The 576716-nt window shown below is 40.7% G+C and overlaps 9 protein-coding genes and 2 pseudogenes across 34 annotated transcripts in view; 4 read left to right on the forward strand and 7 right to left on the reverse strand.

Annotated features, from left to right (window-relative positions):
- The window catches only part of ZMYM1 (zinc finger MYM-type containing 1), a 19323-nt gene extending 6615 nt beyond the window's left edge, over positions 1-12708 (forward strand). Inside the window, 7 exon segments of the mRNA XM_042951053.1 lie at positions 5193-5361; positions 5448-5569; positions 5571-5652; positions 7977-8130; positions 9013-9150; positions 9579-9616; positions 10358-12708. Of these exon segments, the coding sequence (XP_042806987.1) occupies positions 5193-5361; positions 5448-5569; positions 5571-5652; positions 7977-8130; positions 9013-9150; positions 9579-9616; positions 10358-12658 (3004 nt within the window). The 3' untranslated portion in view covers positions 12659-12708.
- A 33486-nt stretch (positions 12709-46194) lies between these two features.
- Positions 46195-62732, reverse strand: SFPQ (splicing factor proline and glutamine rich). 2 transcript variants are annotated; one of them, XM_042950252.1, is made up of 13 exons: positions 61824-62732; positions 60946-61134; positions 60307-60608; positions 60122-60217; positions 58893-59089; positions 58688-58772; positions 57854-57971; positions 57474-57522; positions 57272-57393; positions 51683-54866; positions 48451-48498; positions 47668-47754; positions 46195-46284 (listed from the first exon to the last, which is right to left on the reverse strand). In XM_042950252.1, the coding sequence occupies exons 1-10, from the start codon at positions 62631-62633 to the stop codon at positions 54729-54731; spliced, it is 2106 nt and encodes a 701-aa protein (XP_042806186.1). In that variant the 5' UTR covers positions 62634-62732; the 3' UTR covers positions 46195-46284; positions 47668-47754; positions 48451-48498; positions 51683-54728. The 2 variants fall into 2 exon arrangements, with proteins under 2 accessions (XP_042806186.1, XP_042806187.1); XM_042950253.1 differs by lacking the exon at positions 51683-54866.
- Positions 62733-115894: 53162 nt separating this feature from the next.
- Positions 115895-281417, forward strand: ZMYM4 (zinc finger MYM-type containing 4). Of its 11 annotated transcripts, none has more exons than XR_006205885.1 (35): positions 115895-116255; positions 177837-177882; positions 201242-201766; positions 203493-203554; positions 203907-204077; positions 208432-208494; positions 211240-211324; positions 211560-211815; positions 215952-216126; positions 216422-216634; positions 219239-219389; positions 219879-219994; positions 221111-221386; positions 221561-221711; positions 222762-222934; positions 223717-223867; positions 224432-224572; positions 225149-225186; positions 226126-226270; positions 229853-229971; positions 230884-231055; positions 234099-234152; positions 234547-234726; positions 235063-235157; positions 241701-241872; positions 242050-242145; positions 244132-244283; positions 254613-254724; positions 256208-256456; positions 259060-259189; positions 260086-260327; positions 264964-265071; positions 278764-278835; positions 278938-279139; positions 281374-281417. XR_006205885.1 is itself a non-coding variant. In XM_042951233.1 (32 exons), the coding sequence occupies exons 1-31, from the start codon at positions 116217-116219 to the stop codon at positions 260291-260293; spliced, it is 4716 nt and encodes a 1571-aa protein (XP_042807167.1). In that variant the 5' UTR covers positions 115895-116216; the 3' UTR covers positions 260294-260327; positions 264964-266183. The 11 variants fall into 11 exon arrangements, 6 of the variants coding, with proteins under 6 accessions (XP_042807167.1, XP_042807169.1, XP_042807166.1 ...); XR_006205886.1 differs by lacking the exon at positions 281374-281417 and adding an exon at positions 279612-279771; XR_006205883.1 differs by lacking the exon at positions 281374-281417 and having other exon boundaries at positions 278938-279771.
- LOC122227073 lies at positions 121645-123024 on the reverse strand (annotated as a pseudogene).
- KIAA0319L (KIAA0319 like) lies at positions 279874-374776 on the reverse strand. 5 transcript variants are annotated; one of them, XM_042951239.1, is made up of 21 exons: positions 374547-374634; positions 371361-371530; positions 344146-344675; positions 318546-318792; positions 316083-316184; positions 313073-313170; positions 309167-309254; positions 307905-307997; positions 305950-306082; positions 302250-302478; positions 300734-300857; positions 300007-300139; positions 298096-298244; positions 296348-296499; positions 295862-296000; positions 294179-294338; positions 289862-290004; positions 288886-289008; positions 288241-288331; positions 286258-286349; positions 279874-281133 (listed from the first exon to the last, which is right to left on the reverse strand). In XM_042951239.1, the coding sequence occupies exons 2-21, from the start codon at positions 371500-371502 to the stop codon at positions 280946-280948; spliced, it is 3156 nt and encodes a 1051-aa protein (XP_042807173.1). In that variant the 5' UTR covers positions 371503-371530; positions 374547-374634; the 3' UTR covers positions 279874-280945. The 5 variants fall into 5 exon arrangements, with proteins under 5 accessions (XP_042807173.1, XP_042807174.1, XP_042807172.1 ...); XM_042951240.1 differs by lacking the exon at positions 374547-374634 and adding an exon at positions 374300-374390; XM_042951238.1 differs by lacking the exon at positions 374547-374634 and adding an exon at positions 374205-374361.
- LOC122227700 lies at positions 309945-311816 on the reverse strand (annotated as a pseudogene).
- Positions 374770-383530, forward strand: NCDN (neurochondrin). Of its 6 annotated transcripts, none has more exons than XM_042951246.1 (8): positions 374770-374877; positions 375150-375217; positions 376100-376240; positions 377339-378307; positions 379106-379347; positions 379925-380149; positions 380536-380678; positions 381997-382660. In XM_042951246.1, the coding sequence occupies exons 2-8, from the start codon at positions 375185-375187 to the stop codon at positions 382431-382433; spliced, it is 2190 nt and encodes a 729-aa protein (XP_042807180.1). In that variant the 5' UTR covers positions 374770-374877; positions 375150-375184; the 3' UTR covers positions 382434-382660. The 6 variants fall into 6 exon arrangements, with proteins under 6 accessions (XP_042807180.1, XP_042807183.1, XP_042807181.1 ...); XM_042951245.1 differs by lacking the exons at positions 374770-374877; positions 375150-375217 and adding exons at positions 375381-375566; positions 383465-383530 and having other exon boundaries at positions 381997-382437; XM_042951249.1 differs by lacking the exon at positions 375150-375217.
- A 6220-nt stretch (positions 383531-389750) lies between these two features.
- Positions 389751-406190, forward strand: TFAP2E (transcription factor AP-2 epsilon). The gene is made up of 7 exons (XM_042952235.1): positions 389751-389777; positions 390079-390558; positions 391089-391140; positions 401858-402080; positions 403398-403516; positions 404055-404196; positions 405908-406190. Exons 1-7 carry the CDS (start codon positions 389751-389753, stop codon positions 406188-406190), a joined length of 1326 nt encoding a protein of 441 aa, XP_042808169.1.
- A 7348-nt stretch (positions 406191-413538) lies between these two features.
- On the reverse strand, positions 413539-446829 carry PSMB2 (proteasome 20S subunit beta 2). The gene is made up of 6 exons (XM_042952384.1): positions 446635-446829; positions 441641-441763; positions 439204-439274; positions 417847-418009; positions 416312-416361; positions 413539-413773 (listed from the first exon to the last, which is right to left on the reverse strand). Exons 1-6 carry the CDS (start codon positions 446723-446725, stop codon positions 413666-413668), a joined length of 606 nt encoding a protein of 201 aa, XP_042808318.1. The 5' UTR covers positions 446726-446829; the 3' UTR covers positions 413539-413665.
- A 27131-nt stretch (positions 446830-473960) lies between these two features.
- CC1H1orf216 (chromosome C1 C1orf216 homolog) lies at positions 473961-512245 on the reverse strand. Of its 6 annotated transcripts, XR_006206353.1 has the most exons (6): positions 512038-512245; positions 507710-509612; positions 504739-504944; positions 488402-488446; positions 487645-487681; positions 473961-474040 (listed from the first exon to the last, which is right to left on the reverse strand). XR_006206353.1 is itself a non-coding variant. In XM_042952821.1 (3 exons), the coding sequence occupies exon 2, from the start codon at positions 509605-509607 to the stop codon at positions 508921-508923; it is 687 nt and encodes a 228-aa protein (XP_042808755.1). In that variant the 5' UTR covers positions 509608-509612; positions 512038-512245; the 3' UTR covers positions 507651-508334; positions 508919-508920. The 6 variants fall into 6 exon arrangements, 4 of the variants coding, with proteins under 4 accessions (XP_042808755.1, XP_042808756.1, XP_042808753.1 ...); XR_006206354.1 differs by lacking the exons at positions 473961-474040; positions 487645-487681; positions 488402-488446; positions 504739-504944 and having other exon boundaries at positions 507651-507890; positions 508126-509612; XM_042952821.1 differs by lacking the exons at positions 473961-474040; positions 487645-487681; positions 488402-488446; positions 504739-504944 and having other exon boundaries at positions 507651-508334; positions 508919-509612.
- A 13778-nt stretch (positions 512246-526023) lies between these two features.
- CLSPN (claspin) lies at positions 526024-557938 on the reverse strand. Its single transcript, XM_042949510.1, has 25 exons — positions 557831-557938; positions 554512-554620; positions 553551-553996; positions 552602-552763; positions 550777-550854; positions 549521-549593; positions 548633-548741; positions 547871-548448; positions 542292-542483; positions 539442-539665; positions 538325-538503; positions 538163-538227; positions 537396-537595; positions 536911-537065; positions 536101-536327; positions 534948-535059; positions 533269-533350; positions 532954-533051; positions 530007-530171; positions 529781-529902; positions 529410-529537; positions 528991-529093; positions 528187-528269; positions 527761-527922; positions 526024-527452 (listed from the first exon to the last, which is right to left on the reverse strand). The coding sequence occupies exons 1-25, from the start codon at positions 557852-557854 to the stop codon at positions 527342-527344; spliced, it is 3987 nt and encodes a 1328-aa protein (XP_042805444.1). The 5' UTR covers positions 557855-557938; the 3' UTR covers positions 526024-527341.
- Positions 557939-576716: the final 18778 nt, after the last annotated feature.

Below are 576716 nucleotides of genomic sequence, written 5' to 3' on the forward strand. Positions count from 1 at the left end.
TTTCAGAATGAAGAAAACACATAGGTCACCAGTTTTGCTTGTAAATACAATAAATTCCTTTCAGATGTCTTATTTTGGAATCAGATTGCCATAATTTGAATCTTGCTTTCTCCATTTATGGTTATATTTTGTATCTTATAGCAGCTGTATTAGTATCATCTGGGAACTTGTTAAATAAAACCACAGAATCTCAGGTCTCACCCAGACCCACTGAATCAGAAGTGCTTTTGTCCCCAGATGATACGTATATAATGCTAAAGTTTGAAAAGCACTGAGAACTTCTTAGTATTCCCATCTGTTTAATTCAATGTACATAAGAATTATGAGCATTAAATAATAGATTTAAGTGATAGAACAATAGTGGCATGTAATAAGAACTCAGTAAATGTTAATTATTACTATTACTACTCTCTTAACAAACTTACAAATCCTTTTTATTGGTTGCTGGCGCTTTGGTGTTACCCTTTGCTGCAAGTCTTAGACCCTGAAACTGACCTTTCTCTTGTGCTTTTTCAACCCTTCAATACTGTGTCTTTTTTCTTTTTTGCTAAGGGCTGTAAGGCACTTTTCTTCAGTCTGCTTTCTTTCTCTGCAGAAACATAAAACTGGAAGGGACCTTAGAGATCATCCAGTCCAAACATTTTCTTTTGGTTTTGAGGAAACTGAGGCCCTCAGAAGTTAAGGTATCATGTTACTATTTTGGCCCATTATACATCTTCAGCACATCTCCCAGGTAGATTGAAAAGGCTGAAACAGGAAAGATATAGTAAGTTCTCTAAGGCAAAGAAATCCAGTATAAGCAAAAACAAGAAACAAGTTTTACTTTCTTTGGAATACAGAATTTTTTTTGATGCAAAATACTATTGTATACGTTGGTGGAAAGGTGGTAGTGCTTAGGCTAGGAGAGTCCATCCATTTTTCAGAGTAACCTGTGCTTGTTTTGAAATTGTTTTTCCTTCACATTTATTAGCATCTTGCATTAATATGTAGTTCTCAAGTTTTAGCTAATTATCAGTCCTTGTTGAAGTTTCTTTTATAGCAGTGATTTAAAATCTGTTTTGAGTTATTGCAATCTTTATTCTGTTTTATGAACCAAATGAAAGTTAGCTTTGAAAATGACATTTTAAATTATGTTAGAGAAGACTTCTTTTGAAGAACTCTTGTTTCTGTACCTTAGTATCCCAGGTGGAACCAACCAGAGATCCTGAAAGCAACCAACAGAGTTCAGAATATCCCTGTGCACTAATGCTGTAACACTTATATATATAGGAAAGTTGTTCAGTCCGATGCTTAAGAGTTAGTTTAAGCTAATTGTAGGCACTTTTAAGAAAATTCATTTTTTTATTTTTTCTTTATAAGGCCTTAGTAGATTAGAAACCAGCAATCTAGTATGCTGGTAGCAGTAAAAACCAGTAAGCGTTTTCAGACTTCATGCTTCTGCCGATGCAGTTTCTTCTGCCTCCCTTTCTATCTGGCTAATTTCTGTCTTAAAGGTCTGCCTCCAATATCTTTACCTTTTGTCTATTCGCACACCATTCCGTCCTCTCTTCCTAACTCCCAACCACTCGGAGTAGTTGTTCCATGGTCTGTGTTTCAGTAGTGTTCATAATTCCCATAATATTAATCATAGCATTAATATTTTAAAAAATTGATATTGCCCCGGTTAGACCGTGAACCTCTTGAGATTAGGAACCAGATCATACTCCTGTTTATATTCCCAGTGCCTAAACACTAGCTGGCACACAGTGAAACCTAGAAAAATTTTTGTCAAATGAAATACAAGGATAGCACAACTCAGATACTGCATTTAGAACTGTATCTTAAACCAGTAAAATGACTGATTGGGGTTCATGAAATGAACCTGTTATTTTTGGTACCATTTGTTTAAGAGGCAGAAAGATCATAATACACTAAAAATTTGTAAATGTTGAAGTGTTAAAATAGTGCTGATTTCAGGAGTATTTCATCTGGATAATTATTACACTGAATGATTGATATTCTGAAGGTTCTAAGTAGCCAGATATCTTGGCAGTCCTCAAACATTCTGGTCCCTGGACCCCTGTATACTCTTAAAAATTATTGAAGAGACAGAGAGCTTTAGTTCATAGGTTATATCTACTAATATATACTGTGTTAGAAATTAAAATGGAGAAATTTTTAAGCTCATTATTTAAAAACAGTCATTTAAAAATAATAACTCAGTGCATGTTGACATAAATAATATTTTTTAAAATTCATTTTAGAGAGAGAGGGGCAGAGAGAATCTCAAGCAGGGTCCATCCTGAGCATAGAGCCTGACGGGCTCAGTCCCACAACCCTGGGATCATGACCTGAGCAAAAATCAACAATCAGACACCCAATTGACTGAGCCCCCCCGATGCCCCTACATGAATAAGATTTTTTAATGAAAACTAGCCATATATGTTTTTTAATTTGATGAGAAGAAATGTTAAGAAAAATTTAGTAAGCATGATTTTATTTTGCAAACCACTTTAATGTCTGGCTGAGTTTTCATATCTGCCTTTGTATTCAGTTCATTGGAAAATGTTTTAGCTGAAGTGTGAAAAAAAACTGATCCTACAAATATGTAATTGGAAAAGGGAAGAGTGTTTTAATAGCCTTTTAGATTTTGTGGTGCTCTTCTGTGGCACTCCACCCAAGTATTGTTAAAGGTTATTTGGAATGTAGAATCTGAAACCATATCAAAATTTTTTTGTACTGTTTGGTTAAAATTCATTGGTCTTGTTAGGTTACAATCATTGGTCTGTCTGTACTTTGAATGTTTTTTTTACCCATAAATGAATGATTTTTGTTACCTGGTATAATAATTTGGGAAATAATGGTTCACTGAGTTATGCAGATCTTCTAAATGTTAACATATTTCTTTATGCAATATTTCAAAAATCACATTTGCTAAAAAAAAAAAAAAAATCACCACCCCCAAAAATAATCCTCATCATCACTACTAATCTCATCAGGAAAGTTTAACTATTGGGAAGCAATCAAATTGGAGGTGGCAGATTTTCCAATTTCTAATTTTTTTTTTTTTCAGCTTATTTATTTATTTTGAGAGGGAGACAGCACGAGTGGGGGAGGGGCAGAGAGACTCCCAAGCAGGCTCCACACTGTCACCATACAGTCTGATATGGGGCTCAAACTCACGAAACTGTTGAGATCATGACCTGAGCTGAAACCAAGAGTCCGATACTTAACTGACTTGCTTAGTCAATGGCTTAACCGTACCACCCAGGCACCCCCAAAATTCTAATTTTTCTTTTTTTCAATTTTTTTTTTTTAATTTATCTTGAGAGACAGAGCGTGAAAGGGGGAAAGGCAGGGAGAGAGGGAGACACAGAATCTGAAGCAGGCTCCAGGCTCTGAGTTGTCAGCACAGAGCCCGACACAGGGCTCAAACTCACAAACCATGAGATCATGACCTGAGCTGAAGTCGGACGCTTAACTGAGCCATCCAGGCACCTCTGAAAATTCTAATTTTCAATGAAAGCTCAAATTTTATCATTGGCAATGAATACTGCCAGTTTATCTTGAAGTTACAGTCTTACTTTATTCATTTTTGAGAAAATATTTACCAGATACTCACTTCTGGATAATAGTTTGTTCTTTCAAGTGAAAATATGTTCCACAAAAAAAGTAGCTACCTTAGGTTGTAACTGTTAACATTCCCACATGAGATATTCTTTGAGGCGGCCATCATACTTTAGTGTGCAGGGGAAGTACTTTATGCCTGTGTCCCATTTCATCACAGAATACTGAAAAGAGGTTGTCAAGGGTGAAGTTTAATAAATTGATTTTTACAGTGAATGTATGGCAGTGAATAACAAATACTAGGACATTTTGGTGCAAGTGCCTTAATTTGCCTAAGGCTCTGGCAAACGTTTTATCCAGCCTTTTTTTTCCCTCCCAGCTTATTAAGGTGAAATTCACATAACAAAAAGCCATTGCAGTAATGTTTAGTATACTCAGGGTGTCTAATTCCAAAATATTTCTGTTCTCCAAAGTAAAATGTTCTGTCTCTACCAGTCTGTCTTCTTGCTGGGGATTTATCTTTTCTGGATATTTCATATTAATGGAATCATACAACATATGACCCTTTGTGTCTGGCTTTTAGCATAAGGTTTTCAAGGTTTATCCATGTTATAACATGTATATCAGTACTTCTTTTTTTACAGCTGAATAATATTCAACTGTATGGATATATCACAATTTGTTCATCCATTCATTCATTGGTGAACATTTGGGCTGTTTCCATCTTTTAGCTTTTTTTTTTTTTTTTTTTTTTTTTACATAAACTCCAGGCCCAACGTGGGGCTTGAACCCACAGTCCAGAGATCGCATGCTCTACTGATGGAGCCAGCTTGGCACCATCTTTTACCTATTTGAAATAGTGCTGTTAGAAACATGCATGTGTCTATCCTTTTTTGAGTACTCCTTCACTTCTTTGGGGTGCATATCTAGGAGTGGAATTGCAGTGGCCCATTGTTGATTTTACACCATCACTTGAAATGTTAACACAAGAAAGACAAATAACATTTTAATATGAAAATAGTTTTGATTTGTGAACCCCTTGAAAGTCTCTGGAGGATCTCTGGAATTTTGTAGACTGTACTTTGATATATTTTGTAGATTCCAAATTTGGTGAGGAATGAATATGTGATTTCTCATCATCATTTTGTTATGACTAGCACTAACTAATACAGACTAGGTAGTCCTCAAAACTACGCTCTCAGATGTGCTTTGTAGTCCCTACTTTGGGGGCACCTGGGTGGCTCAGTTAAGCATCTAACTTGGGCTCAGGTCATGATCTCATGGTTCGTGAGTTCAAGCCCCGCTTCCGGCTCTGCGCTGACAGCTCAGAGCCTGGAGCCTGCTTCAGATTCTGTCTCTCCCTCTCTCTGCCCCTCTGCAGCTCATGCTCTCTCTCTCTCAAAAAAAATACTACAAAAAAATTTATAGTCCCTACTTTATAGATGAGGGAATTAACATTTGAGAGTATAAATGACTTATCCATCACTACTGAATGTAAGTCCTAGAACTAAATACCAAAGGTTTTCTTATTTCAAGGCTATTACTGCTGCTGCACACTCCTCAAGTAGGTGAAACGGGAGAGGGTTACTTGAGAGTGTGCTTTAACTTATAAAAGTGTTTAATAGTGCCCTTGTTTTTATTTTCAGAGACATTTTAAATCTAAAGGATGTGATCAGCATCCAGCTGGATGACTCTAGCAAAAATTTTTGCAGCCAGTCTTGTCTTTCATCATATGAAGAAAAAAGAAAAGCATTTGTTGCCATATGTACTAATAACATTTTAACCAAGTGCAGCATGTGTCAGAAGACTACTGTTGTAAGTTGTAATTTTTTTTAAACTTTAAGGATTCTGATTATTTTGCTTAAATATTAGCATTTTTAGTGAATTCTTTTAAATCCTAGATTCAGTATGAAGTAAAATATCAGAATGTGAAACACTGTCTTTGTAGTAATGCCTGTTCTTCACTCTCACTTGAACAGCCTCCTGTGATCTGTTGTGAGAACTGTAGGGCTTACGATCACACTGTCTAGTCTGTTGCATATACTTCCAATGAAAGGCCAGTCCCATTACTTTATTAGTTCAAAGGGTATGACAGCATATAAGCAGGTAAAAATAAAGACCTGTTGCATAAGGACCACTGCACTGGAATTTGCATGGGACTAAATGAAAAATCCAAGATTGAGTTCCTTCCATTAGTTTGCTTGTGAGTGGTTCCACTTCAGGAAAATGTGGGGATTAGATTTTAGTACCATTGGGAATAGTTTCAGTTGGCAACACATTGAAGGAGATGAAATGAAAGACTTCTGACAGTTGCTCTTACATAGCAATTCATGATAAATGCTGTATGGAGATTTTCCTAAAATATCTCAGGATGATCATCTGCCTTGAAAAAAAGCCACGCAGATAGAAGCTTGTTTATAAACTGAGATTAGAGATAGCAGAAATAACAATAGCCTACTGGTCAGTAAGACTCAACCACAAAGGTGTTTTTAATTCTGTTTTCTTAAACCCTAAGCAAGGTTAAAGTGAATCAAGAATGTCACAGGCTTATCTGAATCTGTGAGAAATAATCTTCTATTTCTGGTGGGAGAACCTTTGGTGGTTGGTTCTGAGAGCAGAGAAGCTGGTTCTACTTTGGTGGACTAAATGAGATTAACACAATTAGTGGTTTGAGCCCCTTTCATGAGGTGGGACTGTTGTCTTGCTTGTTCAGATGATGCTTTGAGACCCAACTCCCTATCTCTGTAAATTCTTCCTTAAAAATAAGCAATTGAAGATGGGATTCTCAGCAAGTCTGAACAATTCAAACAGGTCATTTATGAGCCACCTTTTATCTATGACAGAATGTCCACACCATGAGAGTATCTTGCCTTTGGACCAGAAATGGGAGAATGGAAGGCATGGGAGCCTTCTGAAGGCAAGAAATGCCATTCCATCTTTTCATTCTTTATCAGTCACACTCAATAAATAGGCTTTGTCCTGTTTTTAAGAGCCTGTTTTGAGTACCTAGTTATTCAGCCTATGTGATGGGGTAGGGCTGGTTTGGGTAAAGGAGTTTAAAAAGCACCATTTAACACTACACCCTGCATATCAGATATTATTGTAATAGTGATTATGGAGAAAATCCATATTGTTAGTTAAGTGTAATCCAGAATTAGACAAGCAAAAATAATATAAAGACGGGGACAAAACATAAGAGACTCTTAAATACAGAGAACAAACTAAGGGTTGCTGGGGGGGTTCTGGGTGGGGGGATGGGCTTAATGGGTAAGGGGGCATTAAAGAAGACACTTGTTGGGATGAGTGCTAGGTGTTACACATACGGGGTGAATCACTGGAGTCTACTCATGAAATCATTATTGCACTATATGCTAACTAACTTGGATGTAAATTAAAAAAAAAAAAGATTTAGAAAATTGTTCAAATCTATGAATCTAAAAATGGGGTGACTTTTTTTTAAGTGGATTGTTTGATATAAATATACTTTGACCACATTGTTTTCCCCCCACATCTTAATAGAGTAAATTAATTATTACTTTTCCCATATGAATAATTAACTAACTACAGATGATACATAGTACTATTATTACTTGATGTTAAATATTGATGAATTGTTAGGGGTGTCTCAGTATAAAAAGTCATACTAATAAAGGGTAAAAGAATTTTCAAAGTTAGACTCTGTTTTTTGTTTCATTATTCCTTTGCCAATATCCTGTTCTTTCACAGAAGAAAACCTATATATTTTCAATTGTCTTTGCACTTTATGTCCCCCAAAGCAGTTCTTTTTCACCATTGCCTAGTCCAGGAATGAGGATTCCTCTTTCAGTAGAAACAATAGATGGTGAACCTCAGTTTATATCCTTTACCTTTGTACACTTACTGAATGCACTATATTCTATACATCTTACTGCTTATGTGCTGCCTTCTTATAATATGCTTGCAATTTTTACCATGAAGTTAGCCTAGAAAAACAGTAATTCTCACAGCATGTTATAACTTAATTAAGCACCCTTTTCTGGCTCCTCCTTAGCACGAATAAAAGGCTTCCCTGAGTTTATATCCAAAGTGGAATTGAGGAAAGAGATATAATTTTAAGGCTTTTATTTATTTATCCAGTTGGCTTTGATTGCCTGGATTGAGAAACATTTTCTGTGACCTCCTTCATTGCTTGCGTATATATTACTGCTGCAACTAATATATATCTGAGACATAACACAAATAGTTATATTTTGGATTGATCTATTTCCCTCATTTTAGTCATTGTAATCCGTAGTGCCTTTTTTTCCTGGCTTTTAGGAAAGTGTAAAACAGGGCTTCATCATCATTACTTATTATATTTCAGCTAATAGCAGTAATGGTGGATATGTTTTGCTTGTTAACAATATATATCATATACCGGGAATATGAATATTACTTTAATCTCTAAACAGAAACCAGCCAAAACACTTACATCTGTTCTTTGCAAATCATTGAAGCCCTCAGATGAAATGATTGAGACCACCAATGACTTGGGGAAGACAGACCTTTTCTGTTCTATTAATTGTTTCTCTGCTTACAATAAAGCTAAGATGGAATCTTCTACAGGTAATGTTTATTTAGCAGTTATCAGAGGATTAGAAACTATTGAAGAATATTACTGCTTTCCTTTAATTTATAACCTTGATTTATCTCAAGGTTAAGTTTTTGACTTAAAAATCAAAACAATGCAAAACTTGTTGCAAAAAAAAGTTTCCAGTAGTTTTATGTAAAAGAAAGTCTACTTCACCACCAGAGACTTAATATTTATTTATGAAAATCGTTGTATTAGAATATAGAATTTTGTACTCAACCCTGCTTTGTAAAAACAAGGCTAGTAGTTAGTTACATTTTTTACAGGAAGTAGAGCTAGTTGGAAATAGTTTGAAGTTCACTAGTAGAAAAGCACAAATAACCCAGAGCCAACTTTGTATTCCATCAGAGAGCCTCCTATAGAACCATTGGTGCTATTTACATAGATAATAAAGTGAATGATTCTCCTGGGGCTTGTACATTATGTAAACTGGCTTATGATGGAAATCTCTGCACTGTTAGCTTAGAAACCAGTCTAGCTCCATTCATGTTGAGGGTTAAGAATCTTGGAAGTGTTAGAAATGATACCCATTAGGAGATTCTATAGGAATCTCTTTTCTCTTCTTTGTGGGTAATTTCATGTAAAGATTTGCTTGAAATTTCAAGCAAATGGTGTATAAAGAACTAAGAAATTGTATGCAAAGATAAAATATACAAAATAATAGAAAATGTAATTTATCAGTTTAAGGTTATTAATGTGTTATCCTAAAGAGCCTACCTATTCCTTAGCCTTACTTCATATCCAGCAATACCTAAAGCTATTAGATATTTCCATTGTTTGTTGAAATAACTTGTTATTAAATAATGCTTTCTGATTGATTCTGCCTGGTTTTTGAGAAATCTTCTTATTTTTATCAGTAAATGTTTCCATGGTACATGATGCTTCAACGGGGCTCTTTTCTCCAAAGAAAGATACAACTCCAATTATAAGCAATATAGTGTCACTGGCAGATACTCATGTCTCCCTACCCATCATGAACTCTGATGTCTCACAAGGTAAAATTGATAATAAAGATATTTGACATATACACTGTTTTCCCATCCTTGATAAATCTATTTTAAGTTTGTTGTTGTTGTTGTTTTAAGTTTTTTTAATGTTTGTTTATTTTTGAGAGAGAGAGAGAGAGAGACAGAGTGAGAGCACGAGCAGGGGAGGGACAGAGAAAGATGGAGACACAGAATCCAAAGCAGGCTCCAGGCTCTGAGCTGTCAGCACAGAGCCCAATGCAGGGTTCAAACCCACGAGCCGTGAGATCATTACCTGAGCCAAAGTTAGACGCTTAACCAACTGAGCCATCCAGGCGCCCCTATTCTAAGTTTGTTTTTGTTGTCTGATACGAAATAAGCAATTGTGGTTTATGATGCTATTTTGTAGATTATAGTATAAGATCTTGAATTGATGATACTCTATTTTATTTTAGCAGATACAGTTTCTTCAGTAACAGCAAATGTCATTGTAGATGTAAGTTTTGTTCCTAATATTTTTTGATGCTGTATTTTCTTTGTTAAGTATATTTGTGTGTATATACACACAATTCATATATATACATATATATGACCACATTCATTCCTGTTTTCATCCTAGAACTCAAAAAAGTTGAGCAATAAACATCTTTTGGTATTCCTATTCAATTTCCCAAGTCTCAGGTCTGACTTGAAATTATTAAGAATATTTAAACATAAGTATTATTAGTCATAGTTTTTCCTTTGGGTTCTTTATTACCTTTTTCAATACTATAGTCCTATGAGCAATAAAAATTATTTTTATTACAATTACATACCAAAAGATTATTTGAACATTTTTTTTTTTAATTTTGAGGGAGAGAGAGAGCATGCGTAAGCAAGCAGGGGAGGGGCAGACTGTGAGGGAGAAGGAATCCCAAGCAGGCTCTACGCTGAAGAGGGGCTCAACAGGGGGCTCCATCTCACGAACCATGAGATCATGACCTCAGCCAAAATCAAGAGTCAGACACTTAACCAACTGAGCCATCCAGGCACCCCAAGATTCTTTGAACATTTAATGTTGAATCTAGATCGCAACTTTACGTTATAAATAATTGTTAATGTTTCCCCCTAGTGGAGCTCATGTTGCAACGTACCTATTCATTTTCTTGTGTTATTAGAATAGATATGTTTGATATTTTAATCATTTGATAACTGTTCAAACAAATGTTTTTGTTTTTTTCTCCCAAACATTTCTAAGAGTTTACCCAGTGAATCAAGTACTGGTGTTGCTAATAATAGTGTTGAACAGTCAAGCCTTTCACCATCTTCATCAATATCCAGTCAGAATGCAGTTGGCTCCAGTGTAGAAGTACAGAAAGATCAAGTGTCAAACCAAGATGCTACATACAATATGAAATCTGTGAAAATAAGTGATGGACTATGTCATCCAAAATTTACTTCCAAAGTACTAAAAGTTAAAGATAAATCACGAAGTGTTAAGAAATCTTGGTGTTCAAATTTCCAGCATTTGAAAAGCAGTATTAAAAAGGATGTGACATTCTGTTACTCATGCCAGTTGTTCTGCCAAAAAAATTTTAGTTGTGGAGGAGAATCATTAGCAGCCCAAGGAATTTCTAATTGGAAAAAGACTCTGGAAAAATTCAGAAAGCATGAAAAAAGTGAAATGCATTTGAAGTCATTGCAGTTTTGGAGGGAATCCCAGTTTTGTGATGAAGCTGTCAATGATAATTTATCTATCCATTCAAAACAGATGGAAGGAAATAAAAAGTACCTAAAGCTTATAATTGAAAATATTTTATTTCTTGGGAAGCAGAGTTTATCATTAAGGGGAAATGATCAGTCGATTTCAACTGTGAATAAAGGCAATTTTTTAGAATTGTTAGAAATCAGAGCAAAAGATAAAGGAGAGGAAGTATTCCGACTTCTGAATTCACAAGTTGACTTCTATAATAGTACACAAATTCAAAATGATATTATTGAAATAATAAAGACTGAAATACTGCAAGATATTGTGAATGAAATCAATGTCTCCCCAGCTTTTTCAATAATATGTGATGAGACAACTGATAGTGCCACTAAAGAACAGCTTTCCATTTGTGTAAGATACCCACAAAAAATGTCAAAGGCTGTCTTAATAAAAGAAAGATTCTTGGGTTTCATAGATGTTGAAGAGATGACTGGGACTGACTTACATAGAACTATCAAAACTTACCTGCAGCAAATTGGAGTTGATTTGAGTAAAATATGCGGCCAGGCCTATGATAGTACCATGAATTTGAGGGGAAAATTTAATAAAGTTGCAGCAGAATTCAAGAAAGAAGAGCCAAGAGCTTTGTACATACATTGTTATGCCCATTTTTTGGATTTAGCAGTAATTAGGTTTTGTAAAGAAGTAAAAGAACTCCGAATTACTCTAAATACTCTCAGCTCTTTGTTCAACACTATTCATATGTCTGGGGAAATGTCTGCGCATTTTCAAAATATTTGTAAACTAAGTCAAAACAAAACATGCAAGAAACATACATCACAATCATGTTGGACAGCCCATGATCGTATGTTACTATCAGTGATCGAGGGTCTTCCAGAGATTATTGAAACACTGGAATTTGTAGCAAGCCATTCTTCAAATACAAGTTTGGCTGATGAATTGAGTGATTTGTTAACATTGGTTTCCAAATTTGAATTTATCTTTTGTTTGAAATTTCTTTATCGAGTGTTAAGTGTTACAGGAATTCTTTCCAAAGAGCTTCAGAGTGAAACCATAGATATTTTTTCATTGTCTTCAAAAATAGAAGCAATTTTGGAATGTTTATCATCTGAAAGAAATGACGTCTATTTCAAAACTATCTGGGATGGAACAGAGGAAATATGTCAAAAAATAACCAGTAAAAGTTTTGAAGTTGAAAGACCTTCTTTTCAGAAAAGAAGAAAAATTCAGAAAACAATAGATCTTGGCAATTCAGATAGTACTTTTTTTCCTACCTCAACAGAAGAACAATATAAAATTAATATTTATTACCAAGGATTGGACACTATATTAAATAATTTAAAATTATGTTTTTCAGAGTTTGATTATTGCAAAATGAAGCAAATTTCAGAACTATTATTTAAATGGAATGAACCGTTAAATGAAGCAACAGCCAAACATGTCCAAGAATTTTATAAACTTGACGCAGACATCATCCCAGAACTTAGATTTTATCGGCAATATGCAAAGCTTAACTTTGTCATAGATTATGATTGTATCAACTTCATCAATCTTGGCTATTTGTTTATCCAGCATGGTCTTCACAATAATATTCCTTGCATATCAAAGCTGTTATATATTGCTTTGTCTTGGCCAGTTACTTCAAGTGCCGAAAACTCATTTTCTACACTGCCTCGTCTTAAAACATATTTATGTCATACCATGGGACAAGAGAAGCTTAGTGGCCTAGCCCTAATGGCTATTGAGCAGGAATTGGTAAATAAACTGATGGAACCTGAAAGACTCAGTGGGATTGTGGAAAAGTTTATCCATCCAATGAAAGAGATGTAACACTTGCTAATTTGAGTTTTACCTAAAAGAATTTTGTATTTCTGCTGGAATGTTTGTTTTTATTTCAAAATTTTATCTCCTAAGAAAAATTTTTTTTCACCAGAACATGTAACATTCACTTGATTCAGAATTCAAAAACCAGAATGGTGTACAGTGAAAAGTCTCCTTCCCTTTTTTTAGTACCCATTTCTCCCTGTAGTGTTGTCTGTTTCTCAGATATCTTTCTGGAGATATTTTTCATAGATCATACTCTGCAGTGCACACTGTTCTTCAACTTGTCTTTTCCACTTAACATATTTTTGAGATTGTCCCATATCAGTACTTAAAGGGTTTCTTGATTTTTTTTCATAACTGCATAAATTTTCGTTGTATGGATGTACCATAATATATTTTAATAGTCCCTAGTGACAAACATTTTAATTCTTCACAATATTTTGCCATTATACGTAATGCTGCATTTAATAACGTTACACATAGGTCATATTGCACATGAGTGAGTTAACTCGAAGATAAAATTTTAAATTGGAATTACTAGGTCAGAAAATTTATACATTTTTATTCTTGATAGATAACTGGCAAATTGATTTCTATAAGAATTATGCCATGCATGATGCCACATCACCAACCATGTGTGAGATTGCCTATTTCCTTCAATCTGTATAAACATTGTTCCCAAACATTTTGGTTCTTGCCAGTCTGTTATTAATCCCAGTGGAATTTTGCATTTTCACTTAAGAAGAAGGTTGGGTATCTACTTGACCCATTTATATTTCCTTTTCCTGTGAACTGTCCTGTTTAAATATGGCTGTGGTTTTGGTTGACACAAATAGCTAACTGATACAATATAAATTCTTAATGTACTTTATGAAAATACTGCTATTTCTTAAATAATCAGAAAGGATTCTTTTTCTCATTATACTTTATAAAACTTCAGGGGCTAAAGGAAAATGTGTCCCTCAAAGATTTGTAAGAATTTAGTGGTAGATGTATCTGGTCCTAGAATTTTATTTGTTTTAGGAATATTTCTCTGCCACTTTCCCCTTGCTGTTTCTCATCAATTCTTATTTGTAATTTTTCTAGAAAGAGCATCCATTTTATTTAGGCTTTTTTAAAAATGTATTTACTCAGAGGTATAGAAAGTATTTTAAATTTTTCTATAAACTATACTTACTTTCCTCATTGATCTTCTATATCCTTTTTTGATTAGGCCAAAGTGATTTATTTACTTGTTTTTCACACATATTCTTAGATTTATTTATCAGCCCTGCCTTTTAATAATACTATGGGGTTTTTTTGTTGTTATGTTTGATTTTAACATAAAAATACAAAGAGTATAACGGGTAACATTTAATCCTGTTAAATCCTAACATTTTACCATGCTCCAGATTTTTTTTTTTTAAGTTTATTTATTTTGAGACAGAGAGTGAGGAGGGTCAGAGAGAGAGGAAGAGATAGAATCCCAAGCAGGCTTCTCACAGCATGGAGCCTGATACAGGCCTCTATCTCACGAACCATAAGATCATGATGAAATCAAGAGTTGGATGCTCAACCAGCTGACCCACCCAGGCACCTCCAAGCTCCAGATTTTTATTTCAGAAATAAAATATTACAGATGAAGTTGAAGCTCCCTTGCAAATCTTTTACTGAGAGCATTCCTCTTCTGTTTTCCCCAGAGGCAACAATTATTTGTTGTGCTTCTTTACATGCATGTCTAATTTTATACTTGAAAGATAGCCTTGTTTCATACTTATAAACTTAATATAAAACTCTGTGTAAGTTGCATTGTACATATCTTTCAGCAATTTGCTTTTTTCACTCAATGTTGTTTTTGAAATTTATACATGAATTTCTAGTTCATTTACTTTAACTGCTGAATAATACTCTATTATATGAAATACATGTTCATCCTTTCTCTTTTTTTTAAATTTTTTTTAATGTTTTTATTTTTGAGACAGAGCATGAGCGGGGAAGGGGCAGAGGGAGGAGACACAGAATCTGAAGCAGGCTCCAGGCTCTGAGCTGTCAGCACAGAGCCTGATGCGGGGCTCGAACTCACAGACTGTGAGATCATGACCTGAGCTGAAGTCAGACACTTAACCAGCTGAGCTACCCAGGCACCCCATCCTTTCTCTATTTATAAAGGGACATTTTATACTCTCTGATTTTGCACTTTTATAATACGCCAATGAACATTTATATATGTGGTATGTGCACATTCAACAAATATTCTTTGAGCAAGTACTATATACTTGGCATTGTTCTAGCTGCTGGAGATCCAATGAGAGAATAAGGCCCTAACTCCAATGAAAACTTAGCATTCTAATGTGGAAATCCAAGAAAGATACTAGAAGAGGTTGTTCATCAGTTCTTTATGTAGATAGATGATAATACAGAAAAGAAAGTGCTTAGTGCTATGAAATTTCCTCTGAAGTCACCTTTGTCTACCATGTGTTTTTCTCATTTTCATTATTTTCTAGCTGTTTATAGTTGTAGTTTGTATATCATCCTGAAACCAGGAATTAATTTTAAGAGGTTAGGCTTCTTTTTTAATATTCAAATGTTTTGGATTTTACTCTGTGTGTGTGTGTGTGTGTGTGTGTGTGTAGTCTGTAAAGTCAGTAACAAAAAACCTAGACCTGAAAAAGGAAAATACAGTAACTAAAACAGCTATCTTTTTTGAGTACCTGCTATGTCATTTAGTGTTTTCTCAGTGCTTTACACATGTTATTTCATTTAGATCTCTCAACAACCTGTTATTTTACAGAGAAAACAACGACAAGAGGTTATGGATCACACATTGGTAAATGGTCAGTCCAAGATTAGTGCCCAGGCAGTGTGACTCCACAGCCCATGTTCTACTACTTCTTACATAAACTGTTATCAGAAATACTACTAAATAAAGGATTACCAGAAATGCATTAAATAGAAGATCACAGAAATAGTATACTTTTTAAAATTTTTTTTAAGATTTATTCGTTTTTTTAATATATTCATCATAATGTTCATTTTTGAGAGACAGAGACAGTGTGAGCAGGGGAGGGGCAGAAAAAGAGGGAGACAGAATCCAAAGCAGGCTCCAGGCTCCAAACTGTCAGCACACAAAGAATCCCAAGCAAGCTCTGTGCTGTCAATGCAGAACCCATTGTGGGGCTCAATCTCACCAGCCTCGAGATCATAATCTGAGCCAAAGTGAGATGCTTAGCTAAGCCACCCAGGTGCCCCCACAATTAAGTGTTTTAAACCAAGGTATAAAAATTTAAGAAAATTATGAAAGCTATAACCATTAGAAAAGCTCAGATAAGTGAATAAAAGATTTGAAAAGATAGTAATTCAGGAAAGCATTAGAAATTAAAAAGCAGTGGGGCGCCTGGGTGGCTCAGTTGAGCGTCCGACATCGGCTCAGGTCATGATCTCACGGTTTGTGAGTTTGAGCCCTGTGTCAGGCTCTGCTGACAGCTCGGAGCCTGGAGCCTGCTTTGAATTCTGTGTCTCCCTCTCTCTCTGACCCTCCTCCACTCACACCCTTTCTCTCCTTCAAAATTAAACATTAATTAAAAAGGAAATTGGGGCACCTGGGTGGCTCAGTCGGTTAAGCATCCGACTTCGACTCAGGTCACGATCTTGCGGTCCGTGAGTTCGAGCCCCACGACCGGCTCTGGGCTGAAGGCTCAGAGCCTGGAGCCTGCTTCCGATTCTGTGTCTCCCTCTCTCTCTGCCCCTCCCCTGTTCATGCTCTCTCTCTGTCTCAAAAATAAATGTTAAAAAATTAAAAAAAAAAAAAATTAAAAGGAAGAAAAGGCACTTCAAAAGTGAAAACTAAACTAGAAGGAAGTCCAAAGTGAATACGACATAATCCCTAAGAAAAAGTTTGGAGGAGCACCTGGGTGGCTCAGTTAAGCATCTGACTCTTGGTTTTGGCTCAGGGCATGATCTCACGAATTGTGAGTTCAAGTCCCACATTGGTCTCCATTTTGACAGTGTGGAGCCTGCTTGGAATTCTCCCTTGCTCTCTCTGTCTCTCAAGTTAAGTAATTAATAGGATGGAAAGGAAGAAAATGTTTACAATCAAGATGAGACTTTGAGGGGTGCCTGGGTGGTGAGCATCAGTCTGACTTCGGCTCAGGTCATGATCTCACGGTTCATGAGTTCAAGCCCCACATTGGGCTCTGTGCTGTTAGCACAGAGTCTGCTTTTAGAGCCTAAGTCCCCCTCTTTCTCTGCCACTGACTCACACACTCTCCCGCTCTCAAAAATAAACAGGGGCGTCTGGGTGGCTCAGTCAGTTAAGCATCTGACTTCGGCTCAGGTCATGATCTCGTGGTTCGTGGGTTCGAGCCCTGCGTCGGGTTCTGTGCTGACAGCTCAGAGCCTGGAGCCTGCTTCGGATTCTGTGTCTCCCTCTCTGCCCCTCCCCTGCTCACACTGTGTCTCTGTCTCTCTCAAAAAGTGAATAAACATAAAAAATAAAAATAAACATTTAAAAAATAAACATTAGAAGACAAAAGACTTTGAAAAGATTCAAGAGAAACTGTTATCAAATATAGAAGACTTGATGTCCATATAAAAGGAATCTTCAAAGAAGAAAATATTTAATGTTTATTTTTGAGAGATAGAGCCCAAGCAGAGGAGAGGCAGAAAGAGGAAGACACAGAATCTGAAGCCGACTCTGAGCTGTCAGCACAGAACCCAGCGTGGGGCTTGAACTCACAAACCTTAAGATCATGACATGAGCTGAAATCAAGAGTCGGGACACCTAACCAACTGAGCCATCCAGGTGCCCCAAAGAAGAAATCTTCAGAACTATCCAGTAATCTAAAGCAATAGAAAAGAACAAACACTAAAAACTATATGCCAGTTATTAAGATTTTGTCTCTGCTCCACACCCAGCATTCTGTCTTTTATGATGGTAAAGCTTTAAGTCCAAACCACGGCAATTCTGCTCTTCTAGCTGGGTCTTGGTTAGCCTCGGCCAATAGGGGGCACTAGAGAAAGGCTGCGAGTCTGTCAGAGAAAGTATTTGTTCCTTCCCATCTGTTTCCTGGGCTTTATGTCTGCTTGTGGTTGTGAGCATCATTCCAGCAATGCTACTTCATTCTAGAAGCAGAACTTCCTTCCCTGGCAGAAACTGAATCCAGCTGCAGTTTTTACAACACTTGCAGAACCACTTTCATCATGCCCCTCCTGTAAGACCCCAGCATCCCTCCTCAGAGGTCTCTCAGCTCCATGAGGTCCCTGTAAATTTTAATTCCTAGCTCCTTTATTCGTTCTCTCATCTCTGAGAATTTAAGCTGTTACTTCTATGACATCTTGGGTTTTCTTTCTATTTTCAGTAATCTAGTTAACTCTATACTTCATTACTTTGGTTTCATATTCCCTCTACTCAAGTAGCTAATATGGCTTGTGTCCTTACTGGACCCAATACACTGTAATTCAAGGGGGCTTGCCTGAAATCAAAATGACTTTATGTATTGAAAAGATAACACTGTGTGCCTAGGAACACGACCCAGAATAGTCATGGCCTAAAAAAAAAAAAAAAAAAAAAAAAAAAAAAATTAATGTTTTCATTTAAAGAAGAAAATCATTTTGGAGCACCTGGATGGATCAGTCTGTTAAGCATCTGACTTTGGCTCAGGTTATGATCTCACAGATCATGGTTTTGAGCCCTGCGTCAGGCTCCATGTTGACAGTTCAGAGCCTGGAGCGTGCTTCAGATTGTATCTCCATCTCTCTCTGCCCCTCCCCAGCTCATACTCTCTCTCAAAAATAAACAATAAAAAAGTTTTAATAAAATAAATCCTTTTGAGGATCCAGGCCAAAAAAAACAAAGTCACTTTTTTTTTTAATATATATTTTTTAATGTTTATTTTTGAGAGAGAGAGAGACAGAGCACAAGCGGGGAGGTGGGTGGGGGGCAGAGAGAGAGGGAGACATAGAATCTGAAGCAGGCTCTAGGTTCTGAGCTGTCAGCACACAGCCCGACACGGGGCTTGAACCCAAGAACTATGAGATCATAACATGAGCTGAAGTTGGACATTTAACCAACTGAGCCAACCAGGCACGCAAAGCCAAGTCACTTGGAAGGTAAATCTGATTATTTTCATAGTTTTTCATAATGATATTCTATGTCAGAAAACAATGAAGTAACATAAACTTAGGATTTTATATCCAGCAAAATTAACTTACAAGCATAAAATCCACAAACTGTCATCAATATACAAACTCATGGGACATTGTTTCCATGATCCCTGGACCTGAGGAATCTACTAGAGAATGAGGTTCAGATAACTAGATTAATTGGAGAGGCATTAACATAAGGGGTGGTTTTACAATAATTTATCAGAATAAGAAAGAATAATGAAATTAGAATTACCCCTCTTGCATTAATGGATCTAGGCAATGATCATGCATGGCTGCTACTGTCGCTAAAGGACAGCCAGACTTTGTGTACTTCCCAATGGACATCAGCACCAGCTGAGCCTTGTGTCCTTCTCAGAGGTCTGGATTGCAATTCCACAGAACTCTTCTTCCAGGCTTTTAAGGATTAATAATTCCAATCTCTTCTTTTTCCCCCCAGTGCTACAGATGGTAGAAGTCACCTGGAATTGCTGCTTCTATAACACCTCAGTGCTCTCTTTGTTCCTTCTTAGTTCTATAGTTCAAATAAGTCAGGGGCACCTGGGTGGCTCAGTCTGTTAAGCATCGACTTCAGATCAGGTCATGATATTGCAGTCGGTGAGTTCGAACCCCGCATTGGGCTCTGTGCTGATAGCTCAGAACCTGGACCCTGCTTCAGATTCTGTGTCTGCCTCTCTCTCTCTGCCCCTACCCCATCCCATTCTCTCTCTCTCTCACACACAAAAATAAACATTAAAATTATATATATATATATATATATATATATATATATATATATTTCAAATAACTCATGTGGTTTCAGTCTCCTGACTGATACAGAACCAACCATGAAGTATTCTTGCCAAAAGAATTCAATCTTTAATTTCATCAAGTCCCTAGATCTAATAATCTGGTTTCTCTTCAGGTCAAATAAATCTTCTGCCTTTTATTAAAACAAAACAAAACAAAAAAACCCCAAAACCTACATCTAACTGCTCATTTCTGGAAAGATTGGGTCAAAGGAACATATTAAACATCACTGAGATGCAACCAGCAAAATCTAGATACTGGAAGACTGCACAGGATAAACAACACTTTAATAAAAACTTACAAGAAAAATGTAGGATATGACAGAAGATTCTATAGATTAACAGAGAAGTAGGAGGCCTGTCAACAAATTACTATATGTGAAATTTGTTTGGATCCCACTGTAAACAAATGTGAACATTGGATTTTGATAATATTAAAGAATTGTTAATTGTGAAAGCCTAATAGTGACATTGTGGTTATGTTTTGTAAAAAGTCACTGTCTTTTAGAGGTAAGTATTTCCAATGTTATTGGATGAAGTTATATGAAATCTGGGACTTCAAAATACTTTGGTGGAGGAGGAAAGTGGTGGAGGAGGTTGAGATGAAACAAGATTGGCCATGATTTCATAGTTGTTGAATCTAGGTGATATGTACATAGGAGACTCACTGTATAGTTACTCAACTTTTGTATGTGAAGTTTTCTATAAATGAAATGTTTTGTAAATGATGTAGTATTACCCATTGGAGTTTATGTCAGGAATGTAAAGGTGTTTCAGTGTTAGAAAACTTATGAATTAAATGCAACAAAATAGTATATCAAATTAAGAAAGTAATATCTCAATAAATACTACAGAATTATATAAGGTGGGGCAACTGGGTGGCTCAGTCGGTTAAACATCCGACTTCAGCTCAGCTCATGATCTCATGGTTTGTGAGTTTGAGCCCCACATCGGTCTGTCTGCTGTCAGCACAGAGCCCGCTCTAGATCCTCTGTCTCCCTCTATGTCCCTCTCCCATTCACACATGCGTGCATGTGCACATGCTCTCTCTCAAAAAATAAACACTAAAAAAATATATTGATAAGGCTTTTAACATTTGTACCTGATTTTAAAACATAGGTAAAATTAGAGTTGGGGCTCCTGGGTGGCTCCGTCAGTTTAGCACCCGACTTCAGCTCCGGTCATGATATTTCAGTCCATGAGTTCAAGTCCCACGTTGGGCTCTGTGCTGACAGCTCAGAGCCTGGAGCCTGCTTCCAATTCTGTGTCTACACCCCCCTGCCCCTCTCCCACTTGTGCTCTGTCTTGCTCTCTCAAAAATAAATGTTAAGGGGCGCCTGGGTGGCTCAGTTGGTTAAGCATCCGGCTTCGGCTCAGGTCATCATCTCGTGGTTTGTGGGTTCGAGCCCTGCATCGGGCTCTGTGCTGACAGCTCAGAGCCCGGAGCCTGTTTCGGATTCTGTGTCTCCTCCTCTCTCTCTCTGCCACCCCCCACTCCTTGCTCATGCTCTGCCTCTCAATAATAAATACATGTTAAAAAAAATTTTTTTAAACAAATGTTAAAATTTTTTAAAATTAGAAAAGTTATTCCTTTAACAAAATGTAGGTAATATTAGTATTAGTATATTTGTATAGGCCTAGCCAATATATAACATCATGCTTAAAGGTAAAATATTTGAAGTAATATTCCCCAAAATATCAGAAATCTACCAACTATGGAGCACGTGGCTGGCTCAGTCCGTAGTGCATACAACTCTTGATCTGGGGGTTATGAGTTAGAGCCCCACGTTGAACGCAGAGATTCCTTAAAAATAAGATCTTGGGGACAAAACATAAGAGACTCCTAAATATGGAGAACAAACTAAGGGTTGCTGGAGGAGTTGTGGGTGGGCGGATGGCTAAATGGGCAAAGGGCATTAAGGAAGACATTTGTTGGGATGAGCACTGGGTGTTATATGTAGGGGAAGAATAACTGGATTCTACTCCTGAAATCACTATTGCACTATATGCTAACTACCTTAGATGTAAATTAAAAGACAAAAATAAGTAAACAAATAATAAAAATAAATAAAATCTTTTTAAAAAATCTACCAACTATCAGCCTTATATAATATTTTTAAATTAGACAATATTTAGATAATTGTAGGTTGATATTAAGTTGCAGGAAGTAAGAGTTCACACATATCTTTCACCCAGTTTTCCCCTACATTAACATCTTGCATAAGGAAATAAGAAAGGAAGGGAGGATCATCTATTTTATGTTTGAGAAATTGTACAGGTACTGTTTTTCATTTTGTTTTCTACATTTTCATTGTTAGTATAAAGAAATTCTATTGGGCTTTGTGTATTTATTCTATACCCTTCAAATCTGCTGAACTCACTTTGTTCTAGGAAGTTTTTTTGGTAAAATCTCTGAGATTTTCTACATAGACTTTGTCGTGCAAATAAGGACAATTTATTCATTTCTAACTGGTATGCCTTTTCTTTCTTTGTCATTCTTCTTGTGGATGTATAAACTTTTAAATACTAGACAATATTCCCAAATAAGAGCACACAAATATTTATTGAGCACATCTAATATGTGCCAGATAGCTACTGGGAATACATCATTTAACAGAATAAAATCCCACCTCACATGGAGCTTGCATTCTAGTGGGAGGTGATAAACCATAACGAAGCAAAGAGGTGAAATATATACTATCTTTAAAAGTGTTAAGTAATGTGTAGAAAAGAGAAAGATTTGCTGGAATCATGTCTTTGAGAAGAGATAGGATCTAGTTCACAAATGGAGGAGTTGGCCTTAGCTAGAAATAAGGAAATTTCATCCATAACAGAACAGGAATTTATAGGTGTAGGTAGGACACGAGATATGACTGTAGAAGCTCATGGAACTTCTCTTCTGAGTGCTTCTGTTTTCTCAATGAAATAAGAAATAAGGTTATCTGCTGAAAATGAAAATGAAAGAAAAGGCATTACACATTTGAAAAAAGAGGATATGGCATGAAGTAGATTTTAATAAAAAAGTATATGATTGCAGGGCAGTAAAAAGGAATCTCTAGAGATTAGTAAGGAGAATTTAAAGAGAGCAGTGAATATGTATGGATTAGATGGAGAGCTTTATTTGATATGATTTTGATGTTTGCCAAATGAGTTCAATTAATAAAAGCGAGGCAGAAGAATTACGATATATACAATGTCAACTTAAAATTATCAGTTTTGGGGTACCTGGGTGGCCCAGTCGGTTAAGCATCCAACTCAATCTTGGCTCAGGTCATGATCTCACAATTCGTGGGTTCAAGCCCCATGTCGGGCTTTGTGCTGACAGTGGCAGCCTCTTGGATTCTCTCTCTACCCCTGCCTGGCTCACACTCTCTCTCAATATAAGTAAATTAATTAATTTAAATGATCAGTATTAAGTACCATTTTATTGAGTGTTGACCATCTACCAAGAACATTAAAAAGGAGGAAAGTAAAAAGTAACTTTTTAATTTACATGATCTCATTCATTCTTACATTATATCTAGGAAATGGTGCTGACTCTTGATCCTTCTCCCTGTTTACACAGGCCAAATTTTCTAGGAAGGTGGCCAAGGAAGTGAACAAGCTGAAAATGTTTTTTTCTAGATTACTCTAGATTACTTTTAAACTCTGACAAAAAGAGATTGGCAGATTGAATTTTTTTTAAAATGATACAATAATATGCTGTCTACAAAATACTCAGATTCAAAGACACAGGTTGAAAGTGGAAAAATGGGAGCCTGCGTGGCTCAGTCAGTTAAGCATCCAACTCTTGATCTCAGCTCTGGTCTTGATCTCAGGTTCAAGTCCCACATAGGCTCTATGCTGGGTGTGAAAACTAAGGAAGGAAGGAAGAAAAAATGGAAAAATAGAAAAATATATTTTATGCAAACAGTAACAAAAAGAGAGCAGAGGTGACTATACAAAATCAGGCAGAATATACTTAAAAAAGGTTACAAGAGGGGCACCTGGCTGGCTCAGTCAGTAGAGCATGTGACTCTTGATCTAGAGGTTGAGTCCAAGCCCCATACTATGCATAGAGCTTACTTTAAAAAATAAAAATTAGGGGTGCCTGGGTGGCTCAGTAGGTTGAGTGTCTGACCTCAGCTCACGTCATCATCTAACGGTTCACGAGTTCGAGCCCCACATCAGGCTCTGTGCTGACAGCTCAGAGCCTGGAGCCTGCTTCAGATTCTGTGTCTCCGTCTCTCTCTGCCCTGCCCTGCTCTCTCACTCTCTCTCTCTCAAAAATAAATAAACATCAAAAAAAAATTTTAATTGAAAATTTTTAAAAATTTTTAAAGGAAAAGGTTACAAGAGACAGGGACATCATATATTAATAAAAAGGGCAAGTACAGCAAGAAGATATAACAACTATAAACATGTATGCACATAATGTCAGAACATCAAAATATATGAAGCAAATATTTACAGAATTAAAGGAAGAAATGGTTCTACAATAACAGCTGGAAACCTCCTATTCTCTGTAACGGATAGAACAACCACATAGAAGTTATGTAAAGAAACAGAGGACGTGAACAACACAATAAATCAAAACTAGATTTAACAGAAATATACAGGACGCTTAACAACAAAATACACATTTTTCTCAAGCACATGTGGGACATTTTCTAGGGCAGACCATGTGTTAGGCCACAATTAAGACTCAGCTGATTTTAAAAGATAGGTATCTTCTCTGACCACAATGAGATGAAGTTAGAAATCAACAAGAGGGAAAACTAGAAAATACACAAAGCTACAATAATCAAAACAGTGTGATACTGGCATAAAGATAGGCATATAAAACAATGAGAGCAGACACTCCAAAAATAAACCAGATATATAATCAAATGATTTGCAACAAGAGTCCCAAGGCCATTCAAAGGGGAAAAGACTCTGGGCACCTGGGTGGCTCAGTCAGTTAAGCATCTGACTTTGGCTCAGGTCATGATCTTGAAACTCATGAGTTCGAGGCCCATGTCAGGCTCTGTGCTGACAGCTCAGAGCCTGGAGCCTGCTTCGGATTCTGTGTCTCCCTCTCTCTCTCTCTGTTCCTCCCCACTTGCAGTCTGTCTTTCTCTCTCAAAAATAATAAATAAACATAAAAAAGCAGGGGGGGGGAGATAGTATTTTCTTTAAATTCTACTGGAAAAATTGAATATCCACATACAAAAGAATGAAGTTGGACTCTTATCTAACATTATAAACAAAAATTAACACAAAATGGATCATGACCTAGAGGTAAGACCTAAAACTATAAAACTCTTAGAATAAAGTATAGGGCACAGCTTTATGATACTGGATTTGGCAATGACTTCTTGGATATGACACCAAATGCGTAAGCAAAAAAAAAAAAAAGAAATAGATAAATTTAATGAAAAATTATAAATCTTGTACACCAAAAGACATTATCAACAGGATAAAATGGCAACTCACAGAGAGAGAAAATATTTGCAATTAATCTAATAAGCAATTAATATAAGAATATAGAGAACTCCTAAATTTGACAATAGCAACAACAAAAATGAGATTCAAGAATGTTCAAAGATTTTGAATACACATTTCTCCAAAGAAGATAAACAAATATCCAATGAACACATGGAAAGATCCTCAATACCACCAATCATTAAGGAACATCAAAACTGCAATGAAAGGATGCTTGGCTGGCTCAGTTGGTAGAGCATGCAACTCTTGAACTTGAGGTCATGAATTTGAGCCCCATGTTGGATGTGGAGCCAACTAAAAAATAAAATGTTTAAGGGGTGCCTGGGAGGCTCAGTTGGTTAAGCTCTGAACTCTTTAATTTTGGCTCAGGTCATCTCACAGTTCGTGGGATCAAGCCCCATGTTGGGCTCTGCACTGACAGTGTAGAGCTTTCTTGGGATTCTCTCTCTCCCTCTCTCTGCCCCTCCCCTGATCTCTCTCTCTCTCTCTCTCTCTCTCTTTCAAAAATAAATAAACATTAATTTTAAAAAAATGGTTAAGATAGCACATTTTATGTGTGTTTTACTACAATAAAAAAAATGGGAAAATTTGGGGGGAAAGAGGCAGGTTGAACAACAGAAAGCCTACAGCCAAGGAAAAATAATAACCTGATAAAGAGATCAGAGTAAGCAATTGTCCTGAAGCAACAGGAAGCATAAAGAAATGGAAGGAATGAAAAAAAGTTGAGATATGAAGAATAGAAGTAGAAATAACATCTGTATAAAATGAGTTCCAGAAAGGGGTGGGGAGGAGTAAATTATTTCCCAAAATAGCAACTACAACCAAAAGGTTCTTTAAAAAAAAAAAAAAAAAAAAAAAAAAAAAAAAAAAAAAAAAAAATTATTACATGTGTAATACACATCTGTATGCACAGAAAAAGAGCACTCATGGTAAAGTAAATGGAGTAAAATGTTACCAATAGGTGACACTGAGGGGTGCCTGAGTGGCTCAGTCAGTTCAGTGTCTGGCTTCAGCTCAGGTCACGATCTCACAGTTTGTAAGTTCCAGCCCCTGACACAGGGCTCGGAGCCTAGAGCCTGCTTTGGATTCTGTGTCTCCTTCTCTCTCTGCCCCTCCCCACTCGTGCTCCGTTTCTCTGTTTCTCAAAAAATGAATAAACGTTAAAAACAATTTTTTTAATTGTTTAAATAAATAAAATAAGTAGGTGACACTGAGCCAATGATGATACACGGATGTTCTTTGTACTATTCTTATTCTTACAACTTTTTGTAAGTTTGAAATTAAGTACAAAGGGTTTTGTTTTGTTTTGTTTTGTTTTGTTTTGTTTTTGGTTTGTTTATTAGATTTTATTTTTAAGTAATCTCTACACCCAATGTGGAACTCAAATTTGCAACCCCGCGATCAAGAGTAGCATGCTCCACCAACTGAGCCAGCCAGATTAGTCCAAATTTTTTAAATTAAGTCCAAATTTTTAAAAATGTTTTTAATTTCCCAGATTAGAGAAAGAGATATATAACTACTAAAAAGGATTCAACAAAAATGCCTCACAAGATAGACTTTAAAATTCTTGGCCACATCTACTACAAGACTGAAGAACTATCATACTATCAACATTCCAGAAAGTGTCCACATTACTCTGAAAGGATGCAGTTATTGTGAAGGGCCCCAAAGGAATCCTGTGGAGGGACTTCAATCACATCAATGCAGAACTCAGTCTCCTTCAAAAGAAAAAGAAGAAACTAAGGGTTGACAAATTCTGGGGAAATAGAAAGGAACTGGCTTCTGTTCCCATGATCTGTAGTCATTAACATGACCCAAGGATATTACACTGCACTTCCATTACAAAATCAGATTTGTGTATGCCTATTTCCCTATCAAGCTTGTTATTTGGGAGAATTGTGTAGAAATCTGAGATTTCCAGTCTTTTGTGGATATCTGAGATTTCTCGGGTAAAAAATACATCCACAAGTTTATGTGAGGCTAGGTGTTCCTTGTTCAGTACTTGAGCCCAGGAGGAGGATTAATTCTTGAAGGAAAGAACATTGAATTTGTGTCAAATTTAACTGCTTTGGTTCAGCAAGCCACAACAGTTAAAAACAAGGATATCAGAAAAGGATTATGGCATCTATGTCTCTGGAAAAAACAAACAAACAAACAAACAAAAAAAAACGTTCAGTAGGCTAATGAAGATCTAAGATAGCTACAGAAACAACAAGATGGCAGATGATTCCTAAGACCTATTTTAATAGATAAAAATTGGGACCTCCCACTACAAAACACTTAGATCCTACAATATACACATACTTTACATATACAAAAATCAACTCAAAATGGATTTAAGACTTGAAAGTAAGACCTAAAGCAATAAAGTCCTTGAAGAAAACATAGGTGGTAAGCTTCTTGACATTGGTCTTGGCAATTTTTTTTTTTTTAATTTCACAGCAAAAGCAAAGACAACAAAATACGACACAGACACAATGAGATGTGACAAAAAATGAGAAGTGAAGGGTAGAATGAAAAGTAATAATAGTCTAACCAGAGTCTCAAGAGGGGAAAAAGCAGAAAATGAAGAGAATGAAAGAGAACCAACACTAGAAGAGATAATGGCCAATAATTTATTGGATCTGTTAAAACTATAAATTAGGAGATACAAATATATATCAAGAAGGATGATAAAAAGAAACCTACATCTGAGCTATAGTGTCATACAGAATGAAAAGACAAAACAAAAAACAAAACCAAAAAAACCAAAAAAACCATACAAAGGAATGACAAGTTGATAGCAGATTTGTCAATGGCAACAATGAACAGAGGACAAATGGAATACTATTTTAAGCACCAAGAAAAAATTATTATCAACCTAAAATTCTGTATCCAGAGAAACTTTTAAAAAATGTATTAAGTAGACTTCACACAGTGTGGAACCCAACACAGGGCTTCAACACATGACCCTGAGATCAAGACCTGAGCTAAGATCGAGTCAGACATTCAACCAACTGAGCCACCCAGGCGCCCCCAAATTTAGCTCTATATTCTGTTCAAAAGAGACCTGTCTAAAACAAAGATCCAGACACGTTGAACTTAAAAGGTTGAAAAAGATGTAGCTAGCAAACGTAATCTAAAAGCTGCCATAGCTACATTAATACCCTAAAAATAGGCTTTATGACCAAAAAAAAAAAAAAAAAAAAGAGATGGTGTTACTACATAATAATAATAAATTCAGTGTATCAGAAAGAAAAACAATTCTAAATATATACATTCCAAACAACATAGCCTTCAAATATTTGAAGCAAAAATACATATATTTACTGGAAGAAATGAACAAATCCACCACTATACTTAGAGAATTAAACACAAATCTCAATTACAGATAAGAAGAACAGACAAAAAAGCAAACCTCTAGAAGATTTAAGGAATGCCAATAGGAGGTTTGAGTCAATAGATATAAATAGAACACTGCACCCCAATTTGGGGAATACATATTCTCAGGCACACATGGAACATTTACAAAAATTGATTATCAGGTCATAAATCAACTTTCATAAAATTTCAAAGAATTAGTATCATACAGACAATATTCTTTGATCACAATTCAATTGATTTATAACTCAGTAACAAAAAAATATTTTTTAAAGTAATACATTTAAAAAAACTTAAATGTGTCTATGACTTCAGCTTCTATTAATTGTGAACTTAGAAATTTGGACCATTACTCCATCTGATAACAACTAAAAAGACTACATATAATATTTTTTTTAAATCTTCCCTAAAAGAATCAAATTGCTAAAGAAATACCAGACCAAGATTGAACTCAGGGCAAAAATCTGGAGAGGATGAACCTAACATTTGATGTCACTCATGCCCCAGTGTACAAATGCTAAGCAAAAAGAAAATAAGAATTGGGGCACCTAAGTGGTTCAGTTGGTTGAGCATCTGACTTCAGCTCAGGTCATGATCTTGCAAGTTCAAGCCCCGTGTCGGGCTCTGCACTGACAGTGTGGAGCTTGCTTGGGATTCTCTCTCTCCCACTCTCTCGCTCTCTCTCACTCTCTCTCTCTGCCTCTCCCCACTTGCTTGTGTGAGCTCTCTCTCTCTCACAAAATAAGTAAGTAAACTAAAAAAAAAAAAAAAAAAAAAAAAAAAAAAAGCAGGAGAGAAAATAAAAGACATAAAGTGACCATGTAGCATGGTGGATTGGGCAGTCCAGTTTATGCCTGGTGTCCTGAGGTTAGTACTTTTAGTTATTATTAATAGCTTAATTATTATTGGAAGTGTTCCAAGATGGACAATAAATTAGTCATCCCAGTCATAGAGGATTTGATTTAAAAATTCTAACATTTGTTTAATTGGAGTCTTAGGAGAGATTGCAGCAGAATTAATATTTGAAGAGGTAATTGCTGAGAATTTTTTGTGAGATTTTTTTTCCATAAAGGAAGACATTAATTCACAGATTCAAGAAGTCAAACATTCCCAGCAGGATTAATAAAAAGTAGCCTACACCTAAATATATCATAGAGAAACAAACTACAGAAAGCCAAACATGAAGAGAAAAAAAATCAGTCGAGAGTGGGAAGAGTTTACTATAAAAGGAGCAATAGTTAGACTGATTACTGACCTCTAGAGAGAAATAGGGGCTAGATGATATAGCTTCAAAGAGCAGGAAGAAAATAGCTGATAATGTACAATTCTATATCCAGTGAAAAATACCCTTCAAAAATGAGGATGACATAAAGATACTTTAAAGACGATGAAGAAATGGGCAAAAGACATGAATAGACACTTCTCCAAAGAAGACATCCAGATGGCCAACCGACACATGAATGCTCAACATCACTCATCATCAGGGAAATACAAATCAAAACCACAATGAGATACCGCCTCACACGTGTCAGAATGGCTAACATTAACAACTCAGGCAACAGCAGATGCTGGCAAGGATGCGGAGAAAGAGGATCTCTTTTGCATTGTTGGTGGGAATGTAAGCTGGTGCAGCCACTCTGGAAAACAGGATGGAGGTTCCTCAAAAAACTAAAAATAGAACTACCCTACGACCCAGCAAATGCACTACTACGTATTTATCCAAGGGATACAGGTGTGTTGTTTCAAAGGGACACATGCACCCCCATGATTATAGCAGCACTATCAATAGCCAAAGTATGGAAAGAGCCCAAATGTCCATCGATGGATGAATGGATAAAGAAGAGTACTGGATATTTTTGTATTTTTATAAACCTTCTTGATCTTTGTTCTGATTCAGTTACTTGTAAATAGCTTGATCCTTTTTGTTCTTGCTTTCATAATTTGTTTGGTAGTGTGAAGCAGTACTCAGTCTAGGGCTAATTAGACTGAGGCAAGACCTTCCTGAGTATCATCCCAGTGAGAATTAGGAGATTTTCCAGTCTGGCTGGTAGGACCAGGCACTATTTTCAGCCCTACGTGAGTGCCAGGCACTGTTCTCTAATCTATTCTAATGGTTTTATCTTGGCCTCAGGAAGATTCTTCACACACATGAGCTGATTAGTACTCCGCTGAATATTTGAGGGAAACCCTCTACAAATGTCCAGTTTCCAGACTAACACACAAAGAGTCTGGAAGTCAATGCTCATGTCCTCACAACAAGAAAAGCTAAATGTACTGAAAATCCATAGCTCTTCTTAGATTCACCAGAAAGTTGAAGTCACAGGGCAAACTGCTGTCCCCAAACTGGAGAGACAGATAGGCAGATAGAGAAAATCACAGCCAACCGGGTGAGGAAGCCCAGGAGGAAAAGCCTGCAGCAGAAACTAGCCAGCACCAGTAGAACACTTCAAACTGTAATGCACAGGTTGCCAGACCCTCAGTGTGGACAACCTTGAGAGTTCAGATCTCTAGGCACCCACTCTCCTACTCTTAGGGGGAGCTTCCATACTTGTGTTAGTTCTCCAGGATCCCAACTGGTTCTCAAAGAAAACTAGAAAAATCCTCCTTGTGCTTCCAGCAGAAGGAAAGGGAAAGTAACCATTGTGAAATACTTCCAAGTCTCTCTGTTCTCACTCACAAGGCCTGCTGTCAAAGGAAACCATTTTGCCAGAGCCTAATTGACTAGGGTTTTACCAAGGCCTAACAGACCTGGGGGAAGGAAAATACCCAACTCGGGCTCACTGACTGAGACCGAATCATAGGACTACAGAATGCTTCCTCTTCCTCCATACCTCATAACCACGTCAGTAGGGTTCCTGTATAATAGCAGAGGATGACAGCTAAAAGGACTTCAAGCCTCAGGCCGTATTTAAGGAGTCTCTAGGGATGCCCAAGGCAACAAGGGAGAAAAACAGGGACACAAAGCCTAGCCTCTAACACCACAGCTATAGGAAACAGTAAACACAGCCTAACTCCTAGCCAAGTAAGCATAATACTTCACGCTAAAGGACTATCTGCTTCAGGTTCTTTTATCCAGTATCTGGGGTTGTCTCTCTGGGTAAGGCTGTCTTTCCTATGAACTGCAGCCACCCGGGATACTCAGCGGCATCTCCTTTAACTCAGTTCACTGACCTCTACCTGGTTCCTCTTCCTGCACCATAGCCCAGAAGCTCTCCCAAGGCAGTGTGCTGGGACAACTAGGAGTCTCTCCTCATTTATTTCTCATCTCTCAACAACCACCGTCCGCTCTCTGACGTCCAGTGCTTTGAAAACCATTACATCATGTATGTTGCCTGGGTTTTTGTTTATTTGTTTTGTTTTAGGCAGTAGGGGTAGATCTGGTTTCTGATGCTCCATCTTGAGTATAAAAGGAAGTCTTCTTTACTTTGTTTTTTAAAGATTTGTTTAAATGCTTATTTATTTGAGAGAGAGAGAGCACGTGTGCACAAGTTGGGGAAGGGCAGAGAGAAAGGTGGACAGAGGATCCAAAGCATGCTTTGTGCGGACAGTAGAGAACCTGATGCGGGGCTCCAGCTCACAAAGTGTCAGATCATGACCTGCGCCAAAGTCAGACACCCAACCGACTGAGCCACCCAGATGCCCTGTCTTTTAAAATTTTTATATCTGGAACGAGTTCTTTATTTATTTATTTTTTTTTAATTTTTTTAACGTTTATTTATTTTTGAGACAGAGAGAGACAGAGCATGAACAGGGGAGGGGCAGAGAGAGAGGGAGACACAGAATCTGAAACAGGCTCCAGGCTCTGAGCTGTCAGCACAGAGCCCGACGCGGGGCTCGAACTCACGGACTGTGAGATCATGACCTGAGCCGAAGTCAGACACTTAACCGACCAAGCCACCCAGGCGCCCCTGGAACGAGTTCTTTAAAAGTGTGCTAGAGGAGCACCTGGGTGTTTCAGTCGGTTGGGTGATAAATAAGCATTTGGAGAAGGTACCAAAAAATGGTGACACTTGAGGCAAAGCTCTAAGAGCCAAAAGAAGTTACTTTAGTAGGAAAGAAGAAATCCTCTTCAGAGAAAGCAGCCTCTTGGCATTAAGCAAACACATGGCAGGCACTCTTCACTATCAGCATGCTAAATCAAAGCAGCCCTTTTTCTTTCCTTGTTTTTTAAGGTTTGTTTTGTTGTTGTTGTTGCTTTGTTTTGTGTGTGTGTTTGTGTGTGTTTTAATAATCTCTACACCCGGGGGCACCGAGTGGCTTAGTCGCTTAAGCGCCCAACTTCAGCTCAGGTCATAATCTCGCGGTCCGTCAGTTTGAGCCCTGTGTCAGGCTCTGCTGACAGCTCAGAGCCTGGAGCCACTTCTGTCTGTGTCTCCCACTCTCTGCCCCTCCCCCCACTCATGCTCTGTCTCTCCCACTCTCAAAAATGAATAAATGTTAAAAAAAATTAAAAAAAAAAATCTCTACACCCAACATGGGGCTTGAGCTCATGACCCTGAGGTCAAGAGTGGCATGCTTTCTCTGAGCCGGTCAGTTGCCCCAAAGCAGCCTTTTTTTCTGATTTGCTGTAGGCTTACAAAACAACTAACAAGCTTGCTAAAACTACCTTAAATTATTATTAAAGAGCTCAGAGGGCAAGACTTAGGGGCTTTTCTTATGAAATAATTAAATGCAAGAGTTTTAATACATGACCGAATAAATTCTGTTTCAGAATTAACTGATTAGTTCCTTGGATTTTGAGTATCTTCAAATTGAGAGAAGTATGATTGTGTACCAGATTTCATTTTCACAAAAGACACTATTTGATGGGGCGCCTGGGTGGCTCAGGCGGTTGAGTGTCCGACTTCGGGTCAGGTCATGATCTCGGGGTCTGTGGGTTCGAGCCACAGCCGCGGTCTGTGCTGACAGCTCAGAGCCCGGAGCCTGCTTTGGGTTTTGTGTCTCCCTCTCTCTCTGCCCCTCCCCTGCTCATGCTCTATCTCTCTCTCAAAAATAAATAAAAACATTTAAAGAAAAAAATTTTTTAAAGACACTATTTGAGTTCATTTTCTGAAAAACAAATCATACTTTTAGACCAGATTTTACATGGGTGTGTGTGTGTGTGTGTGTGTGTGTGTGTGTGTGTGTCTATATATGGGGGTGGGAACATGTATATATATACACATGTAAAACATGTGTATAAACATGTTTTACACACACACATTCCCACCCCACCCACCCCCAAAATCAACTGGCAGGGCATGTGGGCAGCACAGTCAGTTAAGAGTGTCTTTTTTTTTTTTTTTAATGTTTATTTATTTATTTTGAGAGAGAGAGAGCATGAGTGGAGGAGGAACAGAGAGAGAGACACAGGATCCGAAGCAGGCTCCAAGCTCTGAGTTATCAGTGCAGAGCCTAACGTGGAGCTTGAATACATAAACCGCGAGATCATGACCTGAGCCAAAGTCGGATGCTTAACCAACTGAGCCACCCAGGTGCCCCTGTAATCTATATATTTAAAGAACATAAACTTCATTATGTGTTACAGAATTTAAATACCACTATAAATGAGAAAGGAATACAGCTTAATGCCTACTAGTATATATTCAGAAAGATGAATCAAATTCTAACGGTTTCCAGATACAGGGTACAAAAGTTCTAGAAAAATTCCCAACAGTTAACTCTAGCCAGCTCTGGGTCATCTGCTTCTCCACTTGACTACTCTGTGAACCAAGGTGATTTACTTCATCTTTTCAGATTTCTGTTTCCTTAAATGTAAAATGCGGATAATATGGGAATCTAACTCAATGTTGCGTTGAGGATTAAATGGATTGATGTGTGAAAAGTTGTTTGCTAAGTACACTACAAAGACTCAACAAATGTCACCTACTTTGTGTCACAACCTAAGTTGCCACTGTCTTGCTTGCCAAATTAGTTTAATTTTTTAGCAAAGAGAATTTTACTCCAAAGGCAAGTAAACATTTTCTCACCTCTTCTTTTAGTGCCTTAGAACATCAGTTCCCAAATCTGGCAAGACATAAGCTATTCAGATAAAGTCCCATCTGTCCTACCCCTGGAGACTCTGATTCAGTAAGTCTGGGGAAAAGCTAATGAAGCTATTGTTTTAAAAGCTCCTCCGGGGGCGCCTGGGTGGCTCAGTCAGTTGAGCGTCCAACTTCGGCTCAGGTCATGATCTCTCGGTCTGTGGGTTTGAGCCCCACGTCGGGCTCTGTGCCGACGGCTCAGAGCCTAGAGCCTGTTTCGGATTCTGTGCCTCCCTCTCTCTGACCCTTCCCCATTCATGCTCTGTCTCTCTCTGTTTCAAAAAAATAAATAAAGGTTAAAAATTAAAAAAAAAAAAAAAAAAAAAAAAGCTCCTCGGGTGATTGTAAGGCACAATCAACTTTGGGAATCACTGTGTTAGAGGGCAACTTTTTTTTTTAAGTTTGTTTGTTTACTTATGCGGGGGGGGGGGGCGGGGAGAGGGAGAGAGAGAGAGAGAAAAAGCATGAGCAGGGGAGGGGCAGAGAGAGAGGGAGACACAGAATCTGAAGCAAGCTCCAGGCTCTCAGCTGTCAGCACACAGCCCGACATGAAGCGCAAACCCATGAACCATGAGATCACAACCTGAGCTGAAGTTGGATGCTTAACTGACTGGGCCACCCAGGTGCCCCTAAGTTTACTTATTTTGAGAGAGAGTGAGAGAGAGAGAGACCAAGCATGAGCAGGGGAAGGGCTGAGAGATGGAGAGAATCTCAAGCAGACGCCACACCATCAGCACAGAGACCGATGCATGGCTCAAACCCACAAACTGTGAGATCATGACCTGAGCCAAGATCAAGAGAGTCAGACACTTACAGAGACTTAACTGACTGAGCCTGTGACTGAGCCACACAGGCGCCCCATTAGAAGAAAACTTTTAAATCAATTGTATCCTTTCAGTTCTAACCAGCTTGTCTGAACATGAGCTGAAGAAACATTCTGTGAAAAAACTGAACACAGCAAGGTTGGCACCTGCTATCTTTTCTGGGTCTGTTTCCTCATAACCAAAAGGAACTAGATGAACTAGATGATATTTTGTGGTTCTATAAGCCACATCTTAGAACACCTTTTTTTTTCAAAAAAAATTTTTTTTTTTTACATTTATTCATATTTGAGAGACAGAGAGAGACAGAGCACAAGCAGGGGAGGAGAAGAGAGAGAGGGAGACAGAGAATCTGAAGCAGGCTCCAGGCTCCCAGCTATCAACACAGAGCCTGATGCGGGGCTTCGACCTGAGCCGAAGTCGGATGCACAACCAACTGAGCCACCCAGGCGCCCCCACATCTTAGAACACCTTATAAAAAAAAAGAAGGGGGCACCTGGGTGGCTCAGTCAGTTAAGTGTCCAACTTCACCTCAGGTCATGTTCTCACGATTTGTGAGTTCAAGGCCCACATCAGGCACTGTGCTGACAGGTCAGAGCCTGGAGCCTACTTCGGAATCTGTGTCTTCCTCTCAAAGCCCTCCCTCCCTTGCTCACACTCCATCTCTGTCTCTTTCTCTCTCTCTCTCAAAAATAACTAAACATTAAAAAAATAAAAAAATAAAAAAAGTTCAAAAAAAACCCCAGGCTCAAGTAATGGCTGTACAAAACAAGACACACTAAGGAAAAAAAAAACAAAAAAGAAGGGGAGGAGGGAAGGAGAAGAAAGAGGATGAAAACCCACAAGAGAAAAGGGGGTTAGGAAATGACCATGGTGACTAATTTTTTTTTAAGTGTATTTATTTTGAGAGAGAGAGAGAGAGAGAGAGAGCACACACACGTGAGCAGGGGAGGGGCAGAAAGAGAGAGACAGAGAGAATCCCAAGCAGGCTCCACGCTGTCAGCACAGAGCCTGACGTGGGGCTTGATCCCACAAACCGTGAGATCGTGACCTGAGCTGAAATCAAGAGTCAGACACTTAAACGACTAAGCCACCCAGGAGCCCCCATGGTGGCTATTTTTTAAATGGATGAACACGTTTGTCCAGGGAAGAAAAAGAAAACAGTAGAAAAGGAAGAAGTGCAAGCAGCCTGTGGAAGTTAAGGCACCCTATGTGGATCCAGAGGAAATTTAGGCTCAAAGGAGAAGGAAATAAAATGAGTACTGAGAGGATGTAAAGAATGGTGAACAGCCTGAATAGTCAGGAGGCCACAGACGGTAGGAAGCAACATAGGACAGCAATCAGAAAGATGCAAGAGCCCAGCAATGAAATACAAAAAAAGAATAAAAGAAAAAAGAATCAGATCAAGTATATAAGATTAATACACAGTGTTAAATTTATATAAAACTGTGCTATAGATTTAAAAACCTGCTAGGTTCACAGAATAGGAAGAATGTGTTGCAAAAAGATAAACTGGATGGAAAAGAAGACAATTTAAAAGTCTTGGGAACTTCTGGCTATTTTATAAAGAATGACTAAATCCAAGAAATAAAACTTTGATGATTATGCATTGTATAACAAAAAATGGAAAATAGTGACATTTCACAAAATGGTATGTACAAAAGAAAAAATAAATATTATTAACCAAGAATTCTTTCATGATAACTATAAAAGAAAAACTTGCAATTTAATTTTTTAAAAATCTAATTTCAAAATATAACAATCTATAAAACTATTTAAATAAGAAGATATAGAAGGAGGGGTACCTGGGTGTCTGTCAGTTAAGTGACCAGCTCTTGGTTTCGGCTCAGGTCATGATCTCACAATTCATGAGACCAAGTCCGGAGTCAGGCTCTGTGCTGACCAGTGTAGAGCCTGCTTGGGATTCTTTCTGCCCCACCCCCTCCAACTCATGCTCTCTTGCTCTCTCAAAATAAATAAATAAACTTTATTTACTTAAAAAAATTTTAATATTTATTCTTGAGAGAGAGAGAGATGGAGGATGAGCGGGGGAGGGGCAGAGAGAGGAAGACAGTATTTGAAATAGGCTCCAGGCTTTGAGCTGTCACCACAGAGCCCAACACGGGGTTTGAACCCACAAACTGGGAGATCGTGACCTGAGCTAAAGTTGGACACTTAACCAACTGAGCCATCCAGGTGCCCCAAATAAGAAAAAAAAAAAAAAAGAGAGAGAAAGAGAGAGAGAGAGAGAGAGAAGGAAACCAGAATCACCAATTTGAATAAATGGAATTTCTTTTTTTTTATGTATATTTTAAAATTATTTATTTATTTTAAAGTTCATTTATTTTGAAAGAGAGACTGAGAGAGAGAGAGAACAAGTGGGGAAGGGGCAGAGAGAGAGGGTGACAGAGAATAAATACAAAGTGGGCTCTGTGCTGACAGCAGAGAGACCCATGTGGGGCTCAAATCTCATGTGACATCATGACCTGAGCTGAAGTAGGACGCTTAACCGACTAAGCCAGCCAGGCACCCCTATTATTTTTGAGAGACAGAGAGCGCGCACATGGGTGTGCCAGCAGTGGAGGGGCAGAGAGAGAAAGCTTATTGTAGATGTTATAACTTTAATACTTTAATAAAGCTGTTTTTTTTTAATATTCATCATGTTTTCCAGTGTAAAATAGAGACTTGCATGAATATTTATAACTTTTTCCAACTTGTTCTGTCCTCTGGTAAAACAAATCTGTTGGATTCAGCTTCTAGCTCAGACACAGGACTGGTACCAGATTTGTCCTTCCGTAAACAACCAGAAAATTTAAAAAAGCCTAAAAAACAAAACGAAAACAAAAAAACAACCAGAAAACTATGCAAAGTATATTGAATAACTGTTCACTGTACATTATGCATTATTTTTTTTTTAATGTGTGTTTATTTATTTTTGAGAGGGGAAGGGCAGAGAGGGAGATAGAGAATCCCAAGCAGGCTCCATGCCATCAGCACAGAGCCCAACTCAGGGCTCAAACTCACAAACCATGAGGTCATGACCTGAGCCTCAATCAAGAATCAGAAGCTTAACCAACTGAGCCACCCAGGCACCCCACATTGTGCATTCGATTGCTAGGGCTGCCTTAATAAAAATCACAGACTGGATGGCTTAAATAATATAAATTAATTTTCTTATAAGTCTGGAGGCCAAAAGTCCAAGATCAGGGTATCAGGTTTGACTTTTTCTGAGGCCTTCCTTCTTGGCTTGCCCATTGACATTGTTTTACTGTGTTCTTGCATAGCCTTTGCATCTCTTCCCCTTCTTATAAGGACACCAGTCATATTGGTTTAGAGCCCAAACTTTTGACCTAATTTAATTACCTGTTTATTTTCTGTATTAAAATAATTTTTTTAATGTTTATTTATTTTGAGAGGGAGAGATAGAGAGTGAGCAGGATAGGGGCACAGAGAGAGGGAGACAGAATCCCAAGCAGGCTCCACACTGTCAGCATGGAGCCTGATGCGGGGCTCGAATCCATGAACCATGAGATCATGACCTGTGCTGAAACCAAGAGCCAGACACTTAACCGACTGAGCCACCCAGGTGCCCCTAAATACCTGTTTAAAGGCCCTATCTCCAAATACAGTCCTATTCTGATATGTACTAGATAAGGCTTCAATACACGAATTTGGGAGGGATACAAGCCAGTTCATAACACACTGGAAAACAGGCTATGCAGTATTGTGATCCTGAAAAAAAAGTAACAAATGAGGTGAGGGCTTGTCATAGCTACCTGCCTGGAGGCATTATCCAATTAGCTGGATAGGAAAAGGGCTGCAAGCAGAGCTTGATAGTCTGCTGCACTGAGGAGAAGAGATGGACGTTTGATGAGGCTGAAGCAGCTGGAATCTGTAGAGCAGACCACTAGAATGGAGGGAGCTATGCAGAGAAAGAAATCGATATAAAGCCTCTTTTTTTTTTAAGTTTTAATTTTTTTTAAGTTTACTTATTTATTTTGAGAGAGACAGACAAAGAGGGAGAGGAGCAGACAAAGGGAGAGACAGAATCCCAAGCAGGCTCTGCACTGTCAGCACAGAGCCCATGGCAGGGCTCAAACCCATGAGCCATGAGATCATGACCTGAGCCAAGATTGAGAGTCGGATGCTTAACTGACTGAGTCACCAGGTGCTCCATTTAAAACTTAATTTTTAAGTAATCTGTACACCCAATATGGTGCTCCAACTTACAACCTGGAGATCAAGATTGCATGCTCTACCTACTGAGCCAGCTGGGCACCCAGTGTATAAAGCTTCTTTAGAAATCTTTGGCATTTGAATCCTTGCACCAAACTGTGCACATATAGAATGAGACTCCACAAGATCAAAGTACAATTATTTAATATTTAATTAGTGACTTTATTTTGAGAGACACACATAGAGTGTGAGCAGAGGAGGGGTACAGAGAGGAGGAGAGAGGGAATCCCAAGCAGGCTCCACTATCAGTGCAGAGCCTGACATGGAACTCGAACTCCCCAACCGTGAGATCATGACCCAACCCGAAACCAAGAGTTGGATTCTTAACCAAATGGGCCACCCAGGTGACCCGATTGTTCTTTTTTTTAGTAATTGTTCTTTGTCTGCGGGGGCACCTGGGTGGCTCAGTCAGGTAAGTGTTGGACTCTTGATTTTGGCTCAGGTCATGACCTCATGGTTTTGTGAGTTCAAGTCCCACTCCGGGCTCTGTGCTGACAGCATGGAGCCTGCTTGGGTTTCTCTCTCTCCCTCTTTCTCTGCTCCTCTCTCACTCACACCATCTCTGTCTCAAAAATAAACTTAAAAAAACAAAAACAAAAACAAAGAACAATCAAGGAGTTGTAAATGAACCTAGAGCTTACACAGGCCAGGGAAACATTCATGTTCTGTCTATCCAAAACAGAGGAACCTTGTTAAACAACTGTGGCATTAGCAGTAAAGACACTGGAATTAGTTCTTGAGAAAAGGCCATATATGCATATATATGACATTTTCCCTAATTTTCAAACTTGTTTAAAATATATTTGAGTGTTTAAGCAAAAATAACTTATTTCTAGGGGTTATAACACAAGCAAAAATAAAGTATGACAATAACACAAAGGATGGGGAAAAGATGTTTTAAGGTTCTATTTTTTTATTAAAAAAATTTTTTTTAATGTTTATTTTTGAGAGAGAGAGAGAGAGAGAGAGCAAGTGGAGGAGGGGCAGAGAGAGAGGGAGGCACAGAATCCGAAACAGGCTCCAGGCTCTGAGCTGTCAGCACAAAGCATGACATGGGACTCGAATTTGGGAATAGCGAGATCATGCCTAGGCCAAAGTCAAGATGTTTAACTGACTAAGTCACCCAGGTACCCCTTACGGTTCTTACTTCTATGCGAAGTGGCATATATTTGAAGGTAAAAATAAGTTAAAGAGGCAACCACTAAGACAGAGGAATAACTAATGAGTCAACAGAAAGAATAAAATGGAATACTAAAAATATTCAATTCATCCAAAAGACAGCAGGAAAAGAGGGGAAAGGAAACATAGAACAGATAGAACAAATAGAAAACACAGAATAAGGTAGGAGACTTAAATCCATATTGGTAATAATACTAAATATGTGGTCAAAAGCAGACTCCAAATAAAAAACAGAGATCGTCAAATTGGATGAAAAGGCAAGATTCAGGGGTGCCTGGGTGGCTCAGTCGGTTGAGCGTCAGGCTTCAGCTCAGGTCATGATCTCACGGTTCATGAGTTCAAGCCCTGCCTCAGGCTCTGTGCTGACATTCAGAGCCTGGAGCCTACTTCAGATTCTGTGTCCCCCTCTCTCTTCGCCCCACCCCTCCTTGTGTTCTCTTTCAAAAATGAACATTAAAAAAAAAGTTTTTAAAGGCAAGATTCAATATGTTGTCTATAAGAAATGAACTTTATATATGATCAAAAGACAACTCCAACCTCATAGAGGATGGCAAGGAGTAACAAGACTCCAAGGAAGATGACTAAGCAAGCAAGCTCATGAGCTTGCCAGCATTTCCGTATGTACTAAAAATGAAACTCAGTGGATCCGAGTAAGAAAAGTTCTTTCATTTTTTCAGGTAAGCTCTGCACCCAACATGGGGCTTGAACTCACCACCCCACAATCAAGAGTTGCATGCTCTACCAACTGAGCCAGCCAGGCACCCCAAGACAGGTTCTTTTGACTCACAGCACAGCAAACAGTAGGATCATTAGCAGGGTTAACATCAGATGCCCTAATCCTCCCTCCGGTTTCAGAGGAATAAAAAATTCTCCTACCAAGGGTGAGCCATCTACTCGCACTCTAGACTCTAATACTTTTCTCTGCCTCTAAATCTTTGCTTTATAATTTATCTTCTCTCCTGTCCTGGAGCCCCTAAAATCACTTCATTGTATCCTCTCTCATCTCTCATGAACTCTTCTTACTCCCAAATCCTAGTATTCTCAGAAGTGCACCCTCAGGCTCTTTTTTTTTTTTTTTTTTAAGTTTATTTATTTATGAGCGAGAGCATAAGCAGGGAGGGCAGGAGGGGCAGAGAGAAAAAGAGAGAGAGAGAGAGAGAGAGAGAGAGAGAGAGAGAGAGAGAGAGAATGAATCCCAAACAGGTTCCACACTTACCTGCACAGACCCCAATTCAGGGTTCAAACCCACAAACTGTGAGATCATGACCTGAGCCAAAATCAAAAGTCTGATGCTCAACTGACTTGAGCCACCCAGGAGCCTCACTCCTCATCGTATATGTACTTCCTGGACAATTTTATTTACTCCCATGACTTCATCTGTTACCCAGATGCTAATGATTCTCATATATATACTGCCAGTCCAGTAGTCTTCCCTGAGCTTTAGGTAAACATGTTTTGGACTCTGGTATGCCACCAGATAGCCCTTTTAGAATTAAGGCACTTGCTTCCCCAGCCGTCCTACAGGCTCAAAACTGCAGTCCCTCTCTGGGAGTTGTCCTCAGTTGAAGGAGATGCCTCGTCCAGGTGTATGCTCATCTTTCCCCAACTCCACTAGAGACAGACCATATCCGGCGGGACAAAAGGGCTCGACCCCCTTAACTCAATTTGGGACAACTCTAAAAGACTTCATGGATCGGCTGAGACCTCTGTTGTAACATCACATTTCAACTTTCCTCTAACCCTGCTTCCTTTTTATCCCTTCTGTGTATGATTGCTAAGCGCACTGTTTGTTAAAATCTCCATCTAAAACAATAGTCAGGGGCATCTAGCTGCCTTTTGGTGGAGCATGCGACTCCTGATCTTGGAGTCATGAGTTTGAGCCCCATGTTGGGCACAGAGCTTACTTAAAAATAAATAATATCCAACTGCCTACCACTACACAGATCATTCTCTTACTTTCATGCTTCAGCATATGTCTAGGACTAGTGAATGGTTGTGAAGAATATTATTAGAATAAACTTCTGTGACCTACGTAAAAGTGTAGGTTTCTCTTCCTTCTCAACTATGTAGACCTCCCCACCAGAAGAGCATCTTGAGGACAGGACATCTTTGTATCTCTACTTGTTTAAATATGTATATGCACAAGAGACAACAAAATCCACTGCTGGTTTGTGATCACTTTTTGGTCTTTTGGCTAAGATCAAATGTATTGCTGATAAATGAAAAAATAAACAGATAACTAATTAGCCTATGAATTTCAAGACAGTAGTGGTCTTAAAACATTATCTGTCTGGGTGGCTCAGTCGGTTGAGCATCTGACCCTTGGTTTTGGCTCAGGTCATGATCTCATTGTTCATGGGTTTGAGCCCTATGTCGGGCTCTGCGTTGACAGCGAGGATCCTTCTTGGGTTTTTCTCTTTGCCCCTCCTCCGCTGTCTCTCAAAATAAGGAAACAAAAAAACATATCTGCACTTAAAAATTAAAGTCAAAACACAAAAACAAAAAACATACCTGCAAATTCTGACACTCCTCCAATTAGAGGTGAGAGGTGGGGGGGGACAGATCCCCTCCCCTTAAATCTGCTTGAGCTGTTGACTGTTTAGACAGAGCATGGAGGAAGTGACAAAGCCATGTCACAAAGGTCATACAGCTTTCATGGGGGCTTCTTGGGATTCTTACTCTGAGGGAAGCCAGTTGCCATGTAAGTCTGACTACTCTGAGATGGTCATGCTGAAGCCATAAATAGGCACTCCAGGCAACAGCCCAAGGTAAGCTCTTGGCCAAAAACCACCTTCTACCATGTCAACCAATAAGCCATCTTAAATGTGAAGCTGAAATTTTAGAGGACTACAGCCCATCAACTGACTGCACTTTCAGGAGATCCCAAACAAAAATGGCCAAGTCAAGCGCTTTTAAAATTCCTGACTCACAAAACTGATCGAAGTACCAAATTCCTTTGGATAAATTTATTATACAGCATTAGCAACCAGAATACCTGAGTTTAAGGGTAGTTTGCTCTAATTTTTGCACATGGTAGGAGGTAAACCTCCATATGAATCTTAGAATCAATCAGCTTATCGATTTCTTTTTTTTTTTTTTTAACGTTTATTTTTTATTTTTGAGACAGAGAGAGACAGAGCATGAACGGGGGAGGGGCAGAGAGAGAGGGAGACACAGAATCAGAAGCAGGCTCCAGGCTCTGAGCCATCAGCCCAGAGCCCGATGCAGGGCTCGAACTCACGGACCGCGAGATCGTGACCTGAGCTGAAGTCGGACGCTTAAGGCGCCCCAATCAGCTTATCGATTTCAAAGTTATCTGGGAGGGGCATCTGGGTGGCTTCAGCTCAGGTCATGGTCTCACAGGTTCATAGGTTCTAGCCCCAAGTAGGGCTCTACACTGACAATGTGGAGCCTACTTGGGGTTCTCTATCTGCCCCTCTTGTGTTCCCTCTCAAAATAAACTTTAAAAACTCATCTGGGGGAGCCGCCTGGGTGGCTCAGTCTGTTAAGCATCGGACTCTAGGTTTTAGTTCAGGGCATGATCTCACGAATGAACACCTTGAGTTCAAGTCCCACATCAGGTTCTCCGCTGACAATGTGGAGCCTGCTTTGGAATCTGTCTCCCCCTCTCTTTGCCCCTCCCCTGCTCATGTTCTTTCAAAAGTAAATTTAAAAAATAAGTCATCTGGGACCGCACTGAATCTATAAAATCAGTTTGGGGAATATCGGGTTCCTCTGACTTCAGTATGTTTGAAACTCATTTTAGGCCAAGACACTACAGCCTCACACATCATTTGCTACAGAATCATGTGGACTTTGTCACATTTTGAGCTCTAAGCTTTCTCAGGCTTATTTTCTCCCACCTTGTCTCCGCACTTAACATCTACCCAACATTGGGCCAAATACTAAAAATACCAATTTACCCACATACAACTGGTAACATTAAGTAAGAATCTCTGTTTAATGAAGTAACTTGCCCAAGTTAAAAGGCCTCTCCCAGGACTTCCCAAGCCCTTCAGCCTGAAGGATATATTCCTATTTTTTCCTCTTAGACTCTATGGTCTAAAAGCTTACCAAAAATGAATACATTCCTCTATTCTTTGCTATCAAGTTTAAAATTGCCGGTTATACCCAATTACACTGTACAAACAGGGAGAAGAATTCTTAACTTGCTGCCTGTGAACCCTGGTGACTAATAAATACATTTTAAGGTAACATGTGCAACTTTGGAGCCAGGACTGTGCTAAACACCACATCCATCAATTTCTATCCCAACTGCCCAAAGTAAGTTATGTTCATTTTATTGATAAGCAAACTGCAAATTGGGTAACCTGGCAGATAACACGGCTGGGCAAATAGCTCAATACTTTGAACTTCAGTAGTTAAGATCCCGTTATGCCCCTAAACCATTGTACTAATTTTTGCCTAGAGATCCATTAGGTTCCTAACGTAGCAATCAAAAAGGAGCAATAAAAACTTGAACCAAAAAAAGGACTGAGAAGATTCTGGATTTGGGATGGCTGGCCTCTAAAACATATGCCAACCACAGTGAAACAAGGACTAGGAGTATGAGAAAAACAAGGTCTTGACCTCATCCCTGGTACTGACCACACGCGTTTTCAAAGCAAATCCCATGGGAGGGGGGACTGTTACACTTTCAACAATCCTTTGTGGCTTTCTTTTTCAAGTAACACTGAGCAAACTTCTGAATTCCAAGTTTCTTCTCTTCTGCTTACTTACAGCAAGCTAACAAACTAGCACTTTCTGAAATTCTGCACTATACAAATGAGGCCCAGAGACCTAGCAACAGAATTACCTTTTAAACATAGGCCTCACACACCTTATCCCAAATGCTTAAGCTAGTGCCAAAGAGTCCTTTGACTAACATCTTGTCAAGTTTCAAGAACGACTAGAGTGAAAGGAGAAAGGCAGATCTTACTTCCAAAGTTCTTTACTAAGCAGATTTTACAGTCAATTCCAGCAAGCTTTTCCCTACATCTATATTCAAAGACCCTGTCCATATGCTACTGCATTATGAAATTCAACTTAGAGGAAACCTCGTCATTTGGCAAGCTGTAATTCTGTCTGTGCTTCTTTGTGAACTAACAGGAGTACCCTGTAATAACCAGCATCTGAGGATTCTTTTGTAAAATACAAAGTGGGACACAAAATGCTATTAATGCCTGAAACCCAATGAAGGAGGGGCATGTAGTTAATTGCTGTATTCATCATACGCTAATTTTAGGAATAAAACCTATAAAGAATGAAGGCAATTTTAAACTATCGATGGCTAAATCAGGTTAGTTAGGACAGTGAGGAAGGGCCGTTAAGGTTGATCAGTAATTAATGTTGAAGTAGCTCTGTCAAAAAGGTCCAAGAAAGAGTCCTGAATTATAACCAGTTCTATGCCCACAATATGGAGCATCTTTTTATATCACCTAGAAACAAGGTGATGACATATAAGGAGAATTCTAGGAAACAAAAGGTCCTAACTTAAAAACAAAAACCAAAACACATAAAAGCACAATCTGATTTTAAAATGTCTTTATTAACAACAATTAGGTTGCTCATTCCTCTTTGCCCTCTTCCTCACTGGTTTTCTGGACACAGTTCACCTGATCCTGCCAATTAAAAGAAACAATTACTCCAAAATATGTTAAGAATCAGAGTTCTCAAACATTTACCATTTCGCACCAAGTAAACTTCCTAACACCAAACAATACTAATCAAGGAGTGCGGTATTAACAATATTTAATGACCTATATAATTAAGGATTCTTTAAGAGGCAGATTATTTTAACACCAGACTTTGTCACCAGCTAGTTGATTCAAGTTTACTTCCATTCACTAGAACTTAAGTAGCAACCACTCTTGGAAGGAAGATCTAAGATACTCCATTAATTGGCACCTTCCCTAGGTTTAAGATATAGTCAATTAATTATTGCTATTTCTACATTATTCTCTTTTCAAACTACGATTATGACAGCCCTTTAAACCTGAGTGATTATCTAGTTATCTATTTATGCAATTTGTATTAGATGGAAGACAGTAAGCTATTGTCCACCTACTACCTTTCTGTAAAATACTGGCACACAGTCATGTCCATTTGTTTACCTACTGTCTACGATGGCTTTCCCAGGTAGAATAGCAGAGTTGAGCTGAGTTTTCTTTAAAATTGCCAACCCGGGGGGTGTCTGGGTGGCTCAGTCGCTTAAGCATCTATCTGACTCTTGATTTCAGTTCAGGTCATGACTTCATGGTCATGAGATGGGAGTCCTCACTGGGCATGGAACATGCTTAAGATATTGTCTCTCTTTGCCTTTCCCCCGCTTACACTTGCTCTCAAAAAAAAAAAAAAAAAAAAAACCTCACAAAACCAAACACAAACCCCAAAATTGCCAACCCTTCTAATACATCAACCAGATGAGATCAACTATAGGAGATCCCATCAAATGACTATGTGGTTAAAAAACCGGGAACCCTGGGGCACCTGGGTGGCTCAGTTAAGCACCCAACTCTTGATTTTGGCTCAGGTCATGATCTCCTGGTTCATGAGATCAAGCCCGTGTCAGGCTCTGTGCTGACAATTCAAAGCCTGCCTGGGATTTTCTCTCTCTCCTGCCCCTACCCCTCCCTGGCTCACGCACACACCCTCTCAAAATAAACAAACATTAAAATAAAAATACAAAAACAACCAAGGAACTTTAAATTTTCCAAACTCTCCTCTGCATAGTTCAATGGACAAAGGTAGATATACATACATACTCTTACAGAAAACTGAAGTCCCTGTTTTCCTGAGGCTTGAGCCAAACCAACAAACAAGACCTACAACCTCAAGAAGGCTGTTAAAATGATTATAAATATGTACTATAAAAACATATTCCCTACAAGGAAGTTTTAACACAGAGTAAGTTAAAATGAAATATTCACACATAAATAATCATGTTTGTAACACCCAAGAGTTGTCCGGAAGGCAGTTTACAAAGTAAGAATGATTCCACTTACCCAGACACTTCCTGAATCTAACAAGTTGTGGCTTTCCTTCTTGGCTCATGTTGTGGGATATCGTCTTGAGATTAATAGCTTATCCACCTATCATTAAAAATAGAATTTATATAGCATATTACATATTACATTTTTTTAAATTAATTGTTAGTATGTACACTGTATTCTCACATCAACAAGAGGCACATTCTGGGGTACAGGTCTGGGTTCCAATCAGTGGTTTGTATTTTCTTTTGCTGTTTTTACTTAGGAAGGACCTGGCCCACACCAAGGTGACATTCTAAATTTTCTTCACATAACACTTCAGAATTTTTCCTCCTCTACCAATGACCCATTCTGAATGGGTCAAAAGTGGAATTTAGAGTACTAAAAAGATGGCAATTCTCCACCAATTCAAGCCTTCTTTGTCCTTTTTCTCTACATAACCATGTATCTTTTTCTATAGTTGTAAAAGTAACATACAATGTTAATATACGAAGTTAATAACAAAGTATAACTGACACACAAAGTTCTATTAGTTTCAGGTACAGATCCAACCATTTTTTTCAATTCTCCTACTGTTTGACACTTTTATAATAAAATACTCCCCACTTTCTCTTTCCCACTCACATTCACATGCAAACAACTATTTTCAGAAACAAAACACTCGGACATTATCTTAGGAGAGGTAAACATCTTAAAAATCAAACATGTTTTGCCCCACATAGCTAAATCAAATTATTTAACCTTTTTACAAATCAAACTCAAACTCTTCTACAGGTTAGGACTTCTAAAGAAACTTACTTGAAGTGAATGAGTACTCCAATATCAGCCAACATCAATCATTCTTACCTAAAGAATAATAAAAGAAAGTTAATATAAAAGACAAGGGTATAAAGGTTTTGAAAATGCTAGTTAACTTCAAAATTTAAAGAGTAAATTCCAGAGACAAAAGATTGGGGGCAAGTTACGGAATAAAAAAACAACAGGAAGAAACTTGATGGGGGGAAAAAATCTAAAATTATTCTTATGTAAAGTAATAAAGTAGACAGCTGAATTCAAATAAAAATTGTATCTTAATTGAAATACAAAAGCCTAACTGCTATTTTCACCAGTCTGAGCACAATCCAGTTTGACTGCAACCCAAAATATACTATCCCTTATGTGAAGGTATGTGACAACGTTTACCTTACCAAATGAGTTTTAACATCAGCTCTCTTTTCATGTAAAAGCACATACCCTGCCCCCCATTCAAGTATGTCTTCCATTCTCAGGTGGACTGACCACCTTCAGCAGGAGTCCTCCAAGAAGAGTGCCCTCCCCACTCCACAGTACACAACACTGCAGCTGTTATCCTGCAATCCTATGTATTTGCCTCGTTCTTTCCCTCCAAGTCCTCACTGAGTTTTAAGTTGGGGCAGGAAAGCTATGCCTTATTCGGGACAGCAAGGAACCTGCATTTTTCTGAGGGAGAAGACATTCACCTTCACTATATATATGCCTGGTAGGGCCGCAGTGCACAAAAACCAGAAAGATCAGCCTTAATTCAAGTTCCAGGTTTTTCTTCCTCCCTGATTATCAGTTACTGCCAAGGGTATAAAAAATAAGAGTTCCCTGTTGCACATGTACCATCCATAAGGGATACTATATCGTTTTGCATTCTCCCCCATCCTCCAGATTATCCTAGTACTCTGCATCCAGCCCCCTTCTCACCCTCCAAATAAAATCTTTTCAGCACTGGTGTTCAAAAGCAACATTTTTATGGTTGATGGTGTACAACTGTGAGAGTTCCACAGTTGAGTCTTAAAAATTGCCAATCATTATCTAGCAGCAATGACAGATAATTAGGAGCAGTCAAATCCTCAGAATTCTTTCCCTAATAGGCAGCCATTTGAGAACTGCACTAGCTGACAGACACTGAAACATTATCAGCTAAAGCCAAAACCAAATAAAGGCCCAGAACAAGCATCCTGGCTCTCTCAAACCTGTCCAAAATCATTAAGGGAAAGGCAATAAAAATGCAGGACTGTTGATCATGTCACTGCAGCTGACAATGATTAACAATAGGAGACATGCAACCCCCATTAAGGTTAAAAGTCCAAAACTAGTCACACGCATCTCTTTCTTGGGGAAAAATGAGACTATTATACATTCTTGGTAGGTTTTGCAACCTTGTGTGAAGAGCACCCATTCCATTTCTTTCATCTTTCAGAAAGCACCGGTATCTGTTCCAAGGGCCTAACAGTACGAAAATGCATTCTGGCATCACACCTCTGAACTTTAGACCATTCTCATTAAAAAGAATAATTCTGGTTTGCAACAAGGAAACACTATGAAATACAATGCAAGCACCTCGGTATAGTGGTGTTACTGAAGCCCATTTATTCCCAGCTTTTTGAGTGAGTGATTTTAAGATCCTCTACACTAAGATTCACAAATTATAGCTACATACAAATCGAAACTAGTTTAGAATTGACTTAAGTCACAGGTTTCTCATTTCAAAGTGCAAAAGCCTACTCATCTTGAAATAAGCAGAAATGAAGCAAAATTAACCCCCCACCCCAATGATGTTCCTCAAGTCCGTATATTATAACAAGTACGTTCTCTCAAAATTGTTATTGACTGTTAAGAAATGAACCTGAGCTTTTATTTCTAAACACTTGAATCACTAAATCACGGTAGCAAGCGTTGGCCACCGATTTAATGGATTATGCCACAGGAAAATCCCATCGGGGTTGTATGTCAATTTAGCGACACTATTGTCACTAATATTGAGCATTATGTTTGAACTGCATTGTATTATTAACAAAGAGCTAAACTAGTCACCATTTGCTTTTTCACCTAACAGGAGAGTCAAGGTATTTGTTTGAATAGACTACGTATTAAAGTACAAATTTGTCCCCACCTTGTGAATTGCTTGCCAAAGAGCAAGCCATTTTTCTTGATACAATGGAAGAAAATTCTCATAGTCACGAAGAGTTTTCACCGGCATTTATGCAAAGTAAACCAAACTTCCAGTTACAGAGCAGAAAGCATTATACGTGAAAGCTGTTTCCATGCATGCTAGCTAAAAACCAGCTCGGAGACCAAAGTTAAGTTGAATTGAGGTCTGGAACAACAGTCGATGCAAAGCTTACAAAGCTGAAGTCCTAAGCAACCAAAGCTGCTTTTGAAGACTTTTTATTTTTTTATTTTTGGTAAGCATTTTGGATTATAACATCACATCCCTAAAGCTAAGGGAACCAAATTCAAAAATCTACTCTGAACATTTGCAGTCATCCTACAGAATACGACGAAGAAGTCTTAGGATTGGGAAATGATTCCCAACGTGTATTCAACTGCAGGCAAGTCAACATGCCACACCACTTTCCCCCAGGTTTAGAGCATAGACATATTTAGACAAGTCACATAACTTGGAACTATTCACATTAGATTCCCATCTAAGCCCACGTTAGTAACAAAGGTATTCCCATGAAGCCCATTAAAAAAAAATTTTAAGTCACATTACAAAAAAAACAAAAAACAAAAAAAAAAAAAACCACTGTACTTTTTAGTCTTAATTCACTCCAACCTGCAGAATGATTACCAAGATTGCATTCTGAAATGGATATTGCTGACCTATGGGCAGGTCAGTTTGCTACAACAGAGACTCAGTATCACATGCTATACAGTCCATGTCAAGATGCTAAAAGCACTCTACTTTCCAAGTATGGTTTGATTCCCTCTCCCCCACACCACTGACGTGTTCCACGTTCTCTTCAGTTACAATGCAACTAAAGGAAACCACACAACTGCATCAGATGTACCAAAGAATCAAGTTTGCACTTTTTATCTGAGAACTGCAACAGCACTGATTTCTGCCTGACAAATTACAGCTTGAAACCCAAACCCACGCAGTTTTGATAGCAGCTAGCTTTACCATCCAAGTGTTAGGTGCTGCACTGTAATTTCATGGTCAGAAGTGTGATGTCAGAATGCCCACGGAATAAAAGTACATAGCAAGTCACCAAGTTAGATTATATTGCTTGTTACCTACCTGTATGCAGTCGGCAATGAGAATCTTGGAGCAAGCAGGAATACTACATCCGGGTCCTAATGTCCATTGCCATTTGCGGTACTACGTTCCTCACAGTTACGCACTGCAGAAATGCTGGCTAAATGCAGTTATGTAGCAGGCCACTACTTTAATAGTGCACAATTGCAGTCCAAGAACACCAGAAAACATCCCGCCACAACGTAGTGGCTTGCCCGAGAAAAGCCAAGTATCTAAATTTTTGTCTGCCATAATATGCCACTTATAAAAATTGCACAGGCGTAACGTTACAATTTCCCAAATTATTATCTGTTTGTATTAGTGGTATAATACATCTATATAAAGAGTGGTGGGGTTTATAGGACTTCTTAGGAGTTTTAATTAGTGTTCTAAGCAGAGGATTATGGTTTCACTAAATAATGTGAGCCATTCAGTTAATCTTATAAGGTACCTATTGAATACACTGGGATCTCGTAGAGAATGCAGTTTAAAGATTAGGAGTAATAAGCTTAAAATGATCAGTGTTCCTCTTAAAATTACGAGAGAAAGTGGAGAAGAGGAAATGGGGGCAGCTGGTTTCTTTAAATAAGAAAAATGGCTGAAATACTTCAAAAGTACTACATTCCCTTTCCCACCCATTTCATATCAGCTTTTAGGAAACTCCTTTTTAAGAGGATTTAAATTCACATTAAGCTAAAAACTACCATATGCATTCCAAGACTTATTGAAAGTCTCTTTGAGTAGCTTACAACCCTTGGTACACTGCTGTTTCAGTGAGGAAAAGGCAAAACTTAGTGGAAACTAAGCAACATTATTTGCTAAACAACGTTTAGCAATTCTACAGCCCACAGTAAGGCTAGCAAAACCACAACTTTCAGGAGATTATCCATTAGCATCCTTCACCACTCTTCAAAGGTACAGTACTAACAAAAGCTTATTTTAGGGGTCTGTGCCAGCATCCCTTATAAAGAAAGGCATGTAATCTGAAAAATAAACTGAAACATTAATTTTATAGGCAGATTTTCCCACTTCCCCACCAGCCCCCGCCCACACACATTCACGTTCACCCTCTGTGGGTGTCCCATGAACACCCCTTAATTTATCATTAGTGGAGTCCCTACCATACAATTCAATCAAATTGTAATGGATTCCTTTCAAATCCAGACCCTTGTTTCCATACAGAAAACCTCATACATATCACCAATTAATGACTTGGGACAAAACTTCCTCATGGATAGAATTATGGTGGAACTACTACCGACTTCCAAGTGTCTTGGGGAAGAAATAATAAACATATTCTAAGGAGATTCTCTTCCTTAATTAGCACACCATGTACCTGTCAAGTCACACAACCAGAATTGAGTGACATGCCTTTATACTCCACTAGTGTTTTACTTTTAGTATTATCCAGTTTCCTATGCAGAAAGTGCTCAGGGTTTCAACAAGAGGTTTCCCTTTGTACTCAGGCACAATACTAAACTTCAGCATTTAACGAAGATTTGATTTAGAATTTTACTTTTGCCAATTAGCACCAAGAACAGAGGTGAAAAGGAGGAAGACACATTCCATAGTAAGAGTTCTGTAATGTACAAATTTGAATGGAACTAAGAACAAAGCCAAACCATTCAATTACTTTACCTACTTTTAGGAAGCTGTTCCTCTGCTAACATACATACGCTGGGAAAACAGGTTCCCATCGTACTATCAGACAACAATAACAATCTACTTTAATGTTAAGTCAGAATGTCTTATCCTAATGGAAGGAGATTCAATGAAGTTGACAATCAGCTGACAACACCATCGAAACACTCCAAAACTTTATGGTGGGAGAAAGGGGTATTTGTACTGTGTAGCATGAGCAACTCTCTCCAGATTTAGTGCTACATCAAAAGTAAACTATAGAAAAGCAGGTTAACAAATAGTTTACAGTAAGAATCGTGATCTACAACGCTACTGGTCATTAACAGTCACCACTAGTTCTTAGAAAAGAGAACAAGTTTTCATAGCCCTACAGATTTTGTCCACCAGAAGTAGCACAAGGAGATGTAAAAGTTACAGAGTACAAATGTATACGTAGCTAAACCTACTTCATGGTTACTACGCTTCTTACTTGCAAGTTGAATTTTTCACACTAAACCCCATCTTCATAAATCGCTTGAAGTAATACATGAAAAGGCTTCATGTTTAACAATCTTTAATTCAAATATGAAAGTTCAATACAAGCCATTTGTAGGGCTTGGGACTTGTTCTTTTAAAAACAAGAATGGAGGAATGCAACAAAATGATCTTTCCACTTTTTTCTTCAGAAACTTTCAAGGAAAGGATAGATCATAGGGCCATAAAGATCCATTTAGTCATACCCACTTTCTCCCCCTACCAAGTCTTTCACCCATTCCATAATCTTAATACACATTCCTGAAGGAAGAGTTACAGTTCAGCTTGCTTACATAACCATTTAAAAATACTTAGCACCAGCTTGCTTCCTATAATGCCAAACAAATCATGAAACTACTTCAATATGCATTTCTTCTTTTTAAAACAAGGGGGGGGGGAGGGGGTACTTATTTGTAGAAAGCAATGCTTAGCCTACAGATACATTTCCCAGAAATGGCATATGCCATTCAAAGGCCTAGACACGCTCATGCTTTCGAAGTGGAATACCTAGCCTAATGTGCATAGAAGCATGAATGGCAAAGTTGAAGATCAATATTATAACTATTTTTTCTATTTATTTGAAGCACAGTAAAAAAAAAATTGGTACACTTTGGAAATTCAGTGGCACAAGGTACACTGCCATAACTTGAGGGACATTATACAGTTAAAAAAAAAAAAAAAAAAAAGGAAATAAAAAGGAAAAAGAATTCCCCTGTTTGAAACACTGCATTACATAATTTTACCTGCCCAAACAGACCATTTACAAATATTAGGTCAATAAACTGCTAACATCCATAAAAAGGTAGCTTTCTTACTAAAATGCAAGAATTTAAAAGATTGGTATCTAAACAAGAAAAGACAAAAACAAACTGGAATGAAAACCTAGATATCACATCTAAAATCGGGGCTTTTTGTTTGGGCCTTCATACTCTTCTCTCCCTCTACCATATCCTGCTGGAGTTCCAGGCCCCATTCCTCTAGGACCCTGTCCACCCACAGGTCCCGCACCTCCCTGCCCAAAGCGCTCAGTACGCTATTGGAACAGTAATTAACAGTTCATTATATGTAGTTGATGTCCATGTGTGTTAAGTAAATATTTTAGAAGGTTCCGTAGTCAACGTTCGTCGATACAATCACCAATGAGTCGATCCACAGGTACCGGGAACATAGAAAGGAAAAAAGGGTAATTTGAAAATTAGTTTACGATAATACATGCCTTGTGGTATGTTCCCACTTGAGCCATTCTCATACACCTGTTTCAAAGAATAGGTCTTCCCTGTAGTGCTAAAAAATTTAAGAATTAGTGCAGATGTGAAAACCCATTCCAAAATGAGTTTTAAGAAATTTCACATCAGATTAACCCACTGCAAAAGCTTGCAAACTTCTCACTTTCAAGGTCTGAACAGGAAATTTAATTTCCAAGTAAGCCTAACAAGCCCAACCAGACAGATTCAATTCACTCAATGAAGTGACAAAGACCTACTCACCAGTTAGTGGCATGAGCTGCATAAGAAACCTTGTGCTTTTCAAGATCTTAAGACACATCTGCTAAGTTGCAGAATCTTAAAACGTTCAAAGTTTTAATAAAATGCTACCAGACTACAAAAAGAAAAAGCATAAAAGACTAACAGATTTAGTCACTTAACCGGCACAGTAACTTCATTAAAAGTGTTGCCATATTCTCACAGGTATACCACCTTCAGAACCATCACTAAATAAGCAGAGACAATTATGTTCACAGTAGTATAGTTGCAAATTGACTAAATATACAGCCCACCCCCACACCAGCCCAGCTTTTCCTTCGGGTCTTTGAAAGTCTACGGACACTTAGCTATGATTCCATGTTTTGGGGACCTCCCAAACAGCTTAACACCAAGCTTAAGTGACTGCAGTAAAGCAGGACTTCGTAATTCCATCTAGTTTTAAGTACTTTAATCTTAGAAACCTATGTTCCCAAACAGAAAAATCCTATTGATATGCAAAGCACAAAAGCCTTACAAATTCTATTCAAAATAAATCAGTTACAGAAAACATCACTCCAAAAGGGAGGGGAAAAAAGCATGTAACTTCCTATACATAGTTCAAACATGTTTTCTACTATATACTATAGGACTACTTAAACTGAATCTCAATTCTTTAAACTATTTCTCAAAAACCTAAAAATGTCAGGGTTTTAACGCATTGTACGGTGTTTCTCAAAAGCCATGAGAAAATTTGGGGGTTTCACGGTTATGTTATTACATCTCAGAACCCTACCTGTTACAGGAGACAGAAAAAATCTCAATTGTGGGAACATCATGCCAAATTATATTTTACAAATTTGATACAGACCTACAATCTGCCTTTTAGGAAGCGTATAAACCAAAATGTTACCCACGTTATTTTTTAAATTCATTTTGAAGAAAACAACACTACATTTACCCAACCAGCTATTTATGATTCTAATTCTCAAAAAACCTCAAGTAGGCTTTAAATGGATTAGACCCCATAATAAATCCTTACATTCCTATTTGTAAAATAAACCTAAAGAGCTATGTGTTGCAGCTTCCCTCTCCTTTGCCAAAAGCCTGTAGGTGAACCAATCATATTCAACTCAGTTATGAAAATGCACACTTCTCTAAACCCACCTCTAAATCCAATATTCAAATTTCCTATGGATTTGTAAAGCCCTAACACAGCCACTCAGACCAATTCACTTGGTTGTTTCTAAAGCATCCTGACAGACTACCTGTACAGTTAAAATATGAAAGCATCAAGAAGGTTCAGATCAAATGCACACAACTAGTATGCTTAAAATGGTCATGGATTGTTGCTATCCTGTAGCAATATAGAGATGTCAGTGTTTTAGAAGGTGCACCTATTGACAGGCCCAACAAGTGGGAAACGACGAGTCAAAACAGTAAACAACTCCCTTCTCATGGGTAGAAACCACACCAAATATAGGTCAAAGTCCTACACATCACTAAAACATGCCTAAAACTATAAACTGCAAGTCTGATTCATACTTATGGCAAATATCAGCTTAATGAATGACAGTTTGCCATTTGATTACTCTCACGTGGATGTAGAATAATCAGGTACATCATCTAACATTTAGAATTTGGATTTGCCATGTGCTAGAGTGCAAAAGTACACAAGCAATATAATGGAAAGCACCTATGTCTACTTATTGCCGAAGAGAACTCCAACATACTACTGACAGCATTGACTTCTTGTTGGCAACCGTTTCTGTTTAGGTTACCGCATACTGAGTTCTTCTATGTTGCCAAAGTTTTCCTCAATATTATGATTTACATGATACGGGAACTAAAAAGAGGTTCAGTTACCTACTTAAAAAAACAAAACAAAAGAAAAAAAAAAAACAGAAAACAAAACACACACACGTAAGTTGTGAAAAATGAGAATTTCCTTTGTACTACGTCACACAGGATACATTACCATGTCGCTTCCCATCATGGAACCACTCATGGTTGCTGGTGGAACTCCAGGATTAGCTTCATAACCTATGCCACCACCACCACCTAGAGGTGGAAATTTCTGGCCTCCTGAACCATAGGGATCTAGGAAACAAAAATGCTGGTTACAACTCAACCAGAATACAGCTCTTGAATGGTACTGCTAATATTATTTTCATGCTTACCTCCCATGTTCATTGCTCCTCCTCCACCCATTCTCATGTCTCTTTCTCTCTGAAAGAAAAAAATCCCTTTCATATGTCCATACCAAGAATTCTTAGACAAAAAAAATCTCCAAAACTCAAAGATGAAGACTATTTTTAAAATCAGTATCCTGAAACCACTTGTTGAAATTCAATTATCCAAAAACCGATAAAGCTTCTTCCTAACCAATGAAATCTTTAGGCCCAGCCAAGAAGATAAAACTCAAAGCGTATCATAATACACTTGTAAAAACAAAAACTATAAAGTGAAATGTTATATTTAACTTAGTAAGACTTCATATTTTTGGTACCTACAAGTTTTGTAGACAACTCCAACTAGACTGCAATAGAATTTTACTTACTGGATCCATGTAGCCCATCCGGCTATAACTTTCCTCTCTTTGGCGTCTCATTTGTTCTTCCATTTCACGTTGACGAATCATCATCTCTTCTTCCCTTCTACGTCGTTCTTCTTCTTGCCTGGAAATATTCATCAAGCACATGAACGGTCACCCACATCTTTTAAAAGTTAATTTGAAGGGGTGCCTGGGTGGCTCTGTCAGTTGGGCATGTGACTTCAGCTCAGGTCATGATCTCAGTTTGTGAGTTAGAGCCTGCTTGAGATTCTCTCTGCCCCTCCCTACCTGTGCTCTCCCATGCTATGCTATCTCAAAATTAATGAACTTTAAAATAAATAAGTCAACTTGGAAAAAGCTAGTGGTCTGCCTCAGAGCTTTACAAAGTCTAGGTTAGAGGAACACCTGGGTGGTTTAGCCGATTAGTCACCTGACTTCGGCTTCTCCAAGTTCATGGCAGTTCATGGGTTTGAGCCAGGCACTCTTCTGAGTAGAAAGCCCACTCTGGGTTCTGTCTCCCTCCCTCTCTGCCGCCTCCCTAGCTCGCTCACCCTCTCTCTCAAAAATAAACATTAAAAAAGAATTACAAAGTCTAGATTAGAGCAAACACACAGGAAAGCCTAAAGAGAGTCTAGAACAGACCTAGAAGCATTCTGGCAAAGAAAATTGGTGTCCTAAATGAAAACCTTACACTCTACTCCGATTTAGTGTCAAACCAACACTGACATATGTCCGTATTTAACCTCTGTATGCCACACTCACCTGCAAGACTTAGGTGTATCTTTTCCTCTAAATGTTTATGCAGAAGAAAAGGCTTAATTTAGTTTAACAAAATTTTACCTTAGCTGCATTTCTTTACGTTTCTGCATTTCTTGATTATGAAGTTCTTCCATGCGTCTTAATTCTTCCTGGCGTCTCATCAGATCTAAACATTAGAAAATTTTGTTGTGAATTCACATTAGTGGGGTTCTAAAAAGTTCAAAAAGCAATTCAGCCTATCAGTGAAATTTACACAACAGGATCTTTTTTTTTTTTTTTTTTTTACCTTGACGCAAAAGATTTGCCTGATGTTCGTGATAAGCATCTTCCATTTCACTTTCCAATTTGTCCTTTGCATCTTTCATGTTTTTTTCAACTTGCTCCCTTTGCTGTTTCTCCATTTCATCCAGGGACTTCCATCGCTGAGAATATTCATACTCAAATGTGCCATGCTGGGCAAAACGAGGAGGGGTTTCTCTCTCCCTGACAATATTTCAACATGAACCGATTTGTGGATGCACATAAGAAAGACTACTCAATTACCCTAAAAACACTGATTTTGCCCCTGGCCTATCGACTCTAAGAAATACCCAAAGGCAGGGGATGGCAGGGGCGCCAGGGTGGCTCAGCCGGTTAATCGTCCAACTTCTGGTTTTGGCTCAGGTCATCTCAGTGTCATGAGATCAAGCCCTGAGTCGGGCTCTGCACATCATGACAACATGGAGACTGCTTGGGTTCTCTCTTTCTGCTCCTCCCCACTTGCATTCTTTCTCAAAATAAATAAATTTTAAAAAATAGCTTTACATCAAAAATAATACATGTCCCAAGATGCCTGGCTGGCTCAGTCAGAAGCACATGACTCTTGATTTTGCGGTTGTGCATTTGAGCCTTATGAATTTGAGCCCCGTATTGGGTGTAGAGATTACTTAAAAATAAAATCTTTGGGTCGCCTGAGTGGCTCAGTCAGTTAAGCGCCCAACTTCACTTCAGGTTGTTATCTTGCAGTTTGTGCTGACAGCTCAGAGCCTGGAGCCTGCTTCAGATCCCGTGTCTCCCTCTCTCTCTGCCCCTCCCCACCCTCTCAAAAATGAGTAAAAATTTTAAAATTTTTAAACCTTTATGTAAAAAAGTAATACATGTCCCAGAATTGTATGGTAACAGAAAATAATGGGCACTGAAAAGCAATCCTACCTTCCTCATTTCCTAATTCTGTTTCCTCTAACCAAATGCCTAATCAAGGAGTATTTTTTTTTCCATTCTTAAAAAGGAAAATACCTATTCACACAACTGTTCTAAAGACAAAACAAAATTCCATGTAAACTATGCCTATCTCAACAATGAATACTAGGCATTTGAAGATCTCTGCTTCAAAACCTCTAAACTTCCTGAGCCTTAGATTTCTATCAAGCATATATGCATTTGAAGAATTTTGCATTTTCTAGGCAAAAGTGAAAAGTTACTGCAAATTGTTTGGACTTAAATAAGAAAAATGCTTAAAATTTAAATCAATCTTACTTTTGATACATTGGATTCTTCTGTGCAAGTTTTTCAGGAAGGCCATCTTCATCATCTAATTGTTCAAGTGGTTCCACAATGACTGGACGAGGAGTTCTAATAACAAAAATGGTTCCGTCTTAACTTCGTTTCAACTTCCTCATCCAAGTTAATAAATAAAAATTAGGATAAGCACAAGAACTTACGTTGTTAGTAAGAAAACACCTTCACTGCATCTTTCAAATGCTTTCCTTGCTGCTGGTTTGGAAGCAAACTCAACAATGCCTTTCCCTGTAGATCTCCCGCGATCATCCACAATTACAACAGCCCTTTCAATAGGACCAAACTGGCTAAAAGCTTCTTCCAACAGTTCATTGGAAACATAAGGTGAAAGGTTTCGAACAGAAAGGGCGGCAGCATGTGTGGCAAAGCGAACCCGAAGCTGTCTACCTCTCATCGGTGTATCATCAAGTTCAGCTTTGGCAATTTCAGCCAGTGCTCTAGATTCCTGAAAGTTATCAGACATGCTCATGTTAATAACCTCCTATTGGCTAATGTCCACTCTGAAACTGTTAAAAGCTTAACTCCTACTCCTATTCTTCCTCAGGCTCAGTTCAAGCAGCCCTCCCAGACACCACTCAGAGTAGGTAGTTAAATGTCCTATCCACCCACTCTCCTCTTTTCTTAGGTACCGACAATTATTCGCCATGTAAGTGGCATCTTGTTTGTAAAAAAGGTGAAAAATTTAAAAACCAACTTATTGCTGTTGGTTTGAACACTAGCGTCTGCAGTAGCAAAAGATGAAAACACTCTTCTAAATCCACATTAAATTAAAAAAAACTCACAAGTTTAATAAATCCAAATCCTTTGCCTTTGTTGATAAAAACTTCTCCTGGTTCTCCATATTTAGCAAATAGTCTTTTGAATTCATCCTCTGTGATATCAGCAGGTAGATTCCCAACAAATAACCGACAACGCTGAGTGTAAGTTTTCTCTCCAGGCCTCCTCAAGAGAGACAAGTTGGCTTTAAACCCCTAATGAAAAAGAAAGGAAATTTTTCAGACACCAGTCACCTCATCAACTAGGAAAATTCAGTAACAATGTTCGCTTTTCCCAGCCTGGGTAACACCACCAACGGAGTTATTCTTCAATGCCGTTTAAAATCAAAACAAAATTTCACTTATTTGCGGATTTCCAATGCAGTTAACTATCCGAACAAACAGCCCAAACCATCCAGAACACTCGAGAATAGACCTACAGCCCTCTCTAGACTCGACTCTACATGAGCAACCTCGTCAGCTGTATATGCTTAGTGTCGCTAACAAATCTATATCGTAGCAGACGTTAAGTCAAATCAAGTATTACATGAAAAAAATGACCAAAACCCTGCTGTCACCCACATGACTTGTGCCTGCTCCGGTAAGGCCGGAAGTTCCCAGATCTCTCCAACCCTACACAGCACGCTCTAGTCTGGTTCCCAGGACCCGCTAGCTTTAACATGGCCCAGGGCAGCTTGTCATCGCCTGCCTCCCCAGGCCAGCCTCCCTCGGGCCTCTTAGAGGCCCCACGCCGTCCGCCCCCTACTCCGGCAGCGGCCCCGCCCTCGGCCGCCCGCGCGCACGCGCTCTTTCCGGTCTCCGACAAAATGGAGGCCGGGAAAGGAAGGAGGAGGGGGCCGCCGCCATCTTAGGGAAACCGACGCGTACCTCCGGGAGACACTCACCTCCGAGTCGGAGATCTTCTCCTCGCTGCGGCCACCAGGCCCGCCGGGTGGGGGCCCCTGGTGGTGCTGCTGGTGGTAGGGTGGGTGGTGCTGCCGGCCTCCTCGGGGCTCCCCGCCGCCTCGATGTGGCGGCTTGGGGTGGCCGCCAGGAGTACTTAGGCCCGGGCCGCCGCCGGGCTTCGGCCCGCCTGGCATTTTGCCGCCTTTCGGGCCTCCGGGTCCTGGGCCCTGCTTAGGACCGGGCCCCGGGCCCCCTGCGGGTGGAGGCGGGGGGCCCCCGGCCTGAGGTGGGGTGGTGGGGACACCGCTGCTCGGCGGCGCGGGCGGGGGCGCCCCGGGGGGCGCCGAGGTGACAGCGGGCGGCGGGGTCGGGGTGGGGCCTGGGCCCGTGGGGGCCCCAGACGTCGGGGGAGTGGCGGGCGGTGCCGAGCCGGAGGCCGGCGGAGCGCTGCCCACTCCGGGAGCCGGGCCGGGTCCCTGAGGAACGACGGGCTTGGACGAGTCCTGTGGCGGCGGCGGCGGCTGCTGATGCGGCGGCTGATGCGGCGGTGGCTGAAGTGGCGGCGGCTGCTGTGGTGGCGGCTGCTGCGGTGGTGGCTGCTGCTGTTGCTGGTGCGGAGGCGGTGGTGGGATTGGGGGCTTGGGGCCACCCTGGCCCGGGCCGGGCCCCATGGGTCCGCGGTTCTGATTGAGGCCCATGCCGGGCGGCGGGGAGCGGAAGTCGTGGAGGCCGCCGCGGCCGCCGCCTCCTCCGCGCCGGTGGAAGCCGCCACCGCCACCGCCACGGCTCCGGAACCGATCCCGAGACATGTCTGTAATCAAGGGGCGGTCGAGGCAGAAGCGGAGAAGACGCTCTGGGAACGTGGAGGCCACCTTGCTTCGCACAAGATGGCGGATGACACAGGCGGCGCGCCGCCTTTGTCCTCCTCTTATATAGGCCAGCTGGCTTGGCCCCGCCTACTTCTCGATCTGTAGCTCCAATAGCCAATTGCAAGTACGGTACTTGATGACACAAAGTTACGGAACGCTAATCTTTCCGATTGGCTTCCGGATGAGAGGAGGGAGGCATGGAGGGGCTGAAGTTTCCAGTTGGCCAATGAGCAGAAAAGGAGTTGGCTGCAGGCCACTGTGATTTGCTGTGAGAAATTTGAATGGGTTCGCCAGAGCAGTTTTCCCTGATAAGCCACGGCCCTATCAGCTCCTGGGGAGAGATGTTAGAGGACCCTTTTCTTTGTTGATTACTCCCAAGAGCTGCCTCCGGGTATCCTTGCCCTGAAAGAACAGCTGTTCTCCGTTCTCTGGTTCAAAAGCATAAATTACGTGTATCTACTATCTACTCTACCTTGTTCTGGGCCAATTAAACTTGAGAACTAAAATCTTACCGATTTCACACACCCAAGCTTACTGATTTCATTTTGGAACCTCAGCGGAGTACAGGTTTGTTCTAGCAGTATAAATTTGGGAATAGGCTTAAGTTAGTGAACTCTTTGTTAAAAAAGGAAGTTTTGACTGTGTGTGAGCGTGTGTGTAAACTAGTAATTTACAAGCACAAGTCACAGGAGGAATATAACATTTTCCTTAATTCCTAGCACTCAATACTTTGTGGACAGATTAAGATACTTCCAAATTACAACGTTAAAATATCTGTATGGAATCAACCAATGGGCACCATCCTTCTTCCTTCGTACAGCATCTTCTAACCGTATCCCTTAACACCCTTCCTAGTTACTGTCATCTATGGACCTTTTGATGGATCGATCATTCCTCCCTCAATTAATACTAGGCCATGGCTCATTGTCCTCCTCTCCATCTCTATTTCTGCTCATCATTCAACATCTAGGTGGATGAATACCCAATACTCTGTCAATTCTTTACCTCCAACAATCTTCTATCCTATAGTAGCTACCCAACCCCCATCATAGTCGCCCTGTGTTTGTTATTGCCAGTAACTACACCATCTCTAAAATCTCCTTTTCAAGAATCTCAATTGTCTGATCAGTAACTGTAACTGTCCAATCAGTACCTCTTGATTCTTTGACTTCCTCAAAACCTCCAAATCATTAAATGTACTGCTTTTTCACTATCTCTCACGTTCTTACGGTCATAACTTGTGTCACCAGGTTTAGATGTCATGATTGTCTTGTTTTCCTCTTTCTCCATTACACTAATCCCAATCCTCACCTTCTTAATGAGAGCTGAGGCTTTCAATTTAAGTTCTTGACCACAAACCTCAAAAGGGCATTAGACTTTTTCTGGCATCTTACTGAATTTCACTAGTAAATTTACTTTCTCACTTCCCTTCTTTCAGAGATAGAGTATTTCATGCTTTCTCTCTTCAAACTCCTACACATTCTTCTCTCACTCCACCATAATGAATTCTCCTATTTTTGGGGAAAATAAAAATCATCAGAGAGCAACATTCTCATCCAGCTGGAAAGCCTCAAGCCTACTTGCATTTCTTTTTTTTTTTTTAATGTTTATTTATTTTTAAGAGAGCGAGAGACAGAGCATGAGCAGGGGAGGGGCAGAGAGAGTGGGAGACACAATCCGAAGCAGGCTCCAGGTTCCAAGCTGACACCAGCAAGCCCAACTCGGGGCTCAAACTCACAAACCATGAGATAATGACCTGATCTGAAGTCAGACACTTAACCAACTGAGCCACCCAAGGCCTACTTGCATTTATACCCATCTTTTCTGTCTTCCTTCCTGATACCATGAAAGATGTGTCTTTGCCCCTATCAAAGGGCAGACTCCCCCTTCTAGTATATGGATCCCACCCCCTCATGCCTTCTCAAGGATTTTTCCTTGCTGTATCATTACTTCTATTGGAATATTACCACCTTTAAAATTTTTTAAATCAATTTTTTTATTTTTTGAGAGAGAGAGCTAGAGCATGAGTGAGGGAGGGGCAGAGGGAGAGAGAGACAATCTTCAGCAGGCTCCACTCCCAGCACAGAGCCCGATGCCAGGCTCAATGTCACCAATAGGAGATCATGACCTGAGCCAAAATCAACTCAGACATTTAACCAACTGAGCCACCCAAGCGCCCCTGGAACATTGCCATTTTCAAAATAAACAAAACCTTCCTTTTAGTCTATCATCTCATTACTTCATTCCTCTTTACAACAAAACTAAAACAAATCTACACTAGAGGTCTCCAGTTCCTCACCTCAGTTTCCTCTTAAATCCACCCCAATCGGCCCACTCTTCTCCTTTAAGGATTCCTTGCCAAGGATGCCAGTGATCCACATGTTGCAAAATCCAATAAACACTTCTCTATACTAATCTCGGGGCACCTGGGTGGCTCAGTCGATTGGACATCTGACTCTTGATTTTGGCTCAGGTCATGATCTCGTGGTTCGTGGGTTCAAGCCCTGAGTTGGGTTCTGCGCTGGCCGCACAGAGCCTACTTGGGATTCTCTCTCTCTTTCCCTCTCTGTCTTTCCCCTGCTCACTCACTCTCTCAAAACAAATGAACATTTTTAAAAATCTATACTGGGGCACCTGGGCGGCTCTGTCGGTTGAGTGTCTGACTCCTGACTTCGGCTCAGGTCATGATCTTATGGTTTGTGGGTTCGAGCCCCACGTCAGACTCTGCATTGACAGCACAGAGCCTGTTTAGGATTCTCTCTCTCTCTCTCTCTCTCTGCCCCTCCCTCCCTCCTCTATAAATAAATAAATACATAAATACATAAATAAATAAACTTTAAAAAAAATCTAGGGGCGCCTGGGTGGCTCAGTTGGTTAAGCATCCAACTTTGGTTCAGGTCATGATCTCACAGTTTGTGAGTTCAAGCCCCATAACGAGCTCTGTGCTGACAGCTCAGAGCCTGGAGTCTGCTTTGGATTCTTTGTCTCCCTCTCTGTCCCCCTCCCCTGCCCACACTCTGTCTCTCTCTTTCAAAAATAAACATTAAAAATTTTTTAAATAAAAATTAAAAAAATCTGTACTCATCTCTTCTTACCTATTAGCAACCTTCCACATAGATGGCCCTCTGTCTTTCGTGAAACACCTCTCACTGGCCTCTGTGACACCACACTCATGATTTTTCTCCTGCTTCAGTGATCCCTCTCCGTTGCTGACTCCTCACTCATAGGACTTCTAAATGCTGAGATATTTTGGCGTTCATTTCTGGGTACTCTTTAACAACTGTTCTCTACTTATGTAGATAACCTTTTCAAGACCAAATACCATCTAAATTTATATTTCCATAGTAGAGTAGATCTGTCCTCTGAGTTCCCAAGTCAGATAGTCAACTTGGAGGTGTTGCTGGCATGTCCGATTTAGTATATGTAAGCTGGAGCTCTTGATTTTATCAACCTAACCTGTTCCTCACCACAATCTTCCCCAGCATAGTAATTAGCATCGCCTAGTTGTTAAAAAACAACAAGTATTCATCCTCTTCATAAAACCCCCAAATCTGTTCTACCTACAAAGTATATCTTGAATCCATTTACCTCTCTCCATCTCTACCACTACAACCTAATTTTTTTCATCTCCATCTCATACCTAAAATTAACTCAACCACTTTTCAACTTGTCTTCTTCCTCTCTTTCTGGGTGCTCTCTGATCCATTTTCTTCTTCTTCTTTTTTATAATGTTTATTTTATTTTGAGAGAGAGAGAAAAGTGGGGAAGGGGCAGAGAGAAAGAGGGAGAGAATCCCAAGTAGGCTTTGTGCTGTCAGCACAGAGCCTGACTTGGGGCTCTATCTTACACATAAAATCATGACCTGAGCTGAAATCAAGAGCTGAACGCTTAACTGACTAAGCCACCTAGGCGCCCCCTCTAATCCATTTTCCATGTGGCAGCTAGGGTGATCTTTTAAAAAACATAATTCAGATGTCATTTTCCTCCCTTAAAGGCCCTCCAGTGGTTTCCATTGCTCTTAGAATAAAATCTAAACACCTTACCAAGATTACAAGGCCTGACTTGGTCTGACCCCTGTTTGCTTTCCCAGTTTTTTTTTTTTTTAATATTTTTTAAAATTAAATTCTACCCCCAACATTGGTAGGGATCAAGAACTCACAACCCTAAGATCAAGAGTTGCATTCTGTACTCACTGAGCCAGCCAGTGACTGCCCCAACCCAGTCTTATCTCTCTAGTTCTCTGACTCCTTTCACTTGTTGTTCTTAGGATTTATCAAGTTACTTCGTCTTTATGCTTTTTGCCCCAGGATATTTGGACTTGCTGCTTACTCAGACTGAAGCACTGTTCCCCCACAACTTCCTGCAGTTACAGCTTTCTTCATTCTTCTATCTCAGCTTGAACGTCACCTCAAAAAGCCTTCACTGCCAATCACCACATCTGAGATAAGCCTCTGTTATGCCATCCTGTACATCGGTGTAATGTATAGAATAGATCTCTTCACACATTGTACTTGTGTATTTCTTCACTTGTTTACTGTCGATCTCCTGTTAGACTGGGATTCTGAGTCTGAGTTCTTTAAGACTGTACCACTGGTAGCTAACACAGACACTAACACAGAAATGCTTCATAAATATGTGTTGAATGAATGAATGAAAGCATAACTCTGAAGAATGGGCTTTGGTTCCATCTCAAGGGCTGCATACCAAGGTCCTTTACTTTTCTAACACACTCCCTAAGGTGTACATACTCCTTAGGGAATTTGTGAGGATTATGCAAAGTGCTTTGTAGTTTCCAAGTGCTCAGTAAACACCAGCTATTGTTATGAGAAAATCAAAAACCCCTAAAGGCACTTGAGTATTGAAGACAAATGGAGTTCAGTACAAAAAAGTCTGGTTAGTGTATTATTTAAAAAGGCAAGGAAATTTGTAATACATTTTTATTTGAACTTTATTTATTTACTCATTCATTCATTTTAAAGCAAGCTGTACACACCCAAAATGGGGCTTGAGCTCATGACCCTGAGGTCAAGAGTTGCATGCTCTACTGACTGAGACAGCCAGGACCCCTGTAATATATTTTTGAAGAAAGTCTATTCCTGAGTTTAATAGTAGATTAAAAGAATGATCCACTGCAACTAAGTAGTTTTTCTTAGGAATAGTGGGATGTCTTAACATTAAGGTATTAGAAGAAAAGTACTGGGGTGCCTGGGTGGCTCAGTCAGTTAAGCGTCTGACTTTGGGTCAAGTCATGATCTCATGGCTCATGAGTTTGAGCCCTGTGCCGGGCCCTGTGCTGACAGGTCAGAGCCTGGAGCCTGCTTCACATTCTGTGTCTCCCTCTCTCTCTCTGCCCCTCCCGTGCTCATGCTCTGTGTCTCTCTGTCTCTCTCTCAAAAATAAACATTAAAAAAAATTTTTAATGAAGTATTAATTATTAAGCTAATGTATCTCATCAATAAATGAAAAGTGCATGGATGCTGAAAGGCAGTTAATAAAATTCCACACTCTGAGTTTTACATTTTTTTAAAATTTTGAAACAGGAGGATGATTATTCTAAAAAAATCTTTATTATATTGGATGAAAAAATTTTCAGATTATACCAAACACATTAGGAAATGGAAAAGTGGTCATTTCCTCCATTCCATATAATAGGAATAGCTGCCACTTAGTGACCATTAGCTTTACACTGGGCATTCTATTATCTCCATTAATCTTAACAACAATGCTATAATCTTGATACTAGGATTATTTCCATTTTACAGATGAGGAGACTGGGGCTTACAGAAGTTTAGTAACTTTCCCAGCATTACACAGCTAATACATGAGCTGGGATTTGAATCCAGCTCTCTCTAATTAAACATTTCAAACTCTTCACCTTCTGCTAGACATCCTCCTTTCATTCCAGATGTTGATGCTTAGGTTCGATTATAGCCTTAGTTATCAGTTTTTTAAAATTACACGAATAGTACACTACACATGTGTTAACCGTAAAAGATTCAGGTAATGAATACACTTCTAGAATAAATTCTGACCCTCATTCACTCACTCCCACTCTAATGTCAAAAGTTTTATTTTCCCAGAGGAAAATCTTTTATTCTTTTCTTTTTAAGGAAAATACTTTAATATAGTAGGAAAGAGCTGCCTCAAATAATAGCCAATATCATAACAATAGCCAAACTTAATTGATCATTTTATATGCCAGACACTTATAAATCCTTAATATTAAATTTTCATTACAACTATGAGATTGATGGTATTGTTTCCTTCATTTTACAGATTAAAACACCACCACCACCACCACTGTAACTTCAGCGAATACACTAACCTGATTTCTCACCTAGACCTTTGCAAAAGCTTCTTAAATGGTGCCACAATTGCCCTCCTTCTTCCTATTTTCCAGGCAGCAGCCAAAATTTATCTTTAAATTTTTTTTTTTCAACGTTTTTTATTTATTTTTGGGACAGAGAGAGACAGAGCATGAATGGGGGAGGGGCAGAGAGAGAGGGAGACACAGAATCGGAAGCAGGCTCCAGGCTCCGAGCCATCAGCCCAGAGCCTGACGCGGGGCTCGAACCCACGGACCGCGAGATCGTGACCAGGCTGAAGTCGGACGCTTAACCGACTGCGCCACCCAGGCGCCCCAGCTTTTTTTAAAGATAAATTTTGGGGGCGCCTGGGTGGCGGAGTCGGTTGGGCGTCCGACTTCAGCCAGGTCACGATCTCGCGGTCCGTGGGTTCGAGCCCCGCGTCAGGCTCTGGGCTGATGGCTCGGAGCCTGGAGCCTGCTTCCGATTCTGTGTCTCCCTCTCTCTCTGCCCCTCCCCCATTCATGCTCTGTCTCTCTCTGTCCCAAAAATAAATAAAAAACGTTGAAAAAAAAATAAATAAATAAATAAAAAAAGCAAATCTGATACTTCTTATGCTCCTCTTTATTTTTTTTTTTTAACGTTTATTTATTTTTGAGACAGAGAAAGACAGAGCATGAACGGGGGAGGGTCAGAGAGAGGGAGACACAGAAATGGTGCTATAATTGCCCTCCTTCTTCCTATTTTCCAGGCAGCAGCCAAAATTTATCTTTAAAAAAAGCAAATCTGATACTTCTTATGCTCCTCTTTATTTTATTTTATTTTTTTAACGTTTATTTATTTTTGAGACAGAGAAAGACAGAGCATGAACGGGGGAGGGTCAGAGAGAGGGAGACACAGAATCTGAAACAGGCTCCAGGCTCTGAGCTGTAGCACAGAGCCCAACGCGGGGCTTGAACTCACAAACTGTGAGATCGTGACCTGAGCCGAAGTCAGACGCTTAACCTACTGAGCCACCCAGGCACCCCTTACGCTCCTCTTTAAAACTCCTTATTGTCTTCACATTGCCCTTAGGAGAAACACACAAATCCAAAATTCCTGAGGTGGCCCTCCGTCCCCCAGCCATCTCATTCTTTTTCCCTTATCTCTCCCTCTTCTGTTCTTTGCTGTAGTCACACTGACCACTTTTGAGTTCTTTAATTTATCATGTTCTCACCTGAAATAGTCTCCCTCTGGCCACTCTCTTCCCACTTTTTGAGTAGCTCCCACCTGTCTTTCAGGACTTAAACTAATACCTGCCCTTCTCTGAAGGCTTTCTGTGACCCCAGAGACCAAGTTGCATCACTTGATTGTCACCCTGTACTTTATTCTCCTAACATCATTTCACTGATTGTGGAGACTTTCTGAATTGTACCCTCTAGGTTGTAAGATCATGAGGGCAATGACCTAGATTCTCTTTTAATCATCATAGCCCCAGAGCCTAGTGCTGGGACACTCAATATGTATTTGAATGAATTAAGAGATGAGTGAATGAATCAATCCATTAATCTTTCCTTTTCAGAATCATTGAAGAATGCCCCCAGTCATAAATGACTAATTTCAGATATTAGGCACAATTCCATAGTTCAAATGTAAATTATCCTGGATGGCATGTGGAACAATCGTCACCTTGTAATACTCTGGATGTGGGTGAACTTACAATTCAAAATTATAACTACAATAAATAACAAGTATAATTATCCTCTGGTTCAACTTTTTGTGAGCCTAGAAGGGTAGGAGATGGAGATAATATGCTTGCTGAAACGCATTGCTGCTCCCTAATGAATATTAATTGAATTGACTAAATTTACATCTTAAACTGTATCCCAGGGCCTGAGAAGCCATGTTGGTCAGCTTAATTTGGGTTAATTAGCTTGATGGTTTCAACCTTGCAGAGGCTATTCAGTTTCTGGATCTTTTGGGACTTGTCTCTATAGCTTCATGCATGCAACAGAGGCCTCAAATTATGTTTTTGGGGAGGAGAAAAGAGGGCACCTAAGCTCCTCAAATGCACACTCCCCTGGAATAAGTGGCTTCTAGATGGGTCCCAACTGGCAAACTCTAACGGTGCAGTAAAGATCCTCACCACTAGGTGTCTCAGTGGCCGTGCCACTTCCTCCATCTCCTTGGAAAGCAGCTAGCTGCACACACTCCATTACTCTATTGTTATTGAGCCTCCAAGCAAAGAAATTTCCGAAGGGTTGATTTCAATACTTGGTAAAATCTCCAGCAGATCTCATAAGCAACTAGATCGCCTCTCTCAATAATAGAAATACTGGATTAATCGCAGTGCCTCACTCTTCTTTCTTTCCTTTGTTTAGGGGTGACAGGCTGTGTTGGTAGTACATTTATTTATTTAATTATTTTTCTATTTATTTATTTATTTATTTGGAGAAGAGTCTTAGCCTGAAATGATTATTATGTTCTACCTGATCTTGATCACCTCTCACTCCCATAGTGAGCTAAATGTCCTTCCAGGCTTCCTCCACACAGGTACTATATATAGCCTCGAAGACATTTGTCACTCTTTGTGGCTAAATTGACCACGTGGACTGATTTTAAAAATGAAAAAAGAATTTAAAGAATCACTAAATGGAGGAAGATAACATAGAGACAGAGCCCATATATATGAATATGTACCATAAGATGACATCAGAAATTGATGAAAAACGAAAGAAATATTCAACAAATGGTATTGGAACAACTTGTGCATAAAAAAATGAATAAAATTACCAAACTAGCTAACCAAACTATTTTATAAGCCAAGATTCCAATAAACAGCCAAAATAAATGAACAAACATATGGAAAATATTTAACTTCACTGATAATTACAGAAATGCAAATTAAATTGGGATACCGTTTTTCATCTAGGTTAACACAAATTGAAACAGCCGCTACTGATACAGCACTTTTGGAAACTCATTTAGCATTCCTTTCAGCAAATTCATTCTCTCCGTCTCCTCCCTCCCCCTCAGTCTCTGTCTCCTTCCAGCTGCCTCCCCCATCCCCCCGCCCTTCATTCATTCATTTTTATTCAACAAATACCCTCTGTATGCCTGCTTGCTAGGTGCTGGAACCTAGCCTAAATTCTAAATACAGGAAAAACTTTATATACAAATTTATTTGTCTCAACATTATCAGTAATAGGCTCAAATCGAAAACATCCTACATTGTCATCTACAGACAAGGCGACAAAATGTCTTATTTTGCTCAGGACAATCTTGGTTCATGCCTGATGTCTCCGTGTAATGCATAAATGGTGCCCCCTATTAAGACAACTTTCTGATTTGATAGCAGTCAAGTATCTTGAGGCAGGGTCAACATTTCTAATTTGTATAAAATCGCTACTGAGATTAGCTGCTGCTCAAGTTACTGAGGTTGGGTGATTTCTGATTTTATATCTATTTTTCTATAATTTCCAGATTTTCTAAAATAGACTTTATATGCTTATGGGCTTTACATCCGTTAATTCATTTCATTTTCACAACCTTATGTTCTTTTTTCTAATGTCACCGCTTTTTTTTTTTAATTGGGAAATTGGAATACAGAGAGATTAAGTTACGTAACTAGAGTCACAGTTATTAGGTGGTGGAACCAGGAATTATATGCAGTGTATCTCCATACCTTTATTTTTAAGTTTACTTATTATTTTTAGAGACAGAGCGTGCACAAGCAGGGGAGGGGTAGAGACCAGGAGAGACAGAAGCCCAAGCAGGCACTGGGCCATCAGCACAGAGCCCAATGCGGGGCTTGAACTCATGAACTGAGATTATACTCTAAGCCCAGATCAAGAGTCAGATGCTTACCTGGGGCGCCTGGGTGGCGCAGTCGGTTAAGCGTCCGAGTTCAGCCAGGTCACGATCTCGCGGTCTGTGAGTTCGAGCCCCGCATCAGGCTCTGGGCTGATGGCTTGGAGCCTGTTTCCGATTCTGTGTCTCCCTCTCTCTCTGCCCCTCCCCCGTTCATGCTCTGTCTCTCTCTGTCCCAAAAATAAATAAAAAAAAAAAAAAAAACAAAAACGTTGAAAAAAAAAAGAGTCAGATGCTTACCTGACTGAGCCGCCCAGGTGCCTTATCTTCATACATTTAAACACCAAGGTATCCTGCCCATAGTGATAACTATATCCAATTGTGCTTGTAATTCATTCATGGGGGAATAAAGACAACCTATGCTCATAAATGTTATTTGAAAAGTGCTTACAAATGATACCTAAAAAGGTCTCTATCTCATAGAAACAAAATGTTTTAAATCCACCAATTAGAAACACATTACAAAGAATTGATTTTTAAGAAACATGAGGCAAAATGTTCATAAGGAATTAAGTAAACTGTAGGAATTCCAAGCACCACATTATGAATGTCTCTTTTTGATATATGTTTATATTTATGTTTAAATTTCAACATACATTAAATACACATGATAAAAATATCTGTTTTGGGGTGCTTGGCTGGCTCAGTCAGAAGAGCATGTAACTCTTGACCTCTGAGGTGTGAGTTTAAGACCCACATTGGGTGTAGAGATTACTTAAATAAATAAAATTAAAAAAAAAAATTAGAGGGCCACCTGGCTGGCTCAGTTGGTGGGGCATGCGACTCTTGATCTCAGGGTGGTGAGTTCGAGCCCCACATTGGGCTTAGAGCTTACTTGAAAAAGTATATTAAAAATAGCTGTTTTAAGGGTGCCTGAGTGGCTCAGTCAGTTGAATGTCTGACTCGATTTCAGCCAGGGTCATGATCCCAGTGTTGTGGGATCCAGCTCCAAGTCGGGCTCCATGGTGAGTGTGGGGTCTGCTTAGGATTCTCTCTCTCTCTTTCTCTCTCTCTCTCTCCCTCTGCCTCTCTCCCCCACATGTGCTCTCTCTCTTACTCTCTGTAAAATTAAAAAAAAAAAAAAAAAAAAAGCTGTTTTAGGCATGCCTGGCTGGCATGTTGGTGGAGCATGCAGCTCTTGATCTCGGGATTGTAGGTTTGAGTCCCATGTTGGGTGTAGTGATTACTTAAAAACAAAATCTTTAAAAAAATATTATAAATGTATTGGTATAACATTTTTCTTATATCATTCATTTAAAGTGAAGTAATATGCATTACTATTTAAGTAAGGAAGTGTAAAAAATCATGTATACTTTATGAGTGTTATTAAAGATTTATAAGAATAACTGTAGGGGCACCTGGGTGGCTTAGTCGGTTGAGCGTCCAACTTCAGCTCAGGTCATGATCTCGCGGTTTGTGAGTTTGAGCCCTGTATCAAGCTCACTGTATCAAGCACAGAGCCTGCTTCTGATCATCTGTCCCCCCCTCTCTCTGCCCCTCCCCTGCTCATACTCTCTCTCTCTCAAAAATAAAACATTAAGGGGCGCCTGGGTGGCTCAGTCGGTTAAGCGTCCGACTTCGGCTCAGGTCATGATCTCACGGTCTGTGAGTTCGAGCCCCGCGTCGGGCTCTGTGCTGACAGCTCGGAGCCTGAAGCCTGCTTCCAATTCTGTGTCTCCCTCTCTCTCTGACCCTCCACTGTTCATGCTCTGTCTCTCTGTGTCTCAAAAATAAATAACCATTAAAAAAAAATAAAACATTAAAAAAAGAATAACTGTATAATTCTATTTTTAGTTATATGTCAATCTAAAATACATTATTTAACTTAAAAATCTCTTTTTGTAAATCATGCATTACAGAAGGGCAAAATTTAAATTATTTCCCTAAAAGAGATCCTGGTATATTTCAGTATCACCTTACCTATCTGAATCATACTATGCTGGTCCCTTTCATGGGTTTCACAAGCCTCCTTGGTTATAGATTCACAGATCATGTTGAAGGTTGGCTATAAATGTCTCATCCATTACATGTTGACATCTCTGAGTTTCAGTCTCAGAAACAGCATAGGTTGGCTATTGGAATGAAACAGATTCAGGTTCCCATCCCAGCTCCATCTCAGACTGTCCTTGGGCAAGTTTCTGAACCTCTCTGAGCTTCAACTTTCTCATTTGTAAAATGATAAGGCTAATAATATCTCCTGGTGTTGGCTTGAGGATTAAGTGAAATGGGTTGGTTATACTAAGCACCTAACATAGGGTGTGGCTTCTAGTAAGTTCTCAGTTAACGTTAGTTATTATTGTCATTATGACAGTCAAGTTCTGGGAACCCAACTAGGGCTCTTATGTGGTGACTCTGGTTGGATGGGATCAGGTTTAAAATAACTTCACTGGCTTCAGCAAGGAAGGACACATGGAAATACCGTTTGAGTGACATTTCCCAAGAGAACATAGGGAACAAACTAGAAGGGTAGGGGAAAACAGGCAAGATCATCAAGGCTGGTTGGTTTTTGGCAGGCATGCTAGGCACTGCAGTGGGAGTATCTGGGGGCAAGCTGGGTTGAATTTAAATTTTTTTTAATGTTTTATTTATTATTGAGAGAGAGAGAGAGAGAGAGAGAGACAGAGACAGAGTATGATCGGGAGAGAGGCAAAGAGAAAGGGAGACACAGAATCCACGAAGCAGATTCCAGGTCTGAACTGTCAGCACAGAGCCCGACGTGGGGCTCAAACATGTGAACCACAAGATCATGACCTGAGCCAAAGTCAGACATTTAACTGACTGAGCCACCCAGGCACCCCAAGCTGGGTTGAATTTTAATATCCTTTGGACCACAAAGAGGATAGGCTTCCTGTCCTCCTGACACTGCAGTGAAAACCAGTTTGGGTGCTGTCCTCCCTCCTAGTTAGTGGGACTGCAGCAAAAACAGCAAAGAGCCTTTGTCACATCTACCTCTCCTCAGACATGCCCAGCATGGGGTCTTAGCTCCAGGTTAAGTGCTAGCACTCAAGGTTCTCATGATCATTGCACAACATGGCTAGAGACTCCATGAACACAGTACCACACACCGGTGGGGGAACAGGAACAACACAGGAGGCAGCATGCCTGGAAACCCCTTTTCCATCTTTTCAAAGTCCAACTTAGGATCAAGGTTGTAAGGATTGAATGGGATAAGGCATATTTAGTACAGCACCCACCACACAATGTGGGCTGTTAGTCCTCTTTACCTTCATGCTCCACACAACCTGGAATGCAGTGGGCACAGTTGATTAACGATCATCCTCCCGGATGATCTTCCCTCCTTACACAAGTCCTGCCACTACCTTGTCTGGGCTTCAAAACACCCTCTTCTTGGTCTGTCATCGTACTTACCACCCTGCATTTCATTTCTATTGTCTCCTGACTTGCATGTCTCCTCCATAAGGCTGGGAATTCTTCGAAGGCATACACCACAGCCTTCATCTGTGAATTCATATCTTCGTTGCTTGGGGAATGTTCAATGACTGTTAAATAAAGCAAAATATATCAAAAGCAGTATGCATTTTGGAATTTTTATAGACCCAACTTGAATCCCAACCTCATCATTAAAGCTGCATGTCCCTAGTAGGTTACTTCAGAGTCTTTGTTTCCTCACTGAAAACAGGGATGATAAGAACTCCCCCCTAACATTGCTGTGAGAAATGTTAAATAGGATAATGTAGGAAAGCATGACCCCCCACCCCCCATCAGTTTTAGGTGCTCAGTAAATTAGTTCCCTTCCTCCTCTCAGAACTTCTAATAAGCTAAAAAAATGAAAATACAAATCTCCTGGACTCTGACTTTTCTTCATTTATGAAATTCTCATGGAGTAAGAATACATGAGGTAAATGTCAAGTACTCACATGTCTTTGGCTAAGCAATGGGTTATCTTAGCTGAAGGAAAAGTTTAATGTGTTATTCTTACTGGGTGTAATTTTTAAAAATAATTTCTTTTTAATGTTTATTTTTGAGAGAGAGAAAGAGAGCAAGTGGGGAGGTGCAGAGAGAGAGGGAGAAAGAATCCGAAGCAGTGTCTAGGCTCTGAGCTGTCAGCACAGAAACTGACTTGGAGCTTGAACTCACGAACTGTGAAATCATGGCCTGAGCTGAAGTTGGACGCTTAAACGACTCAGCCACTCAGGTGCCCCTATTCTAGGTTTGTTTTTGCTGTCTGATATGAAATAAGCAATTGTGGTTTATGATGCTGTATGTGGATGTAGGCGCCTCCTTGGGCGCCCCTGTATATAATTTTCATTTAGATGTTTACCTACCTTTTTTTTTTTCTAATTTTTTTTAACGTTTATTTATTTTTGAGACAGAGAGAGACAGAGCATGAACGGGGGAGGGTCAGAGAGAGAGGGAGACACAGAATCTGAAACAGGCTCCAGGCTCTGAGCGGTCAGCACAGAGCCCGACGCGGGGCTCGAACTCACGGACTGCGAGATCATGACCGGAGCTGAAGTTGGACGCTCAACCGACTGAGCCACCCAGGCGCCCCTACCTACCTATTTTTGAGAGAGATAGAATATGTATGCTAGCGGGGGGGGGGGGGGGGGGGGGGCGGGCAGAGAGAGAGGGAGAGAGAATCCCAAGGAGGCTTCACACTATTAATGCATAACCCCACTCGGAGCTCAAACTCACAATCTGTAAGACCATGACCTGAGCCGAATTCAAGAGTTGGATGCTTAACCCACTGAGCCACCCAGGTGCCCCATTCCTGGGTATAAATTAAGTCTTCCTTGACATTCTACCATAATGGAAGAAAACACATTGTCCTTGGGGTTAATTCAAGGAACACTACTCACAGGAGGGAAAGTCTGGGGTAGGCGGTGCAGGAGTCATCAGGGGCCCGGCTCCATACCCCCACCTCAGTCAGAAGCATTTCTTCCGAAGCCTCTTCACAGACACTGATGACAGAGGCCCTGGTAAGTGAGTCCTCCTGCTCCTCTGGGGCCACTTTGTAAATCACCCAAGGCCTCAGGATTCATCAGACCTCATGGATGACTGACGGGGTGGGGGAGGGAGAGCTGAGTCTGACAGAGAGGGTAGGATTTTAAAAAACACAAATCTGACTGGAACATGGAAAGAGATGATGACAGGGGGAGGTAAACCAAAGGGGTAAATGAAGAGATTTTCCAGGAATGCCCACATAAGCCAGATTCCGAGGTTGTACTGTAGTAGCTCCTCCTCCAGGTCCTGCATTACCCACCCACCCCACCCCTCCCGCACTGCCTTTTTGCCACTGGCTGAATTTAGACCACAAACCACGGGCCTGCTGCCTCTTCAGAGCCTTCCTGGGAGTGAGAATCTGATGCTTGTGAAGCAGCCCAGTGATCCAGGGCACTAAGTCAAACAGCCCGTTCCTTCTGTTTTCCACAGTTGGCCCCAGTTATTTGGGAGGAAACACAATAGATGACTCTAGGAGTCAATGGCCTAAAATTCTGAACAGCATATTCACAAAACTGAATGAAAACCATCATCTGTCCACAGCCCTTTTGAGTTACCATTTTACCATCCACCCACCACTGTTCACTGCCTCCTATCGTTTCTACGTTGCCTTACCGCTTTGGCCTATTCAGTGCACAATGGCCTCTTCTGCCCCCACTTCTTCCCTGAGTTAAAAACTTTTTTCAGTAGGGGCAGCTGGGTGGCTCAGTCAGTTGAGGGTCCGATTTCAGCTCAGGTCATGATCTCACAGTTGGTGGTTTGAGCCCCAAGTCGGGGTCTGTGCTGACAGCACAGAGCATAGAACCTGCTTTAGAATCTGTGTCTCCTTCTTGCTCTACCTCTCCCCACCTTGTGCTATCCCTCTCTCAAAAATAAATTAAAAAAACTAAAAAAAATGGTTTTGAAAAATTACCTCAGGCTCACAAGCCTGAAACAATGATTTTGAAAAAAACTCAAAACCCTTACTTCTGGGGGCTCCCGGGTGGCTCAGTCGGTTAAGCGTCCGACTTCGGCTCAGGTCATGATCTCATGGTTCCTGAGTTTCACCCTGGCATCAGGCTCTGTGCTGATAGCTCAGAGCCTAGAGTCTGCTTCGGATTCTGTGTCTCCCTCTTTCTCTGCTCCTCCTCCGCACATGCTTTGTTTCTCTCTCTCAAAAATAAATAAACATTAAAAATTTTTTTTTATTATTTTTAAAAAAAATTTTTTAATATTTATTTATTTTTGAGACAGAGAGAGACACAGCATGAGCAGGGAAGGGGCAGAGAGAGAGGGAGACACAGAATGGGAAGCAGGCTCCAGGCTCTGAACTGTCAGCACAGAGCCCAATGCAGGGCTCGAACTCACAAACTGAGATCATGACCTGAGCCGAAGTCGGACGCTTAACCGACTGAGCCACCCAGGAGCCCCCCCCAAAAAAAAAATTTTTTTTAAAAGCCCCTTACTTCTGAAACATTAACCTCTTTTTTTGGTATATTTTATCCAATTCCATAAGAAAATTGCCTTATGCTATGTTTCCCATCCTTTCAAAATTCTCAAGGAGTTGTCTACCCCTAGATGTCTTGAATTAGTTTCTTTTTTATAAAACAAAAACAACAAAAGCAAAAATGTTTCACAAAGTAGAAACAAACTTATTCCTGAGAGGTAGCATGCATAGCTTTTAAAAAGTCCACTGTCTAGGTTTGAATCCTGGGTCTGCTACTTACTAGTTATATATGGCTTTGTCAATTCTGGTAACATCTCTGGGCCTTCAGAGAAGTTTCCTCACCCTTAATATGGGGATGATACTAATAGTACTTACTTGTAGCATTAGGAAGATTAAATGACTAAAGCACATGTAGGGGCACCTGGTTGACTCAGTCAGTTAAGCATCTCTTGACTTCAGCTCAGCTTTTGACATCACTGTTCATGAGATGGAGCCCCACATCAGGCTCTGTGCTGACATCGTGGAATCTGCTTCAGATTCTCTCTCTCTCTCTCTCTCTCTCTCTCTGCCCCTACCCTGCTCATGCATGCTAGAGCGCATGCTCTCTCTCTCTCTCTCTCAAAATAAATAAACTTAAAAAAATTAAGCATATATAACAACATTCAGCACATGAGACATGCTATAAAAATATATACTTTTGGGGTGTTCCTGGCTGGCTCAGTCATTAGAACATGAGACTCTTGATCGATCTTGGGATTGTGGGTTTGAGCCCCATGTTGAGTAGAGATTACTAAAAAAATAAACTTAAAAAATGAACTATTTATATAAATAACATATATAATAGTAATAATACAATAGCAATAATATAATAATAATTTATGATGTTAAAAATTAATATATATACTATTAAATTACTAGAATGCAGATTTGAATGCCACTATGTAGATAGCAACTAGAACTTATATCCTAGGTCTTTATTTTATTTATTTTTTTAACCGTTATTTATTTATTTTTTTTTTTAATTTTTTTTTTTTTTAACATCTTATTTATTTTTGAGACAGGGAGAGACAGAGCACGAACAGGGGAGGGTCAGAGAGAGGGAGACACAGAATCTGAAACAGGCTCCAGGCTCTGAGCTGTCAGCACAGAGCCCGACGCGGGGCTCAAACTCACGGACCGCGAGATCATGACCTGAGCCGAAGTCGGCCGCTTAACCGACTGAGCCACCCAGGTGCCCCAACCGTTATTTATTTTTGAGAGACAGAACACAAGTGGGGGGTGAGGCAGGAGGGTTCAGAGAGAGAGGGAGACACAGAATCTGAAGCAGGCTCCAGGCCCTGAGCTGTCAGCACAGAGCCCAACGTGAGGCTTGAACTCACGAACTATGATATCATGGCCTGAACTGAAGTTGGACGCTTAACTGACTGAGTCACCAAGGCACCCCTATCCTAGGTCTTTAATAGCTCAGCTACTCTGGTACATGTTGACAAACCACCATTCCCAGTCCATTTAAACCCTGCTCCAACCTTCTACCATTCCCCTACTTGGCCCTCTGAATGCTTGTTCTGACAAGGATAAAATAACTCCTATCCTTAAGAGAATGAACCCACCTGGTCAGAAGTTCTGCTTTGGTGAAACTGTAGTGGCTCAATTTCGAGGTTGAAGAGATTTCAACTCATGGAAACAAGGCTGCAGAGTTGAGTGGAAGAAGAGCAGCCCCCAAAAGGAGACCCAGGACTGCACGAGTTAAAAGGATCAGCCCAGTCCATAATCATAGACAATAGAAGATGAATTTCAATGCCTTGAAATGCAGCTCCTGTCACAACCACAGGACTACAGCTGTACTCTGAAAGGTCACTGATATCTCTTTTGAGCCAGTCCAGGTCTTTCTTCAGTTCTCATCCTTCTTGAGTCTTTATAATTCCTTCTTGGCTCTGCACCAAAGCCTTCATGTTCCTAGAGGAATGCACATCGGAACAGTGGCAAGGACACTGTCAAAAGATTACAATTCCCATCACAAGTAAAAAGATTGTCACTGTGTGGTTGATGATCACTTCACATTTTATACAAAAATACAATTGTTATGTTGTACACCAGAAACAATATAAACGGTGCCTGGGTGGCCCAGTGGGTTAAGCCTGCAACTCTTGATTTCAGATCAGATCATGATCTCATGGTTCATGAGTTCCAGCCCCGAGTCAGGCTCTGCACTGCTTGGGATTCTCTCTCTCTCCCTCTCTCTCTGCCCCTCCCCTTTTCTTTCTTTCTTTCTTTCTTTCTTTCTTTCTTTCTCTCTCTCTCTCAAATAATAAACTAAAAAAAAGTTAAAAAAATTAATATTATACATAAATTTTATCTCTGTGAAAAATTACCAGAAAAAAGTTTATGAGGAAACTGCACTAAAACAGAATGGTGCAAATACATAGGCCAGAAAAGTCGGATGCTTAATCCACTGAGCCACCTAGGCACCCCAATCTGGGACAATTTAAAAATTAATACTCATGGGGGTAACTGGGTGGCTCAGTCCATTAAGCGTCCAACTCTTGATTTTGGCTCAGGTCATGATCTCACAGTTTGTGAGACCGAGCCCAGCATTGGACTCTGCACTGACAGTGCAGAGCCTGCTTGGGATCCTTTCTTTCCCTCTTTCTGCCCCTCCCCCCCCTTTCTATCTCAAAATAAAAATAAACATTAAAATTTTTTTTTAATTGTCCCAGATTTGACCAGAGGACACTCCTTCAAACTGGCACATGTGTCCTTTTGACATGTTCCATCGTTCTTTGAGCACTGCTTACTTTCTGGCACAACAAAATATTTTCAGGTTCATTCTATCCCAGCCCTGTAATCAGTCATTTCTCTAAGGGGCCCTGGCTCCTTATAGAAAACAAGTGTATTCAATGTTATTATACATGTATATAATATGTCACTTATTAATTATTTAATCATTAATATAATGTATCTATATGTTACAATAAGTGTCATTTCTTTTAGGTTCTCTTGAAGGGCTAGAAAATGTATGTAAAAATGCTTAATGATAAATGTTAAGTAAAATAATCAAGACAAAATTTACATATAGTATGGCAGTTTTCATTAAAAACACACAGACAGGGGCGCCTGGGTGGCTCAGTCAGTTAAGCATCTGACTTCAGCTCAGGTCATGATCTCACAGTCTGTGAGTTTGAACCCCGCATCAGTCTCTGTACTGACAGCTCAGAGCCTGGAGCCTCAGATTCTGTGTCTCCCTCTCTCTCTGCTCTCCCCTTCTCATGCTCTGTCTCTGTCTCAAAAATAAAAACATAAATAAATAAATAAATAAATAAATAAAACCACACAGACAATTTGCAACAACGTGAATGGAACTAGAGGGTATTATACTAGGCGAAATTAATCAGAGAAAGACAAATATCATATGACTTCACTCATATGAGGACTTTAAGACACAGAACAGAACATAAGGAAGGGAAGCAAAAATAATATAAAAACAGGGAGGGGGACAAAACATAACAGACTCTCAAATATGGAGAACCAACAGAGGGTTACTGGAGGGAGTGTGGAAGGGGGGATGGGCTAAATGGGTAAGGGGCACTAAGGAATCTACTCCTGAAATCATTGTTGCACTATATGCTAACTAATTTGGATGTAAATTAAACACACACACACATGCACGCACACACATGCACATACACACGCACACACATGCACACACACACACAGATACAGCAAAAGGTTGAATTATGACATTTGGGGTGATTTTTAAAATTTCAATTTGTATTTCAAATTTTCTGAAATGATTATTTCTTATTACCTTTTAGGCAAACTTTTATTTTCGATTTTAGAAAAGTTGTAAACAAAGAACAGAGAGCTTCCTTATTCCCCACACTTGGTTTCCTCTATTATTAGCATCTTTTATCACAATTAATGAATCAATATCAGTCATTATTATGAATGAAAGTCTGTACTTATTCAGATTTCCCTAGTTTTTGCCTAATGTCCTTTTTCTGTGACAGGATCCCATCCAAAATACTGTATACATTTAGTCGTTAGTCTCCTTAGGCTCTTCCTCTTGGTTGTGAAAGTTTCTCAGGCTCTCCTTACTTTTAATGGCTTTGATTGTTTGGGGGAGCACTGGTCAGGTATTTTGTAGGATACCCTTCAAGTGATTTGTCTGATGTCTTTCTCATGATTGAACTGGAGTTACAGGTTTTTGGTATGAAGACCACAGAAATAGAGTACCATTCTTATCACATCATATCAAGAGTACTCATTTCACTTGTTGGCATTTTAATTTTAAAATGAAAAAATAAATGTGTTATTTATTTATTTATTTATTTATTTAACATTTATTTATTTTTGAGACAGAGAGAGACAGAGCATGAACGGGGTAGGGGCAGAGAGAGAGGGAGACAGAGAATCGGAAGCAGGCTCCAGGCTCTGAGCCATCAGCCCAGAGCCTGACGCGGGGCTCGAACTCACGGACCGCGAGGTCGTGACCTGAGCTGAAGTCGGACGCTCAACTGACTGAGCCCCCAGGCGCCCCTAAATGTGTTTTTTAAAGTTTTTTTTTTTTAAGTTTATTTTGAGGAAGAGTGCATGTGTCTGAGTGGGGGAGGGGCAGAGAGAGAGGGAGAGAGAGAGAGAATCCCAGGCAGGCTCCTCACTGTCAGCACAGAGCCTGATGAACCATGAGATCATGACCTGAGCTAGAGTTGGATGCTTAACTGACTGAGCCACCCAGGCGCCCCTTAAAGTTCTGACTAAGAACAAGTGTAATGTATTTTCTTTTACGTTAGTTTAGGATGTAAGTTTGGCTGCTATAACAGAAAGAAACAAAAATATTAAAACATGATAGAAATTAATTTCTTTCTCTCAAAAGATCTAGACAAAGCAATCCAGAGCTACTAGGGCAATATGTTTAACAAGGTTGGTAAAAGACGTGGTTTCCTTCTTTTTTTTTTTTTAAATGTTCATTTATTTTCGAGACAGAGAGAGACAGAGCATGAATGGGGGAGGAGCAGAGAGAGAGAGGGAGACACAGAATCCAAAGCAGGCTCCAGGCTCTGAGCTGTCAGCACAGAGCCCGACACAGGGCTCGAACTCATGGACCATGAGATCGTGACCTGAGCTGAAGTCAGACGCTTAACCGACTGAGCCACCCAGGGGTCCTGACACAGTTTCCTTCTATCTCATGGTTCTGTCTTCCTTAACAAACAGATTCCAGGGCTACAATGGAAGCTTCCCTGGTTGCATGGCTATGGTGGGTGCTCTAGAGCCTGCCATCACATCAACATCATGTGGGAAGGAGACAATACACTGTTTTATTTACTAACTATTATTATTCTTAAATGTTTTATTTTTAAGTTATTTCTATACCCAACATGGGGTTTGAACTCACAACCCTAAGATCAAGAGTTGCACGTTCCACAGACTGAGCCAGCCAGGTGCCTCTGCACTCTTTTCAAGATGCACCTGGAAGTTGCACATTTCATTATTTTGCTCATATTCCATTGGCCAGAACATAGTCACATGGCCATACCCAGCTGCAAGGGGGACTGGGAAGTGTAGTCTTTTAGTGGGCAGCTCTGTACTCAGCCAGAACTTCTATAATGATTAAAGAAAGGGAGGCTGGTTTTGGGGGGAAGCAATCAGCAGTCTCTGTCAAAGCTGGAAAGCAAGCATACTAAGGGCAAAAGATGGGTATGGAAAATCCAACACTTTATTAGCTATTATTCATTACCTTTGTTACATTGCCACCAAAAATTTCAATGTGAACACAAGACATTTTTTTCCAATGTCATTTAGCTATTGTCACTCCACATGGTGCCCAAGCTCATGCTACCTCCACAATTCTCTGTCCCATGCCATTCTCCTTTCCTCTCCTTCTCAGAAGCAAAACCAAACTCTTCAGTTGAAGTTGTTTATCCAGCCACAGTCACGACCATATGGTTTCTCCTTCTACTTCGAGAGGATTTGCAAGATATTTTCCCAGGGTGCCTGGGTGGCTCAGTCAGTTGAGTCTCTGACTTTTGATTTCAGCTCAGGTCATGGTCTCACAGTTCATGAGATTGAGCCCTGCATCAAGTTCCATGCTGCGTATGGAGATTGCTTGGGAGTGTCTCTCTCTCTCTCTCTCTCTCTCTCTCTCTCTCTCTCTCAAAATAAATACATAAACTTAAAAAAAACATGTTTTCCCAAGACCTACTCTTCGAAAAAAATTAAAACTTCAGCACCTTTATGCTAAGACATCTTTCCCACCTATAGGTGAGGTAAAATTCCCTTATGTCTGGCTCTACCTGAACATTTCTTCATATGGCAACCAGGACTATAACCTGAAAATCACTGTTCACAGCAAACTCCCTGGCCCCATGTAGGACTATAATGCTGAAAAATTTTGCTCTCCAGTGACTTCAGTCTTTCCCTATACTCTTCCCCTTTCCCTTAGTTTCTCCTCTCCTTCCTTCCCCTTCACATCTCTCTCAAGCCTTCCTCCTGCCTTTGGTTTTTCAAAAAAGTTCATGAACCACATTTGACTAAGGTATAAATAACAGTGAGGTATCTAATTACTAATTCCAGGGCCGTTTACATTTTAACAGAAACTAAAAGCTGAAGCCTAAGCAGCAAATGTGTAAATGATAGAATTTCAAGTATCTCATAGTGTACAAGGGAAACTCTTTATCCTTGATATCATTCAGGCAAAAGAATGAGATAAAAACAAACTTTTATTATTTTTTTTTAATGTTTATTTTTGAGAGACAAAGAGACAGAGTGCGAGCAGGGGAGGGGCAGAGAGAGAGGGAGACACAGAATCCGAAGCAGGCTCCAGGCTCTGAGCTGTCAGCACAGAGCCCGACATGGGGCTTGAACCCACAGACCGTGAGATCATGCATGACCTGAGCCGAAATCGGACACTCAACCGACTGAGGCACCCAGGCGCTCCAAAACAAACTTTTATGGAACAGCTAGTTTGTACTAGGCATTGTATACAACTCTTCCACATAAGTCAGTGTGTTTAATCCACACAGTAATCATGAGTGGCATTATTATCCATATTTCACAGATAAATTGAGGTTCAGAGAGATGTAACCATTTGAACCCAGATCTGTCCCATTTCCCAAATCTATGTGGTCTCTAATATAGCAGTTGTGACTATTTTCCTGAAGAAGACAAATGAAGGATTGCCCAATCTCAAGGGGCCAAAATCTTCTCTGGAATTACCCCCAAACAGATCTTGGACCAGAATCAGCAACATAGGGAGTGGTTGTAAAAGATGAGTAAATTGTATACCCAGCCAGACCAAGTCCCTTTTGTGGTGTTTCTCAAGGACTGGCTTGCATTGGAATCACCAAAGGCCCTTATAAAAATGTGGCCTTCTGAATCCCTTCCTAAATTACTGATTCTAACCTCTAGGGACATAGCTTTGGGATCGGCATTTTAAATAAGATTCTCCAAAGTGCACTAAGGTTGCAAATCACTGGTTTAGTGAAGTGAATAAACAGAAAAGAAGAGCTGTCGTCCTCCTTCCAAGACTGCCCATATTTTTGTAATTTTATAGCTTGTTAGCATTCTTGAGAGGCTGGGAACCAGAAAGTCTAGAATTCATTCTTCTAAATTATTCATTTAACAATTATTTATTGCATGCTTTTAAATATGCCAGGCATAGGAAAGCAAACACATTGCTTTTGAAATGTTTTAGAAATGTGGGCAAAACACTGGGGCGAGGGGTGAGGGAGGGGTGTGAGAGCAATGGTCAAGAAGAAATTGCGAAATTATTTGATTGGTTGATCACTCACACAGACTTTTGGTGTCCCCAAAGAGGTGGCTGCAATAATCGGGGACTATTACACAGGAGTTGGTTGTTACCTGTGTGTTCTCATGTTACAGGACTGAAGCATGCCTGTCCAGATATGCTGGTCAAACAGTCTCCACCGTTTCTAGTGGAGAAGCCAGATGGTTAGCTTTTATCTAGCTGGGAAGGTATTCATTTCCATATATGCAGCAGATTCAGATTTTGTAGGACCCGAGCTTTTAAATTCTGGAGGCCCTCTCCGAGAAAAAGAATGATGAGTGCAATATTAAGTATGAACATAAACATTTGTTTAGAATGAGAAAAGAAATCAAGACAGATTATAAAAGGCTAAGATTCTGATCCGTCTTTTCTGAGACCTTTAGGCAATTTTATAGAAATGCTTCTTGATTGCAAACTGCTTCCTCTCAACTACCAGACTACAACTCCCAGCAGCCCCTAGCCCTCCCAAGGGCCCCTGCGAATGAGGGGCCCTGAAATTTAATCCTCACCGACTTCACAATAAATTCTTCTTCCTTCCTTCTTTCCTTATAAGGCAAAGTGCTAATCTTCACTCCAGTGGCCTTTGCTGTAGGCTAACTCCAGCAAATATGCACAAGGCCAGTTAAACTGATTTAGCTGGGAGTAATCTTCACAGAATAAATTCTGATGTGGTGAAGGTACAGGTAGAAAAAATGGATTATTGGATCTGAGTTATACCCTCTTCATTCTTCCTAGGGAATCTGAAAACAGCAAAGGGGACCTGTGGACATCCCAACATAGTTTAGGTATTTACTTCAGCTAGGCTGTGCAAGCTGGTTAATAAAATCCTTTGGACTTGAATTTATTAATTCACTTAGGTTGCAAGAGGTATTTCTTCCCCGCTATTTAGAAATCCTCACTGACTCTCCCCTGGTATGGGTAATACACACTGGGAAAGAGAATCAATAATTTCTTAGCAAATGCAATTTGTTTGATGGATAAATACATGGTGTTCAAAGGAAGGGCTTTAATGATAAAAATGAGGAGTACCATTCTGCTCCAAATCCTCCCTTTACAGATGCTAAAACTGAGTCCAGAAAGTGCAAGAGATGTATTAAAAACCATAGTCAGGCAGTAGCAGAGCCAGAATAGAATTTCCGGTCTGGGCTTCTCTTTGACTGAAATCTGTTTCTAACAGAAGGCAGAGGAATGACCCAGAAGGCAAATAACACGAACCTGTTAAATTGGGTTTGGAGCTGCTGACAACCTGGTGAGGAGATGGTGGGCCAGGCTGGCTCTCTGATGGGAGGTGTACAAACCAGCCTGGGACAGCTGCAGGGTTATTTGGCAGACAGTGTCAAGAGCCTTGAATATATACAAGCCCCAGTCCCTGCTCCTGGAATTCTACCTCTCAGAATTAATTACAAGGGTATAATCAGAAGTAAGTGCAAATATATATATATATATGTATATATACACACACACACATACACACACACATATATATATACACTTACTGCAGCATCATTTATAACTTAAGAAATTAACATAGGGGCGCCTGGGTGTCTCAGTTGGTTAAGTGTCTGACTTCAACTTGAGTGGTGATCTCACCTTTCGTGGGTTTGAGCCCTGCTGGTGCTCTGTGATGACAGCTCAGAGCCTGGAGACTTCTTCGGATTCTAGGTCTCCCTCGCGCTCTCTGCCCCTCCCCCACTTGTGTGCTCTCTCGCTCTCTCTTTTTCTCAAAAATAAATAAATAAACATTAAAAAAAGAAATTAATATAAAATTTGATACATACACATAATTAAAATTTCAGTAGGAACAGTCTTATCATGAAACATAATGATCCCTTTCCTATCATTCCCTCTACTCGTTATTTCCACTGGCCAGACTGTGGCCTACGTTGCCTGTATTTTTTTCCTAGTATCTACCTTCATGTCTCAACCATATGCTCATACTGCTATTTCTTGACTTTTCAATTTCAGACATTATTCATTGATTCCTTATTATGGTAAGTGAGGATTTAGCTCCTCACACTCTCCTTTCCCACTGGTTCTCTTCATTTTTCCAGTATCACAATTGTTTGCTCCATCAATAATCCATTCTTGTGATTTTACAAGAGTTACTCACTTCTGTACTGTGTGGAACACTCTGATTGCAATTGAGTTTCTATCCTTCTGTTGTTGTTATTGTTGTTTTTCCTGTGGCTCTTGCCTCATTTTTCCATTTGCTTAGTTTTCAGTATTCATAAAATTAGCTTTCCTTGTGTGTTCTGTGGGGTCTGCTACATGTCTATTATTTTTCTGCTTCCTTTTTTTAAACTAAAATATGTTGATTTTCTTTTTCTCAGGAATAGAATTTTGTGATTCATCACTTACATATAACACCAAGCACTCATCCTAACCAGTGTCCTCCTTACCCCTTTAGCTCTTGCCCCCACTCAACACCCTGCCAGCAACCCTGCTTGTTCTCTGTATTTAAGAGTCTCTTATGGTATCTCTCCCTCTCTAGGTTTTTATATTATTTTGCTTCCCTTCCCTTATGTTCATTTGTTTTATATCTTAAATTCCACATACGAGTGAAGCCATATGATATTTGTCTTTCTCTAACTGACTAATTTTGCTTGGCATAATACACTCTAGTTCCATCCATGTTGTTGCTATTGGCAAGATTTCATTCTTTGTGATCATTGAGTAATATTCCATTGAATATATATACCACATCTTTTTTATCCATTCATCTGTCAATGGACATTTGGACTCTTTCCATACTTTGGCTATTGTTGATAGTGTTGTTATAAACATTGAGGTGCATGTGTCCCTTCGAAACAGCACACCTGTATCCCTTGGATAAATACCTAGTAGTACAATTGCTGGGTCATAGGGTAGTTCTATTTTTAATTTTTTGAGGAATCTCCATACTGTTTTCCAGAGTGGCTGCATCACTTTGCATTCCACCAGCAGTGCAAAAGAGATCCTCTCCCTGCATCCTCCCCAACTTCTGTTGTTGCCAGAGTTGTTAATTTTAGCCTTTCTGAGAGGTGTGAGGTGGTATCTTATAGTGGTTTTGAGCTGTATTCCCCTGATGACAGGTAATAGTGAGCATTTTTTCCTGTGTCTGATAGCCATCTGGATGTCTTCTTTGGAAAAGTGTCTATTGATATCTTTTGCCTGTGCATTCATTTCTTCACTGGATTATTTGGGGGTTTTTTGGTGTTGAATTTGATAAGTTCTTATAGATTTTGGATACTAACCCTTTATCTGATATGTTATTTGCCAATATCTTCTCCCATTCCATTGGTTGCCTTTTAGTTTTGCTGAGTGTTTCCTTTGCTGTGAAGAAGATTTTATCTTGATGAAGTCCCAATAGTTCATTTTTGTTTTTGTTTACCTTGTCCCTGGAGACATGTCAAGTAAGAAGTTGCTGCAGCTGAGGTCGAAGAGGTTGTTGCTTGTTTCCTCCTCTAGGATCTTGATGCTTTCTGTCTTATGGTTAGGTCTTTCATCCATTTTATTTTTGTGTATGGTGTAAGAAAGTGGCCCAGGTTCATTCTTCTGCATGTCGCTGTCCAGTTTTCCCAACATCATTTGCTGAAGAGACTGTCTTTTTTCCATTGGATACTCTTTCCTGCTTTGTCAAAGATTAGTTGGCTATACATTTGTGGGTCCATTTCTGGGTTCTTTATTCTGTCCCATTGATCTATGTGTCTGTTTTTGTGCCAGTACCATACCGTCTTGATGGTTACAGCTTTGTAAGACAGCTTGAAGTCCAGAATTGTGATGCCTCCAGCTTTGGTTTTCTTTCTCAAGATTTCTTTGGCTATTCGGGGTCTTTTCTTATTCCATACAAATTTTAGGATTGTTTGTTCTAGCTCTGTGAAGAATGCTTGTGTTATTTTGATAGGGATTGCTTGTTTTTATTTATTTATTTATTTATTTATTTATTATTATTTTTAGAGGCTCCATGCCCAATGTGGGGCTTGAACGCATGGCACTGAGATTAAGAGTCACATGCTGTACTGACTGAGCCAGTCAGATGCCCCTATCAATATTGTTTTTCAAATGGCCAGATATAGCAGATGTTCTATCAATTTCATTAAAATTTTTTTAAATAAAATTTTTTTTAATGTTTATATTTTTGAGAGAGAGAGAGAGTACAAATGGGAGAGGCGCAGAGAGAGAGGGAGACACAGGATCTGAAGCAGGCTGCAGACTCTGAGCTGTCAGGGCAGAGCCCGATGCAAGGCCTGAACTCATGAACCGAGGGATCATGACAGGAGCTGAGGTTGGACGCTTAACCAGGCGCCCCCTATCAATTTCATTTTTTTCCCCAGACATCTCTGTTCCAGAGCCTTTTGTTTCTCCATTTTGGAGTGTCAGCTAGATTTCTGGATCTGCCACAAGCTAATACCATCTAACGTCTTTTCACCATTTTCCTGTGTTGTGTCTTCTGTCTCCTTCATCTTATTTCTTTCTCTTTCTAGGCTTATTCCCTTATTTAACTGGAGAACATCCTCCAGAAGTTTCTCTATTAAGGGGACCTGTTAGGTAAATCTACTGAATCTTTGAGGCGCCTGGGTGGTTTAGTCGGTTAAGCATCTGACGTCGGCTCAGGTCATGATCTAACAATCCATGAGTTCAAGCCCTACGTTGGGTTCACTGCTGTTAGCACGGAGCCTGCTTTAGATCCTCTGTCTCCCTCTCTCTCTCTGCCCCTCCCATGCTAACTCTCTCTCTCTTAAAAATAAATAAACATTTTTTTAAAAAAACTAATGAATCCTTGTGGGTCAGAAACATGTTAATTCTACCCTTACATGTAATATTGTGTTGAAGTGAACAAAACTAGGTTGATATCCCATTTTTCTCCCCTCAGAATTTAGAAAGTCTTACTTAGTTGTTCTAGCTTCTACTGTTACATTCTGATTTCAGAATGTCATCAGTTTTTCCCTTCTCTGGAAACTTCCAAGAATTTCTTTTTATAGCTTGTAATCTGAAATTTTAAGATAATTTTATTCTTTTTATTCTTCGTGCTGGGCATGTTGGTAGGCTTTTTCCATCTGGAGACAATTTCTCTTAATATAAAAGTATGTCAAATATCAATTGTGCATGGATTCCTTCTTAAAACACAAACAGTAATAATATAGTTTGATTCTCTTCAATTTTTCTGTATTAAATTCTCAAACTCCCCAGAGTTATAAGATGCAGACCAGAAAGGGAGACATTTACTGAGATTATGAATGGCCACAGACATACTGAACCCTCTTTAAACTTATTATATCAATGACTCATTAACTTCAAGTGGAGGACGAAAATCCAGCCCATGTTAAATATACACACTTCTTTTTTTTCTTAAGATTAAAAAAAATTTTTTTTAATGTTTATTTATTATTGAGAGACAGAGTGATAGAGCATGAGCAGGGGAGGGGGGCAGAGAGAGGAGGAATCCGAAGCAGGCTCCAGGCTCCGAGCTGTCAGCACAGAGCCCGATGCAGGGCTCAAACCCACAGACCGTGAGATCATGACCTGAGCTGAAGTTGGACGCTCAACTGACTGAGCCACCCAGGTGCCCCTTAAGATTTTATTTTTAAGTAATCTCTATGCCCAATGTGGGGCTCAGATTCACAACCCTGAAATTAAGAGTCGCACACTCTTCTGACTGAACAATCCAGGTGCCCCATTTATACACATTACCTAACTTTTCCTTCTCACATTCTACTCAATTTGGGTTGATAGAATTTTGCATTTCTTTGGTTCTTGAGATATGAATATGTCATTGATTCCTAATTCTTTTTTTTTAATTTATTTTTTTAAGCAATCTCTGCACCAAACATGGGGTATGAATCCTGAGATTGAACCTTGAGATTGAGTGATATGTTCTCCCAACTGAGCCAGCCAGGCACCCCCATTTCTTCCTAATTCCTAAAACCACTGAATTAAAAAAATTTTTTTTTTAATGTTTATTTATTTTTGAGACAATGCAAGAGACAGAGTGCAAGCAGTGGAGGGGCAGACAGAGGCAGACACAGAATCTGAAGTGGGATCCAGGCTCTGAGCTGTCAGCACAGAGCCCGAAGTGGGGCTTGAACTCATGAACCGTGAGATCATGACCTGAGCCGAAGATGGACGCTTAACTGACTGAGCCACCCAGGTGCCGCAAAATTTTATTTTTAAGTAATCTCTGCACCTGATATGGGGTTCAAACTCACAACCCCAAGATCAAGAGTCCCATGTTCTATCAACTGAGCCAGCCAGGTCCCCCAGGTGTCTTTCTTTCTTTCTTTCTTTCTTTCTTCCTGTTTAAAACATTTTTTTTTAACATTTATTCATTCTTGAGAAACAGAGAGACACAGTGTGAGTGGGGGAGGGGCAGAGACAGGGAGGCACAGAATCTGAAGCAGGCCTCAGGCTCTGAGCTGCCAGCACAGAGCCTGACATGGGGCTCGAACCCACAAACCGTGAGATCATGACCTGAGCTGAAGTCGGACGCTCAACCAACTGAGACACTCAGGTGCCCCTGGGTGTCATTATTTCTATTTTACCGATAAGGAAACTGAAGTTAGGAGGACAGGTAACTTGCCCAGGTTCACCCAAGAAGGCTCTGTGCTGAATATGTCGTGAGGGAAACAAATTCTTACTCTGGAAGTTTTACAGTCTAATGGCAAAACAGAAACACAAATGACTATGATATAAAATAACGCAAATAAATGGGAATGTAAAGGTACAAGTAATGGGTGTATCGGTGGCTCAGTCAGTTAAGTGTCTTACTTAGGCTCAGGCCATGATCTTACAGTTCATGAGTTTGAACCCCACGTTGGGCTCTCTTCTGTCAGCACACAGCCTGCTTGGGATTCTCTGTCCCGCCTTCTCTCTGTCCCTCCCCCATTCTTGCTCTCTCCCTCTCTCAATAATAAATAAACATGCAAACAAAAAAGGTAGGGCACCAGGGTAGCCCAGTTGGTTAACTTCTGCTCAGATCATGATCTCACAGTTTGTGAGTTCGAGCCCTGCATCAGGTTCAGGGCTGACAGCTTAGAGCCTGGAGCCTGGTTAGGATTCTGTGTCTCCCTCTCTCTCTCTCTGCCCCTTCCCCACTCGCACTCTCTCTCTCTCAAAAATAAACATTAAAAAATTATTTAAAAAAAAGTTGCAAGTAAAATGTTCAGAGAGCACATAAGAAGGAGAATTTTGTTCTAATCTGGCAGTGAGTGACAGGTGTTTGGGCTAGGCCCTGAAAGATAATTAGGATTTTTTTTTTTTTTTTAAGTAAGCTCTACTGCTGTATGTGGGGCTTGAACTCACCACCCAACCCCCCAACCCCACCGAGATAAAAAGTTGCACACTCAATTGACTGAGCCAGCCAGGCATCATAATAGGATTTTTTTTAAGTTAATTTATTTATTTTGAGAGAGAGAGAGAGAGAGAGAGAGAGTGAGTGTGTGTCATTGGGAGAGGGGCAGAGAGAGAGGGAAAAAGAGGGAATTCCAAGCAGACTGTGCACTGTCAGCAAGGAGCCCAAAATGGGGCTCCAGCTCACTAACCTTGAGATCATGACCTGAGCTGAAGTGGATGCTTAACCTACTGAGCCACCCAGGGACCGACCCCCCCGACCCCCCCCCCCCCCCCCCCCCCCCCACCGCCAGGAGTCACACGGTCTTCTGACCGAGCCAGCCAGGTGCCCTAGCTGTCCTTCTTTTTTTTTTTTTTTTTAAGTGTTTATTTATTTTTGAGATAGAACGCGCGCGCATGCGGGCGTGCAAGTGGGGGAGGGGCAGAGAGGTAGACGAGGAATCCAAGGAAAGCTCCAGGCTCTGAGCTGTCAGCACAGAGCTGGCCACGGGCCTCAAACCCAGGAACGGTGAGATTGTGACCTGAGCCAAAGACAGACGCTTAACCGACTGAACCACCCAGGCTCCCCAGGTGCCCTAGCTGTTTTAACCATTTTTTTTTTTTTTTTCTGAGAGAGAGAGAGGGCATAAGTGAGCGAGGGGCAGAGAGAGAGAATCCCACAAGAGGCAGAGTGAGAGAAAAGAGAGAGAGAATCCCATGTAGGTTTTGCAGTGTCAGCATGGGGCCTCAAGTGGGGAGGGGCAGAGAGAGAGAGAAAGAGGGAATCCCAAGCAGACTCTGCACTGTCAGCGAGGAGCCCAAAGTGGGGCTCCAGCTCACTAACCTTGAGATCATGACCTGGGCTGAAGTTGGATGCTTAACCTTCTGAGACATTCAGGCGCCCCATGTCTTAACCATTTTTAAGTGTACAGTTCAATAGTGCTAAGCACATTCACATTATTGTGCTGCCATCATCGTGATCCATTTCCAGAACTTTTTCATCATGCAAAACTGAAACCATATACCGATTAAACAATAGCTCGCCTACTCACCCTTCCAATAGCCCCTGCCAACCACTATTCCACTTCCTGTTGCTATGAATTGGACAACTTTAGATACCTCACATAAATGGAAACATATAGCATTTGTCTTTCTGTGACCGGCCTGTTTCACTTAGCATCATTCTTCATAGTTGATCCATGTCACAGTGGGTGTCAGAATTCCCTTCCTTTTTTAATGTTTAATAATATTCCACTGTATATATGGGCCACACTTTGTTTATCCATTCATCCGTTGATGGACACTTGGGTTGCTTCTACCTCTTAGCTATTGTGGATAATGCTACGAACACGGGTGTGCAAATATCTCTTTGAGAGCCTGCTTTTGATTCTTTCAGATATATACCCAAAAGTGGTGTTGCTAGATCATATTGTAATTCTATTAATTTTTTGATGAACTGTCATACTGTTTTGCATGATGGCGGTACCATTCATTGTACATTCTGTTATTTGCCTTTCTAACTGTGTTGATATTTGCACTGATGTTACAAATCCCTGGTAGGTTGATCTGCTATCCCCATAGCACAGTGGCCCCAAATTGCAAATGTATTCTCTACTGCCCCACAATCACAGTAAAACAAATGTTCTTGAAGCAGTAAAAATTATTAGTTTTAATTTTACGAAATCTCAATCTTGAGTACATATCTTTTTAATATTCTGTGTGACGAAATGTGGTGAAATCATAAAGCCTTTAAACTGCACATCAAAGTATGAGGTTTATTCCAAGGGAAGGCACCTGTGCAGTCATTTAAGTTTGGAGCAAATCTAGCTGCTTTTATTAGGGGATGTCATTTTTACTTGAAAGAATGATTGACAAATGATGGTTATACAGACTTGGGTATTTGGCAGGCATTTTCTCAAAAGTGAATGAAATGAGACTATTACTTCAAGGAAAACAATGGACGGTATTTGTTGCCAATAATAAAATTCAAGCTTTCACATGAAACTAGAATTTTGGAAAACTTGCATCTGTCATCAGGACCTTGACAGTTTTGAAATACTTCAAATCTTTTATGATGAGATGGGTGGTGACATTCATGAATGAGATTTTTGATGTTTTCTAATGAAACATGTGAGTATTTGGAAGATCAGCATAATGTAGTGAATCAATATTTTCCAAACAACCAATGCATGGTGTCCTAAAATTATTTATGAGTTAGGGTCCTGGCTGGCTCAGTCAGTGGAGTGTGTGACTCTTAATCTTGGGGTTGTGAGTTGAAGCCCCATGTTGGATATAGAGATTAAAAAAAAAAGTTTTAACTCTTCATGGGTAGAACATCTATTTAAGATACAAGGGAGACCAATGGATTTTAATGTAACAGAATAAAAAATTCACTGAAACTAACCTTTAATAAACTCCACACTGAAACTCAACTTTAATAAACTCCTATGTGTTGATTATTAATATAATACCAAAGAATATCTACATCCAGAAAGGCTTTTAAAATACTTGGGGTGTCTGAGTGGCTCAGTTCATTGAGCATCCAACTCTTGATTTCAGCTCAGGTCATGATCTTGCAGTTTGTGAGTTTGAATCCCACATTGGGCTCTGTGCTGACAGTGTGGAACCTGCTTGGAATTCTCTCTCCTCTCTGTCACTCCCCCACTCATGCACTCTCTCTCTCAAAATAAATAAATAAGCTTAAAAAGTTAACTAATTAATTAAAAATAGTTGTAACACATATTCTTTAATCTCAATGCAAAAGATGTAACAAAAGTACAGACAAGAGGTTTCAATACAGTGGAGACTTTAAGGATACTTAAAACCAGGGGCGCCTGGGTGATCAGTTGGTTTCAGTGTCCAACTTCGGCTCAGGTCATGATCTCACAGTTCATGAGTTTGAGCCGTGAATCGGGCTTTCTGCTGTCATGCAGAGACTGTTTCAAATACCCTGTCGCCCCTGTCTCTCTGGCCCTCCCCTACTCCCCTACTGCTTGCTCTCTCAAAAAAATAAATATACATTAAAAAAAAAAGAGTGCTTAAAACTACAAGCTACTAGGGCACCTGGGTGGCTCCCTGGGGAAAGGATCAGTGGAGAGGGGCAGAGAGAGAGAGAGGAAGAGTGAGGGAGAAAGAGGGAGAGGGAGGTAGAGAGAGAGAATCCCAAGTAGCCTCTGCAATGTCAGCTCAGGGCTCAAACCCAAGAACCAGGCAATTGTGAACTGAACTGAAATCAAGTGTCAAGACACTTGGGGCACCTAAGTGATTCAATTGGTTAAACCTTGGACTTCAGCTCAGGTTATGATCTCACGGTTCACGGTTCCAGCCCTGCATCGAGCTCTGTGCATGCAAAGCCTGCCTGGGATTCTCTCTCTCTCTGCTGCCCCCCTACCCTGCCCAAAATAAATAAATAAATTAACTTTAAAAAAAGGAAAAAGCACTACAAGATACCATTTTTCATCTAATTAATCCGCAATGCTTAAGAAGTCTAGTAAAGATGCTTAGTTGGTACAGAGAAAAGGTACAAAGAAACAGTCACTTTGACACATAGCTTCTGAAGGAACAGACTTTTATAAAACATTAATTAATATCTATTCATATTTAAAATATATGTGTATGGGGCACCTGGCTGGCTCAGTTGGTAGAGTATGCAACTCTTGATCTTGAGGTTGTGAGTTTAAGTGCCATGTTGGGTGTAGAGATACATAGAAGGAAGGAAGGAAGGGAGAAATGAAGAAAGGGAGAGAAGAAGGAAGGAAGAAAGAAAGAAAGTTGGTTAAAATAAAATAAAATAAAATAAAATATATGTGTATGTTGACCCAGAAATTCCACTTTTAGGAATTTATACTACAAACATATGCAAATTTGTTTAAAATTACATATACAGGGAATGGAAAGACTCTAAGTGCCCATAGAGGATGGTTAAATAAATTAAGCTATCCATATAATGGCATAGTATGAAGCCATTGAAAAGAATTGATCAGTTTTATGGGCTTAGTACGTAATTATCTCTAAAATATGTTGTTAATGAAAAAACAAGGTTGAGAACAATATACACAGTTTGCTGTCATCTATGAAAAATGTGTGTGTGTTTGGGGGGGGGGGGCTTGTGGATATGCAGCCTCTGAAAACGTATACAGGAAACTTACATAAACTTGTTGGATCACTATGTTGTACACCTGAAACTAATGTCACATTGAGTGTCAACTATACTCAAATATATATACATATATATATGTATATATATAATATATATAATAAAGTAGAGTAAGTGAAGTTTGAACAAACAATTGTGTTTAAATAATAAAAATTTAAAAATAAAGAAAGGGGTGCCTGGGTGACTCAGTTGGTTAAGCATCCGTCTGTTGATTTCAGCTCAGGTTATGGTCTCACGTTTTTGTGAGTTTGAGCCTTGCATGGGCTTTGTACTGGTGGCACAGAACTCCTTGAGATTCTCCCTCTTTCTCTGCCCCTCCCCTGCTCATGCTCTCCCTGTTTCTCTCAAAATAAATAAATTAGCTTTAAAAAAAAATTTTTTTTAACGTTTATTTATCTTTGAGACAGAGAGAGACAGAGCATGAACAGGGGAGGGTCAGAGAGAGGGAGAAAAAGAATCTGAAACAGGCTCCAGGCCCCGAGCTGTCAGCACAGAGCCCGACGCGGGGCTCGAACTCACAGACCGCGAGATCATGACCCGAGCCGGTAGGCCGCCCAACCGACTGAGCCACCCAGGCGCCCCTAAATTAGCTTTAAAAAAATAAAGAAAAAAAAAAAGAAACTTGTAACAGTGGCTGCCTCTGAGGTGGAGAATTAGGTTGCTGGAAGACAATCATGGAAGGGAGACTTACTTTTCACTATATGACCTTTTATGTCCTTTTTTTCTTTTTACTTTGTCTTTTAAAAAATTCACATCAGCCTGGGTGGCTTAGTGGGTTAAGCATTAGACTTTGGCTCAGGTCGTGATCTCGCAGTTTGTGAATTCAAGCCTTGCGTCAGGTTCTGCACTGACAGCTCAGAGCCTGGAGACTGCTTTGGATTCTGAGTCTCCCTCTCTCTCTGACCCTACCACACTCACACTCTGTCTGTCTCTCTCCCTCAAAAATAAAATAAGCATTAAAAAAAATTTTTTTAATAAAAAATTCACATTAGGATTAGGTTTTATTGTTCATAATTTTTACATAAGTAATTTAAAAAGTAAAATAGTTCCAACAACAATTGGTGAGGATCTTACAGCAAAATGGACGAATAAGATAAATATTGCCAAAGTGGAATCAATTGGTCTTGATAATTGATTTGATTTTGAGGGTTTGGGTGGTGATAGGGCTAAAAGGAAAGACAAAGAAGAATTAAAGATGATATAGGGGCACCTGGGTGGCTCAGTCAATTGTGTCCCACTCTTGATTTCCACCAGGGTCATGGTCCCAGGGTCATGGTTTGAACCCAACGTCGGGCTCTATGCTGAGCGTGGAACCTGCTTGAGATTCTCTTTCTTTCCCTCTGGCCCTGTCCCCTGCTTGCTCACTCTCTCTATCTCAAATAAAATTTGAAAATTAAGAAAAAAATTTTTAAAAAGATGATTTGGTTTCCCAGACAGAATGATTGGTGGTGCCATAACCCTGAAGAAAAGCAAAAGGAGAGGTTTATGGGTGGCAGTGGGGAGAGGGGTAAGAGACAGTGAGTGTTAGGCCTAGATGCTCCTATCATTTATGGGAGATGCACTTATAATTTACTAAAAGCTGCTAAATATATTTTCACAAACATAGTCTCTTGAATTCAAACAAACAACAAACAAACAAAACCATAAGAGGTAGGAATTACTATCCCTATTTTATAGTAATAAAATAGCCTATTGAAGTGATGAATCTTGCATAACCCTGAACAGCTCTGAAGTGGCAGAGGCTGGACTTGAATGAAAGCTGGTCTTGTACTCCAAGAACGTTTTTCCCCTCATATACCAAATGCCAGGCTTTGACTGGCAGAGGAAGCAGCTAAGAGAACAGGCTTTGGACTTGAACAAACTTGGATTCAAATACCAACTCTGTTAATTCCTAGCTGTATGACCTTGAGCAAGTTACTTCACCTTTCAAACATCACTTTCTCCCTCAGTATCTAGTAATGAGATTTAAATTAGATGATATATCTACAGCCTTCGTCAGACACACAGTTGTTTACACTAGGGCAGCTCAACTGTCATATTGATTGGACATGAGACACATCAGTCAGCAAATTGCCAATAAGGACTTTAGCTCTGGAGTTAAGGAAGGAGTACGGATTTACCTCATGTAATGATCATTCACTTAGTGAGCGTTTGCCATAAAAACTGTTCTACTTTTTCTTCAGTATGACAAGTTTTTCACTTAAAAAATAGTAAAAATATAATCTATTTTTATACCATAATTTTTCAATGCTGTAGTTTTGGGCAAAGACACCACTTTACTTGGCACAATAGATTTACTCAGAGAATATCATTTGAAAAAATTTGAATTGTGCTCCAGATTTAGATGAACACAAATTTTTTTTTTTGTTTTGCATATGGATACCAAGTGAGAAAAATGAGATATCTTTTAGGATCCTGCAGTAGTTGTTTGTATATGTCATCTACATTTTTCTTTTTTTTCCCCAGTATGTATGTGTGTATGTATGTATGTATTTACTTATTTTTTTCTTAAAGCATATTTATTTACTTTGAAAGAGAGATCATGGGGGGAGGAGAGAGAGAGAGAGAGAGAGAAAAAGAGAGAGAGAGAGAAAGAGAGAGAACCCCAAGCAGGCTCTGCACTGTCAGCACAGAGCTCAAATGCAGGGCTCGAACTTATGAACTGTGAGATCATGACCTGAGCTGAAATCAAGAGTCTGACACTCAACCTACTGAGCCACCCAGGCACTCCATATTTAAAAATTTTTTTTTAAGTTTATTTATTTATTTTGAGGGTGGGAAAGGCAGAGACAGAATGAGAGAGAGAATCCCAAGCAGGCTCCGCACCTGCAGCATAGAGCCCAATGCGAGGCTCAAACTCACAAATGGTGAGGTCATGACCTGAGCCGAAACCAAGAGTCAGACACTTAACCCACTGAGCTACCCAGGCACTTTTCAAGTTTTTATTTAAATTCCAGTTAGTTAACATATAATGTAATATTAGTTTCAGGAATAGAATTTAGTAATTCAACACTTAACGTATAACACCTAGTGCTTATCACAAGAAGTGCCCTCCCTAATCCCCATCACCCATTTAACCCATCCACCTGTCCTCCTCCCTCCTGCAGCCCTCTGTGTGTTCTCTATTGTTAAGTCATTTTCATTTTTCAAAGCACTTTTGTATGTAGCCTTTATTTTACTCTAGGAGTGTTTTTCCATGTTATAAATTTATTTTTAAGCTCAATTTAAGTGCAAGATAACCATGAGCCTGAAAAGGTGGAAAAACTGGTGAAAATGGTCAACAAGAGAATGTACCTCCTAAAAAGTAACTTCCTTGCTCCCTTACTCCACTAACCACATCAAGTCTTCTTTCTTTGATGAGTTGAATATAATTACTTGAATACTGAATACAATTAATTACATTTTATGGACAAAGATATTAACCTTCTAAGAGCTGCTTATTTGAAAGTTAGTATGGTATATTACATAGTACACATTATATACATAAACCATTATATATAATGGTATATATTATATGCTCTTATATATTATAATATATAAGACATATAATGTAATATACCATATAATGGTATATATTTATATTATATTATGGCATATAAATCTCCTTACTGCTGCTGTATAAAATAACTTAAAAAAATTTTTTTTTGAAGTTTCTATTTATTTTTGAGAGACAGAGAGAGACAGAGCACAAGCGGGGGAAGAGCAGAGAGAGAGGGAGACACAGAATCCAAAACAGGCTCCAGGCTCTGAGCTGACAGCACAGAGCCCGATGTGGGGCTTGAACTCATGAACCACGAGATCATGACCTGAGCTGAAGTCAGACGCTTAACCGACTGAGCCACCCAGGCGCCCCTGCTGTATAAAATAACTTAATTACAAAACTATATCCCATCATATTTATGGGTCCCACCTATAACTTAATTGATACTATAGAGTGTGTAAACAGGAGGATGGAAAACTTGAGAGCCAACTTAGACCTCAAGTATACAAATAATTTTTAAACGTAAAGAAATCTATTTATTAAGCAATGAAAATAAATGTTAAGCAATGAAACAGATTCGTATATTCACATATATTATATACTATATATTATAATGTATAACATTATATGATATATAATTACAATTATACAATATGATCTATAACATTATGATTATAATATATACCATATTATGATTTTATTTTTACTATTATATAATGATATATGTTATATATTATAATCTCTTATTATATATTATAACCTATTATAAATTATAAGTTATTGAGGTGCCTGGATGCCTCCATCAGAGGAGCATGCAACTCCTGATCTCAGGGTCATGAGTTTGAGCTCCCCTTTCAGTGTAGAGATTACTTAAATAAATAAACTTAAGAAAATAATAACTTATAAATTATTATGTAAGTTATATTATTATATAATACATGAATCTATTTAATTGCTTAATATTTATTTTAATTGCTTAATAAATAGATTTTTTTACCTTTAAAAATGATTTATATATCTTGGGTTCTAAATTGGCTCACAAGATTTCCATCCCCTGGTGTACACACTCTATAAGATCCCATCCCCTTAAGTTATAGGTGGGACCTGTAATATGATAGGATATAGTTTTGTGATTCAGTTATTTTATACAGCAGCAGTAAGGACATTTTAGAGATATAATGAGGTCCCTAATCAGTTGACTTTAAGGTAATCAAAAGGGAGATAGCCTTGGGTGGGCCTGATTAATCAGCTTGACTTTTTATGAAGGGGCCTAGATGTCACAGATAGAAGAAGTCACAGAGATTTGAAACATCAGATGCTCATCTGTTGACCTTGAAGAAGAAAACTGCCAGGTCTTAGAGGGAGCCATGTGGTAGGAAATGGTGGATGGCCTCTACAAACCAAGGGCCTCAGTCCTATGACAAAGGAATTGAAATTCAGCCAATAACCAATGAGCTTGGAAGAGGATTCCAAGCCAAAGATGAGATTGAAGTTCTAGATGATACCTTGATTTCAGCTTGATAAGAACAGAACAGAGGACCCAGCTAACCCATGCCCAGATTTCTGACCTACAGAAACTATGAGATATTAAATTTGTGTTTAGTCCACACAATTTATTATGCAGCAGTAGAAAACTGGTACAAATGTGTGTAAATTAGCTATTACCACAAGAATTCTATTTAATAAACCTTTCCAAAACTCAGTGGTTTAAAGGAACCACCGTTTATTTGTTATGACTCTGTTGGCCACCTGGGCAGTTCTTCGACCTGGGCTGGGCAAGGCTAATCTCACCTGAACTTGTTCATGAATCCATAAATACTTGCTGGGTTTGCTGGGGGTTGGTTAGTCTAGAATGGACTTGGCTCCACTCCACATGGTCTCTCATCTCCCAGCAGGCTAGCTGTGTTTGTTGTCATGGTAGTGTCAATGTTAAAGAGAAGAAGAGAGGGGCGCCTGGGTGGCTCAGTCGGTTAAGCGGCCGACTTCGGCTCAGGTCATGATCTCGCAGTCCATGAGTTTGAGCCCCGCGTCGGGCTCTGTGCTGACAGCTCAGAGCCTGGAGCCTGTTTCGGATTCTGTGTCTCCCTCTCTCTCTGACCCTCCCCCGTTCATGCTTGCTCTCTCTCTGTCTCAAAAATAAATAAATAAACGTTAAAAAAATTAAAAAAATAAAGTAAAAAAAAAGAGAAGAGAAACCACATAAGCAATTGTTCAATTGGTTGAATGAAGTTTTTTACTGTCTCATTGACTGAAGTAAATCACATGAGATGAGAAATGAAAATATGCCCACACAAAGACGTGTGAAAAAGTGTTCATAGTAGTTTTATTTGTAAGAGTCAACAACTGGAAACAATTGAAATGTTCATCAATAATAGAAAGAATAAACAAATTGTGGCATTCTCACAAATGGAATGTAATTCAGCAATAGAAGAGTGAATTACTGACGTAAGCAATAGTGTAGATGAACATCAAAACCATTGTGTTGAGGGGTGCCTGGGTGGCTCAGCCATTTGAGTGTCTGCCTTTGGCTCTGGTCATGATCTCACAGTTTGTCAATTTGAGCCTCGCATCAGGCTCTCTGCTGTCAGCACAGAGCCTGCTTCAGATCCTCTGTCCCCTTCTCTTTCTCTTCCTCTCCTGCTCTTACTCTCTGTCTCTCTCAAAAAATAAACATAAAAAAAAAACAAAACAAAACATTGTGTTGAGCCAAAGCGTGAGACACAAAAGAGTGTATCTGAATAATTCCATTTATAAGACATTGAAAAACAAAGATAAAGCTAATCCATGGTGATAGAAATCAAAATAATGGTTGTCTAAAGGGGATAGGAATTGAGTGGAAGGGGGCATGAGGGCACTCTCTAGGGGAAATGTGCTTTATCTTGATTGGGGTGGTGGTTACACAGGTATATGAATTTATCAAAATTCATTAAATTGGGGCACCTGCGTGGCTCAGTTGGTTAAGCTGCGGACTTCGGCTCAGGTCATGATCTCAGAGTTCGTGAGTTTGAGCCCTGCATCAGGCTCTGTGCTAACAGCTCAGAGCCTTGAACCTGCTCCGGATTCTGTGTGTGTGTGTCTCTCTCTCTGCCCCTCCTCAGCTTGCTGTCTCTCTGTCTTTCAACAAAATGAATAAACATTAAAAAAAAATTAAAAAAACCAAAATTTGTTAAATTGTACACTTTAGATCTATGCGTTTATTCCTAAATTTATTATATTTATTATATTTAATATACCTATATTTATTATACCTAAATTTTACCTTAAAAACAAAACAAACAAAGATTTAGTGGAAAGAATGTAAGTGTTGATGTTAAAAAGTCTTGAATTTATTTATTTATTTATTTATTTATTTATTTATTTATTTATTTATTTTAGAGAGAGAGCAAGCAGGGGAGAGGGGCAGAGGGGGAGAGAGAGAGAGAGAGATGCTTGAGCAGGCTTCACATGTGCAGAGCCTGACGCAGGGCTCAATCCCAGGACTCTGGGGTCAGGACCTGAGCTGAAATCAAGAGTCAGATGGTCAAACAACTGAGCTACCCAGATGCCCAATCTTCGAATTTAAATACCATTTTTACTTCCCAGCTGTGTAAAGTCACTTACTTTTGATAGAGCTTAATTTTTCTCATGTACAAAATGCAAAAGTTGTATACCTTGTTGTTGTGGTGGTGGTGGTGGTAAAATATACATAACATAAATTTATCATTTTACAGATTTTTTAAAAAGATTGTATTTTTTAGTAATCTCTACACCCATTGTGGGGCTTGAGCTCACAACTCCCAAGTTCAACAGTTGCAGTGGTACACTGACTGAGCCAGCCAGGTGCTCCTCATTTTAAAATTTTTATTTATTGGGGTGCCTGGGTGGCTCAGTCGGTTAAGGGTCTGACTTTGGGTCAGGTCATGATCTCGCGGTTCGTGAGTTCAAGCCCCGCGTTGGGCTCTGTGCTGACAGCTCAGAGCCTGGAGCCTGTTTCAGATTCTGTGTCTCCCTCTCTCTCTCTGACCCTCCCCCATTCATGCTCTGTCTCTCTCTGTCTCAAAAATAAATAAACTTTAAAAAAAATATTTATTTATTTATTTATTTATTTATTTATTAAGTGCATTTATTTTTTGAGAGAGAGAGAGCATGAGCAGGGGAGGGGCAGAGAGAGAGGGAGAGAAAAAGAATCCCAAGCAAGCTCCCCACCATCATCAAGGAGCCCAATGCAGGGCTCAAACTCACAAATCGTGAAATCATGACCTGAGTTGAAATCAAGAGTTGCACGCTTAACTGACTGAGACACCCAGGCTCAGCTTAATGATTTTAAAGTGTACAGTTTTATAGCATTAAATACATCTAAAACTGTTCTGCAACCATCACCATCATCCAGCTCCATAACTTTTTTTTATCTTTCCCAACCAAAGCATTGTACCCATTAAATACTAAGTGTTGGTTCTCTTCTCCCCTAGCCTCTTGCATCTACACTTCTATTTCCTGTTTGTATGAATGGGCCTATTCTTGATATCTTATATAGGTAGAATCATACAATATTTGTCCTTCGGTGAATGGCTTTTTTTCACATAGTATTGTTCTTCAAGATTCATCCATGTTGTGATGTGTGTCAAAATTTCCTTCCTTTTAAAGGCTGATGACTATTCCATTATGTGGATGTACTACATGTTTTTTATCTGTTGATGGACACTTAGGTTGCTTTCACTTTTTTGGTATTATGAATAATGTTCTGAACGCAGGTATACAAATATCTGTTTAAGCCCCTGCTTTCACTTCTTTTGGGTATATATCCAGAAGCATATATGCTGGATCATATGGTAATTCTATGTTTAATTTTTTGAGGAATTACCTGCCAAACACTTTTCCACAATGGCTGCATCATTTACATTCTCACCAGCAATGTACAGGTGTTCCATTTTCTCCATATCCTCACCAATATTCATTTTCTGTTTTGTTTTGTTTTGTTTTTATAATAGCCATCCTAATGTGGGTAAAGTGGTATTTTATTGCGTTTTTGATTTACATATTCCAATGACTAGTGATGCTGAGCACCTGTTCTTAAGCTTATTGGCCATTTATCTTCTTTGGAGAATTGTCTGTTCAAGACCTTTGCTCATTTTTTAATTGGTTGTTTTTTGTTGTTGTTGTTGTTGAGTTGTAAGAGTTCTTTATATATTCTGGATATCCATCACTTATCAGATATATGATTTGCAAATATTTTATCCCATTCTGTGGGTTGCCTTTTCAGTCTGTTGATAGCCTTTGATGCACAAGGTTTTTTGTTTGTTTGATTTTGATTTTGATTTTGTTTTTTTAAATTTTTTAAGTTTTATTATTTATTTTTATTTACTTAAAAAATGTTTTTAATGTTTATTTTTGAGATAGAGAGAGAGAGAGATCACATGTGAGTGGAGGAGGGGCAGAAAGAGAGGGGGACAGAGGATCCTAAGTGGGCTCCATGCTGACAACAGAAAACCTGATGTGGTGCTTAAATTCACCAAATTCAGATCATGACCTGAGCCAAAGCTGGACACTTAACTGATTGAGCCACACAGGTGTCCCAAGTTTTATTTTTTTATTTTTTCAGAGAAACAGAGAATGTGAGAGAGAAAGGGGCAGAGAGAAAGAGAGAGAGAGAGAATCACAAGCAGACTCCATGCTGCCAGTGCTGAGCCCATCTTGGGGCTTGATCTCATGAACAGTGATATCATGACCTGAGCTGAGATCAAGAGTTGGACTCTTAACTAACTGAAACACCCAGGCTCCCCCACAAGTCTTAATTTTGATGAACTCCAACTTAGCTATTTTTTTCTTTTGTTGGCTATCCTTCTGGTGTCATATCTAAAAAATGATTCCAAATCTATTGTCATGAAAAATTTCCCTTACGTTTTATTCTAAGAGTTTTATAGTTTTAGTTCTTGCATTTAGATCTTTGGTCCATTTTGATCCAAATTTGTGTATATGGTTATAAGGTAAGGGTCCAACTTCATTCCTCTGTGTGTAGTTATACAGGTTTCTCAACACCATTTGTTGAAAAGACTGTCCTTTTCCCATTGAACGGTCTTGGCACACCCTCAATCATATATGGAGGTTTCTTTCTGAGCTCTCCAATCTATTTCATTGTTCTATATGTCTGATTTGTCCCAGTACCCCACTATTTTAATTATTGTAGCTTCATAATAAGTTTTAAAACCAGACAGTATGAGTCCTCCAGGTTTGATTTACTTTTTCAAGTCTCTTTTGGCTATTTGGGGTCCCTTGAAGATGCTATATGAATTTTAGGTTGGATTATTCTAGTTCTGCATACTAACTATGTATGAAACTTTTGATAGGGATTGCACTGAATCTGTACATCACTTTGGATAATATTGACATCTTAACAATATTAAGACATTAAATCCATGAATGTGGGATGTGTGTCCATTTATTTGTGTCTTATTTAATTTCTTTCAGAAATGTTTTGTAGTTTTCATTGTACAAGTCTTTTACTTCCTTGGTTAAATTGATTTTTAGGTATTATATTCTTTTTGATGCTATTTTAAATGGAATTATATGTATAATGTAATTTCCTTTTCATATTGTCCAGTATTAGTATATAGAAATGCAACTTATTTTTGCATGTTGACTTTGTATCCTGTTACTTTGCTAAACTGACTCATTTGTCTAACAATTATTTGTGGAATCTTTAGGGTTTTCTACAAATAAGATCATATCATCTGTGAACAAAGAACTTCCTTTCCAATTTGGATGCTTTTGATTTTTTTTCTTGCCTAATTGCTCTATGATTTCCATCACTACATTGTATATAAGTAGTAAAAGTGGGGATGCTTGCTATGTTTCTGATCTTTGAGGAAAATGTTTTAGTCTTTTACCATTGAGTATGATGTTTGCTGTGGGTTTTCATATGCAGCCTTTGTTATGTTGGGATAGTGTCCTTCTATTCTTAGATTGTTGAGTGTTTTTATCACGAAAGGGTATTTTATTTGTCAAATGCTTTTTCTGTATCAGTTGATATGATCACGTGGTTGTTTTTCCTTCATTCTATTAATGTGATCTATTACATTGATTGATTTCATACGTTGAACCATCGCTGCATTTCAGAAATAAATCTCACTTGGTCATACACATAATCCTGTTAACATGCAGTTGAATTCAGTTTACTTGTATTTTTGTTGAGGATTTTTGCTTCAGTGTTCATAAGGGATAATGATCTATATCTTTCTTTTTTTGTAGTGTCTTTGGCTTGGGAATCAGGGCAATGCTAACCTAATACAATGAGTTAGGAAGTAGTCTTTCCTTTTCAATTTTTTGGAAGAATTTGAACAGAACAGATATTAGTTCTTAAATGTTTGGTGGAATTCACCAGTGATGACATCAGGTCCTGGGCCTTTCTTTGTTTCTATTCTTTTTAAGTTTATTCATTTGTTTTGAGAGACAGAGAGAGCACAAGCAGGGGGAGGGAGGGGCTGAGAAAGAGAGGGGGAGAGAGAATCTTAAGCAGGTTCTGTACTGTCAGCACAGAGCCTGACTTGGGGCTTGATCTCACAGACTGTGAAATAATGACCTGAGCCAAAATCAAGAGTTGGACGCCAAACTGACTGAGCCACTCAGGTGCCCGTATTTCATTTACTTATTTTTAAAAACTGTTTATTTCTTTATTTCAAGAGAGAGCTTGTGAGCAGGCGAGGGGCAGAAAGAGAGGGAGAGAGCTAATCCCAAGTGGGCTCCATGATGTCAGCCCAGAGCCCTACATGGGGCTTAAACTCATGAACCATGAGATCATGACCTGGGCTGAAACCAAGAGTCCGACTTTTAACCAACTGAGCCATCAAGGCACCCCTAAATATTTTATTTTTAAGTAATGTCCACACCCAACACAGGGCTTGAACCCATACTTGAGATCAAGAGTCACACGCTCTACTGACTGAGTCCAGGCAGGCATTCTATCAGATTTTCTATTCATTATTTAGTCTTGGTAGCAATTTGTCCATTTCAGCTAGATTATCCAATTTGTTGGCAGATAATTGTTCACTCTTTTATGATCCTTTTTATTCCTGTAGAATTGGTAGTTATGTCTCCACATTCATTTCTGATTTTAGTTGTTTGAGCCTAATCTTGTTTTTCTTGGTCAATCTAGCTAAAGGTTTGTCAATTTTGTTGATCTTTTCCAAGAACTAACTCTTGGCTTTGTTGATTTTATCTCACCAGGTTTTTGTGAGGATTAAATAAGATGATGTGATACCAATTCCTAAAGAAGAAATACAAATGGTCAAGAGTCATATTTTAAAGAGTTCAGCTTCTTCAAATAATTCAAAAAAATTAAGTTAACAGTAAGACACCATTTTATCAAATCATCATAGTTAGAAACAGAACCCAGCCAGAAGTCCACACCTTGTGTGTGGGTTTAGTTACTAAAAGGAGACACTTAGGGGGGCTTCAGGGACATTGGTAATATTTTATTTATTGACCTTGGAGCTGGTTTGATGTTTTAAAAATTCATCAAGCAATGAGGAGTTATTGTTTATAGGGTATAGCATCTTCTGTACCCAATAAAGAATTTCCTATACTCAATAAAGAATTCCTGAATTGGATGGTGTTGATGGTTTCAGAACTATTTGAACGTCCTTAATGTCAATGAATTGTACACTTAAAAATGGTAAGATGGGGGTGACTGGGTGACTCAGAAGGTTAAGCATTTGACTTGCAATCTCAGCTCAGGTCTTGCTCTCAGAGTCATGAGTTCAAGCCCCACATTGGGCTCTGCGCTGGGCATGAAGCCTACTTAAAAAAATGATAAGATGATAAATTTTAGGCATGCCTGGGTGGCTCGGTCAGTTAAGCGTCGGACTCTGGATTTCAGCTCAGGTCATGATCTCATGGTTTGTGAGTTCAAGCTCCACATTTGGCTATGTGCTGGGAGTGTGGAGCCTGCTTGTGATTCTCTCTCACTCCCTCTCTCTCTCTGCCCCTACCCTGCTCACTCTCTCTCTCTCTCTGAAGATAAATAAACTTTTAAAAAAAGATGAAAAATTTTATACTGTGTGTATTTCACTACAATTTTAAAAGTTTATTCAGCTATATATTTATAATTTGTGCACTTTTATGTATATTACTTATATTTTAATTATGAAAAAAATATAGTAATAGGATGGGAGTCTGCAGTAAGCAATCACTGCTGGTGAAAGTGTAACTGATAATTTCTGGAAGACAATCTAGCTACATGGCTATAAAGCTATAACCTTTGTCTCAGGAATTCTACATCTAGGAACTTATCCTGGGGCACCTGTGTGGCTCAGTCAGTTTAGTGTCCGACTTTGGCTCAGGTTGTGATCTTGGGGTCCATGAGTTCAAGCCCTGCATCAGACTCTGTGCTGACAGCTTAGAGTCTGGAGCCTGCTTCAGATTCTGTGTCTCCTTTTCTCTCTCACCACTTCTACTCTGTCTCTCTCTCTCAAAAATAAAGATAAACATTAAAAAAAATTTAAAAACACAGTGAAATTAAATTGGGATAGTTCTCAATAGCAGTCATAAAAGATGACAGAAGCAAATAAATCTAGAATTGGACATAATAGATTTAGCCAAGGGATGGCATGATGCGTGATATAGCTTCTACACCTCATCTGTGTTAGATACCACTAATAAGTTATTGAACCTACATGTGATTCAATGGATGTTTTCTATACAATGCCCCCAGCAGCCATTACCAGGTAATTGGAGCTGCCAATGAGGCCCTACCTAAGGTATTCTAATCATTTAACATTGTGAGAACACTGAGGACCATAAATGTAAGGGGACTGGCCAAAGGTCATTCAGTGGCTGTCAGAGAACACCTATTCTGTATAATGTAAAATCTGTTTTCTTTTGAGTTTTGAATCAGTTAACAATGCCCCAGAAACCAGCAAGGGCACATGAAAATCTATATAGGGTGGATCATTTCTATCTAGGAAGACAGTTTCCTATGGCATTAAGAAATCCAAGGGGGCAGCAAGGGACAGAGAGCAGAACATTGATGTTCCTCCTCCTACCCCAGGGAGAAGGCAGAGGTTAATGAGGAGGAAAATGAAGATCCTTCCATAAGCCTCATAATTGTGTAATTCTTGAAAGTATCCCACCAGGTAGTAGGGAAAGAAGGATGATGTTCCTCTACAAGTAGCATCCCACAAGAGGGGACACTCAACTCTATTTGTTCTATTTGTTCAGGTTCTCACAACCAGAGTTTAAGAGTTCTTCAGAAACTAACCAGCCAACTAACTAACTAACTAACCAACCAACCAACTAAAGTAGTCCTCCTCCACTTTTTGTCCCAACTCCCTGTCTTACTTTCTTCTGAACATCCTCAGATTTTACCTAATAGATATAAATGTCTGATTTTCATTAAAACATATTTGAATCTAATGGATAGAATTCCTCTAGGTAATAACTTCTTTGGGGAAGAAACTCCAATTCTTTTATAGCTGCTCTTTGCACATATCCCTAAGATGGCGTCCACATGTATGAAGTGTTAATGTGTTGAGGAAGCCTGAAACCTTGGATCTATTTGGTGTCCTTGTGCTATACTTTGACTTGTCTAGATGTTCAGCAACCTATTGGTCAGTGAGTGGTGTATCTTGTAGCCTGGCCTCTCTAAGCTTGCTAATTGTCTGGAGGAACCACAACTCTTTCTGAAGTCTGGTTGTTACTACTTTTTGTTCTAGGTCCAGTGAGCTCTACAGAGCTACTTCCCCCTAGAGTTGTCAGTTAGTCTCTTGGCTATCTTCCCTATGTCTCCACAGGATATGTGGGAACTTCTAGATACATTCCATACCTCAGTGGGGGATAAGGGCCACTCACTTGTAGAACTTCTTCCAAGATTCTGTGTCTAATTTTGTATATGGAAGAAGTTGTGTTCTAGTTCTTTAAAAATTTCCTCCCTGTCCTCATCACATAAGCTTTAATACCCACAAAATATGGATTCACCCCTAACTAAAAGGCACTCTGAGGGGCTAAATGCAGGCTTTCTTTCTCTTCCCAACTACACAAGGCCATTACTTTTACTAAAGTAATGTAGCTGCTTGCCTGTGGGTGTGGATATAGTCTGCAAATCATCTTTACCTGGAATTCCAAACAGAAGCAAAGCAAAAATGCTTTCTATTCGGAAATGCTAGAGTAGAAAGACAGAGGTGTGTGTCTTTCAATCACTGCCTCTCTTTTCCTTCTTATTCCTTCTGCCATTTAACTAAGAGCCAGGCTTTTCTTTTACTTTCATATGTCACATTTTCATGGCTTAGCTGTCCTAGATGAAAGGAGCATCTCCTCTGGAGTCTGGGGAGAAATGAGATTCTTACTATGTACCAAATTTTATAAGTTAAATGGAATTAAGGAAATTTAGCAAATTCTTTTTCTCTCCACTAAGCCTATTCTACTCTCTCCTGATTATGGAAATAAGTCTCAGAGCTCTACTTCAGGCCAGAGTCTAGGATAGAACATGATTTAAAGAAAAAAATTAAAATGAATCAGCTTGATATTTGTTAAAGTATTATACTATTATATTTTACTTTTTTTTTTTGAGAAGTCAGAAGATTGGATTTGTACATGACATAATCCCATTTTAAATGTTGGCAAATAATTAAAAAATTTAAAAATGTAGAATGTATAAAATAATATACTCTTCTAGTGCTAGGAACCAAAGGGTTCTAAGAGATTTAAAGATATTAACTAATTCTCCCAACAATGCATTTTACAGAGGAGGATACTGAGGCATAGAGCAAGTTACTTGACCAAGATCACATAGCTATATGTGATGCAAACCAAATACATGTCTATGGGGAAGATTTGTCTGCAAGGCAACCAATATGCAACCTCTAGTTCATGATATATTGGAATAAGCTAGAAAGAAAAAACCTTTGGATTCTGGCTTGGCTTCTCTGATGAATGACCATGTAGTGGTCACTTAACCTCTGTAAATCCCTCTGTAAAATAAGCATGATATGATTAACTTTGCAGTGCTCACTAAGTGTTGGTTTTCTCTTTTCTCCTCCTATATGGATGCTAGCACTGAACATTCATGATATGCTTGTATATTATCTGCAATGCACAAATCTTGTCTATGGTTCAAGACCCAATATATTCCCAATACTTCCAGAAATAATCTGATATGATAGACAGTGCTAGACTTGAGGTCAAGATGCTTGTTCCAGTCCTGACGCTGTTATGAATCGTTTGTGTGATCTCACACAAGTTTCTGAACCTCAGTGACTCCATCTTTAAAATGTGGTGTTGGACTGAATCAAATGGCCTTCAGATGTGTCTTGAGAAATGCCACATTTCTCTAATGGTGGGAAGTGTCATGAAAGAAGAAGAGAGAGGGCAAGGGGAAGGATGGGTGAGTGGTTTATGGGTTCCCCATCTCCACTTCAAATTTAGCAACTCCATTTTAAGCTCAGATTTTATTAGAAGGGAATATTCTACTGCCAATAAAACAGGTGGAAACCACCAGACCTTTCATGTACCCATATTCTCTAAAACAATCTCTTTTTGTGGTTTCTCTTTTGATTTCCTTTTTGTTCTAAACATGGAACTAAAAGATCTGACATGTTTTAAAAATTCCATCTGAAATATACATTCTTTTGTCCTTTCCTCTTTCCTACGCAGAAGTGAAGAGGCCTAAGCAAGGACAAACATGGATACTTCCAGCGATTCCACAGTTTTCAGCAAAATGTGACAGATTAAGAAACTTCTCAGTTTCAAAACAGCTACCAAGTGACATGCAAAAGTCACAAATGGTCTCTTTTTATCCTATGACTTTAGGAATTGCTCATTTGCATTTCAATGTTTCTTGCTGGGTGGGAATGACCTTCAGGAGGCAACTTCTTTGTATTTACCTGATTGTCTCTCAGCTATCATGAACTCCATTAGAGCAATTTTTCTCCACCTGAGGCTAGGGAACTGTATGAAGGGGACTAAATCAAGCCTCCATTCTCTTCAGTCTTCCTCAGTTTCTGTTTTAGGGCAAGATAGACCCAAATCTACTTCACAGCTTTCTGCTTGGAAATAAGATGAGCACCCTTTAAGTCAGATCCTCAAAGCTCCTTCAATGGAGGTGAATGAGGACATACAATACCTGCAAATCATCACCCATCTTCAGAGAAGAATTACAGTATTCTTGAAACATCATGAACTTTCATTTCTGATCTTCTAGATGAAAGCTGATTTATCTTTTGCTTTGAAAACAAGTTTGGTGCATTGAAAAGCCTGGGAGGCTGTCACTCAAATCTTGATTCTAATTTCACACCAGCATTTAGGTGCCTTGGGGCAAATTACTTTCTGGACTAGGCTGCTATTTTACTATTGGGAGTATTGGAGTAGATGCTTTCTGAGATCCTTCTCGATTTAGATATTCTAAGGACAAATTACTATAGAGGAAATTATCTCCAGTTGTTGGTTCGGTCTTCAAAATCACTATAGGATCTAATTTTGAGGTTAGGCTGTCAGAGTTGGCCCTTAATAGTCTATGCTCTGGGCTTCAGATCTGGCTGTCTAAAGGAAGGAAAGCTGGGTCTCTTTGGGATGACTGGCTTGTTTCCTCATTGGTTGGGATTCTTCATGTTCAGAGGTCCACTGGGAACTTCAGTTCACCATCATTTCCCCTATACAATGGTATCTCCGCAGTCAGGTGTAAGATGGTGATCTGGACCCCTCACTGACATTTCACCCAATTCTCCAGACAGTCCTTTCATTAATTTCTTTCATTCCTCCTTCATCACTGCATCATGGTCCCTTTAAGGCAGCGGCCATAGTTGAGTGGTGGGAGCAGCTGCTGGCAGCAAAGAGACTTGCAGGATTTGGCCTACCCTTGGCCACTCACAGCGCACGCTCAGGACCGGGGGCTTGGTGGGAAAGGAAGGAGGGGCTTAAGGTGCGCCTGCGCAACTGGGGCGCGCGCAAGGGGCTGGTTTGGTGATCCCTTTAAGAAACCGCAGGCGGAGGAATTTCTCTGAGAGAAAATAATCCTACTCACGGGGCCCCTTGGAGGCCATTAACCCCCCGAGTCCCGGCCCCCCCTTTTCCCGGGCAGGCCCTACCGCCCACGCGCGCACCCGTGGGATCTCAGGATCTCAGACCCGGCGCGCGGCATCCGCCCCCTCCCCACTCTCAGCGCCGGGCCCGGTTGGGTCCGGGGAAGCTGCCGCGAGGCGGCCGTGCCTGCAGTGTGGGCGGGGGCCGGGGGCCCGAGAGGTTCCGCCGCCACCGCGCCGGGAGCCGCAGCGGTTCCGAGCGGGGCCCAACATGGCGGAGAGAGAGGTGGAGTCCGGCCCCCGAAAGAGGGTAGGTGAGGTGAGGCAGAACTCGGGCGGCGGGCGGCGGGGGGCGGGGCGGGAGCCGCGTCCCGGGGCCGGGAATGGGCCAAGCGCAGGCTCGTGGAGGGGTCGCGGAGGCCCCGTTGGAGAGAGGCTGCGGGCAGGACTGAGGCAACCTTGGGTCTGGAGCGCGCTGGAGAGTGGTCCTTCGGCAGGTGGGACAAAGATTTGCTGCTGGTTAGGAGGGGGAGGGGCGGGGGGTTGTTTGCTTTTTTTATTTTTCCTGCATTGGGGGTGGCTTATCTGGGCCAGGGGAGGGAAGGTGTCAGATTGTTAAGTGCATCTTTAGTAAATCAGAGTCTGGAAGTTTAACTGGGGAGAGGTCAGGTGGGGGTGGTGGTGGCGGGAATAAGTCGTGGACGGGTCTCAAGAGGAATAACCTGGAGGGTTCTTCAGTAACACCGTCGCGAATTCATGCTCCTGCCTCCTTTCCCCTCCTCCCCCCCCCCCCCCCCCCATAACCGTTATCAAGACTAAGGTGGAGGTGGTGCTCCTACCTGTGAAGAAGTGGGGTCGTTGGCATGTCCTGATTTAGGAGAAAGATTTTGGCAACTCTAAATGTCATGTTCTAGTCTAGCCTCTTTACCAACAATTAGGAACGTGGAAGAGTATGACAAGTTTTGTCATAACAGGAATGCATCCAACCAACCTGCAGAGGTGAAGCCAGTTCTGCATAGGAGTTGTCGAGTGCTTTTAAAGTTTGTCTTGAAACTTTTCTTATTTAATTCTGAATGTTTTTTTTTTTTTTTCAGACGGAGAACAATACTGTACTATCGATTGAGCAATATTTTTCAGATTTTTTTTTTTACTTCCTCCCCCCCCCCCCGCCCCCCCTTAGCATGTTGAGCAGTAAGTTTCTTATCAGGAATCTTGCTTTTGGGAATGATCACAAAATGATCAAATTAGTGTTAAGTCAATTACGTAAAAAATTACTAGATTTTTACTGATAGTGCCTTTTTTGATTTAGCAGAGTTAGCAATCTCTTGATGATATTAGGGATAGTCATTTGAGTGCTTACTATGTGTCTGGCATTGTGCTTTTTAGGAAGAATTTACCTTTCCATTAGCTATGTAAAACCCATTTTGCAGGTGAGGAAATATAGGCTTATAGAGATATATAGAGAGGTTAAGTAATTAAGATCAGATAGCTATTTAAGAGGTTGAGTTTGGATTTGAATTCAGGTTTTTCCCAACTACAGTACTTGTGTAGGTTGCCAATCTATGTTTCTTTCCTTAAAAGCTTAAATTATAAATAGCCAAACAAGTGTCGAATAGTTTTTTTCCAACAATTTATCAGGAAATATTTTCAACTACACAGCAAAATTGAAAAAATTTACAGGTGGCATTCATATACCCACTACTTAGATTGTTCTATTGACATTTTACTGGTTTTATTACATATTTATTCATCTATTTAGTCCTTTATCTTTATATCAGCTATTTTAATGCATTTCATTGTCGTATTTGGAGTAATTAAAATTTAATGTTGACAGTCTTAGGTTTATAAAAGTTTAGCTCTTCATGCAATAATTAGTCATAGCTAGAGAACAAGTTAAGCTGTATAATGATAGTGTACCAAGTAGTACGTTTAATGGAAATATTGGGTATGGAATGCATGTCTTGAAATCTTAAATTACTCTTCCAGTTGTGAGTCAATTTTAAAGTCGATCCTCATATTTGAGTGAAGGCAGATGGCATGTGATCCACCATTAAAATATATAGGGTAAATTACTTTAGTTGTGTAATGTTCTTTCAAGGAGATTGCTGAATCCAGTTGCTATTATTGCTGTTGTCATTCACCTTATAAGATGGAATGTTCTAGAAAAACATCTGCGCGCTTTGGTAACAATTTCAACTGGATTTTAAATACTTCTTGCTCTTCTAATACACTTAAACGGTGCTGCACTGGTGGTAATCTAAATTATTATTTTTTAATATGTCATATATGTAGCGCTTCCACAGGTTTTACCATTATTTTACCAATTTCATTGTGGAGGAAGGTTACATTCATTATTTTTTAGATTCCATAATCCATTTTAAAGTTGTTATTTAATTTTTTTTTTTTTTTTTTTTTTTAAGTAATCTCTACACCCAATGTGGGGCTCAAAATCATGGCCCTTGAGATCAAGAGTCACATGCTCTACCGACTGAGCCGGCCAGGTGCCCATCCATTTTGTTTTGATATCAAAACAAAATGTTCAGTAGGGTTATCCCGAACTGTACACATGGTATATGCACTTTTTTTTTTTTCACTCACTTTTTGGTGTATGCTAAACTCCATATGGATTCCATATGTATATTCTAAACAGGTTAGTGAGGACTATGTGCAAAAGTACAAGATCTTTTTAAATAATTTGGTTGTTTGCTTTGAGGTAGCTAAAAAAATTGCACAGGCCTAAGTAATAAATTTAGGTTATTTCATCTCAAATTGCATTGATATGACATGGTATTATATTTATGATACTGCTTTGACTTTTATAATCCTAAGTCACAAGTTGTTGAGCACCTATGTTAGTTGATGTACCTTATGCTATGCATTATGCTATGGTATTTATGATCAGCTAGAATAATACATTCTGGCTCTCCTGCTAAATTGCCAACTCCTTTAGAGGAGGGCCCATTGTACAGCATTTTGCATCTCCAACACCTAAGACTTCCACATAATAGAACTCAAAAGACTTGGTTTTTGGTAAGAAAGTTCAGTTGTTATAGTACAGTGTGTATGGCGTGGGTACCAAGTTATCTGTTTTGTAATTTTGGAAGCTTTTGTAAATGTTTCATACCATCTTTATACTCAGAAATTCTCTCATGGATCCAGATTTAGGGATCTTCTGATTGTTCGGGATTTTGGTTAGATGGAAGAGTGTAAACAACCTTAAGTTTTATGTAGGCCTGCCTGGTGTCTTTTATGCTTGTGGGCAATTAGAACAATAGGTATTCATTAGATAAGGTTGATTTGATTGTATTCTGACTATATTGGAATGCCAGTCTCTCAATTTGTGAACTTGGGGAAGCTGAGTATGTGGGTGTGTCAGCACTATATCCATCTATCATCTGTGCTAAGAACAAGTTCACATGATGGCCAGTATTATATACACATACACTCTTTCTCATTTTAAAGTTAGGATATTTTTGAGATCATGTTTATGAATTTTTTTTAAGATTGCAAAATTTTTATTTTCTTAAATAAGTTTTAAAATTCATTAGGTAGGTTTGTTGTAAATAGTGGAATTATTTTATATGTGGCTATTATAGTAAACCTATGAAGCAGGCAATCTAAATCTGGTGGCCATATTTTTTTTGTGAAATCCCTGTATCTTTTTTTTTTTAATGTTTATCTTGAAGGAGAGAGACGGAGTGTGAGTGGGGGAGGGGCAGAGAGAGAGGGAGACAGAATCGGAAGCAGGCTTCAGGCTCTAAGCTGTCAGCACAGAGCCCGTCGCAGGGGTTGCGGGGCTTGAACTCACAAGCTGTGAGATCATGACCTGAGCTGAAGTCGGATGTTCAACTGACTGAGCCACCCAGGTGCCCCGCTATATCTTTTCAGAGTTTGCATACAGAATGATGATTTTTGTAAATGTATACGTTATTAAGTGGTCTAGTAAGTTGTATCCGTTCTTAAACTTCTCTGTATATTAAATTTGGGACGTATATGTTTGGTATACTTAAAGATAAACATATGTAGAAGTAGTATGCTTCAATTTTTGTAAAAACTGACCATTTTCCCCTCCCTACATATATGTGTATATATGTATGAACTTGGAGAAAGTTGTGGAGGATACATTTCAGGCTACATGTTACCGTTGATTATCTTCAAGGTTTGAGATAAGGGAAAGGGAGAATAGGGGAAGACTTTTGCAAAATGGAAAATACTCATGGTATAATATTAAGTGAAAATGTAGACTGTAAAATGTTATCCATATTATTATTGTAAATATGTAAACACTGAACATGTGTATAGACAAGGAATAGAAAATAATATGAACAAATGAAAACATTGATTTTATCACGTGACGGGATTATGGAGTTTTGTTTTGGATTTCTGTTATTTTAATATTTTATTAAATATTTGCAATAATTGCAAAAGGTTGATCCTTCTTAGTTCCTTGATGAACTTTTTATCTTTTGTCTTTTTGCTAAATGTTTTACTTAAAAGCACAAAAGCATGATGTCACAGGAGAGCCTGGTGGCTCAGTCAGTTAAGCGTCTGACTTTGGTTCAAGTCATGAACTCCCAGTTTGTGGGTTTGAGCCCCATGTCGGGCTCTTTGCTCTCAGCACGGCGCATGCTTTGGATTCTCTGTTTCCCTCCATCTCTGCCCCTTTTCCCGCTTGCACTTGCTTGCTTGCTCTCTTTGTCAAAAATAAATAAACATTAAAAGAAAAAAATCACAGCGGTACATATTATTAAAAATATTTGCAGTTCACGTGTCCAGAATGTAAAGCATCTGCTTGAAGAATGCATTGGTTCTGTATAGAGAGCATTTGAAGAGCCCAATCTAGTGAATTGTTTTCACAGTGCCCATCTTATAACTAGCAGAGGTTTCTATAAATAATACTTGATATTTATAGACATTTAAGTTCTAGTCATTATTCTGATTATTTTATATGTAATATATCCTCCAGTCCTTATCAATTCCAATTCCATAAACAGTGGTCACTGTTACTGTCCCATTTTATAAATGAAGAAACTGGGGCAAAGAGGAGTTTTTTGTTTTCTGGTTTTTTTTTGCTCAGGGTCCTAATATAATAAGTTAAACCAGTATCAAATACTACGTGAAAAATTATACTGTTTGATAAAGTTTAGGTTAGAATTTATTATAACAACATGTAAGAGTTAATATGTCCACTAATTAAATGTAATATATGTAACATAGAATACATGTATATAATAATATGTGTAAAATAGTCTAGGTCCCGAATTCATTATGTGGAATTTTTGATGATTAAAATCAATTGAATTATATTTAAATTGATGTATAAACTACTTCTCAGGAAGCATCGAAATACATTCCAGTTTGAGGTAACCTTAAAACATATCTTCACAACTCACAAGTTTAATAAAGTAGACACTAAATATTTTAAAACTATGATATATTTTAAAGTTTGTGCTTCCTTTTAATATGGACTTATTTTCTTATTTTCTAAAGACAGTATAAGGAGATAAATGTAAAATTGCAATTTCTATGGTATTTAGTGGATATTTTTGAATTCTACATTAGATCAACCACTCTTTAAAGAAGAATAACATTTCCTTTAAATATTCTGATTATTTTACTGTGCATTAACTATGTAATTATTTTAGTAAAGGAAAGAGAAAGGAGAGCATTATAGTATTAGGTTGAACTATATGAAATTGCTAATATTTGACCACTTGACTTACAAAAACACATTTTCTTTTTTTTTTTTTTTCAAACAACGAATAATCACTTTATTAAAAAGGTTGATTTAAGCATCTACAATGGTGACTTCAACCTCACCACCTGGTTTAATACTGATGCAAGTAATCTTAATCTGCTTTAATAATCTCAGAAGCACTGTGTGCAAATCAGTGAGTCGCTTGTGGATCCTCATTTGAAAACAGACACAAGTCTTTTTTTTTTTGATGTTTGTTTATTTTATTTTATTTATTTATTAAAAAAAAATTTTTTTTTTAACGTTTATTCATTTTTGAGACAGAGCATGAACAGGGGAGGAGCAGAGAGAGAGGGAGACACAGAATCTGAAACAGGCTCCAGGCTCTGAGCTGTCAGCACAGAGCCTGACGCGGGGCTCGAACTCACGGACCATGAGATCATGACCTGAGCCGAAGTCAGACGCTTAACCGACCAAGCCACCCAGGCGCCCCAATGTTTGTTTATTTTTGAGAGAGACAGAGACAGAATGTGAGTGGGTTAGGGGCAGAGAAAGAGGGAGACACAGAAGTAGAAGCAGGCTCCAGGCTCTGAGCTGTCAGCACAGAGCCCGATGACGGGCTCCAACTCACGAGCTGTGAGATCATGACCTGAGCCGAAGTTGGATGCTCAACTGACTGAGCCACCCAGGCGCTCCCAGACACAAGTCTTAGAACCTTTACTACAAAGAGTTTTTCTTGTAGTGATTCTCAGGGTCTTGGTAGGCATCCAAACTTGTCCTTTCACTTTTAGATTCTTTTCCTTTGTACCTCTAATCAAGTCAGCACATACCTTCTCCAAAGATTTTACATTGCAGCTGGTTAGAGTGATTCTGATTCAGTGAATTGCCACTTCTGGTTCCACGTGTCTTCCCGGTGTCTTGAAAAGCCATGGCTGTGGCGTAGCTTCCTGACTGACTTGTTCTTGGGCAGAAGTGAGCAGTGGTGAGTCAGGAACAGGAGCTGGGTGCCTGGAGCTCCGTTGTAGCTGTGACCATGTCTTTCTCAAAGAGCCAAAAAATGCATTTTCATATGCCTCAATCTAATAGAGCATGGGCTTCTCAAAGTCAGGTTATGGTACAATCTCTGGTGTTGAGCAATATTGGGATAATAACACCCACACACATTTATACTTAGGGAATATGCATAGTAGTATTTTAATTTCATTCTTATTATATTTCTGGCCTCCTGGAAGCTTAAGTTATCTACCTTCCCTTGACCAAAGATAGTACCTGAGCAACCCTTTTCTATCGAACATGGACTACCCAATACTCTTGGAGGCCAAGGATCATGTGTGTTTATCTTTCTTTACATCTCTCAACGTGTTGGTTTGAAATGTTTTAAGTTATATATATATACACACATATACATATATATATACACATACATGTATACACACATATATGTATATACACACACACATATATATATGCCCTCACATGCATACTGCACATTTATAGGCAAAAAAACAAAGCAAAACAAAACAAAAAACCAAACAAAAAACAAAAACAAAACCCTTTTATTCTGTTTCATAATTTGATATTAATATAGAATATAAAATATAGATTGGTACAATGAAACCCCATATTCCTATTACTCAGCTTTGACAACTGAACAGTTATCAACATTTTGCTATTCCTGTGTCATCCAACTTTTTTTTTAATGTGTATTTTTGAGAGAGAGAAAGCATAAATGGGGGAAGAGCAGAGAGAGGGGGACAGAGGGTCTCATGAACCGTGAGATCATTAACTGAGCTGAAGTTGGTTGCTAAACTGACTGAGCCACCCATGTGCCCCTGCCTCTTTTTTTATTGAGATAATTTTATTTAATTTTTATTAAATTTTTAAAAATTATTTTTAATATTTTAATTTTTCAAATTTATTCATTTTGTGAGAGAGCAGGGTAGGGGCAGAGAGAGAGGGGAGAGAGAGAATCCCAAGCAGGCTCTACACTGTCAGTGCAGAGCCCTGTGTTGGGCTTAAACCCATGAACTGTGAGATCATGACCTGAGCTGAAATCAAGAGTCAGATGCTTGACTGACTGAGCCACCCAGGTGCCCTAGTTGAAATATTTTTAAAGAAATCTCAAGAATCACATCGTTTAATCTATACATACTTACGTATGTATATTTAATAAGTAAGAATTTAACATGAAACAACTCCAATACTACCATACCTAGTAAAGTTAAGAGTTCCTTAATCCAGTCTGTTCAGATTTCTTTGATTCTCTAAATGTTTTCTTATAGTTGGTTTGTTTTTAAATCACTATCCATATAAGATTTACCATTTTATTTGGTTTATCTGCCTCTTAAATTTCTCTTAACTTCAACCATCTTCCTCCCTACTGTATACACCCTGAACTTTTCCCCATGCTATTTCTTTGTTGTAAAAACTAGGTCATTTGTTCAGGAGAATTTCCCACATTCTGGATTTGGCTGCTTGAATTCTTGTGGTGTCTTAACATGTTCAATTACCCTTCATATTTCCCACAAATTAGTAGTTACATATGGAGCAGTAGTTCTCAACTTTGGCTGAAACTTGAGAATTACCTGGAGAGCTTTTAAATACCCTGATTCTCAGGTTACATCTCAGATGAATTAAATCAGAATTCATGGGTGGATTCTAGGCATCAATATTTTAAAAAATTTTCCCAAGTGATTCAGTCTGTAGCCAGAATTGAGAACTTGAATTGGTAGAGCTTTATTAGATTTAGATTCAGTTTTTTTGGAAAGAAAAATTCATAGAGTAATTATATAATTTATTTCCAATAAGTTTTAGAAATAAAGGGTGTGCTGTTTTATAATTATAGTGGGACAATAGCCATAAACAGGGAGTATCCTGGACAAATTAGGATATATAGTCACCCTGTTAGATGGTTACATCATTCTAGGAGGCATCTAAATGGTTGTCACACTTTAGTGGTACTAATATTGATCCGTTTACATTCTTTCTGTCAGTGGAGTCCAAACATTACAACTTCTTAACCTTTCACCTAATGAATTTGTCAGCCATAGATGATTGTTGCCTAGATCCATGATTTCCTTTGAGGAATGATTTTTTTTTTTTTAAATCATTTCTTCTGTATTTATTCACTGGAATTTTTCCATAAAGAATTCCTTCATTGGTTGAATTCCTTCAACCAATAATTTGGTTATTATTCACCAAATAACCATTATTTGGTTACCTTATAATATTTATACAGGAAAAGCACAGAGTAAATGCTTTTTTTTTTTCCCCTTTATTTGCCAACTTTCAGAAGAATGAATTGATGTCCCTACAAATCCTAAAGGTGAGACTTGAGAGGTGATATCATTATGAACACATGGATTTTAATATATTTAATATATTTAAATTTACTGTGGTCAGTATTCTTTTTGATGTTTAAATTTGGTATATATTTTATTAATGACTATTTGTAATGGTATCCTAAGGCTGCCATAACAAATTATTACCAACTTGGTGGCTTAAAATGGCAGAAATTTTATTCTCTCTCAGTTCTGGAGGCTAGATGTCTGAAGTCAGAGTGTCAGCAAGGCCATGTTCTCTTTGAAGACTCTAGGGAAGAATCCTTTCTCACTTCCAGCTTTTGGAAGAATTCTGGAAGCTTCTGGTGGATTGATTTGTGTTCCTTGATTTGTGGCAGTATGATTCCAGTCCACCTCCCTCTTCACCTGTCATTCTCTGTGTGTTCTGTCTTTTCTAAGGATACTGTTTATTGGATTTAGGGTCCATCCTAACCCAGGATGATCTCATTTCAAGATCTTTACCTTAATTACATATGCAAAAACCTGTTCTGCTCACTATCTGAGGTTCTGGGTGCACATATATTTTAGGGGTCACAATTCACGTCACTACAGTCCCCCCTCTTGTCCTTCAAGACCATCCCATATGCAACTTAACCATCCCATATGCAAAAAACATTCATCCCTATCTCATCATTCCCCAAAGTTTCAACCCATTACAACATGAATTCTTAAGACTTAATAAATCTCTTCTAAATATCGTTAGCTCAGACCAGCCAAATCTCAGCATCTAAATCATCTGCATGAGGTATGAGTGTGATTCCATCTGGGGTAAAATTCCTCTTTATCTGTGGCCCTGCGAAACCAGAAAACAAATGTTTTGCTTCTAACATACAATTGTGAGACAGACATAGGGTAGACATTCCCATTCCAAAAGGAAGGAAATGGAAGGAATAAAGGGATCACTTGCCCCAGTCAAGTTCAAAACCCAGCAGGACCAGTTTTATTAGATTTCAAGGCCTGAGAATAATTCTCTGTGGCTTGATCCCCTGCCCTCTGGGTTTATGGAGACACTGTAGACTCTTGCTTTGAGCCTACTTCTCTGGTTTCCACTTCTGTGTACCTTTCTTTTTCTTGAAGGGTAGCACAAGTTCACACATGAGTAGCTTTACTAGCTTTTTCTTGACCATAGAATTCCAGAAGTCAGACAGCTTTTTAAAATTTTTGTCTAGTTTCTGTTCTTTGAAGTATAGGCTGGCAGTGTTTTTGTTGGTATAATATGTTCACAAACCTTGTGAGTCTTCTCTGTGTGTAAAGGGGATCCACACAATTAGACAAGAAGGTTCTTCATAAATCTTTGATAACCCCATTTGTATTCCTGACTTAAATTGAGGTGGTAGATTGGACCCATGAGTCATATATCTGATATCTTCAGCTAGTAGTTGTCCAGCCATACCCTTGGCCCTTTCTTTAGAGAGCACATTTTTATAATAGTGAATTCCCTAATTTTAGCATCCTCTGCCATCTGGATGGGCTGAGAATCTCCCAGACCATCAAGAGTTACTTCCTTTTTGCTTAATATTTCCTCAGTTTATCTCTTTTCCCTCATTTTTTACTCTTAGCAACAAGAAGAAACCAGGTTGCGCTTTCAGTGCTTTGCTTAGAAATCTCCTTAGTAAATAAATAAGTTCATCGCTTCCAAGTTGTGCCTCCTATCCAATAGTAGAACACAATTCAGTCAAGTTTTCTGCTATTTTATAACAAAGATCACTTTCTAGTTCCCAATAACATATTCTTCATTTCCTTTTGAGATCTCACCAGAAGCACCTTTAACATTCATATTTTCCCCAACATTTTGTTTATGGTATACCTATTCTTTAAGATGTTATAAGCTTTTTCTTCTCTGTTCCTCACTTTCTTCTGAACCTTCACCAGAACTGCCTTTATTTTATTTTTTTATTTTTATTTTTTATAATTTATTTATTGTTTAATTTACATCCAAGTTAGTTACCATATGGTGCAACAATGATTTCAGGAGTAGGTGCCTTTTTGCCCCTTACCCATTTAGACCATCCCCCCCTCCCACAATCACTCCAGCAACCCTCTGTCCTCTGTATTTAAGAGTCTTTTATGTTTTGTCCCCCTATGTGTTTTTATATTATTTTTGCTTCCCTTCCCTTATGTTCATCTGTTTTGTCTCTTAAATTACTCATATGAGTGAATTCATATGGTATTTGTCTTTCTTTAATTTCTCTTACCATAATACCCTACAGTTCCATCCACGTAGTTGCAAATGGCAAGATTTCATTCTTTTTGATTGCTGAGTAATACTCCATTGTGTGTATATATGTTCTCCACATCTTCTTTATCCATTCATCAGTTGATGGACATTTGGGCTCTTTTCATACTTTGGCTGTTGTCGATAGTGCTCCTATAAACATTGGAGTGCATGTGCCCCTTTGAAAGAGCACACCTGTTTCCCTTGAATACACCTGGTAGTGCAATTGCTGGGTTGTAGAGTAGTTCTATTTTTAATTTTTTGAGGAACCTCCATACTGTTTTCTAGAGTGACTGCACCAATTGCATTCCCACCAGCAGTGCAAAAGAGATACTCTTTGTCTGCATCCTCGCCAGCACCTGTTGTTGCCTGAGTTGTTAATGTTAGCCATTCTGAAAGGTATGAGGTGGTGTCTCATTGTGGGTTTGATAGAACTGCCTTTTGTATCCATGTTTGTACCAACCATCTCTTGAAGGTAATCTAGATTTTTTTTCTATCATGCTTCTTAAAATTCATCCAGCATCTGTCCGTTATCCAATTCCAAAACTGTTTGCACGTATTTAGATATTTATTACAGCAACATACCACTTCGCTATACTAAAATATATATAAGTTTCCTAGGTTTGCTGTAAGAAATCACCACAAACTTGGTGGCTTAAAACAACAAATTTATTCTTTTATAGTTCTGGAGGCTAGAAGTCCAAAATCAAGGGGTCAGCAGGGCCATCCTCTCTCTGAAGGCTCTAGAGAAGAACCTTCTTTGTCTCTTCCTGCTTCTGGTGGCCTTAGGTACTCCTTAATTTGTTTTTGTTTTTGTTTTTGTTTTTTAATATATGAAATTTATTGTCAAATTGGTTTCCATACAACACCCAGTGCTCATCCCAAAAGGTGCCCTCCTCAATACCCATCACCCACCCTCCCCTCCCTCCCACCCCCCATCAACCCTCAGTTCGTTCTCAGTTTTTAACAGTCTCTTATGCTTTGGCTCTCTCCCACTCTAACCTCTTTTTTTTTTTTTTCCCTTCCCCTCCCCCATGGGTTTCTGTTAAGTTTCTCAGGATCCACACAAGGAGTGAAACCATATGGTATCTGTCTTTCTCTGTATGGCTTATTTCACTTAGCATCACACTCTCCAGTTCCATCCACGTTGCTACAAAAGGCCATATTTCATTCTTTCTCATTGCCACGTAGTGTTCCATTGTGTATATAAACCACAATTTCTTTTTTTTTTTTAACGTTTATTTATTTTTGAGACGGAGAGAGACAGAGCATGAATGGGGGAGGGTCAGAGAGAGAGGGAGACACAGAATCCGAAACGGGCTCCAGGCTCTGAGCTGTCAGCACAGAGCCCGACGCGGGGCTCGAACTCACGGACCGTGAGATCATGACCTCAGCCGAAGTCGGACGCTTAACCGACTGAGCCACCCAGGCGCCCCCACAATTTCTTTATCCATTCATCACTTGATGGACATTTAGGCTCTTTCCATAATTTGGCTATTGTTGAGAGTGCTGCTATAAACATTGGGGTACAAGTGCCCCTATGCATCAGTACTCCTGTATCCCTTGGATAAATTCCTAGCAGTGCTATTGCTGGGTCATAGGGTAGGTCTATTTTTAATTTTCTGAGGAACCTCCACACTGCTTTCCAGAGTGGCTGCACCAATTTGCATTCCCACCAACAGTGCAAGAGGGTTCCCGTTTCTCCACATCCTCTCCAGCATCTATAGTCTCCTGATTGGTTCATTTTGGCCACTCTGACTGGCGTGAGGTGATATCTGAGTGTGGTTTTGGTTTGTATTTCCCTGATAAGGAGCGATGTTGAACATCTTTTCATGTGCCTGTTGGCCATCCGGATGTCTTCTTTAGAGAAGTGTCTATTCATGTTTTCTGCCCATTTCTTCACTGGGTTATTTGTTTTTCGGGTGTGGAGTTTGGTGAGCTCTTTATAGATTTTGGATACTAGCCCTTTGTCCGATATGTCATTTGCAAATATCTTTTCCCATTCCGTTGGTTGCCTTTTAGTTTTGTTGGTTGTTTCCTTTGCTGTGCAGAAGCTTTTTATCTTCATAAGGTCCCAGTAATTCACTTTTGCTTTTAATTCCCTTGCCTTTGGGGATGTGTCGAGTAAGAGATTGCTACGGCTGAGGTCAGAGAGGTCTTTTCCTGCTTTCTCCTCTAAGGTTTTGATGGTTTCCTGTCTCACATTCAGGTCCTTTATCCATTTTGAGTTTGTTTTTGTGAATGGTGTGAGAAAGTGGTCTAGTTTCAACCTTCTGCATGTTGCTGTCCAGTTCTCCCAGCACCATTTGTTAAAGAGACTGTCTTTTTTCCATTGGATGTTCTTTCCTGCTTTGTCAAAGATGAGTTGGCCATACGTTTGTGGGTTTAGTTCTGGGGTTTCTATTCTATTCCATTGGTCTATGTGTCTGTTTTTGTGCCAAGGTACTCCTTAATTTGTGGCAGCATTAACTCCTCTCTTTACCTCCGCCTTCACATGGCCTTCTTTCTGTGTTTCTGTCTCTTTTAAGGACAGTCTTCATTGGATTTATGGCCCACCCTAATTCAGGGTCATTTCATTTCAAGATCCTTATACTAATTACATCTGCAAAGGTTATTCCAGAAAGCTCACATTCTGAATGTCTGGGAGGACATATCTTTGGGGGCCACAGTTCAGCCTGCAGCAAGGTCTTTAAGGTTTGCATTTCAATTCTTTTAAAAAAATTATTATATTAAAAGTTACCTTAAATTTTTATTAGAAGTGTATATTTGAATGGCATTAAGTACATTTTAATAGTGTTGTGCAACTATTACCATTGTCTTTTTCATGCCAGACAGAAGACTGTACACATTAAGGAATAACTCCCCATTGCAGTTCCTTCCAGTCTTTGTTATGCTTTAATTTACTTTATGTCTCAATGAATTTGCCTATTCTGAATATTTCATGTAAGCAGAATCATACAGTATTTGACCTTTGATGTCTGGCTTATTTCATTCAGCATAATATATCAGAACTTCATTCTATTTTATGGCTGAATAATAATCTTATTTGTGTGTATATAACACATTTGTCCATTCATCTGTTGATGGACACAAATTTTTGTCTTTTGGCTGTTGTGAAAAATGCTGTTATAAATAGTGCTGTACAATATCTGTTTGAGTCTGTGTTTTCACTTCTTTTGGGTATATGCCTAGAAATGGATTTGTTGGGACAAATAGAAATTTTATGTTTTATCTTTTTTGAGGAATCACCAAACTTTTCCACAGAGGTGCACTAGCAATGCAAGAGGATTCTGATTTCTCCTGTCCTCTCCAACATTTGTTCTGTTCTCCTCCTCCTCTTTCTTCCTCCTCCTCCTCTTCTTCTTCTTCTTCTTCTTCTTCTTCTTCTTCTTCTTCTGATTTCTCCTATCCTCTCCAACATTTGTTCTGTTCTCCTCCTCCTCCTTTTTCTTCTTCTTCTTCTTCTTCTTCTTCTTCTTTTTTTTTTTTTTTTTTTTTTTTTTTTTGATAAAGCTGTCCTAGTGGATGTGAAGCAGTATCTTGTGGTTTGGATTTGGATTCTTTTTTTTTATAAATTAATTTTTAATGTTTATTTGCTTTTGAGAGAGAGAGAGACAGACAGAGTGTGAGCTGGGGAAGGGGCAGAGAGAGGGAGACACAGAATCTGAAGCAGGCTCCAGGCTCTGAGCTGTCTGCACAGAGTCCAATGCGGGGCTCGAACCCATGAACCATGAGATCATGACCTGAGCCGAAGTCGGACACTTAATCGACTGAGCCACCCAGGCGCCCCTTGAATTCTTTTGAGAGGGCGAGAGCGGGCGTGAGAGCGGGGGAGGGGTAGAGGAAGAGGGAGAGAGAGAATCTTAAGCAGGTTTGATGCCCAGTACAGAGCCCGACATGACTTGGGGCTCCATCTCCCCTGAGCTGAAATCAAGAGTCAGATGCTTAACCGACTGAGCAACCCAGGTGCCCCTTGATTGATATTTTTTTTAATGACTAATGACGTTGAGTATCTGTTCTTGTGTTTATTGGCCATTTGTTGATCTTCCTTGGAGAAATGTGTGTTTAAATCCTTAGCCCATTTTTAATTGGGTAGTTTGTCTTTTTGTTGTTGAGTTGTAGGAGTTCTACATACTGGATGTTAAACTGATCAGATACGTGATTTGGAAATATATTCTCTCATTCTGGGGGTTTTCTTCTCATTCTTGATAGTGTCCCTTGATCCACAAAAGTTGTCAGTTTTGATGAGGTCTAATTTATGTTTTCCTTTTGTAGCTTGTGCTTTTGTTGTCATATTTAAGAAATCATTGCCAAATCTAAGATCATATAGTTTTTCCCATATGTTTTCTTCTAAGAGTTTTGTAGTTATCTCTTTTTTTAAATAGAGTCTGTTGTTTTTTTAATGTTTATTTATTTTTGAGAGAGAGAGAGAGAGAGAGAGAGAGAGAGAGAGAGAGAGAGAATCCAAGCAGGCTCCTTGCTCCACACAGAGACTGATAGAGGGCCCCTGTCTTATAACAGCGAGGATAGGACCTGAGCCAAAATCAAGAGTCAGATGCTTAGTCGACTGAGCCACCCAGGCACTCCTAGTTTACCTCTTTAAGTTAGGTCTTTAATTAATTTTAAGTTAGTTTTTGTTTGTGGCATAAGGTATGTGTACAATTTTGTTCTTTTGCATGTGGATATCTAGTTTTTCCAGCACCATATTTGAAGTCTGTTCTTTTCCCATTGAATGATCTTGGCACCTTTGTCCAAAATCATTTGGCCTTTGTGTTAATCAGTTTGGGCTGCTGTAACAAAATAGCCTAGTTTGGATGATATACACCAGAGAAATTTATTTCTCACAGTTCTGGAGGCTGGGAAGTCTAAGATCAAAGAGCTGGCAAGGTAGATTTCATTCTGAGGCCTCTTCACTTGGCTTGTTGGCAGCTGCCATCTTTGCTTTGTGTCCCCATGATCTCTTTGTGTGTTCTGAGACAGAGTGAGCAAGCTCCCTGGTGTCTCTTTTTAGAAGGGCACTAATATCATCATGAGAGCCCTACCCTCATGACCTCCTCTAATCCTAGTTACCTACCAAGGGTCCCATCTTTAAATATCATAACATTGGTGTTTCAGTCTTCAAAATATATATTTTGGGGACACACCTACTCAGTATATAAACATATATGTAAGGGCTTATTTCTGGATTCTCAATTTTGTTCCATTGGTCTATGTATCGCCTTGTGATGGTACTACACTTTTGATTACTGTAGCTTTGTAGAAGTTTGAAGTTGGAAAGTGTGAGTCCTCTAACTTTGTTTTTACTTTTCTTTTTTTTTTTAACGTTTTTTATTTATTTTTGAGACAGGGAGAGACAGAGCATGAACAGGGGAGAGTCAGAGAGAGGGAGACACAGAATCTGAAACAGGCTCCAGGTTCTGAGCTGTCAGCACAGAGCCCGACGCGGGGCTTGAACTCACGGACCATGAGATCATGACCTGAGCCGAAGTCGGCTACTCAACCGACTGAGCCACCCAGGCGCCCCTGTTTTTACTTTTCAAGATTGTTTTGGGGCACCTGTGTGGCTCAGTTGGTTAAGTGTCCCAATTCTTGATTTTGGCTCAGATAATGATCTTGCGGTTTATGAGTTCGAGCCCCATGTTGGGTTCTGTGCTGACAGCTTGGAGTCTGCTTGGGATTCTCTCCCTCTCTCTCTGCTTCCCACCCTCCCCCTCCCGCCCAGGTAAACAAACAAACAAACAAACAAAAGATTGTTTTTGGCTATTTGGCATCCCTTAAAATTCCATATGAAATTTAGGAGTCTTTTCCTATTTCTTAATTTTTTTTTAAATGTTTATTTTTGAGAGAGAGAAACAGAGTACAAGCATGGGAGGGGCAGAGAGAGAGGGAGACACAGAATCCAAAGCAGGCTCCAGGCTCTGAGCTGTCAGCACAGAACCCGACACGGTGCTTGAACCTGCCAACTATGAGATTGTGACCTGAGCCGAAGTTGGATGCTCATCTGACTGAGCCACCCAGTCACCCCTCTTTCTTAAATTTTTTTAAATGTTTATTTATTTTTGAGAGAGAGACCAAGTGTGAGTGGGGGAGGAGAGAGAGAGAGAGAGAGAGACAGACAGACAGACTCAGAATCCAAAGCAGGCTCCAGGCTCTGTCAGCACAGAGCCCAACGCGGGGCTTAAACTCACAGACTGTGAGATCATTACCTGAGCTGAAGTCGGATGCTTAACTGATTGAGCCACCCAGGTGCTCCAAATTTTTTACCATTTCTACAAAAAATGCCACTGGGATTTGGGTAGGGATTGAATTGAATTTGTAAATCTCTAGGGTAGTATTGTCATCCTACTATTAAGTCTTCCAATCAGTGAATGCAATGTTTTTCCTTTTATCTTTGTCCTTTAAAAACTTTTTTTATTAAGTAAACTCTATCCCCAATGTGGGGCTCTAACTCAACAGCTCCAAGATCAAGAGTTGTATGTTCTATTGACTGAGCCAACCAGGTGCCCCCATCCTTTAAAATTTCTTTCAACAGTGTTTTGTGCAAGTCTCCTCAGTGTACAAGTCTTGTACTTCCTTGGTTAAATTTTTTCTAAGTATCAGTGTAATACACCATATTAATAGAATGAAAGAAAAAAACTTACATATCTCAGTTGGTGGAGAAAAAAAATTTGAAAAACTCCATCAGACTTTCATTATAAAAGCACTTAATAAGTTAGGAATAGAAGGGAACTTCCTCAATATAATGAAAGCTATATATGAAAAACCATAGCTAACATCATATTTGATGGTGAAAGACTGTAAGGCTTTCTCCTAAGATCAGGAATAAGATAAGGATGCCCTCTTTGGTACTTCTAATCAGTGTATTTGAAGTTCTAGCCAGAGCAGTCAGACAAGAAAGAAAAGGCATCCAAATTGGAAAGAAAGGTAAAACTATCTCTTATTTACAGATGATACAATTGTTCATATAGGAAACCCTTACAAATCCACCAAAAAAATCCCAAACCCTGTGAGAGGTAGTAAGTTCAGCAGAGTTCAGAATAAAAAAAATCACCCAAAAATCAGTTGTGTTTCTTCACACTGTCAGTGAATAATCCTGAAAGGAAATCAAGGATATTATTTCACTTATATTAGCATTGAAAAGAAGAAAAATAAAATACTTAGACATATGTCTTTTTTTTTTTTTTTAATGTATTTATTTTGAGAGAGAGAGTGTGAGTGGGCAGGGGCAGAGAGAGAGGGAGACAGAGAAACCCAAGCAGGCTCCACAGTGACAGCATGGAGCCCAACGTGGGGCTTGAACTCACAGACTGTGAGAATCATGATCTGAGCTGAAGGGCCGACGCTTAACCTACTGAGCCACCCAGGTGCCCCTTATCTGCATCCTTTTAACTTAACATCAGTAGTTCTTGAAAGTTTCTTCCCTTTTTGGCCAAAAAGATCTACCTAGGCTCATGCTATATGTTACTATCTCATATTTGGAATTAACTCCCAGGAAGCCCTGGTACCTTTTCAGTAGGAAATGGTAATTTCAGACTATAGTCTGAACTGAGATAAGCTTTTTGAAGTTAGAGTCTTTTTGAGACTCTGTTGCTTGTGTTTTTCACATTTACTCCTCAACCCACATCTGGCTTTTCCATCTGTTTCTCCACTGAAATTCTCTTCGAGATCACTGAAATAACCTAAGAATTACCATGTCTAATGGATGCTTTTCAGAGCTTTTCTTACTTGATCTCTTACACATCTTACTCTGTTGTCCATTTCCTCCTTGAAACTTTTCCCTTACTTATAAGGTGGCATTCTCATGGTTGTTTTCTTGAATTGTTTCTTTTCAGTCATCTTTGACTCTTTCTGCGTGCCCAATAAGTGTTTCCTTGGTCTCTGTTTTTCTTGGGTAATCACCTACAGTAGTTTTAACCACTACCCATTAAATACATATGTGATTTTCCCTTGTACTTCTTTGCTTCTTTTGCGTGTGTGTGTCTAAAACTCAAAATCTGTGTTTTCAGATGTATGCTTTGACTTGTGCTAACAAATACTGCTAATTTAGTGTGCCTACAATGGACTCTTTATTCCCCTTGTAAGTACTTGCTCTCACAAATAGTGCCCCATTCCTTCCCTACCTGTTGTTCTTTCTGTATTCTCTTAGTTACCCTCTTCTAGTCACCCTGGTTAGAAACCGCTCATTTTTTTCCTCTTTCCCTTATCAGTCCAATTTTAACTGGTGAGTCTTATTGAGGTAACTTCACACATGATTTGTAAAACTTTATTTCTATTGCCAGCAGCCTGGTTATGGTACTCATTTTGCTTGCTTTGTCTTCTTACTTTCCTTGCCTTTAAACACTCTTCTTTTCCCTCCCTTTTATAGTGTTCCTTTCCCCCATTCATTTTATTCAATGGAGACTGATTTATCTTCAGAAATGAAAATCTCTTCATCTATATGGTAACAATTTGGCTCCCTTAATAATATTTCAATTCCCCAAGGTAGGTACTGTTCACATTCTCTTCCTGTGGCGAGAGGCAGGTTGCCTCACAGCTCTGACTCTCTCTTCTAGAAATGTACTTGTCCTTCGCGGGAAAGTTTTTTTTCTGATTTTCTCTGCTACTGTCATGCTAGTCTTGGTAGGGGTCCTGCTTGGCCCTATAAGCCTGATGTAGAGATAGAATCTTTGCTTAATTTCACCCAGCACAGCTGAGATCAGGTTGTGACTTTTAAAGACTTTTTTTTTTAAGCAATCTCTACACCCAGCATGGGGCTCAGATTTATAACCCTGAGTTTAAGAGTTACATACTCTACTGAATCAGCCAGCCAGGTGCCCCTCAGGTTATGACTTTTAAAGAAGACTATCAAAAGTTGAGTATAGTAGGAGGGAATTATAAACCAATAGAGTATTCTCTCCATCTTCCCCCTGTCCCCCCGCCCCCCCCAAAAAAAAATCTGTGGTTTTTTTCCTGTGGTTTCAGTTACCCACAGTCAACCACGGTCCTTCCGGAAGTAGATGATCCTCCTGTTGCATTGTCGGAAGGTCAGTGGTATAACGCTAAGTTACAATGCCTAGATTCACCTTTCATCTCATCACATAGGCATTTTATCATCTCATGTCAACACAAGAAGGGTGAATACAGTACTGTGAGATATTTTGAGAGACCACATTAACTTTTATTGCAGTATAGTGCTATAATCGTTTTATTATTGTTGTTAGTCTCTTACTCTAATTTATAAGCTCAGCGTTACCATATGTGTGTATGGTTGGCCCTTGAACAACATGAGGGTTAAGGGCATTGTCCCCCAACCCCCCCGTCATATCTGCCTATAACTTTTTAAAAATTTTAGAGACACTTGGGTGATTCAGTCGATTAAGCTTCCGATTTAGGCTCAGGTCATGATCTCATGGTTTGTGAGTTTGAGCCCTGCGTCGTGCTCTATGCTGACAGCCCAGAGCCTGGAGCCTGCTTCGGATTCTGTGTCTCCCTCGCTCTCTGCCCCTCCCCTGCTCACACTCTGGTCTCTCTCAAAAATAAGTAAACATTAAAAAAAATTTAAAAATTTTATCTAGTATTAAATAATATCTTTACCCAAAATGGGGCTCAAACTCCCAGCCCCAAGATCAAGAATCATATGTTTTGCTGACTGAACCAGTCAAGCACCTCTGCCTATAACTTTTGACTCCCCCAGAACTTAATTAACTTAATACCCAATTTTAACTGGAAGCCTTATTGATAACATAAACAGTTGATTAACATTTTTTTATGTTATATGTATTATGTACTACACACTTAATAAAGTAAGCTAGAGAAAAGAAAAAAAAATTTTTTTTTAAATGTTTACTTATTCTTGAGACAGAGACAGAGCGTGAACAGGGGAGGGGCAGAGAGAGAGGGAGAGACAGAATCCGAAACAGGCTCCAGGCTCTGAGCTGTCAGCACAGAGCCCGACGTGGGGTTGGAACCCACGAACTGTGAGATGATGACCTGAGCTGAAGTCGGATGCTCAACCGAGCCACCCAGGCGCCCCAAGAAAAGAAAATGTTTTTAAAAATATCATAAGGTAGAGAGGGGTGCCTGGGTGGCTCAGTTGGTTAAATGTTCAATTCTTGATCTCAACTCAGGTCTTGATCTCAGGGTTGTGAGTTCAAGCTCTGTGTTGGATTCCATGCTGGGCTTGGGCTCCATGCTGGGCATGGAACCTACTTAAAGAAAAAGAAAACAAAATCATATGGTAGAGAAAATACATCCACAGTATTGTACCATATTTATTGATAAAAGTGGATAAGTGGATCTGTGCAGTTCAAACCTATGTTGTTCAAAGGTCAGCTGCACTACTTGTAATAATTTACTATTTCCAAAATTTTAAAACAGCATATACAAAAGGAAAATAAAAGGGGTACCTGGCTGGCTCAGTTGGAAGAGCATGCTACTCTTGATCTCAGGGTTGTGAATTTGAGCCTCACGTGGGAAATAGAGATTACTTAAATAAATAAAAACTTTAAACAAAAAAAACAAAAAAAAAAAAAAGGGAAAAAAACCCCCTTCATTTCCAAGAAGGATTAATAGAAGGAGAAAGTTTATTATGTTGGTTACAATTTCTTTATGTGTATTTGTCCAGATTTAGCTGTTTCCACAAAGAATTTGGGGTAGTTTTACAAAAAGATATACAAAAGAAGATTAAAAGAATTAAGGACCATGGTAAAGGAAAATATAGATATGATAATTCTAATGTTGTTATTGATCAGAGTTAGTTAAATATGTCCCATATCACATAGAGCAAATATTACTGTACTGTGAAGAAACAGCATTTTCTAACACTGATTCTAAAAGTAGTTACAGATGTGAATCTTCAGTAGGAGACACTGAGTAATGAACAATGTCTTCAGTAACATTTTCTTTCTAACAGAAGAAAGTAGTCTCAATTTCTCGTGTCTAGGTTTTTGTATAAACATGTCTTTATATCCTTTGGGTAAATAATTAGGAGTGGGATTGCTGGGTGATATAAGTTTTCTCATATTGTGTTTTGAGTTATTTATGTATTTTGGATACAGATCCTTAGATATGTGTTTTGCAAATATTTTCTCCTGGACTATGACTCATCTTCATTTTCTTAACATTGTTTTCTTCAAACAGCAGAAATTGAGATTGAGGCTGGTGAATATACCCATATACACAGACACAAACTTAATTTTGTAGAAATCAGATAGATAACAGCAGAGGACCCAGGAGAAAACATATCATGGTGTATTTGTTTTTAATTAGCAATATGCTTCAGAATCCCCTGGGGGAATTCCATCCCTGCTCCTGTGTAATACACAAATGTGTAGTCCTTATCTATCCCAGACCTTCTGAAATAGATTAGGTAGAGTATTGCAGAGTAGGAGCCACCGTCACAGAATTTGACCTTGGTCATTAACACTAACATGGTTTTTGTTTCCTTAAGGATAAAATAGAAAGAGATAAATCTAACTCTTAGTGGGTTTCAGTGGGTTAGTGCACAGGAAATACTAGCATATACTAGGTGGTAATTTCTAGAGGCAAGGGGGGAAGGACCTGGAGCCAAGGATAATGTCATGGAAACCTTTGAAGTCATTGCCTAGAAGTGAGAGTGAACATTACTTTTTTCTTGCTTTCCTTTCTGTGTAACACTTGAATTATTTAAAGAAGTAAACGGGGGCGCTTGGGTGGCTCAGTCGGTTAAGCGGCCGACTTCGGCTCAGGTCATGATCTCGCAGTCTGGGAGTTCGAGCCCCGCATCGGGCTCTGTGCTGACAGCTCAGAGCCTGGAGCCTGTTTCAGATTCTGTGTCTCCCTCTCTCTGACCCTCCCCCGTTCATGCTTTGTCTCTTTCTGTCTCAAAAATAAATAAACGTTAAAAAAAATTAAAAAAAAAAAAGAAGTAAACGTTGGCTCCAATTTTTCTTTTCATTCAACCTTTTTGTTCCCCTGAAATTGAATATGATGTTTTCTGATCTTGAATTCCGTTATATCATAGTAACTTCCTTGCTTTTTAATATGATCGTCATAGGATTGTTCATGGAATTTATGTCAGTTGAAGTATTTCTCTCAAGATAGTTATAGAAAATATGCATACTTACTGTCCTTCAGTTTTTCTTCATGTTTGATGTTTTTTATTTATTTAATTTAATTTTATTTATTTTGTTATTTTTTAAAATTTTACTTTTTATTTTTTTAAATTTACATCCAAATTAGTTAGTATATAGTGCAACAGTGATTTCAGGAGTAGATTCCTTAATGCCCCTCACCCATTTAGCCCATTCCCCCATCCCACACCCCCTCCAGTAACCCTCAGTTTGTTCTCCAGTTTTGAGCCTCTTGTGTTTCCCCCACTCCCTGTTTTTATATTATTTTTGTTTCCCTTCCCTTATGTTCATCTGTTTTGTCTCTTAAAGTCCTCATATGAGTGAAGTCATACGATTTTTGTCTTTCTCTGAATGACTAATTTCACTTAGCATAATACCTTCCAGTTCCATCCACGTAGTTGCAAATGGCAAGAATTCATTCTTTTTGATCGCTCAGTAATACTTCATTGTATATATATATATTTATACACCACATCTTCTTTATCCATTTATCCATCGATGGACATTTGGGCTGTTTCCATACTTTTGTTTGTTGATAGTGCTGCTATAAACATTGGGGTGCATGTGTCCCTTTGAAACAGCACACCTGTATCCCTTGGATAAATACCTAGTAGTGCAATTGCTGGGTCGTAGGGTAGTTCTATTTTTAATTTAATATTATTTTAAATTGAAAATATAATTTTAATTATTTTTAATTGAGGAACCTCCATACTGTTTTCCAAAGTGGTTGCACCAGCTTGCATTCCCATTGATGTCTTAACATAAAAGAGAAGTAAATATTTTCCTGTGTTTTTATATATGGAAAATTAATTTTTTTTACATCTTTTTAAAAAAGTTAATGTATTTTGAGAGAGAGAGAGAGAGAGAGAGAGAGCATGTGTGCACACACATGCACATGCACAAGTGGGGGAGGGGCAGAGAGGAGAGACAGAATCCCAAGCAAACCCTGTGCCTGATTCAGGGCTTGAACCCACAAACTGTGAAATTATGACCTGAGCTGAGATCAAGAGTTGGACGGTTAACTGATTGTGCCTCCCAGGTGCCCGAAAAATTAATTAAAAAAAAATATTTTTTAACATTTATTTATTTTTGAGAGACAGAGGAGACTGCGCAAGCAGGGGCGGAGCAGAGAGAGAGGGAGACACAGAGTCCAAAGCAGGCTCCAGGCTCTGAACTGTCAGCATAGAGCCCCAGGTGGGGCTTGAACCCACAAACTGTGAGATAATGACCTGAGCTGAAGTCAGACACTCAACCGACTGAGCCACCCAGGCGCTCCATCTAAAATTAATTTTAATGAAGCAGTATTCAATAATTATGAACAAGAAAAAAAAGTGCTGCATCTAGCATCAAAGGAAGATTTACTTTATTTGTTTAGTTGTCATTTGTTGGAAGAAAGTAACACAGGCCCCAAAATAATTAGTTATTTTTAGGGTCGTTAAATTATAAATTATATTAGGAAAAAAGCTTCTCGTTTAGTGTGAGGAGTACAACTCTGTATTTAAGATGTTTCTAGTTGATCACGACTTTTTTAAAACCTTTGATAATGGACATTTTAAAATGTAAATGTTGAGCAAATAGTTCGACTAATGGTCATGTATTTGTCATTCATCTTCTTTAAACAGTAATCAACTTTCTGCCTGTTTTATTCGTTCCTCTCACATGTCTTTCCCTATAACATTTTATTTTTATTTTATTTTATCTTTTTTTTTAATGTCTCTTTCTTTTTTTCATTTACATTCAAGTTAGTTAGCATATAGTGCAACAGTGATTTCAGGAGTAGATGCCTTAATGCCCCTTACCCATTTGGACCATCCCCCCTCCTACAACCCCTCCAGTAATCCTCTATTTGTTCTCCATATTTAAGAGTCTCTTATGTTTTGTCACCCTCCCTGTTTTTTCTATTATTTTTGTTTCCCTTCCTTTCTGTTCATCTGTTCTGTGTCTTAAAGTCCTTATATGAGTGTCATGATACTTGTCTTTCTCTAATTTCGCTTAGCATAATACCATCCACGTAGTTGCAAATGGCAAGATTTCATTCTTTTTGATTGCTGAGTAATACTCTGTTGTGTGTGTGTATATGTATATATGTGTGTGTATATATATATATATATATATATATGTATATATACCACATCTTCTTTATCCAGTCATCATCCATCGATGGACATTTGGGCTGTTTCCTTACTTTGGTTATTGTTGATAGTGCTCCTATGAACATAAGTGTGCATGTACCCCTTCGAAACAACAAACCTGTATCCCTTAGATAAATACCTAGTAGTGCAATTGCTGGGTTGTAGGGTAGTTCTATTTTTAATTTTTTGAGGAACCTCAATACTGTTTTCCAGAATGGCTGCACCAGCTTGCATTCCCACCGGCAGTGCAAAAGAGATCCTCTCTCTCCGCATCCTCGCCAGCATCTGTTGTTGCCTGAGTTGTTAATGTTAGCCTTTCTGACAGGCGTGAGGTGGTATCTCATTGTGGTTTTGATTTGTATTTCCCTGATGATGAGTGATGTTGAGCATTTTTTCATGTGTCGGTTGGCCATCTGGATGTCTTCTTTGGAGAAGTGTCTGTTCATGTATTTTGCCCATTTCTTCACTGGGTTATTTGTTTTTTGGGTGTTGAGTTTGAGAAGTTCTTTATAGATTTTGGATACTAATCCTTTATCTGATATGTCATTTGCAAATATCTTCTCCCATTCTGTCGGTTGCCTTATAGTTTTGCTGATTGTTGCCTTTACTTTGTAGAAGCTTTTTATTTTGATGAGGTAGGTCCCAATAGTTCATTTTTGCTTTTGTTTCCCTTGCCTCCGGCGACGTGTTGAGTAAGAAGTTGCTGCAGCCAAGGGCAAAGAGGTTTTTGCCTGCTTTCTCCTCGAGGATTTTGATGGCTTCCTGTCTTACATTTAGGTCTTTTATCCATTTTGAGTTTATTTTTGTGTATGGTGTAAGAAAGTGGTCCAGGTTCATTTTTCTGCATGCTGCTGTCCAGTTTTCCCAGCCCTACTTGCTGAAGAGACTGTCTTTATTCCGTTGGCTCTTCTTTCCTGCTTTGTCAAAGATTAGTTGGCCATACGTTTGTGGGTCCATTTCTGGGTTCTCTATTCCATTGATCTGAGTGTCTGTTTTTGTGCCAGTCTCTATAGCATTTTAATGCTAATTGTAGACATATTTCATTTCACTTTTTTTTTTAAGTTTGTTTATTTTGAGAGAAAGAGAGAGAGAGAGAGAGAGTGTGTGAGCCAGGAGAGGTGCAGAGAGAGAGAGAATCCCAAGCAGGCTCTGTGCTGTCCATGCAGAGCCCCAACACAGGGCTTGATCTTAAGAGCCATGAGATCATGACCTGAGCTGGAACCAGGAGTCAGGCGCTTAACTGACTGAGCCACTCAGGTGGCCCTTGTTTTACTTCTTAATACACAAGTATACATTTCTAACATACACAGTCTCTTTTAAAAAAAAAAAAAATCAAAATAACATTATCACATGGAACAAAATCAACAGGCTTCCTTAATGTCACCTGATATTTGTACAACTTTCTTATTTGTTTCACAAAGTCAGTAGCTAAAATAAGGTTTGTGGGGATGCCTGGGTGGCTCAGTCGGTTAAGAATCTGACTTCGGCTCAGGTCATAATCTCACGGTTCATGGGTTCAAGCCCTGCATCTAGCTCTGTGTTGACAGTTCAGAGCTGGGAGCCTATTTGTATTCTGTGTCTCCCTCTCTTTCTGTCCCTCCCCTGCTCATGATCTGTCAATCAAAAATAAATAAACATTAAAAAAAATTAAAATAAAATAAGGTTTGTGTGTTATGTATCTGCAGCCTCTTTTAATCAGTAAATCTCCCCATTTTAAAAACTGCTGTTTATTTTTAGAAGACACTAGCTGATTTGTTCTGCAGCATTTCCCACATTCTGGGCTTTGTTGATTATATCCTGGTGTCATTGGACATGTTACTCTGTTCTTCATGTTTCCTGTAACTGGTAGAAGTGTGTTTAGATTTAGGTTCAAAATTTTTTTTCTTGTCTTAAATTTTTTTTTTTTTTTAACTTAAGTAGTCTCTGCACCCAGTGTGGGGCTTGAACTCACAACCCCAAAATCAAGAGTTGCACACTTCACTGACTGAGCCAGCCACGCACTCTAATTTTTTCGTCTTTTTTGGAAAGAATTCTTTATTGGTATGACACCGCTAGTGGAACCATCGCATTCATCTTAGTTCAGGGGATGTCAGCATAAACCATATATTTAAAAGTTCCCCTTCAGTTTTTACCTGAATGTTTTTAACATTCATTAACTAATTCTTTTTTTAAAAGATTTTATTCCATAAGTAATCTTTATACCCAGTGCAGGGCTTGAACCCACAACTATGAGGTCAAGAGTCACACACTCCACTGAGTGAGCCAACCGGGCGCCCAATAATTATTTCTTGATTCACCGTTTCATTAGGGGTTATAAAATGATGATTTCCTAAATCTTTTATTTCTCCAGTGTCTGTTAGCTATGATTATTTTATAGAGAAGAACTTTTCCTTATCAACTAACATTTGGTTTCTTTGTAACCGTAAAGTATCATTAATATAAGACAAAGACAAGACAAGATATATAAAAAAAGCCCCAAAACAAGAAGAAAAGATAAATACTGGATTCTTTTGTTGTTTTTAAGAATGAGTTGATGAAGTGATACAGCCTTCACAAATGACCAGTGAGAGTTATTTTTTGAAGTAAGGGGGAATAAAGGCAGTATCATGGTAAATTACTATAAATAGATTTATTTATAATTAATTGTAGTCTATTATGCCATCTTTGGTAGATAAAAGCCTCTTCAGATTAGCTCTTCTGTCATTTTGTCATGACTGCCGTAGTCTTTGATAATTTCCTTGCTTTCTGGTGCAAGATGAATCAGACTCATCTGTATAATCCCTACTCCAGACCTGAAATCAGCCATATCTTCCAGGAGGTCTGGTTCCTTTTAGTGGGAAATGGTATTAAGAGACTGTAACACTTGACCACTTAAAAAAAAAAAATTTTTTTTAATGTTTATTTTTGAGAGAGAGAGAGTACATGAGTGTTTACGTAAGCAAGGGAGCAGCAGAGAGAGAGGGAGACACAGGATCCGAAGCAGGCTCCAGGCTCTGAGCTGTCAGCTCCAGCTCAGAGCCCAGCCCTGGGGTTCAAACTTGTGAACCATGAGATCATGACCTGAGCCGAAGTCGGACGCTTAACCGACTGAGCCACCCAAGCCCCCTAACACTTGACCACTTTTTAAAGTTGTACCATCTTAAGTTTCTGTCCATGTAGGAAGTGTCCTAAGTATTTAGGTAGGGTCTTAAGTATTTTTCATGTTCCTAATTAGATTCATTTGAGGACCATTTAAAAAGGCTAAATGATAAAGATTCTCATATTGAATATGATATTTAGGTTATTTATAAGAAAAATCTAAAATGAAATAAAACTAATAAAAGTTAAAAATAAAAGTATGCCAATGTGTCAAAGTTGCAAATACAGCAAAAATTCGAATTTTAATATTAAAACAAAATTATTCATGGCAAAAGTAATTAACTATCAGTACTTTCTGACTTTGTAGAAGCTGTAATTCACACTGAAGATATAACTGCCATGAATCATTATGTATCAAAAACCTTTGTATTGGCATATATAAATCAAAAATTTTAATAGTTTAGAGGAACTGAAGTTCAACTGAACTTAGTACACTTTGAGAAAAACATGACCATCTTTACATTTTCATGCAAACATTTTCATGGAAAATTTATAAAATTTAATCATAATTGAAACATAATTCACACAGCCCTACCACTTGGAAATTTTAGAACTTCTAAGCATTTCTTGGGTTAAACAAGTTGAAGCTAACTTCAGTTACAGACAGTTGAGAATATGACAAGTATGTCAGTTATACCTGAATAATAACAGCAAAAGAATGTAACAATGAGAGCAAACCATATCTTGGGATACAAGCAGAGCTATACCCCAAAGAGAATATTTTGCATTAAATGCTTTTAGTTAAAAAAAAAAAAGTGTGTATTAGTTGTATATGTTTGAACAATGAAATAAACCTGAGGAAAGCACAAGGGAAGAATTAATAAAGTCAAAAATATGTGACAAAAAAAATAATATGTGAGAAAAAATGAATTAAGTAGAAAATGTATAGACTGAGAAAGGATCAGAATCTTTGTGAAGTGACCAATAAACAAGTTACTGACAAGTCTAATTGAAGAAAAGAAAACAAATAGTGTTGAAGTAAAGTCTGTAACCATAAATAGTTTGGGGATAATATGTTGAACTTTTTTTTTTTAAGTTTATTTTTTGAGAGAGAGAGCGCATGTGGGACGGGCAGAGACAGAGAATCCCAAGCAGGCTCTGCACTGTTAGTGCAGAGTCCACTGTGGGGCTCAAACTCATGAACTGTGAGATCATGACCTGAGCTGAAATCAAGAGCCGGTTCCTTAACTGACTGAGCCACCCAGGTGCCCTAAACTTTTTAAGATATAATTAACATAATCCTTTAGATGAAATGAAAGATTTTCTGAAATAAGTTGCCAAAACTGATTCAAAAGATAGAACACCTGAAGAGGCCAGTAACCATTTAAGAAATGGCAGTTAATGTCAAAGAACAGTCATTCCCTGCCCCCCTCGCCCCCAGTTTCTAATCTTTCTTTGTACCATTGAGGAATAGTCCATTTCCATGTTTTTAATAATATATACCAGAATAGAAAAGGTCTCATACCAAGATGCTAATAAAGATCTTGATATAGGGGTGCATGGGTTGGTTCAGTTGGTTAAGCATCTGCCTCTTGATTTTGGCTCAGGTCATGGTCTAATGCTTTATGAGATTGAGCCCTGCGTTGGGCTCTGCACTGACAGTGTGGAGCCTGCTTGGGATTCTTACCTACCCCCCACTCCCTCTGCCCCTCCCCTGCTTGAGCACACATGAGCTCTCTCTCAAGATAAATAAACAAAAAAGAGACCTTTTTAGGGGCGCCTTGGCGCCTCAGTTGGTTAAGCAGTCGGTGCCTCAGTTGGTGCTGACAGCTCAGAGCCTGGAGCCTGCTTCAGATTCTGTCTCCCTCTCTTTCTGTCCTTCTGCTGCTCGTGCTCTGTCTCTCTCTCTCTCTCTCTCAAAAATAAACAAACATTAAAAAGGTTTTTTTTTTTTTTAAAGATCTTTTTATATTTAGTATTCATTTCCTAGCAGTAAAGTCTCTTTTTTGTAAAACTAAAAATAGAGGGTTCTTTCCTTCACATAATAAAACATATGTGTTAGAATCCAGCAGTCATTCCTTGAGATTTAGGAAGGATGCCTGCTATTACCATGGCTATGACTGTTCTGGAAGTTCTAGGGCAATATAGTTAGATGAGGGAAAAAAGGCATAAATCTTGGAAAGTTGGAGAACAAAATTACGATTATTTTCTGATGACACACTTATTTGCCTGGAATTCTCAAGAGTATCAGTAGAAAATATTTTAGGGCTAAGAAGTAAAAATTCAAAAGTGAAAGCAATCTGGAGGAAAAGAGAAAGTGTATTAGAGTTGTAACAGGGAATTGTAAAATGTCTAGTTACAACATTAAAATATTTTTAAAAATCCCATGAAACTTAGTAACTTTGACTGTAAGTAGTTGGAAAATATTTTTAAAAAGTGATTCAAAAAGCAATAAAAAATTAAATTCCTTGGGATAAACCTAAAAAGTATGAGACTTGAAATGACAAGAGTTTACCTAAGGACATGGTAATAAAAAAATAATAATGGTCACAACACGAGTAATCTTTATGAACATTGTTTTAAACACTTAATTCATTTAATTCTCAAAGTGACCTTATAATACAGTGTTATGTTTGAGGGTAACAGAGAGGTAAAATGCCTTGTCAGGGTAATTTAGATGCTAGGTTAAGGAATGATGGGATTGGAACCCATTCAGGCTGTGTCACTGCAAACTCCAGAGAATCTGTAACCATTATGCTTTGATGGCTCTTGAAAAAAATAAGTGATATACCATATTCCTGGATGGGAAAATCCAATATAATCAAAATATATGTCTCATAAAATTAATATTATTATATCGGTGTCCCAACAGGATTTTGTTTTTCTTTTTCATGGTAAGGAGGGTAGAATTTGAGAAAACAGTGATGAACTTCACTAGGAATTATAAGTAGGTGAAAGATAGCCAAAACAGTTTTGAATTAGAAGAGTATTGGGGGAGTGGAGGAGTAGAGGAAGTGGGTACCTTGTTTTATAGGATTTTGAATATAATACTGCCATAGGTATGCTCGAATTATTACAAATAAAGAGATTCATTTCTGTGTATAAGAATATAGTTGTAAGTTATTCTTTAAACTGTGTTTGGATAGTTTTCTGGTCATTTGGGCAAAAGATAAAGTTAGCTCTTTTCCTCCAGATACCAAAACAAATTCTAGAGGGATTGAATATATGGATATAAGAAAATAAAGGTAAAGAAAATATAGGTAAATACAACATCTTGATACGGGGAATGCCTTTTTAAACATAAACCAAAAAAAAGATAATTCAAAGAATAATTGATTTGACTACATTGAAAAACTTGTCACATTTTTAAAAAGGAAAAAGTGTTCAAAATATCTGACAATCAGAAGTGACTGTTTTCAGAAGAATGGGGTACTCAGCAGATAAAAGCGGATAACCACTTTAGGAGTCATCTTAGAATTCCTCAGTGCTCTACATCCCTAATTTCCATCCAGTCACCATTCATGCTTCCATTCAACAAATGTTTGAGTGTCTGTTACACACAAGGAACCATTGTAGGAATGAGGATACAGTAGTGAATAAAATGGAGAAAATCTCTGCTCTTACGTAGTTTATATTCTGTTGATGGGAGAGAGAACTATTAGTCAATTAATGCAGAACATTTAAAATGGGACACTTCTATAGAGAATCATAAAGCAGAAAAGGTATACACTGTGCTGTTGTGGAAGTGGCATTGCAGTTTTAGATAGAGGCATTTAAGCAAAATCTGAAGGAAATGAGAAAGCCAGCCACGGGGGTATCTTAAGAGGAAGAACATTCCAGGTAGAGGGAACAAGAAAGCCAACGTTTGTGACGCAGGAGAATGCTGTGTATATTTTATGAACAGCAAAGTGGTGGTAGCTGAAGGTAGGTGAGTAAGGTAGTGAGTAGTAGGAGATGAGATCAGGGAGGTAACTAAATCTTGGAGAGGTTTTAAAGACCAGGTAATTCTTTGTTGTAGGGGTTATAGTATACATTGCTGGATGGTTCACAGCATCCCTGGCCTATACCCACTAGATGTCAGTAGAACTCCCTAGTTGTAATAACCAAAAATGCCTCCAGATTTCACCAAATTTTCTAGATTTGGGAAGCAACATTGCCCTTGCTTAAAAACCACTGCTCTACTAAATGGCTGTAGTCCCTTTGAGGAAGGCTTTGGAGGAATATTTATGGTGTGTCCTTGCTGTAATGGTGCAGAGCTTTTCCTCCGGTGGACCCAGTCTCTCCTCAGTTACAAAAGGCTGTGGGTCTGTGAATTGACCAGGTCTGGAAACTGGGCAAATGCCCATGACTTCCACTATGATGATTCAAGTCGGTTTTTGGCCACCAGATTTAAGCATTTTTCTGTTATATAGATTAAACTGCCCATCTATTTCATTCCTAGGAACATCGTGATCAATTAGCCACTGCCAAAGATCCCTGCGGGCCAAAGCGTTCTGATTACCGGTATGTCCTCGCTGCCCTTATCTTTGGAGTTAAGTACTGCCACTTGGCCTCTGCTACTTTGGGATCCCATCATCCTCAGTGAGATCAGGGAGCTCATCTCAGTGGTGACGTTCCCTGAAGTCGTACCTGACTTATAAAAGAGAGCAGCCACACAGCCTTTTCAAGTGTGTGGTGCTTCCCTCACTAATTATAGTGTCTTCTGGGCCTTTTCAGGGTATGTAGTTGGGTAGTAGGTTGCAGAGGATAAATCCACTTCAATATTCCTGTCTCCTTAAACCTTTGGATTTTCTCTTCCACATAATGCCAGTGGAACTCTAGTATTTCAGCCTCATTAAACCTCATTTAATATTCATTGGCAGTGTTAGAATAATTTTGATTTACATTTCCTTAATGATTACAGCTATATTGTTGAGTGTAAATTTCAGTCAACAAGTAGGCTATTAGAGCCATCTCCAACTGCACAAGTTATCATAGAATCTGTGGTAAACTCACTCATATTGATGAATTCTAATCTCCTTGGTCTAATACCCTTAGCATCGATTTTCACACATGTTCCTCAGGTTTTTTCCTTTATATATTAACAGAATTTTGGCATTTTTTTAGTGTTTAAGCTGTTTTCTCTTGAGTCATACATAGGTATATCTGTTCCTCTAGAACGTGCTGAGATTTGAACCTAGTTATGGGTGTAGTATCAACAGGGTTGGTTGTAGTTGGTCTTGAGGAGAATGAGCATCCTTCTCCAAGTCATTTGCAGAACGTAACAATATCACAGGATTTTCAGCAAAGGAAAGCTGCTCTCTTTATATACAGAAGAGTAAGTTAGTGCCACTGGAGGTGTGAAGTTGTTTTTTTCATTCTGATTCGACCACATGTCTAAGTTTCAGGGTTCCATGAGAAACTTAGACTATGAATTCACCTGTTATAATTCAGCTACTTGCAGAATCAAATTTTGCATTTGATTTTTTTAAATTTTTATTTATTTATTTATTTTTTAATTTTTTTTTTTTTAACGTTTATTTATTTTTGAGACAGAGACAGAGCATGAACGGGGGAGGTCACAGAGAGAGGGAGACACAGAATCTGAAACAGGCTCTAGGCTCTGAGCTGTCAGCACAGAGCCTGACGCGGGGCTTGAACTCACGGACCGTGAGATCATGACCTTAGCCGAAGTCGGACGCTTAACCGACCAAGCCACCCAGGCGCCCCTGATTTTTAGCAATATGAATCTGAGGTTATAAGAATAAAGAGGTGTTGAGATTTTTTAAATGTATATTTTTGAGAGAGAGAGCATGCACATGCGTGTGAGCAGGGGAGGAGCAGAGAGAGAAGGAGACAGAGGATCCAAAGCAGGCTCAGTGTTGATAGTAGAGGGCCTGATGTGGGGCTCAAAGTCACTAATCTCAAGATCATGACCTGAGTCAAAGTCAGATGCTCAAACGACTGAGCCAATTAGGCGCCCCTGAGATTTCTTTAATACTGTCATGACAGTACTGTTTTTCAGACTGTGATTTAATCTGACAGTTAACGGACTTGAACTTATTTTTTGTGTACCTGTTCAAGAGCATTTAGAGAATCCATCTCATATAGCAGACCTTGTAGTCATCTGTACTGCCTTAACAGTTCAGTACAATAGCCATTTGGGGTCCTAAGGCACTTGCTTCTGTTGGCACCTCATCACAGTCAACCACAGTTGATAGCTTGATTAACTGTGATGCCACTGCATACTGGGGGTTATTAGCATCCTATTTCCTGTTTGAGGCAGAGGGCACAACCAAGCCAATCTTCAAATCCCATCTTTGTAGGTATGTTTACTGTGACCATTGCAGTACCAACTCAGAAACCACACATTAATTTGAACAGGGAAGTTTAATATAAAGAATTACTAACCAAAAAAAAAAAAAAAAAAATTATTAACCAGTAACAGAGAATTAACCCTAGAGGGCAAAGAGAAATGTAAAGTATACACAATAGAATGAGCAACCACTACCTCTAGGGCTGGGGCATGGTAGCAAGGATGGATGGAACAAATCTGGAAGATGCCGAATTTTCCAGTTTGAAGGCTGAGACTTTCAGATCTTGTTGGAAAGGGTGTGTTACACTGGATGCTGGAGAAGTGTGAAGTGCTGCAAATTTTCATTATCAAGCAAGAAACCCCCTTTTGGGGGACTGAGAAAAGTTACTAGGAAGCCCCTTTCTCAATCTAAGAAGCCAGCTGGAACATGGCATAATTCTTTGGGAAGTGTTTGCCCCATAAGAGTGCTGCAGAAACTTGCTGCACAGCTGTCAGTGCAGGGTGCTGACAAAACTTGCTGGGAAACCACCCGTGGGGTTGTATAGGTGTCGCTGAGACTTGATGGGAAGTTGGAGCTTGGGGAGAGGGCTGTTGGGTGTTTTGCATGCCATTGTTCTCCACTGGAACCAGCAGGTTAGAGCACACTAATTGGAAGAGAACCTACTTCTGTCTGGAGTCTTCCTCGAGTGCCATCTGCTGAAAAGGTTAACATTTTGCCAGCTGGCAGAGAAGAAATGTTTACAGGTACCAGCCTCATTATTCTAAAGCAGGGCAGAGAGGAGTGGATTTGGAGTTGAGAGGCAATATATTTATAATTGGTAATGTCAGATATTTACATTTCTAGTACCCTTCATTTCTTTGGGTAGTCCCTGATTTCCATGTGGTGTCATTTTTTTTTTTCTTCAAATACCTTTAATAACTTCTTGTTAGGTTGATATGCTGATGATGAATTCTTCCAGCTTTTGTACATCTGGAAAATTCTTTATTTTGCCTTTTTAAAAAATAAAATAGTGGTAGAGTACACATAACGTAAAATTTACCATCTTACCTGTTTTTTTTTTTAAGTTTTATTTAAGTAAATAAATACCACCCAACGTGGGGCTTGAACTCATGACCCCGAGATCAAGAGTTGTATGCAACTGAGCTAGCCAGGTGCTCCATTTTACCCCTTTTTAAGTGTACATTATTTATCTGTTTCTGAGTGAGAGAGCACACCTGTGTGCACGTGAGCAGGGGAGGGGACCGAGGGGGAGAGAGAAAATTGTTGTTGTTGTTTTTTTTTTTTTTGAGAGAGAAAATTTTAATCAGGCTGCACATTCAGTGCAGAATCCTACATGGGGCTGGATCTCACAACTGTGAACCAAAATCAAGAGTCAGACACTTAACCAACTGTGAGCTACTCACATGCCCCTGTTGATTCGTTTTCATATGTTGAACCATCCTTGCATTTTATTTTATTTTTGAGACAGAGAGAGACAGAGTATGAACGGGGGAAGGTGAGAGAGAGAGGGAGACACAGAATCTGAAACAGGCTCCAGGCTCTGAGCTGTCAGCACAGAGCCCAACGGGGGACTCGAACTCATGAACTGTGGGATCATGACCTGAGCCGAAGTCTGACGCTTACCGACTGAGCCACCAGGCGCCCCTATTTTATTTATTTTTTTAAATGTTTATTTATTTTGGGGAGATGGAGTGGGGGAGGGGCAGAGAGAGAGAGAGAGAGACAGACAGACAGACAGACACAGAATCTCAAGCAGTCTCCAGGCTCTGAGCCTGTCAGCACAGAGCCTGATGCGGGACTTGAACCCACAAAGCGCGGTATCATGACCTGGGCCAAAGTCAGACACTCAACCGACTGAGCATCCTTACATTTTAGAAAGAAATTTTACTTGGTCATGGTATATAATTTTTTTAATATGTTGCTGAATTTGATTTGCTAGTACTTTGTGGTGCCTTTGTCTGGCTTTGGTATCAGAGTACTCCTGCTCTCAGAGAATGTATTAGGAAGTTGTTCCCTAATTTTTTTTTTTTTTTTGGGAAAAGTTTGATAAGGATTGGTATTTTTCTTTAAATGTTTTTTGGAATTCACCAGTGAAGTCATCAAGTCCAGGACTTTTTTTTTTTTTTTTTTTTAATGTTTATTTTTTGAGAGACATAGAGAGACAGAGCACAAGTTGGGGAGGGGCATAGAGAGAAGGAGACACAGAATCTGAAGCAGGCTTCAGGCTCCAAGCTGTTAGCACAGAGCCTGATGTGGGGCTCGAACTCACAAACTGTGAGATCATGACCTGAGCCGAAGTCTGACACTTAACCGACTGAGCCACCCAGGTGCCCCGGACTTTTCTTTTTTAGGAGAGTTTTGTTTACTGATTCAATCTTCTTACTAGTTATAGGTCTATTCAGACTTTGTATTTCTTTATAAGTTAGTCTTGGTAGGTTTTGTATTTCTAGGAAATTGTTTTATCTAGATTATCCAATTTGTTGATGTAAAATTATTCATAGTACTCTGTTATAGTCCTTTTCATTTCTGTAAAACCAGTAATGTCTCCACTTTCACTTTTTATTTTAGTAATTTGAGTGTTTTTTCCTTTTTCTTAGTCTGTGTAGCTAAAGTTTTTTCAATTTTGCTGGTATTTTAAAGTATCAACTTTTGGTTCCATTAATTTTTCTTTGTTTTCTATTCTCTATTTTTAAAAATTCTCTAATTTTTAAAATTTCCTTCCTGCTTGCTTTGGGTTTAGTTTGTTCTTTTTCTAGTTCCACAAGGTGTAACATTACATTATTGTTTGTTTTTTTTTAATTTTTTTTTTAATGTTTATTCTTGAGAGAGACAGTGTGTGAGCAGGGAGGGGAGGGGCAGAGAGAGAGGGAGACACAGAATCCGAAGCAGGCTCCAGGCTCTGAGTTGCCAGCACAGAGCCTGATGCAGGGCTTGAACTGACGAACTGCAAGATCATGACCTGAGCGGAAGTCGGACGCTTAACTGACTGAGCCACCCAGGCGCCCCAACATTACGTTGTTGATAGGAGATCTTCCTTATTGTATAAGTGATTATAGCTATAAATTTCTCCTAGCACTGCTTTTGCTGCATCCCATTTTTTTTGTTTTTATGGGCATGTTCTTTTTAAAAAAATTTTTTTAAATGTTCATTTATTTTTGAGAGAGAGAGTGTGAGCGGGGAGGGGCAGAGAGAGAGAGGGAGACACAGGGTCTGAAGCTGTCTCTGTATTGACAGTAGAGAGCCTCAGGTGGGGCTTGAACTCTCATGACCTGTTCATAGCCTGAGCCACCCAGGCACCCATGAATTGTTTTCTATGTTTTGTAGCTTTTTGTTCTTCATTTTGTGCATTATTTTTTTGTGTTTAGTTGATATTTTTTGTAGTGAAATGTTTAAACACCTTTCTCATTTCATACTGTGTATATTCTAGAGCTAATTTCTTTGTGGTTACCCTGGGGATTGCATTTAAACATCCTAAAGTTATAACATTCAAATTTGAATTTATACCACCTTAACTTCAGTAATGTAGAATAACCGCTTTTTAACAGCTCCAACCCCACCCCTTTGGTTATTGGTAACATCTTTATACATTGTGTACTCAAAAACATAAAGTAAGCAACATTCTTTAAATTGCATTTAGTCTCTTAAATCCTGTAGAAAACAGCATTTAGAATTATAAAACAGTGTTGGAATAATACTAGCTTTTATAATTGCCACCTTTATTGAGATCCTTATTTCTTCAGTATGGCTTTGAATTGCTGTTTACTGTCCTTTCATTTCACACTCCTGTACACCCTTGAGCATTCTTGTTTATCTGAGAGGGTCTTAATTTCTCCCTAACTTTTGAAGGACAGTTTTGCCAGATACAGGAACCTTGCTTGATTGTTTCTTTTTAGGACTTTGAGTACATTAGCTCACTGGCTTCTGGCTTCCAACATTTGTGATGAGAAATCTGCTCATATACTTATTGAAGATCCATGGTATGTGAATCACTTCTCACTACTTTCAAGATTCTTTGTGGCTGTCCAAAGTGTCTCTGAATTTCTTCAAATTCTTATATGGGGTTTATTGAACTTCTTGGATGTTTATATTCATATCTTTCATTAAGTTTGGGGAAGTTTCCAGTTTATTGTTTTTTCAAATATACTCCCTGCCCCTTTCTCTTCTCCTTCTGGGACTTCCATGTTAGTCTGCTTATTGGTGTCCCTTGGGTATCTTACTCTGTTCATTTTGCTTCTGTCATTTTTCTTTTTGTCCTACAGACTTGGTAATTTTTATCGTCCTATCTTCAAGCTTGCTCATTATTTCTTCTGCCTGCCCCTTTCTGCCTTTGAATCTCTATACTGAATTTTTCATTTCAGTTCTTGTACTTTTCATCTGTAGAATTTCTTTTTGGTTTTCTATCTGTTGATATTTCTATTTTGTTTCTATATTGTTTTCTTGACTTTATCCATATCTTCCTTTGCTTTCTTGACATTTATTTATTATGTTTTTTAGAGAGAGAGCATGTAGGCCCAAGTGGAATAAGAGCAAAGGGATAGGAAGAGGGAGAGAGAGAATCTCAAGCAGGCTCTACACCCAGTGCTCTACACCCAATGCAGGGCTCAGTCTCATGACCGTGAGATCATGACCTGAACTAAAATCAAGATTTGGACACATAACCAACTGAGCCGCTCAGGCACTCCTTTAAGACGGTTATTTTAGGGACGCCTGGGTGGCTCAGTCGGCTAAGGGTCCAGCTCTTGATTTTGGCTCAGATCATGATCTCACAGTGAATTCAAGCCCCTGCGTCTGGCTCTGCGCCGACAGTGTGGAGCCTGCTTGGGATTCTCTCTCTCCCTCTATCTCTGCCCCTCCTCTACTGGTGCTCTAAATCTCTCTCAAAATGAATAAGTAAACATTAAAACAAATTCTTTTAATGTCTCGTTTAGGATGTCTACCATCAGGTCTTTTTCAGGGAATAGTTCCTGTTTTTTCCTTTGTGTAGGCTATGTTTTCCTGTTTTCTGTGATTTTTTTCTTGCTGAAAATTGGACATTTCAATATAATAATATGGTAATTCTGAAAATCAGATTCTTCCTTCCCCACAATATTTTGGTTTTTTGACTGTTGTAGCCTATCTTTGTGATTAGGATCAACCTGAGGTGTCAGTTTAAGTTCTCAGGTCTTTTCTCAGTTACTGCTTTTCCCTGGATATGTATGGTGAGTTTCTGATTTCTGATTTCTTCTGTATGGGAAGTTGCTTTTGAATGTCCTAGTCTTTAATGTCTGGCTCCCAAAGGGGAAAATTGAGAAAAATGAAGGGGAACGGAAGAGTACAAGCAAAAAGGGAGGGAATTGTAGCAGTGGGAGTTGGTGCAACAAAAATGGCCTTAAAAAAAAATGGCCTTGTGCCTCTTTGTCTTCATTTCTGTGATCAGAAGCAGCAATGAGGAATTAGGGCACAGATCTCCAATACATGGAGGACACAGTCATTTTTGCCCACCCTAAGCTCTCACAAACTGCTTATAGAAGATATGTACAACTAACTGCCATGTAGTTGGAGGTGGAGGATGTGTAGCTGCTCCCCTGCTAAAAGCTTAACCAACTGATGAAAAATTTCCCTTCCAAACCTACTCCCTGGAAATTGCAAGCTTTCAGTGGACACTTGAGTTCCAAAAACCAGTTATATCAGACAGATTATGCTTGTGTCATTATTCTCTAGGTGGAGGGACAGAATCCTGGGGCTTCCTTACTCTTCCATCTTCTCAGAATCTCAGTAAAGTTGACCTTTGAACAATGTGGGTTTGAACTTCATGGGTCCACTTATACTCAGAATTTATCTGATAAATAGAGTATAATTCTGTAAATGTAATTTCACTTCATTGTATTTTCTTAATAATGTTTTCTTTTATCTACATTACTTTATTGTAAGAATACAGTGTATAGTACATATATACAATATGTGTTAATGGTATGATAATGTTATTGACAAGGCTTCTAGTATAGTAGGCTATTTGTAGTTAAGTTTTTGGGGAGTCAAAAATTACATGTGGGTTTTGACTGTTGGGACAGTCAGTACCCCAACCCTCATGTTGTTCAAGGATCAGCTGTATCTGTTAGTAAATTTTGAGAGAGATTGGGTGTGGGAGAGAGTCAACGAAGGGGATTGCAGCTGCCTGCTATTATGATTATGTAATCCAAGTGATTACACTTGGAGATCTCAGAATACTTTGCAAAGTTCTCATTTATCATTTCCAAATAGTAGTATTAGGAAACTGTATTGAAGTGGCATATTTTTAGCTTAATTAAATATATTGAAGTTATTTTTGAATATCTTATTTTTATTCTAAAGGCAGCATTTAGACATTATAGATGATTTGAAAGATTTTAAAAAGTATAAAGGAAAGATAAAAATCTCTTGTAATACCACTACTTAGTGTATTTATTTATAATTATGTGTACATTTATCTTGCATGCATATATGTATTTAAAAATTTGTTTTTACTATTTATTTTTTTTTTAACTTTTTTTTTTTTTAACTTTTATTTTATTTTTGAGACAGGGAGAGACAGAGCATGAACAGGGGAGGGTCAGAGAGAGGGAGACACAGAATCTGAAACAGGCTCCAGGCTCTGAGCTGTCAGCACAGAGCCTGACACGGGGCTTGAACTCACGGACCATGAGATCATGACCTGAGCCGAAGTCGGCTGCTTAACCGACTGAGCCACCCAGGCGCCCCTTTGCTATTTATTTTTAAGAGAGAGAGAGTACGAGCCCGTGTGCAAGTTGGGGAGGGGCAGAGAGAGAGAGGGAGACAGAGAGAGTGCGAGCGCGCATATGCAAGTTGGGGAGGGGCAGAGAGAGGGAGACAGAGAATCTGAAGCAGGCTCCAGGCTCCAAGTTGTCAGCACAGAGCCCAACGTTGGGTTCAAACTCACAAACTGTGAAATCCTGACTGAATTTGAAGTGGGACGCTTAACCAACTGAGTCACCTGGGCACCCCTATACGTATTTTATTTTAGAAATGAACATACGCTAGCTAACATTCCTTTTTTTATAATTTGGTACATAGTTGTATAATATTAAGCACAATTATAGATTCCTGTAAGCACCATCACCAACAGGATTAATAACAATTCTGTCACCCCAGGAAACTCCTACATGCTATCCTTTTTGTCATATTCTTCATTTCCTCTTAACCACTGGCCACCACAGTTTTATTTTCTGTCACTGTAGTTTTGTCTTTTTCAGAATGTCATAAATGGATTAATAAAGTATTTAACATTTTGAGACTAGCTTCTTAGAATCAGTGTTTTATCATTTCATGGAAATTTGGATCCCACCATATAGGTTATTTTACCCTTTACCTTTATGTTGGTATTGTCATCATATATACATAACAAATTTGTCTCATAATGTTATAATTTTTACATTTAGCTGTCAAACGTATGTAAAAGAACTCAAGTGTAGAAGAATGGACTGTATTTAATAAATCGTTACATTTATTCAGATTGTTACCAATTTTGTTCTTTCTTCTTTCTTCCTTTCTAATATTCTAAATTTTCTTTTGTTATTTCACTTTTGTATAAAAAACTTTTCTTAACAGTTCTTTTAGAGGAGGTTTGCAGACAGTGAATGCTTCATCAGAGAATATCTTTATTTCTTTTTTTTTTTTTTTTTTTTTTTTTTTTTTCAACGTTTTTTATTTATTTTTGGGACAGAGAGAGACAGAGCATGAACGGGGGAGGGGCAGAGAGAGAGGGAGACACAGAATCGGAAACAGGCTCCAGGCTCCGAGCCATCAGCCCAGAGCCTGACGCGGGGCTCGAACTCACGGACCGCGAGATCGTGACCTGGCTGAAGTCGGACGCTTAACCGACTGCGCCACCCAGGCGCCCCTATCTTTATTTCTAAAGAGTATTTTCATTGTATGTAGCTTTGTGGGTTGACATTTCTTTCAGCCCTTTAAAAGTGTTTTCTTTTCTTTTGATAGCCAAGATTCCTGATGAGAAATTTGCAGTGATAAGTAATATGTCATTTTTCTCTGGCTGTTTTAAAGATTTCTTTGTTTTTAGTTTTCAGCAGTTTCATTGTGAGTGTCTTGGTGTGGATATCTTTAGATTTATCCTATTTGGGATTTGCAGATAGCTTGAATTTGCAGATATATATCATTTTCCAAACTTGGAAAGTTTTCAGCTATTGTTTTTAGGTACTCTCTCTGCACTATAGTTTTTCTCTCCTTTTGGGACTCTGATGACATGAACACTATTCCTTTTGATATTGTCATATGGGTTTCTGAGGCTCTGTTCTTTTTTTTTTTTTTCTCTCCTGTTCTGATTAGGTAGTTTCTTTTTCTTTTTTTTTTAAGTTTATTTATTTTGAGAGAGCACACATGTGTGAGAGAAAGCACAAGTGGGGGAGGGGCAGAGAGAAGGAGAGACAGAATCCTAAACAGCTCATGTATGGCTCAAACTCATGAACTACAATATCATGACGTGAGCTGAAGTCGGATGCTCAACTGACGAACCATCCAGGCGCCCTGCCAATTTACATTTCTACTGACAGTGTACAAGGGTTCCCTTTTCTCTGTGTCCTTGCCAGCACTTGTTATTTTCTGTATTTTTGATAATAACCAATCTGACAGATGTGAGGTGATAGCACTTTTTAGTTTCGATTTGCACTTCCCTGGTGATTAGTGTTGTTTACTATGTTTTCATGTGCCTGTTGGCCATCTGCTTGTCTTCTTTTGAAAAATGTCTGTTTAAGTCTTCTATTATTTAAATTGGTTTTTTTAAATATTGGGTGTATAGTGTAATATGAATATAAGACATATATATTTTAGAGATTAACCCTTTTTCAGATGTATAATTTGCAAATATCTACTCCCATTTAGTAGATTGCCTTTTTGTTTCGTTGATGGTTTGCTTTGCTTTGCAAAAGCTTTTTAGTTTGATGTATATCCATTTGTTTATTTTATGTGTTTGTTGCCCCTGCCTGAGGATACTGATCCAGAAAAATACCACAAAGACTGATGTCAAGGGCTTACTGTCTATTTTTCTTCCAATAGTTTCATGGTTTCAAGTCTTACATTCAAGTCTTTAATGCATTTTTGAATTTATTTTTCTGTATGGTGTAAGATAGTGGTCCATTTTAATTATTTTGCATGCAGTTGTCCACTTTTCCCAACACCATTTATTGGTAAGTGTGAGTCTTAATAATACATTTCTTTTTTAAAAATTTTCTTAAAGCTTTTGTTATTTATTTATTTTAAATTTTAACTTTAATTTTTTTTAAGTAAGCTCTGTACCCAACATGGGACTTGAACTCATGACCCTAATATCATGAGTTGCATGCTTTACCGACTGAGCCAGCAGGACACCCCTAATAATACAGGTTTTTCTTAAATGTTTTACTTATTTTTGAGAGAGAGAGCAGGTGGGGTGCTGTAGAGAGGGAGAGGACAGAGGATCTCAGCACTGAGAGCACAGAGCCCAGCGTGGGGCTCAAACTCATAAACCGTGACATCATGACCTGAGCCAAAGTCAGACGCTCAGCTGACTGAGCCACCAAGGTGCCCCCCTAATAATACATTTCTAATGGCTGAGTTGTTCAGTGTATTTCTGAACTTGAAATTAATTCAGTTGCTTCATTTTATGGAATTATAAATTTGTAAAATCCAACTTACCTCAACTGCTTCTACTTAGAACTTTGGTTTTTATTGTATATAACATTAAAAACATTTTTTTTAACGGTTTTATTCATTTTTGAAAGAGTGCTAGTGGGGAAGGGGCAGAGAGAGAGGGAGACACAGAATCTGAAGCAGGCTCCAGGCTCTGAGCTGTCAGAAAAGAGCTGGATGTGAGTCTCGAACCCACAAACTGTGAGATCATGACCTAAGCTGAAGTTGGATGCTTAACTGACTGAGCCACTCAGGCGCCCCAATTCTGTATAGCATTTAAGAAACACTACTAATAAAGCATGCTGGTAGCACATGAAATATGAGTCAGAAATGCTAAGTATGTCTACACTAGATTGAGAGTCTTATTTTTATGGAGAAGTCAAGTCTATTTAATTTTTAGTTTATGTCAAAGCAATTTTATTGGGAATAATTATTTTGTTTGATTTACATTTTTCAATGAATAACAATGTGAAAAGAAGATAGATTTGATTCCATTTTAGTTTTTATTATTTTAAAATGTTTATTTATTTTGAGAGAGAGAGCATACAAGAAGGGGAGAGGGGCAGAAGGAGAGAGAGAGAGAATCCCGAGCATACTCTGTGCTGTTAGCACAGAGCCTGCCACAGGGCTCGATCTCACAAGCCGCGAGATCATGACCTGAGCCAAAATCAAGTGTCAGATCTTAACTGACTAAGCCACCTAGGTGCCCCGATATGATTCTATTTTATAGGAAGGAGTTGTTATTGTATTAAAAAAATTATTTAGTTAGGAAATGCACTTATAGAGAGAGAATGAAATCTACTTTTATTGTGTTCTTAAGACGTTTTCAATCTCCATTATACTAATTTGAGTTCTTCTTTGTGCCTTACTTGAAGTGAATTGCTAGCATTAAGTTTCAAAGTTTGGAGAGAACTTTTAGGATTTTATAGACCCATTTAATTAATTACATGGTTTGAAGAATTTGAGACCCAAAGGAGTTACATTTCTTGTTTGAAGTCTGTTATGAATTCTTAGCATATCAGTGACTAGAATGGAACATACCGATGTTTACAGCCTTTCTTGAGACCTATCATGTATTTGACATCAGTTTTTCCCACATGTAGCTACTTAAATTTTTTTCTTTGTTTAGTCATCACTTTGCTTGGATTTCTGTTGCCATGGTTTTGTTAAATAATACCAATCTGCTAACAGCACATTTCAGATGTCAGTTCGCATGGTATGTGAACTCTCAATCTGTGCTAGCTCTTGAGTTACAAATCAGTATGTAATTAACAGACGTCCATCATGATCAGTGACCAGTCACATTACTTCTCTCAGTCTGTTGGAGATTGGTCACTGTGTGTCTGTTAATTCAATTCTTGCACAGACAGCATAGTATGCAGTTGTGTTACTTCCTTGTCTTCCAGTGGTAAATCTGTGTGACATTTTGCAAAGGACATAATCATAATTGCCATTTTACAAAGATGACAAATGCCTTTGTCATTTTACAAAGACATAATCTGCATAATCAAAGAACAGAATTGACTAACAAAGATGGAAGTGCAGCAAAGAAATGAAAAGTGGTAGCACTAAATCTGAATAATTGGATGTCGTGAAGATTTGAAAATAGTGTCAGGCAAGTGAAGATAGGATAAGAGCTAGGCCTGCATGAAGGTACAGTATGAATTTGGAAAAAGGGACACCTGGGTGTCTCAGTTGGTTAAGCATCCAAACTTTTGAATTTGGCTCAGGTCATGATCTCGCAGTTTGTGAGATCGATCCCTGTGTTGGGCTCTGTGCTGACAGTGAGGAGCCTGCTTGGATTCTTTCTCCCTCTCTCTCTCTGCACCTCTCCTGCTCATATGTGCACTGTCTATGAATGAATGAATGAATGAATAAATAAATAAATAAATAAATAAATAAGCAGGAAGAATAGAAAAACAAGGTAAAATTGCTTTAATGTTAATTTTATTTAGTAAAAAAATTTTTTAAAGTTTATTTATTTTGAGAGAGAGCATGGGGGAGGAGCAGAGAGAGATGGAGAGACAGAATCCCAAGTAGGCTCTGTGCTGTCAATGCAGAGCCCAACATGGGGTTTGAACCCACAAACCTGTGAGATCATGACTAAGCCAAAATCAAGAGTCTGACGCTCAACCAGCTTGAGCCACCCAGGTGCCCCAACATCATCAATTTTACATTGTAACAGGAACAGAACTCAAATCAGTTTGGGTAGCATTCATAAGTGTTGAAGTTAATTGCTACATAAAAACAAATTAAGTACAAAGAGAATGAAGAACTTTTTATTGCTAGTGAAGGTTGGTTTCTCTTCACAATCAGCTGCTAGGATTAAGCTGCTAGAGTAGGTAGGGATAATGCTATGAACGTTGTGCCCAGATTCCAAAGATTAATTGAGCAAGTAATTATGATAATCAACGATTTAATGTGAGATAGGTCTGTTTTTTAATGCAATCCCATCAATAACTTAATGTGATGAAAGACATAGGATTGTGAAGCGGTCATAAAGGGAACAGTATACGTATAAAGCCCTAGGAAGTTAGTAAAGGTGAATTTATCAACAAATGAGGAAGGTTGTTGTGACAGAAAGGATCAAGATATCTCAAAGGAAGTGACTCCAGCAAAATTTTGCATTAAAGAAACTCTTGGAAATATTTGATAAGATGGATAGGGCAAAGGGTATAAAAATGTTGGAACCTGAACCAAACTTTGAAAGGATTGAGACAGTTTGCCAAGGCATAGAAAATATGCTTATTCTGTGTCATAAGTTATATGAGGAAAATGAGAAGGCAAGAACTGTTTACTCTTGGTAAGTATTTTTCGAAAGAAACAGAACATTCTGATTCTCAAGGTTTCTTATGTTTTATGTTCGTATGTTCTTACTATTCCAAAATAGTAAATACTAGTCACACAGTATTTTTCATTTTCTTGTGCTATAATTGACAGTAAATGGGTCTTAAATGTTTTTAAATATTACGTAAAAATTTAAAGTTTACAGAACAATTGTGATTTTTTTCCCTTTGATTAATAAGATTGCTCAGCTATCAAGGTCTTTTTCATGGTTCTGTGCTACAGTTCAAAGTGAGTACTGCCTGTATAAATAATATGTTTTTTCCATAACAAGTTTGTTATATTTTCTCACTTGATAAAATGATTATAAAGATTGTCAGTATGAATAAATTTGAAAGTTAAAGTACGAGATGTTCATTGGAATAGCAATAGGGAGAGACAGACATTACCATTTCAGGTTGAAGGGAGAGGATTGGACATTTAATTTGGAGAGGTCTGGGGCCAGCATAAAAAAAAAATATTTGAAACTTCTGTTTAATCTTTAAGATTCTTGTAATTTTTAAAGTATACCCTTAGGATGTATAAGTTTTTATTGTAATAAAGATAATTCTGTTATTCAGCAAACATTTATTGAGCTTCTGTTATATAGTAGGAGGTCGGCTTACAGCAGTATGGAACAGACAAAAAAATCTCTCTAAACTATGATATACTTTAACCTGCTCCCTGCTTTGAGAAATGTGGAATCTCTAATTCTTTAGAATCTGGATTTCATTTAGGTTGAAAGAAACTAGATTGTTTTTAATTTTTGTATAATTCTAAAGGATTTTGTATAAAAGCAGTGTTTACTTTTACTGAATTGTTTGAGATAGTCTCCAAAATGGGGTAAAAACTCCAGGTTTGTATAACCCCTGTTATTTGTCAGTAGGTCTACGGAAAGAATGGGACATTTCATGGTATAGCTTCAGAAAGGTGTATGGTTACTTCATTCCTTATAGCATCCCCAACTTTAGAGTAAATTTTTTATAGTTGCTATCATAGATACATCTACTATGGTAGTGCTAGGAAAGAAAGTTGTGAATTCTTCTTGCTTAGAAAGTTGGGTGTATGTGCATTGTGTGAGATTATGACATCATTAAAGATTTGTAACTTTAGCTCAGTCATGAAAGCTGAATAGGTGTTTACTATTGAAATATGACTGGAAAAGCTGAAGCACTGTGTATAATGGTTCAGAGGCATGAAAGTACCTGAAAGGTTGGGTGAGCTACTGGTCATTTAGTTATGGTCATCTAGTAATACAGGTAATACAGTAATACATCTAGTAATTACTGGTCATCTAGTAATAACTAGAGCATTTGCTTTGGGGATGAAGATGCAGTGAGAACATGCAGGTAGGAAAAGGTGAAGCAGTAGAGGAAGGTAGGGCCAGATTTTGCAGAGTCAGAAGTTTGGACATCTTTCTAGGGAGCCTTTTTCAGAGCTTTTTGTATGTATATGTATGTATATATACCTGAGCCGAGATAGAGAGTCAGACATTTAACTGACCGAGCCACCATGGCACCCCGGTGGAGAAGTTCTTAAGAAACAGGAACCCGGGCACAGGTAGGTCAGTCAATTGAGTGTCTGACTTCAGCTCAGGTCATGATATCATGGTTTGTGAGTTTGAGCCCCACATTGGGGTGGCTGCTGTCATCGCAGAGCCCACTTTGGATCCTTTGTCCCTCCCTCTCTCTGCCCGTACCCCGCTTGCACTCTCTCAAGAATAAGGAAACCTTTGGGGGCGCCTGGTTGGCTCAGTCCAACTTTGGCTCAGGTGATGATCTCGTGGTTTGTGAGCTTGAGCCCCATGTCAGGCTCTGTGCAGACAGCCTGGTGCCTGCTTCAGATTCTGTGTCTCCCTCTCTCTGCTCCTCCCCCCTCTTGCACTCTGTCTCTTTCTCAAATATAAATAAACATTTTAAAAATAAATAAACCTTAAAAAAAAAAAAAAAAAGAAACAGGGACTCACCCTATTGGTATTTGTATATATTGGTGGAATGCTTTAGTGGGCAATTGAGTAACATCTATCAAAAATTTACCGTATTCACCTATGCCCTTTAATCTCATTCCACTTTTAGGAACTGATTATACATACACACACACACACACACACACACACACACACACACACAAGCCAGTTTATATCTATAAAGATGACAGCTATAATACTGCATTTGAAAAAGAGGCTCAAAGCAACCTAAATGTCCATTACTATAATACAACAAAAGATTATGTAGTGACTAAAAAGTGAATTAAGTCTCTGCTTAATGAGAAATTTCCTAGATATATTTAGGTTTAAAAAAAATTAGAGGGGAATTTCTATTTGTCCTTTTGTTTGTATTTTTGCTGATCTGAGAGAAAATGGGATTTTATTTTAGTTTTGACTTCAGGTGAGATTGAATGTTTTGTGCTTCTTTCTGGTCTTCAGTCATTTTTTATTAGGATGCTGCTCTTTAATAGAGTCTAAGACTGCTTTATAAGTAGGATATTAACATTGTAATATTATTAATACATACTTCCCCCCAGATTGTCTTTAAGTTTTTCCAGTTTTTTTTTTTTTTTTTTAACATTTATTCATTTTTGAGAGAGAGAGCAAGCGAGCGCACCAGCGGGGGAGGGGCACAGAGAGAAAGGGAGACAGGAGATCTGAAGCAGGTTCCAGGCTCTGAGCTGTCAGCATGGAGCTGGATACTGGGCTTGAACTCCCGAACCGAGAGATCATGACCTGAGTCGAAGTCAGACTCTTAACCCACTGAGCCACCCGGGCATCTCTCCAATTTCTGTTTTTAGTGTCATCAAGGTCACATAAGGATTTGTTTCTTTTTCTGGTTAAAAGATTTTGTGTCTTCTGTTGTTTTCATTTTTTCCAATTTGTCTGTAATCTATCTGGAATTTATTTTGCCAATTTGTCTATAATCTATCTGGAATTTATTTTGGTGTAAAGTATGAGGTAGTGATCCAAGATTTCTCCTCCAAAGTGGTTACTGGTCATAGTCTAATTCTTAAGTATACTTGGGACTTTGTGTTTTCTATTGTTTCATTAAGCTATTAATTGCCATGCCAGTACCCCATATTTTAGTTATTGTACCTTTGATATATGGTAGGGCACATTTTTCTTCTTGTTACTAATATAATTCAACATTTTGTTTGATATTCTTTTTACCTTTATTTTTCCAGATGTACTTGATGATTGTTTTGTTTAGTTCTATTCACCCCACTCTTTTTTGTGAGGAAATTGTATTCTTCATAGTATTGATTTTTTTTTTCCTTTGGTAAAAATGGTATATCACCTGTTTATTCTCCAGAAAATTTTGTAAGTTTTTAAATAATGATTTTATACATTTCTTAAAGTTTATTCTTATGATATTTTATATGTCATTATTGTAAATTGGACCCTTTTTTTTCCATTATATTTTAACTAATTGTTGTTGTTTCTCAGGAATGCTACTGATTTCTTGAATGTTCAGTCTTGTAAAGAGTTACTCTATTGACCTGTATTCTGATTCCTAAAACGTTTTCTGCTATCTTGTACTTTTCTTTTTTTTTTTAATTTTTTTTTTAACGTTTATTTTTGAGACAGAGCATGAATGGGGGAGGGTCAGAGAGAGAGGGAGACACAGAATCGGAAGCAGGCTCCAGGCTCTGAGCTGTCAGCACAGAGCCCGACGTAGGGCTCAAACTCACGGACCGTGAGATCATGACCTGAGCCGAAGTCGGACGCTTAACCGACCAAGCCACCCAGGCGCCCCTATCTTGTACTTTTCAAGTAGACAAGCAAATTACTTGTAAATAACTTTGTTTGCTTTTTACTATTTTACACTTTACATTTTTTTTTTCTGATTGCATTGACTAGTACTTCTAGAGCAAGGTATGATATTGGTAATATTACCACTTTAATGGTAATTAAGTAGTAAATATTGATCTTGCCTGCCAAGTTCAATTGACTATTAAGGACACCTGAATTTTGAATTGAGAACAATTCTGATAACATGTTTATATTTTATGGAAAGATTGCTGTGATTGATTAGCGGTAGAAGGAGATGTTTAGAAGGAAGAGAGTATTAGGAATGGAGTATTTACTGTCTTTAACATTTCTTTATTAAATTTAGCTGATAATTTGAGAGAAATATTCTTTAGCACGTTAAATAATTACATTCTGTTTTATGTATTTGTTAAACTATGAAGTGGAAAAGTCCTCATACAATAGGTGTGAAAACTGCGGATGGTCAAATGGCAAGATTAAAGAAAAAACGTAAAAACTGTTATTTTGGAGTGTATTACTTAATTAAAAAATGATCTTGTATTAAAGTGCATAGAAATATACAAACTTCTAATGCTAGCAGCAGTTAGGCTCATTTCCCACAGTTGTGCTGTAATATGTTAGTGTTATCCTTCAAAAGGGTTCTGTGGTCAAAGTACATTTGGAAAATGATGGGCGAAACAAAGCAGTACAGGTTTCTTTAGTTAGAAATTAAGGGGCATGGGTGTCTCAGTCAGTTAAGCATCTGACTCTTGATGCTTAACTCAGGTCATGATTTCGCGGTTTGTGAGATGGAGCCCCGCATCGTGCTCCATGCTACAGCGCTGAGCCTGCTTGGGATTCTCTCCCTCTTTCTCTGCTCCTCCCTTGCTTGCATGTGCCCTCTCTCTCTCAAAAAATAAATAAATAAACTTAAAAAAAAAAGAAATTAGTAAATTAACAAGTATTGTTACACTGAAAAGAGATTTGTATTTGCTATATTTATTTGGTCACAGAAGTCTTTATCTTAGTTCATCTTTCAGGTTTTGCATAACAGATATTGAGAAATGGAAAATTATGGCATTCAGTTAATAAAAAAGAGCTAATACATTACAATAAGTCCATACAATATGGTAGGGTCTGTTGGTATCCCAGGATGAAAAAAGATTTATCTAGAAGGTAATACTGACATATACATAAGTTAACTGTGCCACAAGCGACTGTAAATGAAATTAAATCTAAGTGCTAGGGAGGCGTCATGAATTCTAAATGGGTTGTCAGAAAAGTACTCCCTGAAGAGCTACACTTTGAAGAAGCAGTGGCATTTCATCAGGTAGATGTCTATTCCCAGTAGGGAGAAAACTATAGGAGAATGGTATGATTAGAACTTTGGGTGGGAGTGAGAAATGACTTTTATTCTGTAGCCACAGGAATTGTTTCCTGCCATCTCCTTCAGTGGTTTCTCTTAGGATAAAGTTAGTATCTAAACATGACTAATACTTAGGGGTGACAAAACTGAGAAGCTGAGACAGTTTTGAGAGCAAAGGGGAGCACATTAACAATTACATGGATATGATAGGTGTAAATAGAGGTGCTTTCAGCTAACTGGAATATGTGGTCACCCTGTGTATTAAGAATGTCCTGCAGTGTTTGGCTGATGATTTGTCATTAGCTTTATTATTATTATTTTTAAATTTTATTTATTTTATTTAAGCATATAGTGCAACAGTGATTTCAGCAGTGGATGCCTTAATGTCCCTTACCCATTTAGCCCATCCCCCCTCCCACAGCCCCTCCAGTAACCCTCTGTTTGTTCTCCATATTTAAGAGTCTCTTATGTTTTGTCCCCATGCCTGTTTTTATATTATTTTTGCTTCCCTTCCCTTAATGTTCATCTGTTTTGTCTCAAAGTCCTCATATGAGTGAAGTCATAATGATAATTTGTCTTTCTCTGACGGACTAATTTCACTTAGCATAATACCCTCCAGTTCCATGCACGTAGTTGCAAATGGCAAGATTTCATTCTTTTTGATTGCCAAGTAATACTCCACACACACACACACACACACACACACACACACACACACACACACCACATCTTTATCCATTCATCCATTGATGGACATTCGGGCTCTTTCCATACTTTGGCTATTGTTGGTACTGCTGCTATATAAACATTGGGGTGCCTGTGCCCCTTTGAAACAGCATACCTGTATCCCTTGGATAAATACCTAGTAGAGCAATTGTAGAGTAGTTCTATTTTTAATTTTTTGAGGAACCTACATACTGTTTTCTAGAGTGGCTGCACCAGTTTGCATTCCCACCAGCAGTGCAAAAGAGATCCTCTCTTTCCACATCCTCGACAACATCTGTTGTTGCCTAAGTTGTTAATGTTAGCCTTTCTGACGGACGTGAGGTGGTATCTCACTGTGGTTTTGATTTGTATTTACTTCCCTGATGATAAGTGATGTTGAGCGTTTTTTCATTTGTCGGTTGGCCATCTGGATGTCTTTGGAGAAGTGTCTATTCACGTCTTTTGCCCATCTGTTCACTGGATTATTTGTTTTTTGGGTGTTGAGTTTGATAAATTCTTTATAGATTTTGGATACTAACCCTTTATCTGATATGTCATTTGCAAATATCTTCTCCCATTCTGTCGGTTGCCTTTTAGTTTTGCTGATTGTTGCCTTTACTTTGTAGAAGCTTTTTATTTATTTTTTTTAATTTTATTTTATTATTTTTTTTTTTAAATTTTTTTTTTTTTTTAACATTTATTTATTTTTGAGACAGAGAGAGACAGAGCATGAACGGGGGAGGGGCAGAGAGAGAGGGAGACACAGAATCAGAAGCAGGCTCCAGGCTCTGAGCCATCAGCCCAGAGCCCGACGCGGGGCTCGAACTCACGGACGGTGAGATCGTGACCTGAGCTGAAGTCGGACGCTTAACCGACTGAGCCACCCAGGCGCCCCTAGAAGCTTTTTATTTTGATGAGGTAGGTCCCAATAGTTCATTTTTGCTTTTGTTTCCCTTGCCTCTGGCGACGTGTTGAGTAAGAAGTTGCTGCGGCCAAGGGCAAAGAGGTTTTTGCCTGCTTTCTCCTTGAGGATTTTGATGGCTTCCTGTCTTACATTTAGGTCTTTCATCCATTTTGAGTTTATTTTTGTGTATGGTGTAAGAAAGTGGTCCAGGTTCATTTTTCTGCATGCTGCTGTCCAGTTTTCCCAGCCCCACTTGCTAAAGAGACTGTCTTTATTCCATTGGATATTCTTTCTTGCTTTGTCAGAGATTAGTTGGCCATACGTTTGTGGGTCCATTTCTGGGTTCTCTATTCTGTTCCATTGATCTGAGTGTCTGTTTTTGTGCCAGTACCATACTGTCTTGATGATTACAGCTTTGTAATACAGCCCGAAGTCTGGGATTGTGTTGCCTCCTACTTTGGTTTTCTTTTTCAAGATTGCTTTGGCTATTCGGGGTCTTTTCTGGTTCCATACATGTCATGAGCTTTATCTTACAGTCTGGCCTGCTTTACTCACAGAATTCTATTAATTCACCTAGCCTTTCTATTTCTTGAATTCTTTCTTGTTCCTGCTAAGAACCTTGAACATTTGTTGTTCTTTTCTTGAATCTTCCCTTCCACTTTTACCTATTTTAAAGTTAAATTATTTTTGTTTTTTAGTAGTCTATACACCGAACACAGGGCTTGGACTCAAAATACAATCCCAAGATCAAGAGTCACATGCTCTTCCAGCTGAGCCACCTGGGCACCCCCCTTTTCACCTGTTTTGATTCTTAGTCATCCTTCAGATCTTAAATTAAGGAGCAGTTCCTTTGCTTTTCCTGACCTCTTATATCAGATAGCTCATCATGGTAGAGATTTATCTCAAACACTAAGATGTTTTAGAAATAGAAATGAAGGTTCTTACTATTGACCAGTTGAAAGAAATGGGGGAAAACCTCTAATTTTGGGAGTTCTCATTTGACTTTTAGGGTGTTGGGGCTACAAGTAAAATGAAGAAGGGACCAATCATGAAAAGAGTAGGTTTTAGAGAGGAAGAAGATAAAGTACATTTGACAGTTTTCAGTCTCTACTTAATTTTTAAAAAAAATTTTTAAATGTTTTATTTATTTTTGAGAGAGAGAGAGACAGAGAGTATGAGCTGGACAGGGGTGAGAGAGAGGGAGACAGAATCCACAAAGCAGACTCCAGGCTCTGAGCTGTCAGAACAGAGACCGACATGGGGCTCGAACCCATAAACCACGAGATCATGACCTGAGCTGAAGTCAGATGCCCAACCGACTGAGCCACCCAGGCGCCCCAGTCTCTACTTAATTATTGAAAACCTTGCCTCAGTTCCCTAAACAGTTTTAGAGCTCTTGGTTTGTTACTTAGTTGTCATTGAATAAGTTTATCATATAAACTGTCAAATTATTAAAGTTATCACATAAACTCTCAAATATTAAAATCAGTTGGAGAATGTTTATGGTATTAGTCATTCTGTCCTCATGTATGTTATGGTATTATGTTTATCCTATCAGTTATGTCATTATGTATGAAGGATAGAAAATTGGACATTAACTTTTTTTTTTTTAATTTTTTTTTAACGTTTACTTATTTTTGAGACAGGGAGAGACAGAGCATGAACGGGGGAGGGTCAGAGAGAGAGGGAGACAGAGAATCCGAAACAGGCTCCAGGCTCTGAGCTGTCAGCACAGAGCCCGACGCGGGGCTCAAACTCACGGACCGTGAGATCATGACCTGAGCCGAAGTCGGAGGCTCAACCTACTGAGCCACCCAGGCGCCCCAAGGACATTAACTTTTTAAAAATTAAATTTATTGATTCGGCTATTGTGATTTTTTTTTTTTTTTTTTTGCATGTGGGTGTGGGTGGTATGCTTGCCAATTCACAGTATATTTGGAATTTTTTTCTCTTTCCAGGGTTAGGGAATGTGAGTATTTTGTTTTAAAAGTAAAAATGTACTTTATCCCCAGTGCTTAATTTTTGGAATACAGGGGGCTGAGTCATTTGCCCGGAGGTTTTCTTTTATTTATTTATTTTTATTAAAGAAATTTTTTTTTTTTTTTATTTTACATTTGTTTTTGAGAGAGAGAGAGCACAAGTGGGGCTGGGGCAGAGCGCGAAGGAGACACAGAATCCGAAGCAGGCTCCAGGCTCTGAGCTGACAGCACAGAGCCTGATGCAGGGTTCGAACCCATAGACCATGAGATCATGACCTGAGCCGAAGTTGGACGCTTGATGGACTGAGCTACCCATGCACCCCTATGGTTACATGTTTTAAAGTTAATGGGCAGAACCCACAAGACTATTTTAACAACAAAAAGGGACGGTATTTTTTTTTGTCAGTACCACGCATGTTAATTTATTTTTTTTATTTTTGGTTTCATTGGTTTCATTTGGTTTAATTTTGGTTTCATAGTATTGAGAAAATCCTTGCATATATATAATAGTTATTACAGACTCTTAAAAATAAAATTGGCTTGGCTTTTGAATTCAGTTAAATCTTTCATGAAACCTGAGGGCTGACTAGTAGGTCATTAATTTCAAAGGTAAATTTGTGACTGCTTAGATTTAATTTCTTATTTGTAAATATACTGATTGGACAAGAAGCACTGAAAACACGTTTAGTGAAACCATTATATTATCACAAAACTAAGTGTTTTGTCTAAATTTTTTGTTAACCAGTTGGTGAGATTATAGGCCAGATAGGTGTTTTGGAGTCCTGCCTGTCATTTAATTGAAAGCAGTGTTAATGTTACCTGCCTGCACATTGTTGAGTAGTCACACAATTCAATGATTTTTAATATTTTCATAATTGTGCAGCCAGAATCAATTTTAGAACATTTTCATCACCTGGAAAAGGAAGCCCTGTACCCAGATCTACTACAAAGCTTTAGTAAAACAGTATGCTACTGGCACAAAAATAGACCCATAGGTCAGTGGAACAAAATAGAGAGTCCAGAAACAAGTCTACACTTTGGTGAGTTAACCTATGACAAAGCAAGCAACATTATACAATGGGGGAAAAAAGTTTCTTAGATTAATGGTGCCGGGAAAACTGGACAGCTACATGCAAAAAGATGAAACTGTACCACTTTCTTTCACCATGCACAAAAATAAACTCAAAATGAATTAAGGACCTAAACGTGAGACCTGAAACCATAAAACTCCTAGAAGAAAGTATAAGCAGTAATCTCTTTGACTTAGACCCTAGCAACATTTTTCTAGATGTATCTCTTCAGAAAAGGGAAACAAAAATAAAACACACCAAAATAAGAAGCTTTTTGCACAGTGAAGGAAACGAACAAAATGAAAAGACACCTGTGAATGGGAGAAGATATTATAAATGATATACCTGACAAGGGTTAATACCTCTGATATATAATGAACTTATATAACAACATGAAAAAACAAAAACAAATAATTCGATTAAAAAATGGACAGAGGACCTGAACGTTTTTCTAAAGACATACAAATAGCCAACCAGACCCATGAAAAGATACACAATATCACTAATCATAAGGGAAATACAAATCAAAATTACAATGAGATATTACCTCACATCTGTCAGAATGGCTGAAATAAAACACACAAGAAACAAGCATTGGTGAGGTTGTGGAGGAAAAGGAACCCTTGTGCATTGTTTTTGGGGATGTAAATTGGTGCAGCCACTCTGGAAAACAATATAGAGGTTCCTCAGAAAACTAAAAATAGAAGTACCATGGGATCTAGTAATTCCACTACTGGGTCTTCACCCAAAGAAAATGAAAACACTACTTTGAGAAGATATATGTACCTTATGTCTATTGCAGCATATTTACAGTAGCCAAGATATGGAAGCAACCTTAATGTCTGTTGATAGTTGAGTGGATAAAGAAGATGTATACATACACAGTGGAATATTACTCAGCTGTAGGAAAGAATGAGATCTTGCCATTTTGTGACAACATGGAAGGACCTAGAGAGTATTCTAAGTGAAATATGTCTGAGAAAGACAAATACCATATGATTTCACCTACATGTAGAATCTTTTTTTTTTAAAGTTTATATATTTTGACAGAAAGAGCACGTGTGTACACAAGTTTGGGAGAGGTAGAGAGAATGCCAAGTAGCTGATGGCACAGAGCCCAATACAGGGTTCCATCTCACAAACTGTGAGATCGTGACCTGAGCCGAAATCCAGATTCAGACACTTAACCGACTGAGCCACCCAGGCACCCCACTTATGTGTGGAATCTGATAAAACAAATGAACAAACAAAAAGAAACAGACCCATAAACACAGAGTACAAACTGGTGATTGTCAGAGGGGGTGGAGTTGGGAAAAAGCAGTGAAGGGGAGCGGGAGGTACAGGCTTCCAGTTGTGGAATGAATAAGTCATGGAGATGAAAGGTACAGCCAACAGAATACAGTTAGTAGGTATTTTAATAGTATCATATTATTGACTTCAATAGCTACACTTATGCTGAGAATAGCATAATGTATAACTTAGAGTTGTTGAATCACTGTGTTGTACACCTGAAGCTAATAATAGCATCATGTGTCAGCTATACTTCATTATTAAAAAAAAAAAAAAAAGAAAACAATCCTTTACTCATTAGCAGTATTCTCAGATCTTTCTCCTTAGTCTTAGGTGGGCACTAATCCATTTTGTCCTATGGTTTTGAAATGTGTACCCATTGTCAACAAAGGACTTGCTGACGGATACTGTGTCTGTTGTAAACAAACCTATAAATTGTTTGGCATCAGTGGCAGTATATTTAGTCTTTGTTTTTGTTTTCTGTTTGAGAGGGAGGGAGAGGGGGAAGTAAGAAAACAAAGGTTTTGCTCTGAGCCATAGAGAAGATCATTGAATCCTAGAATTTTTGCCTTGCAAAAGAGTGTCTTAAGAGTGTCTTCTTATGTTCTTCCCATTGTTTTCATTTCTTTTGCGTCATAATCCGTTGGCTCCTGTTTCTCATGTCCAGTATAATTTTAATTAATGTACTTAATTTCCATTTTGTTATATATTTTTCATAATAAAATTTGAGTGGTCTAAATTCCAAGGTTTTTTTTTTTCCTTTTAGAATGTGAAAATCATTTATCTTTTGTGTTCAGCTTGCAGGGAAGTGTGGTATCAGCTTGATTCTTGTTTCTCATAGAACACAGTCTTATCTTAGGAGACTAAATTATAATATTGTATTACCCCTTCTTGGGTTTTATAATCAGCTCACAAAATGAAATGGTACATAATCCAAATTACCTTAGAAAATCTCTTTAAGTCACCCATAAAGTATAGGTATGTCACCCTTGGTAATGTTACTACTATATTTTTATTTTCTATCATTGAGTAAGATTATAGTTTCTTTGGCTGTGCATGCAAAGTGTCCAGGGTGGTATTGTACAAAATGCACATTATCTTTAAACACTTGGGATCCCCTCAGTGCAGGCAAGTACTGTTTCAGTCTTTGGCTTGCCAAGTCACATGTCCCAATTTCTCTTTTATTCTGGAGCATAACTTGTTGGGTGGTTGGTTGGCCTTTATTGTTTTGCTTTCTTTTTCATTTTTATATGGTTGAAGTCAGTATGTTTAATGTGTTTTATGAATCACGTAGGCTATAATTCTTTTTATTCCTCATCAGTTTTTGTTTGAAATTCTGAAATTTCACCAGGATGTATCTTTTTTCCATATCCTCTTGGAGATGGTGGGCCCTTTCAGTCTCAAATAGTTTTTTAGGAAAATTTTCTTCTATCATTTCACCTTTCCATTGTTCTCTCCTTTGGGATGCCTTTGAGATTGCTCTTTGACCTGCTGGTTCAGTCTTGTTTAAAAAAAATTTTTTTTTTTTTAATGTTTATTTAGTTTTGAGAGAGAGAGAGTGCGAGCCAGGGAGGGGCAGAGAGAGAGAGAGAGAGAGAGAGAAAGAAAGAGACAGAATCTGAAACGGGCTCCAGGCTCTGAGCTGTCAGCACAGAGCCTGATGCAGGGCTCAAACTCACGAACCGTGAGATCATGGCCTGAGCCAAAGTCAAAAAAGCTTAACCGACTGAGCCATCCAGGTGCCTCCCTGCTAGTTCAGTCTTAACAGGGCATCATATAGAATATCTTTTCTAGCTCTTTTTGACTTTGTTGTATTTATTTTTGTTTGTTTTTCCACCTGAGAATTTTATCACTACCCTTTCCAATAAAATTTTAATTTTTGTAGTCATTTCCTGTCTCTTGTCTCCTTTTCTTGGTTTTTAGTGTTTTTTTTTTCTTCTTTTGCATCTCTATCCTCTCATATCTCAGATACCACTTAAAATACTTTTTAGAAGTTTTCTTTCTGTAAATTGTTGCCTTCTGAGTGGTTCTGTTTATTCACCTTGAACTTTCTCCTTCACACGGTTTATTTCAGAAACCTGGGGGTCATTGGTTGTCTCTTCACATTTATACATACCAGATACTATCTTTTTTTTTTTTTTTTTTGAGAGAGAGAGAGGGTGCAAGTGAGCGTAGAGAGAGGAGAGATGTGGGACTCACTCGAAGTGGGACTTGAACTCAAGAAATGTGAGATCATGACCTGAGCCTAAGTCAGATGCTTAATGACTGAGCCACCCAGGCATCCTCAGATACTGTTAATTACTATACCCAGCTGTTGTGTTTCCTGTGTAGTTACATAGGTATCTAGGTGGTTGTTTTTTCCTTAAAAGTTTCTCCTTGAATGGGGAGACATACTCTGGCTTTTAGTGGGTAAGGTTTATCAAGAAGCAGCCTTCCTTGTGTTCTTGTCTCATTGTTGAGAAGTAGGTGGGAAAGCACCTGGAATGCACACACTTGACAAAATGAGGAGCTCTTTACGTACTAGGGGTGGAGTGTCTGAGTGTTTCTAGCTCCTGGATAGAGTTGCTTTTGCTGTACTCCATTCCCCCCCTTCCCCCCCATTTCTGTCTTATTTATTTATTTATATTTTATTTTTAAACAATATTTATTTACTTTTGAGAGAGAAAGAGCAGGGGAGGGCCGAGAGGAAGACAGAATCCCAAGCAGGCTCCACTCTTGTCAGTGTAGAGCTTGGCGTGGGGCTTGAACTCATGAACTGTGAGATCATGACCTGAGTTGAAACCAAGAGTTGGGGGCTTAACCATCTGAGCCTGAGCCACCCAGATGCCCCTATTTATTTTTTTATTTATACATACACATATACATACGTGTGTGTGTGTGTGTGTGTGTGTGTGTGTGTGTGTGTACATATATTTTTTTAAACTAATCTCTACACCCATCGTAGGGTTCAAATTCATGACCTGGAGATTGCATTCTCTACTAACTGAGCCAGTTACCATTCCCTCTGCACCTGTGTTTTAAAGATCCAAAATTACCTCAGACTTGGCTCTGCTTCTGTCCTAGGCCCTAACATACCGAAATAGGAACAGGACTAACTTTCTTTTGAAGGACAGCTAAAAACCTATTTGATGCTGATTGTTCTGCTTAATTTTGATTAGAAGTTTTATATAGTTATCAGTGTTAGTAAGTTCTCAGTAAGTGTTGGCTGTCTTTATTATTATTATTATAAATACATAGGACTATATTTTGTGCTGCAAAAGTGATTTAAAAATAAGTTTATATTAGGGCATGTATTTGTCTCTTTGTTTTTGGTTTGGGGGTTTTCACGTGAGAGTTTATTTTATTCATTATAAATTATATTCTAGTCTACTTGGCAGTATTTTGTTTATCTTGTGATTTTGTATACTTTGGGTTGGAAATTACAGTTTTTGGGGGAGTGAGGAGGGATATCAGAAAGTATGATAGAATGTGACAATAATGTTACTTTTCTCTTTGCTTTTTTGCTTTTTCAGTTTGAGCAGAAAACTGGTGCAGTTTTTGATGAAATTGTAGAGAACTGTAAGTACCACTTTAGAAAAAAACAGTCATGTCTTTATATAGATAATAATTGAGTCTAGGTAGAGCATTTATCAGTGTTTAACATTTAACAGTATTTAGCTTGGGCTGATTAATGCGATGGTCCAATTTGATATAGTTTAGAAATCATCACTCTGTTAGTATTTTCAGCAAGTTAATCTTAATTTTAAGAGTTTTTCCTTTTTTTAGTAAATATTTTATTCTCACAGATATTAGTGTTGAAATATAGCTAAGCTTTGTGTATGTATTAACCATATAGAAGTTTAGACTTAACCATTCAGTAAAGATTTCTACTTTGTTTACAGGGCTTCTTAATTTTCTGTTTATATTCTTTCTATGTTACATGATTCTCTGAAAATTTTTTTTTGTTTCTTATGATTATAAAAGTAATACATTCAATTTTACAATACAAAAATGAAAAAAGCAGAAAATGAAAGCCTTTGTGTTTTTTATTCTCTAAAGATAACCACTTCTAAAAGTTTAATATATATCTTTCCAGACTTTTTTTCTGTGGATGTATATAGATCTATGTATGACAGGTAGGGATTTATATATGTTTGTAGGGATCCTGTGGATACTGTTCTTGCTTTTTTCATTCAACTGCCTTAACATCTCTGTATGTCAATGGATTTTGACCTTTTGCATCGTTTCTGATGGCTACTTGGTATTTTATTGTATGGGTGTATTATAATTTAGCCATCTTCCTCTTTTATTTATGTATGTATTCTTTTCAGTTTTTCAGTATTATAAACAATATTTAGTATGTATTCCTATACACATTTTTGTTTACTTCTACTGAAATAGACAAAGGGACTGTATCCTTTTCTGTAGAATAAATTCTAAGAATAGAACTGCTGAATCATCAAAGGATGTTTGTGTGCTTGTTCATGAAGAATAAATTTTGTCATCTAGAGCTAGTAAGTCAAGGAAAATATACATTTCTTTTTTAATTTTTTTTTAAGTCCCGGTAGTAGGATCTGTGAGTACCTTCTTTGGAATTAGTTTGTTAACGTTTTTTGAGAGAGAACAGGTTTTTATAGAGTACATATTGAGAGGTAGCTAGCTCTCTTGATCTTTAATGGTCTTGGAATAATCTGGAGTTCATTCATGTCTAGGCTGGGCTATTGAGAGCACAAAGACAGGAACTGCTGACTTGAGCCCCTGTACATGTTCTCCCTGTTGCCTTGCCTTCCTTATAGCATGGCGGCCTCCAGGTGGACTTCTCTCATGGTGGCTCAGGCTCCAAGCAAAAAGAGTAATTCAGTGAAGAAAGCAGAATCAGCATCTTTTCTGAGCTACCTTCAGAAGTCACACAGTGTCCTTTCTACTACATCCTTTAGGTATGAGGGAGTCACAAGCCTGCTCAGATTCAGGAGAAGAGGATATTCGGACCTCACTTTTTTTTTTTTTTTTTTTTAAATTAAATTGTTTTGTTTATTTATTTTTGAGAGAGAAACAGAGTGCAAGTGGGGGAAGGGCAGAGAGAGAAGGAGACACAGAATCTGAAGCAGGCTCCAGGCCCTGAGATGTCAGCACAGAACCCAATGCAGGGCTTGAACTCAGGGACCGTGAAATCATGACCTGAGCCGAAGTCAGACACTTAACCAACTGAGCCACCCAGGCGCCCCTAGACTTTACTTCTTGATAGAAGGGTCAAGGTCACATTGTAGAAAACAATGTAGATGGGAGATACTATTGCAGCTGTATTTGGAAAATCCAGTCTGCATTCACAGCATATAATGCTGTCACATGATATTTTATTCACATGATATTTTATTCTAAACTAGAAGATGGCTTAAAAAAGAAATTCGTTCTTTAGGTCTGTATGTGGATATTCATAACATTAACCACTCCTGTAATACAGAAACAGAAACTGATGAATCTGATCATGCATGATATTTTATGAGTAAAATTTTGTCTTTTTTTTTGACTTAGTCATTCCTTTCCATATCATCATTGTCCCTATTGCCCCCTACCCTATACTTTTGTAGGTAGCCTTTCACGTTTTTCTCCAGTGTTCCTAAAATCATTACCATATATATACATATATAGACACATAATATATATACATGTATATACAATATATACATGTATAAATATGTATAATATATGCAAATATACATATTTATATGTGTATATGTAAGGGTTTTGAAGATTTTTATTTTTTGTTTAACAGGTGAGATCATCATATACATAGATTTCTCTACCTAGCTTCTTTCATTCAGGAGTACTTTATGATCTCCTTCCATCTCGACTGGGATAGCTTCAACATCACAGGGTTTAGATGTGCAAGTCAACTTTTCCCCTTTCCCCTTTCCCCTTTCAGACACTGATGTTATTTTAGTTGTTGGTTTTTTTTGTTTTTTTTTTTTTTTTGTTACCATGATGATCAATGAAGTATGAAAAATCCTTTAAGAATATCCTTATATATTAGTTTTATATGTGTGCATAGATTATAGAGAGTGGGTATTGTTTGGTAAAGGGTATGTGTAATTTTAATAGATGTTTCTGTCCTGCTTTTCAAAACTTGACTGTCTTACATTTCCATCAGAAATGTATAAGAACACCTCCTCACCCCATTAATGTCCATTATAGCTCTTCTTCATGTTTAGCAATCTGATGGATGTGAAATAGCACAGTGTTAACTTTATTCTGCATTTTCTTAACTCCTGTTGAATTTGAATTTAAGCAGTTTTTAAGAATTTCAACATTTGGACTGGCTCTTCTGTATTGTCGAATTGTAAATATTTGTTAAATAAATGAATACCCTTTGCCCATTTCTTAAAGTTTTTTTTCATGACACGTTACAGGCTTTTTGTAATATCATAATCATAGTTGTTAAGGGGAGTGATAATAGGCATGGTAAAGGATAAAACTGAAAGAAGGTTCAGGTATACTTTTAAAAAGATAGACATTCACTCAGGAAATTTAACTTTTAGAAAAGATAACTTAAAGTTCTTTTAATAATGAAGTAGAGGGGGTTGATTTCCTTTGTTTTGTTTCTTTTTGCTTGTGTCATCTTTTCCTAAACAAATGTTTTTTTTTTTTTTTTAATTTTTTTTTTTTAACATTTATTTATTTTTGAGACAGAGAGAGACAGAGCATGAACGGGGGAGGGTCAGAGAGAGAGGGAGACACAGAATCCGAAATAGGCTCCAGGCTCTGAGCGGTCAGCACAGAGCCCAATGCGGGGCTTGAACTCACGGACCGGACCGTGAGATCATGACCTGAGCTGAAGTCGGACGCTCAACCGACTGAGCCACCCAGGCACCCCTAAACAAATGTTTTTAATATAAAAAATTTTGGTCTTTTTTAACATCATGGTTTTCAGTTTTGGTTTAAAAAAGTTTTCCTCACCCTTTGAATATATGTTATCCTAGAGTTTATTGGAGTATTTAGAAAAATATTTTTAAAAAGTGTTAAACACAAAAAATATTTAAAACATGTGAGATATATTAAAAATAAAACCTCTGAAAAAAAAATAAAAAAAATAAAAAATAAAAAAATAAATAAAAAATAAATAAATAAAAACCTCTGACTTCACCACCACCCAGCTGAGAAAAATGTGCATGATCATGCCTTTCGTGCCAATCCCTTGGTCCCATTCTGTTCTTCTCTTTACACAGCCATTATCCTCAATTTTGCTTAATTCCTTGCATTTCTTCATAGTTTTTACCACATTTACATTATTAATCAAGAGATTATTTAGTTTTGCTTGTTAATAGATTTTATATTGGTTTTGAATTACACTGTATATGTTACCACTTTCTTTTTCTTAACCATATATTCCTGAGATTTGAATGTAGTGTTGCATGTAGCTCTCATTCATTCATCACTGATGTGTATTTATTCATTAAATACATTACAATTTATTTATTTTTAAAAATGGTAGTAAAAAGTATATAATGTAAAATTTACCACCTTAATTATTTTTAAGTGTATAATTCAGTATTTTAAGTACATTCACATTGTTGTGCAACAGATCTCTAGAACTTTTTATCTTGCAAAACAGAAATTTTTAATAGCTCATTCATTTATTAACGAATAAAAATTCTGTTTCCCCCTTAAGGTTTATCTGTGTTGTAACATGTCAGAATGTCATGTCAGAGTGTCCTTCCTTTTTAAGGCCGAATAATATTCCATTGTATGGGTAGACCATTTTGTTTCTCTATTCTTGTGTTGATGCAGTGAGCATGAGTGTGTAAATATCTCTTCAAGATCTTGCTTTTGTTTTTCTTGGCTATATACCCAGAAATGGAGATCGCTGGTTTATATAATACTGTTTTCAAGTTTTTGAGGAACTGCCATGCTATTTTCAGTTGTGATTTGTACCATTTTAAATTTGCACCAGCAGTGAACAGGGTTACAATTTCTTTACATCTTTGCCAACACTGCTACTTTTCTGTGTTTTTGATAGTAGCCACCCTAGAGGTTGTGAGGTGATGATAACCTCATTGTAGTTTTGGTTTTCATTTCTCTAATGATTAGTGATGTTGAGCATCTTTTCATAGGCTTGTTGAAAGTCCTTTGCCTGTTTTTGACGTGGGTTATTTGATTCTTTTGTTCGTGTTGATTTCTAGTTCTTTATATATTCTGGATATTAACTCCTTATCGGATATATGATTTGCGAAAGTTTTTTTCCCATTCTGTACATTGCTTTTTCACTCTGTTGATGGTTCCTTTTGATGCACAGACGTTTTTCAAATTTGGTGGCCAGTTTGTTTAGTTTTGCTTTTGTTGCATGTGCTTTTGGTGGTGTCATATCCGAGAAATTGTTGCCAGATTCAGTGACATGAAGCTGTGGTATATGCGTGTGTGTGTGTGTGTGTGTGTGTGTGTGTGTGTGTGTGTGTGTTCAGGAGTTTTTAGGTCTTCTGCTTAAAATATATCAGAACTTTAAAATCATTCTACTGTCTATATACTTCTCGTTGTTCCTCATTCTTCTGTTTTTTCTTTATGAACATTATTTTATATATTTCAGGATATATACAAGAAAGTGCCATGTATGGAATTCAACGTAAAATGTATTTATTATGGTGGGTCCCTGTCAAAAACTAGCTTATTATTTTTTTAAAAATGTTTATTCAGAGACAAAGCATAAGCAGGGGAGGGACAGAGAGATTAAGAGAGAGAATGAGTCCCAGCAGGCTCCACACTGTCAGTGCAGAGCCTGACATGGGGGCTTGATCCCATGAAATGTAAGATCATGCATGACCTGAGCAAACTCAAGAGTGGGACCTTTCACCGACTGAGCCACCCAGGTGCCCCTGTTAGAAACAAGTTTAAAATTTGTTTCTTTCTTTCTTTCTTTTTTTTTTAATATTTGTTTATTTTTTGGGAGAGCACAAGTCGGGGAGGGACTGAGAGAGGGGAACAGAGGATCTGAAGCAGGCTCTGCACTGACAGGTTGACAGCAATTAAGCCTGATGTGGGGGTTCAGCTTACAAACTATGAGATCGTAACCTGAGCTGAAGGTGGATGCTCAACCAAATGAGCCACCCAGGTGCCCCCAGAATCTATTTCTTAAGTCAGGGATTGGCAAACGGTTTTCTCTGACAGGTCAGACAGAAAATATTTTAGGCTTTATAGGTCATGCTGTTTTTTGTTTTGTTTTGTTTTTCAAATTTATTTAAAGTCGGTATTTTTATTTTATTTTATTGTATTTTATTTTCTTTATTTTGAGAGAGTGTGAGTGGGGGAGGGGCAAAGAGAGAGGGAGACAGATAATCTCAAGCAGGCTCTGTGCTGTCAGCACAGAGCCCAATGTGGGGCTCGAACTCATGAACCATGAGATCATGACCTGAGCCAAAATCAAGAGTTGGATGCTTAACCAACTGAGCCACCTAGACGCCCCAATAAATTTTTATTAAAGGAATTTTACATATGATTCCTTCCCCTGCCAGTCATTGTAGTTCTCCAAAGTCAGAATCATAATCTTCAAAATAACCGGGTTGTTTTTTTTTTAAATGTTTATTTACTTTTGATAAAGAGCGCATCAGTAAGGGAGGGGACAGAGAGAGACAGGGACAGAGGATCCAAAGCGGGCTCCAGGCTGACAGCAATGAAACCAGTGCAGGTGCTCGAACTCAGTGAACCATGAGATCATGACCTGAGCCAAAGTTGGATGCTCAACCGACTGAGGCATCCATGTGCCCCTCAAAATAGCCCTTTTACAAGAACTTCTGTTGAGTCCACAATTGTCACTGTCAGTCCAGTTCTTTCAATTGGGCTTCTTTGATCTCCACTTGAATATGAACATACTTCAAAAATTCCATACCTGTAATTGTTGGGATCCAGTTTCTTTATTTTAGGGCCCTAGAAGTCAAATTGTAGAAAGTACATTGATTGTTATTTTGGAAAATGATCTAAAATTGTTATTCGTTAATTGTTTATAGTATTGAAAAGTCTGTTACTTCCACTTTACTCCACGAGCCTAGTAGAAAATGTTACAGGTCTCTTTGTTAACACTGCGATAAATTTGCTGTGATGAAAACATAACTTGTGTCTTAATGTAGTCACAGATCATACTGTTTAGTTGCAACAACTCAACTTTGCGTTTGTAGCATGAATGTAAAGGAATTAATGTGTTTGCAATAAAACCATGGACACTGAATTTTGAATTCAACATAATTTTCCATGTATAAAGAAATGCTTTTCTTTTGATGGCTTTTTCCTACAATTTAAAGATGTGGAAACTATTCTTAGCTCATGGGTTGTATAAGCCCTCCTCCCCAGTGCCCCCACAAAAAACAGGTGGCTTCTGCATTTGGCATGCAGGCATAGTTTACCTATTCTTGTAAGGTATATATGGGAAGGTTATTGCTCAGGCCTAGGCTATGTACATTCTCAACTTTATCAGAATTCCAGAACTTATTTTCCTAAGTTTTATCTATATACATTGACACATTGTAGTTAGAGTTTTGGTCACTATCTAGCGTCACCAACTAGAGTTTTGGCATCTGGCCAACACTTGACATTATCAGACTTTTAAATTTTGTCAGTTTGGTAGGTATAACATGGACTTAATATTTAATTTTTTTATTTCCTTCGTTAATAATTTGAATATTTTTCATGTTTATTAGCTATTTCTGCTACCTCTGTGGCAAAATGCCTAATTAAATCTATTGCCCACTTGCTGTTGGGTTGTTGGTGTTTTCTTAACTGAAATGTTGGAGTTCTCTAAATATCCCGATGAATAAATTTGTCAGTTATAGCTATTGCAAATAACTTCTCCTAATTTATGACTTGTCTTTTTAAAGTTTTTGCATTAGCAGAATTTAATTTTTTTAAGTTTATTTATTTTGAGAGACGCAGAGACAGTCAGAACGGGGAGGAGGGGGGGGACAGAGGGAGGGAGAGAGAGAGAGAGAGAGAGGGAGAATCCTAAGCAGGCTCTGCACTGATGTGGGGCTTGAACTCATGAAACTGTGAGATCATGACCTGTCTTTTTCTGTCTCTCAAAAATGAATTAACATAAAAAAATTTTAAAGTAAAGCTTTTCTTTAAACTATCCTTCCATTAAATTTTACTTTGTATTCTTGTGGAAAGGTTTTTATTTCTCTTGTGTAAATACATAGGATTGAAATGGTTGGATCATGTACCAAGTTTATCTTTTTTTTTAAGTTTTTAATTTAATTCTAGTTAACATACAGCATTATATTAGTTTCAGGTGTACAGTATAGTAATCAGCACTTCCATATATCACCATGTGCTCATCACAGGTATACTCCTTAATCTTCACCTGTTTTACCCCTCCCTGCCCCTCCCCTCTGGTAACCATTAGTTTGTTGTCTATAATAAATTAGAGTGTGTTTCTTGCTTTGTCTCTCTCTTATTGTTTTTCCCTTGTTTTGTTTCTTAAATTCTGCATGTGATTGAAATCACGTGATATTTGTCTTTCTCTGACTTAATTATTTCACTTAGCATTATACTTTCTAGCTCCATCCATGTCATTGCTAATGGCTCTATTAAATTTTAATATGATTTTATTCAGTTTCCCAAATTTACTCTGTTGCAATTCTAATTAAAAATGCATGCATTTAAGGGGCACCTGGGTGGCTCAGTCGGTTAAGTGTCCGACTCTTGATTTTGACCCAGGTTATCATCCCAGGGTTGTGAGATTGAACCCTGCTGTGGGCCCTGTGCTGGGCACAGAGCCTCCTTGGGATTCTGTCTCTCCCTCTGCCCCTCCTTCCCATGTGTATGTGCACACACTTTCTTAAAGAAAATTACAAAAATGGGGCGCCTGGGTGGCTCAGTCGGTTAAGCGTGTGACTTCAGCTCAGGTCATGATCTCACAGTCCATGAGTTCGAGCCCTGCGTCATGCTCTGTGCTGACAGCTCACAGCCTGGAGCTTGCTTCAGATTCTGTGTCTCCCTCTCTCTCTGCCCCTCCCCTGCTCATGCTCTGTCTCTCTCTGTCTCAAAAATAAATAAAAACATTAAAAAAATTTTTAAAGAAAATTGTAAAAATCATGCATTTATTTATTACTTTTGGAAGAATCAATTTTTATTGTTATACAGATTTTGTTTTATGCTATTTACTTAAATTTTATGGTTGTCAAGTAGTATGTATTGTGTTTTTTTGTGTGTCATTTGTTAAGTATCTTATTTGTCACCTTTGCAAATGGAGTCTATTTTTCAGGGATGCCTGAGTGGTTCAGTTGGTCCAGCATTTGACTTCGGCTCATGTCATGATCTCATGGTCCATGAGTTCAAGCCCTGCATTGGGCTCTGTGCTGACAGCTAGAGTCTGGAGCCTGGTTCGAATTGTGTCTCCCTCTCTCTCTGCCTCTCCCCCAGTCGCTCTCTCTGTCTCAAAAATAAACATTTAAAAAAAAAAAGGAGTATTTTTTTTTTTATTTGTAGGTTCTTATTGCAAGAATAGCTTAGCTATGTTACTGAAATCCCTTATTAAATATAGTAGACTTTTAAAATTTGAGACTGTAGTTATCCAGACATGAAGCCATATCAACTGAAAACATTTTCTTTTTCACAGTGACTGCCCAAATTATGTAATTAATTTTTTTACTATAAATTGTGGGATTACAGTAAACAATCGTGGTAGTTGTCACCTTTGACTAATCTCTAATTCTAGTTCATTAGTTGTCATATTTTGTTAATTTAGGGCCAATTGTTGTTAGTTTTTGTCACATAGGCTTAGTCTTTATTACATTTTTAAAAAAATATTCCTATCTTACCTTGTGGAATGGTTGAAGAATATTTGTGTTTATGTATTACTGGATTTAGTTTGTTAATATTTTGTTAAGGATTTTCCTGGTAAAGTTTGTTTACTATTGGAGTTGTATGTAGCTTTATTAAATGTTGTCTACAATTCACTAGTGAAACCATCTGGGCTTGGAGATTTCTTGGTGCGAGATTGTAAGTTATAAGTTAAAGTTTTCAAATAGGAATATAAGGTTTTTTATATTTTATGTCCCCCCCCCTTTTTTTAAGGTAGAGAGAGACAAACCAAGAAACAGTCTTAAAATAATTTTTTTTTAATGTTTGTTATTTTTTATGAGAGAGAAAGCACAAGCTGGGCAGGGGCAGAGAGAAGGGGACAGAGGATTGAAAGCAGGCTCTGCAGATCCAAAGTGGGCTCTGTGCTGACAGCAGAGAGCGCAATGTGGGGCTTGAACTCGCGAACTGCGAGATCGTGACCTGAGCGGAAGTCAGATGCTCAACCGACTGAGCCATGTAGGTGCCCCTTATGTTTCATCTTTTGTCAGTTCTGGTAAGTTGTCTTTTTCAAGGAAGTTGTCCATTTCATTTAAGTGGTCTCTTTGTCTTTTGAATTAGAGGTAATTTAGTGGGAAGGACAGTGGCATCTCATTGTTTTAATTTGCATTTCCCTATTAATGACGTGGAACATCTTTTTATTGTGTGTATTGGCCATTCTTAATGTTCTTTTGTGAAGTGTCTGTTCAAATTATTGCTCACTTTTCATTTTGGTTGTTTGTCTTTTTGTTATTAGGATAAAGGTTCTTTATATATTTTGGATACAAGTCTTCTGTCATGTAAATCAGTAGATTGAAATCAGTGGGGATATCCATCTCCATGTATCTGTGTCCATAAATCCCTTCATATCCATCCATCCATTTTGTGGCTTGCCTTTTTATGATCTCAGTGGTGTCCTTGAGTAGCACAAGTTTTTAATTTTGATGAAGTCTCATTTTATTATTATTGTTATTATTATTACTACTACTGTATTTGTGTGGTCTATTCTTTGTGTTCTAAGATACCAGTCCCAAGATCATGAATATTTACACTTGTTTTTTCCTAGAAACTTTGTATTTTTAGCCTTAGCTTTTACAATTAGGGTCCTCATCCATGTCATTTTAGTTTTTGTATATAGTGTAATGTAAAAGTCAACATGTATAATTTTTGTGTGTGGATATCTGTTGAGTCAGCAGCATTTATTGAAAAGATTATTCATTCTGATTGATATACCTTGGTACATTTGTTGCAAATTAGTTGACCTGTATATTGAGTCTATTTCCAGACTCATTGTAAGTTCCATGGATCTATATATATATATATCTGTTCTGAGGCCAATATGACACTGTCTCGATTCCTTTAATTTTATATTAAATCAGATATTCTAAGTCATATTTTCCAGTGTTGTTTTACTGTACTAGCTCTTTTGCATTTTCATGCAATTTCTTAGAAGCAGCTTGTCAACTTCTATTAAAAAGCTTCCTGGGGTTTTTATTGTGATTCTGTTGGGTCTGTAGATCACTTTGGGGAGAATTGACATCTAATTAATAGTGTTTTCCAATTCATGAATATGATATGCCTGTCAGTTTATTTAGGTTTATTTATTTATTTATTTCATTTCTCTCAGCAATGATCTGTAGTTTTCAAAGTAGAGGTCTTGTACATATTTTGTTATTCCTATATATTTTAAATTTCTTATGCTATTGTAAGTGAAATGATTAAAAATTAAATTTGTTGAGGTATAATGTACAGATAGCAAAATTTACCATATTTGAAAAATTAGTTTAAATTTTTTTTTTTTTATGCTTATTTATTTTGAGAGAGAGTGTGTGAGTGAGGAAGTGTGAACAGGGGAGGGGCAGAGAGAGAGGGAGAAAGAATCCAAAGCAGGTTCTGTGCTAACAGCCCCTGACTTCCAGCTCGAGACGAAATCAAGATTTGGATGCTTAACTGACTGAGTCACCCAGGTGCTCCTAACTTTTCATTTTGAAATGATTATTGATTTACAAAGTGAGTTAGTACAAGTCATCCAGCTCTGTTCCTAAGAATTGTTTTGTCTGTATAAGTCCTTTGCATTTACATATATATATTTTAGATTTACATGTAAATTTATACAAATAAGCTACTGGGACTTTGATTGGAATTGCATATTCTATAGATTAATTTGGGGGAGAATTGACATCTTAAATATATTGAATCATACCTACAAGCATGGTTTATTTCTTTTTATTTAGGTCTTCTTTAAATCTCTAATTTCTAAATTATTACTAAATTTCTAAATCTCTTGTAGTTCCTAGTTTATAGAGTTTGCGCATATTTTATAAAATTTAGCATACATATATATATATTTTTTTCTTTCCAATATTTTGTCTGGATTTTTTGTTCGTGGATAAATTGATGGACAGTTTCCCTCCATAGAAATAGCCAATTATTCCTTCCCAGGTCAGTGAATAATCATGCTTTCTTTACTTACTTGAAATGTAGTATCCCTTATTTCTATTTTTTATTACCTTATAATTAGAAAATTGTTTTTTTCAGTCTCCATATGTTCTTTACTATCTTTGTAGATATCTTCCCTCAGATTGAGGATTTTCTCTTGTTTGCTGAAAGATTTTTTTCATGCATGAATATTAAATTTTGTCAAATTATTTTTCTTCATTATTGAGATAGTCCTGTGTTTTCCTTTATTGTGTTATGTGGTAAATTCATTTTTGAATATTCAACCCATCTTATATTCATGGGATAAATCCTACTTTGTCATGACTTATTATTTGTTTTTTATATTTTTATTCAGTTTGCTAGTATTTTAAGTATGCTAATACTTTAAGCACCTATGTTTATGAAGGATATTGGTGTAAAGTTGTCTTTTGTTGTATCTTTCTCTGGTTCTGGTGGAAGAGTAATACTGGCCTCAGAAAATTGGTTAAGAAATATTCCTTTCTCCTATATTTGCTGAAAGAATACATGTAAGATGGGTGTTATTTCCTTAAATATTTTATTTAATTTACTAGCAAGTCATCTGGTCCTGGTGCGTTCAGATTTTCTTTTATCTTTTGTGTCTGGTTTGGTAATTTGCAACTTTCAAGGCATTTCCTTTAAGTCAGCACAGTTGAATAGAATTTTTGTGTGATGATGGAAATGTTTTGTATGTATACTATTAAAATATAGTAGCTACTAGGTAGCTACCCTTGGCAGTTGAGCACTTGAAATGTAACAAGTGCTGAACTGAAGTTTTCATTTTGATTAATTTAAATAGACATAGGTGGCTGGTGGCTTCCCATGTTGGACATTGAAGGTCTAAGCTGTCAAATTTATTTCTATAAACTTCTTAATAATTTTTAAGTGTACTGTCATAAAGTTGTTCATAACATTTTAAAATTTATTGTTAATGTTTATATTTTTTCACTTTGTATTTAATTTCTATGAAGTCTTTACTGCTATACCTTTCATTCCTGATATTATTAATTTTGTATTCTGTCTCTCAACTTCTTCATATAAATTTTTAAAAAAATACTTTAACTGAAATATACATAAACTTAAATTTACCATCTGAGCCATATTTAAGTGTACAATTCAGTAACATTAAGTAAGCTGGCATTGCTGTGCAACCAATCTCTGTAACACTTTCCATCTTGCAAAACTGAAACTCTATACCTGTTAAATAATAATTCCCCATTCCTTCTCTCTCTAGCTGTGTCATCTACCCTTCTGCTTTCTGCCTCTATGAATTTGACTACTCTGGGTACCTCATATAAGTGGAATCATACTGGTTTTTTTTGTGACTAACTTATTTCACATAACATAATGTTGTAGCCTGTGCCAGAATTTGCTTTCTTTGCAAATAGTAGAATTGGTGTATCTTGTGTTTAATGATCTCATAAGAATAACGAGTGAAATTATTATAATTTTACTGATGCCATTGAGGGGAAAAAAGTGCAGCTTACTCTGTTTCTACAGTTTTATAGCCCTTAAAATGATTTCCTTTAGCATTGCAATTCTTTCTAGTTATAAGGGGTAGGATAAATTAGATTCAGGACTTGAACAGATCCTTGTTTATCTGAATAGAAAGGGATATCAGCTATATCTGGTGAGGCAAGATGGGAGAGAAGATGAAAATTAAAGGTTTCACTTTATAAATAATATAACCATGTTACAGAGATTTTAGAATTGGAAGGATAGAAGATTTGAAAGTGTAGATTGGGACAGATTTGGGACTGTTTCCTTATATCTCTGTGGCATTGTGCTTTGGAACTATTGGCATAAGTTACTTCCACTTTTATTATTTTGTTAAAATTTCATTTTATTTTGCTTATGAAAATAATATGCCCTGAAATATTGAAATATTATAAAAATACGTAAATGTTTTATTTCATTAAAGTGTATGATATTCTGTTATAGTGATATGTTTCAACTTTAATAGACCCTGGACAGTTTTTAGGTACATGCCAAATGTATCAGTTTATGGATTTTGCTGTTCTTCTTGATCATTACTTTTAGAGCAGTATAAATACCAGTGAACCTCCAAAAAAGTAAAGTCTGTTGTCTTTAGTTGTCCTCATAGTGAAGAACAAATGGTTGTTTTATAACAAACGGTTGTTATCTGTTCTTTAAAATCACATTTTTTTTAGTCTTAATAGTGTTCAAATGGACTATTGAAATTGTAACTTATTTCTATCAGAGGTATTTCAAGTGTCAACATTTGTTGGTCACCTTTTAGTAATAAAATCTATTAGTTATAAAATCAAATTGTTGTGAATATTCCACTGGTTTCAAGCTATTTTTTTTTCCTATGGGAACGAATAAAAGCAAAAATTAGTGAAAGTAAGTCCTGTGACTATCACCTATGAATCTCATCTCTCTTTATTGAATGTGTAGAGGTTACAGTGGCATACTTGAATAGTTCTACAATAACAACACATATTTGAATGAAAATAAGAGAGCTATAGTCTGTAGTCGTGACTTCCTGAGGAAGCTCATTCATCTTTGTTAGTACTTACCATGGATCCTTGATGATTGACCTGACTTAAGTAAATGGTTCATCTCTGGTATGGTAGGGCATTCAGTGGTTTGTCTTTGTTGGTAGAACGTTCAGGGGGATTTTGTGAAAGAAATTCAACCATCTGATAAGAAGTTAGACTTGATGAATCTGAAGATTGCTTTCAGCCTCTGGGTGTGGTGATTTATTTATGCCTGGTTCATAAAAAACTAGAACCTATTACTCAAGGTGTGGTCTGTGGATCAGCAATATTAGCATCACCTGGGAGTCTGTTAGGAATCAGATTCTAGCTGTCATCCTTTACCTGCAGAACCAGAATCTTTGGGGGTGGTGTGGAACTCAGGTATCTGTTTCCAACAAGCTCACCAAGAGATTCTGATGGCCGGTAATCATTGAGAAAGCATTGCTTTAGTTCAGTGATCCTCAAGAATTATTGTGTATCAGAAGCAAAATTATCTAGGGGTTTTTGTTTTTGTTTTAAAATTTTTAAAAGTGAGGTAAAATTGACATACAGCATTGCATAATTTTTTTAGATGTACAACATATGATTTGCTGTATGTATTGCAAAATGATTACTACAATTAGTTTCGTTAATATCTATCACCACTTATTCACTGTAACTTTGAAACACTGATAGAAATATATTTTACATAGAGACCTATGTGTGTACAGACATTTTTTATAGCATTGCTTATTGTTACTCTGACTAATGCACTTTGCTTTCTAGTATAGTCTTTTTTTTTTTTTTTTAAAGTAATCTCCACATCAAACACGGGGCTCAAACTCATGACCCTGGGATCAAGATTCGCATTCTCTACCGACTAAGCCAGCCAGGTGCCCCTTCTACTCTGTCTTATTAAAAAACAATTTCCTGGCCCTGGCTCACTAATGGGTGATACCTGCAGTTTGAAAGAACACTGGATTGTTGTATTCTAATTATTATCCCATTTCCATGAAAAGTTTCCTGTTGGTTACTGGCCTGTTAATAGCAAAGATTCCTTTTCATCTTAGGATCATAAATACAAATTATCATTCTTTCTATTACTGTAAGTGTGTCCTGATGAGAATCAGGGTCTGTCAATAAAGGCAGAAGCTAGAATGGCTGTTGAAAAGCATCTACTAGTTTAAGATAAAGCCACATAAGTTTAGCTGTTGATGAGTTGTATGTTTACCAAGAGTCCGTTGTTTCCAAACCTGTTTCTTTTAGTACTACTTGTCATTGTAATTGTATAATTTAAATTGTTTTTACACTAATGGAATTTACTCTGGAAAGTGAGTTGTTTCTTTCTTTTAAATTTTTTAAAATATTTATTTATTTATTTTGAGAGAGAGAGAGAGAGAGAGAGAGAGAACGCTGAGTGGGGTAGGGGCCGAGAGTGAGAGAGAATCCCAATCTCTGTGTCAGCTCAGAGCCTAACATGGGACTTAGTCTCACTAACCATGAGACCATGATGTGAGCCAAAATGAAGAGTTGGATGCTTAACTGACTGAGCCACCCATGTACTCCAAGTGACTTGTTTCTATGAATAATTTGAATGCTTTGGAAATACTTACTACATAAATCAGTAAAAACATGGAGGTGCAGGTGTCTGTATTTTGTCATTCCACTTTAAAGAAATGACAGTTGCAGTCATGGAGTTTACATTATGGGTGTAATTTGTTCAAGAAAGAACTCAAATTAGCATGCACATTCTGCAAGATTTGGTTGATCCTCAAATGGTTGGTCAGTGTGCTTTTATATATCCCAAATAAAAATAAATGTGTAAGACATGTATGTTTCATTTGTTAATGATTCCTGGTTTTATTGGAGTTTTAACTATTAAACTGTATTCCTAATCTTCTAGTTCAAAGAGGCTTTTATTATTCAGCAAATTGCATTTTATTGAATAACACTAAATCATCTTAGAAATATATCAGTGACAAAATTCTAATGTTGTAAGCTTTTATTTAAAGTGAACCTCACTTAAAATGAACAAGATTACCTCATTAAAAAAAATTTTTTTAATGTTTTATTTATTTTTGAGAGAGAGAGAGAGAGAGAGAGAGAGACAGAGTACGAGTGGGGGAGGGACAGAGAGAGAGGGAGACAGAATCCATGAAGTAGGCTCCAGGCTCTGAGCTGTCAGCACAGAGCCTCACGTGGGGCTCAAACCTGTGAACCACGAGATCATGACCTGAGCCAAAGTTGGACACGTAACCGATTGAGCCACCCAGGCACCCCATAGATTACCTCATTTTTATGCTTGTTGTTACTTGGTTTTGCATTCTTCAGAGTTTATGTTTTCTTTTCTTTTTTGATTCTTTATTTTATATAAGAGAGAAAAGCAACTTCAGAATTGTTTGAGAACTAAGATTTAACTAAGATTTAACTAAGAACTAAGATTTTAACTAAAGTTAAAATTATAACTGATATTATTTAATATCTGAAAATTATGCTTTGATTAAAAACAAAAAAGTATGGGAGGAATCAAGTAACGTATTGGCAATGAAAGTAGCTAACAGCCCTTTCACAGTGTTCATTTATGTGTTTATTGGACTTCTTAGTTGATGTTTGTGCCTTGAAATGATCCTTCGGTATAGTATAGAAACATCAGTCTGCCTCTTAAAGCAAAGCCTAAGCAGGAAGACCTGGAGTAAAAGTTGACCTACCATGAAACTTACTTTCATTGTCGAATACAAATACTGTACTTAAAACTGCTTAAGATACCATTGATCTCCGTTCACAAAATCTTACAACTTACTTGCATTTAACACATGTACTCCTTTCATTCTTGTACTGAGGAAGTTTATTTATGTACTGACCACATCCACTGTTGCACATAGATTTTCCTTTTTAAATTTTTTTTTTTTTCAACGTTTTTATTTTTGGGACAGAGAGAGACAGAGCATGAACGGGGGAGGGGCAGAGAGAGAGGGAGACACAGAATCGGAAACAGGCTCCAGGCTCTGAGCCATCAGCCCAGAGCCTGACGCGGGGCTCGAACTCACGGACCGCGAGATCGTGACCTGGCTGAAGTCGGACGCTTAACCGACTGCGCCACCCAGGCGCCCCAGATTTTCCTTTTAAACTCCTTAGTTGTTCCCTCTTTGTTGGATCATTCTCATAAGCAGACTACAAGCTGCAATATTCTCCATCATAAAAACAAGCAAAAAACACCTCACCAAAAAGTAAAACAATGAGGAAAACAAAACAAAAATACCAGGTCGGAAAAAGACTTCACTGCAGATTTTAACCCTGTTTCTGCTCATTTTCTTTAATTTAGAGCAAAACTCTTACGGAGAGTTGTCTGTACTTAAGGTTCGTCAGTTCTGTCTTTTGGGATCACCCCACTCCAGCTTGTATACTCATTTGTTCACTGATAATACTCTTGTCAAGTTAGAAGATCATTTCAGCTTTGCAAATGTTACTGATCCTTCTCAGTCTTCATCTTCTGTGTCAGCTCAGCAGTGTTTGTTTTGGTTGGTCAGTCTATCCTTGCTGAAATTCTTCCTTTACATAGCTTGTTTGACATCAGTCACCTAGTTTTCCTCTTGCCTCATTGGCTGTTGTATCTTAGTCTCTTTTCCTTATTCCTTCCTTTCTATCAGATTTCCAAATGGTGCAGAGGACTCTTTAGCTCTCTTCCATCAGTAGTAAATAAATTTGCTAGGTGATCTCATCTTGTCGCATTAATTTTAAGTGCCATCTCTTCATTGATTCCCCAATATGTATGTCATTGCTTGGCAAGAGTCTCCTTTTTAATTCCTCTTTATTAATATATCTAATTGCCATCTTATTATCTCCAGTTGAAGATTTAATAAAGTTCTCAAAATTAACAGGCCCAAAACCAAGTTACCTCTTTCCTGTCTGTTCCTCTCTTAGTGTTCCCATCTGAAGCAATGATACCCTGTTGTATTATCCTTTGCTTCTTTCATATCCAGCTTCTTATATATCAGGGAATGCCTCTAAACCCAAATCAGACTGTTTCTCCTTTACATCCACCATTACTATCCTGGCCTTAGCCACCAATGTTTCCTTGGATTATTGCAATAATCTCCTAATTGTTCTTCCCGCTTCCATTCCATTCTTTATTCCCTTAACATTAAAAATTTTATGTTTTATTTTATATTTGAGAGAGCGAGAAAATGGGGGAGGGGCAGAGAGAGATGGAGACAGAATCTGAAGCAGGCTCCATGCTCCAGGCTCCGAGCTGTCAGCACAGAGCCTGATGGAGAGCTCGAACTCAGGAGCAATGAGATCAAGAACTGAGCCAAAGTTTGACGCTTAACTGACTGAGCCACTTAGGCGTCACATTCCCTGTAACATTTAACAGTCTTAAAGGAGTCCTATAGAAGCTAGGGTGATCCTTGTAAAATATAAATCATGTTAACCTCATCAGGATCTTTTAATGACTTCCTTTCACACTTAAATATATTGCATTTTTCCCTATGGTCTGCAAATTTGTAATGGACCTGTTCTCTGGCTTTTTCTCTTTTCTCATTTTTTAGCACTCTTCCTCTCACTCATTCAGGTCCAGTCATTTGTCCTTCCTTTTTCTCACATATTTCCTCACATATGCCAATCCTGTTCACAGTGTCTAACAGCCAGGAGTCTTCCATGAGAAATTGGTACTTTCAAGGGTTTCACTAGCTACTGGGATCCCCGATAAATGCAGTGTCCTGCTTTGTTTTGTATATCTAGGCTTTGAGAAACAGGAGCTATTTCTTTTGTTTGATTAAATGGGCCTCAAGGATGAGGATTCTTGTCCAGTTGATTATTTATCTTTTAAAAAAATTGTTTTTAATGTTTATTATTTTTGAGAGAGAGAGAGCACAAGTAGGAGAGGGGCAGAGAGAGAGAGAGACACAGAATCTGAAGCAGGCTCCAGGCTCTGAGCTGTCAGCACAGAGCCCGACGTGGGGTCAAACTCATGGGCTGTGAGATCATGAGCTGAGCCAAAGTCGGAGGTTTAATCAACTGAGCCACCCAGGCACCCTGTTAATTATGTATCTTAATGTAACTAGCACTTACATTAAGATTTGTTCAGCCTGTATATTTCTTGTGGGATAACAAGCAAAATTTCATTTAAAAAATCTTTTAAGTTTATTTTTGAGAGAGAGCGAGTGAGGGAGGGGCAAAGAGAGAAAGGAGAGAAAGAGAATCCCAAGCAGACTCCACACTGACAGCATGGAGCCTGATGCAGGGCTAAAACTCATGAACTGCTGCATCATGACCTGAGCTGAAATCAAGAGTTGGACATTTACCCAGACGCTTGAGCAACTGAGCCACCTAAGCACCCCACTAGCAAAATTTCAAATTCAAATTGGATGCTTTGTTAGAAATTGCCGTCTCTGAAAAAGCTTTAAATCTCAAGTGCATTTTCAAATAAGGATAAAAAATTTGTTTTCAATAAACAATAGATACATGTGCTTCAAAACTCAAAATATATAAAAAGTATGCTTTGAAAAGTTGTGTTTCTGTCTTCTAGCTACCCAGTTATGATTTTCATAGAAGATCAATGGAAGATATTTTTTATACTCATAAATTTTAAAAAATACATTAGTGATAGCCTAATGTATTTATTCTTTGTCACTTAGGTATTTTTTACTTAATTAACCTTGGAAATTCATATAAAGCTACCTCATTCTTTTTTTATAACTGCATAATGCTCTGTTGTAGGTATGTACTATAATTAATTTAGCCTCACTGATGAATAGATAGGCTGTTTCCAGACTTTGCTGCTGTAACTGTTCTTTTTTCATAGTTCCCTTGCAAGATTTAGAACTAATAAAATGCTGTATATTAACTATGGTTGAATTAAAAAATAAAAAGAATTTATATCTCTAGAATAAAATCTTAGAAGTTGAAATGCTGGCTCAAGAAGTATGTGTATTTAAAGTATCATAAATATCACTGTCTATTCTTTATTAGAGTTGTACCAGTTTATATTCCTACTAGTAGTATTTGACTGTAGCAGTTGGCGAACTTTTCTTCTTTCAAGGGCTAGAGTAAATATTTTAGGCTTTGCAGCTCACATATGGTCCATGTCACAAGTTCTTTTTTTTTTTTTTTTTTTTGTATATATTTTTTGGCCTTGGGCCATAGTTCTGGCAGCTTTGGCCTGTAGCATGGCTGTCAGGCTGTTATCAAAACCTTTTGTCCTTACCAACCTGCTTGTGAACATGGTATCTCACTGCATTATTAATTTTCATTTCACTTGTGAGCAAAGCTCATCCTTCATGTGTCCTTTCCTGGAATGTTTGTTCAAATCCTTTTCTTTTGTACATGTATTTGGTTGTTTGTATTTTTATTGAGGCATAAGAATCTTATCTGTATCCAAAATGACCCTTTGTGATATCAAATACAATAAAATCTTTTTAGCTGGTTAATCTCTAATCTCTGGTTTGGTTTGTGTCTTCTCTGTAGCAGTTTTTGGGTCACATTTGACCTGTTATTGTTTTACTCAATAAATTAGTCTTTTATTCTAGATTTTGTGTCATTTTTAGAAAGGCTTTTCCCCACTTTATTAAGACTTAAAAAGAATTTTTCCATATTTTTTATATTAGTGTTTTATTTTTTATGTTTAAACTTTGAAAACATCTGGAAATTATTTTGATAGGAGTTAAGGATCTACTTTTTCCAAGTGGCTAGCCTTTTCTCTCAATACCATATCCTGAATTTAAATGTAGAGGTTTTGAAAATTGCTTGCAATATTACTTTTTAGTGTTTACTTCTCATATACTGTAAAATTTAGATTAAGCTGCTGACCACATGAAAGGCGTATTCATTCATGAAACAGTTACTGATCATGTGCTGTATGGCCTGGTACTAAGGACGAAGTATTGTATAGAGAAGACTCTATCCCTGGCCTTTAGTTGCTTACAGTCTGGTAGATTTATCACACCATATGCATGTGTGTGTGCAACACCGTACACTTCTTTATTTATATTTTCTCCTTAACTTTCTATTACTGTAAGAATTTTCAAGTACATAGAACAATTGAAGGAATAGTATATTGAATACTATAATGTAGTGCATGCTCTCTGATTCCTCCCTGCTGCTCTCTCTGTGTTATATATATACTATGTGAATGTAAGCTGTAGACATTCCTAAGATTTTAGCATCTATTGTTTGATTATTATTTAATTAAGTAAATGATGATTTTCTTGTTTTATTATTCTGTTTGTCTTTCTAGTTCTTGAGGAGGGGGAACCATAGCTATCTTTTTAATCATTTTATCCCTTGAACTTATCACAATGCTTAACCACAGAGTGGTTTCCTAATAAATATATGCTGAATGAATGAGTACTTTAGGCAGTAGGAAGCTGTGGAAGGATTTCAAGGGATATAATATAGAATGATTTATGGTTTAGAAAAATAATCTAGTGTCTTTCTGGAGGGGGCAACTGGAGGAATGCTTTTATTTAGACTTTGTATCAATTAGGATTTGATTATAAGTAATCCAACTCAAACAAACTTAAACAAAAAGAGGAATTTATCCTGGATCATGGAATCCAGGGAATGACTTGAAGAACCAACCAGTCTCACGAACGGTTGATCTGAGCTTCAGGAACAAATAAAAACAAGGCTGTTGGTACCACCAATATTTTTAGTCTTTGCTTCATTCTGTGTTTTTATTAGGTTCAGTTTGCCTGCTCATGGATCAGTTAAATGTGGTTTAGGGGTAGGGTTTGTAAGAATATGATTGCTTCCTAGATGTCCATGTAGATTTAATTAGTACAGTGTCCACAGTAAGAGATGTGGAGTGTTAGAGTGGTGCCTTGTGGAGGAGATGGATTCGAGAGATATTAAGTAGGACAGTTTACAGAATTTGTCCAGAGGGAAAGAGAATTGGACTGATTTCTCTTTTCATGAGCAAACTGCTGGCTTGCTGATGCTGTTAATCAGGTGACGGAAATACAAGAAGAGTATGCTTGGAATGGGAACATGATGAACTTGGTTTTAAAAGTACTAAGTTGGAGATCCCTAGGGACTTATAGGAGCTTGTTGAATATGGAGATCTGAATCTTGGAAGAAAGTGCTTAGGAAATTCACAGCAATGGTGAAAGCTATGGTGGTGAGTAAAATAGTCTGAGTGTATAAAATAAGAGAATTGGAATATTGAGAGCATAAACAGAGGAAGAGGAATATGAAATAAATTAATAGACTAATTAGAAAGGTAGGGAGAAGTATAGTATCAAAGAAACCAAAGGCCTTTTATCCAGGACATATATGCCACATAGGGATTGAAAAAAATCATTTGGATTTGACCATTAGGAAATCCTTGATGATCTTAATGAGAGCAGTTCCAATGAGAAGTTGGGACCCAGGTTGCATTAAGTTTGGAGGATTAATAACTGGGAAATGAAGTAGAAATAAACCGATGTAGACTTTTTTTCTAGAGGTTTGACTGTGAAGGGAAGGTGAAATGAGAGCTGGGAGGTTTTTTAAATTTTATTTTGGAATGGAAGAGATGTGAGCATTATAGTTTCAAACGGTAAATAGTTTTTAAGTTTTTTCTGGCTTGGATACATTTTATTCTTTATGTTTAAATATTTAGCATTGTAAACATTAACTGCTGTGTTTATTAGAGTTAGTACAGAGATAGTGAGACTTTAAGAGCAGAGACCTGTGTTCTAATCTCAGTTCCCCAGAATAATCACTGTAGTAATTAAAATGAAGTTTTATATTCTCTTCTGTGTGTTAGTCACTGTGTTAATAGGCCTTTTATACATACTATCATTAATCCTCACCACAAATTAATCTCTAAGGTGAGTATTACACTGTTTTACAAATAAAGAAACCTGAGAGTTTACCTTTCAGGATCACATAGATTTTTAGCGATCATACTATGATTCCAGTACAGATATGTCTGTTTCTGAAGTTGGTACTCTTTTTTTCTGCATCACATTGCCTCCTTTCTAACCTCAAATAGCTTCTCAAGTTGTAGATCCCTATTTCCTCATCTGTCACATTAGGATAGTCCTATCACACCTATATCAAATTGCTCATTGAATGCTGTGGTATTATTATCTATATTTTGTTTGAAAAGAGAAATTATATATTTGGTTAAATACCAGACAGACCTTATAAATGTGGTCATCTTTAGCACTATCGTTTGTCTAAACAGTATTTTACTTTTTAAGGTGGTGGTATCATGGATACAGAAATGTCTGAAGATATAGACCACAACTTAACTCCTACCCTTGACAGCATGTCTTATGGAATGCCGAATCAAACAGGATCTGAAAATTCATTGCTGGATGAAGATGATTATTTTTTGAACTCTGGGGATCTTGCAGGAATTCCAGTCGTTGGTAGTGACAATGAGGATGAACAGGATTTTAGTTCAAAGGACAATCTTGTTTCTTCAATTCATACTGATGATAGCTTGGAAGTAGAGAGAAGAGTCACACAGCATGAATCAGACAATGAAAATGAAATACAGATTCAAAATAAATTAAAAAAAGACTTTCCTAAACAGTTTGATCAGGTTTCTGTCTTTAAATCAATACGGAAAGATTTTAGTCTAGTAAGAGAAAACAGCAAAGAGACATTTTCTGGAAAGGAGAAAAATAGAGACCTAACTTATCATGAACGTGAAAAACGGTTGGATAAACCCCATAAAGAGTTGGATTCAAGGTTGAAAAGCAGTTTTTTTGATAAAGCAGGTAATAATTGTTGGAATAGAGCCACAAAACACAATAAATAACTACGTACTGATAATAATATAGCTTTTATTAGTTCTGATTCTAAGCAAAATATGAACAGTTAAATTCATTGTAAGCTTGTCATTTTTCTTTTATCCTTGTTCTTTGCAGAGTGACTGAATTTCTCCCAGTAACTTTTGGTAATGGTAAAAATGATTGAAAAATAGTTCTAAACCTCATTTCTCCCTCCCCTGGTTGCAATATTTTGATGAGAAGGCAAGATACTCAAGTCACCTGCTCATTTTCTTTGGTTGAACATTGGAACCTCAAGTTGGATTTAACTTCTTTGTGCTGTAAGCACTAATTCAAACTGCTGTCCCACCAATTAGTCCAAATTAGGGAGGGTTTTTCTATTTGATAACATTTCTCTTTTATGTTCTAGAGGTTTCTTGAGGCCCTTCTTGAGCCTCTTTGCCCAGAGTACCCTATACTTTAGCTTCAGTTCCATTCTTAAATATGTCACATATTTTCTTGTTTCTTTGCCTTCTTTTACCTCTGCTGTTGTTTGTCTGCATGTCCTTTTCTTTCTTTGTATATATGCCTATAAAGTACTTCTTATCCAACAATGCCTAACACATAAACCTCTTCTACTCTGTAGTCATCTCTAACCTCTCTACCTGAAGAATGAATTGTTTCCTTCTCTATATTTACATAACATTTTGTTCATACCTCATTATTTATAGTACTTATAATACTTATTATACTTCTATATTTGTTTTGTTGTACCTACCAGTGTAGTTTATTGAGGGCCAGATTGTATCGTATTCATCTTTGCATTCTTAGGGCCTAACTTGGTGCAGTGAAAATAGTAATATTTCAATAAATGCTCAATAGATGTGAAGGAAAGCAAGGTGCCATATATCAACCCTTACATTTCTTCTGTCAATGCTGGAAAAATATAGTAGAAAGACTAGGTCAGTATTAAAAAGAGCAATTAATTTACATATCCATTATGTACCAGGCTGAACAGGGTATACTATATTTTTAAATATATATTATTAAATTTATATTTTTGATATCTCTATGGGGGATAAATTATGAGGGCATTTATGCCCAAGGAGCATAATGTCTAATAGTAGAAGGGAAAAGTCAAGTAGTAGAAGTATCAATGACCGGTTAAATAGTGTAAGATTTAATTTATAATTAAATACAGTGGTAGAAGAATTTGTCATAGGCCATATAAGAAGATTTCTTTCAGGTAACTGAAACAGTGTATTTTAGGTATTATTAGAAAAGAGCTGCTTTTTAACTCAGTGGCCAGGGAAGGTTTATAGAGGAGAGGTGAATTTTGAACTGAGCAGAATCAGAAGTCTGTATAGAGATAGATAGATAGATAGATAGATAGATAGATAGATAGATAGATAGATAGATAGAGGGATCTTGGAATGATATAAGCAGAAATGGGGAAGAACAAACACAAGTAATTTGCAGAGTATAGTGAATAAGGTAACCACATTATTTAGGTTTGAGCGAGGAAATGTGTAAGGTGAGGCTAAAAGGAAAGTGGGGCTAGACTTTTGTTTGAGTGAAACTATCTTTTGGGTATTTTTGGGGACCCATTTCACTCTAATAAGCATCTTTATTTGACAAGAGAGGTGATTATCGAATGATAGCTTTTTAGGTCACTCTTTATAAGATTTGTTATTCATATACATGTGTTTGTTTTGTTTTTTTTTTCTTTCAATAGCTAATCAAGTTGAAGAAACATTACATACCCATTTACCACAAACCCCAGAAACAAACTTTAGGGTAAGTTTTCAGTGTGTATGCAGACTGCTGTAACTGTGGCAAGTGTCAAAGTTTTCTCTGTGTCATTTTCTAAACTGTAACTATATGTGTTAGGTAGAGCACGGATTGTTTTTTTAATTTGCTTTATTATTTGGTAAGGACATCTTTGAAGATGTTCTGAGAAGCCTCAGCTCTTAGTTTCTTTATTTGTATTTGATATTTAGACATAGACCAATTTACTTTTAGGCATAGGGACTCTAATGCGTATCCATAGAGTTCTTCATTTCCAGTGAGCTTATCTTTGGGTGTTAACACCTGAAGAGGAGTAATCTTTAAATCTGAATATTTATTAATACTTTATATTGTGTTTTAGGATTCCAGCTATCCATTTGCCAATAAAGAATCCATTGGTTCGGAACTGGGGAATTCCTTTGCATCAAATATTAGAATTAAAGAAGAACCTTTGGATGATGAGTATGACAAAGCAATGGCACCACAGCAGGGACTACTAGACAAAATTAAAGATGAACCTGACAATGCTCAAGTAAACATTTCACCTTTACTTTCCCCCCCTTCTTTTCTGTTCCACACGTGAATTCTTCATTTGAGAGAGGAAATTCTTGATTAAGAAGTCAAGTAGTTTGTTGACAGTGTGAGAGGAGACTTCATGAAGGTTAAGGCAATTTGAATTATCTTCTGAGAGTAATGCTAAGGAATCAAGAGTTACATGAAACTTCTCCTGAGTAGTAATTTAGGCTTTTAATCCTCTTTGTTCCTTAATGTCACTGTTCTATGATTTTTACAATTTCAGTGCAGGATTAGGGAAGGGGAGTCTTCAAGGATTTGAGATTGATGCAGCAGACATGGCTGAAGGTTTATGGTTTTTATGAGTTTATGTTGTGATTGAGTTTATACAAGGTAGTAAGCCTTGCGCAATTACTGATAATGAAGTACACACCGTGTGTGGATTTAAGTTTCTTGGGGGAGGAAGTAATGGACAGGTTATCTTTGAAAGGGTTAATTGATTGAAGAACTAGTTCATTTGATCAATGGGTATAAGGTAAAGGAGGCTTTGATGGGTGAAATGGGATTCCAAATTTGAGATCTGTAATTAATAGGGAGGACCCAGCTCTGCTATTGAAGATTGCTCTGGAGGAAAAATTTACAGAGATCCTGTAACTGAAGTTCTGAAATCAGTGAAGATATCTAAGCAGTTAATGACATTACAGTAGTTGGGATGTAAGAAAAAAGTTATGTGCTGTAATAATTTTGGAGTGTACGAAGGGAACTGAGGGATGAATACACAAAATCAGTTATTTGAGGGTGGTCTATGTTTTATACAAAGGGCATGAATTCAGAGGCTGAGAAGTAAAGATACCATGAATTAGCTATTTCTCGACATGATAGTTGATCTAAAGACAGGTTCCCTTTCCATATGTTTCTATTATTTTGGGGAGCTGAATGTGTGAGACTTCTGTGGAAGAGATTTTTTTATTCATATGTCTCTGAGCACGGTTTCCCAACTTTGGCACTATTGACATTTTGGTCCAGATAATTCTTTGTTGTGAGGGGCTGTCCTATGCAGTGTAGTACATTTGTTTAGCAATATCCTTGGCCTCCACCTACTTGGTACCAATAGTATCTCCACCCCCCCCCCCCCCCCAAGTGTCTGCAGACATTGCCATACATCCCCTGGTGGGTGGGCAAAATTGTCTGCTGTTGAGAACCACTGTTTTACAATAAGGAGATGTAAGAATAGATGTTTTGTATGAGTCACATTGATGTTCAGTTAATTTCTTGGTGCTCAGTGGAAGGTAGCAGTATAGAGTAGTGATGATAAAGCTGTAGGAACTGGATGGTTATGAGTGTGAAGGTAACAAAGAAGATGGCAGAGCAGGAATATGAAAATAGTTAAATACAAGGTAGATTGAAAGCATGTTAACAGAAGCAGGCAAAATGGAGATCTTGGTTATTGGTATTAGGGATAAAGAAATATCTTGGTAACCTAGGGAAAGTTCATGCCTCAGAAGACTACAAACACATCCGTATACAGGGAAGATTTCCTGTCTCTTTACATGCCCCAGTGTGGACATGGGACATTCATAAGAAATCATAATCCTGGCAGGGATCCAAAAGCATTACTTTCTCTCTCAGTAGCACTTCCTTTAGGATGAAAAGGCAGTTATAGCAAAGACCAAATACCTTGGGGGAAGGGGAGCATCAGGAAGGATAATTTATATTACTTTTTTGAAAGCAATCAGCAATTCCAGTGGTTGGGGGATACCAATAGGATGGAATTGTCATAAACAACTACATGTTTATATACTATTGAAAGTGTAATATGTTATAAAATGCTGATTATGAAGTTTCATCATGATTTTGGGGAAGAAATTCCTCAAAAGTTTCAGCACTTGATTGATTGGACTCTTGAGAACCAAGCAGGAATGTGTATAGGTCCTGGGCGTACAGTCCAGAGACATTCTTTACCCTGACCCTACAACGGGGCAGTCCGAGCGCGTGAGTAGATAAAGCTAGGTTTTTCAAAACAAAACAAAACAAAACAAAACAAAATGTTTATTTATTATTATGAGACAGAGAGAGACAGAGCATGAGCATGGGAGGGGCAGAGAGAGGAGGAGACACAGAATCCGAAGCAGGCTCCAGGCTCTGAGCTGTCAGCACAGAGCCCGACCTGGGGCTTGAACTCACAAACTTCGAGATCATGACCTGAGCCGAAGTCGGACACTTAACCGACTGAGCCACCCAGGTGCCCTGATAAAGTTAGGTTTTCTCTGAGAAATCCTTTCTATTGTATCAGCCACACCAATTCTGTAGGATCAGACCTTTTCATAATTCTTCTAGATATCCCTCTGGGCAACTTATGTTAGACACAGATACCTGGTCTTTCTTTTCTTTTCCCTCATCTTTCCTTCCTGTTCCCTTTCCCTTCCCCTTTCCCTCCCCCTTTCCCTCCCCACTTCTTCTCCTTCATTGCCCTCTTCCTTTAGGTATTTCTCTCCCGTGACCATTGGAAATCGGTATTCTTTGCTGTTCAGTACTGCCTAATGCTTTCACTCTTACATTTCCCATAGACTGGTGAAAGGAGTCCTAATATTATTTTAAGTTTCTAAAACAGTACTATTAACCTAACTCTCTTAAAATACTGATAGGTTTTACAGTTGTGGTCAGGCTTTACTTTTGACTGTCAGTTACCAGTAGTAACTTTTGTCATGATTTAATAAGATCATAGCTTTAGTTCATGGCACCTTATCAAAACCTCCTTTGGCTTTTCTCTTTGCTTAACTTGTAATTTTACTTTCAGCTCACTTCCCAATTCTCCTTTTTACACAATTCATTTTGGTCTTAATTTCTTTACTTTCCATACTTGCTCTACTTTCCAAATCACCTGGGGTGCTGAAATGTGTGTATATGTTTTTAAAGACTCAACCCATTTGTTCTTGATTATTTCATCAGTTAATGATTTTCTGGGGTCACCAGTTGTCATCCTCCTACCTCTGTTATCAGCATAATATCATTTGGTCTTGCAGTTTCATTTCTTTATTCAGATCCTTCCTGCATGTGACTATATTTTCTGTAGTGTTTTATAGGTACAGTGTACCTATACAGTGTGTAGTGTGTTGCCTCATCTTTCTGTATAAGAAGGCCATAGTAGGTGGTATTAACTCCATTTGTAGATGAGGGAACTGAAGTTCATAAAGGTTGGAAGGAACCATTATGGGGCCATAATGAAGGTCATTTTATTATTATCCTAACAATCTTTATATAAATAAAAGTTGTTTAATGTTTAAAACTGCCTGGAGAAGGTTTTTTAAAATAGAAAATTTAAAGAGCCAGAGACCCTATTTTTGCTTTTCCCCTTTTCTATTGGTTCTAAAAATTGGAAATTCAGTGAATACTACATTAACGTCATGATTTTTTTTCTTTTCTTTTTCCTCTTATTAAAAGAGCTAATTTTATCTCTTGTTAAAGTAAATGGATTATGATGGGAAAGCAAATAAATTTTCACAATAGTGAGTCATAGAGTTTTAGAAAGTAGAATGCAGTAATTAAATGCTGGGCTTTTTTAAGGTATATCAGATTAACTTGGCTATAGGTACTGGGTTCTTCATTTCTAAAATACTGTCTTGGGATACGGATACAATTCTTCCTTTATGGTAAACAAAGGGAAGGTAAAGCTATTGGTAAAGGATTTTTTTGTTTTGTTTTGATAACCTGTTTTTCTCCTTCTGAAAGCTTTTGAAGCCATCAGATTTTCACTTAAGTTATTAGTCATTGTTTATAATTAAATATTTGTAAAGTTAGTCATCTTTAGGGGGATACTAACATAAACATGATTCTGCCTTGAAGGCGTTGTGCGGTCTATAAGTAGAGTACTTAAGATACACTTATTTTACTATGGTATATAAGTAATATGTACTTGAGGCTTAAGAAACGTATCAGAAGTTTGGAATAATTGTCATGAACAGTGAAAAAGAAAGAGCTGACTGGAGACCATTAAAGTATGTCAATAAGTATTGATTTTTTCGGGAGTTTTCTGAGATTAAAAAAAGTTTTTTTTACTTGAAATTTGCTTTAATATACTATATAATGTAGGAATGTCAGGATGAGCCAATGTTAGGAAATCTTTTAATACATAATTTCAACTGGTCAAATAAGACTGTTTGGATAGATAGATGCAGAAAGACATCTCATGTAATTTACTGTGCATTTCTTGTAATAGATACTCTCTTGGTCATGGTAAGGAAATATCTACTTCAGATCAATAACAATCATTGAATTTAAGAGTAAAATGATGGAAACCTGTTAATAATTACTAAAAGAACACAAATTACTGATGTCAGCATTATTATTTAACTCTTGTTGGATTTTCGACCCAGTACATGTTAAAGAAATTAGAAGAAATAATGGAAAAGGGGAGACAAAATTGTCATCGTTTACTGGTAAGGATCTTTATTAGAGAATTAATAGAGTTCATGAAAGTATAGTGGAGTAGCTAGTTGAATTTTAGTTATATGAAAGATAGCAATATTTCTGTAAATCACTTGTTTCTCAGAGAATATGATGAAAATATTTGGTATTCCCCTTGACAAAGCAATTAGAAAGTACTTATGTCAGGTGAAAGACAATTTGATAGAATGGAGAGACTTTTAAAAAAATGTAAGATATTAGTTATTCCTAAATTAAGATACAGTTTTGATACAGTTCTGATGACAATATCAGTAGGTTCTAATGTTTTGAAGAATAGGCATCCACACAAACATTCGACATGTGTTCTAAAAATATAGGTTGATAGTGGTGGACTATTGTATAAATGGTTAAACCTCTCATGATTACGTTTATTAGGATAGTGTGATATCCTAAAAATAGGTTGGCTCAGTTGGTGGAGCATGCGACTCTTGATCTTGGGGCCTTGAGTTTGGGCCCCATGCTGGGGGTAGAGTTTATTTAAAAAAAAAAAAAAATACGGCTGATAATGATACAGAATAGATTGCCACAAAAGAGACATTTTCAAAGCAATCTGATCTGTTAACAGTGAATGGAAGGAATTCACTAGTTACTCAGAGAAAGGAAAAGAAGACTAGCCCTTTAAACATCAAAATAAATAAATTCCAGATGGATTAAATTAGGGATTGGGCAAATTAGCAGCAGCATGCCAAATCCAGCCTGCTTTCTGTGTTTTCTGTTTTGTTTTTGTTTTTCTGCACACTGTTTTTGTAAATGAAGTTTTATTGGATCATTGCCACATTCATTTCATTTACATATTACCTATGGGTGTTTCTGCTCTACCAGGACAGAGTTGAGTAGTTGTGGTAGTATAGCCTCCAAAATAAAAAAATATTTAGTATCTGGCCCTTTGCAGATAAAGTTTGCTGACCTCTGGATGAAAGGACTGTTTTAGAAACAATGAAACCATTTTCTTAGTGTTTTCTTTTGGAAGTAGAACTTTATAAGAATCGAAGGAGTCACAAAGGTAAAAACTAGATTTTTGGCATAGAAATGGAAACTTTATAAAAAGTTTTAAAAGTACATATTGAGGAAATGTTAATAACATGCTATACAGGGTTAATATTGTTATATTATAATGCTTTTTTGTAAGTGGATATTACAAAAAGAATTGCAGATTGAAATGAAATAGTAGTGGGGAAAGACTTTTCAATGGCTTTTCACAAATTGCTAGAATAAATCTAATCAGAAGTTTAAAAACAACAACCTGTCATTGTGTATCAAGAACATTTACTGTGTGCCTTTTTACCTAGTAATTTCACTTCAAGAATCCTTTCCTTAGAAGATAATGCTAAGTATGAGAGTATGAATATTCACTTAAGATATTCATCATGGCATTTCTAATTATACCAAATGTGAGGAAACAAAAGGACTGACTGACATTGGGTTATGGTCATATAATCTCAGTGTTATGCAGGGCCATCAAATTGGAGACTGAGGCCAAAGGAAAAATCAGTAATACTGATCCTGTCTTTATTTATTTAAGTTTTGTTATTTTGTTCATGGATTTTGCATTTTTTGATTTTTAAAAATGCCGCATTGAAACACTAATTTATCTTGATTACTGAGATTTTTGGTACCTTAACTTTGTGCCTGAGGCAAATGCCTCACTCACCCTATCCCAGTCCGATCCCTGTGTAATCTGGTATATCTATTAAATAATACACATCTATCAGTACTTCTCAAACTTGAGTAATGTACCAGATACCTCTTAACCACAAAAAAAGGGGGATATTTTGGAGTTGCCTGAGAATTCCAAGAATAAGAGATCTGCTGGGGTTTCGCAGATTTCAGTGTGATAAGCAATTAATTAAAATAAAAGTTAAATCTGGCACTTAGAGTTTTCACAGTGCAATAATAGAATTGTTAAAGCAAATAACAGCACTGAAAACTTGTAGTATAACTCAGTTATATGTGGTTATTCATGACTAAAAATAAGTTTACATTCACCAAAAAAGTCATTGAAATAGATGCAGTTTTTAAAAATATTCTCTTAGAATTCTCAGACTCCCTACAGTACATCTGTAGACCTCAGGGATTCTTGGACTCCAACTTAAAAAACACGGACATTTAGCCACTTGAAGTGATTTTGGAGTAAAATGTAATAATATGCAAATGTTTCACTGACTCAAGTGATCAAGAAATTATTTTACTAGAATGATATATTCAGTTTAATTACAACTATGTAGAGAAATAAAATCTCTGACTACAGGAGGGGAAAAGACTGGAAAGAAATATACCAAGAGAAAATGGTGGTTGTTTTGGTGTGATAGAAATATGAATAGAATTTTTCCTTATTTCTGCTTGTCTAAATTTTGTATAGTTTTACAATACAAAATATAGTTTGTGTATTACTTTTATAATAGATAAACAGCAACTTAAAATACTGTAATAATAATTGTCAAAAATAAATATTTGGTAGTGCTACAAGGCTAGTTGGGTAGCTTCCTTCATTTTTTTTTGTTTGTTTCTTTCTCAGCATATACAAACCTATTATACCCTTATTGCAATTATAGTTTGCTTGCTATTATTTCTTATTAATGGTAATGTAGTATAAATTCCCCTCCCCACCCTCCCACCCATGTAGCCAAAACAAAACTTATTGAATGTCTGGATTTCTTTAGATATTTTATATTTATTCTTTTCTCTAAGTATTTATTTATTTATTTTCTTTTTTAAAGGAGTATAGTCATGGCCAACAGCAAAAAACTCAAGAAGGGGAACTGAAAATTAGTGCTGTGTTTTCAGTCAGTGGCAGTCCTCTTGGTAAGAAACAGAATTGAGTAAATGAATCATGTTTATTTATTCTGACCAGTATGAGTGAGAGGAAGTATCTACTTGTATTAGTAAGCTAGGCAGTTCTCTGCTCATTTAGAATGGCTGTCATTTATATTGGATAATTAGTTTGGGGTTTCAAGACTGGTTATGGAAGAGGAAGAAAGGATATATACATAAAATTCATGATGAAAAGTAAAACATTTTTCTTTTAATTTTTTTTAAGCTCCACAGTTGACTACTGGCTTTCAGCCTTCACTGGCGTCATCTGGCATGAATAAAATGCTTCCTTCAGTTCCAGCCACAGCTGTTCGAGTTTCCTGTTCTGGTTGTAAAAAAATTCTCCAGAAGGGGCAAACTGCTTACCAGAGGAAGGGGTCGACTCAGCTCTTCTGTTCTACACTGTGCCTCACTGGATATACAGTTCCACCTGCCCGCCCACCACCTCCTCCCACCAAGAAAACTTGTTCAAGTTGCTCAAAGTATAGCAGAATTCTAAATTATCTTCTGTTTCCTTTTAAAACACTTCATTCTTATCTGTGTATTGTTTAGTTTTCTACATTTCCATATTTTTTGGTAATTGCCACAGTATGTTGTTGCTTTCAGTTTTTCTGGATCCTAGGTGCTCAGCTTATTTGAATTATAAATAATGTGCCTTTTATATATATTGAGATGTTTTTGAAACCAGCCTTTCCATCCATGTTAGTTGAGATGCTTCATAAAACAAAAACTACACCACTTAGGTCATATAATACCACAATATTTTATTTGTAGGTAATAGATACTGAAATCCAAAAATATTTAAAGTTATGTATCCTGTTATCTAATTGGAATTCATTTAATACCTTTCTTATCTTTAAAAGTACTCCAGTGTTAAAAAAAAAGAAAAAAGGACTCCAATATATATTTTTATCTTCTCAATATCTCTGAACTGCCTCAGAGGTACCATTTCAGTGTTTAATATCAAAAGACTATGACCTTAGACCTTGATGAGATCATCCTGATATATTTGAAGAATATGAACTAATTTTGGCTGATTTGGTAAGGTGATTGTTAAAACTGTTTAAATAGGTCAGAAAAAGATGAATAATGCTCTCATTCTGAAACACTTTGGCCTGTTATTAAACTGTTCAAACCATGATTTATTAGTTTAGATATTTGTGTTTATAGTGCCTTACGTGGATCCTTCCCTTTCTCTGGAAAGGGAAAAAAGATGCTCCCTCTTCTGGTTTAAATGGAAAAAGGCATTTTAGAGACTTGAAAGAAATTTGAATGTGGTTAGAAGTCTTTTTGGAAGTTATGTGGGCTTCCCTTTATGTTTCATGTTTGATTTAGCAAAAATAGATTTCTTTATTTGTACTGTTTGAATTATAAAGCATGTTTTTGAAAGTGTGTACCTCTTTTCTATATTCTAGTATATTCATCATCAGATTCTAAGATTAAGTCAACTTGAAAATTATATTTATAGGGTTTTTTTTCCTTTTTTCTGTTTTGCCATGAGACAATTTCATATAACTTCCTTTTATGCTTCTTTATTTAATTCTACGTTAGTGATAGGCACTTTCTGAAATTTTGATGTTATTTCTTCTTTCATAATAATAGCCCTAGATAGTTCAGAGATGTTATCAGTGAATTTCAAAATGACCTTAGAAAACTCACAGAAGGGGTTTTTGTTTTTTTGTTTTGTTTTTTATTTATTTTGAGAGAGACAGTGTGAGCAGGGGGAGGCAGAGAGAGAGAGAATCCCAAGCAGCGTCTGCACTGTCAGTGGGTAGCCCAGTGCAGGGTGCAAACCCATGAACCAAACCATGAAATCATGACCTAAGCCGAAATCAAGAGTTGGATGCTTAACTGATTGAGCCACCCAGGCATCCCAGAAACCCATAGAAGTTTTAAGATGTGTGCCCTCTTTCTTTGTTTTTAAATTCTTGTGCATACATATTTTTATTTTAGGTCATTTTTACCTACATATCATATCTTACCTATCTTGATCTTACGTAGTTTGGTTATCCTTTAAGATTGCATTTGTCTTTTGTTATGTTTGGTCTTATCCATAAATCTTCCATTTTTTCATCCTGTCATTTCTTGACTCTTAACTGTTCTACCTCTTTATTCACGTATTCTATTATCCTTTTCTGTTTTTTTTTTTTAAATCCCTCGTTCTTTTCCATTTGCCTCTTACTGTCCTTTCAGGTACTCCTTACCTGCCTGATCTTCTCCATTTTCTTTCTTTTCTCCCCTTCTCATTTTACAGGATATCTTTTCTATTGTTGCTCAGTCCTCAACCACTGATCAGTCTTGTTTTTCCTTGCATTTTGTTTTATTCCTGAACTACTCTTTTATCTCTTTTTTACCACTTAACCATTCCTCCCCTTGCTTTCCTCTTACACAGTCAGACTGCAGAAGTTTAGGATGGTCTGATTTATCTGACTATAATATTGTTGAGTTGGATCATACCTTAAGTATAAGGAAATTGGATTCAAAGAAATTAAAAGATTTCCTCTGTGTCACATAGCTGGTTAATTTGGGCACATGCGTCGCCTGCCCCTGCCACTCCATATAATCAAACAGGTTTAATTTGTAAATTAATCCCTTGAAGGAGCCCAAGAAGGATTTCAATTTAATTTGAATGGGTGGAGCTAGAAAAGATTTCCATCCTGATAGCCACTGCTATTTTTATAGACCAGTAGAGATATAGCAGCAGCACTTAGGTTGATTAAAAAAAAAACAAAAAAAAACAACACCTCATTAGCTGTTTGAAGTACGTTTTATTTTTCTTAATGTTTTATTAACCATATTTCTTAGCATCTTGAATTTAACCTAAATTCTGAATATATTTTAGCTAATCATCATTTAATTTTCAGGTTTCCTTAGTAATAAGGACCTAATGCTTAGTTTTTAAAAATCTGTTTCAAAATCCTACTTAGAAGAGGTAATTTGGAGGGTAATTTTTTTAATACTGTTAGATAAAATTACTTGATACAATGATAGAGAAGTAACTATTTTGGGATTGTCTGTATCATTTCTGAATTTTTACTGTTTGGAATCAGATAAAATCTATGATAAGATGTAATGTAGTTGGATGCTAAGCATACTAAGGCAAGTGAGAAATACCTGCTTTTATACTCTATTGCTTTGATCAATGCTGCTCCCCAATTCTTATTTCCTTAACCTTCTGGAAAACTCCTATTTAAGACATAGCAAAAATAGCCTTTCATGTTACATATTGTCTGAAATAATTGTTTCTTCATTTCTCTTTCTGTTGTGCATTATATTTTTTCATAATTAGTTCACTTTTGTATTTTAAGAATGCTTCTGTTATGGCATTTTATGTCATTTGTCTGTCTGTCCCAATATGGTGTGAGCGCCTTTAGTGCATGCTTGTACCATATTTTTATACAGGATGTAGCTAGTGGCTGGCTCAATATAAGTGCTCAGTAAATACCCCTGTAAATGAAATATATTAAAATCTACTTAAAAAATAACTGTGAAGGCAAAAAAAAAAAAAAAAAAAAAAAAAAAAAAAAGCAGAAACTAGAGGTGCCTGGAGCTACTAAGTATAGAAGATGAGGTATGAAGTTATACATTACAGCATATGAGGTGTTCCTGGTGATGATTCCCATTATGTTTACTATTATCTTCTATTGAATCAGAGATATTTGTCATCTTTTCTAAAAAGTGCTCTATTTGTATAATTTAAGTTGCAAGAATGAATATAATGGCTTATATACTATTATGTGTATGTGTATTCATGAGAGAGAGACACTATTTGGAAAATTTCATCAAGGCATTGTTTTCCCATTGGCTTTTAAAATGCTTTACGCTTAAACTATCTGATAAACTACTATTTAGGAACAGTGGTTTAGGGGTAAGATAAAGGGTGGAGTGGTAGGGAGCCTTAAAAGGTTTTAATATTCATTGCCTTTGCTACTAATACTTGTAAATTAAATTATTTAGATATGGAAATACTCTATTTTGTACAACCATGCTAGAATATACACTGTGTAGCTTGAAATATACTTTTACTTTCATTCATTCATTCATTCATTCATTCATTCATTCAAGGTTTTATTTAAATAATCTCTACACCCAATGTGGGTCTTGAACTCACAACCCTGAGATCAAGAGTTGCATGCTGTACTGACTGAGCCAGCCAGGCGGCCCTGTATTTTTACTCTTAAATGATAGTGTTTTATTTTTTTTCTTTTTTGATTTTTCAAGTATATGTAAAATTAAAAATAGTTTTAATTATTTTTAAAGAGTATCTTGAAAATATAGAAGAGCCTAAAAAAGAAAATTCCTATCTCTTATAATCCCACCTACTAGAGATAATGAATGATAACTGTTTGATGTGTAGTCTGTTAGTCTTAAAATATAGTATATTAATCCTCACAACAGTTCTATGAAATAAATCATGTGTTAGAAGTTCTGTTTTATGGAACAGAACTTAAGGATCAGAGCAATTTATCAGTTTATCCAGGAAAACTGAGGCTTTCTCATTTAAGTAACAGTGTCCTTTCCATACACCCGTAATGGCCTCTGTGTTACTTATTAACTCACAAAAAAGGAAAAATACAAATGATACTGTGGCTTATTTTATCTTTGTTATCATTTTTAGAGACATTTTAAATCCAAAGGATGTGATCAGTGCCCAGTTTGAAAATACCACAGCTAGTAAAGATTTTTGCAGTCAGTCATGTCTGTCGACATACGAACTGAAAAGGAAACCTGTTGTCACCATAAATACGAATAGCATTTCAACCAAATGCAGCATGTGTCAGAAGAATGCTGTTGTAAGTCATCTTTTTACTTTATTGGGGTGTGGGGGGGGGAATCTAATGTTTGTGCTTAAAACAGATTTTTTTTTTTTAATGTTTATTTCTTTTGAGAGAGAGAGAGGGAGACAGAGAATCTCAATCAGGCTCCGTGCTGTCAGCCCAGAGCCCGATGAGGGGCTTGATCCCATGAGCTTATGACCTGAGCCAATACCAAGAGTCAGACGTTCAGCCTATTGAGCCATCCAGGCACCCCAAGAACAGCTTTTGATGGTCTGTGCTTGTGATTTGTTTGTTGTTTTTTAATTCCTAGATTCGACATGAAGTTAATTACCAGAATGTGGTACATAAACTTTGCAGTGATGCCTGCTTCTCTAAGTTTCGCTCTGCCAACAACCTCACCATGAACTGTTGTGAGAACTGTGGGGGCTACTGCTACAGTGGCTCTGGGCAGTGCCACGTGCTTCAGATAGAGGGCCAGTCTAAGAAGTTCTGTAGTTCAGCATGTATCACGGCGTATAAGCAGGTACATGACTGTATCTAACCCCAATGTCTTTGTTCATTTCAGGAGGACCTACGTTTTTTGGTAGTACTTACTTATGAAAATGCCGCAGAAATACTGAGATCTTATTATTAGCTTAATTGATGTACTTTACATATAAATAGGATCTGTCAAATGAATGTGTATTAAAAACCCGGTTATAGAGTTTTGTAAGTAGCATATTTCTCTTCATGCATTTGAAATACATGCTTCTGGGCATGACATTTTTATTTCAAATATGATTCATGTTTTTGAATAATATTTTGAAAATACATAAAGAAGAAAAATAATGCATTTCCCAGAGATACCCAGTCTTATCTTTTTGGTGTGTAGCCTTCTTTGAAATATATTTGGTTTGCATATAATATACTTTTTTATTGGACAAGGTAAGGTCCAGGTTACGTACATATTCTTGAATCAGATCCATATAGTTGAAATTGCATTTCAGAAATTGAAAATCTTACCATTAATTTGTTTATAAGGGTTTTTCCCTTTCTTCATGAAATACGAAAAAAATAAATGTAGGTCATATATTATTTTGTGAATAGATGAGGCTTATAGAAGATGAATTGAATGAAATCTGTATAACAAATACAGCTTCATTTTTACCATATTTGTAATTTGTTAGCAAATTTTGATCAAAAATTAGATTTTAGAATTCATAAATCCAAAGATATGATAATCTTTTTTTTTTATTTTACAATGCCTTTCTTTTGTAGCATGATAGCTGATCATTCTTTTTCTTAAAATAGTGACTTTTTATACAGTCTACCAACATTCATGAATGTAATAATGTCAATTGAGAAATTCCTTTTAAATTCTTAATACTTTGCAGTGATTTTGGAATTTTAAACATTATATGGTGTTTCCTTTTATTTCTTGTTATTATTCAAGTACATTAAAGGGGCTTAGCTTTACTATTTATTCCTTCCTTTAGAAACTCCTTGTTTTTGCTTTCACAGGGGATAAAAAAAGCCAATATCTTCATGAGTTTATCCTTGTTCAAAAGACTGTTTTCCTGATAACTGTTTCAAGTACTAAAAGTTACTTGGATTCAGTCTATTCAAAGATGGTTTATATTCCACAAGAGAAGGAGAAATAGGTTGAATCATCTTAATTTTAATTTATTTACTATATTTAATTTAGCCATTACTTATTAAATTTCTCACATATTGATATGTACTGTGGTACAGAGAAAGAATTTGATTTAGAAGTAAAGCATATCTCAGTTTGATATCTTGATTCTCTATTCAAATAGAATTTTACCTTAGATAAACAGTTAAACTCTCTGGGTTTAATTTTTCTTATCTGTGAATGGGTATTATACTACTACTGTCACTGGGATGTTATTAGGATTATGTGAAGGAAGAATGGGAAAGCACCTAGTATAGAACCTGGCATGTTGAAAATGGTCGTATCTGTTGTTTTGTTTTTTTCCTTATATATAATTCATTCAACAAACATTAGATGCGATTCCTGCTTTGAAGGGCTCCATGTCTCCTAAGGGAGATAGACATAAAACTGAGTAGAGATGCTATGGTGGAAGTATTATGGTGTTCAGTGGGGCACAGAGGAAACATGGTCAGTTCTAGTTGGTAGGACAGGATGAGACTATCAGCAAAACTTCACAGAGATAATGGATGCTGGATATACTTTACATGTTATCTTGAATGTATGATATACTAGTAGTATTTAGTATTACTGGCTGCTGAATCCCTAATTAAAAAAAATTTTTTTTAATGTTTATTTTTGAGAGAGAGACAGTGTTGAGTGGGGGAAAGGCAGAGAGAGAAGGAGACGCAGAAGCAGGCTCCAGGCTCTGAGCTGTCAGCACAGTGCTCGACACGGGGCTCGAACTCACGAGCCGTGAGATCATGACCTGAGCTGAAGTCGGACGACGCTCAACTCACTGAGCCACCCAGGCGCCCCTGCTGAATCCCTATTTTAGCGCAAACTTAAGATAATAGACTGTTCGATTGCTTATATTTGAAAATTTGTGATATCCAAGGTTTGCTCCCACTTTATTGCTTACTTGCTTTATTGCTTTGTGTGCTTTGTTGTTGTTAGTGATAGAATAGTTGGCAGTGACTTTCCTAATAAGTTTATTAATTTTATTGAATTCACATTTTATTGCCACATATAGCACCTTTTGTAGGGGGGTTCTTCTAATTTTTAGCATAGTGTAAGAGCATGAATTCCCTGTTTGTAATTTTCTAAAAATACTATTTTTAAAACTATAGTTACAATCAATTAGTAGATTCCCAAACTAATTGCTAGATTGCGTTCAGCATTATTTTTTAATGAGATAGAATATATGGAAAATATAAAAATGCATCACATGTTATCATGATTTATATTGTTTTATGAAACTTTTCAGTTTTATATACATGTATAATACACAAACACAAAAGTTCAGAAGTATGTACTGGGTCACTTTGTAAAATTTATTTCTTACTGAGGATTGTAATCATAAAAGTTTGAAAGCCACTAATTTAAAATATTTCAACAGTGTTAAGTATAAACATTTCAAAGAATTATGCTTTTACTTATCATTTGGTAAAAATGAATGTTATTTTATTCTCTTAATAGAAATCAGCCAAAATTACACCATGTGCGCTTTGCAAATCATTGAGATCCTCAGCAGAAATGATTGAAAATACCAATAGCTTGGGAAAGACAGAGCTTTTCTGTTCTGTTAATTGCTTATCTGCTTACAGAGTTAAAATGGTTACTTCTGCAGGTAATACTGGTTTCATAAACTATATAAATATAATAGTTGACAAAATTATGGTTATTGCTTTTTGTATAGTACAGATTTTTGTCCAGATTTAATTGATTTTTAAGGCAAGTTTAAAATATTTCAGATCTGTGTTGTAAAATATCACCTATTGCCTTGATTGCTTAACTTCTGTTTATTTATTTGCTTGCCTATTTGTGCATTCCCCATTACCAAAAGAATTTCATATGACTTCTTTAAGGTATTTTTTTTTATCCACACCTGATTTATTTCAGGGTTCATTTTGTAGTTTCAGGGTAGATCTACCATGCCAACTTTACATTAAAAGAAATATTTTTAATGTTAAGTTAGTTTTTGTCTGTATGTGACATGTTTCAGTTGCTGCAACTTGACCTGGCCCTTGAATTTCATATATTGGATAATATTTATTTTCTCATACATTTGTATACGTTTGTATATATTACTCACTAGTTTTTATTTTGATTTGCTAAGGTGTACAAGTTCAATGTAACAGTTGTAAAACCTCAGCAATCCCTCAGTATCACCTAGCCATGTCAGATGGAAGTATACGCAACTTCTGCAGCTACAGTTGTGTGGTAGCTTTCCAGGTACGGCTTCAGAAATCTTCCTCTCCAGTCAGTGAGTTGCCTACCATAACGTATATAAACTTGTTAGGTGTTTGCTAATGCCTGGATTGCCTGAATTTTTCTCTCAGTCCTATTACACTTGGATTCTTTGATTTTTGATGTGTTTGGAGGCATGTCATTTAACTGCCTCCTGTAAAATTAAATGGTACTGTTACTACCCAGATTATCTATTGGGAGGATGTTATTATTTTATTTTACTTTTATTTTTTGTTAACTTTTTAAAAGTGTATTTATTTATTTTGAGAGAGAGAGAGAGAGAGAGAGAGAGAGAGAGGACAAGCAGGGTAGGGGCAGAGAGAGCGGGAAGAGAGAAAATCCCAAGCAGGCTCTGTGCTGTCAGCACAGAACCCAACACGGGGCTCAGACTCACCACCATGAGGTCATGACCTGAGCCAAAATCAAGAATCGGATGCTTAACCAACTGAGCCATCCAGGTGCCCCGGGGGGATATTATTTTTATTTTATTTTATTTTATTTTATTTTATTTTATTTTATTTTATTTTATTTTATTTTATTTTATTTTATTTACCTTTTTTTTTTTTTAAATGTTTGTTTTGGGAGAGAGCAAGTGTGTGAGCAGGGGAGGGACTGAGAGAATCCCATGCAGACTCTGCACTGTTATTGCTGAGCCCAGTGCAGGGCTCTATCCCATGAACCATGAGGTCATGCCCTGAGCTGAAACCAAGAGTCAGACGCTTAACTAACTGAGCCCCCCAGGCCATCCCATGGGGATATTATTTTTAAAGGAGATTATTAGTTTGGGGCCTGTGGCTGGCTCAGTCAGTAGACATGCAACTCTTGATCTCAAGGTCCTGAGTTTGAGCTCCATGTTGCATGTAGAGATTACTTAAAAAAAAAAAAAGTTTAAAAAATTTAAAGAGATCATTAGTTATTTTAGTTTCTGCATATAAATGACACTCTATCCATTCACTTCTAAGCTGTTCAAGGGCAGGGAGTGTCGCCTGTTCACAGGTGTATCTTATGTACCTAGAATTGTGCTTGTCAGACTTAGGCACTCGGTGCTCATTTGACTGAACAAATGATTACATTGATTATCTTGTTTGTTTCATTTTTCAGAATTTGTTCAACAAACCAACAGGAATGAATTCTTCAGTAGTGCCCTTGTCTCAGGGCCAGGTAATTGTAAGCATTCCCACAGGTTCAACAGTGTCAGCAGGCGGGAGTAATACCTCTGCTGTCTCCCCCACCTCCATCAGTAGCTCTGCTGCAGCTGGCCTCCAGCGTCTTGCTGCCCAATCCCAGCACGTTGGGTTTGCACGAAGTGTTGTAAAACTCAAGTGTCAGCACTGTAACCGTCTTTTTGCCACAAAACCAGAACTTCTTGACTATAAGGTAAAGTATAGGATTCTGATAAAGGGTTTGAGTGTAAAATGGTCTATCTATAAAATCATTTCTAGCTTTTCATCTTTAAAAATTATACTACTTGTTTTAAAATAAGAGGGAATAAAGGATTTCCAAAAGGTAAACCAAATGTTTCATTAGTACTTAATGATTATTTCTTTACAGGGTAAAATGTTTCAGTTCTGTGGCAAGAATTGTTCTGATGAATATAAGAAAATAAATAATGTAATGGCAATGTGTGAATATTGTAAAATTGAGAAAATTGTAAAGGAGACTGTGCGATTCTCAGGTGCTGACAAGTCATTCTGTAGTGAAGGTAAAGACAAGATCATCTTACCTACTGATCATGTTGGTCCTCTTAAAAGTAACTGATAATTTAAGCTGTTACTTTGTAAGTTTATCTGTTTTATCCATTGTGTAACAAAGCTTTTTGTTTTGTTTACACTTGGTTTGATTTTTACTCAGCTAGTCCTTCATATCATATAGATGTTAAAATGAAGGAAAAGATTGTTGAAGTGTATTACAGAAGATGGTGGTGATGTGAAAAACATTTCATGTTTTTAGGTTGATAGGGATCCTTTTAGTTATTGGCGCTTATTTCTAAAGAGAAACTTCTTAGGGGCACCTGAGTGACTCAGTCGGTTAAGTGTCTGACTTTGACTCAGGTCATGATCTCACAGTTTGTGAGTTTGAGCCCCTGCATCAGCCTCTTGGCTGTCAGTGTGGAGCCCGGAGCCTGCTTCGGATTCTGTGTCTCCCTCTGTCTGCCTCTCCCCTTGCTTGTGGGCACCCTCTAAATAAATAAGTAAGTAAGTAAGTAAATAAATAAATAAATAAAAGCAAACATTTAAACATAAATAAATAAATAGAACTTCTTACATTTTAGTAGCATCCTAAATTATATTTTTATTGTTTTAAATAGTCATTATATTTCTGAGTATAATAGACAAATCAGTATGAGGTAGATTGTCTATTTCGATGACTTTTTTGTATGTTTAAAATGTTTTATTCTAAAACTGTACATGATTAACCTCCTAGACTATTGGCTTTCAAACCTTTTGACCACAACACAAAAGAAGAAATACATTTTACATTGTGACCCAGTATGTTATCACCTACCCAAGTAAAACAAAGTTTTAGGAAACAAAACTGACTTTTATTATATGTGATGCTCTGTAATATTTACTATCCTGTCCTATTTTGTTTGAAAAAGAAAATGATAGTATAGATTCTATAAATTGATCTCTTGGTCTACTAACTGGTAAGGATCCAAGTGTGAAAACATTGTCTTAGAGCATTTAAGTTTAAAGATGTAGGTACTTAATTAATTTTTTTCTAATGTTAATTTTATTTTTCCTGTTCTTAGGTTGCAAATTGCTTTATAAACATGACTTGGCGAAACGCTGGGGAAATCACTGTAAAATGTGCAGTTATTGTTTACAGACATCTCCCAAATTGGTACAGAATAATTTGGGGGGGAAAGTAGAAGAGTTCTGTTGTGAAGAATGCATGTCCAAATATACAGTTCTATTCTATCAGGTAATTAAAATTAATATCCTTGGGGTTTTTCAAATTAAGGCATACATTATTCCCTTCTTTTATTCTTTAAAGTAGCATGAAGGGCAATGTAATGATTTTAAAACTTTTAAGTATTAAATGTATTATGTTGTCCTTAATGTAAGATTTAAGATGACTTTAATGTCACTGAAGTTATGTTCTTTTTGTTTTTAATTTCCTTGTAGAAGACATATCAGTCTTAAGACATTAAACAGTTTAAAATTAGCATTTTATCTATTTATTATTTAACTAAAATGAATTTGTCTTCTGAAGTTTTTGAAGAAGATAGGTTTTATTTTCATTTCACTATGTTTTTTAATTACTCTTTATTGGCATCTTTATAATGTGACTTTTTTTTAATTTTTTTTTTTAATATTTATTTATTTTTGAGACAGAGAGAGACAGAGCATGAACGGGGGAGGGTCAGAGAGAGGGAGACACAGAATCTGAAACAGGCTCCAGGCTCTGAGCTGTCAGCACAGAGCCCGATGCGGGGCTCGAACTCACGGACCGCGAGATCATGACCTGAGCCGAAGTCGGACGCTTAACCGACTGAGCCACCCAGGAGCCCCTATAATGTGACTTTTAATATGTAGTGTAAATAATTTGAAAAATGATAAATGTTTACCATTTTAGGATGGTTTTCATTTTTATGTTCTAAATTCTAAGTTAATTTCCTCACTTGTTCTGTGTGAACTCCTTTTATTCTGTCAGACCAGAGATAGTTTGTATTTTACTCTTTTACTATCTTATTTCATTTTTAGATGGCCAAATGTGATGGTTGTAAGCGACAGGGTAAACTCAGTGAGTCCTTGAAATGGCGAGGAGAAATGAAACATTTCTGTAACCTGCTTTGTATCTTGATGTTCTGTAATCAGCAAAGTATGTGTGACCCACCTTCACAAAACAATGCAGGTAAAATTAAACTTTATAGTCTTTGATCAGTACCAGGGACCAACTACTGTTCTACAGATTGGGAACTTTAAACAGTTGTTAATAATTTCATGAAATGCAAATTTCACTCTGTTCAAATGACATTAACATTTGAATCCCTTTTTGTTTAACATCTTAGATTAAAGCTTTGTAGAAAGGAGTTCATTTAGTTTTCTCTGAACATTTTGAATTAAATAAACTCTGTAAGAACTATGGGACAGAATGGCAGTTAATATTTTGTAATGGGTATATACACCTTGACTTCCTTAAACAAGGATTTGAGAGAGTAACAAAGGACATAGAATATAAATCACATGGCCTTTTAAATACACCACATGTGTAGTTTTACAAGAGAAAATACATGGAATACTTCTTTCACTAATTAAAAAAGAGGAAAAAAAAACCCCCAGTTAATCCTAATGTGATTCTTTGCTCTGACAGAATTTAACTTTACTGAAAGCATTGCTTAACCTCCTTGAGATGTTGGTTTCTATGTATGTGCATATAAATTACATGAGGTCTTTTTATTTTTGTTTATTTAATCAGCAAGTATTTCCATGGTGCCAGCTGCTTCAGCAGGGCCCCCATCTCTAAGAAAAGATTCAACTCCAGTTATAGCCAATGTGGTATCATTAGCCAGTGCTCCTGCTGCTCAGCCCACAGTGAATTCTAACAGTGTCTTACAAGGTATGTCTGACTTGAAAGCATTTATCTAGCCTTTTGAGGTTGAGTACAGTGGTTCTGTCTTTTTTCCATCACTGGTCATTTTCAAATATTTGACACATTTATATTATGAGTGGTGGCTCACTGTGGGCTGTTGGGCACTAAACAATGTTTTCGTCCCTTTTTCTCACGTGATACTTTAGATGCTAGTCTTCCCATGAATTAAGATAATATCTGTTTTTATTTTGAGATTTTGTGTCTGTTATCCCACCATCAGCTTTATTTTTTTTATTTTTTAAAAAAATTTTTTTTTTCAACGTTTTTTATTTATTTTTGGGACAGAGAGAGACAGAGCATGAACGGGGGAGGGGCAGAGAGAGAGGGAGACACAGAATCGGAAACAGGCTCCAGGCTCCGAGCCATCGGCCCAGAGCCTGACGCGGGGCTCGAACTCACGGACCGCGAGATCGTGACCTGGCTGAAGTCGGAGGCTTAACCGACTGCGCCACCCAGGCGCCCCCCCACCATCAGCTTTAAATGCTACTGTTTATGTTTAAATAATTGTGTAAGATCCTAAATATTTATTTTAATTTATATCAGGTGCAGTTCCAACAGTAACAGCGAAAATCATTGGGGATGTAAGTTTTATTCTTTTAACTGGTATTGCTACTGTGTTTATTTTCCAGTTTTGTACAGTATGAATATGTCTATGCTAATTTTCCATGCTTTATTCTTTATTATGTAAAATAATTTTCATAAGCTCATAACCTTTGTTTAGGAATAAGATATTCTGGTTATTTATTGATTGATTCATATTGTGGTTATTTAATTAGGTCTTTAATGTACTTTGATTTCTTTGAATACTTGCTATCTCTGCATAGTTACTGAAGGCTATTTTTGTTGGTTTGTTTTTGTTGTTTTTAATAGTAGATAATAAAATTTTACAGAATTCAGGCATAAAGGTATTTGGGACATTTTGTAATGTAGTCAGATTGTAAATAAAGTATTTATAAAATACAGTTTGTTTCCACCCAGAGCAGATTATCCTTAAGTAAGCACTCTTTTTTTTTTCCTCAATAATTTTTGCTTTGTTTCTTAGAAGAAAATTAATAGGAGAAAAACTTACGACTAGAACAGTAGCAGTTCTGAAGTGTTTCCTGGTCTGTTAGATAACTTTCACATCATCTTTTTTTAGGTTACTTAAATGATCATAAGTGTTTAAGTTATTTCTAGTTATCTTGAACCTAAGTCTTTTAAGACTCAACTCAGTCAGGAAATAACAGTTCTCATTTTAAACATAGCCAGATTGACCAGCAATGTCTTATAATAGAAATAGCATTTTTCTTGGTAAATAGAATTGGTAATTAGATACATTCAGAGTCAGTATATAGTTATCAAAATATTCTTATATAGCTATTGGTATTTCAGGAATATTGTATTTCTTACATATTTAGTTGAATATTTATGTTCTTTGTCTTCCATGTAATTCCAATATAGTGTTTCTTTTGAAATTATAGTATTTCTTCTAATTAATGATAAGCTTTTGAAACCTCTTTGGTTTCTGATTTTTTTTCTAGGCAAGTACACAAACAGATGCTCTGAAACTGCCACCTTCCCAGCCCCCAAGACTTTTGAAGAATAAAGCTTTATTGTGTAAACCTATCACACAGACTAAAGCCACTTCTTGCAAACCACATACCCAAAACAAAGAATGCCAGACAGGTATGTTCCTTGCACTTCCTTCCTATATATATATATTTTTAGTGGGGAAGGAATGCGAGATTTGCTTACATTAATTGAGTGCCTATTCCCTGGGTGATGTGTTTGATTGCTTATGTACATCACCCAGTTGCATCCTCATGACTTTTCCTGTCAGTTAGGTATTTTCACCCTCTGAAAATTAAGTTATGCCAAAGAGAAGGTAGTTAATTGATAATACCATACTGTGAACACTTCATTTTCTTTTGTTAATGACAGTGTAATTTTATGGAATAAGGGTAGACTTTGGAATTATATAGACAGGCTCTTAATAGGAGTTGTAGTTTCATAGAGGATCCTTATGTTTGAACTTTTCTGCCCTCTATATCAAATAAAGGTTTTTGGTGTGGGGGGCTTTCTTTTCTTTTGAATTGCCATCCCTAAGCAAAATCCTCTAATCTACTTTTCTGGATGCTGGTGTGGTGCAGTCCTCTGATCTTCTCAGCTCACCTCTCCTGGCCTGGAATCTCTGCCCTGCAAATGATCTGGGCTGAGGATGATTGGGACCCCATATTCTTGGCCTACCAATCCTGCAGTAGGGCTACTGCACCCTATGGGTGGCAGCTGGGTGGACAAAGGGAGACTCCAGCCTGTCAGCTGTACTCACCAGGAAATTAAACTTTTCAATATGGAGTTGGAGGGAATGAGAAATGATGGTGGCCAGCCCCCTGGTGAGATATGGTAACCCTTGTTTGGGAACTGAAGAAATAGGATCCCATTCCTCCTGGCCACACCTACCCAGAGCAGAGCTTCTGTCAAGTTGAGCTGGCTGAGCTGGGGTATGGAGTAAGTAGTGGAGCACATGTCATAGATTCCCACTATTCTTACTGTATTTAGGTAGATTTTCTCAAATAAATGTCTCTCTATTTGCTGTATTCCCTTAGGACAATTTGTAAAGAATTTAAGTGGTTGGGTTTTTTTTTTTTTTGTTTTTTTAAATGTTTTTTGAGAGACAGAGCACAAGCAGGGGAGGGGCAGAGAGAGAGGGAGACACAGAATCTGAAGCAGGCTCCAGGCTCCACTCTGTCAGCACAGAGCCCACTGCAGGGCTCAAACTCAAGAACTGTGGGATCATGACCTGAGCTGAAGTCAAATGCTTAACTGATTGAGCCATCCAGGCGCCCCTGAGGTTTTGCATTTCTTAAAGCCCCCATGGACCACATTGAATAGTAATGTTATAGATGACTTCAGCCTATATTTGTGTTGTAGTTAATAGTGACTTACTTAGTATTATGTAGCTTGGTTATCAGACATCTCTGATCCGGTGATTTTATTTTTATTTTTATTTTTTGTGTATAGTTGAAACACACAGTTACATTAGTTTTGGTGTGTACAGCTTAGAGATTTGACAAGTTTATACATTATGCTGTGCTCTCTACAAGTATAGCTACCATCTGTCCCCATCATATCGCTATTACAGTATCATTGACTGTATTACTTATCCTCTGCTTTTTATTCCTGTGACTTACTCATTCCATAATTTGGAGACTTCTATCTCCCTCTCCCCCTCACCCATTTTGCCCAGACCCCTATCGACAGGTAATTAAAAAAAAAAATTTTTTTTTTTTAAATTTACATCCAAATTAGTTAGCATATAGTGCAATAATGATTTCAGGAGTAGAGTCCTTAGTGCTCCTTACCCATTTAGCCTGTCCCCCCTCCCACACCCCCTCCAGTAACCTTCTGTTTGTTCTCCATACTTATGAGTCTCTTATGTTTTGTCCCCCTCCCTGTTTTCATATTATTTTTGTTTCCCTTCCCTTATGTTCATTTGTTTTCGTCTCAAAGTTCTCATATGAGTGAAGTCATATGATATTTGTCTTTCTCTGACTAATTTCACTTAGCATAATACCCTCCAGTTCCATGCATGTAGTTGCAAATGGCAAGAATTCGTTCTTTTTGATTGCCAACTAATATTCCATCGTCTGTATATACCACATCTTCTTTATCCATTCATCCATCAATGGACATTTGGGCTCTTTCCATACTTTGGCTATTGTTGATAGTGCTGCTATAAACATGGGGGTGCATGTGCCCCTTCAAAACAGCACATCTGTATCCCTTGGATAAATACCTTAGTAGTGCAATTGCTGGGTCATAGGGTAGTTCTATTTTTAGTTTTTTGAGGAACCTCCATATTGTTTTCCAGAGTGGCTGTACCAGTTTGCATTCCCATTGACAGGTAATTTTTAATGTCCACTAGACCATGGTAAAACTGATCCGATATTATTTCCTACCTCTAACCCTACTCAACTTGTCAGCTTTTCACTTCTTCTCACTAGCATTACCTTTCTCTTACATTAATGGTTTTATAATCATCTAGGGTATTTTTCTGGCACATAGAAAGGACCCTGTAGGATACCTGTTAAACACTGGATGAATTCTCCATCCTTCTCACTTAGTTTCCCTATTCTCATTTAGGTTTCTAAGTTCTGTTTCATCTTTTTAATACCTTAGAATATGTGTATGTGGCTCACTTGCCTGGGAGGCTCAGTTAGTTAAGCATCCGACTTTGTCTCAGGTCATGATCTCACAGTTCAAGCCTTGCATCAGGCTCTCTGCTGATAGCTCAGAGCTTGGAGCCTGCTTCAGATTCTCTCTCCCTTCCTCTCTGCCCCTCCCGTGCTCGTGCTCTGTCTCTCTTTCTCTCAAAAATAAGTAAACATTAAAAAAAAAAAAAAAAGGTTTAAAAAAAAAAGAAAATCTGCTTGTATGTATTTATTCATTTTTGTAGGTATCATAACCACCCTAGTCCAGGTCCTCATCATCTTCATTGTATGTACATACTTCAATTGCCTGCTCCTTTTACACTTCATATACTTTTTATTCCATACTAAGATGGCCTCCAAATTAATCTTTTTTAGTGACCTTTTCATCATATTACTCTGTGCTAACAGATCTGCAGTAACTCCACACTATCTACTAGAAATGATTTTAAAAGTTCATTATAGGGGTGCCGGGGTGACTCAGTCGGTTAAGCATCCGACTTTGGCTCAGGTCCTGGTCTCGCAGTTCATGAGTTTGAGCCTCACATCAAGCTCTCTGCTATCAGCGTGGAACCCACTTTAGATCCTCTGTCTGCCTCTTTCTCTGCCCCCTCCCCCCAGAATACATAAACATTTATTTTCAAGTTCATCATAGCTTCACAAAAATGGCCCTATTTAATCTCATCTTTAACATACCTTTCTTATTCATGTTAGCAGTTTTCTGTAACCCTCTTCTAAGATAATTGTTCCAGTTCTTTACATGCATTAATCCACATTATATCCTTCATTCATTGTGTCCTCATATCATTGCTCATTGTTTTGTTGCCTGCTTTTTATCTTTGCTATACTCAAACCTTTCTTTGCTAGTTTAGTTATTTCTTCTTTGGACTGCCAGTGTCATAGATTACACTTTTGAACTATAGGTCTGTGTGCTTTAAAAAGTTTTTTTTAATTATAATTCTTTGGAACTGTAAATCCCCATTGCTTTTTAAAAAATTTATATTCAGATGTTTCTAACCCTCTTTGTTTTGTTTTTTTTAATTTATTTATTTTTCATTAGAAGACACTCCAAGTCAGCCCCAGATCATTGTGGTGCCAGTTCCCGTACCAGTGTTTGTGCCCATACCTCTTCATCTTTATACTCAGTATGCACCAGTCCCATTTGGAATTCCAGTTCCCGTGAGTAATCATGTAGAGATGAAGGCTGATTTAGTGCACATTTTCCTCAATTAAAATGTTACAGCTCAATTTAAAAACTCTTCACTTTGTGGTAAAAAAGTGTTTGGCTCTTATCATATTACTGTATTACTTAATATGGAGTATATTAAGGGCTGTTTGTATTTATACCCTGCCTTCTCAGAGAATGCTATGATACAGCCTTTTTATAATGTTCCATACACAATAAGACCACTTAAATAGAAAAAGCTCAGACATGTGTATGTGTGTTAAAATTCTAGAGTCTAACAAGGGTGAAAAAATAAATACTGTGATTTATATTATTCTCATTATTTTAAAAAATGTGTTCATTTTGTATTGGAAATATATTTTTCCTTGGTGAATTCTTTTTAATGTTTATTTATTTTTGAGGCAGAGAGAGAGACAGAGCATGAACGGGGGAGGGTCAGAGAGAGAGAGGGAGACACAGAATCCGAAGCAGGCTCCAGACTCTGAGCTGTTAGCACAGAGCCCGACGCGGGGCTCGAACTCACGGACCATGAGATCATGACCTGAGCCGAAGTCGGACGCTTAACTGACTGAGCCACCCAGGCGCCCCTTTCCTTGGTGAATTCTTAAGGAAAATAGTTGTGTGAAACTGAAAATGTTAAGCAAGAAATATATTCAGAAACTAGTGTGTATTAGATAACTTATTTTAGATGAGTTAGAAACACATTTTGTTGACTATCCAGAAAAGCACTTAATTGAATTTTGATTTAAATGGCTGTTGTCTTATAAAAACAAACTAGCAAGACTATTTTAATCATTAGCAATAGAAATATCTGAATTTGTTCATTATTTTAGTGCTTAAATCATGTGACAAATAATAGTTTTGATGACAAACCTGTTCCCAAGAAACTGTCCTCGGTCTTTTAGATGCCTGTCCCTATGCTTATTCCATCCTCGATGGATAATGAAGATAAAGTCACCGAAAGTATTGAAGACATTAAGGAGAAGCTTCCTTCACATCCATTTGAAGCTGATCTCCTTGAGATGGCAGAAATGATTGCAGAAGATGAAGAGAAGGAGAAGACTCTATCCCAGGGAGGTTGGTATAATTGTAAAGTAAAGAAAGAAAGAAAACACACAAATTTTCAGGTAGCTCAAGTAATTTTAAGTATTGGGTAGTCAAGATATTTCTAAAAGCTTTATTTGTGTTTAAATACCGAATTTGTTAAACTTGTTGATACCTCTGAAACTTCTTTCCTTTTTATGAAATTATATATCTATAGTCAATACAGTTTTTAGTTCTTAATGATTCCAGAAAAATTGCCTGTAAATCCATTTTCATGATTATTTTCTAACTTCATTCCTGTATTCAAAGCCATGATCCCCATGTAAGAATTCTTAGTATATAATAATCAGCATGTTCATAGAAGGTAAATAGAATATTATGATGGAAAACCATTTGGCTCAAAATAACCTGTAGATAAATCCCCCTCTGTGGGGTGGAATAACAATAAGAACAGTAGTTATGTGCTTACATACTGTAGGCATGTCCTAAATGCACTGTGTGCATTGCCTCATTTAACCTTTACAACAGCCCTATGAGGAAGGTACTGTTTACTTTAGATTCCTCATTTGGAAAAATAGGATATCCTACTTGCCCTGGTTGTGCAATCAGGAAGTGACGGAACTAGAGGTTGAATTCAGGTCTGTCTTCCTCCAAAGTTGATGATAGTAACCAATAACTAGCAGGACATATCCAGAAAGGTTTCTGGCCTTAGCACTTTCTTGATTTTGGGATATAAGAAGACATAGAGAAAATTGTGTTTGGATAGTCAAAATATACCAAGGCCTTTTCCTGTATCACTGATGAGTCAAGAAATTATTTTTTCTTGACAATTTTTTTCTTTTTTTATTGATGGTTTTTACAAAGCTAAGGTTTAGATTTTTGCATAATAAATGCTGGGTGATTTTCTGAGTACTGTAACTTTTTTTTTTAACATTTATTTTTGAGAGAGAGAGAGAGAGAGAGAGGGAGAGAGAGAGAGAGATAGTGCACAAGTGGGGGAGGGGCAGAGAGACAAGGAGACATAGAATCCGAAGCAGGCTCCAGGCTGTGAGCTGTTAGCATAGAGCCCAATATGGGGGCTCGAGCCCAAGAACTGTGAGATCATGACCTGAGCCAAAGTCAAATGCTTAGCAAACTGAGCCACCCAGGCAGCCCAAACACTGTAGCACTTTTGTAAAAAAAGTATCAACATTCCTCTAGTGATGCCATTAAGTTTTAAAATCATAATATTGTCAGAGTTGCATAAAAAGGTTATTTGTTACTATTCTACTGTTTCTGGTCTCATTTTGGTCTCTAGTGTATAATCTCATAATTCTGACCCATTTATATGTAGATTTTAATGTCTTAGAATGTTGCCCCTTATGCTTGATCTTATAATTTCTGATATTTAGTTTGGAAGTTTAGCAATTCATGAAAACCTCATTTTAAGTTGGCTTTCCACTCACATTAACAGTTTACATTTTGGGGTGCCTGGGTGGCTCAGTTGGTTGAGCATCCGACTTTGGCTCAGGTCATGATCTCATAATCATGAAGGAGATTCTGTGTCTCCCTCTCTCTGGGCCCCTCCATTGCTTGCTCTCTGTCTCTCTCAAAAATAATAAACATTAAAAAAAAATAGTTAACATTTTTTAGGTGCTTCCTCTGAACAAATATTGTGACTTTCTCTTAACCTAAAAATTGAGTCAGACTGAAAAAATTTTTTAAAACTAAGCTTTAAGAAAGATAGTTGTAATCACTAGAGGGTAAGTAAAATCTAATGGTTTAGAAACATAAAGGAGGGAGAAATTTATTCCTCCTGAAGAGAACTGGCTAATTTATGTTTGATTTCAGAGAAAAGAAGCTGTAGTCCTGGGTTTTAAAAAGCGTTTTGTTTTGTTTTTTACTTTGAATCCTTAAGCTCTTTACTTTTATTTTTTAAAATTAAACAAAAACTTAATGTTTATTTACATTTGAGAGAGAGAGCGAGAGCGAGAGAGAGAGCGCGCGTGCATGGGAGAATGGTAGTGGGAGAGGGAGATAGAATCTGAAGCAGGCTCCAGACTGAGCTGACAGCACAGAGCCTAATGCAGGGCTCAAGCCCATGGGCCGCGAGACCATGACCTGAGCCAAAGTCAGATGCTTAATCTACTGAGCCACCTAGGCGCCCTTAAAACCTTAAGCACTTTAGTTTTAAAATAGTTAATTGATAGAACTGTGTTTGGTTTCATTCATGTGCTGATTGTTCATGTAACTTGTATTTATATTCTAAGTCTAGTGACTTCTCAGTGTAGTGTTAAGATATATTCTGGGAGGAAAAAGCAATTCAAAGCATATTTGTCAGTTTGTAAATAAATTACGTATGTGTGTGCGTTTCATGGTAAAAAATAAATTCAGAAAGCACAGGAGTGTATGGGGTGCCTGGGTGGCTCAGTTGGTTGAGCGATTGACTTCGGCTCAGGTCATGATCCCACGGTTTGTGAGTTTAACCCTGCGTTGGGCTCTGTGCTGACAGCTCAGAGCCTGGAGCCTGCTTCAGATTCTGTGTCTCCCTCTCTCTCTGCCCCTCCCCCACTCATGCTCTGTCTCTGTCTCAGAAATAAATAAACATTAAAAAAAAAAGAAAGCACAGGAATGTAAATCTAAAATAAAGGTCCCTCTTGACATGACTTCTCTTGTACTGCTACCTTAGAAATATAAACACTGTTAGGGGTTATAATTTAATTGCATTTATCACTAATGCCTATTTTTATTAATGAATTATTCTTTCTGCATATGAAGTCTATTTTTATTTAAGTTTATTTATTTTCAGAGAGGGAGAGAATGAGTGGGGGAGGGGCAGAGAGAGAGGGGAACAGAGGATTCTAAGTGGGCTCTGTGAGCTCAATGTGGGGCTTGAACTCATGAACCATGAAATCATGACCTGAGCCAAAGTTGGATGCTTAACCGATTGAGCCACGCAGGTGCCCCTGCATATGAAGGCTATTTTTTTAGCATTCCCTAGTATGATTCATTTATATAATGTAGTCATTTCATTTGAGATGCAGTTTGCTTTGTGAATACATGTAAGTTCTTTAATTATGTGCTTTTTTTCCCTTAGGATCCCAAACTTCTGAACAGGAGCTCTTTTTAGATACCAAGATTTTTGAAAAAGGTTTGTAATTCTACATATATTTTAGATCTTAGAAATATTATTCTCAGTCATAGAAACCATAAAGTATTAGTATTCTTGGATTTAATATTTGTATTTTTAGCTATCCGTAAGGGGCATCAGATGTCTATGATTGTATGCTAATGTGTAGTGAGAATAATTAAAGGTAACTCAGATACTGGTTTTAAGGATTAATTAAAATAATGCTTTAAAGTGTTTACCAAGAATATGAAGCCAGTTTTGTGAGGCTGGTGAAGAAATTACTTCATCTTTTGAGTGTACCTACTTAAATCAGCAGGTATATCTTGGTTTTGTTATTCAGGGGTTCGGGAGGGCTTCTGAGCATGTATAGGGTCCATCTCATTTTGAGCATTTGTTTGTTTTCTGTATATTTCAGACCAAGGAAGTACATACAGTGGTGATCTTGAATCAGAGGCAGTATCTACGCCACATAGCTGGGAGGAAGAGTTGAATCATTATGCCTTAAAGTCAAATGCTGTGCAAGAGGCTGATTCAGAATTGAAGCAGTTCTCAAAAGGGGAAACTGAGCAGGATCTGGAAGCAGATTTTCCATCAGGTTTGTGCAATAAAATACTCTTGGTTTTAGAAGATTGGTAGAACTCTGAATTGACATCATGAAGCAGTTATACTGTCTGATAACCTAAGGCACAAATGGTCTCTACCTTTGAAGGTTAAATAATAAAGTGGTTAATTTTTTTTAACCTTTCACACTGTAATCTTGCAGGAGGTTTCCTTCATCATTAGTGAAGTTTTTATTTAAATGCTATATCCACCTTTTTTGATCATAAAAAAATAATATAGTGATGATTACCTGATATTTTCTCCCCCAAAGTCTCTATATAATTCTGTGAGTTATTTATATCATAATATGCTTTCTGCTTATTATTAATAGAATCCTTTGACCCACTGAATAAAGGACAGGGAATCCAGGCACGTTCCCGAACAAGACGACGGCACAGAGATGGCTTCCCTCAGCCCAGACGAAGAGTAAGCAGTAGCTTAATATTTCTAGCGTTTTCTTTGGCGTTTATTAATTCTTGCTGTTTACAAAGCTCTGTAACAGCCATCGTCCCAGTATTCCGTATGTTGTTTTACACAACCTTGTATTTTTATGCCTTTATTTTGTTTCTTATAATCAAGAACGATATCTTTTGGATATTTTAAAGGGATGTGTAAACCTCATGTTATGGTAGTAGAGGTACTGAGACAAGTCTCCCAGCACAGCACTGGGCAAATGCTTAGTATGTGGTTGTTATTATGTAGCTGCTCAGATGTTTCTTGTGAGTGTCATGGTCTGTATCACCATTATACCTTTTCCAGCTGGTAGAAGGGTAACCAGGCAAGTTTACAGTTTCCTGGTGGATTGTTTGTTACTCTGTTTTGTTACTCACTTGTGTTACAGAAAATCATTCAGGATTCAGTAGGAATTGATGAGCTCCTGAGCATATATTTTGAGTCACGGCCCAGGCTTCAACCATATAGACCCAAGAAAAGACAGCATTCCTGCCTCTCTAAATAGCATATGATACCACACCTGTGTATGTGCCACATAATCACGAAATTTTTATAGATTTATAAAACTTTATAAATGTATTTGTGTTGCACTTGATTAACTTAAATTAAATAAACAATATTTGGCAGACTACTGCTGTTACAAAAAAAAAAAAATTATCTTTTACTTTATATTTCTTCTACCAGGCTCTCTTTGTTTTTAAAATTAAGGATGTTTTTGTTCTGTTTTACTTTAAAAAACTTTTTAAAATCCTCATTGTACACTTTTTTTTTTAAACCTCTAAATTTAGCCTTTTTTACATATAATAATGAAGTTTATTATTTTATATAATATAGTATAATAGTGAAATTCACTTGGACATTTTCTCATATTGACAGGGCTTTCCCACACTAAAATTAAAAGAATAATGGCCTTATATTTTTTTTAATTAGCTCTGTTGAGTTATAATTGCATCTAAAAGCGCATAAATTAAAAAAAAATTTTTTTTAATGTTTAGTTTTGAGAGAGAGACAGAGACAGTGAGCAGGGGAGGGGCAGACAGAGAGAGCTAGAGACACAGATCTGAAGCAGGCTCCAGGCTCTTAGCTGTCAGCAGAGCCTGTTGCTGGGCTCGAACTCACAAATCATGAGATCATGTCCTGAGCAGAAGTCAGATGATTAACCAACTGAGCCACCCACGCACCCCTAAAAGTTCATAAATTTTAAGTGTAATATTTGAGGGGCTCTGTCAGATATATTAAGTATGTAACTACCATCACAACCATAACTCTTCCACTGTACTGAACGCTCCCTGAGACCTTTTGTAGTCTGTCCTTTCCAGTTCCACCGATCCGCTCTGCAGATTGATGTAAAATGGTACCTCTTTGCTTTTTCTGTAATTTCATATAAATGGAGTTTTGTGATTTGTCGTCTTCCCTGTCTGGCTTCTTTCACTTAGCATAATGGTTTTGAGATTCATCTGTGTTGTTCCATGTATCAGTAAGGCCATTCATTCCTTTTTATTTCTGAGTAGCATTTCATCGAATGGACAAACCATAGTTTGTTTAACAGTTGATGGTAATTTGAGTTATTTCCAGTTTGGTGCTATTTCAGATATACTACTGTGAACATTTTAATATAAATCTCTGTGTGAACATATAGTTTCATTTGAGGAAAAATACCCAGGAGTGGGATTGCTGGGTCTTACTGTATGTGTATTTTTAACTTTGTAGGAAAGCTATCAAACTGTTTTCCAGGGTAGTAAATGTATTGGTTTGAATTCCCACCAGCAGTGTATGAGTTCCAATGTGCTCCATGACTTTGCTAATACTTGGTATTTTTAATTTTAACCATTCTAGTGAATGTGTAGTGGTATCTCACTGTGGCTTTAGTTTATACTTACCTAATGACTGATGATGTTGGATATCTTTCCATGTGTATATTTGTTATTCTTGTATTTTCTTTGGTATGGTGTCTATTCAAAACTTTTGTAAATGTTTTTTAAAAAACTACCTTATTATTATTTTTTAAGTATTTACTTTGAAAGAGAGAGAACGAGAGCCAGTGTATGTCAAGCAGGGGTAGGGGTGCAGAGAGAGAGGGAGAGACAATCCCAAACAGGCTACTCACTGTCAGTGCAAAGCCCAATGCAGGGCTTGATCTCATGACCTGTGAGATCATAATCAAAATCAGGAGTCAGGATGCTCAACCAACTGAGCCACCCAGGTGCCCCTCTTGCACATTTCTTTTATTGGGTTGTTTGCCTTCTTACTGAGTTGTAAGTGTTCTTTATCATGGATGTAATTATTTTCTCAAACTGACTTTTGCTTCTATGCTGTTTTTTCTTTATTTTCTTAATGGTGAAGAACAGAACTTTCTGAATTTGTGAAAGTCCACTTTCATCAATTTTTAATTTTTTTATTATTCATGCTTTTTAGAATTCCATGTAAAAGTCTTTGCTTAACCTGTGGCAACTAAGATATTATCTTATGTTTTCTTCTGGTTTTATATTTTAGATTTTATGTGTCTCTGATTCATTTTAAGATGATTTTTATATATGAGTTCAGGCAAGCGTCAAGGTTATTTTTTGTATGTGGTGTCCCACTGTTTTAGTACCATCTGGGAAAATGCTGTCCTTTTCCTTATTGAATTATACTTCTATTAACATCAGCCAACTGTATATATGTCCGTCTGTTTCTGAAACTGTATTCTGCATTGATTTATATGTGTATTTTAATACAGTACCAACTGTTTTGATTATTGTAGCTTTACAGTGAGTGTTGAAATCAGGAGTATAAGTCCTCCAACATTGTTGTTCATTTTCAAAATTGTCATTCGTATATCCATATAAATTTTAGAATCACTTGCCAATTTTTATAAAAAAGACTGCTGGAAATTTGGGGCTGTTCTGAATCCAAAGATCAATTTGCATAAAATTGCAATTTCGAGCTGTTCAATCTATGAAGATTATGTTTTTCTCCTTTATTTAGGTCATCTTTAATTTTTCTTAGCAATGTTTTATATGTTTTATTGTTCAAGTCTCATACTTTTTATCTAATAAGTGTTTAAAATTTATTTTGACCCTGTGTTAAGTATTATTTTTATTTAAAAATTTTCTAATGTTTATTTTTGAGAGAGAGAGAGAGAGAGAGAGAGAGAGCTTGCACATGAGCAGGGGAGGGGCAGAGAGAGAGGGGTCAGAGTATCCGAAACAGGCTCTGTGCAGACAGCAGTGACCCCGATTCAGGGCTCATACTCATGAACTGTGAGATCATGACCGGAGCCAAAGTTGGACACTTAACCAGCTGAGCCACCAGGTGCCCCAAGCAGTATTATTATTATTATTTTTTTTTATTTTTTTTTTTAACGTTTATTTATTTTTGAGACAGAGAGAGACAGAGCATGAACGGGGGAGGGTCAGAGAGAGAGGGAGACACAGAATCTGAAACAGGTTCCAGGCTCTGAGTTGTCAGCACAGAGCCCGACACGGGGCTCGAACTCACGGACTGCGAGATCATGACCTGAGCCGAAGTCGGACGCTTAACCGACTGAGCCACCCAGGCGCCCCAGCAGTATTATTTTTAATTTCATTTTCTAATATTCCTCATTGTCATATAAAGATAGAGATTACTTTTTCTGTATAGAGTTTATGTATTGTGATTTTGCTCAATCAAAATCTTTAGACTTTTCTACGTGGACAATCATATTATTTGCGAATAAAAATTGTTTTACTCTTGGGGTGCCTGGGTGGCTCAGTTGGCTAAGCGTTCGACTTTGGCTCAGGTAATGATCTAAATCATGAGTTCGAGCCCTGCATTGGGCTCTGTGGTGACAACTCAGAGCCTGGAGCCAGCTTCAGATTCTGTGTCTCCCTCTCTCTCTCTGCCTATCCCCACTCATGCTCTATCTCTCTCTCAAAAATGAATATATGTTAAAAAAAAAAAAAAAGATTGTTTTACTCTTTCCTTTCTAATCTTAATGCCTCTATTATTTTACTTACTTATTTATTTTTAATTTAATTTAATTAATTTATTTATTTTTGGATATATTGCACTAGATAGGCTCTTTAGTACAATGTTGAATATTAGTGGTGAAAGCAGGTCTTCATGTCTATTCTTAATCTTAGGACAAGTGTTCAATCTTGCAGTGTTGTTTTTTAAAGATTTTATTTTTACGTAATGTCTACACTGAACATGAGGCTCGAACTCATGATCCCAAGATCGAGAGTGACACGCTCTACCCAATGAGCCAGCCAGGTGCCCCTCAGTCTTACAGTATTAAGTATGATATTACTTGTGGGTTTCTCCTAGTTGTCCTCTGTCAGGTCCAGGAAGTTCTCTTCTGTTTTTAATTTGCTGAGAATTTTTATCATGATTGTGTTGTTGAATTTTGTCAGGTGGTTCTCTTGTATTTATTGCAATGATCATCTGGTTTTTCTTTTTGAGTCTATTAAAATGATGACATACAGGGGCACCTGGGTGGCTCTGTGTGTTAAGCATCTGACTCTTGATTTCGGCTCATGTCATGATCTCATTTTTTGAGTTTGAGTTGTGAGTTCAAGCCCCATGCTGGGCTCCACACTGACAGTGGAGAACCTGCTTGGGATTCTCTCTCATGCTTCCTCTGCCCCTCCCCTTGCTTGTGCATGTGTTCTCTCTCAAAATAAACTTAAGAAGAAATTTAAAAATGATGATACATATTAATTTTTTGAATGATAAGCTAAGTTTGCATTTGTGGGATGTACCTTACTTTCTTCTGACATATTTATTCATATATATATATATATATATATATATATGTGTATATATATATATATATATATATATATACACATATATATATGTGTATATATATATATATATATTTTAATTTTATTTTTTTTTAATCTACATCCAAATCAGTTAGCATATAATACAACAGTGATTTCAGGAGTAGATTCCTTAGTGCCCCTTACCCATTTAGCCCATCCCCTCTCCCACAACCCCTCGAGTAACCCTCAGTTTGTTCTCCATATTTATGAGTCTCTTGTCTGCCTCCCTGTTTTTATATTATTTTTGTTTCCCTTCCCTTATGTTTATCTGTTTTGTCTCTTAAAGTCCTCATATGAGTGAAGTCATATGATTTTTGTCTTTCTCTGACTAATTTCACTTAGCATAATACCCTCCAGTTCCTTGCATGCAGTTGCAAATGGCAAGATTTCATTCTTTTTGATTGCCAAGTAATACTCCATTGTATATATATACCACATCTTCTTTATCCATTCATCCATTGATGGACATTTGGGCTCTTTCCATACTTTGGCTATTGTTGATAGTGCTGCTATAAACATGGGGGTGCATGTGCCCCTTCAAAACAGCACACCTGTATCCCTTGGATAAATACCTAATAGTGTAATTCCTTGGTTGTAAGGTAGTTCTATTTTTAGTTTTTTAAGGAACCTCCATCCTGTTTTCCAGAGTGGCTGCACCAGCTTGCATTCCCACTGACCACGCAAAAGAGATCCTCTTTCTCTTCATCCTCGCCAACATCTGTTGTTGCCTGAGTTGTTAATGTTAGCCATTTTGACAGGTGTAAGGTGGCATCTCATTGTGGTTTTGATTTGTATTTCCCTATGAGTGTGCCCTTTTATTATTTCTTTTATTTTTCTTACTTTGGGTTTTAATGTGGTCTACTTTTTCTAGTTTCTTTTTTTTTTTTAACGTTTATTTATTTTTGAGACAGAGAGAGACAGAGCATGAACGGGGGAGGGTCAGAGAGAGAGGGAGACACAGAATGTGAAACAGGCTCCAGGCTCTGAACAGTCAGCACAGAGCCCGACGCGGGGCTCGAACTCACGGACCGCAAGATCATGACCTGAGCCGAAGTTGGACGCTTAACCGACTGAGCCACCCTGGCGCCCCAACTTTTTCTAGTTTCTTAAGATAAAGCTTAGATTATTGATTTTAGACTTATTTTTCATAGACACATTTTAATACTATAAATGTCATTGTAAGCTTTAGCACTGTGGGAAAAAAATGCTTGGTTTTTGTTTTCACTGACGTTCAAAATATTTTCTAATTGCATTTGTGGTTTCTTCTTTGACCATGAGTATTTATAAATGTGTTGGTTAATTTCCAATTTTTGAGCATTTTCTTAATATTGTTCCACTACTGGTATCTAGTTTAACTTGATTATAGTTAGAGAATTTATGGAGGCTTGTTTTTTATCCCAGAATATGATCTACTCTTGTTTTTCATGAAATAGACCTGAATGGTAAAAATGGTTGTTCATACCTCACTGGGTAGGTCCAGTATCTGGAATATAGTGAGTATTTAAGTGTTAGTAATCATTACAGTTCTGCATTTAACTCTCTTTTTTTCTTTTCCCATATGGATTGGATTAATCTCTAAAGCTTCTTTCTAGCTTTAAGAATTCTGAATCTTTAGGATCTAATAAAAATTGCATATTCTGTAAATTTATTCCCTTCTCTCTTTGAGAGCTTGTTTCTTAAAGATTCGAAACTAAATGTTATATTTTATAAATTTTTGGAATTCTTACAGGGACGGAAGAAGTCTATAGTGGCTGTGGAGCCCAGAAGTCTTATTCAAGGAGCCTTTCAGGGGTGCTCAGTGTCTGGGATGACACTGAAATACATGTACGGGGTAAATGCCTGGAAGAACTGGGTTCAGTGGAAAAATGCCAAGGAAGATCAGGGGGATCTGAAATGTGGCGGTAAATACACAGCATGAATTTGTATCTTAAGGTTGTTGGGAGGATAGAGTGCAAGTCATTAATCTACACAAAAGGGATGCATACTAGGTCAAAAATCCCATAAAACTTTGGTTTTGTCCTACCTTAAAATTTTTCCCATTTTTATTTAACTTCTTATTTCTTTTTTCACCTTGTCAGGTGTTGAACATGCTGCATCTAGCCCATGTTCTGACCCTTTAGGAAGTGCTCAAGACCATGTACTCTCTCAAGAATCCTCAGAGCCAGGCTGTAGAGGTAAAAATCATTTCTCTGCTTGTAATCTGAATTTTCTGAATCACTTTTAATATTATTGTCAATTGTAAATTTGTAAATGGAATATTTAATATTTGAAGTCTTATGGTAAAAGAGAGAAATTAATATCCTACTCTCAGTTATAAAGAGCACAAGCTCTATAAAGGTAAGGTTGTACGGGCATGATTTCATTATGCAAATATGAGGAATTTTGTTCGTTTTTCCAACACTATGAGGGTGGCTCAAATCTGCCTTCTTGAGCCCTGTATCTGTAACCTAACCCACATGGAACTTCTGTTGTTGGTGTTGGTGTTAAGAAAAGTACCTGGAAAAGCCTTGCCTCTTCTGTAGAAATTTTTCCTAGTAACAAGCTCTGTGAGACTGGGTGCTGGGAAATTTGGAACCCAATAAACACTTCACGTAGAACAACAGTGTATAATTTTAGAGCCCACATTAACTCCCCCACTCCCCCTGCCTTGGTTTGGAAATTCCTATTCTAAACTTTTGTTTTCATTTTATATTTTCCTTTTTTATTATCTTTGTTTTATGTAATATACTTACTATAATCTTTGTGGAATGAGATAGGGCAGGAACGGATGAGTATGTCCTTGTCACTAGATTTTTTTTGCCTCTTTCCAACTATACCTTCTATCTAACAACTGAGTAGTTGCATGCACTCTTGGCTTCACCTCAGTCTATCCTGCTGGCTTTTAGTTAGTGGCTGCTGTGGTCTGTGACTCATTCAGTTCCTACAGATCAAGTGTAATCTCTACAGAGTGATATAAGTATACTCCTCTTATGGAGGTTTATTGGTCCCTTTACCAACCACTTTGAGCCACAGCACTCTTTGTTTTAAAAAAGAAAGAAGGATAATGAGAATGAAGAGGTAATACTATATTAGACTACCAGCCCTAAATGCAATAGCCACAGGGGATGCCTACTCATTTTTGCTACTCGTTCATCAAAAAAATACTTACTGAATTTATGTGCTAGGTGGTTAGTAGACATAGTGGTTAGGTGCTTTGGTGAAAAGGTCAAACATGGCCCTTGCCCTCTGAGCCACCACTTTTACCTTTTGCAAAATCATTTCAGGGGAACTCAAGTGTATCTTTGCAAACATGCAGTCTTGTCTCAATATAGATGAGCAGTGACTAGAAAGAGTGTTTCAATTCTAATCTGAATTGAAGTAGGATCTCTACTGAAGTAGTATCTCTACAAATCAAATTGGGTAACTCCCAAAATTAATTCAGTTCTTAGTTGATTTCAAAGCCTTAATATGCTATGTGAGGTTTACCATGATCTGCTTCCATCTGCCCTTCTTGATTTTCTCCGGTACGTCTAAATCCCCTGAACCTTTTCATTTTTTGTGTATTCCAGCATTTCTAAGGACATGACATTTTTATATGTTATTTAAGTGTTCTATATGCACATAAGTCTGAGTTAGAGAAAGTTAAACAGCATTTTAATGCAGATATTCCCAGAACCTTTCATAAACCTTTTATATACCAATGTGAATTCTTTAGAGGCAAATATAATATGCTGCTGTTTTCCAAATTTATCAGATCTTAGAAACCCGAGTTTGTCCAGCTCTCATATTGCTAGTATTTTGTGGAATACGCTTTGGGAACATTTTTTACATCCTCAGATTGGAATTCTTTATTCACCTGTGTAATTCTTCACCTTTCAAGGTCTGGCATTAGTATCACATCCTCCAGAATCTCACCTGACCCTTCCCTGTTGGATGTTCCTTATTTGCTTTCCTAGAATCCTTCTTAAATAAAACCTCTGTCATAGCACCTGGTACTACATTGTTTTCATTTCTTTAATTGAAAAAGCCCTGAGAGCTGGATTTGTCTGTAATCCATGTATTCACCAGTGTTCACTGCAATGCCTGGGGGCACATTAGTGGTCAGTGTTTTTTAGTGAATAAAGTTGTGTTACTGTGTTTCTTATAAGTTAATATTTCAGATGTTTTCTACCTTTCCATAGTCCGTTCTATCAAGCTGAAGGAAGATATTCTGTCCTGCACTTTTGCTGAGTTGAGTTTGGGTTTATGCCAGTTTATCCAAGAGGTGCGGAGACCAAATGGTGAAAAATATGATCCAGACAGTATCTTATACTTGTGCCTTGGAATTCAGCAGGTATCAAATTCAGTAATTGTTCTAAAATGTATTGCATTTTTAATAATTCTCATAGAACTTATGATTCAAACTGAAAAACTATAGAGTGTATTGGTTGTTTGGTGTTACTTTTATATTCTGTTCTTAATGAACCACTGACCCTGATTTAAAAGTCTTGATCATATAGTCTTTTGTAAGCCAAATTGAGACTCTTTGTAGAATAACAGAAAATGAGGATGGTGCATTTAATTATTAAATGGACAAAAAAGGCAAGAATAGCCAATTCACAAAAAAGTAATATAGGTGAATATGTATATATATGTATGTACTTTAAATGCATATTAAAATAACAGGTTACCATTTTTTGTCTATCACATTAGCAAGAATAAAATAATTGTAACACTTATTGTTGATAGGACTTCTATGAGGAGGGGATTTGCCTTCATAGCTAGTGATAATTAGTATACACTTGAACATATGTTTCAGGAATATTTTTGAATGTTCATACTTTTAAATTTTTTTAACGTTTATTCATTTTTGAGAGAGAGAGAGAGAGAGAGAGAGAGAGAGAGAATGTGAGCAAGGGAAGGACAGAGAGAGAAAGAGACTGTGAAGCAGGCTCCAGGCTCCGAGCTGTCAGCACAGAGCCCGACGCAGGGCTCGAACCCACGAACCGCGAGATCGTGACCTGAGCCAAAGTAGGACGCTCAACCAACTGAGCCATCCAGCACACCAAATATTCATACTCTTTCACCAAGTAATTCCCTTTTTGGGAGTCTGTCAAAGCTAGATATTAGTGTTATGTTTATATCAAAGCTAGATAGAGTGTTATGTTTAAGTAAATTATAGTATATTTATAAAGTATATTACATAACCAATAAAAATTGTTTACAAAGTAACTTCTAGTAACATAAAAATATTAATATTAAAGCACTAAATGAACAAAATGAGAGTACGAATACATGTTAACACACAGTGCTTTAAAACCCAATCATATAAATACATAGTAAAATGAAATGCACCAAAAAAATGTTGACAGCAGTTATCGTGGTTATCATCTTAGGGTGGTAGTGCCCTGGGTATTGTTGACTTTTCTCTGTTTGCCAAATTTTCTTCCAGTTGTATGATGGGGGAGGTGGGTTCTTTTATTTAGGCATTTATTCTTAAAGTTTATTTTTTAATTATAAAAGTAGTTTGTGCTCACTGTAATTGTTAAAACAGTGAGGCATTTAAGGAAAATTTTATCTACTTCCATTCCCAGTCTCTGAGGTAACCAGTATTGTAACATCTGTCATTCATGTACCTTCTTCTGTGCTATACATTTATGCATTTATTCTTATGCATTATGCATTTATGCATTTATACATTTATTCTTGTTTTGCTTACTGTTTAGCCAAATAGAGCTCATACCATACACATTTTTTTCAGCTTACTTCTTTTTAAATTTAAATGTTTATTATTTTGAGAGAGAGAGTATGCACACAAGCAGGGGAGGGGCAGAGAGAGAGAGAGACAGAGAGAGAGAGAGAGAATCCCAAGCAGGCTCTGCTCTGTCAGTGTAGAGCCTGATGGAGGTTTCAATCTCATGAACCATGAGATCATGACGTGAGCTGAAATCAAGAGTCCAATGCTTAATCTCCTGAATCACCCAGGCACCCCTGCAGCTTATTTTTTCCAATCTGTTTGTCCCTCCAGATGAATATAAATGAAGTTTCTTCCTTTATACAGAAAGCTGCATAATACTGCAGAGTATGAATATACCAGTTATTCACCATTTTTTCTTTTGTACATTCAGGTTATTCCCCCCTTCTTTTTTTTTTTTTTAATTTTTTTTTTTTTTTTTTAATTTACATTCAAGTTAGTTATATAGTGCAAAAGTGATTTCAGGAGTAGATTCCTTAATGTCCCTTACCCATTTAGCCATTTAGCTCATCCCCCCTCCCACAACCCCTCAGTAACCCTCTGTTTGTTCTCCACATTTGAGTCTCTTATGTTTTGTCCCCTTCCCTGTTTTTATTTTATTTTTGATTTCCTTCCCTTATGTTCATCTGTTTTGTATCTTTAAAGTCCTCATATGAGTGAAGTCATATGATTGTTGTCTTTCTCTAATTTCGCTTACCCTCTAGTTCCCTCTAGTTATAGCTACCCTCTAGTTCCATCCACGTAGTTGCAAATGGCAAGAATTCATTCTTTTTGACTGCCGTTTAATACTTCATGTGTGTGTTTGTGTGTGTGTGTATGTATGTATATATATGTATATGTATATACATATACATATATATATACATATACATATATATGTACATATATGTATATGTATATATATATACATATATATATACATATACATATATATATACATATACATATACATATACATATACATATACATATATATATATATCTCACATCTTCTTTATCCATTCATTATCCATTTATCCATGATGGACATTTGGGCTCCTTGCATACTTTGGCTGTTGTTGATAGTGCTGCTATAAACATTGGGGTGCATATGTCCGTTTGAAATAGCACACCTGTATCCCTTGGATAAATACCTAGTAGTGCAATTGCTGGGTCATAGGGTAGTTCTATTTTTAATTTTTTGAGGAATCTCCATACTGTTTTCCATTTAACCAACTGAGCCACTCAGGCACCCACCATACTGTTTTCCAGAGTGGCGGCACCAGCTTGCATTCCCACCAGCAGTGCAAAAGAGATCCTCTCTCTCCACATCCTTGCCAACATCTGTTGTTACCTGAGTTGTTAATGTTAGCCATTCTGACAGGTGTGAGGTGGTATCTCATTGTGGTTTTGATTTGTATTTGTTTCCCTGATGAGTGATGTTGAGCGTTTTTTCATGTGTCGGTTGGCCATCTGGATGTCTTCTTTGGAGAAGTGTCTATTCCCGTCTTTTGCCCATCTATTCACTGGATTATTTGTTTTTTGGATGTTGAGTTTGATAAGTTCTTTATAGATTTTGGATACTAATCCTTTATCTCATATGTCATTTGCAAATATCTTCTCCCATTCTGTCGGTTGCCTTTTAGTTTTGCTGATTGTTTCCTTTACTGTGCAGAAGCTTTTTATTTTGATGAGGTAGGTCCCAATAGTTCACTTTTGCTTTTGTTTCCCATGCCTCTGGAGACATGTTGAGTAAGAAGTTGCTGCAGCCAAGGGCAAAGAGGTTTTTGCCTGCTTTCTCCTTGAGGATTTTGATGGCTTCCTGTCTTACATTTAGGTCTTTCATCCATTTTGAGTTTATTTTTGTGTATGGTGTAAGAAAGTGGTCCAGGTTCATTTTTCTGCATGCCACTGTCCAGTTTTCCCAGCCCCGCTTGCTGAAGAGACTGTCTTTATTCCATTGGCTCTTCTTTCCTGCTTTGTCAAAGATTAGTTGGCCATACGTTTGTGAGTCCATTTCTGTTATGTTCCATTGATCTGTCTGTTTTTGTGCCAGTACCATACTGCCTTGATGATTACAGCTTTGTAGTACAGCTTGAAGTCCGTATTCCCCCCTTATTCTTATAAACAGTGTTTCAGTAAATATTTTGTTTGCATACCTGATGAACTGGGGCTTTTTTTTTTTAGGTTAAAACATATATAGATTTCTCTAATTTTAAGATGTTTTCAGATAACTTTCCAGAATGATTATAGTAATTAACAGTCTTACCAGCAGTGTTGTGTGCGCCCATTTCTTGAATTCTCCTTACCACTACTCTTTTTACTATTTATTATTCTGATGGATTAAAAAAAATGGCATCTGGTGGCTCCAATTTTTATTTTACAATTTTATGAAGTAGTATGTCTTTGTATGCTGTTGGTCATTTGGATTTTCCTTTCTTTCCATAGGATCTCTTTTATGTTGGGGATATGAACTCTAAGTGCTTGAGTTAAATTTTTCTAGTGTATATTTGCCTTTCAGTTTTGTTTTGCCATTCAGAAAGCTTTCCTTTTTACACAGTTTAATAATATGCATTTATTTTATAATTCCTGATTTTTCTGTGTTGCTTAGGATGGTCTTCCTACTTATGTGTTTAAATTTAAATTCTCATAGATTTCTTTCTAAAATACATACTTTTGGGGCGCCTGGGTGGCTCTGTCGGTTAAGCGTCCGACTTCGGCTCAGGTCATGATCTCACGGTCCGTGAGTTTGAGCCCCGCGTCGGGCTCTGTGCTGACAGCTCAGAGCCTGGAGCCTGTTTCGGATTCTGTGTCTCCCTCTCTCTCTGCCCCTCCCTGTTCATGCTCTGTCTCTCTCTGTCTCAAAAATAAATAAACGTTTAAAAAATAAAATAAATAAAATACATACTTTTTAGATTGACATCTTTAATACATCCAGAATTCATTTTTGTGCATGATACACATTTCAGATGAATAACATTTATGATGGGTTATCTAGTTACACAGGTAGCATTCATTTTCCCCACAGAATCAAAATAGCACCTTTGTTATTAAAATATTGTTCCCATTATATTTTGATACAATTTCTAGATTGTAAAAGATGTTTTTAAAATCAACATACAATGGGTGCCTTGGTGGCTCAGTTGGTTGAACATACAACTCTTCATTTCAGCTCAGGTCATGATCCCAGGGTTGTGGGATTGAGCCCCATGCTCACTACTTAAGGTATTTTCTCCCTCTCTCTCTCTCCTCCCTCTCCCCCTCCCCTTCTCCCCCTCTTTCCCTCTTTCTCTCTCTCCAATTGTCTGTCTGTCTGTCTCTCTCTCTCTCTCTCTCTCTCTCTCTCTCTCTCCCCCCCTCCCTTCCTCCCTCCCCCCTCCTCCACATGCACTCTGTCTCTAAAATAAAAATAAAAGAAAACAAAAAAGAAAGTCAACACATGAGAGGAATTTTATAGGCTCTTTCAATGAAAATGTATTGGGCACCTACTATGTACCACACATGCATTTTGGTTAGGTAAAAATTTTGAAGATTCTGAACACTTTCTGAACTTTTAGAGTTTATGATATCATGGGTCTAAAAACATTTTCATATTTTATCAGTGCAGGTGTCAAGGAGTAAGAAATATTGTGGCAGTGATTCATCTTCCGACTTGAACATAATCAAAATGCATGGCCATTGCTGTGATTTCAGTCACAAACTGCTTTACATACCAGATACTCTGCTATCTATAAAATATACTCTAATTTGTGAGACAAATCATAATCTTATAAAAAGTTTTTTCTAGTGTATTTATCCTGTTTATATTAATAAATGATTTTTATAATAATGCTATTAAAAAGAGGTTATAAGTTAACAATATTTACCTATAGGTGATAGGAAGTAAATACTGTAAACCTTTTACCAGTTCTGACAAGAAATAAACTTTCCTTAACCATAAGGAATTTTAAAATGTAACTTAAGCTCACATCTTAGATGTGCTTCCTGTTTTGTTTTCTTTCCTGATTATAAAAATGGTTATGCTAAGTGTAAAGAATTTTGAAAATACATTAAAATGTAAAGAAATAAATTAAACCCAACCATAATATCAACACCTGTACCACCACTGTTAACATTAGCTGAGAAGGGGAATTGGCAAAAAGAAACAAATAGGCAAATAACAAAATTAACATACAGCTAACAGGCAAAATGTGTTAGGAATGTCTAACAATCATTTACTGTGTATGCTGTGTGTATTATTAATTTAAGCTTATTTCATATATTAACTCATTCACTTGTTAGCGTGCCCCCTCTGATACATAAGGACTGTTATCACCATTTTCTGTTGAGGCACAGTGAGTTAAAGTATTGTTTAAGGCTTCAAATGTAGTAAGTGGCAGGGCCAGGATGTGAATCCAGGTAATTTATTTTCAGAGTCCCTTCTTAAGATCATTGTGTTGGACTATCTCCCTGATGTAAAAGGTTACTACTTAACTATAATCAAGGAAAAATGTCACCCATTAAACTGATTAAAAATTGAAAGGTTGAGAAGTTCAATAATACCAAGTATTAATGAAAACATACTACTGTTGGAGGCCTTTTCAGAGGGCAAGTTGATGTGGCAAATAAAACTTTAAATGCATGTAGATTCGGGGCACCTGGGTGGTTAAGTATCTGATTTCGGCTCAGATCATGATCTCTCGGTTCATGATTCGAGCCCTGTATCGGGCTCTGTACTGACAGCTCAGAGCCTGGAACCTGTTCCTAATCCTGTGTCTCCCTCTGTGCCCCTCCCCCACAGACAGTCTGTCTCTCCCTCAAAAATAATAAACATTTAAAAAATATGCTTGTAGGTTCTTCAGTGTAGCAAATCCATTGATCAGTATTTCTTCCCCAAGAAATGCACACATGTACATAGACTGGTATTTTTATTATAACGTTGTTTTCAACAGCAAAAAATTGGAAACCACCTAAGTGTTCATTAAAACAGTAATGTTCAATCAACTATAATATGTCTGTACTGTTAAATATCATACAATAGTTAAAAAGCAATGAATTGCTCTTACACATTTTTGCATGGAAAACTCTTAGAGATACATTGAAAAAAGTTTTTTTAAGGTTTATTTGCTTTTGAGAGAGAGAGAGTGTGTTGAGTGGGTGAGGGCCAGAGAGGGAGATGTAGAAGCTGAAGCAGGCTCCAGGCTCTGAGCTATCAGCAAAAAGCCTGACATGGGGCTGGAAATTGTGAACCACCAGGCCATGACCTGAGCAGAAGTTGGACCCTTAACCGACTGCGTCACCCAGGTGCCCACCCCCAAGAGACATATTTTTAAAGTAACTTGCACGACTGTGTGTTGTGCAATATTTATTTATATTGTGGCAAAATACACATATTATAAAGCTCACCATTTTAAAATGTACAGTTCAGTGTCCTTAAGTGCATTCATGATGGTATGCAGTTGTCATCACTGTGTTTTCCAAAATATCACTGTGTTTTCCTAACTGGAAATCTCATAACCCATTAAGCAGCCACTCCCTATTACTTCCTCTGCTTAGTCCCTGGCAACCATGAGTCTGCTTTCTATCTCTGTGGATTTCCTTGTTCTGGATATATCATATAAATAGAATTATACAATCATGTGGCCTTTTGTGTCTGGCTTCTTCCAGGTTTAACCTGTGTAGCATGAATCAGTACCTTTTTATGGCTGAATTATTTCATTTTTGGATATACCACATTTTTCTTATCCATCTGTTTGTGGACATTTGAGTTATTTCTACCTTTTGGTTATTACAAACAGTGAATGATACTGTGAACATTCATGTACAAATTTTTGTTTGAACGTCTCTTTTCTTTTGGGTCTGTGCCTACCAGTAGAACCACATGGTCAAATAGGAACTCCATGATAAGCTTGTTGAGGAGCCACCAAAACAGTTTCCACAGTGACTGCACCATTTATGTTGCCAGCAGCAGTGTACAAAGGGTCTGTTCTCTCCATTCTCGCAATGTTTGTTAATTTCCTTTTTTTTTTTAAAGTTATCTGATGGGTATGAGGTAGTATCTCATTATGGTTTTGATTTGCATTTTCCTAATGACTAATGTCACTGAACATTTTTTCATGTATTTGTTGGCCATTTGTGTATCCTCTTTGGATAAATATTTAAGTCCTTTGCTCCATTTCTTAATTTGTTGTTTGTTTTTTTGTTGTTGAGTTGTAGGATTTCCTTATGTATTCTGGATATTAAACTCTGACAGATATGTGATTTGCAAATATTTTTTCTTAGTCTCTGAGTTTTCTTTTCAGTCTTCTTGGTAATGTACTTTGAGGAACAGAAATTTTGGATTTTGATGAAGTTCAGTTTATTTTTTCTGTTGCTTGTGCTTTTGGTGTCATCATCTAAGAATCCATTGTCAAATTCAAGTTCATAAAGATTTACCTCTATGTGTTCTTTTAAGTTTATGGCTTTTAGTTCTTTTTTTTTTTTTTTTTTAAATTTTTTTTTTCAACGTTTTTTATTTATTTTTGGGACAGAGAGAGACAGAGCATGAACGGGGGAGGGGCAGAGAGAGAGGGAGACACAGAATCGGAAACAGGCTCCAGGCTCCGAGCCATCAGCCCAGAGCCTGACGCGGGGCTCGAACTCACGGACCGCGAGATCGTGACCTGGCTGAAGTCGGACGCTTAACCGACTGCGCCACCCAGGCGCCCCAATGGCTTTTAGTTCTTATTTAAGTCACTGATCCATTTTGAATTCAGTTTTATATCTCACGTAAGGTAGGGATACATCTGACTTAGGGATAACTGTATATGTGGATATCCAGTTTTCCTACCACCGTTTATTGAAGAGACTGTTGTCTCTTTATTGAACAGTCTTGACATCCTTATTGAAAAACATTTGACTAAATTTATGTGTTTATTTTGGACTTTCAATTCTGATACATTGGTCTATATTGTTATTCCTATGGTGATACATGCTATTTTGATTACTGTTGCTTTGTAATAAATTTTGAAATAGGAAGTATGATTCTTCAAGATTTGTTTGGTGATTTGAGGTTCCTTGTAATTCCATACGAATTTTGGGATTGGCCTTTCCTTCCCTTTATGCAAGAAAAAAAAAAGCCATTGAGATTTTGATTAGGATTGTACTGAATCTTTAGAGTGCTTTGGGGAATTTTTCCATTTTAACAATATTATCTTCAGATCCATGAATATGAGATGTTTTACTTAGGTCTTTAATTTCTTAGCAGTTTTTTTTTTTTATTTTTGTTTTTTTCTACCTTTAGGTGTATAAGTCATGTACCTCCTTTGTTGAATTTATTCTTGAGTATTCTTTACAATACGATTGTAAATTGAATTGTTTTCTTAATTTCCTTTTTGGATTATTCATTGCAAGTGATTTTTGTGTTGCTTGTATCCTTTGCTGAATTCATTTATTAACTCTAATAACAATTTTGTGTGTGTGTGTGTGCGTGTATGTGTGTATTCTTTAGAATTGTCCCTATATAGGCTTGTGTCATTTGTAAATGGAGATATTTTTACTCCTTAGGACCTTTCCTGTCTGAATGCCTTTTATTTGTTTTTCCTGCCTGCTTACTCTGGCTACGACTTCAAGTACAATTATGAAAGTGGCAAGAACAGGCAGTTTTGTCGTGTTCCTGATCTAAGGGGGAAGTAATTTAAAAAACATGGATTTTATATGTACTCATATGTTTGAGTAAATGTATAAAACTCAACTCTGTGTGTTTCTGATGTTTAGTGAGGTGGGAGCATGTCATTCTTCCATGTTTTCTGTATTTTAAACTTTTTCCATAATGAAGATGTAATATACTTACATTGTGAAAATAACTTTAAAAGAAGAAAAAGATGAACACTTCTCAACAATAAAACTATAATCTGGCAGTGGCATGAATTGCCTTTGAAGAGGCCTATAGAAATGCATGTTGAAATGGTATATAATTTTTATTAGCCAGAACAAGATTTGACTAGCAATACAATTTTTCTCCAGGTCATACATTGGCTAGAAAAGCAGAAAACCAAAATATCCATAGATAAATAAATTAGAAATCCCAAATCATAAAAAACACCAAAAGATTTTAAGCATGTAATTATACCTTGTGTTGTATTTCCCTGAGTGATTTCATCTGACCTGCCCTGCACCTTCAAGATATTTTTTAACAGTAGTTTACCCAAACTGTTTCTTGTTTCCCCATTCTGTGATATGGTTCTTGATGGTTATAATTAGCATATTTTTACATCCTATAATTAGACTTGAACTTTTTGAAGTCTGGGTTGTGGGGTAGAGTGTTGAGAGCTGTGGTTTAAAATTTGGCTATCCTCAGGTCACCTGACACTAGCTAACTATATTATTTCAGGAAGGGATCTTGTAACTGTGCTAAAAAACCCAAAAACTTCTGAGAACACATTTGCAGATAGATCCTTTGAATTCGAAAGGGATTTGGAAAATACCAAACCAGAACCAATTTTTGGTATATCAGTTTTATGAACTGAGAAAATTTTACCTTGCAAGCTCAGTGCTTGAGACAAGGACAGTTCATATGAAAAGGACCTTTATAGGGGGACCTGGGTGGCTCAGTTGGTTAAACATTGACTCTTGGTTTCAGATCAGGTCATGATCTCATGCCTTCACAGGTTTGAGCCCCACATTGGTCTCCACACTGGCAGCCTCTGCCTCTCTCTCTCTCTCTCTCTCTCTCTCTCTCTCTCTCTGCCCGTCCCCCATTCATGCTATCTCTATCTCTCTCAAAATAAATAAATAAACTTAAAAAAAAAAAAAAAGAAAAGAACCTTTATAGCTTGAATCCTGGTATTTTAAGATGTGTTCTTAAAATGGTTCACGATGTTAACGGCAAAAATTAAGGGTCAACTTTATTCCTTAAAATAATCTTAAAAAAAAAAAAAAACTTGTGTTTTCTTTGTATCAACATATATGTTTCCATTTTTTCTCTTGTAGTACCTGTTTGAAAATGGTAGAATAGATAATATTTTTACTGAGCCCTATTCCAGATTTATGATTGAACTTACCAAACTCTTGAAAATATGGGAACCTACAATACTTCCTAATGGTAGGATGCTTATTTTTTATTTTGATTCTTTTCTTGATATGCATTCTTAAATTGCTTAATTTTTATGATTATCTTTTTATAAACTGTTCATTTATGTTTCTGTCTTGATTCATGAGATATTTGGAGTTTTGAGGAGGAAGTCTTTGGCTTATTATTTAAGTAGAATTATAACTTCTACATAGTGTATGTATAGGTATATACCATTGAAAATAAAAAAAAAAAAAAAACAACTGGAGGTTGTATTTACTTCTTAGAAACCATTTTTGGTCCAATATTGGTAGTGTAGTTTCACACTATACCAGTAGCTGGCACATACTTTACTTGTAGACTGTACCTGTTAGCAGTGGTCCTTCTTCAGCAGTTTATTATAAATACCCTGTATGGGTTATTACAAGAGTTAAATCTTCATCCTTGCATTGTCTTTGACCATATGTTGCTGGACAGCTCCCTAATTTACTCCTAGTCTTAGGCTCCTTGGCTGTGAATGGAGAGGTTGAATGTGATGTTCAGGAATTTGTGCCCCTTTGGTTGGGTTGTAGAGCAACTTTGAAGGATTCTGAGTAGGGTGGTGGCTTGATGCAGTTAGCATCCAAAGAGGCAGCTAGGGAGATAGAGTTGGAAGTAATAAATTCATGTTTATGGTTAGGCTCCCAGGAATAGAATGCATAAGCAGCAGCAAAGAGGATTGTTCAGAGAACATAAGGGAAGACCTGCATTTAAGGGCTGACATGAGGAGTGTACATTTAACAGTATACTCATCTTAATTCTTCTGTAAGACACCTGCTTTTCGAGAAAAATCCCATAAAAGTCATCATGAATTAATTACTCTTAATGTAAATTTACAATACGAGGGAGTGTGAGGGAGTGAGGGAACTATCTGCCTTCTAATGTTCTTAGCTAAAATAAAACTGAACCAGTTAACAGTAAGCCTAATACTCTCAAACAGGAGTCTACAAACTGCTTAATCTGGCCTGCTGCCTGTTTTTGGATAGTCCATGAGCTAAAAATGGTCGGGACAAAATGTAAAGATAATAATAATTTGTGGTAAATGAAAATTATATAAAATTCATATTTGTATGTATAAATAAATTTAATTGGTATATAGCCACACCTATTTGTTTATGTGTTGTCTGCCGCCCCTTATTTTCAATAACAACAAAGTTGTTCAGAGCCTGAATGGCCCACAGTACTTAAAATATTTACATCTGGCTCTTTATAGAAAACGTTTGCCAAACCCTGGTCTAAAATAACAATAGATTAAAACTGTTTCAGGGGGTTGCTCCCAGTGTCTGTCTGCCTCAGACAGACATCTTTTCTTTTTTTCTTTTGCGGTACCTTTTTTGGTTTTCCATATAAGGGAGCAGGGAAAGATGGGAGCAATTGGTCATTTCCTTTATATCTTCCTGTCTGAGAACTGGAGAAATTATTTAGTCCTGTTTAGCAGGAGCTTAGTACTGTTACTTCTGTCCTCCTTCTGGTGCAGGTTACATGTTTTCTCGCATTGAAGAAGAGCATTTGTGGGAATGCAAACAGCTGGGCGCTTACTCACCAATTGTCCTCTTGAACACCCTCCTTTTCTTCAATACCAAATACTTTCAACTCAAGAATGTTACTGAGCACTTGAAGCTTTCCTTTGCCCATGTGATGAGACGGACCAGGACTCTGAAATACAGCACCAAGATGACATATCTGAGGTTCTTCCCACCTTTACAAAAGCAGGAGTCAGAACCAGGTGTGTGGGGGAGTTTGTGAGATTTCCGTTTGAAGCCCTGTTGGTATTCAGATAGACTTATCACAGAAGAGTAACTGTAAACTCTGTACACTCTGGAAGAGTGTAACTTTAATTTAAAATTTAGATGCTTTTTTATTGTCAGGGTTAGGTTAAAGGCTTGCCACAAAATGAGAGGAATCACTTGCCTCCCTATACTTTTATTGGCTTTTAAACTAGAAATTCTGGGGGCGCCTGGGTGGCTTGGTCGGTTAAGCGTCCGACTTTGGCTCAGGTCATGATCTCACGGTCTGTGAGTTTGAGCCCCACGTCGGGCTCTGTGCTGACAGCTCAGAGCCTGGAGCCTGTTTCGGATTCTGTGTCTCCCTCTCTCTCTGCTCCTCCCCTGTTCATGCTCTGTCTCTCTCTGTCTCAAAAATAAATAAACGTTAAAAAAAATTATAAATAAACTAGAAATTCTGATTTAATTGGTCAAGATTAGAGCCCAAATAATTTGCATTTTTCCTTTTCTTTTTTTTAATTGTTGATTTTTGAGAGAGAGAGAGAGAGAGAGAGAGAGAAAATGTGCAAGTGGGGGAGGGGCAGAGAGACAGAGAGAGAGGATCTGACGTAGGCTCTGCACTGACAGCAGAGAACCTGACACGGGGCTTAAACTTGTGAACCGTGAGATCATGACCTGAATCCAAGTCGGACGCATAACTGACTGAACCACCCAGGTGCCCCTCAAATAATTTGCATTTTACAACTTACCAGGGAATTAAAATCTGCAGCTAAGGATCAGAATCACTGATTTAGAGGCAACAGAGTGGCCAATTGCTAGGGAAAAGGAACCTGCCTCATTTTTAAATCTGTTTCTAAATCTTTTTTTTTTTTTTTTTTTTTTTTTTTAACCAGAGCACCACTTTTGAGTTCACATTAACTATCTGTTTCTGAAGAACCTTAGAACCTGGCCTAGAGTATACAGATGGAGTTTGACTTAATAATTTTTTAACTTTACAATCATGAGAAAGCGATATACATTCAGTAGAAACTATGCTTTGAATTTTGACTTTTGATATTTTCTCAAACTAGTGGAATACAGTATGATCCTCTCTTGTGGTGCTGACAGCAGCAGTCTGCAGCCCCCTGTCAGTCACATGGTCACGAGGGTAAACAACCCATATGCTTACAGCCATTCTGCACCCATTCAGCCATTCTGTGTTTTCAGTTTTCAGTACCGTATTTAATCATTTACATGAGATAGTCAGTACTTTATTATAAAATAGGCTTATTATATGTATTAGAAGATTTTGCCCAACTGTAGACTGTATAAGTGTTCTGAGCATGTTTAAGCTATGGTGTTCAGTAGGTTACATGTATTAAATGCATTTTCGATTTAGGATGGCTGTATCCGGTTGTAACACCATCGTGGTCAAGGAAGATCTGTATTGCTTTTGTACACAGTAGAATAATACCAGCAGTGACAACTTTCGTAGAAGGTTTATCTTACATTCCAAAAAAAGCCTATTAAGTAATAGTTTGTTTTTAACATTAAAAAAATTAATGTATTATGGAACTAGAAATTAAATGTATCAATTTTGACCAAAATTGTAAGTTCTGAAATTCCCAAAATCAAGTTGTTACTTCCTTGGGATAAGAGTGAAATACATATTTTGAATGTGAGCATTTAAAATCACTGAAACTAAAATCTATAAAGAATAATTGTGATGTTCATGTTTGTGTTAACTTTTTTGTCATTTGCCCTGTCTCTTTAGAAAATATAACTCTATTATTATATCTATGTCCTATCTCCTTCATTTTGTTCATATATAACCCATTTTGTGCTCTTAATAAATATTAATTGTGGGAGGGAGAGGCATTCAGGTTACATTTCCGCTTTCTGTTGAGGTGCTTGACAAGATTGGTAGTAAGTTTAGCTGCTTCTCTGAATGAGCAACTCTTTATATTTAGGTATCCTCTAAATAGAAGACTGGGGTGAATTTTAAGTAATAACTAATACAGGAAGCTGGGGAAAGTTCTTTGCCAGCTATTCAGAGCAGCTGTAAGAAAAGAAGAAGAAAACCTTTTTCCTCAGGTTCACAGCAGATCCACCACCCACTGCTATTCTCTTGAAGCCTGAATGGAGAAGGTGGGAAAGAAAAAGCCTTACTTTCCATGTTTTCACCCTGGTTTCTTTTTGATAACCCTTAGCCTCCACAAAATTCTGTTGGTGAAAAAGGATTTGCTCCTTTCTTACCAAATGGCCAACTTAGAATTTCTTTTCCCAGCAAAGATCCCATTTCTCATAAAACTGACAAATAAAAGAAACTTGAAAGTAACAAAGTCAGGCTCAAAAGTAAGACCTAACTCTCTAGTACTATGCATTTGGCTCACTTTGTAAGCAGGGGAACATAAATTTTATAGAACAGGGACTTTGTTTTGTTCAGTGCTATTACCTAGTACTTACATTACTCTCCAGCACCTGCATAGGTCATGCTTGTTGAATGACTAAGTGAAAGGGAGGAGAAAGGGAGTGACAGTTCTGACTGGAGACAAAGCTCAGTGGATGTCTTGAGCATGGGAGTAAAGATTTTTCTGATCTTTTGATAATTATTTCCCATCTCAAGATAAACTGGCTATTGGCAAGAGGAAACGAAATGAAGATGACGAGGTCCCAGTGGGTGTGGAGATGGCAGAGAATACTGACAATCCACTAAGATGCCCAGTCCGACTTTATGAGTTTTACCTGTCAAAATGGTAAGCAGTCTTCCTATGGACTAGATCCAGCACACTTCAAACAGTAGTTAGCATGGTTCCGATTTCAGATGCTTGAATATCAGAAAAGTAGCCATCTTATGACTTTAGATAAGGATGTCCTTTTAATTTCCTTTTTTTCCCTATTCTCATATCTGCCTGATTTTGGACCCCAAAACACATTGCTTTATCTTGATTTTTTTTTTTTTCCTGAAAAGCTCTTCAAAATCAAGAATCACAGCTGTAGTTTGATCTTTACAACTGTTGCTCAGCCTTTATGTGATAATGAAACTGTTGTGATTTTACTGTTTATATAGAAAAATTTAGAGGAGAAGTACTCCTAAACCTATAAATGGAAAAACAATTTATTTTTAAGGAATTTATATGTTTGAGGTCTTTTTCTTTCAGAAACTTTAAGACTTTAGAGTTATAAGATCCACACAAAAGCACTTTTTTCTCAAAGAGATACAGTGGCTTGGGTTTGCCCCATGGTAATGTGTATTGAGTGCTCTTGGGGGTCATTCCAGGATACTGGGCACTGAGGATATGTGGTTCTCAGCCATAGTGTTACATGTGAGTTGAATTTTTTGTTACTCCTAATAATGTTTTAAATCTTTCAATTTGTGAACGATTTACACTCTGTCTTCTGTTAACATTACACTCACCTCCAGTGAGCGTAGGAGAAAAAAAATGTGCAGTTACCAGTTGCACCTGGGGGGAAGATGCCTGTAAACTGATTTATCTCAGTGGGTACATTGCTTATCTAGGACATTAGTCACAGTAGGGAAAAAGGTGAGAGTCACTATATTAAAGAGTAGTTACGTATTTCCTGTACTTTCTGATCCCCAATTTTCTTAGTTTCTTTCTTTCTTTCTTTCTTTTTTATCCCCTGTGGATAGTTCTGAAAGTGTGAAGCAGAGGAATGACGTGTTTTACCTGCAACCTGAGCGCTCCTGTGTTCCGAACAGCCCCATGTGGTACTCCACATTCCCAATAGACCCTGGGACCCTGGACACCATGTTAACACGTATTCTCATGGTGAGGGAGGTACACGAAGAACTTGCCAAAGCCAAATCAGAAGACTCTGATGTTGAGTTATCAGATTAAAGTGGACGTGGTGTTCCTATTTTCATACACGTGGGTATGCACCAAACTGTGAATGCATCCAGCTTTGGAAAACGATATACAAGTACAAGTCCTCTTGACTTGATTACAAGATAATGGAAAACAGATGACTCGTGAACCACAGTGTGGATGTACAAATGAAAATTGAAGGAAAGAATATGAACCAAGAAATGTTGTTCTTTGGCAGTGATATAGTTCTTAGACATCTTCAGAATGACTAACCAATTTCTCTGAGTGGTGCATAATCTTATTTTGTTTGGGAATAACAAATTGTGGAATATTTTTAAGGAAAACTGTTGTATAAAACTCTACCATAGTAACCTTAGACCTTAGAGAGGTAGCTTTGGAGTAAGACCTTGGCTGCAGTAGGCTACTTAGGCAAGCCCTATGTGCACGTCAGGGGAGAAGTCAGTGCAGAGCTAAGAGTGACATCAGATGAGGACCGTGGGACCCAGACTTGAAGACCCAATAAAAATACTCAACTTTTTTTTTAAAAGGTAGAGAGTGAAGTGGTCTTGATTTTGATTTTCACTGCCAAGCCAATTCTGTGAAGGATAGAAGCCTCTGGTGCTTTTGCCATAGGCCCCTCACATCAGGGAAAAAGGCCTTCACTGCTGTTCACACAGTAATATGTCCCTTTCACTTTCTGGGTCTAGCCTTCTTAGCTGTGGGTCTGGCTGTGGGTAAATTGAGGTAAAGGGGCTGATACTCCACAAACTGATTATGCACACAGAAAATCTGTGGAGCCCATTAGACCCCAAGTGTCTTGAAATGTTTGTAGAAAACCCACTAAAATGCCCACTTCTCTGGGTGTCAGCCTTTATTGCTGCTGTCTCATAGCATGAGCTGTGGTACACAGAAATGGGGGTTCTCCTTTTGTTTTCATTTTATCCCCAAATGGCAGCTTTTCTCCCATTGTTTTATCTTCCTATTTCCCAAATCTTCTTATTTGTCTTTTGCACCAGTTTCTGGAGGCCCTTGTCATTTCAAAAAGAAAAGTCTCTCTCACTCGGGCAAACCTGTGGATGATTCCACAAAGACACAGTATTACTTAGTTAACAGAATTACGGTAGAAAAGGTCCTAGTACGTTCCTATAAAGCATTTGGAAGATGACCTTGTTGTCCTAAGAAACTTGAAAATAGGGATTCTGGGGTCAGGATCCAAAGACATGGACTGTCTTGCATATCCACAGCAGGGCTTCTAGCATTATTCCAAACTCTAGCTGTTTTACTAGTTCTATGAGGACTGCAAGTCATAGGTGTGTTTGGCATATCAGTCCATCTCCCTCATCTCCATTCGCAGTTTCTTCCCCCCCAAATTTTGACTCAAAGCTTTTCTGATGTTGGCCAGTCACAGAATTTCTTTAGCTGAGGTTAATTTGACCCTGTAATAGAAATGAGAAGAGTCCAAAAACCCTCTTAGAAATTTTAACCTTGGAAAACTTTTCAATCAGTCCCATTTTTTTAGATGGGGGTAGCAGGTGTTTTTGGTTTTTTAAAATAAATGGAAGTCATTTAAGTAAAATAAAAATTTAAAAGTAGGCCTTTTGGCGTTGTGTACTTGATGGTTCTGTCCCTCTGCCTGTAACAAATTTCATTTTGGTTACCAGGAACTGTGTGAAAGAAGTAAATCTGCCCCAATTCTGTATGATTAATTCCATCTGTGTTTGTCATTTCTGACGGGAAAACTTCTTACTTCCAGATCTTGTTTGATATGGAGGAAAAACAACTGGATTGTTTGATAAGTCTGCCAATAAACTATCCAGAAACATCAGGTGTAATAGCCCCCACTATACAAATTTTATGGTTTGTATAAACACTAACATTTCCCCTTCTGTAGTTGTATCAAGAACAAATATTGTTGGCATAGTAGATACATTGTTATAAAACACCAGAGAGAAAAAGAAATCTGTATCTTTTAACTGAGAACAGCCAATACCCAGGTAAATGACTGTATCAGGACTTCAATTGCATGTTAGTCCGCAGAGTTGTCCAGATCCTAAATTCGTAAAAGAAAATTTTGATTAATTATTGGTCATTCTTCATAAGCGTAGCTGTTGATATGTGTGTCAGACTATTTGCTTTTTAAAATTTTATTAAAATTATGTAAAATTGCATTTTTATTTCCAGGGGAGAAAACATCAAACAAACGAGAGAAACATCTAAATTATCCTTTCCGTTCTTTTTTGTTTTTTAACCACTTTGGGTTTTCCCCTTGCAGAAACCACAGAAATATTCCCTTAGAATAAAATAGTATATTTGTATTTGATGGGTGAGTTATTCCTTTTCTTTGTCTTGAACGGATTTTAAATATTTTTTTCTGTTTAGCCTTATTGGTATGAGCCAACAGATGGTATATTATAAAGAAAGAGCAGTTTTCAGGAAATAAATTATTTGGTGTTTACTTAAGTCCAGTAAACAGACTGTTTCATTGCAAAGTCTTTTCACTTGTTGTCTTTTTCCATCAAAAGACTTGTGCCTGTTTTTAGTTAACTATATGCAAAGCCCTGATAGCCAGTAATCCCAGATTTCACATATATATTTCATTTCAGGCAAACTTTTTTGAGATTTACAAAGCTTGCTTGCATCACTTTACCTTGAGTGATTGAACTTGAGAGACTGGAATAAAGAATATGTACTCATTCTTATATATATATATATTAATATATATATATTTATATATATGTATTAATATATATATATTTATATATATGTATATATATTTATCTTGGAAATGTCAGACTAACTTGCATTTTCCTTAGATTCTTGCTCCGCCTTGGTATTGTACAAACACCTTCAAATTCCATACGGACTGTTTCTATCTGCTGCCTTTTGGCATCCCTAATTTTATAAAACAGGAGTTTTCAAAAAAGTCTACAGTAAAATGAATTTCTGTATATTAATCCCAGTTTTCTACTAGAAATTAGAATTTAATTTTACATGCAGATCAAAAGGTTCCCTATGGTACAGAGTTGAAATTTTAGGGAAGAATTAAGCACTGATTCCCCCAGTTCTTCCTATGTGTTACCACTGTTGAAAAAAATAATCACTGAGAGGCATTGTTAACAGAGTAGGAAGAGCTGAGGCTTTGGAGCCTAGTCTTTTCACTTACTGGTTATATAGCTTTAAGTAAATTACTTTTGTGTGCCTCAGTTTACTTATAAAGTGGGAAAAATAATAACTCTTTTATAAGTTTGGCTCATGGTAGGCTTTCAGATGTTATGGATTTCTTATTATAACATGCAGATTACTAGGCATGTATAACAAGATTTAAAATTGATGTTAATCCCCTTCCTACAGCCTGAATTTTCACTATTTCGGTGCTTCAGATTCTGCAAAACAGAATTCCCTGTATGATTTGAGTCAAATACTTGTTATAACTAAATACTATGTACAGTCATAAGTTCTTCACTCATGTGCCTATATGCATACGAATAGTAATCAACATCACAAAAATCCATTGATATACTTACTACATTGCAAAGAAGATATATGTTGTATATACCTTTTTTCAATTAGAGAAACTCCTAATGAAATTTCGTTTACTTGATAATGGTTATATAGCATCACTTGGGAGCAAGACAGCTGTACAGTATATGTCTCCCCACTTCTCCCTTCAGTAGCAGAAACCCTGTTCCCTCACATTTTAGCTAGGCAGTAGTTTCATTGGTAAGAGACAGTATTTTCCAGGCTACCTCGCAACTGGAACATGGGACTGAGTTTTGACCAGTGGGATAGAACCAGTAGTTTACAACTAGCAGGCCACATCCTTAAAAGGAAAGGGCTTGCCTTCGTCTTGTAATTGCCTCTTTTCCATGGGCCAGAATGTGTGTGTGCTCATGGCAAACTTGTTTCATCTATGTGGGAAAGGGCAGAATATCAAAAGCACATTAAACTTCATAAGGCAGAGCCACGTATCTCCTGAACTGCCTGCTAGCTCAGTCCTTCACATAAGAAAGAAACCTTTTAGGTCACCTGGGTGGCTCAGTCGGTTAAGCCTTAGATTCTTGGTTTCGGCTCAGGTCATGATCTCACTGTTGGTGAGGTTGAGCCCTGTGTCAGGCTCTGCGCTGACGGCACAGAGCCTGCTTGGGATTTTCTCTCTCCCTCTCTCTGCCCCTCCCCCACTTACATGCACACTTTCTCAAAATAAATAAACATTTAAAAAGAAATAAGATACCTTCCATCTTATTCAGTCATTGTTATTTGGTCTCTAGTAAAGTAACCAAACTGATATCCTAACTAAGACTATGCCCAGTGTCCTGTTACTGCTTAACATAGAACTAGAAATTCTGATTTAGACTATAAGGAAAGAAAAAGAGAATATCAGTATTGGGAAGAGAAATAAAACTCATTTTTATTTTATCTTATTTATAAGGTTATCTCTACATCCAAAATGAGGCTTGAACTCATGACCCTGAGATCGAGAGTTGGATGCTTCACCAACTGAGCCAGCTAGGGCATCCCTGAAACTCATTATTTTTAAGTCGTATTTTCAGAGGTTCAGGTGCATGTGTGTATTACAAAAAACACTAGAGCAGCAGCCAGTTAGATAATATGATTAAAAGGAAAAGATACTATTCACAGTAGCAGTGAAAGCTGTAAAGTATTTAGTAATTAAGTAATATACAAATATCCTGTGTTTGTTTTAGTAGGTGGTGTTGGCAAACTGGCTTTTTACATGGAGAAAAACAGGATACCTAACTCGGATCATGTCCAAAGATGGTCTCTCAATGGATTAAAGGTCTTAAATGTGAAAGGTAATATTATAAAATTAATAGAAATATGGAGAATAATGTGATCTGGGGGACAGAAAGAGCTTCTTATATAAACTCCAAAGCAGAAACTATATGGAGAAAACGTAGATATTAATTCTATATCAAAATTAAAGATGTTTGTCAATAAAAGATGACAAATAACAGGCTTAGGGAAGATACAGGTTTTCCCTCTATCTGAAAGTAAGTGTTCCTATGAAACCTTTAGTAAACCAAAATGGTGTAGAATGGAGAAGCAATTACCATTAATTTGTAATGGAAAATTTGTTAATACTCCCAGACCCCAAAATAACCTCTCTTAGGTTGTCCTGACATTTCAGGGTACATCTTGCTAACAGATACAGAAAATAAATCAAGATAAAGCACCGATGCTCACAGACACATCCAAAGCTATGGAGACTTAGATGGTTGATGCTGAGCCACTGAGTGTGCTCCTGGGAAAGGAGCTTGGCAGGCCACTCTCATTCCTTGGGATGCTCACTGCCTCTATAAGGGCTAGCTGTAAAATAAACTCAACACTGTTTTCGCATTGTGCCTTTTTTTGTAAGAGTGCAAATCCTCTTCTGATATCTTTCGGTTAGCAAAAACACGTGCTAATGTAAGTCTTTTGTAAAAATAAAGTGGCCTAACAAACCTTCAAAAAGCAGGAATCCGTATACACAAAACTACCCAATGACATATATTTAGAGTATACCCCAGAGTGCTGAATTGTAAAGAAATCTGAACAAAGAATAACAAATATTTCATAGAAGAAAAACCTAAAGGGTAACAAGTATATGAAGAAATGTTCAGACTCATTAGTAATCATGGAGTTTCTCTTCAGACCTATCAATTCATGTCCTTGAGACTGGACAAATTGGAAAAATGGATAATGCCAAGGGTACTGTTGTTGGGATTTAAAAACCCTTACATATTGCAAGAATAAATGAACTGTACAGTTGACCCTTGAATGATGCAGGGATTAGGGCAATTATCTCTGCACAGTTGGAAATCCAAGTTGGAAATCCAAGTATAAGTTTTAACTCTCCAGAAACTTCACTACTAGTAGCCTACTGTTGATATAAAAAGCCTTACTGTTAATATAAAAAGTTGATTAAACACATATTTTGCATGTTTTATGTATTATATGCTGTGTTACAATAAAGTAAGGTAGAAAAAAGAAAATGTTATTAAGAGGATCATGAGGAAGAGAAAATACATTTACAGCCCTGTACTACCAAAAAATCCATGTATATGTGGACCTGTGTAGTTCAAACCCATGTTTTTTTGAGGGTCAACTGTATATCCATTCTGGAAAGCAATCTTAAAGATCAAGTTAAGAAGGTTTTGATAGCTTTTACTAAAAAATCTCCCCTCCATCCATTAAATAAAAGATTGTTATCAAATACATTTTTTGTGTTTATATAATCATATAATTTGTATCCTTAGTGAAATACGTTGGATTTTTCTGATATCAAACCATCCTTGCATTCCTTAATGAAATCTTAATTGTTCATGTATTTTATATATATACTATTGGATTAGATATATAACCCTTACCAAGGACATTCCTTTTTATTCCTAGTTTGCCATGAATTTTTCTTTCAATTATAAAGAAGTGTTGAACTTGTCAAATGCTTTTTTTGACATTTATTGTGATAGTCATTTTTTTTGCCTTTATTAATGTTATGAAACACATTGATTTTCTCATGACCAGTGGTTTTGCATTCCTTGGATAAACCCTTAATTAGTTTAAAAATATGTACATACCTTTGGGTTTGGGAAACTAGTATTTTATTTTTGTATTTGTACTCACGGTGAAATACTTTTTTTTTTTTCTTGAATTGTCAACTGACTTTGGAATCACTGTTAGACTAGACTCAAAAAGAGTGAGCAAGTTTTATTCCTTTTCCATTGTGTGGAATGTATAGAAAATTTCTGTTATTGAAAGTATACTCAAACTGTAAAAATTACTATTCTTACTAATTTTTTTTATCCCTCAAAGGGGAGGTCTTTGCCATTTTAATTCACTTAATCACTGTTCTATTCAAATTTTTGATGTCAATTTGGATTTTTATATCTTATGTTTTCTCTGCAATTTTCTAGTTCTCTGTAATTTTCATAAGTTTCATCTATATGTTCAGCTTTATTAACATGGTTTGTAATTTTTCCCTTCTTCCATTCTGTATTTGCTATCTAAGGGTCTTTTCAAAGAACCTTTTTTTTTTTTTTTTTTTTTGTCAGACTTGTCTTTTCTACTTATTTCTGGTTTTATTACTATTCTTTTTGTTTTTTAGTTCATTCTTTAAATTGTTGAATGATTTCTTCATTATTAATCATTCTTATTGCTAAAAATGATTTCATGAAAATGATTTCAAATCAATTTTTCCTTCTTAGTTCTTTAGTGGTGTTCCCACCTTCGGACATGATTTTATCATTAGTCTGTTTGTAGGTGTTTTCTCATTTCTGTTTTTAACCCAAGCGTTATCCACCCTCCCTTTCCTTGCCTGAAATTTTGTCAGTTTTCAGGCTGTTTTTGAAAAGGTACTCTAATATCCATTTTTCTTGATTAATTTCTCTTTCTTATCAGTATATAATACCTAACGCTTCTTTTTTGCGTTGAATTCTGTCACTGTAAATATTGGTCCCCTAACTTTCCTTTAGTTAATGTTTGCTTGGTAGTATTTTCCTATCATTTTTGCCCCATGTTGTTAGATATTTTATAAAGAATTTGTAGTCGTCTTTTTTACTCTCTTGTTCATATCAGTATAGACTCATGGATTCCTATTTTATTCATTAGGTTATAATCAGATGCTCTCTTTATTTGTTTTAAAATAGATTTAACCAGTGGAAGCCTCTTCTGGCTGGCTCCTATGTCCTTCTGATATGTCCCCATCATTTTTTCAGCATTTACTTAGTCAAAACAAGATGTTCCAAGATGATTGTGTACTTCCCTGCCATAATCTTGGAATCAGTAGTGGAACCTAATGCCTTAGCACTTGGTGCTCATTGCTACTAAGGAAAATTTTCTTTTCCTATGAATCAGTCAATCCATAAACAAATACATATAACTATGTACAACTATCCATCTACCTGTTTAGCCTGTGAGTTCTTACCAATTCTTCCAATTTCAATTCAAAACATTGGGGTTCTTTCTAGCCTTTTCCCTTTAAGTATTCATAAATCCTTTTACAGAACAGTGAAAAATCTGGTTCCCATTATTCTCAGTATATGTACTTAATTTCCGAATCACTTATTTGTACAATGTAATCAGTCTCCTTACCATTCCAGCCAGTCACCACCTCATTTGCTCTGCAGTAGGGCTGCTTCATGGTGGCACCCCTCACCATTGTACCTGGGCTCCAGGCACACCAATTACTCCATACGTTTACTTTCTCAAATGCTAATGTGTCTGCAGGGGGAGCAGGTGAAGATGGCAAAGAGGGGTGGGAGTGTGTCTTCAGTTAAGTTTAAGATGGTTATACTCATTTTAACTACTGCTTTTAGAGCTTACTTCTGATGTTGCTTTTCCTTTCATCATGATAAGTGTACTCTTGAATCCTCATCCCATATTTCACTCATCCCCCACCAACCTCACCTCTGATAACCATCAGTTTGTTCTCTATAGTCGAGAGTCTGTTTCTTGATTTGTCTCTTTATTTCCTTTGCTTGTTTCTTAAATTCCACATATCAGATCATATGATATTTGTCTTTCTTTGACTTACTTTGCTTAGCATTATACTCTCTGCATCTATCCATGTTGTTGCCAATGGCAAGATTTTATTCCTTTTTATGGCTGAATAATACTCTATTCTTCTATTAGTGGACACTTGGGCTGCTTCTGTAGTTTGGCTATTGTAAATACTGTAATAAGCATAGGAGTATGTGCATCCCTTGGAATTAGTGCTTTTGTATTTTTTAGATAAATACCCAGTAGTGCTATCACGGGATTGTAGGGTAGTTGTATTTTTAATTTGAGGAACCTCCATACTGTTTTCCACACTGGCTGCCCAGTTTGCATTCCTACCAACAGTGCAGTGCACGAGGGTTCCTTTTTCTCTACATCCAACACTTGTTGTTTCTTGTGTTTTTGATTTTAACCATTCTAACAGGTGTGAGGTGATACCTTATTATAGTTTTGATTTGCATTTCTCTGATGTTGAATGGTATTGAGCATCTTTTCAGGTGTCTGTTGGCCACTTGTATGTCTTTTTTGAAGAAATGTCTGTTCGTGTCTTCTGCCCAGGTTTTAATTGGATTATTTGTGTTTGGGGTGTTGTTGTGTCAATTGTTTATAGATTTTGGATACTAACCCTTTATTGCATACATCATTTGCAAATGTCTTTTCCCACTTAGTAGGTTACCTTTTAGTTTTGTTTACTTCTCTGTGCACAAACTTTTTATGTAATCCTAATAATTTTTGTTTTTATTTCCCTTGCCTCAGGAGACATATATCTAGAAAAATGTTGCTACAGACAGTGTCAGAGAAATTACTACCTGTTCTCTGTTCAAGGATTTTTATGGTTTCAGATCTCACATTTAGGTCTTTGATCCATTTTTGGGTATTTTTGTGTATGATAAAAGTGGTCCAGTTTCATTCTTTTGCATGTTTCTGTCTAGTTTTCCTAACACCATTTGTTGAAGAGACTGTCTTTCTCATTGAATATTCATTCTTCATTTGTCGAGGATGAATTCACTATATAATTGTGGATTCATTTCTGGGGTTTCTACTCAATTGATATGTGTAGATATGTGTTTCTACTCAATTGATATGATTGATATTGATTGATATTGATATTGATTGATATTGATATGTGTTTCTACTCAATTGATATTATTTTTAATCAGTACAATACTGTTTTAATTAGTACCACTTTGTAATATAACTTGAAATCTGGAATTGTGATACCGACAGTTTTGTCTTTCTTTTTCTTTTCAACATTGCTTTGGCTATTTGAGATATCATGGTTCCATACAAATTTTAGTACTGTTTCTTCTAGTTCTGTGAAAAATGCTGTTGGTATTTTTTATATGGATCACATTAAATCTGTAGATAGCTTTGAGTAGTGTAGAAATTTTAACAATATTTGTTCTTCCATTCCATGAACATGGAATTTCTTTCCATTTCTTTGTGTCGTCTTAAATTTCTTTCATCAGTATTTTATAGTTTTCAGAGTACAGGCCTTTCCCCTCTTTGGTTAAGTTTATTCTAAGATACTATATCGTTTCTGGTGCAGTTGAAAATGGGATGGTTTTGGGGCACCTGGGTGGCTCAGTCGGTTGAGCGACCGACTTCAGCTCAGGTCACGATCTCACGGCCCGTGAGTTCGAGCCCCGCGTCAGGCTCTGGGCTGATGGCTCAGAGCCTGGAGCCTGCTTCTGATTCTGTGTCTCCCTCTCTCTCTGCCCCTCCCCCGTTCATGCTCTGTCTCTCTCTGTCCCAAGAATAAATAAATGTTAAAAAAAAAAAAATTTTTTTTTTAAAATAAAAAAATAAAAAAAAGAAAATGGGATGGTTTTGGGGCACCTGGGTGGCTCAGTCAGTAAAGCCTCGGACTTCGACTCAGGGTCATGATCATCATGGCTTGTGAGTTCGAGCCCCCACATCAGACCCTGTGCTGACAGCTCGGAGCCTGGAACCTACTTCGGATTCTGTCTCTGTCTCTCTGCCCCTCCTCTGCTCACACACTGTCTTTCTCTCAAATATAAATAAACATTAAAAAAGATTTTTTTTAAATGGGATAGCTTTCTTAATTTCTCCTTTTGCTGCTTCATGATTAGTTTTTTGTTGGAGTCTTTAGGTTTTTCTATATATAGTATCTTGTCATCTGCAAATATAGTTTTACTTCTTCCTTACCAATTTAGATGCCTTTTATTTTTTTATGTTGTTGAATTGCTATGGCTGGGACATCCATTACTGTTTAATAAAAGTGGATATCTTTCTCTTGTTCCTGACCTTAGGAGAAAACCTCTCAGTATGTCACCATTGAGTATAATGTTGGCTGTGTGTTTTTCATACAAAGGCTTTTATTATGTTGAAGTATGTTCCCTCTAGACATATTTTGCAGAGGTTGTTTTAATCATGAATGGATGTTATACTTTGTTGAATGCTTTTTCTGCAGGTGTTGAAATCAGAGTTTTTACCCTCTCTCTTACTGATAAAGTTATGTTGATTGATTTGCAAATATTGAAACACCCTTGATTCTGGGAATAAATCCCACCGGATTGTGGTGTGTTTTGTTTTTCATGTGTTATTGGATTCAGTTTGCTAATATTTTGTTGAGTTTTGCATTTATATTCATGAGATAGTTTGGCCTATAGTTCTCTTTTTGTGGTGTCTTCATCTGGTTTTGGTATCGGTGATACTGGCCTCAGGGAATGAATTTGTCTGTTTTCTTTCCTCTTCTATTTTTTTGGAATAATTTGAGAAGAATAGGTATTAACTCTTCTTTATGTGTTTGCTAGAATTTGCCTCTGAAGCCATATGGTCCTGGACTTTTGTTTCGGGGAGTGTTTTGATTACTGATTCAATTTTGCTGCTGGTAATTGATCTATTCAAAATTTCTGTTTCTTCCTGCTCTTCAGTTTTGGCTGGTTATATGTTTCTAGGAATTTATCCATTTATTCTAAGTTGATTTTCTGTTTGGATGATGTGTCCATCAATGTAGGTTTGGTGGTAAAGTCCCCTACTATTATTACTATCAATTATTTCCTTTATGTTTGTTATTAACTCTTTCATGTATGTGGGTTCTCCCATGTTGGGTACATAAATATTTACAATTATTATATCCTGTTGGATTGTCTCCTTTATTGTTATATAGTGTCCTTGTTTGTCTCTTGTTACAGTCTTTGTTTGTTTATTTTGAGAGAGAGCACACGGGAGGAGCAGAGAAAGAGGGAGCGAGAATCCCAGGCAGGCTCCACACTGTCAGCAGAGTCCAGTATGGAAATCAAACTCACAAACCATGAGGTCATGACCTGAGCTGAAATCAAGAGTCTAACCTACTGAACCACCCAGGTGCTCCACAGTCTTTGTTTTAAAGTCTGTTTTGTCCAATATAAATACTGCTACTTCAGCTTTCTTTTGACATCCATTTGTATGATAAATATTTCTCCCGTCTTCTCACTTTCAATCTGTAGATGTCTTTCAGTTGGAAATGAGTGTCTTGTTGGGATACAGGAGTACTGATGCATAGGGGCACCTGTACCCCAATGTTTATAGCGGCACTCTCAACAATAGCCAAATTATGGAAAGAGCCTAAATGTCCATCAACTGATGAATGGATAAAGAAATTGTGGTTTATATACACAATGGAATACTACGTGGCAATGAGAAAAAATGAAATATGGCCTTTTGTAGCAACATGGATGGAACTGGAGAGTGTGATGCTAAGTGAGATAAGCCATACAGAGAAAGACAGATACCATATGGTTTCACTCTTATGTGGATCCTGAGAAACATAACAGAAACCCATGGGGGAGGGGAAGGAAAAAAAAAAAAAAAAAAAAAGAGGTTAGAGTGGGAGAGAGCCAAAGCATAAGAGACTGTTAAAAACTGAGAACAAACTGAGGGTTGATGGGGGGTGGGAGGGAGGGCAGGGTGGGTGATGGGTATTGAGGAGGGCACCTTTTGGGATGAGCACTGGGTGTTGTATGGAAACCAATTTGACAGTAAATTTCATATATTAAAAAAAAAAAAAACAAAACAAACAAAAAAAAACGTATTAATTTTTCACATATTATGTACTTAAATTTCCATGTTTGTAACCATTTTCATGAAAAACCATTTTATTTTAATAATGTGCATCTATTTAACAACAAAATAAATAAGCATAAAATGGAAAAAAAAAAAAAAAAAAGGAAATGAGTGTCTTGTAGGCAGCATATAGATGGGTCTCGTTTCTTGATCCACTCTGTTACCCTGTGTCTTTAAAAAAATTTTTTTAATGTTCATTTATTTTTAAGGGAGAGACAGAAACAACAAGCAGGGAAGGGGCAGAGACAGATGGAGACACACAGAATTCAAAGCAGGCTCCAAGCTCTGAGCTGTCAGCACAGAACCTGATGCAGGGCTTGAACTCATGAGCCATGAGATCATGACCTGAGCCGAAGTCGGTTGCTCAACTAACGGAGCCACCCAGGCACCCCTACCCTGTGTCTTTTGATTGAAGCATTTAGTCCATTTATAATCAGTAATTATTGATATGTATTTATTGCCATTTTGTCACTTGTTTTGTGGTTGTTTCTAGAGATTTTTTCTGAACCTTCTCTTTCTGTCTTGGTTTGTTGGCTTTCTCTAATGATACATTTGGATTTCTTTCTCTTGATTCTTTGCATATCTATTACTGATTTTTTTGTGGTTACCATTAGGTTTGTATAAAACATCTTCTGCGTAAAACAATCTGTATTAAGTTGATGGTCACTTAGGTTTGAACCTAGTCTTTATTCCTCTCCTCCCCGTTTTTTATGTATATGTTGCTATATTTTACATCTTTTTATGAATCCCTTGAGTGATTTTTACAGAAATACTTGTTTTTACTGTTTTTCTGATTTTTTTTACTTTTCATACTGTCCCTCGGGGTATTTCCTTTGCACTCAGAGTCCCCTTTAGTTTTTGTTTGTCTGAGAAACTCTTTCTCTCTCCTTCTATTTTGAATGATAACCTTGCTGGATAGAGTATTATTGGCTGCAGATTTTTCCCTTTCAGAACTTTGAATATGTTATAACACTCCCTTCTGGCCTGCAAAGTTTTTTCTGAAAGATCTGCTGAGTGTCTTCTGTGGTTTCCCTTATATGTAACTGCCTTCTTTTGCTGCTTTGAAAATTTCTTTAGAACTTTTTTTTTTCTATTTTTAATTACTATGTTTCTTGGTGTGGACCTCCTTAGGTTGAATTTGGGGTGGGGGGGGGAATCTCTGTGCCTCCTGGATCTGGATGTTTCCTTCCTCAGATTAGGGATGTTTTCAGCTATTACTTTTTCAAATAAAATTTCTGCCCCCTTTTCTCTGTCTTCTTCTGAGATCCCTATGATGTGAATGTTACTACACTTGATGGTATCACTGAATTCCTTAGACTGTTTTCAATTTGCATAATTTTATTTCCTTTGTTCAGCTTGGTTACTTTCCATTACTCTGTTTTCCAGGTTGTTAATTCATTCCTCTGCTTCATCTATCCTGCTATTTATTCCATCAAGTGTATTTTAAGTTTCATTTATTGTGTTCTTGATCTCTGCATGGTTCTTTTTTTTTTTTTTTTTTTTTTTTTTTAACGTTTATTTTTTGAGAGACAGAGCATGAGCAGGGGAGGGGCAGAGAGGGAGGGAGACACAGATTCCGAAGCAGGCTCCAGGCTCTGAGCTGTCAGCACAGAGCCCGACGCGGGGCTCGAACCCACAGACCGTGAGATCATGACCTGAACTAAAGTCAGATGGTTAACCGACTGAGCCACCCAGGTGCCCCCTGCATGGTTCTTTTTTATCTCTGTGTTAAGGGTTTCATTGATGTCATTCACTCTTGTTAAATGAGTATCTTTATGATCATTACTTTAAATTCTCCATCAGGCATATTACTTACATCCATTTTGCTTAGGTCTCTTGCTGTGGTTTGGTCCTCTTCTATCATTTGGGGCATATTTTTCTGTCTCCACATTTTGTCTAACTTTCTGTGTCTGTTTCTGTTAGGAAAGTCAGCTACTTCTCTTCCTTTTAACAAGAATAGCCTTATGAAGAAGAGGTCCTTCAGTGCCCTGCAGTGCCATGTCCCCTGTTCCCCAGGGCCTGGCACTTCAAGGAGTGTCTTCTATGTGTGTTGTATCTTCTCTGTGGTTTTGTCTTAGCCTCTTCTTTCTTCAGTCCAGCTGTCTGCAGAGGCTTTCTTTGCCTATTGTGGGCAGTGTTTGGTCCCCAGTAGAGATGGAACACATTTTAACAATGTGTGTAGTGGTCTGCTTGGGAAGTGAGACCTGACCTTCCCCCCCCCCCCCCCCCCCCGCCTCAACTGCCACCTCCAGAACTGAGGTCCCGCAAAACATGAGTCAAGAGATGTGTTGACCTTTTGGGGTGCGGCCCACAACTCCACGACTTAAGGCGGGTGAGTGGGAAGGATGAGTCCACAGAAGTGAGGAGGGGTGGAGGGTGTTGGTGCAGGCGATTTAGGTAACAAGTGTCAGAGCCAGAACCCTGCTGTTTGGGTTTTTTATACTTGGGGGTGGAGTAGGGAAATGGTACCTGTCAGCTCCTTTGTTCCTAGAGCCATCTTCCTGGTTGTCCCTGTCTTTCCAGGTCATGCTCTAGGATGAGCAAATTATTCATCTCTCAGCTGCCCCTGGTGCTTTTCAAACTGCCGATTCCTTGCTGTATCTGCACTGGCTGTGTGGTTTCTTGGGGACGGGAGTTAGGGGGGTGAATTCTGCTTCCTAATGCCCTCCAGGTTCTCCTAGAGCTGAGCCTGCAGAATTTAAAAATTCCAGGCTTTAAATCCAGCTGGTTTGTGAGTTGTTACTCACAAAATTCTGCCACTCTTTCTTTCAAAGGCAGGTATTACGTGGTATACATCTTCCCTGTTCATGGGCTCCCAGGTGTGAAAGTCTGTTTTTTGCCCTTCATACCACCGGCTCCGTTCCCACTGTGGACCACATCTTGACCCTTCCTACCTTCTTCAGGTGTGGTCTCTTCTCTACCTTTAGTGGAATTTGTTCTGCCAATCTGCAGATCGTTTTCTGGGTTATTTATGTTGATGTATTATGTATCTGTGAGACAAGGTAAGCTTAGAGTCCTCCTACTCTGTCATCTTCCCAGCCAAGCTAGTTCTGCTATTATTTCAGTTTCTACTTACTGTATTTTTTCCCTCCTGCTTTCCATTGAGTAGCAATGGAAATTTTTCTTCTACCTGCTTAAAAGTAATAATACATGCCACGGGCACCTGGCTGGCTTTGTTGAGGGAGAATGCGACTCTTGATGTCGGGTTGTGAGTTCAAGCCCCACGTGTTGGGTGTAGAGGTTACTAAAAAATAAAAAGTGGTAATACATTCCAGTTTTTTTTTTTTTTTTCAATTTTACTCAATAGTAATCATTTGTTTACCCCAGTTGGTTTAACTGCCATCTAAGTCTTCCTGATAAGACATTATACTCTTATGTTCTTGGTCTTCCTAACCATACCATGTTGGTATTCTTTGGAATTTTGGTTTTGTATTGTTGATACACTTCATTTTGTTTTCCATTGGCCCTAGCTGTTTCAGATTACAAACTTTGCCAGAATATTTTATTTGTTCGCCACTACTTCCTGTATCTCTTCTCATGTCTAAATTTATTTTTTGTATTTGACCACTTCCAAGAATATTTTTTAAATGGATCTTTTGTGAAAATAATTTTGAAGGTTTACATTCCTGAGAATTTTTGTAAAGTAAACTCTACCCCCAACGTGGGGCTCAGCCTCAACAACCCCAAGATCAAGAGTCACATGCTCCACCAACTGAGCTAGCCATGTGCTCCGAGAATATTTTTTTTTCTTTAAATGTTTATTTTTGAGAGAGAGCGAGCACGTGAGCAGGGGAGGGGTAGAGAAGGAGGGAGACACAGAATCCGAAGCAGGCTCCAGGCTCTGAACTGTCCACAGAGCCTGATGTGGGACTCGAACTCACAAACCGTGAGACCATGACCTGAGCTGAAGCCGGACGCTTAACCAACTGAGCCACCCAGGTGTCCCAGCCGAGAATATCTTTTATTACATTCTCAAATGAGTTTTTCTTGATATAAATTTTGAGCTCAAAGTTCTTTTTCTTCAGCATTTTGGAAATGTGATTCTTTGTCTCTCACATAAGGATACTGTTAAGAAACCTGATGTCAGTCTGATTCTTCTCCCTTTGTAATCGATCTACTATTTCTCTTCTGGGAGCTTTCAGAATTTTTGCTTTTCTTAGATGGTCTTTAAAACCATCTCTCGCTGTCTTGCTACAGTGTTTCTGGTTTCAGTACGTTTCCGCTACTTATCCATGAGTTCTTTGATCTTTAATTCCGGTCTTACTACATCAAATATTTCCTTTTCTACTTCTTCCCTTTCCTTCTAGGACTCCCAGTTACTCACATGTCGGCACTTCTGTTCTGCCCCTGGACTGCTGTGTGTCTTTTTCCTTTCCTGCTTTCTGGTGGTAAAGATCCTCAGGATGCTGATTTGTTTTGACCTGTATCTGTCACTCTATCCCATTCATTATTATTTTTCATCCTGGGTATTTCCCTGTACTTCCTGTTCCTGTTTCACACTGCTAATGTTTCCCTGTACATTGATTTTGCTTTATTTTTAGTTCTTGACTAATGTGTGTATTTAGTTTGCTGTCTTTGGGGCTGAGGGTTGTACACCCCAGGCAGCATCTGGTTATTTTGGCCAAGGAGCTCATGTTTCTTCAGAGCACCAGCTCCTGTCTAGTAACATTTATTGATGAAAGGCTAAGGCCAGGCTCTATGCTGTCCATCCCAGTGAGATTAAGAAGGGGAAGGTAATAACCTCCAGACACCTCAAAGGCTCTGTTAACTGCTTTACCAGTAGTTGCCTCAGATCCTTAGGAAGCAGCAGCAACTTCCTAGTTGTCATCTACCAGTCTTGGGGCGTTGGAGAGGGAAGGGTTTTTTAATCTCAAGAGCAGCCCAGCCAAGCCCTTTTCATCTCAGCAGAGCTTACGGCCCTGCCCTGACAGTGTCCCGCTGACACCAGTGAATTGACTGATTATTCCATGTGCAGCAAAGGGTAGACTTCTCACTTATGGCCTACCTCCCAGTTTATGATGACCTTCAGTCTCCTAGGCATACTTACAGGATTTGGGGGTGGTTTGTTGCTGGGTTTGGTGGTGGCTCCTCAGATTTATGCCATCTCCTAAGGTGTATTATTTTGGGGGGAGGGGAGCCAGTAGCCTATGCCACTTTATCATCTTAATAAGGACCAAAGCCCCTACTATATCTTTACTGTTTTCTTTTTCAGTGTTTCAATGTTGTATTTTACGTGTCTCTCTCACACAGTTTTACAAACATATCCAATCTGTTAACTTCAGTTTGGAAGTGGTGGTGGTGGTGACGGCAGTGGTGGTTTTAATGTCTAATCTGACAACTTTTGCCCATTAAGTGGTCACATTTTTAAAAAACTGCTTTCTCCCCCTTCATTCCTGTATGGTTTCACTGATTGAAGTATTTTTTTCATCCCTTGTCTGGTGCAGATGTTACATATGCCAGTTACCAATTGTTAATGGTGTCCTCAATATTTATAACATGAATACTTGACTTAAATCCAGGACCTTAGCTTACTTTAATTTCAGTCATCATTTGACACCCCCCCCACCCCCACCTTATTTTGTTCATATTTTAACCCCTTCTCTTTATTCTCCTAATACCTCTGGGAACTCAGTAGGCCATGTTTCCCTGGAGTGTCAGCTCAGTTCAGCAGTGACAAGATCTGCCATCTTTTCCCTTGTTCAGCTGACATTTTCCTTTGAGCAGCCACATCCCCCACATCTCTAGGATGGATCACCCTTTTAGACTGTGCTCACCACAGGCACGCTCGGAAGTGCGTATCAGCCACTGTGCTAAGGAGTAGAGACAAGACGATGAGTAAGGGGACACTGGTGCTTTGGTAATGCTGAATATTTCCTGTACTCAACTGGAAATATGCCTAACAGGACAGCAGCATTGGTTTCTGGGTTTTGTCCTTTTTTCAGTGGGAAGAGTAGGGGATGAAAAATTCATCATCTCGGAGATAAAAGCATATCCTTCAGTGAGCTGTGGCTGAGGTAAGATGTAGAAATGAGCCCCACACCCCAAAACAGGACAAGTCCAGAAGGCCAGTAAGTGATCAAATCCTGGTCACCTGCCCACCTTCTCCTCCTGTGTAGCCTGACCTGCAGCCCTGAGGAAACCTGTATCCTTGGCCTGAAGCGATTCAAGCTTTTGCTTCTGTGATTACCTCCAACCTTCAGGATGGGACAGCTGCCGCTCCTCTTGAACGTTGCACTAGATACACACTTCCAGACCAGTGGTGCTCACAGTGTGCCCCCGGACCTGCAGCGTAGTGTCTCCTGGGAACTTAGTAGAAAGGTACATCCTCCTGTGCCAGACCTCCATGAGAAAGTCCACAGTCGGTCCCCCACAGACTTCTGCGAGGCCCGAGTTCTAATTCTGTCATTTATTGTATGTGGACCGAGTTATTTCTTGCTATGCCTCAGTTTCTGTATCTGTGAAAACGGAGCCAATTCTGCTCATGCCCAGGGGGTTTTTGTGCGCAGGGCCTTGGGTAGAGTATGAGCTCCATTGTCCTCTCCCCTCCCCTTCCTGGGAGAGAGACTGTACACCAGCCCTCCTCCTACCCTACGTGCTGTGCAAGCTGCTCCATGAATACTGCACTGTGTTCTGGGGCATGAGGCCCCCTATTGCTTTGAAAATCCAAAAGGGAAGCACAGGGGCCCAGAAATCTAAAGTCCACACCCTGGGCGTTAGGACACTCTGAATCCCCTGCTTGGTTCAGAGGGCGGGGTGAAGGTGGAGGAATGAATCATTTTTGTGTTAACAGAAGGTTGGAGAAGAGGACAGAAAACCCCCTCCCTGAAAGCCAGGGGGGAGCAGCTGGCCAGCAGAGGCTGGGAGCTTGCACCCCTCCACCAGTGGCCAGGCAGCGGCTGAGGCAGAATCTCAGCACCATCAGCCACACACACTGATGCCAAGGCCCACAACTTCCTTACTGGAGGCTATCGCGTCCCAGGGATGCATAGGTGGCTGGACCCATGGTACAGGTCAGCAGTGTAGCACAAAGCAGCACACCCAGCAGGCACACATACAATTAAATAGCATGTTTAATCATCTCACAACAGACAGTAGTGCAGTAGTGTAAACTAAGTTTCTTTTCAAAAAGTCACTCCCCCAAAGCTCCCATTCCCCAACACCCAGGATGACCATGGCTGAGGAACCAGTGACAGGGCCAGAGGGATTCAGAAAGTCTCTGCTCCAAGGAGCTAAAAGTCTGTCCAGGTAGCCTCACAAGTAGCCGAGAGCCCTATGAGGAGTTGATGTGCGCACATTCTGAGACACACACACACACACACACACACACACACACACATGCAAGGGACACACAAGACAGACACAGAGGAGACCGCCATGGGGCAGTCGCACACATGCGCTCATGCCATCACATTCCAGTCAGCGTGTGACTGACTGTCGCCTGCGGGCAGGGCATGGGGGCCTGAGCCCTGAAGCAGCAGGTCAGGAGGAAGGAAAGGGTCTGTGGCCAGCCCAGCTGTCTGACAGATGGCCCAGCAGCCAGAGGGGCGCCTCCATTCCTAAAACAGCCAGTCCTCCCCTAATCTCAGGCTGGACACGGGCATCAGTGGTGAGGACAGGGGGTTCCACTTTCTCTGGACCTAGCGAAAAGATAACGGCTCTGTCCCAAAGAAGAGAACAAAGAATGTGCCCACAGGCAGGCTCTCGGAGCAGGAGGCTGGTGGTGCTTGTTCTACAGCCAGGACTTGCTGTGCGGGTGCCCTGGGAGCAGCAACACTGCCAACAGGGAACTGGAGAGGCAGCTGGGAGCTGGCTGGACAGCCCTTGGAGCAGAGGAGGGGTTTGTGAAAAAGGAGGCCCTGAGGTGAGGACATTTGGCGGGGGCGGGGGGGGGGCCTACCAGAAGGGTTTTAAAGAGGAAACCTCTTCGTTCACAGCTTCATTCAGGGTTCCCGGAGAGAGTCTCTGGATTCAGGTGCCAGCAGCTCTGGTTGAGGGTATTAGGGTGGAATGACCAGCAGACGCTGGGAGAACAGCTGCCCACGGACATGGGAGGTATGAGAACCAGCCTGGCAATGCTCTGGACTCGCACTGCCCACCCCTACCCTGAGGAAACAGACCAAGTAGCTACAAGATCTCCTCTCGTGGGCTCCTGGCCTTAAGTGGGGTCTGCCCGTTGGGCACGGAGCCATTCTGACCATGCAGGAGTTTGCCCTTCTCTCGATCTGGCCACGTGAAGATGGCATCATCACTGTCCAGCTCCGACTCAGAGCGCATCAGGCTGCTGCTCAGCATTGGGCCTTTCTGTTTGATGCCTGCGAGAGAGAGAGGAGAATCCAGGCTCAGGAGCACAAAACCTTCCTCGGCCTGAGCCACACCCTGTACCCTTCTCCCAGCCTGAAGAGGAACAGAGGGACTGGGGAAATAACAGAACTGGGTTGCAATGTGGATTCCTTGTCTCCAGTATCTATTAGCTTTGGTTAACAGTGCCACCTAATGACCCATTCTCCTCTTGTTGAAATGTGCAATGTTTTATCACCTCCCTTTATGAACAGGATGGAGCTCCCACAGGAGGCAGGAAAGCACGACAAATGAGAACTCAGCTCTAGAGGACAAACTTTTCACCATACCCCGGCTCAGCATGGATGGTAAAGGGCTTGCCCGAGTTCCCAACATCGAGTGAGTACGCAACCTCGCTCCCCACAGATGCTTGCTCTGGTTCCACCACGTGGGTGCTAGAAGCAGAGAGCCTGACTGGAGTACCAGGGACTCCCAGAGACAGTCCCAGGCCATCAGCGCATCAGAACACACAAACAAGGACCCATAAGAAGCACCTAAGTTCAGAAAGGATGCCTGAGATTCTGCAAGCCATTGCAGTCACCTTCACTACCTATCCCTGTGGCTGCAGAAACCACACCGAAAAAGCAAAAAGCCACAGGATGAGGCGTGGGAAGTGCCAACAGAAAACCCCACGTGGTAGTGTTCTGGGCCCCACACCACCCACCCTGGAGCTGACCTACCTCCTTTTTGAAAAAGGTGACCAGACAGGTGAGGTATGTTTGAAACCCCATATCCAATAGTCACTCTCCCTTCCCCCTGGTCCCACCCAGATCCCCCAAAACACTGAAGTAATGTCCTGAGATGCTTCTCAGCCATTCTGTCCCTTCTTGGCCAGGAAAGCTGATACCAGTGTCCCAGGCTTCTCCAGTGTGGCGGGAACAGTGGGCCAACATAAGAACGAAGCCCAGGGGAGGCTCAACCCCTTCCCCTCTGTGCCTGTGAAGCCTTCCCTCCCATGCCCACATGAAGCTTCCCTTCTTCCCCAAAGCCCTCCTTCCTCCACAGCTACAGAGGACAAGAGCGGGAGGGGGAGACATGCACCCGGCACCACACCAGACAGCACTCACCCAGGGCCTTCCCACACTCACTCCTGCTCTGCCTGGAGAACTGAGCGATCTCACCCACTAAACAGTACAAGATGGGCCTGGACAGGAGCTTCTGCAGCCACACTCCTCAGAACAGCCACAACTGGAAAGAATTCAACTGCCTGCCTGTCAACAGTACACCTGCCAGATGTATTAATACAGTGGAAATTACACAGCAGGAAATGGGACAAACTACTGCTCTGCCTGACAGCACATCGGGAAGTCATAAGTGTAATGGTGAATGGAAAGGGCCAAATACAGTGATTCCCTTTATATAAACTAAAACATCAGAAGTACGTTGGCAGGAGGAAGGCGAGGACGGGAAAGAAAGGGAGCTGATTATATGGGCACGTTCACTTGCAGGAAACCCATCCAGCTGTCCGTTGGGCTGAACCACAAAAAACTACCATTTTTATGGGTTCAAAAAAGTCACACACTATTAATTTCGTATGGTTCAATCTAATATGCTTCAAAAGAAAGCTTTGGAAAATCAATAGAATAGCAAAAACAAACCCAAAACCACAGTCGCTGAACGGAAAGCAGGTCTCCTGAGGCTTGCCTTGGGAGCTCACCCAGGCGGGTGCACCGGCTCCCCAGGCAGCCCTCATCAGAGCTCAGCCTGGTTCCCAGCAAACAGGGTCTCTGTCAGCGCGCTTCCACGTGCATTACCTTTCTTCGCAAGGGGCCTGTTAAATCCACGCTTCAACCTGTCAGCTTACGTGCCTTACGTTGACAGGCTTGAATCCCCTTCTCCCCCACCTGCTAGCGGCTCTGCTCTGCGGTGCACCCACTAATCTGCTGAGTCCACAACTGATCTGCTGGCCAGAGCCAGAAGACCAAGAGCAAGGGGGCTCTCATCTGTCCCTCAGCTACACACTGCCCACAGAGAAGGGCCTCCTGACTCTCCTCTTTCTCCTCCTGGTGACCCAAATGCAACTGGGCTCTCCCTTGCTGCCCCCCCTTCACTGGATGTCTGCCTCCTGCCCATTTTGCCTCTTCAACGCAGCACTTCCTGGTGCTATCACCCAGCCCTGTGTCCCCCACCCTCTCCTTTCTTGAGCCCCATTCCCTCTCTCCTCAGGAGCCTTACCTCTGTCTTCTGCCTCACCCTGCTTCACTTCTAAAGGACTTTTTTCAATATTTAGGGCTTCCATTTCCTCACTGCATACTTACTGCTGGAACAACCTACATTTTCACTTCTGCTACCATTCACCATTCTACTCTAGCTCTTTAGGTGACCAGAAACTTCCCCAGTGTCATCTTCATGGACAATTCTTATCCCTGTCTGCAACAGCTAATACTGCTGACCGCTCCCTAACAGTGCACCTCTTCCCTCACTGACGGCCCTTCATGGGCTCCTCAGCTCTGGACTCTTTGGTCCCTCAACATTTTCCCCAGAAGGGATGTGACCCACTTTTGTTTTGGCACTCACCAGCATCTAGAAGATTCTTACACTGACACTTGTAGTCCAACTGTTCTAATGGGTTCAACTGAATTCATCTTTTCTTACCCCAGCCGGCACTGCACTGATGTCTTAATTGTGTCTACAGAATCATTCTCTGTCCCTCAGGTCAGAAGTCAGCCCTGACCTTTCCCGTCCTCCATCCTGTTGACCCCATGTTGGTTGAGTCATTGTCACCTCCCTCTCGGACCACTGCAAAAGTCTCCTTGCTGGCCTCCACATGGGATATCTCCCCTTCAGTCAATTACAGGTGTCATTAGAGACTAATTTTCCTAAGCCAGCACTTTCAAGATGACACTTCCTGTCACCATCAGAATTAATGCTTAACTCTAGCTGATTTTCAAAACCTTCTGCACTTTTGTCCTCACCAATCTTCCAGCCTCATTTCCTCAACACCATTCGCAAGCGTCCTGAAGCAAACACTTCTCTTCTCCGGCATTTCCTCTCCAGTACCACCCAACCCACACCTGCTCAGAGCAGAAGCTCCAGGACCAGCCTGCACGTCTCCTTTTCTCCCACACCCCTCGGCTAACATGCCACAAATTGCATCAAGTCTTCCCTGCAAAGGTACCTGGAATCTACGTGTCTCTCCCTAGCTTACCATCTCTCCACCATTAGGACATTCCACCGAATCCTCTATTACCTGCTCTTGCCCCTCTGATTCCTACATAGCAGCCAGGGTTGTCTCTTTTTAAAATGTAAACCAAATCAGACCATTCACCTCCTTAAAAAGCTGCCTGTGGCTGCCCACTACTCTCAGAAGGAGCCCACAGCTAGGTCCCTGCTCACCTGTGCAGCCTCGTGCCACTGGCCCCGTGCTCACCATGTCCAGTATGTCACCTTCCTCTATTTCCTCAAATGCCCTCTGCTGCTTCCAGCAGCTGGCCCTTTACCGACTTTGCTCCTTTGCCTGGAATGCGCTTTCACAGAGTCCTAATGTGGCTAACTCGTACTCATCCCTTGGGTCTCAGTTCAAGTGTTCTTCTTTACAAAGACCTTTCATTATCACATGCTGTATATCTGGGAGTTTGCATATTTCATGTCTGTCTCATAGAAGCTCCAGAGCAGCAGAGTCTGTCTGGCTCACCGTATGTAACTGGTATCTGGCAGAGGGCCTGGCAAACAGTGGTCTCAATCCATATGCACAGAGGAATAAGACACAATCTCTGCCCTCACCAATGTCACTGACTGCTAAGGGGACAGATACATAACTAATATAGGGACAGAAATTCCAAAACAGTCATGTGACAGATGAGCATGACATTTACAGGTTAAGGGAGGGATGACAAAGATGACAGAGCTTTCTGGACAGAAATATGAACCAAGTCAACAAGGCGATAGATCTCAGAGAAGCCAACAGATGAGAGCTCACCCAAGGCCACGTTAGCCAGACCCAAAGTCAGTCACCAAAGGATTTCGAGGGGTGGGAAAACTTTCAGAGTAACATGAAAACAACCTTGGCCACCAGCTGGGGGGTGAACTGTGCACGTTTTTACCTCCAGGCTCCATTTCAGTGTTTCTACTTCTCTGGTTTTACAAGCCCCACCACCTCCAGGTACCACCCCAAGATGTTCTCTAACCAAGGTGCATGGGTGCAGAGCCCAGGCCGCCTGAGAGCTTTTTTTTTTTTTTTTGCCTCTAACGTGTCTGTGCTCCCTCAGTAGACTGAAATTCCGAGGGCAGAGCCAGGGTGTCAGAACTCTCTGTTTTCCCCTCCAGCCTCTCCTAATACAAAGCTTTAAGTATGAACATATTTGATAAATGCTTTGTATAAAAACAGTTCTGTTGGCAGAGTGTTTAGGAATAGCCCCACCTAGAGTCCCATAAACAGGCGATGCAGGTCCTGTGGCCTCATGATGAATGGAAACCTCACCCATGACGACACCCAGCCAAGGAAGGGAGCCCCTGCGCACCCTGACCTCCAGCCCCATCACCCAAGCCATCTCAGTGCTTGTGCAGTTGGTGATTCCTTGGTGGGAGGCACCTGAAAGACGAGTCCTGTGCACTGGGACCAGCAGGGAAGCTGCCCTCCTGCCTGTTCTAAGCCACCAGCGGAGCCCATGGATCTATCTGCCAAATACAAGGTAGAGGAAGATGGAAGAGGAAGGCCAGCTGAAGAAGAGGCCAGCTGGAGACACTGACTTCAATCCCACTGCTGCCACACCTTGTTGTCTGCCCAGAAAGGACAGACTTGTCAGGCCTAAGAGACCAAGGTCCCTGAGCATGACTAACGGGGGGCAGCATGAATAGCTGAAAGCCAGGAGGAATCCCTGAGGGGAATGAGCATGCCAAGGAAAGCAAGAGGCTTAGTCCTTCTGCAAAGAGAAGCAATACTGAGAAGTGAGCCCCAGATCACAGCTCACCCAGCAGGCAGCTTCTGCCAGTGCAGGGCAAGGTCAGCCCTCAGCGTTTAACAAGCAAGAGTCAAAATGCTTTTCTAGAACAAACAGCTGTTAGCAACACATTTAGGAGGGGACTGTAGTGACAGTAGCTCTTCACAGGGAGAGTGCACAAATCTAGAGGCCTCCGTCCCCAACCCCCAGGGCCACTACCTGCTCGGGAGGTTGGCTTCAGTTCCAGGCTCTCCTGATCCGTGGCATCTAGGATCTTATACTTGCTTTTCCTCTTGGGTTTTCCTTTCTGCCTGAAAAACACAATCCCCACAGCTGCTCAAGAAGGGGGTTCTGTGTGAGATTAGGGAGCTCACCACAGGGTGACGGCCAGACTACATAGAGGGCCCCGTCCTGGTGATAGCTGCTTAATGGGAGGACTGTTTTCCCTTGCTTTCGCAGCTGCAGGAAGGTGGCGACTGTGATTTGTTCTTCAAGTAACGCCTCACCGATTCTAGGAAAGGAAGGTGACTCTGACTATCTTACCATGGAGCCACCACTCCACAGCAGCAAGGAAGGAGAGACTGGTTAACAACACAAACGTAATGGGGTACAAGCTTGTCCTGCTCGCCACACACAGGCCAGTAAGTCAAGGGGAAAGACGAATGGGGTGAGAAAAACGACTTTACTCAGAAAACCAGCAAACCAAGGAGATGGCAGACTCCTGTCCCAAAGAACCATCTCCCCCAGCATGATATTTGAGCTTTTCTGTTAGGGTGGAGGAAGTGGGAGGAGGCTGGAGTCAAAAGGTGACTGATGTCTGCAGACATCCAAGGAAGGCTGTGTAACTTCTCTGTCCTAGGTTGGTTGATATCTGTAGGAAACTGATCATGTTTCTGTGAATCTCAAACATAGCACAGGCATATCTGAAGGTACTTGCTTATCTCCTTGAGTGAGGTAGGTCTCAGGTTAAAACAACAGTTTTTTGTTCATCTCAGCTATAAGCAAAATTCCTTCGATGATTAACATGCCTACGTACAGGGCCCAGCAGAAGTTTCTAAGCTGTAGGTCACAGCAGCAAGGGAAAGAGGCAACGTGGAGTCAGGCACACTTTCTCCCTATTACATTAAGAGAACAAAAACCCTGTGCTTGAGGGGTGGGGGGTGGAAGAAAGCATCTACTAATGGTGGTTGTCTCAGGCTGGTGGAAACTATCAAAAATTATTTTCACTTTCTAGGTTTCATGTGAAACCTAGGCTCAATATTGCAGGCTCTATCTCAGCTCTGTCACATATTAACTGTGTGTCCGTGGACAGGTGGGGTTGTTTTCCTGGGCCTCCATTTCCTTAGCTGTAAGATGAGAAAAGGTTCTCATATACATTAAAAAAAAGGTATTACAGGGGCGCCTGGGTGGCTCAGTTGGTTGAGCGTCTGACTTCAGCTCAGGTCATGATCTCACAGCTCGTGAGTTCGAGCCCTGCGTCAGGCTCTGTGCTGACAGCTCGGAGCCTGCAGCCTGCTTCATATTCTGTGCCTCCCTCTCTCTGCCCCAACCCACTCACATTCTGTCTCTGTCTCTCTCAAAAATAAACAAACATTTAAAAAAAAATTATAATTTAAAAAAAAGGTATTACCTACAAAATGTTATCATGGTGCCTGACACACAGCAGTGTAGAAATCATACTTATTATTAATAATGAAAAGCATACAATAAATATTCCCATTAAATATCATTTGAGAGGAAGACTCAAACAAAAAAACCTAGAACACTTAATCATGACTAATCTAAGTCTGCAGTTATGTGAAAGTACATAGACACGTGAATCCCAACTAGAAAGGAAGGCATAAAAATTGAGAACTCATGTGTCAAGTGGTGAGACAGGTGGAGTGGAGTAATACAGAACACACATCCTAGACAGATGTGACTCAGGTCCACAGTCCAGGCCCATCATGGCTATGGCCACGCTTCCCAGGTTGTGCATCAGTGCAGTGACAGCCACTTGGCTGAGGGGTGTGTAGGAGTGGCAGAGGGTTAGGAAAGCCTTTCTGCGCATGCCTTGGGTGGGCCAAACGACTTTAACAGTGACAGGAAGGGAGGAACCCCCCAAGACTTAGCACCTTCCACGTGGAAAATGCCAGATACCTCCCGAATGAATGAAGACACAACTAGAAGCTCTAATGAATTTTCAAGGAGAATCCATCTTACCTCTTACAACAACAGATCACAGTCCAGGACAGGATTCCCAGGGCGACAACGATGACAAAGGAAGCAATGATAACATACAACACGCTCCACTCTGCCAAGAGAAACAAAATGGTGAGGGCTGTGAAGAGAGAGGGGCCAGCAGGACAGTCTGGGCTGCCTCGACCTCGGGCAGGTGGCTTCACTCTGCAGACAGGAAGGCTGTTCAGGGAAGGTGAGACCTTGCAGTTGTAGGCAGCTGAAGCTTTCACCTTTCTAAACCATCCCTGCTGAGACCCTGAGGCAGTGTAGCAGGTTGTAAGGAGCTTTCCCAGAAGGAAAGGGGGAACAGACACTTGCAGACTTCCACTAGGCTATGGCACAAAGACACCCCCCAAAAGACAGGAGGCCTTGCAGCCAGTCTGATCTAGGCTGCAATTTGCAGTTGGTCTGATTTAAGCTTGGTTCTTTGTACAACACTGCTTCAGAGCTCTGCTCTAACCCTGAGCAGCGTGGAGGAAGGAAGTAAAAGTCCTCTGCAAACAGAAAATACACAGAGTTCTTCTCCTCGCTTGCTCATCTGCCTCGGAAACACCAACACCCACCTGCTCAACTCAGAACTACAGTCAGTGCCAAACCGGCTGGCACAGCACCAGGCAGAAAACTCACCACAGTTGCTGTCTCCGTCCCTCAACTGCACCTTGATGAAATTCTCCATCCAAAAAGGGTCACAAATACAGCGTTTGGTGAATGAATCACAGTGGCCATGGTCAGAACAGTTCAACTGGCATGCTGAAAGTAGTAGGAAAGGGAAAAGGTCAACAGGAGTCAGAGCCAGACTGGCAGCTGCCAGCGCCCCTGCTGTGGCCCATGGGGAAATTCCTTGGACACCCACCCCGAGGGCTTTTACAGCTCGGGCATATTGCCCGTGATCATTGCCACGGTCAAATGAAACTGGAGCAGTCAGGCCACTGAAGACAGTTCCGGCTGCTTTTACTTATTGTTACTCTCTGCCAGCAGTACGTCATCTTTCATGGCCCACAGACCCCCCCCCTCTTTGCATCGTTTAATTGCCAAAATAAAATACATGGTATTACAAAAGAAAGCAATTATATCGCACATGTTTTTTAAAAGTTGAAGAATATAAAATTCTAAGCTAATTATACATATACATGTGTCTTTATGAAAACATCAAGTAACAAGATTTAGAAGCGAGTCTAACAACTGTCATGATTTTGAAGTAGTGATGAGTAGTAATGATACTTCATCACGTAGTGTGCTATGACGTTATTTGTGATTCCTATTGCCTTAAAGTCACAGGTTCTGTTAATATCACTGGAGTTCGTCGCCCACCTTCACAAGAGGGAAATAATGAACTTCAGTTAAAGGTGAGTGAAAATAAAGATGTCATTTTCTTCCCATTCAAACTAAACTCCTTGCCCCTCTGAACACTAGCTCATGGACCCATGGACCCCAGGTTAAAACCTCTGCAACAAGTCAGGACTCTTCCATGTCCCTGGTAGTGGAGCTAAGCGATTATATCCATGTTCCTCAAGAACAGGTGATGAAGCCTGAGGACAGCAGGACTGTGGTGAACTGTGGGCACTGGGCAGGCTTGTATTCCCAGCTTCCCAGAATTACTCACTGACAGTATTGATTTCCAGGGCTCTGAATATCAGAAAGTCTGCTTTTTGCTTCCGCAGCTCATTCTTGAGCATCGCTGCCACCTCATGGCCTTTGAAGATCTGGTGGGGAGGCTCGTTTTGAACAAAAAATACCATCTTGGTGCTGCAGAGACATGCAACAGTATGAATGAGCTGAAGCCGTCAGCAATAATAGCAGTAGCTGCCATTTGCTAAGCACTTTATGCCAGACACTGTGCGAAGCATTAGACACATTCTCTCACAGCAAGCCAGTGAGAAAGGTGTTATCAGCGTCATCGCCATTTTACAGAGGACAACACTGGGGCTCAGAGGGGTTAAGTAACTTGCCCAAGGTCACACAGTTAATTATGGCAGAGCCAAATTCCAACCCTGGTATGTCTGACTGCAACACTTATGCTTTTAGAAATGCCCTAAGCTGTCCTAGCTAACAAGACGACCCATTCCAAACATGTAACTGGAGGTCAGGAAAATGGAGATTTGGTTACAACTACATCTCTGCTGTCAGCCTTTTAACAGCTAAGACTGTGGTGTGGTGCTGTTGGGTCTGTGCCTAGGTTACCTGTAGGACAAACCACAATGCTCTGAAAAATGTATGTTGTTGGACAGCATCAAAGCATTATCCATGGGTCAAAACAGCCAAATGATCATTACTATGACGGCAACAAGAAAGACCCCACACAGTGGTGTGGCTGGTGCAAGATTATACTACCCCATGTCCAGAATCTGTTTGCTTTCTGTCAACTTCTGTCCAGGGCAGGCCATGTTTGATCTCACCTCTATATGGGCACAAAGTCTGCTGTCTATGCCTTGGCCTTAAGAGGCCTTTTGGAGAGCCCCCTTGACTCCATGTTAGTCTCACAAATGAACCTTCTCAATCAGTGGGTCACAGTGGGTTGTAGGTGTGCCCAAGATATTCATCCCCTCAGCACACAGAGTGGCTGGCTGGGACCTGGAGGCCCCAGACCAGTTGCTTCCAGTATAACCAGCCTTGTCTATTTATCTCAAAGTGCCATACACATAGCATCACTGCCTATGTGTATCATGACATAAAAGTTTGGGAAGCACGGTCATAAAAGACTTCATAAAGTCCTCTGCACAGTGAGACTAAGGGTGGGGTATTATAAATTTCAGAATCAAGACACAGACCTTTGCCATAAAAATGTGTGGTCCATTTCTCATTATTTTCTCCCAGTTACCTAATCCATGCGAACAGTTTCAATTTCTCTATATATACCAATAACCCTCGAATATTTATCTCCTCTCCCCTAGTCTTTCCAAAATGACCACATCTACATCTGCAGAAGCTTGCTGGGACATCCACCCCATCCGTATCTCTCATAGGTACCTCTAACCCAACAGGTCTCAAAATAAACTTACAATAACCAGCAACTGAGCACACTCTGTGTGGTAGGGATACGAACATTCTCTTATTTAACTCTCAGTAACAATCCTACAAAAGTGTACAAGTGACAGGCTAGGCTTGGAGAGGGGCAGTACCTTGCCCATCATCCCAGAGCACACACTAATGGAGCAGGGCTCAAAAGCCAGGTCTGTCTGGTGTCTGCCCCATGCTCTTTCCTGCTATCATAGACTCCCTGCCTGCAAGCCTATCCTCTTGAATTCCTCAACTTGGCCAATCAGTCCAAGTCAGAAACCCAGAGCCACCGTGCTGCTTCTCTTCCTCATGCATCGTCTTCCAGATGCAGGGAGAGCAAGTATGCTGGCAAACCCTTCCGTGACACGTCCAGCAGCACTCTTGCTAATGTCTTAGCACTGCTTCTGCCCAGCCAAACCCCACCACCTTAGGTCAATCCAGGCAGCCACTTGCCCTGTTCCTGTTCACAGGCTGCCAGCAGAGGTTACAAAGAAAATCCCTGGGGTGCCCGGGTAGCTTGGTGGGTGAAGCATCCGACTTCAGCTCAGGTCATGATCTCATGGTTCATGAGTTCGAGCCCCATGTCTGGCTCTGTGCTGACAGCTCAGAGCTTGGAGCCTGCTTTGGATTCTGTGTCTCCCACTGTCTCTCTTGCCCCTCCCCTGCTAGCACTCTGTCTCTCTCCCTCTCTCAAAAATAAATAAAACCACCCAAAAAAAAAAAGGTCTTATTATCATGCTCTGACCCGGTCAAACTTAAGTGTTAGATTCACCTGGAGAGCATGGAAATTTCAGGCGCCCAGACCTCACTCCAGACCAACTGAATCATAATCCCTGGGGGTGAGGCTCAGGTAATGGCACATTCATAAAAGCTCCAGGTGGTGCTATCAAGTAGCTAGAATTGGGAGCCACCACTCTAACCTCGTGTCTCTAACCTTGGATGAGATCTCAATGCTGCTCAAAGCCAGCATCCTTTGCTGGAACTGCTGTACCTAACCTTTACCATTTTCTTCATGCTGCCCACCTCCTTCCCACCTCCTCAAAGCAGATGGCCTGGCCTCCACTTTCAGAGACAAAACCCAGAACGCTAGTATCAATGCTCTCGAATGCCATCCTGTCTCTAAAATCCATCCTTAACAGCACATTTTCCTGCCCTTCTTCCCATCTCCAGAGAAAATGGCACACCTGTTCTGCCCACAGCCAGTCCCCGAGACCTGCCTCTATTTGGAACCCACCTCCCCAGTCTCCACCTTCTACTTTTCCTCTGCACCTTCCCTGAGTCTATAAAAGTGCTCAAGTATTTCCTGTCTTTAAAAGGTGTTCTTTTGATCTACCTCCCATCTTATTTTCAGCACCAACCTCTTCAAAGAGTGTTTTATTTACCATCTCTGTATCCTCCAACCATGACAGAATTTGCCCTCTGTCCCCAACATCTAAGTAAAATGCTCTCACTGTAGTCCTGACGATCTAATCATAAAGCCAAAACCTGTGTCCTCACCATACTCTTCCTCTGTGGCATCTGAATCCTCTGGCAGCCCCTAGCTGCCAGCCGTCTCTTAACTTCCAGCAGACCACTCCCACCTGCTTTTTCACTCACTTCTCTACTATTGCTTCCTAGTTTCCTTTGCTGGCTCTTTTCTCCTTGCCTCTTCCTTAAATACTGGGGTTCTCCAGAGTGCTGGACATTACCCCCAGTGGGACTCATCTGTCCTTCCAGCTTTGATTCCTGCCTGTATGCAGTGATTCCCTATCTTCGGCTTTTCCTTCTGCCCCAAGTTCCAGCCCATATTTGCCACTGTCTGATGAAATCTCTCTCCATGTAACCCATGAGACACCCTAAATTCAACAGTCAAAACTGTTATCTTTTCTTTGAAACTGGTTCCTTCTGTATCCGTAATCTCAGTTAATGGCATTCACCATCTATCCAGGCATCAAAACCTAAAGCCTCATGTTTGATGCCTCATTCCCCTTCATTCCAAAGAATTACTAAGTCCTGCTGATCTGCCTCTATTTTCTTTTCATTTCTCTCTTCTGTCATTCCATTGCCACTACCTTAACTTAGGTTTATCACTTTTTTACTAAGACTAGTTCAAAAGCTTCCTGGTTGGTTCCCCAGCCTTTAGTGTCTGTCTGTCTCTCTCTCTCTCTCTGTCTCTCTATTTTGGTCTAGCCTCCACACTAGGGGGTCTTCCTTAAAAAAAACCAAAAAAACAAAAACAACATCTAATTTCCTTGCTCCAGAAACAAAACAAACAAAAACTTCACACACATAAAAGAATCTAATTTGAATCCCACCCCCCCCTTCCCAAACTATTAAAACTAAACTCCCTGACTTGCTTATGACTATTCTCCATCTACACAGCCAGTCTTATCTTCCACCATGTCCTGGGCCTGGTAAGTGCTCTGAACCATATGACTTCTTCCAGAGAGAACTCTGTACTTTCATACCACAGGATCATGGCTCATACTTTTCAGCTATTATGAATTTCCTCCTAGTCCTTCTATGCTTGCTCAATGTAAGTTTTACTTCTTCTGGAAGATCTTTGGATCACACCCTGCCCCAACTCCTCTGGAAGAACTCATTGGCCTTGCCTCTGTGTGTCTCCATGACACCCACACATTCTGTCAAATTCACCCTGTACTGATGTTACATACTCATCTTGATTGTTTTCCCTATGAGACTATGGCCTTCAAGATAACGGACCTCTTCTGACCTTGTACCCTGGTACCCTGCTGCAGTATCTAGTACAGACTATGTGACCTGTACTAGAAGAGAAAATTTCATTAAAGAAATGGACACCATGAGTGGTTCTTGGTCAGAGAGCCCACCCTTCTCTATCTACCCACACTATTTCTTAGCTCAATCAACAAGCCCAGGGGGCCCCTGGTCTTTCCTTTTCTCCCCCCATTCATTGCCCAGCTACCTCTGCTCCGTGTACGGCTGAATCTTTTGCACAATGATGTCGGAATCCAGCACCCCCAGGAGGACCCCAATCTGGCGGATGAACATCCCCTTCAGCCTCTCAGTTAGCTGACTGACGTTGACATCCAAGATGATCTCCACCAGGTTGTTTTTCCTGGGATCTGGAAAGCATGTGGATCAGTCATGGCTTTGAAAGTAGGAGAGTTAACACAGACCTGCCATTGTGTGTCTGTTCTGGCACAGGAGAAAAAGTAGTGAGAGCATTCAGGAATGCAACTGACCTCCTGCAAATGGAAAGGGACCATACTGAATTGCTACTAATGCGGTCTGGGGCTGGTGTGGAGAGCTCTATACCAACCTGAAAATTACCACACGTGTGCTGGGGATCAGGCCATAACAGGGAGGCTAGGGGTTTGGTGAAGGGAGTGGGAAAGAAGAACACTCTGAGGTCTGTTCTCAAAGCTTCTGCCCAGCTGGCTTTGCTGAGCTCTCCAGGCCAAGTGGGGGATATGTGCAATCTCTCCTGATCTGTGTCTGACTTTCAGTGCCTTGCTGTGCTCTGTCTACAACAATGGGAGGGAAAATGTCCATCTCAACAATCTTATTGATCCTGGAAATGCATCAGCCCTACAGGTTTGAAAACAGTAAACAAAAAATTTCCAGGCAGCCAAGAAACAAGGACTTCACCTTAGAGCAATATCACAGCTGCACAATATTTTTACAGCTCTAGAACTGTGAGACCACTGTCCTTCATTTCTGTGTCCTAGAGGCTGTGCTACACTTGGAAGTTAAGTGATTAATCACAATACCTTATTCCCATAATTGGATGCACCATTTGCCTGTTTTGATGTATCATTTACATAATTAGTAGACTATCTGTGATCTGATTTTAAACACAGAAGAGACTTTATAGTGTCTTGGCTGTTGTCCTTCATAGAGGTAGGACAAGGACTGGAAGACCTGCCAAGATCCTTTCCCATCTAAGATACCTGTACATGAGCTTGGCCTATATAAACAAGAGTAGATTTAAAGTTAATACCTTCGTATCAGATGCTCAGGAATTTATAAAGCTCTACCCCGCCCCACACTCATTTCCTCCCTAATACTAATTAATCTAGCCTCAAAGCAAAATAAAAATACAGTTCTACGGAAGAAAGAAATTTTATCTCTATAAATCTGAAAAATGTAAAGGACATCAGTTACTTCACCTTCCTTGGATTGTCAGATAAAGCCTGAGGCTCAACTTATAAAAATAAATTGTTTTCTGCAGCTGTGTGCTGATGAGGCATCATGACTCAAGTTATTTCTCTGCTCAGATTCCCGAAGCACCCAGAGCCCTCTCTCATCTGTCACGTGATGAGTAGGCAGTGCTGGACTAGGGGCACAAAGGCCTGGCTCTGACACAACTGCTGTGTGACGCTGAGCAAGCCCTGCCCTCTCTGGAGTTTCAGTTTCTCCATCTGAGAGGAGTTGGGGAGCAGGGATCCACACTCACTCCTGTATGGGTAGGAGGGATACTGCTGGAAAGAGTCTCCACGGATTTTTCAGCTTGGGGTTTCTAGAGTGTTTAGAAGCTGGCTTTGCCACTTGGCTCTGTTCTTGCTGGGCAGAAGGGGTCCCAGGACTGAGGTCCTGCTGGGCTGAGCTGGCAGTCCCACCCAGTCCCAGCGCCAGATGAACTCACCAGGCTTCACCTCCACGGTGGTCCGGTCTGTGTCACTTTCCCCCTTCGCATCAGTCACATGCAGGTGAAATGTGTAGGTGCCCTCAACCAGGTTGGAAAGAAAGAGGATCGGGTGGTGGTCAGAGTGATTCAGCACCTCCTATGGAGTTGAACAACATGGCTACGTTGCAGAGCAAGACCACACTCCTTTCTTGGGGTCAGGTACTGCTTCTGTTAGGACTAGGCACCCTCTGGGAAGCTCCTGCTTTGTAACATCTCTGAAGCCCACAGCTGCCAAGATCAGGGCAGAGGAACATATTCTGTGCCATACTAACTTGCAGAGTGACCCTAGGAAAGTCATTCAGGATCCTTGGATTTCAGAGGGCAATCCAGGTTTGACACAAGACCCCTTGGTTAAAACAGATACTGGAATGAATGTTTGGCTCAGCCTCCTCTCCCCATCTCACCACCTTGACCCCATATAGCTCTCTAGTTCCTGGCACTTACCCCTGCCGCTGGGCTCCCCTCATCTCGGGTCCAGAGGTAGCTGACTATTGCCTTATCATCTGAGGACTTGGAGCCATCCAGTTCTGCTGTGTCCGTGGGCAAGGTAATCACCACACTCCCAGTTATCTTGGCTACAGGTGGTTTGTTCATTTCTAACCAAAGAGACATCAATGAAATGACATAACATTCTGGAAAAGAAAGAATGCTTCTTCATGATGCTAATGGGGAAATTAACATCAAAAGCATTTTAAGGGGCACCTGGGTAGCTTACTTGGTTAAGCATCCGACTCATGGTTTCAGCTCAGGTAATGATTTCACGGTTCGTGAGATTGAGCCCCACATCGAGCCTGTCATGGAGTCTGCTTGGGATTCTCTCTCTGTCTTTCTCTGTCCCTCCCCACTCATGCTCTCTCTCTCTCTCAAGATAAATAAACTTAAAAAAAAAAAAAGCATCTTAAATGGAGAACTGTTTTAATTGCCTATCCATGCCAGCAACTAACAGTATAGTAGACTTTTTTGACAATAAACCAACTTTTAGTTAGTTGGGGGTTAGGACCCAGTGAAGACCAGGCTTCAGTTCCCCTCTCTCCATGCTAAATAAAACCCAGGCAGAGCCAGAGAGCTCATGATTAATAGTATAAATTTGAAGCCACCAGTGTCACAGGTCCTGAGACTCCAGTCCCGCCCAAAGTGACATTCTTCTGACACCATACAGCAGAGGGAACAAGCATAGTTTTCTCCTGTGTCCTCCTAGCAGCTTCCCCTGGAAGGATTCCATCTCTTTGGGAAGCGCATGATGATTGGAAACCAAGGCCCAAACTGGTTTAAAGACCTGGAGGTTAGGTTTCATGCTGCTGATACCACAAATTCTCTTTACAGTATGGCCTAAAATGGTATTTTCTGAACATCTTCTTTTATTCTTTCCTTAATACTCTAATAGAGAAAAAGGAAAAAAAGACCTCTCTTCTCCTGCGCCACCCCCGCCCCCCCGCCCCCCGCAGCTTTGTTTCCTCAGGTGTGTATTCTCTACTGAGCTCAAGATATTGTAGCTGGAGGCCACCTGCGCATCTCCCATCAGCTTACAGCCCTCTCCCAAGGCCATCACGGGTCATGTGCCTGCAAACCAGAGCAAGCCAATCAATGCTCGCCTCAAGTTGGCCTCAGCTGGCTCACAGGAGGAGCAGAGCAAACTACAGTGCAGGCCAGTCATTCTAAGGTCTGACAGCAGGTGTCACTGCAGCTAGCAGGAGAGTCACAGAAAACCCAGGTCTCAGCAGCAGAGGCAAAATAAAAATGCAAAGGAAAAAAACCTAATTCTTTCCCTATTCAATTGAGAAGGAAGGCAGGGGAAGGGGGACAAGAAATTAAAATTCACCTTATAGGCACTCCCAATTAAAGGTTGTTTTAGAAAAGCACATAACAGGAGCCCCTGGGTGGCTCGGTCAGTTAAGCTTCCAACATCAGCTCAGGTCATGATCTCACGATTTGTGAGCTCGAGCCCTACATCGGGCTCTCTGCTGTCAGCACAGAGCCTGCTTCGGATCCTCTGTCTCCCCCTCTCTCTCTGCCCCTCCTCCCCTATCTCTTAAAAATAAACATTAAAAAGAAAAAAAGTTCATAACAGCTGCCCTTTCCCCCAACTTATCCCCCACCCCTCGTCTCTCACCAATTTCTGCAGCCAAAAAAGAGATGCCTGATTCCTCAGTTATCTCACCCAGAGGCTGCACCAACCCAAGACAGAGAGGTACCTTCTTTGACAATGACATTCACAGAACTCTGGCTTTGCAGGTTCCTCTCATCTTTGACGGTCAAGGTGAACACGTAGGTTCCTACTTGTAGCCCTGTCACAGTGGCGACACTGCTGTTAGCATTCTCGAGCTGCACCCCGTCGGGTCCCCTGGACAAAGATGGAAACCAAAGGGTAGAGTTGTACCTGTCTGCTGTTCTTCCATCCCTGACTCAGCAGGAGCAGACAATTACTGCCTCAGCTGATGCACAAACTATTGTTTCCCAGACCTTGCGAGGACATGTTTAAAAATATTACATCTGGACAGAGTGTCATTTGGCACCAAAATACAGCTACCTGCTGATCAGAAAATTCCATTCACCAGCTTTCAAACACATCTAGCCTTATCCTTTTTATGAGTTTCTAGAACATTCAAACTCTGCTGTTCCAGTTTGTAAAAGGAAGAAAGCGCTCTGAGCAGGTCCCTGATCAAAAGAACGATTTCAGAGTGATGTTTCTGAAAAGCATTTCTGGCCCAGTAGTTGGTTCAGCTCTTGCCAGCAAAGAAGCAAAATGCGTTTCTTAATCATATGCCAAACTCCCTCCCACTGAAAAGTCAAGGAAAGGAAATGGGCCAAAGCTGCAGAGGAACTCTCAGCAAAACCATCCTCTTCTTAGCAGCTCTGAAGCAGAGCTCCCAGACAGGGGCCACAGAGGCCCCAGGACACCCTGCATCCTTCTTTCTCCCCTGTGGCCTCACATAGCAGCCTGCAGCCAGAGAGTGAGCTCTGTGCCAACATCCAGGCACAACTCTGCACATACCAGAGAGCCCTTCTGTTCAAGGAGCAGAACGCCCCAGAGAGCTTTGTTTAAAATTAAGAGATGACCAGAGAAATCTGCAGTCTTCCAGGTTTTTGCTTTATTTTGCTGTTTAAACATATAATCTCTGGCCCTAGTCATCCCTCCTGAAACAGACTCTCCTCTAAGAAGCTACTCTAAGCACTATTTCTGCTATACGATTTCTACTCAAATGAAGGTTTATCAGCTGTCTTTAACAGTTACGACACAAACACACTGGGCTGAGGAGGATTAGGTTCTCCACAATAGACAAGAGCTGAGGAAATGAATTTCTAGAATCCAACTCACCAATTGTAAAGTCCAGTGGTTTCTATAGTCAAATTATAGCCCCTTCCCACCCATTTTGAATGCCCTAGTCACCAACAAAAACAAAAACAAAAACAACTCAGTCTGTCCTTAGTTGCTACCTTTAGAAACTAAGAATGCTTTTTAACTCTTCCTTGGAATTCCTTTGCTTTCTGTGGGATCCTGCATACAATCTGAGTTCCATTTGTTATGGTTTAAAGGAGCTGAAAGAAACTGTGAGAACCAGAAATGGTTCGATTAGGTAATTCCAGCTTAATTAGTATTATTTTGGTTAGTGCCTTTGGCCTCTCACTAACATAATTGGTAAATGATGTCTTTAAGGAAACAATAACAGAGTAATGCTTTCATTGTGCAGATGAATTTTCAGTTCTCTTTAATAGCTGCTCTGCCCTATCCACACTGCCAGCCTTACCCAGTTAATTTTGAGCAACAGTATTTTTCTGCTCCATTACCCCTTCCATCCCGCCTCTCAAGTGTAATTAAACTATGCATTTCGGCAGATGGATTGTACCTGTAAAAGCACCAGGACCACAAAGTACTAACTGGGGACTAGATGATGATAAGCATACTTTTTTCTTACAAAAATTATGTTATATCATTTTCTTAAGAGTTAGTTTAGATTGTTAACGTTTCTTTCTCAGTCACCAAGCCACCCCCGTTGCCCCCTTGGATAAGCCAGTAAGAACAAGTAAACTCTTAAAAGCAAGTGACATTTTGTTCTTCAAAGGTCTGGAGACTGCATAAATAAGGGTTTTGTGTCAATACTCACTGTGTTTTCTCCCAGAGATATGAGATAATTTTCTGATCATCTGAGCTTTTGCTGCCATCCAGGGTTGTGCTGTCCACAGGAAGGGTCAGCTCCTTATCCGGGCCTGCATCTGCTTGTGGAGGCTTGTTGTTTTCTAGAAGACAGAGACACAGAGGTCAAAAGAAGGTAGTTTGGCTGGGAAAAGAGAGGAGCCACTGGGACATATGTTCTGGAAGCCATCAGGACTCTGCCTCTCTGCCCAGAGAACAATCAGATATTGTGGGTCAGGGAGCTCATGATGAATATAAGACTGAAAGACATAAAACTATTCTGAAAGAACACGGCAGAACATAACAAAGTTGTAATGCCATGCTAAATTTGAAATGTAATACTATGGGAGTTCAAATGAAAGAGTCTGAGTGATAAAGATAGGGCTTTCTTGAGGAAGTGGGCTTTAAGCTATCCCTTACAGGACGTGGTAGGTTTTGGGATAACAGAGACTCTATCTGCTAGGTCCCCTCGAAGGCACGATGACTAGCCAAAGGCAAGGGCACAAGCTGAGGCTGTGAAGTACTCTTTCTCTCTAGCTCTGAAGAAAGCACTTGGAACGGACAAGTGAAGTTGCCAGGGTCCCCGTGGACTGGTGCCTCCCACTACTGCTGTGTAGCTCAGAACCCAAACCCTCTTCTCCCCTATGGTTCAAAGGACCAGCCAACAGAGGAGTCTGCGCTACAAGGTTGGAACTTACCAGGCTGCACAATAACAGTCACTTGAGCAGTGGCCTGCTGTCCTATCGTGTCAGTCACTGTGAGCTGGTAAGTGTAGTCTCCTTCTTGCATGGCAGAGAGCTGCAGGGTTGGTGTTCTAACACCCTGGATGTATAAATACAGACAAGTGGAAAAGCAGACTCCCAGAATCACAACATCATACAGTAAGTCCTACTCTGGTCTAAATGATGCACCCAGTTCTCTAAAGCTAGTGAGTGCAGCATCAAACACTGTGGGACATCCTGTTGAAAGTAAAAGGTTCCCGTTTCAAGGGAACAACCTTCCCTGACAGCAGCACTTTCAAATAAAGTCAGAGCTCTCCCCAGAGAAAGGAGTACAGGAAACTGTGCACAGATAACCAAGATCATCAGTCTTTATGACCCAAGCCAGAAAGAAGGCCATGAGCATATAATAAAACAACATGCTTTTAAAACCATGTTCTTCCTGCTGAGGCCACTCAGTCATCAGAACAAAGCTGCCTCAGTAAAACATGGCAACTCAAGAGGTTATGCAATGCCATGCTGTCCCCTTGCAGGTTCATGCAGATGCTGCAGCAGCAGAGAAACCGAACATCATATCTAAACAAAAGCCAGGTGAAATGTGAGCTTTAAGTCATGCCTCCGATTTGGAAACACAGTGTCAGAAGGAACATTATACCCAATTTAGGGCAATGCAGGAACTTCCTCTAGAAGAGTGAGCAAAACCTGGCAGCCTCTGGGCTGAATCTAGCTTGCAGGCGTTGTGTTTGGCCTGCAGTGTCTTAGAAGTTGGAAATTTTCTTTTTTTTAAATTTTTTTAAGATTTTATTTTTAAGCAATCTGTACACTGAATGTGGGGCTCAAACTCACAACCCCAAGGCCAAGAGTCCCATACTTCAGTGACAGCAGCCAGCCAAGCACCCCGAAAGTTGGAAATTTCCACATAAAGGTCTAGGATTCCATTTTCTCTTGAAACGCTGGCCTATCTAGGAATATATGAGAGCGTATTTCCATGTGGCAACAACCAGCTGGACCTGAGGCACAGACGGCCACCTCAGTCAGGGGTTATGTTGTATGATTAGCCAAAGGCCCTATTCAGTTTTATTTACTTACGTTACCTGCCTGGTGACAGATCTAGTCTCTTCTTAAATATCTCCCGAGAGAAGATGCTCACCATCTAGCCAGGCGGGCTACTCCAATCTGTGGCAGAGCTCATTAAGATCTGCGCCCTTGTAGCATCAGAGTAGACTGACTCTCTGGAACTGTTCTAGAACAGCTCCCCTTTTTCATCTCATCTTTTTCTCTAATACTAAACACTAAAGACAAAGATTTTGCTAATGTGTTCATTGAAGGCCCCTTAAACTTTCTAAGTTTTTTTTTTTTTAATTCCAACCTTCAATGTTCTATATAAATCTGACTTTGGTAATTACAATGGGGCAAAAAGAAGCCTCCGTAGGGCAGCCAGCCTAGGAGCTCTGACTCCCCTGGGCAAGAGAAGGCAGAAGCCGCTCCCTCCTACCTGCATCTCCACCACTTTCCCCTTGCTGCTTGGGCTGAGTGACCACTCATAGCTGGTGATGCCATGATCATCGGTGCTCTGGTTCCCAAAGAGGATGATGGAGTTTTGGGGCAGGGTGATCACTTGGTTGGGGCCCGCATTGGCCACAGGGGGATAATCCACGGCTTTGTTCACTGTCAGGCTCGCAGTGGTAGAGCTGGTTGCTCCATCAGAGTCTACTACAGTCAAGCTATCAGGGCAGAGAAAGCAGTGCAGTCAGGGATGGGCTTACGGAAGAGGAATGTATCTGAGAAGACTGAAAATTGAGGCTAAGAAATACCAAGGCAGCAAGGGTACCAAATGGTAACCAAATCTTTACCCATTCTTCTTGGAAAGACAGAATAATACTAAATGCTAACACTGACTGAGTGCCAGGCACTGTTCCAGGTGCTTTCTATCTCACTAAATCCTCACAATAGCTCTATGAAGCACTATCCTCATTTTACTCCTCACATAGACAAGGAGACTGAGGCAGAGAGAGTCAGGACCTGAATCCAGGCAGTATGTCACCAGCACTGTTTTGGCCCACTGCCCACACTGTGTGTTCTGTGTGCACGGGCCTTCACGAGCATTGTCTGGTCTGGCCCACACAACAACGGTAAAGAGCAGGCATCCTTAATCTCACTTTACGGGAAGCTGAGAGAGGCTGAGTCATCTCCCCAGGACTATACAGTGGGCTAAGGTGCAAGCCCAGTTCTGTGACTCCAAAGCCCAGAAACCAAGCTTTAAGAACAGATAATCCCTTACAGGTGTGCTGTTTTGAAGGGACACATGCACCCCCGTGTTTATAGCAGCACTATCAACAATAGCCAAAGTATGGAAAGAGCCCAAATGTCCATCGATGGATGAATGGATAAAGAAGATGTGGTATATATACACAAGAAGTACTACTCGGCAATCAGAAAGAATGAAATCTTGCCTTTGCAACTATGTGAATGGAACTGGAGGGTATTATGCTAAGTGAAATTAGTCAGAGAAAGACAAAAATCATGACTTCACTCATATGAGGACTTTAAGAGACAAAACAGATGAACATAAGGGAAGGGAAACAAAAATAATATAAAAACAGGGAGGGGGACAAAACATAAGAGACTCAAATATGGAGAACAAACAGGGTTACTAGAGGGGTGGGGGAGGGGGGATGGGCTAAATGGGGAAGGGGCATTAAGGAATCTACTCCTGAAATTATTGTTGCACTATATGCTAATTTGGATGTAAATTTTAAAAAATAAAATTAAAAAAAAAATTAAAAAATAAATAATAAATAAATAAATAAAAAGAACAGATAATCCCTGGCCCCTGAAGCTGTGGGGCTTAGAGGCATCCCAGTAAGTAGAGCAAGCTGACTGCAGCAGGCCCTCCTCTGTGCACACATTACAAGAAGGGGTGCCCCGGGCGGACAACCTCGAGGATGGACCAGGAGGGCTGGCTCTGGCAAGACAGGCGCCCGAGATGCAAATGAATTCTCCTACGCGACAGCCCCACAGTTTGTGCCAGTGTGAAATAGGATTTGCAAGAGAAAAAAAAAATGTTCATTTATAAGAGCAGGCTTTTACCTAAATGATGCCTTCCAGCTGAACAGCCTAAAGCTTCTCTTGCCACCTCCAAATGTGAGCATAAGCAAGCAAGGAGGTTTGGGTTCCTTCCATTTTGCTGACAGAAAGAGGAAAAGCATCGAAAAGACATGTCGTTTGTTTAAATCTCACTGCCAGCCACAGACAGGGCCAGACACCTGTGGGGCTATGTCCCACAGCCTCACCTTCTACCCATGGCCTGAAGGGGAGTTTTGGTATTAGAGGCTTTTAGAAGAAGAGCACAAAAACATCAGACAAACAGACATGTGCAAATCAACAAACATCTCAAAAAAGAAAAATCCACAGAATCTTTCCTCTTTTTCCAGTTTCCTTGTTGTTTTCACATTTTTTTTGTTTTGTTTTGTTTTTAAACATATCCCATTTGTCTCCTATTTCAGAACAAAAGTAAGTTACAGACAAATGGCAAAGGGCAGCTACCCGTTATTCTTTCACCTCAAACAGTCCCGGGCTTCCATGCAAGGATACTGGACCCAATTAGCAGCTGACTACAGGGCCGGGGAAAGAGGCCCCTACCATATGAACATAGGGGAGAAGGAAAGGTGAGTGGAACCAAACAGACTGGATCTTAATGCTAATCAAACCCTCATCATTTCACAGATTGAAGGTTAGAAAAAAAAGAATCACCCCCAATACTGCATCCACCCAAATACAGTGGTTAAAAGTGCAGACCTGAGTCCTACTGCCTGTGTGACCCTGGGCAAGTTACTTAACTTCTCTGTGCCTAAATTTCCTAATCTACAAAATAATAGGATTAAATGAGCTACTGCATGGGAAGAGCTCAGAACAGTACTCACGATAATTGTTCAATAGTAGCTATTATTGTTACTTTTTTAAAAAGATCAACCTGGCCCAAGCTAAATTTCATAAATGCTAAAGCTCCTATATTAGAAATCTAAGGTAAAAACCAACTCACATTTTCATTTTAAGCCAATGAGAAGGTTCCAACCCTGTTGAGTGGCAGCTGCCTTTCAATCATCTGGTCTTGAGTCAATGAGAGTGCTAAGTCCTATTTATTTACATGGCAGGTGTTGTGCTAGGACATTTATCACTGTGCCTCTGGTAGTGTCTAAAACTTGACTCATCGCAGATCCAGTGGGGAAGACAGACACCCATGAATGAACTATTGCACCACGGTAGGTGCCACATAGAGGCACCAAATGCAACAGTTCCGGGGAGAGACATATTCTCTCCTCTTGGAGGAGTCTCAGGACTCGTAGAAAACTGAGCAGGTCGCTAAGGATAGGCAGAACTCCAACAGATTGAGTAGAGCATTCAATGAACCATAAACAAAATATGTACAGGTCAACTCAAGGAGTGGAACAGAATGAGCCCTGACCTGAGGGTTAGAGAACCTAGCTGAAACGTGTGACCCTAGAGAAGTTAGTAAATACACTGAGCCTCATTTTTCTCAGATGTAAAATGAGGATGGTATCATGTACATACAATGTTTGTATGATACTCACAAGTGCTCTGTAACATACAAGAAGTCTTGCAAACATAAAGAGGATGACTCTAGAGTCAGCCTCACACTCTTATTAATAACATCCTATAAAGTCGACACTAGTTCCCAGGACTATCTTTGAATCAAATTCTCTCAAAACGCCCCAAAAGATAAAGATCCTAGAAATCATATTGAAATAAAACACTAGTCAAAAGTAAAGATTTTGAGATCTCATAAGTTGAGGGAACATTTACCAAAGGGAAGGGACAAGATAGGAGTAGGTAGGTTCCTTCTAGATTTTTCCTGAGAAAAGGCAAAGGAAGGTGAGCCGTTTCATTTAATGACAGAAATCCTAAAAAAAAATGTTTGGAGATGTGCCAGGTGCAGCTTTGAGAAGGGTTAACTGTGGTGGGTCTTGATCTACTATGCAAGAACATCTGCCCTAAAAACTTATCATTGGTGTGACCACAATCACCACAGGACTAAGAGAACTAATTGAGCCGAAGGCTGTATCATCAACTAAATCTACAATGACTTTGATATCCGTCAGAGTTACTCCTAGAGGAACATAAAACCCACAAGGGAAAAACACAGCCTAAGGTAAACTTGAAGGATCCTAATTTACCTGAAAGTGTAGTTCCCAGGGACGAGCTTACTTAGTTTTAATATGGCCGTATCTTCAGAAATCTTCTCTTCTCTCAGAGGTCCCTTAAGTTCTTCCCAATGGTATTGGACGATTTTATCATCATCAGTGCTTTCTTGACCATAAAGAAACATCAGTTACAACATGAAAGCACTGGGTCTCAGCACTTATCCAGCTTACACAAACTAGGGCAACTACCCAGAGATGTGAGGCTACGAAAGCTTCATGAAATTACAAACTATCTCTCCAGAGTGTTTCTTCCCTAGGAGTATTGGGTCAGTCTGCCTCTCTATGAATACTCCACTGCGTAGTTATCCAAGGTCTCCAACACAGGCAATCTCTGGTTAAAATGCTACTGTATGAAAAAAGGAAAATCAAAAATTCTCAAACGCGTGAAAAGATACTCAGCCTCACTTAAAATAAGAGAAATGCACATTTAAATTACACTTCAAGTACTATATTTTTTACCTACCCGACTGGTAAAAGACCAAAGTTTCATAACACATATTATGGGTAAAGGTGTGGGGCAAAGCCCTCTCGCAAGTCATGGTGGATTTATGAGATACACCCTCTCCATAAAGAGTAATTTAGCACAATTTATCTTTGCCCTTGCAGTTCCTCTTTGAGGAATCTATCCTACAGGTATATTTGCACATGTGTTAAATGTCACGCTTACAAGACTATTTATGGCAACGTTCTTTGTAATAACAAAAGACCAAAAATAACCTAATGGTCATCAACAGAGATTGAATGAAAACAAGTATATAGCCATACGACGACATTATACAGCCATGTAATGGAAGGCTATGTAATCATTAAGAGAAAAAAAAAATGAAACACTATTTCATGTACTGACTCAAAAAATTCTCCAACCTACAGAAACAAACATTGTACATAAAAGTGTGTATTATGTGCTATCGTAAAGACTGTATATGTATTTTCATACATATGCACAGAATGCCTCTAGAAAGACCATAAAATAATACCGTTGATAGTCTGGAGGAAAACTGGACAGTTGGGAGACAAGGATGGTAGTTACTCTTCTCTTTATGCTTTTACTTACAATTTAACACTGACCTATTAAAAAATATAAAGTAAAATGGTACTATGTGAACCCTCTGTACTTCTCTCATAAGTGCTTCTTCTTGTGCTCCCTTCTCTCTTTGCCTGCTGTTCTTCTACCCTCCTCTTCTCGCCAGTAACATAATGAAATGTTTAACCTTGCTAGAGATTCTTCTGCTAGTGCTCTGACTGCATCCGCCAAAAGCCGCTATTGGTGCCAAGACAATCAGTGTAATGGGGCCTTAAGAGGTCTCTAAGGAAACCAAGCAAACTCTGGTGAGATGGCAGGCCTGAAACCTCTTTCACATGCAGCCAGGACGAGTGGCAGAGATCCCAGAGTCTTCTCATGTCATCCACCAGGGGACACTACTCTGAAGGGTACAATGTTAACGAGCCAGGCCGGGGCATGGAGCACATTCTGCGAGTCTCTCCAGGAGGAGGCTGACAAGAGCCTTGTTAGGCAGTGAGGGCTTGGGGAGAGCTCCTCAGTCAAGACCCTCAGTTACTTACCTTGCTATGAGAGGAGGGAGCTTTGTTTCCATAGCTAAAAATGGTGACTCTATCTTAGCAAATTTGAAAACCAGGAAGTTTCATACTAAGATAATGCTAAGTATATGCTTAATTCCACTTTCTTACCATCTCAAGAGAGCAGAAGTATTACTTCAAACAAGCCACATGCGGATTTTAAATGGGGTCTGTCTTGTTTTTTACTTCCTAATCATTTGCTTGAGATGGGTAGTCCTCCCATAACATGGTCAAGAAGATGGGCCTATACAGAATGTGGACACAGTTGGCCCTGAATCTTCTACCAGACTTTTCTATCATAGTTCATAGTGAATGCTCTTCTAAAACATCACGTCTAGACAAATACTCACGGCTGCCATCAATGACTGTAGAAGTGGTTGGCAAAGAGATCTCCTGGAACTGTGGTGACACAATGGCAACGGGAGGCCGATTCTTACGAGGTTCTGCAGGAAAATGACCCAGAAGAAATTGGAAGAGGGGCTTTCTAAATTAGAGGAGGAGCAGGCCTATGTGAATGGATTATAAATCTGCTTCCATTACATAATTGATTTATTGGTTGCAGCATCACCAAATTAGAAAGTCACAAGACCAGGCTGCCATTCTACCATAAGATACCTGGAAGTGTTAAACCCTCTTCCAGGCCTGAAGATAGGCTCTTGTGCTGTCTTGTTCATGAAAAGTACTAGAGCAGCACAAGCTGAGTAGAGGTGGATAACAAACAAGCTTTGTGCAATAAAGGCCTTGGCAAGTAAACTATTCCTTGGCACGGACTGTGCTAAAAAGACAATGGGAGATTTCTCAACCATCCCTGAGCTGATCGTGTGTGAGGTGACTAGGCCTGAGTGATGGGAGGGTCACAAACCACACTGTCTACTCAAGTGACTGTGAGCTAAAAACCCAATGGCCTTTTGAGAAATAATCCAATGGTCTTGATGTTAAACACATTTTTAATAAAGTGAAAGGACTACCTTGGTTACAAAGTTCAAGGAACAAAGAGAAAATAAAATCTATTACCAACAAAGGCAGAAAATACCATTTTCCAACTTCCCCCAAATTTCCCTGAAAATGCAAAACAAGATACTTTGCTACTGCACTGTAATTTACCAATGGTGGATCAGTTAAAAAAGAATGATGGGATTTGGTTTCCAAAGTGAAAGAAGACTGGCAAGGTTTAAATGAGGAATTGTGTGTGCAAAACCCGTATCTGGAAAGAGATCAGAAAGAGCCAGCCATTTGGCTGATTCTCCTTCTACATACTTCTCCTAAGCTCCTGGCTTTCTTGTGTCTCTTAATCACAACACATGGTCCTCTCTCAGCATGACCTACTTGGAGAAGTAGTTCTCAGACAGACAGGCTATCGTTCAGGCCATACTGCACTGGGGGCCATGTGACTACTGTTTCTCCACCCAGCCAAATGTTCCAACTAGAACCAAAGAATATACTCTGCCACCTTAATCTTTTACTACATTGAACTAGGAATTGCCCAGTGAACATATTAAAAAAAAAAAAAAAAAAGAATGGGAAATAAAAACCCCTCAAGTCAAATCTCCCCCTCTTTGGGAATCCTGCAGAGGGAGCAATGGAGACTCAGCCACAGCTCGGAAACACATACCTGGTTTTACTGTCACGTTCACATAGCCTTCCCCATGGGTATTTTGACCATCTACAATCACTCTGAATTCATACAGTCCTGGAGTAAGCTGCGGGAGTGAAAGAAGACAACCACAAAGAACAGCAATTCTATGTAAAATAACACATATATCTGAACTTGCCATGCTGATACTGAACTCTCTTTTTGCACTGTTTCCAAAATGGAGAAAGTAAACTAGCTAAGGAGATGAAACAATGAATTATAAACTAAAAAACCATAGCTTTTAATGTGACTCTTATTACCAGCTGACTCTAGAACAACAAAAGGGAATTCAATATCTCTATACTCCCATTTTCTTTTCAGAAGAACATTAAGGGCCCAACCATCCTATTTCACAGAGTTATGAAATTAAAATAATCATCTGTGCAAAGAAAACCATTTTGTAAAACTACCAAATAGCTCCCAAATATCTGAATATTTTTCCCTCCTGATTTCCACTAACGGTATAAACATAATATAAAGAAAATCACCCACAATCCCACTGTCTTAACATATCAGGTAACTATATTTCTTCTCCTTCCAATCCTTGACCACATATAAAAAAAAAGTTTTTAAGTAGTTCATTCATTCAGCGAACATTTACTGAGAACCAATCATGTACTGGACATTATCCTAGGCTTGGGGTTTAGAGATGAATAAGAAAGGATTACTACCGTCAAGGAACTGGACTTTCAGGGTCCAGTTAAAATCAAGGTGTGCATCAAGCTTTTTTGTTGTTCTTGTTATTTCATGTCTTTTATTAACCCATATAGAATTCCTTGTCTTCCAGATTATTGAAGCAACAGGTCAGAAAACACTTACGAAAATAATGCCAAAGTGGCTAGTAATAAAAACTCCAGCACCACATTCATCTGAAAGGCACTCCAGAGGAAGGTGATTGATTTGGCCATTCTCATCCACCTTATGGTATTTCAAGACAGACAGCTTAACCTTCTTTCTCTTATGCTTATTCTTCTTGGGAGTGGTGTAAGACTTCTTCCTTTCCTTCCTTCCTCTTTTTTTTTTTTTTTTTTAATGTTTACTTTTGAGAGAAAGAAAGAGAGAGCACGAGCAGGGGAAGGGCAGAGACAGAGAGGGAGACAGAGAATCCTAAGCAGGCTCTGCACTGTCAGCACAGAGCCTGATGCGGGGCTTGATCCCACAAACCGGAGATCATGACCTGAGCTGAAATCAAGAGTCAGATGCTTAACCGACTGAGTCACCCAGGCTTCCCTCTTCTTCCTTTTCTTAGCACCACCACAAAGTCGCAACAGAAGATGAAGAGTGGACTCCTTTTGAATGCTACAGTCAGATAAAGTATGTCCATCTTCCAGTTGCTTGCGAGAGAAGATCAGTCTGTGCTGATCAGGAGGAGTTCCTTTCTTATCCTGAATCTTGGCCTTTACATTTTCTATTGTATCCAAGGGTTCAACCTCGAGAGTGATGATCTTCCTCATATGGGTTTTCATGAAAATCTGCAACTTGGCGGTGGTTCCACTGCAGATGGTGGATCGGAAAGAGAAACCCGCATCAAGCTTTTTATTATTCTTTCTTCTGTTCATGTAACATGAGCACTTTCCTCAGTATAATAGTCTTTTTAATGGTCATTTTAAACCTACAGAATAGTACATGAGTAACTGTGTCATATCACATAGGCATTCCACATTGTTGAGTATTTGGGTTGTTTCCAGATCTTTATGCTGTGATGAACATCATTCAGACAAATGAGGTTTTTCCTTTCTTCTGAATTATGCTCTTTGAGAACATGCTAACTGACTAACATTTCTGACGTTTTTCTTCTTGTAACGCTCTTATTTCTTGGCTTTCACTTCTCTGTTCACTCCTCATTTCCTTCAGTTTCTTCTTCCTTCCACACCTTTAAGGACAACATTCCCCAGGATTCTAATTGCAACCTGTTTATTTCTTCACTGTACGCACTGTCTCTGGATGATCTCATCTATTACCATGGTGTCAGTGTCATTTCTTTGAGGTTGCTGTGAAGATTTATCTCTCTAGCCCAGATCTGTGTCCTGATCTCTAGTCCTTGATCCCAGCTACTTCCTGGACACCTCCACTCAAATGTTTCACAGGTACCTCAAACTCACTCTGTCCAAAAATGACTTAATCATCTGTAAACCTCACCCAAACTTGCTTCTCTTTCTGTGTTCCTCATTTCAGTGAATATCACCACCGTCGCACTGACATCTACCCAGGTGCCTAAGCCAAAAGGCTAGAATTATCCTAGACTTTTCTTCCTCAACACCACTACCCAATTAATTGATCACCAGGTCTAATTGAGTCGACCTCCATATAATATTTCTCACATCCACTCACTTCTCTCTGTTCACATTGTCATCACCTTAGATTTCAACGATCACAGCACAGCTGTTAAAAGCAAGAGCTTCAGGAATGGAAAGTTCCAGTTCAAATCTACCAATTAATAACAGCATGAACTTTGGCTAAATCACTTAATTTTTCTAATTTTTAGTTCTGTCATTTGTAAAACAGATATTAATACCTACATGTTGGGGTTGTTATGAAGATAAAATGAAATAAGTGCATAAAACAATTAGCACTACGTCTGGCACATGGTAGGAACTCAACAGGTGATCTTTAAGTTTTATTTTATTTATTTAGTTTTTTGAAGTGCCTGGGTGGCTCAGTTGGTTGAGCATCCGACTTTTGATTTTGAACTCAGGTCATGATCCCAGGGTCATGGGATCAAGCCCCATGTCAGGCTCTGCACTGAGCGTGGAGCCTGCTTGGGATTCTCTTTCTTTCTGTCCCTCTATCCCTTTCCCCCACTTATGCTCACTCTTTCTCTCTCAAATGAAAACAATTTTAAAAATAAAACTTTATTTATTTTTTTTACTCAGGCTATTACCATCTCACACCTACATTTTTCAACAGATTCTCCGTTGGTTTCCCTGGTTTGAGTCTTACCTCCTCTAATCTGCAGGCGGGGTGATCTTTCTAAACTGAAGATCTAAATAAGTCTTTCTGCTGTTTAAAAACTTTCAAAAGCTCCCTAGTCCCTATGGATAAGCTTCTAAGTCCTCAGGTTGGTGTAAGACTCTGTGAGATCTGATCCCTGCATCTCTCTGACTTCTGTGCCACTGCTCTTCTCGTGCTAGAGGGTCCAGTCACACTGAACCACATGGAATTCCCTTTTTCCCACATTTTCCCTCTAATATTTGGCCCAATGGATATATTGCTTCTCCTGCATGGGGTATCTGCACTCCATCCTTTACCCAGCACTCCATCATGACCAAGCCAGGCAAACTCTAAGAAATCAAACTCCCCGGGGCTTCAATACCCCCTGCAGCAACCAAGTGCATCCCCTGTTATAACTGCCTGCTTCTGCTCAGTATCACCCATGAGACTCTATTGTCCTTGAATGTGAAGATTTTGATCAATTCACTGGTAAATCTCCAATGCCTGACATATAACTAGTATACAATGAACAACGGAAAAAAGAGAAAGAAAGAATGAATGAATGAATGAATGAGCATGCTTGGCCAAAGAATATGAACATTTTTATGGCTCTTAATAACTACACTGAATCTCAAAAAAGACTGAGCCAATTTACAGTCTTGTGGCCGCAAAAAACTTAGCTTATCTCCCAAATTCTAAAATCCTTATGTTACCCTTAAAAGCTGTTTAGTGTATATTTTCAGCTATCACCACCATACTTATACAGTCTTCTCACCATAAATGAACATTTGAGAGTCATACACTAACAAATACTGGATGTCAGCCAGACTTTTGGAGGATTCACTTCTGAAAGACTTCCTGATTTAAGTGTGAGCAGAAAATTTTACATTACACATTTTAGAAAATGGTCAGCGCCTCTTCCCTGGCCCCACAAATGAGAGGAGGCAAATTCACCTTGGATAGTTTGAGGATCTGGGAATGTTTCCCTTCCATCTCGCCACTGTAGTCTTCGGGATGAGTAATCAGCTGCCAGTCGTAGGTGTAGGTTTCTCCTATAGAAGGGCAGTTACAAAAATCATGAAAACACACACCTACACACAAGGAGGGCAGCCACACATTCTGCCAATAACAAATCTCTTTTAAATCTTGACAAGGATTTAGTTTTTAAGATTCCACCCCAAAGCCTATAGGGAAAACCAAACGTTTTGTTGAAAAAAGAGAGATTCTGCTGACTCAGCTACAGTCAGGGCTTCTACTTTCTCCCAGCAGTGCTCTTTCCTGCCCCATATCCACCCTCCCATTGAGAGAGGCCAATCCTCCCTCCAAATACTGGGTTGCTCATGGTGTGGTGTCACACTGAAAGTACATGCCCTACCAACCACTATAGATGAACTTACTGGGAACAAAGGCCATTTTCTTGCAAAACTTCTTTTGCAACAAAGAACAGCAATGACTTCTAAATAACATGGTTCAAAAATAGCTTTTTTACAGAGTGCTAACAATGCTTGTCTCACTGAGGTCATCACACCCTGGTGAGTTAAAAGAGCTACTTCATTCCTGCTGAGCTAAATAACACACTGCAGAAGATGGTAGGGGATGGCCCATTTAAAACAGGCCCCACTGAAATTAATTAAGATCAAATGAAGCATTAAATGGTCCTCATTTGTAGCTCAGACTATATGAGTAGGGCAAGGACAGAATCCTGTTATCTAAATGGAATCCCTCCTTCGTGAAAGTGGTCTTAAATCTGGAGGAGGAAGGAACTAAATTCATGTCTGGCTAGGGAACGAAGGCTTAGTTTACATTACTACTCAAAAGGAAAAAAGAAAAAAAAAAAACAAAACCTCAAAAGCATAACAGAATGGCCAACCCAATTCCAAGATAGCCTTCATCTGAAGACCAGATTTTATTTTATAAGCCTAAGATACGAGATCTATTACTCTTCCTTCCTCCCCAAAATACTAGTTTTGTGTTGGCCAGCCGTCAGCCCAGCGCAGCTCTCACAAATGTATTATGCAGAAGTCAGGTTAGGTGAGAAGCAGGAAAGCAACTGCAGCAGTGGGACTGGTGCTAAGAGATGACATTTCTTCCAACTGTAATTGGAAATTTTTTTCCACACAGAAAACAGACTCACACCAGTTTGGGAACTGACAATTTTATAATATCTAAGGCTGGCAATGCAATTTCAAGAAAGGACAATATTCCTAGGACAGAAAAGCTTGAGGGATGCATTATGCCTTACAGCCCAAAATTTGCCCAAGGGTAGGAACAACTGAGGATAGGTCTGCTAGACAGAATGCTGGTTTAAATGATTCAGGGCAGTGGTTTTCAAACCATGCCTCCGAACCCCAGAGAGATCCTGATAGGCACTTCAGGGACTGCCACAGGAGATGAGGGGGAGGAAGAGTAGGCAGAGCTGGTCCTGTTCATCTGTCCTCAACCTTTGAAAATCTGAAACCATTCATCTCATGTATCTGATAAAGGCTGAGCAACTCATGGAGAGGACAGTTGAAAAGAATCTGTTTCTCGGGGCATCTGGGTGGCTCAGTCGGTTAAGCGTCCGACTTCAGCTCAAGTCACGATCTCACGGTTCGTGAGTTCGAGCCCCGCATCGGGCTCTGTGCTGACAGCTCAGAGCCTGGAGCCTGCTTCAGATTCTGTGTCTCCCTCTCTCTCGGCTCCTCCTCCGCTCATGCTCTGTCTCTCTCTCTCTTTCAAAAATAAATAAAAACATTAAAAAAAATTTTTTTTTAAAAGAAAAGAATCTGTTTCTCAACCTATGTGGTTTGGAATACTGATCTACAAGGTGACAGCACCTCACAGACATGAACATGCAAACAGAGGTTAGACAAGAAGATAAGGCAGAACTCAGCTGCTTTTACAAAACAGTGGAGGCAACCACAGCTCAAGGCTGTTCTCTCACCTCCATCTTCAAAGGCCACCCAATTCATTCACCTTAACTTACCACCAGAGTGGGGAAGGAAAAAGCTTCTCTGGAGGAAGTTGGAATGAACTGATAATGTGAGGGCAGACATATAGAACAGAGAGGGCATTTAGGTTCTGGAAAAGTACTTTTGCATAAATATGCTATTTGGTATTAGGCCTATTAGAAAGCAGGACTACTGTACAGGACAAGAGTACGTGTACCTAAAATGGGAGGACTCCAACCTGAATCCTAGAGTAGGACATTCTTCTTGACTCACCTTTAATGAGGGGAACATAAACCCAATACAACCATTTTCCATCAAAGTATGCTTCACTACTGTCAAAGGAAGTTTTAAGAAGCGCATATATGTTTCTAAGTCAAATTCTGGTCTATCAACATATACTTCAAAGGTGAAAGGGATACTCATAGTATAAAAGTTTTCTTAAATACTGAATGAATCGTTCCCTAATTTATATATTTTATAAATCTGAATTTTATTTATCACATTGGGCTTGTCTTTTTTTTAATGTCAAATCTATATTAGCAGTAGTCTTGAATAACTTTTCTACAACTGCTATATCTACTATTTACTAGTTGTTTGGACAAAATAAATAGGTTAACCTAGCCTAAGTTTCTTCCTCTTTCAGTGGGTACAACACAACCTCCGCTTAATGAGCATCAGCTATATGCTAGGCACAGACTGAAGCAAGTCCCTTGTATGCCATCTCATTTTGCCCTTAAAATAACCTCATAAAGTAGAAATTATCCTCATTTTACTAAGAAATAAATGGAAACTTAGAAATAATTTGCTTAAAACCACTCAGATAATGACTGGCTGAGCTGGGATCTGAATCAGGCTTGACATCAAAGCCCATGATCTCAAACACTACATTACACTGCCTCTCGCATCAGATAAATATTTGTGCATGTGCACACTATATCCTGTTCTCACAGGTCTCTTGCAATGAGTAAATGAGTTAAGGTATGTAAATATCATTATAAATTAAAACATTATCCAAATGTAAGGGGATGTTTTACCTTCAAGTGGTTCTTGCAGAACAAATGCATTTAACTGAACCTCATTTTTAGGCAGGGTGATCTGAACACTCTTTCCAGCGGATACCACCAGCTCCTTTATAACTAGAAACAAAGAAAATATACAGGACATAAGAAATTAGATCCAGACTATCTCATTTCTCTCCCTCCTTTGGGGCCCAATTTGTTTTATAAATAATATTCTGCTATTTCCTTTATTTCCTCATTATTTATCTACTTTCTAATCCCCTGAAATTTGATTCTGCCCCCACTTTTCTCCTGACAAAGATCTTTTGAGGTCATCAACAAATTGATCCTTAGCAAATCCAATAGTTCTTTCTCAACTCACATACTTTACTTCTGTGGCATCTAATAATGCTGACTGCCTCGTTATTAAAACTCTCAGTTATCATGACACCATATTGTTCTACTTTTATTCCTTGTTCTCTGAGTTTTTCTTCACTGTATTTTAACTACAGTCTGTCCCTAAGCCCTCTTTATATAGTACTTTCCATAGAGTTCAATAATTAAAGTTCTACAGTGTCTCAAGGATCATCTTTATGCTGATAAATAACCTTCTAATAAAATACATCTGTAACATTCCTGGAAGAAATGCCAAATATTGATCATGAAGCTAACCTTAATAATTTCTTTCTATTCCAATTGCTACAACCATAGACTTAGGTTATTCCAAGAATCTTAACTGGTCTTCCCTCTGCTAACACTCCCTACTGTAATCTATTCTGTCTTCTTCAAATACTACCCCCACCATGTTACTCTCCTACTTAAGACCCCCCACTCCCACACCATGTTCGAGACCAACTCCTAATCTGGCATTAGAGAACCATTATCATCTGATCACACCACCTCACCTTTCCTACCCAATTCTGCCTCAGCTGTATTCATTTTCCCTCTTGTGCTCCATACAAGACATGGTCTACTCTTGGGGACTTTGCTAATGTTATTTCCTTCAACTGGGCTATATGTTTTCTTTATTCTAAATCAGTACTTTGTTTCTAGCTTAAAGCCAGTCTTCTCTCCAAGAAATCTTCTCAGACCATTTCAGTTTAAACTTACCTATTTCCTGAACTACTTCAGCATTTCTGGAATACCCACATCAGCTAATAGCTATATACATACGGTCTTCATACTATTCAATAACTATCTCATACATGTCTAGGTTTCTCAACCTTGACATTACTGACATTTTGGACCAGATAACTCTTTGTTGTAGGGGGTGGGAGGAACTGTCCTACACACTATAAGATGGTTAGCAGTATCCCAGGCCCCCACCCACTAGGTGTCAGTAGCAACCCTCCTCCATGATTGTAACAACCAAAAATATTTGCAGGTTATCGAGAACTACTATTATATAAATCTTATTTCTCTGACAATAATTGTCATTTGGCATGAGACCTAGGAATTAGAGAGCTTAAAGCAAACAAATGGCTGGTCCATCCATATTTCAAGACTGGGGGTCTTGAAACAAATGGCTGGTCCATCCATATTTCTTAGAAAACATGAAATTTGAGATTTATCTGCTTGAGAACACTGCACTTGGGGAGAAAGGAAATCTTCCTTATGGAAGTTTCAGCATTTAGACACCCTAGGAGATTGAATAAGAATTCTCTGAGTGACTTTCAAAAAGAGAAAGAAAGAAAGAAAGAAAGAAAGAAAGAAAGAAAGAAAGAAAGAAAGGAAAGAGAAACCACTATACTCATAAACAGTGTAATGGACAAAAATATAGCGTTGCTCAAACCCTTCACAATTACACCAAAAATTACAGGCATTCTGCCTGAACACAAAAATTACTTTAATACCTCAGGATTGAAACCCCAAAATTTCATGTTATACCACCATGAAAGAAGACCCTAGGAAATCAAAAATCAGCAAAAATTCATTTTCATTGGCTTGGCTTCACCCTGTTGCCTTTTCAGGGGATAAAGAATTTGTTTCCTTGATTAACCACTTCCTCCTAATACCTTAGAACAGCACTCATGAAGCACAGACTTGTTAAGGCAACACTGCTTATAAATTTCCTTCCTATGGGTTGCTTAAAAATAAAGATGCTGCTGAAATCAGAGAGACAAAGAACTGACGTACAATCACACATTCAGAAGGCAAATAGGTACGTAGATACAACTGTCTTCCCACTGGCTTCTGTTTGTTTGGTTCCTTGAACGTTACTTAATTGAATCTTGGGCCTTTTAGTCCCCAACACAGTGGAATCTGGCTCTGGGCAAAAGAGCCTCATAAATTCTCATAGGCTGGGGCCTGCTGAGAAAAAGGATGGAGAGCCCCAAGTCCTATGATTACAGATACAATGACAGGATTATTATTTTTTCCCCCTAATCCACAGCACTTAAAAGTCATGCCTCCCTCCTTTTCTTGCAGTAAAGGGGACACTGTGATCAAACGCTCTACTTTTCATATCTTATCTCCAAGGACAGAAGCAAAGGGCCTCACCTGGGTATGGTGCTGAGGTGCTCTGGAAAGAGGCCTGGGGGGTAGGGGTAGCATAACTGTAGGAGGGAGCCACTGGCAGAGGGGTAACAATCTGGATTCTCCCAGGGCTTTTTGTGTGCTGAGTGCTAGGCGTAGCACCAGGATCCTCTGATGTCTCAGGCTGGACTGACACATTCTTTGACCAACCAGGAGTCTCCGCAGTCAGGACTGTGGTTAAGGGACTGGAAATTACAACGGCCTTGTGGACCTAAAGAAATGCAAACATTCGCTTGAATAGGCAAAAGTTATACAGCCAGTTTTTAGGTTATGTCTCATAAAATAATTACATGTTAAATGTTTTTATGAAAAATGCAAAACTGTCAAAAAATATTAAAGAAACTAATCTCGCCACCCAAACTGGTGTTCAGATGTTGTTGTCAGTCTTCCCAGTCTTTTTTACTATGCAAAGAGGTTTGCTTAAAACAAAATAGTCATAACCATTCTATGCATACTCTTTTACCTTCTATTCTCAACATTTACATTAAATCTTTCTACAAATACTTCTTAAGCACTTATGGAACAGGGGCTGTGGATCCAAAATATAAATAAGACAGAATAGCTGTGCTCAACAAGTGCACGGTCTAGTGGGAGAGAACAAAAAACCTAACAAGCCAAAATGATAAATACACCTATAAAGGTTACACTGAGCCCAAAAAGCATGGTCTGAAGAGTACTTATCTCCTCTCTTGAAGAGGGAGCATGTGAAGGACAGTTTCAATAAATAAATAAAGGCTTTTTCTAGAGGACAGTCCTAAGCTGAGTTTAAAAAGGTAAACAGTTTTTTACTAGAAAAAAGCTGAGGGGAAAGAGAATATAGGTACAGGAAATGAGATTAGCATGGCTTGTGTCGGGAGCTGAGAGTCATAAGCAAAGTGAGAGGCAGGAAGTAATGGAGGATGAGCTGGAAAGACTGTCAAGAGCCAGACCAAAGAAGACACATGCTATTTTAAGGTGCCAGGTAGTGTTGAGCAATTACAGTGTTGTAGACAGGGAAGTGACAAGGTCAGGTTTTTGTCTTAAATGGATCATTCAGGTTGCTGCATCATGTAAGGGTTTGAAGAACTAAGACAACAGCAGAAATACCACTTAGGAAGGTACTGCATTCATCCAAATGAGAAATGATGAGCGGCTACACAAAACTGGTGGTATGGATTTTTTTTAATCAACTGAATTGAAGTGTATTTTACAGAAAGTAAACTGCATGCTTTTAAAGTGTATAGGACTATGAGTTTTGACAAGGGTATATACCCAGGTAACCACAATCAAGAGAGAAACCATTTTTGTCAGCCCCAGAAGTTGGCTCATTCCCTTTGCAGTAAATTCCTGCCTCCACCCTCAGGCTTACGCAACCACTGATTTGTTTTCTGTCTCCATTAGTTAGTTTGGGCTTTCTTATATTCCATATAAAATGAATCTATTTTTGGTCACGTACTATTTTTGTTTCTGGCCTCTTTCACTCAACATATTTAAAAAAATTTTTTTTAATGTTTTTATTTATTTTTGAAGGAGAGAGAGACAGAGCATGAGCAGGGGAGGAGCAGAGAGAGGGACACACAGAACCCGAAGCAGGCTCCAGGCTCCAAGCTGTCAGCACAGAGCCCGACGCGGAGCTCGAACCCACCAACTGCGAGATCATGACCTGAGCCGAAGTCGGACACTCAACTGACTGAGCCACCCAGGCGCCCCTCACTCAACATATTTTAAAGATTCATCCATGTTATTGTGTATATCAGTAATTCCTTCCTTTTTATTACTGAGTAATACACCATTCTAGAGATATACCAAAATTCATTTACCCATTCATCTATTGATAGAGATTGAAGCGGTTTTCAATTCTCAGCTCTTATAAATAAATCTGCTATAAATGTTTGAATACCAAAGTTTCTGTTCATCTATTGATAGAGATTGAAGCGGTTTTCAGTTCTCAGCTCTTATAAATAAATCTGCTATAAATGTTTGAATACCAAAGTTTCTGTTAACATGTGTTTTAGTTAATTTGGGGTAAATACTCAGAAGTCTTTATTGCGGGTTACATATAAGTGTATATTTAAGTTTATGAACTGTTATCTAAAGTGGCTACACCATTTTGCATTTCTACCAGCAATGTATGAGAGTTCCAGGTGCTCCACAACTTCACCACACTTGGTATTCTTGGTCTTTTTATTTTTCATCATTCTAGTAGTATCTCACTGTGATTTAATTTGCATTTTTTTGATGACTAATGAGGCTGAATATTTTTTTATGTGTTTACTGGCCAGTCATATGTTTTCTTTAGTGAAATTCAAATCTTTGTCCACTTTTTTTTTACTTTATTAAGACATAACTGACATACAATAAACTGAGCATATTTAAAGTGTACAATTTGACAAATTTTACTATATGCATACTTTGAAACCATCACCACAATCAAGATAATGAGCATATCCATCACTTCCAAAGATTCCTCATGCTCCTTTGCAATCCCTTGTCCCAACTCCCAGCCCCAAGCAACCACTGCTCTGCTTCTATCACTACAGATTAGTTTGCATCTTCTAGTATTTTATATAAACAGAATCACATTCTATGTACTCTTTTTGTCAGCTTCTTTCACCCAGCGAAATTATTTTGCTATCTGTCCACATTGCTGTCTATATCAGTACCTTTTCCTTTATGATTGCTGAGCAACACATATATTAATATACCACAATTTGTTTATTCATTCACCAATAGATGGACATATGAGCTGGTTCCAGTTTTTGCCTATTACAAATTGACTTGCTATAAATATTCCTCTATAAGTCTTTGTATGAACCATATATTCTTTCATTTCTCTTGTGTAAATATCTGCAAGTAGAATGCCTGGTCATAAGGGAGATATGCCTTTAACTTTAAAAAAACTACCAAACTATTTTCCAAAGTTGTATCATTATATAGTCCCACCACTGGTATGAGAATTCCAGTTGTTCTACAACCTTGACAGAAATTGTTTTTTTTGTCTTTTTAAGTCTTTTTAAGTTTAGACATTATGGAGGTGTGTAATGGCATCTTATTGTTGTTTTAATATGCATTTTCCTAATGATTAATAAGTATCTTTTCATGCACTTATTGGACATTTTTGTCCCAACACTGTATTGGATTGTATAAATTCTTTGATGGACTATCTGTTCAAATCCTTTGCTTTATTATTAGTTTTCTGATTAAGTTCAACAGCTCTTTATGTATTCTAGAATAAGAGCTTTGTTGGGTATTTAATTTGCAAATATGGTTTCCCAGTCTGTAGCTTGCCTTTTCATTTTTGTTACTGGTGTCTTTTAAATAGCAAAAGTCTATAATTTTTTATTCTAATTTATCATTTTTTTTTCTTTTATGGTTCATGCTTTTAGTGATATGAGTTTATTTATTTAATGACAACATCACAAAAGGGTTCTCCTGTGTTTTCTTCTATAAGTTTTATAATTTGAGCTCTTACATTTAGGTCTATGATCCATATGAGATAATTTTTCTGTACAGTAGGAGGTAAGGGTCAATGTTCATGTTTTTTCATATCACTATCCAATTGTTCCAGCATCTATTTATTGAAAAGATTATCCTCTCCCCATGGACTTGCCTTGGCACATCAACTAACCATATTTGCGTGGGTCTATTTCTAGATGTTATTCTGTTTCACTAATTTAGTCTATCTTTACACTAATACTACTGCTTTGATGACTGCAGCTTTACAGTAAGTCTTAAAGCTACAGAGTAAATCTTCCAACTCTGTTGTTTATTTTCAAGGTCGTTTTGACATTCTAAGTCCCAGTCCATGAACATGATTGTACCAGTTTTCTAGGGCTGCCATAACAAATTACCACAAACTTAGTGGCCTAAAACAACAGAAACTTATTCTCTCACAGTTCTAGAAGCCAAAAGTTTGAAATCAAGACATTTGCAGGGCCACAATCCTACTGAAGGCCTTTGGGGAGACCTTCTTTGCCTCTTCCAACTCCCAGAGGCTCTTAGCATTTCTTGGCTTGTGGCAACATAACTTCAATCGCTATCTTCATCTTCATATGACTGTCTTCCTTGTGTCTCTCTGGGTCCAAATCTACCTTTGCTTCCTCATGAAAAGACACCAGGCATTGGATTTAGAGTCCACCCTAAATAAATAAAGAATGATTTTAACCTAAGATCCTTAACTAACTACATCTACAAATATCCTATTCCCAAATAAGGGCAAATACTGAGGTCCCAGGAGGACATTATTTTGAAGGGAACACTCTTACAATGCGGTATTATTTCTCCACTTATTTAGTTCTTCACTTTCAGTGATGTCTTACAGTTTTTGGTATGTAGCTCTTGCACATATTTTGTTAAATCCATCCTTAAGTATTTTATGTTTTTGTATGCCATACATTTTTTATTTTTATTTTTCTTAATGTTTATTTATTTAGAGAGAGACAGAGCACGCACGCAAGTGGAAGAGGGGCAGAGAGAGAAGAAGAGAATCCCAAGCAGGCTCCACACTGGCAGCCCAGAGCCCAACACGAGGCTCTATCTCACGAACCGTGAGATCATGGCCTGAGATGAAATCAAGAGTCAGATGCTTAACCAACCAAGCCATCCAGGCACCCTGGATGCTATACATTTTTAAAAACTTCAATTTCCAAGTATTCATCACTAATATATAAACACAATTGATTTTTGTATACTGGTCTTATATCCTGAAGCCGTTCTAAATTCCCTTAAATAGTTCCAGTAGTTTTTGTGTAGATTCCTTGGAATTTGGGGGGTACATGATTCTATCGTCTGTGAATAAAGGCAGTTTTCCTTCTTTATCTCCAATCTGTATTCCTTTAATTTCTTTTTCTTGCACTATTACATTAGCTAGGACCTCCAGTACAATGCTGAGTAAAAGTGGCTAGAGCCACTATTTGCTGGGCAATGTTCATCTTGTTTTCCTTTGTATCTTTGAACACGGGTTCCTTTAACTTTTTAAGCATGTTTTTAACAGCACTGAAGTCTTGCTAAATCTGACAGCTGAGTCCTCTCACAATTCACTTCTACTGATTACTTTTCTTTCCCTAAATGTGGGTCATACTTTCCTGATTCTTTTTTTACATGTCTCATAACACCTGGTTGGAAACTGGAAATTTTAGATCATATACTGCAGCAATTCGGGATTCTATTTTATTTTTCTGATGGGCTGTTGATTATTTTTAGTAACTTCTGTGTGCTTAAACTGAAGGATCAGACTCCCTCCACAGAATGTTGCAAGTGATACCTTTGCTCAGTTTTGTTTTGCTTTTTGTTCTTATTTTTATTTTAGCCTGGCTTCCTAGGTGTCGCTCCTGTATCTGCACAGTTTAGCAGTCAGTCAATGATTTGGGCAGAGGTTACTCAAACACATTTAGCCCATAAACCTTCACCCTCTGCCAATCCATCTGTGTGTTCCTTGGGGAATGCACTGAAAGTTGCAGCCAATTCTCAAGTCTTTGGGTTTCTCAGTTGACCAGGGATATGTGGAGAGCTTATCTTAGCCCTTCTATGGCTCTCTTATTTTTAAGATCTTCCCATTAAGTTTCTGGCAGGCCCACCACTCATCCCAGCAGGCACTGCAATCTCAGGCTAGCAAAGCTGTGGATTCTCTCCATTCATTCCCAGCTAAGTTTGCCACGTTCAGTTGTCAAAGCTGAGTTTTCACCCTTTGCCCCAAGCCATGTCGAACCTCTAGAAAAGTGGCTAGTTTTCATGTCCAACCACACACGTAAAACTACATTTCTTGTCACCTGAGCTGGAGTGATGGAGGTAGACACTGATGGGGGAAGCCCCAGGAAGAAGACTACAGACACCCACTGTACTTGCTCAAAGCATTACCGGCTGAAATGCTTCTCAATTTGCTTCTGCCTCTATTATATTTTTAGTAGCCTGAAATATTTTTGACAATTCTGTTCAGTTTTATACGTATTTTTTCAATGAGAAAATTAGGGACCCTCTCATGATGCCATAAGTGGAAGTTCTCTAATCTCTATTTTCCCATTTTTAAAATCATTTACATTTCTTTTGAAATTCTTTAACTGTTCACTCACTAAAACCATTTTCCTTCAACTTCCTTTAGTTTTCTGAACATACTTTGAAGTCTTTGACTACTAACTCCAATATCTGAATCAAACTGGAGTCTGTTTCCATTGACTGCTTCTACCTCCTGAGTGTGGGTCACTTTCTCCTGTGTCTTTGCATGTCTAACAGTTTCTGTTTGAATACTGGACATCTAATAAATGCAGTGACTCTGGATTCTACTGTATTTTCATTGGGATTATTTACAGTATTTTTTTTTCTAGTAGGCAAGTAACTTATCTGGAATTAGAACTGTAGACTTTGCTTCCTCTGCAATATGCAGCAACTGATATCTTTGTGTAATTCCCGCAGCTGCTTTTTCAGCCCGGTCCCCTGCAGGTGTTCTCATTTAATCTGGTGATAAACAAAATAATTTTGCCATAGATTGTACCCAGAATTGGGGCCTACTCTGTGCTTTCTTAACTTCATGAGATTATTCCGTAAATTTTTTCAGCCTTAGACTCCGTACTTGGACTCCCTAAGTCAGTAAGATTTCAGATTTCTGCCACCTGAGCTATATATCGTTGAGGAATGCACTCAGTTAAACTCACAGAACTCACTTTGCATTACATTCTGTCTTTCAAAGACACAACTCTGCCTCTCTGATCTCTGCCTGCTTTATTACCATGCCCTCTGGAATCTTCCTATGTAGGTGTAGTTTAGAAGTTCAGCCAGGGATTTTAGTAGAGTTTATTGTCAGGTTATGGATTTCACCATCTTCTGTGCTTTTCTTATTTTCCCCATAAATTTTCAGGGAATTTTTCTATCCTGAAATCTGTTCTTTGCCACCATAAGGAAATAAAACTAAAGTTTTCCACTGCCACTCTCCTCTGCTGTGGGGGTTAGCTAATGCCTTCAGGCAAAAATTTTAAAAAGCTGCAAACTCACAATTCTTATCACTTCCAGTTGCTGTTTTTTCAAGAATAAGCTCTCCTTTAGCTTCTGTCTGCTTTGGGATCCTTTCCAATTTCCTTAAATACATTTTTTTTTATGTATTTTATAATTATTATCTGTGGGAGGATTCAGGAGACCACTTTACACTGCCACCATTACTGGAAATTCCTCCTGTGGGATGAATTTTAAAATATTAAGAATCTAATACTTGTGAAGTTGAAATGCATCAGGGGCTTGGGGGAAAGAATCTAAGATGAATCCCATGTTTCTAGCTTGAGTGGAGGGACTAACTATAGTGGTATCAAAAACTAAGATAGACTACAAAGGAGCAACTTTAAGAAAATAACAGGCAAGTTATGTTTTAGACATACTAAACCTGAGGTACAGCTGGGAAATTCAAAGCGACCCAGAGTTGGAATCAAGATCCCAAAGATAGCAACTGAAGCCATGGGAATACATAAGCTTGCCCAAGAAGAGCAAGTAAGGAAAGGAAACGAGGCTTAAAAATAGAATACTTGGGAATAACAATGCTCCTGTAATGAGGAAAAATATCAATTAATTAAAACTGACCCAGAAATAACAGAACAGAACTGGTAGACAAAGGTATTAAAATAATAATTATTATATTCCATATATTCAAGAAGTTATAGGAAAAAGTGCATGACTTCATATATTAAGTAGCGACATGGAAGATTTTTTTTTTTTAGTTTTTTTAATGTTTATTTATTTTAGAGACAGAGAGAAAGAGAGTGAGTAGGGGAGAGGCACAAGAAGAGGGGGACAGAGGATTCAAAGCAGGCTCTGTGCTGTCAGCAGAGAGCCCGATGTGGGGCTCAAACTCACAAACTATGAGATCATGACCTGAGCCAGAGTCAGATGCTTAACCAACTAAGCCACCCAGGAGCCCCAGTAAGATATATTTTTTAAAAGATCCAAATCAAGCTCTCAGAGATGAAGATTATAATGTGTAAGACGAAAAATACACTGTGGAGAATTTTGTGTTTGTGTGAGCCACTGCTGTGATTAAGGTATTGTTATCCTGGCTTATGTACAGACACATACATAAAATACATTGCAAAGATTAAATGGCACAGTAGACAATGCAGAAGAAAAGATAAGTAAACTTAAAGACATACTAACAGAAATGATTTGAAATGAAACATGCAGAGAAAAGACTGAAAAGAAATGAACAAAAGAAAAGAAATGAACAAGTAGCAGCCAACTTGTAAAACAAATTCAAGTGACCAAAAACACTTTGGAGTTCTCAAAGGAAGGGGGGACAGTAAAATATTTGAAAAAATAATAGTCAATAATGTCCAAATCTGATGAAAACTATAAACCCATATGTGAATATAAATTTGAGTTTATGCTCCAAGGATAAGAAACAAAAAGAAAACGACACCAAGGAATAACAATGGAATTACTTAAAACAGTGATAAAATCTTAAAAGCAGCCAGAGAAAAGACACGTTATGTATAAAGGAAAAAAATACATAAAAATTATAGCTGACTTTTCAATGAAATAACACAAGCTAGAAGATATTGCCACAGTATCTTTAAAGTACCGTAAGCAGGGCACCTGGGTGGCTCGGTCGGTTAGGTGTTCAACTCTCAATTTTGTCTCAGGTCATGATCTCATGGTTCGCAGGATCAAGCTCCATGTCGGGCTCTGCGCTGACATGGCAGAGCCTGCTTAGGGTTCTCTCTCTCTGTCTGGCCCTGCCCTGCTCTTTCTCTCTCAAAATAAATAAACATTTTTTTTTAAAAAAAGGTATTATAGGGTACCTGGGTGGCTTAGTCAGTTAAGCATCCAATTTTGCCTCAGGTCATGATCTCATGGTTCGTGAGTTCAAGCCCCGCATCAGGCTCTGTGCTGACAGCTCCAGCCGTGCCAGAGCCTGCTTCAGATTCTGTGTCTCCCTCTCTCTCTGTCCCACCCCTGCTGACACTCTGTCTCTGTCTCTCTCAAAAATAAAAATAAACATTAAAAAAATTTTTTTTTAATAAAAAAGGTACTATAAGCAAAAAAACAAAAACAAAACATCCCTGCCAACTTAGATTTACTTAAACAGCAAAGGTATTTTTCAAAGATGAAGGTGAAATAAAGACTTTTCAGATATACAAAAGCTGAAAGAATTCATCACTACAAACCTACACCACAAGAGATGATAAAGAAAATCCTTCAAGACAAAGAAAGATGATACCAAATGGAAACCTAGATCTACGTAAAATAATGAAGAGCACTGAAAATAGTAACTAATTGGTTATATATTTCTTCTTGTTATTCAAATCTCTTTAAAAGGTAACTGGCTGTTTAAAACAAAAATAGTAGTAATAGATGTTATGGTTTATAACATGTGGAAGTAAAATGTATGACAACAATAGAGCAAAGGATGGAAACACAAAATAGAAGTGTCGTAAGGCCCTTACACTATATATGAACTAGTAAAGTATCATTTGAATGTAGTTCTTGATAAGCTAATGATGTGAACTATAAACTCTATAGCAACCAGTAAAACTACATAACTATTATAACTATTAATCTTTTTATTGCTGCTGTAAAAAATTATATTAGCAGCCTAAACCATAAAAATTTATTATCTTACAGTTCTGCAGGATAATAATCCAGCACAGATCTCAGTGGGGTAAGATTAAGGTGTTCACAGGGCTTTATTCCTTTTTGGAGGCTTTAGGAGAGAATCTGTTTCCTTGCTTTTCCCATTTTCTAGAAGCCATCTACTTTCTTTAGCTCATGGTCCCCTCTCTCCATTTTCAAAGCAAGCAATGTTACATCTCTCTATGTCTTTCTTCTATAGTTATATTATCTTCTTCCACTTTTAAGGACTCTTGTGTATAAATTGGGCCTACCAAAAAATGCAAGATAATCTCCCTATTTTAAGGTCAGCTGTTTAATAACATTAATTCCATCTGCAACCCTACTTCCTCTTTGCTATGTAACATAACATAGTCACAGGTTCCTGAGAGTTGGACATTGGCCTCCTGTTCTGCCTATCACCACTAATAAATCAAGAAAAGTAGGTAAAATGGAATAAAAAATAGTTAATTCAAGGGAGAGCATAAAAATAGGGATAAAATGAACAAAAAACACGTGGGACAAACACTAAATAAATACTAGGTGGTAGATTTGACTCCAATCACATCAGTAGTCACATTAAATAGTCTACATATCTCAGTTAATCACCAGAGATTCTCAGACTGGAAAAAAAGCAATATCCAGCTATATGTAGCCTATAAAAAATACATTTTAAATATAAAAACACAAGTAAGTTAAAGGTAAAAACATGGAAAAAGATACATTATGCTAATACTAACCAAAAGAAAACCTGACTGGATAAATCAATATCAGACAAAACAGATTTCAGAGCAAAGAATATTATCAAAGATAAAGAAGATAATTCTATAATGATAAAAGGGCCAATTCACCAAGAGTATGTAACAATCCTAAACATTTACACAGCTAATAAAATTTTCAAAGTACATGAAGCAAAAGCTAATCTAACAGTGAGGAGAAACAGATATATCCACAAATATAGTGTGATATTTCATCACCTTTCTAAATAACTGATAGAAACTAACAGAAAATAAGTAAGGATATAGAAGATCGGAACAACAGTAACCAATTTGACCTATTTGACATTTATAGAACACTCACCCAACAATAATAGTAGGATACATATTCTTTTCAAATGCACAATGAACATTTACCAAGACAGACCATTTTCTGAACCATAAAACAGGTCTCAATGCATTTAAAAGGATTTAAGTCATACAACATTCACAGACAGCAATGCATTAAAATTACATTAAATTACCAATCAATAAGACAACAATATCTGGAAGACCCTCCCCCCCAATATTTGGATACCACATTACATACTTCTAAATAACCCAAGGGTCAAAGAAATAGTCAAAAAGGAAATTTAAAAGTATTCTGAACTGAATGAAACTGTAAAAACAAAATATCAAAATTTGTAGGATTCAGCTAAAGCAGTACTTAGAGGGAAATTTATAGCACTAAAAATGCCTATGTTAGAAAAAAATCTGAATTAACGATTGAGATTATATCTTAAGAAACTAGAAAAAGAGCAAATGAGGGGCGCCTGGGTGGCTCAGTCGGTTAAGCGGCTGACTTCGGCTCAGGTAATGATCTCGCAGTCCATGAATTCGAGCCCCGCGTCGGGCTCTGTGCTGACAGCTCAGAGCCTGGAGCCTGTTTCAGATTCTGTGTCTCCCTCTCTCTCTGACCCTCCCCCGTTCATGCTCACTCTCTCTCTGTCTCAAAAATTAAACGTTAAAAAAAAAAAATTAAAAAAAAAAAAAAGAAAAAGAGCAAATGAAATCCAAATTATGAAGAAAAAATGAAATAATAGATTAGAGCAGAAATCAATAAAATAGAAAGCAATAGAGAAAAATGAATAAAACCAAAGATTCATTAAGAAAATCTAGTCAGTCTGATGTGGGGAGAGGGGGGGAGAAAGGGGAAGGGAACACAAAATTACCAATATATTCACTACAGGTTCTACAGGTATTAGAAGGGCAATAAGGGAATATTATGAGCAACTTTATGCCAATAAGTTTGACTATTGGGACAAAATGCACAAATTAACTGAAAGACACAATCTGCCCAAGTTCACTCATGAAGAACTATTATAGATAACCTAAATTGCTATGTATCTATTATATAGATGAATTTATAGTTTAAGATTTTCCTGCAAAGAACTCCAGGTCAAGATAGCTTCACTGGGGAATTATACTGAACATTTAAGGAATAAATAGTACCGATTCTACACAAACTTTTCCAAGAAACGAAAAGAGTTAAAACTTTCAGCTCATTTTATAAGGCCAGTATTTCTTTGATGTTAAAAATCACAGGCTAATATCCCCCGTGAATACAAATTCAAAATTCATAACGAAATTTTAGTAAATCAAATATAACAATATACAGAAAGGATAATATATTATGACTAAGTAGGTTTTATCTCAGCAACACAGGGTAATTTAATACTCAAAATCAATCAAGGTATTCACCATGTTAACACACTGAAAACAAAAACCCATATGATCATATCAATACATGTAAAAAAAAAAGCATTTGACAAAACCCAGCATTTATTCCTGATACAAATTCACATCAACACTTTCACCACTTTTATTCAACATTGTAGTAAAAGTTCTAGGCAGTGCAATAAGGCAAGAAAAAGAAGTAACAGGCATACACATCAGAAAAGAAGTAAAATGGTCTTTATTCACAGACAACATGATTATAAATAGAGAAAATCCAATGGAATCTACAAAAAAGTTACTGGTATGATTAAGTGAGCTTAGCAAGGTTTCAGGATACAAGATCAATCTACAAAAAGTAATTATATTTCTACACACTAGCAACAAACAGAAACTGAATTTTTTTTATAGTTTCTTTCAGGGAGCATTTTAGAAACTGAATTTTTTTAAATGCCAATTATAATAGCACCAAAAGTATAAAATACTTAGAAATAAGTGACAAAATATGTGCAAGATCTGTACCCTGAAAACAACACATTGCTGAGAGAAATTAACGATGATGTAAATAAAAAGAAAGATACACTGTGTTCATGGATCACTAGATCACTATTATTATTAGGCTATCAATTCTCTCCAAATTGATCTATAGCCCTAACATAGTCCCAATAAAAATACCAGAAGGCTTTTTAAAAATAAATTGACAAGATGATTTTTTTGACAAAATGATTCTAAAATTTATATGGAAACATAATGGACCTAGAATAGCCAAAAATTTCTTTCCTAAATTTTTTATATGTTTATTTATTTTTGAGGGAGAGAGAGAGAAAGAGAGCATGTGAGTGGGGGAGGAGCAGAGAGAGGGAGACAGAAAATCCAAAGCAGGCTCCATGCCATCAGCTTAGCCCAACGTGGGGCTCAAACCCATGAACCCTGAAATCATGACCTGAGCCAAAGTCCGACGCTCAACCGAGCCACCCAGGCTTCCCCTAGCCAAAAAATTTCTGATAACAAAGAACAGAGCTGTAAGATTTACATAATCTGAATAAAAGACTTACTACAAAGCTATCATTATCAAGACAGTGTGGTGTTGAAGTGCCTGGCTGGTTCAGTCGGTAGAGCAGGCGACTCTTGATCTCAGGGTCATGAATTCAAGCCCCACATTGGGCAAAGAACTTACTTAAAAAAAAGACAGGGTGGTGTTGATATAGACAATGTACCAATATAAACAAATAAAATGATGGAACCAAAAAGAGTCCAGAAATAGATTCATAAGTATATAGTTAACTAATTTTCAATAAAGTGAAAAGCAATTCAATGGAGAAAGGATGCAAAAAATATGGTGCTACCACAACTGGATATTCATATGCCAAAAAACAAAACAGAACAAAACCCTTCCATCCACAGCTCCTACCATGCACAAAAACATTCTAGACCTGAACTTAAAAACTTAAAACTATAAAACTTTCTGAAGTTAGGAGAAAATCTTTCTAAAACACAATACCCAAAACATGATCCATAAATTTAAAAAACTGATAAACTAGACATCATCAAAATTAATATCTGCTCTTCAAAAAACACTGCTAAGAGAATGAAAATACAAGCCACAGATTGAGAGAATATTTACAAATCAAATTTCTAATAAACGACATGTATGCAGAATATGTATGTAAGAGGACAACCCAATTTTTAAAATGGGGAAAACTATAAACACTTTACCAAAAAATATATAAATGGCAAATAAGTACACGAAAAGATGTTCAACATCATCAGTCATGAAGAAAATGCAAAGAAAAACCACAATGAGATACTATTAACACACCTATTACAATGTCTAAAACCATACAAAGTTTAGTGAGAAGGTGGAACACCTAGAACTTTCATACATTACAAATGGGAATGTAAAATGGTACAACTGCTTGGAAAAAGTTTGGCGGTTTCTTATAATATTAAATATATACCTACGATATGATGCAGCTATTCCACTCCCAGGTATTTATCCAAGAGAAATTAAAGTATATCCCCATACAAAGACTTTTACACAAATTTCCTAACAGCCTTATCTGCACCCAAAAATCTAGAAACAATTCAAATGTCCATCAACAGGTGAACAGATAAACAAATGATGTATCCATACAGTGGAACACTATTTAGCAATTAAAGGGAACCAACTACACACTATGTAGGATGTGACACATACTACAACAAGGATGAACATCAAAACATGATGCTAAGTGAAAGAAGCCAGACTCAAAAGACTACATATTGCATGGCTCATTTATATGAAAAGTCCAGACAAGGCAAATTTATAGTGATTAGTGGATGCCTGGGGCTGAGAGTGGGAGTGGGGATGGCACAAGGGAAGTTTTTGGGGTGACAGAAATGTTAAACTGGATGGTGGTGATAATGCACAAGTCTATGCTTAATAAAATCACAAAACTGTATGCTTACAAGGAGTGAGTTTTATGGCATCCTCAATAAAGTCGTTAAAAAGCGTACATAATGTATGATTCCATTTATATAAAAATTCTGGAAAATCTATAATAACCTAAAGCAGATCAGTGGTTGCCCTGGGGTAAGGGAGGGAGAAGGAAGGACAGATTATAAAGGGACAGGAGGAAACTTTGGGGCGTAATGGATATGTTCATTACCTTTTTTGTGGGGATGGTTTTATAGGTATATTTTTGTTAAAACAAATTATACACTTTAAACATGTACATACAGTTTATGTCAATTACACTTCAAGGAGGCTGTTTTTTAAAAGTATGGTATTCACATGGAACAAAAACAGACACTCAGATCAATGGAACATAACAGAAATGGACTCACAAATGTATGGGCAACTAATCTTTGACAAAGCAGGAAAGAAGAGCCAATGGAATAAAGACAGTCTCTTCAGCAAGCGGGGCTGGGAAAACTGGACAGCGGCATGCAGAAAAATGAACCTGGACCACTTTCTTACACCATACACAAAAATAAACTCAAAATGGATGAAAGACCTAAATGTAAGACAGGAAGCCATCAAAATCCTCGAGGAGAAAGCAGGCAAAAACCTCTTTGCCCTTGGCCGCAGCAACTTCTTACTCAACATGTCTCCGGAGGCAAGGGAAACAAAAGCAAAAATGAACTATTGGGACCTACCTCATCAAAATAAAAAGCTTCTGCACAGCAAAGGAAACAATCAGCAAAGCTAAAAGGCAACCAACAGAATGGGAGAAGATATTTGCAAACGACATATCAGATAAAGGGTTAGTATCCAAAATCTATAAAGAACTTATCAAGCTCAATACCCAAAAAACAAATAATCCAGTGAAGAAATGGGCAAAGACATGAATAGACACTTCTCCAAAGAAGACATCCAGATGGCCAACCGACACATGAAAAAATGCTCAACATCACTCATCATCAGGGAAATACAAATCAAAACCACAATGAGATACCACCTCACACCTGTCAGAAAGGCTAACATTAACAACTCAGGCAACGACAGATGTTGGTGAGGATGTGGAGAAAGGGGAACTCTTTTGCACTTCTGGTGGGAATGCAAACTGGTGCAGCCACTCTGGAAAACAGTATGGAGGTTCCTCAAAAAATTAAAAATAGAACTATCCTATGACACAGCAATTGCACTACTAGGTATTTATCCTAAGGACACAGGAGTGCTGTTTCGAAGGGGCACATGCACCCCAATGTTTATAGCAGCACTATAGATAATAGCCAAAGTATGAAAAGAGCCCAAATGTCCATCGATGGATGAATGGATAAGGAAAATGTGGTATATATATACAATGGAGTATTACTCAGCAATCAAAAACAGTGAAATCTTGCCATTTGCAACTACATGGATGGAACTAGAGGGTATTAGGCTAAGTGAAATTAATCAGAGAAAGACAAATATCATGACTTCACTCATATGAGGACTTTAAGACACAGAACAGATGAATATAAGGGAAGGGAAGCAAAAATAATATAAAACCGGGGGGGGGGACAAAACATAAGAGATTTTTAAATATGGAGAACAAACAGAGGGTTACTGGAGGGATTGTGGGATGGGGATGGGCTAAATGGGTAAGGGGCAGTAAGGAATCTACTCCTGAAATCACTGTTGCACAATATGCTAATTTGGATGTAAATTAAAAAAATAAAATTAAAAAAATATATAAAAAAATAAAAAGTTAAAATAAATAAAAATTCCTTAAACTATAAAAAAAAAAAAAAAAGTATGGTATCCACAGAAGAGCAAGCATTCTGTGTGGCTGAAGTGGAAAGCAGAGGAAGTTCAGAAGAGCCATTCATATAACCAAAAAATATATATATATATATTTTAATTTTTTTAATGTTTTTATTTATTTTTGAGACAGAGAGAGACAGAGCATGAGCAGGGGAGGGGCAGAGAGAGAGGGAGACACAGAATCTGAGGCAGGCTCCAGGCTCTGAGCTGTCAGCACAGAGCCCGACACGGGGCTCGAACTCACAAACTGAGATCATGACCTGAGTCGAAGTCGGACACTTAACCAACTGAGCCACCCAGGCACCCCTAATCAAAAATATATTTTTAATGGCTGCACAACTTCAACTTTCCCCTTATTAGACAGACTGCTTCCATTTTTTAATTAAATAAATAGCATCTTATCATTGTGTGTGAAGCTCTTTCTTTATTTAGGAATTGCTGCTTTAGAACAGATTCCCAGAAATAGAAGAGTGTACATCCTTTTAAACAAGGCAGGCAGATTTTTATTTTTAAAGAATTTGTTTATTATTTATTATTATTATATTTTTAAAAAGCAGGAAGAGGAGATATGAAGCAAATCATTTTACTTCAGAAACTATGAAGTAATACTAAAAATTTGTAGAGGATGATATAGGGTTGAGATTTGGGTGAAATTTCCTTAGGCAATTTTTTTCTGGCACTTGACAGAAATCATAAAAACCAACCTAATTCTGAACTAACCGTAAGTCATATAATCATGCCCCAGGTGCATACACCTATTTCATCTTCAAAGAAGCTTTATTCAGAATGATGAGAGGCTTCTATTCACATTCTCTTTCGCCATTTCTCTCTCACTCCTTCTCCCACTTCTTCCTTCTGCTTTCTCCCCAGGCCTAGTTGGGACTGCCTTCCCCTCATCAAACAAGCCAGCCCAGTGATTAATATCATAATTCCAGATGATCCGAAAAACCACCATGAGCTGTTCGGTTTTGAGTATCAGGAGCCTGCAGGACCCACACAGGATGTTCACACTTATCCAGGTCATATGATCACAGTCCAAGTAGGGGGCCCTCCTTGGTAATACGCATGCCACCCTGGTGACTACTTAACAAAAAAGAACGAGTGGTTCATAGAAATTGAACTTTCAACACATTTTGATTTGAGACACAACTGTATTAAAATAAAACAAAAACTATCATTGTCATTAACAAAAAATCCTACTAGAAGACAGTCTTCCTACAATAGCAAAGCCAGTGGGGTTTAAAGACCTATCAACCCAGTTCTCAGCAACTAAAGCTGAGGCTGGAGAACAGGGCAGGGTTTATTTTTGCAGCAGTTAGTTACAAAGTTATGTCTTCTCATAGTCTCCTTGGAGAAACTAAGACCACCATGAAGAGAGAAAGGGAGAGGGATGACAAGGGTGTTGGCTAAGAGATGGCTGGTTTTGAGACTTTCTTCCCAAGGCTCAAGGTGTGCCAATTAGCAACGCTCTATTAACCCGTCCACACCAAAACCTTCACCACTGCCTGCATCCTAAGTTAACTTAGCAAAGTAGCCAACAGGGGTACCTGGCTGGATCAGTCAGTGGAGCGTGTGACTCTTGATCTCAGGGTTGTAGGTTCAAGCCTCATGTTGGGTATAGAGATTACTTAAAAATAAAAAAATCTTAAAGTAGCCAACAAACACATTTTTAAATTCACATCATATAGTGAAATAGATAAAAAAAAAAAAAAAAAAAAAAAAGATAAGCTGATGAAAGAACCAGAAAATTTAGGAGATGAGAGGAGAAAGTGAGCAGTTAAGGGGGGAGGGGAGGAAAAAGGAAAGGGTATTCTAGTTCAGGCACTAATACTTTTGAGAAAAGAACAGTACAGTTGCAGGGATTTCTGCACACCCACACACAACAAGGGCACAGGCTACCCAGTTTTTCTCTCAATGCAATAAGCCAGTAATGTAAGGTTAGAATGGTGGTGGGGGAGGGGGCATTTAGTGCATATGTGTGCACCCAGACAGTACTAGAAGGGCCTTGGTCACTGAGGGGTAGCAAAGTCATACAACTTATCCAGGACAGGGGGCTGGAAGGGGGCCTGAGGCTAAACAATTTTTGGTAAAAGTTATTGGCCTGTCCGCTGCCCAGATAACAGAGAATGAGAATCTGAGGGAAACTAGGCCTGGCCCTTAGGAATTCCAAATATGTCAGGAAATTATAGCCAGAAGAATAAATGAACCCTTGGCAAAAATTTCACAACCCTAAAGAATTATAGGGAAGATTTTTTAGTTTTTATTTTTTTAATGTTTGTTTATTTTTGAGAGAGAGAGAGAGAGAGAGACAGAGTGCGAGTGGGGAGGTGCAGAGAGGGAGATACAGAACTCGAAGCAGGCTCCAGGCTCTGAGCTGTCAGCACAGAGCCTGATGCGGGGCTCGAACTCACGGACTCACAGACTGTGAGATCATGACCTGAGCCGAAGTTGGCCACCCAACCCACTGAGCCACCCAGGCACCCCAGGAAAGATTTTTTAAAAATCGTTAACTAAGTTGGGGCATTTTGTTGGCTCAGTCGGTTAAATGTCTGACTTTGGCTCAGGTCACAATTTCACAGATAGTGAGCTCAAGCCCCACATTGGGCTCTGTGCTGACAGCTCAGAACCTGGAGCCTGTTTCAGATCTGTGTTCCCTCTCTCTCTCTCTGCCCCTCCCCCTGCTCACGCTCGGTCTCTTTCTCTCTCTCTCTCTCTCTATCTCTCTCTCTCTCTCTCAAAAATAAGTAAACATTAAAAAAAAATTAACAAAAAAATAAAAAATAAATAAAAATCAAAACAAAGTGATCAAGCAAAAAACCCTGAAAACCAAACCAAACCAAAACATGGGACAAAGGGAGACAGAACTGCCGGGTTTCGTACTCGGTTATGCAAGGCTCTTCTCTGTCGCTGCCCACACCCCACACCTCTATCTGCTGGTAAGATGTAGAGTCAGCACAAGAATTTTCCTCAGTAAAAAAGGCAGCAGAGAGGTGCCCAAAGGCTTGACTCATTTATCCTCTCAGATATTTGTCCCACAGAAAGGCACTGGCTTACAGGGGATGAAATGATGGTGGTGGCAGAGAAAGGGGCACCTCAGTTTTCCGAAAGCCAAACCTTCCATGTGGGGATACCTAACTGTACCTTCATTTCCTGGGCTCAGAGAACATTCCTCTCCTCGTTTCACAAAGCAGGCCTGGCAGCAATTAACTGCCAGTGGCTGAACTGCAATAAGCCTTCATTCTCCTCCTGCTGACAATTCAGAGACAATTCACCACACAGAAAGGACACGACACTTAAACCAAGCAGTACAAGCCTCTCCTTCTTTAAGGTGATAAAGGGGAATAAATTGGTGACATTCCTTTCCATTTTTGGAATTGCAAAAGGTCCACAATACCGGCTCTTAGATACAACATTTGTATGTCTCCAAAAGAATGAAGAATGCTACTAACAACCCAATGCCTTCACAGCTCTGCAGGCATTTCAGGCAAGACGAGAGCAATTTATGATATAATTTCTTACCACTTTGGATGCAGAGTTGCTTGACCTACCTTAATGCCAACAGTACAAACTAGAAACTAGTACTGCTAGCCAGCCATCCCTAATTAGAAGGAGAAGATCTGCAGCGTATACACTTCCTTCCCTTTCCCCAGTGCATTAAGCACAAGTTTGAGCTGCAAGTACTCTCCTAAAAGAAATGCCTACCAGTTAACTATTCTGAATGCGCAAGGTGATTCTACTACCCTTCCAGAACTATCCAAGGCCTCAAGCTCCTACGAATGGCATATAAGGTCAAACATAATGTCTGGAACTGAAGACTTCACTTTGCCCTATTATTTTACAATGCTTACAGTTCTCAGCAAGTGATGCCAACCTATATAAATGCCTCTGTGCAACATTGCACAAAGGCCCCCTCCTACTCTTGCGGCTCATAGTTCAAGTTCAATATTCCTCCCCTCATGTCCACCCACTCTCTGTTTTAGACCCTAAAGCTCCAGATCCCATTCCTTAGCAGCAATTTATTGCTACTGTACATTGCAGGCCAACAAGAAGAAAAAGTACTCCCCAGCAACACAACCCCAGGATCTTCCTTCCAAGGTACACCTGAATTCTCTAAGGCCCAAATTTGAGTTTTTACCCTCTTCCAGGACACTGCCATGCCTACATCTACCGTATTTCTTGTTTTATTGGTCTACTTCTCATTTTACTGATCACAATTATCGGAAGTGTGCTGGAGCTGGCTCATCTGACCTGACTGTGCACATCTCTCCCAACTCATGTTGGAAGTTCCAAAATGGTCATGGTGGCTGTATTTACACCATGGAAACTGACAACATCTACAACTCAGGGCTTGTTTTGGGGGCTTTGAGGGGAGGGAGGGACCCAGTTGTTAAACATTTACTATACCACAACTGTTTTCCCTAAATTACCTACACTTCCTCTGCTGTGAGACCTAACTTCCTTTTCTTTCTACCAAAAATTCCATGTAATCACCTAGAATTTCTATTCCATGATCAAAAATCACCTAGAAGCTCATCATTTCATGTTGTATTCCCTATACCTCCTGCAGGACACACTACATAATATGCAGGATACAGTGCAAAATGAAAATATGGGGTCCCTTACTGAAAAACTATTAAGAATTTCAAGACAATGACAGCAATGCATCAAACTGAGAACAGGGTCTAAGTGTGTGGACTTGTACAACTGCACAGGTCACATGCCCATAAAAGGGTCCTTGAGCACCTATTCTTAACTGTGAGCATGCCCTTCCCTAAGGATACTATTTCCCATGTATCTCTGCAATATGAGGGCTCCTTACTCTCCCATATGTCACAACTGAAGGCAGGTTAGTATTTTATTTGCTCCCCTTCCCAATGCCCTTGGCAGACCATTACTCTTCTACCTTTTTTGTAAAACCTCTCTCCTCTACCATCTTGCTGCAATTCAACCCTTACCATGCTGTCCTCTCCCAAATGCCTCACTACTCCTTCTGTTTTTCTGAGGGCTTTGACATCTGGCTCTCGAAATTGCTCTTTACTGCCTAAACAGTAACAGGGTTAAGAGGACAGACTCTGGAGAGAATCAGAGTGCCTGCGTTCAAATCCTGGTACTACCATATACAAGCTATATTGCCTTGACCATGTTCCTTAACCTCTCTCTTCCTGAGTTTCCTCGTTTATAAAATAGAGATGGTTAATAGCACTTCATGGGAGTTGTTGTATGGATTAGAAGAGTTAAAAATACATCAAGGTTCAGAATGGTATCTGGTACACAGTAAGTGCTCACTCAGGAAACAGTAGCTATTGCTATCATCATCATCATCATAAAAGTCTATCTCAGTGTCTATATGGATAACTCATATAACATGTATTTTGAGCTTCCTGAGTTCTTTGAGCTCCTTGTCTACTCTACCCCAGCAACTCTCTTCCACAACTATACCCTAGATATTGTAGTTGCCAGAACTTCTCCACCTCCAATAACTTAGATTCAAATATCCCATCCTTGGGGTACTTGGGTGGCTCAGTCAGTTAAACAGCCAACTCAATTTCGGCTCAGGTCATGATCTCATAGTCATGGGATCAAGCCCCGAGTTGTGATCAAGCCCTGCATTGGGCTCTGCGATGAGCATGACACCTGCTTGGGATTTTCTCTCCCTCTCTGTCCATCTCCTGCTTGTTCCCTACCCCGCCCCCCTCAAAATAAATAATCTTACAAATATATCCCATCCTCTGATGACTACCTCCAGTTTTACAGGACACACACTTAGTTGTGCCTCCTGTATCTGTCTCTCATCATGGAAAACTCTAAATGCCAAACTCCTCTATCATATCTCTGTCAGTTAGCCCCTCTTATATTTATTTGCCTCTTTTTCTATCTTCCTAATCCACTCTCTTGACAATAACCTCGACTTCCACATCCCTATTTCCTTCTTTGCAAGATTGGCAAAGTTCCAATCTTGGGTAAATCAACCTATCAAACTGCCTTTTCTTGACAGGGTTGCTGAGAGCTGCTGAGGAGACTCACACACCTGCAGAGGTCAGTACCACTGTTATAAATTCGTAGTCTCCATGTTCAGTGCTACCAGCAGTCTATTTCCTTACCTGCTTGGCCTTCTCCCAGCCTTCCTAATGGCTGTTTCAGACCTTTACCACTCTCTCCAAACCTCTGATTTTCCTGCCTACTACCTACCTATGCCCATTCCACCTACCTCTGCTTCTACTCTCAGCAAATAATCTACCCCACTTCAGAAAAACAGGCATGAGATTAGAACTACCACAATTTCCTTCTATTGAACCTACAAACCCACCTTTGCTACACCTATATTCACCTATTTCTTCCTTCCTATCATCATGAAGGAGATATCCCCTCCTGCTTAAGGCTAATCTTGGTCCTCTGTGCTCAGGATTCAAACGCACTCACCCTGTAAGACACTAGTTCTCAATGTGCGTTTCTCAGGCCAGCAGCATTGGCCTCTCCAGAACTTGTCACAAATGCAAATTCTCAGGCCTCACTCTAGACCTACTAAATCAGAAACTCTGGAATTGGGGCCAAACTGTTTTCAACAAGGCCTCCAGGTGATTCTGATGTATGCTAAGGTTTGTGAACCACCGCTTTATGGAATTATTTGTTGTTTATTCCCTTTCCTGTATTTTCAACCTCTTTCTCTAGTACAATGGTTCCCTTGCCTTGAAGAGCCTATGTGATTGCTTGCTCCTAGTACATTCTTGCCTCTCTCCAATCTATTCACCACACAGCAACACATCTGATCAAGTTATCCCCTACTTAAAATTCCTTAAATTTTTTTTAAAGTTTATTTATTTTTGAGAGAGGAGAGAGAGAGAGAGCGAGCGAGCATGAGCAGAAGAGGAGCAGAGAGAGAGGGAGACACAGAATCCGAAGCAGGCTCTAGGCTCTGAGCTGTCAGCACAGAGCCCAATGCGGGGCCTGAACTCAGAAACTGTGAGATCATGACATAAGCCTAAGTCGGACGCTTAACCAACTGAGCCACCCAGGTGCCCCTCCCCTACTTAAAATTCTTTAATGACTTCTCACTGACCTGAAGATAAAGACCAAAATCTTAAGAAGGCCTTAAGGCTCTCCACAGCTCACAACCCTCCTTTTTCACCTTTGGCTTTCTTCGTTGAACAAGACCAGCCTCTCTCAACTTCTTGATCTTGCCACACTCTAGGGCACCTAACAAACTTTGAAATTGTTAGCTCTCTGCCTGAAATACTTTGCTTCTTTTCCAAACTCCTTCTACATCAAGTCTCAACTTAAACTTTCTTTACTTAAAGTACCTAACCATATCCCTTAGTCTCAATTAGGTCCCTGTTAGATGCTCTTCCAGCACTCTGCACTTATCCTCTTAAACCCATATCAAGCTTATAATTATTTAAGTATTATAATCATAATGTCTGTTTTCCTTGCCAGAGCATAAGCTCTGTTGGGGGAGAAATCCTGTCTATCTCGCTTACTATAATATCCCCAGTGCCTAGCTTAGTGTAATACCTTGCACACAGGAAATGTGCAAAAAATATTTGCCAAATGACTGAGCCTTTGCATGCACTGTGCCTCTGTCCCCAGTGAAATCCTACACATCCTTCAAGAAATATATTAAAGATGGTTACCAGAAGGGAGGTGGGTGGGGGGCATACGTGAAATAGGTGAGCAGGATTAAGAGTATACTTATCTTGATGAGCACTGGATAATATATGGAACTGTTGAATCACTATAGTGTACACCTGAAACTACTATAACACTGTATGTTAACCACAGCGGAATTAAAATTTTTAAAAAGAGGATTATAATCTAGTGTAGGTAATAAACGCTTAAAGAGAAAAAAGAAATAAAATAAACATTTCTGGGGCACCTGGGTGGCTCAGTCAGTTAAGCGTCCCACTTCGGCTCAGGAAATGATCTCGCAGTTCATGGGTTCCAGACGCACATCGGGCTCTGGGCTGACAGCTCAGAGCCTGGAGCCTGCTTCAGATTCTGTGTCTCCCTCTCTCTCTGCCCATCCCCCACTCGTGTGCACACGCGCATGCGCGCGCTCTCTCTCTCTCTCAAAAATAACAAAAAATGTTTTTAATTAAAAATAATAATAATAAATTAAACATTTCTATGAAGTCTTCCCTGCATATACATACCACCTGCCTGTTCAAATGAATCACTTCCTCTTTTCTGTTCCTACTGTATTGTATATATAACTCTACTAATGCAATAGTTACACACTATTATAAATACTCAACCTTTGTGTCTGAGTCTCCACTACACTGTAAACTCCCTGAGGGCATGGACCACATCTTGCTCACTTTCTATCTCTAGTGCTTAGTAAAGTATCTGACATTAACAACAGATGTCTAATGTTTACGGGGCATATTAAACCTAAGACTGTATCTCTAATATTGCACTGAAAGGTTTTTTCCTAATATTAAATCTGCATTCCAATCCTAGGTTTGTTATTCATTAGCTACACAATCAAACTGTTTAACCTCTTTGGGCCCCAGTTTCCTCACTGGTAAAACAGGGCTAATAATACCAATTTGGGAATATTGCTATGAAAATCAAACAAAATGACATTGTACGACGATTAGCACACACAGTGCCTGGCATGTAGTAGCTTCCCCACTCTGGCTTCAACTTGGTAGAAACAACTAGGACAAAACAAATACAAAAATAAGTCACAGCAATCAAGGGAGGCTGAGCACAGAGTGAGTCATTCCTTTTAATCATTTGCCCAGGAAGATCAACAATGAAGAAACATAACAAGCAGAATAAACTCTACTGGTGGTATCTCCCTTGGCATACAAAGCTTGGTAAGAAGTCACCCCAGAAACCTCTTGGCTAATGGCCAGCTCTGGCTCCCCAGCTCAGTAAGTCTGGTCTTAGTCTGTGGTGCCAGGAATGGCACTTCAGACTGGAATAGAAACTACCTCATAAGGAAATGTATTTGTACGTGGGAGATGGGGAAGAGGGAGGACAGCTTGAATGTAACCATGTCAATCAAGTGTTTTGCAACCTGCCAGAAAATACTGCAGAATTGTTGGTGAAAACGGACACCACACAACTGCACTTACCTGTAGCCAAGAACCAGCTTAGACTAGATAATGAGCAGATTTCTGCTGTTACCAAAACAATGGTCAGACTTGTAATGCAGTGAACATCTCTAAGGTCCAACTATACTTGTAACATCTGGGCGGCACCCACAAAGATGACACCAAGCAGCTTTATACATATATTCCTCAGCATAGAGTGCTTCCCACAACCACCAGCTTCACTGCTCATGTGTGCCAAATGTGAAAACAGATTTAACAGTTTCTCTGCTCCTTATTCATAATATGCTTACCTCTGCAGAACCACTGGTATTCAGATCACCTACTTCCTTGGAGTCATTCATTTCAGAATGCTGTGTCACTGTATGTGTAGCTACTTCTTCACTGGGACTATCTCTCTTGCGAAGCTTCCTGATTAAGCTCTGCTGGTCACTAGAAGATACGGTGGGTCTGAGTGGAGCTCTGGGTGGATTCTGTCTTCTCCAAGATACCCTGCTCCAACCTAGCCCCAGAATATGTGGTTCATCTTCTTCAGGTGGATAGCCCAAACCAGCTGCAGTTTGGAATTTTTTAAAAAACACCAGCATGGAATTGGAAGAGTCTGTCCTGAAAGTCTGGCAGCTCCGGGGCCTGCTGCAGTCTGCCTGAATGCACATCCCTTCTAACCACCAAAAGGCATGGCAGACAGAATCCTGGCAGCAAGCAGCCCAACACAACTGGAGAGAGGGGGTTCCTTCAAGAAGCCGGAGGTGATTTTCTCCCCCAGATCTCAGGCCAACTCCAAATTCTGTCTTCTCATGCTGGCACCTGCTCTCACTGGCATCTAAAAACAAGGAATGAAAACATTTTAAGAGGTAATAAAAACACACTACTGATCTGTAAAGTGTCCTGAACACCAACATTTAAGGCTATTTTGAATACTAGTTTTTAAGAAGGTGGGAAAGCTGTCTAGTAAGTGGAACAGAAGAAGCAAAATAGAGTGTTTTTTGGCTCAGGATACTTTAGCTTATAGAAGTACTGTTCCACATTCATCGGTGGTTCCCCTTCTCAATGAGTCCCTTCCACATAGACCTTTCATACAGAATTCCAGTTCATGAAAAAAGCAAGACAAACAAAATAGCTATTCTGGTGGAAGTGTATGGAGGGGTGGAAGGGGCAGAGTCCCACCACTTGACCTTCCACTCATGTCCTGGCCTTTCTCAGGGACAGTGCAAGCACTATGGGACCAGAAGAACAGGTAGTGGAACAGGATGGAATAGTCCACCCACCCCCACCCCACCCACTGAACTGGCAGCAACACAAACGGAGTATTCTTCACCTCCAACAGGTTACAGGTTCATCCATTTTCTAACCAACTGCTTGCCAGAGTCAGGTGGTTTTGCATATCATGGTATCAACCAGAGCTGATCAGTAGTCAGATTACCAAAAAGTTTAATCATGAGAGGGATTCTGCTAGAATGAACTTCCTACTGACAAGCCATGTCATGATAAGAAACAAAGGAACAGAAGTACAACAGTGACCTAGTATGGTTAACATAAATAACATGGTTCAAAATTGTGGATACTGTTGCTTATGGATAAACTTTTGGGCTACTGAATTACTTTAGGCATGGCATTTATTCTCCTGAAATATTACCTCACTTCTGTTTTATTAGATGAAGTTAAGTCAAAGCATGTTCTAAATGAAAGCTATTATACAGAGCTCATTTTAAGGTCTTAGTTATATAGGTATCTGTACCCAACTATGGTCAGGGTTATACAGGGCCAGAACCAGGGTGAGGCAAGATCGATGCCTCAGGCACAAAATTTAAGAAGGAATATATTCTCAGAGTCATGTAAGTACAGAGTTGGCTTACCCAACCTTGAGAGTGAGCACCTCCTTAAATTTTGTGCCTTATGTGTCTCTTTCTTCACCCTAGCTCTGGCCCTGGGGTTAGAACACAAAATATCTTGAAATTACACACAGAAAATATGCAGTAGAACCAAAACACTGAAGAGATGGATAATCATGTCTGCACATACACATAAGTGAAAAAGGGCTATGAATAACCAGAGCGACAATGGAATAATCAGCCAAAGTCAGGGCACCTGGGTGGCTCAGTCGGTTAAGCGGCCGACTCTTGGTTTCAGCTCAGGTCACGATCTTATGGTTCATGGGTTCGAGCCCCATACTGGGCTCCGCGCTGAAGGTGCGGGGCCTGCTTGGGATTCTCTCTCTCCCTCTCTCTCTCTGCACTTCCCCTGCTTGTCTCTGTCTCTCTCAAAATAAATAAATCAACTTAAAAAAAAAAAAAAGAAGAAGAAGAATCAGCCAAAGCCAACTTGACTCCCAGGAAATACTTACAAAATGTCCAGCAGACTAAATGTGAACACCAGTCAACTGACAGATATGAGGAAAATAAAGGCAAGCTTCTGGATGACTGAGCAGGCGCTATGGAAGCCAATCTGCCATTGTTCATTAAAAGAAAAGAGACAGACATTGGCACGAACCTAACATCAGACAAGGCAATTTAGAAACCTAGAAAAAATAGAACTTCCTTAAGAAAAATGAAGAAATAGCAACTATGAAAAAAATGAAGCTACCAAGAGCTACAGAAATACCCCTCATATCCTCATCCACCTTCCCACACAGTAACCAATGGTATGAATCTTGGTTAACAGCTAAGTACACAGACTGTGTTGAAATCAATAAATTGTTACCTCAGTAACCACTGTCAGTCACCTTTATATCAACTTTCCCTCATTCTTCTCAGAGTAATTCTCTCATATTTAACACAGTGAAGAGGTCCACACAGATGAAAATAACCTGCACTTTTCTATAAGTCACTATTTCATTTAATTTTTAATATGTACTGTGACCTCCACTTTTGCTCCTGCAGGAGAAACTGCCATAGGACTTGCCCTCCCACCATGAGTAGCTAGAACGCTAGACAAAATATATGGAACAATTGTTTTTAGACCATGAACAACAAGTATGTGATCCCAGAGAGAAAGGAAACAAACAAGGTGAGCCCTGTGACCACCAGGGCTTTCCGTACAGCATCATGCTCCAGATGGTGGCACAGGGAAGGAGAGAGCCCAAGCAGACTAGGGCAGACTTGCCGCACTGAGGAAACAGAGTTTGAGGTGACTGTGATAGCAAGAATTTTGGAACAAACAACCAGAAAGGAGGAAGCTACACAGATAAAGAGCTCCCGACAACTGGATAATGGTCCCTTTTCATCTTTGACTGACCACTAATTTACCCCAAGTGTAGGTTGAGATCACATGAGGGAAATTAGAATATATTTTGAACTGAATGAAAATGAAAACATAACATATAAAAATTCATGGGATGCAGTTAATGCAGCATTGAGGGAGCATTTAGTTTTAAACGCTTATTTAGAAAATAAGAAAAGTCTAAAATCAATCATCTAGAGAGACACACAAGGAGAAGGCCATGTGATGACAGAGGCAGAGACTGGAGAGATACAGCTACAAACCAAGGAACACCAATGACTGGAAGTGGCCACTAGAAGCTAAGAAGAGTTGAGGAAGGGCTCTACGCAGAGACTCAGAAGGAACCAACCCTTGATTTTGGACTTCTAGACTCCAGAACCATGGGTTTATCAGGATTTTCTGAAGAGCAGCTAAGGAGACAAAGGGCTCCCAGGCTACATTTACACATGTGGCTGTGACCTTTACCCAGACTGAACAGAGACACCTGGATGCCATTCAGTGGATACGTACAGGGATGTGATGCTGGAAAACTACGGGAATCTGGTGTCCAAGGGGCTTCTCTTTTTCAAACCAAAATTAATCACCCACTGGAGCAAGGGGTAGAGCCCTGGATGGAGGTGTGGAAAATTCTGCCAGGTGCCTGTACAGTCCAGGAGTACTGATTTGAAACAAAGATATCAGTCCTAAAGCAAAACGTTTCTGAAGGATCGTCTCTAGAAGAGTGAACATACAGTGTCATGATTGATAAAGGCCTGGAATGGGAGCACAGAAGCTCCACAGAGAAGTGGCACGGTAATGTGGGAAAGCCTTTAAATATAATTCTTCTGTTATCAGTCACCAGAAAAGTTACACAGGTGAGATAACCCATTAATGTAAAGAATGTGGGATAGTGGGGCACCCGGGTGGCTCAGTCTGATTAAGCATCCGACTCTTGATTTCGGCTCAGGTCATGATCTTGTGATTCATGAGTTTGAAACCCACATTGGGCTCTGCGCTGTCGGCGCAGAGCCTGCTTGGGATTCTCTCTCTCCCCTCTTTGCTCCTCCCCCACTCACATTCTCTGTCTCTCTCTCTCAAAATAAATAAATAAAGTTAAAAAAAAGAATATGGAATAGCCTTTATGAACAACTCATCTCATTTCCTTTAAGATTTTGTTTTAAAGTCTAGGGGCGCCTGGGTGGCTCAGTCGGTTAAGCCTCCTACTTCAGCTCAGGTCACAATCTCGCGGTCCGTGAGTTCGAGCCCCACGTCGGGCTCTGGGTTGATGGCTCAGAGCCTAGAGCCTGCTTCCAATTCTGTGTCTCCCTCTCTCTCTGGCCCTCCCCCGTTCATGCTCTCTCTCTGTCTCAAAAATAAATAAACGTTAAAAAAATTTTAAAAAAATAATAAAGTTTACTTATTTATTTTGAGAGAGAGAGGGTGCACAAGTGGGGAAGGAGCCGAGAGAGAGGGAGAGAGAGAATCCGAAGCATGCTCTGCACTGTCAGTACAGAGCCTGAGGCAGGGCTTGATCTCATGAACCATGAGATCATGATCTGAGCCAAAATCAAGTCGGACGTTCAACCGACTGAATCAGGTGCCCCAGCTCATTTCCTTTAAATCATCATAAAATTCACATGAACAAGTAACCTTATCCTCAAGGACTCAACAATTATCAATTGTCAGAGAATCCATTCTAGAGAGAAACCCCATAAATGCAACGAATGTAGAAAATGAACTTTCAAAATGAACTTTATCCTTTTAAAGTCATCAGAGAATTCATACCAGTCAGAAACCCTACACATGAAAAGACTGCGGAAAAAGCCTTTGCTTAGAACCCAGGCCTTACTCATCATGAGAATGCATAGTGGAGAAGAGCCTTTTAAATGCAATGAAAAGCTTTCAGGGATAACTTAACTGTGTGGCACATCAGAAAATCCATACTGGTGAGAAATCACATTGGTGTAATGAATGTGGAGAAGCCTTTAGGAAGAGCTCAACCCTTATTAGTCATCAACAAATAGATACAAGAGAGAAACCCTATCACTGAAATAAATGTGGAAAATCAGGTATATATCCTTTGCTGGACATCAGAAAACTCACAGTGAAAAGAAACTCTACTGGTGTAATGACTGTGTGAAAATCTTTATGAAGAACTTATTGGATATGAGAATTCATACTGAACAAAAAGCCTATTACTGCAAGAAATATGGGAAAGCTTTCAGACACAGCTCAGGCCTTGCTGAACATCAGAGAATCTATATGGAGGAAAACCTCAGGAATGTAATGAAAGTAGGAAGACTTTTCCCCAAAGTTCAGCCCTTAAACAACATAAGAAAATTCATAACAAAGACAGAACCACCAATTGTAGTTAGTGTGGTAATTCACATCAAGTTAATTCCTTCTGAGCATCAAAGGGGAGACATTCAATAAATTACACAGGTAACAAAAATACTCTGTGCACGTCTATCCTGAAGAACTTCTCACATGTGACGATTTCATTACAGCATAGTTTGTACAGGTGAAATATATGAAAAACCTACATGTCTATCAACACAGATACAGTTACTCTAGAATGCTATGCAGCAACTGAAAACAATGAGGTAGAATCTATATACCGCAACAGAAAGAGTCCCATGATACTTTAAATTTTAAAAGCTGCAGAAATCTATGCCTGATGGGCTTATATATTTTTTTAAATGAAGCTTTTTTGTTTGTACATATGTATTATACACATTCCAAATGATCTAGAGAAAAAAAGGCCAAACTTTAAACAAAAAAATTTTTTTAATCAATGATCTATGCTTTCATCATAAAAGCTAGAAGGGTAAATTATACCCAAAATAAACTGAGAAGAGAAAAGCTAAAGATAAGAATAACCAATGAAACGAAAACAAATAAAAAACAGAAAAAAAAAAATCAATGAGACCAAAATCTGGTTGTTTGGAAGATCAACAAAACTGATAAAGCTCTAGTCAGACTGATGACAGGAAAAAAAAGAAAAAAAAAGACAGCAGTCACAAATTAACAATATCAGGAATGAAAGAAGGGGTATCACTACTGATTCAATAAACCAGGGGCAGCAAACTATGGCCCAAAGGGTAACTCTGGCTGCTGCCTATTATTATAAATAAAGTTTTATTGGAACATAGTCACACTCATTTATGTATAAAATGTCTATGACTATTTTTGCTCCACAATGGCAGAGTTAACTAGCTGCAATAGAGTTTTTTCTTAAGACTCACAAAGCCTACAATGTTTACTATCTGGCCCTTTAAGAAAGTTTGCCAACCCCTGGTCCAAAGAATGTACTTTTGTTTGAACTATTAACTAATGAGTACAGCCTAAATTTAGACGTTAATTTATAGAAGACTGATAAGTTACAAATGATTTTGATTTTTACAGAGATGCAAATTGTTCCTGTCTAGTAAAAGATAAGCTCAAAGGTTTAATTAAGAAGGCACGTTTTCTTCCCACCTACCTATTACCTTTATTTCTTTATTCATTCATCCATTCAACAAATATTACAATGCATCTGTCTCATGCTAGGACTGCTTTGATGGAGATTATAATCTTAATTTAGACGGGGAAGACACAATTAAACAGACAATAATGAATGTAGGATTAAATTAGATTAAATAGACATAATAATGAATACAGGATTGCAAACCAGCATAAGTGCTCTGAAGGAAAGAAATTCAGCCTTTATAGAATAAAGGTAGCTAAACCTGGAATTAACTGAACAGGTATACTATCGCACATGTGACATGCTATCAAAAATATTCACTGTGTGTTGTTTGAAATGAAAAAAATATTGGAAATAACTTACAAGCTTCTCAATAAGAACTGGTTAACTAAATTAAAGACGATCCATGCAGTTATGGGGATGAATAAAGCTACTTTATACAGTACTAATATGCAGTGGTATCTAGGGTACGTTATGTAGAAAAAGAAAAGTTCAGAGCAGTGTGCATAGTATGCTACAATTGGTGTAGGGAGAGAAAGAATATAATGTTTATGCATATATTTGCATAGACTATTTTTGGAAGAATAGTCAAGAAGTTGGCACAGTTGCTTTTAGTAGGGAAATGAGGTAGCTCAAAAGACTGAAGTGAGAGACTTGTCTGTTCACTAAATACCCTTTTTTACCTTTTGAATTTGTACAATGTACATGTAATATCTTCTGAAAGATAAATTTTAAAAATTTAAATAAACAGAAATTTCAATGGCTTCCCAAGGCTCTTAGAATGATAACCAAAAAAAATTTTTTTAATGTTTATTAATTTTAAGAGAGAGTGTGAGCAGGGCAGGAGCAGAGAGAGAGGGCGAGAGAGAATCCCAAGTAAGCTCGACACCATCAATGCAGAGCCGGATGCAGGGCTTGAACCCACAAACCATGAGATCGTGACGTGAACTGAAATTTAGAGTTGGATGCTCAACCAACTGAGCCACCCAGGTGCTCTGATAACCAGAATTCTTAACAACCTAAGAAGATCCTGTATGATCTAGACCATGCCTACCTTTCTGGCCCCAACTTGTATCATTGCTCTCCCTCTGTCGTGCTCCAACTCACCAGGCTTCTTTCATTCCTCAAATGGACTATGCTCCCTCTCCTAACTGGGCTTTGCACATGCTGCACTCTCTAGTGGGAACTCTCTTGTCTCCCTTCTTTACCCAGTTAACTCCTCTTATGAGATATCAGTCCAGCCATCATTTCTTCAGAGAAGACTCTATGCCAGGTCAGGTCTCTCCGCTTACACACTCTTTGGGCCCTGTTGCCCCTTTCCTTCAAAACAATTATAACACATAAAATTACATTTCTTTGTGCGATCATCTGCTCAATGTCTTCCCCACCCCACCCCACACTGTAAGCTCTAGGATGACAGGACCATGTCTGTTTTGTTTTTTTTTCTCTCACCACTGTACCTCCAACTCTAGCATGAGATTAGCACATTACACTGCAGGTGCCCCAAAATATCTTTTTCAAACCTTTTTTTTTAATGTTTATTTATTTTTGAGAGAGAGAGCGCGCGCGTGTACACACACACACACACACACACACACACATGGGTGAGTGGGGGAGGGGCAGAGAGAAAGGGAGACATAGAATCTGAAACAGGTTCCAGGCTCTGAGCTATCAGCGCAGAGCACGATGCAGAGCTCAAACTCACAAACCATGAGATCACGACCTGAGCCGAAGTTGGATGTTTAACCAACTGAGTCACCCAGGCACCCCCCAAAATATCTTTTTGAATAAATGCACAAATAAATGCACATGTGCATGCATAAAGTATTGAAAGAATCCATGAGTAAACTGTCAGGAAACCAGGTGGCCTGATATCAGGTGGGTCATACTGAAGACATCCAGGCTGATAACAAGACTTCAAAAAGAGATGAGGCCCATATGCCACAATAAATGAGGGGGGGTGAATGATGGTTGGTAGATGAATAATGATTAGGGAAGGGTAGGAAGTGGTATAAACCTCAAAGAGCAGAACTTTTTCCATGACACTGGAGGAGTACTGTTCAAGAAGTGACAGTGACGAATGATGAGGACATCAGTTCCACCTCCAAATTCAGAGGTACATGGGATATGGAAGAATGAGCAACCATCGCCTGCAGGCTAGAGGGAAAACCATGTCTTCCTCCAAGAGAAAGCCAGATCTATCTAATATCTTAACTCACAAGTTTCAGTATGAGAGGATTTAATAATGCAATGGATTCTTATCACAGTTAAAAAGTTGGGAAGGGAGGGTGGTAAATGTGAGTGAGTTGAAAAACACAGAGTTATTCAGGAATGTCATGTCAGACTCACACAAATCACAACGGTTAGGTACTTCCTAGCAAGAAAAAAGGAGAGGATGGAAAATTATGATGATGAACTGATGACAGGGTTGCTGCCTATCCATCCTCGGTACAAATGGTGAAAGTTGTGAGGCAAATCACAGAGGTACTGTGGAATCTGGGGGAACAGATTTAGACTCAGGAGAAATGGTTAAGGAAATTTATGGGAATTACAAGGTTGAAGGGAAAGCAGCAAAAAATTCTAATTATCTGGTTGTTGCTAGCAGCTCTGGTCAAATCCAGATCTTTGAAAGAAGAGGAGATAAAAGTGGGGGTGGGGGGAGGGAGCTATAAGACTGGTCTGACCTGCAAAGGTCTTCTTTTGCTTCCATGGCTCCCTGAAGAATGTCACATAAGCTACACAACTATGTGGCAGCATAAAAGAGAAACGCAAACATTTCCCCTGCTTTGTGAGGTGACCTGGAAGCCTCAGTTAGAGATCTTACCATTACTCTGGGCTGGAGAGAACCTGTTCAGTGAGGGAAGGAACAACCTGGGGGTTCACACAGGATATTTCAGACTCTCTCTACCTCACTTGTACCTTTTGATTGACGTATTCTTACAATTATTACTAAAGCTTAGTAATGACGGTTAAGATCTCTGATTCATCTGAATCTTAACTGACAATTTGATCCTTTGTCTTAGCTCAAGGGAATAGAGAGCCTGGGAAAGGACAAATGGTCAGAAGCACTTAAGTCTTTGACAGTGACCAAGAGTAAAAACAAATGTAAGGTCTGGGGCAGGTTAACTGTCTATGGCATTGCTAAGAAAATTAATCTCAGTCAGGAGTGGAGGTACTCTGATCTCTCAGTTCACATGTTTACTTAGCAGGATTTTGACTGAGTTATTTTTTTTTTATTAAATGTTATTTAATGTTGCTACATTATGTGTTCAATAATAAAAATATGGGGGAAAACCAGTTCTTTTCCATCTATTCAGTAGATCATAATTCATAATTTAGCCCTCTTAGAGGGCTAAAAGACATGGGATCCAGATTCAGCTCTAGATCAATCATTTACTACAATTTAACCTTTGGAAAGTAATTTAACCTAAGATTCAATTTTCATTGTTTTCATTGTTGTTACTCTTGAGAAAAAGAGTTCATCAGAGGAGGAAGCAGGGGAGCACTGGTAGAGTCAATATTGGATTCTAGAAGTAACTTGGATAAAAGGTAAGATGAAAATAAGCTCCAATTTTAGATCAGTTCCTCTCCTGCCCACGCCGTCATAGCCTGGCTCCGCTCCCAGGGCCTAAGCAAAAGCAATATTAAATCCTTACAAAAGAGGGCTTACATAGAACCTTAGGCTGAAAACCCTTTGGGAAAGTCTGGAACTCACTCCTGGTAGAAGCATGTAGAAAGCTTACCCAGTGGAGAACAGGAGGGCAGAGCCAATCCCTTTCCTTCTAAAGCCATGGCAAAGCAGAGAATACAGGGCTCCCATATGTATTATTTGGAGAATCCCCAAAACAGGAAGCTCTGGAACTAGCAATACTTACTTATTATTACCGCCTCTCAAAATACAAAATTCTAATAAATCTAGCACAAAATCTAGACCAGGTTTCATAATCCCCAGCAGCAGAGTGGAGAAGTCTATAGAAAAAAAAAAATTATTACCAGTGGAAATTCATCAAATACTTTAGGAAGCTGTGAACAACTCTAGAAATACTTACAGACAATGCTGTTACCTCTGGCATTTGTAATTCTCAGGTAACAAGCCTGACTCTTCCAGCTAACTTGGAAACTTCAGAGTTTCCAAGACAGAGCTGGCAACCAAGAAGGAAGCAGATACAGAACACCCACTACTTTAGGAACCATACTGTTATGGTCATTGGGAATTCATACTTTAACCAAATTCATCAAACTGAATCCCAATGGAAGGACTGACATGGTAGAAACGAGAGTAGAGAGAACGCCCCGTCAGTGTTATTAAAAAAAAAAAAAAAAAAAAAAAAAAAAGAACAGTTGGTAAATTCTTCTCTTGGGGGACAAAGGGAAACCAAGTTTCTGTGGATAATAATGAATGCATGGTAAGAACATTATGCAAGCAAAATTTGCACTTACTTTTAATATTCACTCAAATTAAAATTTCAGAATTTTACAATATGGTCAAGAATCCATTCAAAGCTTTCCTTTGATTATTATACCTGTAATGAACTATTATCAAGCAGTAAAGCAGAAGCCCTAAATTTGGTGAAGTCAGTGACTGAACTATGGCTCCACACCAACTGTCTTCCTGCGGCTATAATCAAAAGCATGCATTCTTTTAGAAGCAATAGGTCTTAGCCAAGATGGCTGCCATATGAAAAGCAGACAGCAGGGATATTATCAATCCCCAAAACAACTGACAGGAACCGTTCAAATGCAAACCACCTCAGGGGGCACCCTCCACCTTCCTTTTGACTGTCAGCATGTCTATCACCTGCACACCCACTAACAAACAAACACAAAAATGGTTCCAGTGACTCTCCACACCAGTTCTCTCCCACAGTGGGGTAGCATATTCAGAAAGCAAAGCAGAGGTGGTAACTAAATCCTCTGAAGGGCACAATCAGATATTATGAAGTTTGGAAAAAGCCAGGGTAATAACTGGTGCCCTCTCTCCTCTTCAAAAGGCCCAACACTTTTTTCCTCAACTGCACACAGGTTAGAATGAAAGGTGGCAGCGGCCTCACAAAGCAGCCCTTTGAAAAGAAAATAATTACCATTCATTGCCTTTGCTGTGTGCCTAGCTTTGTTAAGAGCACAGTTTGTTAAATGTTGTGGTGTAGGTGATTTGCTGAAACTAAACTAACTGCTACACAAGAATCAATAGGCTTTGTGTCCATATTCTGACTCCTTTTCCTTGACAACATGTAATATTTCCATTTTTCCCAAAGACCATTCTGATCAAAGACAAACTCCCCATGGAACCAGCTGCCCAACAGATGTCTCACAGCCACTGTTCACATTAACTCCTGATTGCCTGCTAGATGGAAAACAAGCTTCCAGCGACTCAACCACAAAACCTGAGTCCTATAGCACTTCTCTGATTAAGCGTACTTGGAAGAGTAAGTCGCCTCCTGTAAGACTGTCGCTAAAGAAGCCTTGAAAGTACTGGATTGCGGCAAACTGCTGAAGAGAAAAATCATAACATCTCCTTAGAAGATGGTAATATTTACATGCAAAAGAGGGGGAAAAGGTTCTTTTAATCTCCTATTTAAGGCAGAATATGGACACTTTAAAGGACCTATGAAAACCCCCCTCATTTAATCTTGGTTTGATGAAAAAATACATCCAATCTCCAAGGTGAGGTTCATACAGAACCGTCTGGAAAACTGAGTTAAAAAAACATTGTTTCCAAAAGAAAATCCCATATCAAGATCAATACCCTTACTCCATCTCACCCCATCTTCTGTCCCTCACCCCATGGGTTGAGGCTTTGGCCCCTGAAATAAAGACTGCCGGGGTCTGAATCTCTATACAGTCAACTTACTAGCTGTGTCATCCTGGGTCCCATTTCTTGGTTTCTTCATAAGTAAAAACAGGAATGATGGAATGATGGTAACAGTACCTAAACTCACAGGGTTATTATAGATATAAAAGAAGGTAATCTATGCAAAGTACTTAACACAATGCCTGGTATGTAGTTAAAGCTCAGTATATATTAGCTGCCATTACTTCTGTTGTTCCAACAGTGCATTTCAGCACAGGTACCCTCCTTCCAGAAAGCCTTCTTTGATGAAACCTTTACCCCCAGATTCCTCTCTGCATATCCTCTATCACAGTATTTCTCCCACTGGATCATATCCCTTTGCTTACCTCACACACTCTGCCCTGTTGAAGTGCTAGAGTTGTATGTTGTAACTCTATATTTGTAGGCACAGTAAAACGCTTGGCATGTAGAAGGTGTTCAAAGAATTGTTTAATTTTAAACATTTACCCAATATTGAAATAAATTTATGCTATTTTTTAAACTAACAAAATCTAGCAAAAGATGTCAGCTCCACTACTTGACTACTTGAATTGTAGTCGTTCGAATCAGCTCCTTAATCGTAATTAAATTTCCTTGGCTAAAAGAAGGCAGGGACAGGAGAGAAAAGCAAAGTTCTCAGCTCACTAAGAAACGAGAACTGGCTTTCCGGGTTAAATTGGAGAGAGCACTGAATGGGAGGTATGATGAGATGTACAAAAAGAAACCGAAGAAAAGCGAAATGGATTAAGAGATCTTTGCGTCTAAAGTAACCAGCTAGAAAACAGCCTTTCCTGCCTACACTGAAACATCCTTTCAAACCACAAAGCAATCTTTCCTCGTGAAAGGACCAACCACATTTCAGTTCCCCAAGCTATCTATTTCAGAACACGCCAAAGGAAGGACAGGCTTTCACCATAGAACTTTCTGAACAAAGTGGCAGTGGAAAATAGTTGCCAGTTCACCTAGACAAACAGCCATCCATCACAGATGACATCTAGATCCATTCAATTTTCCTTCTCCCAAGCAATAATGGGAAGGAAAAGAAAAAAAAGCTCAAGTTCTGGTCACCTAGGTGGAAAGACAGAAACCAGTCTATAACAATTCTAATGCCTATAGCTTTTACCTGATATTTATTTTAAAAATCAGAAGTTTGGGGTGCCTGGGTGGCTCAGTCAGTTAAGTGTGCGACTTCAGCTCAGGTCATAATCTCGCAGTTCGTGAGTTCGAGCCCCACATCAGGCTCTGTGCTGACAGCATGGAGCCTGGAGCCTGCTTTGGATTCTGTGTCTCCCTCTCTCTCTGCCTTTACCTCACTCATGGTCTCTCTCTCTCTCTCTCTCTCTCTCTCTCTCTCCCAAAAATAAACATTAAAAATTTTTTTTTGAAAAAATAAATAAAAATCAGAAGTTTGCATTAACTAGATACAGTTGCTATTAATTTCAAAGACCTTTCTGTTAAGGTTTAGTCCAAAGCCATTTTTACAACCAAGCTATAAGTGAGAATATTAATCAAAATAGTGGTATAGCTGAAAATAGCTCTCCTGCCATAAAGTTACCTGTTCAAAAATGATCCAGTCATCAAGCCTTTATAATATTTAAAGGAAGATTGAAGGCAAATGATTAAACCATATACTTCAAAACAAAACAAAACAAAACAAAAAACACCTGTAACTAGGGGGTTACATTGCTGAATATAATATACTCAGAATCTCCTGCTTCGCTTTTTCTCCCACCACCTTATGACTAAAAGACTCTGGAGAATGCTGTCAGCAAGAAACGCACGCCTCCAAGCCACCGCATGAAAGAACGAACCCACACCTCTCCAAGTAACACAGGCTTTGTACTTCAAAAAGCACAGGTATCAAATGATAACAGATAAACTTCAGCCTATACATAAAAGTGGTTCTAAAAAGAAACGTTTTTTTTATAGAGAAAGCCCCCAGGTACGGTGTCACGAATCTAGCAATTCCCTACATGGCCCACTTGTAGAGGTTATTGTTAAAAACCTGCAGCTGACTGCTGTCTCTGACTGCAGGGCTGATAAATTATTTGCATTCATCACAATCATACCAACCTTCTCTGGAAACCCACACAATGAACCTTGAATCAGAGCCCTGCTTTGTTTTTCAGGAAGGTTTTAAAATTTTTTTTGCTGGTTGATTTGGTTTTCTAAAGAGAAGGTCATTTGGAGGACTGTGGCAGAGGGATGTAAATTATATAAAATAGCAGTGAGCTTGGGAGGAAATAAGGAAATAAGGGAGCAAGCCATGAAGTGCTCTTTCAGCAGATATGGCCAATAGAGGAAAAGTTTGTGTCAATTTATCCATTAAAAATCTCTCCTTTTGGAGTATTATGTAAGTGTCATAAAAAAAAAAAAAAAAAACTGCAGTGGGCTGAACTGGGCCATGTGAGGACTCAATACAACCAAGCTTCGAATACTTAAATATCTTAAACCACTTTTTGCTTATAGCAAATAAAATGCAGAGCTGCAGATGCTTCCTCATCTGTGTGTAAATGAAAGCAAAACTGTGTGAGTAGTTAGTATTCTTAGAATTTTTGAGAGCCAGTTTATTTAAATTAAATCAAAGCCAATCTGTATCTGTACAGAAATAATTTTCTCAGGGCTCTTGTTCTCTAGACTTTATAGAGCTGTACATACTCTTCTCTCTACCTCTCCCTCTGAGATCAAGAAGTGAAAAGAGCTCTCCAGGTCCAAAACCACTTCACATGAATCTGGGAGAAGGAAGTTCAAAGGGATCAGAGTATCATTCGTCTTAGCAGCCCGTTATAGAACAGGGTTCAACACTTCCCTGCCCGGTTCTTTGTGTTCCCATAGCACATCTTGGAATTTATCATGTTTCTTTATGTTTCTATATCTATCTCTGCTTCCATAGTGTGAACTCTCTGATGACAGGAACTGGGTTTTATTTAGCTGGAGACAGTGTCTGTTGACCTGAATTGTATGTTTCTACAGTATGTACATAACACCCAGATTTTATCATCAAGTGATTTCAATTAAACATCCTAGAGAAGGTATTAAAAAGGCAGTAAGCATATAAGACAACACATATGAAGAACTAGGGATCGCAAATACTAGGAAAGTGCCATCTAGTTAAAGTCATCTATATAACGCAGCACCAACATTCAGATAATTTGGTATTGTTTGGTTTATTTATTGTAGTCATGTGGCTTTTAATAGATTTCATTTTGATGACATGTACTTACATGTATCTTTCTCTTATACCTCCATTTTCAAATTCATTGTAATACACATTCTACTGACAGAAATAAAAATTGGGGCCAAATGGTCAACACCTCCCACTACCAAATTATCCAGTACAGACTCCCTCTAGCCACAGAGAAACTGACCTTTCCTTATCATCACCTAAAATAGCAATATTATTCCGCTGCTTCAAAAATGTCATTAATTCTAGGTGGGGCAATAAGGATATCCAAGTACGTGTGTGTGTGTGTGTGTCTCTCTCTCTCTCTCCCTCTCACACACACACACACACACACACACACATTCCCCATAGGCACACAGGAAACTCCTTGAAAACACATCATACACAGGGCCTTCACTCTTTACCTCTTCCTTCCCACTGACACAGGCAGCCATGCTGCCAAGGCAGCAACCCCCACGTGAAATATGAGAGTGGAGGCGAAACAGCTCAATCAAAACAGCCTGGAAAGGAAAGGAGGGTATGCGTGTCAGTGAAAGTCTCCGTGGAAAGGCCAGACAAGTTTTGCTTCTGCCTTGACCATCCTAGGCACATAGCCCTGCTCAAGGTCTGCTTACCTGAGCTTAAAGGCCAAGCCCTCCCTTTAACCTTTCATAGAATAGGTAACATGAAAATTCACCCCAGTATTTGAAAAGTGCATTGTGAGAAATGTCAGGGTGCGGCTCGTGAGCATACCCCGGAGAGCACAGCTGACAGGCTTTTTGAAAATAAGCAGTTCGGGACTGATGAAATAGAAGGCACAGGTAGAAGAGAAGCTCAGCACTGCTTCAGCACTTGGGGGCTGTTTTGCTTCAGGCTAAAAGCCACAGACTGACCCAGCAGGATGCAGATTACTCAACTTTCTGAAATGGAATCTGGCTCTTCAGCTTCTCTCCACAAGGTCCCTTCATTTATTCTGATTAAGACTCACTCATTTTACCTGGCCTACTTCCATAAGCCTCCAGCTGACTCAGGTTGCCCCCAGTTAAGGACAATAAACACTGAGCTGTATTCACGTTCACACGCGCGTGCGCGCGCACACCAGAGGAGTCATTTCTTTTAAAAGCCAGTCCTGTCAAACTTTTAAGCCTGAATCTGAAATTAGAGTAGAGAAGTAAAACCAAATCAATATAATTCCCCACCTCCCAGGTCTGGTAATACTAGACATTCTCCTATTACCTACAAGTGAGAGAATCCACGAGCAGACATTTATTTCAAACGCAAATGTGCTGCTGGATTAGAATCAAAACATAATGTTAAGCCAGTTGGAAGAAAGACAGCATTCCTAAAAATTCTGTCATTTAGTGGAAGGGTTTAAAAAGGGGAACTGAGGTGAGCTACATGGGCACTCACCTTAGCGGCAGAGTCTGAAGTTGATGGAGTTTCAGATAGGCCTTGGCCAGCATTCCTGTCTGCTTTTGTTTCTCCTAGAACAGTGTCTGTGATGGTTAATGCGCCATTCAGGATATTCTTAACTCCTGCTTATCTTAAGGTATTTTACAGTTTCCTTTTGTGATTGACCAGAGAAATTCAGAATTTGTATAATCTGGTGCTTGTCTGATACTAAGCCCTGGAACTGTTCACCAGAGGGCCTGAGTAACCAACCTGATGCCGAAAAGGCAGGAGCACACTGATGCAGAAAAGAGTTTCCAGAGCTCACTGGTTGGGTATACGTAATACTTATGAAGTCACCAGAGGACAAACGCTTCCAAGTTAGGGGCAAAGGCTGCAGCTGTCACACTGTCCCCAAATCTCCAGATAACCACCTTCACCGCTTATCTGGGGCCATGGGTTATTAATGGTGGAGCAAGCCAGCTGGATTGAAAGGAAAGATGGAAACATATTGTAGACAGGGGCTTCACCCACACAATTATGAGCAGAAGGTTACTCTACTGAGACCAGACATCAAATCACCTAGTCTCCTACATTTCTAGGATTTTGCAAGAAGAACTGGGTCTCCACTGTCATTGAATTACCCTGGGACCCTAGGGAGGCCTCAGCCTCTCTGAAGGGAATCTTGATGCCAGTAACATCATCCTTTCAAAGAGATTTTCTGTTCCTTAAGAATGGCAAAGGAATCAACATACTGCACACTCCATGAGGGCAGAGACCATCTCTCTCTGACTCACCACTGTATCTCTAATGCCCAGGATTGTAGGTACCCCAAAAAAACGTTTTGAAGAAAGGGACTAACTCTGGCAAGCTACTTCTGACACAAAATCCAAAAGTGCTATTGAACCAGCCACAGTCAATGCAATAACCTGGCCTATCACACGGCCTTGCCAAGCATGGGCACATCAACAGTTTTGGGGAAAGTGAACCAGGGCTCAGGGTCAGGTGGTGTCATGATAGCAGAACAGAGTCCTCTTCCAGAGGAAAAGTATCCTTGGCTGAAAGAGGAAACAAGTAGTCAGTCATGCTCCTTAGTGGAATTTTATAATCATGGAAAACACACAATGTAGCTCATCCTACCACGGCTTCCACCAACCTCAGGCCTATAAAGCCATGTGAATGGAGGTCTCCTTTTCCCGACAATGCAGAAAGACCAGCTGCCTGCCTGCATTCTACTTCTAAAAACGTGGGAACTGAGATCCCACTGGGTGGAGGTTTAAGAAGCTAGGAGAGACTTCAAACCTAATGCCCACTGCGTCATCTTGCAGTTAGACAAGAGTTTAGCCAAACAGGATATTATGTTATCATGTTACAATGACTACTGTTAACAGTTGCTGAACTGTCACTTATGTACCTGGGAGTAGGCTAAATACTTTGCATAAACATTTTACTTAATCCTTACAACAATCCTATGAGAGGCACTGTCATTCTCACTTTGAAGATAAAAAAACCTGATGAAATGTGGGTTTCAGTAATACCACCCAGTATGTAAGAGAACCAGGACTCAGAGCCAGGCCTGTCTGACTCCCGAGTCCATGTTCCAACCTCTTGCTACTCTGCCTCCTCCTGTCTCTTGCTGGGTCGATGAATAGGTAGGTATCAAGACCAATTCTTGCAGCTTCTAAAACTTACTCATTATTGCCTGAAATCAAAAGTGGTTAAAGGGACTTAACCACATAGACTGACTTTTCTTAAGGAAGCTCTTAGATGAAGGATCGGAAAGGAAGTTCAAAAGGCAGTCCCTCAAACCAAGAGCTATGCATTTTGGCCCAAACTTTTCAGTACAACTCATCTGAGAATAAATGTCCAAACACTAACCACACACACAGTTCTTAATCATGTTCCTCCTGGTTCCAACAATGACTTGAACTGAAAGCTGTTTCAATTAGTAAGATTTTTATGCAATCTCCAAAATAAGCCAAAAGGCTTACTTTGGCCCTGCAATTGTTATTTTGTTTTTATAAATTCCTCCACTGTATTATTTCCTCCCTTGAAGAATTCCTAAGGCAAGTCCATTTCAGACAGCTTTTAAATCATATTGGATTTACTGCCCAGTTATACCATTGTCTTATCCCTCTTCACTTTGTCACACAAGTTAGGAAGCACATTTGTGTTTGCATTGTTTCTGAAGGGCAAAAAGAACCCACCAAAATTATGCTCCAAGATACAGAGCAAGACTTAAGATGATCATCTTTTATTGAAGAGTGTTTAAGCAAAACACAATTGCTTCATTTCATTGGGAGAGAGGCTAATTTTAGAGGATTTTGGTTGGTCTTACTTAGGTCAATTAAATTGTGATATAACAAGATCCCAAAGACCTGCTCAATGCCAGCTGAACTTTAGAATCAAAAAGCTCGCATGATTTGTGTTAACAGCCAGAAAACTCTACCTTCCCCCAGCTGCCATATACTCAAGTCATTATCCTACAATCTGAGGAGACAGATGTAGGATTAATAATTTATCACCTTCCTGTACTGCAATGTAGTTAAGAATATAGGACAGTTTGGCAGGAGAAAGTTCTTGCTGAAGGCTCATCACTATGAGATTTATTCCATTAGTCATCCACCTTAAATTAGATGCCCAGCAGATACAAGAAGAGCAGGGATATAATGCCCTTTAAAAAGTCTCCTGAAAATGCTTTTCTCCTAAGGATAAGACCAATGAATGATCAAGATATATTACTCTCTTAAAAGAAAAAGATACCACTTGGTCTGTCTGGTACAACAGGGGCTACAGCCCTCAAAGTACAATCAAACAATAGGGGCAAAGGAGGAAAGTGAGTGCAGGTGCCTCTGTCTGTCAGGGGCAAATGCAGGTAGTTATGAGAACAAAAAGAAAATAGCAACAAATGGGGAAAAGACGTCTTGCTAAGCCAGAAGCTGCCTTTGTCCCAACTGTAGTCTCTACGGGAGGTTGAGGGTCCCACCCAGAGTTTGGGATGAATTAAAAAATAAATATGGCAGGGGTGCCTGGCTGCCTCAGTCAGTAGAGCATGTGACTTTGATTTCAGGGTTGTGAGTTTAAGCCCTACGTTGGGTGTAGAGACTACTTAAAAAAATTTTTTTTAACTAAACAAATATGGCAGTTAGAGGTAAATGGAGATCAAAATATCATCTTTATAATAAGCGATAAGGTGACTGGGGAACATAGCTTAGATGTACAACCACATACTGGCTTTCTAATACTTTCCTGTACTTAATTAAACTTACCCAGTTGGACACAGGCAGGCTATCCTGGAATGGGCAGACCAGTTAGAGCACGGCAGAACGTATGCAAATCCTGAAGACAGGCCATTCCATACAATAGGAGTCTTTTTCAACCTCACCAATCAGCAAAAAAGTCACTCATCCATTCAGATAGAGAGCCAGAAAAAAGGCAGAAAAAAGAGCTAAAATCACCTTCCAAATATTGTTCTCTCCTGGGAAGTGAAGGGCCCACTTAATGAGCCAAGAATGAAAAATAGGGTAGAAAAGAACGATTCTCCTCAACATGTATATTCCAACGTGGTGTCATTTCCAGCATTATTTTTAGGTTAATCCAACAAACTGTTATTGCTACCTACTATGTGCTAGATTCTTGGTGTGTAACTGTCATTAAGACAGTTTCTTGAAGCAGACACATAAGTGAGTAACCATAGTAGCCATCTGCTCCCAGCCACATCTGCTATGATTACTTAGGTTACTTACTTAGAACACAGGTTACTGCCTGGCATACCTGGTACCAGACTCACCATCTACAATAAATAACTATAAAACTGGACAGAATATACAAAACAACTGTTCTTAGTCAGGAGATAACAGCCAGTACAAGGCTGCAATCCCCGAGAGAGATTGCAGAAGAGAGGAAACTTGAAGTGAGCCCTACCACTGCCCAGGTCTCCAGGGCCAACTTCCCAACCACAGCACCAAAAGCTGGAACCCAAACAGAACACAGGGGGCTTGCTGAGCCCAGCAAGCAGAGATATGAATTTGGCTAAAATCTGAGTGGTGAGACACTGGAGAGGAAGGAGCTGTGAAAAGAGGGAGCCCCAGAAGTCCTTAGGGAGGGTCTCCTGCCAGGCTGAGAGCTGGAATGTAAAGGCACAGGGCAAGACTCGAGGTTTATGAGATAGCAGATGCTACAGGGAAGAGAGGGGAACAGAATCACTAGAGGTCAAGCAGCGCTGGGGGTAAGAACAGGAGCACTTTGGAATTTGGCTCTGCCAGAGCGAAGAAGTCACATTAACACCACAGACGAGCACACACCAGAAAGACCTCACCTCAGGACTAAGGACCACACTCTAGAGCAAGACCCACTCTGAATCTCTCCTCACAAAGCCTAACACACACAGTACAGCATGATATAATAACAGAGAGCTGTAAGACACTACAAGAACATTAAAGAGTAAGTTCAAACTGGAGGTCTCAGAATATATCAGAAAGGAGCTTATGTTTACCTGAATCAGACAACCTCAGTGAGAAGACTAACGGCACTCTGCACGAGACAGGACTCTACAGTGACGTGAATGTGGAGGAAAGAAAAGAGTGTGGAATGACTCAGGGATTTCTACCTCAGAACGCAAGAGGAGGTGGTCTTTTCACTGTTATAGGGAACACAGGAGGAAGAAGGACAAAGGACCATGGGTTTGGTCTTGATACATTAAGTCGGAGGCAGCTGTGAGCCATCCAGTTGGAAACGTATGACATGCAGGTGGGTATGTGCTCTGGAAAGGAGTGAATGAACAGCTATGGATTTGGGAGTAGACGGCACACGTCTTAACAGTTATGGGAAAAAATGAGGCTACCCAGGGGGCACACACAAGAGTTAGATAAGAAAGGGTAGAAAAAGAACCCTGAAGAACAAAACACTGAATAAACAAGCTGACAAGGGAGTGAGGGAAGGATAATTAGAAAGTTCAGTGAACGGGCTGGAAGGGGAACAAAGAACAGCACTGCACCCCTGTACCTTTTCACTTACCACGGCACGGTATTCATATGGCTACTCCCTCATCAAACTGGGAGTTCTTCCAGGGCAGGAACTGTGTTGTACTCATCTTTATCACCCTTGTTCCTAGCCTAGGACCAAACTGCCAGTAAGTTCTCAAAAACCAGTTATGAGGGGCGCCTGGGTGGCTCAGTCGGTTAAGTGTCCGACTTCGGCTCAGGTCATGATCTCACAGTTTGTGAGTTCAAGCCCCGCGTCAGGCTCTATGCTGACAGCTCAGAGCCTGGAACCTGCTTCAGATTCTGTGTCTCCCTCTCTCAGCCCCTCCCCTGCTCACACTCTGTCTCTGTCTCTCAATAATAAATAAACGTTAAAAAATAAAAAAAAAAAACAAACAGTTCTGAATTGAATGCTTTCTCTTATTTATTAACTAATACTTACTAATTGGGTGATCTACTTCTCAGAAGCGGGGGAATGTCAGTAGAAGTTTTCACAGCCAACTGTTAGCTTTAGGCCTACATGAGCCTTGGTGACTCCATAGTTTAGGTTTCCAATGCTGGTTCAGGCCCTCTCACCACACACACACATACACACACAGGCATAGCTCTTCAGATGTACATATGCTTTCTTTAGATATGTTAATATATTTGTGAATATTTTAATCAGATCTCATTTCTCTCAAAGGCATTGTGTCTCCTTAAAGTGCCCTCACATACCTCTGATCTGATTGTGCTAATTTTAAGTTTTAACTCTCAAGCGATAGATTATGTTAATTTTAAAGTTTAATTCTCAAAGGACGATTCCCTTATTTCTAATTTATTAACTTATTCAGTCAACAGATATTTTTATGGTGCACCTACTATATACCAAGCACTCAGCACCTGCTAGGAATACCTAGTAGAAGTAAAACAGGCAAAACTTCTGCCCTTAAGAAGCTGACATCTATTGCAGGAATTTCCAAATTCTTGGAATCACCTCATTTTTGTCTCCCGATACTGACAGTCCCCAGGTGCAAAATGGTATTTTTTAAAGGATTTTACTTCTTTTTAAGTAATCTCTATACCCAACATGGGGCTCAAACCTACAACCCTGAGATTAAGAGTCATATGCTCCACCAATTGAGTCAGCCAGGCGCCCCCCCAAATGCTATTTTTAAGCCATTTAACAATGACACTAAACAGAGAAATAGTGATTCAATGGCCTACAAGGAAAACACAGAGTATCTTTTATCAGACAAACTATAATCACTACTTTCTAGCAGTGGGCTTCAGCACTGAACCCAGAAACTGAAATAAAAAAGAAACCTACATAAGTCAGCAGGTACCTGGGGTGCTGCTAGAGATGGAGTAAACTGCCAAGTGGTAAACAGGAAGGGGGATAACGGGAGACCTGCCTTATTTTGGTCAGTTTTTCAGGATTAATCCATATAATCCAGGGGTACCTGGCTGTGCTGACAGCTCGGAGCCTGAAGCCTGATTCGAATTCTGTGTCTCCCTCTCTCTCTGCTCCCCCCACCTCCCTCCCTCCCTCTCTCTCTCTCTCTCTCTCTCTCTCTCTCTCAAAAATAAATAAACATATAATCCATAAGCTAAATGACAACAGCAAAGAATCAAGAATGTATTTTTTGAGGGAACACTTAAGGGCTCAGATAAAAACTGAACAACTCACTAGTAGATAAATACTGACTCAGGCTACCAACAGCAGGTTTTCGCTGCTATTATTTTGTTGTTGCTTTGTCAGGTAGGTTTTTTTACCCTTATTAAAAAAAAGGTAATACATGTACACTGAAAAAAAGATGGAAAACGCAGAAATTGTACAGAGATAATAATTCCACTGCTCAAAAAATATACAAACAGGGGATGCCTGGGTGGCTCAGTTGGTTAAGCATCTAACTCTTGATCTCTGCTCAGGTCATGATCTCAGGAACCATGAGATCAAGCCCCATGTTGGGCTCTGCGATGACAGTGCAGAACCTGCTTGGGATTCTCTCTGCTCCTTTCCCATTTGCAAGCATGTGATCTCGCTCTCCCAAATAAATAAACTTTAAATATATACATATATCATATATATATATATATTATATACACATACATACACACACAATTATGTACCTTGTTTCAAGCTTCCTATTACATAAAAGTACTTTTCTCTTTGCACAAAATTGGCACCATAGTGGACATGCAGTTGTATATCCTCCTCTTTTTTTTTTAATTCTTTTTTTAATGTTTTTATTTATTTTTGAAGGAGAGACAGAGCATGAGCAGGGGAAGAGCAGACAGAGAGGGAGACACAGAATCCGAAGCAGGCTCCAGGCTCTGAGCTGTCAGCACGGAGCCTGATGCGGGGCTCAAACTCACAAACTGTGAGATCATGACCTGAGCCAAAGTCAGATGCTCAGCCCACTGAGCCACCCAGGTGCCCTTATCCTGCTCTTATTACTTAACATGAGGAGCATTTCCCATGTACTTACTCTCCTGAACTGTGAACTCTGAAGCTGGATAATATGCCACATGTGGACATGCTGTAATTTCATCACACTCCTACTGTTGGGCAGGTTGTAGCAATGCTTTACAACATACAATAAACGAGTGTTGATGAATGTCCTCATTCACAACCATCTAAATATATCCTTGAGATAAACTCCCACAAGGGGAATTACCAGGTCAAAAGATATGAACTTTTTAAGGATCTTGATATTTATGCCAAAAAGTTCTCTGTTCAAATTTCCCAGGATAGCATGAGGGCAACCACATCACCCTTCGGGAGCACTAAATATTTTTACTTTGATCTTCATCAGTATGATAGGCTAAAAAAAGATATCTCACTTTAATCTGTTCTTTGGGGGTACATGGCTGGCTCGGTCGGTGGAGCGTGCAACTCTTGATCTTGGAGTTGTGAGTTCAAGCCCCACATTGGGAGTAAAGATTACTCAGTTAAAAAAAAATCTAATCCGCAGTTCTCTGGTTACTAACAAGAAAGTACATTTTTAAAAATGCTAATAAATCATTTTACTTTCTTATTTATGGTACTGTCTCTTTTCTATCCTCTGGGTACATCATTTATTCATTTTTCCTATTAAGATATTATGTTTTTTTGGGGCACCTGGGTGGCTCAGTCAGTTAAGCATCCAACTTCACCTTAGGTCATGACCTCGTGGTTCACAAGTTTGAGCCCCACATTGGGCTCTGTGCTGACAGCTCAGAGCCTGGAGCCTCCTTCAGATTCTATGTCTCCCTCTCTCTCTGCCCCTCCCCTGCTTATTCTCACTCTTTCTCTCTCTCTCTCTCTCTCAAAAATAAATAAAACATTTAGAAAAGTATTAAAAAATATATTATGTTTTTTAAAACATTGATGTGTGGGGCATCCAAATGGCTCAGTTGGTTAAGTGCCTTGGTTTCGGCTCAGGTCATGATCTCAGCATTCACAAGTTTGAGCCCTGCATCAGGCTCCGCGATCAGTGCAGAGCCTGCTTAGGATTCTCTCTCTCTTCCTCTCTCTCTGCCCCTCCCCTGCTCGTGCACATGTTCTCTCTCTCTAAATAAATAAATAAACTTAAATAAATAAAATAAAATATTGATGTGAAAAAGCTCTGGTAAGTTAAAATATATAACAAATCTGTCATGTGTTACCTGCACGTGACCTCAGTTTGAACACACATGGTTCTTGGTTCTTCCACAGTAAAAGCTCCAAACTTTTCTAAAATAAAACTAGTAAAATCTAATCTGCACCAGAACCACTCCTAACAATACCACCTTTACACCTCTATACTCAATCTGCTCACTGTTGTTGTTTTTAAGCAGCAAGCTGAGGGGATACTAAAGACTAGCACAGTAGCCCACAGTACTCTGTTTAACCAAGTGCTAGATTGGAAATACAGAAACAGAAGTAGAAATGCTTCTTCCCCCCTGTACATGGAATCCCTCAAATAACAAGCTGCTCATCATGGTTCAGGATAAAAAAACTATTTTTGGTCCTCCGGAAGACTATCTGTGGTTGGAAGACAGAGAGTAACAGAAGAATAGGAGCACAGGCTATTGAGTGAACAAACCAGAGTTTAACTCCTGGCTCTGTCGTGACTTCTTGCTGTATGACCCTAGGCGAGTCATTCCACCTCTCTGGGCCTCAATTTCCTTATGTATAAAATGAGACTAAAACTATCTGTTTTAGGATTATCATAGGGATTAAGTGAGATAAGATATGCAATGTTTATAACCAAGGGTCTGGTATGTGGTAGGTGCTCTTCAAAAAAATGCAATTTTCCTACCCTGATGGTGCTAAATCACTTACTTATTTAACTCAAATGATCTTACATAAAATGTTGGCCTGAAATAGTTAGCTGTCCCAGCAAAGCATCATCTGGGTAAAAAAACATTTAGGTCAGCTTTCTGTCAACTGCAATTTCCACTGCTCTAATTATGCAATCATCAACCACCACTGCAGAACAACAAAAACTCTAAAGCTGATGTCACTGAAATTGCTAAATACAGTAATTACTTGATTCTCTAGATCATGACCACCAACTCCTTTAGGAAAACAACAGAAATCTTTGGAATTATAGGAGCAAAAGGCTGATTCCTTATCCCAGACAGTGGTCTCTATAACACAAGGCTTTTTGGTCACTGCCCAGAATGGCAGCATACTCCAAAGTCTCTCCGAGATGGCTGTTCTCTCACATTCCATACTCTGAAAAGGACAATGTCAACAAAAGAACTAAAAGAAAAAATGATTTCAAGAAACAGTATCCCTTGAAATGTAACCTTCGCACTTTTTCCTGGCAAGAGGTTCCAGCCTGGTGAGATAATCTCTAGGAAGAAAGCATACTTTATGAAATCTATCAGCATAACCCTTTTCTACAGAAAAAGCAAGGAACACATTGTCCCTGTAAGTGAAGATTCCTTTAGAAAAGAAAAAGAAGCAAAGTATCTTTATGAAGCATCTATGTTCACAGTGCTGTACTACACACTTTAATTATGGTATCACTCCTATCAAGCTACAAGGTGAAATCTTATCCTTCTTTACAGACAATAGGTAACTTGCTCAAGGTTTTACAGTTATTACGTAGAAACATCCAGAACCAGGACCCAGGTCTTCCCAACTTCCAAATATTTTTATTTCTTTTTTAAGTAGGCTTCATGCCCAGGGTGGAGCCCAACTCGGGGCCAGAACCCATGCCTCTCTGATCAAGACCTGAGCTGAGATCAAGAGTCAGATGTTTAACTGACTAAGCCATCCGGGCATCCCTCAAATGTTTTTCTTTTCATGACATCTTCACCAAATCTTAAAATTATCATGCCAATTCCCTCTTATGAGAAAGAATCCAATTTTAATTGTGGTTCCAAAACAAATAAACCCAACAAACTAAGTGTCCACCAAAAGGATGACCGTTTCTCTCAATTAGAAGATTGCTTTTCTACCTCCTCCTAGTCTTTAATATGAACTGAAAGACTCATACAGTTTAAATCTATAAAGAAAATGGTACCTGTTGACAACCACAGAGCACTGAAGCAGAAGCAAGTAAAAAACAGGTATAGGCTTCTCAACCATTTCACAGATAGCTGCCAACAAAATCCTGATAAAATCCAGGAAGCAGGGTTTGGCTTGACTCCCAGCCTCTTCTCCATGGCCTTCCAGACAGACGGAACCCGTTCACTATAAAGATAGAAAGGGAAGAAATTATATGCCAAGTAATTAATAATTGATTCCTGGAAATGTAGAATTCTAGAGAATGTGACAGCCTAGAGGGAAGAGAAATTTCAAGTTTATCTTTCACTGCTCATACCTGCCTGTAAATTTTAAACCTGAGCTTTGACAAAGCCTATAATTATCAGGATAAAAACATAGCAAGGGGTATGAAATGAATCCACTGTAAAACTGAAACATTTTATGTTCTATTATTTTCTAAGCTAACAGTAAATCATCTATGTGGAAGAATGGAAAGAGCGCTTGCCTGAAGAAAAAAAAGATCTGAGCTTCAGTTCCAATTCTGCAAGTAACAGCTTTGTGACTTTGACCAAACACACCTTCTTATTTATGAAGAGTTTCGACTGTCAGAGGCAAACTAAGCTGAGAGTTTTGTCTAGCTGTGCTTTAAAAAAATAAATAAATAATACTGTGACTATCTTTAGGAAGTACATGCACTCTCCAGTTTATTACTGCCCCACCACTATGACCTTAAAAATCTATCCAAATTACACTTCAATGTCACGTCCCTGATCCCTAGAATCATCTGCAATTCCTGACTTGAATTCATATAGACACTCAAATATTTACACAGTTCCTATTATGTGCTAGGCATCGTGCTGGCTACTCTAGAATCTAGGAGCTGGATAATTTAGGTCCCTTCCAGAGAAAAAATGATTTTCATCTGTTTCTTCTCTTATACAACTTCCCTACATTGTATAAATTATTATATAAATCTTGGCAATATCATGAGGGTTGGTTGAGTTCTGAGGAAGCAATTCAAATTCTTCTGTCCTAAATGTGCACCTGTCACCCACATGTGGCAAATGGTAGACTCCGCCCTCCACCCCCAGCCAGCATACAGGGAGACGGGCATCACATGAAGTCAATATTGACTAATACCAGGAAACAGACACATGCACACACACAGCTGCAAAACTGAGGCACGGCCCACCCAAGAAAAGGCTTTCTCTGAGCCTTAAGCAACTGAAGTACTTCTTCCTCATTCACTTCCATCCATTCTGATTTCTAGCAGTTTTGAAGTTGTATGTTAGGGAGCAGGGGGCTGAAAGATGTGCGGGCCAGTGACATGTTCAAGAGATTGTAAAATGGAGCCCAAGTTAGAAAGTATATCCAGCAACTTCTCTAGCCTCTCAAGATGGAACAGTGAGTGTGCACGTGTACGTGTGTGTGTGTATGGATCTCACCCAACACATTTCTGCCTACCACAAAAGGATTTTAAATTCAAAGTGACTCAACACCTGTCATCAATAGCGTGACAGGTGGGCGACAGAAGCATAAAAGAAATGAATAGGTTTTGAAAATGGGAGTAACAAACACCATTGGATTAGCAAGCTGATCAGAAGTGCAATGTCTTACAAACCATGCATAAGAGGCAGAGCTCTTTTCAAATGAACTCCCAACCAGCCAAGCCTCTGAAATCTACAACTGCCTAAGGGTGCAGATCACTGCTAGGGTCCAGTCAAAGCCTTGCTGACCAGAGGCAAGAACAACACAATCACCAAGATCCAAATGGTTTGTTACAGAATCAAAGGGTAAAAACCCAGAGAGAGAACACACACCCCCACAATACTTGACAAATGAAAATCTAGAAAAGCTTGCAATAGTTTTGGCATTTAGGGCGTTACAAGTACACCCGAAATAAAAGCACTCTCTGTTGCAGCAGCTGTTCAGACAGAGAAGGGGGTAATGTTTACTTAATCCTTCAGGTTGATGGGGGATGTATCATAGTTCAGTCTGTCAGCTACATACGTGGAACTCCATTTATGTACACAGCGATAAGATATGTTTGAACAACGACAGAGCAAGTCTGAAACAGCCTATTCAGCTGGTATGAGTAATCAAGAATAAAGCTCTTTAAAAAAAAAATCTCAGATATTTGGGAAAGTTACAGAACAGACTGCCATGAATAACTTTGCTTATATTTGCAGGCATTGTTTTCCAAATAGCTGGAAAAATGAACAGATTGTTCTGGGAGGTCGTCTTTCCAATTTGTTCTTAGCTCCCAGTCTGTTAATCACAGAAGAAAGCACAAGGAGACTCAGCTAATGCTGTTCACTAACTGCATCTATTGTCGGTTGGGCACAAGCATCAGGAGGTGAGAGAAGGAAAAGCGTTTTTGGAACCGCCTGAGGTGTTCTTTTGACTTCCTTCATTTCACCTTTGTGCCCACCGCAGACACCACAGAACCCCTCTGTGGGGAATAATTTTCTAAAGTCCGGAATAAGGCAGGTTTCGCATGATAATTTACACGTCGTGCTCAACCCCGCCCCCCTTGTTCTGCATCAACTTTCTATCTTGGTGGGGAGACCGAACACCAGAGACAGCAGCTAAAGACGAGGCTGCAGAAGTCGAGGGAAGAAGGATAGCAGCGCCCCGAGCCCGGTCTGTCAGGGGATGGAGGATGCTGCATGACCAGGCGTGGGCCTGAAAGAAGCAGGGTCTGGGACTCGAGCCCCGCACCTACAGAGCCAGAAGCAGCTGGCTGCCCTAGCCGGGCCAGGAGCGCCACCTCCGGGTCCCAACACCCGGCCAGCGCACCCTCAGAAATAGCCCGTCCCGCTTGCCCCTCCCCTGAGCTCGAGGTCCTCGGCCTGGCAGCCAGCCGCCCCCGGCCACCTACCGGGGCTCAGGGCCACACAGCGGGGCCCCGGCTCTCGGCGGCCTCCGCCTCCTCCCGGTCCATGGGGTCGGGGCCCCAACCTTCGCTCCCCTCACCCGGAGGAGGAGGAAAAAGAAGAAGGTAGTGTGGGCTCCCCACCCGGACAGCTCCCTCTCGCCTCAGCCTCCCAGGACAGCGACAGCGGCCGGAAACGCCGCCTCCTCCCACCTCCCTGGGCTCAACCCGGAAACACACTCTTCTTGCTAACCAGCCCTCCTGCCCCCACCCCCACCCCCGGAAGCTCAATTCCAGCCGCGAGCCAGAGGGGGAGGTGAGGCAGTGCTGAGGGACAGAACTACGCACGAGCGAAGGAGCCTGGGCCGCCAGGCTGTCGCCTCCTGCTCTCCGCAGTCTGCTCCTTCGCTTGCCCTGCGCGAGCCCCAGGCCCCAGACTCGGGCAATACCCATAAGCAAGATGGCGGCAACGGTGGCACCCCCTACGGCTTAGCGCCCAGGTGTGCCATTGGCCAGAGCCCGGAGTGAAGCCGCCGCGGATTGGCCGAGAGCTCTGCGGGGGTGGGGGTGGAGCTGCAGCCGCCTGGAGCCGGGAGTGGGCAAAGCGGCGTGAGCAGCGGCCCCAGGCTCCAGGAGCATCGCGCTCGGAGAAGATTTCGCCGCTCGGGGCCGCAGCCTGGTGAGCTCAGCCCCCTTCAGGCCCTCCCCTGCATCCCAACCAGGGCCTCGCCGAGCCGGCGCTGATCGATGCCGACACACCCCGGGGACCCTATCGCGACTCCATCGCGCCATATCGCGACATCATCGTGCCCTGTCGAGACTCCATTTTGTCACAGCCCTTTTCAATATATAGCTATATATTTTTTTTTAATTTGCCCTGTCATCTTTGGGGGCTGTCCATGTCGTGATTTTGCCGTGATCTCTCCGTGACATCACCGCGCCATCGTGAAGTGTGATCTCATCGCCGCCCTGTCGTGACTTCATCAATGTCGTGTTGTGACCTGGCTGCGGCGGGACAGGTGGTGACCGCCAGGAACCCTCTTCCCCTTCTCATCTCCCCATCTCAGCAGCCCCGCTTCGATTATCCGGCTTTTGGATTCTCCGTTGTCCTGGGAGCTACCCCGGACCCCTTCTTGCTTCTCCAGCCCCTGCCGGCATCCACTGACTGGTAGCGAGCGGGGAGGGCGAGGAGAGGGAATGCAAAGGGTTAATTCTGCTGCTGCTGCTGCTGCTGCTGCTGCTGCTGCTGCTGCTGCTGCAGCTTCTGCCCGAGGGAGGGAAAGGAGAGGAGGCAAGGAGCCTGCGGGGGCGTTTGAGAGCCCTGGCTGGAGGGGTGGGGTCCGCAAAGGGGCCTCCAAGCCTTCCCTGGTCAGTACCCTGCATCCTCACTTGTGCTGAAGCTTGTCTCCTGCCTGTTCTGGAGAAGGGAGGGGAAAGGAAACCTAGGATGCCCTTTTCCCTCATATCAGCCTGAGTCCGGATAATCGAACTTCACCCATGTATGTCTCCATTCCTTCCTGTCTGTCCTCACCACTCCCTCCTGGTGTGCTTGGGTGGAAGGAGATAAAACCAGGCCTCTGGTGCCAGGGGGCAGCTGAGCAGTGGGGCCAGCCCCCCTCCCACTCCTGGGAGATTGGTAAGGAGAGCTGTCCAGCTGAGCAGCGGGATGCATGGTCCTTCTTTCCCGCTTTCCGGAGGTGACCTTGGCCAGGGTCCCTTCTTCATTCCTAAGGACTTGAGGGTCCAGCACCTTTAAGGGGCTCCCCACAAGGGAGGTCAGTCTTGAGGAACCCATCCCTCCTGATCCTCCCCTCCCTCTGTGCTAATCCCTCCCTCCATCCTCCACTCCCACCCCCACCCCTCCTCTGCAGAGGGATGCTCAGTCCCTCTTGTGTTCACAGTTGGGCAAGGCGGGCATCATGGCCTCGGATTGTGAGCCAGCTCTGAACCAGGCAGAGAGCCGAAACCCCACCCTGGAGCGCTACCTGGGAGCCCTCCGTGAGGCCAAGAATGACAGTGAGCAGTTTGCAGCCCTGCTGCTAGTAAGGACCTGACTGAAAATTGGGAGGTGGGAAGGGCTGGGTGGTTGGGTCCCCTAGGAATGGGGTCAAAAAGTCCCGGAGGATATATAGGTGGTCCTGGCATTCCCGGAGGCACCAAGATGCCTGCCTTTGCACTCTTCATTGCTCCCCTAAGTGTGGGAGCAAAGGGGAGAATGGGGGTGAATAAGGCGTAGGGCCTTAGAAGCCTTGGAGGAGGCTGCCTGGGTCTGCTCTTTGGGGCGTCCCGAAGCAGATGGGAGCTGACTCATAGGGTGACAGCAGCAGGTAGTAACTAGTGCAGAGTACTTGAGGGCTGGGGATGATTGCTCTGGGGGTGGAGAGAGTAGCAGAACTAGAAGTAACTGGGAAGGGGTCCCAGGGGATGGCCAGGATGGCAGTAGGTAGGTTGAGGGTGAAGGAGCTGGTTTGGGGCTTAGCCCTGTTGGAAGAACCGGGCTGGGGCCAGCAGAGCAAGAGCTGCAGTGCTGGGAAGGGGGGGTTGATGTGTGGGGGGTGAAGGGAGGAGGGAGTACAGTCTCTGCTTGTTTGCCATGGCAACAGGGAGAAGGCTCCAGAGTCAAGGGCTCACACTGCAGCAGAGGAGGTGTTGAGGTGAAATGTAAGGGGAAATGTTTTGACAGGCAGAGTGGCAAGACACAGGAGCCATTTCCCCTGAGAAGGTGGCGGGAATGGATCAGAGGCTTCTCTGGGGAGGGGGGTGAGAGCAATTAGGGCGAGACCCTAAATCCTTGGGGGATTTTAAACTGAGCTCTAAGCCCAAATCAGGTTGCCAGCTTCTAGATTAGACATCAGAAAGAACTTCCCGAATGACTGAGTGATGAAATGGCAGAACGAGTAGTTGAGGATTGGACCTCCCTTCTGTATACGTAATCATAAATGAGGGATCCCAGAGGTCACAACCATCTGTCTCCCCGGGGTGGGGAGGGAAGGAGCTGGACAAAATGACCTCTGGAGGCTTCCTGACCCCAGAGAGAATCACCTTCCATAACCACATCCTGGTAATGGTCACCGCCCAAGGGTGCAGGGGGCAGTCTTCCTTTCATCCTGCTGATAGCACATACCCCCCCCCCCCCTTAGGTGACCAAGGCAGTCAAAGCAGGTGACATCGATGCCAAAACTCGGCGGCGGATCTTCGATGCCGTAGGCTTCACCTTCCCCAATCGTCTCCTGACCACCAAGGAGGCACCAGATGGCTGCCCCGACCATGTTCTCCGAGCCCTGGGTGTGGCCCTGCTGGCCTGCTTCTGCAGTGACCCTGAACTGGCCTCCCATCCCCAGGTCCTGAACAAGATCCCCATCCTTAGCACCTTCCTCACTGCCCGGGGGGACCCGGATGATGCTGCTCGCCGTTCCATGATTGACGACACCTACCAGTGCCTGACAGCTGTGGCAGGCACACCCCGTGGCCCCCGGCACCTCATTGCTGGTGGCACCGTGTCTGCCCTGTGTCAGGCATACCTGGGGCATGGCTATGGCTTTGACCAGGCCCTGGCACTCCTAGTGGGGCTGCTGGCTGCTGCTGAGACCCAGTGCTGGAAGGAGGCGGAGCCCGACCTCCTGGCCGTGTTGCGGGGCCTCAGTGAAGATTTCCAGAAAGCTGAGGATGCCAGCAAGTTTGAGCTCTGCCAGCTGCTGCCCCTCTTTCTGCCCCCGACAACCGTGCCCTCTGAATGCCTCCGGGATCTGCAGGCCGGGCTGGCACGCATCCTGGGCAGCAAGCTGAGCTCCTGGCAGCGCAACCCTGCACTAAAGCTGGCAGCCCGCCTGGCGCACGCCTGCGGCTCCGACTGGATCCCAGCGGGCAGCTCCGGGAGCAAGTTCCTGGCCCTGCTGGTGAATCTGGCATGTGTGGAGGTACGGCTGGCACTGGAGGAGACAGGCACAGAAGTAAAAGAGGATGTGGTGACCGCCTGCTACGCCCTCATGGAGTTGGGGATCCAGGAATGCACCCGCTGTGAGCAGTCACTGCTCAAGGAGCCACAGAAGGTGCAGCTCGTGAGCATCATGAAGGAGGCCATCGGGGCTGTCATCCACTATCTGCAGCAGGTGAGGTATAGCGGCCCACGGAGGGAGTCTGGTGTGGGGAGAGCCAGAAGGCCAGGCAAAGGGGGAAGTGAATTGCACCTTAGTGTAATAGGAAGAGCGCAAGATGCCCACTCTGAGGGCTGATCCTGCAGCACTCCCGGGAGTAGAGTGGCCGAGCCTCCCTCTCCCTCCCTCCCTGAGCCTCCACACAAGCACCATACCACACACCATATGTGCACTCACATCACAGTACACACACACACACACACACACACACGCACACAACACAGTGACTTCCCACTCACAACCCTCCCCCCAGTACACACACACTCCAAATCGAAGCAGTCTGTTCTGCTCAGCCTCTTGCATTGTTCCATACACCTGCACATACAAACTTGGCACGGAGCTGGGCAAAGGAGCGGGGCTGCCTGGTTTCTGGCCTCTGGAGAGATTCAGCTAACTCCTCCCAGGTCAGAGCTGCCGTAGAGGGAGTGTTTAGTTAGCTTTGGACCTGTGAGTTTCCTTCGAGCCTTGTGATACTTCAGAGGTGGGGGGAAAGGGGATGCAGTGAGTGTGGGGACATGTTGTCCAAAGTCCAATTCGCTCGGCAGACATGCCCTGAGGGCCTGCTCTGTGCCAGGCCCCTGTTGAGCGCATCCTTCCCATGTGTTAGGTGCTGGGTACACAGGGCCTGCCTTTGAAGGGGTCACAGGCCAGAATTCCCTTCTAGTTGTGTTATTCCTAGGCTGGCTGGCATGCTGTCCCGGCCGGGGAGGGTCTCTGGTCCTACTCCATCTCACAGGGGTCCCATGGCAACAGGTGGGGCCAGAGAAGCAGAAGGAGCCCTTTGTGTTTGCTTCGGTGCGGATCCTGGGGGCCTGGCTGGCCGAGGAGACCTCATCCCTGCGCAAGGAGGTCTGCCAGCTGCTGCCCTTCCTTGTGCGCTATGCCAAGACCCTCTACGAGGAGGCCGAGGAGGCGAATGACCTCTCCCAGCAGGTGGCCACCCTGGCCATCTCCCCCACCACCCCAGGGCCCACCTGGCCAGGGGATGCTCTCCGGTGAGTTTGTAGTTAGAGTCTGTCCAGCCAGACTGTTCTAAAGAAAAGCATAACAGAGGGACACTTCCTCACCCCCAAACTGGTCTGTGCTGGGCTTCCTGATTGGGGCATGAGATTTCCTTTAGGATTATTTCTGTTTGTTTTGGGGGGCTTGTTCACACAGGACTCCTGGTCAGCCAAGTCTTCTTTGCCAACCCCAGATTTCTCTGTAAAGAGAGAACTCATGCTTATTGAGCATCTACGACACACCAAGCACTTTGTTCTACCCTTTACCAAAACAGTCTCATTTAGTTCACACAGCAAATCTATGACATAAGTCTCATCCACATCTTCAGGATGAGCAAACTGAGACTCAGGGTTAAAGTAACTTGCCCGCACATACACCATGTGGCAGAGCCCAAGTTCAAGCCTAGGCCTGTGCAGCACCAAAGCATGTGCTTTTCCTGTGGGACCTACAAGGAAGGATGTGTCCTTTCCCCCTGCTTTCATTTCTCTTAGGTGGGATGCCCCAAGAAAGGGAATCCTTGTGCCTTCATCTCTCCCCACCCCTTACACACCTGTTCCTTCCACCCCCCAGGCTCCTTCTGCCCGGCTGGTGCCACCTGACCGTTGAAGATGGGCCCCGGGAGATCCTGATCAAGGAGGGAGCCCCCTCACTTCTGTGCAAGTATTTCTTGCAGCAGTGGGAACTCACATCCCCAGGCCATGACACCTCAGTGCTGCCTGACAGTGTGGAGATCGGCCTGCAGACCTGCTGTCATATCTTCCTCAACCTTGTGGTCACCGCACCAGGGCTGATCAAGTGAGGCCGGGAAGGAGGTTGGAGGAAGCAAGGGGTGGGGGCTGCTCAGACTTGCCTCAGATCTCAGTCTCCTACTTTGCTTCCCTGTGCCCATGGGTTCCTGCTAGTGTTAGAGTGACAGGCTCTCAGAATAGACAGAGCCACCCCACATGAGGTTTTGGCATGTCTAGAACTCCTCTGGGCCTGTCTGCCTGCTCCAGCTATAACCCAGTCTCTGTTCCCCAGATGCCACGAATGGGCCCAAAGTTAACTCTTAACCCTGCTGTCTCATTTCTTGCGAAACCCTGCCTGGTGAAGCTGGGAGCCCAGAATCCCAGGTTTTCCCAGGCCTTGGTCTAGCTCAAATAACCCCTTCTCCCATCTCCACCCCCCACCCTCTCTCCCAGGCGAGATGCCTGCTTCACATCTCTTATGAACACCCTGATGACGTCGCTGCCCTCACTAGTGCAGCAGCAAGGGAGGCTGCTTCTGGCTGCCAATGTGGCCACCCTGGGTCTTCTCATGGCCCGGCTCCTCAGTACCTCTCCAGGTAAGCTCCGGGGACCCAGTCCTAATGGATACAGACAAAAGATCTGGGTGGACCTGTTATATTCTGGGCATAAGTCCCCATTTTCAGGAAATGGTTTTATAGAATTTTCCAACTAAGAGGAAATCTGTGAAGTGTGTCTCCATCCCCCACCCTACCCCACCCTTCTTCCCCAAATGATAGCATTCTTTTCCTTCTGAAGACTTTTAAGGCAAGGTCTGGTGGGTGTAAGTACAGGCCTGCTCAGAGGCACAGGCATAGGCACCTGAAATTCCCAGCAGCCCGAGTCTGAATCCAGTGTTTTCAAGGTGGAGCCGCCCCCACCCAGGGCTTGAGTCAGGAACCTTCTTCCTCCCCATTGAGGTTTTTCTCTGCTTAACACCTCACCTCCCTCGTGACAGGCTTCAGTGCTTTGGTGCCCCCTCTGCACATACCTTCTCCGCAACCCTGCCTCACTCTGGCTGTGTGAAGGAGGAGGGACGTCCCCTCCAGCCCCTGCCAGCCCTCTGTGTCTTCCACTTTGGCCGTGGGTGTCTGCTTGGGTCCCTCTGTCCCCGCCTGTTCCCTGTGCCCCATCTGTCAGGTTGGAGGAGCTGAGCAGATGCCCGGGAACAGTGTGTAATGAGCCTGTACCCTCAGCTGCCTATGTGTTCCCTGTGCAGGGATCCCAGTAGGGTCCTCCGGCAATGGGAAGGGAGCATGACCTAGTGATCCAGGAACCACCCTTGCGCTCTAACCCCATGCTCCCTCAGTCCCAGGCTGCATCACCTCAGCCTGAGTAGAGCCCCAGTGCTGTTAACCCACAGATGCCACCAGGCTGGAGTAACAGCCTCCCTGAGAGGGTCCGCAGTACAGGGGTGAGCCCCTGTCTGGCAGGTAAGCCGAGCCCCATCACCAGCTCCTGGTCCCCCTGCCCCCACTCTGGCGCCCCCTTCTGGCCCAAGAATCAAATTGTTGAGACCGCCTTCGTCTGTAGGTCTCTAGGCCCGGCAGCGGCTCCCATCCTGCTCCCGTCCCACTGCAAAAAGGGCTGACCATGAGGTTGAGTGTACCAAGATTATCACATTTAATTCTCACAACCGATTTCTAAGATTAGCACTATTGGCCCCGTTTTACAAGTAAGGAAACGAGACCCAGAAAAGTGGATTACCCAAGGTCACCCAACTTCAAGTGAAGTTGAAGGTAGGGTTTGAGCCCAGGCAGGCTGGTCCTAGGCTCTGCTTCGGCTCCCAGAGTGTGTCCGCACAGGAGGGTAAAGTGAGGGTCTGGGAAAGCAGCTGGCCCCCCAAGTTCACGCGCCCACTCCCTGCTTGCCTTCCAGCTCTTCAGGGAACACCAGCGTCCCGAGGTTTCTTCGCAGCTGCCATCCTCTTCCTATCACAGTCCCATGTGGCGCGGGCCACACCTGGCTCAGACCAGGCAGTGCTGGCCCTGTCCCCCGACTACGAGGGCGTCTGGGCCGACCTGCAGGAGCTCTGGTTCCTGGGTATGCAGGCCTTCACAGGCTGTGTGCCCCTGCTGCCCTGGCTGGCCCCAGCCGCCCTGCGCTCCCGCTGGCCACAGGAGCTGCTCCAGCTGCTGGGCAGCGTCAGCCCCAACTCTGTCAAGCCTGAGATGGTCGCCGCCTATCAGGGCGTCCTGGTGGAGCTGGCACGGGCCAACCGGCTGTGCCGGGAGGCCATGAGGCTACAGGCGGGTGAGGAGACAGCCAGCCACTACCGCATGGCTGCCCTGGAGCAGTGCCTGTCAGAGCCCTGAGCAGGTGTCCACTGGGGACAGACCCAGGGGCGTGCAGCGAGGGAAGGAGGGAGGAGGCATCTTCCCTGAAGCTCCCAAACTGGACCCCCCTCCCTAGACTCCCCCCACACACACACACGACATCCCAGCTTTCTGGCTTTTCCGAGGGCAAGGGCACAGTGCCCATCCCTCAAGTGTAAGGAACTGCGTCCCGCCCCCCGGGCCCCCATGGGGGCAGGGATTGGCTTGAAAAATCAACATAGCTATCGCTGCCAGGCCGGGGAATGTTGGAGCAGCCCCCAGGGAGGGGGGCACTAGGTGTCATTGTGCCCTGTGTCAGACTCCCCCACGGGAGGGAGGCTCCAGGATGGGATAGGGCTGGCAGGAGCTGGCTGCCTCAGCCCATGTGCCCTGCCGGCCAGGGCGTGGGCTCCCCTAGGCTGTGGTGCCCCCTCTAGCCTCCCAGTCCACGTCCTTCCAATTGGCCATTTGGCCCTTGCCCTTAGCCCCTTGGCAGAGAGCAGACTCAGGCCATTGACATCGCAGTTCTTCCTATCAACTTCAGTGACCCAGGGTCTGAACTGCCTCATCCTTCCAGGGAGACCTGGGGCAGACAGGCCTGGTGTGTGGGTGGGGAAACCTCCTTCCACCTGAGCTTCCTTGAGGGGACCCAGGAGTCCTTAGGCCCTGGCCTCTAAGCTTTTGTGTCATGTTGCAGCAGAGTGACGATGGGGGTTGGGGGGTTATTTATTTTGCCTGTCCTTATCCCTGCTTGGACACCTGAGCATCTGATCCCTGTCCTCCTAGTGCCATCTGGCTTGACTGGAGCCAGGAACAGGAGGGACACTTCTCCAGAATCCGCATGTTTCCCTAGTGATTGCACCCCATCACCATCGTGGTGCCTGGCTTTAATCCCCACCCCTGCTTAGGATCCCTCTCTGCAGAGAGACGCGACTGGCGACTCCAGCAGGGACTACTTTTCTTATGATCCCGGGGGACCCCCCCACACACAACCTGATCCCTTACTTCCATTTCCCCCTTCCTTCCCCCAGCGCGTTCTGTGATCGCCAAGTTCAAAGCTGTGCACATGCGGACACTCAATAAATGTTCATTGGTGACAAGATGGTTCCTGTGTGGTCTGTCCTGCACCTTCTCCCTTCCAAACTCGAGGAGCTCACAACTACCATTTGCTGAACACACACCCTGCCAAGCACGTTTCAAGTGTTATTTAGCCTGCCAGAGAACCCTGTGACACAGGCATTATTCCGATTTTACAGGTGAAGAAACCTAGGCACGGGTAGGTGGTTTGCTCAAGGTGATGCGCTAGTAAGGTGTCAGAGCCAAGACTGAGCAGGCCGTTGACCCCTCAGTCCACACCCTGTATTGCCAGAGCAGGATTGCAAATTCAGATGCTATGGTGGCCAGGCCTAGGTGCTCCTGTGTACAAATGAAGTGCTGACCTGGAGGGGTTCCAAGTAGCACTGTCACATCCTCCAATCTCTAAAGGTAAGTCAGAAACCCTAATTTTTATGCAAAATCCTGATTTTTGAATGTTGCTCATTTTTTTCCCCATGAAACCACTACTGCCTCAACAACATCTCCAGGCCAAATGTTTTGTACAGGAAAACATTTTAGGCAACCAGCTGTTCACCTCTGTTCTATGTCAGTGAGAAAGACAAGGGGCCTAAGAGCTTCAGCCCAAGACTGAAGTCAAGCCCCCACTGCTTCACCAGGCCTGAGCCCAGGCTGTCATTCAGGAGCCAGACCTGCCCCCAGCCCACATACCGCAGACGTCTCCACCAAGGCCAGTAAGCCAACAAGCATTCACTGAGTATGTCCCATGAGCCTGTCTGTGGTTGGCCATGCATGGACAGAATAACATTCATTTATTTATTAGATGTACTGAAAGTCATGTTCTTAGCATGGAGTCCCGGGGCAGTGGGGTGAGGGTTAGTATGAAAAGACAGACCCTGCCCTCAAGCAACTTAAAATCTAGAGAGGAAACAGACAAGGCAACATCCCCTAGAGGTATAATCAGCTGCTTGTACGGGGGTCTGAACGAAGTAGGCTGGACCATGAGAGCCTCTCAGCCTGACTGAATATGTCTGGGAAAGCTCAGGAAGTATTTGCTCTGAGACATGGGGGTGAGGAGAGGCTTGCCAGATAGACAAACAGAAGAACAGCAGGTATAACGGCATGCGAGCTTAGGAATTGCACGTAGCTCATTACTGCCACACAGAGTGTAAAGTGGGATGAGGTTGGACCAATGGGCATAAACCAGATCTCACAAGTCGTGGTATGCCATGCTCAGAAGATTAGAGGTGGGATCATGCTGCGATTTTTTTTTAGCAGACAATGTGATCCAGTTTGCATTTTTTAAAGATGACTGGCTGCACAAGGGGGACAACTGAGGCAAGGAGCTCAGAGAGGAGGTACTAAGTCTGAACTAAGTCAGCGGCAGTGAAGATGGGAAAAATATATAGGTAGGAGTTAGTTAATAGGGCTTGGTGATTAACTGGAAGTGAGGAGGGATAAAGAGCCCTCCCGGATACCTGATCTGGGCCACTGAATGGATAATGGGGCCATTCGCTGGCACCAGGAACACTGGGAAACAGGTTAATGCAAAATACAAGCTCATTTTGGTAAATGGTGAGTTTGTGCTGCTTGTGGAATATCCAGGGGGAAGTTGCTTTCTGCAGTCTGGAGCTCAGAGAGGTCTGGGCAGAGTGACAGATTTGGGAGTTGTGGGTGTAGAGTCTTAAAGTCCATAGGAGTGGCTGAGAAGGGAAGGGCCCAAAGCAAGTGGCAACCACCTAGGGTCCCTGCTCTCAAAGTACTTGTCCTCCTGAGGTGGAGTGAAACCCTGCAGAAAGGCTTATAACACCAGAAAGACTGGGCTCTGTACTTTAGTGAGGAATGGTCAGAGAGTTCTGGGCTCCTGAATGGGGAAGATGCTAGGCTAATTTAAGACCAAGCTCTCTCTTGGCAATTCAGCTTCGAGGGAGAAAAGGGGACCTGAGCTGCAGTTGTGAGATATAACCACCAGGTGGCGACTCAGCATCTCCTTGTGCCAGATTTTCCCCGCTCTGCCAACCAGCCAGACCCAGAGGGCAGGAGAAATTGCCAAAGGCTGGGAGGAGGGTGGCTGTGTCAATCAATAAAGGAGGCAGGCCTGAGTTTTTTCTTAACATCAAATCCAAATGCAAGCTCTCTTTCTGAAATGAGAGGGAAATATTTGAGCCTGGGAGAAGAGCAATATGCCAAGTATGCCAAATGGGAGCCTGTGATATCTGAACATGAGCACCTATGTGTCAATACATGTCCTGTGTTCCATGCGTAGGATTGTTTCCCAAGAGTGTCTCTATGTTGTGTGTCCCCATGTGCCCAGGATAGTCTGCATATGTACCCCTGTGCACATCCCAGGCCTCCACATATGCACATCTGTCCCAGAGAGTGGGCAAACAGCAATGCCCTCCTCCATGACTCAGCAAGCAAGGAGTCCCTCAGCCCAGAAAGAGAAGAGTGACAGAGTCCACAGTCACAAAACCTGGTAGCTTGTAGCAGATCATGAACATCTGTCTCCCAGTAGCCATAAAGCAAAATCATTTATCAGATGATCTCCTCAGATTGTACCTGGTTTCTATGTCTAGCTACCGAGGGTCATGGAGGCTTCCTAAAAAGATCCCTCAACCAGCTGAGGAATTGATAAACTCATCCACTCACCATTTATTTAATAAGCATTCACTGAGCACTTGCCATGCACCAAAGCCAGTGCAGGACACAGTCTCTGTTTCTCCTTTCATCTTCTTGTGAGGTAGTTCATGTGGCAGAAAAGAAAAATCAGTTGCAGCTGTGAAGAGCCTGGAATGCTGGTTAGGGTGTTTAAACTTTTTTTCCCTGAAGATGGGCCATGGGAAGCCCCAGGAGAGTTTTCAACAGGAAGGTTACATGGTCCAGTCACTCTTTTTTTTTTTTTTTTTTGTTTTTTTTTTGAGAGCGAGAGAAAGCACGTGCACATGAACAGGGGAGGGGCATGAAGGGAGGGAGACAGAGGATCTGAAGCAGGCTCTTGCAGGGCTTGAACTCACAAACCGTGAGATCATGACCTGAGCCAGAGTCAGATGCTTAACTGACTGAACCACCCAGGCGCCCCTTTGGTCCAGTCACTCGTATTGCTAAGTGGAATTGGAGGTGCGTCAGAAGAGTAATGAATGAAGAAGGCAGGAGACCAGTTAGGGGGTTGTTGTAATGGTCTAGGCAGTGGTTCTCAAACCTTACTGAGCTTCTGAGTCACCTTATGAGTTTATCAAAACACAGATTTCCAGTCCCCACACTCAGGTTTATTGCCTCAGTAGGTCTGGGGTGAGTTCCAGGAAGTAGCACTTGTAACAAGTTTGTAGACGTTGTAGGTGATGCTGGCCCAGGAAGCACACTTTGAGAACTCTACTGGTCTATGAGAAAGAGTGTGGGAGCTTAAAGGGCTGACAGAGGGGTGGAAATACATGTTTAAGGGTTAGAAATGACGACACTATATGAGGATTGGCTTATGAGGATGAAGGGAAAGTCAGAGTCTGGGATGACTGTTTTTAATTTGAAGGATGGTGGTGCCATGTGCAGAGCTGTAGAACACGGAAGAAGAAGCAGGTTGGGGTGGGTAGCAGGGGTGGAGGGGATGTTGATCATGATGTTGATGGGGTGGGTAGCAGGGGTGGAGGGGATGTTGATCACTCGAGGACTTGGAAAGTTTCAGATGGCTGCAACAAGATGTCTGGAAGAAATATCCACCTGGAAATTGCATCTGTGGGTCTATCTAGTAAGAGATACAGACTAGAGATAAAGTTGAAAGAGAACAGCCAACTAACAGTCACTAAAGTCTTGAGAAGGAACTCACTCACTCACTCATGAAGAATGTAGACAGGAAGAAAATGTGGAAGCCTCAACACTGAGAATGAATAACTGACATGAAGGATGTGGGTGAACGATGAGATAGAAATGGAGGCTGGGGAGTGGTCAGAGTAGAAAGGAAGAGAACGAGACAAGAAAGGGGTGTCTTAAGCTACAGCAAAGTAGGGTGAGAAACCCAAGGAAGCCACTGGACAGGCAGCCTGTCCTGTCATCCTGGCTTTCCCAAGTCTGCTGGAGAGAGTGAAGGATCCCCAGACCTGGGCACGGGCATTACCAGCCTTGCTGCTCCTGGACCTCCCCTATAGGGGTCCACCAACCTGCATGCCATGCACTAACCCACATACACCTGTCCTGGAGCCTCACTTCTGATGTCCTCTGGCTGAATTTGAGGGTGGGGGAGAAGGCCTCTCATCACAGACTCACACACCTGCATATACAGACACACGCAAACATACTCCAGTCCTCTGGTCTGGCCTGGGCATGGAGGTAGCAGTGCCGTCCAGCTCTGCTTCACCCACCACCCTAGCTGGTGGTTCCAGCTTCCAGAAGGTTCTTAGGGATGCTGCTTTCAGCCTCCTCCCTCACAGCCCCCCAGGCTGAGATGACCCAGACCTGAGCACTACACCTGCCACGTACCCCTGGAATAGTACAAGTCTCCTCCACACACATTCCACGGGTCCATCTGCCTGTCCTCTGTAATCTACCTCCATGTTTTCACCTTTCCTTTCTCATCATCTGCTTCACTGGAAAGGGGCCTCAGAAAACATCTAGTCTTCTCTGCGCTCCCCTACTTTGTGGCCGCTGCTGTTGAAGTTACAGGAACTGAGGTCAGAGAGGAAGAGGGACTTGTTCAAGAGCACAGGTAGGTGCAAGTCAGAACTAAATTCTTAGGTGCCTGAGAGGGAGGCAGTACAGGATAGTAATTCCCAGCACTATATAGAGAGGCTGGAGGCAGGCCACCCTGGTGCTGCCACTCACCTGGCTGCTTGACCTTGGGCAAGTCCAGTTCACCTGTCTGTACCTCTTCTTCCTCACCAGAGAATGTGAGACTGATACAACTCAGTATTCATCAGGTACTTGGCGAAGTAACAGCACACTCTGTCATAAGAGCTTGCTGTGGTTATTTCCTCTATGCCTTGGCCTGAGCATCTTCTTGCCTTTTTTTTTTTTTTTTTTTTTTTACCCATCTTTCTGCTTTTTAAAATTCCTATTCTTCTTAGTATTCCTCTCATTTCCCTTTCTTTCATCCTTGCCCCTGCTTCTCAGGAGGAGAGGGTTGGGTTTGGGGAGAAAGAAAGGTGGAGAGACTGCAGAGACCAAAATGATCTTGAGAGCCAGCCAGTGCCTGCCATGATAACACACACACAGCCTGCCCTCCTAAGTGTGATGGCTGCACACCATCACGTGGGGAAGTTACACACATACTCAATCAGCCCAGGCTCTAGTGGCTTCAGAAACATCTGGAGCCCTTCTCAGGTGGAACTCATGCTGAACCCCGCTGGACAACTCTCTCTCAGTTTGTGTGTCCAGGTTCCTCAGACCCTGGCTTGGCACTGGGAGTTATCAGCCACCAGAAGGCTGAGTGAAGAGGGCACTCTTTGAGGGTCTTTGATCCAGAAACATTCAGAAAGATTGTGATGGTCCTCTACACACACAAACGCACGCACGTGCATGCACGCTGACACAGGGGTGCACATGAGCCAGTGGGCTTGAGTCTTCAGCCCACAAATTTCTTCCACATTGACGATGGCCACATCCATAGTCCGGTGAAGTGGTTAGCGAAAGGACGGATACCCACTTTACAGACTAGGAAGCTGAGGCCCAGGAAGAGCAGCGATTTGCTCAGAAGCAAATAAAGGCGATAGAGCTGAAATTCAAACCCAGGACCCCTACATCCTAGCTTCCAATCCTTCTCTGTTTCACCACAGCTGGGATTTGAGCCCAGAAGGCGTCTCAGAGCAAGCGGGAGGTGGGGGGGGGGGGATTGAATTCACGCCCCGCTACCCACCCCATGGGGTCGCCCCAAAGCCCCGCCTCCCCTTGAACGGTCGCTGGGGAGAAGGGAGAAAGCGGCCACAGCGTGTCTCTTTAATGCGCGCCCCGGAGGCCCAGCGCGCCCCCGCCACTATAACTGGAGTGCATGGAGCGGGCTGCGCTCAGAGGAAGAAGGGCGGGCGCTGGGCACCCGTTGACCGACTTTCCCAAGTGTGATCAGCGCCCGTCCGGCCCACGTCCCGCCTCCATGGATCCGCCCGGGGGCGCCCACAGCTGAGGACCCGACGCCCGCCCGCCCGGCTCTCGACCGAGTGGCACCCCGCCGCCCCAAAGGGACCCCCGCGGGCTGTGCAGGCTCCCCGCGCCTCTTACCGCAGCGCTCGCCGTCGGGCGAGGGCTCCGCCGCCGCCACGCCTCGTGCCCCGCGCTGCCCACCCCATGCTGGTGCACACTTACCCCGCCATGGTGAGTAGTCTCGGGGCCCGGGACCCCGAGTGCTGGACCTGCCGGACCTCCGCCTCCAACGAAACCTCGGAGGGAGGGGGCCACAGGGACTCGGCCAGCGGCGGACGGTGCGGGTGCGCGCGCGAGAGACCGCTGTCCCAGCCCGAGGCTCCGGCGCCCGCGGGCCACCCTGGGACAGACCTCAGGCCCCCGGACGCGGGCAGGACGGCAGCCGGATCCCCGCGAGCTGAGGAGGGTCCTCTAGGGCCGAGGTCCTTTCAGCTGCCAGCGGGCCGCCTAACGCGCCCCTCTCCTTCCCCAGGAGCGCCCCGACGGGCTGGGCGCAGCGACAGGCGGGGCCCGCCTGTCGTCCCTGCCCCAGGCGGCCTACGGGCCGGCGCCGCCACTCTGCCACACGCCGGCCGCCGCCGCCGTTGACTTCCAGCCGCCCTACTTCCCGCCGCCCTACCCGCAGCCGCCACTGCCCTACGGCCAGGCGCCCGACGCCGCTGCCGCCTTTCCCCACCTGGCCGGGGACCCGTACGGCGGCCTGGCACCCCTGGCACAGCCGCAGCCTCCCCAGGCCGCCTGGGCCGCGCCCCGCGCCGCCGCCCGCGCCCACGAAGAGCCGCCCGGCCTGCTGGCGCCGCCCGCCCGCGCTCTGGGCCTCGACCCGCGCCGCGACTACGCCACCGCCGTGCCCCGGCTCCTGCAAGGCCTGGCCGACGGGGCGCACGGCCTGGCCGACGCGCCCCTCGGCCTCCCAGGGCTGGCGGCGCCGCCCGGCCTAGAGGACCTGCAGGTGAGGCCTGAACGGTCCGGGATGGGCCAGGACCGGCCGCGGTGATTTTAGGACTTTGGCTGGAGGCACGGTGATGAAGGCGGGCGCCCGACTTTTCTCTCAGCCTGCGACTTCTCACTCCGAGGATGAGTCCCACGTCTGGGTTAGATGCTGCCTGGCCATTAAGGCGTCCTGGCACCGACTCACTGCACGGCAACCCTCGGTGGAGTAAATGGGCAGGGGTTTCGACCACTCCTCTAGCTCTCCGCTGGGCGGCGTGGGGCATCTGAGCCCCCGCTGGGGCAGCCTGTGCCCCCTGAGAGAAGCAGAGGATTTGCCTGTCCAAGGTTCAAAATTCCCCCTTTCACATGGCATGGCGAGGTATCCAGGGCTCCAGCTGCACGGCAGTCCTGGTCCTGCGGGTCACCCCAAGCGTAGGTGGTGAGCAGAGGGCAGAGCAGACAGGACCAAGACCAGGGACTGCAGGAGCTTGGGAAGTGACAGGGGACTAGGTCCACAAGCACCCTTACCACTGCCTCTCCTATTTGCAGGCCATGGATGAGCCGGGAATGAGCCTTCTGGACCAGTCTGTGATCAAGAAAGGTAAGGAACATCGTGCATCTGCCAGGGCAGAACTGGGCCCCCCACCCCATTCCCCAGGGTGGAGACCCATTTCCTTCCCCGTGGAGTTTGCCTCCTATGTGTCGCTGGGTTCAATGGCCAGCGGACCCTCTTACTAGTCCATTAGGGGGGCAGCAAAGCCTGGGGTTCTGGCCAGAGCCTGGGCAGCTGGGCAGGTTGGCATGTTGGCCCCAGAGCCTGCAGCCTGGGGTGGGCTGGGCCTATCTTGCTCACTCTGCTCCCCGGGCCACCCATGCCCCGCAAAGGGGCTTGGCCTCTTTCTATGAAGGGGAGGGCACTTTGGATCTGGAGTTAATTTGCAGAACAAGTTAAACTACTTTCCTGTCTCCTAAGAGGTGGGAATGGGAATGCCATTCCCATGGATTTCATTAAATTATTTCCTCATTACAGAGTCTTACCATTTCCTAGCCTGGCAAGCTTTCCTGTCCAGCAGGGCCTTGGGGTCGATTAGGGGGTGGGAGAAACTCGAGTTTCCCTGAAGAGTCTTCTCTTCTTTCAGGAGCCTCTTTACACATTTAGAGTTATATGAGTTGGTGTGTGAATATCATCAGTTAGTCTGAGTGCAGGAGGGCCAAGGCCTGCTTGCTCCTGGATGTGAGTTCAGGGTCCTGTACATGTCTATATGTTTCTTTCCTAGGTGTCTTTCTGGTATTTCTTGGTGTGTAAGTGTGTCTGTTGCTAAGTGTGTGATGTGTGCCTACTAGGTTAGTGTATATTTCTGAGTGTTTGGGGGTCTCTATGTGTGTATCAAGGTCTTTGTTGTGTCCTGGAATTTGTTTGTTTGTTTGTTTGTTTGTTTGTTTGTTTGTTTGTTTTTGGTGCTGAGGATCTCTAAGCATGTGAGGATCACTCCCTGTGTGTTTTGGTGGGTGTTTGTGTCTCTGCACTGGTAAAAGTCAGGGGTTTGAGACATGCCCTCCAGTGGATTTTCCGGCTTGGGGGACTGGGTTCTGGACGTGCCAGGAAAAGGTGAGAAAGAGAGAGTAAGAGACAGAGAGTCAGAGGGGTACAGGCTTTGGGTGGGCTCCTTAGATTTGGGGTGGGTGTCCTGGGAGGAATTCTATGAAACCTGCAGTGCCTGGGGCAGGTGCTGCTCCTGTGGGATTTGGCTCCAGTTGTTTTTCAAAAGAAAGAATTCAAGCCCAGGCTTTGTTTGCCCTCCCGTGTTGGGGGCTGGAGTGGGATTGGGGGCTGGGGGCTGGACTTCCAGGAGTTGGGGCTGGGTTACCAGGGGCTGGGAGTTAGTTGGACAACCTAGAGTATGGAGGGTGGGGGTGTGGGGGAGGGAAGATGAAGGGACAGGCTTCCTGGAACTTATGTGGGGAGGACGCTGGGAACCCCCGCTTCCTGGAGCAGGAGCTGAGGTTGCAGGCGCTGCGTTGGTTTAGTGGACTTTTTGGAACCCGTCGGAAGTAAGAGCTCGGTCTGCAGTTGGCAAGAAGAGCCTGTCGCTGGGCCCCCAGTTCCCGACTTCTGCCCGGGCTGGAGAGCCTGGGGGGGCAGGGGGGCTAGGCACACTGACTCTCTCGGGGAGGCCAGCCCCTTGCGTTTTGGGAAGGAACTCGGGATCCTCTGCCCTGGGGAAGGGTAGAAGGATCAGCTGGGGCTCTGAGTACCTTAAACCCCAATCCACAAGCAGGTCAGGAAACTGGCTGCAAGGAGGAACTGGAATTGCCCCGAGTTGGTTTCTCTCAAAGGACATCAGCTGCCATAAATTGCGGGTCCTTGGTGTGCGCCGGAATCCCCGACGGCGGTCCTAAGACCGCAGTGAGTGCGGCCGGATTGTCCAGAGGGGCTGCCCGCTGGGCCTCGCGGGGAAGATGTGGGCGCTGGTGCCGCGCCAGACGTCGGGGCCGGGGGCGCACACACCCGCCGCACCGCAGTGCCAGCCTGTCGGTGGGAGAGCGCAGCGAGGTGGAGCGCGGCGACCTGAGCGCCCCATTCCGGACGACGGGTCACACGGCCGGGAGCGCTGCAGCAAAGGGAGAGGGGTGAGAGCCGGGGACCCCTGCGGAGGGGAGGGCCCGGTTCCGTAGCCGCGAGCTTGGGCTTGGGCCCGCGCGCCGCGCCTTTGGGGAGGAGAGAGGGTCAGTGCCGGCGCTTTCGAGCTTTGCAAAAGCCGAGGCAGAGCTGGTCCCGGAGGTCTTGACCTAAGCGGCTGCCTAGGCAGGTGACGGCGCGGAGCCCCTGTGGCTAAGCAGGCGGCCGGGCTTAGAGCCCTGCGCGCAGCGGGCACTTTTCGCCAGGGACTTCCGCTGTCGCTGCGGGACTCGGGGGTGGGGTGGGGCGTGGATTTGCGCCCTTCTTCGCCCTCAGGCCCTACCGATGACATCGGGAGCCCCTGTAATATCTTGAAGACCTCTGACACCTGCCGCGGGTGGTGGGGGCCCCACCGGCCTGCCTGGGCCCTGGAATTACAGAAAGTCATTCTTGGCTGGCTGACGCATCAGATTCCTCCAGCTCCTCCCGGCCCTGGAGGGAGCGGCAGCTGTGTCGCGGGCAGTTGAGATCCTGGGTGCGAAACGGAGGCAACCCCAGCCCTACCCCAGAAGCAGCCTTCCAACCACAGGATATCGCTGGGGAGGGGAGCCTGGAAGCTCCCGAGAGCCCAGACCCTGGTTGTAAAACTTTCGCTACTCTAGGCACTTGTCCTGGAGGGGAGGGAAGCGAAGCCTCCGCCCCCATCACACACTTCCCGGTCTGCTGCCCCTTGCAGCCAGGGTGTGGGTCCGGGGGTGGCAGACGGAGCCGAGGCAGACCCAAGGAGAAGCGAAGAGCCCTCCATTTTCTGCCCATGTTTGTCACCTACAGTTTTGCAATCTTTCCTAGGGGCACAGAAAGCAGGTGGGACTGGTGGGGGAGACAGACCTGGATGGGAACATTCTCTAGCGGAGAAAGGTAGTGAGGCGGATCTCTACTGGTGGCTTGGGAGCTTAGAGGAGGAGCACTGAGTGTCTGAGGCTGGGGGGCTTCCTACAGGAGAGGTTAGGATGGGTCTCCCTAGGTGCATGCGTGTTTGTTGAATGAATGAGCGATGGGTTTTGAAGTCTGAGTGCACCGGGAGAGAGGGTGTACAAAGGGCTATGATATTTTCACCACACTAGGCACAGCATGTGCAAATGCCCTCCACTGTGGAAAAAGCCAGACAGGTTAAACAGGTTGAAATCTGCGGGGTTTCTACAGCCACAGCTGGAGGGGAGTGGTTAAAATGAGAATTAAGAAAAATACCTCCTCCCCACCAGGAGAGTGGGTGGTTGCCTAGTTGAGGGTGGGCTCTGTGGTCCAATCTCTCTCAGGGTCTCCAAGGCAGGGGCTGAGGGAAATAGCCACTCTCTCCTCTGCTCTCCTTGGCTCTTGGGAAGGAAAGGGAGGGGGAGGGTCTGGACTTCCAAGTCCATCTCTACAGGGCCAGGCCTAGGGTGAGGTAAGTGAACTACTCACCTCTGAGGCAAGGTTTAGATAAATAATATATCTCAATGCAATAATTTAAAATAAGAGGTATTGCCAAAAATCCATGATAAACAAAAATCCGAGTTTTGCATAAAGACAGGATCTGATCTGGCACTTCTGCATTCCTGCCTCACTCGCCTCCCAGGCCTCTGCTCCAGCAAGAGACTGAAAAACCAGTGCCCATGCAGACAGAGTTTGGATGGTAGCTGAGGGCCACATGGGACAGGGGAGTGAAGGTTAGCCCGAAGGAAACTTAGCCACCCAGGGGAGATGAGGAGGCTCCAGTGGGCTGGGAGGGGTGTCAATACCCCTCCTGTCTACCTTTCTCCAGCTGCACCCCACTGCCATGGGGACCAGTGTACCCTAAGTGTGGGCTAAGGAGCCACATACATCAGAATCTCTTGGAGATGCTTATTTAAAAATGCAGATTTCCGGGGCGGCTGGGTGGCTCTATGGGTTAAGCAGTTAAGCATCCATCTTTGGCTCAGGTCATGATCTCACAGTTTGTGAGTTCGAGCCCCCGCATCGGGCTCTGTGCCAACAGCTCTGAGCCTGGAGCCTGTTTCAGATTCTGTGTCTCCCTCTCTCCCTGCCCCTCCCCCCTTGCAGTCTGTCTCTCTCAAAAATAAACAAACATTAAAAAAATTTTTAAATGGGGGCGCCTGGGTGGCGCAGTCGGTTAAGCGTCCGACTTCAGCTCAGGTCACGATCTCGCGGTCTGTGAGTTCGAGCCCCGCCTCGGGCTCTGGGCTGATGGCTCAGAGCCTGGAGCCTGCTTCCGATTCTGTGTCTCCCTCTCTCTCTGCCCCTCCCCCATTCATGCTCTGTCTCTCTCTGTCTCAAAAATAAATAAAAACGTTAAAAAAAAATTAAAAAAAAATTTTTAAATGCAGATTTCCTGGGCACCACTCCACACCTATTGAGTGAGAGTCTGTGGAAGTGTGGCCCTGGAACTTGCATTTTTTAACAGATTTGTTGAAGTAAAACTTACATACCTAAAATTCACCCATTTAAGAGTATAATTTGATGATTTTTAGTAAATTTATGGACTTGTGTAGCCATTATCACAATCTGCCTTTTTTTAAAAAGTTCATTTATTTTTGAGAGAGAGAGAGAGAGAGAATGCTAGTGGGGAAGGGCAGAGAGAGGGGGACAGAGAAGATCTGAAGTGGACTCTGCACTGACAGCAAGGAGCCTGATGTGAGGCTTGAACTCACCATCCAAACTGTAAGATCATCTTGACTTGAGCCCAAGTCAAGAGTCAGAGGCTCAACAAACTTAGCTACCCAGGTGGCTCCACAATCTGTCTTAAGACATTTCCATCACCCTCCCCAAAATTCCCTCATTCCCGTTTGTAGTTAATTCTTATTCTCACCTCAAGCCTTAGGCAACCACTGATCTTTCTTTCTATAAATTTGCCTATCCTGGACATGTTATATCAAAGGAATATATAAATATGCAAACGGTGCATCAAGCTTCTTTTACTAAACATAATGTTTTTGAGGTTCATCCGTGTCATAGCAGGTGAGAGTAGTTGGTTTCTTCTCGCGTTGCTGAGCTGTACTCCATTGCACAGAGGAAACACATTTCATGCATCCATTCATCAGCTGACACGTGGATTGTTTCCACTTTTCGGCTACTAGGAATAATGCTGCTGTGATCATTCATATGCATGTCTTTGTGTGGACATATGTTTTCATCCCTCTTAGGTAAATTCCTAAGAATGAAATTGCTGGATGTTATGGTAAGTTTGTATTTCATTTTCTAAGAGACTGGCATGCCATTTTCTAAAGGGGCTCTTCTGTTCTACATTTCCACTAGCAACGTGGGAGGGTTCCAGTTTCTCCACATCTTCACCTACACCTGATTGATTTATAATAGCCATCCTAGTGTACTTCAGTATAGTTTTAATTTGCATTTCCCTAATGACTAACGATATTGAGCACTTTTTCACGTGCTTACTAGCCATTCATGTATCATTTTTAGTGATATCTATTCACATATTGTGACCATTTTCCAGTTGGGTTGTTTATCTTATTATGGAGTTACAAGGCTTCTTTACATATTTTGGATTGTCATCCTTGATCAGATATGTGATTTGCAAATATTTTCTTCAAGTTTATGGCTTGTCTTTTAATTTTCCTAATAGTGTGTTTTTTTTAATTTTTAAAAAATGTTTTATTAATTTTTGAGCGAGAGAAACAGAGTCCAAATTGGGGATGGGCAGAGAGAGAGGGAGACACAGAATCCAAAGCAGGCTCCAGGCTCTGAGCTGTCAGCACAGAGCCTAACATGGGGCTTGAACCCACGAGCTGCGAGATCATGACCTGTGCTGAAGTTGGACACTTAGCCAACTGAGCCATCCAGGTGCTCCCTTAATAATGTCTTTTGAGGTGCAAATATTTTTAATTTTACTGAGTCCACTTTATTTTCTTTTATGGATCATGCTTTTTAGGGTTGTATCCAGGAACTCGTTTCCCAGCAAAAAGATTTTTCTCCTATGTTTTCTTCTAGACGGAATTGAAATTTTAACCAGCCTTCTGGGAGAATCTGTTGCACACTCCCCACATTCAGTGGTCAGACAGTATCTACCACCTGTGGATGGAGTGTGTAGACAGGTGTGAGTCTTGTCTGACGCGTTGAACAACTAGGTGCTCTTGTGTCTGTAGTAGGAGTGTGTGTGTGTAAATGGCTTCTGCTTGTGTGATGGGGGTGGGTGTGGGGTGGGACACCATGAATATACCACTTCAGCCTCGGGAGTCACTGCGGTGTGGGAAGCAAACACCCGTGTCCCTGCTTTGTAGTCTGTGCTAGTTTAATTCTTACCTCCATGACTGTCCCTTTCTCATGCCATCCCCTTCCTAACCTTGGGTTCCGTCCCTCTTGCCATTTTTGAGGGAAGAAGCTCTGAGGACAAGTGGGGGGAAGCAGCAAAGTCTGTCATTTACATACACAAACACACGTCCACCTGTGATGCACCTACACTTAGCAGCACCTGTATTTGCATAAATCCAGCATACACTCTGTTTAACTGTATCAACAGGAGCAAAAGCACTCGCAGATATCCATATGCATGCTGCCACATTCCTACAACACTCAGGAGGGCAGAAACTATGTCTGTGTGTACAGCTGGGGATCAGCGCTCCTTCAGTGAGTAGGTGCACACATGCACAATCTTGCTCCTTGCTCTGTCCGTGACAGGCATCATGGTTTGTGTAGAGTCATTTGTGACACACGTATGCTCACATATGTCCCTGTTTGCACATGCACAAACAGCCCCACACAGCCTCGGTCTCCCTCTTGTCTTATGGGGCCTGGCCTCAGGGAGCCCCTCGTTTGAATAGAAGTTGGGATGGAGGAGGTTGCTGGAGAAGAGAATTTTCTGTTCCTTCTGACTACTCCCTCTGGCTAGGGGTCATGGGAGGGAGGATAGTCATTCTGCCCTTCTTTTTATTTTTAACTTATTAATTTGTAGGGTTTGTTTTTTTAAGTCAAGCTTGAGGTATAAGTAACCTTATGTGTACATTTCTCTGAATTTCGACAAATATAAACATATACTCATATAACTACCACAATACGATATAGGATAGTTCCATCACCCCCAAAAAAGTCCCCTCAAGGCAGAGGGACAGAGGTGAAGAGGGAGCCTGTACACAGGCCTGGGAGACACTGGGGCGGGAGGTGGGGATGGCTCTGGTTGCCTGTCCCGTGTCCATGTGTCTGTTGAGTTAGGATATCTTTGTTCCGCACTCTGGGAGGGGACTGGGATTAGGAAAAGGTCAGCGAGGCAGGATCAGAGCCTGTGTCTAATTAAAATGTTGATATTTTGTCACCAGGGCTTTTTTACATTAATTTATATTTTTTAAAAGATTGGATTAAAGTACCATTTATCGTGCTTGCTGAGTTTTTGGTGCCCCCTTAAATTTTGCTCCCAAGGTGAGTGCCTTACTTGCCTCACCCTAGTTGGTCCTGCTCTGGGGACAGGGAACTTGCCTGGGGTAGAGTGTGTGCTGTTCATTCTCCCTATATTCCACCACCACCACCACCACCACCACCACCACCACCACCCCAACCCCCGCCCTTTTCCACCTCTCCCTCATCTCTTGGCCCCTCCTTGGTGCCTGAGTGGGGACCCCAGGAGGAAGGGCACTTTTACTACCAATCACTAACAAAGGGATGAGGCTCTCCCAGTGCCCACCCTCTCCCCCAATCTGGGCTGTGGGCCATCACTCTTTTTCCCATTTCAGGTTTCAAGGGCCCTTGCTCCACTCATTTATCCCACATTCACTGATGCCCATTTATGCCAAGACCCTGCCCTCAAGGCACTGCTGGCTGGGAGGGAAGACAGCTGTGGAAGCAGACACGAAGGTTCAGTGTGGTAAGGTCAGGGCTGGAGGGAGACAGGAGGCTGGGGTCGTGGGGCCAGGAAGCTATGCCCTGGGGATGGTGCCCGCACTGATACTTGGGAAGGAGGAGGCCTGCTGGGGGTGGGGGTGGGGGTGGGGTGGGGATGGGGATGGACGGTGAGCAGTTCTGTGGGGCTCAAAGAGCTCACACGCTGATGGTCCCCCATCCCAGGTGGCACTTCACTGTGTTCCATGCAGCTTGTGCTGGGTTTTTAAATTCTTGAATTGGTCATCAGGGTTCAAAGGTCCAGAGATTCCACATAGAAATCCAGAATCCTGGTTTCATCAGCAAACAAAGAAACCTGGAGTTCTGGCACTGTTGGTGTGTCCTGAGGGGTAACCCTCAGCCAAGTAGCGGCTTTCCACAGGGCGCCCCCGGTCCCCCACACCTTGCTTACTTGTTACCTGTTGTGCTCCCTCTTTGAAGTCTAGAGCTGCACTGTCCACTGTGGGAGCCACCAGGCACATGTGCCTATTGGGCACCTGAAATGTGGCTAGTCCAAATTAAGATGGTCTATAAATGCAAAACACGCACTGAATTTTGAAGACTAAGTACAAGGAAAGAAGGTAAAATGGCTCATTAGTAATTTTCAAATAGTGATTACGTGTTTCCGTGCTAGTATTTTTGACACGTGGGGGAAAATAAAATATATTAAAATTGACCTCACATGTTTTTTTTTTTACTTAAAAACATTTTTTAGAGATAAGAGTGTGAGCGGGGGAGGGGCAAAGAGAGAGGGAGACACAGAATCCAAAGCAGCTCCAGGCTCTGAGCTGTCAGCACAGAGCCCACACGGGGCTCGAACCCACGAACTGTGGGCTCGAACCCACGAACTGTGAGATCATGACCTGAGCTGATGTCAGAGCCTAACTGACTGAGCCACCCAGGCACCTCTCTTTTCACTTTTTTAAAAATGGGTACTAGGAAACTTGAATTTATATATGTGGCTCACAGTATATTTCTGTTGATCAGTGTGGGTTAAGAGCCTAGAGGACAACTGTGGAACCAGGCAAGAGGGGCAGGCAGCAGCCAGAACACAAAGAGGGTGTTATATGGAAGGCACTATGATTAAGGATGTGAACTTTGGAGTCTGTGATCAGAGTTCAAGACCCATTTCTGCTCCCTACTTGCTGTACCATCCATTCGAATCTCCTGAACTCTTAGTTTCTTCAGTTTGGAATTGGGATGGGTAATAGTATCTACCTCACAGAGCTGTCCACTTGGTATACAGTTGGCACTCATGATAGGCGACATCATTCTGCCTGCATGACGCTGGCATTTGATTCACAGGGAAGTGATGGGCACTGATGGGTTTTAGTCTGGAGGTCAACGTGTTTTGGAAAGACCCCTCTGAAGCAGGGCAGGGAGACCAGAACAGAGCTGTGCCAAATTTGGGGCAGGAAGTGAGTGAGCGTCTGTGCACCTGTGGAGAAGTGACTGCATCCAGGGCCCAGTGGGAAAATGAGAGCCTCAGGGCAAAGTGACGGACAGAATGTGGTGGGAGAGGGCAGTGTGGAGGGCACCACTGAGGCTTCTGGCTGGGGGGCCTGGTGGAAGGTGGGAATGCACATCCAGAGACAGAAAAGCTGGAGGGGCTCTGCCAGGCCGGGAACCGGTCAGCCTTGCTTACCTCTGGGTTCCCTGGCACACGGTGCTCGGCAAATATTTGCTGAATGGCTTAGGGCTAAGAGTGCTGCCTTTGAGGCCACAGTCCAGGGCTTGCTACTGGTTCTCAGTCTAGCAGCTGTGTGATCTCAGGCACACTGCTTCACCTCTCTGGGCTCCAGTCTCCTCATCTATACAATGGGAATAGTAAACATAGCCCCCTCATGGATTGTTCTGAGGATTCAGTGAAGTTATCCATGTAGCACATAGCATAGCGAGTGTTCAGTTAACTGTTGGCCCCAGGCCTCCCACTAATCCACACACACCCCAAACCCACACACAAGGACCACCGTCTCTCCCAAGGCTCTCACTTCCTTGGAGGAAGAGAAGCCCAAGTGGAAGCAAGTACTTCGATTTTTTTCTCTTCCACTTGAGGCTAAGCAAGAGCATGGAGGTTAGACCATGGAAAGAACTTTCTTTCTGAGCCAAGAGCATCTAAGTGGGTTTGAGAAAAGAGTCCCTTCTCTGTCCTACATAGATTAGTAGATAGTTTTGGGGAAAGGGGCTGTGGAGTGTATCTCTTTATTCTTGTCTCCTTGAGCATCCCATAGTGACTTGGTAGGGAGGGGGACAGCATCAGAGGCCTAATGGGGGCATAACCTTCCTGCCCCTGACATATGGGAGTCCAAAGTCTCCAGGCCTTCACTGGTCTGAGGGTGGAATGTGGGGATCACAAGCAGGCAGGGAAGCTGGGGACTCCTTTCGTTTGTGCAGACCTAGCTGGGCCCTGCTGCAGTGACTCAGGGAGCCTGTCTCTGTATTTCCAACCTTCTCTTTGGTTGCACCTGCCCAGACTCCAGGACTCTGCAGAAGCTTTTTGGGTTTTAATAAGGAACCAGCCTCGCTCAGCAAAGGAACGCAGGTTCAGGACCCAGGCAATTCCAGGTTCAATTTCCACCACCCGTTAGCTGAGTGGACTCGAGTGAATCACGTTAACCTCAGCGTGCCCCAGTCTCTTCTTTTGGGAAGCAGGGACAGTAGGATAGCCCTCAAGCGCTGTGATGTTTAGACTCAGCTGTGTGCCTGCATGTGGCACGGTGCCCAGCACACAGTCAGTGCTTCCTCGACTCTCCCACTGCACAGCTGGCTAGAGCCGGTGCCCTGTGGTCCCTGGCTCAGTGTTTCTCTCTCCCTTGCTCTTGCTTCTGTTCTGCAGTTCCCATCCCCTCCAAAGCCAGCAGCCTCTCGGCCCTCTCACTGGCCAAAGACAGCCTGGTTGGTGGCATCACGAACCCCAGTGAGGTCTTCTGCTCTGTGCCAGGCCGGCTCTCTCTGCTCAGCTCGACGTCCAAGTACAAGGTGACGGTGGGGGAGGTCCAGCGGCGACTCTCACCTCCCGAGTGCCTCAATGCCTCCCTCCTGGGCGGTGTCCTTCGCAGGTAGGACAGTCAGCCCACAGTTCCCTGCCCAAATCCGAGGTCATTTCACATCTCCTTAGGGGAGCAGAGAGGGGCCAGTCTCACCCCAGGCCACAGCCTCATCTCCATTTCTGCCTCCTTGGGGAACTGTGCCTGTTCTGGGGGGCAGGCCCAGGTCCCCAGCAGCTCCTACAGGTCTGTGGGCTTGGGGGTGGAGGTGGGGAAAGAAGCCTGGTCACAGAGAAGGGATGGAGGGCTTAACCATTTTGGGCAGAATGGACAAGGCTGGGTCTGGAGAAGAGAAAATGCTGTCTTATCCCCTGCCCCAAGGAAGGGACACCCCATTCCCTGTGGAGCATGGACCTCTCTGGTGTGTTTGTGTTTTGAAGTCCATGGTCTGTCTTCATAGTTTGGTGTCTGTCCCTCTCTGTGCACATCCTTGTGCCTGGGTCGAGTAGTTGTGCGTCAGGGCTGGGAGTTTTGATGTGTCTGAGGACAGTGTGTGTGTGGGGGGGAGGGGGGGACAGCCAGAAGTATATGTTCTCATGAGTGTGGGTTTCCTGTGTTACTTCTAGTGGGGTGTGTTGGCTGGAGTGTGTCCTGCTCTGTGTGTGATTGCACGTGCTTCTGGAGGTAGACATATGTGTGTTTACAGGTCTGTAGCTCTGTGTGGAGGCTGCATTTGTGCACATGTGGGCGTATCTCTATTCTTGGTCTCTTTGAGCACCCCAGAGAGGCTTGTATGAGTCCATGACTGTCAATACGTATGTCCCTGGGATCCTGGCTTGGTGTGAACATGTGTTTCTGTGTCCCTGAGTGTCTAAGTCTGCGTGTGTCTGCATATGCCTGACTCTGTGGGTATGTGTGTGTGTTGTTATTGCCCTGGGTGTGTGTTCATTTGTGTGTGTTTATATATGTGTCCCTGGGTGACTGTGTGTCCCTATGTCTCTCTGTGTGCATGTTCTGCACATGGGTCTGTGTGTCCCTGGGTATCTGTGTATGGCTCAGATTGTATGCTCAAGTGGGGAAAAAGGACCCCAAGATTCTGGCCTACCCTTCCCTGCCCCAGGCTATCCCTGCTGTTGAGAGGATTGGAGAGATATGAGTAGCTCTTACAGCAGGGTGCTAGACCCCCCACCCCCATCTTGGCTGCAAAGCCAGTGAGGTTAGGAAGATATTGGGAAGAGGCTGAGAGAGGCCCCTGAACATCCCCAGGGCCAGACCCAAGCCTTGGCACAGGCTGTTGGAGGCAGAAAGGGCCTGTTGGGATCACTTAGACATATGCTTCTTTCTTGTCTTCATAGTGTCTGTTTGTCTCTCTCCCCTGTGCATGTCAAGGGCCAAGTCCAAGAATGGGGGCCGCTGCCTGCGCGAACGGCTAGAGAAGATTGGGCTCAATTTGCCAGCTGGCCGTCGCAAGGCCGCCAATGTGACACTTCTGACTTCACTGGTGGAGGGTGAGTGAGGCCTGAGGATGGGTGTCAGTGTGAGCATGAGGGGAACTATGTCACCCAGTGTGACAGCGTGTGGCTGTCCCTGAGACAAGAGGGTGTGTCATGTATGAGTAAGGGGTGTGTGTGATACATGTGTATAGTCTTTATGTGCATGGGCATGCGTACACATGCAGGTGCATGGGGGTGAGGTGGGGGTAGGGGAGGCGTGGCCAGTGTTTGGAGGTGGTAAAGGGATGAGGAGGTAAAAGTCCCTTCCCTGGACATTGACAACTCTGGGCTCGATCATCTCAACCCCAGGCTCTGGGATACATGGTGGCCTCAGCTGCCACCCCTGAGCTCAGAGACCATCCTCCGCGGCCCCAAGAGCAACGAGATTAGGTCTGAGGCTGCTCTGGGAGGGAAACCATAGGAAGTATCTATAGAAGCAGGATGGGGCAGAATAGCCCCTGGCCAGGGGGTCTGAGGTCCAAGGCTGTGCTCCAGGCTCAGAGGTACACCTGGCTGTAGTGACAGCTCATTGCTCTGCCTCTCCTCCCCACAGGAGAGGCCGTGCACCTGGCCCGAGACTTTGGCTACGTCTGTGAGACTGAGTTCCCAGCCAAGGCAGCTGCCGAGTACCTGTGCCGACAGCACGCTGACCCCGGGGAACTGCACAGCCGCAAGAGCATGCTGCTGGCCGCCAAGTGAGTGAGGGTGCCACGCATGGGTGCTTTGGGGCACCATGCACAGGCTGTCATGGGCGCCATGCATAGGCACGTGTAGGTGCAATGCAGACACAAACACCAAGCATGGGTGCGCTGGACACCACTCACATGTACACATGATGTGCAAGTGGCCCCACAGGGACACACATGGACACGTGAACATTTCTGGGTTCTATGCATCAGCAAAAATGGTGTCACAGCCAGGCTTACATAGGCCCATGTGTGCGTCCCACACGTCCGTACACTGCCCCATGGCATCACCAGCCCCAGTCCCAACATGGTGGTCTTGCTTCCCCTGCCTAAGCCTTGCCCATAGGCCCTTTTGCTCCAGTGACTTCCCTCAGGGAACCAAGACATACCGAGCTGCAAGTTGACCCTCTCTTGTCCTTGCTTCACACCTGACCCCTCTGCAAATCCCCTTGGTGGCTCCCTCACCACCACTCACATGCTACAACCTCAACTCTGGTCTCCTAATCTCACTCCTAGACCTCATCCCAGTGCCCAACCATTCCCTCAGATTTCCTGCACATGCACTGCTCCTCTGCCCGAGAACCTTCAATGCCCCCCCGCCCCCAGCTACTGCATTGATTTTCAAACTACGTTCTGTGCGATGCCTTAAGGCCTACTTAATGAACTGGTATTCCATTCAGATTTCATTTTTAGAAGGGTCCCATTGCAAGAAGAGGCAGAAAGAGGTAAGAAGGGTTAAGTCCAGACTCCTTTGAGGACCCTACAATCTGGCCAGCCCAAACCCCACCCACCGCAACTGACTTTCTGGCTGTATCCTGCCCTCACACCTGCTGCTTAGAACAACATCCAGTCCCCCACCTCCACTCTCCCTCCTTCAGGGCTTCTAAGGCAGAAATGGAGTCACAGACTCAAAGAACTGCTGTGTCTCCTGGGACGTTTGAGTTCATATCGTAGCTGGAGAAACATATCCAGGACAGGGCTCTCCTCGCTCATTCATCAATGAACTCATCAACTCTGGGGCCTGGTCATGTGTAAAATGCTGACTGGCTTCCACAGTGATGCAGAAGTGAGACAGGAGTTATGTTCTCCTGCCTGAGCCACATGCAGGATGCAAAGAAATGAATAGTGGCCATGAACTGGAGCTAGACTCAAATCCCAGCTTAGTCACTTGGGCAGGTCACCAAACCTATCTGAAACCAGTTTTCTTACGTGGTGAGAATGGTTAATAACAGTATGTATCTGTTGTGAGGATTAAGTGAGATGACGCATACAGTGTTCTTGGCACAGCATCTAGGCTTCAATTCATATTCACCACTAACTATTATTTTAGTTCTTCAAGGCAGATTCTGGATTGTTCCCTAATTATTTCAAATAAAAAGCTCTGTGAAGCACTGGGTGTTGGGATGGGAGTGGGGAAGGGATCAAGGAAAGCTTCCTGGATAAGGTAGTAGAGCTGGATTGTGAATGTGGGTAGGACATCTACAGGCAGAGATTGTAGGGTATTGGCATATGCCATTTACTAGCTGTGTGACATTGGGCAAGTCAGTTAATGTCTCCAAACCAGTTTCCTTTTCTGTAAAATGGGTATGACCATCATTTGCAGACTATTGACAGTGTCAGCAATCATAAATATATAAAAATTGCCCTGCACACAGTACGTCCTTCTCTCAGCTCAGACCTTTGTCCTCTAACCTCCACCCCTGCTTCCTCCCTCCACCAGGCAGATCTGCAAGGAGTTTGCAGATTTGATGGCTCAGGATCGCTCACCACTGGGCAACAGCCGCCCAGCACTCATCCTGGAGCCCGGAGTACAGAGTTGCCTGACACACTTTAGCCTTATCACCCATGGCTTTGGTGGGCCCGCCATCTGTGCTGCCCTTTCTGCCTTCCAGAACTACTTGCTGGAGTCACTCAAGGGGCTGGACAAGATGTTTCTAAGTGGTGCGGGCAGTGGGCATGGTGACACCAAGGCTTCAGAGAAGGATGCCAAGCACAGGAAATAAATGCTTCTTCCACTGCCTCATCCCAGAGTGTTTCCCAAGGCCTGAAATGAGGCCTTAGTTCCTGGGGGTGGGCCTGAACGGATTAAAAGGTGGAGCTTGAGTCAGGCCAGAAAGAGAACATTCATCCAGAGACCGTGGGTGAGAGGGAGAAGGGGAGGTGGCCTCTCTGTGATGGTTTGTTGGTAAGTTAAGGGCCCAGATGTCTGTCGCATGGGTGCAATTTTCTGACCATTGATTGCTGAGAAGTGCTTGGACAGGGAATTGGCATGGAGAAGCCTGGTTTTGTGGCTGAGCCCTGTGCCTCAGGGCACCTGGGCAGCGGTGGATACTCCTAGAGGCCAAAACCTTGCTGTTTTTACTGATGGCAGGAGGGAAATTGTTAACCAGAGGTGCTGAGGAGTTGGTGGCCTCATCCCAGAATCTCCTACCCCCAGCAAAGGGGTGCTGGCAGGGGGCCCCCGTGGGTTTCTTGGAACCATCCCACTCTTGGAAAGAAGTGGGTGGGAGGAAACCCCAAGGAGCAAAGATAAAGCACAAATTACAGAACTTGAATCCAGGCTGCACTTCACAGTCCTGTTGCTGTTTGTCCTATTTATTTATGTGTGTTGTAATTAAATTTGAAAGTTTAAAAATGTCGAGCGCAACTTATTTATCCCAATGAGTGGAGGACTCATTTCACTGTTTTCTGCTTACGCACCAAGACGTCCGGCTGGACCAGCATGGAGAGGGAGTTTTTGCTCGCAAAGGGCTGTGGGTGGGCCGGGAAGGAAGAAAGATTGTATCAGGGACCCTGAGGTTGTCATGGGGATTTTGTACTTGCTGTTGTTTCTCTTGACCCTGCAGTCCATGTACCTCTTTGACTCTCCGATGGCTTTCTCATTCTTAATAAAACCTATTCATTGGGTATGAAACCTCCCTGTCCTTCTTCAGCCCAGGCCTGGATTGCCTCTCAAGAGAGCAAGGGGCCTCTAAGGAGGAATCACTGGAAGGGGCTGTGGGCACCTCTCTGTGAGGGGGTATAGAGAGTGGGTCTGTTTGCTGTGTCAGCATCTGTTACTTCTGTGTGTGTGTGTGTGTGTGTGTGTGTGTGTGTCCCTGATGCTAATTCGGCTCTTTTTGAGGATTTCATTCGCTAGGCATCTTTTCTTTCCTGTATCCATCAGTCTCTCCATCTACACAATCATCTACTACATCACTCCCCAAAGCACTCACGTTCTAGGGTCTCTTCCCCATTTATTTCCCTTGCAGTTAAAAGTTTTTGAAAGATTGCTATACCTCTACCTCCACTTCCTCACCCCCAATTCACTCTTTAACCCACTTCAATCTGGATTTTACCCCCACCAGTCTATCGAAATCCACTCAGCAAGGTGATCAACAGCCACAATGTCAAATCCAAAGGGCTTTTTCTCTGGACTTAGCAGCACTTGATAGGCTGACCACTTTCTCTTTTTTGAAACTCTCTTCTCTGTGGCTCCCAAATTCTGGTTTTCTCCGACTTCCATGGTTCCAACTCTGGCTCGTTCTCTACTTGACCTCTGTTGGTGTTCCCTGGGGACTTCCGCCTGAACTCGAGGCTTGCATGTGTATCAGGATGTGTGTCTCCACTGGATTGTCTACCAGGCATCTCAAATTTATGTCCAAAATGGAGCAAGTGACCAGGTTCTCAAATCTTGACCTGCTCCACAGTTTCCCTCTCAGTAAATGGTACCACTCCCCACCCAGCTGCTCAAGCTGGAAATGGAGGAGTCCTGTTTCTTTCCCTACACCCAATGCATCAGAAGGTCCATCCTCTTTTATCTCCTCTGCCACTACCCTCGTCCTCAGGACTACTGAAGTAACTTTCAACTGGTCTATTTTTACTGGTACACCTTCATACTAAGCCCTGCAATGACCTGGACTTTGTCTACTTCCAACCTTCAACTATTCTCTTCATCATTCCCTTTGCTCTAGCCACACTAGTTTCCTTTTTGTTGCTTAGTTTTGTGCCTCAGGGTCATTGCACTCACTGTTCTCTTTGCCTGGAATGCTCTTCCCCAGTTCTTTGCAGGTGTGTCATCAGACAAAGATGCTGGGAGTTAAGGGAACATAAAGTCCAGGAAGCATCTCCTAGGGAAAGGTCCAAAGATGTGATTTCTTTTCCCAAGAAGGTTCACTGCTTCATCCCACCCATATGAAAGGAGGAATGGAGGAAAGGCTGGAAGTATGTATGCTCTGCTTTAACCAAAGCCCTGGGCCTGGCAAGAGACACTCAACCACTAAAGCTGTTTGAGACTACAGGAAGTTGAGGGGATTAAATGAAATAACAGACATATAGCACTTAAACAATGCTCAGCACGTGGTAATAAATCAATAAAAGGCTGTAAATATCTCTAAGGTGAACATGGAGGGAACCAGTTTATCATCAACCATTCAGTGCTGGACAACTTTCCCTAAGTTAACCATGTAGTCCTCACCAAGTTCTATTTTAGGGATAAAATTCTACCTCTGAGCAACTTGACCAAGGTCAGAGAGCAAGTAAGAGGGGCTCATACAGGTCTGTCTCTTCCACCCCTCCATTCCCACTGCTCCACATGCCCTCTGCAAAGGTGCTCTCAGGTCTGAGTCAAACAAAAGTAGGTTCTCCAGCCCTTTGGGCCCTAAGGCTCTTGTCCTCCAGTATATGGTCAAGATGGTAACAGTACAGAGGCAGGAGTATACTGTGGAGAACATAAGTGGCATAAGAAGCTTCTAATGAGGTCTCAGAATTTGACTCTTCCCAGTTAACTTCTGTTTGTTCGTGATTCCACAGCAAATTAAATTGTGTTTTATCCCCTGACAAACTGGGTCTACCCCTAAGGAAAAGTAGATGATGATTAAAGAAAAAGTATATACAGATTACATGACTTCTTTCTCACAAAGCAAGTAGCTGTGAATTAAATGGAGTATTTAGACTAGGTAAGCATCAATGTTTTGAGTTCATACTCATTTCTTTAAACCTTTTTTAAAATGTTTTATTTATTTTTGAGAGAGCACAAGTGGGGAAGGGGCAGAGAGACAGAAGGACAGAGGATCCGAAGCGGGCTCCACACTGATAGCAGTGAGCCCAGTATGGGGCTTGAACTCAGTGAACTGCGAGATCATGACCTGAGCCAAAGTCAGATGCTCAACCAACTGAGCCACCCTAAGTGCCCCATATTCATTTGTCTTAAAGGGTCACGGTGCTCCTGAAGGAATGAGTAGCCTTTGACCACCTTCCCTCTTTGAAACCTCATGAAGTTAGGTGAGTGAGGCTGAGCAGCAGGCCTTTCTCCTGTCAAACACAACCTCCTAACACACAGAGGAGCTAAGTGAGCAGCAGACAATTAGGATACTGAGAACTTTTGCCTGCGTCGAGCAAAGGGCCCAGACAAAGAACAGTGAAAGGACTCTGGGCTTCAGGCAGAGCAGGCTCAGCCATTGGTGCTGAGCTGGGAAGCCAAGCATTTCTCAAGCTCTCTCATCACCCTCCCCCACCACTCAGAGGTTCCTTGTCCGCTTCTCCAAACTCTTTACTAGTCAGGGCTCAGCTTCCCTACCCTGAGGCAAACCAGCTGTTCTCCTCTCCAACCTATCTCCTCTACCCCACGAAGGAATAGATTGCTTTCTGTGTATTAATCACCTGAAAGCAGATGGGAACCAATCGGAAGACCATTCTGAGCAGTTTGGGCATGAGTGTTAAACAATCAGTGAATTCCCAGTGTTTTTCAAACTCCAGGAAATCAATTTAGAGGGATACAGCTGGCATTAAAATAATTAACTCTGGTGGAAGAAAACAGATGAGAAAACAGCGTATTGCATTATGACTCAATCACACACATATACATTATCTGTAAGAAAAATTTCAAGAAGCAATGCTTACCCTTCCAGTGGGCATATACAGGTGTGAAGTCATAAATGTATGTTGAGGCCATGGAAATTCAGTTGGATCACGGGCTTTATGAAGTATGAAAGAGGGAAAAGAAACTGGGGAGCTAGCATGGGAGAGGATTATGAAATGCCTCACATGTCAAACTAAAGAACTGGGTTTTATTCTAGAAACAGTGGAAAACCATCAAAGTTTTAAGTGAAAAGATGTATGGATGGTCAAATTTGTAGAGTACAGAGAAAGAACTAGAGAGGAAAAAGATTAAAAGTAGAGAAGGTAGGAGGCTGTTAAAATAGTCCAGGAAAGAAGGTGAATGATAAACCAGAATACTTGGGAGTTTTACTAAAAGAGATTTAGGAAGTAAAACTGCTACAACTCAGTGACTATGTGAAGGAAGGAGAAAAAGGCACCAAAAATGGTGCCTAGCTAAGTGCAATGTGGCATCCTGAACTGTATTCCAGAACAGAAAAAGGACATTCATGGGAAAATGGGTAAAATCTGAATAAAAGTCAGAGCTAATACTAATCTACTAATCAATATTGGTTTTAGTTTTTGACAAATGCACAGTGGCTATGTAAGATGTTAACCTAAGGGGGAGCCAGGGGAGAGGTAGAAGGAAACATTGCATTATCTTGTGCAATTTTATATAAAACCAAATTTATTCTAAATTAAGTTTCTTAAAAATAAATGATGCCAGGGTGCCTGGCTGGCTCAGTCGGTAGAGCATCTGATGCTGGAGGTGAGATGCTTAGGAGTAAGTTGATCTGGGGCTCAGAAAAGAGATATGGATTGGAGAAAGGAGACTGGAGTTAGGGTAGGCTGGTGGACTTACCCAGCTTGCCCTGGGGACAATTCAAAGACAGAGAACCATTTCATTCCTGATGACGCATGCATGCAGAATAACAAGTTTATTCCTGGTGAGCAGTGGATGCAGTATCACAGTGATTATATACTTACCGCATACGAGGCCCTGTTCAAAACGCTTCACGTTACCTCATGGAATCCTCCTAACTATCCCCCATGGAATAGGTACAATTTTGACCATTTCATAGATGGGAAAACCATGAAGCAGGACTCCTAAATTTTAGTACAGATACTCAACTGGGGCAAGCATCAGAATCACCTGTGGAGCTCTAAAAATAGATGCCTTAGAAAAAGACCCAGAAATCCAGCCAAAAGCCAAAACCTACGCATATTCATAGTGGTAGTAGAGGTTGAACCAGCTGTGGTGATATGAATCTCTTTTTCCCCATTTACCCAATGATTAAATTTCTTCTTATGGTTTAAACATCTACCACAGGTGTCCCCCAAAGTATATGACATTCTAATCTGATGTTAACACAATAGTTAGTACAAAGGTTCTGAATGTAGGTAGTATCTTAGAGAGATGGTATTTTACTTCAGATAAACAAAAAAATTATCTGTATATGGTATTAAGAGTAGCACAGAACTGGATAAAGTAGGGCTCATCTTAGTTTAAGACCAAGTGGGGTTTAGGGGTACCTGGGTGGCTCAGTTGGTTAAGCATCCCACCGGCTCAGGTCATGATCTCCCGGTTTGTGAGTTCGAGCCCTGTGTCAGGTTCTGTGCTGACAGCTCAGAGCCTGGAGACTGCTTTGGATTCTGTGTCTCCATCTCTCTCTGCCCCTCCCCCCCTCGCACTCTGTCTCTCTCTCTCTCTCTCAAAAGTAAAATGAGACATTAAAAAAAAAAGACAAGACTAAGTGTGTTAACTAGACCAGCAGCAGCAGCAGCAGCATCAATTGGAAATGTTAGAATGCAGAATCTCAGGCCATACCCCAAACATGTAGAAGCTACAGGGGTAGGACCCAGCAAGCTGTGTATCAATAAGCCCTCCAGGGAAATGAGATTCATGCTTAAGCTTGAGGACCACGCTCTAAAGAAACTTCCATCCAACCATTCTCTATCATGGCTGAAGACACAAATTACTTAGGAAGCTTTAAAAAATATTCCTATGTCTAGGACCCAAACCTGCTTAGTTAGAATCTGGGAGTGACTGCAGCCTAATCATGTATAAAGAAGAAAACTCCCCGGGATGATTCTGATACATACATCCAGTTAAGAACCATCATTTTAGTGGCACTAATCAAAAAACATTTACATTATTCATTCCCAAAAAGCTAGATTAGGAAGTAATACAGGTATTTGGTTAATTAACTACAGCACATCAATTTAATAGAACATTGCCCAACTGTCAACAAGAATAAAATAGGTATATGTATACTGATATAGAACAATCTAGTATATGTTAAATTAAAAAGCAGTGGGGTGCCTGGGTGGCTCAGTCGGTTAGGCGTCTGACTTCAGCTCAGGTCACGATCTCACGGTCCGTGAGTTCGAGCCCCCCGTCGGGCTCTGGGCTGATGGCTCAGAGCCTGGAGCCTGCTTCAGATTCTGTGTCTCCCTCTCTCTCTGTCCCTCCCCCATTTATGCTCTGTCTCTCTCTGTCTCAAAAATAAACGTTAAAAAAAAAAATTAATTAAGGAGCAGTATGCAGACCATTTACAAATACTTTTTTTTTTTTTCAACGTTTTTTATTTATTTTTGGGACAGAGAGAGACAGAGCATGAACGGGGGAGGGGCAGAGAGAGAGGGAGACACAGAATCGGAAACAGGCTCCAGGCTCCGAGCCATCAGCCCAGAGCCTGACGCGGGGCTCGAACTCACGGAACGCGAGATCGTGACCTGGCTGAAGTCGGACGCTTAACCGACTGCGCCACCCAGGCGCCCCTACAAATACTTTTAAGAGGGGTTATGTGTGTATGCGTGCGCATGCATACGTGTGTGTTTGTGCTTTATACAGGAACAACTTCTATCTTAAAGGGTAGGTAAGAAATTAGTAGCTGAAGTTTCCTCTGGGAAGGGAAGCAGGTAATCAAATTATAGGGACAGCAGAAACATTTTTTACTGTGTGTCTTTGTATCACTTGCATTTTTTACTAAGTGTACGTATTATGTATTCAAACTAATTTTTATTTTTTAATGTTTATTTATTTTTGAGAGAGAGAGAGACAGAGTGTGAGCGGGGAAGACATAGAATCTGAAACAGGCTCCAGGCTCTGAGCAGTCAGCACATAGCCCAATGCGGGGCTCGAAGCCACGAACAGTGAGATCATGACCTGAGCCGAAGTTGGATGCTCAACTGACTGAGCCACCCAGCCGCCCCTCAAACTAATTTTTAAAACGTTAAGCTTAGGGGTAAAAAGAACCACTGCTTTAGGGAAATGAGACATTAGCAAGCAAGATATATGAAAGAGCTAGACGGGAAGGAAGCTAGGCAGTGAAACAGAATGCAGGGCTATCAGCTAAAAGGACAATTAGAGCATTAATGAAGGGAAAGGGGCAGAAGGAAAGACAGTCCCGGCAAAAAGTCCAATGCAGATCATCCTTTCTCCATTTCTGTCCTGAAGTGATGATAGGTAAATGGAGACTCAAAACAGAGAGCTCAATGTATCCAGATTCAGCTTTATTCTGAATTAACCATCTATCAAGGATGCACGTCAAAAGAGTAGAAAAAGACGAAGGAGCCCATCAAAAAAAGTTCCCTGGCAAACTGGAGAGAAGGCATGAGGTTAGGAGCCCTGTTTAGGGAAGGAAATGTTGTCCAGGTCATGGATGCCATTTTTGTCAATGATTCGAACACTGAAGGTTGGCAGATTCAGGATGAAGCGTTTCTGGAGCTGCAGACAGAGATGAAGAAAATCAGTCAAAAAGTATTTACTGAGCACTAACTATGGGCCAGGCTCTCTTCGAGGGCACTGGGCATACAAGCAGATAAAAAATCCTTGCTTTTGTGGAGCTTATATTGTACTGGGGCAGTCAGTACTCAGACACTGAAAAAACCCCAAACTGCAGCTGGAGGCTGGAAGGTGGTGAGGGAGGACTGGGAGATGCAGCTGGGAGCTTGTCTCTGGTCAGTCAGCTGATGAAAGAGTAAGAAAATCCAAAGCTCTATTCCCCACAGTCTGCTACCAATCAGTCTGGTAAACACAGACTTCTTTCTAAAAATGTCTCAAGGTAATCAGCCTACAAAGAGTGATTGCTCTAGGAATAAACTTTGGACCAAAGCAATGTATTCCTACGTCCCAAGAATTTACTCCAGTCACCATAGCCCCACCCACCGACATTACAAGGACTGACTGTGTGACTCCATCTGTGTGTGTGTGTGTGTGTGTGTGTGTGTGTGTGTAGCCACAGGAATGGTGGAAGGGTGTTGGAAGAACTGCTCTTGGAACAACCCCTACTTCCAACTCCTGCAGTCCAAGCTGACCTGTGATTAAAATAACACCTCCGCACTCTCATTAAGACTCTCTGCTTGAGAGGCTGTTCCAAACAAGCAGTGCTCTATTGTGCATGGAAGCAGACAGCCCCACTAACCTGGCTGGTGATTATAGAGGAAGACGGCTGGAGGAAATCTTGGCTTCTGTGGCCACCCTTCCTGGACACCTCACTTAGTCTCCAGAGGGAAGGCACAAAGCTCTCTACTTGCTCCCTCAGAAGCATATCCCAGAAATGTCCACCTCCCCAGGCCCAAGCCCTCCCTCCTGTGATATTTCCCATCTTTACAGCTGAGGACTGGGCATCAAAAACCCACTCCATTTCCAGAGTCTCCTCTGGCTGATGACTCCTACATCCAAAAACAAGCTCTAAAATCAAGAAAAGGTGACAAGAAATATGGGTTTCTAAAATGATCATGTTTAGGGTCCATAGTGAATAAAGTCTCAAAGCCCTTGATATGCCAGTGGCTTCTCCCTGACACCCCCTGTAACACTTAGGACTGCTGGACTAATATGGTCTCTTAGCTGGATGGCTAAGCAAAGTACATGAGTTTGTCCTCAGTTTCTGCTTTGTAAAGGGGATTTGCAAACATGAGGAAGAATGGGGACACTGTGGACTGAAGAAGACAGGGTTGTATAAGAGGCAAATTGACATTATGCTCAGTGCTCCCACCTGCTCTCACCCACCTGCTCTCTCCTAGACCACAAATTCAAGTTCATCCTTAGGCCACAAGAACAGTAAAAGAATTTAAAAGCCTAAGGGAGCTGCTTTCTCTTCCTCCTCATCCTCCATACATAACCCGAAGCCTTAGACTCTTAGCAGCAGTATTAATGGGTGGGGTCCACGTTCCTGGCCTCATAAACTAAAAGCTACTCTCTTCTTCTGCTTAAAGCTTCCCAGTTGCTTTCTACGGCCTCCTGAATTCTCAGGGAAGGCTTTCTCTCCAGGACTAATGGACTGTTAAGAGAGCAGACACAAGGCGCCTGGGTGGCTCAGTTGCTTAAGTGTCTGACTTCGGCTCAGGTCATGATCTCACGGTTTGTGGGTTAGAGCCCCACATCGGGTTCTGTACTGACAGCTCAGAGCCTGGAGCCTGTTTCAGATTCTGTGTCTCCCTCTCTCTCTGCCCCTCCCCCACTTGGCACTGTCTCAAAAATAAACATTAAAAATAAAAAATTTTTTTAAAAGAAAGCAGACACCTGGGGTATGGCAACCCCAGGTGACACAAATACAGCAGATATTAAGTCTAAGATAGCTCTTTTCTTTTATTTTTTTAAATTTTTATTATTTATCTTTGAGAGAGAGAGAAACAGACACAGCAGGAGCAGGGGAGGGGCAGAGAGAGAGACACACACAGAATCCAAAGCAGGCTCCAGGCTCTGAGCTGTCAGAACAGAGCCCAACACAGAGCTCGAACCCACGAACCGTGAGATCATGATCTGACTGAAGTCGGACACTTAACCAACTGAAGCGTCCCTAAGGTAGTAGTTCTTAAAATATGACCCAGTTACCGCCTGCAGCAAAATCACCTGGGACTGCTAATCAAATACTCAGACTCTACACCAGGACAACTGAATCAGAATCAGTGGTGGGAATGGGAGTAGGGTAGTCACGAATCTGCTTAAAAACAAAAATAAAAACAAAACAATCAATCAAAAAAACAGTTCCCAAGATGATTCTTATACATGCCAAATTCTGAGAATCACTAGGTTGGATGAGCCAAAAAAAGATAACTAAATTGTAAAATTGACATTGATGGGAGGTAACCCATGAGAGTTTGTTACCCACCAAACTCTATCCCTGGTAGCAACTTCACATCTGGTTAGTGTGTATTTATTACACCTTCTGGCAAAGATCAGGGAAAAACTGCAACCAAGGAATGAACAATATTGGCAAACAGAGATAAACATTCCTTTCAGGTTCCTGTGGGAACTACTCACCTCCTCTAGACATTTCCTAAGAAGCTCCACTGCCCTCTCACGAGAGATAGCTGAAAGAGAACACAGAGGCCACGTATTCAAGGAGTTGCCATCAAGTCCAACTCTCTGCCACAACTTTTAAGTTTCAAATTTCTTCAGGTCAGCATGCCACACAAACGGAAAAGGCAAAAAAATACCTAGCCTTCTAGCTTGCAACAAACTTATTCCATATGCAGTGGAGGATGCCCCAGACCCAGTGCTCCAGCAGCCACAAGCCATTGCAAATTGATTTGCTACAGAGAAGGGTAAGCATGACGGAATTCTGCCTCCCATGGCCAGGGCCTGCCTCTAGAGAAGTCCAGCGGCTTGCCTCTTTTTTATCGCCCATCCCCCTCACCCCTACCCACCCCACCCTTTTAGACTAGGGCTTAAATCGGTTCCATCTGCCCTAGCCAGCTGCAAATCAGGGCAAGGGAGGACAGGCCAGAGTTTTAGCCTCACTTTCCCAGCTGGGTCTCAGTTTAACAATGGAAAGAGAATTCATGGGATAGGGCTGAGACTCTCATAAAACAGGAGCCAAAGGAACTGTCCACAGGCATGGCAAACTGGGATGACATATTATGCAGTTAGGCTTCAAGGGTGGTTAGTGGTGATTTTGGTGGGGAAGTCAGCTGTATTACTGACAGATGCCAAATCAAGAAACAGTCATTAGGAGGCCAGACTAATGCTTTTCAGGATGTGGCCTGGAGCTCTGGCATGGCTAAGGTTGAGTGAGAGGGCAGCACCAAAAAAAAGAGTAAAGAAGCCAGATTTTTACCGTACTGATAGGGAAGAATGGAATTTAAGGAGAGGAATGGCTATCTGGGCTGCATCTATAGCCTAGAAAAGTGAAGAATCCCAAGTGCCTATTGCTCACAGTGGCTAAAGTCAAGTTTGGGATTGGAGTCAGAAGATAGAATGTAGCACAAAAGCATCCCTGTGCTAGAAGCTTTGCCAAGCTAACAGTTTACTGACAAGTAGAGAGCCAGCTCTTTCTCACAGGAGGGGCAGCCAGCAGCTGATAAAGAACCAAGCGAAGGGCCAAGACTTGTGGCCTTAAAAGCTTTGATGTTTAAGCAAAGAAATCTTCCATTGTCATTCTGGGGACCTGTTCATCCTCACAAACTCAAACATGCAAACCACTTTGCTTATTTGCTCATTCTTTATAGCTGAGATGCTAATAAGCATTTAGGCTGGGCAAAATGAATTAAAAAACTGAACTTTTGTAACTGAAAAATTAATTTTAGTCACTACTGTAGCACCCTTTTAAACAAAACAAAACCCAGCTCTGGACATATGCAGTATCTCCTTCTGTCTGGTAAAAGAAGGACTTTTATTAGCTTTTCAAGAACCCTACTGACCTGGAGGGGAGAGCAGCTTCCAGAAGGTACCTGGATGTGCTTCTTAGGATCCATCCTCTATTCAAGCCCCGACCACCCAACTCCAGGAGTAGTGTACAAAACCAGAAGGCAGCTCAGGACGGGACTGTATTCCCTACCTAGAGTGCTAGAACTTACTTGGAGTGTAGTATCGATCCAGGATACTAAGAGTCAGGAAGGCACCATAGCCATGGGCTGCAAAAGGGGCCTTGGCCAAGGCTGCCAGGTAGTCCATGTAGTAAAGCGCTGGACCCTCATGCTCGTCATAGCCAGCCAGGAGGAGGTTGACGTGATACGGGGTCTGCAGAAGAAAGACATGGTCAAAGCAGTAGCACCAACATCTCTTTCCATGACAAATGGGATCATTCCAATTCCTGATGAATAAGAAAATAACAGCAGCTAAGTAAATCATGATGAAAGTAAAAACTGAGAGAAATCTAAAGGCCTAAGAGTGTGGTAAGAGTTTGTAAAGGGAAGTTAGCTTGTTTGAATGTAAGGGCATTGGGAGCACTTATCGGTATTCAAAAAAGCTGCTTTCTTCGTAAAGCCTGTGGACAAGAACTTGTTACAAAAGCAAAACATAGGTGCTCTTACGTCTTTTCTAACTGCTGAAACCAAAAAACACAGTTCTGAGAGTGTCAGGCCACAGACTAAAGAAAGCGGCAGCTCCAACCACATCTCCCAAAATAAACAGATTCCATCTGGGCACCTGGACCAAAATTTCAGATGGTAGAGACTATATGCCATAGTATTAAAGAAACAACTTGGGGGTGCAGAAGGATAGTAGGTCTCAAAAATTTAAGTCAAACCACTAAACATTTAAAAATTTTTTAAATTTTAAGTAGGCTCCACACCCACCATGGGGCTCGAACTCAAGAGTTACATGCTCTAGGGGCGCCTGGGTGGTTCAGTTAGTTGGTTAAGCGGCCGACTTCAGCTCGGTTCATGATCTCACTGTTCATGAGTTTGAGCCCCGCATCAGGCTCTGTGCTGACAGCTCAGAGCCTGGAGCCTGCTTCGGATTCTGTATCTCCCTCTCTCTGTGCCCATCTCCCTCTTTCACTCTGTCTGCCTCTCAAAAATAAAATAAATGTTAAAAAAATTAAAAAAAAAAGAGTTACATGCTCTACTGACTAAGCCAGCCAGGTGCCCCTCAAATCACTAAACTTTAATGCAGACAGTAATAATGAAGTCCATAAATGCTCTAGAAGAACTGTGGAAACATAGCAACACTGGAAGAACTATAGATTTAGGTGAAACGCTAACATTTTTTCTCATATAAGAAGGCTCTCCTAAGGTAACTAAAAAGTAATTTTTATCAATGAAACAAACAAAAAGTAATTAACTGGTGTTCTTTCTTTGTATTACTGGCAAATCTAAACATGCAAGTTTCTACAAAGAACCTTTAGTAAGTCGGCCTTGATCTTCATCTCCAAATGGAAGATTATTTTTTTCTACACTAGCTGGGCCATTTACCATGTTAAATTCAGCCTGTGTACGGCCCTAGGCATCAGTGGTGAGACTCCCATTTTACAAGGCTTCCTTTTTCTCCGGAAAATGTGTTTTCCACCTTGCATTGGCCTCAGTGGGTAGTGAGCAGGCCTTGCTCAGGTTATGTGCCCATCCTTAAATTTACATATTCAATTAAATGCACATTAAATGAAACTGAATACATTTATGCACCCTTTTAAAGTAATAAAGCGAGTGTATGAAGCATAAAGTAATAACAGCTAGTGGTCCTAAAAGTGACACCTTACATTCTTTGGACAATGATTAACATGGACACCTGGAAGCTTGAAGAAGTTCATGTTAGAAGAACACATGAAAATATTATATACTAACTTAGAATTCTAAGCCAGTTGTCCTAAGTAACATTTCCTAAAGATTACAGTGTAGCCCTAAACTGCAAACAAGTTTCTGCCTTGGGTGGATGGTGGATATTCTGAGAGGAGTAAGAACTGACCAGCAGTAGTCAAGTCTTCTGAGAAAATAATTACGTGCTTGTCACATTTCCCAGTGGGTAGTGTGCTACACTCTGCCAGGCTCTGGAACTCTCTGCCACATTCTGCAACTACATTCTTAGTAAGTCTGACCTTAGGCAAGACACTTAACCCCTATGAGTTTCTGTTTCCTTATGTGTAAAACTGGGTCAACTGGGTCAACTAATCCTTCCCTTTTCTAGCTTCTGGGGAGTATGGTGAGAAAAAATAATAGAGGTGAGGCATCCCAAACTCTGGAAGAAAAGATGCTGCCTACATTTCGTAGCATATTAGCTATACCCCAATCTCCTTTCAATAGCATTCCACTTTTTTTTTTTTTTTTTAAATTTTTTTTTTTTTTCAACGTTTATTTATTTTTGGGACAGAGAGAGACAGAGCATGAATGGGGGAGGGACAGAGAGAGAGGGAGACACAGAATCGGAAACAGGCTCCAGGCTCTGAGCCATCAGCCCAGAGCCTGACGCGGGGCTCGAACTCACGGACCGTGAGATCGTGACCTGGCTGAAGTCGGACGCTTAACCGACTGCGCCACCCAGGCGCCCCAATAGCATTCCACTTTAAACAACAAAAACTAAACTGGTTAAATTAGCTAAAGATAAAATATGTATATATATCTAATAGATTTTTTCTAGTAAAAATTTTTTTAAGTGTGAAAACCATACTGTAAAATCAGGCAGACACAGAATACCTTCATGTTCTTATGGTTAGAATTAGAATCTCAAAGAGGAAGCAGAGGGGTGCCTGGGTGGCTCAGTCGGTTAAGTGTCTGACTTCAGCTCAGGTCATGATCTCACAGTCCGTGAGTTCGAGCACCACATCGGCCTCTGTGCTGACAGCTCAGAGCCTGGAGCCTGTTTCAGATTCTGTGTCTCCTTCTCTCTCTGCCCCTCCCCTGCTCATGCTCTGCCTCTCTCTGTCTCAAAAATAAATAAAAATATTAAAAAAAAAAAAAAAAAAAAAAAAGAGGAAGCAGAGAGAAGAATGGGGGAGAGAGGAGAGAAACAGAGAGATGGCAAGGGAATTCTAACTGGTTTTCCTCCCCTAAGAGATTTCACAATATAGTCTCTTATCTATCACAAAAAAAAAGTTCACCCTTTTGCTAAGAGGATAACTCTACAATTCTTCGTTCACTAGCTAAAACATCCACTGTATGGTTAATCAGAACAATTTTATCAAGTTGTAATGGCAAATTAAGGATCCACTCAGATACCCAAAGAGGTCTAAGCAACAGAACCTAGATATGTTCTGTCTCTAATGAGGATCTTGCTATACTATGAGATTACACTGTGTTTAAAACAATGTGATTTTAAAAGCCACCACCAAAAGATTTTACATGAAACTATGTCAACAGAACTTCAAAAGCAAATGGTATTGCTTAATTGGTCTATATAATATCATTTATTCATGCTTAAGCATCTGATACACACACTCATCAAAGTTGGTATTCAGAAGCTACAACACGTGGTAGAGAAGATAACTCACAAATTATTGTGTGACTTCGAATTACCAACTTCTGCAAGTGTGAGATGCTTAAGCATAAATAAATGGTGTTAGCTAGACTAATTAAATCAATACATCTGTGTAACAACTTGCAGTTTCTGAAATTCTTCCTATAATACTCCATCAAAGATCTCTGGCTTACACTAGTCTTTTGTTTTGTTTTGTTTTTTTAAGTTTATTTATTTATTTTGAGAGAGAGAGAGAGAACAAATGGAGGTGGGGAGGGGAGGGAGAGAGGGAGAGAGGGAGGGAGGGAGAGGGGGAGAGAGAGAGAGAGAGAGAGAGAGAGAGAGAGAGAAGGAGAGAGAATCCCAAGTAGGCCCTCCACTGTCAGCTCAGAGCCCAACACGAAGCTCAAACCCACGAACTGTGAGATCATGACCTAAGTCGAAACCAAGAGTCAGAAGCTTAACCGACTGAGCCACCCAGATGCCCCTTACACTAGTGTTTTAAAATTTCAAATTAAGTCTTATGTATTGTCACTCTTGTGCCTCTAAGAATCACAGTGTTCAATTCAAAGTGACAAAGCCATAGTTATGAGTTTCTTGACTGTTATTGTCCCTCATATTCTTGATTCCTTACTGTATTCCTGAAATGAGACAAATTCCAAGCCCCTCAATTTTGTGTTATTCTGACAGTATACACACGTGTGACTGCTGGTAGTATGCTTAGAAAAATACTTATGTGTAAGATACAGCCTACCAATTCAAATATTTATGCCAATTATAAGCTCCATGAAGGCAGGATTATGTCTGGTTTGTTCAATGATACACAAGCATATAGTATATGCTCAATAAATATGTGCTGAATGAGTAGTAATCATACCAGAAGGCATTATATGTTTTAATTTATATGTGGCTAATGCCTAGTATGACAAGGAGATGGGGAAAATGACTAAACAAATGTCAGAAAGCGATAGGTCCTACTTCCAAGAATTCACTCAAGTTTAAATCAACTGCCAGCATCTCTCTGAATGGACATATATTGTTGCCTTTTACTAGACTCCTGGGTCCTTCTTTCTATTCCCCTGTAGTATATTTCTCAGTGTTTATTTCTGAGACAGCACAAGCAGGGGAGGGGTAGAGAGAGAGGGACAGAGGATCTGAGGTGGGCTCCACACTGACTGCAGTGAGCCTGATGTGGGGCTTAAATTCAAGAACTGTGAGATCATGACCTGAGCCAAAGTCAGACGCTCAACCGAGGCACACAGGTACCCCTCTAACCCCCTTTAGACATAGGTTGCTAAGTAAAGGAAAATTTAGGGTACAGGTCATGCATCTAGAATTGAACAAAGGGGAGAACAACAGCACAAATAAGTATTTTAGGAAGAAATGTCTGGAAAAATGTCTGTTCATGTCTTCTGCCCATTTCTTAACTGGATTATTTTGGGGGGTGTTTAGTTTGATAAATTCTTTATAGATTTTGGATACTAACCTTTTATCAGATATGTCATTGCAAATATCTTCTCCGACATACAGATGACTAACAGACACATGAAAAGATGCTCAACATCACTCATCATCAGGGAAATACAAATCAAAATCACAAGGAGATACCACCTCATTCCTATCAGAATGGCTAAAATTAACATAGGAAACAATAGATGTTGGCCAGGATGTGGAGAAAAGGGTCCCTCTTACGATGTTGGTGGGAATACAAACTGGTGTAGCCACTCTGGAAAACAGTATGGAGGTTGCTCAAAAGTTAAAAACAGAACTACCCTTGGAGCGCCTGGGTGGTTCAGTTGGTTAAGTGTCTGACTTTGGCTCAGGTCATGATCTCACGATTCATGGGTTCGAGCCCCGTGTTGGGCTCTGTGCTGACAGGTCAGAGCCTGGAGCCTGCTTCAGATTCTGTGTTTCCCTCTCTCTCTGCCCCTTCCCCACTCTTGCTCTGTCTCTCTCTCTTTCAAAAATAAACATTAATTTAAAGAAAAAAGAAAAAATGAAAAAACAGAACACTGCTACAACCCAGTATTTGCACTACTAGGTATTTACCCAAAGGATACAAAAATATACAGATTCAAAGGGGTACATGCACCCTGATGTTTATAGCAGCATTATCAACAATAGCCAAACTATGGAAAGAGCCCAAATGTCCAAACTGATGAATGGATATGGGGCGCCTGGGTGGCTCAGTTGGTTAAGCATCTGACTTCAGCTCAGGTCATTATCTCACAGTTTGTGGGTTTGAGCCCCACATCAGGCTCTGTGCTGACAGCTCAGAGCCTGAAGCCTGCTTCAGATTCTTATTCTCTTTCTCTCTCCCACTCCCCTGCTTGCTCTCCCTCTCAAAAATAAACATTAAAAAAAAAAACCTAAAAAAATTAAATTAAAAAATAAAAAAAAGAACTGATGAATGGATAAAGAGGATGTGGTGTGTGTGTGTGTATACACATACATACGATGGAATATTACTCAGCCATCAAAAAGAATGAAATCTTGTCGTTTGCAACCACGTGGATGGAGCTAGAATGTATTATGCTAAGTGAAATAAATCAGAGAAAGACAAATATATGATTTCACTCATATGTGGAATTTAAGAAACAAACAAATGAACATAGGGGAAGGAAAAAAAAGAGACGGAAGAAAACCGTAAGAGATTCTTAACTATAGAGAACAAACTGAGGATTCATGGAGGGAGTAGGTGGGGGATGGGCTAAATGGGTGATGGGTATTAAGGAGGGTACTTGCTGGGATGAGCACTGGGTGTTATATGTAAGTGACGAATCACTAAATTCTACTAATTTTGTAGAATTAATTTTGTCATATGTTTGTATATTGTACAAAAATTTGTAGAAACTAATTTTGTCATATATGTTAACTAATCAGAATTTAAATAAAAACTTAAAAGAAAGAAATAGCTTTGGTAAACTGTACAGTTAGACCTGAGTTCAAAACCTATCTTATCAATGTGTGGCTTTAGAAAAGTTAGTCACTTAACTTCTCTGAATTTTAGTGTTATTGAAAACATGGGCTAATACCTACACAAAAGGGATACAGTGAAGATTCAAAGAGACAATGCATATGAACAATAAGCAGAGTGCCTAAAACACAGTAAAGCCTCGATAAATACTAAAATTACTACTAGAGGGGCGCCTGAGTGGCTCAGTCGGTTGAGCAGCCAACTTCGGCTCAGGTCATGATCTCACGGTTCGTGAGTTCAAGCCCCGCATCAGGCTCTGTGCTGACAGCTCAGAGCCTGGAGCCTGTTTCAGATTCTGTGTCTCCCTCTCTCTGACCCTCTCCTATTCATGCTCTGTCTCTCCCTGTCTCAAAAATAAATAAAACGTTAAAAAAAATTTTAAATAAATAAATAAAATTACTACTAGAGACATACAATCATCTATGAAGTTCACAGTGCCTATGAAATAGACACTGCAAGTACTCAGGAGAAGCCCACCTACTCCTAGCACTGAAATACAATTCCTCATATATGTCTTCATAAAGGGACATGGAAGGATGTTAATAAAAAGTGCCTAGCACACTGGTTGACACACAGAAATGCGGTAAATGACAGTTTCCTCCTCTCCCCTTCCCAGACTCTTTCAGAAGCCCCAAGTCAGAAGGTGATAATGATTGTATTCACTCTCAAAGACATTCATAAGCATCTTCACTTCAAGCATATCCACTTCGCATTCAACCTACCCTCACCTATCTTGAGACTGACACAGGCCTGGAGACATAGACATATATAGATTTTCTGGAAGCCTGAAAAAACAAAAACAAAAACAAAAACAAACCCTACATCCACTCTTGAAGAGTAAGTACCATTTAATAATTTATTAAGTACTTTCGTGCTGTTTCTGCCACTACAGATATGTCCACTTGAGTGCCAAGTCTCACTTTCTAGCTACTTTTTCATCAGTTCCCTTCTATCCTATGAGCAGCATTACATGTGAGAATCTGTCAATTATTCCAGGGAAATGGGAACACTAATCAATCATGACAGATTTGCCAGGAAACCTCTATCCTTTACAAAGTAATCCTTGTTCTGTGCATGATATAATCTAGTCTTTGGTTGTCTCCACTATTCTAATTATTTAGATAGCAAATCTAGGTAATAAAACAAAGTTATGAGGTCCCCAAGGAACTGGCATCCTTCACAACAAAGGATAGGATTGAATATTATATACATTTTGAACCTAAACATCCAGATGACCAATAAATGATCCAAACATTTAGATGAGACACTCCCTGCACAATAATAGCCTTGAGGATCACCATCAACGGTTTACAGTACAAACACCAAAATACTTTAGTTTTAAAGTTGTATTTAATTGATAGACAAAGAAAAAATTTTAAGTGAACCATCCTGGGAGCTCAAAATGAATTTTAGCTTCTAAAAAAAGGTACCACTGGGGCGCCTGGGTGGCTCAGTCTGTTAAGCATCAGACTTCGGCTTGGGTCATGATCTCATGGTTCGTGGGTTCGAGACCCACATCTGGCTCTGTGCTGACAGCTCAGAGCCTGGAGCCTGCTTCTGATTCTGTCTCCCTCTGTCTCTACCCTTCCCCAGCTCACACTCTGTCTCTCTCTCTCAAAAATAAATAAATGTTAATAAAAAAAATTTTTTTAAACTAAAAAAAGGTACCACCAAAATTTTGCCTCTTTGTACAAGTGGGAAAAAAAACACCACCACACAAATGTGGTATCTTTTCTTCCCTTAAAAATACGTGATACAAGCTTATTTTATTTTATTATTTTATTTTTTAATGTTTATTTACTTCTGAGAGAGAGACAGAGAGAGAGAGAGAACATGAGCAGGGGAGGGGCAGAGAACAAGAAAGACACAGAATCCTAAGCAGGCTCCAGGCTCCACACTGTCAGCACAGAGCCTGATGCAGGGCTTGAACCCATGAACCACGAGATCATGACCTGAGCCCAAGTCAGACACTTAACTGACTGAGCCACCCAGATGCCCGGATATAAGTTTATTTAAAAAAATTTTTTTAATGTTTTTATTTATTTTTGAGACAGAGAGACACAGAGCATGAGCAGGGGAGGAGCAGAGAGAAAGGGAGACACAGAATCCAAAGCAGGCTCCAGGCTCTGAGCTGTCAGCACAGAGCCTGATGCGGGGCTCAAATTCACGGACTGTGAGATCATGACCTGAGCTGAAGTCAGACACTCAACCGACTGAGCCACCCAGGCGCCCCTATAAGTTTATTTTAAAGTGGAGAAAAAAAAAAAAAAAATGGAGAGCTTTAGGAGTGTCTGGGTGGCTCAGTCCATTGAGCGTCTGACTCTAGACTTCGGCCCAGGTCATGATCATGGTTTGTGGGATAGAGCCTCAAGTCAGGCTCTGTGCTGGCAGCGTGGGGCCTGCTTGGGATTCTCTCTCACTCTCTCTGCTGCTCCCCTGTTCATGCTCACTCACTCTCTCTCTCAAAATAAATAAATAAACTTTAAAAATAAAGTGGAAAGCTTTCAGTCATTTTGAAATTTCTTCATCTATACAACAGGGATAATAACAGCATCCATCATTACAGGGTTATAGAAGGTTTAAATAAATAAATGTAAAGTGCTTAATGCAAATACCTGTTAATAATAGTAATACAGATTAGTTATTATCATCATCACCACCACCACTGTCACTTTTATGATCTGACCGCATTAACAGATCTGACCAGATAACAATAAGATCAAGATGTCCCACAAAGAGCCAATCAAATCATCCCTCTTTTTTTTTTTATAGTCAAAAGGGATAAAATTTAAGCAAGGAAATTAGCCAATAACCACACCTCTTATACACTTCTCCCTGAGATTGAAATGGACTTCCTAAGTACCTGAGCCCTGCAGAACTGAGCTGTTTTACTTTGTGCATTTGGGAGTGGGGGGTGTGCATGGTACACACAGGCAAACTTTCCTCAAGTTAGGTGGAATATTTCCCTCCCTCCAACTCTTGTGCATACAACTCCTTGTATATTCTCTCTCTCATGAAAAAGAAACACTGTAGTGATTACGAAGAGTGTGAAATTCCATAAATTTTACAGCTGAAGAGAACAGTTGTGATAAATACACTGAAACAACAAAATCAGCGACGAAGAGTCTGGGCGGTGACAAGCAGCGGTGTGACATCTGGCGGAAACCAAAGTCACAGCAAGGGGGAGAGAGGTGGGCGTGAGGAAGCATCCTGCCGAGCGTGGACACAGAAAAAGAGAGGAATTGACAGTCTTCCTTTGGAGCCAGGCCAGCCTTTGCCACCTCTAATTGAATAGGACCATGTCGATAGGAGTGAGGTACTTTGGAGGTGGGGTTTCTTTTGCGTTGTGCTGTACCTTGGAACTTTAAGCAGTGTGTGAAGCATACTTCCATTCCTGGATTAATCTGGAAGGAGATACAGAACCACCAATGGGACAAAGGAGTCTGTTTAGTGATGACAGTGTTTTAATAAATAGACTTCTAAATACACTAAACAGAGACTGGGCTTTGAAGGGACAGTGCATGCTATTTCTTTTAGCCCAGTTGATTGTCAAAGCTCCCTAAAATCCCATCTTTGGCACTGAGAGTACAGTTTATAGACTTAGAAGAAAAGTTCAACTAGCTTGTCTAACATCCCTTTCACAAATGTGGGGACTCAAGTTCAAAGAAGGGACAGTGATGTGCCCCTAAGTCACATGGCTAATTAGTGTCAGGACCAGAATTTAGACTTCTGATTCCATTGTGTGTTTTTCTAGGAAACCATGCTGCCTCCACAAAATGGAAATTAGTGTGAAAATATAATTCAATATGTAAATGTCAGTTTCACACTCAAATATTTCAGATTATACTATTTTGCATACCAGTATCTGTTGTTCTCTGTTTCATGTATCACATCTTACATAACCTATAGTACTTTAAGTTTTAAAAGGGCAAATTCAATGTCAGACCATATGACTCCTCTAAACCATCTACAAATATATAAAACATGCGGTAAGTACTCAATAAATAGCAGTTATGGTATTGGTATCTGTTTATCTGACAAACACATACCAATATCATAACTGCTTTGCCAATGCCCAATTTTGCAAATTCATTAATAAACAAAATGGATCAGTTTATTATTTTCTTATATTGGTACTCTGAACACTGAACCAGAAGTTTATTTCCAATAATCAACAGAATTCACTAGCTACCTGCTTTGCATGGTTTGATGGTATAATTTTAAAATTTCAATGTCACTTTTGCCATTTTAATTAAAGAAGGACTTGGTAGGGGAACCTGGGTGGCCCAGTTCATTGAGCGTCCGACTTCGGCTCAGGTCATGATCTCTCGGTTCATGGGTTTGAGCCCTGCGTCGGGCTCTGTGCTGACAGCTCAGAGCCTGGAGCCTGCTTTGGATTCTGTCTCCTTCTCTCTCTCTGCCCCTCCCCCACTCTGTCTCTCAAAAATAAAACAAACATTAAAATTTTAAAAAGAAGAAGAAGAAGAAGAAGAAGAAGAAGAAGAAGAAGAAGAAGAAGAAGAAGAACGACGACTTTGTACCTATATTGGAATTGCAATGTTTGCTATATTGAACACTTCAGAAAAAACCTCTAAGATTTCAACAACTTCCAATAGTCTTCACAACCTATGTAACTTTTCTAGCTCTAGAAGATTGTGACTCTATGGATAGGGCTGGAGAAGAATATCTATCCCTAGTACCTAAACAATATAGGACATATGTACTCTGGTTTTAATCCTCTCCAATACAGTCCTTCTTAAGGAAACCCATGAATCTCTCTTTCTAATAACAACGGTGATTATACCTGAAGTATAAATGTACACAATTTATAAAAGGCTTCAACCAAATCCTGCAAGAACTAGACTAGACACATAGGATAGTTATGAAATGGGCAGATACCCCAACCAACTTCACTTTTGCATTTGACATGTGACTTTATTTATTTATTTTTAAAGTTTCATTTATTTATTTTTGAGGGAGGGACAGAGAGAGAATCCCAAGCAGGCTCTGCACTGTGAGCCCCAAGCCTGATGTGGCGCTCAAACCCATACACTGCGAGATCGTGGCCTGAGCCAAAATCGACAGTCAGACACTTAACGGACTGAGTCACCCAGGTGTCCCTACTTTAACTCCAAAGTTACTCAGCATTTACTGTGTGAGAAGCTTTATGCCAGGTGATGAAGATGGAAGCCTAGGTCTGGAAGGAGCTCACAAGATAGATGAGTAGGAGGATTCCAGATTGAGGAAACAGCATATGTGAAGGTAAAGAAACATGGAGGAATGTGGAACATTTGGGTACTGGTGAATATGGGACATGTATACCTAATGAATTAGGTCATTTCAGCAGGAAGCAGAGGAACTGGAATGATACTGTCACTGGCTTCCTAAAGAATACAAACTTTAGCCTGTAAACCAAAGAGGAGCCAGTGAAAACCACTCCTGTTCCTCTGCTGCTCCAAGCCTTTTTCATGTCACAGGACACTGCAGAAGCAGTAGGAATGGAGAGGGAGGTATGCAACATGAAATATATTTAGAAGGGAGAAACGACAGGAATAACTAGTGGAATAGAAGGTATGGGAGAACGAGGAGTTAAGAAGGCTCTCAATAAGGGGAAAGATGATAGAGCAGATGTAAAAAACTCAACTTAGATCCCAAGCAATGAAGACCCGAGACAGTCCTTTGGCCCTGGAGCTCCAAGTGCCCCATCTGAATATGGGGATAGTACTGTTCACCCAACAGATGTTAGGAATGAAAAGTGCTCATCTGTGTTAAAGTTCCTGAAAGAAGACCTAGTGGGGCACCTGGACAGCTCAGTCGGTTAAGCGTGACTCTTGATGTTGGCTCAGGACATGATCGCACGGTTTGTGAGATCCAGCAACGTGTTGGGCTGCATGCTGTCAGTGCGGAGCCTGCTTAGGATTCTCTCTTTCCCTCTCTCTCTGCCCCTTCCCCTACCCATGCGCATGTACACTCTCTCAAAATAAATAAATGAACATTGTTTTAAAAAAGCCTAGTAAGTAGCAGGTGCTCAATAAATGTCAACTGAATCTGAATTCTAGGAGCAAAAAAAGTTAAATATTGTGCATATTTCAATTTTTAGCAAAACTAAATTTTAAAGTTCCCCTTCAATAATTCCAATATTTCTGTACATTTTACTTCCCTAAAGCCATTATTAACCCCAAGTTTGAACCATTCTCCTATTAAAGTTGTAATCTTATCGTAATTAGAAGTTTAGAAATTTAATGAGTTGAAATGCAGCATGGCACAGATGCCTTATTATACCAACTAGTTAACACAGTATTTGTTTTCTACATTAATTTTACTTGCTAATCAAAAATACTGCTTTCTCCCAAATAACATCAAAATAAAATTGCTGATTGTGCAATGGGAAAACCAACGCCACCACATCTGCAACAAGGCCACTTGAACTGTTTTTCATGAGCTGGCAGTTCCCAGGGAAAACTGAAGATTCCATATACCTTTAAATCAGTTCTCAAAAATTTAAGTGCAGAAGCCAGGCTTTGTATACTACTAGGCAAATATTAAGGTGGACATGCTAAGCATGCCCATGAATATCTATGAATGCTGAACATCATAGCTGATTCACCTTCCTGAGTTAATAAACCAATCCACTGGAAAAGACTATTTAGGACTATATATGACTGTGTATGTTTCTGGATGTCCACAGCAACCAGATACAGAACACTAAGGAAATCCTGGGGAAAACGGTGTTTCAGAGCCCTTCTATTAGAACAGCCTAGGTTCAACATAAGTTACTCTTCTCTCTTCAACTGACATGGAAGATCCTCACTGGTCTCCCTGCTTCTCTCTTCTTTCCGCAAACAGGAGCCAATGGTTTAACCAAATCTCATCTGTTTGTGCTAACCCTCTCTTAGCCAACAAGATTCCAGAGAGCCCCAGTGCTTTTAGCATAAAGCTTTTTCATCAAAATCTTCATAACAGGGACTCTCTGGTTTCAATCTTTTACCATTCCCCTAAAAACCTCAGCCATATTTAACAAACTATTTAGATTACAGATTTTATAATATATGTACATATGTAGTAAAAACTATATAAAGGTATTTATTTATATATCTTTTCAATCAATAGAGCCCTAATTTGTATATAGTATTCCACTAGTTAAAACAAGTAAAAAATTAGGAGTAGGAGGCTCAGAGTCTAAAAATCATTAGAAAACCCCTGTCTGACTTAACACATTCTCTCACACTTGTCTTTTGGTTTGTGCTTCTGGTTTTCCTTTTGGCTTCACCTTTGCCTTTAATGACAGCCAGTCCTTTCAGGCTCGGGTTAGGTTCTGTTCCCAGAGCACCTATCTATCTGTATGGCGACTGTGGCACTTGTCACCCTGCAGTGCAAGTTCTCCATCTAAAGGCACACACCGAGCTTTGCGTCCGTTTCCCTGGCCCCAAGGACAATGCAGGCTGCAGATGTGCTGAATGACTATCAGCACTTATGGAACTTCTCAGCTACAGAATGCACACTTTAGGAGGCATCAAAAAGGCAGCGTAGAGTTTTGGCAAGTTACTTTATAAAGATTCAGAGATTATTTCCTCTCCCTTCCTTTCTTCTTTTCAATCTAATTAATCCTATTTACTCTGCTGTCCCCACTCAAAAGCAATGATAAATCTGAACTTACTCTCTTCAACTTTTAAAAAAATGTGTTATACTTTCTTGCCCTTTTACCCTTCTTATTTCCTTAAGCTTTTTTTGGTAAAATAACATATACATATAAAGGTACACAAAATATACACATACAGCTTAATGAATAAAATGAATACATGTGTAACTAGCTCCCAGGTCGAGAAACAGAACAGTCAACTCCTCCCTTCAAAGACTTCCTTCCCACTCTCCTTCATTTTAGATGACTGTTATTGGGGAGAGTACAGGAAAACCTCACAGAGTTTTTGGGATCAGCCCCTGAATTAATATCCCTGAATGATTGTGGGCCAGGGCAAAAAAGAGGCATCAAGTTGAATCACTATATTGTACACTTGAAACTAATATAACACTGTATGTTAACTATACTGGAATTAAAATTAAAAAAATAAGTTAGAATAAAGACATTAGGGGCTGCGGGGGGGGGGGGGGGGGGGGGAATAAAAGAGGCATCAAGATGTCAGGGTGTATGTGTATTTGTATCTGTGAGTGTGAGGGAATGCTCACACAGGTCAGGGCACTGGTTTAAAACAATCCTAAAAGGCAGGGTAAACCCGCACTTCTAATGGTAAACATTTTCAAAGTAAAAGCACGTTTTTACTAAGCAGACACAGTACTTTGCTGCTCCTGGCTTACACCAAACCTTAATAGGAAACCACATAATTTTCAGGACATAAGTTTCAAAACAGTATGAATTTAGACCAGTTACCATCAACCCCATTGTGGGTAGGAAAGATGCTCTAAGTGAAAAATTGGCATTATGGGGTTGCACAATCCCAGCCACCCAATAAGCTCATTCCATTCAACCAGAACAGGGGTTCTCTCTGCTCACAGCAGGCATCCAACAGGGTAGCACATATATGCTCTCTGAGTGAGAAAGCAACACCTTCTCACATACAACCCCTGGAGAGAGATGGGAAGGGGGGAGAGGGGAGGACTTTACACCTGCAAACTCCTAACTCTATCAGCACTAGGGCTGGGAAAAACAGCACATATTAAAAAAGGGGGTAGGAGGGGTGGGAAGGATTCCTGATAAAGCCAGTAATTTTCGAAAAAGGATATTCTTAAGCCATTTTTTCTTAGAAGATGAGTAAGTTTAATGATTCAACATCCAAGTCTTTGTCTTCCTCATGGACTTTAGTCAAGCCCTAATGACTATAAGCAAACTGCTTCAAAGTGCAGCTGTCAGAACTCTTATTCTTCTTGGTAGAAAAACACTATATGCACAAAATATATGTCATATTAATTAAGGCATCTCAACTTCAAGTATCTGTCCCTGGGCCTTTAGATAATCAATATGACCACTAAAAATAGAACAGTGGCATCTCAAATGGGGCAGACATGAGCCACGCCCAATCCTAAGAGACTCCTGTGAGATGTGAGCTGGGATGCACATGTGTTTTGCAGTACCACTGAATATCCATCTAAATGTAGCCATATGTTTTCAGTTTTTCTGTATGTCCTACTCAGCCTAGGAAACAAAATAACTAACAGACCTATAACTCTTGGCTCAGCTCATCTTGAAAATCCAGTTAACTGCCTAGCTGACTGAGGTCTGGTGGGAAAGAACTGTTCTCCAGGTCTAAAAGAACTGCTGCTTGCACCAAAATTCCATGAGTTTCATGATGAACATCTTGATTTTTTTTTTCAGTTTCCCCCTCACCAAAAGTAAGCCAGCTCTGTCTGTCAAGATGCCCAGGCTGTGTGGCAGCGGTGTCAAAGGCTGCCATTTGCTTGAAGGCACTGCCATCTGCAGCAGTAAAACATTTTGTCTCCGGAAAATAAACACATCTGCCTTTGCCAGTGTCCTCCCACTGTGCCGCCCATCTGGAGCAGGTGAGCTGGAAGGCAAGCCTAGGCATGGTGAGACGGGGGTGAGCAGAGGAGGCAAAGCCTCCAGGGAGATGGCACTTGGAGGAAGAAGGTAGTGCTGTGTCATGTCACATCCTGCTAACCACATTCGCCAAAAAGCATGCGAAATTACCCTTGTTAGTGACATTTTAATCATATGCAGCAAATGGTTGGTTGTGTTACAGGACAAGACCTGTAAAGTCAAGGTTTCACCAAGGCCATCTGCTCTCCAGGTCACATGACCTCACTGATACCAATAAACACATGACATCTTTGTGCCAGCCACCAAAGGCAAGATGACAATAACTCTAGTGGTCAGACAGAGGCTCAAAGTAACAGGATTCTTCTAGGACAAGACCACACTATACGTGCCTACTATAAAGCAGACTAAACACACATAAATTGAGGCCAAGTACTGGGACAAGTCACGGTCACTTTTAGAAATGACTAATATCTGAAATTCTTTCCTACATACTCTTTACCTTTCCCTGAAAAAATAAATTCAAGTCTGCTTATGGTCTTGACATTAGATCTTTAAATTACACTATTTGGGGGCTAGAAGAAACCATACAAAATTATCCAAATTCCCTCTTTCTCCAAAGGTATTTTAACTAGCTCACAAGAGAGCTAGTGCTAAACCTCCTGAGGCAGGGCTCTTTCAGTTATACCACTGGTTTTCAAACTTTGGTGGGAAGGGGACAGTGAAACCTTTTTGTTTGTTTGTTTTCAAATAAAATTGTACATGGAATCCCAATATATAAAATAGATAAAAGTTACGTTGACCTATATGAAACACAGCTAACATTTCACTATACTGCTCTTCTTTGTGACTTTTCTAAGGCAACTTCATGAAATAGTTTGAAAACCACTACACCAGGCTGGCTGATATTTTCCCAACTCATTATTTCCATTTTTTAGGTGTATAGTCCTATAAAAAAATAAATTACCAAAAGCTCACCAAGTACTTGGCAGAAAGGTTCTATGAAAACACTTTGGCCAGTGAGTAGCAGTAGTAAAGCCCTGAAGACTACATACCATGAAGGGCAGCATTCTACTCTAAACCTTGCCATGAAACTCCACATTCCCCAAGGATATCAGATTTGGCTGGTTCATACCTAGGCCTCCCTATATGTAAAATGGAGATCAGGGTGGATAATAACAAATAATTTTAGGGCATTCAAATAGGCTACACCAAATGTGCCATTTCAAGCAAGAAATAGCCCCATTACTTATCACTCTCCCTTCTATAGCCCATTAATCAAATCATAAGGAGAATTTAAATAAGCATTGTGCAAACTATGCCTAAAAGTCATTACAAAATTTTCAAAATAATCCTATTAAAATCCAAATAGCATTTTCTTTTATTTTTTAATGTTTATGTTATTTTTGAGAGAGAGAGACACACACACACACACACACACACAGAGTGTTATAGAGAGAAAGAGGGAAACACAGAATCTGAAGCAGACTCCAGGCTCTGAGCTATCAGCACAGAGCCCAATGCGGGGCTCGAACTCACACACCGTGAGATCATGACCTGAGCTGAAGTCGGACGCTTAACCAACCGAACTACCCAGGTACCCCTCCAAATAGCATTTTCTTAATGAAGACGTCAGTTATTAAATACTATTTTCCAGAAGATATCATTCACTCATTCAAAATATATTTTATTAAACTAATGGCGAAGTCTCAGTTCTTGTAATCTGCCACATTTGATTGTTCCTTCCTTCTAAACAGATGAAAGTGAGACTCAGCAAACATAAGGGACTTAGTCAAGATTACACAAACTAGTACATACCAGAGAACACATCAGAACTCTGTGATTCCAAAACCTATGCTCAAAGAAGCCTCTTAAGTATTTGAAAGTGGGGAGTCAAACCCATAGCAAAAAGCCTAATAAGCCTTTTTCCTGCTCCCTGGTGTATATGGAGGAGAGCAACTTAAATGTACACATGTATTTAAATAAAAAGCTAGAATGAGTCCTCTAGATTCCCCTCTCCCCATCAGTGTGGTTTTTTTTCCCATCTTTTCCTGCTAACCTCATCTTTAATTCTTACATGGTGAAGTAATATCCATTCAATAAAAATATTTTTTAAAGTTTATTATTTATTTTTTAGAGAGAGAGAGAGAGAAGGGGGAAGGGCAGAAAGAGAAGGAGAGAAAATCCTAAGCAGCATTTGCATGGTCAGCACAAAGCCTGACATGGGGCTTGATCTCAAAGTATGAGATCATGACCTGAGCTGAAATCAAGAGTCAGACACTTAATCATCTGAACTACCCAGGCGCTCCTCATGAAAAATATTTTAATGCAATTCCCTTCCAGTATATAAATGTATAATAACATTTTCAGTGGTATCTGTGGATCAACTGGATGACATTTATTCAGCAAATACTTACTGAACACCTACAATGGGCACATATTTATACGTTATCTATATAATCCTATACAGAGATCTTGACACATTTAATAGAACTGGAAATTTTATGCTTCCCCAAATGCACAAACATACTTATATGTTAGTGCAGTAACTAATAAGGGAGACAGTATGAAAGAGCATGGTATTTGGAGTTAGAATCTTACCTCAGCCTTTTACAGGCTATATATGTGTCTTTGGTATACCTGGACACATAACAGACTCTTTAAACTCTTTATTAACCAGTCTTAATAGCCTTGTAAGTAAAATGGGGATAACATTCATCTTCATGGTGTCATAGTAAGCATTAAGTAAGGTCACGTATATATCTAGAATAGCGCTGTCCAAGAAAACCTCCTATGATGATGCACATGTTCTATGTTGGCAATGTCCAATATGGTAGCCACTAGCCACATGTGGCTATTGAGCACTTGAAAAGTGGCGACTATGACTGAGGAACCAAATTATTTTTATAGAAACAAAAGTTTATTTCTCATTCAAAGTCCAAGAAACTCTCACCTAGGAACTAAATTTTAAATTTTATTTAATTATTTATAATTGTAATTGCCATATATGACTAGTGGCTACCAAACTGGACTGTGTTGATCTAGACCAAAGCCCTGCACATACTAAATGATCAATGTTGGTTTATTGCTATTTTTCCTATCAATCAATAATTTTTTATATCCTCCTCTTTAGCAGCAAATCAGTTCAACTAAAAAAACACAACAAAGAATCTCATAAGAAACTTATACCTATTAAATTGCTTCTTCAACCAAGCAGCAATAGCAGCATAGAAACAAGTGATTTATTAGTCATACGCGCCACACACTGTGCTAACAGCTTTGCATGATTACTTCATTTAATCTTTATAATAATTCTGTGAAGTAGGTGCTATTATCTGTAAACAGAGAAATTAAGCTTAGAATCTGTCCAAAGACACAGCTAGTAGTAAGTCAGTGAGCACAGATTTAAACTGAAGTAGTCTAATTCCAGAGATGGTGCTTAACCACAATGCTAAACCTGCCTGCATCTTGAAGAACAAGTTAATTTAAAATTCATTATGTACTCTGCAATAAATAAATGTCCTCCCAACCAAATACCACCCCCAGACACACACACACACACACACACACACACACACACACGGAGCAACTTAGAAATCAAACAATCTGAGCTACAGACACAAAGTTATACACATGGTAACTGGCTGACCCAAAATAAGTCTCATGTGTGAGTGTACACATGTACTAAATCTAGTGACTTTGCACTTATTAGGAAGACTAAAAAAAATATCATCTTTCTCCCCAGAATAAAATGACTAAAACATAAACTTGTATTTTGGAACAATCTAACTTGATAGAAGGGTGGCGGGCAGAGACTGGACTCAGAACCACAGGCAGAGTCTGTCAATACTTACTAGAGCCCTATATCACTGTCTACAAGGGATATTTATTTGTTAAGACATCAAATGTGTCTGCTAGGAGATTAACCAGATCCAATGCATTTGCATGAAGCGCATTGCCACTCTTATCTCAGTTCTAAAAGGAGCTTAATTTACTTAATGTCTGCTATACTTATGACAAAGTATTTATTGTGCCCAAAGCTGGAATTCTTATCCCAGTTCTGCCTGACAAGTCACAGGAATATTTCACACAGCAAGCCACAGTATGCTGTGGTATTACCAAATACCACAGGAATTTCTGAGTGGCGGGAAAGCTCGTATCTGACCCATTTTCCTCTCTCACAGAGCAGTGAGCAAGAAAAGGCCAATGACCTTTTATCCCGATCAAAACAATGTAGGTAAATTTGTCTCCTTCCCACCATCGTATCTCTAGCTTCTCTTCAAATCTCACAATCCTTATATTGCACAAGCCCCTAGGCCAAAGGTAACACTGAGAAAAAGAGGCTCTATTTATTAAGAAGTTCTCAATCCAGGGTTATTAGGCACTAGAAAATAAACTCCTTTAAAGACCTGTAATAAGTAACTTAAAAAAAAAAAATAACACCTGTATTGTTTAGACTCCTGTCATAACTCAGCTTAAGCAAGTGCCGATGAAACTAAAACCATAATAAAAACATGAATAGTGCTGATGTTCTAGAAACACTACCAAAAAACCAACGAGCTGGTGTAAGGCAGAACAGTCAAGTAATTATGGCACCATTAGCGTAGCTCTGCTGACCTGCTGGGTGACCTGTAACTAGTCCCTTTGCCACTTTATGCCATTCATTCTGTATCAGTGACAGAGAATTAACTACTATGTATCTCAGTGGAATAGTGAGTAGATTAAATTATTAAGCAAAATACTTTAGGCAAAAGTCATATGAATGTTAAATATTATGATTTACAAGCATTCATTTTCCTAGCACTCCTGTGGGGTTAGGAAGTTATCTCGATGTCATAGATGAGTACACAGGCACAGGGGGTAAGGTCACATGATAAGTCTCCATTTACTTAGTCCCCGTGGGAAGGGAATAATACACACCTTTAGCAATCACATGAACTTTCTTGGCACATCCTACACAATCTTTTTTTTTTTTTTTTTTTTTTTTTTTTTTTTTTTTTTTTTTTTTTTTTTTATTTTTTTTTTACACAATCTTTAATACATTCAATCCTTAACTTAATGTTGCCATCTTTTAACATGCTGTTGCTAGAACCAAAATAGCTCTAAGATAGCAACAAGGCCAAAGTAAGTGAAGATGAATAATTCTGTGTGCTATGGCAAGAATAATCACAGAAAGACAGATAATCTCAAGGTGAAATGTGCATTGTTATTTTCTAGATCTTACCTCCACTACCATGTAAGAACTTTTAGCTGTAGGAATTAAGAATCATGGTTTGCTATGAAAACACTGACGAAAATTTTTAAAGGCTATCTATCTCAGGCCTTCATGTTGGTGTGACCCATCCAAATTCTCTGTGAATGTATTTTCCCCTCAGGCTTTAATTAGCGAATATGCAGAAAAAGAAAACAAATCCAAACAGCCTGAAGAGTGAATAAGTACCAATAATGAGAAGGGCTCAGGAGGTCCAAAAAAGGGCAAAATTACTACTATATAATAGGAATATAGAAGAAGCACAGAAGATTTTTCTGCTCTCATGTAAGGCTACTTGCTATACTGCTTACCCGACTCCGAAGACAGTCAGCCAGGTTTCGGCGTGTGAAATTAGCTGCTGCTGTGGGAGACAATTCATAACCTGGTCCAAGAGATAAACAGTCATAAGCAGAAGAAATAACAGCACCCGAAATCATCTCACTACTCCTGTTCTTACATCCTTCCACCCTCTGTACACCCAGAGTACATAAAGTACACAGAACGAAGAGTATAATCCTACTTTTTGTCCATTTCCCCACACAACAGTTGTGAAATAGCTGGTTAGTACTGACAGTGATTCCTGGCCACAACACAGAACCAAGGCAACTATTCTATGGTGAGATCAAATGCACAGCCTTGCTTAAGCTGATCATTCATCAATAGACTGTGGTTTCCTCTATAGAAAGGGGTACAAATACACAAGTATTAGGAAAGAAAAGAACGAGGTCTCAAGATGCTGATTTTTAAAGTTTATTTAAAAAGGATATTGGGAAAAGAGAGGCTGGAAGTTAGGACTGCCTCAGTCATATTTCATAAGATTTTCTTTTAAAAAAAATAAGTAACTTTATTAAATGATTTTCAAAAGTACAGGCCACAGAAAAACACGTTTCGATCACTATCTACAACATTTTTAAAAAACAGAGTATCTCAAGCATAAAACCTCTAAAAAGAAAGTCGTAATGACAACAAAACTACAGCCCAGAGAAATGCCATCAGGTATGTGTTTAATACTGCACTCACTTTGGAACTTAACCCCCCAGTAAAAAGGGACTAGTGCCAAAACCCAAGAATGACCCAAAACTGAGCAGCCCCATGCAGGAAATGCCAGTTTGGAAAGAAAGACAGCATGTGGTTAAATTATTCCCTACAACAATTCAAACACCAGTGTTACAGCAGGTAAGATTTAGATTAAAATTCTAACAAATATTTATTGAACAGCAATTATGTTTCAAGGTCTATGCTACGTGCTTTCATATGTTATTGAATGTCATGCTCACAACAAGCCTATCAGTACCTATTAAAGTATAAGGGGAGCAACTCTGAACAAGCAGGAATACTTTGCAATTCTCCACCTAATCCCCTAAACACCACTAAGGATTTTACAGTTATTTTAAAGGCAGAAAGGTCTGATTCCTATTTATATATAGATTTTTCTTCCTTTCCCTTATTTTATCTCAGTTCTCAAACTTTAATATGCATTAAGAATTACTGTGCAGGGTTATATACACAAAACTACACCTGACAGGTAATTTAAGATTTTAAAGGCAATTTTAACCATACACGACTTTTGTTTTCTGCACTGACTTTCAACTCCAAAACCCATGTAACAAGCAACTCTCTCAACTGGTTTACTCTTCCTCCCCCTCCAATCATGAAATATTGCTGCAGCTACCGTACTTGAGAGACATTATTGGCTTCCCTCGCCTGCCATGTAGGCAGAAAGTAGAGCCACTAGAAAAAAAAAAAAATTCTTGAAATACTCTTAACTTGCCTAAACCTAAGTGCCATGTGCTTCAAGTTCCTTTTTCATCTTTGAATTCTCTGTGGTACTAGCCAGAGTGCTTAAGACAGAGGAGGCCCTCAAAAATATTCATGGAACTGAATGTATGATGCTAAATTTACTACCTAAAAAACTACATAATTGGGTCATATGCAGCCATTTTATACAATGATATTCAAATTAAGTTCTTTCACAGCTCCATATTATACCAGTGCTGTGTCTAAGTGTATTAAACTGTAAAGTAACTGAAGGTCTTTCCTGCTAGTGACACTATGAACTTTCCTGGATAATAGGGCTAGTGGCAGTATTATTTCATAATAATGCTTTGCCTAATGAGGAAATCCTACTGACGAATCCTCTAACAAGGATTAGAGCTCATTAGCCCCAGAGGAAACTCACAAAAATCCTAATTATCTTCCTAGACACGAATCTACCAGAAAGGCAAGGCAGAACTCTTTTTGATAGTAAATCTCCCACAATTACACAGAGCTTTAAGTTCACAAGCATTTTACATATTATTAATTAATATTATTATTATTATTATCATCTCATTTTAGAGATGAGGAAAATAAAGGCCCAGAAAGGATAAGTAACTTGCCACATTAAAAAAAAGAATAGTAAAACCAAGTTCAACTGAGGTCTTTTAGCTTTGAGGTTCAGCCATACCTTAGCTCAAATAACATCCTCTGAAATACCTAACACTTAAAAAGACTGATACTACCATGTTCATCTCCAAGGTGGCCCTCGAGTATCAGTGTTATAATGGTTCTCTTTTCTGCTCCAGGATTTTTACAGAAAATCTTCAGGATCAGAAGGAGAGTCTAGTTAAGGTTTTAAAAGTAGGAAGATTCAAATAAAAATATGGTCACATTGGTCCGCTCATATGTAGAATTGCCAGTGGAGAGTATTCATTTTTAGTTCAGATTTAAAGACAAATCAACCAAAGTTACATTCCAAGCATTACCCACCATTTCTCATCTTATAAAGTTGCACATTTTTCTGAATATATTCTGCAAACTGTACAGTGTCTCCAGCCTCTCCAACACACAGAAGTAAGATTTTTTCACTCATCTTAAACATCTTGTCATGATCTGCTCAAAGAAAAAAAATAGTGTTAAAAATTACCTCATCAGAAATTTACTGCTATCACACAGGAAGCCATAAATATAGTTTATCAATCACTATACTGAATAATTTTGCTAATCACTGTTTTTAGAAGACTTTAAACATTTTTTAAAGTTGATTTATTTATTTTGATAGAGAGAAAAAGTACGTGTGAGCAGGGGAGGGGCAGAGAGAGGGAGAAAAAGAATCCCAAGCAGAGCCAGACACGGGACCATGAACTGCAAGATCATGAGCCAAAATCAAGAGCAGACATGCAACCGACTGAGCCACCCAGGCAGCCCTGTTTTTAAAAGACTTTAATGGGCAACTATATTAATTACTCTCTTTCACTCTCCATGTTAAACCCATTGGTGTATTTTATTAAGGTCAATCTCAGTTGGAGAATATATTTGAAGGCCGACCATTGAAAATACAGTTAAATACATTTAAAGGCATCTGAAATGCAAAAAAAACAGAACCTTCAAAGAAATTGAAGGAACCAAGCCAATGGCCATTATCTTTAGGTTCATGATTACAAAGCCCTGCAATGTCTCTACAAATACAAATGTTAGTTATTTTGTTTATACACACACAAAAGCACAGATGAAGAACCAGTGCCAAAATGAAAATTAAGGAGCCCTCTTGAGAAAGAACAAAAAAAATCAACTGAGAATATAAATCACCTTAAAAAGTAAATCAACACCATTTCCAAAGCAAAGAGAAAATTAAAATGACTGCCAGAGCAAAAATACTAATGAATATTTTAACACTAAGCTATTTAAAAATAACCTCAAAAATCCCAAAAGTCTAATCTAATCTAGTTGAACCACATCCATTCAGAGTACACAGATAAACAAATACTCATATAGCAATTAGTGCCTGAGGAAGAAAACCCCATGTTCGGCATGTAGCTTCAGAAAAGGCCCAAATGTCCCTATCCCACTCTCACTTTCACTTTCCATTTTTCAAATAGTGCTGAATAATCTTCCCTGGGAGTCAGGTTTGAAAGCTATTTGAAAGCTTCTGAAATGCCAAAATACCTTAATAAGATTTAATGAACAAAATGCTACAGTCAAGTTATTTTACAAATGTTTGAGTTGTAGAACCGTAAGACTTCTTAGACTGAAAAAAAAAAAAAATCACACAAACTACCTGCAGATAGTATCAAACTGCCTTGAAACTCCTATACAAACACTTTTATTCATTTATTATAGGCTACAGAAGACTCAAAGACTGTTAGTTTGCAAACTTGGTCATAAAACCAAAAAACAAACATATATGGATATATTACCTTTCCAAAGAAAAAGGACCAGAAGAGTATTAGATGCCACTGGCATCTAGGTTCTTGCCAGTGGCAAGAGTATGCACAATTTTTATTTCTTTCTTCGTGCTTGCTACCATTTCTTAAAATGCCTATACTGGGGCGCCTGGGTGGCTCAGTAGGTTAAGTGTCCAACTTCGGCTCAGGTCATGATCTCTCAGTTTGTGAGTTCGAGCCCCACCTCAGGCTCTGTGCTGACAGCTTGGAGCCTGCTTCGGATTCTGGGTCTCCCTGTCTCTCTCTGCCCCTCCCCTGCTCGCACTCTGTCTCTCTCTCTCTCTCTCTTAAAAATAAATAAATATTAAAAAAGTTAAAAATGAAATAAAATGCCTATACTAAACCTGCATCATTTTTATAAGAAAACATTAATAAGTTTGCATTATTTTCACAATGAGAAAAAAAGGTGTTCTTATTTTGGAAAGAGAAAAGCTTGTTTACAAAGAATTAATGTCACATTTAGGAGAAATGCTAAAATTCTGGGCAGTAAACTGTTCAATTTTTAAATGAACTTAATTTAATATAAGGCCGAAAGTGTTTTTTAAGCATCTATCGTGTGTCCAGTGAACAGCAAAGGGAGATGTTATAGATGCTAATAGCTCCCTGAGGAAACAGCCTATGTAGCACTAGGGAATTTCTAATCCTTGACAAAGAACTTACAAGATCCACATACATGAAACAAATGAGACAACAAAATGAAGAATATCAGTATACAATACTGAGAAAAGCCAACTGTACTAGAACCCAAAATCTTGGATTGATTGATTGATTGATTGATTTTAAGTAGGCTCCATGACCAACATGGGGCTTGAACTCATGACTGACTGACTGACTGACTGACTGATTTATTTGTTTGTTTGTTTGTTTATTTTAAGTAGGCTCCATGCCCAACGTGGGGCGTGAATTCATGACTCGTGACCCAGAGATCAAGAGTTGCATGCTCCTCCAACTGAGCCAGCCAGGTGCCCCAGTAGACCCTGGTTATAATCTGGGCTCAGCACTCTGAACTTGGGCCCTAGTTTTCAAGTGTACAAAATGGTTATACTATCACTTACCCCTACCTAACTCATAGGTAGGGAAAACTGTACATGCACAATATTATTATACTCAGTATTAGACAATGTAGTTCAGATTACACATGCTTTATGAATTCAGGGGAAAAAAGCACTCTGCGTGGGTTGAAGGGCTCTGAGTAATTTAAAAGTAATTCTATACAGACCAGGAGACAAGAGACATGAAATGTGGCATATAACCAAACCGAAGACTTGGGGCATTTCCATAAGCAAGCAATCTCTGGGAAACATCTTCTCTCTATCAAAACATCACAAAGTGACAAACCAAAAAAACAAAAACAAAAACAAATAACTGATTGGAAGTATCATTCTTACTTTATACTTGGAGAAAATAAATCCCAAAAGGTTACTCATTTTCAGCATTCTTGCTTACTCTACATAAGTTCCTTCATGAAAGATAGGGAAAAGTCCTCATAGAATTCCAAAGCTCCTATCATAAAACATTTTATACCTAGAAAAGACTATAGGAAAATTAGAATTAAGTGCAATTATTTCCAACTATTTTTCAAGAACTAACTCAAACTCATCTTTCCTCCATGCCACAGTGACCTTTCTTTTTTCTGAATACCCTCAGGCTTTGCTCCTGAAATCATTAAAAACTAACCTAATATTGACCACCTATCCTTCTTTTATCATACAAAATCATCTTGTAGTACCTATTTTCTTATTTTCTTAATGTCTTAGACCCCTGTGAGGATTATACAGAATACCCGTAAAGGTACTGACTTCATTACTGTTCTACCTAGACAATACTTCCTGCTAAAATCACCTGTATATCAAAGGTCTTAGCATTCAAAATAATGGACAGATTTACTCTCAAAACAAGCTGACTCTTTTGGAAAGCATGATTTACAAATAAAACTTCTATAAACTGATCATGGGATTTCAAAAGTCATCTGACTTGAGGAATAATCCAATTCATACCATAGATGTCTAACAAGTCACTTTTAGGTCTCTCTTCTTCAAAAAGAACAGAATTCAAGCAAAGTCCCTCAGAGTTTTTTCCATCTCCCCAAGTGGTGACAGCCTGACAATCAGAAGCCTGTCACCTCTAAAAGCAGTGATGGGCACATACTTCCCGATTTAATCATTTTTCTTTCCTTAAACCAAAGATTAACTATATAGCCTGCCTTCAAAGCTTTACCTAATCTCCACAACCTGAAAGAATCTCTTCTGAACTACCTAAAAACAATTTCTTCGTCCTCTGCACTACAGGACAAGTTTGCATTTTTATATACACAGCATAACTTTCTAGCTTATACTAGAATTATTTGTACACACATCTGAGTCCCTTATTAAATTGTAACTTCTTTTAAGATACAGGCCACATCTTATTCTTCTTCACATCCCTTCAACACCCAGCACTGTAATGGGCAACACAGGTACCCAAAACCTATTTGTCAAATAAACATTAAGCCATCTGTGCCGAAGCATAATACTCTTTCAACAGTAGCATGTCTATGATCAGTCATGAAAAGACACTCTTAGATTCAACAGATCAACAACCCAAATCTTTAAAAAATTATTAAGTACCGACTATGGGGAGACAGTATAGTACAATACTTGTGGGCAAAAGATCTGAGTCAAACTGCACTGGTTTGAACCCGGGTTCTGCCTCTTGTGGCCTTAGGCAAGTTTCTTAACCTCTAGGCCTCAGCACAAACAGCTGTTAAATGACGATATATTAATGTCTATCTTAAAAGTTTAAATGAATTCATGTAAATCATTACTTAAGTACTTAGTATTATCACTACCACCTATTTGTCATTGCACTAAGCATTTGCACCAAACTTTTTCACTCAATTCTCCCAACAAGCTTGTGAGGTTGATATTACTAACCTGATTGAACAGATGAAGAAATCTGGGCACTGCGAAATAACTTGTACAAGGTCACAGAGCAAATTAAGTCAAAAGGCTCCAAACCCCGAACTCCACTAACTACTTAATACTTAAATACAAAGAAAACTTGGCCGCCAGTGCCCTGGAAAACCGGAAAAGGAGGATCAGGGCTGAGAAATGGGAAGAAACAGGCAGGGGGAGGGAAATGCCAAGTTTCTAGTCCCACACATAGTCTCAGTCTCCCCAGGATCTCACCTTATACCACCAGGAAACTAACCTCATTAGTAGCGACAACAACAGGAAAACTTTATCAAAGATTCGGGGGTCTAGGGACCCTGGTGCCCGGCAGGTGCTTGAACACATAAAAACTGAATTCCCACAGGCAACTCACCCAGCAAACATCTAACGAAGGCCAGAGCAGAGCACTGACCTAGGAGCCTTAGGAGGAGCGAATGCCAAAGCCCTAGGCCAGTCTGCCCGCCTCCTCGTTCCAAAAACTAAGCAAGCGCAGAGCAGGGCACGCGGGATTCCACCTCCCAGTCTTCCCTGGTGCTCACCCAACCTCCTACGAACTCCGTCCGACTGCCCCCAAACCCAGGCCGGCCGGGCCTCCCCTGTTTCTTCTCACCGTCCTTCATCTGGACAATGCTGCTAGCGGCCACTTGGTCGGAAGCGACGAGGACATAGTCGGGGCCCTGGATACCGATAAGGTACTCCATAGTGGCGGTAGGCCGAGAGGACAGAGCGTGGGACTCGCCGGCTTCCCGGCCTCACCGGTGAGACAGCACGGCCGAGCGAAGATTTCGCGTGACACTAACCGCGCGACCGCCCGGGCCTCCGGCGCGTTCGGATGACGCCCAATTGTCGCGAGAGGTTGTAAAGTGGGCGAGGCTTTGGGCGTCTTACTGCGTTCGCTTTTGGCCTGGGTCTCACGCAAATCTGGTGTACGAGCTGCTTGCTTTATGTAACGTCCAGTTTCTTTATTTATAAACTGAGTTTAAAACTCGCTTGGGAATGAGATCATGCGCTATATGTAAAGCTCGGAGCACGTGTGGGGGCTGAAATGGCATGCGTCCCTCGATGGCTCTTTCCCTTCTCTCGGTAAAATATCTCCAGAAACTCCTTTCTCTGAAAGCCAGGTTACAGAAAAATGAACTTGACGAGAGCCCTATTTATGTGTTTTACAAAAATAAAATATGGTTGGTTAAAGCTCTAAGCATGAAGAGTAATTATCAAAGATCTATTTACAGATATTCCAACTTCAAATTACATGCAATTGTTGCTTCTGGCAACAGCGGCTTGAAGGGAGGAATTTCACTTTTAATTTTAATCACATCTGTATTGTTTGAATGTTTTGCACTGCTCATGTATTATCCATTTCTTTTGAATATGGAACAAGCATGGCCATGTCTTTATATCTTGAAGTCATTCTGGGAAAAGCTGAAATATTTTATGATTAGTTTCTGACATTCACAATTTGGTCTTCATGCCAGCCCTACTAGCTTCCCAAGAAATGACAAAACAATTCCAATTCTATATCCAAGACAACTGTGCAATTCATTTGCTTCTGCAGAAATCTGTAGTCCTTACTCTCTTCAGAATGTTTCTTCCAGCTCTCTGCCTGTGAAGGAATATAAAGCCTGAGGAGTTAGGGGCAGCCCATCTATCACGAGATGGATGCCAGGGGCAAGTGAGGTCATTAAGTCAACTGTACTGCTGAGAACACAGATGCATCCATCATCCTAGAAAGATTCTTTTCTTAAACACCACTGTGGGGAGTCTCCCTCCCAACCCCCTCTCTCTTTGTGTGTGTGTTTTTTAACTGCAAAGAGTACACAGCTGTACTATATACACAAATCACAGAAGAAATGAAGAGTTAAATATCTCTCCTCCCACCAGGGATAACTACCCACTAGATGTCTGTATCCTTCCAGAACTTTTTTCCTTTGCACATACCAATATTCATTCATTCATTCACAAAAACTGCAGCATTCTGAATTGGAAAATCCAATTTTTAAAATGGATCCCCTCCTCGCAAAAAGCTCCAAGGATCTTTTAAGTTGTATCTTCACTCTTCCTCCCAGGACATCTCCTCTAGTTAAGTCACACTAGAGATTCTCTAACTTCTTGTTGGTATGGAAGAAAATAGATTTTCAAGACCCAACTTGTGCTATCTCACCAAGAATCAGGGAGGAAACTTTCTTCACTTAAAGCCTTAGAATAACTGAGTCTCAAAATTAGAGAAAGTGTCTGTAGAGGTTCCAGAAACAGCATGATGTAGCCAACTTTTTCGGTAAATAATTTCAAATATGTAGGTGAAACAGTATCTGTCACAAGTACTCAATGATGGTATTGTAGTGTGAAAGCTGCCATAGCTAGTACATAAATGAGCAAACATGGCTATAATCCAATAAAACTTTATTCACAAAAATAAAAGGTGAGGGGGAAGAGGAGAGGTGAATTTGGCCCATGGGCTATAGTTTGCAGAACCCTCATATAGTGGGAGGCCTGTAAATCAACACCTAACTCTGGTCCCAGCTCTACCTCTTCCAACCTTGGTGCAAAATTTATTAAGCCTCAATTTCCCTATTTACAAGAGGGACATTTAGAAGAGAGATTTGCTTTGTATTTCTCTTGAGGTGGGAAGGAGATGCAGGTTTGGTTGGTTCTCTGAGTATAAGGAACCATATCTAGATCTAGCTCCTTTGTGAACCCTGAGGAGTCTGGCAGGATCTTAAAGAAGAATGACTGCAGTGTACCTAGAGAACATGACCATAATATGGGAGGCTACCAGTTTTGCAAGACTCCCAAGTCCAAGCTTGACGTGGAAGCCCACAATCAGAAGACCCTATGAGCTTAGACCGTAGAGTGGGGACAATGATAGAGGGGATAGTAGAGGACTACTTCTAAATATTCAGGAATGTTAGTGTATTTGATACTGTTGATGCCCTGTCAATATCCCCTTTTACCTACCCATGGTAGTTGCTACCCCCCAGCTGCTATAAATGTTGGTTGATAACAACTCACAACTGTCCCTATCTTCAGAGAATTTCCCTCAACCATATGGGAGGCATCCTTGCCTGGGAGGGTAGGCACACATACCCACCCCCTAGCCAATGACTGATGGACACAAGGATAAAAGGTCAATTCTCATAACTTAAAATGGGATATGATTTGTTCTCCAGAGTTTCCCCCATGGATCAGTCTAAAGCCAGTCTCTACCCAAGACCACATTCTTGCTTTAGGTTCCCCACCCCTCTACCCCAGCCCTAACTTGCTTCTGTTACTCCCTTTCTCCTGACAGCAGTTCCCCAATAAATGACTTGAAAAAAAAATCCTCATTCTGACTCTGCTTCTAGGAATTCAAGCTAAAATATTTGGTACCAAAAGTGATCCCAGAAAGCAGTCTCCAAGGGGTTCTGGAGTGAGAACACTCACCAGGTAGATGACAATGAGGCCACCAACGCTGGCAGTAGAAGGAATATTCACAGTCCCAGACCTGCTGTAACACTGCAATTCCTAAGACTTTCACCTGTGTTGAACTGGGATGGGCTACGTCAAAGACATTTTCAGTCATAGACAAGCTGAAAAAATCCATCACTAGAAGACCTGCACTACAAGAAATATCAAAGGAAGTCCTTCAACTGGAAATGAAATGACACCAGAGGAAAGCCTAGATCTACACAAAGGAATGAAGAGCTCTGGAAATGGTAACTCTGTGGACAAATAAAAAGGCTTTGTTTCTTATGATTTAAATGTCTTTAAAGGAAATGTTTTAAAGGGAGAATAATAGCAATGTATTATGGGGTTTGTAACATATTTAGAAGTAAAATGTAGGGCAAAAAAAGCACCAAGGCCAGGAGAGAAGAAGCTGGAATGTATTGCTCTAAGATTCTTATATTATACACAAGTATAGACAATAAGCAAAAGATGTATGCAATAAACCAGAAACAAACACTAAAATAACACAAGGTTATAGTTAATAAGCTAACAAAAGACATAAAATACTCAGTGAATAAAGGAGATAAAATAGGATAAGAAAAAAGAAACAAAAACACATGGGATAAATAGAAAATAAATAGCAAGATGGCAGATTTAAATCCAATGATATAAACTATCACATAAATATAATGATCCAAACATTCTAATTCAAAGCTAGAAATTTTCAGATTAGATAAAAAAGCTAGACCCAACTATATGCTGTCTACAAAATACCCACTTAAAATTTTTTTTAAAGATTGTATTTTTGGGGCGCCTGGGTGGCTCAGTCAGTTGAGCATCTGACTCTTGATTTCGGCTCAGGTCATGATCTCACAGTTTGTGAGATCAAGCCCTACATTGGGCTCCATACTGAGCATGGAGCCTGCTTGAGAGTCTCTGTCTCTCCCTCTGCCTCCCCTCCCCCGTGCCCTCTTGCATGCTTGCTCTCTCTCTCCCTCTCTCAAATAAAAAAAAAAAATAAGTAAAAATAAGAAATAAAATAAGACAAAAATAAGCCAAGATTGGATTCATTCCAATGAACATACTTCTGAATGCCAACCAATGAACAGTTACACCCAAATAACCACACTTCTGAACATCCACGAGTCTCTGAATTCTATGCTTTTCCAAAACTCTAAAATCAGCAGTCCACTCTTCTTAGAGAAATTGTGCCTGGTCAGCCTATGTGTAAGTAAGCAATTAATTAAGTTTTGTAGTTTTTGTTTTAGATATTGAGTGGTGGTCTCATCTATTGACATATGGAAGTTTTGAATGGACTCTGAAACAGCATCAGGCTACAATATATGCATCCCTGCCACATGGGCCATTTGACCCAGCTAACTGCATGTTACTAGAGGAGTGTTTGATAAAGGAACATGCCATATGGATCTGGTCATCCACAATGGGAGAGTTGTAACTTAGACTTCTAGAAATCTAGAATAGGGGCATACCATCTTGGTAAAAACCGAGTGTCTGACCACAGGATATCAAATGACGATGTAACTTGAACTTCCCATTATGAGCTAGGTTCTGTCAAACCCACCAGGTCATAAGGTCATGTGGGCTCAGCAGTAATACATCATAAAATAGAAGTGGTACATTTGGGATCAAGTTTGAGCAAGTCCAGAGAGTACAACTAAACTGCACAGTCTGTCAGAGGTAATAAATCCTAACCATCACAAGGAGAGAGGACTGCTGCTACATAATGAGGACATAGAGGAATGTGTTTGGCACTCAGATGACCCACTGGGGCATTTTTTGGTACACCTATGCTCAGTTGAATTATAAATGTGCAATTATAGCCACCGTAGCCTGAAAAGTGTCTGGTGACCAGGAGAACTTAATCCTTAGAGACAAGAGTATAAATATATATCACATAATCCCATTGCAGACCTCAAACTTACACAATGCTATATGTTGATCATATCTCAATAAATTTGGGGAAAAAAATAAATGAAGGTATGGATCAACTCACCAAAGAGGATCAACTTTCCAAAGGGGAAAGAGATCTAAAATGGGTTGTTCCAGAGGAAGATGATGAGTGTGAGTCACAGCTCATGAACCAAATACAACAACAGAGGCCAAAGTTCACTCCACTAATCCTTCTCAGGGTTAGTTTTCTCAGAAAGTATGACCAGTCAGGATCCTGGAGCAGCCATGCCTAGATGGAGTGAATTTAATGAGAGCAGTAAGTGGAGATTTTTGGTAAAAGGGATGGACTGCAGAGAGATGGACTATCAGTGCAAACACACCCCAGTCAAGTTGGTTGACAACAACTCACACCTGCTGTATTTGTCATCTTGGGCTACCACAAAAAAAAAAAAAAAAAAAAAAAAAAAAAAAAAAAAAAAAGATGCCATAGACTGGATGGCTTAAACAACAGAAATTTATCTTCTCTCAATTCTGCTGATTACAAAGTCCAAGATCAAGGGACCAGCGAGATTCAGTTCCTAGTAAAAGCTTTATTCCAGGCTTCCAGATGGCTGACTTCTCACTATGTCCTCATATGGCCTTTCTTCAGTGCATGCGCACTGAGAGAGAGAGCACAAGAGAGAGCTTTCTTCCTTTTTAAAACTTGAGATATAATTGACATATACCATTGCATTTGTTTTAGGTGTACAACATAATGGTTTGATATATGTATACATTGTAAAATTATTGCCATAATAAGTTTAGTTAACATCCATCACCACACATAAATTATAATTTTTTTCTTGTGATGAGAACTGTTAAGATCTACTCTCTTAGCAATTGTCAAATACACAATATGGTATTATCAACCACAGTCACCATGTTGTACATTATATCCCCAGGACTTATTTATCTTATATCTCTTCCTATTCATATAAGGCCACTCATTCCATCCTGAGGGCCAAACCCTCATGACCTAATTAAATCCTAATTACATTTCCAAAACCCCATCTCTAAATACCATCAACTTGGGGGGGTAGGGTTTGAATATATTAATTTGGGGGGACACAAGCATTCATTCTGTAAACGCTACCCTTTCTTCTGGAGAACTGTCATATCCCTCAAGTGGGAGGCTGCACTCCACCTGAGTAATAACTAATTGACACAGGGATACAAAGGACTGTCTCTTGCTTCAGTAGGGAACTAATTCTGAGATCCAATTTATGCTCTAGAGCTTTCTTGCAGAATCAGCTGAAATCACATCCTTGCCAACTTTTTACTCCCTGTCTCATCCTGCTTCTCTCACCCTTCCTCCAGAAATGACTCCCCCAATAAACCACTTGAACAAGAATCCCTGTCTCAGACTCTGCTTCTCAGGAACCCAGAACTTTTATGTAACCTTAGGGAGAAGGAGAGTCCCCCAAACATTTCTGAAATAGAATTTGTTAACCAGAGTAAGCCAGTGCTTAAATAATGTTTATCTATTGTAGGAAAATGTTCCACATCTTACATGTGAATGTTGTAAAATTCATACCCATTATGAGTGTATATCTTATTGTCATATGGTTTGTACCACACTTCTTCCAGTAAGTGGATTTACTTTGAAAAAGGTGCTTCTTCCATTGCCAGATGAAAGTCATCATTTTTTACAGCATTCTTTATCTCACTTTTTAAAAAAATTCCAGTATAGTTAACATACAGGGTTATATTAGTTTCATATGCATAATATAGTGATTCAACAATTCCATACATCACCCAGCGCTTATCACAAGTGCACTCCTTAATTCCTATCACCTATTTCCCCCATCACTCCACTGACCTCCCCTCTGGTAACCATCCGTTTGTTCTCTATAGCTAACAGTCTGTTTCTTGGTTTGTCTCTCTTTTTTTCCCTTTGCTCATTTCTTTCGTTTCTTAAAGTGAAACAAAACTTATGAGTGAAATCATATGGCATTTGTCTTTTTCTGACTGACTTATTCGGCTTAGCATTACACTTTTAGAACAGTCCACAATTTGACAGGAAGTAGTCTCATGCTAGCAAGGCACCATTTTCTGGAACCATGGTTAATTGAATGACGATTCACTGACTCAAGATTCTAGGTCTCCTGTTTCATTTGCTTCTGCCAGTCGTAGGCATTCAGTTGGCACATTCTGACTGAACCATCGGTGATGATAACTTCACCTTTGATTCTACCTTTGCCTCATAGACTAGTCACGATGGCCAACCACTTACATTCATCAGTTGTTCTTGGCTTCACTTCTCAATGCTACCTTTGCTTTCTTGATTGCATCCGACATATGCCAGCTGCCCCTCTGGAACAGGTCCTGATACTCCCAAGGTTTGGGGTCTTCTTAGACCCTCTTTGTATAAAACACCCTCTTCTATAGGCAAGTCAGATGTCTCATTCTACTCAGCCGTGGTGGTACCTCTGAGGTTATCCACCCCGACTGGGTAAATATTTCAAGTTCACTTTTTTGTCATCCTATTCTATTGGATATCAGACACCTGAAGTCATAAGCAGCATTTCTAAATCATCTTTAATATTTTTGTATGTGTATTACCAGCCTCTTATTTTTCTACAAAGTATCTTTCTATATCATATCGTTGGCCTTCATGATATCTACTTTTATTTTAGTCTGGATTTTCATCTTTCCTCATCACATTTCTATCTAGCATTTTCTGCATCAGTTCAGGAAGATTCCTTCCAAACACATATTTCTTAAATGTCTAGAAAATGGTCTCTGCGCTTGCCAATGATGTTTATCATATTCCAGAAAACCCCGTTCCTCCAACTTGGATAGGCAGTGCAACATGATGGTTAAGAGCTTGTATTTTGAAATAAAACAAGCCTGAGTTTGAATCCTGGCTCTACCACTCAGGAGCCAGGACACCTTGACCAAGATGCTCAACTTTTTTGAGTCTGTCTCATTTTCTAGAAAATGGGCAATGAACATGATAGTACTTACCTCATAGAGTTGTTGTGAGGATGAAATGAGATCCAAGTGCTTATCCTAGAGCCTAGTGTGCAGTAAGCATTTCATTTCATAAATGATATTATTGTTGTTATTTATTCACCATCTTCAAGAGCAGATGTTCAATCCCAGAGCTGTTTGGCAGTTATGCAAAGGGCTAAGCAATGCCCAGTATGAACTGTCCATCAGAGCCATCACCACTGTGGGAGGTGGATGTACCAGCACTGCACCATAAGTTCATTACAGAAGAGGTTGGGCCAGAGGGGAGCCAGGCCAGATGGAACACAAGGCACCAAACCAAAGAGAAAAGGGGGGGAAAGCTGCCCATCAAAGCCTCAACCGGAGAGGGCAGGGGAAAAGGCCAGGGGTGGATGAGGGTGTATTTGGGGTACACAGAGGAAGGTTAAAATACAAATGGGTGAACTGTGCAGATTGGGAATGAATACCCTGAAAGGCAATACCCTCCCTGGCCCAAGACACCCTGAGGTAATAGAAGCAGAGCAGAGGAAAAGAGCCAAGACATATAAGGACCTTCCTAAATTTCAAATTTCCTCTCCTGCTTCCTGACTACACACCTGGGAAAAAAGAAGTTTGGTTTTCAGTTAGAAGACTTTGGAATGAAGCCAGTCCTGAGGAAGAGGCTAAATTGAAAATCAGGGACCTAGAGATGGGCAAACTCTGTGACAGGGTCTCGCACTCCGGGCCTTAGTTTCTCCACCTGAAAAGGAAAACTCCCTGGAAAATGCCCCAGTTGTCCCCTATCATCCCTGGGGTGTGTGATTGGCCTAAAACACAAACATCAGGGCTGGCTGGGGTTTTCAGCAGCAGGATCCAGCATCTTAGAGACTGTCAGACAAATGACACTTTCCTGCTCCCCTCTCATTACCCCCAGGGACCAGGATGGTCACACCTGCTGATGGCCCAAAACACAACTCTTCCTGTAGGTCCCACAGAAGCTGACACAGCCTCAGTAGATTTTAAGTGGTCCACGATCAGACACCTGCTGCTGCCTTGTACCATCTGAATCTGACAGCACCATGCACATCACTGGTAAACAGTTGTTATTCACCACCTATAATTGTTTCGAACTCTTGCCCAGAGACACAGGAATGGATCTAATGTCATTTAGAGAATTCCAGTGGCCCAAGACGCCTATAATATTCAATGCAGTGATTCTGGGATCCCATAAGAAAAGTTATAGAGGACTTTCGAGGACTCTGCACAAACATTATGTGTGCCATTGAACTTCTGATCCCCAAGGAGATTCTACAGAACCAGGAAGCTCAGTGAGCCTCTTTCCAGGACTTGGAACTGTAAGGAATTAGGACCATGTTAAGCCCTGCCTTACCTGTCCCTTGCCACCATTCTTTTTTTTTTTTTTAACAATTATTCATTTTTGAGAGTGAGAGAGACAGAGCATGAGTGGGGCAGGGGCAGAGAGAGAGAGGGAGACACAGAATCCGAAGCAGGCTCCAGGCTCTGAGCTGTCAGCACAGGGCCCGACATGGGGCTTGAACTCACAGAGCGCGAGATCATGACCTGAGCTGAAGTCGGATGCTCAACTGACTGAGCCACCCAGACACCCCTCCCTTGGACCCATTCTCACCCCAAATCCAACCTTCATGTGGAGCTCACCACTAACTACCCCAACACCCACCCATGATACAATGAAAGTTGATGAGCCCTCTTACTTAGGGCCTTTTAATCTGATGGTTTCTCCTCCATAGCACCCCTCATCTACACACCTACTTCCTAATAGATCTAGGGCTTGGGACTGTGAAGACTCGAGTAAGATGAGAATGTGCCCTGACCCCCAGCCACCCAAAACTGATGTTTGGATTGCTAAAACTCTGGGGTGAAAGCCCATCCTGAACCTGGTCCTCCTGGCTGCTTATTCTCTAAGAGCATTTGCTTCTCTGATGCTTCTCCTGCCATGAGGAAGTTTAGCAGGCCAGTTTGCTGCTGGCACATGCCACACTGTAGCATAGCACCAACACTAATGGCTGAAATAATCATAGTGACAACAACGGCTTGGTCTACATGCAGAAGGTACTTGTCATCTCCCCAGGAGCCTCCTGGCCTGGGGCTCTTTTGTGACAATGTGCTTGGCCCCTGGCCCACACTGTTGCAATTGCACACCAGATTTATCCGAATGGTTGACATTATCATTACTGTCATCACCATTCTTGATAACTATTAATTTATTCCTGAAAACTACATTTACTGAGGACAAACTGCATGCCAGGTACGGTGCAAGATGCTCAAGGAGTTACAAAGATCAACATCTTGGAGAAGAAGTCCACAGGGAGTGGGAAAGATCAAAAAGAATTCCAATATAGGATTATACAGACTGTCTTATATGGATATATTCCCAGTGCTTAGAAGAATATTAGACCATCGTGAGTGCTCAATAAATACGTTTCAATGAATATTGAATGAGGAAGTGAGTGGACAGATGAATGAGCATGTTAAGGGCTACAGGATATGAGAGTGGAGAAAGAGTAACTTTGTTGGAAAGAAGTCAAGGAAAGATTCCAGAGGAGGTGACTTGAGCTGAACTCTGAAAGCTGAAAAGGCAATAAAGTATACTGGTCAAGAGCATGAAGTCTGGATCTAGAATGCCTGGGTTTGAACACCAACTCCATGTTTTGGGGCATGTTACTTAACTTCTCTGTGTCTCAGTTTTCCCATCTATAAAATGCATTAATAATAGTACTTCCCTTACGATAGTACTTCCTTTATGAGGTTGTTGTAAGGATTACGTGAGTTAGTATTTGTACAACGCTCAGACTATAACCATAAGTAGCACATAGTACTACTCAAGAGTTTGGTAAATAAAAACACTTGGCTAGGAGTTCATCAGACTGACAGGGTGGAAAGTTAAGGGTGTGAAGAAGAACATTCCAGACAGTGTAACGGTATTGAGGTTTCCAAAAGAATGTCATCCTTAAGAAATCGTGGGAAGGCTGTGGGGGGCAGGGGTTTGCCAGAAGATCTTAAATATCAGGGTAAGGGGTGTGGTGAGCCACGACTTTTTATTTTATTTTATTTTATTTTATTTTATTTTATTTTATTTTATTTTATTTTATAATGTTTATTTATTTTTGAGAGAGGGAGGGAGGGACAGAGAGAGAAGGAGACACAGAATCTGAAGCAGGCTCCAGGCTCCGAGCTGTCAGCACAGAGCCCGATGTGGGGCTCAATCTCATGTGAGATTATGACCTGAGCCAAAATTGGATGCTTAACCAACTGAGCCACTCAGTTGCCCTGAGCCATGACTTTTTAAAATAAACTTCTCATTTTAGAATAATTCTAGATTAACAGAAAAGTTGCAAGGTAGTACTGAGAGTACCAGAATATCCTTTACTCAGTTTCCCCTAATGGTAATATCTTCAAGGGACCCACAGTTGCTAAAGCAAGAGTATAACAAAGTCAGACACGCATTTTAGAAAAGTTGCTGTAGCGGTTGTGAGGAGGAGGAATTGGAGGGAGAGAAATTTGGGGCCAGCAGACCAATGAGGGGGATGTTAGAGCCATCCAGTGGGCTGTCATGCAGTCAGGACAAAGTGTGATAAGGAGGGCATGGATGTGAGAAAATTTCTTTGAATGCTCTAGAAGAGGAAAAACCAAGAGCACAGTCAGGAGCTGCAGGGCCTGGACTGGGCACCCCTCTGTCTGAGGCATTTGCCAAGAAGCTTTCCATGTTATTGGACTAGCATCTCTCACCAGGAATCTCCATGTAGAGCTCAACAGGCTGGCAGGTCTGGGGGGGTTCAGATGTACATGCAAAGCCCAGGGAGGACAGGCAGTGGCCAGAACTCCTTCCCACTACCCTGGGCTCAAGTTCTGTCCACTGTTCTAGCTCAAGAGGTGGCTGATAGCGCTATTTATTCTTAGTGACAGGTTAGATTTGCTCAGTTTCCTGGCCTCATCCAAGGAAATGGACCCAGATGAGATGAGAGCAATTGATGCAGAGTCATCCCAAACCTAGGATGTTATTAATTTGTACCGAGTATGATATGATCGTTAAGTACACGGATCATGGCACCAAGTGGATTGGGTTCAAATCCCATCTTTACCACTTACCAACTGCATAACCTTAGGCAGGTTATTTAACTTCTCTATGCCTCAATTTTCCAATCTGTAAAACAGAGAAAATAATAGTATCTGCCTCATAAGGATGATGTAAGAATTAAATGAGATAATTAATATATGACAAGAGTATATAACAGCTCATAGGATATATTAGGTCTTATAGATTTAATTTGTTTGATTAATATGTTTAAATGTTTCAATTAATGATTAATAATACTGCTATTATTTCCATTTTTCCATTAGTATGAGCAGATACTAATTCAGAAGCACTTTGAAAAACCCTCTCCGTGACCAAACAGCTTCTGTATTTGGTAATTGTCCCACCTAATATGTCAATATTTACACTAAGTGGTTAAAAAAAAAAAAGTTAAAGCAACAGTTGCACACAAGGTTTGCTCTAGGTAGAGAGCTGTTTGGCAGCAAGAAACAGAAATGCACCCAAGCCAACTTAATAAATGGTTGCTTATATTGGAAGGGCATAGGGGAAACTCGCTGAACCTCATTCCAGCAAGTAAAGTCGATATGCTACAGAACTAGAAAATCATCAGACAACAACTCCCCACATTGTTCTCTCATGGGGCCTCATGATTTCTTGCCTCTGCATTTTTCTGTCTGCTCCACTCTTCTCTAAGGAAACCAGCTTTCTCTGTTTCCACATACACGATAATGGCTATCTCCCAATACATGCAAAGTAAGAAAAAATCTGATTGCCCTAGGGAGTAGGCATACATTCCTTTCCTACTCCCACCTAATCTCCATGACCAGTGGATAGGATTGAGGGATACAGAGGGATCCTCCTCTGGAAGAAAATATGCATGGGAAGAATGTGAAAGGCATCTCTAGAAAATTGTCCTCTTTCCTGAAATTAAATAAAACAGATGATTACTGAAAAAATATTTGTCAACATTGGTGGGATTTAATATTTGAATGTAGAAGATAAACCCAGAAATTTACCTGGAGCCCTAGAAACACCCTTTTCCCTGGTGGCTTGCCTGAGCCCAGCCCCTGCCTTCCTGGTTTCCACTGTTTCTAAGCTCATTTTCCAAAACCCAGAGGTCCCCCAGAAGATCTGATCATGTCGGGAGAAAAAGGGCTCCAGGAACTGTTTCTGGCTATTTAACATAACCCAAGACAGGAGAAAACCTCTCCTAGGCCTATGTCAACAGAACTCCCTCCCAGAATTGTCCAACCTCACAGACAGGGCCTAAGGTGAAGGTGGATGGCCAGGCTTGGAGAAAGAACCTATTCTTCTAGAAGCAGCTGTCCATTGTTTGTATTAGCTACACTTTGCAGCGTTCCCCAACTTTGCATTCACTAGATGTTCACAGAGATCCTGCAGAGCTGAAATTTTTGTCCCCATTACCCAGCTAAGAAAATTGAGGTTAGATGAGGTGAAGTGACTTGTCCAAGGTCACACCGTTAGCTGTTGATCTGAGACTGGAACCTAGGCTTATTGGACTCCCAGCCAGAATTCCACTGTATTGCTCTGGCTGACAATGGTTTGGGGAGCAAGATTGTAATCTGGGGAGAATATATAGAAGGCTAAAGTTTGCAGGAGGCCAGAGGTGCAGAGTTAACCAGCTTCTCAGCCCCTCAAGGACAAATGGCCTGATGAGGCTGGTTGAGGACTGTAGAGAATGAGGAATCGATCTACCATCCCATGTGAAAATGGATTGTAGCCCCAGCCTGTGTGTGTCAATGGAGCTGATTAGCACTTGTGTGAGTCTCTAGCCATCGATTGGCAGGTGAGAATCGTTCTGGGACCAGCAGGGAGTCAGTCCTATCCCACTGCCATCCCTACCAGCCTCTCCCTCCACAGAGGTTTCCTCCCCTTTCTGCCACCTGAAGTCTCCAGTCATTCTCCAACTCCTAGACCCAAATGGTGCTCAGAGGAGGGCATGGCTGGTACTCACATCATTCAGCCATGCTAGGTGCAGCTGGTAGAAGGACATGTGGCCTTTATAAAAGGCACTGCCTTCTTGGAGGGGTCAGTGTAGCGAGTGGGTGCAGGGTTTAACTTGGAGCTTATAACACTCCATGGAAAAAGCAAGGGCTGTGCCACATATTGACAATGTGACCTTGGGCAAGTCATTTGCCCCTCTGGGCCCCAGTTCTCCATGTGTATGTGTGATGGTTGATTTTACATATCAACTCAACTAGGCTAAGAGATGCCCAGTTAGCCGGTAAAACGTTATTTCTTAGTGTGTCTGTAAAGGTGTTTCTGGAAGAGATTAGGATTTAAATCAGTAGACTGAGTAAAGAAGATCCACCCTCACCCACATAGGCAAGCATCATCCAATCTGTTGATGGGCCCAAATAGAACACAATGGCTGAGGAAGGGTGAGTTCTCTTTTTCTCTTCTTGAGCTGAGATATCCCTCTTCCCTGCCTGCAGACATCAGAGCTTCTGGTTCTCAGGCCTTCAGACTCAGGCTGAATTATACTACCCGCTTTTTTGGTTCTCCAGCTTGTAGATGGTATATCGTGGGACTTCTCAGCCTCCATAACAATGTGAGCCAATTCTTATAATAAATTTATATATATATATATATATATATATATATATATATATATATATATATATCTCCATATATATCCTATTGGTTCTGTTTCTCTGGAGAACCCTGAATAATACAGTATGGCATTAAAAATAACTTTTCTCACTGGATTGTTTGGATTAAATAAGGAAGTGTATATAAAAGTACTTTGCAGTCCCTGGCACATAGTAATTACTTGGAATTGATTCTCCATTCTCCTCAAGAGGCACCCATTCTGGGAAGCCTTCTCTAGTTAATCCCAGTTCTCTCTTTCTTTTCATCTTTTGAGTGTCATGTGCAAGTCACAGCAAGAACCTGTGTTTAAAACTGAGGGTTGATGGGGGGTGGGAGGGAGGGCAGGGTGGGAGGGAGGACAGGGTGGGTGATGGGTATTGAGGAGGGCACCTTTTGGGATGAGCGCTGGGTGTTGTATGGAAACCAATTTGACAGTAAATTTCATATATTAAAAAAAAAATAAAAATAAATAAAAAATAAATAAAATAAAATAAAAAAAAAAGAACCTGTGTTTACTGTGACCTGGAGAAGTTCTGTCTCTAAGGAAGCTCGGCCCATAGTATTGGGTTGCCTTTGGGGGAATGAATTGCCAAATTCCAGCAAGGGAAGGTAGGCTCATATTCATCAGATTCCCCAAATTTCATCTGGGCTTAGAGGTTCTATCCCAAGCTTGTTACATGGTATATAGGGGTGCCCTGAGCACTCTTGTGCCTGTCAGGCAATGACCTCTCCCATTACCCCCAATTGTACCTAGTCCACATGGCAGGCTTCCTTCACTAGTTTTCTCTCCTGTCTCTCCAAGGCTGGAGCTCTTCCCACTTGGTTGTAGCCTTGATTCCCTGCCTTGAACTTGTCCCAGGGGTGTGGACTTACCTGCTAGTGGCTGGTCTTCTTTCACAAGAGCTTGGCCTCCCCCTTGCCTTAGTTGGCCACTGTGGGACCACTGAAGGTCTCTATGCTACAGCCAGAGGGGAGCATCTTCTTAAACCCCCAAATTTGGAGAGTGTGACTTAGAGTTATAAATTCATATTAACCCTCAGGCTATAGTGGTAAAATGAGAGAATTTTGGTCAGAACCATGGATAGAAGCAACAGGGTTTGGGGTGCCTGGTGTTGAGGATGAGTTCAGCAGCCGCGACACCTGGCTGTAGCAGCCACTAGAGGCACAAAGTCAGGACCATGGACAGATGCCACAGACTGTGTTATACTGAAAGAGCTGTCTTTAAGATCCTGGACTATTCAAGATTCTTCTGATTATAAGAAATGGAAACCTACTTTAAACTAGCCTAAGCTAGTGTTTGGTTGAGCTGGATGAGTGAGGTGGGTTGTATGGTGGCAGTGAATGCCAAGACTTGTTGCAATGAATAGTGGAAAGTTATAGGCACATCCCCCTTCACCTTAAAGTAAGATGTGATTTCTTTCTTCTTTTTTTTTTCACATATAATTTTCTTTTTCTTCCTTTTTTCAAATTTAAATCCAAGTTAGTTAACATATAGTGTGTATTGGTTTCAGGTGAATTTAGTGTTTCATCACTTGCATATAACACCCAGTGCTCATCCCAACAAGTGCCCTCCTTAATGCCCAACACCCATTTAGCCCCTCCCCCCACCCAGCTCCCCTCCAGCAATCTTCAGTTTGTTGTGTTTTTATGAATCTCCATGGTTTGCCTCCCTCTCTGTTTTTATCTTATTTTTCCTTCCCTTCTCCTATGTGCATCTGTTTTGTTTCTTAAATTCCATATTTTGTTTCTTAAATTCCACATTCTATCCACATTGTTGCAAATGGCAAGATTTCATTCTTTTTGATTGCCAAATAATATTCCATTGTATATATTTACCACATCTTCTTTATCCATGCATCAGTCAATGGACATTTGGGCTCTTTCCATAATTTGGTTATTGTTGATAGTGCTGCTATAAATATTAGGGTGTGTGTGCTCCTTCAAATCAGCATTTTTATACCCTTTGGAAAAATACCTAGTAGTGCAATTGCTGGGGATCGCAAGGTAGTTCTATTTTTAATTTTTTGAGGAACCTCTATACTGAGCGGCTTTAACAGACTCAGGGCTATTCAGGTTATCTATTTCTTCTCAAATAATTTGAGGAAATTATATTTTTATCCAATTTTTATTGGTGAAAATTTGTTCATAGCATCACCTGATTAACCTTTTGATTTTTGTAGGATCTGTAGTAATAAACCCCTTCTGCCTCCTTATATTGATATTGGTAATTTGTATCTTTCCATTTTTCCTGATGAGTCTGACTAGAGATTTATAAACTTCATTGATTTTTCATTATTCTTTCCACAACCTCCACTGTGCCAATTTAGAACATTATCATTTTATTGTGGCAGCCTCCTAAGAGGCCTTCATGCCCTGGCCTCCCACTCCAGTACGCTCTGCCAACTGCTGCCAAATGATGCTTCCTCAAAGGTCTCTTTCATCTGGGACTTTCACTGGATCTACATCACTTTTGAATAATTTCCAGACCCTTGCACTTGACACCCAAGGCTCTCCCCACCATCTGACAAGTATTCACATTTCCAGTCATCACCCACTCCTCCCCTGCACGAATCCTCCTCACATTTGTCATTGTCATTAAATTTAGGTGATTTCTCAGCAATGTGCTTCTATAACTCCTCAACTGCGGTTGATGCGGGAAAAACACCAGACTCAGAGTCTGAAGACCAAGACTGGAAATGAGAATTATCCCATTATGGGCTATATGGCCCATTTTTTCATCTGAAATATAGGATACTAATGTTTACTTGTGGAGTTATTCTTAATTCATACAGCAAGTACTTGTTGAAGGAATATGCCCTGAGGTTTACCTGCATACCTGCGTGCATGTATGCACATAATTGTACTTTCATGGAAAGCAATGCTGCTGTTCAGCACAAAGGGATATGTCCTGAAGACAAATACAAAGAATAATAATATATAGCATTTACTGAGTGTTCACTATACAGTTAACCCTTGAGCAACAGGGTATTAGGGATGCTGACCTCCTGCACAATCAAAAACCCACACATAAATTTGACTCCCAAAAGAATTAACTACCAATAGCCTACTGTTGACCAGAAGCCTTAATGACAGCATGAACAAGCCATCAACACATATTTTTGTATGTTATGTGTATTATATACTGTATTCTTACAGAAAAAGCAATTTAAAGAAACTATGAATAAAAGCATGAAGAAAATACATTTATAATACTGCATTATATTTTAAAAATCCACATAAGTGAACCTGTGCAGTCTAAACCTGTGTTGTTCAGGAGTCAACTGTATTTGTTGGCTGAGTGACTACTGTATTAGGCTCCAGGGCTATGGCAGTAAGCAGACAGACCAAACTTCCTGCCCTCTGGGAGTTTACATTTAATCCTTACATTCTAATCCTACATTTAATCTTCAGGAAATCTGGGTTGTAGGCTGTATTCTTTTCATTTTTAATTACAAAACTGTAATTGTGGTAAAATATACATAACATAAAATTTACCATTTTAACCATTATAGATGGATATATATATAACCATCTGTAGAACTCTTTTCATTTTCCAACACTGCAACTCCGTACCCACTAAACATTCTCCCTGTCCCCCAGCCCCTGCCAACCACCATTCTACTTTCTGTCTCTGAATTTAACTAATCTAGGTACTTCATATAAATGGAATCACATAGTCTTTTTTGTAACTGGCTTATTTCACTTAGCATAATGTCCTCAAATTTCATCCATGTTGTAGCATATGTCAGAATTTCCTTTTTTATTAAGGCTGAATAATATACCACTGTACATTTCTTTTTTGAAAGCAAATCAATACATGTACATGATTTTTAAAAGTCAGCTAGTACTACTACCTCTGAATATCTAAATAATATGCTTTTATGTTAGTTTTTAATCTAGTAATATATTATGAAAGATAATTCAATCCTGTAGCACTCCAACCTTATACCTCTCCCTCTTGCATCCTTCTAATATAATTATATCACAATTTTTGGTTAAATCAATATTCAGAGTTTGCCTTATTGATTTTGCACACATGGTTCACTGCTGACGCTAAAGTTGTATTACTTTTCCTGTACAATTTTTTAAATCTTCCCTTGTATTAACAGACTTGTTTTATCTCCTTTCTCCCATTTTCTTAGTTTTCCACATCCTTATGAATTCTCCCTAAACTTTTCAACAGAATGTAAAAAAATCTTCTGAATGCTATTTTCCACATGCAAGGCACTGGGTGACTCAGCCACTTAAGCATCCAACTCTTGATTTCAGCTCAGGTCATGATCTCACAGCATGGAGCCTGATGCAGGGCTGGATCCCACAAGCCTAGGATCATGACCTGAGCCAACATCAAGAGTCAGAAGCTCAACTGACTAATCCACCCAGGCGCCCCTCTGGTTCACTTTTTAAACAGAAAAAGCATCCAGTCCCTGCCAGGTTATGGAAGATGTAGTCAGGTATCTGTATGTAATGAGGAAGGGGTCTGTTTCTTATGTTCCCTTGTTCCCATTCTCATGTTCCTAGTATGATGCCTCACTCCCATCTTCTGCTGTAATTGCTACCTCCGATATCTGTTCTTTCCCTGGCCCTGGGTCTTCGATTGGATGACTCCTCTTTGGCATCCTTTGTGGTAGCACCTGCTATGCAGCTATCCCCGCTCTGCCAACTCTTCCATCCACTTGCTAATCTTCCAAAAATGTGTTGACATCTGTGGTCCACCATTGCCTCTTTTATATTCCTTTACTTTTATTTTAGTGAGGCTTGTTGAGGGAGCAGATATAAATGCATGTCTTCCATCTGCCACACTTAACCAGAAATCCAAAGACTTCACTCTTAATTACCATGCTATATTGCCTCTCAAATGAGACAGTACCTCTGGGATCCTACAGCCCAATGAGGATGAAATGAGGTTACACATGTGAACATACTTTGTAAGCTCTAAAGAGCTCTGTGAATGAGCCAATCTATGTTAAATTCCCCTACCAAAGTTCCCTCCTTCCTTCTCTCTGCTCTCTGATTCCTCCTCATCTCCAAGGTACAGCTCAAGTTTATCTCCTCCTTGGGGCCTTCCCTGACCAACCCAGCTAACAAGATGGCCCTGAGCCTTGGGCCCTGAGCCACTACAGGATTCTCTGTGCACCTCCCCTAAGCAATTTTATTCCACTGTGCACACAGAGCTAGTGGCCAAGATGCATAGTAAAATGTGGATCTTTCAGTGTACAACAAAAGAGCTTTCCTCCTCCCTCCAGGCAAGAGACACAGGCATGGCCAAACAAGGATGAGGTTTGGGGCAGGGGAGAAGTGTTTTGTTTCTTTGATATTGAGTTTAGGAGTCAAAGTAGCTTCCATTGCCTGCAATCTGAGCTGTGGCCACAGTCCTCCAGGTCTACCTCCTCCCTCTTGCCTCTTCTCCTCTCTCTAGATGTCTCCTCCAGGTAGAGGGGGAAGTGGCTGCACCAACAAGTGTATGCCACTGGTCCAGAGGCCATGCCCTTTCACTCCTTCCCTCTCACCAGAGCTTTGATGTGGGTTCTGAGAGCTTCAGTTTATATCCGCAGAGAGCTTAGGCCAGGGTGGTGGTGGAAAAGGGACTGGTCTCTGGCCAGAAGTAGTTGGTCTTGACCACAAAAATATCCTGACCAGCAGCATTGTTCATAATAGCTAAAATGTGATTAGTAAAATGTGTTGTATACCTGAATATTATTCAGCCTTAAAAGAGGAAATTCTGACATGCTACAACCTGGATGAATCTTGAAGACACACTTAGTGAAATAAGCCAGCCATAGAAAGACAAATACTGTCTGATGCCACTCATATGAAGTGCTTAAATTAGTCACATTCAGAGACAAAAAGTGGAATGGTGGTTGGCAGGAGGTTGGGGGAGGGAGAAATGGGAAGTTATTGTTTAATGAATACAGAGTTTCAGTTTTACAAGATGAAAAAGTTATGGAGATGGAGGTAGTAATGGTTGTACAACAATGTGAATGAACTCCATACCACTGAACTGTACACTCAAAATGGTTAAAATGGTAAATTTTATGTTACATGTATTTTACCACAATAGAATAAAAATGGCAAAAGAAGAGATCCTGATTATTTTCCAAGAAACAGATTCCGTCTGAGTCTTTATGGAACATTCCATTGGAGTGAAATATACCATCTTGTGTTCCCTGACTGGTGTGATTATTATGAAGGAACCTGAGCTTTCCCTGAGGACAGCAGCTGCAAGGAACTCTCTCAGGGTCACTATTTCTGTCCTGGAGTGCCTTGGAAATACACAGGTGCGCACACACACACACACACACACACACACACACACACACACATTCCCAGATTGCCTGGCACAACTCTGTGTGTAAGAGCAGCACTACCTAATCTATGTGTGTGTACTAGGGCAGAAATCCAATCCCTCTGCATTGTTCCCTGTCCTACCCAGACCCTTCATCTTGGAGACCCTTGAAGCAGAGATGGATTTGGCTGGAAATAGCCAGCAGGAACAGCTAGGTGGGAGAATGGCCAAGAAGAGAAAGATAATAAGGAGGTCATGTCACTGTGGTCTGCCTCCACCCTGCTACAGATCTGTAACCCTGGGAGTAGAAGGGTGTTCTTCCTGTCCCAGGGCTCAGGATCCCAATTCCCCACTTCTTTTCTGTCTGGAGCTTGATATGTGGCTAGTCTGAATCGATATGAGCTGTTTAAGTATAAAACACATATCAGAATTTAAAGACAGTAGAAAAAAATTAAGAATGTAAAATATCTCATGGGAAAAATCTTTTTATATGAATTATCATGGGAAAAATGATTTTATATGAATTATATACTGAAAAGATAGCCTTTTGAATATGCTACTGGGTTAAATAAAATACATTAAAATTAATTCCATCTGTTTCTTTTTACTTTATTTAATTACATTTGTGGTTTGCATTATATTTATGTTGGACAGCACTAACCTGCTGCCTGTCCTGATCCCAGACTGCTTGGCTGGGCCCTGATCCACTGCTTGGATCTTATAATTCCTTTCCACAGACATGGGACCTTTGTCACTGTGGGGGTCCCTTGCTGAATGGACTAACAAATGGAATAATGCTGTATGCACCTGACGTGGACATCACCTCCCGCCTGGACTCCTCCCCACTGTTCCTTCTAGCAAGAGCATGCCCTCTCCTCCTCCCCAGTGTCCATTCTGCCTGAAGTCTGAGCACATGCTGGGTCTCTGGCTAGACCCAGGAAGCCCCCAACACGCTGGGCTCACACCATCTGCCAGGAGAAGGCCAAGTGGCCACAAACACTCTGTCTTTTTCTTATTTTTTCCTCCTTCCTTCTTATCCGCCCTTTCCTCCCCCCACCGGTTCTTCTCTTTTTTAAAAGTCTAATTCTGAGCAGCCGGCTCTGTTCAGCCTGACTGGTTTGTTATGGCTTATAATCTGCGCCAGGATTAATTAGCTAATTACTGACAAACGTCCGCTGGCAAGATTCTGCTCCAGCTTGTCAACTTGAAGTGTTTAATTATTTTAATCATTTACTTTCATCTTCAAAATTTATGCTGCCAAGAGAGTTGCAGGGCATCTTTTAATTATGATTTGGGGTTTCTGCTGGGCTGTGTTCTGTTCCTGGGGATAGGGGATAGTATTTTTTACTAGTCTTCCACCAAGGCCTGAACACCCTTCTACTCCCAGGGCCCAGCATCGTGCTCTGTGGATTGGAAACGAAGAGGGAGCCCGGATATGCTCTGGACATTGCCTCTTCTCTGCCTCCATGGTATGCATTGGAGCATGATATGAATTTGCATTTTGTGAGTACCTATTATGTGCTGGACATCATGCTACATATTTATCGATATTATTTCATGCTTGTGAGTATTCATAAACACAAAGAGTATGGAAACAGCCTGAGAACTGAACAGAGTGGCCTAGGGTGATCAGTGGTGAGGAGAAACATAAGGAATGAGCTTATTTTATTCATCCATGGAATAATTTACTTATAGTCAAGTGAGGTCACCTAAAATATAAAGCTCTGTGATGTCACATATGTGTACACCACCACCTAGATCCATGTACCCCAGAAACTCCTCTATGCCCCTCCCGATCAATACCTCCCAAGGTAACCACTTCTAACTTCTATCACAATAGATTCATTTTGTCTTGTCTTCACTGCCATATAAATGAAATTATATGGTAAGTCCTCTTTTACATATGACTTCTTTCACTACGCATTTTGTGTGGAAGGTTCTTTAGTATAAATCATAGTCCCTGCCCAAGGCTTTGGTTTGGGTCCAGGAGAGATATTTAACCCATGTCTTTAGAGAGACTTGGCCATGGCTTCATTTCTTATTAGCATTGTCCCGAAAGTGAGTTTAGTTATTATTTTTCTCCTTCATTCCCTCTTCTTCTCTACTTCCTCTTCTGTCTTACTGCCTCTCTCTCTTCTTTTCTTCTCTTCCCCCTGCCCATAGACACATTTATCACCATGTCCTATTAGAAAGTTATTTCTGAGCATCAGTCTATGCCATTCTGGATGCAAAGGTTAGGTGTTTCTCAATGAGACATGGTGTTCAGAGGGGGATTGTGAAGCACAAAAGATTGTGTCCCCTGTTACAGGTTGGATGGGTTGGATTCCATTCTCCAAAAAAGACATGTTAGAATCCTAGCCCCCAGTACCTGGTAATGTGACCTTATCTGAGGTAAGGTCTTTACAGAAGTAATCCAGTTTAAATGAGGTCATTAAGGTGGGTCCTAATCTGATATGACTACTGTCCTCATAAAAGGGGGAAATTCAAACACAGACACACACATCGACATCCCCATATGAAGATGAAGGTATAGATGGGGGTGATATTTGTACAAGTCAAGAAATGCCAAAGATGGCTAACAATCCACCAGAAGTTGGGAGAAAGGCCTGGAACAGACTCTTCTTCACATTCCTCAGAAGGAATCAACCCTGTAGACATCCTGATGTCAGACTTCTGGCCTCCAGGTCTGTGCAACAAATTCTGCTCTTGAAGCCACTTTGTTGTACTTTGCTATGGTAGCCCTAGCAAACTAATCCAGCCCCAAAGAGAGCTCTGGTTGGTCTTTCTGAATCTGTGTCATGGGACCAAGAGCAACCTCTACAGGATCTTCTCTGCTGGAGCCACCAAGGGTTAACCCAGCCCTGGTTTGGGAGGACTGAGGCGACAGCTCAGAGCTAAGAGACTAAGGAGAAGAGAAAGATCAGTGTAATGAGCTCAGTAATGCCATTAATGAGGACCAGGCAACATCCAGGGGGCTTCTGTGACGGTCTCCACCAGGGCAAGACAAGCTGAAGGATGCCATGAGCCTGGCCATGGCAGACTCTGATGTGATGTGATCTGTCCTCTTTATGCCTGGGTTGGGGATGGGGGTGGACACAGAGAGTCTTTGTCCAGTGACCAAGATGGCGTGAGACTCCCCGCCCCCTCCCCCCCGCCCCAGACTCGGGTGTGATTCTGTACGTGGCATCATACTTTCTAACACACAGTGCATACCTGAACACACCCTCACACATGCCTGCACGTAATGGCCAGCTTCGGCAAAGGCGCTCTGCTCTCTGTGTTTCCCTTCTCCCACTCACTCCCACCCTTGAAGTTCCATCTGGAACAGTTTGCATCACGGTAATGCAATTGGGCATCTGGCTAGTCTGTCTGGCAAATGCATAGAGAAACTTCTGCCCAAATCCTACAAAACCTTCTTTCCCTGTTATTTCATGAGAATAACCTACCTACCCCCCCCCCCAACCTCTCATCCTGCCTCCATCCAAGGGTCCCATCCCTAAGGTCAGAGTCAGGTCTTACTGCCTCTCCCAGAGCCAAAGATTGCCTAACAAGCCCCCTCCTCACCTATAACCAAGGGCTCTCCCTAACCTGTCCATGGAAGCTCATGTGGAGCCTGGGTCCCTGTCTCAGTCTGTATCTCCTGTGACTAACTAGTTTATGGTGACTTGCGTGTTGACAGGACATGGAGTGGATCTCCCACCATTATCTATCTGATAATCTCAATCATAGGTGAATCTCAGTCACAGATGAGCATAAGACCTGTGCCTGGGGGGCTTATAATGAAGTAAGGAGCAAGGAGAGAAACAGGATGGGACCTGGGCTCTAGCCCTGGTTCTGCCTTTAGGACAAGCCACAAGCCACTCTTTTTCTAAGTCTGTTTCCTCATCTGAAAAATGGGGACAGTAATCTCTACTGTACAGAATTATGCAGGTTAAGTAAGGATATAAGATGTAAACTGCATGTGGTATAAGCATACAGCCCTAAAAAGGAAGGAAACTTTGACACATGTTACAACATAAATGAACCTTGAGGACATAAGGATAAGTGAAATAAACAAGTCATGAAAGGACAAATACTGCATGATTCTACTTATATGAGGTCCTAGAGTAGTCAAATCCGTACAGACAGAATGTAGAATGGTGGCTGTCAGAGGCTGTGAGGAGAGGGGAACAGGAGTTATTATTTCATGGGCACAGAGGTGTGTCTGCAAGGTGAAGAATTCTGGAGCTGGAGGGTAGTAACAGCTACACAACAATGTGAATGTACCTAACGTGAATGTGCTCAACAAAGTGAACGTGAGAAGGGTCGAAGGGTTGGGGGTGGACATCGAATAGGAACGGGACAGATGTTTTCAGATTCCAAGTGAGAGATATCCAGGCGGGAGACAGAGACCAGGGAGTTGGAAGAACATGACTTGGATAGAGATGAGATTTATAGATAGGAAAAGCAGATTGGAGTCTACTCCAGCATTTATTGTTTTTAATTTAAATTTTTAAAAAATTTTTAACGTTTATTTATTTTTTGAGAGACAGACACAGAGCATGAGCTGGGGAGGGGACAGAGAGAGAGGGGGAGTCACAGATTCCGAAGCAGGCTCCAGGCTCCGCGAGCTGTCAGCACAGAGCCCGACACAGGGCTCGAACTCATGAACCACGAGATCATGACCTGAGCCGAAGTCGGATGCTTAACCGACTAAGCCACCCAGGTGCCCCTGTTTTTAATTTAATTTTAATTTTAATTTTGTATTTTAGAGACAGAGAGTGAGAGCATGTGCACAAGCAGGGGAGAGACAGGGGGAGGAAGAGAGAGAATCGCAAGCAGGCTCCATGCCTAGCACAGAGCCTGACACGGGGCTCAATCTCACAACTGTGAGATCATGATCTCGAGATCATGACCTGAGCTGAAATCAAGAGTTGGCAGTTCAACCGACTGAGCCACCAAGTTTCCCCACCCTAGCATTTAAAGGGTGGGTGGAGGGGAACCTGGATGGGTCAGTTGGTAGAACATGCAACTCTTGATCTCAGGGTTGTGGGTTCAAGCCCCATGATGGGCATGGAGCCTATATACATACATACATACATAAAGTAAAATAAATAAAGGGGGAGTGGAGAAAGAGAAGCAAAGGACCAAGAATGAGGTATCACAAAGGAGGAAAGAAGATGAACATAGACTGTTGTTTTTCACTTTTCCTTAAAAGTAGTTTCACATGCAACATGGAGCCCAACACAGGACCTGAACTCACAACCTTGAGTTCAAGAGTCAGATGCTTAACCCACTGAGCCACTCAGCCTCCTCAAGCATAGAGTGTCATCACAACACAAGGGAGGAGGAGATGGTCTCAGAAGAAAGGCAAGGTCCACAGTGTCAAATGTTTTAGATGGGTGGTGAGAAAGGCCACTGGGATTGGCATTCATATTTATTGGTAGCTCTATCAAGAGTGGTGGGGCAGAAGCCAGACTGCAGTGTTTTGAAAGATAATGGAAGGGAAGGAAGTATATCCACTGATCACAACTATTCTTCCAAGAATTTTGGAAGTGAATGGAAGGAGAAGATTTGAATGATGGTTTGAGGTAAGCCCATTTTGGAAGGGAGAAGACCTAAGCAAGTTTATAGGCAAAAGAAGGAGCCAGTAGATTGGGAGACAATGAAGATGCAAATTGAAGATACAGAAGACTGAGGGGGTGACTAAGAGCTCATTATGTCCAGGCTCCCTCTGAGCATCCCCTGTCCCTGTCCTGTGTGCAGTCAGAGAGCCCAGACCGACTCAGGCTCTACCTGTGCTGACAAAGGGGACCCCTTTGCCCTTTCACATGGGCAGATGTGGGTATGCTGACACTGAGATTAACCACACATACTCTCATTCCCATCCCCAGACTCAATATACCCTTTCCAACACACTGGACACATAGAACACATTGTTAATTTAAGCACAATTTTTATAGAATATTCCATCCTATGTTCTTCACAAGGTTGTGAAAAGCATAATGAAATGAAAAGCATATATCTAAATGCTCTGTAAAATATGAATAACACAAATACAGAAAAACCTTGGTTTGCGAGCATAATTTGTTCCAGAAACATGCTTGTAATCCAAAGCACTCATATATCAAAGTGAATTTCAAGAACCATTGGCTTAGTTGTGATCATGTGACATTCGACGTCACATATTACTCATATTGCAAGACAACGCTCGTTTATCAAGTTGAAAATTACTAGAAACGTTTGCTCATCTTGCAGAACACTCACAGAACAAGTTACTCACAATCCAAGGCTTTACTGTATTAGGTATTGTTACTTAATTATTGATAAACAGGCTCATACAAATACACCTACACATAAGCCCCAAATGCAGAGGCCTTCATACATCAACCTTGCACACACAGATTCACACACAAGCTCACATTGTTTGAATGGTGCCTATCTCTTCACACTGGCCCACGAGTCCACTAAGACACATTCACACACTCCTCTGTAGACCTACACAAATATGTATGGGTTAAAACACACGCACAGTCTACCACATTACCATATAAATCTACACATTTCCAAGTTCATAAGCACACTTTCACTGAAAAGGACACTCACGTACTCCCATTTAGGCTCACATACATGCAGGTAAATTTGTGCACACTCACTCACAGAGGACCACATGGCTGCACAAAATTAAGCTGAAAGTCTTCCAGCCTGAGGAGAGTTGACTCGACATCGATGAGCCAGGGAGGACGTGATTTTGCCAACCTGTAGATTTGTGCCAAGACATTTGTATCATCAGAGATGATGAACCTATCTGTCTTGTGCCAAGGCAGGGAAGGAGAGAGAGAGAGAGAGAGAGAGAGAGAGAGAGAGAGAGAGAGAGAGAGAGAAGGTTTGGAAGAACAGAACTCTTCCCTCTCTCTCTTTGTCTGCCTCTTTTTAGATGCCCAAGGGTCCCAACTCCCATACTTCTGGGCAGAAGCTGGGGATCCTCAGAGCCACAGTTCCTGTCCTTGGAGAGCCCCCATCCCCCATGCCAATGCCACAGTCATCAGACACATCTCATAGGATGTCTGCACAAACTCAGTTGCCCCAAGACTCTTCTCTCCTGGTTTCACTACTGCATCCCCAGCAGGTGAGCAGTGTGCATGCAGATGGACCTCCACTTGGATGATGAAAAAATGGAGTGAGAGAAAGGAGGAACTCTATCCAGGAAGTGGCACATGTTTGTTTCATCAGGGCCTCAGCCTGGCACATAGGCCTTTTCACAAACCTCCAACCAGTTCCCAGCCTTTCCTTAAACAGCTGCTTTAATTCCTCTTGTCAAACCCACATTTCCACCACCTCCTGGCTTCACTCTCAGCACATAATTTCACCCCTTTCTTTACAGAGAACATACATAGTTTAGAGACCATCAGAAGCAGACACTTTTAGCTTCCTGAACATTCCCCAATAGAAACCTCCTCAAATTTGTTCTCATTCTTACGACAGGTCCACAAATAACTGCTCACTGATGCTCTGCATCCCACCCCTCCCATCTTTTCTAGAACCTTTCTCCATCACCTATTCCCTACTTCCTATATCTTCAGTCTCTTGTTCTCCACTAGATCCTTCCCCTTGCATTTAAATATGCTCATATCCCTCCCATCTTAAAAACAAGTTATTCTTCTATAAAACATTTTCTTCTATCTGCCATTCTGTCTCTCTCCCTCAATTCATTGCCAGTTTTCTTTGAAAAGTTGTGTCCTCTCACTCTATCCTCTTCTTATGGCCCTGCATTTCCCAAATCACTACAATATCTTCTATACTCCACCCACCCCCACTCCACCCACACACATCTGCCCACCAAGGGTACCAGCCATGTCTTTTGAACTGACTTCCCAGTCACTATAGTTGGAAGCTTTTGGCAGCCTTGGATATTATTGACCAGTCCTTCCTTGGGACTCTCTCCCCCGGTTGTCTTCTCTCTTGGCAAGTTTTGACTCTTTCATCTTCCTCTCACCTCTCTGGCCACTTCTCATTGGCTTCTTCCTCCTCTGTCTTATTCTTCAACTTTCCATGTCAATCATCCAATCAATATTAATTCTGTAACTTCTACCCCCTAAAGATCTCTAAAGGAAGAGAAGTCTACTTCTCTTTTCGCCAAGTGAAGCTTTCAGCTTTAATCTTGATTCAAACAACACCCTCCTAACTAGATTCCCTGGATCCATTCTTGCCTTTCTTAGCTTACTATGTACACCTCATTTGAGTTATCCTTTTAAAATACAAATATGATTATATCATTCTACTACATAATATCCCTCATTGGCCTCTCATTGCCTATACGATAAAAATCCAAACACTGAAAGAAGTCTTAACAAGGCCTATGTTCAGATCCCACTCCCACCTTCTCCTGTAGCCTCACCTCTCACACCTACCCCCTTGCCCTCTACATGCCTTTTCTATTTGGCTAAGCCCTTTTAAGATCCTCAAATACGGGATGCTATCTTTTGCCTTTAGGAATTTGAACATGGTATTATCTCTGTCTAGAACACTTCCCTACCTTCACTCCCTCCCTTTTCCTAAATAACTTGTCCTTCAGGGCTCAACTCCACCATTGGCTCCACCTTAAAACCCTCCCGACTCCATCCATCCTTTCATTCATCTGTTCATTTATTAAGCAAGAGTACCTGTATGTAAACTTTAAGACCCTCAAGGAGAATTCCCATTCCACCCATGGACCTGCTAGGAAAAAGAAAATGAGGGAAGAGGACTGTAGGGTCCTAACTACTTGATGGGAGGCAAAACTACTGAGAAAGAGGGTTCATTGAGCACAGAATGGCAATACATAGAAAAATAAAAGTCAATATTGAGAACTATGAGATTTCTCCCATGTATGTTTCAGTTAAAGTTTCCTCTCTGAGCATAATGAACTTACAAAGGGACATAGAGGGAACTCTATATGACCAGGAAAACCAATTTCATAACATATCATATTTATTGGGCACTACGGGCACTAGATAATCTACCACAATCTTTGTGACAAGATAAGTATTATGATTCCCATTTTGCAGATGAGGAAAATAAGATCCAGAATAGTTGGGTTATTTGTACAAAGTCTCACAGCAAATTCATGGCAGAGTCAGAGTCAGACCTCCTAAGTCTATCTGAACCCAAAGCCAATTGTCGGTCTTGGCATTCTCCTGCCCAGGGAGTGGGTTTCAAGGGAGGTTCAAATACACCAAGGAGATGGGGAGCCCATCGGTAGTTTCCACATTTAATGCCCCCATGACACCCATCCTATGTGTGCTGACAGTTTGACAACTTACACAGCAGCTGGTTTGCTCGGAGGAGATCTCTGTTAATTAAAATAGCACAAAGGGAGAGCGGTGCACAAACCATGTCAGTGGGTAATTAATGCAAAGGAGGGCCCAAGAGTGCAGAAATGCTCAGCCTCTACCTGACAGAGCCCAGCTTCACTCATTGCCCCCAGCTCAAAGTTGCCACTTTGTTCCTCTGGCCACGAGCTGCTACCTGCCTCCTATTCCATTGATGGGGGTGGAGGACCTGTCCCCTGGGCCAGAACCTGGGCTACTATTCTTACAGGGTCCTGGCCCTCTCAACCTCCTCTGAACTGTTCATCTCTCCCAGGGATCCAGGAGGACTGGATGAATCAGAGATATTGCCATCCATAGCCCAGTGCTTTGGGACATCATCTCTAAGAAAGAGTTAGTGTCTGCCTGCCCCTGTTCCATCAAGCGGACCACTGCCTTATCTCTCAGGGCAGGGGCCTCATATTATCCCGCCTCAATATCTGGTGTATTGGGATGAACTGAACCTGATGCCACCATGGCCTCTGCCTAGGGCTTGAGCTTGCTTCCCTGATGGACCTAGTGCCTGGTCCTCAATCTCATGGCTCTGCTGGATCCTGACCTCCTTCCCGGTCTTTCACTCATTTCATTATCATCGTACCTCCAGCAGGTATACTGCAAAAGTGTATTTCTCCGTTGTACAAATGAACAAACTGAAGTTCAGAGCAGCAAAGTAGCTTGTCCAAGGACAAGAGAAGCTTTCCTTTCTCTGTTCACAGGAAGGCATTCTGGCCTTGGGTTTAGCTACCCCCCTGCTTTTTAGTTTTTAATAAACTTTTTATAGGGGCCCCTGGGTGGCTCAGTCAGTTGGGCGTCTGACTTTGGCTCAGGTCGTGATCTCACAGCTTGTGGGTTTGAGCACCATGTTGGGCTCTGTGCTGACAGCTTGGAGCCTGGAGCCTGCTTTGGATTCTGTGTCTCCCTCTCTCTCTGACCCTCTCCCGCTCATGCTCTGTCTCTGTCTCTCTCAAAAAATAAACATTAAAATAAATAAATAAATAAATAAATAAATAAATAAATAAATACACTTTTTATTTTTAAATGACTTTAGATTTACACACATGTTACAAAGATGCTACAGAGAATTCCTGTACACACCTCACTCAACTTCCCCATTGCTAACATGTTATATTGCCAAGGCCTATTTGTCAAAACTAAGAAACTTACATTGTATACCTAGCTTTGAATCAGGCATTTTTTTCTCCCTGAGAGAGGAGCCATAAATTTCTCTCTCATCCGTCCACAGGTCGAGAGTGTAGATACTCACAATGTGACCCCTTCGATTCTAGTGTCGCTCCCCTGCACCTCTACCTTGCTCTCCGCAAAGAAAACCAAAAGAACCATCAAGGAAGTACAGCTATAGGACCAGAGGCCCAAACTCCCAGGCAGTGTCCTTCAGGTGCCCCACACATCAAGCCCCTCTTTCCATTAGCTTCCAAAGTTACCTTTTGCCCACAAACACCCTCTCCTTGCTAATCTCTTCACTAACTCTGCCATTAGTCCTTGTGGGTATCCATCCAGTGCCAACTTCATCCTCAAAGCTCTCAATCAGATTCAATTCAGCAAGTATCTATTAACAGTGCAGAAACAAATCCAGTCCAGCCCCTGACCTTGGGCAGCTCCTGGTATTTTGAGGAAAATAGACACTTCTGTCCATGATTAAAACATCATGTGGTAAGTACACAGTAATTAAGAGCTTGAGGTCTTCAATCACTGTGGGTGACATTAGTTTCCATGAACATCAGTTGTCTGAATTATAAAATAAGGATAAGAGTAGAACCTACATCATAAAGTGTTCATGATCGGGGCGCCTGGGTGGCTCAGTCGGTTAAGCGTCCGACTTCGGCTCAGGTCGTGATCTCGCGGTCCGTGAGTTCGAGCCCCGCGTCGGGCTCTGTGCTGACAGCTCAGAGCCTGGAGCCTGTTTCGGATTCTGTGTCTCCCTCTCTCTCTGACCCTCCCCCATTCATGCTCTGTCTCTCTCTGTCTCAAAAATAAATAAACGTTAAAAAATAAATAAATAAATAAATAAATAAAGTGTTCATGATCAACTAATTAAAAAAAAAACAAAACTGCCACTTATTAAGTCTGTCACTATCTGACAGGCACCGTGACAGTTGTTTTGCCTTGTTTAAGTCAAGGCTTACAAGTAAAAGTTTCCTTGCCTTTACAGTCAAAGCTAGGGATGATGGTGGCCTGAATCAAGGCAATGACTTGGAGAAGACATGATTAAAGAAACATTTTAGAAGTCAGTAAACGACTGGATTTGGGGAGACTGAGTAGGTACTAGTGACATTCATTGTGAGAGGGGAACTGGAGGAGGAACAGGTTTGGAGAAGGTGGTGAATTTAGTTTGAGCATGATGCATTGAAGGAGTCTTTGGAACATTTAAATGGAGATGCCCATCCGTTGCATATATGGGCTCAAAGTCAAGAACAGAAATAGAATCTTCTGAAGCATCTGTTAATAGATGATAGTTGAAAGCATTTGTGTAGATATAATTGCCCAAGTAGAGTCAAAAAAAAAAAAAAAAGGACAGAATTCAAGGTAACAACAATATTTAAGGGGTGAATAGAGAGGGAGAAATCTGTACAGGAAATGGAATCTTTTTTTAACATTTAGAAACATTTTAACATTTAAAACATTACTGTCTCTTACATCCTACACCTCCTCTGGATTTAATGTCTTTCTTAGTGATATACAACCTTTAATAATTCTTTTAGCAAAAACTGTTTTTGCCTTTATGTGACTGAAATCAATTTGTTTTGCCATCAACTTTCTGTGATAAGTCAGTCAGGTATAGAATTCTAAGTAGATAGTTATTTTTTTTCTCATACTTTGATGATATTATTCTATTGCCTTCTAGCATCTATTGTTGCTACTGAGAAGTCTCAATAGAGACTGTTGGTCTGATTGCAATTCCTTTTTATGTAATATATCTTCTCTTTTAGGTAGTTTTTAAGATTTTCTATTTTTCCTTAATGTTCTGTAGTTTCACTGTTATGTACAAGCTGTGACTCTATATTAATTTATGCTGCTTGGGACACTATGTTTATTTTCAATCTGAGAATTCATATCGTTCATCAGTTCTAGAGAATTATTATCCAATATCTCTCCTAATATTGTCTTTCCCCCATTCTCACAGCTCTCTCCTTCTGGAATTCCTATGAGATGTATTTTGAAGCTTACAATACCACTATTTGAGTCTGCGTTTTTCCCCCCAGATCTTTTTTTTTAAGTTTATTTATTTTGAGGGAGAGGGAGAGAGCAGGAGCAGGGGAGGGGCAGAGAGAGAATCTCAAGCAGGCTCCACGATATCAGCACAGAGCCCAACATGGGGCTCGATCTCACAAACCATAAGATCACGACCTGAGCCAAAATCAACAGCTGGCTGCTTAACCAACTGAGCCATGCAGGTGTCCCTCCCCCCAGATCTTTATGTTGTAATAGATCCCAGGTTATTTCCAATGATCTATATATTAAAATTCAACAAATTTATCTTCAGTTACGTCTAGTTAACTGTTTAACTCATCCACTGAATTATTTTTTTAATTTTTAAATTTTTTAAGTAAGCTCTGTGCCCAGTGTGGGGTTCAAACTCACAACCCGGAGATCAAGAGTCACATGCTCTACCAACTGAGCAAGCCAGGCACCCCCTCCACTGAATTATTTTTTTCAAAGACTACAATTTTTATGTTTAGAATTGTATTTCGGGGTGCCTGGGTAGCTCAGTCAGTTAGGTGTCAGACTTCAGCTCAGGTCATAATCTCACAATCCTGGATTTCAAGCCCCACATTGCGCTCTGTGCTGACAGCTCAGAGCCTGGAGTCTGCTTCAGATTCTGTGTGTCTCTCTCTCTCTCTCTGCCCCTCCTTGGCTTGTGCTCTCTCTCTCTCTCTCTCTCAAAAACAAACATTAAAAATTCTTTTAAAGAATTGTATTTCAAATTCACCTATTAATTTTTAATGGTACCTTATTTATGCCTTATGTTCTTTGTTATTTTCTTTCTCTCCTTGGCCATTTTATACTCCACTAGATTATCATCTATTCTTTGCAGGTTATCTCTTCTGCTATTTGATTTCCTTATTTGTTTTGTAATTTTTATTTGTGAACATATCTTCTAGGAAATTTTCATTCATAGGATTCTATCAGTGCCCTGGGTTGTGCAGTAGATTGTGGATTGCCTCTGGCCAATGTAGTTTGCTGGCTCAGGATCAATTTTTATCTTAGGTGGGGGCTGCTTTGAGGTTGAGATTTCTATATCATAAATAGAAAGGTAGTGCATAAAAAGAAAGGTAGTGCAGAATCACAGCCTTCTACTCACATATTGATCAGGCCAGAGGGTCAGATTTCTCAGGGTTGACATAAGCACTTCTAGTCTAGACTAAGTGGCCTATTTCCACTTCTGTCCATATTCTCCAGGAAATGAACCAGGAAAGAGTTCCATAGATCTAAATTAACAGACAATACAGCCCTTTCCTACCTCCATCTTTATGCTAGGAGCCTAATTTTATCCTGTAGTCTTAACTCCAGCTGGCATCTAGTATTAAAAGCAAAGCCCCAAAGTTTAGATCTCAACCCCATCATGGGCTACATGGCCTTAGCTCCCACTCACACTAAAGGAATCCATAGTGTTGTTTTGACATTTGGAATTTTCCCTTCATTGCTTTCAAGCTCAGATACACTTTTTTTTTAATTGGAAGGAAAAAACCTAGAACTTTCTATCTCTCATTTCTATGTATTTGGATCAAAATTCTAGCTCAGTCTGACATCTCAAATAGAAATGCTGAAATTCTATGAAGAAATTATAACAAAGGTTTGACAGTAACATGGAGACAATTATGTCTCAGAAGACAACAGAGAAAAAAGTTTGAAGAAAGGGAATCAAGTGTATCATACCAAATATTGTATGTGGACAAGTGAAATAAGAATGGAATGGATACCATTAAATGTGAAGCATGGAGGCTATTGACTACCCTCTGAGAGTGTTTCATGGGGCAGTGGGAAACAGAAGACTAATTGTAGTGAACTAAAGAGTAAAAGGGGGAAAATAGAGAGAGGAGATAGGAGGTTCTCCTTCTGAAGTGGGACTTTGCAGAGAGGAGACTGGGCTGGTGATAGTGGGACAAGGGGTTGGAGTTAGGTATTTGTGGGCTAAGGGAAGGAAACAGTGAAGGCAGAAGAGCAAGAAGATGTAGGAAAGAAAAGATGTTCCACAAAGGCTAAAAAAGGCAGGGTTCAAACTCACAGTCATCCACAATGACATATCACTTCACACCTGTTGGTGATAATGGCTATTGACAATGGCTATCATCAAAACAAGAAACAGTAAGTGTAGGTGAGGATAGGGGAAAAAGGGAACACTTGTGTACTGTTGGCAGGAAAGTAAATTGGTGCAGTCACTACGGAAAACATCATGAATTTTCCTCAAACAATTAAAAATAGAGTTGCCATATGATCCAGCAATTCCACTTTGGGGTATTTTATCCAAAGAAAACAAAAATACTAATTCAAAAAGATGTATACTCCTCCATGTTCATTGCAGCATCATTTACCATAGCCAAGACATGGAAACAACCTAAGTGTCCTTTGACTGACAAATGGATAAAGATGTTGTGGTGTACACACACACACACACACACACACACACACACACACACACACACACACAATGAAATACTACTCAGCCACAAAAAAGAATGGGCCTCACTATTTGCAATAGCAGGGATTGACCTTGAGGACATTATACTAAGTAAAATGAGTCAGATGGAGAAAGACAAATACCGTGTGACTTCACTTATATGTGGAATCTAAAAAACAAAACACACACGCAAACAAAACAAAAACAAAAACAAGCTCACAAATACAGGAATGGACTGGTGGTTGCCAGAGGAGTGGAGGAATGGAGTAGAGGTGAAATGGATAAAGGGGAACACAGGGATGACTTAGTGGCTCAGTCGGTTAAAAGCATCCAACTCTTGATGAATTTCAGCTCAGGTCATGATCTTACAATTTGTGAGATTGAGCCCTGCATTCAGCTCTGTGCTGACAGTGTGGAGCCTGCTTGGAATTCTCTCTCTCACCCTCTCTCTCTGCTCCTCGCACACACTCTTTCTCTCTCTCTCAAAATCAATAAATAAACACTTAAAAGAAAAAGAAAACTGGATGAAGGGGAACAAATGGTACAAACTTCCAGTTATAAAATAAACAAGTAATGGAAATGTAATGTACAACATGGTGACTATAGTTAACAATACCATATTGCATATTTGAAATTACTAAGAGAGTAAGTCTTAAAAGTTCTCATCACAAGAAAAAAAATCTGTAACTTACATACGCTGACGGATAGTAACTAGTCTTATTATGGTCATAATTTTGCAGTATATACAAATACCGAGTTATTATGCTGTACTCTTGTAACCAATATAATACTATATGTCAATTATACCTCATTTATAATAATAACAATAATAATGAAAGCAAAGTAGTTGTTGGACTTTCCCAGAAGGCGAAATCAGAATTGAGAGAGAAAGATGGGAGAGCAGAGATCATTTGAGTTGGGGGTGGGGGGGGGCAGGTTGAGGGGGTTCATATCCACAGCTAAGTGGAGTCAGTAGCTTGGCCCTGGTTGAAGCAGAAGCAGAATAGGTAGGGCTTGAACAAGTCTGAGCATGTGGGATGAGGTGGGGATAAGAGAGGCAGCATCACTGAATGCCCCTCAAGGGCAGAAAGGCCCCGCGACCCCCTATCACAACCCTCAGCAGGCCAGCCTGTAGTGGGTATTAGTCAGGCAGATGCTGCAGAAGGCCAAGGGTAAGGGAATTTGGGTGCTGGTGAGAAGGTAGGGCCGGCACAGGTGGGGCTGGGTGGAGGAAGGGTTCAGAGAGAGAGAAAGAGAAGTAGGTAGGTACAGGGGCGCCTGGCTGGCTCAGTCTGACTCATGGTTTTGTGGGTTTGAGTCCCACATCGGGCTCTGTGCTGGCAGCACAGAGTCTGCTTGGGATTCTCTCCCTCTCTGTCTATCCCTCCCCTACTCACATGGTCTCTGTCTCTCTCAAAATAAATAAATAAATAAATTTTAAAAATTAAAAAAAGAAAAGAAGTGGGTAGGTAAACCATCCTTGGGCAGAGAGTGGAAGCAAGAGTGCAAGAACTGTGTGAAAGTAAACATTTCCAAAAGTGCAGCTTGGAAACTTTTCATATATGTAAATTGTTTTGTCATTCTCTTTGGGGCTTGATCAGTAGATGAAGAATGAATGAATGCATAGATGAATGAGTGAATGACAACTAATAGATCAAAGGAAAACAGAAAGAGAGAGAAGTTGGAGAGAGAGACAGGCAGGGGGCAGACAGCTAGGTGACTAGATGAGTATAAAATAGCTGGACTGGGTGCCCAGGTGGCTCCTTAGGTTAAGCATCCAACTTCGGCTCAGGTCATGATCTCACAATTCGTGAGTTTGAGCCCAGCATCAGGCTCTGTGCTGACAGCTCAGAGCCTGGAACCTGCTTCGGATTGTGTCACCTTCTCTTTCTGTTTCTCTCTCTCTAAAATAAATAAACATTAAAAAAAAGAAATGTTAAATAAATAAACAAACAAACAAACAAACAAACAAATAAAATAGCTGGACTGACAGGTTCATTCTCCTCCCTAAACTCAACCTTTCTAGACTGGGTTATGTTCTCTGTATTCCTCCTCTTTTTCCTTCCTCTCTCTCATCCTGCTGTTATCTTGGGGTTCAGTGCCAAGGTTGGAGGGAGCTGGGGAGTTACTTTGTAAAGGGCTGCTTCTGAGGGCTGGCACTAGGGTGGGGCACTGGGGCTGGAGGGGGCAGCTTTGGGGATGTAGTTGGGGGGGTGGTTTGCAACTGAAGCTGAGGGGGGAGGGGCAGGGAGAGGGGACGCAGAGGTGCCCCAGGCATGGAAGCTGCAGAGGTGTCAGAGACGGAGATTTAATGACAACCCTGGGGTCCACCTGCACAGACGAGCAGGGCTGGGAGGTGGGAGCTGTGGGAAAATTGGAAAAAGGACACGTTCATTTTTCAGCACAGGTCTCTCTTCTTACACACACACACACACACACACACACACACACACACACACACACACCTTTAATAAAGAGCCAGAGGCTTGCTCTGTGCTGGCTCTCACTCCATTTACACAAAAGACCCCCAGGAAACAGGTTGTAAAGAGGGATAAAGAGAGTCCTGAGAAGGAATGGGGTTGCTTTCTCCCCTGGGCTTTGCCCCTGTCCATGTACCTGCAACACCTGATTTAAGCTGTCCGCATTTTTGCTTGTAGATTTTTTTTGCAGTGGGTATAAGATCATTATTTTATTGGTCACCAACCACAAGTAATTCATTTTTCAATCATGACTTGTAAAGCGCATCACCTACAGAGTTAGTTTCACTCCTAAGCTCTGATGGTCGTAACTTATGCCACTTGCTTGTGATGCTGCTGATTATGGATTGCATGAGGTCACTTGGCTCTGATGAACCCCTGGCAGTGGTCAGCGAAAGATGCACAAGAATGGAGCTCATGGCAATCACTTTTGTTTGTTTGTTCACTTTTGCGTGTATGGTAAAATATACATAACAAAAAATTTACCATCTTAACTATTTTTTTTTTTACATTTATTTTTGAGACAGAGAGAGACAGAGCATGAACGGGGGAGGGGCAGACAGAGAGGGAGACACAGAATCAGAAGCAGGCTCCAGGCTCTGAGCCATCAGCCCAGAGCCTGACGCGGGGCTCGAACTCACGGTCTGTGAGATCATGACCTGAGCTGAAATCAGACGCTTAACCGACCGAGCCACCCAGGCGCCCCACCATATTAACTATTTTTAAGGGTACAGTTCTGTGGCATTAAGTACATTCCCTCTGTTGTGCAACCATCACCACCATCCATCTCTAGAACTCTCTTTTCATCTTGCAAAATAAAACCCTATACTCATTAAATAATAACTCCCCATTTCTCTCTCTCCCCCAGTCTCTGGCAACCATCATTCTACTTTCTGCCTCTAAATTTGATTATCCTAAGTACTTTATATAAGGGGAATCATTCAGCTTTTGTTCTTTGTTCACTGGCTTTTCTCACCTAGCATGATGTCCTCAAGGTTCATCCATGCTACAGCATGTGTCAGGATTTCCTTCCTTTTTAAGGTTGATTAATATTCCACTATATGTATGTATCACATTTTGCTTATCAATTCATCATTGATGACACTTGAGTTGCTTCCACCTTTGGCAGCTGTGAATAATGTTGCTATGGGGCGCCTGGGTGGCTCAGTTGGTTAAGCATCGGGCTCTTGATTTCAGCTCAGGTCTCACGAACTGTGAGATCGAGCCCTACATCAGGCTCTGCACTGACAGCAAAGAGCCTGCCTGGAATTCTGTCTCTTGCTCTCTATATCCTTCCCCACTCCCTCAAAATAAATAAATAAACATTAAAAGAAATTTAAAAAATAATATTGCTATGAACCTGTTTGAATGCTTGCTTTCAGTTCTTTTGGGCATTTACCCAGAAATGAAATTTTTGGATCATATAGTAATTTTACGTTTAATTTTTTAGGAATTGTCATACCATTTTCCACAGCATCTTCACCATTTTACATTCTAACCAGCAATGCACAAAAAGTACAATTTCTCCACATCCTCATAAACATGTGCTATTTTCTGTTTTTGTTTTCTAATTTCTGACCAAGTCAGCCTCTGCTGACTGCAGGGCTTAGTTCAGAGGAATGTGGCACAATCAGTGGCCAAAAGAGACTTTTGGCCCAGGCTTAATATGCATGAGGAGCCTGAATTTTGTATTTAAAATTTTATTTCCAACGAGATTATACACAGATGTTATATTTTTATACTACAATTAAAATAATGAATTTATTACTGGAAGCATTTAAGTTATACTACATTTAAAGCACATTGTTTTGGTATTAGACATGTTTAATGCACCTATACACTCAAATAAATAAAAGTAGCCTGGACTCTGTCAAACTCAGAGAGGCCCTGACTGGCTGCCCTTCCTGAAAACACCAGTTTTCACCTTACATTGTTGTGCCTCTGTTCTCTTCTCTATCTATTCTTCCTTTTCCCAGCCCTTCTGTGTAAGCCTTCATTCCCTAAGACTCAGGGGGCCCCTCATCTTCCATTATCTCGCCCCACAGCCCCATGTCCACCATCTTTCTTATGACAAATGGTCCCCAAATCTCTCTCACACAAACAAACTTTCCTCCCAAGCCCAGATATGTATTTCCAACTGTGTAGAATTGGTTCCCTGAAAACAGACTCCAAAATGGAGATCTGTAGGCAGGAAGTTTTGGGGGGAGTACTCTCGGTATCAGCATCAATGGGGGAGGGGAGGAAGTATAATTGGGCAGATGAAGGAACTGAATGGTCAAAACAAAAGCCACCACCAATCCCATAATGAGCTTGGGAATCTGGACAGCCTTCATATTTGTCCTGCCTTGAGCAAGGAGGCCTGACCTTTATATCTCCACTTTGGTTAGTCATTGATGTTGATTGCCTAGGAAGGCAGTGTGACTTTGGGCCTCATCAGCTGAGGACAGGTACAAATACAGACTGGGACTCAGTTGAGAGCCCTCAGTCACCAACACTTCCAGGATGGGGGAATGAGTGCTTTGGACCTGAAAGAGGGATCTGGGTGACATACCACAGTATCTGCTACACCAGCCCCCACTTGGACGTCCTTGGGTATCTCAAACTTGATATGCCCCAGACTGAACTGCCCCTGCTCCTTTTCTGGGTTCTCTCTCATGTTATTACCAAATTCTTAGGCTTGTCAAGTCTGAGTCAGTTATCTCCCCTCTCCTTTGCCCTACATCCAACTGACATACCTCATAAAGGATATTAGACTTGGCCTAAAGTCTCTTGAATTCATCCCCATCACCTCCTTCCCCACTCCCATGGACCTGCCTCAAGCCCTCACCAAGCCCTCACAACCTTGTTATAGCACTGTACTTCAATCACCTTCCAACAGACTCAGGGGAAAGAGCCACTTACCACAGAATAGGTGCTGCATGAAAGCTTTACTGGGATACTGTTAAAAAAAAAAAAGAGAGTGATACTCAACCTCCTCAGAAATTAGGAAGGAAGGAAGAGAAAAGGAGGAAAATTAAAATAACAGTTCTAATAACATATTGTTAACTGTATTATATATACCAATATAGAGTATATTTTGTTAGTTACATATACAATTATATCTAATAATTAGTGATTTTGAATTTATTAAATTTGCAAAGATGTCTTCATTTCTCAAGAGCAATAAAGACCCTTTGTTCTAGGAATCCTAACTGTTAGTTTGAATTATGAGGGAAAATATGAACAAAGATGTTAATTATAGCATTATTCATTAGAGTAAAAAAAATTGGAAGCATCTTAATTATCTAACAATAGGGTATGAGTTAAGTATGTTGTGGTTTGTTCTATGTAACATTATAAAATCATTAAAAATAATGGTCAAGGGGCACCTGGGTGGCTCAGTTGGTTAAGCCTCTGACTTCACCTCAGGTCTTGATCTCACAGTTCTGTGAGTTCATGCCCCACATAAGGCTCTCCACTGACAGCATTGAGACTGCTTCAGGATCCTCTGTCTCCCTCTCTCTGCCCTTCCCCCGCATGCACACTCTCTCTCCCTCTCAAAAATAAATGAACATTTTTTTAAAAATTTAAAAAAATAATGGTCAAATAGTCAGTGTAATAGCATGGAAAATGATTACTGCAAAGTTGAGTAAACAAAATTGGGATTTATCATACTTACACATTATGGTTGCGATGACATAGAAAATGTGATTGGGGAAACAATCTGAAAGGAAATACACCAACATGCTAAGAGTCATTGTATAAGAGAAAAGAGAGTCATTCCTGATATCTTTAGCTACTCTTCTTTCACCATAATCTCCTCCTCATTTTGGTATTGACAACATTATTTTCTTAGTATATAAAGTGCTATGGAAATGCAATTCCAAGATTCACTGCCTTCCACCACAATGCTACCTGAAACCCCTCTTACACAATAATTATGGAGTCACCACCAGCTATCGATAATACCACAACCTTAGTTTACAACTTTGTAGTTGATGGCATTATTTTATGATATGATATGATATGATATGATATGATATGATATGATATAAGGTAATATATAATGTAATATAACTATAATAAATAAAAATGTATCAGCGCTTTAGTTCTTTTTATTGCTAGGTAATATTCCATTGTATAGTTATACCACATTTTGTTTATCCATTCATCTGTTGAAGGATACTTGGGTTTGTTAAAAAAGAAACAGTAAGCTCAAAATGGCATCATTGGTGCTAAGCCTGCATTAGCAACCAAGACTTAATACCTAACCTAACTTCAGTTTCAGCTAGAATTTCTTCTTACCCCACCTCCTTCTGCCTATAAAATTTTCCATTTTGTACAGCTCCTTGGAGCTCCTTTCTATCTGCTGAGATGAGATGCTGCCCAATTCATGAATCATTAAATAAAGCCAATTAGATCTTTAAATTTATTCAGTCAGATTTTTTCTAAAGGTTGTTTCCACTTTGGGCTATTATGGGAAATGCTGCTGTGAACATTCCTGTACATGTTTTGTGTGTGTGTGTGTGTGTGTGTGTGTGTGTGTGTGTGTGTGTGTGTGTGAGAGAGAGAGAGAGAGAGAGAGAGAGCGAGAGCGAGAGAGAGAGACTGTATGTTTTCAATTCTCTTGGGAATATATGTACTAAGAGTGAAATTAGTTGGTTGTGGAATTATAGTAACTCCATTTGAACCTTTTGAGGAATTGCCAGATTGTTTTCCAAGCAGCTGCATCGTATTACATCCCCTCCAGAAGGTCACAAAGGGTCCCATTTCTCCACTCCTCACCAACACTTGCTATTATCTGTTGTTTTGGTTATAGCCATGCTTGGTGGGTGTGAAGTGACATCTCATTGTGGTTTGATTTGCATTTTCCTGACAGCTAATGATGTTCACCATTATTCATTTGTAACCAAAAGGATTTTTTTGACAAAATAAAGTTGAAATGTTCCCATTATAAAAGTAATTCATGCATATTATTAGATATTTTGGAAACGTCTTTTTTTTTAAATTCAACCACACCCAAATAGCACCATCTAGAGGTGATCACTATAAATATGTCAGTGTGGTTCAATTTTTTTTCCTCTCTACTCTTTCTAAAATATGCCTAAAGTCACATGACATTTGCAGTTTTGCCTCTGGCATTTCACCTAATGTGATAAAATGGGAATTTTCCCATTACTGGATGTAACAATTTCTTTAGCCATTCCCATACTGATGGACCTCGGTCATTTCCAGCTGTATAAAATATTGTAAATAAAGCAATAGTACAGTGATTTGATACTGCTTTTCGATCTGTGTTCCATCTGTCCAGTAAAGCTGAGATCTTTGAGGACAAAGAACCTGTTTTCTCTTCCCTTTCCATGCATTGGCATCCTCCTGGGACAGTCCTGGGTACAGAGGACTTACTGAGTCTTCACTGCAGGACAGGAACTCTTCTAAGTAATTGACACACAGTGCATTTAATCCTCACAACTTCCCCATGACTAAGTAATATTATTATTATCCTTACTTCAGACACGAGGAAGTTGAGGTAAAGAAATTTTCCCAAGGTTATCAGCTAGTAAAGGACAGAAGTGGAATTTTAATCCAGGCAGCCTGGTCCCAGAGTCTGAACTCGTAACCATCAGCCATACTGCTTCCCTTGATGGTGGAGGCAAACTGGTAATGGGAGACAGTCATCTGGGCTTTGGGGATAGGTTGGTTTCATGTTTGAAACCTGGCACCCAAGCTTCATCCCTTAATTGGGAAGATCAGGAAGTCTTGGTGGAGGGAAGTGATTCAGATCCAACTTACAGGACAGCAACTTCCAACTGTCTCCAGCCTCACACCTTTCTCATCAGCCGGCAAAGCACTGGAGTGGTCTTTCTCGGCTGCAAATCCCATCTTGTCACTTCCCTGCTTTAAGCTCTCTACTGGCCTCAGGATAAATACCCAAGCCCATATTTGGCAGGCCTGGTTCTCTCTAGCTTCATCTGTCTCCTCTCTCCACCTGGCTTCTCCTCCTCTTTGCCTTATCCTCACATCCTACAATCCCCACCACACTGGGTCTCACTCTTCTACCTTTTGTACAGTGCCCTGGACAGCTCTTTCCTACCTTGCCCCTGCTTATGTTGGCTGCCCTCAAAATCTGCTTAACCACTCCCCCTTCTAAAAAGCGTGCTCCAAATCCACTCATTGGATTGTGTCCCCCTACTAGAGCTGTACTTCTCTACTGACACTCATCATATTTCTTGTAATTGCTTTTCTTAAAAACAATACAGGAGCGCCTGGGTGGCTCAGTCAGTTAAGTGTCCAACCTGACTCAGGTCATGATCTTGCAGTTCACAAGTTTGAGCCCTGCCTCAGGCTCTGTGCTGACAACTCAGAACCTGGAGCCTGCTTCAGATTCTGTGTGTCCCTCTCTCTCTGCCCCTCCCCTACTCACATTCTGTCTTTCTCTCAAAAATAAACATTAAAAATTTTTAAGACTTTTTTATGTTTATTTTTATTTATTTTGAGAAATAGAGAGCAAGTAGGGGAGGGACAGAGAGAGAGGGAGACAGAATCCCAAGCAGAGCCCGATGTGGGGCTTGAACCCTTGAACTTTGAGATCATGACCTGAGCCAAAATCAAGAGTTGGATACTTAACTGACTGAGCCACCCAGGCACCCCAACAATAAGTTTTTTTTTTTAACATTTATTCGTTTTTTTTTAAATATGAAATTTATTGTCAAATTGGTTTCCATACAACACTCAGTGCTCATCCCAACAGATGCCCACCTCAATACCCATCCCCCACACTCCCCTCCCTCCCACCCCCCATCAACCCTCAGTTTGTTCTCAGGTTTTAAGAGTCTCTTATGTTTTGGCTCCCTCCCTCTCTAACCTTTCTTCTTTTTTTTTTTCCTTCCCCTCCCCCATGGTCTTCTGTTAAGTTTCTCAGGATCCACATACGAGTGAAAACATATGGTATCTGTCTTTCTCTGTATGACTTATTTCACTTAGCATAACACTCTCCAATTCCATCCACGTTGCTACAAAAGGCCATATTTCATTCTTTCCCATTGCCACGTAGGATTCCATTGCGTATATACCCCCATGCTATAAACATGGGGGTACAAGTGCCTCCTGTATCCCTTGGGTAAATTCCTAGCAGTGCTATTGCTGGGTTATAGGGTAGATCTATTTTTAATTTTTTGAGGAACCTCCACACTGTTTTCCAGAGCGGCTGCACCAGTTTGCATTCCCACCAACAGTACAAGAGGGTTCCCGTTTCTCCACATCCTCATCAGCATCTATAGTCTCCTGATTTGTTCACTTTAGCCACTCCGACTGGCGTGAGGTGGTATCTGAGTGTGGTTTTAACATTTATTCATTGTTTGAGAGACAGAGAGAGAGAGCACAAGCAGGGGAGGGGCAGAGAAAGGGGGAGACCCAGAATCCGAAGCAGGCTCCAGGCTCCGAGCTGTCAGCACAGAGCCCAATGCGGGGCTTGAACTCATGAAACACTAAATCATGACCCAAGCTGAAGTCAGATGCTTAACCGACTGAGCCACCCAGGCGCCCCAACAATACATTTTTATGATAGAAATTTCAAATGTAAGAAAAACAAAAGAGGATATGCTCACCACACAACTTCAGTTATCAATTCACATCGTCTGGTTTCCCCTGAGCTCCCAACTACTTCCCTCCTCCTGTAATTATTTTTAAGCAAGTAATATAGATTATTTCATTTCATCTGAAAATGTTTGATTTAGCAAGTGTCTTCTAAAAGATAAGGATTTAGGGGCGTCTGGGTGGCTCAGTCATTTGAGCATCTGACTTCGGATCAGGTCATGATCTCACAGCTTGTGAGTTCAAGCCCCACATCGGGCTCTGTGCTGCAGCTCAGAGCCTGGCGCCTGCTTGGGATTGTGTTTCCCTCTCTCTCTGCCCCTAACCCACTGGCATTCTGTTTCTGTCTCTCTCAAAAATAAATAAACATTAAAATTTTTTTTTAATTTTTTTAAGTAAATAAAAGATAAGGATTTTAAAAATCAAAGTTATGGTATCATCATCATATTTTTTAAAACCTATTATAATTTTCTTTTTTCAACGTTTTATTTTGAAAAATTTCAAACCTACCTAAAAATTGCAATAGTAATTCAATGAGCAACACTAAAATTCTCGCCCAATTCACCAAGTTTTAGCATTTTGCCACATTTGTTCTCTGAGCCATCTGAGACTAATTTGTGAAAACCATGATCTTCCATTCCTATACATTTCCACATTTATTTCACCCAAACAAGGAGATTCTTCTATGTAACCATAATACACTGATCATATTCAAGAAATTTAAGATACACAGGATAAAATATGTATAATACAATCCATATTCACATTTTGCCAAATGTCCCAATGCTGTCCTTCACAGAATTTTTTTCGTATCTAGTATCTGATCCAGAATCATGCACTGCATTTAATCCGGAAGTTAATTCTCTTTCATGATGTCGATGTTTCCTAGCCTGAGTTGGGGTTTGTCTGATGGTTTCGCTCCTGGTTCTGCATCCCTCATGTTCGCATCTTTTGGCAGAATGCTACCTAGATGACAGTGTGTCCTCCAGGCTTCGTACCAGGAGGTGGAGGCCATTTGCCTCACTATGATGATATGGATTTTGGTTGCTTAAGGTGTATTATAACTGCTTTTAAAATTTTAAATGATCTGGGTTTGTTTGTTTTTGGTTGTTTGGTTGTTTTTTGTTGTTGTTTTGGTTTGGTTTTTGCTTTTTGCTTTTTCCTGCTAGACTGTGAGCTTCATGAGGGCAGAAGCCCTATCTATTTTCTCCATCTCTGTATCCAGCAAGCAAAGCAGGTTTAAACAGGAAAGTTGCACCTACCCTAGGCCCCAGCCTTTTGCGGCCCTTCAGCCTCAGAGCAGCCTTAGGAGGGACTAATTGAGACCTCAGATGAAAAAAATGAGGCTTCGAAAGAGCCTGGCTCCCTAGCAGAGTGACTTCCTCAAACTTCTACCTGACCTGTTCTCTCCCTTCTAGACTCTCTCTTTGGATGGCACCTGGGAAAAACCCTCCTGCCCCCCTAAAAAATGGTTTCAATGGAAACAGAAATTCCCAAAAAGAAGGAAATTACATTAGCTGTCCAGAGCCTAAGGGCTGGAGGAGAGAGGTGGGAGGCCCTATTTGCATTTTTTCCATTAACAAGCTGGAGTTGAGCTAGCTCGCCTGGGGAGATAATTTGAGAGGGAAATCTTTGCATATTTTATTTAAAAGCACGCTGCGTTAGGCGGGTAATAATGCAGAGTGTGGCGATTAGGTAAGGCCTGCAGGGACTGGGGGTGGGGTCCTTTCCCTCCCCTCCTCCTACCACCCCATCCTACCCCCCCCCCCCCATCTCCACTACCTCCACCCTAGTCCTGGGAATCAGCCTCCTTAAAGGAACAGCCTCCTTAGGCTTCTGAGGCTAGTTGGGACTCAAGCCTCAGTAACTCTTGACACTTTCTTGCTGAGGAAGCCCGCGGGAGAGGTCCAAAACTGAGACACTAGCCCGCCCTGTGTCTAAGCGGTTTTAAGTGGCTGGGGTAGGGTTGGGGGTCGGATGGGGTGGGGTGGAAGGGGAATACCACACTTTTAGGAGGCTTTTAAAAATATGAGACAGATGTCTTTGTCGTCTCGATCATTGTATAGGCAGTCGTATTCATATTTCATTTCTGGGGACAGGGATGCTAAAGTGTGACACTGCATTGCCTAGAACAGTGCACTCAGAATTATCCAAATGCCAAAGGCACTCCCACTGAGCTGGCAACCCTCCCTGCACGCATGCGCAAGCCTTTCCTGTAAGTCCTGCCCTGCTGTTGTGTGGGATTCAACCAAGACCTGCGCTTGAGTAATTAGTTGAATGAGCAGGGTCCTTGCTTCAATGCAAGGTGTACGATCTTACGCAAATCACTTAACCTCTCAGAGTATTTCCTCTTTTATAAAAAAGCATAATGCCTACTTCTCTGTATAGTCGTGGGAAAACAATGGGAAAATAGAGGGAAAGGGTTCTACAAACTACAAAATTTTTTAATGGTTTTGAGAGAGAGCGCGAGAGAGAGAACATGAGCGGGGGAGGGGCAGAGAAAGAGAGAGACACAGAATCCGAAGCAGGCCCCAGGCTCTAAGCTGTCAGTAGAGAGACTGCCTTGGGGCTCAAACTCACAAGCCACCAGATCACAACCTGAGCCAAAATCGGAGGCTCAACCAACTGAGCCACCCAGGCATCCCTAAACTACAGAATTCTGATCGCCCTTTAGAGAATGTAAGGAACTCCTGAGGGTAGTTATGCTTCTCTGGGAAGAGTTTATAAGGCCAAAGGGACCATAACCATTCCCACCTCACCAGTGAGGAACTCATTAGGTCACAAGGTCAGTTAACACTGCTTGTCCTTGGCTATAGCTCCACCACTGAAAAATGGGGTACACTGCACCTGCTGTATAGCCAAATAGCAGAACTGGAAGTGGTTTGAAAAATCTTAAATATCATGAAGAGGCAAGGTACTAGAAGTCTCAATAAGGAAGTCTCAATAAGGTAATGTCATTTCCAAATGAGCCATAAAAAATCTGCCTTCTCCTCTCCCCACCTCAGTCTTCTCATCTGTTAGATGAGTGCATACACTGATTCACCATCCCCAAAATGCATATGCATGCATGCATGCCCACACACACAAACTAGATCTTATTAATAATTAGGGGATGGGTGCCTGCGTAGCTCAGTTAGTTCAGTGTCCAACTCTTGATTTCAGCTCAGGTCATGATCCCAGTGTCATGGGATGGAGCCCACATTGAGCCCTACACTGAGCCCCACATCGAGCCCCGCATCGGCCCCTGTGTTGAGCATGAAGCCTGCTTAAGATTCTCTCTCTCTTCCTCTGCCCCTCTCCCCTACTTGCTCTCTTTCTCTCTCAAATAAAATTTTAAGAAATATTTAAAAATTTTAAAAAGAATCAGGGGAGTATCTGAGTGTCTCATATAAAAGAAGTTTTCATTATGGAGGATCACCTGGGTGGCTCAGTTGGTTAAGTGTCCAACTTCAGGTCATGTCATGATCTCGCAGTTTGTGGGTTCAAGCCCTGCGTTGGGCTCTGTCCTGACAGCTCAGAGCCTAGAGCCTGCTTTGGATTCTGTGTCCCCCTCTCTTTATCTCTCAAGAATGAATTAGCATTTAAAAAAAATGAAGAAGTTCATTATGGAGATGAAGGTGATGATTGCTCCTGAGGCAAATTGAAGGGGAGGGGACAGGAAATCAATAAAAGAGTCTGTTCCTAGCTGTGAGTTTGGGGATAGGAAGGAATTCAGGGGTAAGGTGGTCTGTGAGTCCTGGGAGGCTGTATGAGGTTTCCAGGCACTCTGGGCACAGGAAGCAGAATAAGTAGCACCTTCCCTTCCCGCCATTTTCCCATAAGAAGCAGGAAACAGTCATTTAGAGCATTAACTCTAGGGGTGCCTGACTGTCTCAGTCAGAAGAGCAATTGAATCTTGATCTCTTGGATGGACTCTTAGTTTGAGCCTCATGTTGGGTGTAGAGATTATTTAAAAAAATAAAATAAATGAGTTGAAGAAAAGTTTCAAATATCTAGAGCATTAACTGTAAAGCTGTACCATGAGGGAGACATCTGCTTTCACGTCTCCCTCCCCCTTCTGTTTCAATTGCAGTTCCCCCCCTTTCCTCTTGCTCAGTTTCACAGAACTTAGCCCCAGGTGGATTGGTGAGGATACTCCCTAACCTACAGAACCCTTACTGAGTACAGATGAGCCTGTTTCTCAGGTAAGGAGTCTGTAACCTTGTTTTTTCCTGGTCTGGGTTAGAGGGAGGATGTGAGAATGTGGAGTGGTATGTCAGTCCTGCCAGAAAAGGAACCCACCTAAAGTAACTTTTGTTTATTTACCTGCAAAATGGGATAACAGAGAAATGGCACATGGCCTGAAACATGTTGGCCAGTCTTTTCTCACCCATAACCTTTCTCTGCTCTTTATCTCTATTCCCATCCACTGCCCTGTCCTCATTCCCCATTCCCATCTCACCTCCTTCCATCCTGTTCTATAGCACCTTCATTCACAATCATTCTATTTTTAGGAATACTAAAAGTGGAACCTCCCGTAGAAAGTATTCCCAACCTTGTGAATAAAAGCAGCCTTTTCTTTTAAAAAAATATTAATCACAAACAATAAAGACTACCATTTCAGTAGCCTCCATTAAAATTAATTTCAAAACAGTACAAAAATGTCACTGTTTAGAAAACGAATGGTCAACTGGGGTGCCTGAGTGGCTCAGTCAGTTAAGGGTCCAAATCTGGATTTCAGCTCAGGTCATGATCTCACAGTCGTGGGATCAAGCCTCACTTTGGACTCTGTGCTGACAGCATGGAGCCTGCCTGGGATTCTCTCTCTCCCTCTCTCTCTCTCTCTCTGCCTCTCCTGTGCTCTCTCTTTTTCTCAAAATAAATAAACATTTAAAAAAGAAAACGGGGCAGGGAGGTCTTAGACGGCTCAATCGGTTAATCCTCTGACTTTGGCTCAGGTCATGATCTCACAGTGTGTGAGTTCAAGCCCCGCATCAAGTTCTGTGCTGACAGCTCAGAGCCTGGAGCCTGCTTCGGATTCTGTGTCTCCCTCTCTCTCTCTGCCCCTCCCCCACTTGTGCTCTCTCTCTATCAAAAATAAATAAAATGTAAAAAAAATTTTTAAATAACAAAATATTAAAAAAACTAAATATGTATATAAACATTAAAAATTTTTAATAAGTAAAACTAAAAAAGAAAACAAATGGTCAACTACTGAAATAAAACATTTGCTTCCAGAAAGGGTGAAAAATAATATCAAGGCAAATTAACAAAAAAACAGCATATTGGTCTGTAAAATATTTTGCAATTTATAAAGCTCTCTCAAGAGCATTATTTAATACTTAACAATAATTCTGTAAAGTGGATGAAACTTGCTTTCTTTTCCCCCCTTCTAACAGATGTGGAAACTAAGTCTCCAAAAGATTAAGTGAATTTATCTCTTGGTCACAGGGCTAATGAACTTGAGAACAGACTGTAAAGCCAGTTTCCTAAGGAGTACAGGGAAGAGAACGGGAATGGAGATGGGAAGGTTGATGGGGTGCTGGTGATGAATGGAATGAAACTGGGCATGGAGTAAGTGGGGTAGGAGTAATGTGCTCAGGACAGAATAATAATGGCATTTGGGTGTGGAGACTAGGGTGGGGATATGTGTGGGATGAAATGAAGATATTCACAGAGGTAGGTGGGGGATGGAGGTGGGGCAGTGTGGAGTTTGAGGGGGTGAGGGCACTGATCCTACAGCCACACTGTCTGGGTTTGAATTCTGTCTCTGCCTCCTACCAACTGTGTGAATTTAGGCAAGTTGCTCAACACCCCTGGGCCTCAATTTCTTCATTCACAAAATGGGGATGGTAATAGTATCTTTCTCCTGTGGTTATTGTGAGCGTGAGATGAGTTAACACATGTAAAGTGCCAAGAACAGTGCCTGCCCTGGCACAAAGTAAGGGCACTAGGGGCATGCTCTTCTCCTCCCCCTTCCCCTCCTCTCCCTTCTCCTTCTCCAGCTGCTTCTTTCTCTTGTAGCTGTTAGGGAAATGATTTGGGCTGCAGTAGAGAAGTGAGGTGGAAGCCATGGGGTTAATGGTCAGAGGAGGCACTGGCTGCAGGGGGACAGTAAGAATAAAACTGGGGAGAGCATGGCATTGAACGCTGCCAGAACAACCAGAGAAAAGAAGCTCTGGGCTTCTTCCCAGGAGTCTGGACACACACATATCCATCTGTAGACACCTGCATGTTCTGGAGGGAGCCTGTGTTGGGTTCCTACAGAACCAAATTCAAGTAACACAAAGGAGGGCCTTTGGAAGGAGTCTGCTAGGCTCCTATGATGAAGCCCAGCCACCCTGGTACAGAACTCCTCTTTAAAGAGGACTGGCTTCTGGGGTTCCCAGTCTGCCTCCCTTACAACCCCATGTGCACCCAAACTGTGAAGGTCCTGGGTGTACCTGAAGACAGAGGTATGTCTGGCCCACAGACAAGTGGGATATTTTATTGACCTTATTATACTGCCTAGCATCCCAGGAAGTGATATGATGTCTCAGGCCAAGCTGATGAGAGTGAACATTCATAACAGTTGCACAGATAAAGCCCCTTCCCATGTTGCAGTTGCTGCCTCCAAAAGACTCCTCTGTCTCTCGTACAATGCCATGCTTCTGAACCCTCAGAGGCCCTGGGCTCCTGCCTCCCCAGGGCAAGGCCCCTTCCCTTTTCCTAGGATGCTCTTTTCCTCACCTACTTTTACTCATCCTCCAAATTGACACCAGCTCCTCTGTGAACTCTTTCTTGACCACCCCCCCCTTACCTCCCTCATTCCTCTTTCCACCTCAGGCACAGAATGTCTCTCCATTCTCTAGGTTCCTATGGCAATGTGCTTCCCAAATATGATCTCTGGAACACTCAATCTATATAATATGATCCATGAGAAAAGGGTTGCATACTCAAACAAGTTTGAGAATCCCTTTTCATACGGTGTTCTCCTCTCAGGAACTAACAACACATACTGGCACAGCAAAGACCCAGAGGAGTCTTCCAGTAAAGAAGTCCAGTTAACATGGTTAAACCCAGGGTTTCCCAAGTCCCTTTGATCATGGTAATCTTTTTTTTTTAAATTTTTTAATGCTTATTTATTTTTGAGAGACAGAGACAGAATGTGAGTGGGGGAGGAGCAGATAGAGAATCTGAAGCAGATTCCAAGCTCCGAGCTGTCAGCACAGAGCCCGAACACACGTGCTGTGAGATCATGACCTGAGCCAAAGTCAAATGCTTAACCGACTGAGCCACCTAGGGAGCAATCGTGGTAATCTTTTACTTCCTGTCTATTGACCATGTTCTGGAAAGTGCTTCCATAGCACTGTGTACAGACGTCTATTGGCACTTACCACACTGCACTCTAGATTCCTCGTGTCTGAGTCTGTCTCCCTGGATACAGACTGTGAAATCCCTGCAGGCTGGGACTGTCTGATTCATCTGGGTCCCCGGTGCCTAGCAGAGAGTCTGGCACATGGTAGACAGTAATGTTCAATGCAGGAATTTCCTGTCTGTGACTAAGATGAGGACATGAAGAGTACCTTGGAGGCTCCTGGCTGGGCCTGGGAGGAGGTGTCTGGTGACAATGGTGACAGGAGCAGAGTGACACAGATATGCTTGCAGACTGTGGCGTTCTAGGTCTACCAGGGATATGATCCATCCTGAGGGATCTGGGACAGAGATGAGGATGTCCAGCATCTCTGGGGATCCAAGCATCTGAAGTGGCCTCTGTAGCTGCAGTGGCCAGAGAGAACCCAAGGAAGAGCAGGACCTCATCAGCTTGGAAGGAACTCTGTTGTCCTCCATGTGGCAGGCACAGTGTGGGTAAGGCTGGGCCAGCAGCATACACCATCTTTGAAGAGCCTGGCTTCCCTGACTCATCCACTGCCCTGTAGTGCCCTGGACTTTGGGGCACTGAAGGATGGTTCTTGTGAGCAACAAGGCTAAGCCAGCAATTTCATTCCCTTTCCTGAGAGGGAAAAATCTCCATCAAGGCTCTTGAGGAAGGTCTTTGCAGACTAGATTTGCGGAACATCAGACCCTGGGGAAAGATCAGGCCAGCAGGCATGCAGGAACCAGAGAAGGCCTTGCAAGCCAAGCTAAGTAAGTCAAGTCACTGGAGAGTCTCCGAAAGGTCTTAAGCTGGAGGAGTCTTATAGAAGCCCACTCCAGAGCTGTGTGGTGAATGGAAGGGAGGGAGCCTGACTAGAAGTGGCCTGGAAAAGTGCTTAGGAAACCAAGCACAGCACTTGGTGACAGTCAGGTTGACTGACTAGGAGGGTCCCAGATGACTGAGTGGAGTGAGCAGGTTTATGGGTAGGAAGAAGATGGGCTCAGTTTTGGACACAAGGAAGTTTAAGGTGCTATGGGGCATCTGGGTGGAGCGGTCCCGTGAGTAGCTGAATATGCAGGTGGGGTGGGAGGCAGAGGCCCAGCTGGAGACAGAGGTTGGGGAAGGAGTCCCAAGGATGGGGGAGAGGGGGACTGAAGTCACAGTGGAAGAGATCCCAGGAGGAGAGTGAATTGAAGAGGTCCCAGGACAGCCCAGGGGAGCATCAAGAGAGTTTCTTGCCCTGAGAGCAGTCTGAATACTGACTGCTAGGGGCTGGCTAGGGGAGTCTAAGAAGCATGCAGAGCCAGCCTGCTCCCTCGCACCCACAGGTCCGGTCCCACACCTGTGTTCCCACTTGCACACCCCTGCGCTCCAAGCGGGGGGCACGCCCCGCAGCCCCTTTTTGCTCTGCCCCCCACGGCCCCGCCCCTCCCTGCAGACCCCGGGGTTAATCCTCCCCTCCCCCAGATTAGGGGCGCTGCCCCCCTTTGTGCGCCCAAGTGCCCGAGGCGAAAACCCTGGAAGGCTCGCGGCCGTCCGGGCAGCTGAGGTGGGGAGGGCGGAGTGGGGCGCGGGAGGAGACACAAAGAGGGGGAGGGACCCCGGCTGCAGCTGTCCCGCGAGGAGCCGGGACAAAGGGCCTGCTGGCGGGCCGGCCCGAGCCGTTTTCATGCTTGTTGGGATTAGGCGCAGGAAACGTCGCTCCCAGTCGTGCGGATCAGCAGTCCGGGGCGCGCGGGGCGGGCTCGGCCCCACCCGCCCCCCGCTTTGTGCCGAGCCCCGGCTCCGGGCGGCGCCGGGCTCCGGGGAGGCCGCCCCTTTGTCTGCTCCTTTCGGGGGGCGAGCCCCGCCCCGGCCTCTGAACACCAGCTGAACGCGGGCCTCCAGCCCTCTCCTTCCCCAGCGCGGAGCCCTGGAGCTCCACCTTGACCCCCCTCCCCCGCTTATGTGGCAAGGTCACGCCCCCCCCCCCACGCCCCAGGCACTCGGACTGTTCCCATCCCACGGCCTGAGCACTCTCTCCTCCCGGGTGTGGGCGGATACCCACCTGGGGGGATCTAGCCCCTCCCCCGGCCCCCACATTAGTGCGAGTACACCCCCCCCCCCCCGCCTTTTTCGCGCGTCACCTCCCCCGTTCCGGCTGTGAGTCCCATAACCAGATGAATCTCTTCTCAAATCTACTGGTGATAAATGAGAATGAAGCGATTAGAGGATCGACCGGTTCTAAGCTTAAGGGTTTGGGGAAGGAGCAGGGCAAGAATAAGGCTTGGCCAGAGAACCCTCCAGGCCTGGACAGGGGAAACACACACATTTCTGGCTGTCTGGTGCTGAGGCTGGGAGAGTCTCGGGGGTCTGCAGGAGTATGAACACCTTCCCAGGTTGGGTGCAGTCTTATTTCTGAGACAGGTTGGGGGAGGAGGAGGGAGCATGTGGGTCTGTGGCCGGAAGTGTGCATTTGTGAGTGTGAGCGAATTTGCGTGTGTGTGTGTGTGTGTGTGTGTGTGCGCGCGCGCGCACGCGCGCGCTCGTGCATAGGTGTGGGTCTGGTGCCCTTGTGTCTGGGGGCGCCTGGTGGGTGTGGGCATGTATATGCGAGTGGACTTGAGGTCTGGCTCAGACCCCAGAACGTCCCCATCTCATGGGCCTCGCCACCAACAAACATTCCATTAAACTCGTGGGTCTGGGATTGGAGGTCCTTTAGCAACGCTTTTAATATACAGCACAATGGCCCAGCTGCCTCTTCTACCTCTGATGCCTCCCCATACTCTGCTGGTCAGCTAATAACAGCTCACGTTTACAGACTGCGTCTTTGTGCCAGGCTCAGGTGTAAGCCCTTTACATGTGTAAATTCATTTATCGCTCACACAATCCTATGAGAGAAGTACTAATTATCCCCATTTGACAGTTGAGAAAAGCGAGGCACAGCTAGTAAGTGGAGGATCCAGTACATCCGGGTCGAGTCTACACTAGAAGTCATTATCCTCTGTTGCTTCAATTTCTACTCATCCTCTAGGAACTTCTTCCTTCAGGGAGCCTTCCTAGATCAGGTGCTCACAGATTTCATCACTTTCCTGTTCCTGTCACCTGTTCACCCCATGATTAGGAGACCCCAAAGCATGGGTTTCCCCATGAAGCTTATAGGAAACAGAGGCTGGCAGACAGGTCACAGGCTGCCACGAGGGGGCATTCAATCTCCTTTGAGATAGCCACCACACAGCCCTGATAAGCCAGGCTGGGGAGCCTACCCACCACATTCTGAAGCCTCCTATGCCCCCCAATTTTTACACTCTTCCTCAGTTCCAAGTTCACTCCCTGCCTCCCTGTACCCCAGGCTTTAATCCCAATCCCTCTGCCACACTTACCGGAGATGACCTATTTCTCTCCTAGGAGAGAAAAAGCTTTCCATGGAACTAGCCCTTTCTTCTCTCCCCAGAGGACCCAGCCCTGCGTTCCCTCCCCGCCAATCCCTTCCGTGCCTTATCCTGTCCCTGGAGCCTGCTCAGGCTTCTGCTATGTGCCCTGCCCCTGTGGGTCTCTGGTTATCAGCCTCAACCTCAACCCTCCTTCTTCTTACTAAGCAGGACTCCTCAGGTAGCACCAGAAACCTAGTTACACTTCCTTGCTCCTAGTCCATTCTTCCTTGCTCCGCTTCCATTCTGGCTGGAAGGGGAAGGTGGCTAATCCCCTCCTTAGAGCATGAACCTTCCCTACTCCCCTCACAGTCCCAGGGACTAACCAATCCCCACCCAATGATTTTAAAACAACCTTCCAGGGTGCGTGGGTGGCTCAGTTGGTTAAGTGTCCCCCTCTTGACTTCTATTTAGGTCATGATCTCATAATTGTGAGATGGAGACCCCTGTCAGTCTCTGTGCTAAGCGTGGAGACTGCTTAAGATTCTCTCTCTCTCAGATAAATAAATAATTTAAAATAACCTCCCAATAAAGAAGTCTCTGGTCGAGAGACCTGCACAGAGGGCCAGCCAGGTTTCCCCTCTCCTAGGCTTAGAGTGGCTTGTGCATTAGTCTTTGGGATGCAAGTCTCATCTGCCTGTTCAGGCAAGACCTGCTCAAGGGCAGAGGAGGGCTCCACCAGGCCTTGTGTGTTTTAATGCATATGAAGCATCTTCAGGTTCATTTCCTCATTCAGGCTGTACAGTTGCCACAGGTGAAGAGACGGAGGTAGTCTAGAGAGTCTCTGGACCCTGCCTGCTCCACGTACGAAGTATAGCAGTGGTGTCAGCAGCTCCAGCATAGCTGATGGGCAACAGCAGCCACTGGAGTCCTGCCTCAGTTTCATTTATTTATTTATTTAACAAGGTTCTTTCTTTCTTTCTTTCTTTCTTTCTTTCTTTCTTTCTTTTTTAACGTTTACTTATTTTTGAGAGAGAAAGAGTGCGAGTGGGGAAGGGGCAGAGAGAGGGAGACACAGAATCCGAAGCAGGCTCCAGGCTCTGAGCTGTCAGCACAGAGCCCAACATGGGGCTCGAACTCACAAACTGTGAGATCGTGACCTGAGCTGAAGTCGGATGCATAACTGACTGAGCCACCCAGGTGCCCAAGCAGCTTTATTTTTAAAAGCTTTTTTTTAAAAGATGACTTTCAAATTTTAGATTGAATTTCCTTAAGGAAAAATTTGATTTTAATATATCTTTATTTTATTATTTTTGAGAGAGAGAGATGGACAGAGTGTGAGTGGGGGAGGGGCAGAGAGTGAGAGGGAGACACAGAATCTGAAACAGGCTCCATGTGCCAAGTTGTCAGCACAGAGCCCGATGCAGGGCTCGAATCCACAAACTGTGAGATAATGACCTGAGCCGAAGTCACTTAACTGACTGAGCCACCCAGGTGCCCCAGAAAAATTTGATTTTTTAATGAAAATTTTAAGTGTGTATCACAAAAGCACTATTTATAATAACTGTCATTAATGCAGTTTACTATATACCAAGTGGAGTTCTAAGTATTTTGCATATTATATATTCATTTATTATATATTCATTTAATCTTTGCAACAATCCTGTGAGGTGGTTACTACTATTGTCTCCATTTTAAGATGAGGAAACTGAGGCACAGAGAATGTAATTGACTTACCCCAAGGGTCACAGAGACAGAAAGCAATGGTGCCAACATCCAAATCCAGGGGTCTGGTTTCAGAGTCTGTGCTCTTAACTGCTGGCTATGCTCAGAAGAGCCTTCACACACTTAGGAAAGAGCCCCTTCTAAAAATTCACTGTCTTGTGCTCTGAGAGCTTGACGTTGTCTCCTTGTTAGAAATCTCCATGGTTAAAGTTGTTAACCTTAAAAATAAAACTGTCAGTTACTTTACCAGGAGAGATGGGTTTATTTGGAGATAGCAAAGAATTGCAATTCAGAATAAGCAAGCTTCAGCAAACCATAGGCAAGTCTGAGAACAAAGGAGAAGAATGCTCTTTTATAGAAGAAAGGGGGGGATTGGGAGGAGCTATTATAAACAAAAATTCATTGGAGTAACCTGGGAGTTTGAAGTGTAGAGGCCATCACTAGCTGAGTAATGACAGTCTCTCATTGGCTGGGCTGTTGCCAGGCAAGGAGAAAACCTTTCTTCCTCCAGCTTGGGTAGTAAAGTATAGGGTTCTTCCAGTCTGGAATGCAAGGTAGTCCCTTCCTGTTGGTTCTGCAATTGACTAGGAGTGATAGGGGTGAGAGCTCCCCCTTCTGGCCTCCCAACTCCATTTAAAATTTTTTTTTAAATGTTTTTTTACTTTTGAGAGAGACACACAGAGCATGAGTGGAGGAGGATCAGAGAAAGGAGACACGGAATCTGAAGCAGGCTCCAGGCTCTGAGCTGTCAGTGCAGAGTCCAGACTCAGGGCTCGAACCCATGAGTGATGAGATCATGACCTAAGCCGAAGTCTGAAGCTTGACTGACTGAGCCACCCAGGAGCCCTCCAACTCCATTTTAAATGAGGTTTCCTTTTACTAGTTTTCAATTGTTTGAATTTAGCTATAGCTCTTTGCTAGAACAACATCTCTTAATAAGTGGAATTTGTTAAAACTGGTTCCATATTGTTTCAATGTCCAATGTCAATGTTTCAATGTCAATGTTCAATGTCCAACTGTTTAAATGTCCAATGTCAAGGTGACAAGAATTATTAATACCTTGGGTCGCTGTTTCAGTGAAAAGTACACTTTGTGAGGTTTAAAAATATACATCTTTTTGGGGAGAAGTACAGGGAGACATTATATTTCTCTGAAATGTTTCAATTTATATAAGTAGAACATAATTTTTACTTGTGTGATTAAAAAACAGTCATAAAATATGCCCTTATTTAATCAATCAAAAAATGCTTCTGTGGGGGTACCTGGGTGGCTCAGTCCATTTAGCATCCAACTCTTGATTTTGGATCAAGTCATGATCTCAGGGTTATGAGATTGAGCCCCATGTCAGGCTGTGCTCTGGGCATGGAACCTGGTTAAGATTCTCTCTCTCTCTCTCTCTCTCTCTCTCTCTCTCTCTCTCTCTCTCTCTCCCTCCCTCCCTCCCTCTCCCCTCCTCACCTCACACCACCCCTCCCACTGTGCATGCATGTGCTCTCTCTTAAAAAAAAAAGACGCCTTCTGTGTTAGATAGCCTCTTCGTCCTAGTAATTACAGCCTTGTATAATATCCTCTCTTTGAGTAACTTGCTTTTAACCAATAGAATATGGCAACATTGAGGGGTTGTTCTTTCTGTGAGTAGGTTGCAGAAAATCATAACCTCTGTCTTGCTAGTACCCTATCACTTTCTTGGCTGCCGTGCTTTGATGAAGTGAGTTGTCATGTTGGGAGAACCCACATGGCAAGGAACTGAAAGTGACCTCCAGCCAATGGCCCTTGAGGAACTGAATGTTCCCAACAAATAAGACCACAGACCCTGGATTAACACCTTGCTTACAGCCTTGTGAGAGATTCCTGACCTACAGAAATCATGAGATAACAAATGAGTATTGTTTTAAGTCCCTAAGTTTGAGGGTAATCGGTCATGCAGCAATAGATAACCTTTCTTTATACAAATAATGAATTTTTGATAAACTAATTAATAAGTCATCATATAAACCAATGTAAAATAAGTGTAGTCTAGATTGTCACAGCAAATATCTGAAGTCATATACATGTATTATAACCACATATGTGTCAGAACCAGCTGAGGAGCCTAACTCAGTGTTTTGCAGTCAGGGCACCCTTCAGGGAAGTGGTGGCTCTAGGGCAGGGTTGAATAGGAGTGTGTGGGGGGAGCATATGTATCCCTCACAATCGATGCCTACCCACCCCCCATCTTCAGGCTCAAAGGTGCCTCAGGATGAGAACAATCCCATACGGGGCTCTCAGGCCAAGTCTCCCCTGTCAGACTGAGAGGCCCTTGAGGAGAAACCTCTTGCCAGCCCCATCAGCCACAGCAGGCTGAATATCTCCTCCCCAGTGACTTCCCCCACATCTGTCCCCCAGCTTCCAGTCCAAAAGGGCACCTCAGACGGTATGGAAAAGAGGCCACCAGGCAATGGGTAGAATAGAAACACAAACTCAAGAAATGCATTTCTCTGCCCCAGTTTATTCACCACGGCTTGGTCCAGAGGCCAGGTTCATAGTCAACATGCAAGGGCTAGACACAAAAGCCCCAGGACCATTGCTTCAGCCTCACTCCCTATACCTTTCACCTACCCACCCATCAGGGATAGAATTCTTTACAGATAGAGCACCCCCATTTTGCAGATAAGGAGAGTAAGCGTCATGCCACTGCTCACCCATCAGGATCTTGCATCCTCATGGCTCCAGAGGCAAAGCAGAGAGCTTGGCTACCTTAGTCCTTGGTTCTCCCCAAAATTCAACCACTCTCCTTTTCACAGAGCCTCTGCTCTAGCCTGTCAACCCCCATTTAAAGGGCCATGCAGTGACGGAAGGGGTTATGACCCAACATGCTAAGAGCTTCCAGAGGCTGGGCTGAGCTGACACTCACTGTCCCCCACCCCCCCACCCCACCCCCCGCCAAAGGTTAATGTGGCTCCTCTGGGCCCAGACAGCCTGATTTAAGAAAAAACAGACCAACCTAATTTGACGTCCAGTGTTGCTAAAGCCAGAAAGGCACAGCGAGTAGAGGCACAGAGAGGAAACAGATTTTTTTTTTTTCCAACAGCCTTGGAATACCATGCCGGTTCCTTGCAAGCTTATAAGCACACATTCGCTTTCATCAGAAGCTGAAATCAATATGGTCTGCAACAGCTCCTTTGCTGTGGAGAAGGGTTGTTTGTTTCAAACTGATATTTTAGAATTCCCACTCTCCTATTCTTCACAGGGTTCTGCCGTTATCATCTCCCTTATCATCTCCCCCATCCCCATCTCCCATGTGCCCCAGGGCAGAGTTCAAGAGGGACAGCTCTTTATCTTCTTCTCTGATCCCATCCCCCATCCCTGCCAAGTGTCAATCACCACCCCCAGCTTCCCTCCCTCATACTAATTCTCTACCAATTGCTCAAAAAGCCATGGCAGGCCAGAGCAGCCACCACACTTCCTACAGCAAATCCACCATCAGGGACAACAGCTTCAGCAGAGCAAAGTCTGGGAGGAGTGATGGGGAAGGAATAGGAGAGGTGGCCTGGGAAGTCCCAGGAGAGTGGATCAGCACAACCCTCAGATAAATGACGATAGCCCTCTCTCCAGGGAACAATTGGACCCTGTGGAGAAAAAAAGGCTAGGATTGACAATGGGTAACACAGAGTGTGGATGCCCGACATACGCAACTGAATATGTATTTGCACACATCTGCTAGTGAGTTGGCCTGCAAATCCATGCTCCTAATACACCCTTCCCATGCCTGCACTTGCACACAAAGGCCTGCACACACAAGGGCTCACTCACAGACACCCACCACAAGCCTGCACACTCAAACTCATTCATATGCACACACACACACCTTTTGCATATATATCCTCACTCGTGCACATATATACACACTGTTGGACACCTGGTTCATGCATACATATACAAACATACTCCCTCTTACATACATGCTACACACACACATATGTACACACCCACACACAGACCTGCACATCAGTGAGCTCATGTGTACGCATGACACACACAAGCTGATGCACAGGTGCTGATTCACACACGCCTGGACCTGCCTACATGATAGCACGTACATACTCATGCTTACCTGCACTCATACCAGCAATAATCATGTACTTACTTGTGCACAACCACACACATGCCTACAAATATATACATGTACCCCTGCACCCCTGTGGAGGCACACCCTTAGCCCTGATCCTGGGGCCTGGATGGGACCGCCCTCTGTTGGAGACAACGGATAAGCTCCTTTCGGTTGTCTAGGATGGTGTCGAAGCTCTCCTGCAGACGGGTCTGCTGGTCAACCAACTGGTGCTGCAGGCCCCGGATCCACTGCAGCAGGGCCAGGCGACGGTACATCACCAAGTGCACATGGTGCTTCTCCTTTTCCTGCTCTTTGTAGCGCTCCTGAGCCTGCAGCTGCTGCACAGCCTGGGCCACTGAGGGCAGAAGGGGATCTGGAGGGCCTGGGCCTCGAGGGGTCCCACAGACAGGCTCAGGGCTGCTGCTGGGGCTGTCGGTGCTCAGGGAACTGCTGGCATAGCCGTTGTCCTCCAGAGGGGAGCAGACTGTGCTGGCGCCGCTCATCTTCTCCAGCTCAGCTCCGGCGATTTCTGCCCCCTCTGGTGGGCTGCGGACCTCCCCATCAGGGAGTCCAGGGGCCTGGAAGGCCTGGTTGTCAGAGGGCAACTCAGAGGAGCCTCTCATCAGGCTGGGCTCCACCTGGCCTGGCATCCCATGCCAATTCTCATTGGCATCTTTGGCACTCGCCATGAAGTTGGAGTTGCTGTCTGGTTGGAGCTCAGGCTGACATACTCCAGGTGGGCCCCCCAGGAACTGGCCCCCCTCAGCTACGCCTGGCTGGATGGCAAACATCTGGTCTGCAAAGGAGAAGCAGAAGAATGAGTCAAAGCAGGATAGGGTGCGGTGCCTGAAGTCGTGGCAACCTAGCTGTGGGGGCAAGGCAGTGTGGAGGAGCTGGATGCTCCTTCTCAGTCCCTTTCCCTCTGGTAACACCTCCCTTTGTGGTATTCCTATTCCTTCTCTGTTGATTCGCAGTCTCCTGCATAGGGTTTGCCCTCAGCCCTCCGAGGCAGGCTGTCTCCTTATTCTGTGCACGTCTTCCCAGATGAACTAATCTTCTGCTATAGCTTCAAGAACCATCAGGTGTTGGTGACTCTCAGATGTGTCTCCAGCCCAGATCCGACTGCTATCCAACTCTGCAACCATCCATAGGCCCCCCAAATTCTACATGTCCCAACCAGCTCTCCCTCTCCAGTGTCCTCAGAAAAATGGCCCACCCTGCATTCAGTCACTCCAGCCAGAAACCTGAGAGCATCCTGGTCTCACTCTGCTTCCTTCCCCCATCTCATTGACCACAAAACACTGACAATTCTTCCTCTTAAAAACCTGTGTATGTATGCATATACGTCAACCCTCACTTGTACTTGGTTCAGGCCATTTCTTACCGGGATTACTGACTGACTGCTGCAGGCTTTTCTGACCTCTGTGCCTCCAGTTAAAAATGTAAACTTGAGGGGCACCTGGGTGGCTCAGTCGGTTGAGGATCCGACTTCAGTTCAGGTCATGATCTTGCAGTTTGTGGGCCTAAGCCCCATGTCGGGCTCTGTGCTGACGGCTCAGAGCCTGGAGCCTGCTTTGGATTCTGGGTCTCCCTCTCTCTCTGCCCCTCCCCAACTCACGTTCTGTCTGTCTCTCTCTCTCTCAAAAATAAACATTAAAAAAAATTTTTTTTAAATGTAACCTTGATTGGTCACAGCTCTGAGAGCCCTCCCTAAACTGCTAACCCTCAACATGGCCTACAAGGCTGTGCTTCAGCTGACCCCTGCTCCCCATTTCAGGCTTGCCTCTTGCCACTCTGCCCCTCTCAGAATCCCAAATTTCTCAGAGATCTCAGAATGTGTCATTATTCTGTGTCAATAATGTGTCATTATTCACACAATTCCCTTGGTCCACAATACCCTTCCCTTCCCCTCTCCTGTAAACTCCTCCCTTCTCCACCCAGCAAACTCCTTTTTGTACTTCAAAACGCAGATGTCTGATCCCCACCTCTCTGAAGCCTTCCTGAAGTTCTTCCCACAGCCCCAGCACACATAAATAAGCACAGTTAACTATGCCTTCCCCTGGGTCCCCACTGCACTGGTACTCACTGTTTTGTTCATATCTGTTTCTTGACCCTGGTGCATAGTTGATGGCCAGTAACTGTGCATTTAGTTGTTTTTGGTTTTGTTTGGGGACTATCTTCTAATAGCAGCTTATACATTTGGCTTCCTGACTAGATACCGAGCTCCTCTATATATCCTCTGTCATATTCCTGCACTAAGCAGGTGTCAGTACATAGTTGCTGTGAGAGTGAATGGGGGAGAGGGGCTGCAGTGGGCTATCTATGCTCATAAAGAGAAAGCCAACGGTAGCGAGAGGCTACTGCTCAGGCCCAGGGATAGAAGATATGGCTCCAGTTACCTCCTCTGCCCTAGTGAGCAACCCCACCCCCGCCCCGCCCCGTCCCCATCCCCATTGACAAGCCTCTCTTCTGACCTTGCCCTCTTCCCTCTGGGTTTACTATCTTGTGCCCCTCCCCTAGCTTGCTCCATCCAGGGGCCCCAGAGGGAGGGCGTATCACACCATTCTTTCCTCCCTAATAACCATTTCTACCAAAATTAGGGTTTGAATTAACAAGAGGTTTCTACTGACTACATATTACAAGGATTAGAAAAATGGGGGATCAGTAAGAGTGAGGGATAGTGTAAGTATAGCAGGGATTAGGAGGTCTTTATAGGTGGTAGTGGGCAAAAGTCCTCGGGGTGTAGCGACGGTCCTTTAGTGACCTACATACTACCATCCCGCTAGGCAGTCTTGGAGACCTTCCAGGCCCAAATGTTGTTTGGTTTTTTTTTTTTTCTTTCTTAAACTGGGAGCGGCCGCGAGGGAAGCTGAGATGCAGCGGCTTAGGTGTTAAGGCTCACAGGGTTCTCAGAGATGGTAAAATGGGAACCCAGACACCCTAGGATCAGGCTTCCGTCCAAGCTAATCCGCAGTCGGCCCGGGGTGTGTAAGGCGGCGGGGGTGGGGAGATGGCTCTGTAAGGGTTGGGGAGGCCGCCTCCCTTCCTGCGTAGCCCTGCGGGAGAGGAACCCCCCATCCCTCCGCCTCCAGCAGACAGAGGATAGAGACCATGCTTTCCTAAGCTCCCCACAGGGGGCAGCCCGGAGGAGGCTGGGATCCCCTGCTTGCCCCCCCGTCCCGGGGGGCTGGCCCCCAACCCTCCCCTCCTGCCGGACTCACTGCCTGGACGCGCCCGCCCCGGCGCGGCTGGCTCTGCTCCCGCGGGCCCCGCGGCGGGAACTCGTCTCTGGAGGCTGGAGGGGGGGAGGGGGATGTCTCGGCCTGGCCTGGGCGGCCACGCGGGCCGGGCGTGGGGTGCTGGGCTCCCCCGGCGACGCGCCCAGCCCCAGGCCCGGACTGCGGAGTCGGGCGGCGTCAGCGCGGCAGACGGGGCGGGGCGGCCGGGCCCACGTGGGTCGGTTCGGGGTTCCGCCGAGCGAAAGGCTAGTCCGGCCAGAGCGCCGGAACCAACTCCCCCGCCTCCTGCAGCCGTGACCGAGGCCTGCCGGGTCGGGTTTTATCTTCCCACTGCATCCATTGGGTCCCTCGGATCGCTTTGCGTCACTGCAGATACGGTGACATTTTCAAAATGAAAATCTAATCATGTCACCATCCTCCTGCTTTTAAGCCTTTCAAATGGCTTCCCTCTTGCAGGGTAAATCCTTGAGGCAGCGGCCACGGGGTTCTGAGCATCTTGTCCTGTCTACCTCTCCAGCTTCATCCTTTGCCCTCCATCTCTGCAACTGGGCCTCACACTCCGTTCTGCCACGTGACTTTTGCACACACGGTTCCCTCTACCTAAAATTCTCTTCCCCTTCTCAGCTTACTCATATGTCAGCTCTCTTCTCAGATAAACCTCCTCTGACCTCCTAGACAAGATTAGTTTCCCCTTTTATATTTCTCAAGGGCACTTGGTTCCTTTTCATCAGAGCATCTATCACAATTTGAAATGATATATTCATTTTGTGCTTGTTTCATTAAGGTCACTTAATGAAAGCTATGTTTTTTGTTTTTTTTCAATTTATTTGTTTTGAGAGACAACAAGGGAGGAAGGCCAGAGAGAGACAGGGAGAGAGAGAGAATCCCAAGCAGGCTCTGCTCTGTCAGTGAAGAGCCCGATGCAGTGCTTGTTCTCACCAACCATGAGATCATGACATGAGCCAAAATCAAGAGTAGGGATGAGACTGAGCCACCCAGGCACCCCCATGAAAGCTATGTTTTATTTATTTATTTATTTATTTATTTATTTATTTATTTATTTAATAAAGGCTGCCCTTCCTAATCCAAAGGCTGCAGCTTTTTTTTTCTTTTTTTTTTTTTAATGTTTATTTATTTTTGAGACAAAGAGAGACAGAGCATGAATGGGGGAGGGTCAGAGAGAGGGAGACACAGAATCTGAAACAAGCTCCAGGCTCTGAGCTGTCAGCACAGAGCCTGACGCGGGGCTCGAACTCACGGATGGTGAGATCATGACCTGAGCCGAAATCGGCCGCTTAACCGACTGAGCCACCCAGGTGCCCCGAAAGCTATGTTTTAAAAAAAGAAAGAATATCTGCTCTGGGACAGGACCGGGCCTTATGTCCTACACTCAGGCCCTGGCACCTTCCTCAGAGAACTGCTCCATAGTGGCTGTGCCGTGAACTCTTCTCAGTTTCTACTGACCGAAGCCTGATCTTCCTCACTCCCTTCTTCCTTGGAGGAAAAGTGGAGGGTTGGGGATTCAGTTTGCAATCAGAGAGAATAGAGATGCAGTTGGTGCTGACTCTAATGATAAGAAAGCACTGGCAGGTGTTAGGAAAGTTAGGGCTTCTTAAATAATTTCCTAAGGTAGCCCTTGAAGGGAGACGAGGACAAATTTAGCCTTCAGGGTTCTAGAAGGCCCCTTCCATACCCCCACTTTACCAAGCAAACCAAGCAATTGGCTATACCTCCTTCATGTCCTCCCCACATTAAAAACAAAATAAAACAAAACTAATATGGCTTCATCTTTGAAACATAAAACATTTTAAAATACTCTTGTCTTGGGGCGCCTGCGTGACTCAGTTGGTTAAGGGTCCAACTTCAGCTCAGGTCATGATCCTGAAGTTTATGAGTTCAAGTCCGGCATCAGGCTCTGTGATGACAGCTCAGAGCCTGGAGCCTGCTTTGGATTCTGTGTCACCCTCTCGGTCTACCCCCCCACCCCCCTGTTCTGCTTCCCTATCACTCTCAAGAATAAATGAATAAATAAACATTTAAAAAAATTAAAATGCTCTTGTCTTTCCCTCATCTCTTTCTTTTGCTTTTATCTCCTACTCCATCTTTTTTAATTTTTAAGTTTATTTATTTAGAGAGAGACAGCGAGCAGGGGAGGTACAGAGAGAGAACGAGGGAGAGAGAATCCCAAGCAGGCTCCAAACTGTCATCACAGAACCTGATGTGGGGCTAGAACTCACAAACAGTGATATCATGACCTGAGTAGAAACCAAGAGTCAGATTCTTAACCAACTGAGTCACCCTGCTACCCAGTCCCCTACTTCAGCTTTTGCTATTTTTTTAGACCTCAGGCCCATTTCTACATCAGATGCTGAAGCCTAACTAGTCTTCCTTTTTCCCTTACCCATTGCAAGTTCCCCTTGCCTTTAGACAGGTGACCCAATGAGGTGACCCAAATCCTCACTCCTAAAGGCTCTGAGCCTGGGGGGATCTAGAGTTATGCAGGTCTTCCTGTGCCATACAGCCATGTCAGATAGTTGTTTGGTGGGCCCAGAGCTGCTCCTCTCTGCCTCTCTTGTGGACTCCATCTCTCCCAGCTCTAACCATGTGGGTCAAATGGGAGCCCGGTGAGTCCAGGCATAGGAACCCCACTCCAGGTGAGTCCCTTCTCTGGGACTTTCTGAAATAAAAGGAAGACAAAGCTGGGAAGATGTATGGGCAGAGCTTTAGCAACCACATTCCCTGCCAAGTGGAAGTCAGTTTGGAGTAGGAGTAAATGATGCTTACACACAGAAGCAGAGACAAAAGACAGAAGTCCTGGTGATGTTCTGGTCCCTGTTTCCTGAGGCCTTTCTATAACTTCCAATAAGGCCCTTGTTTTGTCAAGCCCACCTCGAGTGGAATTTCCTTTGCTGGCAATCAAAAGAATCCTGATTAATACAAGAGCACAAGGTAGTGGCCCAGGGGTCCCCCTCATATACCTCTCAGCCCTCATTAAGGAGTGGCATCTCTGTTTCCCCTTGGTAGCCATTAGCAATCCAGCTTACACTGTGACCTCCTTTGAAATGCAGTGGAATCATCTCAGTGTTCCCACATTATAATCATTTCTCCCAAGACGCTGAAACCTCCTGACCTGTAGAAGCTAGAATGTCAGAAACAGGAAGCAAACTCTTCGAGAACGTCATTAGGTATATTCACATAACACGCCACACCTATCTCTGCCTCTTCATATGGATTCTGGCTACAAATGACAAAGAATTATATACTGACTGTTGACTTAAAGCCTCTTGTACTCTGCAGGGCAGCACACAAATGGGCATAGTTCTAAATAACTTAATATCTGAGAAGTCAAGTGAATTCCCACAGCATCAGATTGTTGTAGCCTCTCTTCTCTTAGTCAAGGGTAAAGTTGTGTGGGATACTCCAGCACTGTGTAATTAATGCAGTAAGTGCTCAGACAGTGGTCCTGGCCACTCCATAATTTTCAGAAGGCTGGGAGCCTTGAGAACAAAAAACCCTAGGAAGGTGGGGGTGTCCATGTCTGCATGATCACAGACAAGCAGATGTATAGATGTCCGTGATCCATTCACCAGAAGTTTCTGCAGTCAGGACGCCAAGGAATCAGTCATTCCAGGTAGAGCGGTGTCTGTGGCTGTGCCTACCCAGCTATATAGATTATAAAGACTGAATTGGCAAGGACACAGAAATCACTAGAGATGGCCAGTAGCAGCCCAAATAGGCCAGCCCTGGGAAGTGGGTAGATATCCTGGCAGGCAGACAGATGTCAGAGCCAAGAGAGACTAGCAATGAGTAACCAGTGCTAGGTGCTAAAGGGCCTAGAGTGTCAGACAAGGAGACAAGGGAGATGAGAGGTATTTCTACCCCAGGAAATAGGACAGGCATAAGAGTTCCTTCCTCTATAGGTGGATAATTTCTCAATGTCAGTACTTCCAGGAAGAAAGAGGTGGGTGGGATCAAGGTGTTTCAGCCTCAAAGACATTATTCCTTCCTATCCATTCACTCACATTCAGTACAGAGTGCTCACTTTGGGTCAGGTGCTGTGTTGGGGATTCAGAGCAGGATCAGAGCTGGTGGTGGCCTTGTGCAACTCCCTGTTTAGAAAGGGAAATAGAAAAGAGTGGGCTATACAATGTATAGGTCCTACAACAGAGTTGTAAGGAAAAAGCAATGAGTACAAAAGAGGGTAAGGAAAGCCTTCACAGAGGGGGCTTTAAAGGATGAATGGAAGCTCACCCAGAGAAAGCAGGAGAAAGCAGAGGAGACTGTATGTGATGTGTATGTTCAGAGTGTGGCCAGGGTGACTGGAGCTTGAGGGGAAATGGAGGTAAGAGATGAGGCTAGAGGATAAAGTTGGCCCAGTTGTGAAAGGCTTTGACCATCATTCCAAGGAGCTTGAGCTTCATCCTGTGGGCAGCAGGGAAATAACCGAGCAAGCCCCCAAAACTTCCATGTCAGAACAAAGCACAGGCGTCTAGTCCTGGAGGACAAGCTATATTGCCACCTGCTTTCTTCTCCTTCCCTGAGCTCAGATCATCTGTCAACTTCTCCACAAGGCTTTGGAAACTTAGGCAAATCAAAACATTTTCAACTTCCCAGATTAAATAAAGATAATATGCCTTGAACATTGTAATTGTGAACACTGGACTCCCAGGGCTAAGCACAACCCTGGAGGACCTTTGATGTACCAGAGAGTCCTTAAGGAAGATTAGAAGGAAATCATTCCCCAGAATTTGCTCACCTTGGGAAAGAAGGCCTACAAAGCTGGTGACCTACTTGTTTTGTTCATCCATTTCCCTGCTGCCTTTTAAAGGTAAAATGCCACTCTCCTCTATCAAGAAATTGCTGGGGCACCTGAGTGGCTCAGTCGGTTAAGCATCCAACTCTTGGTTTCAGCTCAGGCCATGATCTCATGGTTCGTGAGTTCGAGCCACATGTTGGGCTCTGGGTTGACAGTGCAGAGCCTGCTTGGGATTCTCGCTTCCCCTCTCTCTGTCCCTCCCCTGCTTGTGCGTGTGCTCTCTCTCAAAATAAATAAATAAACTTAAAAATTAAAAAAAAGAAATTGCTGTGTGATCACTTTAGGTAAGACATGTCCATTCCCCACCCCCAATATGGCTGCTTTCTCAGCTGTTAAAATGAGGGGGAAGTATATCAAATCTGAAGTTTTAAAGCTTTTTTTTTTTTTTTTAAACCTTGGAATCTTTTTTTTTTTTTTTTCCCAAACAAAATCTATGCAGTATATCCAGCTTGAGATCTTGTCTCCTCCCTGAGCCCTCCACTATAAATGGCTCCTGAAGAGGCTCACAGGAAGCTTTTAAAGCTCAGTCAAGGCACAATTTCAAATGCCCTGCACCACAAAAACCTAGAAGACAGATCCTTTCACTCACCATCCCTGCCTCCCCTAAAGGGAACAACCGGGTGTTTTGGAGCTGCTGGAGAATGAAAGGTGGTGTAGACTCTTTCTCCTCAGTGCACCCAAGTGGTAAATGGCCTCTTCCACCAGGAGACCAGAGAGACAAATCTTAGATCCCGAGGCTGTGGGAAACTCTACAGCCCACAACAGAGGGAGTGAGCTAGAGTAGATCAGAAGGACTGAGAGAAGGGAGTGCCTGTTCCACCCCCTTCCTAGCAGCTGCCTCTGTGGGCTCCATAATCCCCATGCCCTCTCCCCCACTGCACCCTCTGGCCGCCCACCACTCCTCCACCCACCCCATTCATCAGTAGGAGGGCACCGTATCAGTACAGCCTTTCAGGGCCTGACAGGTCCTTTCTGGGTGCCCCCCACATGTAACCACTTAACCCCCAACACAAAGGGCCAGGCTGAATGGGCTTGGAGCCGGCGGCTCGTGCAGAGGGGGAGGCCTCAATAGGATTTAGGGAGCTGGGTGTATAAACCTCTCTGCTCCAGCAGTCCTCAATGGAGGAGCTGGAGTCGGGGCATGTGCCGAGGGGTGGAGCCCGGCAGCTGCATCCCACCCCTGAACAATGATTTATTCATTCTCCCAGCACACACAGAGAAAACAGGCTTGGGGAACGTGGCCCCACAAATCGCCCGTGGCCTCAGCTGATTCCCATGGCAATCACAGCAGTTCCGAGTGCCCCCTCCCCCTTGTAATGTCTTGCCTAAAGCCTGCCCTTCCTCTTCCCCACTAGCAAGTAGAGTGCAGTATGATGTTATGGGAGGCCTTTGGTAGCCAGAAGTTCAGGCGGCCTTGCTCTGTGAATTGGCTCCACCCAATCTCAACCTCACTGTCTCAGAAAGCTTCCTGGTCAGGTTTTTCTCAAACCCATTTCACAGCCAGAGAAACTGATGCAGAAAAAGGAAAAAAAAAAAAAAAAAAAAAAAAGGGCACATAGCTTGACCCACCTCAGGACTGCCCCAGGGGAAGGACTGAAAAAGCAGCAGGGAGTTGGGGGTTCAGCTTGGAAATAACTGACAAGTAGGGGGTGCCATAAAGGCTTGCTAGGTGAGTTATTGGCTGCTAACAAAAGGTACCCTATATGTTGTCCCCACGCCTTTCCCCAGCCCCCATCCTCCAGCCACACCTGGCTCTGATTCCTGTTACAATCTTTGGGAGAAACTTTGGGGATGAGGGAACAGAATGAAGACAGTTAAGCAGAGATGCTAAAACCAGTAGATTAAAAAATATGTTGGGGAGGGGGCGCCTGACTGAGGGTAGAGCATGAGACCCTTGATCTTGGGGGCATGAGTTCAAGCCCCACGTTGGAGGGGGTGTAGACTGAACTTAAATAAAAAAAAAAAAAAATCTTGAAAAAAATGTCAGGTGGGTAGGTGGTTTCAAGAAGCTGAATTGTGACATTTGTTTTGACTTCTAGCCTCCACACCTCATGTGTCACCAGGGCCAGATAAAAAAAAAAAATCATCATAATAAATAAAACTAAAAATCAATAATGTTAGCAGAACAGAGAGCACCAGATTGAAGTGACCATCCTCAGACTGGCCCCTGGGCCTCCTGGCCCCAAGTTCATAATTACCCTGTCACACAGAAAACAAATCTATTGCAGGTGGAAGTGTGGGGAGGTGGGAGATCCTGGGCAAGGGGTTTGCCCAGCTGAAGAGGGGGAAGGGGTGCAACAGGAAGACAGATTGGCCTTTGGTGCTGGGCAGGAGGGGGGTGGTTTGAGACTGACAAAATCTAAAGCCTTGAGAATTTCAGAAAGTTTTCTTCCCTTAGACAGGAGGTTAGATGCACTAAGGGAGGTAGGTGATCCTCCTAATACTGAACAGTAGTGGTGGGAAGTCAGAGGGAAGTCAGGGAGCCCACTTCGAGGAGTGGGGAGGGCAGCTGCTATGCTGCTGCTGCCCTCTGGTGGGCATAAAAAGACAGTATCAACACCTCCAATGCTGGAAACCTGCTGGAAACCTGCTGGAAACTGGAGTCTGTCCTTCCCTGTTCTAAAGCCTTGGCCACCGGGACTAGCACACCCCAGGAAGCAGATGCAGAGACATTTTAGCATGCAGGACACTTATTACTAAGTGCCTTTGGGATCAGTATCTGTGGAAGGTTGGAGAAAGAAGCTAAACTACCATTCAGGCCCCTGATAGCCTCAGTCAACCCCTCAGGGAACTCTGAAAGGTTGGATGGCCCTTCAGAATTATCCCCAAATGAGCTGAGATGGGCAGCCCTTTATACTCCTGTCATTGGATGAGGGCCATGCTGGAAAGTGGCATGATCTCAGGCAAGGGGTTCTCTGCTACGGAGGCAATCCCCAAAGGGGCTGACCATGGAAGGCTGTCTGCAGAGAATGCTCCCATCAACTGGGCCAACAAGGCCTTCCTCGAAGGGGAACAGGGCAGCCCATCATGCTCTACCCCACACATCACAGATACTCACTAAACTTGTGTTAAGTGAGTGGCATGGTTAGATCATGCCTCAGGCTCCAGACTCAGTAGGGACAGCCCACAAGTCTGTTATTCAAGCAACTGATCTTTGGAAATGGTCAAGGGAGCCTTAATGCTTGAATTCATGGGTTCATTCATTCAACATTCACTGAAGTTTACCAGTGCCAGGCCTGGAGGGAGATACTTTACAAATGGTTTTCTTTCTTAATCCTCACAACTGTGAAGCTAGTATTAACTTAGATTATTCAGATGAGATCAAGTTATTAAGTGGCTTTCACAGTCCAGCAACACTTTAAAAACTGACACAATGGGACAAGTGCTATTGCTGCTGTCAAGGGTTCTTCGGGCCACAAAGGTCTTGGCTCTGTTCTGTGTGTGTGCATGTGTATATGTAGAGAAATGGCTCTCTCTCTCTCTCTCTCTGCTTTTAGCCAGAGTATTTTCTCTATCACATGGAATCCTGCTTCCATGGCCTCTTGTTTGAATTCCTTTCTAACAACGTTTCTCCCCAGAGGTAACAAGTATGGGCTTTAAAAATTCCTGGTTGTAGCTACAGAACTACCTCCTTCCCTGGATATTTAAAGGATAGACCACTCTTAATCCCCAGTGTTCTTAGGCCATCTGATAATTAGAAAGTCATGAAAGGCTGACTTCTACCCCTAATGTCTAACTTCCCGATCTGCGTGATCATGTGGGGATAACCTTAAAGGGACAAGAGTTGGAGGTTTCTGCTCCTAAAACCTCTCTGTACCCTGTACCTCTCACTAACCCGATTTTGTAGGAGGTAAGGGTTGGAGAGATAGAGAAAGTTGTCAGCTGCTGTTCTATTACAGCCCTGACAGGTTCTCATTGTTGAGAGTTCTCTGAGCACTCCCAGCCAGCAACATAAAGATTTTAGTTTTCTCATTTAGATTCCAATCATAAAGAACTTGAAGGAAAATGAGGTGGGGAGGGGGAAGTTTGGTATCATGGAGCAATTTCTGGGTCTGACTACAGAGAAACAAAGTACCCTCAATACTGCTCACCCCCTCACAGCCACACACACACACACACACACACGCCTTTCCTCCTGGGCCCCCAGAACCTAATTTTTCACATTTGGAAAATCCAGATGATTTTTGCCTGGGTCCATCTGGTTTTCCAAATAACCTGTCTTTTTGATAAATAACATAAGTTAAATTAGACAAGACAAACAAAGAGGGGGTGGGCAGTCAGCTTTTTTCCTTTCCTCAGCCTCTGAGAGAAAGACAGGGTTTGAAAAACATGTACCATGACTCACTCCCAACCCTGCCCTAGCACTTTCCACCCCTTAGGCTGGGCCCAGCGATTCCCCAGCCTGCAGCTGGGAGCTGCCTCTTCACCCCCACCCAGAGCCCACCAGCCTTCAAGAACAACAGACTGTGGTTCTTTCTGAAATGAAGGGAAAGAACCCAGGTGTTCAGCCCCATAGCTTCCTCTGATCACCCTTAGGCTGTAGCTACTTCAAATCCCCTTTTCCCATTATGTATCCCACCACAGGGAAGAACTAGATCAATAAACTGAAAATGAAAACCTTTAAGGTGAGACAAGAGAGGACAGGAAGAGGGGATGGGAAGGACGTGGATAGTACAGACAGACAATACAACTACTAGGGACAGAGATCAGCACCTACATCTCAAAAGGTAAAGTCTGAGGTGACACCAGCTGTCCATAAAGCCACGCCTATTTCCCCAGCTTGCTGCGAGTGTCCAGGTACACAGCTGGCTTCCATCCCAACCACTCCCACCGGTCCCAGCATAGAGCCAACCCAGGCAGCATGGGCTGATGGCTCTGGCAAGGCTTGACTTCTCCCCACTCAGCAGATCATAATGAGGCATGAGCCTCACCCCATCCTCAGCAGTGGGCTAGTGGGCATTAGTGCAGCCTCTTACATGTACTCAACCATTTCACATTAATTTGTACCTCTGATCCTAACCACAACCCTGTGAGCTAGACCAAGCCATTTCACTCTGGCCTCATTTTCCAGTTGAGGAAAAAAGTTCAGAGAATGAATTATCTAAGGTCATGCCACTTGTAAGCTGCAGAACAAGGATTTATGGTTTCACACAGCTATCATCTCTATTCTATCCCACACTGAAAAGCTTCTTTGTATGCAGTTCAGCTCCAAGCTTTTCACCATTAGCTCTTCCAGGCTTCAAATCACTCCTTGCTCAGTAAGTATTTGTTGAGTAATTCTATATGCCAGGTATGGCACCACCTATGCTTTTTTTTTTTTAAGATTTTATTATTTATTATTATTTTTTAAGTGTTTATTTTTGAGAGAGAGAGAGAGCTCAAGCAGGGGAAGGGGACAGAGGATCCAAAGTGGGCTCTATGCTGACAGCAGAAAGCCCAATGCAGGGCTTAAATTCACAAGCCATGAGACTCAACCGACTGAGCCACCAGGTGCTCCTAAAGATTTTAACTAATCTCTACACCTAACATGGGGCTTGAACTCACAATGCTAAGATCAAAAGTTGCATGCTTTATGGAGTGAGCCAGCCAGGCACCTCTTTCCATTTTTTGACAAAACAGATATGGTCTCTGTTTTTACAGAATTTAGTCTAATGGGGGAGGCAGACCTAAACAAACATTAAGGTGACAAACTGTGATAAAAGATCCAAAAGAAAAGGAAAACTAGCAGAGGTAAACTGATTAAAAAAGGGGTGGTAATGGAAGGCTTCTCAGGGGAAGTTAGATCTAAGCTAACACCTGGAGATTTATACATTAGCCAGACAAAGATGAAGCGTGGAGAGAAGGGCATGCCAGGAAAAAGGAAGAACACTCTGGAAGGCCCTGATGTGGAAGAAGAGTGGAAAGGAGGTTGAGAGACAAAGCCTTGTAGGCTTGAACTTCATTCCGAATGCAACGGAAGACATCGAAAGATTTTAAATGAGGACATGGCATCCTCAAATTTATGTTTATACCAAGGTTACCCTCTGGCTGCTGTGCATAGATTGAGTGGAAGGGGAGCAAAACTAGGAGAGAGATCAGGAGGCTAACACAGTACCCTGGCAAGAATTATGGAAACTTGGAATAGGGCATTGGCTACAAAGCCGGAAGAGAGGTGATTCAAGGTGCAATTTGGAAGTAGAAATAACAGGAGTTGATTTTGGAAGGAAGGAGATATCAAGAATGCCCTTATAGGGGTGCCCGTCTGGCTCAGTTGGTGGAACACGTGACTCCTGATCTTGGGGCTATGAGTTCAAATTCCACGTTGGATGTAGAGATTATTTAAAAATAAAATCTTAAAAAAAATTTTTTTTTTACATTTATTTATTTTTGAGACACAGAGACAGAGCGTGAAAGGGGGAGGGGCAGAGAGAGAGGGAGACACAGAATCTGAAGCAGGCTCCAGGCTCTGAGCTGTCAGCACAGAGCCCAATGCAAGGCTCCAATTCATGAATCGCGAGATCATGACCTGAGCCGAAGTCAGATGCTTAACTGAATAGGCGTCCCTAAAAATAAAATCTTAAGAAAGGGTGTGTGTGTGGGGGGGCCACCTGGGTGGCTCAGTCAGTTAAGTGTCCAACTTTTGATTTTGGCGCAGGTCATGATCCCAGGGCAGAACCTGCTTGAGATTCTCTCTCTGCCCCTCCCTAGCTCTCACACATGCCCTCTCTCTCTCAAAATAAACAAACACTAAAAAAAAAAAAAAAAAAAGAACGGCCTTATAAATTAAATAAGTCACGGACATGTAATATTCAGCATGGTGATTATAGTTAATGATATGGTATTGCATACTTCAAAGTTTCCAAGAGAGTAGATCATAGAAGTTCTTATCACAAGAAAAAAAATTCGTAACTATGTGTGGTCATAGATGTTAACTAGACTTACTATGGTGATCATTTCACAATATATACAAATATCAAATCATTATAATGTATACCTAAAACTAATATAATGTTATATGTCAATTACAACAACTAAAAAGAAAATCTTTTCAACTCAGATTTGAAGGAATGATAAAATGAAATAGAATTTTTATAACTTAATAAAAAAAAAAGAATGCCTTTTAGGTGTCTAGCCTGAGTGACTGGGTTTATGAAGTACCTTTTACTGAATGAGGAATGCTGGAGTAAGAGCAGATTTTTAGAAGGAAGGAAGATCACATTTTTCCCCCTTAAAGTAAGCTCTGGGCCCAACATGGAACTCAAACTCACAATCCCAAGATCAAAAGTTGCATACTCCATTGACTGAGCCAGCCAGGCACCCCAAGGAAGATCACATTTTTAAGATGCTTTTTAAGATCACACATTTGAGATGTTTATGAGACAATGGGCCTTTTAACGAGTTGTCTACAAACATTATGATTGTGACAACGGGAATTTCATATTTATGCTTGCAGAGTAGCACTTGGCATAATACGTTCACATATTTTCCAACTTAAGCCTCACAGTAACTCTGAGACAGGCATGAATTACTATTCTCATTTTATGCATATAAATGGAGGCTCTGAAAGGTGTGGTATTAGTATTCATTCAACCTTTACCAGGCAACACTACATTCCAGGCCATGTGTCAAGGAATGAGTAGAGGGGCATCTTGCTGGCTCAGTCGGTAGAGCATGTGCCTCTTGATCTCGGGGTTGTAAGTTCGAACTCTACGTTGGGTGTAAAAATTATTTAAAAATAAAATCTACACTAAAAAAACCCAAAAAACAAAAAAAGAATGCAAGGCAGAAGACAGAATACCATCTCAAATATGATATAATCAGATAGCATGACACTCTTCCCAGAAATACTCTCCCCTATCCTTAGGTAAACAAGTCTGAAGACAGGAAGCCCCATGAGTTATTAAACAAGTACAGGAGACAAAAACCAAAAATGTCCAGTTTGAACCATTAGAAATTCTCAAAGGGTACAGTTTATGGAGCAGTTGAGATGAGGGGATTGCACAGGGAGCTGAGCAGCTTGTCCCTATGGTGCTTTGGTGAACAGAACCTGATGCTTTATGGAAGAGGCCCTAGAATGGTTTGTGCAACTGTAGACTGAATTAGTGAGATCAAAGACCTGTTTACGCGAAGTAAATGCCATGTGTCCCTACCCCATGGTGTGGAACTAGGAGGCAAAAGGGCTGACATTGAGCATATCTATCTCACAGATGCATGGGCTCTCACCCCTCCAGGTATGCCATTTCCAAGCTAGTTGAGCTGAATGCTAGCAGGAGCTATAACAGCAGGCCCTGGGGTTTCATTAGAACATAGCTGAAGCTGATGGCTCAATGTTTTGGGCACAAGCATATGGGTCAGGTTGCAACTCTCTGCTCCAATCTTGTTAGCAAGGTCAAGACTTAGCTTGCCTTAAACAACTATACTGGCATGGGAAAAAGTCACCTAGTGATTAAGACTCAACTTTTCTTTCTCCAAAGAGTGCTTTCTTTCCAGAGCCTAGAACAGAAACCATACGCTCCCTAGATTTCTTATGCACTGCTTTTCTTATCCTCAGTGGTCAATCAATTCCAACCCTCTTCATCTCTCCCCGCCAAAAAAGGATATGAGAAAGCAAGAGGGGAGAAATACCTAGCCCTCCTTCCCAGTTCTTTTGCAAGGCAAAGGCTACCTGTCTTGGGCACTGTTTAAAGAGCTCAAAGGGGTGCGCTTGGGTGGCTCAGTCAGCTGAGTGGTTGAGCATCTTAACTCTTGATTTTGGCTCAGGTCATGATCCCAGAGTCGTGGGATCAAGCCCTATGTCAGGCTCTGCACTGAGCATGGAGCCTCCTTGAGATTCTCTCTCCCTCCTTCCGCCCCTCTCCCCGACTCACGTGTTCACTCTCTCTTAAAAAAAAAAAAAAAAAAAAAAGCTCAAAGGGAGGGGCATTAACTCTCGTTTTGGACCCACAGCTGCCAATCAGAGGGCTATTAACAACAGGTACCATGTATGTAAAGTCTCTTTACCTGTACTGAACCCAAACCACTTTGGGAGTGAATATGATCAATTAAGCTGAGAGGTCAGGGAGGGACAACTGCCCAGCCTCTCTCTCTAGACCCAGAGGGCTTCCCTGGGAGGGAGGCAGCCTGAAAACAATGCTCGATATTACACAGGGACTGACCTAAGAATGAGCACCCAATCTGGATGGCAAACCCTGCCTTCAGGCATTGAGATTTATTGAAACACTACATACATATTAAAACATCTTTATATACATTTTCCCCATTAAAAGATTACAAATATACAAATTCTCTCAAAGTCAGCATCTTGTGTATTAGAAACAATTGTAGAAAACCTATACCCTAATTCCAGCAATTAAATTGGTGTTTCCCATTTGCCAATAAAAAAACTGGCACAATTCATCCAATTTCTCAAGTCCAGCTCCTGTCACTGAAACCACAGTATTCACATGGAACGTTTTTCCAAAGCAGCAGTGACACTCAGTTCTAAGGGGGGAAAAGATCTGCCTAAAGTTCTAAGAGCCTCATGATTGTTCAGGGAAAATTGGGAGTGGGGGAATTACGTTCAACAATATTTTGATTATAAACTCCATAGTGGTCTTCTTTCTAAATAAGTAATGACAGATTAAATTGTCCTCTGGTCAGGGCAATGTAATAAACCCAGCTGAATGCGATAAATAATAGTTATATTTTTGTGTGTGTCACGATGAGAAGGGAGGTCCTTGAGCAACATTGTTGCACGTTGAGAATTTAGTCCCAGGAGAGAGCTCTCTGCACTCTCCATCAGATATGTAATGTGGACAGACACTGGGTGTAACCCTTTAACTTTATCCTTGTAGTCCAGAAAATTAGGGCCAAGATCTTTCTGACTGAGGACCAACTGAGTCCTTATTATAAGGGAAGCAAATGTTAATTGGCAAGTTGAGGCTGCCTAGGGAAGATGCATGCAGGAAAATAGAAGGGGCAAGACAAATATAAAGGCCATCTATTAGTTCCCAGGTCCTCTAAGAAGGCTCTCTTTCACAGAGTCCAGGTCACCATGGTACACGTCTTAGGGTGTGAAGGATTCATTCTGGTGTCAACATTCACTGTTTTCTGTTTTTTTCTGTAATGACACATTTTTTCTTCTCCTTCTCCTCCTCTAACCACACCTTTCACACCTAACCTCCTCTAACCACCCCTATCAACCCAGGAGGCTGCTAGGACAAAATGTCAAATATATAATGGAGGAAGTGAGCCTTCACGCAAGTACCCATGAGTTATTGTTGTAAACACTGCAGAATTAAGATTAGTGGCTAACCCAGGAAATAATACTAGGAAAGGAAAAAGATGTCCAGAGCCATGCAGTGGAAAGAACTGGAATCTCTGTCCATAATCTTAATGCACTGATTATGAAGGAAGGGGGGCAGGGATCATCCACATGAACATCGATTCCAACCTTCAATGCCAGAAACTTCTCAAGCAGTCTCAACATAGGTGCCATCAACCCTGATGGTGTTAGCTTTCCAAGTATCTGAAGATGCTTTGCTTCAATCCTGAAGTACTATCATCTGTTTTGAGGCGCTTAGGTGAAGGGGATGTCATTAAAGATGGACCCCTTCTCCTTACCTAGAGAGCAGAGAAAGAATCAGGATCAGCTCAAGACCCTCATACAAGTACTTACCTTCAATTAGCTCTTTAGGAACTCATAGTTAAATCATGGATGTTTAGGAAAAAAGAAAGAAATATAAACTTTCCAGGAAAGTTTCAAAGCTGATTACCTACTGGGGGTAGCAGTCCTCTTGTACCTTATGGGGAGTGCAAGATTAACCCTGCAGCATAAGCCTTTAAGTCAGAAATATCTATATTTTCTATTTAAAAATAAATAAATAAATCTTGCTGTGGAGAGCCACCAAACAAGTCCTCAAATTCCCTACCTGAGGCTTAGATGATTCCTTCGCTGCCTCAGCCTTAACAGGAGAAAGTGTGTGGAAGACAAAGTTTCTTAAATTTCGGGGCGCACTGGGGTTGAGGTCAGAGAGGGCAGCCAGTTTCTGAAGCACGGCTTTGGGCTGGTTTAGCAGTGAGCCTGTCTTCAGCTGAAAAGAGAAGAGTCGTTTGGCATCAAATCCCAAGTGTCAAGGAAAGAATGAGAAGTCAGTCCTTCCCTGCCTCCCCCAGGTCTTGAGGGGACATATTCCTACCCCACTCAAGGAGAAAAGGAACAGCAAACTCCTTTGACATCTACTTTCATTTCCTGCAGCCACCTCCCTCCCCTTGACAATAGAGTATTCCCTTAGCCTGACCGGGACCTATATAAACTTGCAGATTATGACATCAGGTTAACAAAGTCCCCAACCAACCTGGTGAGCACTTTCTGGCCTGATGGCTTCAAAAGGATTTCTGAGTAAAGACTTTGGTTCTTGAATAACCACAGTGCGATTGGCTGAAAAGAAAAGACAGAGAGGCTTGTTCTGGGCAAAGCTAGGTAAATTAAACAAGCTAAGAAACCTGTAACTAAACTAAAGCTTAGGAACTCTGATTATTTTATAATGGTGACTTTAAACTATATTAAGTGGCTCCAAGAAGACAGACAACCAAGTTGGATATCGACAAATCATTAACAGTAATAAGAAAAAACAAGAGTGACAAAAGTACGGAATAGTCTTTAAAAGCCTCAGCTCTGAGGGTGCCTGGGTGGCTCAGTCAGTTAAGTGTCTGACTTTGGTTCAGGTCATGATCTCACCATTCAGGAGTTCAAGCCCCACATCAGGCTCTGTGCTGACAGCTCAGAGCCTGGAGCCTGCTTTGGATTCTGTGTCTCCCTCTCTGCCCCTCTCTTGCTCGCACTCTGTCTCTCTCTCTCAAAAATAAATAAACATTAAAAAAAAAAATTAATTAAAAAAAAAAAAAAAAAGCCAGAATTCCTACTCTGAGCTGCCTTAGAAGATAAAACCAGCTACATATACTCACAAGTACAATGTCCACTGTCAAATAGTCTAAGATCCAAAAACACTGTCTTTCCCATCTCTGAGGTGCCTCTTTAAGACAGTATTGGACAAAGGCCCATGCCTGAGCTGCAACAGCCCCTAAAGGTTGGAGTCACTTCCAAGGCTCCAACACCAACAATCCAGGGGGCTGGACACAGAGGAGGACCAAGAGCTCACCATTTTTCTGTAGTGCTTTGGCTGTAACTTTCTTGGCTAGCATCATAAACTGACTGTCTTCTCCAATTTCTTCTTCTTCAGCTGCAATTTTCCCCTGCTGTGCCTGAAAATAAAAATCAGACAACATTAAAAGAAGTCTACCACTTCCAGAAATATTTAGCATAGCCTGGACCTGAGATATCATTTGTTTTCCTTTTTGCAACCTTTGTTGATTTAGACAAAAAACTGATATTGGACAAACAAACATGAATTGAACTGCCCATGGTAATCTTCTCAAAGCATAAAAGAAAATTCAAGTATTAAAAGGGACAGCAATAAGTTAGTTGCCCAAGATTTCAAAACTATCCTGACAAGCGAGGTGAGTGGGTCTTTTCCTCCTTATAGAGTCAGAATAGGCGACTTTCCTGCAGACTTCCTACCTGGTCTCGAAGCCACTGCTCTCTTTCAATTCTTTCCTTCCTCCAATGGGCTTCTGTCTCATCAAGCTGCTCTTCAATCTGATCATCATCAGAGTCTCTGTGGAACAAGTCCATCTGGGAAGCATCATCTAAAGCAAACAGTTAAGGCTATCAGCATTCTGCAATCCCCATAGGATAAGGTGCCAGACAGACACAAATGAACTCATCATTTACCATATACCAATACAAGCTCGTCCCATTCACTAATAGAAAGTAAGTTCTAGCCAGGTCCTCCACAATAGACTGCTACAGTTTTGATTTCCACTCACAGTCTTAAACTGGACAAACATGTACATTGTACCATTTATTTCTAACAGCAACATCCAAGATACCTATGTTTTTCCATCGGAATTTCCTCATTCGTCCAGGACCATCACTGTGCAGATCCCCATCAGCAAGGTACCTCTCCTGGTATAAACGTAGCTGTCGCTTATCATCATCCAACATCGTTTTCCTGCAGGAAAAATATGGTGTACAAAACCAGGACCACTCTGGCTGATCGTAGGGCCTGACTTAAGAAACACCCCATTACTCAGAAGGACCTGTTGGGATACTGACATGTGTATTTTCTTGATTTGATTCTGCAGCTCCTCATCAGAAGGAAGTACTTCATCAATTTCTTCCTGTTCATATTCATCAATATCTTCCCCATCATACTCATCTTCACTTCCCACATCACTCCCTGACACTTCTGCCTCGTCCTCCAGGTATTTCTTCAATCTCCTAGAGAATAATTTTAAAGATTAGAAAATGCAATAATGAGGGGCGCCTGGGTGGTTCAGTCAGTTTAGCATCCAACTTCTGCTCAGGTCATGATCTCACGGTTCGTGAGTTCGAGCCCCACGTCAGGCTCTGTGCTGACAGCTCAGAGCCTGGAACCTGCTTCATATTCTGTGTTTCCCTCTCTCTCTGCCCCTCCCCTGCTCATACTCTGTCTCTCCCTCTCAAAAAAATAAACATTAAAAAAATTTAAGAAAATGCAACAATGAATACATACACAGATTATGGATGTAATGAGAAAAGCAGAACACAGAGCCACTTCTAATAATAATAAGCTTAAATTTATAATAATACATTTTGATAATACTTAAAGTCTATCATTTAATATATACTGTGTGCCAATAACTGTGCTTTACAAGCATCATAGCATTATCTCAGGAGGGAGTACTTTTATTTCCTTTAATTTGCAGTTGAATGAATTGAGATTCAGAGAGTAAATAAATTACCCAAAGTCACATAGCGAGGAGGCAGCAGAGCCTGGATTCAATCAGGTTCTTTAAAGCCAGAACTCCCAATCTCCTCTATACATTTGAAACATAACTGCTGGAAAGTTTGGATCATTCTGTTCTGTATTTAAGCTCACCAGTGTTAGGAGACAGTCTAGAGATGGTATGGAATAGAAAGGTAATAGACTGGGATCTCTTACAGCTACCACATCTGGACCCCCGAGTTAGAGACATGACTGAGGCTCAGAGTTACTGGTAAGCAAAGCCACTACTAGTAAGTTTTTGTGACTTCAGTTCCCATTGAGAACAAATCTGCTTTCACTTTGGGTTCAAAGTACTGCCATCTACAGTCATGAGTGTCAGAAGTTTGATGGCTTTCTGAAGGTTAATTTTTTTTAAGTTTATTTTTATTTATTTTAAGAGCAATAGAGAGCAAGCAGGAGAGGGGCAGAGAGAGAGAGAGAGAGAGGTAGAGAGAGAGAGAGGTAGAGAGAGAGAGAGAGAGGTAGAGAGAGAGAGAGAGAGAGAGAGAGAGAGAATCCCAAGCAGGCTCCACGCTGTCAGCACAGAGCCTGATGCAGGGCTCAAACTCTCGAACTATGAGATCATGACCCAGGCCAAAGTCAAGAGTCGGACACTTAACTGACTGAACCACCCAAGCGCCCTGAAGGCTGATTTTTATTAAAGACTTATGTTATTTTTTTTTAAGCTGAATTTCTCTAAATCCTAGGCTTCTAGGGAATTCCTTCAAGGGCTACCAGACACTAAGTTCCCCAACCTTCCCATCTACCCACTTTGAGCTGTTCAACTTTTAGCTGTCTTTCTAAGATTTCATTTGAACAAAGGACTCTACAGTTAAATAAGGTTTAAGAACAACCACCTTAGGGGCACCTGGGTGGCTCAGTCAGTTAAGTGTCCACCCTCAGCTCAGGTCATGATCTTCCGGTTCGTGAGTTCAAGCCCCACATTGGGCTCGAGCCTGCTTCCTATTCTGTGTCTCCTTCTCTCTCTGCCCCTCCCCCGCTTACACTCTGTCTCTCTCTTTCTCTCTCTCTCTCAAAAATAATAAACATAAAAAAATTTAGGGGTGCCTGGGTGGCTCAGTCAGTTAAGCATCTGACTAACCTTTGGCTCAGGTCACGATCTCGTGGTTCGTGAGTTCAAGTCCCGTGTCAGACTCTGTGAACAGCTCAGAGCCTGGAGCCTGCTTCGAATTCTGTGTCTCCCTCTCTTTTTGCTCCTCCCCCACTCACACTCTGCCTCTCTCTCTCTCAAAAATAAACATTAAAAAAAAAAAAAAAGAACCACTGCTGTAGAAAAATCTATAGATGACCCAAAGCTGTATGAGATAGTTAACTTGACAGGTGAGAAATTAGAACCCCAAACTGACCTTAATAGAATGGAATGATGGGCTAGAAACAATAATTAAATCTAGTAGGGATCAATATGATATCCTGTATGTGAATTCCAAAAGTCATCCACATACAATATAATACTGATTACCTATTAAAATGGTCTTTATAAAACTTTTAACATCATGGGAAAATGCTTATGTATATCCTAAGTGGGGAAAAAAGATGAAAAATTATACATAAAAAAATTGCACAGATATCAACTATATGAAAATATATGCATAAAAATGGCTACAAAGCAATAACTACCATCAACACTTTCATTAAATATTCTGGATGGTGAACACAGATGACTTTTTATTTATATCTTTTTGTATTCTTTTAAATAAAATAAATGGTTTACTTTCATGATCAGAACAGCAAAACATTAAAAAAAATAAACAGGGAACCCATTTACCCAAGACTAGAATGAGGAAAACCTGAAATGACAGTAATTCAGAGGAAAAAAAAGACCCAGGAATTTTAGCTGTCTACTAGATCCTCAGGATCTACCGTGACTCAGCTCTTATAATCCCTGGTTACTTTACAAGCAGTATGCATCCAGAACAAGGGATGTGGTTGTAGCACTACATACAGCAGTAGTCACACCACACCTGAGGATAAAGAGAATACCCAGTACATGAGGAGTCTAGAAGCAATGTCATGTGAGAAATAGCAGTAGGAACTAGAGATATTTAGTATAGAAATCACTAAGGAGAACGTAACCATCTCTGAATACTCAAGTGATATCACATGAATGGGTTTTATTTAATCTGTGTTAATGCCTAAAAGCAATACAACCAAGCAAACATAGGTAAAACAGTGGCAAGCTACAATTTAACTGTTAGAACTTTCTCTAGCAATGGAAGGAATGGACAGAACACCTACATTTGCCTTTTCAACTTCTCAGACTGTTTTAGCTCTTCATCATCATCTTCATGGTCTTCCAGTGCCAGATGTTCATTATCAGAGTTACTGCGTTCATCCTGAAAAATCATAGAGTATCACACACAAAGTTAAACAGAATAAAACGTGTCCTCAACTAAAACAGGATTTATAAATTTCTGCCCAAATGTCTCATTCTAGGAAACTGCTTCTGCTAACATGACAAACAGAATTCTCAAGAACTCAGACTAGAAAAAAAAACATACAGCAGCAATACATGGAGTTCAGTTATGATTACTTTGTACCCTTCAAACTCACCTCATCGCTATCAAACTCATTATCATTTGGGACAAGCCGAAAGTCTCCAAATTCTTCCTCTTCCCCTTCTTCTTCTTCTTCCCTAAAATGCAAATCAAGAAATTAATAAATAAGATGTTGGAACCAAACAATAAGAAGTCAGCCAACTTAGGAACTGAAAATATTTTATTAGCACCAACAATCTCTTTAAGAAATAGGAAATAAGATACTTTGCCAAATTTAATTGTAATAAAACATACAACATAATCCCATTGTTGTCCAACCAACATCCAAAACTCCTTTCATCTTTCAAAACTGAAACTCTATGCCCTTTAATCAACAATTCTCCACTCTTCCCTCCCCTCACCAATTGGCATCCAACCCTTCTACTTTCTGCCTCTATGAATTTGACAACTCTAAGTACCTCATGTAAGTGGAATCCTACAATATTTGTATTTTGGGGACTGGCTTATTTCAATTACCATAATATCCTCAGGATTCAACCATGTTGTCCCATGTATCAGAATTTCCTTCCTTTTTAAGGTTGAATAATATTCCTGTGTGTGTCCACCACATTTTGTTTATCCATTTGGGATATCTCCATTTTTTTACTATGATGAATAATGCTACTGTGAACATGGGTGTACAAACACTTGAGACCCGATTTTCACTTCTTTTGTGAATATACTTGGAATTGCTGGATCATATTCTATTTTTAGTTGAGGAAATGCCATTCTGATTTCCATAACAGCTTCAACATTTTATATTCCTACCAGCAGTGGGTAAGGGCTCCAATATCTCCATATCCTCACAAATACTTCTTATTTTCTGGTTGGTGTTTTTTTTTTAATAGTAGCCATCTAACGCATGTGAGGTAGTATCTTATTGTTTTGATTTGCATTTCCCTAAATATCAGCGTTGAACACTTTCATGTGCTTATTCTTGTCTTTTTTTTTTTTTTTTAAGAGAAATGTTTTGTTTAATGGTAAAGCTTAGCACACTTTTAGCACCAGGCAGGGCCTGAAGTCAAAGCAGCAGGGACAGGTAGGTGACCCCCATGGACCCTCACATGGCGAAGAGGATGAGGAAAGCGACTATCAGACAGAAGAACCCCATGCCCTCAGACACACCAAAGCCCAGAATGGCATAGAAGAGCTGCTGCTTCAGAGATGGGTTCCTGGCATAGCCAATGATCAAACTGCCAAATGCCGTTCTGGTGCCAGCCCCTGAGCCAGCCACACTAACTGTGGCAGCCCCAGCGCCAATAAACTTGGCTACTGTGTCAATGTCCCAGGAAACAACACTGGTCTGGAACTCCCACTGGGCAACCTGGAGTGGGGAGCTGCTGTAGGATGACTGTGTAGATGGGATCACTGGCCTGCTCAAGGAGAAGGCAGACATAGGCCTGATTAGACCCGTTACAACAGCAGATCAGAGCTGAAAGAATAGGCAGCACCCGGTGGTCTACACTGTCTGCCTCCCAGCTTTACCTTTAGGTTTCTATGCTTGCCTTTTTTAACCCTGTTCTCCACCAACTAAATGAAAGCACTGTAATTTCCTTACTTTGTAAACAAGACTCAAACACACTGCAAGACTCTCGGACAGGATATGAAGCTCCTAAGATGACTCATTACTGTGGACCCCAGGATTTTACCAGACGACTGGGCCTTCTGAAGTTCCCTCCAATCACTGAGACTCACCTGTCTGTGGGGAAAGAGCCTGAGCAAAGAGCAAGGGCTTCTTCCATGGGATCACCCAAACTGTTCTCCTTTTCTTGCTTATTTAACTCTGATGGAGCCAGAGTAGAGGCATCTATATCACAACAATGAAAAAGATTTGTCACCAAGAAATAACAGCTTTATCCTCTTTCCCCAGCCATCTAAAGACATGCCAGCTCAATACAGTTATAAGGTAAGCTTGCCAAAAAGAGCTCACCATCCATTCATTCAACAAATCCTTATTTAGTACTTACTATGTGCCAGGCACCAGGGATACAGTAGTGAACAAAACAAAACTCCCAGCTCCCACATAGCTAACATTCTAGCATTGGGGAAAAAGGAGCATACAGGTGGAAACAAGTAAGCATTTGTATGAAATTTACTACACACCAACACTGTTCAAAGCTTTGCATACATATTAGCCATAAATGAGAAATCACATGGCTAAAGCTAGAGCAGTCTTTTTTTAATTTAATGTTTATTTATTTATTTTGAGAGAGAGAGAGAGAGAGAGAGTGCACACATGCAAGCAGGGGAAGGGCAGAGAAAGAGGGAGAGACAGAGAATCCCAAGCAGGCTGCAACCTGTCAGCACAAAGCCAGACCTCACGAACCGTGAGATCATGACTTGAGCCAAAATCAAGAGTTGGACACTCAACCAAATGAACCACCCAGGTGTACCAAAAGCTAAAGCAGTCTTAAGTTGACATTTTACCACCTTAAGAAAGTAAGGGCTCTAAATATCAGGAAGCTAAGAATTCAACCCGCACGTAAGAATTCGGGGCGCCTGGGTGGCGCAGTCGGTTAAGCGTCCGACTTCAGCCAGGTCACGATCTCGCAGTCCGTGAGTTCGAGCCCCGCGTCAGGCTCTGGGCTGATGGCTCGGAGCCTGGAGCCTGTTTCCGATTCTGTGTCTCCCTCTCTCTCTGACCCTCCCCCGTTCATGCTCTGTCTCTCTCTGTCCCAAAAATAAATAAAAAAAAAAAAACGTTGAAAAAAAAAAAAAATTTAAAAAGAATCCATCATAGCCCTGTTTTCTGTGAACTCTTCACCCAAGAGTAACAGGCTTCTTTTCAAGGACACTGACTTAAGATATTTGGCTATGGAGAGCCTGATACTCTCTGTTGGATATTTACCCTGAGAAGTGAATTTTCCTGAACAAAGATTCAGAAGTTCCTCCAGGTTCTCTTTCTTGTCGCTCTTCCTGGACAGAGTTTTTTCAGCTTGAGATGTGAACTTTCCAGTGCACAGATCCAATAGTTCGTCCATGTTAGCATCCATGGCATTCTCATCCATACTGGCCAATGGCAATCGAGGCTTCAGAGATTGGTACTGATTCCTGTGGTTTCTAACATTTAAGAACCTACAAGCACAATGAAGAATATAAGAAATTCCCTAGGGAAAAAACAAAGTAGTGTGTGAAAAATTTTGATGTTTCTAAAACTGAACTTAGAAGCTGAATCCCAAACCAGAAGACAGAGGATTCAAACTGAAGCCTTAGGATAATCTAAAATGGGAGGGAGTTTAATTAAAGAATAAATGATATTCGAAAGGTAAGGGTAAAGGATAATTTTTGGCTTCAGACAGTGCCAGAATAGAACTTGGTGTTATGTCCATGTAACGTGCCATGGGTGTCTCCATTCTCAATTCCACACAACAAGCCTACACGCAGCAGAATGGATACAGGAAGATTTGATGCCCTTACAGGAGCTGTGCATTTCAAGTAAAGCAGAGATCGAAGGATCAGAATGGTAGCTAGGACTATTTACATTTTATTTTCTGGAGAGATTTTCTTCAGACTTGCAGAATGTAATACTAATGGTCTGTACACCTTCTCTTTCTCAGAAGAGAAAGCACAGATGGAGTGACAGAAGCTTACTTTATTTTTAAACAAAATTAAGCAGTACCCAGCACCATCCCACCCACAGAAACATAAAACTACCTACCCATCTGCATCCAACAGTTGGCTCTGAGTGTCATCTTCTAAACAGAACTGGAAGTCTCCTGCTCCCAGGAAAAGTGTCTTAGGCTCTGGGGAGGCGTTATACAGATCCTGGGAATCCTCTATGGGAAGTGAAGGCTCAGACAGCTTTCCTGAACTCTGGCACCAAAACAAAACCAAACAAAAACAAAACATTTTATAATTGTCATTCACTGTCATGACAACAACAGAAGTTGCTATTTGCAGTATTTCATCTACTCTAAGGCAATTGCAGTTGAGGAGGACAATGCATAGCCAAGGGAAGCATAAAGAAAAATACCTTCAAGAATGTAAGAACATTGGATGAGGATTGTTTTTAATACACAAAGGGGGTGGATTCTTTAAATTGAACATACATAATGTAGTGGGAGTTGGTTGGCTTGGACACACTTTATTTAGCAGTGTGGGAAGCAAAAGGGGGAGGAGATTAGAAAACCATCACCATCTTACCTTAGAAGCTGAGCTGACCAAACTGGTTCGAAATAGCCCAGGGGAAGGAGATCTGAATCCTCCTGCTGTGGGGAGAAAACTGGTCCCACGGCCTGTTTGTCTGTTGCAAGGCTGATAGGACGGAATTGTGGAGCCAATCAGCTCAAAGCTGCTATTGTGGCTGCTCTCCTTTGTTAGCAATGAGCATGAATCATCTTCATCTAAAGAAAGAGAAATCATTTTTAAGTACATGATTCCAGAAATAAGGTGGATTTGTTTAGGAAGAAGAATTGAGAATGTAAAGCTATCAGGTAACATCCATAGGCAAATCTCTCAAGTTCTATGTTCTAAAACATGAAGTTAAAGGTAAATTATAGTACTGAGATAGCATTATACAATCAAGATTTACCACTCTGAGCTAAGTGACCCCTGAAAGTTCCCATCTTTGTCTCACCCTGCCTAATGCCTATAATCACTCTTTCCATTATCCAATCATGTATACATCTTCTGTTCATCTACATATGATTGAAATGTTTCATGGTTCACTCATTCAACACACACTACTAAGGACCTAGTATGTGTCCATGGTCAATAACAAAGAAACTGAATGTAAGTTTTCCAAAACAGAATCAAGAAAATTGTTCTAATTCATAAGTTCCTTTCATCGCCACAAGTAAGAGTGAAGTCCACTAGAGCTCAAAAAAATGGAATCTTAATGGAATTGTCCTTAAGTATCAAAGCTAGAGGAGATAAGAAAAGTCAAGTTCGGCACAAGAGTCACTACTTACCCAGTTTGCTAGGCCTTTTGCCTGAGATTTCATCTGTTTCTGATTTTTCTTCACTAGGAAAGTAACTACAAAATAAGAAGGTAAATTGTTTATCTGCTTCTGCTTCTAACAAGAGGGGCAAACCCAAGGGAATCTTATCTTTCCCTAAAGAGAATTACTTACCCCATCTTGGAAGAGTTGTCCTTAAATAGAAGTAAGGTAGAATCAGATGACAGAGGTTTGGGGACAGAGAGAAGGCCAACTGACTTGCCAATTTCACTACTGCCATCACTGTTTTCTTTATCCATTTCTTTCTCATCTTTGGTTTCTATTTCTTCACTACTGAGAAGGAATTCTGCAACCTTCATCAATCATGCCACCCAAAACCAAAGTAAAAAAATTTAAAAGCAAATATGTTGTTAGCATCATGCATGGCTGCTTGGTTATAGGTCACATCGTAAATCTGAAAAGGTAAACCCAAAGGAGACTTGGTCTGACCATCATCATTAACATAACTTTCCCTGACACTTCTAGAGCTCTTTTGTACTTTTTTACATTTTACCCTCCCCAAAGTGCTACAAGACTGAAAAAAGACCGAATTATCATTTTACTGAGGCAATGAGAGGTTAAATAACTAGCCTGAGAATGCAGGACAACTAGTGGCCTTAAACCAAACCTAGAGTATGACATGCTACGTGGTTCAGCCATTGCTTTCCTCTTCTTTATCCAGGGGTAAATATGAACCAACTCTTTCAAATGACTGCAGAGTTCAAACAAGGGGGGGTCTTCCTTTTTTCTACCCAAAACTTCATCATCATCTACCCTAGGCAGAAGACAATAGTATAGAACAACGGCAAGAGCCCTTTTATAAATTTCCTCCTCAACCGAGAAAGAAATTAACTCAGGAAGGTCTCAGCCTGCCTGAGAATTTATTCCAGACCTCAACCTGACCAAGGTTGAGACTGCTTTTCATTCTGAATAGAGAAAACTTAAATAAACATCAAAGATAAAGACATCTATTAATACAAAGCCATTTCCATTTTAGCCTTCTATTTCAGTGAGTAGACCAAAAGGTAGAAGCTAAGGCTAGGCCTCTGGGAACTGCAGGTATCTAGAGGTGCTAACAGAACTGAATGCAAAGACTTCGGTACCTGTGAGTTACTTACACCATCTCTGCCCCTAAAATCTCTTATACAATTGGATGTGCTTACCTTACTTTACCTTACTCTTATTCAAATCTGATTTTCTCTTTCCCTTATCCATCCTAAACAAATAACAAAATGAAATAATTGTCAGAAACCTCCTGATTGCCTTCTTCTTCCTCCTCTTCTTCCTCTAGATCTCCTTCTTCCTCCTCTTCTCCATCTTCCTCAGACTCATCTGTCATTTCTTCCTCCTCTTCCTCTTCTTCAAATCCATCTTCATTATCTAACTTAAATAATGCTTGGCGCTTTCGGCGCTCCTCAAGCCTACGGAGTTTCATTGCTTCCTGCAGCTTAGCTTTCAGCACCTGAAGCTTTTCACCTGAACAGAAACAGGAAAAAATGCTTTAGACATAACGACCAACTACCTCCTGCAGTAATGGAAGTGTGCACTTCAGACAACCCCAGGAGTGTTCCAGTTACATCCCAAAAGGAAAATCCGAGACCTTATTACTCGAGGGTGTTACCTTAACAAATAAGGATTATTATGAACTAAAGGGAACTTTTCATAGTTATGTTCTACACTCTGAGATAATATACTACACAGAGATTATAAAAGTTATTAAAGAGGACAAAAATGGGGTGCAAGAGTAGGACTCTGAAAGTCTCTGGCCCAGAAGCCATGAAGGACAACCTTGATAAATATACCTATATTAAAGAAAAAAAGAAGGGGCACCTGGGTGGCTCAGTCGGTTAAGCATCTGGCTTTGACTTTGTCTCAGGTCATGATCTCACGGTTCATGAGTTCAAGCCCTGCATCAGGCTGTCTGCTGTAAGCACAGAGCCTGCTTCTGATCTCTGTCTCCCTCTTTCTCTGCCCCTCCCTGCTTTCACGCTCTCTCTCTCAAAAATAAATAAACATTAAAAAAATTTTTTTAAAGAAAAAAAGAAACAACTCAAAAGTAAAATGGGCAAAGAATATGACCTGGTAGTTCACAGAAAAATTGAACATACATGGTTAGTGAACAAATTAAAAGTAACACTTAACCTCATTTCTTTTTTCCTTTCTTAAAGGTTTCATTTTTAGGTACTCTCTACACCCAACGTGCAGCTTAAACTCACAACCTCAAGATCAAGAGTCACGTGCTCCACTGACTGAGCCAGCCAGATGCTCCTAGTCTCATTTCTAATTAAAGAGATATAAATTGGGGTGCCTGGGTGGCTCAGTCGGTTAGGCATCTGACTCCAGCTCAGGTTATGTATGATCTCACGGTCTGTGGGTTTGAGCCCCTCGTCGGGCTCTGCTGACAGCTCGGAGCCTGGAGCCTGCTTCAGATTCTGTGTCTCCCTCTCTCTGACCCTCCCCTGCTCATGCTCTGTCTCTCTCTGTCTCAAAAATAAACATCAAAAAAAAAAAAAGAGAGATATAAATCAAAGTAAGAGGTAACATTTTTGACATATTAACTGGAGGAAACAAGAACTCATATATTGTGATTCAGAGTATAAATTGGTGCAACTATTTTGAAGAACAGGATGATATATATCAAAATTTGACTCAATGATTCCACTATAAGGAATTCTGCATCCAAATAAACCAACATATATCTGATACTACGGTGCAACATTGTATGAAATAACAACAACTGGAATATACAAGCTGTCTATTAATAGGAGTATGGTTAAACGAATCATGTTACAGTCTCACAAAGGAATATTATGCAGCTGTTAAAAAACTCAAAAGCAATATAATGTGTATCCGAACTCTGAAGTTAGGAGGTCTGGATTAGGCTACTGGTTCTACTACTTATGAGCTGTGCAAACCTGAGTAAGTTGTCTAAATTCTTTGTATATCAGTTTTCTCCTATATAAAATAAGAATACTAATGTTATCCACAGTAAAGCACCTAGAGCAATGCCTAGCAGAAAGTAAGTATCCAATGTCTGTCTGTCTGTCTCTCTCTCTCTCATGCCCACACCCACAATGGTGTACACATATGAATTTTCTTCCAAGGACACACAAGAAATTAACAGTTGCCTTTAGGAAGACTAATTTTTCATTTCATACTTTTTCCTCAGTGTCTCCATTTTCTATGTGATATATTATTTATACTTTTATTTTAATGTTTAGTTTTGAGAGAGAGAGGGACAGCATGAGGGGGAGAGGGGCAGAGAGAGAGGGAGACAGAAGATCTGAAGTGCACTCTGCCCTGACAGCAGAGAGCCCGATGTGGGGCTCATACACAAGAACCATGAGATGATGACCTGAGTCAAACTCAGATGCTTAACCGACTGAGCCACCCAGGCGCCCCTGTCACTTGTACTTTCAAAGTACAACAGACATCTGGGAACAACAGACATTGTTAAAACAAAAAGGCAGATTACAAAGCAGAATGTACAATATGATTGCATTAGTTTGTTTAAAAAAAATGTTTTTAAGGTTTATTTTTGAGAGAGAGAGAGAGAGACAGAGCACAAGTCAGGGAGGGCAGAGACAGAGAGAGAGACAGACAGACAGACAGACAGAATCTGAAGTGGGCTCCAGGCTCTGAGCTGTTAGCACAAGCCCAATGTGGGGTTTAAACTCACAAAGCACAAGATCATGACCTGAGCCGAAGTCAGAAGCTTAACCGACTGAGCCACCCAGGTGCCCGTTTGTTTTTAAAAACATATATATACACCTATGCAAAGAGATTAAAAGGATACACAATATAATTATAGAAGGTGTCTCTGATAGAGGATCACAGAAGTTTTTTTTTTATTCTATATATTTTCTACAACAGACATTTACTGTTTTTTAATAAGACAAAAACTATTGGAAATAGTCATCTTATCACCTCCCACATCTAAGCAATGCTACATGTGAGTCATGCCAGAGGTACTGCTATCCAATCTTCAAACTGCCCAAGGAAAAAGATTCTAGAACTTTTCACTATAGGGTCTTCGGTAGCCATAAAGACCTGCCAGTGTACAAAGCATAAAGCACGCAAACGAAAACATGCACTCAAATACCTGGTTTTGTGTGGCTTGCTCCATCCAGCTTCTCAGCTGCCAAAGTCACAGGTACCACATCTGCCTTTAGCTCTTCCTTTCCATCAGTGCCCACGCCTTTCACTATGATGTTCACATTCATCTTCTGACCAGCCCTGGGTTTCACTGCTGGATTAGCATGCTTCCAGAAACGCTGTTTCAAGGCTTCCAGTTCTAGATCCAAACACCAAACAGTATGTCAGTGTGCCATGCTTGAACTCTTTCCTTTAAGATTCCAGTTAAGAATAGAACTACTCTACGACCCAGCAATTGTACTACTAGTTATTTATCCAAAGGATACAAAACTGCTGATTCGAACGGGCACATGCACCCCAATGTTCATAGCAGTGTTATCAACAATAGCCAAATTATGGAAAATGCCCAAATGTCCATCGACTGATGAATGGATAAAGATATGGTGTGTATATGGGTGTATTTTCATGTATACACAATGTACACACACACACAATGTATACATACATATACACACACAGTGGAATATTACTTGGCAATCAAAAAGAATGAAATCTTGCTATTTGCAACAACATGGATGGAACTAGAATGTATTATGCTAAGCAATAGAAGTCAGGCAGAGAAAGACAAATATCATGATTTCACTCATATGTGGAATTGAAGAAACACAACAGATGAACATACGGGAAGGGAAGGAAAAATAAGATAAAAACAGGGAGGCAAACCATAAGAGACTCTTAAATACAGAGAGCAAACTGAAGGTTGCTAGAGAGGAGGTAAAGGGGGGGGGATGGGCTAAATAGGTGATGGGCATTAAGGAGGGCACTTATTGGGATAAGCACTGGGTGTCATATGTAAGTGATGAATCACTGGGTTCCACTCCTGAAACCGCTACTACACCGTATGTTAACTAACTTGAATTTAAATAAATAAATTTAAAATTAAAAAAAAAAAAAAGATTCCAGTTAATAATCAGTTTTTAAGATCAACAAAGTTGGAGGGGGAAGAAAAATGCCCCAAAACACCAAAAACTCCTTTGCTACTAACACCTATATCCAATTCACGTAGCTTAACCCAAACTAATGAAATGCTGCAATTATTCTACCTCGATATACTTCAAAAATCATTTTAGGGTAGACATTTACAACTGAAGTTTCTAAATGTGTGCAATTCTTAAAAAAAAAAAAAAAAAGTATTATGCTGGTGGAACAAACACCATAATTACCAATCATTCAATGGCTTAATTTTTCATAGGTTTCAGCCTCTTTTTAAAAATTTTCCTATTTTGAACATTTCACTATTTAATAGTAATCTTACTAAATATGAGCAAGGTCAATTTAAAAAGGGGGAAAAAAAATGGCAATCAATCCAGTCAGTGATGTAACTCATGTTGGTGAAACTGTTATACTAGTATAACCAGAAAGGAAATTCCACTTACAGGTGGCCTCTGAACCACACACCCAACTTGCATACAAAGGGGAATATACATATACCAGGAGCGGTAAGTTCAGTGGTCAAACGGCAACAGGAGCTCTATCCCCTCTTCTCCAATGCTATATAGTTCAAAATTTCCTTCTCCTTTCTCCCTCAGCTAGCTGCTACTGGGCACCATCACGCCTCTGTTTGCATCACACCACAGTGAGCTCTGTTTTAAGAGAGAGACAGTAATAAAGAGAAAAGATTCCTTCGGGGTTGAGGGATGCCTTCTCTTCCATAAAATGTCCAGGACACTCCAAGTTTGGTTCTTTTTCTTAAAAAATGCCCTCAAATCATATTGTAGTAGTTTTGTGGTTAGCAAAACTAGTTGTGGTTTTTCCTGCCCTAGAAGGGGATAGGACTGGAAGGAAGCCTTTCCATTCTGAGTCCCTAACGTTTTTTTTTTTTATTTTTTTTAATGTGTATTTTATTTTTGAGATAGAGAGACAGAGCATGAGCAGGGGAGGGGCAGAGAGAGAGGGAGACACAGAATCTGAAGCAGGCTCCAGGCTCTGAGCTGTCAGCACAGAGCCAGACGCGGGGCTCAAACTCAAGAACCACGAGATCATGACCTGAGCCGAAGTTGGATGCTTAACTGACTGAGCCACCCAGGCACCCCTCTCTAACTTTATTGGTAGCAAAAAATCCAACACCAAAGGACAGTATGTTTATATCACAAACAAAAGTGCAAGGAGAGAAGATGTAGGTCTGTATCCTCTTTTATAGCAGTTCAGTAAGGCTGGAAGCAATGGGTAGTGGCAGTGGAAAGGGAACAGAAATAGGCAAGTCATTATTGGCACCAAAAGAATAAAAGAAATGGATGTGGAAGAAGATTTACTTGGGACCTAAAATGATAGTGAGGCAGAGGGGTTGCCTTCATTCTTATGGAGAAAGCCAGGCCCTAAAAGCTCTTCATCCCCAATGCACCACAGCACCTACTTTTGCCTTTTACTATATTGCTACTTCTTGCCTTTTACTATATTGCTCAACCATCTCCCTCCTCATCCTAGGATCTCTGTTCAGGCTCCTCTCCGTCCAACAGTCTTTGGCTAGCTCCTTTCATGTCCTCTCTAAGTGAAAAGTCTCTGCTCCAGCTCAGTGTCCATCAGCAGCCTGAATCTAAAACTGTTCTCATTCCCATTGTTCTTTGTCCAGAAAGTAGAGGAATTGAGGACAGAGACTTTCCCTACACTATTGCAGGAAACAGAAGTAATATATTTCTGGTACCCCGGAGTTTGGATCTATATGCATTTTTCTCATGGAAACCTTACTCCATGTGATATTAAGGAAATTAAGGTCTTTCTACTGCTTTTACTCTTAACCCCTTCCAATGTGTCCACCATACTAGCTGCTAGATTGTCCCAAAAATGAATATCTGATTGGGTCATTTCTTTTGCTAAAAATTTTTCAGTGGTCCTCTACTAACAAAAGGCAAAAGTCCAAGCTCTTAGCATGGCCTAAAAGCCTTGCATGATCTGGCCTCACTAGTTACCCATTCCCAAAATCCTTGCAATCTTCACCCTACCTCATCAGGATACCTTGTGTTTTCTCTTGCCTCTGTTGGGTCTTTTGTGGGTCTGTTCCCTCCACCAAGCAAGCCATTTCTCTACCTTGGTATCTCCTATTCAGCTTTCAAGAGTCAGCTCAGGTATCAGGTCCTTTCAGAAGCCTCCCTGACTCCCCACGAGGTACTCCAAGTGAGGTACCCTTTCTCTAGGCTCAGGGTATACACAGTCGTGTAATGGCCTGTTTGCCTGTCTTTCACTCCTATTAGACTCTAATTTCCTTGACAGCAGGGACTATGTCTTGTATACACAGCATCTAACACCATGCTAAATGAAAGTTTATTACACAAATAAATAAAAGTTGATCCTAACTTCATACATATTATGGAACTGACTGGTCTGGAAACCCAACTTTCATGTCAAATACTATTTCTGAAGGAAAACATATTCTGAGTTAAAAACAAATGCCTACTATGTGCCAGGCACTGTGCTAGTTCCCTATATAAGCCAAGTGTAATATTGGAACAATTACCCGGCCTCTCCAAGCCTCCATCTCTTCATTGCAAAGTAATACCTGCAGCCATGAGAATTAAGAACAATAATAAAGAATCTATCAGTGTCTAATACAGTAGGTACTCAAAAAAAGGTTTCTTCTCTTTCCTGTCTCAGTTCAGGACTATTTAAAGAACATTGAGTTTCAGACAAAAAAAAATCTTGGGGGGCACCTGGGTGGTTCAGTCGGTTGAGCATCTGACTTCAGCTCAGGTCATGATCTTACGGTTCACGAGTTTGAGCCCCGCCATCAGGCTCACTGCTGTCAGCCTGTCAGCACAAGCCCACTTCAGATCTTCTGTCCCCCTCTCTGTGCTCCTCCTCTGCTTGCAGTCTCCCAAAAAATAAATATTAAAAAAAAAAAAAAATCTCAGGGCACCTGAGTGGGTGCCCTGACTGACCTGGGTGGGTCAGTCAGTTAAGTGACCGCCTCTTGATTTCAGCTCAGGTCATGATTTCATGGTTTATGAGATCGAGCTCTGTTGCTGGGCTCTGCGCTGACAGCATGGAGCCTGCTTGGGATTCTCTCTCTGAGCCCATTTCAGATCCTCTGTCCCCCTCTCTTTGCCCCCGCTGTGTGCTTTCTCTCTCTCTCTCTCTCTCTCAAAATAAATAAATAAATAAACTTAAAAATCTCCTATTTCTCTGCTAATGGATCTATGCTAGTTCTGTTAACAACCCTTCCAACCCATCTCCTATTCTGGTCAAATGGATTTATAACATCCTTCCAATAATACCATGCAGAACTCTTTCTGTCCCTTCCAAGAATGTCCTTCTCTCCACTTCCACAAAGCCCACCCATTCAATCAACAAAGACTCACTGAGCATATTTTACACACCAGATACTGTGGATAACAGAGCACCCACCAACCATAAGCTCTTATAGTTTTAATACAAATAATTTCACTAATAACATAAGTAGGAGCAAGCATTTGAATGCTTCTTTATGTTATCCATTTCTATGCATGATTTCAACAGATGTTCACTATAGCCCTATGAACCAGATATCCTTTAAAGAAAAAATTTTTAAAAAGGTGGCTCAGAGAGGTCAAATAGCATATTCAAAGTTAAACAGTAAATAGCACAACCCAGATTCAAACCTTGCTCTTGCTACAGAGCCTAAGCTCTTAATTATCATGCCAAACTGCCTCAATGCAGAGGAGAGAATATCCAATTCTATCTACTAGTCAGGAAGTCTACCTAATATGGTAATACTTGAGCTCTGTCTTGAAGGATCATTCATTCATTCATCACTCATCCAGTATAAATGCCTACAATGTGTCATCCTCTGCGGAAGCGCCGGTGATAGAGTAGGGAACAAGCCAGAAGATCCCTATTCAAAGTATAAAGGGAAAGGCAGTGAACAAGTAATTACATCCACCTACACTTTAAGCCTTCTTTTAACCACCTATTGGGAGAAACTTATCCTTCCTCTAAACTGCCATAGCACTTTATTCTAAATGTTTCTTTCAGCAGAGACTATTTTTCCCTTTTCTTCATTTAATTTTTCCAATTATCAGTGATACATGCTCATTATAGAAGTCACTTTCCACTTTCTCTCTTGTATTACTGTTATTTGCATACTTATTATCTCCCCTACAAGAGTGTAAGTACCTTAAATGTACGATAAATATAACATTTCTCTTGGTATGCCCTACAGCACCTTGCCTGTCGTGGATAGTTTAGTATTTCTTAAATGACGTGGGGAAAAAAGAAATTCAGTTTTGCAGACAATTTACTGAACCAAAATGTTTTCCTTTAACAGTAAAAACATGAATAATGCTTTTCTGAATGTCATACAATAACGCGACAGCAATGTACTTCTTTTGTATGTTAACCTATCAATAGGCTTCTATTTTAAACAAGGTTGAGGACATCCTGATGCCCTGCCAAATTTATCTAAATAGAATTGTACCCACATCTGGGTATCTATAGAGTAAGCTCATGTGTGCAGTTATTGGTTTCTCCTATGTCCCGTATCCCCAAATAGTAGCAAATAACAAAAAGCTGCCAGAACAAATCACTCTGGAGGCTCCCCACAACTCAAAGGATTACCTCTGTTGGTTTCAGGTTCTTCAAGTATCACAAAGGAGTCTTCATCAGCACCCAACCGAGGTTTAATGGAAACATCTACTCCCAGTTGCTTAAGTCTATCCAGAGTGAACCTCCTTGCTTTTTCAGGTGGCACAACTACTGATTTAGTTTGCTGCCTGGGCTCTTCCACCTTCTCATCTGCTTCTTCTGTTCTTTTCAGGCCTTCTTCTCCCTCCAGGGCACGTGGTTCAGGTGCCATAAGCCCTCCAGCCTGACACACCTCATTGTCCTCATTCCTGAGGAAGCTGGATTCCTGATGTGCCACTGAGCTGTCCTCAGGTGGAGGTCTGCCATCACCCTGCTTCTGTTTCTCCTGAATTTCTAGCTCTTCACTTCCCATCATATCCTTACTACAAGATTCCCCTGATCCAGTAGTGATCTGGGGTTCCTTTGAAACTGCAGGGAGTGCGTTAATTTCCAGTTCATGTCCCACACACACTGTCTGCTCAGAATCTTCGTTATGGTGGCCATTATTCATCTCACTTGTATTTACAGTGTCTACGGTTTCTTTGTGATGGTTTGATTGATACTTAGATGACCTAGAGAGGGGAAAATAAGCTCAAGTTGAAAATTATCCTAAGTGTGAAACTCTCATCTCAGCACATAATGAATCCATTATAACAGTTTTAAGAGACTGAGGAATCTGAACTTTCTTACATCAGATGTTTGCTACAAAACTGAAAATTTACAAAAATTATAATCTCAAGGAAAGAGAATTCTTACTTCAGTAGCGCCATGGCATTTCCCTGGCAAGTAGGCCGAGGTTTACGTTTGAAGAAATCATGAATGGTTTTATTCTCTGGCATATGATATGGAAGATTAAGTGCAGATTCTACAAAATGGAACAAAACAAGCAAATACACATACTGTATATTCTGAAATGTCACTTCATGTTCAGTCAACTAAACAGCACAGTGAAAGCCATCACCAGAAATAGAAAACAATCCTGGCTTTAATAAAGACAGGATCTAACTACAAAAGAACTCCCTGGAGACCAGTGGCTTTTAAACCTAGTTGTGAAATTAAACTGATCCAGGAAGTTTTTAAAAAATACAGATCCTTGGGGCACCTGGGTAGCTCTGTTGGTTGGGTGACCGACTTGGACTCAGGTCATGACCTCGTGGTTTGTGGGTTTAAGCCCCCTGTCAGGCTCTCTGCTATCAGTGCTGAGCCCGCTTCTGATCATCTGTCTCTCCCTCTCTTTGCCCCTCCCCTGATCATGCTGTCTCTCTCTCTCAAAAATAAACAAACATTTAAAAAATAAAAAATACAGATTCTTAGACCCCACTTCAGGCCTACTGAATCAAAATTTCTGTGGAACCTAACACCTTACACATTTGAAAAGCTCCCAAATCCTGATACAGCTGATCCACAGAAAAACATTAAAAAAACCCTCCCTCCTTAGCACTAATACAGTTCTGGAAATTTTCTCACTTTATACTTATGTTCCAGAGGCTTTAGAACAATGGCCATTCACCAAGATCAATTTTAAACTTGGTATTATAATTTATATTAAGAATATTAAAAAAACCAAAATTCCCCAATATCCAAGTGGAGCTTACAAAGAAATATTGTGATTTGCCACAAAGTTACTGTACTGGTTTATATTACCTCGAATAAGGCGCTGAGTTTCACTGTGCAGTTTTTTTAACGCTTCCTTACTTAATTTGGCTGCCTTCCGTTCCTTAAAGAAAACAAAGAGACTATGTTAATGCTATTATCCAGAAAGACATTCATCCTTCAAGAGTTTGCCCTCTCCACGAAAAGAGGAGAGGGAAAAGTAAGCACTAATGAATTCAGTACAATATAAACTACTAAATATTTATCCAAAGGATATAACAAAAATGCTGATTCAAAGGGGCACGCATACCCCAATGTTTATAGCAGTGCTATCAACAATAGCCAAATTATGAAAAGAGCCCAAATGTCCACTGACTGATGAATGGATAAAGATGTGGTGTGTATATATATGTGTGTGTGTATTTACATGTATACACAATGTACACACACAACGGAATATTACTTGGCAATCAAAAAGAATGAAATCTTGCCATTTGAAACAACATGGATGGAACTAGACTGTATTATGCTAAGCAAAATAAGTCAGGCAGAAAAAGACAAATATATGATTTCACTCATATGTGGAATTTAAGAAACACAACAGATGAACATAGGGGAAGGGAAGGAAAAATAAGATAAAAACAGAGAGGGAGCAAACCATAAGACTCTTAAATACAGAGAACTGAAGGTTGCTAGAGAAGAGGTGGGTGGGGGATGGGCTAAATAGGTGATGAGTATTAAGGAGGGTACTTGTTGGGATGAGAACTGGGTGTTATAATATGAATGATGAATCACAGGGTTCTACTCCTAAAACCAATACTACACTATATGTCAACTAACTTGAATATTTTTTATTTTTTTTCATTTATTTTTTTTTTTAACGTTTATTTATTTTTGAGACAGAGAGAGACAGAGCATGAGCGGGGGAGGGGCAGAGAGAGAGGGAGACACAGAATCTGAAACAGGCTCCAGGCTCTGAGCAGTCAGCACAGAGCCCAACGCGGGGCTCGAACTCACGGACTGTGAGATCATGACCTGAGCTGAAGTCGGATGCTTAACCGACCAAGCCACCCAGGCGCCCCTAACTTGAATTTAAACAAGTAAATTAAAAAATAAACACAGGGAGAGCATTTATTTGCATATCACATTGAATTCAATACAATCCATATCTGTGTCCCTACTGTACACAAAGCAATACCATGAGTACCAGGAAAATATGATAGACTTGATAAAACATTTATCCCTCAGAAATCCACAATCTCCTGGGGAAAGAAACCAACATGACAACATACAGAGCTCTATCCCACCTTCCGTATGGTGCCTTTCGATAACTCAGTTTCTTCTTCAAATGAATAGACCCCACTCTCCAAAGACAGCTCTTTTTTCTAAAAGAGAAGATTACAAGTTGAAAAATACGGACAAAAATTAAACCGAAATAAGAGACGTTGCTTACTCAAAAGACTGCTTTTGGGGGCGCCTGGGTGGCTCAGTCGGTTAAGCGGCTGACTTCGGCTCAGGTCATGATCTCGCGGTCCGTGAGTTCGGGCCCCGTGTCGGGCTCTGTGCTGACAGCTCAGAGCCTGGAGCCTGTTTCAGATTCTGTGTCTCCCTCTCTCTCTGACCCTCCCCCGTTCATGCTCTGTCTCTCTCTGTCTCCAAAATAAATAAACGTTAAAAAAAAAATTAAAAAAAAAAAAAAAAAAAGACTGCTTTTGTACCCCAACATCACATCATGCTATGTTAATAAAAAGTCAGTAATTATCAAATAGAAAGTTTTAAACATACAGCATCCTATAATGCCTAGAAAAAAATTTGCTATCTCAAGTCAAGGTTGGGCCCTAATTTCTCATACTTCTTTATTTCATGTTTCCCTAAGGAGGGACAATGACTCCCAGGGAGCTAAAGGTAATCTTAGCAAGAACAACTGTGCTTCCAAACACTCAGGACAATGAGGTTTTGACTGCTGTTCTTTGATACCCCTCCAGAAACACTTTAGGTTCATTTCTTAGAGGCCACAGGATTATAAAATGTATACCTCTGTCCCATTACTTACCTGCTTCTTACACAATATAAAGTATCTTACTTTTTCCCCCTAACATTCCGATGAGGGCAATTAAAACACTAGTTTCCATACAAGTTAGCATGTCTATCACTTGCATTGCCCGATTCTAAAATTAACAGCCAAAAAACTGAAATCAATTGCCACATGTTTTTCTGGAGTTAAAAATGACAACTTTGGCTCAGGGCATGATCTCATGGTTCATGAGTTCGAGCCCCACCATCAGGCTCTGTGCTGACAGCTCAAAGTCAGGAGCCTGCTTCAGATTCTGTGTCTCCTCTCTCTGCCCCTCCCCCACTTGTGCTCTGTCTCTCTCTCTCTCTCTCAAAAATAAATAAACATTAAAAAAAAAAAGTTTAAGGGTGCCTGGGTGGCTCAGTCGGTTGAGTGTCTAGCTCTTGATTTCGGCACAGATTCCAGGGTTGTTGGATCGAGGCTTGTGTTGGGCTCAGCACCTGGTTACGATTCTCTCTCCCTCTCTGTCTCTCTCCTTCTGCCCCTCTCTCCTCTCCCTTGCTCACGTGCTCTCTCTTAAAAAAAAAAAAATGGTTCCAGGGGCGCCTGGGTGGCTCAGTCGGGTAAGCATCCGACTTCGGCTCAGGTCATGATCTCACAGTCCGTGAGTTCAAGCCCCGCATGGGGCTCTGTGCTGACAGCTTGGAGCCTGGAGCCTGCTTCAGATTCTGTGTCTCCCTCTCTCTGACCCTCCCCCATTCATGCTCTGTCTCTCTCTGTCTCAAAAATAAATAAACATTAAAAAAAAAAATGGTTCCAATAGTAAATCAGAAAATAAAGAAGGGGCTTCTGGGTGACTCAGTCAGCTGGGTGTCCAACTTCAACTCAGGTCAATGAACTTGCGGTCCGTGAATTCAAGCCCTGAGTCGGGCCCTTGTGTGGACAGCTAGAGCCTGGAGCCTGCTTCAGATTCTGTCTCCCTCTTTCTCTGCCCCTCCCCTACTTGTGCTCTGTCTGTATCTCAAAAATAAACATTAAAAAACATTTAAAAAAAGAAAGAAAATAAAGCAAAGGTTAGGAGCAGTGGGTTAGCTCTTTTGCAATCATCTTTTACTTGCCTTGTGCTTTTTTACTTTGTTTTTCACAGCTGCCCTTATCGATTCTAATGACTCTTCATCTTCTAATGCAGAGTTATTTTCTTCCTCCAATCCAGTTTCAAAAAGGTCTTTATCCACAAGAAGACAGCCACTATCATTAAATGGCTGTTTCACATCATCTTCCTGGACAATGCATAAAGACAAAGCAAAATCCAATCACCCAAACTCCAATATTTCACATCATAAGGTAATTTGGACCAGGCCATAAAAAGCCCATAATGTATCAGTAGACAAATATTTGGCATTTTAGAACATTCTCCCTGGTTCCTACCCACAGCCATCTTTTGAAGTCCATGCTGTGATTTTATGCCACTGTCCAAAACCAACTTAGTAAAAAGTAAATATTTTTTTTTAAAAACTCAAATACTTATCAAACAGCTAGTTTATAAAAAGATGTTTTTTTCTAGTTAGCAAACAAGACTTCTGACTTATGGATGCCTAAAAAAATTCTCCTCTGAAAGTTCATTTTCATCAGATAACAAGCAGCACTCCATGTGCTTGCAGAGAAAATCAGAAATCCATTTACGGAGAATGAGACCAACAAGTTTTAAATTACATACCTCATTACTCGCAATACAAACCAATCAACTTGAAGCTATATTCTAAGTGCAGAAACCTCAAGAACTAAAAGCAATTTTTTCTAAGATGTTAATCTGCCTTAGAAAGAACAAATTTAGGGGCACCTGGATGACTCAGTCAGTTAAGCATCGGACTTTGGCTCAGGTCACGATTTCATTGTCTGTGAGTTTGAGCCGTGCGTCAGGCTCTGTGCTGACAGCTCAGAGCCTGGAGCCTGCTTCAGATTCTGTATCTCCCTGTCTGCCTCTTCCTGGTTCGCACTCTGTCTCTCTCTCTCTCTCAAAATAAAATAAAAAACAGAAAAAGAACAAATTCATTCTTTTAAATATACCTCATTTTTTGTTTCCTTCTTTTTTAGCCGCCTGATTTTTTCCATCTTTTTTTCCTCTTTCTCAAGTCTTCTCTTTGATTTTACTTTTGCTTTTCCTTCCATTCTTTCTTTATCATGTTTGGGTTTTTTGGAAATCTTTCTGTCAACTGTAAAGTCCACAGAGTTTTCAGATTGGAGACTCAGCTCTAAGCAAGGCGTCACCTGGGTTTCAAGATTTTCCTGATACAAAGACTCCTCAATGTCACTTCCAGCACTGTCTGCCAGAGTTTTGTAAATCCTTCTGACTTTTCCATTTTTTCTGGCATATAAGTTCTCTTTATTTTCCTCCTCAACGCTGTCGTAAGTTTTCTCTGGAAAAGCATTTGTGTCCTCTCTTTCAGAATCACTGTCTTGTAGCAGCTTCCTGCTTTTCAATTTCTTACTCACAAATATCTCTTCATCTGAATCTGGAGAAAACATAATTTTTTTCAGAGATCTACTATTATTTTGTCCTCTTCCTGGTCCCACTACTCCTAAAAAACATCCAATTACCCAACTGCTGTCACCTTGTGAAATTATGTAACTACCAGTAAGAACTGATTGTAGCAAAGCAAATCTAAAAATAGGTTTTAAGAACCATTTTCCCTGGAAATGTCGCTTACTGAGAAATGTAATTATATATATTTACAAAGTGTAAAGTTGTTCTAATTCTTTTGGTAGGTGTTAAAAATCATTTATTAAAGGATGAATGCCTTCAACCATGCAATGTGGTAGCTTCTAGACATTTTACACATTTAATAATAGAAATGGTTAATTTCAAAAGAGTATATGCACTATAATTTTACTTTTATAATAAATAAGACAAACAATAAGGCTAGGCATTAATAATTTAAAGAATCAAGAGAATAATGAAATTAATCCAATCCACTTATAACCCAGGCCCCCACATTCTATTTCTAAAAATAAAATTACTATTACAAACCTCCATCACTCAAGGGCACAATTGTTCCACAGCTGCCTTGTCCACTGTCTGAAGGACTATCGGGTTCTTCCTGTGAGATAAGTTTTGGATCATTGATTTCTAGATGAACCTAGAAAATGAGAACACACTTTGCATTAACCAGGTGGTGACAGAAAGCTCTGAGTACATAATGATACACAAATCATACCTATATAGAGTTAAGATACATACACACATACACACACATATCAACAACTGCAGTATGCACATTTTGTTTTTGTTTTTAATTTTGTTTAAGTAATCTCTACATCCAACGTGGGGCTGGAACTCACAACCCAGAGATCAAGAGTCCCATACTCTACTAAGCCAGCCAGGCACCCCATGCAATATGCAGACTTTGGATCCTGATTCAAATAAACAGAGCACCTGGGTGGCTCAGTTGGTTAAGCATCCGATTCTTGATTTCAACTCAGGCAGTGATCCCAGGGTTATGGGATTGAGCCCTGTGTTGGGCTCCACGCTGTGTGGAGCCTACTTGAGATTCTCTCTCTTTCTCTCTTTCCCTCTGCCCCTTTCCCCAGCTCATGACTTCTTTCTCTCTCTTTCTAAAACAAAATAAATAAACAGAAAGTATACATCTGAGTCAATGAAATCTGAACACTATCTATTTAGTATTAAGTAATAATTCTAAGATTTTTAGGTGTGGTAATATTTGTGTTACCTGTTTTGGAAAGCCCTTATCTTTTAGAGATGCATAAAGAAATATTTTTGGATGCAGTGATATCTGGAATTTGCTTCCAAATAATCCAGTGAGGGTGAAAGTGGATGAGCTATAAATGAAACATGATTGGCATGATTTGATAACTATTTAAGTTAGGTGATAGGTTCATTATACAGCCTTTCTACATTTGTATATGTTTGAAAATTTCCAAATAAAACCATTAAAATGTTTTTTAATGTTTATTTTATTTATTTATTTTTTTAAATTTACATCCAAGTTAGTTAGCATATAGTGTAGTAATGATTCCAGGAGTAGAATCCAGTGATTCATCCCCTACATATAACACCCAGTGCTCATCCCAACAAGTGTCTTCCTTAATGCTCCTTGCCCAGTCCATCCCCCAACCCATAACTCCTCCAACAAGCCTCAGTTTGATCTCTACGTTTGTCTCTTATGTTTTGTCCCCGTCCCTGTTTTTATATTATTTTTGCTTCCCTTCCCTTATGTTCATCTGGTTTGTATCTTAAATTCCACATATTACCAAAGTCATATATTTGTCTTTCTCTAATGTTTTTATTTGTTTTTAAGAGAGAGAGGCAGAGTGCTAGTGGGGGAGGGGCAGAGAGAGAGGGAGACACAGAATCCAAAGCAGGCTCCAGGCTGTGAGCTGTCAGCACAGAGCCTGATGTGGGGCTCAGACCCACAAACAGTGAGATCATGACCTGAGCCTACGTCAGATGCTCAACTAAGCCACCCAGGCGCCCCTCAAATAAAACCATTTTAAAGGTCACAAGTAGAGGTGCCTAGGTGGCTCAGTGGGTTAAGCTTCTGACTTTGGCTCAGGTCATGATTTCACAGTTCCTGGGTTCCAGACCTGCACAGAGCTCTGTGCTAATAGTGTGAAGCCTGCTTTGGAGTCTGTATCTCTGCCTCTCTCTGCCTCTGCCCCCCACCCCGGCTCTCAAAAATAAATACATTAAAAAAAAAAAAATCACAAGTAAAAAGTATAAGTAGGATGGGTGTGTTAGGTGACATGACCAGTCAAGTGACCAGGCTGACCCTAGAGGCCAGGTCTCCTACATCCCTGGTGTTCTTAGGGCTCTGACTTGACTTAATAGGGGGGCAGATATTAACATCTGTAATGTAGTCGAGCATTACTCACCCTAATGGCTTCTCTAACAACTATTAAATTGTTTTAAATGTTTGGTATAATTACTAAAATAATAACCAAAGATGACAGGTATTAAGGAATCACTGAGGATCATCACATATGTGCTGATGATTCTCCCAACACCTGAAGCAGTAAGATTCTTTGTGGATGTGGAAACTGAGTTTAGATAACCACGTAACTCAATACATGCTTTAATCACTTTCTTCTATGCAATTTATAGCAGTATCTGCCACAGTCAGGGCCAGGAACAGGGCAAGAACAGAGTCAAGTCTCAAAAACCCCTGGAATTGAGATAATAGTACAACATTAAAAACAAACAAACAAACAAAAAATCAAACTGGCAAATCATGGCTCATGAGGTCAGCCTACTACTTTTGTAAATAAAGTTTTATTGGAACCAGGGCCAGGATTATAGGCACCTGAAGTGGAGTAGTGCAAGCGCAGGGTCAGATCTTGTCTTTATTTAAAAGTTTTATATTTTGTTCCAAACCATATAATGGAATTTTTGCTTTAATTTTTATTTTTAAAAATTGCATTAAGGGGCGCCTGGGTGGCTCCGTCGGTTGAGCGTCCGACTTCGGCTCAGGTCGCGATCTCACGGTCCCTGAGTTCGAGCCCCGCGTCGGGCTCTGGGCTGACGGCTCAGAGCCTGGAGCCTGCTTCCGATTCTGTATCTCCCTCTCTCTCTGACCCTCCCCCGTTCATGTTCTGTCTCTGTCTCAAAAATAAATAAACGTTAAAAAAAAATTAAAAAAATAAAAATAAAAATAAAAATTGCATTAAAACATTATCTTAATTACTGAGTTTGGGGAGCCCTCTTAAATTTTGCTCCCAAGGCTACTGTCCCACACTAGTCCCGGCCCCAGAAAAGAACAGGGTTCTGGAAACAGATGCTTCTATCCCCAATCCTGCCAGCAATCAAGCCACAAGCCGAGAGGGTCCGACACTCCTATTTCTTTCGGGGTCGCGTTGGATGACCTCACAGGCCCTTTGTAGATCCAATTCCGAACTCCCAAAGACTGCCGCCGTCCATTTCCGGAGAACCCCGCCCCGCATCCCAGCTGCCCGGGTCTGCCCAGGCCTTCCTCTTTTGGGGAGCTGGACAAGGAAGAACTCCGGCGGCAGGAAACGCGCCAAAGGGGAGGTGGGCGGACGTGGCCGGCTGAGGAACTGCTGGGCGGCCAGCTGCGCGCGCGGAAGGGACCAGAAGCGACGCCGCCTAGCTCACCGAGGCGCGGGAAGTCCACCGCGGGACCGGACCGCCAGAGTCGCGAGCCCCAGGGGCCATCCCGCCAGGCCCGGCCGCGCGCCGCGCCGCCACGGTGCCGCCGGGAGCTGTAGTCCTCCCAGCTTCCGCGACCCGCTCCGCCCGACTCGACCCCTACCCCAACCCGCCCCTCGGAGCCAGGCCTCCGCAGCCGCGGATGGCGGCAAGTGCACGAACCCACCTCAGAAAGTACTTCGCCCGTCATGACTCCGGCTTCCTAGCGCTTCGCTTGTGACGGAGCGGGTCTCCTGGTCCCTTAGCCGGAGCGCAGCCGCTCCCGCGGTCTCCAGCCCGGCAACACCGTTCGAGGTTTCGCGCCCAGCCAGAGTGGAGGCCCCGCCCTGCCGATTTGCACCAATCCGGAGGAGGGTTTCTACATGAGGCCACGCCCCCATGCCGTCCTACCAATCACGAAGCACCTTTGACGAGCCCGGAGACTGTAATCTGGGTAGGGTTGGCGGGTCTCTGTTCCTCTCGTCTATTGAACCTAAGTGAGGCTGAGATTCTCCTGGCTGCCAGGCGGTCGGGGCCCTCTGGCTTCGCAAGGCGGTACCAGGAGAGTGGTGGCCTTTGACCTTTGACCCTTGCCACAGCGCAGTGTGAGGAGTAAGCCTTCTGGGCTGGATGGAGGTGAGCTGGGAGAAGATCCCAGGGCAACCGAAGGCACCTGTGGGGATTTTCTCCAGGACCTCCATCCCTGGAGCAGCTAGATCCTACTTCCTCCTTGTACATAGCATTCATGCCACTGAACAAACAGACAAGTTTTGTGGGCTGCTCGGATACCAAAGAATATCCTTGGATAACCTTTATAATTTTACTTAAATTTAATTTGAGGATGCAGAAAACATGCACCCATACCATTTCTAGACTTTTTGGACAAGACAGGAAAAAGAATAAAAGGTCTGGAGTCAGACTAATCCCAAACAATTCTAATCTCTTGTCATTTTGCTAGTTACTATCTTTTTGCCCCTCCAGGTCCATTCTCTGTCTTTCCTTATCCTGCTCTGTCCAGCAAAGGATGACTTCTCCCCACTGCATTACCCAAGCTCCCTTGCCCTCTGGCTCCTGGTTCAATCAAGCCCCTGGAAAGTACTTTACAAGATTACTATAGGGAGAAGATCAGAGGGCACCAAGAAAGAAAGGCATGGTAGTTACCATCCCCACTTCATTCTCGTGATCCTATCCACTTGCAGGGTAACCAACTCATCCTGATTTTCCCAGGACTTTCTCAGTTTTAGCATTGAAAATCCCATCTCCCAAGAATCTCAGTTCCAGGCAAACCAGGATAATTACCTTATCCACTGGCCTCCTCTTCCAACTTTCCAGCTTTAGTTGGGTTCAGATAAAAGTTCTCTTTCTTCATCTTTCTTTACCTCCTCACCACTTCCCAACCCACTTTTGCCACACCAACAAGATCCCATTATCCACCCTCTTCTCTCGCATCTGTCTAGCCACGTTTTCATCCACTTTACTATTAATTGCTACATTGATGATTTACAAATATCCGTCATAGTGCTCCTCCTTCATATTTGGAGGGCTAATATTTATCAGGGGCTTACTTACCCTGTGACAAAAACAGCTGCAAGAATTTTGCAAACATCTTATTTAATCTTCAGAGTAAATTAAAAAAAATTTTTTTAATGTTTATTTATTTTTGACAGAGAGAGACAGAGCATGAACGGGGGAGGGGCAGAGAGAGAGGGAGACACAGAATCCAAAGCAGGCTCCAGGCTCTGAGCTGTCAGCACAGAGCCTGACGTGGGGCTCGAACTCACAGACCATGAGATCATGACCTGAGCCGAAGTCGGATGCTCAACCAACTGAGCCACCCAGGCGCCCCCAGGGTAAATTTATAAGGTAAGTAATACTACTATCTCCATTTTAGCAGGAAACTAACTTTTAAAAAGGCTAGTAACTGGTGGAGCCAATATTCATATCCTGCTCAGTCTGACTCCAGAGCTCAAACTCTTCAGAGAGACCTTGACTGAGTCCCCTCTACATTCTCCCTCTATCCCATGTTCTGGTTTCCCCAATAACACCTCTGCTGCAATTTTATTTTATTTAAATGTTTATTTATTTATTTTGAGAGGGGTGGATAGGAGGGGAAGAGAGAGAGAATCCCAAGCAGGATGTGGGCTGTCAGCACAGAATGCCACACGGGGCTTGAATCCAAGAACCTTGAGATCATTTTCTGAACTGAAATCAAGAGTCCAATGCTTAACTCACTGAGCCATCCAGGCATCCCTGCAATTTTATTTTTAGCTATTTGTATATTGTTGCTCCAAGAGGACAAGCACTTTGTTTCCTTTAACACCATATCCTATCTAGAATAGTCGTTCTCAGACTTGGGCATGCATCAGAATGATCTGAAGGGCTAGTAAAAAAGATTGCTAAACCCTACTCTCAGAGTTACTGATTCATTATGTCTGATGTGAGGCCAAAGAATTTGCATTTCCAACAAGTTCGCAGATGATGCTAGTGCTGCTGGTATGGTGACCATGCTTTTTTGAGAAGCAAGGGCTTAGAACATATCTGGCTGGGGCTCCTGGGTGGCTCAGTCAGTTGAGCGCCTGACTTCAGCTCGGGTCATGGTCTCGCAGTTCGTGAGTTCGAGCCCCATGTTGGGCTCTGTGCTACCAAACAGCTCAGAGCCTGGAGCCTCCTTCAGATTCTGCATCTCTCTCTCTCTCTCTCTCTCTCTCTCTCTCTCTCTCTCTCTCCTCCCCTGCTCATGATCTGCCTCTCTCTGTCTCTCAAAAATGAATAAATGTTAAAAAAAAATTAAAAAAAAAGAACATATCTGGCTCATTGTAAGGAAATCAGTCAATATTTGTTGAACTAACTTGATCACTTGACAATTATAATATTATTCTTTTTTTAATGTGTATTTATTTATTTTGAGAGAGAGAGAGAGAGTGGGGGAGGGACAGAGTGAGAGGGAGAGAGAGAATCTCAAGCAGGCTCCACTCTGTCAGTACAGAGCCTGATGCTGGGCTTGATCTCTCTAACTGTGAAATCATGACCTGAGCCAAAATCAGCCAGATGCTTAATCAACTGAGCCACCCAGGCACCCCAACAAGTATATTATTCTTGAACTCTCTTTGGAACTGAGTAATTGAGATAATAGTCCTGATATTAGCATTTTCAGAACTAATTAGCATTTTGTTCTCTTTGAAAAACACCTATTCAGCCACCAGAAAAACATAAAAAGAGAGTTCTGATTTGGACAATGAGTGGAATGAGTGAGCTAGGAAAGGGAAACCTTTTATTCTATTTATTAACTGTGCTAATCTAAAGTGAGTCTGTATTTGGAATTAACAATCTACAGTTTCAATTTTGGTGGTTGGCACCATAATCCATCATTCACCAATTTAGAAACCTGGGAGTCACTTTGACTCTTCTCTCTCCTTTGACTCTCAAGGTTAATCATCCAACAAGCTCTGTTTATGAAGTTGATAGATGGCAGCAAGAGAAAGCTCTGGGGTGTTCACTTTGCAGAGATTAGCCTAAACCTGTCCAAGAAATGGCTTTGTAAACCTAGGTAAGTCATTTAGCTTCTCAGAGCCTTGCTTTCATTATATTTAAGTAGAAAACATTGAATCCAATCCAAACAGATCAGACTGAATTTCAAATGGATTTAAGTGGCAGATCACCAGGAAGTATTTCTACAGGAAATACTTTGCAGTACTGACCACACCTAATCTGGTCATAGAAATTAGACACCACTAGTATCTATCCGTATGTCACATAAAATCAATACAAAAAAAGGAATTCTGGGGGCACCTGGGTGGCTCAGTTGGTTAAGTGTTGGGCTCTGCACTGACAACTCAGAGCCTGGAGCCTGCTTCAGATTCTGTGTCTCCTTCTGCCTCTTTGCCCCTCCCCCACTTGTGCTCTCTTTCTCAAAAATAAATAAATAAACATTATAAAAATAAAAGGAATTCTGGGGCGCCTGGGTGGCTCAGTCAGTTGAGTGTCTGACTCTTGATCTCAGCTCGGGTCATTATCTCCTGCTTCATGGGACTGAGCCCCGCATCGGGCTCTGTGCTGATGCTGTGAAGCCTGCTTGAGATTCTCTCTCTGCCCCTCCCCTGCTCGTGCATGTGCACTCTCTTCTCTCTCTTCCAAAATAAATGGATAGACTTAAAAAAACAATAAAATGAAAAAATAAAAAAGGAATCCTGACATTACATATCCATGAAAAAATAAGTCACAGGATTTAACGTGGTCAGCCTATTTGAAGGTTGTATTTATAATCGCTCACTGGCAGACAAACAAAAGCAGTTTCCAAAGGCTTATGAAAGTTTAGAGGGAACAGTTGATTAAATTATATGTTTTCTTTCACTCTTTCTGAACACTGAGAAAGCCTCCCATGTTAAATTTTAGTACTACTATTCCTCTGGAGTTAAGTGAGAAATGGCTTGCTTTTTCTAAAGTCCTAGGCAGCTAAATCTTTATCCCTGGAGAAACACTGCCACCATGTGGCAGGCCTCAGTCATGTCATTCTATCTATTGCCTGTAGCCACTCTATTCTAAAAAAAAAATGGTTTTTTTTTTTTCATTTTAAAATTATTCAAAGTTGTTTAAATTTTTCCTTGGTGTGGTGAGATAATTTCATCATTCTTTTTAAAGAATCTTCTTTCAAAAATAATTTCATACCGTAATTCCAGTTTAAATCTTCCCCTGGAGGGTGCCCTGCTAAAAGGCCAAGGGCTATTTTTCTGGCTTAATGTAAGTACCCCTGACCTTTAAAACTGGCACAGGACTTGGGGCACAGGACTTGGAGCCTGGGTGGCTCAGTTTGTTGAGCATCCGACTTCAGCTCAGATCATGGTCTTGCAGCTCGTGAGTTCGAGCCCTACGTTGGGCTCTGTGCTAACAAACAGCTCAGAGCTCCTGAGTCTGCTTCAGATTCTGTATCTCCCTCTCTCTCTCCCCCGCCCCTGCTCGTGCTCTGCATCTCTCTGTCTCTCAAAAATAAATAAATGTTGGGGCACCTGGGTGGCTCAGTTGGTTAAGTGTCCGACTTTGGCTCAGGTCATGATCTCACAGTTTGTGGGTTCTAGCCCCGCGTCGGGCTCTGTGCTGACAGCTCAGAGCCTGGAGCCTGCTTCAGATTCTGTGTCTCTCTCTCTCTCTCTGACCCTCCCCCGTTCATGCTCTGTCTCTCTCTGTCTCAAAAATAAATAAACATTTAAAAATAATAATAATAATAATAAATGTTAAATAAATAAATAACTAAAAATGACACAGGACCTGACACATAGTGGGTGCTTACTAAGTAATTGTTGAATGAATGATTAAAATACTGTGGCCTAAAAAATATCAGGGCCTTTTCCCAAGGCATGACAGCATTCACACTATCAACTATTTTTGTATGTAGAAGGTCCTTTACTGCAACTTTTGGCAAGCTCAAGTACCTATCAAATATTCATCCACTCTTTCAACAGACCTTAAGCATCTATTTTGAGCCTATTCTAAACATGGAGAATACAAAGATAAATAAAATTCAGTCTTGTTCTCAGAGAACTCCCATTGCTGGTTGGAGAGAGGCAAATAAATACACGTGTGTAATAGTAGAAGTGTGTGTAAGTAGCTGTGGGGCCCTGAGAAAGGCAACTGACTTTGCCTGGGGTAAGCCAGGGGGAAAGGACTCCTGAACTGAGTTTCAAAGATGGACTGGAGTTCTCTAGGCTAGTACAGAGAGGAGAAGGCATTTCAGGTATGTGTAGGGGCTTGATAAAGCATGTTGTGTTTGGGGAACTGAAAGTAGGTCAGTATGACTGGAGCTCAGGGTATGTGTTGGGGGGAGGGGGGAATGGCCCGAATGAAGGCTGAAAGTTAAACAGGGAACAAAAAGTCTGGAGTGCTATGCTTAGACTTTAGTTTTTAGACAATATGAACTAGGCAGCTGGGGGTGGAGGTGGGGGTGGGGAGTGTTAAGGAGAGAAACATGGCTAGATATATGTTTGAGAAAGATTATTCTGGCAGGGTATGAAGGCTGGATTGGAAGGGGATTAGACTGGAGGCAGGAAGACCAGTTGTCTAGGTGGAAGATTATAGGGATCTGAACTAGGTCAATGGTAGTAACAATGGAGAGGAGGAGACGGATGGGGGAAGAAAGGAGGCAAAACAGAGGAGAGCTTGTTGAATAATTTATCTTGAGGGGCGAGAGACAGTAGACTCATGGAACTCTGGTGACTCTCAGGTTTCTGGATTGGTGAGTGACCAATTATGGTGCAACTCATCAAAATTGAGAATATAGGCAATTAATTCCAAATACAGGCTCAGTTTATCTTGGCACAAAAGCTTGGTTAAAATGTAGAATAAAAGGTTTCCCCTTCCTAGGTGATCCCTGTTGACACATTATCCAAACTGGAGCTCTCTCTCTTAGCTTTCTTGGTGACTGAAGAGGTGCTCCCCAGGCACAGGCTCATCTCTCTATTCCATTTCCAAACTGCTATCCGTGCAGTATCCAGAACCTCAACTCAGCAGCTTTTTGTGTTCCATTCATATATCTTTTCCTTAATTTTCTTTTCCTTTCTGGCTACCTACCCAGGGGGGAAAAATGTGTAAGAAAAATTCCTCTGCCCTGCTTTATTCAGTCTTTTTTCCTCAGGCTTTGGCTTCATTTTTCGCAGAAACCCAAGTATTTTCATGACCCAACCCTCCCCTAAAGCCCTATAGACTTAATGGCTCAGTGATGCCAAGAGTGTTTATTTGGACATCAGCATCCTCAGCACTTGGTCAATTATACCTCAATCACATATTCCTCAACCAGTTTAGGAAGACTAGACCCCTATGTGTATGTCTAGGGACGGGGATTCCATCACAGAAGGATAAAAGGGATCTGCTCCACTCCTATTTTCTATTAAATTTCAGTATTTACTTATGGGCAGGCTAATGCCTACTTCAGACATGTCAGGTAGTTCGACTGCACCTAGAAGGGCAGAATCTTATAGGAATATAGCAAATCCTTCAAGCACAATATAGTTGGAGAAGGAACACTTCCTAAGACAGGAGGTGGTACTGGAGAGACAAAATAACATTGTTCCTACTATAAGCCCAAAGGATGGTTTTTATTAGTGATATTCAACCAGGGGATTTATCACAGTTGTCATAATGACCCCACGTTTACCAGAATCTAGAGGGTAGGGCCAACATTGCTAATGTCAGTGAGAAACACTGAAATAAGCATAGAGGAAGATGGAGAGTTTGAGGTTTTTTTAAGATTTTATTTAAATTTTTTTTTGATGTTTATTTATTTATTTTTGAGAGAGAGAGAGAGAGAGAGAGAGAGAGAGTGCATGGGAGGGTCAGAGAGAGAAGGAGACACAGAATCTGAAGCAGGCTCCAGGCTCTGAGCTGTCAGCACAGAGCCCAATGCGGGGCTTGAACCCACAGACCTCAAGATCATGACCTGAGCCAAAGTCGGACCAACTTAACTGACTGAGCCACCCAGGCACCCCATGATTTTTTTTTAATTTTTAAAATTTAAATAATTTTTTTAATTTAAATTTAAATACTTTTTTTAAAATTTTTTAAATTTAAATAATCTCTGCAGACGTGGGGCTGGAGCTTAATAACCCTGAGATCAAGAGTCCCATGCTCCACTGACTAAGCCAGCCAGGTACCCCAAAGGAGAATATTTTAGGTAAGGAAGATGGAACGGGTAACAGCACTGAGACAGGAATGATGGTAAGATTTTCAGAGAATTGTTTAACCCGTGACTTCATAATGATGGAATGGAAGGTAGGAAATAGAATGTCGAGATTGCTGAATTAAATTCAACTCAAGAAGGATCTACAGTGTCTTTTTGGAGCCTGAATACCTGCTAGATACACGGAATATATATGCAAGGATAAACCACACACACAAATAAATTACAGAGCAGATTGTGATAAGTGCTATGGGAAAGATATGAAATCTGTGCTCTGGGAAGCGGGATCACAGCAGACCTTGAATATGCAGCATGGAACTTTAGACAGTTGTTCATTTACTCCACAAAGCTTTATTGATCATTGTGATGGATTGCTAGAATAATCACAGCTCTTTGTATCCTCTGCCATCTAATTCTCAGGTCTCTCGGGTCTCTTAAATCTGTCCTTGTAACAAGGCTGTCTTTGTTACCTGCAGTGATGAACAAAAATATAGTGAAAGTAACATTGTATATATAGCTTCTGAGACTAATCTTTAAGGAGCTTTGCAGCTTTTACTATCATTATGTTAGAATACTGTGGCTACCATTTAAGAAACCCAAGGTATCTTGTTGTATGGGTCAAAGAGAGGAGAATCAAGGCACTTTGGCCAGTAGTTAACTGCTAGACTTGACCATCTTGGATCATCCAGCCGTATTGAGCCTCTAGATGAACGCAACCATGTGAGCAACCAAAGATGACACCAAGAAAAGAACTGATTAACTAAGCCTCGCCAAATTACAGAATCATGGGTGAATAAATGTGGGACTACCTTTTAGTAAAGTTTGGAATAATTGAAACAAGCTCTTACCTCCTGACCTCCATGGGCCAGGCATAGAAAATACAATTTTAAACAAAGTTTCTGCTGTTACAGGGATGATATTCTTGTAGTAGAAGATAGATAATAAACAAATAAATAAGTATATAACGTCAGTGATAAATGTTTTGGAAGAGAAATAACGGATGATAAAGGGTTAGAGAGTAGACCCTGAATAGCTAAAGCAATCCTGAGAAAGAACAAAGCTGGAAGCATCACTCTCCCTGGTTTCAAACTATATTATAAAGCTATCATAATCAAAACAGTATAGTATTGGCATAAAAACAGACACATAGATGAATGTAACAGGATAGAGAGCTCAGAAATAAACCTACAAATGGGGCACCTGGCTGGCTCAGTCAGTAGAGCATGTGACTCTTGATCTTGGGATGGTAAGTTCAACCCCCGTGTTGGGCATAGAGCTTACATTAAAAAAAAAAAAAAAAAAAAAAAAAAAAAAAAAAGTTAAAATAGAAAAAAGAAAGAAACCTGTGAATAGATGGCAAATTAACTTACAAGAAAGGAGCCAAGAATATAACAACAAGAAAGGACAATCTCTTTAATAAATAGTATTAGGATTAAAAAACATTTTTTAATAAATAAATAGTGTTAGGAAAACTGGACAGCCACATGAGAAGAATGAAACTGAACCACTATCTTATACCACACACAAAAATTAACTCAAAATGGATCAAAGATTGGAATATAAGAAACCATAAAACTCCTAGAAGAAATTATAGTCAGTAAGCTCTTTGACATTGTTTTTTGGTGATGATTTTTTGGATTTGACACCAAAACCAAAGGCAACAAAAGAAAAAAACAAAGAAGTGGGATGATATCAAACTAAAAAGCTTCTGCACAGCCAAGGAAACCATCAACAAAACAAAAAGGCAAATTACTAAATGGTATAAAATATTTGCAAATCATATATCTACAAGGGGTTAATATCCAAAATATATAATAACTGATACAATTCAATATAAAAACAAAACAAAACAAACTGATTTAAAATTGAGCAGAGAGGTGGAAATGTAAACTGGTGCTGCCACTCTGGAAAACAGTCTGGAGGTTCCTCAAAAAATTAAAAATAGAACTACCCTATGCCCCAGCAATCACACTACTAAGTATTTATCCAAAGGATATACAGGTGTGCTATTTTGAAGGGACACATGCACCCCAATGTTTATAGCAGTGCTATCGACAATAGCCAAAGCATGGAAAGAGCCCAAATGTCCACCAACGGATGAATGGATAAAGAAGATGTGGTATATTTATACAATGGAGTATTACTGGGCAATCAAAAAGAATGAAATCTTGCCATTTGCAACAACATGGATGGAACCAGAGTGTATTATGCTGAATGAAATAAGTCAGTCAGAGAAAGATAAATATTACATTACTTCACTCATATGTGGAATTTAAGATACAAAACAGATGAACATAGGGGAAGGGAAGCAAAAATAATGTAAAAACAGGGAGGGGGACAAAACATAAGAGACTTAAATATGGAGAACAAACAGCGTTGTTGGAGGGGTTGTGGGTGGAGAGATGGGCTAAATGGGTAAGGGGCATTAAGGAAGACATTTGTTGGGATGAGCACTGGGTGTTATATGTAGGGGATGAATCACTGGATTCTACTCCTGAAATCATTATTGCATTATATGCTAACTAACTTGGATGTAAAGTTAAAAAAATAATATAATAATAAAAAAAGTCACCCCCTCCCCCCCCAAAAAAAAAGACATTAAAAAAAATGAGCAGAGAAGTGTGCCTGGCTGGCTCAGTTGATAGAACATGAGACTCTTGACCTCCAGGTTGTGAGTTCCAGCCCCACCTTGGGTATAGAGATTACTTTAAAAATAAATTGAAATTGAAATTAAAAAAAAAAGTAAGCAGAGACTCTGAATTGAAATTCTTCCAAAGAAGGCATACAATGACCAACAGGTACATGAAAAGATACTCAATATCACTAACTATCAGGGAAATGCAAATCAAACCACAATGAAATATCATGTCACCCCTGTTAAAATGATTATTATCAAAAACACAAAAAGATTTCTTTTATCACGAAAGCAAGAAACAACAAGTGTTTGTGAAGATGTGGGAAAAAAGGGAAACTTTGTGCACTGTTGGTGCAGCCACTTCCTCAAAAAATTAAAAACAGAACTACCATATGATCCAGCAACTCCACTTCTGAGTATTCAGCTGAAGAAGATGAAAACACTAACTTGATTTCGGCTCTAACTTGAAAAGATATATGCACCCCCAGAATTATTTAGAATAGCCAAGATAAGGAAGCAACCTAAGTCTCCGTTGATGAATGAATAGATTTAAAAAATGGAATATACATACATACACACACAATGGGATATTATTCGGCCATAAAAAAGAATAAAATGTTGCCATTTGCAACAACATGGGTGGACCTTCAGGGCATAATGCTAAGTGAAAAAAGTCAGACAGAGAAAAATAAATAACATATGATCTCACTTTTATGTGGAATCTAAAAAAACAAATTCATAGATCTCATAGATACAGGGAACAGATGGGTATTTGCCCAACATGGGGGAGGAAGAGTGGAAGGTGTATGAAATGGGTGAAGGGAGTCAAAAGGTACAAACTTCCAGTTATAAAATAAATAAGTCTTGGGAATGTAATGTGCATCACAGTGAGTATAGTTGACAATACTGTATTGCATATACGAAAGTTGCTAAGAGCGTAGATCTTTTTTTTGGGGGGATGCTGGAGATTGCAAGCAGGGAGGTGGAAGAGGGGCAGAGAGAGGGGGACAGAGGATCTGAAGTGGGCTCTGTGCAGACAGGCTGACAGCAGAGAGCCAATGTGGGGCTCGAACTCACAAGATCATGACCTGAGCCAAAGTCTGACTCTCAACCAACTGAGCCACCCAGGTGGCCCAAGAGAGTAGATCTTAAAAGTTCTCACCACAAGAAAAAAAATTGTAACTATGCATGATGACAGACCATGGTGATCAATTCAAAATATACAGCTGCCCTCTGAACAATGTGGAGGGTTAGGGGTGCTTACCCTCACATGCAGTTGAAAATCCACATATGACTTTTGACTCCCCCAAAACTTGACTACTATTAGCCCACTGCTGACCAGAGAAGCCTCACCAATAACATAAACAGCCCACCAACACATATTTTGTATATGTATTATGTACAATATCCTTACAATAAAGCTAGAGAAAAGAAAATGTTATTAAGAAAATCATAAGAGAAAATACATTTAGAGTACCCTACTGTAAAAAATGCGCATATAGGTGGACCCACACAGTTCAAACTCCTATTGATCAAAGGCCAACAGCAAATATTGAATACAATAACAATTCAATACAAATATTGAATCATAACACTGTATACCTGAAACTAATATGTTATATGTCAATTATACCACAATTTTTTAATGTTTATTTATTTTGAGAGGGAGAGAAAGAGCATGAGTGGGGGAGAGGCAGAAAGAGAGAGAGAGGGAGAATCCCAAGCAGGCTTTGTGCTGTCAGCGCAGAGGCTAACATGGGGCTCGATCCCATGAACCGTGAGATTGTGACCTGAGCCGAAATCAAGAGTTGGATGCTTAACTGACTGAGCCACCCAGGCACCCCAATTATACCTCAATTTTAAAAAGCTTATTACGGGGAGTGGGGGTTAAAGATGACAGGTTTGGTTGAGAGCTAAGGAGAAGAGTTGCAATTTTAGAAAAATAAATCCTTTGAAAAAAACATGACAGTGTTCTAGAAAAGAAGTTTCATGCTGATGACCCTCTACCAACTATCAATAAGTCTTTTCTTGATCCTAACCCAGATCCTTCCAACTGCATTAAATTCTATTTATAGAATCATAGAAGAAACTTTATTAGTCATTTCATCCTATCTCCTCATGTCAATAAACTGAACCCTAGAGAAGGTGTTATGTCTGTAATTGACTATAATATAGTATTTAATATAAAATATGATATATGTTAATAGGTGTTAAAATAATTCAGGCTAGAAAGTTTGATATGCATGTATATTAATAGTTTTAGGGTAAACCTTGGAAGCTATTAATAATGAAGTATCCTAATAAGAAATACACTTTAGGAGTGGTTAGTATCTGTGAAATTCTAATCAATAGTCTACATTCCAATAGCAGTTATAAGAAGTCAACTATCTTTATCTCCAATCAGCACTAGAAAGCTGTTAAATATGGTTAGATGTTACATACAGTTTTTCATCAGTGAAATGAGTGGCATCAAGATATGTGATTTGGGTCGAAGCATTATATTGTACAAGCAATCCCACCCTGGCCTAACCAAAATGTAAGAATCTAGTGCCCCCAACAACTAGGTTCTTTTAGAGTGATGTTATGGCCTAGGACTTATTCAATCCTTTTCTTCCCATTTAGTGGGGGATTCTGTTACCTGATTCTGACTAGCAGGTTTAGATAAATTCTGCTCCTAGAATATTGTCTTATTTACTTAAAGTAAACCTTTCATGCGAAGTGCTTGGCAAAGTGTCTAAAAAGATCAGGAGCTACGACTTCAGCGAGCTAACAAGTTGTATGACTGGTTTTGCTTGCTTGTTAATAAATATTTGAGTAAGTAGCAGATTTTAGTCTGAGACTTGCTTTCATTATAACATACCACTTGATGGTACGATTTGAGGAAGGCACATGTGGCCCATCTCTTACTGTGAAGGCTACTATCTGTCCCTCACCCTTGCAACAATAACAACCAAAAAAAAAAAAAACCCACTCAATAATTAGTAGTTTATTAATATGATATAATTAATAAGTGAGTAAATTGGCTTGGGTCAGTATGGAATGGAAGATGATTTGCCCAAGATTACATAACAAATTGATTCTTGCCACCATTAAATACCAAACAATTTGGACCCGCATTACCAAAGAGAAGTCAACCAATGTTAAGTCAAGGTAAAATGTGTTTCAGGAAGTTCAGCTTTCTACAGTCTAAAGAATGGACTGAGAAGAGAAATACTGGAGACAGGAATATGGGGTTATTATTATAGGCGAGGTGAGGCAGGAGTCAGAGGGAACAAACCTGGGTACGGACATCAGAGAGATCCTCGTTCCAATGCTGGCTCTACCACTTATTAGCTGTGTAACTGCAGGAAAGTTACTCCCCTTTTCTCAAATTCAGTTTTCCCCAAATGAAATCATGATTAAATGAAATGGTATATGTTCAGACTGACATGCATTAGGCACTAAATAAATGCTAATTCTTTTCACCATCATTAAACAATAAAATGGAATGATGTAATGGATATAGAAAGACTAGTCTCAACCTAAGACCATATTATGTGGGCAACACTATAAATTAAATTTGTGGCCCAGATCACCACTACCCACTCCATATACATACTCTCTGCCCAAAGTTTCCAAATATTTCCCCCATACAGCTTGGAGAATCCTTTTTATGACCATCATCACTTTTAGGATTTAATATAGTTGTATGTATATTCCTCATGTGTAGATATTATGAACGTAGAAGGCTTGACAACCTGGAGGAGTTGACCTGAGTTGGCCCCTTGGCAAGTAGGAAATGTCATCACAGTCAGGTAGTTGGAAAATAGATGGATGGGCCAGGCCGAAATACTTCTGGCCCTGTTCTAGCCTCTGGAAAAAAAAGAAAACAAGAGATACTCTGGAAGACCAGAGGTACCAAGAACTCGAAAGAATGTGGCTTCTCCAGGGAAGAACTCACATCTCTCCTAAAATTCTGGTCCCAGAACTTAGAAAATTGCTATGCATTTGGTGATCTCAAAATACTGTTGTTGAGAACTGGTAGTTTGAACACATATGTTTATCTCTTCTCCTTCTTGGAGCCCCACAAAAATGACAGCAAGTGAATAAGACCAGAATAAACCCACAAGGATAAAGAGAGTGGGAGAGGAGGCATCAGAGGATAAGAAGATGGAAAGCCAAGTGGAAAAATTAGCAGGGCTGAGAAAGCTGCATACCAAGTGTCTGCAGAGGTGGTGCTAATGAGAAGCAAGGCATTTCCTGCCACAGAACGCCAGCTAAGCTCAGTACTAGAGGACCCAGAAACCCAGGAAGAAAGACCCAGGGAGAAGAATGGATTGAAGACAAGAGAACTGGACAAAAGTCTCTATGACCCATCAGCCCTTCAGGTCCATCTACAATCTTGTACCTGTGAAATGACAGCCCCTCCCTGGCAGGAGTCTAGAGGGTTAGTCTGCAGAGCAATTGAACCAGAGAGGAGCCTTACTAGAAGAAAGGAAACTCATTGTAGTATATACTGAAAAAGAGAAAACATGCTTCTCCGTCTACTCTCTCCCCATCTCCCAGTCTCCTTATTTGGTGGTTAGGTTCATCCCTCCCTAGGTTTGAAAATAGGGAAATTTTCTCTAGAGAGACTGAACAGCCTCAGAGACCTAAGTTGTAGCTCTATCAGGAAAGCCACCAAATGACAAATTCCCCATGTGGATACAGAATTCAAATCAACCTTTTAATACCTGACTCTTCAATGTGAATGGACAAAAAGGATCAGCAGACATTTGATGAAAGCCTCCAAAATAAATGAAGGAGACTAAAACAAACAAAAATAAAGGACTAATACTTGCCTTCCTTCGTTTCTTGGATTTCACACACCCTTCTTTTCCTCATACCTCGTTGGCCATTTCTTCTCAATCTCCTCTGCTGAGTCTTCCTCATTTCCTTGACCTTTAAATGTGACAGTGCTGGGGTCCTACCAGTCTCAGAATCTCTTTTCTTCTCCATCTACACACACTCCTTTAGTGATATTATCCAGCCTCATGGCTTTAAATAATGTCTATTTTCTGTTGATTCCCAAATGTATATCTCTAGACCAATCTCTTCCCTCAGTACAGACTGTGTATCTCTATGTCTACTCAGCCTCTCCACTTGGTGACCTAATAGGCTTCTCAAAACTAATGTGTTCAAAATGTACTACTGGTGTTCCCTTCAAGAATCTGCACCTGCCAAAGTCTTCCTCATCGTAATAAATGTCAATTTATTAATAAATATTAATAGGGACACCTGGGCAGCTCAGTTGGTTAAGCATCCGACTTCAGCTCAGGTCATGATCTCATGGTTCATGGGTTTGAGCCCCAGCGTTGGGCTCTGTGCTGACAGCTCGGAGCCTGGAGGGGGAGGGGCACAGAGAGAAAGAGAGACACAGAATTCCAAGCAGGCTCCAGTCTCCGAGCTGTCAGCACAGAATGCAGCGCGGGGCTCAAACTCAAGAACCACCAGATCATGACCTGAGCTGAAGTCGCACACTTAACCAACTGAGCCACCCAGGTGTCCCTAGCAAATTTTAATTATGTAACACAGTGTTATTAATGATAATCATCACGTTTATTAGACCTTATTCATCTTATGGCTGAAAGTTTACCAACCTCTCCATTATTTCTCTCAACCTCCAGTCCCTCTAGTTTGAAACATCGTCTTTTTTCATGAACTAATTTTCAGTAGATAGGTAAGAGAGACAGAGAGGGGGGAATCTTGGATGCTTTATTCTGTAGTGAAAAAAACAAGGCAAAATTTTAACAAAAAATGTAATATAACTATTGGGAAAATGGAAGGAGGGAAGGCGATATAGATAACAGCATTAAATTCACATCTTCCACAATAGTCATTAGATAGCTTTACTGATTAATCGAACATTATTCTAAGCACATTACTTCAAAATACGGTAGTAAATATCCAAATAAACACCCAAAAGAGTTGAAAATGGTTGCCTTTGGGGAACAAGACTCTTGAGACGTAGAGGTATGGAACATTTAAACAACAGGCATAGACTACTTGAATAAAATTTCCATTCTGATTTTAGATGAGAGATTATAAAGGATATTTCTCAGGGTGCCTGGATGGCTCAACCAGCCAAGCGTAACTCTTGGTTTCAGCTCAGGTCATGATCTTACAGTTTGTGAGTTCGAGCTCCTCATCAGGCTCAGTACTGCTGGTGCAGAGCCTGCTTCGGATTCTCTCACTTCCTCTCTCTCTGCCCTTCCCCTGCTCTCTCTCTCTCTCTCAAAATAAATAAATAAACTTTTAAAAAAAGGATGTTTCTCTTTATGTTCCAAACTTTCTATAATTATCTTTCATTTTATTACTCTTTATTTTAGTTTTATGCAAATACTATATGAATACATTGCCTTTATTTTAAACATTCTATGAAAATAGGAGTATATATAGAATAAAATGTATAGTCCTCTTTAGCTACCTCCTAATTCTCTCATTAGAGGTAATCACTATTAACACTTTATGTGTACATTTAATTCCTGACCTGTGGAGTTATTTCTAGAGAGTGTATTGTAAGTCCTGGAAGGTAAATGCAGTAACAGCTGAAACATAAGCAATGTTCTGGTCTCAAGGCTGTCGAATGAAATAGCATTATGAGCTACAGAGCCGCACGATCCCCCAAAGGACAGTTTAGCTACAACATCTGCTATAACTCCCTGGCATTCCTCGAAACCACACGCATTCCCTTCATGCCTTCATGTAGCCACCAGATGTATGTCTGGCTAATGTCTAAAATCCTTTGTGTTCTCTTCCCTTGCTTTGATATTCTTTGATACTTCTATATAATAAAATATGAAATAAAGGCTATATGCAGGCTGGTGCTGCTGCTGGCTCTCTCGCAGAGGCAACCCTGGACATCCACTCAGTCTAATGTCTGAAAACTTTTTCTTCAATGCACAACTACACTGACATTTTTCTGTGCATTTATAGTTGTGCAAATACAAGTACATATTACATTTTATACTAACAAGATCATATTGTGCATCTAATTCTGCAACTGGATTTTTTTCACCTTAATAATATATTTTAGATAAGAGTGACTGGGTGCTGAGTCAGTTGAGCACCTGATTCTTTTTTTTTTTTTTTTTCTTTTTTTAAGCATCTGACTCTTGATCTTGGCTCAGGTCATGATCTCTGGGTTCATGGGATCGAGCCCCTGGGTCTGGCTCTGTGCTGGAGGCTAGGAACCTACTTGGGATTCTCTCTCCCTGTCTCTCTCTCTGCCCCTCCCCCACTCTTACAAGGGTTCTCTCTCTCTAACTAAATAAGTAAATATATATATTTTTTAAAAAGAATAAACTTTAGAGATCCTTTAATGCTAATACATGTAGATGTATCTCATACATTTTAATTGTTACTTATTATTCTATTATATAACTGTAACCCACTTTTTAACAATTCCCTTTGATGAATGTTAAGGTTGTTTCTATTTTTTCCTTTTGCAATCAATGCTATAATGAATAAACATCTTTGTACATTATGTGTGTACAGAAGCTCACGTTTATCAAAACAGAGAACAAGAATGGAATTAAGGATTTAAGGGAAGGCACGATTAAATTTTGATAAACACTGAGTACCTTCCAAAAAAGCTGTCCCAATTTACAATCCCTCCAACACTGTTTGAGAATATTAATTTCCCTCACTCTTACCAACTAGATGTAATCTATTTTTAAAATATTTTTCAAGCTAGGGATGTCTAAAATATCTCATTTTTGTACTTTGCTTTTCTCTCTCTCTCTCTCTCTCTCTCTCTCTTTTAAGTAGGCTCCATGCCCAAGAGGGCTTGAATTCACAACCCTGAGGTCAAGACCTGAGCTGAGATCAAGAGTCAGATTCTTAACTGACTAAGCGACCCAGGCACCCCTGTACTTTGCTTTTCTCATTGCTAATAATTGCACATGTTTTCATATTTGTTAGCATTTGTATTTCTTCTATGAGTTGCTAATTTTTCTACTGTATTGTCAGTCTTATGAATTTGTAGGAGAACTTTATAGTTAATTATATGGTATTTTTGCATGTGAGAAGTTTTCATTTTTCATGTAAACAAAATGTTTAAGAATGCCTTTCCTACCCACCCACCCCCCAAATTTAGAAATACTCTATAGCTTGCACTATTACTTTGTGTTTGAGGTTTATCTGTTTTAATCAAACAGGAATTTATTTTTGTGTGTGGTGTGAAGAACGCTTGGAGCATATTATTTTTCCTGAATGGATAGCCAGTTGTCCCAATATTTGTTACAGCCATTGTTTTCCCCTCTAATTTGAAATGCCACCTTTTTCATATACTAAATTCCAATAGATAGGGGTGCCTGAGTGGCTTAGTCGGTTAGGCAACCAACTCTTGGTGTTGGCTCAGGTCATGATCTCGTGGGTTCGTGGGATCAAGCCCCAAGTTGGGCTCCCAAGCTGACAGTGCAGAGCCTGCTTGGGATTCTCTCTCTCCCTCTCTCTCTGCCTCTGTCTGTCTCTCAGAATAAATAAATAAACACTTAAAAAATTTTTAACATTTATTTATTATTGAGAGACAGAGAGAGACAGAGCATGAGCACGGGAGGGGCAGAGAGAGGGGGAGACACAGAATCCAAAGCAGGCTCCAGGCTCTGAGCTGTCAGCACAGAGCCCAAAGCGGGGCTCAAACTCACGAACTTTGAGATCATGACCTGAGCCAAAATCGGACAATTAACCAACTAAGCCACCCAGAGGCCCCAATAAACACTTTTTTTAACTTACAAAAATTCCAATAAATAG

This window comes from Panthera leo, chromosome C1 (genome assembly GCF_018350215.1).
Source record: "Panthera leo isolate Ple1 chromosome C1, P.leo_Ple1_pat1.1, whole genome shotgun sequence".
NCBI classification, from domain to species: domain Eukaryota; kingdom Metazoa; phylum Chordata; class Mammalia; order Carnivora; family Felidae; genus Panthera; species Panthera leo.

What these genes read in the sequence shown, in the direction of transcription:
- TFAP2E (XM_042952235.1), top strand. Translation starts at nt 389,751, where the DNA reads ATGCTGGTGCACACTTACCCCGCCATG. An exon ending in TGCACACTTACCCCGCCATG is followed by an intron (nt 389,778 to 390,078) that starts GTGAGTAGTCTC and finishes CTCCTTCCCCAG; the next exon opens with GAGCGCCCCGACGGGCTGGG. An exon ending in CTGGGCGGTGTCCTTCGCAG is followed by an intron (nt 402,081 to 403,397) that starts GTAGGACAGTCA and finishes GTGCATGTCAAG; the next exon opens with GGCCAAGTCCAAGAATGGGG.
- SFPQ (XM_042950252.1), bottom strand. Translation starts at nt 62,633, where the DNA reads ATGTCTCGGGATCGGTTCCGGAGCCGTGGCGGTGGCGGTGGCGGCTTC. An exon ending in AAGAATCCAATGTATCAAAA is followed by an intron (nt 59,090 to 60,121) that starts GTAAGATTGATT and finishes AAATATTGTCAG; the next exon opens with GGAGAGAGAAACCCCTCCTC. An exon ending in AGGAGCAATGAACATGGGAG is followed by an intron (nt 57,394 to 57,473) that starts GTAAGCATGAAA and finishes TTTGTTTCCTAG; the next exon opens with ATCCCTATGGTTCAGGAGGC.
- ZMYM4 (XM_042951233.1), top strand. Translation starts at nt 116,217, where the DNA reads ATGGCGGAGAGAGAGGTGGAGTCCGGCCCCCGAAAGAGG. An exon ending in AAACAAAGAATGCCAGACAG is followed by an intron (nt 226,271 to 229,852) that starts GTATGTTCCTTG and finishes ATTTTTCATTAG; the next exon opens with AAGACACTCCAAGTCAGCCC. An exon ending in GAAGACTCTATCCCAGGGAG is followed by an intron (nt 231,056 to 234,098) that starts GTTGGTATAATT and finishes TTTTTCCCTTAG; the next exon opens with GATCCCAAACTTCTGAACAG.
- NCDN (XM_042951245.1), top strand. Translation starts at nt 375,396, where the DNA reads ATGCAAAGGGTTAATTCTGCTGCTGCTGCTGCTGCTGCTGCTGCTGCT. An exon ending in AGTTTGCAGCCCTGCTGCTA is followed by an intron (nt 376,241 to 377,338) that starts GTAAGGACCTGA and finishes CCCCCCCCTTAG; the next exon opens with GTGACCAAGGCAGTCAAAGC. An exon ending in TCATCCACTATCTGCAGCAG is followed by an intron (nt 378,308 to 379,105) that starts GTGAGGTATAGC and finishes CCATGGCAACAG; the next exon opens with GTGGGGCCAGAGAAGCAGAA.
- PSMB2 (XM_042952384.1), bottom strand. Translation starts at nt 446,725, where the DNA reads ATGGAGTACCTTATCGGTATCCAGGGCCCCGACTATGTCCTCGTCGCT. An exon ending in ACTTTATAAGATGAGAAATG is followed by an intron (nt 439,275 to 441,640) that starts GTGGGTAATGCT and finishes CTCTTGGACCAG; the next exon opens with GTTATGAATTGTCTCCCACA. An exon ending in TTAGGAAATGTCTAGAGGAG is followed by an intron (nt 413,774 to 416,311) that starts GTGAGTAGTTCC and finishes CTCTGTCTGCAG; the next exon opens with CTCCAGAAACGCTTCATCCT.
- KIAA0319L (XM_042951239.1), bottom strand. Translation starts at nt 371,502, where the DNA reads ATGGAGAAGAGGCTGGGAGTCAAGCCAAACCCTGCTTCCTGGATTTTA. An exon ending in CCTGGGAACTACACTTTCAG is followed by an intron (nt 302,479 to 305,949) that starts GTAAATTAGGAT and finishes CTGCCCTGATAG; the next exon opens with CTTGACTGTAGTAGACTCTG. An exon ending in GTGATCTGTTGTTGTAAGAG is followed by an intron (nt 286,350 to 288,240) that starts GTAAGATGGATT and finishes TGTGTTTTTCAG; the next exon opens with GCAGAAAGGAAAACCCAAGA.
- CC1H1orf216 (XM_042952821.1), bottom strand. Translation starts at nt 509,607, where the DNA reads ATGTTTGCCATCCAGCCAGGCGTAGCTGAGGGGGGCCAGTTCCTGGGG.
- CLSPN (XM_042949510.1), bottom strand. Translation starts at nt 557,854, where the DNA reads ATGACGGGCGAAGTACTTTCTGAG. An exon ending in AACTCAGCGCCTTATTCGAG is followed by an intron (nt 548,742 to 549,520) that starts GTAATATAAACC and finishes TCCATTTTGTAG; the next exon opens with AATCTGCACTTAATCTTCCA. An exon ending in GGCTCTTTCCCCACAGACAG is followed by an intron (nt 533,351 to 534,947) that starts GTGAGTCTCAGT and finishes TTTGCATTTTAG; the next exon opens with GGAAGAAGAAGAAGAAGGGG.